Source organism: Capricornis sumatraensis, chromosome 14 (genome assembly GCF_032405125.1).
Source record: "Capricornis sumatraensis isolate serow.1 chromosome 14, serow.2, whole genome shotgun sequence".
Lineage (NCBI taxonomy): Eukaryota > Metazoa > Chordata > Mammalia > Artiodactyla > Bovidae > Capricornis > Capricornis sumatraensis.
The window spans coordinates 12,497,110-13,044,762 of NC_091082.1; the positions used below are offsets into that span (position 1 = coordinate 12,497,110).

Genomic DNA, 547,653 nt, shown 5'->3' on the forward strand with positions numbered 1-547,653 from the left:
CTAAATTTACTGTGGTAACCATTTCATGGTAGTCATTATACAGCAATCTCTAATTTATAAATATACATAATTACTTTGTAGGGCTCCCCAGGTAGCTCAGTGGTAAAGAATCTGCCTGCCCAAGCAAGAGACAAGGGTTTGATCTCTGGATTGGGAAGATCTTCTGGAGGAGGAAATGGTAACCCACTCCAGTATTCTTACGTGAAAATCCTGTGGACAGAGGAGCCTGACAGGCTCTAGCCCATGGGGTCTTGAAGAATCAGACATGACTGACAGAGCACCAGCACAATTATTTTTTAAGAATAATGTAATGGAAATGAACATTCATTATTACAAAAGTGAGTTATATCATATTTAAAATCTGGTAGATTAAAATTAGCAACTCTGAACTGCTGCTCAGGTAGACAATATGAATTATAAGGCAAAATTTTAAATTTAGCCAATATACAAACACTTATATAGGATTTTAAATGTTTTAGATAAAAGTCCAAACAGCAGCTGGAAAAGCAGCTCCTTGTTTAGAAGCACTAGTCGTTGTAGATGTTTTCAGTTAACAATCATCAACCTCATTCTGTTTTACTTACAAAGCAAGTAAATGCCAACATTGTTAGAAAAAGTCTTTTTATTTCCATCTGTCAGGAAATTATCATAATAAATGGATTTTTGTTAGATAATTTATTGTTATTTTTCAGAAAATTATTGTAGTAAGGATATAAATCACCTACCTTTGGAATCAGTAGTCAAAGATATCTATGATGGGAGTAATCTCCTTAGATGTCATGACCTTGAGCGATAAACAACCTGAGCAACCATCCTTGGCTACTCTAAAGAGTTTTATGGCCAATACAGCTAATAAAGTGCTCCCACATACAGAGAAACAACCCATGTAGGAAATGGAGGAAAGGCTAAGTGATCCCGAGGCATGTGTTTAGATGCTCCTCCTGAGGTTCACAGAGACATTGGGCAATTCACTCCTCACTGTCTGGGAATCCTCGTCAATTCATCTACAAATGGGGATAAGTGGTATGCCTAATCCTTCAAACTGCTACATGGAGGCCAGGGAGATGTTCCCAGTTCTGAATAGTAAATGAAATCATGAGATGTGTATGAGAGAGGTGTTTCCATTCTGTACTTGATAAAACATGCTTCCCTTAAAAATTGTATGGTTTTAAAATCAAATGAAGTACATGTGCAGAGCCAGTAAAAGCCAGTAATTCCAATGAATTTGAAATCATTTCCTGTCAAGTCACCTGTGGACAGTTGCTGATTTTACATGTCCAGTGGTGAACTTCTGTAGGAGCCTCAGGGGTTAACATTCTCATTTTCTTAGGAAGCCAAATGTTAAGGTAACTGTTTGAAGCTTGCAAATAAGCCACTGTGCAAACTGAAAACCTAAAGATGATCTTTCCAGCAACCCCCATCCAATAAATGGCTCTGTAATAAACCTCAAGAGGACACAGGGTTTCTATTTTGAGAAATGAAAATTTGCAAAAACAACCAGAAAAGCGGTTAAAGTCCCAGAAATGGTGAGAATAGTGAGATCAGAGGAAGCCAGGAGGAAGCTTGGTTGAACATCCTCCCCCCTCTTTTCCTGATGACCCCACTTGATTATAGCAGTATGTCTGGCCAGACTGGAGAAAAGGGGTGTGTCCCGTCTTTCCCTCACTCAGTAAGCATTTACTGCGGGCCTGCTACGTTCCAGGCGCTGGCCAAGGGCTGGTTGAGTCGCATCAGACCTGATCTTGGTCCACACAGGGCTCTTGAGTTCTTGCCTGTGAACTGTCTTTCCTACACCGTGTTTCCCCGGATTCTGGCCCTCTTTCCTTCCATCATCGTAGGTGATAGCTTCCCTTCAGCCTCAGCTGTCCAGGATTCCTCCTCTTATGAATAATTTCAGATGTTCACCAAGGGAGAAATGACTGCATATCCCAATGGCCCTGCCTTTGCTTCTGGCACCCTGGTATGTCCAGAGTCTCAGCACTGCCTATAGAAAGCCTTCCTGTTGTTCAGAATCAGCACAAATGGCACCTCTTCCATGCAGCCTTCCCTCATTGCTCAAGTTAGGAATGGTTTGTCCTTCCTCTCTGATCCAATAGCCCTTTGTTGGTACATCACTTGAGCACTGACCACGCACCTGCCTTTTCTTACAGCTGTTGGGGGATCAGTGGAGACCTTTCCTGCCAGAGTGGCCTGGGAGGCCAGGGATACCACTCTCTGAGCCCAGGGCCCATGTCTAATTCCCCTCTACCCCTGTAGCCTGATTTGTTCTGCTGGGTACATAGCATAACATTTTTTAAAAGTTTGGCTAGATTGGACTCTTTTCTTTGATTTCAGTCTCCCAGAATTAGCTTGATCAAACTCCTATGTTAGTGGCGCTCTGCCATCATGGGTCTGGGCATAGCTCTTATGGTCCATTTATTTAATGACTTTTGGTCTCCAGACTTATTCCCTATCCTCCACCCTGCGCTCCCCCTCCTCGCCCCCCCACTCAACTACCCTAACCCAGGCATGGATACACATTTTTGTTTTAATAAAATGCAACCTTCTAATCCATCTAAATAGCCATATTTGTGTAAGCTTGAACACTTAACATTGTTTGGGATTGAATTTGCCTTTTGGCCAAGAGAATGAAATACTTCGTTAGAATTTTAGGCCCTACCCAGCAGTGTGGATTTGTTTGGGGCAGGACAGGTGACCCCCGGAATCCAAGGGGGACGCAGTCAGCAGCTTAGTCTGGCACAAAAGCTCTGCTTCCTCTCTCCGGTCGCCCCACCTCGGAGCCTGTCCCCCACACCAGGGCTCTTTCCTCTGTGGCAGAGCCTGTCTACACAGCTGCCATGGAGCCAGCCAGGAGGCCCCAGAGAGTTCCCTTTTCCGAGAGATCATCTGTTCTCCTTGACACCGACGGCTCTTTGAAGAAGCCCATTTCTGTTTCTCCTGCATCTTTTGGTTTGTGGTCCTTGATCACACCTTTGTGAAGTGCCTGCACCCACCCTACGGTGAAGAAACTCAGACCAGCTGTTCTCAGATTTTTTGGTCTCAGTGTCCCTTTATACTCTTAAAAATTATTAAGGAACCCAAGGAACTGTTGCTTATGTAGGCTGTATCTCTCTGCATTTACCACATTAGGAATTAAAACTGACCATTAAAAAATAAGCTTTTAACTAATTTTTAAAGAAGTGCTATAACCATTACATACTAATACAGTTAACACACTTCTATAAAAAATTAACCATGTTTTCCAAATCATGAAAAACTTAGTGAGAACAAAGGTGTTGCTTGACGTTTTTGCCAATCTCATGATTAGTATCTAGCTTGGTAAAAGAGAGCTAGATTCTCGGATCTGCTGTTGCAGTGAGGCTGCTGCCTTATCACATGTCACATAGCCTTTGGAAAACTCCACTGGACCTTGAGAAACACAGAGAGTGAAAATAGCAACTAGACAGAGATTTTATGCTCCCAAACCTCTGAAAGGGTCTCTGGAACCCCCAGGATAACCCCTAGGATATGCCCAGACCACACTTTGGGCACTGCCTGCTGCGTTAGACCATTGGTTTGCTTATGTTAAGCCAACTATGGATTGTTGCTGTTCAGTTGCTGAGTCATGTCCGCCTCTTTGGGACCCCATGGACTGCAGCACTCCAGAGTATGGATTGGGTCTCAGTAATTCTTGTTTGAAGTATTTGGAAATATCCGTGCCATTGAGAGTTATTCTACCCTCATAGTCACCCTGGGAAACACTCCACTTGTTCTGATGATGGCATTTGGGTTCTTATAGAGGACAGCCTCCAGAGATGAGGCAGCTCTGTTGAATATTCTTAGTGCTTTCAGATCTTTGTTCTTTGAGGAGCATTTTGATTCTGGGAAATAGCCAAAGGCGACATGAACTGAAATCTGGTGAATTACTTGGGTAGTCAGTTGGGTAACATTACATTTTTGGATTTTTAAAAAGTAGCACTGACTTCTTAATATTTGGATTTCAAAGCTGCCTTAACAAGCATTCCCCTAATGCTACATATATATTCACACATGTGCAGATGATGTTTGAATATGTTTAATAATTGCACCATCCTCTGAAGAGTTAAAATTGGAAACAAGACCTTAATGTCCACAAGGAGACCAGTTAAATAAACCATGAACATCCATGATAGAACACTTGGCAGATGAAAAAAAGAATTGGAAAGAGTTTACATATTGATAACGAATTAACTCCAAAATGTATCACATGAAAAGACAAGAGGCAGATTAATATATACAGTACACTATCATCCACAGGAAAAAAAACTATATTGCTTGTATGTATCTATACATCTATGTGTGTGTGTGTGTGTGTGTGTTTGCTCATATACATAAGGTGTTCATGAGCAAACAGAAACAAACACCTTATGTACGCTGGTTGCCTCCAGAGAGAGGAACGAGCTGCCTGGGGTGAAGAGTAGAAAAGCATCTTCTCAAGGGCTATCTTTCTGTACCTTTTAAGTTTATAGTCATATGAATGTTCCTAATAAAATAAAAACTTTCAGAAGCCCCAAACTAAAAAAAATTATGATGTTCCCTCCTTCTTTCAAAATTAAAAATAAAAACAATTCTCAACACTTAGAAAGGCTATTCTCCACAGAGGAGTTCTTAGTATACCTTGAGCAATTAGGATGATTATTAGAAAAAAAATACAATGTACATGGGGGGCACATCCAAAGAAGAAGGGGAGGAACTAGTTATTTTGTTCAGTCCAGTTCAGTTCGTGTCCGCCTCTTTGCGACCCCATGGACCGCAGCACGCCAGGCCTCCCTGTCCGTCGCCAACTCCCGGAGTCTGCTCAAGCTCATGTCCGCTGAGTCGGTGATGCATTTCGTAGTCCTACCTTATTCTCTTCACGCTCGCCCTATTCCCCAAAGTGGGACACTGAGTCCAGACAGGTCTAGTGACTCATCCATGTCATTTGGGCTCTGGGCTCCGACTCCTGCCTTGTTAGGGGATTTCCTGATGGCTCCTGCAGGTCTCTTTGTGGGGGTGTGGCCGGGGGTGGGGGTTGGAGGGGGACAGATCCACTTTCATTTGGTGCTAAACACCATCTCTCCGCACTCCTCATCCACAGCAGGGGCCGTGATGGCAGCTCTTGGGCAGAGTCCTCTGCACCCCGGCCCCTTCAGCTCTCCACGCACCCAGACGGGGCTTCCTCCTCCAGGCTCTGCTGGGACACTGGTCTTTGTTCTGCAGACAAAGTGCCTCAACCTCCATAATCGGCATTTCCCAGATCAATCAGCACCTACTTTATCATCCAGTTTGGTTGGTTCAGATGACTTTAAGTAAGTAAGCAAGAGTTAGTCGCTCAGTTGTGCCTGACTCTTTGCGACCCCATGGACTGCAGCCCACCAGGCTCCTCTGTCCATGAGATTTTCCAGGCAAGGATACTGGAGTGGGTTGCCATTTCCTTCTCCAGGGGATCTTCCCAACCCAGGGATCGAACCCAGGTTTCCTGCACTGCAGGCAACTGAGGTACAAGGGAAGCCCAGATGACTTTGGGCTGTCTTAAATCAACTTCTCCTTCAAAGGATAAAGATTTACCATCAATTAAGGGATTGACAGTCTGTGGTGGAGACTTGCCAAGGTTCTGATAGAGGCTAAGTGACCCTGGTTGGGGTCCTCAGAAGGAATCTTGGGCATTTATTCATTCATTCACTCATCGAATGTATGTTGAACCTATTAATCAGAGAGGCACTGTTCTAGGCCCCGGGGATATGGTGATGACCACAACAGGGAAGCTTTCTGTTCCTGTGGAGCTTATGTTCTTGTGATAAGAGACTGACAATAAGCAAGCAAACTAATCAGTTCAGTTCAGTTCAGTTCAGTCGCTCAGTTGTGTCCGACTCTTTGCGACCCCATGAATCGCAGCACGCCAGGCCTCCCTGTCCATCACCAACTCCCAGAGTTCACTCAGACTCACGTCCATTGAGTCAGTGATGCCATCCAGCCATCTCATCCTCTGTCGTCCCCTTCTCCTCCTGCCCTCAAACCCTCCCAGCATCAGGGTTTTTTCCAATGAGTCAACTCTTTGCATGAAGTGGCCAAAGTACTGGAGTTTCAGCTTTAGCATCATTCCTTCCAAAGAAATCCCGGGGCTGATCTCCTTCAGAATGGACTGGTTGAATCTCCTTGCAGTCCAAGGGACCCTCAAGAGTCTTCTCTAACACTACAGTTCAAAAGCATCAATTCTTCGGCACTCAGCCTTCTTCACAGTCCAACTCTCACATCCATACATGACCACAGGAAAAACCATAGCCTCGACTAGATGGACCTTAGTTGGCAAAGTAATGTCTCTGCTTTTGAATATGCTATCTAGGTTGGTCATAACTTTTCTTCCAAGGAGTAAGTGTCTTTTAATTTCATGGCTGCAGCCACCATTTGCAGTGATTTTGGAGCCCCTCAAAATTAAGTCTGACACTGTTTCCACTGTTTCCCCATCTATTTCCCATGAAGTGATGGGACCGGATGCCATGATCTTCGTTTTCTGAATGTTGAGCTTTAAGCTAACTTTTTCACTCTCCTCTTTCACTTTCATCAAGAGGCTTTTTAGTTTCTCTTCACTTTCTGCCATAAGGCTGATGTCATCTGCATATCTGAGGTTATTGATATTTCTCCCGGCAATCTTGATTCCAGCTTGTGTTTCTTCCAGTCCAGCATTTCTCATGATGTACTCTGCATATAAGTTAAACAAGCAGGGTGACAATATACAGCCTTGATGTACTCCTTTTCCTATTTGGAACCAGTCGTTGTTCCATGTCCAGTTCTAACTGTTGCTTCCTAACTTGCATACAGATTTCTCAAGAGGCAGGTTAGGTGGTCTGGTGTTCCCATCTCTCAGAATTTTCCACAGTTTATTGTGATCCACACAGTCAAAGGCTTTGGCATAGTCAATAAAGCAGAAATAGATGTTTTTCTGGAACTCTCTTGCTTTTTCCATGATCCAGTGGATGTTGGCAATTTGATCTCTGGTTCCTCTGCCTTTTCTAAAACCAGTTTGAACATCAGGGAGTTCACGGTTCATGTATTGCTGAAGCCTGGCTTGGAGAATGTTGAACATTACTTTACTAGCGTGTGAGATGAGTGCAATTGTGCGGTAGTTTGAGCATTCTTTTGCATTGCCTTTCTTTGGAATTAGAATGAAAACTGACTTTTCCAGTCCTGTGGCTACTGGTGAGTCTTCCAAATTTGCTGGCATATTGAGTGCAGCACTTTCACAGCATCATCTTTCAGGATTTGAAACAGCTCTACTGGAATTCCATCACCTCCACTAGTGGTTGTGGTAAATTCACATTCTAGTTAAGAGATCAGAGGGCAATGGGGCAGAGAGGCTGGGATGCTGACTTTGGACCGTGTGCTTGGGGAAGGCCTGTCTGAAGATGGCCTCTTTAAGAGAGAGAAGTTATCTCAGGGCCCTGAGGCCCTCCTTTCCAGAGGTGGAGAGTCTAACATTCTCTGCATCAGACAGGTTCCTGAGGAGGAATGAAACACAGGAAGGCGAAGAGAATTGCCGATTCCCGGGGGCCTGTGTCTGCCAGCGGCTGCTAAGTACCTCTGAGAAACTCTGCTTTGAGCTAATAGGAACCGCCTGTTCTGGAAACATCAGTACATGGAACAGAAACCTCTGGGTGGACCCCTGGGCAAGATGAATTTGACCAACCATGCGTTCCAGGGCTCCAGCGGTAAGTCCTAGACCCCACCGCTCAGTCGCTTGGCTTGGGTAAGATGAGCAAAACGCCAGCCCTGGGCAAGTGGCTACTAATTACTATTAAATAATAGTCTGACCATTTAGTTCTTGAACAACACTATGACCATCTCACAGATGAGGAAAATGAGACTCAGAGAGGTGACATGACTGTCCTAAGATCACACAGCAGTACCTGAGCCCAGGCCACGGGACCCTCAAGCTCAGACTCTTTCACGATGTCATCCTTCATGCTGTTACGCCCACTGACCTTCCTCGGCCTTCCCAGGACAGGCCTTTGCCCTTTTCTGGCCCTAGATGGACACTCTCATGTTGTCTGTCTTCCTTGCTGAGAACAGATGTGCCCTGCCTGGCCAGCACCCTCCAGCTTGTTCCCCAGGCTCCTGTCATCACTCTGGGCTTCTGTGTGACATACACCACTGCCTACACACTCAAGTCCTGTGTCTCGGTATCTCAGCTTGAGTAATTCCCTGCTGGTGCTGTGGGCGCTAGAAGATCTGGTTTCCAAGTCCCCTCCCTACCCTTTGCCCAGACAGCGGGCAGGGTCTGTTAAAGAGAAACTTGGTAAGCCAGCTGTCATACTTAGAAGGGGGACAGGGAAGAAGGCCAAGAGGAAGTGAACCATGGAGGTGCCTGACCCAAATCCACCCAGCCTTAGTGCTCCAGGAGCTGTAATTCTTGGCGCAGCACTTCCACCTTCAGATACTATGTATCATCAGTGGTTATTAGCTCGCCCTAGTGATCCAGCAGGTTCCCGCTTCCCCACTCCAGCAGAAGTCTCTGCATTTGGGTTTCCAAGTAGCCAGCTCCCAAGACGTGTCTGGAGAGCTGCAATGAAGCACGCAGCTCTGCTTTAAGGGGGAAGGAATAGGAAGAGGCCTAAGTACAGGCAAGAAAGCTTTGAGTTTAGAGTTGAAAACATGGACTCCAGTCCTGACTCCAGCACTTAGTGGCAGCAAGTAACTGACCCTGAGGATCTGTATAGTAGGAGGGTTGGGTTACCTGTGTTTTAAGATTCCCTCTAACTCTGACAATCCAGGGTCAGACTGGATGGAGAGGGGATAAGTTTAGTGTCTCCATCCCTTGATGCGGGAGACATTTTTGAAGTGTGGGTGATAACACCGTCACCTCCTCACCAAACATGGGCAGGCTGGAACAGCTGGCACCTCTGCCTGGTTCCATCCCAGCTGCCTGGTGTGCTGACCGTTCCCCATCCCTCACACGCGCCTCCCTGGGGATGCTGGCCTGCATCCTCTTGACTGTCTTTTTCCTGGACATCCTGCCGTGGCTGGTAACCTTTAACCCTTTGTAAGAATGGCAGAACTCAGGAGCACAACGATAGCCTGATAGCAAGCTGCAGCGTAACTCATGTCAGAGAGATACGGGTTCAAGTCTGATCTCTGCCACTGTCTAGCTCTATGACCTTGAGCAAGTCTGATCTCTGCGGGCTGGTTTCCTTACTGTGAGGGGGGTATAATGATTGCTTCCAGCTTATTATCTGTCTGTGAAGAATGAATAAGATAATGAATGTGCCGGGTGTATATCCAGTCCCCGGTATAAGGTAGCTGGTATTACTGTTTCGGGTCCCATAGAGTTCATTTGTATATGTGTAGTCTTGGTCATTTCCAGCTGCTATAACAAATTACTGTTTGGGTGGTTTGTAAACAACAGACAGTTCTCATAGTTCTGGGGGCCAGAAGGTCTAAAGTGAGGCCCTGGCACATTCAATGTCTGGTGGGAGCCCGCTTCTGGTTCTTAGATGGTTGTCTTCTTGCTGTGTCCTCACAGGTTGGAAGTGGGCAAGCAGACCCTCTGGAGTCTCTTTTATAGAAGAACTAATCCTATTCATGAGGGCTCCACCCTCTTGACCTACTCACCTCCCAAAGACCCTACCTTCAAACACCATCACCTTGGGGGTTAGGATTTTCACACGAGTGAGTCACGGCAGGACACAAGCATTCAGTCTATAGCATGTGTTAAAGAATTACTCTCAAATTCCCTTTCCCTTTCTGCAGAGAACATCACCACCTCAACGTCAGGCCCCACACTACACCGCAGGTGGGTGAAAGAAGGGTTGGCCCCTGGAGGAGTATCGAGGATCTTGGAAGGGGGTCTGCTTGGCCCCTGTGGGAACTGGTGTGGGTGGGATCTTGGCATGGAGATCGGGGCAGAGGGAAGAGGGTCGACATGGAGGCAGGAGATGGTTGGCTGTTGGGGAGGTGGAAGCCCAGCAGTGGGGAGGCCCCAGGGCCACCTTGCGGATGGTCCCCACAGCTGGCTGGGGCACTGAAGTGTCCTCGTCCTCTCGTTCGCTTCCCTCAGCCTGGACACAGCGGCCACAGCTGTTTCGGGCTCCATTGGTGTCGTGGCCCTCATCTTGCTCCTGGTGGGACTCTTGTCCGTGACTCTGAAAAAATGGAGGCATGAGAGTGAGTTGACCAGCTGGCCCTGGAGCTGAGTATGAGGAAAGGGGGGAAACTGAGGGCAGGAATGGGGTGTCTTTCCTCTGCGGCAGCCTTGGGGGAGGGGAAAAGGGGGAGGCTGTAGGTCTATTCTCTGGAGTTGGCCGGGGGCTCAGCACAGAGCAACAAGATTTGTTTATAATACAAACTCTTTATGCTAAAAGTCACACATGAGCAATCTGAACAGACATGGCTCAAATGCATCAACTAAAAGAAATTTTGATGCCAAGTAATATCTAAGTAATAACCAAAACATAAAGGGTAAAACAGCGCTCACTCTCCCTGTCTCTTCCTGGGCACTTAGCCCAGTCTCGGAGGCCCAACGGGTTGAACGTGGTGGCTTTGCATTCTGAAGTTCAACCCTAAGTCCAGCAATCAAAGAAAGATGGCTACCACCCCAACTCAGACTGACTCTGAATTTATTAATTCTTCTAGGACTATTTAAGAAACAACAGAAGCATCAGACCAACTTTCTCCACAAACCCTTGGTAAGGAAATGGCTGAGTCATACCTAGAGGTTATCTCTGCCAGGATTTCATGCTGTTCCTAGGCAGGCGCCACACAGGCATAGTGGTGATGAGGCAGAGAACAGCCCTAAAAGAAATGTTTCTGAAGATCAAGCTTGCTCAGCGAGACCCCGAGGTTGCACTTGCTGTCCTGCAGGGACCGCGGTAGCCGGTTTTGTCTTTGGAATCAGTAGTGTCTCTAACCTGCATCCTGTTTCTAAAGGAGCTTTCCTGCCATGCCGATGCCATATATTCCAACATGATCAACCTGGCCCCCAGGAAAGAGGATGACTTCGCTGTCTATGCCAACGTGCCCCCTTTCAACCGCCCCAGGAGGACATCACCAGACCAAGTGGAATACGCCTCCATTGTATTTCACTGATGAGAAGCTAGTGAGATGCTTCAGAGTGTAGAGTCAGACCTGTGCCTATCTGTATCCTGATGCGGCTTTTGCTCTCGATATGTGTGTATGTGTGTGCATATGTGTGTGTATGTCTTTGCACGTGCGTGTGTGTGTGCATGCACACCCATGCTTAAAATGCATAATATGTATTCTGATGGAGGTAAATGACTGGGTATTTCTTCTAATTTATTGGAAGCAAGGTGCAGTTCTAATGGAAAAGGGTGACATCTGAGCGACAAGGGACATAGTCATTTCAGCCACTCTGAGCCAGAGGCAGCTTCCTGAGAGACACTGGCCAAGAGAAGAGCCCTTTCTCTCCCCAGCCCCTCATAAGGCCAGGGCTGAGGAGCAGGGCTCACCCCATTCAGGGACCAGCTCCTGGATTTTTTCTCTGCTGTTCTGCCCTGTAAGGAACTGACGCCCTGTAGAGGTTAATGCATGTGTCACACTCAGGTCTATGGCTGATCACCATGTATGTCTTCACAGAGTTTTCCAGATCCATGCAGCAAGTGTGGAGGGAGGAGGCATGGGGGAGCTGCAGGTCCGTGTGAAGTGCTTCTTCCTAGAGGAGTGAGACTTGCCAACCTTCCACAGAGAATGCAGTGCCACTCGGGACAGGAGCTGGGGAAGAAGCAGTCAGTGGAAGTGGGTACATGTTACTGCTGACCAGGGTCTGCTCCTGAGGCTTTTGAAGATGTCTGAAACTTTGCAACAGATTTACTTCCTCTTTCCTCCGTTGAAAAACATGCATTAAACACCACCATGTCCTAGTCCCTGGGAACACAGCAGTATTCAACAATACAACAGACAAAACCTTATTCTCATGGCACTTACCTTCTAAGAGGAGGGCAAGGCAATGAACAGATAAACAAACAAGTATACAGACTGTCACACAGTAGCAGGTGGTGTGGGCCAAAATCAAGCAAGTCTCGGGAGGGAGGGAACACCAGGCGGGAGGGGTGGCTGTTTGTGTTAGATGGTCAGGTGCAAGCTTGCTGACATTTGACCCGAAGGAAGTGAGAAAGTGAGACCTGAGGATAAATGGGGAAAAGCACCTTAGGGAGAAGGAACAGCAAATGCAAAGGCCCTGAGGTGGAAGCCTGCTTTACAGGGCCCAAGAATGGCAAGGATGTTAAGGTGTCTGGAGTGAGGAGGGGCAGTTTGGGGGCCTGAGGCCTGTGCAACGAATCAGCACCTGAGTTTGGGAATCAGTGTTCCAAGGCAGTGTTTCCCACAGCATGCTCCATGCGGTGTGAGTATAGAGACAATGGTCCTTTGGCGAGCATGCCTCTGGCTATACCACTCTCTACACTCCTGTTGGTCACATCTGTTAATCTCCAGATATTCCCCTCATTCACAGACTCCTGGTCTCTACCCCACCCTAATCCTGTCATCCCCCAAGGTTATTTTGGTGGCAGTGTGGGTGGTCCGCACTACCTCTGAGTTGAAAGTTTCCCAAAGTGCGTTCTTTCAGTTATGGGAGGTTTTAAAGGGTGTTGAGATGAAGAGAGTGGATGAGATCTATGAACAAATAAGTCTGGGGACTGACGAATAAGTTAAAAAGTCCGTTAGTGGTAAAGAACCTGCCTGTCAATGCAGGAGACAAGAGATGTGGGTTCGATCCCTGGGTCAGGATGATCCCCTGGAGAAGGGAATGGCACCCCACCCCAATATTTTTGCCTGGAAAATCCCACGGACAGAGGAGCCTGATGGGCTATAGTCCATGGGGTCTCAAAGAGTTGGACATGACTGAAGCAACTTGGCACACAAGTGCAATGGAGAAAAGAAAGTTTCATTTAAAAACCAAGCTTATGGAAGCCACTTTTATCTTTGAGGATGGCAGGGTTCACATCATTAAGAAAACACCTATTCTACGGCTCCACTCCATCTACAGGGACTGGAGAGGGGAGATCAAAGTAGGGAGGAAACACAAAGATTTCCGAGTTTCTGCCCTCTTTTCTATTGATAATGGGAAAGTTCAAGAGCAGGCAACCCTTTGTCTTTAGCATAGCTGTATGATGACCAGGTACCCTGATTTATTGGGGATTTTCCTGGTGTACAACTGTGGTCCCAGCAAAATTATTATTAGGTCCCCTTTCATTCTCTGAATTGTCATAGTTTGGATGATAGATTATGTGGTCACCTGTTCACAAGATTTTGAAAGTGCAAAAGCAAGTCCAAGACCAATAAGGAAGGGAAAGCAAAGTTGTTTTGTACAATAAAGTGAAAATGGAATCGGGGTGGGAATGGAGGAGGCTGCACACACAGGGCCTTGATGAGGGCAGTCTGGAGGCCAGAGGGAGCTAAAATCACATAAAGATTTCCACCTCCATAAACCGTGGTAAAGCCCACTGAACACAACAATTCCTGGTGCGGGTATTTAGGGGAAGGGGGCATCATGGAAAGGGAACCGAAGTCCACATCTAGGCCAGCATAGAGCAGAAATAAAGGGAAGTGGTAAGAGGTGCAATATGAATGAGTTGGACCATTCAGAGGGAGGCTGAGCTCAGAGCCGGAAGTGAACACAAGAACGTAAATTCTCTGAAAATTCTCAGAAATCTCAGGGAGGGCACCAGAGTTTCCAAAGAACCTACAGTTGGGAGGTTAACAACGGTATTTAATGGGTAGTTTGACCTCAGCATGAATCTGGGTTGTAAAATTTAAACAGCTTCCTTTATGGCGAGACTTCTCAGAGCCTTCAATGTGTAATGTACTTCATGAATAAAGTCCTTCATGAATAAAGCTCTCTTTTGTTTTCCTAGGGAGCATCCCATAGGACAGGAAGTAATCCCTGTAACATCCTGTGGGAAGCGCTTCTTTAAGGGGACACCTGCCCAGGCGGCACTATCACAGCGACCTCGGGTGGTGCGGTCCTGAAACGGCTTGCAGTGAAGCCTCCGTTCCTGGCCAGAGGTTGGGGTCAGGTCATGGCGGTGAGAGCACCAAATTCGGGCCACTAGACCAGTGGTCAGTGACAAGGCCCTGACCCTTCAGCTTTGAGGCAGAATTTCCACAAAGATGGAAAGTAATGTTACCAAGTATTTATTAGGAGGAAAAAGTACAGTACTTATGGATAGACACACGAAAGAGAGGCACACTGTTGTGATGGTTTGAATCATTTGTATGGGACATTTCTTCTGGGTTTCCTTTGGCCAGTCATTCTCATTTGCCTGGTTCAGAGTCTGTATTTGGTATATCTCAGTGTCCTCCCGTGTGTGCACATGCATCTCTTAACCCAGATGGATTCCACCAAAGAGCCTATGGGCGGAGCATCACTTAGGATCACTCTCCTTTTGACCTCCAGGGAGCCCTTTCTGCATGTGTGTATTCAGGGAGGTGTCCTGACTTCGAGAATGAGAAATACATGGTCTCTTCTATCTGGGCAGGGCCTGACTTCCTCTCTCAGTTGTCCTGCTATTGATATTTTGGAGTTTCAGTTTGCAGGGGATGAATCTCCAATTGCTTTACCCTGGGGGAGGGGGCACCTACCTCCTGCCTCAAAAGGGGGATCTCAGCCTAACTCTGCTTCTGATTCTACCCATATTAGTCTTTTATGTGGCAAATAGAATGGCTGTGAAGCCAGGACACTCCGCCTCTCCAGCCTTGATCTGTACCCAACAGCTCCCATTTTTGGCTTCCCCGGCAGCTCTAGCGGTAAAGAATCTGCCTGCCAACGCAGGAGACATAAGAGACGCGGGTTCCACCCCTGGGTCGGGAAGATCCCTGGAGAAGGGAATGGCAACCCACTGCAGTATTCTTGCCTGGAGAAGCTCATGGACGGAGGAGCCTGGGGAACTGCAGGCCATAGCGTCACAAAGAGCTGGATACGACTGAGGTGACTGACCACTCACGCCCCCATTTCTAGTGAGGCAGCCAGAGACATCGCTCTGAGCAGGAGGTCTCAGCTGGGACAATTCTGCTCCCCCTCCCAGACATCTGAAAATAGCTGGAGACATTTTCTATTGTCACAGAGGAGTGGTGTGTGTGTGTGTGTGTGTGTGTGTGTGTGTGTGTGTGTGTGTGTGTGTGCCACTGGCATATATGGAGGCTAGGGATGTTGTCAAAATGCACTGGAGATTGTCCTGCCTAAAATATCAGTCACGTTGCTGTTGAAAAACCCTGCTCTAGGTTTTTCTGGAGCCTGTTGTGTGGTTCCTCCTGCTGCTGCTAAGTGGCTTCAGTCGTGTCCGACCCTGTGTGACCCCAGAGACAGCAGCCCACCAGGCTCCCCTGTCCCTGGGATTCTCCAGGCAAGAACACTGGAGTGGGTTGCCATTTCCTTCTCTAAGGCATGAAAGTGAAAAGTGAAAGTGAAGTCGCTCAGTCGTGTCCGACTCTTAGCGACCCCATGGACTGCAGCCCACCAAGCTCCTCCGTCCATGGGATTTTCCAGGCAGGAGTACTGGAGTGGGGTGCCATTGCCTTCCAATACATAGCTAAGATGAAGATGTTGACCAGCCTCTCCATGTCCCAACCTTGGGACCCACTGTGATTTCAACAAATTAAAACAAGCCCCCCCAAGAATGATTTAAAAGTCTCAGCAACTAAAAGGATAACTGAGCAACTATCTTGATTTGCCTTGGATTGCTTCTGTTTTAGCACCAAGAGCATTGAGTTTTAGCATCGAAGAGTTTGGGGAACACCTCAAGTCTGGCCTGCTAGCAGCTAGAACTCTCTGCTGTTGAATTAGCCTTTGTGATTTTATTTTTTAAATTTATTTATTTTAATTGGAGGCTAATTACAATATTGTAGTTCAGTTCAGTTCAGTCGCTCAGTCATGTCCGACTCTTTGCGACCCCATGAATCGCAGCATGCCAGGCCTCCCTGTCCGTCACCAACTCCTGGAGTTCACTCAGACTCAAGTCCATCGAGTCAGTGACGCCATCCAGCCGTCTCATCCTCTGTTGTCCCCTTCTCCTCCTGCCCCCAATCCCTCCCAGCATCAGAGTCTTTTCCAATGAGTCAACTCTTCGCATGAAGTGGCCAAAGTACTGGAGTTTCAGCTTTAGCATCGTTCCTTCCAAAGAAATCCCAGGGCTGATCTCCTTCAGAATGGACCGGTTGGATCTCCTTGCAGTCCAAGGAACTCTCAAGAGTCTTCTCCAACACCACAGTTCAAAAGCATCAATTCTTTGGCAACATCTCCTCATAAACAGGAACTCAACAAATAAATAAAGGCCTAATTTTTCACTTCCTTAAGAGCCAGTGATCTAAGAGGCGTCAGGCCCATGCTCGTGCACGGTCACGCTGGACTCTTTGCAACCCTTTGGACAGCAGCCCTCCAGGCTCCTCTTTCCATGGGATTCTCCAGGCAAGAATACTGGAGTGGGCTGCCATCTCCTCCTCCAGGGGATCTTCCCGACCCAGGGATCAAACTCAGGTCTCCTGTGTCCCCTGCATTGCAGGATTCTTTACCCACTGAGACATCGGGGAAGCCCCCATTTCAGGCATAGATGTTAAAAACTAGATTTCCTGAATTCACCAGTATTCCCCGGAAATACCTAGCTGGAGCAATCTTGACTGTGTAAGGAAAGTGGGGGGATGGCCAGAGGTCCCACAGAGTTAGAAAGATGTTCTTGAGGCTTGGCATTGGGCACTCCCACCCCTTTCCTTTGTGTCTTTGCCAGGCCTTCGGAGAGTCCTTAGCAAGCTCCACCTGTCCCTCTGATAGAACATCTCGGGGACCTCTCCTGACCCTTTGCCAGGAGACATCTCTGCTCCCAAAGGTGCTAATGCCATCTGCTTGCCAATGCCACTGAAATCTACATCTCCAACTGTAGACTGCCGGGGGCCAGCGTGAGGAACTCCGCCCATGGCAAAGGTCATGAGGAAGGAGGCTTGGCATATGCAAAGGCGTGATCAAGCCTCAGGAAACCCCCTGTTCCCGAGCATCTGTCCCAAAACCAGAGTCTGTTTTATGCTCTCACCTACACCTCTGACTTTACGGGGGGCTCTCCCCCATCACCATTTCTCTCAGAGAAGGAGTTAACGTGCAGCTCCAAGTCAATAAAAATTCCTGGGCATGACAAGAGTGTTTCAGCTTATGGACTCCTCTGAAAGTTATCTAGCCCGCCTGTGTAGGTTCGTCCGGCCACATGTGATTGTTTACAGCCTCCCAACCTGAGAGGCACGAGATGTTTTAGACTTACTAAAGGCAAATTCTTTTGGGGAGTTGGAAATTGTCAGTATAGTGGGTTGGTTAGGAATTATATTGGTGAAGGGTTTTTTCATTTGTTATGCCAATAATTGCTGCTAATTCCCTGCCCTGGGTGTGACAAGGTTGTCTCTGGTCAAGCCTCTCTGCTGACAGACTAGCTTGTGTGACAGGATTATCCATACTCCTGCCACTATGCACATGATTGTTTACTACCTCTCAACCATAAAGCACAGAGAGTTTTAGAGTATTTTGAAAGTCTTAATGAGCATAGGGCTTTTCTCATTGTTGAGTCAATGATTGCCGCCAGGCCTCCATATCCTTAGGCACCTGGGAATATATTAATCAATGTATTTGGAATATAGAAAAGGAAATATAGTAGTTTTAAGGTTAGCAATACTAGACTTTTTGAGTTAATGAATTTTCTCTTTTGTAATAGATCACTGTACTTTGTTATAAATCACTGTGTCCTTGCTATGCAAAAATGTAACTTTATCACTATCTTAAGACTAAATAGATCTTAAGGGGAACATTGGTGAAAGGATTTTCATTTGTTGGGCTGATGTTTGCTGCTAAATCTCCATATTCCCTGCCCTTATAATGAATATAACTAGCATATAGGAGAAATAAGTATTAACCTTTAAGATGAATCATGTTAACCTTGGGTTAAATAAACTCCTTTCTTGATTGTAACTCACTACACCCTCACCCTATAGGAATGCAACTTTATTTGGAGGGTGGTGCCTGGTTTAAGAAAAAACATCCTTGGAAAATATGTTTTTTGGATATCAGAAAGAAAGGATCATAAAATGTCAGCAGGTCTCATGGCCAGAAGATGTTGTAAAATCCCTAAGACCTTTTTATGTGAAGCACCTGATTTTGATAAAGGTCAGGACTGTTGACCCGGGGCACCTTCCGATATTCAAGTGGCACTGGTGGCCCAACGTAGATGGTGCAAATTTCTTGTCTTGGAATTTTATTGATATCCCACGTAAACCAAGTTATTCAGCCCCTTTTTCTCTCCTACCATTTTCTGGCCGAATTCCCATCTGGTGCATGGGTACCCACCAATAATTTTGCCTGGGCTTCTAAGATCGGACCGGCGGTGGGGGGGGGGGTGCCTCAGTGCCTCCTCTCCTTCAGGAGAATGGGAAGACACCTGCGGCCTACATAGGTGGTGATTGGTACTCCATGTGAACCAAGTTATTCAGCCTCTTTTTCTCTGCTAATTTTCTAATCCCTCTCTATCTGTAATTAAATAAGTTATTTCCAAGGATGCCAACGCCGTCCCCACTTTTGAATTCCCTGGATCCACCGGGGCTGGACCCGGGCAGTAGAGATCGGTAGACACTCATCTAACTGCTTACTGGACTTCACCTCTTGGAAGTATGACAGCAATAAAAATGAAAAATACTTTCGTAGTCTTAACTGCGTGTAAACACTAATGTGGTCTTAAGAGAGACATTTTAAGTACCTCACATATAATAACTCATATAAGCTTCACAGCAGCACTTGAGAAAGCTACTATTACTCACATCTTCGAGACATGGGTCACAGAGAAGCTGGGTAACGATGCTCAGAAGGCAGAGTCAGCCTTGCTTCAGGGCCCCTGTGTCCCCCCTCTGTGTGTCCTGGCCCCTGTGCGTGCACCCTCGCCACGACCAGCACGGAGAGGAGCCTGCTGCTCCCCCATCGCTCTCTCCCTCCCTGCCAGTCCCCCGCGGGCCCAAAGGGCAAAATCTGAGCCACCTTGCAGTTGTCTTTCTCCCACCTCCGTTCCAAGTAATTCAACCACCAAATCCTATCACTTCTACATCCTACATGTTTTAAAAATCTGTTTGATTGCCTCGCTCTCTCTCTAATCTAACTTTGCAACCAGAGGTTCTTCAAAAACAGACTGCCAGTGGCATTTACCAGTTCACCTTTCTTCAGCTTATCAGCTTCCCTTCAGCGGTTTCCAGCTGGATAAATCCTAACTCCTTAGCCAGGCTCTCTGTGACCCCACCCGTACCCGCCACCTTGGCCCCTTCGCTCCTCACCGCTCCCCCCGCCTTATTCTGGCTGGCTCTGGGTTTTCCAGGTGCTCTGGTTCTCTCTCTCCCCACTGAGACTTGACTCACACTCTTCCTTCTGCCTGTAACCCTTCCCCGACTCCCTAGGTCAGAGGGAGACCTTCTGTGACTGAAGACTGTGATGAGCCCTTTGCTGTTCCCTGGCTCCCTTTAACTTTCCAGGAGATAGCCTTCACCACATCTGAGTGTAACTTCTCATCTGAAGTCTATGATCCCAACTGCTTGAGGGTAGGGGTTGTGTCTGTCTTCTTTCCCTCTGGATCCTAAATGTAGAGCCAGGTGCATCTTCAACTACCAAGAAATATGCATAGCACAAATGAGTGGCAGGACCGTTCAGAGCAAATAACACACTGACCACCGTAGCAAAGCCCTTGTTACTTGATAAAATATCAGCTTTATCGAGCTAGAGTTCACATGCCATACAATTCATGATTCTACGGTTTTTAGTATATTTGCAGAAGTATGCAATCATCACCACAATTTTAGAACATTTTCGTCACCCCAGAAGAAACATTTTCTCACTATCAGTCACTCTTCACTTCTTCCCTTGTTGTTTTAAAAAGATAATAAAGCCTGGTATTTGCAGAGTGTTTCATATGGGTAAACAGAGTCCATGTGGGCTCACTGAATCTTGAACAATTCTGTGAGGTGGGCATTGGATGGCATCTGTCGATGAGTTTTAACTTCAGTTTATGGAGGAAGCCTTTTAATCAATAAAAACTTTCATCTAAAAGGAAGGGGAGAAGTGGTGGAGGTGGAGGTGCCCAGGAGGCTGGAGTCTTCTGCTGGCAGACTGTTGATTCTGGATAGGTACTGGCCGGGATCACTGACTCCATGGACATGAGTTCGAGCAAATCCTGGGGGTCGGTGCTGGACAGGGAAGCCTGGCGTGCTGCAGTCCGTGGGGTCACAAAGAGTCGGAACTGAGTGGCTGGACTTGGGAGCTCCGCACATGCTGTCACGTGAGCTTGGGGTGCTGCACTGCCCCCGACACTCTGGGGAGTTCAGTGTCTGCAAAACTTGCTGCTGAGAATGTTTATTAGTCGGAAGATGCAGATGGTAGAGAAAGAATACATAAAGCAAATAGATTTTGAGATAATATTACAAGATCTGAATTTGAATCCTGATTCTGCTACTTATTACAACTCTCTGACTTTGGGATAGTTAACCTTCCCATTTATAATACTTTGGTCACCAACTGAGAAGAGCCGACCCATTGAAAAAGACTCTGATGCTGGGAAAGATTGAGGGCAGGAGGAGAAGGGGATGACAGAGGATGAGATGGTTGGATGGCATCGCTGACTCGATGGACATGAGTTTGAGCAAGCTCCAAGAGATAGTGAAGGATAAGAAAGTTTGGCGTGCTGCAGTCCATGGGGTCACAAAGAGAGTTGGACTTGACTTAGTGACTGAACAGCAACTAACATTCCCAATATTCAGCTTCTTTACTTTAAAACAGTATCCATAGTATCTTCCTTGTATGGTTGTTGTGAGGATTAAGGGAGCTAGTGTATGTGAAGCAACTTCCTATACTGGTGCTCAATGAATAGTAGAACTTTTTTTTTGATAAACAGATTTTTAAAAAATGAACTAAAGCACGCATGGAAGTAACACTATATAATTACTGAAAAATAAGAATTCATTGCTATCCAGGTTGTAGTGAAATAGACACGCTCAAACACTGCTAAAGGAACACACACACTGAAAGCAAAAGGTCCTTGTGACGCAAAGGCCAGAAAGTCACTTCCCTTTGACTTGGACGTCTACTCCTGCAGCTTTACTCGAAAGAAGTAATCTAAAATTACCAACAGTAGCAGTAAAATCACTATGTACAAAGTTGCTCATCACTGTGTTGCTTCAGTAGTAAAAATACTGGAAACAACTGATTGATAGTCCAGAGAATGCTTTGGAATTTAGGGTTATATCAGCAAGGCAGGGGGTTGGGGAAGGGAGTGGGGGGTGAGCAGGGAGGGGGGCTTCCCAGATGGTACTAGTGGTAAAGAACCCGCTTGCCAATGCAGGAGACATAAGAGAAGTGGGTTCAATCTCTGGGTCAGGAAGATCTCTTGGAGGAGGGCATGGCAACCTTTCCAGTATTCTTGCCTGGAGAATCCCATGGACAGAGGAGTCTGGAGGGCTACAGTCCATAGGGCTGCAAAGAGTCGGACACGACTGAAGCAACTTGGCATGCACGCATACAGCAGGGCAGGGTATTAGGCAACAGTTAAAAATGCCATGAAAAGCTTTTGGGCATAGAAGAATCCACGTGTCCAGACACCCCGAGGTGGGAGGGAGCCTGGAAGAGTGTGAAGAAACAAAGACAAATACCCGAGGGGCAGCTAAGGTCTAAGTTCAGTGGGAAGCCCCTGAGGAGCTGCTAGCAGAGAGGGTCATAACCGGAATCTTGGGTTTTAAAAGCTCATTTGTCATAATGTGGGAAACTGTTTCAAAAAACCCACAAGTATGCTGGAAAAGCATCATGCAAAATGGTATGAGGATGATTGAAACAAACATTTTTCCTCTTTTAAAAAACTCCTTAATCAAAAGATAAAAATAAAACGAGAATAAAGAAAGATTTTAGAAAAATTCCTTAATCTTGACCCACCATTTTTTCTCCCTTAAAAATGGGGAGAGATAATTGACCTTCCTGCAGAAAGTAGCTATGTTCTCTGTGAGTCGCTGCAGCCCACGAATATTGGAGGCATCGTGCAAGGGCGAGAGGGCCTGGGAGGGATGTGGTCTTACAAAATGTATAAGGGGTGGGAGGTGAAAGTGAGTTATCGACCTCCATCAGCCGCTTCTTCTCCACCAGGTGATAAGCTATCAGAAATAGCTTCCTGTTGATGTTACAGATGTTATAGCTTCATTTATCACTGTCTGATCTCCTCTTGAGTCCTGCCTTTAAAGGTGTCAGCTCAAAGCAGAGTGAGGAGGACCATATCACTTGGAGCTCAGCAGATAGGGGCTTAGATATGGACCTCCCAAGGAGCTCCAGCAGAAATCCACTGACCAGGACCTCTGGGAAGGAACAGGCTAAGGGCTTTAGTGAGAAAATTATTATTTCATCTTCAGCAAGTGTTTGCATGTAGTTAGGCAGTGAGGTGTGGGCAAACTCTACGTATGTATAAGGAACAGAATGCTTAAATGCATTCACTCACTTCCGTATGCCACAAACACTGCTTGAACACCTCCTAGGAGCAGGCAGATTTCTGGTGACCGGGGATACGGTAGAGTTGATGCTGGGTGGCCTCGACCTGAAGCTGCTTGAAGCAGGGCTTCAATTTCTGGCCAGAGATTGAGACTGGGCAACAGCAGGAAGAGTGCTGAATCTCAGTCACTAGTCCACCAGAGTCAGAGGCCAGCGGCAAGGCCCTGGCCCATCAGCTGTGTGGAAACGAATTTCCATGTAGAGACAGCAAGTAGTGAAACAAATAAATTGTTTATTTGAAGAAACAGTGGTATAGTATGTGTGGATGGACTCGAGAGCAGGCTCAGAGGGAGAGTCGCACCATCGTGGCAACTGGATCACTTTCATGGGACATTTCTTCCGGGTTTCTTTTGACCAGTCATCTTGCTTTGCTGGTTCTGAGTCCATATTTGGTTTATCTGAAGGTCCTCCCATGTGTGCACACACATCTCATAGCCAAGATGGATTCTAGCAAAGAGGCCTGACATCACTTACAACATCACTTACTATGAAGTGACGCTCCCTCTCTTTTTGACCTCCAAGTAGCCTCTCTGCGTGTGTGTAGTCAGGGAGTTCTCTTTAACTTTGACAGTGAGTAATACGTGATCTATATCTTTTATCTAGGCAGGGTCCAGCCTCCTTCATCATCCTGCTTTTATGGAGTTTCTGCCTTTATGGAATTTCTGTCCACAGGGGAAAAACTGTTCAGCCTGGGGCCCATCTATCTCCTGCCTCTGAGTCATACATAGACCCTGGATTTAGAGCAGAGTCATGGATGATCTAATCAAAACTCCTTGCAAATGTATATGAAAAAAATGTAGTCCAGAGAGGGCAAAGGCCTCTGCTCTCCAAGTCATTGATGTCCAAATCAAGTAGACTTTCTACTGTTACAAGACTATCCCAGTGAGAGTACACACACAGAAGATTACAATGTGTCGTGTTCAAAGACCCTTAGGAGAAGGCAATGGCACCCCACTCCTTGCCTGGAAAATCCCACGGATGGAGGAGCCTTGTAGGCTGCAGTCCATGAGGTCACTAGGAGTCGGACACTACTGAGCAACTTCACTTTCACTTTCCACTTTCATGCATTGGAGAAGGAAATGGAAACCCACTCCAGTGTTCTTGCCTGGAGAATCCCAGGGACGGGGGAGCCTGATGGGCTGCCATCTATGGGGTTGCACAGAGTCAGACATGACTGAAGCGACTTAGCAGCAGCAGCAGCAGCAGCAAAGACCCTTAACAACTACATTTTAAAAAATATATTTTATTTATGTACTTATGGTCGCGCTGGATCTTCACTGCTGCTCGCGGGCTTTCTCTAGCCCTGGCGAGTGGGGTGTACTTCTTGTCGTGGTGGCCTCTCTTCTTCCGGAGCACAGGCTCCAGCTGGGTGGACTTCCGAAGCTGCTGCACGTGGGCCCAGTAGTTGGACACATGGGCTTAGCTGCTCCACAGCTTGTGGAATCTTCCTGAACCAAGGATGGAAGCCACGTCCCTTGCACTGGCAGGTGGATTCACGTCCAGGGACGCCCAGCTACATGGCACTGTGAGCCTTGGAGTGGCACCATCGAAGGTTCTGGGCCAAGAACGATCCACATAGAAGAGCAGAGCAGAGTGAATCCTGCACAGCCCTGGATGCTGACATATCTATTCTGGGTTCAGATAAAAGAGAAAACAACGTAGTGAGTCAAAAATCTTGGCTTGATTCCCATAGGTTAACTGTAGCTAGAGTTAAGTAGCAGGAGATCCTGGCACTCAGGAGCAGAGAGCTGTTTGTTGACAGTGTAAGGATGAACCTGAAGGATGTGGAAAAGCCAGTTAGGAAGTTATTCCGTAAAGCTTCCAGCATGCCCATGCATTCCTAAACTTTGAGTGAGAATGTTGCTGCCTATGGCTTCCCTGGTGGCTGCCTGGGTCGGGAAGATCCCCTGGAGAAGGAAATGGCAACCCACTCCAGTGTTCTTGCTTGAGAAATCTCATGGACAGAGGAGCCTGGTGGCTACAGTCCATGGAGTCACAAAAGAATCAGACACAACTTAGTGATTAAACAAAAATAATTTTTAACATAGCTATGAAAGAAAAGAAAACTGTAGCTACAGACAGATTTCCACAGTGAACTGATAACACATTGCAGATACGAAAACACTGAGCAGGGCTCAGCCCGAGAGGTGGACTTTTAACTTTAAAGAATAAAAACGTAAATATTAATAGCTGCTATATGTTGTTTACCTGGGGGCTTCCCCAATTGCTCAGTAGGTAAGGAATCCTCCTGCAATGCAGCACACACAGGAGGTGTGGGGTTGATCCCTGGGTTGGGAAGATCCTCTGGAGGAGGAAACGGCAGCCCACTCCGGTGTTCTTGCCTGGAGAATACCCTGGACAGAGGAGCTTGGCAGGCTACAGTCCATGAGGTCGCAAAGAATCGGATACAACTGAGCATGATGAGCTGTTTACCAGAGAAAAGAGCATCTATTAAGTACTTTGCCTATGTATTTGAGTTAACTTTAAAAAACCTTATGAAATTTAAAAAAATTAAACACTTATTATTAACCTGTGAAAAAACCGAGACTCAGAGAGGTTAAGTAACTTTTCCCAAGTCACTCAGCTATCGGGTAACTGAGCCAGTTTTCAAATCTGAATTTATCTGATTCAGGAGCCCTATTCCACACTGCTCAACTTGTCCAGAGCAGGGTGGTGACATCACAGAGGCCTGCAAAGTTCTGCTTTCTTTGTTTTACATCAGAATCATTTCATCCTCCTCCTGTTCTTCAGTCCTCAGTTTAGGTCTTGGAGGTTTAGCCTGAGACCCCACACCCAAAGCCTGCAGTCAACCTTCCTTCCCTTGCTGGCACTGTTTATCTTACAAACTGCCCCAGCCATCTCAGGTTGGCCCCACTCAGCGTTTAACGGGCAAGTGCTTAAAATCATCCTTATCAGTTGCCTACATCCCATACACACACTCTTAAATAACCTATGGCCACGGCATACACAGTTTCGGAGGTGAAGCAAGTGGGAAGGGACCTTTGCTAATTTGTAGAGACCCACTTCTTCATTTCATAAAGGAAGAACATGAGCTTGCTGGTGGGAAAGTGATTCGTCCAAGTTCATACAAGCAAATGAGTGCCAGAGCTGGGCCTTGAACCCAGGCCTCCTGGCTCCTCCTGCAGTGCCCTTTCCACTCCACCAGGCCACGCGTGTATTCGTGGTATTTACATTTGTGTTCACACGGAGGGAAAGAGACTACTACTCTCCACAGACATAAACTGCATGGAGCAGGAGGGCAGAGCCCTGCCAAGAGAGACAGGAGGTGTTATCTGTTGCTTCACCCAGCTTTTCTCAACCGAGCTAGATCATTATCTTTGAGTAGCTTGTCCCCGCCCCGTTGGAAATGATGAAACATTGGTGACTGACCTCCACTGACTGACAAGCTTCCGGGTGGGGCTGGGGGGTGGTGAGGGAGATGTTTCCATCAGGACACCGCTGAAACACAGGCTGGGACCAGACCTTTCTCATGGTCCTGGGGGTAAGTATTGTCTTGGCAGCAGGATTTAAAATTAGTTTAAGGGGTGTGTGTCTGTTTGTGAATATAAATGTACTCAAATTTCATAGCGGATTCTTTGTTTACGTGCTAGGATGCCAGGGTGTGGAGTTCAACTGCTGTCCTCTTGGAGTGAGCTTAAGATTTGGCACTGTGCACTTCACAGCCCTCAGTGTCTCTCTCTTTCTGACCGCACTTGGAGGCATGTGGGATCTCAGTTCACCAACCAGGGATTGAACCTGTGCATTGAGAGTTTGGAGTCTTAACCGCTGGATCACCAGGGAAGTCCCTGGACATCAATTAGCCTCTTGCTCCTGAGACCTGAGATCTGTTGGCAATAGCAGCAGCAGCCTTCAGGGCTCCAGCTGGAAGGTGATTTTGGAGGCAGACAGAACCAGATCCAAAGAACTTTGCAGAATGTTTATAAGCCTCAATTTCCTCATCTATAAAATGGGTATAAAACCATCCATGATATAGTATTGCTATGAGGATCACAGACAATGGACATTTAGTGCCCAGTCCGGTGCTCCAGCAATAGTAGCTATAAATTAATTACTCTTTTCAAGTCATCTGTGAACCAGATCACAGAAAATACCCCACTACGTAAGTTTTTCCCTTAAGACTCATTTTGAGCTACAAAGAACTGGGATGTTTTGAGGGAAACAAACCAGTCTGGCAGTTTAAAAATGTTATAAATGAGAATGGGAAAATGTATGCTGTCAAAGAAAAAAGTCATGCAAACATCCAGACCAGGAAAAGCCATGCAAACATCCAGGCAAAGAAAAGCCAGCATCAATGACAGCAAAATCTAATAGTTGACCCTTACATAGAGCTCCCTATGTCCTAGGAACTGCTTTAAGAGCGTCATGTAGACTAATTCATTCAATCTTCACAACAACTCTGAAAATATACGTGCTATTCATAGTTTCTCTTTACGGTTGAGAAAGCTGAGGCACCAAGGTGTTGAGTGATTTGACTGAAGTTGGTGAGAGCTCTTCTAGAGAACTTCAGCACAGAAGAGTGTTTTTAGAGCAGGCCTCTCTCCATCGTCTCTGAAGCCCGAGGAGCTCAGAAGTGTGGACTAGGCACTCAAGGAGGACGTGGTAATTGGGATCCTGCTCTTGTTCCTTGTATGGGCCTTGTTTTGTGGGCTTCGACAGCTCTACCCAGTACAATGCCTTGAATAGGGTCAGCTGCATAATCAGCAGAGCCCAGTGCAAATAAACATCTGGGGTCCCTCCTTTAAAAATTATTAAGAGTTTAAAGATGGCAACAGCAGAGCACTAGGCCCATCATGGGGCCCTTCTGAGCATGAGGTCCTGCTGAACCGAATAGGAGGTAGGCCCATGGCCCTGAGACCCAGCAGTGAGGCAGGAACAGTGCTCGAAGCTTCCATGGTCTCACTTATCCCTCTTGGCAAATCCTGTGAGAGAGGCCTTTGGCCTTCTGATTAACGGAGGAGGGCAATTAGGCCCAGGGACATTAAGTGCCCCACTCCCCACCAAGCTTAAACAGTATTTATTACATGGAAACAGACTGAATTGCAATGTGTACAGAATATTATTAATGCAAAATGCTTTTCCCCATACATTGCCTCTAAAATTTAGAGTCTAAATATTGTGCCGAGAATCGTGGAGCTAAGTATGGACTAGACCTGGTTCCAGCCACTAAAGTGCTCACAAACTGAGCATAACCTGTAGAAGGTGTTTAGTTTCTTTAAAATCTAGTTGGTCAATTCTATAAAATTTTGTTGGCTGGCCCCTCCAATTTACCTGGAGCTTTGCAGAACTAGCAAAACGACTTCTGAATATCACTTAAGTTGCTTGCAATTGTCTTGCTGATTTAATCTTGGCACTAAGTTGCAATCATCTCAAGTAATTGTTTGTAAAAAGGCTTTCCATCAAATTACTAATCAGAAATTTAGGATGATTTGTTTTCTTCCTAAAAATTGGAAGTGCCTGCACCTGTAAAGCCATGTGAATGGAGATGTGGCTTAGCTGATTGAGACTCACAGTTGCTATTTCTTGTGAATTTGAGTCTTATCCTCTATGTCACTTCAATGGAATTCTAAAACAATAAACTGTCAGAACTAAATCTGTTTAACTCATCCCCTTCAGTTTCTAGACAGGGAAACCGAGGCTCAGTGAGAGGAAGCAAGGTGTCCAATGTAGCTGAGTCTGGAAAGGTGAGCTACAGTGTTGACCTGGTTTTCTATTTCATATTCCAGATGTGTCCCAGCTCCCTGGGGTGAGCTCCCTACCATGGTGACCAGAGCTGAAGCAAATCTAGGGACGATTTCTCTGATACACAGGACAGAGGTAACACCCTAACTCTGTTGTCGTCTTCTCCGCGGTGTTTGTCAGGTCCTGTTTCCTCCCTTTCACAGTGCTTTGACCTTCTCTGTTCTCTGGTGCCTGGACATAGGGACACTCACAGGACCAGGGATCTCCCAGGGCCATATAGCTTTGTTAATTGGATTGCTTATACCTCCCATCTGAAAATCATGAGTGAGGGCCCTGGCGAAATGGGTGCATTTATATAGCTAAGCCAACTTTTAGGGATTGAATCCTCTTTCTGGTCTAAGGATCACCCCCTGTTGTATACCTCTATATGCCAAGCACTGGACTAAGTTTCTTAAACGCTGTGTGTAGTGTGGTGAAGGCTCAGGCCTCAAACAGCCTGGGTTTGAATTCTTTCCCCTCCATGGGGAATTAAAACCTGGTTCTCGCCTATGCAACAGGGGGACAGCCATAATAGCTACCTCATACCGTTCTTATTTTGAGGGTTAAACAAGATAATTTATTCAAAATGTTTTGCATGATGCTGGCATATAGGAAGCACACAACTTGAGTTAAAAATGAAACAAATGACATTCTCATTTTCCCCATAAAATTCTGGGACCAGAAGACAGAAAGCAAGTCATAGCTAAGAAGGCCAGAGCTGGGATCCCCAGCCCAGCTCACCTGAACACTGAGTCCCTGTTTCTCACCATTTTCCTGCCCTTGCTTGTGAGGTTGCTGGGCAGCATACCCAGCTTCCCCCCACATCTTCTTATTCCCATGTGGTCAATGTACAGTGAACTTTGTTGCAGACAAGCAATTCCTTTAAAGCTGTCCTCTACAGCCAGAGCTGGCAGATAGCTTTAGCTGGAGGACTGTGCTCTCCATTCTCCACCTATCCATCCATCTCAGTTGCTCTTCTATGAAGATTCTATTGCATGGGCATCTCTTTTTCTTCTAAAACATTACACCTTACGCACATCTTCTGACAATTCATCATGCCTCATCGTGGCATTTCTTGTGCTTTTTGATTTTTTTTTACACCATAATGTCTTGATTTTCCAAGTACAACATGAGCTCTTGGAAGTTCAGATAGCAATCTCCCCTTTTCATGGCCAAGGGTATTTCATCCAGGACCACACACAGGCCACTCAATAAATATTTGATTCATTGAAATTCAGACATTTAACTTACTATCTCAATGTTCTATTAACATGGTGAGATAGAATTTAGATGGTAATAAAACGTTTATGTAGAGAAATTTTCTCTCGTGCTAATTTCAGCTACTCAGAATTTCTGAACTTGTTTTCAAACTCTTAAAATACTTTTTTATCCTGATTGAAAAAAATCATCCACAACATTTCAGTATCTAACTTTTAATATTTAGGTATCTTTTCTTCCGTTTCCCCATTTTGAAGAAAGCACATTTAAACAGACTCCCCAATTTAATTACCATAAATGTATGTTCATGAGAAAATTTATATTTAATATGCAAAATTATTGTCAATGAATTATTCTGGATTTGATGAACAGAATCATGCGAATTGAGGGGTAGAGGTTATTGCTAAACTAATAGACATAGTTTTTTAATGATCTAGAGTTTTCTTTCCTTAAAAATATTTATTCTTTTTATAGTCACTTTTTTGTAGAGTTGTGATCATATTGTATATTGTATACTACATATATACAGTAAAGTACAAGCTAAACATAACTGTCTTGTAATTTTTCACTGAAGACTCTTTCCTTAGATTAATTTTTCCTAAACATAATTTAATAAGTCTACACTACTTTTTAAAAATGGTTTGTCTGGAACCCACCTTGTTACAATTCCTTTTCAAATATGTTCCAACCTTTCTGGTTTATTATTATTTTTTCCTAATAAATTTTTGAATAATTTTGAGGTTTAAAAAATTCTCACCCTAATTTTGATTGGAATTATATTGGACCAATAAATCAATTTTGAAGCAATTTTTTTAGTCTTCTAACTTCCCAATCTGAAACATCAGATGTATTTCTATTAGTTTAAGTCTTTTAGGTTTCTCAGTAAATTTCTAGAATTTTTTATAAAATAACTTTCTTATAATTAAAATTATTCTTAGCTATATCTGTTGTGATGGTTGATAAGGCTCCTTGTTCCCCCCACCCCCAATTCTATTTTCTATTATAGAAAAATAGAAAGAATGGCTGTTAATTTTAGAATATTTGTCAGACCCTTAGGACTTTCCTGAGCTGTCTCATTAATTTCACTAGTTTTTCAATTGATTCTTTCAGGATTCCTAGGTATAAAATCACATCTTTTGCAAATAAGGATAAACTTGACTTTTCCTTGCTGCATTTCTTTTGTGCATAAGTTATTAGCTGAGGCTCCAGCATCAGCCTGTCTGGGCACAAAGCCTCATTAACCCTTTTCATTATCTTGGCCAACTTATTTAACTTCTCTGTGTCTGAGTTCTGTCCTCCGTAAAATGGAAGTAATAATAATAGCACCTTCCTCCTAGGTAGTTGTGAGAATCAGATGAGTAGACATATGTGAAAGTGTCAGCCACAGAAAGCCTGCTCAATAAATATTCAATATTATTTTTATAGATTGGAGGAACTTCCAGGAATTAGAATTTCTAGGATTAATTTTTAAAAATGGTTACAACAGACATCTTCATTCTCAAATAACGGCTAAAATATTTTACCTTTTGGTAAGATGTTGATTGCTGGTATAGAAGGGATATTCTTTATTAGAGTAAGAAGCAATCCTCACATTTGAATTTTAATAACTTAAGAAATAAAGAAATGAGGGATAGTTAGGGAGTTTGGGATGAGCACGTACACAGTGCTATATTTTAAATGGATGAAACACAGGACCTACTGTATAGCACAGAGAACTTTGCTTAGTGTCATGTGGCACCCTGAATGGAAAGGAGTTTGCGAGACAATAGATGTATATGTATATGTATGACTGAGTACCTTTGCTGTCCACCTGAAACTATCATAATATCGTTAATTGGCTATACTCGAATACAATTTAAAACATTTAATTAAAAAATAGTAATAATGAATATTCAATTTTATCAAATGTTTTTGGCATTTTACTGCGATCATAGTTTAATTTTTTCATTTATCCATGTATTTATAGTATATAAAAGGCCGTTCCTTAAATGATCGAGGCTTAGACTTTTGAGTCAGATGAGCTTGAATTAAAAAGACTCTTCCAGTGGGGGCACAACAAATTGTTCACTTCTTGGACAACCTCAGTGTCCTCATCTAGGAAATGGTGATGATGTGTGTTCTTGTAGAGCAAGAAGATAAAAGCCACATGGAAAACACTCAACCTTAGTTTTCATTATTGTAATAATTAATCTCCTGGATATCCCTGGAGTAATTTAAAATTTTTTTTAATTTTTATTTGAGTATAGTTTGTTTACAACATTGTGTTAGTTTCAGGTATACAGCAAAGAGAATCAGTTACACATATTCATGTGTGTGCCTGCCAAGTCGCTTCAGTCCTGTCCGACTCTTTGTGACCCTATAGACTGTTTCCCACCAGGCTCCTCTGTCCGTGGGATTTTCCAGGCAAGAACATTGGAGTGGGTTTCCATGCCCTTCTCTAGGGAATCGTCCTGACCCAGGGATCAAGCCCACATCTCCCGCAGCTTCTGCACCTGCAGATGGTTTCTTTACCACTGTGCCCCATACACACACTACTTCATACAAAAGCAATAACTAATAAGAACCTACTGTATAGCACAGGAACACTTCTCAGTACTCTGTAATGACGTATACAGGAAAAGAAAATAAAAAAGAGTGGACATATGCATATGTGTGGGGCTTCCCCAGTGGCTCAGTGTTAGAGAAACTGCCTGCAATGCAGGAACTGCAGGAGATGTGGGTTCAGTCCCTGGGTCCGGAAGATCCCTGGGTCAGGAAGATCCCTGGGTCAGGAAGATCCCCTGGAGGAGGGCATGGCAACCCACTCCCATATTCTTGCCTGGAGAATCCCACGGATGGAGTAAGCTGGTGGGTTACAATCCACGGGGTCACAAAGAGTTGGACATGACTGGGTGACTGAGCACACAGCACAAAGTGGTATATGTCTATCCCAGCCTCTCAGGTTATCTCTCCCTCCCCTCCCTCCCATACGTTTGCTTTCTATATTTTTGACTTTTTCTGTTTTGTAAATAAGTTCATTTGTACCACTTTTTTTTAGATTTTCAATTTTAGGTTCCACGTATAAGCAGTATCTCTGTCTGACTTACTTCACTTAGCATGATAACTGCAGGTCCATCCATGTTGCTGCAAATGGCATTGTTTCCTTCTCTTTTATGGCCAAGGGCTTCCCTGGTGGCCCAGAGGGTAAAGCATCTGCCCACAATGCAGGAGACCGTGTTTAATCCCTGGGTCGGGAAGATCCCCTGGAGAAGGACATGGCAACCCCACTCCAGTATTCCTGCCTGGGGAATCTCATGGACGGAGGAGCCTGGTGGGCTATATATATAGTCCGTGGGGTCACAGAGAGTCGGACACGACTGAGTGACTCCAATATTCCATTGTGTACATGCACCATGCTTTCTTTATGCGTTCCTCTGTGGACGGTCGGCGGACACTTAGGTTGCTTCCATGCTTGGCTATTGTAAATAGTGCTGTGGTGAGCATTAGGGTGTATGTATCTTTTCAAATTATGGTCCTGTCTGGATGTATGCCCAAGAGTGGGATTGCTGGATCACGTGGTAGCTATATTTTTAGTGTTTTAAGAAACTTCCACACTGTTCTCCATAGTGGTTGTACCAATTTACATTTCCACTAACAGTGTAGGAAGGTTTCCTTTTCTCCACACTTTTCCATTATGTATTGTTTGTAGATTTTTTTGATGATGGCCATTCTGACCTGTGTGAGGTGACAGCTTATTATGGTTTTGATCTGCATTTCTTTTAATGATGTTGAATATCTTCTCACGAGCTTTTTTGGCCATCTGGATGTCTTGTCTGGAGAAATGTCTATTTAGAACTTGTGCTCACTTTTTATATTGAGGGTTTTTTTTTTTTTTTTTTGGTATTGAGTTGCTTGTGTATTTTTGGAGATATATCTGTTGTGGGTCACTTCATTTGCAAACATTTTCTCCCATTCTGAGGGTTGGTTTTTCATTTTATGATTTCCTTTGCTGTGACCGGGTCCCACTTGTTTATTTTTGTTTTTGTTTTCATATGCCTATGTTTTTCTCTAAAAGTTTGATAGTATCAGAACTTACAATTAGGTTTTTAATTCATTTTGAGTTTATTTTTGTGTATGGTGTTAAGAAGTGTTCTAGTTTCTTTCTTTTACATGTAGCTGTCCAGTTTTCCCAGCACCACTTATTGAAGAGACTGTCTTTTTTCATCATATACTCTTGTCTCCTCCATCATAGATTAGTTGACCATATGTGTGTGGGTTTGTCTCTGGACTTCCTATCCTGTTCCATTGATTTTTATGTCTGTTTTTGTGGCAGTACCATACTGTCCTGATTACTGTGAAAGTTGCTCAGTCCTGTCTGACTCTTTGTGACCCTATGGACTATACAGCCCATGGAATTCTCTAGGCCAGAATATTGGAGTGGGTAGCCTTTCTCTTCTCTAGGGGATCTTCCCAACCTAGGGATCAAACCCAGGTCTCCCGCATTGCAGGCAGATTCTTTACCAGCTGAGCCACCAGAGAAAGCCTAAGAATACTGAAGTGGGTAGCCTATCCCTTCTCCAGTGGATCTTCCTGATCCAGGAATCGAACCGGGGTCTCCTGCATTGCAGCCAGATTCTTTACCTACTGAACTATCAGGGAAGCCGCCTGATTACTGCAGATTTGTAGTAGAGTCTGAAGTTAGAGAGCCTGATTTCCTTGTAGTAACTTTAAAAAATAATTTAATTAATTTATTTTAAGTGGAGGCTAACTACTTTACCATATTGTAGTGTTTTTTGCACTACACTGACGTGACTCAGCCATGGGTGAACATGTGTCCCCCATCCTGAACTCCCTTCCCACCTCCCTCCCCATCTCATCCCTCAGGGTTCTCCCAGTGCACCGGCTTTGAGTGCCCTGTTTCAAGCATCGAACTTGGACTGGTGATATATTTCACATAAGGTAATATACATGTTTCAGTGCTATTCTCTCAAATCATCCCACCCTCCCCTTCTCCTAAACAGAGTCCTAAAGTCTGTTCTTTATATCTGTGTCTCTTTTGCTGTCTCGCATATAGGGTCATCATTACAATCTTTCTAAATTCCATATGTGCCGTATTGGTATTTTTCTTTCTGGCTGACTTCACTCTGTATAATAGGCTCCAGTTTCATCCACCTCATTAGAACTGATTCAAATGCATTCTTTTTGATGGCTGAGTAATATTCCATTGTATGTGTATCACAGCTTTCTTATCCATTCGTCTGCCAATGGACATCTAGGTTGCTTCCATGTCCTAGCTATTGTAAACAGTGCTGCAGTGAACATTGGGGTACATGTGTCTCTTTCAATTCTGGTTTCCTCGGTGTGTATGCCCAGCAGTGGGATTGCTGGGTCACATGGCAGTTCTATTTCCAGTTTTTTAATGAATCGCCACACTGTTCTCCACAGTTGCTGTACTAGTTTGCATTCCCACCAACAATATGAGGGTTCCCTTTTCTCCACACCCTCTCTGCATTTATTGTTCGTAGAATTTTTGATAGCAGCAATTCTGACCAGCATGAGATGGTACCTCATTGTGGGTTTGATTTGCATTTTTCTGATAATGAGTGATATTGAGCATCTTTTCATGTGTTTGTTAGCCATCTGTATGTCTTCTTTGGAGAAATGTCTGTTTAGTTCTTTGGCCCATTTTTTAGCTGGGTCATTCATTTTTCTGGAATTGAGCTGCATGAGCTGCTTGTATGTTTTTGAGATTAATTCTTTGTCAGTTGCTTTGTTTGCTATTATTTTCTCCTATTCTGAAGGCTATCTTTTCACCTTGCTTATAGTTTCCTTTGTTGTTCAAAAGCAGGCATAGAAGGAACATACCTCAACATAATAAAAGCCATATATGACAAACCCACAGCAAACATCATCTTCAATGGTGAAAAATGGAAAGTATTTCCCCTAAAGTCAGGAACAAGACAAGGGTGCCCACTCACACCACTACTATTCAACATAGTTTTGGAAGTTTTAGTCACAGCAATCAGAGAAGAAAAAGAAATAAAAGGAATCCAGATTGAAAAAGAAGAAGTAAAACTCTCACTGTTTGCAGATAAAATGATCCTTTACATAGAAAAGCCTAAAGACACCAGAAAGTTATTAGAGCTAATCAATGAATAGAGAAAAGTAACAGGATATAAAATTAATAATACACAGAAATCCCTTGCATTCCTATACACTAAAAATGAGAAAACAGAAAGAGAAATTAAGGAATCAGTTCCATTCACCATTGCCATGAAAAGAATAAAATACTTAGGAATAAACTGACCTAAAGAAACAAAAAACCTATAAACTATACTTAAAGAAACTATAAACTATAAATCATAGTTAGGTATAAACTATACCTAAAGAAACAAAAGACCTATAAACTATAGGACACTGAAAAGGTTTTTTATAGAAAACTATAAAACACTGATGAAAGAAATCAAAGAGGACACAAATGGAGAAATATACCATGTTCGTGGATTGAAAGAACAAACATAGGGAAAATGAGTATACTACCCAAAGCAATCTATATAGATTCAGTGCAATTCCTATCAATCTACCAATGGTATTTTTCACAGAACTAGAACAAATAATTTCAAAATTTGTATGGAAATACAAAAAACCTTGAATAGTCAAAGCAATCTTGAGGAAGAAGAATGGAACTGGCAGAAACAACCTGCCTGACTTCAGGCTCTACTGCAAAGCTAGAGTCATCAAGACAGTATGGTACTGGCACAAAGACAGAAACATAGATCAGTGGAACAAAATAGAAAGCCCAGAGATAAATCCACACACCAATGGACAGCTTATCTGTGACAAAGAAGGCAAGAATATGCAAAGGAGAGAAGACAATCTTTTTAACAAGTGGTGCTGGGACAACTGGTCAACCACTTGTAAAAGAATGAAACTAGAACACTCTCTAACACCATACACAAAAATAAATTCAAAATTGATTAAAGATTTAAATGTAAGACCAGAAACTATAAAACTCCTAGAGAAAAATCACTCTCTGACATAAATCACAGCAGGATCCTCTATGACCCACCTCCCAGAGTAATGGAAATAAAAGCAAAAATAAACAAATGGGACCTAATTAATCTTAAAAGCTTTAGCACAATGAAGGAAACTATAAGCAAGGTGGAGTAACTTTTGATATAATCATGTATTTACCTCTGTATTCATAAATGAGATGAGCCTGGAGAGCTTTCCATTTTTTTATGTGCCCTATGTTCCTTAAAATTTCAAAAATTCATTTGTAACACTATCTAGATGCAGATTTTGAGTAGATAGTTTTATACTGCTTCTAATTTCAAATAATAATAGCTGTCATTTATTGGATGCTTATTACTGTGTGACAAAAGCTAGAATAACTTACATATCTCATCTTACTTCATCTGCAAAAGTGGGTACCATTTATGTTCATCTAATCAAACCCTGAGAATTAGTGATTATTGATTTTATCTTACAAGTAAGAAAGCAGAGACTTTGAGAGGTTAAATAATTAGACCCAACTCATGCAGAGGATGAGCTGGGATGTGAAGCAAGACTGTCTGACTCCAAATTCTCTGCCTTTAGCTGCTCAAGAGGTACCAAACTCGGATCCCAAACTTCTTTCTTGTTATTTTGCTTTGCTGTTAGTCTGTTTAAGTTTTCTGTGCCTTATGGAGTCCATTTCACTAATCTATATTTTTCTAGGAAATTGATAATTTTATTGATATTTCACACACACACAAATGTCAGTAATTTCACAATTTTTGGCTTCCTCTGTTTATGTGGTTATAGTTATTATTAGTTTGGCTTATTTATGTTTCATCCTTTTCTTGATTATTCAAAACTGCATATTCAATTAGAGGACAAAAGTCTAGTAGAGTGAAGGAGACTGAATGATATAAAATAGAAATATGTATTTTTTTCCTTCAAAATTTTCCATTTCCATCCAACTACACTTTCCTTTCCCCTACTGTAATTCCATCTTTAAAGAACAGAATGTTAAGGGCCAGAAAGAGCCTTAGGAGTACTACAAGTGCTGGGCCTAGAAAGGATTTCTACCTGTCCCAGGTCACACAGGTAGCAAGTGACTGAGCCAGGAGGAGGAGCCTGGCTCTCATCTCCCTGTCTTGTTATCTTAGAGCTCAAATTCTCCATTTTAAAGACAATAAATTAATGCAAATTTCCAAAAAATCTTTTTGTAAACACTTTATAAAAAAAAATATTTAAAGCTACTTATTATTATTATTATTTTTGCTATACAGTAGGTCCTTATTTGCTTATCCATTTTAAACATTAAAGATACTTAATTTTAAAAGATTAAGTCAGCTTAGCAATACTGATTATGATTACTTTAATCCATATGATGTTTACATAAATCATCTTCTGTTGTGTTCTTTCTGAATGTATCTATCCAAAGAAAGCATGGTATCAGACAGGAAAAGGTGTGTTTTTATTATTTCACCTCTTTTGTTATGCTGTACCTTTTGGAAGGGCCTCCCTTGTGGCTCAGCTAGTAAAGACTCTCCCTGCAATGCGGGAGACCTGGATTTGATCCCTGGGTTGGGAAGATACCCTGGAGAAGGGAAAGGCTACCCATTTCAGTATTCTGGCCTGGAGAATTCCATGGATTCTACTGTCCATAGAGTCGCAAAGAGTCAGACACAACTGAGTGACTTTCACCTTTTAGAAAGCCCATGAGAGAGCTCCTTTAGCAGGAGAGGGGGAAATAACATGGAATCCAGCCTTAACTCACGGTTTCCACCTGGTTCGAAGATAACAGAAGAAATGCTCTCAGGCCTCTGCTGACCTGTGGTTTGCAGGCAGTTGGCAGCACACTGAATTAACGTGGGGCTGGGTATCCAAACCTGAAAGAGGGCAGGACAATCACATCTTAATGATGGAACAAGGCATACCAAACTCTCACATGGTCCGGGCATTTTTTTCACAACTTAATTACTTCAAATTGCTCATTTCCCGGTTGTTTGGAGTGTGTACAGAAATGAGCAGATGTTTCTGCCGACTGTCTGATCAGCAATCTGCAATTAGCCCCCAAGGAACAACCTGCTCATTGCGGTTAGGGGCCATTAGCCACTTAAATAATGACATCTGTCATCATTTTCAAACCTCATCCTGCCAAGATTTTATCTTCAAACTGTACTCAAAACCGAATGTCTAAGCTTCCAAAAATATACAGACCGAATTTTTATAGCTCCACTCTAGTCTCCATCTTGGTGCAGTGTTTTAGGGTTGAATAATATCTAATAACTGTTGAGTGCTTTCCACATACCTGTCACTGTATTTAGGTCTTTATAAACTTAACTCCCCAAGCCCTCACAAGAACTCTGTGAAGTATATACTATCATTAACCCCATTTAACAGGTACAGAAACTAAGACACTGAGAAGTTCAATAATTCACACCTAGAAGGGAACAGAACTTGGATCCGTATTGACTTATTTTATGTATTGACGACACAGGTACAGTGTGTCATTTAGCTGGTAAGATGCTCATAATATATTAAAATGAAAAGAGGAAGTGTAGGCAATATTGCTCTAAATAAAAAGACCAAATAAGATAATGCTTTTAACATAGTGTAACATTTGTTATTGCCTGGAGAATCCCAGGGACGGGGGAGCCTGGTGGGCTGCCGTCTATGGGGTCACACAGAATCAGACACGACTGAAGCGACTTAGCAGCAGCAGCAGCAGCAGCAACATTATCTAATGCCGTGATTCTCAACTAGGGGCAAAAGTGACTGCCTCAGGGAGACATTTGGAAATGTGTGGGGTCACTTTGGCCTGTTACATCTGTTATTGGTGGTTTCCCAGGCAGTGCACAAGCAGCTTTAGATGAGGCCAAGGAGCTGTTTGCCTCTGAATGTCCAGAGTAGTAAGAAATACTGGTAAAGCAGAATACTAGTCATTTTCAATGATGCCATAAAACTGAAGGTGCAGACTCAAATGCCTTCAGGGATCAGTCAGGGACTGAAAGGTACATGACCTTCCTCAGGGCATCCATATACAAAGCTTTAAAGTACATTATCAAATAAAATCATCTAGGTATCAAATTTGGCCTGTGAGCACCCAGATTGAGGTGAGGTGAGGTGAGCTGAAGTCGCTCAGTCGTGTCCGACTCTGCGACCCCACGGACTGTAGTCTACCAGGCTCCTCCATCCATGGGATTCTCCAGGCAAGAATACTGGAGTGGGTTGCCATTTCCTTCTCCAGGGGATCTTCCCGACTCAGGGATCGAATCCAGGTCTGCCTCATTGGAGGCAGACGCTTTAACCACTGAGCCACCAGGGGAGCACCCAGATTGGGGCTTTTTGATGGAGGTTTTCCTGATCTGGAAACGAGTTTATGATCTATTAAGCAAAGAGGAAACGTAACTACTCACTATGATGCCTTGTTTCAAAAAGATTGTGTATACAAACATTTCCATACACAGACAAAGTGCATATATTTATGAAAATACAAAGATAATTTTATGGAATGAAATTTGGGTTCATTTTATGAAATGCTTTGCTTATTTGCACTTCTAGTTTTTTAATTACAAATGCCTTTTAGTTTGATTTTTAATAAATAGATAGGAGCCTTAAAAAAATGAAAACTTAGAGCATGGTTTCAGAGTACAGCCCTAGTGGTATCCCTACCATCCCCTTCAATGGAAGAAGCAGAATAACTTCTGTGATTAAGGACAAATAAGCCATTTAATATGAAGTCAGCATTCCTAAAGCGTAAGCTGCTGCTGCTGCTAAGTCACTTCAGTCGTGTCCGACTCTGTGCGACCCCACAGACGGCAGCCCACCAGGCTCCCCTGTCCCTGGGATCCTCCAGGCAAGAATACTGGAGTGGGTTGCCATTTCCTTCTCCAATGCATGCAAATGAAAAGTGAAAGTGAAGTTGCTCAGTAGTGCCGAACTCTTAGTGACCCCATGGACTACAGCCTACCAGGCTCCTCCATCCATGGGATTTTCCAGGCAAGGGCAGCAGCAGCATTCCTAAAGTGTAAGAGTGCCTTTTTAAAAGAAACTGTTGATTTCCTGGCACACTGGCTTTGCTTCCAGCCCTTTTCCGTGATTTTCATGCTTTTTTTATGATTCAATAAAGCTCTCCTGGTAATATCCAATCTTTTTTTTTTTTCTTACGTCTGCCCCCAAAAGCAGGATTAGTATCAAAATTCCCTTGAGAAAGAGAAGGAAATAGCAACCCACTCAAGTATTCTTGCCTGGAGAATTCCATGGACAGAAGAGCCTGGTGGGCTACAGTCCATGGGGTCACAAAGAGTCAGACAAGACTGAGTGACTAACATACTTCCTTGAGAAATTTGCTTGATAAATGGGTATCTGTTGAAATTTAAGTAGGGCTTATCCAAAATAAGTCTAGATCAGGCATTTAAAATATATCGATGCCCTTTCTTCAATCAAGTCAACTAATTTTTCAATATCATTGTTTTTCATGAATAATCGGCTACTCACTTCACCACTCTGGTGTTTTATTACCAGCCTCCTGGCTCTGCAAATTTTATCCTGTGCATGTCACTTTTGACTGAACTTTCTTTCTAGAATTACCAAGATCATGGCATCCAGTCCCATCACTTTGTGACAAATAGATGGGGAAACAATGGTAGCAGTGAGAGACTTTATTTTGGGGGGCTCCAAAATCACTGCAGATGGTGACTGCAGCCGTGAAATTAAAAGACGCTTGCTCCTTGGAAGAAAAGCTATGACCAACCTAGATAGCATATTAAAAAGCAGAGACATTACTTTGTCAACAAATGTCCATCTAGTCACAGCTATGATTTTTCCAGTAGCTATGTATGGATGTGAGAGATGGACTATAAAGAAAGTTGAGCACTGAAGAATTGATGCTTTTGAATTGTGGTGCTGGAGAAGACTCTTGACTCCCTTGGACTGCAAGGAGATCCAACCAGTCCATTCTAAAGGAAATCAGTCCTGAATATTCTTTGGAAGGACTGATGCTGAAGCTGAAAATCCAATACTTTGGCCACCTCATGCAAAGAACTGACTCATTGGAAAAGACCCTGATACTGGGAAAGATTGAAGGCAGAAGGAGAAGGGGATGATAGAGGATGAGATGATTGGATGGCATCACCGACTCAAAGGACATGAGTTTGAGTAAACTCCAGGAGTTTGTTATGGGTAGGGAGGCCTGCTGTGCTGCAGTCCATGGGATCACAAAGAATCAGACACGACTGAGCGACTGAAATGAACTGAAGAGCTTTTTTGTACAGTTCTGTGTATTCTTGCCACCTTTTCTTCATCTCTTCTGCTTCTGTTAGGTCTTTGCCATTTTTGTCCTTTATTTATGTTTGCATGAAATGTTCCCGTGGTATCTCTAATTTTCTTGAAGAGATCTCTAGTCTTATCCATAGTATTTTCTCTATTTCTTTACATTGTTCACTAAAGAAGGCTTTCTTATCTCTCATTGCTATGCTCTGGAAATCTGCATCCAGTTGGATGTATCTTTCCCTTTCTCCTTTGCCTTTCACCTCTCTTCTTTTCTCAGCTACTTGTAAGGCCTCCTTGGACAATCACTTTGCTTTCTTGCATTTCTTTTTCTTCTGGATGACTTTGGTCACCACCTCCTGTACAATGTTATGAACCTCTGTCCACAGTTCTTCAGGGACTCTGTCTACCAGATCTAATCCCTTGAATCTATTCATCATCTCTATTGTATAATCATAAGGGTTTGATTTAGATTATCCCTAAATAGTCTAGTGGTTTTCCCCACTTTCTCCAGTTTGAGCCTGAATTTTACAACAAGGAGCTAATGATCTGAACCACAGTCAGCTCCTGGTCTTCTTTTTCCATCTTCGGCTGCAAAGAACATACTCAATATGATTTTGATACTGACCATCTGGTGATGTCCATGTGTAAAGGGGGGGTAGGTAGTTTCCCGGGGTCCCCTCTCGCTTGGCTTGCCATCTGGATCAGTTTCCACCTCCTGCTCCCAGTGACCCCCTCATACCATGAGGAAAGTGAGTTAATGCAACACTCCTGCAGAAGGAACCCCAGGAGACTCCTTCTCCAGAGATGACCTTCTCGTGCTCCTCGGCTCCAGGTGCTAGGATGAAGCCGGGTGAGGGGAACTCCCCCACTTAGAACGTTCCCACTTTCCGTCTTCCTGACCCATATCACATGCTGAATCTATACGTAATGAAGAACTCACATCTGGACGCTGAATCCACCTTTATAAATCAAACTAAATAGCATTCTTTAAGAGTGATGATGTTAGGTATACTTTGCTCATTTAACTTGAAAAGTAAAGAGTGGATAGAGTTAGTTTCCTTTGGGGAAAGTATCTAGAATTTATTACATCGGAATGTATTATGTCAGAGAGAGGGGACTGAAGCTAAGTATGATGACTACGTTGGGCACGTGTCCCTCCCATTCTTCTTTCTTTGTTTTTGGTGGCACAGGGTCTTCGCTGCCGCACGTAGGCTTTCTCTAGCCTCAGCGAGCAGGGGCTCCTCTCTGGTTACGTGTGCAGGCTTCTCACCGTGGTGGCTTCTCTCGCGGGAGCCGGGCTCGGTGCGCCGGCCTCCCTGGTTGCAGTGTGCGGGCTCAGGGGCAACACGCGGGCCCCGGGCCCTGGCGCTCAGGCGCGGAGGCACACAGGCTAATTCGCCCTGCGCCACGTAGGAGCTTCTGTGTCTCCTGCACTGGCAGGCGACTTCTTTAACCGCTGGACCACCAGGGGAGTCTGCGCCCAACTTTCGACCTCACACAAGAAAAGTTGTTCCCGAAGAGTGGCTGGTTGGTTGGTAAAGGACGTAGGGGAGATGGTAGTTTTTTCTCCCTGGCAGCTTCCAGCTGGCCAACACCCAGCCCTGGCGAGGCAGTGGAGGCAAACCTCGCAGGCTCCCTCCTCAGCTACTGCCTCCTCTCTCTCCAGACTTAGTCCAAGGTGGATGTTGGAAAGGCCCACCCAATGTAGAACTACAGACAGAAGTAAAAAAAGGCAGGGCTTTCCACACTACCCCTAACACTTGGAATCCCTGATTGAGAAAATAAGCTTTATCGGCAATAAAAGGCTCTTCAACATTTATCGTCTGCAGGAGGACAATGGGCCATCGTGTGGCCCATCTTGTGCTAAGTAAAGATCATTTCAAAAGCTTTGAAACCATCTTGGCTTTGTTTTATAATACACTCCATATTCAACGCTGTGGTCTTTATTTTTGACGCCAAAAAAATTTTTTTTAACTGAAGTATATGGCTACCCACTCCAGTGTTCTTGCCTGGAGAATCCCAGGGACGGGGGAGCCTGGTGGGCTGCCATCTATGGGGTCGCACAGAGTCGGACACGACAGAAGCAACTTAGTAGTAGTAGTATAGTTGATTTCCAAAATCGTGTTAGTTTCTGGAGTACAGCAAAATGATTCAGAATATATATATATTTTTTTTCTTCATTATGCTTTATTACAGGTTATTAAATATAATTCCCTGTACTATACGGTAGGACCTTTTTAAATCTGTTTTATATATAGTAGTTTGTATCTGCTAATCCCAAACTCCTAATTTATTTCCTTTCAGAAGTGTGGGTGCATGTGTGTGTGTGTGTGTGTGTGTGTGTGTGTGTGTGTGTCTGAGACACTGGTATGCTTCACAGAATCTCTCTCAGTGTTTCCACACCTATGGGATTCCTCTGTGCTTCCAGCATCAGGCAAAGGCTCTGGAGAAGAGACGGAATGTTGGGGGTGTAGGCTTGGATGTAGAGCTCAAACCAGGCTTGACTGTAGGGCCTCAGACATGTCCCTCAGCCCTCTGGGCCTCACGTGGCTCCTTATAAGAGGAGGGTAGTGACATCTAGGTCCTAGGATTGTGCGGATCAGTTTGGAAGGCCGGGCTGCGGGGGTGCTCAGCCCTGGGGCTGGCAGCAAGCCAGTGCCTACCGCCTGGCAGGCACTAATACTGTTACTGCCTGTTTTGCAGATTCAAAAACTGGAATCTGGGGAGAGGAAAGGAAAGGACTCCCCAGCAGCAGAGACTGCCCAAGAGTTCTGACCCACTGCAGGCCTCCAGGGCCATCCTGCCGGGGGTGCTGCGTGGAGACAAGGTGCCGGAGAGAGCCCGCGCCCCACTCGCAACCCGTGGCGGCCCTGCCAGGAGCTTGTCATGCTGAATCAGTGAGTGGTCTGGGGAGAGCCAGCTCAGGTTCCCGCATCAGTAACATCACTTCCCGCACACATCACCCTCCCCGGGCCCTGAAGCCTTCCCTTCAAGAGGAAAGGGACTCAAGCCACAACAGCAGTACCTGCAGGCTGCCCCTGGCATGGGGCAGGGGTGGGTTTCCCGCTGTCTCAGCACCTCCAGAACCTCTCACCTGATTTCCTCATTTCCCAACAGGGTCATGGAGGTCTGGCATGGAGTAGTGATCGCAGTCGTGTCGCTGATCCTGCAGGCCTGTCTCCTCGCAGTCATCAACTACCTGCTCAGCAGGCACATGGGTAACTGGCTCAGTGTTCCTCCTGGTCCCCCTCAGGGACCATTCCCAAGCCCACAGCAAGATGAGCCCCCAAATATCACTTGAAATCTTACTTGAGAAATCGCTAGCCAGGTGACCCCTCACTCCACCAACCTCTAAGTGGGTAATCTGCACTCTGACCCAGCCCGTCTGTGCTTGGGAATGATGGCTGAGAGTCCTTTTGCTACCCAGACCTCCTGTCTAGAGACAAGCTTCTGTGATGCTCTTGAGGCTGGGCTCACTTAACCCAAGGGAAATAAATTTCCTTCATTACCGCCAAGGGACACGTAGAAATGGCCTTGAATTACAAGAGAAAGGAGTATGGTTAGACTAAGAGATGAGCTTAAATTTCTGAGGTGATTTGCAGTGAAAAGCAGGACGCTCTGTCTGAGGAAGACATTATAATTAGGGGAAATAAAATAACACTGCTTGGGCTGTGCTAAGACAAGGGATTGAGCAGGATGATGTCAGTCTAGGCTTCTCTCGTCATTCATTCATTTATCCAGTACAAGAGGAAACAAAATAAAAATCTGTGCCGTTATGGACCTTGCATTCCATGAGTGATACAGACAACAAACAAACAAGTAAAATGTGTGTCAGGTCACGTTAAGTGTAGAGAAAAAAATGAAGCAAGGCAAGGAGATATGAACTGGATGGGAGTCAGCATCCCTGAGATGCTGACATTTGAGTCTAAACCTGAGGGAAGTGAGGAAGTGAGCCACGCCTACAAAGTCAATAAGCCGGGAGATTTGCTCATCAGGGTGGAAGCAAGGGGGCCCAGGCTGGATGGAGCTGAGTTGCGGCAGGAAGGGGAAGGGGAGTGAGGCCTGTGGCTTGGACAGTAGCTTTTACTCCAAATGAGGCGAGGGGCACTGCAGGGTTCTGAGCAGAGGAGGGCTGAGGTTTGAAGAGATCTGTCTGGCGTGTGTTCCCTCAGGAGACCTGTGCTCATAGATACAGGATGTGCCTGACCAGGAGAACATTTTCTTTTGATTCTTGCCCTGTCCCCGGTAGCCAAGGTAAATGAGCGCATACTGAAAGGGGCCAGGTCCCAGGCCCCCAGCTTTAGTCCAGCTGACTGCTGCCCACCTGCTGCCAAGGAGAGGAAGGAGACTCGGGCAGAGAGGAACGTCCTGGTGCCTGAGCCCCGCTACCGGCGTGAGTACTGCCGCGAGGAGAACGTGTCATAACGCTGCTTCTGTTCTGTCTGGACTACCCGGGGAGCCTCCTCGCAGCAGCCCCAGTCTTCCTGCCCGAACCACGAGCGGGAGGATTCCTCACACCCTCCCCAGTGCAGGCCAAGCCTGGCCGCTGCTTTCAGAAGGCCACCCATCCTATGCGGTGTGGCAGACGGCAGCGGGTTTTGTGTAGGTCTTAGTTCAGGCCTGGGGGCTGTCTCTGCTCCTGTCTTTGTGATACTATGGTGTCTTATCTTCTGCCCACCATTAGTTAGAGCCCAGATTTCAACCACCTCTGTCTGCTCCCAGCCATGGGACCTGGGCGTTTTAATAAACCTGAGTCTTGGTGACAGCTCAGATCTATATCTCACTCCGGCAAGGGGACCAGCAGAAACACCACACTCTCACTCTTTTCTCTCTCTCCCCACTGGAGAGACCCGCCAGGCCACTCTTCACACAGTGGAAACTGCCGCTTCCACAGCAAGACATTCACTCACCAGACTGCCCTTTCCACTGCTTTATCTTTTGGTTGATTTAAGTTTGCTCCATCCTTCTAAACTTTATCTTTTCCGTTAGAGAAATCTGGTTGTCAGGCTTCCTCAGCACCAAGATAAGGCCTCAATGCATGAGGGGCCCAGAAGATACCACTTGCATGAACTCAGGGTTTCAGAGGAAGCGGAGAGGCACTGGCCTCACCATGACCCTTGATCCCAAAGCTTCCCTGAAGCCTGGCTGCAGTCAGAGACGCACTGGTTGGCAGGGACTTCAGAGATCCTTCTCCAACCCTCTCTGCCACTGGGGACAAGACCAGGGCACAAAGAGGAATGTAATCTGCCTGGAGTTAGTGACAGGCTTAGATTAGAAGCGTGTCTGTGATTTCTGGGGCCAGATCTGTTTGCCTTGGGCCACAGCGGTCAGCACACCCCGCTTACTCCCCTTCCAGCAGACAGTCTTTCTCAAGCACAGGGCAGCCTTGCGGGCTTGGTATCTACTTTTAGATGGAGCTGGAAATACAGCAGGGCCTGTACTCTTGGGTATGTTCCTGGCTGTTTCCAGAGGTTTCCACCCTCTCTGCTCCATTCCTCTCTTCTCTCTGGGGGACTCTGATCTCTCTTCCCCACTCCACTTTGAGTTGCTGGCTCTGCTTCTGTCTTTGTCTCATGCGTCCTTCCATCGCCTCTGTACTCTCTAAACACCCTCTGGCTTCCTTTCGAAGAACAATTTCTGTTTTTCCCTAGATGACAGTGACACGTCCTCAGATAGCTCTGACAGCTCAAACAGCTCACCTCCCACCACCTCCCAGGTAAGGGACACTCCTAGTGACCCCAGCAGTCTGGGGTCACCTGGGCTACAGAGGCGGGAGCAAGAAAGGAGGGCCAAGGAGTCATCATAGCAGCCTTCGGTGAGGGCGGTCGGGTTTTCACTTAGAGGCCTGCATCAACAACACAGAGCATCCACACAAAGTGGGTCTGAGTGGGCTCTACCAGTGAAGGTACTCACAGGAAATCCCCTTCTCCCCACGTCCCAGTTACTGGCCAAAGTCCACCCTGAGTCCCAACCTCACTTGGAGAGTCTCCACATTTTTTCTTCCTTAAGGCATTCGTTGCCACAGGTACAAGGAGCAATCTCTCATCGCCTTGGCCCTGCTCTCAGACATGGCTACCTGGGACCCAGGTTCTTTCCCATCTGGCCCAGGGTGAGCCTCTTTGAGCTGAATACCTTCTCCAAATGTGGTGGGAATTTCGACCCAAATTTCTTTGCTTTTCCCCCCTAAGGTCACCAAGGATGTGAACTACACACAAGTAATCTTTGGAGCCCCTGGAGAGCGAAGAAATGACTCTGTCCTGGACTATGAGAACATAAAAGAAGCCACAGATTATGTCAATGTCAACCGAAAGAGCCACAAGCCCAATTTCTGGACTTTTGCGAACCCTGCTGTCTCTGAGCCAGTGGAATACACTCAAGTGGTCATGTGAATCCTGGGCTTTTTAATGGGATGCAGTTCCTTATGAACTCTTGCACTTATTTTACAGGGAAATTACTATTTTGTTTTGTTTTGTTTTTTTAAGACGAGGCATAGGAGGAAAAACAAGCCTGTATCTCAGCAAGAAACATTCAGATCAGGAAGAAATTCCAGGTTAAGCATGAAAACATCGGAGCATATCAGTAGAGAAAGTGATGAAGTCTTTCTCCGTAAAAAATTTTTAAAAGATTTTAATCAGCTGTAGTAGAGTTCTGTTTGACAGTCTAATGATTAAATGCCTCTCTGATCTCTTCAATTATTGGAAATAAACAACTTCCTTAAAAATTTTAAATAAATAGCAACCACCAGTTCCTCTTTTCCTCTGGCCTAACCTTGCATGCCGTTCCTTTTTGAGTGTTGCGTCTTGCTGAGTAAGCCTGCTCTGCCCTCAGAACTTTAAATAGTGCGCTTGGAGAGCTCACCACTATTTCACCTTTGAATCGGCTAGTTCTTAGGACTTAAAGATGACAGAACCATCTTTATGTTATTAAAAAAAAAAACTTTCCAAATTCAATCCAATAAAATTCAATATCTATTCTTGGTTTGTGGTTGCTGTTATTTTTACTTTTACTACCAATTTTGGTAGCAAAAGAACCTAATTTCTTAACTTAATTAAGAATAGCTTATCTGAAACCAGCTGATGACATTTATGTTTAACTGTAAGGCCCTAGACTCAATCTCACTAAATCATAAACAAAGTAAGAATGTCCAAAAGCGTACCGTTTCCTTTACTCTCCAACATAGCTCTAGAAATTCTAATCAGTGCAGTAAAACAGTTAACACAAATGAGGGCTGTAACTATGGGAGAGGAGGATAAGTTTGTCATTGTTTGCAAAATGCTAGTCCTAGAAAACCTCAAAAAAATTAAGTGGTTTTAAATTAATAACATGCTGTAAGCAGTGACTAGATAAATATACAACTTACTTTTCCCAACAGCTAATTAAGATACAAAAAAAAAAAATGCTCACAATAGCTAAGCAAACATCTCAAAAAATGGAAACTTTAGAAATACTCCTGGCCGAATTCAAACACCATAGAAACTATTCATCAACTGTGTTCCATCTGCTGACTCTAAACGACCTTTCTAGCCCTGGTACTGAGAAAGGGGGTAGGGTGTTGTGGGTGTGGGGGCAGCTTTCATCTTTCCAAGTTCCTCTTCCCCAAGATGATCTGAAGACACTGTTCCTGTTTGAGTTTTGGAAATTTCTGCCAGTCTACACGTCCCTATACATTTAACTATCGTTGTTCCTCTCCCACTACAGCTTGAAGGTTTGTGTTCCCCTCAAATTCATATGCTGAAATCCTAACCCAAGATAATGGTACTGGGAGATGGAGCCTTCGGGAGGTTATTAGATCATAAGGAAGGCACCCTCCTGAATGAGATTAGTGCTCTTAGAACTCCAGAGCTCCCTAGTGCCTTCCATCATATGAGGATACAATGAGAAGTCTGCAACCCAGAAAAAGACACTCACAAACTATTCTGACACCTTTCAAAACCATGAATAATAAATATCTGCTGTTTATAAGCAACCACTCTATGATATTTTTTGATGGCAGCCTAGAGGGACTATCACATCTCCTTAGAAGGCTTTTCTTTCTTTTTTCCCCAGTTTTATTGAGATATAATTAACATACAGCACTGTGTAAGTTTAAGGTGTACAGCACAATGATTTGACTTACATACATCATGAAATGATTATCACAGTAGGTTTAGTGAGCATCCATTATCTTGTATAGATACAAAATTAATTAAAGAAATAGAAAATTTTTTTCCTTGTGATGAGAACTCTTAGGATTTACTCTCAACAGTTTTCACATAGAACATTCATCAATGTTAATCACATTTATCATATGTCATTACACCCTTACTACTTATTATTTTATAACTGAAAGTGTGTACCTTTTGACTGCTTTTAACCAGTTCCCCTTCCACAACCCTCTGCCTTTGATAACCAAAAATTTGATATCTATTTTCCTATGAATTTGTTTCTGAAGTATAACTGACCTACAGCACTATGCTAGTTCACACAATATAGTGATTTGATATTTCTCTTTTTTTCCTCATTTTTCCCTCATCTTTTAAAAAATTTATTATTTTTTTTTGATTAGAGGATAATTGCTTTACAATGTCATATTGCTTTCTGCCATACAACAATGTGAACCAGTCATCAGTTCAATTCAGTCACTCAGTCATGTCCAAATCTTTGCAACCCTATGGATTGCAGCACACCAGGCCTCCCTGTCCATCACCAACTCCTGGAGCTTACTCAAACTCAGTCGATGATGTCATCCAACCATCTCATCTTCTGTCATCCCCTTCTCCTCCCACCTTCAATCTTACCTAGCATCAGGGTCTTTTCCAATGAATCAGTTCTTCACATCAGGTGGCCAAAGTATTGAAATTTCAGCTTCAGCTTCAGTCCTTCCAATGAATATTCAAGACTGATTTCCCTGAGGATGTACTGGTTTGATCTTCTTTCTGTCCAAGGGGCTCTCAAAAGTCTTCTCCAACACCACAGTTCAAAAGCATCAATTCTTCAGTGCTCAACTTTCTTTATAGTCCAACTCTCACATCCATACATGACTACTGGAAAAACCATAGCCTTGGCTAGATGGACCTTTGTTGGCAAAGTAATGTCTCTGCTTTTTAATATGCTATCTAGGTTGGTCATAGCTTTTCTTCCAAGGAGTAAGTGTCTTTTAATTTCATGGCTGCAATCACCACCGGCAGTGATTTTGGAACCAAGACAATAAAGTCTGTCACTGTTTCCATTGTTTCCCCATCTATTTGCCATGAAGTGATGGGACCGGATGCCATGATCTTAGCTTTCTGAATGTTGAGTTTTAAGCCACCATTTTCACTCTCCTCTTTCATTTTCATCAAGAGGCTCTTTAGTTTTTCTTCACTTTCCGCCATAAAGGTGGTGTCATCTGCATATCTGAGGTTATTGATACTTCTCCCGGAAATCTTGATTCCAGCTTGTGCTTCATCCAGGGCAGCATTTCACGTGATGTACTCTGCATAGAAGTTAAATAAGCAGGGTGACAATACACAGCCTTGATGTACTCCTTTCCTGATTTGAAACTAGTCCTTTGTTCCGCATCCAGTTGTAACTGTTGCTTCTTGACTTGCATACAGATTTCTCAGGAGGCAGGTCAGGTGGTCTGGTATTTCCATCTCTTGAAGAATTTTCCATATTTTGTTGTGATCCGCACAGTCAAAGGCTTCGGTGTAGTCAATAAAGCAGAAGTAGATGTTTTTCTGGAACTCTCTTGCTTTTTCAGTGATCCAGTGGATGTTGGCAATTTGATCTCTGGTTCCTCTGGCTTTTCTAAATCCAGCTTGAACATCTGAAATTTCGCCATTCATGTACTGTTGAAGCCTGGCTTGGAGAATCTTAAGCATTACTTTACTAGCGTGTGAGATGAGTGCAATTGTGTGTTAGTTTGACCATTCTTTGGCATTGCCTTTCTTTGGGATTGGAATGAAAGCTGACCTTTTCCAGTCCTGTGGCCACTGCTGAGTTTTCCAAATTTGCTGGCATGTATGAGTGCTCTCAATATGCCAGCAAATTTAAAATCAGTCATAACTATATATATATATATATATATATGGAAGAGGGAGGGGATATATATATATTCCCTCCCTCTTCAGCCTCTCCCCTACCCACACCATCCACCTCTCTAAGTCGTCACAGAGTACCAGGCTGGTAACCCTGTATTATATAACAGCTTCCCACCAGCTCTCTGTTTCACACATGGTAGTGTGTATATATCAATGCTACTTGCTCAATTCATCCCACCCTCTCCTTCCCTGCTGTGTCTATGAGTCCATTCTCTATGTCTGTGTCTCTCTTCCTGCCCTGCAAATAGGTTCATCAGTATCATTTTTCTAGATTCCACATGTATGCATTAATATACAATATTTGTCTTTCTCCTTCTGACTTACTTCACTCTGTATAATAGGCTCTAGGTTCAAATGACAATCCACTCCAGTACTATCGCCTGGAAAATCCCATGGACAGAGGAGCTTGGTAGGCTACAGTCCATGGGGTCACAAAGAGTCGGACATGACTGAGCAACTTCACTTTCACTTTCATCTACCTCAGTTCAGTTGATTCACATTTGTTCTTTTTTACGTCCTAGCAATATCCCATTGTGTATACATACCACAGCTTCATCCATTCATCTGTTGTTGGGTATCTAGGTTGCTTCCATGTTCTTGCTATTGTAAATAGTGCTGCAATGAACATTGGGGTACATGTGTTTTCTGAATTATGCTTCATATGATGGTTTTATTTCTAGTATTTTAAGGAATCTCCATAGGGTCTGTTCTCCATAGGGTCTGTATCAGTCTACATTCCCACCAACAGTGCAAGAGCGTTCACTTTTCTCCACGTCCTCTCCAGCATTTACTGTTTGTAGATTCTTTGATGATAGCCATTCTGACCAGTATGAGAAGATACCGCATTGTAGTTTTGATTTGCATTTCTCTTACAGTGAGTGATATTGAGCACCTTTTCATGTGTTTATTGGCCATCTGTGTGTCTTCCTTGAAGAAATATCTGTTTAGGTCTGCTGCTGCTGCTACTGCTGCTGCTAAGTCGCTTCAGTCGTGTCCAACTCTGTGCGACCCCATAGATGGCAGCCCACCAGGCTCCCCTGTCCCTGGGATTCTCCAGGCAACAATCCTGGAGTGGGTTGCCATTTCCCTCTCCAATGCGTGAAAGTGAAAAGTGAAAGTGAAGTCGCTCAGTCGTGTCCAACTCTTAGCGACCCCATGGACTGCAGCCCACCAGGCTCCTCTGTCCATGGGATTTTCCAGGCAAGAGTACTGGAGTGGGATGCCATTGCATTCTCCAGTTTAGGTCTTCTGCTCATTTTTTGATGGGTTGTTTGTGTTTCTGATATTGAGCTACATAAGCTCAGGGTTGTCTGTCACCTTGTTTATAGTTTCATTTGCTATGCAAAGCTTTTAAGTTTAACTAGGTTCCATTGATTTTTTTTTTTTCTATTTCCATTACTATAGCAAGTGGGTTAAAGTGGATCTGCTACAATTTATGTTGAGTGTTTTCCTTTAAGAGGTTTATAGTTTCAGGCCTTATATTTAAGTCTTTAATCCATTTTGAGTTTATTTTTGTGAATGGTGTTAGGAAGTATTCTAAATTCATTCTTTTACATGTAGTTGCCCAGTTTTCCCAGCACCACTTATTGGGAAGAGGCTGTTTTTTCTCCATCGTATATTTTTGTTTCCTTTGTCAAAGATAAGGTGCCCATAGGTGCATGGATTTGTCTCCAGGCTTTCTATGTCGTTCCATTGGTCTACATTTCTGTTTTTGTGCTAGTACCATACTGTCTTGATGACTATAGCTTTCCCGTTTCGTCCAAAGTCAGGAAGGTTGATTCCTCCAGCTCCATTTTTCTATCTCAAAATGACTTTGGCTAGTCTTTTGTTTTCCATACAAATTGTAGAACTTTTTGTTCTAGTTCTGTGAAAATGCCTTTGGTAATTTGATAAGGGTTGCATTGAATCTGTAGACTGCTTGGGTAGTATAGTCTTTTTCACAATGTTGATTCTTCCAATCCAAGAACACGGTGTGTCTCTCCATCTGTTTGTGTCATTTTTGATTTCTTCGGTCAGAGTCTCAGTTTTCTGTACACAGGTCTTTTGTCTCTTTAGGTAGGTTTATTCCTAGGTAACTTTTTTTTTTTTGCAATGGTGAATGCAATTGTTTCCTTAATTTCTCTTTTGATTTTTCATTGTTAGTGTATAGGAATATAAATGATTTCTGTGTATTAATTTTGTATCCTGCGACTTCACTAAATTCACCCATTAGGGCTCATAATTTTCTGGTGGCATCTTAAGGGTTTTATGCATAGTATCATGTTTTTTGCATACACTAAGAGTTTTACTTTTTCTTTTCTAATCTGGATTCCTTTTATTTCTTTTTCTTCTCTGACTTCCAAAACTATATCATAATAGTTGTGGGAATGGGCACCCCTGTCTTATTCCTGATCTTAGAGAAAATGCTTTAAGTTTCTCACCATTGAGAATAATGTATGCTTTGAGCTTGTCATATATTGTCTTTATTATGTTGAGGTAAATTTCTTGTCTGCCCATTTTCTGGAGAGTTTTTATCATAAATGGGTGTTGAATTTTGTTGGATGCTTTCTCTGAATATATTGAGATTATCATATGTTTTTTCTTTCAGTTTGTTAATATGGTGTATCAAATTTATTGATTTGCTTATATTGAAAAAATCTATGAATCCCTGGGATAAACACTACTAAATCACAGTGTGTGATACTTTTAATGTGTTGTTGGATTCTCTTTGCTAGAATTTTGTTGAGGATTTTTGAGTCAAGTCCATCAGTGATTTGGCCTACAATTTTATTTTCTTGTAATATCTTTGTCTGGTTTGAGTATCAGGGTGATGGTGGTCTCATAGAATAAATTTGGGAGCACTTCTTCCTCTGCAATTTCTTTGAAAGAGTTTGAGCAGGATAGGTGTTAACTCTTCTCTGAATGTTTGATAGACTTCACCAATGAAGCCATCTGGCACTGGATTCTTGTTTGTTGGAAGATTTTAGATCATAGTTTCAATTTCAGTTCTTATGATTGGTCTGTTCTTATTTTCTATTTCTTAATGATTCAGTCTTGGAAGGTGGTACTTCTCTAAGAATCTGTCCATTTATTCTGGACTGTCCATCTTATTGGCATATAGATGCTCATGGTAACCTCTTATGACCCTTCATATTTCTGCATTGTCTGTTGCAACTTCTTTCTCATTTCTAATTTTACTGATTTGAGTATTTTCCCTTTATTACTGATCAGTCTGGCCAATGATTTGTCAATTATATATATCTTCTCAAAGAACAAGCTTGTAGTTTTATTGGTCTTTGCTTTTACTTTCTTCATTTCTTTTTCATTTAGTTTCTGCTCTGATCTTTATAATTTCTTTCTTTCTACTAACGTTTGGATTTATTTGTTGTTGGTCTTTTTCTAGTTGCTCTAGATGAAAGGTTAGGCTGTTTATTTGATGTTTTTCTCATTTATTGACATTGGCTTGTACTGCTATAAAATCCTCTCTCAGCCCTGCTTTTAGGGTCCCCAGAGCTTTTGGGTTGTTGTGTTTTCATTGTCATTTGTTTCTAGGTATTTAAAATTTTTTCCTCTTTGACTTCCTCAGTGTCCTCTTGGTTATTTGGGAGCATATTGTTTAACCTCCATGTATTTGCCTTTTTTACATTTTTTCCCTGTAAATAATATCTAATCTCAAAATACTGTAGTCAGAAAAAAACTGCTTGATACAATTTCTTTTCTTTTTTTTCAATTTACCAAAGCTTGATTTGTGACCCAAGTTAGGATCTATCCTGGAGGACATTCTATGTGTACTTGGGAAAAAAGTGTATTCTGGTCATTTGTATGGAATGTCCTGTAGATATCAATTAGGCTGAACAAATGTATTTAAGGTTTGTGTTCCCTTATTTTCTGTCTGGATGAACTGTCTGCTGGTGTGAGTGGGATGGTAAAGCCCCCCACTATTATTGTGTTACTGTCAATTTCCCCTTTTATAGCTGTTCAGTTCAGTTCAGTTGCTCAGTTGTGTCTGACTCTTTGCGACCCCATGAATCGCAGCACGCCAGGCCTCCCTGTCCATCACCATCCCCCGGAGTTCACTCAGACTCATGTCCACCGAGTCCGTGATGCCATCCACCCATCTCATCCTCGGTCGTCCCCTTCTCCTGCCCCCAATCCCTCCAAGCATCCGAGTCTTTTCCAATGAGTCAGCTCTTTGCATGAGGTGGCCAAAGTACTGGAGATTCAGCTTTAGCATCATTCCTTCCAAAGAACACCCAGGGCTGGTCTCCTTCAGAATGGACTGGTTGGATCTCCTTGCAGTCCAAGGGACTCTCAAGAGTCTTCTCCAACACCAGAGATCAAAAGCATCAATTCTTCGGTGCTCAGCCTTCTTCACAGTCCAACTCTCACATCCATACATGACCACAGGAAAAACCATAGCCTTGACTAGACGGACCTTAGTCGACAAAGTAATGTCTCTGCTTTTGAATATGCTATCTAGGTTGGTCATAACTTTTCTTCCAAGGAGTAAGCGTTTTTTAATTTCATGGCTGCAGTCACCATCTGCAGTGATTTTGGAGCCCCAAAAAATAAAGTCTGACACTGTTTCCACCGTTTCCCCATCTATTTCCCATGAAGTGGTGGGACCGGATGCCATGATCTTCGTTTTCTGAATGTTGAGCTTTAGGCCAACTTTTTCACTCTTCTCTTTCACTTTCATCAAGAGGCTTTTTAGCTCCTCTTCACTTTCTGCCATAAGGGTGGTATCATCTGCATATCTGAGGTTATTGATACTTCTCCCGGCAATCTTGATTCCAGCTTGTGCTTCTTCCAGCCCAGCGTTTCTCATGATGTACTCTGCATATAAGTTAAATAAGCAGGGTGACAATATACAGCCTTGACATACTCCTTTTCCTATTTGGAACCAGTCTGTTATTCCATGTCCAGTTCTAACTGTTGCTTCCTGACCTGCATACAGATTTCTCAAGAGGCAGGTCAGGTGGTCTGGTATTCCCATCTCTTTCAGAATTTTCCAAGTTTATTGTGATCCGCACAGTCAAAGGCTTTGGCATAGTCAATAAAGCAGAAATAGATGTTTTTCTGGAACTCTCTTGCTTTTTCCATGATCCAGTGGATGTTTGCAATTTGATCTCTGGTTCCTCTGCCTTTTCTAAAACCAGCTTGAACATCAGGGAGTTCACAGTTCATGTATTGCTGAAGCCTGGCTTGGAGAATTTTGAGCATTACTTTACTAGCTTGTGAGGTGAGTGCAACTGTGCGGTAGTTTGAGCATTCTTTTGCATTGCCTTTCTTTGGAATTGGAATGAAAGCTGACCTTTTCCAGTCCTGTGGCCACTGCTGAGTTTTCCAAATGTGCTGGCATATTGAGTGCAGCACTTTCACAGCATCATCTTTCAGGATTTGAAACAGCTCCACTGGAATTCCATCACTTCCGCAAGCTTTGTTCATAATGATGCTTTCTAAGGCCCACTTGACTTCACTTTCCAAGATGTCTGGCTCTAGATTAGTGATCACATCATCATGATTATCTGGGTTGTGAAGAGGTGCTCCTATGTTGGGTGTATATATATTTATAATTATTATATGTTCTTCTTGGATTGATTCCTTGATCATTATGTATTGTCTTTCCTTGTTTCTTGTAACAGTCTTTATTTTAAAGTTTATTTTATCTGATATAAGTATTGCTTCTTCAGATTTCTTTTGATTTCCATTTGCATGAAGTAACTTTTTCTAGCCCCTCACTTTCTAGTCTGTATGTGTCCCTAGATCTGAAATGTGTCTCTTGTAGACAGCATACATATGGATCTTGTTTTTATGTTCATTTAGCCAGTCTGTGTCTTTTGGTGTGAGCATTTAATCCATTTACATTTAAGGTAATTATTGATATGTCTGATCCTATTACCATTTACTTTATTATTTTTAGTTTGTTTTTGTAGGCCTTTCTTCATTTTGTATTTCCTATCTGAAGAAGTTCCTTCAGCGTTTTTTGTGAAGCTGGTTTGGTGGTACTGAGTTCTCTTACCTTTTGCTTACCTGTAAAGATTTTAATTTCTGTGAATCTGAATGGAATTCTTGCTGGGCAGAGTAATCTTGGTTGTGGGTTCTCTTCCTTTTATCATTTTAAGTATATCCTGCCATTCCCTTCAGGCCTGCGTAGTTTCTGCTGAAAGGCCACCTGTTAGCCTTATGGGGTTCAACTGTTAGCCTGTTAACCTTACGGGGATGCCATTGCATGATATTGGTTGCTTTTCCCTTTCTACTTTTAATATTTTATCTTTGTGTTTAATTTTTGTTAATTTCATTAATATGTGTCTTGGCATGTTTCTCTTTGAGTTTATCCTGTATGGGATTCCCTGAGCTTCCTGGATTTGGTTGGCTATTTCCTTTCCCACATTAGGAAAGTTTTCGACTATAACCTCCTCAAATATTTTCTCATACCCTTTCTTTTTTTCTCTTATTCTTCTGGGACCATTATAATGCAAACGTTGGTCTGCCTAATGTTTTCCCAGCAGTCTCTGCTACTATCCTCATTTGTTTTCATTCTTTTTTCTTTATTCTACTCTGTTTCAGTTATTTCCACTATTCTATCTTGCGGTTCATTTATCTGTTCTTCGGCCTCAGTTATTCTGCTATTGGTTCTCTCTAGTGTATTTTTTTCTCAGTTATTGTATCGCTCATCGCTGACTGTTCTTTATTTCTTCTAGGTCCTTGTTAAACATTTCTTGCATCTTCTCAATCTGTGCCTCCATTCTGCTTATTTGTGCTTCCATTCAATTTCTGAAATTTCGGATCATCTTTACTACCATTATTCTGAATTGCTTTTTAGGTAAAGTGCCTATTCCTCTTCGTTCATTGTTCCTGTCTGTTTTCACTTTGCTCCTTTCATCTGCTGCATGTCTTTTCATTTTGTTTAACTTGCTGTGTTTGGGATCTCCTTTTTGCAGGCTGCAGAGTCATAGGTCCTCTTGTAGAGTCTCTTCCCAGTGGATGGTGTTGGACTAGTGCTATGTGAAGATTTCCTGGTGAGGGGACTGGTGCCTGTGTTCTGGTGGGTGGAGCTGGATCTCGTTCCTCCGATGGGCATTGCCATGTCCAGTGGTGTGTTTTAGGGTATTTGTGAGCTTATGATGGCTTTAGGCAGCCTGTCTGCCATTGGGTTGATCCAGGACCTAATGTTGAAATGGAGGCCTTCATGAGAATCCTCACTGCCTAATATTCAATCAGGAGTTCTCTGGTGTTCAACATCTGGTGCTTGGGTCATCTACCTTGGAGGTTCAGGCCCAACCCCTGGCTGAGAGCACCAAGACTCCACAAGCTGCACAGACAAAAGAGAAATAAAAAGATAAAAGAATCAGTCAAACAAAGAAACAACAGACAAAACACCAAGTCAACTCCACACATCAGCAGATAACTGGATTAAAGATTTACTGAGCAAGGCCTTATGTACCAGAGCAAGACCCAGTTTTTCCCACCACCAGTCCGTCCCATCAAGCTTACACAAGTTTCTTAGCCTCCTCCATCTGAAGGCAGACAGAAGAAGCAAGAAGAGTATCATTACAGAAAATTAATCAGCATGAAGAAGCAGAAAGTTATATCCCCAACTAAGGGATAAAATAAAACAAGATAAACAGAAAAAAAAAAAAACCACAAAAAGAAATTCACACACACTCACTAAAAGAAAAGAGTGATCCAACCAATAAATGAAAACCAACAGTAAAAAAACTAAACTAGCAAAAACACAAAAGCAAGATTAAATCAAATGCAGAACGCAAACTAAAATAAGAGCAGAGAAAACATAAAACAACCACATGGATACAATCAAAAGAAAAAAAAGTAAGGACAAAAGCAAGATGAAGACAGAAGGAAAAAATGCAAAACATCAAGGAAGTAAAGATAGATCAAGGTAAAATATAGTTAAAAAGAGGATCAAAACCAAGGGGGGAAAGCAATATAGTGAAAGCATACTGTGGAAATTGGAAAAAATAAAATAAATGTACTTAAAAATAAAAGCATTGAAAAAATAAAAAATTAAAATTAAATGAATAATAAAAACGAACAATAGAACACACCAAAAAAGAAAGAGTGGCAATGGATCAACAACCACTGCCCTTCTACTCCTTAGAAAGGTCTCTGGATGTGCAGTGGGCACTTGTGGGGCCAGTTCAGATTCTGGTCTGGCCTGACTCCAGCTTGCCCTTTTTTCCAAAATCCACAATTGTCCCCAATATCCACAGCCTCAAATGTGGGAACGCATCATTTATTCAGATATTCCAGATGCAGGGCTTCCCATACCAGCTGTGGAGATTTAAGTCACTGCTCTTGCATTCTCCTCCTTCCGTCACACAGCTGGTGCTCAGCTTTGGTTTTGGCCCACCGCTGTTTGCATGCTGCCCTCCAGCGTCTGGTTTTCTGCCCAGACAAGAGAGAGGAAGGCGGCAGCTGGTTAGGGCTCACTTGCCCACTCAGGCTGGGGAGAGGCACATACGCAGCAGACGCGCTGGGGATGTGCAGGGAATGCCTTCATCGGAAGAAGCCGCGAGAAGGTGCTACAGCCTGGGGCAGGGCCTGCGCTCTCCAGGGGAATCAGCTCCAGGGCACAGATCCCTCGGTGACGCCAGGCAGCACAGGCTCCCGGGAAGGAGTGGACAGTGGCCTGTGCCCGCTCACAGCCTGGTGGAAGTGGGGCAGCTGTCATGTCCGCCTCCTGGGTCAGAGCTGCGGCTCACCCCTCCTCTGGAGCTTGTGAAAGCATGCCCTGCCGTCTGAGTGCACGGAATTACAGCGTTCCTGACCAGCCTGCCCTTCTCTTCATGTATTCCGCACTGATGTGCTCATCTCTCTGGCAAGTCTGGGTTTTCCCTTGGACTCCTGCAGCTGTGTTGCGCCCTCAGACTGTCGTCATGGCAGTCCTCTCCCTGGGGTCCTTCAACTCCAGTCTCTCCCTGGGGTCTGGCCTTTGAACCAGAGGCTCAGCATCCAGCCCCCACCCATCTCCGTGGGCATGCAGACAAGCATCTCAGGCTGGGGGGCGGGGGGGTGGGTGCTGTCGGCACTGACCTCTACGCAAAATTCTCTCCACTTTGCCCTCTGTACACCATCCTGCCGCACTCTCTTCTGAGGTTCTGAAGCTTCCCCCATCCCCACTAGTGAGGGGGTTTCTGAGCATGTGGAAACTTTTCCTCCTTCATAGCTCCCTCCCAGAGGCATGGGTCCCATCCCGATTCCCTTGTCTCTCTATTTTCTTTTTCTTTCCTTCTTTCTCCCAACCTGGTTGTGTGGAGATTAGCTTGCCTTTTTTTGGAAATCTGAAGGTCTTCTGCCAGCATGCAGTAGGTGTTCTGTGGAAGTTGTTCCACATGCAGGTGTATTTTTTTTTTAAAGACTTAACTGCTTATAAATAGATAAATGTATCTATTACACTAGGTCTTCATTGCTGTGCATGGGCTTTCTCTAGTTGTGGCGAGAGGGGCTGCTCTTCATTGCAGTGTGCAGGCCTCTCTCTGTGCTGGCTTCTCTTGTTGCAGAGCATGGGCTCATGGGTTCAGTAGTTGCAACACATGGGCTCAGTAGCTGTGGCTGGTGGGAGTGCTGGCTCAGTAGTTGTGGCACCTGGGCTTAGTTGGGCCATGCATGCAGACATAAGTTTGATGTATTTCTGGGGAGAGGGGGGCGGGGGAGCTGATCTCCAAGTCTTACTCCTCTGCCACCTTGAGAAATGGTATATTTCTATACTTTCAAAATGATCACCACAGTAAGTCTAGTCACCCTCTGTCACCATACAGTGATATTATATAGTTACTGACCATATTCCCCACACTGTGCATTTCATATCTACAACTAATTTATTTTTCAACAGGAAGTTTGTATGTCTTCATCTTCCTCATGCATTTCTCCCTCCCCTCTCCTTTTCCCCTCTGGCTACCATATGTTTGTTCTCTGTATCTATTACTCTGTTTATGTTTTGTTATTTTTGTTCATTTGTGTTTTATTTTATATTCCATGTATAAGTGAAATCATAACAGTATTTGTCTTTCTTTATCTGACTTATTAACCTAACACCTTCTAGGTCGACTCACATTGTTGCAAATGGCAAAATTTCATTCTTGTTATGGCTGAATATATATTCACACACACAGCACACACACACACACACACACACACGTATATATATTATATCTTGTTTATCTGTTCATCTACTGATGGGCTTTCATGTTGCTTCCGCATCTTGGCTACTGCAAATAACGCTGCCATGAACATAGGGTATATATATCTTTCTCAATCAGTGTTTTCACTTTCTTGGATAAATACTAAGGAGTAGAATTGCTGGATCAAATGTTATCTCTACTTTTTATTTTTTGAGGAATCTCTGAACTGTTTTCTATAGCAGCTGTACCAGTTTATATTCCCACCAACAGTGCATGAGGCGGGGCTCCAGGCTCCCTTTTTTTTCACATTCTCCTTAACACGTATTTGTTGTCTTTTTGATAACAACCATTCTGACAGATGAAAGTTGACATCTCATTGTGGTTTTGGTCTGTATTTGCCTTGAAGATTACTGATGTTGAGCATGTTTTCATATGCTCATGTTTTGGCATGTCTTTTCTAGAAAAATCTCTCTTCATATCCTCTGCCATTTCCAATCATTTTTTGTTGAGTTGTATGGGTTCTTTGTATATTTTGGGTATAGACCTCTTAGTGGATATATCATTTGAAAATAACTTCTCCTTTTCAGTAGATTGTCCTTTCATTCTGTTAATAGCTTCCTTTATGGTACAAAGTTTTTTAGCTTTATGTAGTCTCATATGTTTATTTTTGCTTTTGTTTCACTTGCTTGAAGTGATGTGTTTAAAAAACATTGTTACTAAGACCAATGCCATAGTGTGTACTGCCTGTTTTTTCCTAAAAGTTTTATGCATTTAACTCTTTAATCCACTTTGAGTTTTCTTTTGTGCATAGTGTGAGAAAGCAATGCAGTTTGGTTCTTGCGCATGTAGCTGTCCAGTTTTCCCAACATTATTTACTGGAGAGGCTGTCCTTTCCCCCTTTTATATTTTCGCCTTCTTTGTTGTAGGTTGATTGCCCATATAAGTACGGGTTCATTTCTGGGTTCTCTATTCTGTTTCACTGATCTACATGTCTGTTTTTGTGCCAGCACCACACTGTTTTGATAGCTGTAGGTTTGGATTATAGTTTGAAACCAGAGATTGTGATACGTCCAGGTTTCTTCTTCTTTCTCAAGATTGTTCTGGCTATTCAGGGTCTTTTGTGTTTCCAGAAATTTTAGAATTATTTGTTCTGGTTCTGTGAAAAATGCCGTTTATATTTCAATAGAGATGGTATTGAGTACGTAGGTTGCATTGTCATTTTAACAAGATTATTTCTTTTAATCAATGAGCACAGCATACTTTTCTGTTTGCGTCATCTTCAATTTCTTTCATTAGTGTCTTACAGCTTTCCAATTACAGCTTTTTACTTTCTTATTTATATTTATTTCTAAATATTTTATTATTTTTGATACAACTGTAAATGGGATAATTTTCTTAATTTTATTTTCTGATAGTTTGTTGTTATTGTATAGAAATGCAACCAATTTCTGCCTACTAATTTTGCATGCTTCAACTTTACTAAATTCATTGATGAGCTCTTGTAGTTTTTTGGTGGAATCTTTAGATTTTCCATGTATAGTATTATGTCATCTGTAAACAGTGACAATTTTACTTATTCCTTTTTAATTTGGATTCCTCGTTTCTTTTTCTTGTCTAATTGCTATGGCTAGGACTTGCAATACAATGTTGGTTAAAAGTGGTGAGAGTGGGCATCCTTGTCTTTTTTTTTAATCATAGAACTTTCTTAGATGCTTTTAGCTCTTCACCACTGAGTATGATGTTAGCTATGGGCTTGTCATATATAATCTTTATTATGTTGAAATATGTTTCTTCTATATTCACTTTGTTGAAAGTTTTTATTATAAAGGTATACTGAATTTTCTCAAAAGCCTTTTGAGATGATCCCATGATTTTTATTCTTCAATTCATTAATGTGGTATATCACATTGATTGATTTTGGGATGTTGAAAAATCCTTGAAACTCTGAAATAAATTTCACTTGATCATGCTATATGATCCTTTTAATGTATTGTTAGATGTTTCGCTAGTATTTTATGGAGGATTTTTTTCATCTATGTTCATCAGTGATATTTGCCTGTAATATCTTTTTTTGTGATATCTTTTTCTGGTTTTGGCACCAGAGTGAGGCTGGCCTTGTAGAATGAGTTTGGAGGCATTACTTTCTTTGCAAATAATTTTAGAAGGATAAACATTAACTCTTCTCTAAATGTTTGGTAAAATTCACCTGTGAAGCTGTCTGGTCCTGGACTTTTGTTTGTTGGAAGTTTTAAAAATTACTGATTCAATTTCATGATTGGTAATTGGTTTGATCATATTTTCTATTTTTTCCTGATTCAATCACAGGAGATTGTACATTTCTAGAATTTGTGCATTTCTTCTAGGTTGCCCATTTTATCAACATATAGTATAGTTTACAGTAATTTCTTATGATTCTTTACATTTCTGTGGTGTTAGTTAGAACTAACTAACTTTTTCACCTCTGATTTTATTTATTTGGCCCTTCTCTCTTTTTTTTCTTGACAACTCTAGCCAAAGGTCTGTCAGTTTTGTTTGAGCTTTTCTTAATGGTAAAAAAGAGTTTCTACTGATTAGAGAAACAGAATGAGGAGTAAACACCGCCAAAGCCAACAACAGTGACACTATCTTTGCATCCAGAAGCAAAATTCTACTTCTCATTGATCTCTTTTAAATTGGAAAAAAAAAATTTCAAGATATGCTCAAGAGATTCAGATAGGTCATGAGGAAGGAGGCTTGGCATATGCAAAGGCGTGATCAAGCCTCAGGAAACCCCCTGTTCCCGAGCACCTACCCCCAAAACCAGAGTCTGTTTTATGCTCCCACCTACACCTCTGACTTTACGGGGAGCTCTCCCCCATCACTATTTCTCTCAGAGAAGTGGTAAACGTCCAGCTCCAAGTCAATAAAAATTCCTGGGCATGACAAGAGTGTTTCAGCTTTCAGGGTTATCTAGCCCGCCTGTATAGGTTCGTCAGGCCACATGTGATTGTTTACAGCCTCCCAACCTGAGAGGCACGAGATGTTTTAGACTTACTAAAGGCAAATTCCTTTGGGAAGTTGGAAACTGTCAATATAGTGGGTTGGTTAGGAATTATATTGGTGAAGGGTTTTTCATTTGTTATGCCAATAATTGCTGCTAATTCCCTGCCCTGGGTGTGACAACAGGTGTCTCAGGTCAAACCTCTCTGCTGACAGACTAGCTTGTGTGACAGGATTATCCATACTCCTGCCACTATGCACATGATTGTTTACCACCTCTCAACCATAAACAGCACAGAGAGTTTTGGAGTATTTTGAGAGTCTTAATGAGCATAGGGCTTTTCTCATTGTTGAGTCAATGATTGCTGCCAGGCCTCCATATCCTTAGGCACCTAGGAATATATTAATCAATGTGTTTGGAATATAGAAAGGGAAATACAGTAGTTTTTAAGGTTAGCAATACTAGACTTTTTGAGTTAATGAATTTTCTCTTTTGTAATAGATCACTGTACTTTGTTATAAATCACTGTGTCCTTGCTATGCAAAAATGTAACTTTATCACTATCTTAAGACTAAATAGATCTTAAGGGGAACATTGGTGAAAGGATTTTCACTTGTTGGGCTGATGTTTGCTGCTAAATCTCCATATTCCCTGTCCTTATAATGAATATAACTAATATATAGGAGAAATAAGTATTAACCTTTAAGCATATAGGAGAAATAAGTATTAACCTTTAAGATTAATCATGTTAACCTTGGGTTAAATAAATTCCTTTCTTGATTGTAACTCACTACACCCTCACCCTATAGGAATGCAACTTTATTTGGAGGGTGGTGCCTGGTTTAAGAAAAAACACCCTTGGAAAAAATAAGCTTTTTGGTTATCAGAAAGAAAGGATCATAAAATGTCAGCAGGTCTCATGGCCAGAAGATGATGTAAAATCCCTAAGACCCTTTTATGTGAAGCACCTGACTTTGATAAAGGTCAGGACTGCTGACCCCCGCGTGACTCTGTATTCATCCCTATGTGTAACAAAAGGTACATAAGCAAACCTAAAAATAAAGAAAATCGGATCAGTTTCCGGAAAGACTGATTCCCCCATGTCGTTTCTTTCTTGCTGCCCGTTTCTCTGGCTGAATTCCCATCTGGAGCATGGATGCTATTCCACGTAAACCAAGTTATTCAGCTCTTTTTCTCCACTAATTTTCCTACTACACTATCCGTTTCTAATCCCTCTCTATCTGGAATTAAATATGTATTTTTCCAAGGACGCCGACTCCGTCCCCACCTTCGAATCACCCTGGATCCACCGGGGCTGGACCCCGGCAGGTTAGAGCACACCCAAGAGAGACTGGGCAGAGATACTGCTAAGACACTTTCCACACCAGGAGAGAGGAGAACTGTGGTAGCATGGACAGAGTGCCTGCCTTCTGCTTTCTCCCAGAGTAGGCCCTGCAAGTTGGGAGGATCATACATAAACGTAAGACTTTAGCATCTAGATTAGGTTAGGTGGTGCATGACCTCCATGTGGAGACAGGCAAGAACATGTGTTCAATAACAGATGACAAAAGAGAATTAACACAGAGCAAAACCAGAGCTCATCAAGGATTAGATTGGGTATAAGAATGTTAAGATCAGGTGGACCTAATCAGAAAAAGTAGCTAGAGAGAGATGGTTTCTGACCTCAGTTTAGAAAAAATGGTGGGTGGATGGTTGGATGGAAGAAGAGGCAGAAAGACAGGGAACAGACCTGACCCAGTGCAGGCAGGCACTCCATAAATTCTCCAGGGACCGACCTGAACTGAACTGCATGGAGAAATGTCTGAATTCAGAAGAAGTGATACTGGGGAACAGGAATTTAATGTCAGAGGAAAGAGAGACAAGAATGCCCCTGCCCACCTGATTAAGGGGTATAATGAACTGTGCTAGGATTGGTTTCAAAGGCATGATTTTCAAGGCAAGTAAATATATCATAGAGGTTAACATTAGCACTCACCCCAGTTGCTTATAAAGGGAGGCCTTCTTTGAGAGTGCTGTTTAAGAATAGAGGTGAAATTGTGACTCCAAGTGACTCACAGAGATTTGATCGACCATCAAAAATGCAGATGAATTAGATGGTCTGAAAAGTGAACAGGAGAGTTTGGGCTAATAAGATAACGATTGGGGCCAGCTAATAATTTGACCTGATCCACATTGCTAGCCACGTAGCTAGAAATCAAATGGCCTTTTAAAAAATATATATATACTTCCATGAGCTTAAAGGGTTAGCTGCCTAAATCTGTATAAATGGTTTTATGTACAGGTAATCACCCTTTGAGGAGTACAGTTTCTGGTACAATAAAGTCACTTTCTCCAGTAACATACATATACTTTCTCTGTATATCATCAGAACCTCCAGGGAAGAATTATGCTGCCTCACTCTCAGTTCCTCTGTGGATAAAGACTGGATAAAAATCTCTCCAAAACTGTCTTATCACAAGGTACACACAAACTGATTTGCTACCAGCAGCCAGTAGAAGGCTGTTTACATGTCAGTGATGAACTGGGAATGCACACTGGACCAGACTAAATGTGACCTGTCTTCCATGAAGCTTTATTCTAAAGGAGCAAGCACCCACAGCCCACCATGAAACTGCAGCAGAATTCAGTGAGGTAAACTATCTTATCCACCAGCAAGACCCACAGTGTGAAGAGGTATTTTATGCTCAACACCTGTAGTGTATTTGCTCCTGAATCAGGACTATTGCTCTGACCCAGAGGCGCTTCAAGGGGCCTTCTAACCCAAGACCCTGGCCTCTAAACCAAACACATAATGACTCCAAATTATTGGCTTTTTTTTTTTTTTTGAGGTCTCACTAGCTCCCTCATGCACCCATCCTTTCAGATAAGAATCTCTATATTCAGACCCTCAACCTGCAGAAGAAACCTCTTGCTCTTTGCCCCTCTTTGCTAAATACATCCTCTGTGAACTCCAGGAGAAAGAAGTGCATGTAAGCTCCTGAGAGCAGGTCAGCTCTCAGGAGAGCTGGGTCAAATGCAAGACCAAGACTCTAGAACCTTAGGGAAACTTAGTAAGGCCTTAGAGCTGGGAAGACTCCCTGCAGGCCCCTCCCTGACGCAGGTCATTTACTGCGTCAGACTCACTTTTAGCTCCACACTGCCACCGTGTGGTCCCAGGGCAAATCCCAGGTCACTTTTCTTTCCCCTTCAAGCGGGTGAGGGACACCGGGAAGGTGGCTCACCACACCTCGACATTTCCCCTGCCCCTCTTCTGCTCAAAGCTATCACAATTTTATTTTAGCTCACATATATCTTTGTCATTGCCCATAGGAAACAAAGGTGACCAGAAATTTGCTGGTTATCAAGCAGTTTTATTGGCTAATTTCAACCACATTTTTGGGTTCTGGACTCAGGAGTGAGTTGCTATGGCCTAGACGGAGGCTATAGCTCCTCAATAGATGGGAATACTTATTTACATACAAAACACAAAGTCATCTAGAAAATTACTGACATAGACCAAATAACATAGAAAGCAGTTCTGAGAAATGCCCGCAGTCAAGCAACTAACCTCCTCCTGCCATGTTCAACCCTGCCCACCCAACAGTCCCCTGCCCCCCCAACGCCCAGCCCTCTACTTCCACATGGGCTCACAGGACTGAAGTGCAGTTATTCACAGAGTCCACAGGATGGCATAAACAATTCACAAAGGTGCTCAGCCCAGGGACAGTACAGCTCAATTTCTCCTGGGGTGAGCTGTCAGAGAGCGTCGAAGAATTGATGCTTTTCAATTGTGGTGCTGAAGAAAACTCTTGAGAGTTCTTTGGACTGCAAGGAGGTCAAACCTGTCAATCCTAAAGAAAATCAATCCTGAATATTCACTGGAAGGACTGATGCTGAAGCTGAAGCGCCAATACTTTGGCTACCTGATGCAAAGAGCCAACTCATTGGAAAAGACCCTGATGCTGGGAAAGATTGAGGGCAGGAGGAGAAGGGGACAACAGAGGATGAGATGGTTGGATGGCATCACTGACTCAATAGACATGAGTTTGAGCAAGCTCCGGGAGATGGTGAAGGACAGGGAAGCCTGTCATGCTGTAGTCCATGGGCTCGCAAAGAGTCTGACACGACATCATCCTGCCATTTCCTTCAGAAGCCTCCTGGAATAGACTCCTGAGGCGCCCAGCCTGGTGTCCAGCTGTTCCCCATTGGCCTCATCACAGAACAGCACCAGGTTTCTGGAAAAGATCAAGTGCAGCCTTTCCATGGGAGAAAGAGTGAGGGTCCCAAAGCCACCATCAGAAGTAAATCCCCCTTGTGTAAAGGAAATCTGGAAATATAATAGTGGGATTATTGCTACTCCTTGCTGTAGAAGGACTGCCCTGATGGCTCAGAGGGTAAAGCGTCTGCCTACAATGTGGGAGACCCAGGTTTGATCCCTGGGTCGGGAAGATCCCCTAGGGAAGGAAATGGCAACCTACTCCAGTACTCTTGCCTGGAAAATCCAATGGATGGAGGAACCTGGTGGGCTACAGTCCATGGGGTCGCAAAGAGTCGGACATGATAGAGCGACTTCACAAGCAAGCAAGCAAGCTACAGAAAGCACGGAGTGGGCATGGGAGGGGCTCTGGCCAACCCTGATTCTGGGTCTCTTCTCTCCTCTCCACTGTAGAGTCTCAGGCCCAGTGCCCTGGAAGCCACTCCTGGATGAGATCCAGAGCCAGGCCACCATCCTCTCTAGTATCAGAAGAATGTGGTACAGTCTACAGCCTCACAAATGCCTCCCACAAGGCAGACGTTGTTACTTCTATTTATGAGTGCCGCTTGCTCAGAGACATTAGATAACCTGCCCAAGTTCATACAGGTAGAAAAGAGGTGAGATCGGGACTCAAAACCAGGTTTGGGTTACAAGGCCAGTATCCCTTCTACGTCCCAGTTATCATGATGAGCAAAGATCTGCTTACTATCTACTGTGGCACTAGGGTCAGAAACTGTGGTCTGAAGTGAGGAAGGCTTATGCAAACAGAGGAAGGAGCAACTTCAAAAGCTCAGGCTGGTGTGTGAGGTTCATAAGCCCAGCTCCATCAGGACAGATGGACTGGGAAGAAGCAGTTGGATGTCAGGGGCTGACATGAGCAATGGCTGCAGTGGAGACAGAGAGTGGGTTCCCACATCTGCCCTGAGCCTTGATCCCATTAGGGCCTGCATCCCAGTTTCCAGTTCTCTAGTGTTGAAAGGCTGGGAAACTTTGCTCACTCATGACACTCAGCTTAGTTCTTTTCTCTTAAGGAGGCCTAAGGAGATTTCTTAGAGCTAAGCGGCCTCTTAAAGAAGTATATCCCCAAAGCCACAGTCACCCCTCAAAGCTTCCCTAGGAGTGGAGGGCAGAGAGTGACTCTGTTCCCTAGTGTTGCTCTCAAGAGCTCTTAATTAGATTAGCAATCAATCCCCACAGTAGTATAGCTTCATGGGTTTAGAAGTTCCTGGGTTTACAAACTGCCTACATATCCACAGTCCTATTTGACCCTCATAACGAAGAGAGCTTCGTTGGTAGCTCAGCCGGTAAAGAATCTGCCTGCAATGCAGGAGACCCCAGTTCGATCCCTGGGTCAGGAAGTTCCCCTGGAGAGGGATAGGCTACCCACTCCAGTATTCCTGAGCTTCCCTGGTGGCTCAGACGGTAAAGAATATGCTTGCAATGCAGGAGACCAGGGTTCAATTTCTGGATTGAGAAGATCCCTTGGAAGAGGGCACGGTAACCCACTCCAGTATTTTGGCCTGGAGACTCCCATAGACAGAGGAGCCTGGCAGGCTACAGTCCATGGGGCCACAAAGAGTCAGACACGACTGAGTGACTAAGCACGTAATGAAGAGAGCAAGGTCACTGGCGGCATCATGGTGGTAGAACCAGGGCCTGACTTCAGCTGATTCTCTTCCCACTATCAAGACCATCACTTAGATTAGAGCCAGAATCATGGAGAGGAGGTTATTCCAAGGTATAAATGCCACTGGAGATAATGAGGAGCAGGACAAAGTCCCAGCTTCCCCCCTGCCAGGCCCTCTTGGCATTAGCATCATGTAACTGCTGGCAATTGACACTTCTGAACTGTGGTGCCGGAGAAGACTCTTGAGAGTCCCTTGGACTGCAAGAAGATCCAACCAGTCCATCCTAAAGGAGATCAGTCCTGAATATTCACTGGAAGGACTGATGCTGAAGCTGAAACTCCAGTACTTTGGACATCTGATGCAAAGAGCTGATTCATTGGAAAAGACCCTGATGCTGGGAAAGATTGAGGGCAGGAGGAGAAGGGGACGACAGAGAATGAGATGGTTGGATGGCATCACTGACTCGATGGACATGAGTCTGAGCAAGCTCCAGGAATTGGTGATGGACAGGGAGGCCTGACGTGCTGCAGTCCATGGGGTCGCAAAGAGTGGCACACGACTGAGCGACTGAACTGAACTGTGGGCAGAGGTGGGCAGCATGGCTGTGGCAGGACCCACAGTCACCAAAACTGAGTCAGACAGCATAAATGTTACTATCATGAAAATCCAACAATTCTTCTAGAGCTTACGGGTTAGGAAGTCCTTAGTGCTTCTCCAGTCTTGCAAGTCATAAAAGGTTTGAGCTGGGAAAGACCTTGAAGAGCATCTCTATTCTACAGGCAAGGAGCTGAGGTCCAGAGAGGGAGGTTAAGTTCCCAAGGTCGTACAGATACCACCAGGCAGAGCCGGGTTTCCCATCCTGGGCTCCTGACTTGATTGTGGCAAGCATGTGATTTGTGTGGAAGCTCTGAAGAGCCTCAAACAAATCCACGACTAAGTCACACTTTCTCAAAGGATGTCCCCTCCATGCAGCCCAAGAGGCAGGAGCCACGTGGATCCCGTGAAGGGAAGGGGAAGTGCGACCAATCCCTGCTGCTTCTAAGACCCTCCCACTCAGAATTTGGTGACCATTTTCATCTCCTCCCTCCTCACTCATTCTTCCCACACTCACCCCAGTGGGCCATCCCACCAAGAACATGCAGTCCTTTGCCTTGTCACCCATCCTAACTATAAATGAGGGTATTTGGGAGAAGATAAGTGGCATTTGCAGAGTTTTTACCAGTTGCCAAGCACTGTGCTACCCCTCACTTCCCTTCAGTAGACAGGTGAGGGGAGCAGGCGAAGCCCCCACACCTGTTCACTTCTCTTCATTAAGCACGCCTCTCTCTACCAACGCCCCCTCCCACACACACCCATCTCAGGATTCAAATAGGGTCCTCCTTGCAGTTATTCACTCCTTCCCTCTCCTGGCTGAAGAACTAGTCAGATCAGGGTGGGACAAACAAGATAAGATACCAGCCTCTAAATCCCTGCTGCCTGTGGACCCCCAGGCAGGAGAGCCCAGATCTGCAGCACCACACCTATCACACACCTGGTCCCCAGACACGCTGTGAATACGGCAGCATCAAGGAAGCAGACAGTCTGAGTCTCCCTGTTTCCCAGGAGGTTGGGCGGGCAGCTATGACACCAAAGATAGGAGCAACCTTTCCGGCCTCCTCACCCTGCCTCAAGCCGAGTCAAAGGGCATAAACGTCATTGTCGTGAAAATCCAACAATTCTTCTAGAGCCTATTGGTTAGGTGTCCTGAGAGAACGCTTCTCCAATCTTGCAAAGTCATGAAAGGTTCTAACTGAAGAAGACCATGGAGAGCATCAGGCTGGGCAGTGCTGAGATGGGCAGAGATCCTCCGCCAGACTCTGGAGAGTGCTCCCTAAAAGATGCTGGTCTCAGTGGCAGCATCGCCATCCACCTGCTCTGTGCCCCGCAGGGAGTCTCTGGGCCCTGGTTTCCTGCTGAGTCCGGGGCTGAGGCCGCGGGCAGGCAGGCCACTCGAGCGGGTCAGCAGGGTGGCATGGCGGCTGGACAGACTGCCGTTGGAGAGCCGCCTGCGCGTCCTGGGCCCCATGCCTCTGCAGCAGGCCAGACGGCGCAGGGCACGCCGCCACAGGTGGCTGCTGAAGCCCATGTAGATCCAGGGGTCGCAGCAGCTGCTGAGGTTGCCCAAAAGCATGGAGACGGTGAAAGCCACGTTGGTCGAATCTGCCAAGGGAGAAGCACAAGGGTTTCAGAGCTGGAAGGGCCCTGGGAGAGAGTCCTGCTCCCTACAGAACAGAGGAGGAAGCTGAATCCCAAGGAGGACCACGTGGGGTTCTATAATCAGAAAGGATCACAGCTGGGACTCCAACCTGGGACTCCTAACTCCAGGGTTTTGCCTCACTGATTTATTTATTCATTTTGTGCCACAGGGTGATGACAGGAGCTGAGGCTTGCTCTAAGCTGACTTTAGAGACACAGACAGTCAGCAATAGGAGCAGCCCGAACTGGATCACTATCTTTGTTCCAAAATCTTGAATTATGAATCCCCTAATGGATGTCAAGCACGGGTGAGGCAATTTCTATAAAATCTGCAGGAAAAATGACCATGATTCTAGCCAAGTTTGGGCACACCTGCATTCCCACTTATGTCATAGATACGGATACACACTGCCTTCTGACCCCTTAGGGTCCGTCCCAGTCATTCTGTCATTCAGTTATTGTCCGTATGAGTATTGACTGTGCCAGGCCGGTGCTGGGGACCTCGTAGGCAATCAGTGGAGCCTGACAGCCTAGAGGTCCCATGAAGCCACCTCCAACTGTGCAGCTTCTAGGTACAGGGCATCCAGGCATCTCGTTCCTGGCCAGTGCTGTTCTCCGTCGTCAGAAATTACATCCAGAGAATGTCCCTTCTGCAGGGAAAACTAATTTCTCTCCTGGACAGTCAAAATGTGAGCCTTCAAAGACTCCGATAAGATTCCTTCCAGATATAATACTCTTTCTGAAAACGAAATGAAACTTCTCATGCCAGCAGGAAAGCTGCTGGGATGGGCCCCAGCCTTCTGCCAGACGCACCATGGCTAAGCTATGGCATGGGCTGCACACTGAGTTGCCCAGTGCTTTAGTGGAGGCTGTAGAATCACCGAGTGCCATGGCAGAGCTGGAAGGAATTGAGGGTTATGGCACAGACCTGAACCTAGGTCTCCCCTCTTTAAAGCAGCAGTTCTGCACCATTTCAACCAATGAACTCAAAGGCAAAGCTCAAGCGCCTGCTCTGTAAAGTGCCATGAAAGCTTCCAATATGCTGGGTCCTTGGGTGCTCTCCAGTGGTACTTGCAGCCCAAGAGAAGAAAAGACACAGGGTCAGGATACTTGAGAGAAAGCATGAATCACAGAGTTGAGAAGCATAGCAGTGAGAGCAAGGAGGGGACCAGCCTCAGCAACAAACCCAGGCTCCTGCAGCATGAAGGTGTCTGGCCTGCGCCCCAGTTAACTGAACACCTGGGGGCTGCAGACATTTGAGAAGCTGCTTTGGCTAAGGTGTGCATTCATCTCATCTGCTCCATCAGTATATGTATAGTGCCTAGATTAGGCCAGAGACTGAGGGTTTCCAGGGTTTCTTCACTTGGGAAGCATCTGTTTGGATTGGCCCCCCCGAGCCAGGCCCAGGTCGGGGCTCGAGATGCACCTGGAGCCCTGGAGTCTTCGGAGGCTCCAGCTCAGTCCTGGAGGGCAGACCTGCTACAGCGCGGCCTGGCAGAGGCTCCACTGATGGTCGGGGGCAAGGGCAAGTGCAAGGAGACAGCTTCCTGCCAAAGACTCAGGGACAAGAGGCCAGGAGGCCAGCGTGCCGTGGAGGGAAGCTGTGTGTACCGGAAAGCAAGTTTAAAGTAGTGAATGTCTGCTCAACTCATAGTCCCCGAAGGGCTTCTGGTTTTCTGAGGGACACTTTTTTCCTGCACTGCTTACTTGGAGAGGCCCTTGATTAGTGATAAGTCACTTATATACGGGTCTGAGGGACAGGCTGATGATGGTGGTGACTATAGGAGGCAAGCAAGAAAGCTTCTCGTAGGTTCCTTGATAATGGGCGAATGGCCTTCTCATCACTGGTGCCACCAGCTCAGCTATGATTGTTGGGAATAAGACAACAATAAAAGTCTGGATAAAGTTTGGCCTAAAAAGACCTTGATTCAATTTCTTGGCTCCATCTCTTACTAGAAGTGGCACTTTGGACCAGTTATTTCACCTCTCTGAAGCTCAGATTACTTAGATGTCAAGGGGAGAAGGTTACCCCTAAGTAGCACAAGGCCTAAATGTGCTTGGCACATAGAAAGCCCTCCTTCCTTCTATTCTGTGCTTGACTAGAGGTGGGGGCAGTCCCTAGAACAGGTTAGGGGTAATATGGTCATTGCTTAAAGGGTAATTTTATAAATAGCCTCTGGTCCACACTAGTGTCCAAAAAGTGGTTAAGGAGGGGTACAATGGGACTGTTACAATTCAGTATTGCTGAACTCTCTCTCTCTCTTTTTTTTAGCTTTTAAAAAAATTTATTTTTAATTGAAGGATAATTGCTTTACAATATTGTGTTGGTCTCTGCCATACATCAACATGAATCTTGCTGAACTCTCTGGCAGAGATGTGTTAATGTCATGAACAACCTTCCCCTTACTTCGTCTTTCCGGAAAAGATGTTTGGCTTGAGCGTGACCTAGGATGAGCAGATGGAGACTAGAAACAGAAGCACAGGGAAGGGAGATCACTCTAAGAGCTGGTAGGAAGGGGCAGTCTGGGTCTGCTGGTCAGTGAGTCCTCAGGAAGCTTCCAGGGCAAACTGTGCACAGGGTGTCCCTGGGGCAGTCACACGCTGCACCCATCATACACCCCGAGCTGTGCATGAAGAGTCTGCTGTACTAGAGAGCACCCAGTCACCCTGACAGGTGACCGCACACTTGTCCCCAACCCCTCTTCTTAGGAGAGCAGGAACAGATGTCTTTGAATACCACTTGCCAGCATTTGGGCTGCCCAGAAACAGCACTTTCCTTTCTCAGGACAAGCTCACCCCCAAATGGCCTGACCTGTTGGCAGTATCTGAAACTTAGGCTGCCGTCTATCTCACTCCCAAAAATGACCAGAATCAGGCCTCCCACATCCCACCGGGAACACAGTCCTCTTAGAAGGTCCCATTTGGTTTTTCACGTAGGAGGAAGGCCCTTCTCTTCATCACTTCCAGAGCTAGAATTTGGAAAGTGGGGGTACGGAGTTGAGGAAAGAAACGAGGAGATTCCAGGCCTAGGTTCTATTCGTCACTTCGCCTCTTCCTAGCTGTGTGGCCTTGGGCAGGTCAGGTATCCTCTCTGAGCCTCTGCTTTCTCATTAACAAGACAAAGGGTTGAATTTGGAATTTCAGGGTTGTGCCCCAGGGCTAATTATTTGAAAACGGCTGTTGAAAAGGAGTTCAAAGTCTTGTTCAGGTGTAGCAGGGGAAGAGTGCTGAGAGACACACTTCATGGGCCACAAACTGCCATCTGGACCAAATCATTTGAAAATTCCTTTCAAACCGTCTAGCAAACTGTCAGTTGCTTGGCCAAATCTACTCATGGTCATATCTTCATTAGGGCCAAATAGTATTTTAAAATGCTTAAATTATTTGCCAAAATTGTAGAATATGGAAATTTCACATTACAGGTACTCACATGGCATGTTTTGACTGGATGGGAGTCACAGCTGTCCCTTTTCACACCGGTTTAGGCACCATCTTTAAAGCTGCACCCGTTTGTTACCTGCCTGACCCTGGCAGCCTCTATGCTGTGCTGCCGTGCTAAGTCACTTCAGTCGTGTCCGACTCTGTATGACCCCATGGACTGTAGCCCACCAGGCTCCTCTGTCCACAGGATTCTCCAAGCCAGAATACTGGAGCAAGTTACCATGCCCTTCTCCAGGGGATCTTCCCGACCCAAGCACCGAACCCACGTCTCTTAAGTCTTCTGCACTGGCAGACGGGCACTGGCAGACTAGCGCCACCGGGGAAGGAGGCTCAGATGGTGAAGACTCTGCCTGCAGTGCGGGACACACGGATTCAATCCCTGGGTCGGAAAGACCCCCTGGAGAAGGAAATGGCAACCTGCTCCAGTATTCTGGCCTGGAGAATCCCAAGGACAGAGGAGCCTGGTAGGCTACAGTCCGTGGGGTCACAAAGAGTCAGACACGACTGAGTAACACGCACATAATGCTAAATGAGATCTTCAAACAGCTTTGAAGGGATTGATAGAAACCATTCAAAATGAATGCATACTAGAACTGTCCCTTTTCACACCGGAACAGACACCATCTTTAACTGCTTCACCCATTTGTTACCTGCCTGGCCCCGGGAGCCACTGTGGCCCTGTCCTAATTTACCACCTTCTCTCTTCTCTGCGTTTTCCCACCTCCTGCTCCTGCCTCTACCTTCCCAACCAGACCACACACTTGCCTTCATCGGGGGCATTCTCATCCCACACAGACCACATCTGGACACTGAAGAAAGGCGCCCAGCAGGCGATATAGGCCAGCACAATGACGAAAGTCATCTTCACAGTTCGGATCTTGGCCCGCGAGATGGTGCTGACACTGCTAACCCGGGATGGCAGCCCCTGAGTGGCTGCCACCGGGCCACGAGGAGCAGACGGCCTGTTCGCAGGGCCCCAGCTCCCTCCTTCGGCCTGCCCAGCCTCCGTCTTGACTTTGAGGTTTTTGCAGATTTCGTGGCAGATGAGGCTGTAGCAGGCTGTGAGCATGGCCACTGGTAGGATGAAGATGGCTAGGGTGGTCCAGGTGATGTAGGCCCGTGGCCCCCAAGGGAAGCGGAAGTCTGCCCAGCAGTCCAGCACTCCAGAGCCCTGGATCACCTCTCGTACGGAAAAAATGAAGACTTGAGGGAGGCTGAGGACCGCCGCCAGCAGCCAGGGGGCTGCGATGAGCGGGTAGGTGGACCGGCTGGGCTGCTGGAGGCTGCGCAGGGGGTGACAGACGGCCAGGTAGCGGTCCAGTGTCATGGCCAGCAGCATGTAGGTGGAAGCAAACATGCTCAGCACCTGCAGGTACTTGACGGCCCGGCAGAGCGGGTCGGGGCCCCGGAAGCGGTAGGTGATGTCCCACAGCAGCTGGGGCAGCACCTGGAAGAGCGCCACGCCCAGGTCGGTCAGAGCCAGATGCAGCACGAACACCTGCATGCGGGAGCGCTTGCGGACCGGCTGCCCCACCGTCAGGAGCACCGTCAGGTTGCCCCCTGTCGCCAGCGCCAGGACAGTGGCCAGGACGCCGATCTCCACCTTGGCCAGCTCCTCATCCCGGCCCAGCCAGGGTGTGGTGGCGTTCGCGGCAGCGAGGGTGCTCCCCGAGGTAGGAGCAGCCGTCCAAGGAGGCCTGGAATCCATGGTGGAAGTTGGCTGGGAGAGAAGCAGGCAGGGAGGTGGGGATGGACGCAGGGTGTGAGCGCAAGTAGAGAGGCCGCAGGAATGAGACGGAGTGGGCAGGAGGAGGTTAAAGATGGAAGAAAGGGGAAGGGTGGGATGACCAGAAGGAGGCTGAGACTGTGTGGCAGGAGTTAAGAGGGCAGGGATGGGGAGACTGAGGTAAGGAAGAAGATGCTGAGCCCAGAGAGGGGCGGGGGGACCCGGGAGCGACGGGAAGCAAGAGTCAGGGAGCCGAGGAGTCAGGAAGGGGAGAATGGGCGAGGCTGGGCAAGGCGAGCCTTCTGGAAGGGTAAAAAGACTGGGGGAGCTGGCACCACTCCCCAGTGCGCCTCATATCCACTTTCCCCAAACTTTCCTGCAAGCGGGTGCCCCTAAACCTGTTTGCAGGAGCGCTCCTGGCCGGAGGAGTCGCTGGAAAACGCCGCTGAGCCCACTCGCCCGGGCTGGCGGCTCGGCGCGAGCAGGCTTTATGCGCTTGCATCTGAGAGCGGCGGCCCCTGCGCGCCGCGTGGCTCCTGCCGGGGAGGGCGGAGTGACACCGTAAGCGACCAACCGCGGGGCCCCGAGAGGCTGGCTGGGGGGGCGGGGGGCGCGGGAGTGGGGACTCGAGGGAGGCCCGGGAGGAGGCGCAGAGGGGCAGGTGGGCCCCGGACAGACAGGGAGCCAGAGAAGCCGACGGCGTGGCGAGCGCCCACCGGCCGGCGGCGCCCGCGGACAGACGAGCTCCCCGTGGCTCGCGCCTGGAACCGTCGGACTGTCTCCGGTGGTGGCCGCCCACCTACCGGGGACCCCGAGGCCGGCAGCGCTGGGGGGTCCCTGTCCCCCAGGTAGCCCCCCAAGGGTGGCCAGGTGGGCGAGGCAGCGCCCCAGACGGAGCCCGGGGCCGTCTGCGGTGGCGTCTGACCGCAGGCTTTGGGGAAACCTGGAGCCGTAAAGGCGGGAAGAAAATAAAGGCGAGGCTGAGGGTGGAGAGGAGGCAGCTGCGGAGAGCGCACGGTGGGACGAGCCGGTCCTGGGGAACCGGGGTCCAGGGGAGGGCTTCGCCTCCAGGCTTCCCGGAGTCTTGCACCAGCGGGCACCTCAAGGCGGTTTAACCACCCTGGGAGGTAGAAAACTGAGGTGGTGGAAGCTACGGGACTCGCTCTAGAAAATCACGGAGCTAGCGGAGCAGTGGAGGCGGGCCTAGGCCCAGTGCTTTCCCAGAGCGGCCTGTGCTAACATCCGTGAGAGGCACGGGTGCGGATAAAAAGAAACCGCCGGGCCCAGAGGAAGCTCACAGGGCGGTGGAGACAGTGCAACAGTGCCGCGGTGCTGGGTGTGGAATTCATTTTATTTTTAGTACATAGAGGAGGTGGATCACTGGGACTCCAGAGCAGAAGCTCCTTAGGAGTGACAACGGCATCGTCCGCTACCCTCAGAAAGGCCAGGGCCCATCATCATTCTGGAGGTCCGCTTGTCTTGCCTTTTAATCAAACCTGACCCCCCTTTATACTGTCATCCGTCCACCACGTATCCAATTAAGGTCCCTTCTTGACTCGCCTCCACCCTACGCAGCCTGCACATTCATCTCCAGCTCATCCTTCATGGTTCAAACACTCACATTCCTCACCTAAAATACATTAGCTTCCTTTTGTGCTGTGCAGCCCAACCCTTTGACAGCGAAACTCAAAAGGGCTGTTTGTCTCCATCTTCTTACTCCCATTCACTTCTCGATGTATTCATTTAAAATTATATGTAGTTAGACATATGATATCAAACTATACGTACCATTCTGGAACTTGCTTTTTAAATTCCACTTTATTTTTTAGGTCTGCCCGTGGTAACACATAGATCTAGCTTATTCAGTTCCTCATGCACACTATTGAAGTATGTGAATATAATGCATTTTGTTTATTCATGATTTTAGGTTATTTTCAGCTATTTAATTTTTAATGCTACAATGAACATTCTTTATCTATGCGTCCTTATGTGCGAATTTCTCTCAGGTGTACATACAGATGTGTATGCTTGATGTAAGTATTATTGGACCATACAGTGTATGAATTTTCAATTAGATAGATCCATACCTTAAATTTTGTCTCCAAATGTGTTGTGCCGATTTAGTCTCCCACCAGTTGCGTTTGAGTTTTCCACCGTCGTCACAGTCAGACTTTCTAATTTTCACCAATTTGATAGATATGAAATAGCATCTCATGCTGCTTTTATTCTATTTCACTGACTATTAATTGAGTATCTTACCATGTGTTTATTTGTTGTTTGGGCTTTTGTGAGTTGTTTATAGCCTCTGCACAATTTTTGATCAGATGGTTTTTCTTATCAGTTTGTAGGAAATCTCTATATGTTCTGATATGAATCTTTTATGTATTCTGATACATTGCATATCTTCTCTAATCTATCACTTATCTTTTGTTTATGGGGTCATTTGTTACAAAGAAAGTTTTTTAATGAAATCAGTATTTTCTTTTATCATTTCTGCTTTTTGTGACTTGTGTTCCCTATCTCAAGAACAGAGAGGTCCCGTATTTTTTTCTAACCCGTTTAACATTTGGTTTTCATTTTCTAAGTCTTCATCCATTTAGAATTTATTTTGTGTATGTGTGAGATAAGAGTAGCTTCACTTTTCTCCCGCATGACGAATCAGTTCTCAGTTTACTGAGTACTCCGTTCCCACCATCACCAGTATAATACATTAAGTTTCAAAGTCTGTATCAGTGCTATTTCTGGGGTCTCTGCTCTGTTCCGTTGTTTTATTTTTATCCCTGTTCTATTATTTCACTGTTTGATGTTCTAAAGCTTTATAATAAACTTTAATGTATAGGAAAAAAAGCCAACAAGCCTCCATCTTGTTCTTACTTTCAAACCATTTTGGAAATTGTGAGGTTAGGCATCAGTTTGTCTAGTACCACAAAAATTTCTGTTGAGTTTTCATTTGAAAGCACTGAATTTAGAGAATATTTTGGGGGGGAGAATTGACATATTTATAATTTTATTCAGATCTATTTTATGTCCTCCAATAATATTTAATAATTTTCTTCATAAATGTCTTCCCACGGAGGAGCCAGGCAGGTTACAGTCCATGGGACCACAAAGGGTCAGACATGGCTAAGCAACTGAACAGCAGGCACTTTTTCACAGGTTTCCTCCCATGTACCTAGTAATTTCTATTGCCACTCTACATAGAATTTTGTTCTATCATATTTTCTAATAACTATTATTTGTCAGTTATTGCCAGTATTTGGGGGTAATATTGATTTTTTAACTTGCTCTTAAATTTAGCAATTCACTGCATCCTCTTATATTAGTAAATTATTTTGGACTATCTATGCTTATAATGTTCTCTGCAAACAGCAATCATTTTTTGTCTTTCATTCCAATTCTATTTAACTCATTTCTTTTCCTTGTCTTACTGTAATAGCTAAGACTCCACTACAGTGTTCAATAGCAGACAACATTGATTTCTGACTTTAGTGAAAATGCTTCTAAAGTTTCATCATTAAATATCATACTTATGGTAGATCCTCTTCACTTTGCAATTTTAAAAATATCCTCATTTTTTTACATGCACATAGTTTAAAGATTTTATTTTCTTGGGCTCAAAAATCACTGAGGATAGTGGCATAGCCATGAAATAAAAAGATGCTTGCTCCTTGGAAGGAAAGCTATGACAAATCTAGACAGCATATTAAAAAGCAGAAATATTACTTTGCCAACAAAGGTCTGTCTAGTCAAAGCTATGGTTTTTCCAGTGGTCATGTATGGATGTGAGAGTTGGACTATAAAGAAAGCTGAACACCGAAGAATTGATGCTTTTGAACTGTGGTGTTGGAGAAGACTCTTGAGAGTCCCTTGGACAGCAATGAGATCAAACCAGTCCATCCTAAAGGAAATCAATTCTGAATATTCACTGGAAGGGCTCATGCTGAAGGTGAAGCTCCAGTGCTTTGGACACCTGATGTGAAGACCTGACTCGTTGGAAAATACCCTGATTCTGGGGAAGATTGAAGGCAAAAAGAGAAGGGGGCAGCAGAGGATGAGATGGTTAGATTGCATCACTGACTCAAAGGACATGAGTCTGATCAAAGTCTGGGAGATAGTGGAGGATAGAGGTGCCTGCAGTATGCAGTTCATGGGGTTGCAAAGAGTAGGCCATGACTTAGTAACTGACGACAGCAACAATATATATACATGTTGCTCTTTGCCATGCCCTGGAGGAGGGCATGGCAACCCACTCCAGTACTCTTGCCTGGAGAATCCCCATGGACAGAGGAGCCTGGCGGACTACAGTCCATGGGGTCTCAAAGAGTCAGACATGACTGAGCAACTAAACTCAGCAATCTTCCCAATAGAGTAATCGGAATAGTGAGTCTCCACCTGAGGCTGACTTTATATGAACTGAAAGTTGAATCTGTAAGGAGTAATGGAGATTGATAAAGTCTCTCACTCAAAATATTTAAAAATTTAAGACCTGGTTCATCCTCACATGAATTAATCTAATCCTTTACAAAAGGATTTGCTTCCACGGATTTGAATGTTGGCTACTGCATTATAACCAGTAGACTAAGATGCAGAGAAATCACAATTGAAATTCTTAGATGGCCACTTCAAGTAAAGAAGAAAGAAGTATTCTGTTTTCATATGTTCAACTTGAACATAATATTTTCAGAAATAGATCTACAATGGAAAATAAAATTTATTTGTATACTTATCAATAACTCCTCTGTTAATAATCTTCCATTTCGTCCAGAAGGGTGAACTCCAAATTCTTCCCGCATTATTATTGGCCAGTGAAGAATGGAGAATGTGTGTTCCTCTTGTATCACACCAAGACCTGGGCGGAAGAAAGTAGATAAGAGTATTTTCATCCTTAGCCTCTGGGTGTCTGGCATGCAGAGGCTTCTTCTTGGTTGGGACTTGAATGCTCTTAGCATGTTGAGTTACTTGCCAGAGCTGGCGCTTCAGAGAGATGCTTGGTTCCTTGTCTTCACACTTGTCATCCACCAGGCACTGGCCTTTCTGCTTCCCTGGGTAACCCTTGATTCACTGTCCCATAAGTGTCTAGATGGAGGAAGCAGTCTGGGAAAGATGGGGACTATGGGGACTAATGGACCTTTTATAGCCTTGTTGTAGCCACTGTCTTCTGTTAAGTTGGTTTAACCCTGAGACTGATGGACACACATGGGTAAAATAAGTTGGTATAGAGAATGGGAGAGGCATCTGAACAGGTATTGAACTCAGGGACTCTCCAAAAGCTTCCAGTTCCTCTCACCACAAAACATCTTGAAAAGTCCTAGAATGCAGGAGTTGAAAGGGACTTATACCTTGGTTCAGACCAAGAGACTTAGAGACCATCAAATCCCATTCTCTCCTTGTCCAGAAGTAAGTCCAGCCTGAAAGCCAAACACATGAGTGAGGTCCTCAACACCACATGGACATCAAAAGTGAGAGCCCGGCCAAGTCTGTCCTTGTGCTCTTTGCCCCATCACTCCCTCAGGACAGCGATTCTCCACCTTGACTGTGCAACGCAACCTCCTGACAAACTGTAAAACGCTGAGGCCTCACTCACAGAGAAGGCAATGGCAACCCACTCCAGTGTTCTCGCCTGGAGAATCCCAGGGACAGGCGAGCCTGGTGGGCTGCTGTCTATGGGGTCACACAGAGTCGGACACGACTGAAGCAACTTAGCAGCAGCAGCAGCACCCACAGAAATTCTATTTGGATCCACTGCTGAAGGGCAAATGTTTTAGCACTGAAGCTGATAAAACACTGCTTGACCCATACTAGAAGGCCAGTAAGTTTTTGTTGAGTGTTAATTTAGAATTTAATGAGCACAAACAAACAAATGGATTATCCCCAGCAGGTAAGATTTTATTTTATTTGTCAACTTAATCGTAGACATTTAAAAATATTCACAGAAGTAGAGAGACTACTGTAATTATTTTGATAGTAGATAATTTACCTTTAGAGGTTTCTGAAGAGTAGATCAGAGAAGTGACTAACGCTGCTGAGAATTCTCACACCCCCATGGGGCCAGGGTTGAGTTACCTGTATGCAGTATGTTTGGGAACCTCTCAGACCATAACCCCCTGAGTATGAAGCTGTGAGAGATGCAAATGGGGGACCCAGTGCCCAGGCATCCTGGAAGCCAGAAACAGAGCAAGCAGCTAAAGTTGGGAGGCCTTTTATACAATATGCATATTTTGCAAGCCTGGCCCTAGAGCAGTCCTCAGCTCCAACCAAGTGAAGCAGAATTAGTGCTAGACAGTGTCACCGGGGCTAGGGCTGTCTCCCAGAAGTATTCAGCTCTCTGGGGTGGCTTTTTAGGACAGGAAGTGATTCTGTTATGTTCAAATAACACCGCCTTTGACACCCATTACGGGACTGTTGAAACTTTCCCCATTAATTATCATCAGTTTATGAGAAAGTCTTGGTTTTGGTTACAAGCTCATTGTGGCTATCAGAACTCTTAAATACATTTCCTTGAAGTTTAATGAAATGAAAGCAGTGACTCACCAAGGATAAATGCACACCATATCTTTCTAGTTTCCGGGTAAACTGGTCCCCAGCCAACTTAGTGGTCTTGGTTGTTTGAGGTTAGGAGCCCTGGAAAGGGGGGGCCCTGGGGTGGGGCACAGCTCCTGAGCTCATGGGATCAGGAAGGTGGGGGACAGCTGCAGAATCCTGCTTCTTCCTCTAGCGCTCCCCACGCCCCCAGCAAAGTAGAGTGTCGTCATTAAGTAGGCCCACGTACCTCCCCACCCGACCTCCGTTCAGCTATGTAAGAGGAGGGCGGTTTGCTTTCAGCACCTTTAAAGCCTGCTGTCGGGATCTCTGTGCCTCTTTTCCTTTACTTCTTGCCCCATCCCCCCTCCACGTTTCCAAGCCCTCATGCTGTGCCCGGCAGCCCAGGGATCCCCATGGCAAGTTTTCCTGCCCAGGTTGGGTAGGCGGATGGGTAAGTGACAGCCCATGTTAGAGATACACCTCTCTCTTTCTCTTCTTATCCACACTTACCTATTCGGTGACCTACTAATGGAGGGCAGTGGCAGGGAGCTCATTAACTTATATTGTTAGCGCATACAGGTAGGTAGCGTGAAATGGTCAGGGCATCTATTATTCATCCCTGGTGATAACAATATCCCCAGCTCTTACCATAGCTCTTGGTACATAGTGGGTGCTCAGTAAATGTTTATTGGAAAGATGGATGAAAGAAATGGAAAAAAAAATCACTGGACCTAACGCTGGACCCACATTCTCCTCTTGGTGCTGTTCGTAGCTCAGTGTCTTTGATGATGTCACCTCATCACTCTGGCCTCAGTTTCCTCTTGCATAAACCAAGGTGGGTGGATGAAATTTCCTGCACTGCCTCTTTTATGGTTCTAAGCTGATACAAGTCCTGATCTGTGCTGAGGAGATATTAATACTTACGTTTAAAACAGACCTGAGAAACAATATCTAACCCAAGGAGAAGCTCTAATTCTGAAAATTCAGAGCCCACACAGCCAGGAAAGTCAAAGTCATGGGCCAGATTAGTTTTCTGGGGGCTGATTCTGACCCAGTGTCTAAGACAGCAGCAGGTATTAGCAACTGCCCCACAGAGGATGCCTGAAGGTCATGCAGCGGGACCAGGTTGCAGGCGGTGCTGTGCAGGGGGGTGTGCAGGGTGAGAGGCTTACCTCTGTGAGGTGCCGCCCATGCAGGTCCATGCCCATGCCCTTCCCAGGGTCGACCTAAATTCACATCTGATCTCTAACGTACTTCCACCATAAGAATTAGGTGTCCTGATTGCCTCAGTTCAAGGAATGTCACTGTGGAGGCATCAGGGACTAGTTTAAAATGGAATAAACAACAAGGACCTACTGTATGGCATCAGTTCAGTCCAGTTCAGTCGCTCAGTCGTGTCTGACTCTTTGCGACCCCATGAATCGCAGCACACCAGGCCTCCCTGTCCATCACCAACTCCCAGAATTCACTCAGACTCACGTCCATCGAGTCAGTGATGCCATCCAGCCATCTCATCCTCTGTCGTCCCCTTCTCCTCCTGCCCCCAATACCTCCCAGCATCAGAGTCTTTTCCAATGAATCAACTCTTCACATGAGGTGGCCAAAGTACTAGAGTTTCAGCTTTAGCATCATTCCTTCCAAAGAAATCCCAGGGCTGATCTCCTTCAGAATGGACTGGTTGGATCTCCTTGCAGTCCAAGAGACTCTCAAGAGTCTTCTCCAACACCACAGTTCTAAAGCATCAATTCTTCAGCGCTCAGCCTTCTTCACAGTCCAACTCTCACATCCATACATGACCACGGGAAAAACCATAGCCTTGACTAGATGGACCTTAGTCGGCAAAGTAATGTCTCTGCTTTTTAATATGCTATCTAGGTTGGTCATAACTTTTCTTCCAAGGGCAGCGTCTTTTAATTTCATGGCTGCAGTCACCATCTGCAGTGATTTTGGAGCCCCAAAAAATAAAGTCTGATGCTGTTTCCACTGTTTCCCCATCTATTTCCCATGAAGTGATGGGACCGGATGCCATGATCTTCATTTTCTGAATGTTGAGCTTTAAGCCAACTTTTTCACTCTCCTCTTTCACTCTCATCAAGAGGCTTTTTAGCTCCTCTTCACTTTCTGTCATAAGGGTGGTGTCATCTGCATATCTGTGGTTATTGATATTTCTCCCGGCAATCTTGATTCCAGCTTGTGTTTCTTCCAGTCCAGCATTTCTCATGATGTTAAATAAGCAGGGTGACAATATACAGCCCTGACGTACTGCTTTTCCTATTTGAAACCAGTCTGTTGTTTCATGTCCAGTTCTAACTGTTGCTTCCTGGCCTGCATACATATTTCTCAAGAGGCAGGTCAGGTGGTCTGGTATTCCCATCTCTTTCAGAATGTTCCCCAGTTTATTGTGATCCACACAGTCAAAGGCTTTGGCGTAGTCAATAAAGCAGAAATAGATGTTTTTCTGGAACTCTCTTGCTTTTTCAATGATCCAGCAGATGTTGGCAATTTGATCTCTGGTTCCTCTGCCTTTTCTAAAACCCGCTTGAACATCTGGAAGTTCACAGTTCACAGATTGCTGAAGCCTGACTTGGAGAATGTTGAGCATTACTTTGCTAGCGTGTGAGATGAGTGCAATTGTGTGGTAGTTTGAGCATTCTTTGGCATTGCCTTTCTTTGGAATTGGAATGAAAACGGACCTTTTCCAGTCCTGTGGCCACTGCTGAGTTTTCCAGATTTGCTGGCATATTGAGTGCAGCACTTTCACAGCATCATCTTTCAGGATTTGAAATAGCTAAACTGGAATTCCATCACCTCCACTAGCTTTGTTCATAGTGATGCTTTCCAAGGCCCACTTGACTTCACATTCCAGGATTTGAGTGATGTACAGACTTGACATACATTATTGTGAATTCTCACTGCAACCCTGGAAAATAAACACTGCATTATAATTCTTTCTGTCTCTCTTTCTCTTAATGGTGAGGAAATTGAAATGATTCACAGAGGTTAACTGACTTGCCCACAGAGCCAGTAAGTGAGGGACCAGGATTCCAAATCTTTTCCAGAAAAGATTCCAGAACTCAACCTTTCCTCTGTTCTTAAGTACTTCAAAGAGATAACAGAAAAAGATCACAGCATTCCCCATTATCTACTCAATAAAACAGTATAATAACAACTAAAATTTACATACTCTTCAGAGCTGAAAAATTATTTTACATTCTCTCATTTAATTCTCACCATGATCTGAGCCACAGTGAGCTCCCGGTCTTGTTTGTGCTAACTGTATAGAGCTTCTCCATCTTTGGCTGCAGAGAATATAATCAATCTGATTTCTGTGTTGACCATCTGGTGATGTCCATGTGTAGTCTTCTCTTATGTTGTTGGAAGAGGGTGTTTGCTATGACCAGTGCGTTCTCTTGGCAAAACTTTATTAGTCTTTGACCTGCTTCATTCCACACTCCAAGGCCAAATTTGCCTGTTACTCCAGGTGTTTCTTGACTTCCTACTTTTGCATTCCAGTCCTCTATAATGAAAAGGACATCTTTTTTGGGTGTTAGTTCTAAAAGGTCTTGAAGGTCTTCACAGAACCATTCAACTTCAGCTTATTCAGTGTTACTGGTTGGGGCATAGGCTTGGATTACCGTGATATTGAATGGTTTGCCTTGGAAATGAACATAGATCATTCTGTCATTTTTGAGATTGCATCCAAGTACTGCATTTCAGTCTCTTTTGTTGACCATGATGGCTACTCCATTTCTTCTAAGAGATTCCTGACCACAGTAGTAGATATAATGGTCATCTGAGTTAAATTCACCCATTCCAGTCCATTTTAGTTCACTGATTCCTAGAATGTCAACATTCACTCTTGCCATCCCCTGTTTGACCACTTCCAATTTGCCTTGATTCATGGACCTAATATTCCAGGTTCCTATGTGATATTGTTCTTTACAGTGTCAGATCTTGCTTCTATCACCAGTCACGTCCACAACTAGGTATTGTTTTTGCTTTGGCTCCATCCCTTCATTCTTTCTGGAGTTATTTCTCCAGTAGCATATTGGGCACCTACTGACCTGGGGAGTTCCTCTTTCAGTATCCTATCATTTTGCCTTTTCATACTGTTCATGGGGTTCTCAAGGCAAGCATACTGAAGTGGTTTGCCATTCCCTTCTCCAGTGGACCACATTCTGTCAGACCTCTCCACCATGACCTGCCCGTCTTGGGTGGCCCCACACGGCATGGCTTAGTTTCATTGAGTTTCATGGCATGGCTTAGTTTCACTGAGTTAGACAAGGCTGTGGTCCATGTGATTAGATTGGCTAGTTTCCTGTGATTATGGTTTCACCTCCTTATTGCCAAATTCAGACTTAAATTGAAGAAAGAAGGGGAAACCACTAGACCATTCAGGTATGACCTACATCAAATCCCTTATGATTATACAGTGGAAGTGAGAAATAGATTTAAGGGCCTAGATCTGATAGACAAAGTGCCTGATGAACTATGGACAGAGGTTCGTGACATTGTATAGGAGACAGGGATCAAGACCATCCCCATGGAAAAGAAATGCAAAAAAGCAAAATGGCTGTCTGAGGAGGCCTTACAAATAGCTGTGAAAAGACGAGAAGCCAAAAGCAAAGGAGGAAAGGAAAGATATAAGCATTTGAATGCAGAGTTCCAAAGAATAGCAAGGAGAGATAAGAAAGCCTTCCTCAGTGATCAATGCAAAGAAATAGAGGAAAATAACAGAATGGGAAAGACTAGAGATATCTTCAAGAAAATTAGAGATACCCAGGGAACATTTCATGCAAAGATGGGCTCAATAAAGGACAGAAGTGGTATGGACCTAACAGAAGCAGAAGATACTAAGAAGAGGTGGCAAGAATACACAGAAGAACTGTACAAAAAAGTTCTTCATGACCCAGATAATCACGATGGTGTGATCACTCACCTAGAGCCAGACATCCTGGAATGTGAAATCAAGTGGGCCTTAGAAAGCATCACTATGAACAAAGCTAGTGGAGGTGATGGAATTCCAGTTTAGCTATTTCAAATCCTGAAAGATGATGCTGTAAAAGTGCTGCACTCAATATGCCAGCAAATCTGGAAAACTCAGCAGTGGCCACAGGACTGGAAAAGGTCCATTTTCATTCCAATCCCAAAGAAAGGCAATGCCAAAGAATGCTCAAACTACCGCACAATTGCACTCATCTCACACACTAGTAAAGTAATGCTCAACATTCTCTAAGCCAGGCTTCAGCAATATGTGAACTGTGAACTTCCAGATGTTCAAGCTGGATTTAGAAAAGGCAGAGGAACCAGAGATCAAATTGCCAACATCCACTGGATCATTGAAAAAGCAAGAGAGTTCCAGAAAAGCATCTATTTCTGCTTTATTGACTATGCCAAAGCCTTTGACTGTGTGAAGTGAAGTGAAGTGAAGTCACTCAGTCATGTCTGACTCTTTGCGACCCCATGCACTGTAGCCTACCAGGCTCCTCCATCCATGGGATTTCTGGAGTGGGTTACCATTTCCTTCTCCAGGGGATTTTCCCAACCCAGGGGTCAAACCCAGATCTCCCGCATTGTAGGCAGACACTTTACCATCTGCGTGATTGTGTGGATCACAATAAACTGTGGAAAATTCTGAAAGAGATGGGAATACCAGACCACCTGACCTGCCTCTTGAGAAACCTATGTGCAGGTCAGGAAGCAACAGTTAGAACTGGACATGGAACAACAGACTGGTTCCAAATAGGAAAAGGAGTATGTCAAGGCTGTATATTTGCTTATTTAACTTATATGCAGAGTACATTATGAGAAACGCTGGGCTAGAACATGTGCAAGCTGGAATCAAGATTGCCAGGAGAAATATCAATAACCTCAGATATGCAGATGACACCACCCTTATGGCAGAAAGTGAAGAGGAACTAAAAAGCCTCTTGATGAGAGTGAAAGAGGAGAGTGAAAAAGTTGGTTTAAAGCTCAACGTTCAGAAAACTAGAATCATGGCATCTGGTCCCATGACTTCATGGGAAATCGATGGGGAAACAGTGGAAACAGTGGCTGCCTTTGTTTTTTGGGGCTCCAAAATCACTGCAGATGGTGACTGCAGCCATGAAATTAAAAGACACTTACTCCTTGGAAGGAAAGTTATGACCAACCTAGATAGCATATTAAAAAGCAGAGACATTACTTTGCCGACTAAGGTCAGTCTAGTCAAGGCTATGGTTTTTCCTGTGGTCATGTATGGATGTGAGAGTTGGACTGTGAAGAAAGCTGAGCGCCGAAGAATTGATGCTTTAGAACTGTGGTGTTGGAGAAGACTCTTGAGAGTCCCTTGGACTGCAAGGAGATCCAACCAGTCCATCCTAAGGAAGATCAGTCCTGGGTGTTCATTGGAAGGACTGATGTTAAAGCTGAAACTCCAGTATTTTGGCCACCTGATGCGAAGAGTTGACTCATTGGAAAAGACCCTGATGCTGGGAGGGATTGAGGGCAGGAGAAGAAGAGGGCAACAGAGGATGAGATGGCTGGATGGCATCACCGACTCGATGGACGTGAGTCTGAGTGAACTCCGGGAGCTGGTGATGGACAGGGAGGCCTGGCATGCTGTGATTCGTGGGGTCGCAAAGAGTTGGACACGACTGAGCGACTGAACTGAACTGAACTCTCACCATAGTTGTTTCAGATGGTTATACCAGTCCTATTTTTAAGGAGATGGATAATAAGGTTCAGAAGACCTAATTACTAGGTTGGACCTGCTTGCAGTCCAAGGGACTCTCAAGAGTCTTCACCAACACCCCAGTTCAAAAACATCAATTCTTCAGTGTTCAGCTTTCTTTATTGTTCAACTCTCACATCCACACATGACTACTGGAAAAACTGTAGCTTTGACTAGACAGACCTTTGTGGACAAAGTAATGTCTCTGCTTTTTAATATGCTGTCTAGGTTGATCATAGCTTTTCTTCCAAGGAGCAAGTGTCTTTTAATTTCATAGCTGCAGTCACCATCTGTAGTGATTTTGAAGCCCCCCAAAAATAAAGTCTGTCACTGTTACCACTGTTTCCCCATCTATTTGCCATGAAGTGATGCGACTGGATGCCATGATCTCAGTTTTCTGAATGTAGAGTTTTAAGCCAACTTTTTCACTCTCCTCTTTCACTTTCATCAAGAGGCTCTTTAGTTTTTCTTTGCTTTCTGTCTTATGGATGGTGTCATCTGCGTATCTGAGGTTATTGATATTTCTCCCAGCAATCTTGATTCCAGCTTATTCTTCATCCAGCCTGGCATTTCACATGATGTACCCTACATATAAGTTAAATAAGCAGAGTAACAGTTCAGCTCTGACATACTCCCTTCCCGATTTGACAAACCTTTCCCAATTGGGTTTCCCTTGTGGCTCAGCTGGTAAAGAAGCCGCCTGCAATGTGGTAGACCTGGGTTTGATCCCTGGGTTGGGATGATGCCCTGGAGAAGAGAAACGCTACCCACTCTAGTATTCTGGCCTAGAGAATTCCGTGGACAGTCCATGGGGTCGTAAGGAGGTGGACAGGACTGAGCGACTGTTACTTTCACTTTCCCGATTTGGAACCAGTCTGTTATTCCATGCCAAGATCACCAGGACGTTAAAATTGAGACAAGGGACAAAAACGAAAGCTATTCGGAGTCCTCATAAGTAATATAAAGGGATTCCCAGAGTAGAATTTGTAAAAATCATTGCTGTAATCCAACCTGCTTCTCAACTTTGTATTTCTGCCTCTTTCTTTCTTTCTTTTTTTTTTTAACCAGTCACACAGAATTGAAAATCAGGAACCATAGACACAGGAGCTTTAAACATGGAAGGACTCTCAAGTTGACATCAAAGTGAAGCCTGAAAGTTTCTCAAAGATGCTCCAGGGACTGTCTTAGGGGTGAAGTTAGGGATGGGAGTTCCAAGAAAAATTGTTATTCATAAAACTGGCACCAGAGTCTCTCTTACACAGAATCTGACTTGGCTTAGAAAAAGACTTAGCAAACTTCAGGGAGACAGAGGTAAGACCCTGATGGTATGATATGAAAGGCAGCAAGGAAGAGATTGTTGAGCCACTAGCATTAAAAAACAAGCCAAAATTTGGAAAGTGATGAAGAGAGAAGGGAAAAGGAGGGAGAAAGGATGGATATCACAGGTGAAGCCTAGTGCTGAGTCAGCAGAAATGGCCCATGGGCCTTCTGCGAACAGGGAAGGCTCATTTAGCTACCTGCTCCAGGGTTCTCCAATGCGCATCTGTCCTCCCCATGTCCTCTTCATCCCACTACACAAACCTGCCTGGTAGGAGGACATTTGAGAGGACGGGAAGAGGGTGGAGAAAAGGTTGCATCCTACATTTTGGTCACGGTTGGGGTAGAGAGGAAGACGCAGAATGAGCATTCAGCAGAGCTAGATGGCGGCGCCCAAGGTGCTCGGGGGAAGCAAGGGCCTCGGACCTCATGCGGTGTGCAGGCTGGGTTCAGAGGATCTTCCCCGGATCCCGAGGAGCAGGCGGCCCTGCTCCAGAGCAAGCGCCCCAAGTCGGGCTCCTTGGCCCCTCAAAGACCCCACTTTTTCTACCTCCTGATTATTTACCCTGAAACACTGTTCACGACTCCTCCCTGTGCGTGTAGCCACGTGGTTTTCTGCTTATTAAATAACATCCAGTGTCTTAAGCCTGGCCTCTCCCACCACCGTCCATGAACCTTCTGCCCTTGTCAGGCTGTCTCCCCTTACACCCACACTGCTGCCTCTGTCTGCGTTCCTTGGCTGTGTCTTTCCTTTCAGCTGAAAGATGCTGTGTGGGGCTGATGCTGGCAGGGGGCTAGCCCTGAGGCCGATGGCTGTTCACGAGGCTCAGACCTTGAGATGCTGGGGATGGGTACCTCTCTCAGCACCGCAGATGTTGTCCCAGATGGGAAAGGTGCTCATCAAAGGAGGAAAGGATGACGGTTGGTGTGTGTATGAGAGACTCAGCAGCACAGCATGGTGGGGCTGGAAGCCCACTGGGCTGGGAGCCTCAGGAGAGTTTTCGGAAGAACCCTGCTACCAGCTGTGCTGGAGGACAGAGTGGAGGCCACTCTGGCTGGTGACCTTCTATCAGACCCTGACCCCGGGGCCGCACTCAGGGGGCTGGCTGTGGAGGCAGACAGAGAAGTCAGCACGTTTATGTGGAGTGACATCCCTGCCACACAGGCCAGTGTGTCGGTCCTGGGGCAGGAGAGCCTGGGGAGGGGAGGGGTGGTGGGAGTGCAGGAGCCCGGGAACCACCTGAAGAGCATGTGGAACCACAGACAGGGGCTCCCTGGTGGCCAGCAGGACCACGGCTCGGAAGGCCAGGTGAAGAGGACACCCAGGAGGAGCAGAGATTCCAAGCCTGGGGTTACAACAATGTTGCTGATGGCTGGTCTGAGCCAGAGAGCTGTTCTCTGTTTGTTCTTGTTTTGAGATTTGTCATATTAATCTATTAAATGGAATTTGTGCCCAAGAAAGAGTCAATTATTTTTAATAACTCATCTATGACTGGTAATGAACTGGACAGGTCACAGATCCCCAAGCATCTCAAGACTGTTTGGGGGTAAGGTAAAGCCAGCCCGTGAGCACTTGGGATCGGAAGGGTCATTTCCCACGCCTTTAGGAAGAGCTTTGAGACTGAGTTTTCCTTCCCCTCTTAGGCCCTTTCCCTTTCTAAATCATCATTACAAACGTGCGCAGGGGTTGACTCTGAAATGTGTGGTTATCTTTTCAAGCATCGTTTTTTCCCAGTTTCCTTTGCTTGAGTCATGGCAATGTCACAGGAGGAAGGCAAACAGTTTCCTTTTCTACAAAATAGGACAGTCAATACCTACTTGCAGGTTACTGTGAGGATATCGATTACCTGTGTGTGGTACCTAATGGAGCTTAGCACACAGTAGGTGTTCAGTGAAACACATGTCATATTATTTTTTAATCCTGCTACTGTTCTCCGCTGCTCCTCCTGGCTCTCTCTTATTCCCTTTCTCTGTTTAGAGAGTGAGCACGAAGTTTGGAAATGAGGGCTTAAAATATATTTCCATTAACTGTGGCCTCTTTTGGCAGTCTGCTATAGAGGGGTAAATGATGGTGTGGGTAGGCAGAGATGGAAAAGACCCTTTTTCAGTGATCTAAGCACCTGGGTTATACCCAGACATCACTGACAGGACCATTTATCACCTTGATAATTCTCCAGGTGTGCAGTGAAAGCCATTTATAAGCTCCTTGCTCCTCTTTTTTCTTCTGAATATTTTTAAAAATCACTTCAGTGTGAAACTAATCAATGACATTTTACCAGATGCTGGAGTGAAGGAAATGGGGAACTAAAAAATCTTTTCAGAGAAGATGAAATAGAGGTGCATTGATTTAAAAGAAACTAAACTCAATTTTTACCCATTTATTAGGTCCCTGCCCGATTTAAAAGAGAATGATTCTCAGTTTCTAGTCTATGGACCTCCAGCGCCACAGTCTCCTATGAGTACTTATCTGGAAACAAAGGCAGGTTCCTGACCTCACCCTAGTCCTACCAGATCCATCTTTAATTGCAAGAATCATGGAGTCACATTTTAAATAAGTTCCCCATCAAATCTGAGAATCACAGCAACACAGGAAATATAAATGTGTGCAGTTTGTATCTTTAGGCAACTTACAATCTCGGTGGAGCTGATAAAAATGCAGGACGGTGACAAAATCACTGTGTGCTTTAGAAGGAATTGGCAGCAGAGCACAGGATGGACTTGATTGGGGTGATGGACGTGGGAGATTTGTTCAGAGGTGTTGGCAGTAAGCCTAGAGTGAGATAAGGGCTGGAGGTGCTGAAAAGGAGGGACAGATGCCACACGTCAACCCCACATAGATGTGGGTTTTTGGGTTTTTTTTCGGTTAATTGCAGGCAGTCACCAATTCCTTTTGGAAATTGGAAGGCTATAGATGACAAACTAATAAAAAGTATGAAATAGTGTGAAGAAATTGATTCCATTCATGCTAACGGAGGCTCCAAGCCCTGGAAAGAGGATGATCTTTCTGAGTGTAATTCAGAATAAAACAACACTGAAGCTCACATAAGTGCTGAAGTTTAAAAAGCTTTCTGAGTCTCCAATTGTAGTATTCTGGAGAAATTCACTAGAGCTGCTTTTTGCTTCTTTTGGGTTCCTCTGCTTTGCTGGGGCCTGTGAAGAAGGCTGAGTGCCAAAGAACTGATGCTTTTGAACTGTGGTGTTGGAGAAGACTCTTGAGAGTCCCTTGGACTGCAAGGAGATCCAACCAGTCCATTCTGAAGGAGATCAGCCCTGGGATTTCTTTGGAAGGAATGATGCTAAAGCTGAAACTCCAGTACTTTGGCCACCTGATGCGAAGAGTTGACTCATTGGAAAAGACTCTGATGCTGGGAGGGATTGAGGGCAGGAGGAGAAGGGGATGACAGAGGATGAGATGGCTGGATGGCATCACTGACTTGATGGACGTGAGTCTGAGTGAACTCCTGGAGTTGGTGATGGACAGGGAGGCCTGGCGTGTTTCGATTCATGGGGTCACAAAGAGTCGGACACGACTGAGCAACTGAAGTGAACTGAACTGAAGTCTTAGTCTTTCTGTGAAGTTGTCAGAACCAGCTACGGAGGCCAGGTGGGTAGAAATAAGTCAGGGGGTACTTTGGGAGAGGGTTCGAGGTGGTGAGCTTTGAGCCAGATTTTACATGGGATGATGAACATAGAATAAAAGTAAGAAGGAAAGTGATTATAGGAGGTGAGACTGACAGGTGCAGAGGAACCACAGTTTCTAGATAAAGATGAACTCAGTCCACATGGTTCTAGACTTTAGATAAGTGAGCCGGATAAGAGATGTGAACATTCCCCCAGAGCAGGGACAAGCTGACTTCATCATTCCGCTCCATTGCTGTCAGCACTGGGTGCTCAAGGATCTGAGACCTCAGAAGAAAGTACCCCTTAACTTAGGGGAAAGGGCCAGAAAATGCCCCTGGCTAAAATGAAGCCAAAATGTCAACTGGAAATGGATGCACTTGGCCTCTTTAGACTCTGGGCGGGGTGGTGGGGGGTGGGGGTACCTTGTATCCATGAAGTCGAGAGCCCAAGTTGGAGATGCAAAGACACCTCAGGGTCTAAAAGGCCATGATAACACCCACAGTTAGAAAACAGCAAATACCTGCTTAACCTTTTTCTGCCTATCTAACTTTTAAAACCAGCATTTTCTAAAATCATAGGATCCTTTGAAAAATATAAAGAAAGAACTTTTCTGGTGTCCAGTGGTCAGGACTCCCAGCTTCCACTGCGGAGGGGGAGGGTGGTGGGGGGAGTTCCAACCCTGGTCCAGGAACTAAGATCCTGCAAGCTGTAGAAGTTGCCATCTAGCTCGCTGACTGAATCTGGCCCTGACATGTTTTGTTTGTTTAGAGGAGCATTTTTTAAAACTTTGAATTGGTTGCCAATATTCTAAAAAAAATCAGGTGATTTCACCTAAAATCCAGAGTACTAACTTTTCTTGAAAACACTTGCATCTTGTAACTTCGGGACCTCATTCCCACAAGGCCACAGTTGCTGGGTCATCATAAGAAGGGAGGCACTCTCTCCAGGATGCCAGAGTCCCCAAGACTCACCTTGTCCCCAAGACTTACTTTGTCCCCTCCCCACTGAGCATCAGCTGCCATTTATCCTCACACCTGTGCTATTTTTTCTTATAGGGAAGACTGTTAAGAAACATATTTATGCTCAAACTGCTATTGAGATTATTCTTTTATTCAGCCTGATTCACTCTGCTACACACCTGGTCCCTGCTGCATATAAGCTGGCAAGCCCTGATATTACCTCTATTCATGTTGCACAGAACCAGATGAAGAAAAAGAGCCTGGAGGCTGCAAACCTCCCCACAACCGCTCCCACCTCCATACACTGGTGTAGAAATGCGAGAACCCACAGTACTGTAGAAAGCCTTGGGCTGGGGCATTTCCCATTAAGTCTCCTCCCCTTCCCCAGAACCTCAAGACAACCTCCAGAAAGCACAACTGGAATGAAACGAATACGAAGAAAGCTGTCATCTTTTGAAATAGTGCTCTAAGTGGCTAGCAAAAAAATAGTTGTTTAGTCAGGACTTCCCTGGTGATACAGTGGCTAACTTCCGCTGCAGGATTCCATCCGTTCCACGCAGGTAAGATACCGCATACCGCGGACCTTGACCAAAAAAAAAAAAGAACAGGTGTTTACAAAGAGGCGCATTTTGAGAAGAGCCCACTCAAGGGTATTCTGGGTGTAAAAACATCCAAGGAAGCTTGCCCGTGACCTCTTCTATTCACATACCCTGAGTAAACTCTCCTCACAGTCACTCCCTTCCTTTGGGCTGATTCCGTGCTTGCCAATCAGCCTCCTGTTATAAGCTCCATTAGGGAAATGTATGTCTTGGGAAGCAGGTGTGAAGACTCTGGTCACAGGACAGCTATGCTCATGCATTGCTCACTTGTAGATCAGTCTCCTGGAACCCAGGCTTGAATCCCCCAGGACCTGAATTAATAAAACTGAGCTTGTCATTGTGCAAAGCTCAGGACCAGAATATTGACAAATGGCATCTTATGAAGCAACAGGCTCCCTGGCCAGTCAGCCACCTTTCACTGCTATGGTGAGGGGGATCTGTTCAGTCCCAGGGGCTCCAAGGTCTGCAGTTGGAGACCAGCAGGTCTAAATTTCCTGGGCTGCAGGAGATTTCTTGGTTCAGTTGCTCCTGAGCTTTCACTGTTCCTGGGAGATGTTACTGGTCTCTGCCCATTAGTTCCTCACGCTGTACCTGACACAGAGGAGCATTCTGCAAAAGTTTATGGAAACAATTTTAGATAGAAACATATTAGCAGAAGCCAGATGACCCCACCACTGCAACAGAGGTGCCTGAGGGCATTCTTGCTCTGCTTGAGGGGCTATGCTTCTCTCTCGGATTCTACGATTCAGCTTACTGTACTGACTATGGCAGAGGGCAGAGCAAGAAGTGAGAACAGAGCTGGCCCTGGGCCCGTCTAAAGCGAGGCCCTGAAGTGAACGGGCAGCATAGCCCCAGCAGGCATCTCGCAGCTTCCTGGTCATGAGAAACCCTCCTGGGATCCCTGGATACCTGGGAGAGGGAAAGGAGCGGGGGGAAGAGGGAAGGAGCACATTCATCAGCTCGATTTTCCTCTGAGGCAGCAGGTGTCAGGTTAGAGCAGGGCATCCTGCCTACTCAGGGGAGACAGGCAGTGGGGGGATAACACAGGGAGGACGTGCACGTGGTCAGCCCTGCCCATATTGGTGAAAAATGCTTTGTGCCCTTTACCTTTCAGTCTAGCGGGGTGTCCTGCCAGCCCCCCACAAGTGGTGAGTAGATGGAGAGGACGCAGCAGACACCCCCTCACCTGGATCTCAGAGGAAAGCTGCACCAATAGACCAGTTCCCACAATGATGCCTGGGAGTACTACTGTGCTAAGCGCTGCCTCTGCATTTTTCAGAAAGGATGTTATAATGAACCCCTATGCCCACCACCTTGATTTAACATTATTTTTCATTCTGTCATAATTACTTCTTTTTAATGAAAATTCTAGACATCTGGAATATGAAGCTTTAAAAAATAAGGATGTCGTTAAAATAGTGTGTTTTATATGATGTGACTTTTACCACAATAAAAAACATTCAAAGGACATTGTTCTCACATAACCATGATACCATTATCATACCTAACAAAATGAATACTCAGTCCATATTCAAATTTCCCCAACTCTCTCAAGAATAAATTTGTATGGTTGGTATGTTGGCAGCAAAGCTTTTAAAACAGTGTTCCCAGCAGTCTCAGGCTTCTGCCCAAATGTCTCAGGGAGCAGCAAGGGTGAGCTGAGGAGGAAGGAGACCTCCACCCTGCTTCAGCCAGAGCAGGTTTATTATGAGGAACAAAAGAGTTTTCTGTTAAGAAAAACATTAAATTTGAAAATCATTTCCACAAAGCATTACTTCTCTCAGATTTTTAAAGAAAATGTCTAGTGCATCCCTTTTGCCTCAGACGGTAAAGAATCTGCTTACAGTGCAGGAGACCTGGGTTCAATCCCTAGGTCAGGAAGATTCTCTGGAGAAGGAAATGGTTACCCACACCAGTATCTTGCCTAGGAAATCCCATGGACAGAGGAGCCCATGGCTACAGTCCCTGGCGCTGCAAAGAGCCGGACACGACTGAGTTACTAACTTTCTTTCTAGTGCTGTAACTACCTTAAATCAAGGGCATAAGTCCCTAGTGGCGGGGTAGTGGGAACCCAGGGTGCAGGCAGGGAGATCTGGCTGAGTCCAGTGGCTGTAAAATGAGAGCTTTTAGTCGCTCTGGACATGACCTGGGACTCACAGAACAGATCTAGCCGGTGCCTAGAGTACTCTGGATCCACATGGCAGTTTTCCCCAGGGTGCGAATGCATCTAATACTTTGCCCTTTCCCTTTCTAGATCTCATTCTATGACTCTTACCTAGTTCTTGCTCCCTTGTAGGGCAACTTGGCATACTCAGGCCAAAGAACTTTGAAACCCTTCCTGCTCAGTTTCTACTTTCAACTTTCCTAGGTCCTCTCTAGAGAACCTGATCTGGAGGAATGGTCTTCCAAATTTACATTACAGTTTGGCATTACCAAAGCCAGATTAATAGAAAAGTATCGATAACATAGACCGATCCATTGCAAGAGATTCCCAGGTGGCACTGGGGTAACAGAACCCATCTGCCAATACAGGAGATATAAGAGACTTGATCTCTGGCTTCAGAAGATCCCTGTGTTGGGAAGATCTCCTGAAGAAGGGAATGGCCAGCACTCCAGCATTCTTGCCTGGGAAATCCCATGGACAGAGGCCTGGCAGGCTACGTATGGTCCATAGAGTTGCAAAGAGTCAGACACTGAAGTGCCTGAGCACGCACACACACATCCATTGCAAAGCAGTGATACTGAATCACAGATGCAACACATAAGCAATCTGACCCAGCAAGGGGATGCAGCTGTTGTTGTAGCAGTCTAAAGACAAGCCTGGATAATGAAGAGTAGTCAGAGATTCTAGTAAATGGTCATCTTTTCAGGGAATCTCAATAATGACAGCTTTCAATAACAAACAACTCAAGACCTTTCTCCTTTCTCAGGACATATGCCCAGATTAACCTGTCAAAATGCTCAATTTGCTTTTGAGATTCTTGAAATTATGTTTCAAATGATGATATTTTCCTACCAGGTCTGTTCAACTGCAGAAGTGTAAGCTCCATAAAGATGGTGACAATAGAGACTTCCCTGGTGGTCCAGTGGTTAGGACATGGGTTTAACCCCAGTCCAGGAAGATCCTATGTGCTTCAGGGCAACTAAACCTCCACACCACAACTACTGAGCCCCTGTGCAGCAACTACTGAAGCTCCCAAATCTAGAACCCAGGCTCCGCAACAAGAAAAGTCACAGCAATGAGGAGCCTGCACACCACAACTAGAGAATAGCTCCCGCTTGCTGAAGCTAAACAAATGTTTATCCATTAATACGTAGATTATACACAAATAGTTTGGGCAGAGGAAAAATCTGGGAATATATGAACTGAGTCATCCTTTCCCAACACCAATATTTTTATTAATTACTTAAATAACAAGTAGATGTTACACATGAAAGTATGCTCTCTGCTAGCTTTTGAACTGTGGTGTTGGAGAAGACTCTTGAGAGTCCCTTGGACTGCAAGGAGATCCAACCAGTCCATTCTGAAGGAGATCAGCCCTGGGATTTCTTTGGAAGGAATGATGCTAAAGCTGAAACTCCAGTACTTTGGCCACCTCATGCGAAGAGTTGACTCATTGGAAAAGACCCTGAAGCTGGGAGGGATTGGGGGCAGGAGGAGAAGGGGACAACAGAGGATGAGATGGCTGGATGGCATCACTGACTCGATGGACGTGAATCTGAGTGAACTCCGGTAGTTGGTGATGGACAGGGAGGCCTGGCGTGCTGCGATTCATGGGGTCGCAAAGAGTCGGACACAACTGAGCGACTGAACTGAACTGAACAAAACAATAAACACCTGAAAGATTGTGACCATATCTTATATTCTTTTACCATTCTCTCATTAGTTCAAATTTGGATGTGGAACTTACTGACTGAAGTTTGAAAAGTTGGGTTGTGTGGAATTTTCAGTAAACATGAAAAGCTATAAATTGATAGTAAAATTAACACAGAGAAATCTTAAAAACACTAAGAATTCTCACCCTCCTTTATAATTCAACACAAATGTTACCTCCTCCAGGCTGCCTTCCTTCACTTACCCAGGCAGGCTTAGTCCCTCTCTTCTCTCTGAGTCCACCTGCTGGTGAAGACCTCTGTAGATGAAAATATGGCACAGTTACTATAATGATTAGTTTACCTAAGTTTTCCCCACGACAAGCTGCTAGGTGTTTGAGGGGTGGGGTGGGGTCCCCTAGGCTGCCCATGGAGACAGCCCCTCCTTATGTCTTGGATGGAGGGTTAATAGAGGACACACATGCCTGGCGGGCTTTTGTTCTGATCAGATGGCAGGCATGTGCAGAAACATTTGCAGGAGCACCGCTCTGTGTAAATACATGACAGTCCTCTCTACTCTCCTTTACCTAAGAAGGTAAGAATGAAATGGTCTGGGAGGAGGAAAAAGGGAAAGGCAGTAGTCAGAGGTTACTAAGCTTCAGTTGTGTTAAGACAGGATGAGTAAACCCTAGAGACACACTGGGAAGCACAGGGCCTGTAGTGAACAGTGCTGAGCTTACACATTTGCTGAGAGAGTAGATTTTGCCTTAAGTGTTCTTGAAACACACTCAAACAAATAATAATAGATAAGAAGTGCAGGAGGAAACTTTTGAAGAGATGAACATGACAAGGGGTGTACTGATGGTTTCATGGTTTTGACCAGCTATCTGCAAGCTTATTAAGGTGTGTTCTTAAATATGTACAGCTTTTTGTATGTCAATTGTGAGAGGAAGATGTGTGAGGGAAGATGTGCCAGGAGCCAGCACGAGGAGTCCCGCCCATGGCAAAGGTCATGAGGTTAAGGGGTCCTTCAGGCAAAGGCGAGTCCGGCCTTAAGGGAGCCTTGCTGGATTTTCTCGAGCATCTACCCCCAAAACCAGAGTCTGCCTGCTGTACTGTGTTATGCTTTTTGCTTACGCTTCTGACATTAACAGGGGCTGTCCCCCCCCCCCCAACCTTTTTCTGGAAAAAGTTAATTTAGAGCTTTTTGATAATAAGTCTCCTGGGCATAATAAGAGTGTTTCAATCCAAAAACCCCTCTGATAGCTTTCTAGCCTGCCTACAGGTTTCATACAGCCGCACATGTGATTGTTTGCGGCCTCCTGACCGCGAGAGGCACAGGAAGCTCAAAACATCCTAGGAATGTAGGGGCTTCCGAGGAGTCAAAATCATTAGAATAGGACTGATTAAGGGTTTCATTTGTTGAGTGAATACTTGCTGCCAAATTTTCATATCTTTTATTTGTTGATATAGTTGGTACATAGAAAAAAAAAAAGTAGCAACATAGATCTTCTTTGAGTTAAGTACCTTCTTTGTTGTAACCCACTGCACCTTTGTTCTATAGGGATGTAACTTTAGTGCTTTGAGAGTGATGCAGATTAAAGAAAAACACTTCAGGAGAAATGAGATTAACATTCATTAAGGAAGAGAGCCATAGAGTGTTAACAGGCCTCTTGGCCAGAAGATAATGTAAATCACCTGAGACCTTTTGTATACAAAAAGATATATGGAAAGGCTCAGGACTGCTGCCCCTGCATGACTCTGTATCTTCCATTATGTAAAACTTAGGGTATATAAGCACCTTTTTAAAATAAAGTTATGGGGTTTTTGCACAAGCTTGGCCTCCCCCTTGTTGACTCTTTCTCTCTCTTTCTCCCTCTCCCTCCCTCTCTTTTTCAGGCTGATCCCTTGGAACGTGGAGGCTCTCCATGTCTACTTATTTGCCCAGGCTTCTAAGACCCATGCGAGAGGGAGCCCAAGGTGGGGCACCCTCCACTATTCAAATGGGCACCTGTGGCCTAACATAGACGGTGCAAGTTTCTTGTCTTGAGACTTTATTAGCTTTCTGTGTAAACCGAGGAATATCAGCCTCTTTTCTCCTCTATTTTTCCACTACACTATTCCTTCCTAATCTCTCTTTATATTTCTAAATAAATAAGTCTTTCTTCACCGACTCCGTCCCCACTTCGAATTCCCTGAACACACCAGGGCTGGACCCACCAGGGCTGGACCCAGGCAAAGATGGTCTAACCAGACACTGAAGATTTGGAGGTTGGACTCGTCCAGAATGAAGCCAGGAGACTTGGAGAGGGTTCACTCCATGTCATCCAAAATGGGGACGAGAGGAGCAGCCGGCAATGCTGGCCGTGAGAAGGGGCAACATCTCAGAGGACTTCACTCGTAGGGCCGAGGAAAAATTTCATCTGAGAGTGTGGGCACTGAGAAAGAGGGCTCTGGCAGCCACAGAGGGTGTAGCTGACAGGCCCCAGTGAAGGAGGTTATGGCTGTGAGCTGAGGGTGGCAGGAATCTAATCTCAGGAGCTGGCAGTCAGAGACCACCGGACAGTGACCCAGAGGATTGGGAGAAATGAAGGCAGACCCTGATCCCCGGAACTTCATTACCAGACAATTAACCACGGCAGGAATTCAACCTGCAGGGACAAGGAGGCTTCCAGACACTGAAACTGGAGAGAAGGACATTATGTTATGGAGGTTGGAGTGTACAGCCTCAGAGTCCCCTGCACAAGGCTCAAGCCTCTGCCAAGAGACCCAACAAGTTACTTAACCATTCTAGGTCCCAATCCACATCTGATAGGGTGAGGCTATTAGATGAAGCTATTGAAAGGAATAAACAGAATTATGCTCAAGCAGGGCTTAGGACAGTGCCTAGAGCATAGCAGGTGCTAAAATAGTGATTACAATAGTAATGGTAATTCTGAAGGTTAACAGGAGTTCATGGTGTAGTAGTAGAATAATAGTGGTGATACTGGTAACAATAATGAGTAACTAGGTAAGAGACCATGCCATCCAGTGCCATCACTTCATGGCAAATAGAAGGGAAAAAAAGTGGAAGTGGGGACAGATTTTATTTTCTTGGGCTCCAAAATCACTGAGGACAGTGATTGCAATCATGAAAGTAAAAGACGCTTGCTCCATGGAAGGAAGGTGAGGACAAACCTAGCTGTGCTGCACTAGTTGCTCAGTCATGTCCAGCTCTGCAATCGCTTGGACTGTAGCCCTCCAGGCTGCTCTGTCTCCAGGCAAGAATACTGGAGTGGGTTGTCATGCCCTCCTCCAGGGGATCTTCCCAACCCAGGGATACCAGGGAAGCCTAAGAACACTGGAGTGGGTAGCCTATCTGTTCTCCAGGGGATCTTGCCAACCCAGGAACTGACCCCGGTCTCCTGCACTGCAGGTGGATTCTTTACCTGCTGAGCCACCAGGGAAGTCCTGACAAATCTAGACAGCATGTTAAAAATCAGAGACATCACTTTGCCAGTAAAGGTCCATATAGTCAAAGCTACGGTTTTTCCAGTAGTCATGTATGCATGTGAGAGTTGGACCAAAAAGAAAGCTGAGGGCCTAGAACAAACAACTCCCATGACAAAGAGTGCAGGCAGAGACAAAACAAATGCACGCAAACCCCGCGACGCAGAGGGCGGATATGGGGAGCCGAAACAAGTCCACACTAGCCCAGTGATGCAGAGACCAGCCCGGGGAGCTGAAACATGTGCACAAGCCCCGAGACGCAGAGGAGGAGCTCGGGAACTGAGAGTCAAGTGCACACAGCCCTGCGACCCAGAGGGTGAGCCTAGGGGCCTGAGGGAAGCCCACACAAGTCGCCGCAACACAGAAGGACCCACACAAGCATCTGTCTAGCAAGTTTCAGCCAGCAGCACAGGGCAGGACAGGGGAACAGAAGCACCAGCAATGATCCCAGGGACACGCAGGGGACGGGCGGCACTGCAGCTATGCTGAGAGAGCCACTTTGAAGCAGCTGCGAAAATAGACGCGCCTAACACCATGAAAGCTAGAACGACTGCCCAGAGGCATACTGAACCCATGGACACTCCAAAACCTACTACTGGGTGCTGCACTGCCCTTCAGAGAGTTGAGATCCAGCTCCATCAACCAGAACACGGGCACAAGCTCCACCAACCAGGCAAACATCACAGCACACTAACCCAACCCCATCCACAGAGGCAGACTCCGTAACCAAGAACGATGACCTTGAAAACCCTTAAAAAATTTTTTTTTCCTTTTTCTTTTCTTTTCCTCTTATAAATCACACTGTTTATTCCCCCAACATATCTCCACCTTCACACTAGCATTTAGCAGTGCTGTGGAGTTTTTCTCTTTGTTTTTTTTGTTGTTGTTATTTAAAAAAAAATCATTTTAAGATTCTTTTTTCTTATAAATCACACTGTTTCTTGTCAAAAAAAAAAAAAGGAAGAAAAAAAATCATTTTAGTGTTTTTTTCTCCTCACTTTTTTTTTCCTTTCTTGATGAGTTTTTTGGATTTTGTTTTGGATATAGTCAACTGCTTTTCCTACTGTTCTTTACCAGCTGTAGCTATTCCTGAATATATATAAATCTTTTCATCTTTGCTTTTCAATTTTTTATTTTCTCTCTCTGTTTTTATTTTTTAAATTCTCTTCTCCACTCCTTCCTTTTCTCTTTTCCCTCCCTTCTCCTCTTTCTTTGTTCTCTCTCTTTTTTATTTTCCCTTTTTTCTTTTACTCTTTCTTCTTTCGCCAAGTAAGTTAAATGGTTGAGCTCTCTATGCTATATTCCCCAGTTGGCCTTCCACTCATGCTAAGATTTCCAGATTGAGCATTAGCTAACTCTGATTTCAATTGGTTGATATCACCTGTGGTTTCCCTTGCTCACCAAGTCAATCTCCTGTACTCTTTTCTTTAGAACACTTTGGTTATAACCGTATGTGTGGAAGTGTGTGTGTATATGTCCCAGTATTTCTGTAACTGCCTACTTGATCTCCTCCCACTAGAATACAGGCACATCACCCCCAACAAGAAATCAACACAAACCACCCAAACAACATTTCCCTCCAAGGGCAAAAATCAAAAGGAAGAAGTAATACAACCCTAAAGCCTCGGAAAAGGAGACCTCAAGTTGAGAAATTTAGAAAAAAGAAAAAAAGATGGAAAGAGAGAAATACAACACAAATGAAAGAGCAAGGTGGAGACTCACAAGACCAAATAAATGAAGAGGAAATAAGCAATCTCCCTGAAAGAGAATTCAGAATAATGATAGTGAAGGTGCTCCGAAGATTTGAAAATAGAATGGAGAAAATGCAAGAAGTATTTAACACAGTTAATACAATCACCAAGGGCATCAAAAAAATAAAGAATAAGAAAACAGATTAAATAACACAATTACTGAAATTAAAAATACTCTAGAAGGAACCAATAGCAGAATAACTGAGACAGAGGAATGGATAAGTGAGCTGGAGGACAGGATGGTGGAAATAACTGCTAAAGAGCAGAATAAAGGGAAAAGAATGAAAAGAATTGAGGAAAGCCTCAGAGACTTTTGGGACAATATTAAACACACCAGTATTTGAGTTATAGGGGTCCCAGAGGAAGAAGGAAAAAAGAAAGCACTAAGAAAATTTTTGAAGAAATTATAGTTGAAAACTTCCCCAACATGGGAAAGGAAATAGTCAATCAAGTCCAAAAAGTGCAGAGAGTCCACTACAGGTTAAATCCAAGGAGAAATGCATCAAGACACATATTAATCAAGCTAACAGAGATTAAGGACAAAGAAAGAATATTAAAAGCAGCAAGGGAAAAGCAACAACTAACATACAAGGGAAAACCCATACAATTAACAGTAGATCTTTCAGCAGAAACTCTACAGGCCAGAAGAGAATGGCAGGATGTATTTAAAGTACTGAAAGAGAATATCCTACAACCATGATTACTATACTTAGCAAAGATCTCATTCAAAATTGATGGAGAAATCAAAAGCTTTATGGACAAGCAGAAATTAAGAGAATTCAGCACCACAAAACCAGTCTTGCAACAAATACTAAAGGGACTTACATAGCCAGTAAACTAAGAGAAAGGAAAGACCTACAAAAACAAACCCAAAACAATTGAGAAAATGCCAATAAAAACATATATATCAATAATTACCTTAAATGTAAATGGATTAAATGCACCAACCAAAAGATACTGAACGGATACAAAAACAAGACCCATATATATGCTGCCTACAGGAGACCCACACAGACTGAAAGTAAAAGGATGGGGGGAAAATATTCCATGAGAATAGAAACCAAAAGAAAGCTGGAGTGGTAATCTTATTTCAGGCAAAACAGATTTAAAATGAAGAATATCATAAGATATAAAGAAGGACATGATATAATGATCAAGGGATCAATCCAAGAAGAAGAAATAATGATTGTAAATGTCTATGCACCCAACAAAGGAGCACTTTCATACATAAGGTGAACACTAACAGGCATAAGAGGAGAAATTGACAGCAACACAATAATAGTAGGGGACTTTAACACCCCACTGTCATCAATGGACAGATCATCAAAACAGAAAATCAATAAGGAAGCACAAACCTTAAATGAGACACTAGACCGAACGGACCGAAGTGATATCTTCAGGACTTTCCATCCAAATGCAGAAGAACACATTTTCTTCTCAAGTGCTCATGGAATATTCTCCAGGATAGACCACATCTTGGGCCACAAATCAGCTCTCAGTAAATTTAAGAAAATTGAAATTGCATCAAGTAACTTCTCTGACCACAACACTATAAGACTAGATATCAACTGCAGGAATAAAACAGTAAATACATAAACTCACGGAGATTAACCAATACATCACTAAATAACAAAGAGGTTGCTGAAGAAATAAAAAGAGAAATCAAAAGATTCCTAGAAACGAATGACAGTGAAAACACGATGACCCAAAACCTATGGGACTCTCAAAAGCAGTTCTAAGGGGGAGGTTTATAGTGATACAACCATACCTCAAGAAGCATGAAAAGCATCGAACAGACAGACTAACTACATCTAAAGCAGCTGGAAATAGAAGAACAAAAAACCCCTGAAGTCAGCAGAAGGAAGGAAATTGTAAAAACCAGAGCAGAAATAAATGAAAAAGAAATGAAGGAAACAATAGCAAAGATAATAAAACTAAAAGCTGGTTCTTTGAGAAGATTAACAAAATTGACAAACTACTAGCCAGACTCATCAAGAAAAAAAGGGAGAAAAATCAAATCAATAAAATTAGAAATGAAAAAGGAGAGGTTATGACAGACAACACAGAAATACAAAAGATCATAAGAGAATATTCTGAGCAACTATATGCTAATATGTTTAATGTGGCTCACAATAAGCTGTGGAAAATGCTGAAAGAGATGGGAATACCAGGCCACCCGATCTGCCTCTTGAGAAATCTGTATGCAGGTCAGGAAGCAACAGTTAGAACTGGACATGGAACTACAGACTGGTTCCAAAATGGGAAAGGAGTACATTAAGTCTGTATATTGTCACCCTACTTATTTAACTTATATGCAGAGTACATCATGAGAAATGCTGGGCTGGAGGAAGCACAGGCTGGAATCAAGATTGCCAGGAGAAATATCAATAACCTCAGATATGCAGATGACACCACCCTTATGGCAGAAAGTGAAGAAGAACTAAAGAGCCTGATGATGAAAGTGAAAGAGGAGAGTGAAAAAGTTGGCTTAAAGCTCAACATTCAGAAAACTAATGTCATCTGGTCCCATCACTTCTTGGGAAATAGATGGGGAAACAGTGGCTGACTTTATTTTTGGGAGCTCCAAAATCACTGCAGATTGTGATTCCAGCCATGAATTAGAAGACACTTACTCCTTGGAAGGAAAGTTATGACTAACCTAGATAGCATATTAAAAAGCAGAGACATTACTTTGCCAACAAAGTTCCGTCTAGTCAAGGCTATGGTTTTTCCAGTAGTCATGTATGGATGTGAGTGCTGGACTATAAAGAAAGCTGAGCACTGAAGAATTGATGGGTTTGAACTGTGGTGTTGGAGAAGACTCTTGTGAGTCCCTTGGACTGCAAGGAGATCCAACCAGTCCATCCTAAAGGAGATCAGTCCTGCGTATTCATTGGAAGGACTGATGCTGAAGCTGAAACTCCAATACTTTGGCCATTTGATGTGAAGAGCTGACTCATTTGAAAAGACCCCGATGCTGGGAAAGATTGAAGGTGGGAGAGAAGGGGACAACAGAGGATAAGATGGTTGGATGGCATCACCGACTCAATGGACATGAATTTGGGTAGGCTCTGGGAGTTGGTGATGGACAGGGAGGCCTGGCATGCTGCAGTTCACAGGGTTGCAAAGAGTCAGACACAACTGAGTGACTGAACTGAACTGAACGGATATAATAAAATGGACAACCTAGAGGAAATGGACAGATACTTAGAAAAGATCAGCCTCCCAAGACTGAACCAGGAAGAAACAGAAATTATGAGCAACCCAATTACAAACACTGAAATTGAAGCAGTGATCAAAAATCTCCCCCAAAACAAATGCCCGGGGCCAGATGGCTTCACAGGGGAATTCTATCAAACATTCAAAGAAGAGCTAATGCCTATTTTTCTGAAACTCTTCCAAAATACTGCAGAGGAAGGAACACTTCCAAACTCATTCTCATTCAATGAGGCCACAATCACCCTGATACCAAAACCAAGAAAAGACAACATGAAGAAAGAAAATTACAGGCCAATATCACTGATGAACATAGATGTAAAAATTCTCAACAAAATTCTAGCAAACCAAATTCAACAACACATTAAAAAGCTCATACACCATGATCAAGTGAGGTTTTTTCCAGGGATGCAAGGGTTCTCCAATATATGCAAATGAATCAACGTGATACACCATATCAACAAATTGAAATATAAAAGCCATATGATCCTCTCAATCAGTTCAGTTCAGTCACTCAGTCATGCCCGACTCTTCAACCCCATGAATCGCAGCACACCAGGCCTCCCTGTCCATCACCAACTCCTGGAGCTCATTCAAATTCACGTCCATCGAGTCGGCGATGCCATCCAGCCATCTCATCCTCTGTCATCCCCTTCTCCTCCTGCCCCTAATCCCTCCCAGCATCAGGATCTTTTCCAATGAGTCAACTCTTTGCATGAGGTGGCCAAAATATTGGAGTTTCAGCTTTAACATCAGTCCTTCCAATGAACACCCAGGGCTGATTTCCTTTAGGATGGACTGGTTGGATCTCTGTGCAGTCCAAGGGACTCTCATGAGTCTTCTCCAACACCACAGTTCAAAAGCATCAATTCTTCGGCACTCAGCTTTCTTCACAGTCCAACTCTCACATCTATACACGACCACTGGAAAAACCATAGCCTTGACTAGATGGACCTTTGCTGGCAAAGTAATATCTCTGCTTTTTAATGTGCTGTCTAGGTTGGTCATAACTTTCCTTCCAAGGAGTAAGTGTCTTTTAATTTCATGGCTGCAGTCACCTTCTGCAGTGATTTTGGAGCCCACAAAAATAAAGTCTGACACTGTTCCCACTGTTTCCCCATCTATTTCCCAAGAAGTGATGGGACCAGATGCCCTGATTCTAGTTTTCTGAATGTTGAGCTTTAAGCCAACTTTTTCACTCTCTTCTTTCACTTTCATCAAGAGACTTTTTAGTTCCTCTTCACTTTCTGCCATAAGGGTGGTGTCATCTGCATATCTGAGGTTATTGATACTTCTCCTGGCAAGCTTGATCCTCTCAACAGATGCAGAAAAAGCCTTTAACAAAATTCAGCATCCATTTATGATAAAAATCCTTCAAAAAATAGGCATAGAAGGAACATACCTCAACATAGTAAAGGCTATATATGAAAAGCCCACAGCAAACATTATTCTCAATGGTGAAAAACTAAAAGTTTCCCTCTAAGATCAGGTACAAGACACGGGTGTCCACTCTCACCACTATTATTCAACATAGTTTTGGAAGTCCTAGCTACAGCAATTAGAAGAAAAAGGAATAAAAGGAATCCAGATCAGAAAAGAAGAAGTAAAACTCTTACTGCTTGCAGATGACATGATACTAAATAAGAAAACCCAAAAGAAACTATCATAAAATTACTAGAGCTAATCAGCGAATTCAGCAGTCATGGGATACAAGGTCAGTACACAGAAATCACTTGCACTCCTATATACTAACAATGAAAAATCAGAAAGAGAAATTAAGAAATCAATTCCATTCACCACGGCAACAAAAAGAATTAAATATCTAGGAATAAACCTACCTAAGGAAACAAAAAAACTATAAGACACTGATGAAAGAAATCAAAGACAACATAAACAGATGGAGAAATATTCCATGTTCCTGGGTGTGAAGAATCAATATTGTGAAAATGGCTATACTACCAAATGCAGTCTACAGATTCAGTACAATCCCTATAAAATTACCAATGGCATTTTTCACAGAAGTAGAACAAAAAATTTCACATTTCATATGGAAATACAAAAGACCCTGAAGAGCCAAAGCAGTCTTGAGAAAGAAGAATGGAGCTGGAGGAATCAAGCTTCCTGACTTCAGACTATCCTACAAAGCTACAGTCATCAAGACAACATGGTACTGAAACAAAAACAGAAATATAGACCAGTGGAACAAGATAGAAAGCCCAGAAATAAACCCACACACCTATGAGTACCTTATTTTGACAAAGAAGGTAAGAATATACAACGGGGAAAAGACAGCCTCTTCAGTAACTGGTGCTGGGAAAACTGGACAGCTAGGTACAAGAGAATGAAATTAGATCACTACCTAACATCACACACAAAGGTAAACTCAAAATGGATTAAACACCTAAATGTAAGACCAGAAACTATTAAACTCTTAGAGGAGAACATAGGAGGAGAGGAGAACACTTGATGACATAAATCAAAGCAAGATCTTCTATGACCCACCTCCTAGAGTAATGGAAATAAAAACAAAAATAAAGTGAGGCCTAATTAAACTTAAAAGCTTTTGCACAACAAATGAACCTACAAACAAGGTGAAAAGACAACCCTCAGATTGGGAGAAAATAATAGCAAGGGAAACAACTGATAAAGAATTAATTTCCAAAATATACAAGCAGCTTATATAACTCAATACCAGAAAAGCAAACAACCCAATCAAAAAGTGGGGAAGAGGCCTGAAGAGATATTTCTCCAAAGAAGACATACAGATGGCTAACAAGCACATAACAAGATGCTCAACATCACTCATTATCAGAGAAATGCAAATCAAAACCACAATGAAATACCACCTCACACCAGTCAGAATGGCCATTATCAAAAAGTCCACAAATAATAAATGCTGGAGAGAGTGTGGAGAAAAAGGAACCCTCTGGCATTGCTGGTGGGAATGTAAACTGATACAGCCACTATGGAAGATGGTATGGAGACTCCTTGAAAAGCTAGGAATAAAACTACCATATGACTTAGCAGTCCCACCCCTAGGCATATACCTTGAGGAAATAAAAACTGAAAAAGACACAGGTACCCCAGTGTTCACTGCAGCTCTATTTACAACAGCTAGGACATGGAAACAACCTAGATGTCCACTGACAGGTGAATGGATAAAGAAGCTGCGGTACATATACACAATGGAATACTACTCAGCCATAAAAAAGAACACATTTGAATCTGTTTTAATGAGGTGGAAGAAACTAGAGCCCATTATACAGAGTGAAGTAAGTCAGAAAGAGAAATGTAAGTATCGTATACTGACACATATGTATGGAATCTGAAGAGATGGTCCTGATGAATTTATTTTCAGGGTGGCAATGGAGAAACAGAGAACAGACCTATGAACAAGGTGGGAAGAGAGCAGGGAGAAGGGGAGATGTATGGAGAGAGTAACAGAGAAATATACAATACCATGTGTAAAACAGACAGCCAATGGGAATTTGCTGCAAGACTCAGGGTAACTCAAATAGGGGCTCTGTGACAGGCTGAAGGGTGGGATGGGAAGAGAGATGGGAAGGAGGTCTGGGAGGGAGGGGACATGGGTATAACTACAACTGATTCTTGTTGATGTATGACAGAAAACCACAGAATTCTGTAAAGCAATTATCCTTCAATTAAAAAATTAAAAAAAAAAGAAAGCTGAGGGCCAAAGAATTGATGCTTTCAAACTGTGGTGCTAGAGAAAACTTCTGAGTCTCTTGAAGTACAAAAAAATCAAACCAGTCAATCCTAAAGAAAATCAGCCCTGAATATTCATTGGAAGGACTGATGCTGAAGCTGAAGCTTCAATACTTTGGCCACCTGAAGAGCTGACTCTTTGGAAAAGCCCCCAATGCTGGGAAAGATGGAGGAGAAAAAGAAAAGGGGGCAGCAGAGGGTGAGACGGTTAGATAGCATCACTCAATGAATGTAAATCTGAGCAAACTCTGGGAAATAGTGAGGGAGAATGAAGCCTGGTGTACTGCAGTACATGGGGGTCACGAATAGTCAGACATGACTTAGCAACTGAACAACAAATGTTAAGGGTCTGATTGCTGCATTTGAGGAAGCTGTGAATTGGCATTGAAGTCAGAACACCAGATTCCAGTCCTAGTTTTGCAAAATGATAGATATGTGATCTTCCAGTCAATCAACCTTTCTGAGCCTCAGTTTCCACTGTTGTCAAAAGGAGGTGCTGACACTGATGGTGCCCTCCTCCCAGAGATCCTATGATTTCATCAGACCCAGGATCTGTCACCACCAACACGGCCCCTGCACCTAATAGACATTAGGATATGAATATGGCCTGAAGCTGATGGTCAGGACTCTTCAAGCCTGACCTGAGGCTGAATTGAATGTGCTCACTTTTCCTTGCTGAGGCAGGATGAGGTCCAGGTGTGGGGGCGCCTGCCAATGTGTTTAAGTGGCCTCAGCTGAGTGACTGTGGCTTTGGGGTGGATGGCACCGCAGAGACTTAGGTAAGTCACCATTTTCCCCTTGGTGGTAAACTGCCTCCAAATGATCCTGGCCATGACAATTAGAGAGCCTAAACTTACTCTGTAAAACCAGGCTTTGAGTTAAAAGGAGCTTTCTTTCTTTGACTTCCTCAGCTATTTAGGTTGTTGTTGTTATGCAGATATTAAGTAACACATCATCAGCTTAACACCTCCCGCCTCTTTTTGGAGCGGACTTGGACTGGAGGTTGCTCTAATGAGGAACCGGCTTTGCAGTTCCCTGTTAGATGAGCTAAGTTGTGTCTGACTGTTTGTGACCCCATGAACTGCAGTACACCAAGCTCTGCTGTCCTTTACTTCCTGGAGTCTGCTCAGATCATGTCCATTGAGTCAGCGATGCTATCTAACAATTTCATCTTCTGCCGCCCTCTTCTCCTCCTGCCCTCCATCTTTCCCAATTGGGATCTTTTGCAGTGAGTCAGCTCTTCGCATCAGGTGGCCAAAGTATTGGCGCTTCAGCTTCAACATCAGTCCTTCCAATAAATATTCAGGGTTGATTCCCTTTAAGACTGACTGGTTTGATCTCCTTGCTGTCCAAGGGACTCTTAAGAGTTTTCTCCAGCGCCACAATTTGAAAATATCAGTTCTTCAGTATTCAGTCTTCCTTATGATTCAGCTCTCACATGACTACTGAAAAAAACCATAGCTTTGACTATACGGACCTTTGCTGGCAAAGTGATATCTCTGCTTTTCAATATGCTGTCTAGGTTTGTCATAGCTTTCCTTCCAAGGAGCAAGTGTCTTTTGATTTCATTAATTTAGGTTGTAAATTCATTCATAAATTTTGGTTTGTTGGGAAGGCTGGATGATCCAGCTTTGTGATTTTAACCTAAAGCCAAATTTCTGGGCTCTTTATTGCATACCAAGCTACCTGGAAAATTTGAAAGTAAATACATTTTAAAGAGAAAAGAAAAAAAGAAGTGCCTGATACTCCATGATGAGGTTTTTGCAACCTGCAAATGTCATTGCTTTGTTGCCTGTAAAAGAACTGGACAGAAAGTTCTGTTTTCATTTTCTTCCAAACTGTTTATGTGACTAGGAAAGTGATAGTGTGTCTCTCAGAATATTTTAACTGTCTTGATGCACTCCTTAAAAAAACACAAAGCCAATTGTCCATGCAGACCTCGCAGGGAGGTGGCTCTGAGTAAGGCCCAGCAGTGTTTGCTTTTGCAGATATCTGAAGTGGGAGCCATGGAGACCGGTATATCTGACGGCTTTGTATCTATCCCCAAGACTTAGGAGAGCTGTTATATGGATATTGGATCAAAGGTCATGAATGCACTCATCACACTGTATTCAACTTGGCTGGTGGATCTGGGGTCTGAGTTTTAAAAAGTTCTAAAGAGATGAGGGGCCACCTGCCCTGGTTGCCAGGACTGAGCATTTCCAGTAAATCTGGGACATTCTCCCAAAACTGGGATGGTGGCCCCCCCTACTAAAGATCATCCCATTTTCCTACTGGTGGTGCCCACAAAAGGAGACCAGATGAGGTAAGCAGAGACAGCACAACACTATTTAAAGCAGTGCCTGAAGCAGAGTTTCTGAAGGGCTCATTAAAGGCAGGTTGCTGGGCCCTCCCGTCAGTCCCCACTCTGCATCTGGGGAGGGCCCGGGAATGCGCACTGCAAACAAGTCCCCAAGAGCTGCTGCTGCTGCTGCTGCTGCTGCGAGACTCCATTTAAGAGCCTCTGCTCTAAAGCACTGGAGTCTTGGCTACACGCTGAAAACACCTGAAAATTTTATACACCGAATTGGCGGGTGGGTCTCACTCCCAGATGTTAGCTATGGGGCTTTCTAATCCCCACTCGGGTGATTGTGTTCAGTCACTTCTGTCATGTCAGACTCTCTGAGATCCCATAGATTATAGCCCACCAGGCTCCACTGTCCGTGTGATTCTCCAGATAAGAATACTGGAGTGGGTCGCCGTTTCCTCTTCTAGGAGATCTTTCCCACCCAGGGATCAAACCTGCTTCTCCCGCATCTCCCACATTGTAGACAGATTCTTCCCCACTGAGCTATGAAGGAAGCCCTCAGGGGATTATAACACGCAACAAAGTTTGAGATCACTGTTCTAAAAGGCCCGAAGTGCTCTGACCTGAACTCATTTTCTGACACTTGTTCATATGACATTCAACACATATTTGCAGAGCAACTACTGTGTACCATGCATTGTGTCAGAGGCTGGTTGATGAAAACAGACATAATCCCTCCCTCCAGGAGCTACTATTTAGGGGGAAACATAGCGTAAACAACCCGTCCATTCTGAAGGAGATCAGTCCTGGGTATTCTTTGGAAGGACTGATGCTAAAGCTGAAACTCCAGTACTTTGGCCACCTCATGCAAAGAGTTGACTCATTGGAAAAGACTCTGATGCTGGGAGGGATTGGGGGCAGGAGGAGAAGGGGACGACAGAGGATGAGATGGCTGGATGGCATCACCGACTCGATGGACGTGAGTCTGAGTGAACTCCAGGAGTTGGTGATGGACAGGGAGGCCTGGCGTGCTGCGATTTATGGGATCGCAAAGAGTCGGACACGACTGAGCGACTGAACTGAACTGATAGCGTAGGTGGCGCTAGTGGTAAAGAACCTGCCTGCCAATGAAGGAGACGTAAGAGATGATGGTTCAATCCCTGGGTCAGGAAGATCCCCTGGAGGAGGGCATGGTGACTCTCTCCAGTGTTCTTGCCTGGAGAATCCCATGGACAGAGGAATTTGGCAGGCTACAGTCCATGGGATCGCAAGAGTCAGACACGACTTAGTGACTGAACAGAAGCATACACACCAATAATGTACAATTAAAAATAAATTGGAGATTAAGAGCAAGTTTTTAGGAGTAAGAGAGAATAAGGGCATGCAAAGGGGAATGATCTTGGACAGAAAAGTTACTGATGTTGAAGCCAAAGCTTGAAAAACTAGGAGCCAGCCATGCTGAGTGAGGGGAGAGGATGTTGATCACCAGAGCTGAGGTCCTCTTTGTGCCCTGTGTGGGCTGATTCAGCAGATATTAAGTAACACACATCAGTTTAACACCTCCCACCTCTTCTCTGAGCGGACTTGGGCTGGAGGTTGTTCTAATGAGGGGCCGACTTTGCAGTTCCCTGCTAGATGAGCTGGGGCTTCCAGGACTGCCAGCCAGGCAGGGAAGTCCAAAGCCAGGCCCTGTGGCTCAGCACTCGGGAGTCCCAGGTGCATGGCCATCTGCAGTGGCCCCTTGCATTATGTGGGGTTTTTTTAATCTATTGCCCAGATGGAGAGTTAGATTAATGGTTCTGGCAGGTAACCAGAGACCTGAGGAGGGAGGGTGGCAGCGGGGGCAAAGGCTGTCCTGCGTGAGCAGGTGTGGACATCCTCAGGGCAAGAGAAGGGGAGCATGCATACACCCTTTGTCACTGAAAAATAATGGCAGAGTACATGTGAGCTGAAACTAAATCCTTCTAAAGAGTAAACGAATATGCTTCATGCAGCTCTGCATGGCCAAGAACTTCCACCCTGTCCTAAACTGCACACAAAGGAGAAGAGAAGGGAGACTTTGCTTCCTAGTTTTATAGTCAGTGAAACAAAGGCTCAGAGGAGAAGGACTGTCTCAGGCTTCATGGATGGGGAGATGGGATGGATGTGCAGGCTCCCATTTGCCATTCTATCCTAGTTCCCAGTACTCTGACAACCTTGGAAGTAGCTCTGGGAGAAAGGACTTTTGCTAGGGGTGCAGCTTGTCTGGGACCTAAGGAAAGCAGAATAGGGGTGAAATGAGCAAAAATGGGACTGATAAATGTGTCCCCATCATGTACTCAATAAACATTTACTGAAGGTACTGAGTATAAGAGAGACCCTGCCCCAGGCAAGAGAAAGAGATAAAGTCACTACTTTGGCCCAAGGAGTCGTGTCCAACTCTTTGTATCTCCATGGATTGTAGCCCTCCAGGGTCCTCTGTCCACAGGATTTTCCAAGCAAGAATGCTGGAGCAGGTTGCCATTTACTACTCTGTATTTTACTTATATCTGCATTATTAACACCTGTCACATAGTAAACCCTCAACACATGACTATGGAAAGAAATGATAAAGATTTATTGAATTCACTCAAGCAGCCCTGGCTATCAGTAGGCAGGACTGTTTTTCAAACACAGTAATGTGTTTCCTTGACAGCGGACTCTGCATGGAAGATCCTTGAGAAGAAAGGTGCCTGAGAGAATAGATAAGGAGATGAAGATTTGGAGAGGAAAAAAATGAGATGAAATGATACTGCTTATATGTGGGATCTAAAAAAATGATACAAATGAACATATTTACAAAACAAAACTAGGGTCACAGATATAGAAAACAAACATGGTTACCAATGGGGAAGTGGGGGGGATAAATTAGGAGTTTGGAATTAATATATACACCCTGGTGGTGGTGGTTTAGTCGCTAAGTCGTGTCTGACTTTTGTGATCCCATAGACTGCATCCTGCCAGGCTCCTCTGACCATGGGATTCTCTAGGCAAGAATACTGGAGTGGGTTGCCATTTCCTTCTTCAATATACACCCTATTATATGTAAAGTAGATAACCAACAAGGACCTACTGTATAGCAGAGAGAACTATACTCAATGTCTTAATAATAGCCTATAAAGAAAAGAATCTGAAAAAGAATATATATAGTTGTATTAGTTCCAGTATGCTGAAAGGTTAGACTCAGATATCTGAGTCTAACAGAACCTTGTAAACTAACACAGCATTGAAATCAACTATACTTCAATTTAAAAAGCAATCAAACAGATGAGTCACACACATATACAAAGAACCTATTTGTGACTCCAGGCAAATTCTGTTTATTAGAAAAATCAAAGTTTTTTAAAAAGAGGTGAGGTGAGAATCAAAACAAACAGAACAAGAAAAAAGAAAGAAATATGGAAACTCTATGGAGAAAATCTAGAAAAGAAAAGCGATGTAATCAGACATACTACATATTCTGGGGTCAACAGAATTTCAAGGTCATAAAAGTCTAAACACTATACTGGGTAGATGGAAGAGGATCTCAGCACCCCTAAATGTGTGAAAGACTTATCTACCATGGCTGGAAATAAGTATATAAAATCTAAAATTGAAAAATCAAGACAAACTTCTAGATATTTATTTTTCAGATAGAGGAAGGGCAAAGAGCTCAAAGTGGTGGCTCTTGAATGAAAGGATAGAAGATACTCTAAAGATTCCCTCCACTCCTAGGTTAGTCGACTGGCTCTAACACTCTCCTCTGCTCAGAACCAGGCAGCAACCAGATCTGAACCCCTGGGCAACCAACCCCATCCAAACAGAAAGAAGGGGTGCAGACAAGAGGTGTAAAGTGGAGAACAAAGTCAGGCCTTTGGACAGAGGTGGATTGTGAGGCATCCCAGGCTAACTTCCAAAGTCAAGAACTGTTAAAATGGTATTTTATTTTTGGAGTTGATTGGGAAACTTCAACCAAATAAAAAACATCTTTCTTTCTTCCCTCCTGAAATAATGGAGGAAACAACAGGAGGGAGGATGGGTCAAGGTAGGTCAAAGTGAATCTTCTGGTTGCTCCTTGCTCAGATGGCCCAGTCTGCCCCGCACTGATTGGGCTTCACACAGCTTGAAGACAAGGAGAAGCCCCTAGAATAGAAATCACGAAACAGAAGCAGAGAACAGAACGCCAGGGCTGGCCTGATCTCAGTGACCATCTTGTCTGATTCTCTCTTTGCCTGAAATGCAGGTGGTAAAGTTCAGTGCTGTTGGGCATGGAGGCAGACAGGGCAGAGTCTGACTCTTGCTGGTTCTCTTTCTTCTCTGGGGAGAGAGGAGAGATAAGCAGAAATTGTTCTATGCAGTGAGCACTGGCTGAAAAGTAGGAGTCCTAGATTCCAGCCCCTAAGCTAGTGAAAATCAATTGTTTAAACTTGGGAAAAATCACTTAATTGTGAGCCTGAATCATCTCATTTGTGGGCTAGATGACATTCCATGAGATTCTGGGTTCACCCCCCAGAAAGCTGAGTAGCAAACTTGGAAAGAGATGTTTCATCTTCATGTCATGCCCAGAAGGCCTAATTCCATATATAGAAGGCTAAAGTATACATATAGAAGCCCAGGTTCCACAACCAGAGAACCAGGTTCTATGCCTAGAGAAGTGGGATCCATATCAGGAAACACTTTGCAAGCCTAAAGTCAGATTCCACACCTAGAAAGCCAAATTCCATGTCTATAGGCCCAGGTTTCACTTGGAGGACCAGATTATATGCATAAGGGAAAGTTCACATCTATGAGAAGTAAATCAATGCCTCAAAGTCCAGATTTTATGGATGGAGTGCCTGGCAGACCAGGTCCCATGCATGTAGAACCAACTTTCTCAATGTCCTCACCTTCATAAGAACCTTTCCATAAACTTCAATTACAGTTTATACAATCCCATATCTTCCTAACCAAAACCTTCACTTTAACAGTAGATATCCTGTGAGACTGGGAGTTTGACTGGCACTATAGCTCAGCCAGTCTCAGGATGATTTTCCATGTCTGATTTTCAGCAATTACAGTCCTGTGGCTACAGGAGATAAGGATCTCTTTGAGAACACATATAGAAGCTCTTCAGTCATTTATATGATGCTTGAGCTGGGAATTTGAATCCCTGAGCTCAGCTTTTCTTTCACTACTCTGTGCAGCAACATTAAGAGCAACCAACCAATGTAATTATATTCTTTAGTTTTCAAAAAATGTTCAAAAGTATCATATATGCCACATCAACAAAAGGAAAGACAAAAATCAAATGATCATCTCAGTAGGTGCAGAAAAAACATTTGATAAAGTTCAATATCCTTTCATGATAAAAAAAAAAAAACCCTCCCACCAAAGTGGGTATAAAGAACACATTTCAACATAACAAAAGCCATTTATGACAAACCCACAGCCAAGCTAATACTCCACAGTGAAAAGCTGAAAGCCTTCTCAGCTAAATTCTGGAATGAGACAAGGTTGCCCACTCTCACCACTTCTTTCCAATACAGTGTTAGAAGTCCTAGCCACAATAATCAGGCAAGAAAAAGAAATAAAGGTATCCAAATAGGAAGATAAGTGGTGAAATTGTCATCATATGCAGATAACATGATACTCTATAAATAATATCCTAAAGACTCCACAAAAAACTGTTAAAACTGATAAATGAATTTTGCACAGTACCTGCTGCTAAGTCGCTTCAGTCGTGTCCGACTCTGTGTGACCCCATAGATGGCAGCCCACCAGGCTCCCCCGTCCCTGGGATTCTCCAGGCAAGAACACTGGAATGGGTTGCCATTTCTTTCTCCAATGCATGAAAGGGAAAAGGGAAAGTGAAGTCGCTCAGTCGTGTCTGACTCTTCACGACCCCATGGACTGCAGCCTACCAGGCTCCTCCGCCCATGGGATTTTCCAAGCGAGAGTACTGGAGTGGGGTGTCATTGCCTTCTCTGAGTACAGTAGCAGGATACAAGATTAACATACAGAAATTTGCTGCATTTCTTTACCCTAACAATGAAATATTAGAAACAGGAAATTTTTAAAGTCTCATTTAAGATCACATCAAAAAAAAGATAAAATATCTAGGAATAAACCTGATCAAGAAAGTGAAAGACTTATACACAGAGAACTGTAAAATATTGATAAAGGAAATTAAAGATGATGGAAAAATAACTAATGCTCTTGAATTGGGAGAATTAATATTATGATGGCAATTCTACCCAAAGCAACCCACAAATTTAATGTGATCCTTATCAAATTACCCATAACATTTTTCACAGAACTAGAACAAATAATCCTAAAATTAATATGGAACCACAAAAGACCCAGAATTGCCAAAGCAATCCTGAGGGGGATAAACAAAGCTGGAGACTTCAGAGAATGTCTACAAAGCTACAGTAATCAAAACAGCATGGTACTGCCACGAAAGTAGACATACTGATGATTGGAGCAGAATGGAGAGCCCAGAAATAAACCCACACATGGTCATTTAATCTTTGACAAAGAAAAAAGGCAGTCTCTTCAGCAAGTGGTGTTTGGAAACCCAAACAGCCACATGTAAGTCAATGAAGTTAGAACACTCCCTCATACCATACACAAAAGTAAATTAAAAGTGGCTCAAAAAATCAAATATAAGACATGACACCATAAATTCCTCAAAGAGAACATAGGCAAAACAGTCTCTGACATAAACTGTAATAACATGTTCTTAGGTCAATCTCACAAGGCCAAAGGAATAAAAGCAAAAATAAATGGGACCTAATCAACCTTATAAGTTTTTGCACAACAAAAGAAACCATAAACAAAATGAAGAGACAACCTACATAATGGGATAAAATATTTGTAAATGATGGAACCAATCTATACAGACAGCTTATACAACTCAATATAAAAAAAAAAAATGAGGAGAAGTCCTAAATAGACATTTCTCAAAAGGACATACAGATAGCCAACATCACTGTCATGTTAAAGATGCTCAGTGTTGCTAACTACTAGAGAAATACAAGTCCAAACTACAAGAGGTATCACCTCATACTGGTCAGAATGGCCACCATCAAAAAGTCTATAAATAATAAATGCTGGATAGGGTGTGCAGAAAAGGGAACCCCTCTATACTGTTGGTGGGAATGTAAATTGGTAGACGCTATGGAGAACAGCTGGAGAAGGCAATGGCATCCCACTCCAGTACTCTTGCCTGGAAAATCCCACGGATGGAGGAGCCTGGTAGGCTGCAGTCCATGGGGTCGCTAAGAGTCGGGCTCGACTGAGCGACTTCACTTTGACTTTTCCCTTTCATGCATTGGAGAAGGAAATGGCAACCCACTCCAGTGTTCTTGCCTAGAGAACCCCAGGGATGGGGGAGCCTGGTGGGCTGCCGTCTATGGGGTCGCACACAGTCGGACACGACTGAAGCGACTCAGCAGCAGCAGCATGGAGAACAGCATGGAAGTTCCTTAACAAATTAAAAATGTTACAGTATGATCCACCAATTCCACTCCTCAGCATATATCCAGAAAAGACGAAAACTCTTATTTGAAAAGATACATGCAGCCCAATGTTCATAGCAGTGCTCTTTACAATAGCCAAGACACTGAAGCAATTTAAATGTCCATCAACAGATGAATAAAGAACATGTGATACATATATACAACAGAATATTACTCACTTATAAAAAAGAATAAAATAATGCCATTTGCAGCAACATGGACAGACCTAGAGATTATCATACTCAGTGAAGTAAATCAGACAAAGACAAAAATATATAATATCACTTATACCTGGAATCTAAAAATATGATACAAATGAACTTATTTACAAAACAGAAACTGACTCACAGACACAGAAAACAAACTTCTGGTTTCTGAAGGGGAAAGGGGAGGGAGAGGGCTACATTAGGGATTTGGGATTAACAAACATACAATTATATTAAAATAGATAACCAACAAGGACCTACTATAAAGTAGAGGGGACTATATTCAATATCTTGTAATAACCTGTAATGGAAAAGAATCTGAAAAAGTATCTACATATGTATAACTGAATCACTTGGCTGTACAGCTGAAATTAACACAATATTGTACATAAATTATACTTCAATAAAAAGCAAAAATGAGTAAGTATCATATATGGAGTCACCAGTCCCTTGCTTCTTACAGATGGTTAATTAGATATGCAGGTATTTTGCATATCTCTATAAATTGTTCACACTGTGGACTCTCGGTACTCTGTTTACTACAGGAAATAGAGTTATTAGTGTCTTCAGCATCTTTATTCTTATCAGAGAGTCAATTCTAGAAATCTCAGAACCAGGTCAGAAAACTCATCCTTAAAATTCTGTTTTTCTAGAAAACACTTGATTTTAAAATCTGTATTAGGGTTGTCCAGAGAAACAGAACCAGAAAATGGAATTTTATCAGATATGCATACATAACATAGATGTATATGAGATTTATTATGGGGAATTGGCTGATGCACTTATGGAGGTTAAGTAGTCCCATGATTGGCCATCTGCAATTTAGAGATCCAGAAAAGTAAGTGGTATAATTCAGTCTGAGTCTGAAGGTCCAAGAACCAAGGAGCCAAAGATGTAAATCCCAATCTGAGGACAGGAGAAGAGATAAGAATTCCCATTTCAAGCAGTGAGTTGAGAGGAAAGGGATGACTTCCTCTTTCTTCATTTTTTATTATATTTAGGCCCTCAACAGATTGGATGATGCCACTCACATTAGGGAGGGCAGTCTGCTTAACTAAATTCATGGATTCATCTGGAGATAACTTCGGAGACATATCCAGAAATAATGTTTGATCTGGGCACTCTGCAGCCAGACAGGTTAACACAAAAAGTTAACCATCATGTGTTCTGTATACATAAAGTGCCAAATTCAGTTCTAGTAGTGCAGGCTCCATGCTCAGAGGCTGAGATTCCAGACTTGAAAAGTTAAGATTCAAGGCCTAGATGACTAGGTTCAATACCTGCTAGGCTGGATGACATTCAAGTTCTACCTGAATGCCACAGAAAGCCAGGTTATAGAGGGAATGATATTACACAGTTTAGCAATTTATGGGGGGTTTCCCTGATAGCTCAGTTGGTAAAGAATCCGCCTACAATTCAGGAGACCCCAGTTTGATTCCTGGGTCGGGAAGATCTCTGGAGAAGGGATAGGCTACCCACTCCAGTATTCTGGCCTGGAGAATTCCACAGACTGTATAGTCAGTCCATGGGGTCACAAAGAGTTGGATATGGCTGAGAGACTTTCACTTTTCACCTTAGTAATTTTTGGCATGCTTGAAAGGCCTCCTTCCATGACCACATGTCCTGACGCAGAACATAGGAGCTTTGGTTCTATGTCTAGTGTGCCAGGTTACAGGCCTAGTAGGGCAGTGTTTATGTGTGTCAGGGTCCACATATAAAAGTAGAGGTTCCAGCCCCCGGAGTGCCTGATTTTACCACTAGAGTGGCAGGCTCACAGCTGGAGAGAGTCTTCAGGGATGGAATTCAGAATCCACGTTGGAGGGCCAGGTTCCATGCTTGAAGGGCACATTCTATACCAGGAGGGCAATTGTTCATGCTTAGATGTTTAGGTTTCATGCCTAGAGGCCCAAGTTCCATGTCAGCAGGCTTGGGTCTTGTGGACGAACACAGTGTATGACTGGACAGGCAGAATCTGCCTGCAATGCACGAGACTTGGGTTCGATTCCTGGGTCAGGAAGATACCCTGGAGAAGGAAATGGTAACCTACTCCAGGATTCTTGCCTGGAGAATCCCACAGACAGAGGAGCCTGGCAGGGATGGGATCACAGTCCATGGGATCACAAGAGTCAGACAATGACTTAGTGACTAAACCACCACCACCACCACACATAAATTAATACTTGCAATTCGAGATTTCATACACTGTTATGTTCCATGCTTTGGGGACTATTCCATGTTTAGAGTTTGAGATTCCTTTCATGGAATATCAGGCTCCATTTTGGGATATTGTGATTCTGTACTTAGAATGCCAACTTCCATGCCATGCCTGGGTGACCAGGTTCCATGTCTTAGGCAGCCAACTTCTATGACTGAAACACTGGACTTAATGTCTGGAGTGCCAGATTCCACACTTATAAAGCCACATTCTGCACTGGAAGACTGAGATTCCACCTATTGTGTGCTATGCCACTTCTATACGTTTTAGGGATAGAGTCCTATGTGGGATACCAGGATCCATGATTGCAGGGCAGTGATATTCCATACATGGAGCACCAGCTTCCATCCTTGGACATTGGGACCCACATACATAGTATTTTATGCCTGGAGAAGCAGGATTCACACCTGGAGAGATATTCCATGTTTGGAGAGCTTAATCCCATAGTTGGAAAGCCATGTTCCATGTTTGAAGGGACATATTTTTTTCCATTCATAAAACTTTTATTCCACTTACATGAACTTAATACACATGTTCTTAGTAATTATGCTTGGATTGTTCATGAAAATCTCACAAGACATTAAAAAAGCTGGCCATCATCTCAAGTTATTTCCCTGTTAACTATTTTTATGGCACATGCATGTTAGGCAAGTATTAAAAAAAAAAACCCATAAAAGCAAAAAAAAAAAATCTTAAAAAGATAGTTAAATACATGGGTTTTTTTTTTGTTTTGTTTCACTGCTGCACTTGATATCCATGAAGTAACAGATATCAAGCAATTTACTTTTACTCCATCTTTGCTTGTACATTTCTTCTTAGGTTGCTGATATATTTAAATGAAAATAAAGAGTGTAGCAAAAATAATGCAAGCAAATAGCAGGTAATTCTACAAATAATGGAACGTGAACCGTTCCTGCCCTTATGCAGAGTAAACTGGGTCACAACCAGAGGAACACTTCTGTAGCTGTAGTCAACGGTGTGCACGCTGACACTGACTATTCCACACATAACACATAGTCTAACGTGCAATATCCATGGGATAGCCACTTCTACTATAGCCTTGTGAGTGCTCCAAACCTAAAAGTACCCACAACTATATCTGTGACTGGAACCAATTAGCCCTTCTATTCTCCACCAGGACAAACCAATATATAGGCAGTTTTCTTTGCTTAGACATGGAAACAGTTTTAACACTGGCCCTTGTGAAGCCACAATGTACCAAAAGTACTGTGCCAAATATTTATGACTTGTATAAAAATTCCACATCCCCATATTGACCACTTCAAGATGAAAACAGGTAACTCTCCCTAAATGTTAACTGGCTCTATTCCCTTAATATTAAACATAAAAAATCACATGGGAAATTCATATAGAAGTAGCATAAACCTGTCATAAATCATAAGCAAAAAACTATTTGTGGGACAGCACAGATGACAAATGGTCCACTGTGTAAATTTCGGAGTGAGGCAGACAGTGTTAGAAGTCCGGTTATTTTCCCCCTCCTTCTCCTGCTTCACTTTGTCTCCTTGGGTATCCGATGTCCACCATGTCAAGTTGTCTCCCAGTAGCTGCACTATTAGCATGCCATCTTTGTATGACTCTTCATTGAATGCACCAAGTTCAGCAATGTCTTCACCAAATGCTGTCTTTGCAAGAAAGCAGGCTTTCTCAGGAAGTTGAAAATCTCATCATACAAAACAAAAAAGTTAAGGGCCAGACCCAATCTGATAGGATGTGTTGGTTGCATTTTCTTTTAGCTGATTTCAAAAGCTTCTCGGTATGCTTGCCGTGACTGATTCACAATCCCTTTCTTGTCATCACCAGCAGCAACCTCAACCAAGGAACGGTAGTAGTCTTGTTTTATTTTCAAACAGAAGACTTTGCTCTCTGCTTGTGAAGCACTGGGGATCAAGAACTCTTCCAATAAAAACAAAAGTAAACAAATGGGACCTAATTAAATGGCAACCCACTCCAGTAGTCTTGCCTGGAAAATCCCAAGGACGGAGGAGCCTGGTAGGCTATAGTCCATGGGGTTGCAAAGAGTCGGACATGACTGAGAAACTTCACTAAATTTAAGAGCTTTTGCAGAATGAAGGAAACTATAAGCAAGGTGAAAAAACAGTCCTGAGAATGGGAGAAAATAATAGCAAACAAAACAACTGACAAAGAATTAATCTCCAAAATATACAAGCAGCTCATGCAGCTCAATACCAGAAAAACAACCCAATCAAAAAGTGGATAAAAGACCTAAACAGACATTTATCCAAAGAGAACATACAGATGCTAATAAACACATGAAAAGATGCTCAACATCACTCATTAGAGAAATGCAAATCAAAACCACAATGCGGTTATCACCCCACATTGGGCAGAATGGCCATCATCAAAAAACATCTATAAATAAGAAATGCTAGAGAAGGTGTAGAGAAAAGGAACCCTCTTACACTGTTGGTGGAAATGCAAACTGGTCCAGCTGCTATGGAGAACAGTGTAGAGATTTCTTTAAAAACCGGGAATAGAACTGCCATACAACCCAACAATCACACTGCTGGGTGTACACCCCAAGGAAACCAGAATCGAAAGAGACACATGAACCCCAGTGTTCACTGCAGCACTATATACAATAGCTAGGACATGGAAGCAACCTAGATGTCCATCCGCAGATGAATGCATAAGAAAGCTGTAGCACACATACACAATGGAAGATTACTCAGCTATAAAAAGAAACACATTTGAGTCAGTTCTAATGAGGTGAATGAACCTGGAGCCTATTACAAAGTGAAGTAAGTCAGAAAGAGAAAGACAAATACTGTATATTAACGCATATGTATCGAAGAAGGCAATGGCACCCCACTTCAGTACTCTTGCCTGGAAAATCCCATGGACAGAGGAGACTGGTGGGCTGCAGTCCATGCGGTCACTAAGAGTTGGGGACGACTGAGCGACTTCACTTTCACTTTCACGCATTGAAGAAGGAAATGGCAACCCACTCCAGTGTTCTTGCCTGGAGAATCCCAGGAACAGAGGAGCCTAATGCGCTGCCGTCTATGGGGTCACACAGAGTCGGACACGACTGAAGCGACTTAGCAGCAGCAGCAGCTACTCATATATGTGTATATGGAATTTAGAAAGATGGTACCGATGATCCTACAGGCAGGGCAGCAAAGGAAACACAGATGTAAAGAACAGACTTGGACTCCGTGGGGAAAGGCGAGGGTGGGATAATTTGAGAGAAAAGCATTGAAACACATGTAAAATAGATCACCCATGCAAGTTCAATGCATGAGGCAGGGCACACAAAGTTAGTGCTCTGGGACAAACCAGAGGGATAGGGTGGGGAGGGAGACGGGAGGGGAGTTCAGGATGGTGGGGACAGATGTATGCCTGTGGCACATTCACGTTGATATATGGCAAAACCATCACAATATTGTAAAGTAATTATCCTCCAATTAAAATAAATTAATTTTTGAAAAGAACTCTTCCAAAAGTAACAGTACATCATTGCAGATATGTCCTAGCTTGGTCTCTATTTTCTCTCTGTATTCTTGAGTCATCTTCTGTTTTTTTCTCAGCACCTTCCATCTTTTGCTCAGTACTTGAGAGGACCCTCCAAGATGACCTATGGGCTCCTACAACATTTTTACAAGCAACTGAGAGAAGAATCCTCTCCTCAATGGCTAATTCGGCTCCTGGCTCAGTTGCAGACTTCATGCAGGCTGCCATATCATCACATCGCTCAGTCTGCTTGGCCAGTTTGGCCTTCTGTACCAGATCATTTTTATCCATGACAGGATATTCTGTGTCTGAAGTGGGTGGCGGCAGATGGGCAGGACTTTGACGGGACATATTTTATACCTGCTTTATAGGTTTTCATGCTTAGAGAACAAAGTTCTATGCTGGGAGATCTAAGTCCCTTCCCTGTTCAGTGTGTTATCATGTAGAGGATCAGATTATATGCTTGGGAAGGTAAAATTGGACCTAAATCAGATTATATGCTTGGAGAGGTAATACTAGACCTGAAAAAACCTAAATCAATGCTTGAAAGTCCATATTTCATATAGGAGTGTCAAGTTCTATGCTTGGAGATTGAGATTCCATACGTGGATTTTCTGTTTCCAACCTTGGAGAACAGGTTCCATGTCTTACATTTTTAAGAGAATCAACTTCTCATTTCCTAAATTCTAAAAGTACTCTTTCTTAAAATTAATCTGCCTTGTAGCATGTCTGAAGACAAGGTGTTATAGTGGCTCACTTTTCTACTTCCTATTTCAGAATAGTTATCCTCCATTTTATTAAAAATGAATGAATGAAAAAATGAATGGTGAACACTCTTACTGAACTTATTTGTAGTGCCTTGTCCTGGGGTGAAATAACCTCCAGGGTAGTGATGGGCAATTCAACATTTTGTAGTTAGGGAAGCCTTCTTTAGACAAGATCATGTAAACCTGCATTGGGCTTGTGTTTCTTTTTCTATCTTATCCATATTTCTAATAAGGGTGAATTATAGACTGTGTGGATCACAACATTCTGTGGAAAATTCTTAAAGAGATGGGAATACCAGACCACCTTACCTGCTTCCTGAGAAATCTGTATGCAAGTCAAGAAGCAACAGTTAGAACTGGACATGGAACAACGGACTGGTTCCAAACTGGAAAAAGAGTATGTCAAAGCTGTATACTGTCAACCTGCTTATTTAACTTATATGGAGAGTACATCATGCAAAATGCCAGGCATGAAGCACAGGCTCAAATCAAGATTCCTGGGAGAAATATCAATAACCTCAGATACACAGATGACAACACCCATATGGCAGAAAGTGAAGAAGAACTAAAGAGCCTCTTGATGAAAGTGAAAGAGGAAAGTGAAAAACCTGGCTTAAAACTCAACATTCAAAAAACTAAGATCATGGCAACTGTTCCCATTACTTCATGACGAATAGGTGGAGAAACAATGGAAACAGTGACAGACTTTATTTTCTTGGCCTCCAAAATCACTGCAGATGGTGACTGAAGCCATGAAATTAAAAGACACTTGCTCCTTGGAAGAAAAGCTATGACCAACCTAGGCAGCATATTAAAAAGCAGAGACATTACTTTGCCAACAGAGGTCTGTCTAGTCAAAGCTATGGTTTTTTCAGTAGTCATGTATGGATGTGAGTGTTGGACTATAAAGAAAGCTGAGCATCAAAGAACTGATGCTTTGGAACTGTGGTGTTTGAGAAGACTCAAGAGTCCCTTGGACTGCATGGAGATCCAACCAGTCCATCCTAAAGGAAATCAGTTCTGAATATTCATTGGAAGGACTGATGCTGAAGCTGAAACTCCAATACTTTGGCCACCTGATACAAAGAGCTGACTCACTGGAAGAAACCCTGATGCTGGGAACGATTGAAAGTAGGAGGAGAAAGGGGATGATAGAGGATGAGATGGTTGGATGGCATCACTGATGCAATAGACATGAGTTTGAGTAGGCTCTGGGTGTTGGTGATGGAAAGGGAAGCCTGGCGTGCTGCAGTCCAGGCAAAGAGTTGGACACAACTGAGTGACTGAACTGAACTGAACTGATAGTATAGAAATAAAGTGTGTTGGGTTGTCCTAAATTCACGGATATTGTGGAGTGAAGTGCCAGGAGTGACAACAAATTTTGTTCAATGATCTTATATCTTGCATCTCTTAGTTACTGTCAAAGAAAGTCTTATTATTATAAAAGAGTTCTGTGAGATCAAAGCAGAAATGATCAAAATATTGAGTTTAGCAGAGCCATTTTATCTAAGCAACAAACTCATGGCGAAGCAAGACTGTGCCTTATTCACCCACCCTCCTTCCCCCTCTCCCTTCTTTCCTCCGCCCCTTCTCTTCCTTCCTTTCCTTCTTCTATATTCTTATGCAGTTTAGCATTAAGACATCAAGATTTGTAAAATTTATGTTGGAGAATAGCAGTGTACTACCAATTTTCACTTGCATTTATCCATATATCAGTTGAGAATTTTGCACTATTTCAAAGAGATGAGAAATCCCATGTTTATTTCCAACAGATCAACATTAGACCTTTGTTAGGAAAATATATTGAAAGCAAGTAGAGGCACTTCCATATTTCCTTAAATATTCATTCAAACTTATAGAAGAAACACTTCATTCATTTTGGCCAAAAGATTATTGCTATCATAAACTTATATTTAGTTTTTACTGGGGTGTAATCTCCTGCTGTTCCTCATTAACCACTATTTCAGCTTTCTATAAAGCTGCTTTATAGAAAGCAGCTTTACCTGCTTACCTGCTTCCTGAGAAATCTGCATGCAAGTCAAGAAGCAAGAGTTAGAACTGGACATGGAACAACGGACTGGTTCCAAATTGGAAAAAGAGTATGTCAAGGCTGTATGCTGTCAACCTGCTTATTTAACTTATATGGAGAGTACATCAGAGTATTTCAGGTAGTCATTTGTATTATGTACTTACTAGATTTATATTAACTTAATGGAGATATATTGTGAACCCACCTGTAAATAATGCACTTAAAATCATGATTACTATGTCTTTTGTAAGCATCACACTTACTAGTAGCTCAGTCCCTTCTTTTCCTTTTGCTGTTTATTCCCACAAGGTAGATAAACCTGCATGGAGCATTTACTTACATAGAAGAAAATGTTCCTGAAATGTAATTAGTATGTAATGACCTGAACACTTCAGAAAACCAACTTTATTAAATTAATTTTGTTGCTGTTGTTCAGTTGTGTCCAACACTTTGCGACCCCATGGACTGCAGCTTACCAGGCTTCCCTGGCCTTCACCATCCCCCAGAGCTTGCTCAAACTCATGTCCATTGAGTCAGTGATGCCATCCAACCATCTCATCCTCTGTCATCCCTTTTCCTCCTGCCTTCAATCTTTCCCAGCATCAGGGTCTTTTCAAATGAGTCAGTTCTCATCATGTGGCCAAAATATTGGAGCTTCAGCATCAGCATCAGTTTTCCCAATGAATATTCAGGATTGATGTCCTTTAGGATGGACTGGTTGGATCTCCTTGCAGTCCAAAGGACTCTCAAGAGTCTTCTCCAAAAGCATCAATTCTTCGGTGCTCAGCCTTCTTTATAGTCCAACACTCACATCCATACATGACTACTGGAAAAACCATAGTGTTGACTGGACGGACCTTGGTCAGCAAAGTAACGTCTCTGCTTTTAAATTTTATTTGGAAGTACATAAATTAAAATCCTTAAAGATCATTATTTAAAGGATATTACTAGGACATTTGCATAACCTCAAGAAGAGACAAGCAGCAAACCAAGTTTAGAATCAGGGTAGCCAGAACCAATCCAATGTCCCTGTCACTGGACAGGCTGAAAGCTGGGTGGGAACACTGCACCAAGCCCCTGTCTCTACTTGGTCTAGAAGCTGGATGTCTCTCTGCCACCATCTGAATGAATTCTACCGCAGCCTCATCTTTCTGACAGTGTCATCCACACTGAAATCATGTGTAAGGACACTGATGGGAGGAGCCTGGGCCATAGCCTCACCCTCTGGCTTCAAGGGAAGCTGGGGAAATGTGGCCATTTTCAAAAGGCAGTCTCACTAGATGGAAGAGCTGCCAAATGTAGTGAGTGTTCAGAGCATCTAGATGGCTAAAAGGAATGAGAAGTGCTACTACACACAGTTAGGCAGTAATGACATGATTTTTAAATACAAATATTTTGTTTAAATCACCATGTGATCAAGGATTGCATTATAATGTTCATTTCACTATAATCTTCTTTATAACACAGACAATTTCCTGCTTTTCCCCATTAACAAACAATGCAGGCTTCCTGATTTACTTTACATTAATTGAATGAAAAGGGAAGATTAGTTAACAAGTACATCTTTAAAAGACATGTCTGTGTGCTGGTGTGGGGTTTGCATTCTAAAGTGGACATTGAACATCTCTAAAGTAGACATTGAACTTCAAGGCTTGATGTGTTATTCTTTCATTTTGCTTCTGAGAAATGGATTTACTTTAATAGAATTCCTTTAAAAAAACTTTTTATTGAAGTACAGTTGATTTACCATGTTGTATTAATTTCAGGTGTGCAAAAAAGTGATTCAATTATATATATTTATACATATATATATTGTTTTTCAGATTCTTTTCCATTATAGGTATTATAATATCTTTAATATAGTTCCCTATGCTATATTTTTAAATAAGCTCATATGCATCATTTTTTAGATTCCACATATAAGTTTTATCATATCTTGTCTTTCTTTGGCTTACTGATAATCTCTGCTGCTGCTAAGTCACTTCAGTCGTGTCTGACTCTGTGCGACCCGGTAGCCGGCAGCCCACCAGGCTCCCCTGTCCCTGGGATTCTCCAGGCAAGAACACTGGAGTGGGTTGCCATTTCTTTCTCCAATGCATGAAAGTGAAAAGTGAAAGGGAAGTCGCTCAGTCGTGCCCGACCCTTAGCATAGACTGCAGCCTCCCAGGCTCCTCCATCCATGGGATTTTCCAGGCAAGAGTGCTGAGTGGGGTGCCATTGCTGTCTCCGACTGATAATCTCTAGGTCCATCTATGTGGCTGCAGATGGCGTTAGTTCCTCCTTTTTCATGGCTGAGTAATATTCTATCGGACATATATGTCACATGTTCTTTATCTTTTCATATGTTGATGTACATTTAGGTTGCTTCCATGTCTTGGCTGTTGTAAAGAGTACTATGACCATTGGGATTCATGTATCTTTTCATATTAGAATTTTCATCTTTTCTGGATATATGCTGAGGAGTTGGATTGCTGGATTATACAGTAACTCTGTTTTTATTTTGCTACGGAACTTTCATACTATCCTCCATAGCAGAGAATAGTACATACAGCAATTTAAATTCCCACCAACAGTGTATGAGGGTTCCCTTTTCTCTATACATTTATCATTAGTAGACTTTTTGATGATGGCCATCTCAACCAGTATGAAGTGATATCTCATTGTAGTTTTGATTTGCATTTCTCTAACAAGATTGCCGGGAGAAAGATCAAGAACCTCAGATATGCAGATGACACCACCCTTATGGCAGAAAGTGAAGAAGAACTAAAAAGCCTCTTGATGAAAGTGAAAGAGGAGAGTGAAAAACTTGGCTTAAAGCTCAACATTCAGAAAACGAAGATCATGGTATCTGGTCCCATCACTTCATGGGAAATAGATGGGGAAACAGTGGAAACAGTGTCAGACTTTATTTTTTGGGGCTCCAAAATCACTGCAGATGGTGATTGCTGTCATGAAATTAAAAGACGCTTACTCCTTGGAAGAAAAGTTATGACCAACCTAGATAGTATATTCAAAAGCAGAGACGTTATTTTGCCGACTAAGGTCTGTCCAGTCAAGGCTATGGTTTTTCCAGTGGTCATGTATGGATGTGAGAGTTGGACTGTGAAGAAGGCTGAGCGCCGAAGAATTGATGCTTTTGAACTGTGGTGTTGGAGAAGACTCTTGAGAGTCCCTTGGACTGCAAGGAGATCCAACCAGTCCATTCTGAAGGAGATCAGCCTTGGGATTTCTTTGGAAGGAATGATGCTAAAGCTGAAACTCCAGTACTTTGGCCACCTCATGCGAAGAGTTGACTCATTGGAAAAGACTCTGATGCTGGGAAGAACTGGGGGCAGGAGGAGAAGGGGACGACAGGGGATGAGATGGGTGGATGGCATCACTAACTCAATGGACGTGAGTCTGAGTGAACTCTGGGAGATGGTGATGGACAGGGAGGCCTGGCGTGCTGCGGTTTATGGGGTCGCAAAGAGTCGGACACGACTGAGCGACTGAACTGAACTGAACTGAACAATTAGTAGAAGGCAATGGCACCCCACTCCAGTACTCTTGCCTGGAAAATCCTATGAACAGAAGAGCCTGGTGGGCTGCCGTCTCTGGGGTCGCAGAGAGTCAGACATGACTGAAGTGACTTAGCAGCAGCAGCAGCAGCAACAGTTAGTGATGTTAAGCATATTCTCATGTGCCTGTTTGCCATCTATATGTCTTCTTTGGAGAAATGCTTATTTAGGTCCCTATTTTTAATTGTTTGTTTAAATTTTTTTTTATTTACTTATTTATTTTTGGCTACATTTGGCCTTTGTTGCGGTGCGTGGGTTTTCTCTACTTGCGGAGAGCAGGGGCCACTTCTTGTTGTGGTGCCCGGGCCTCTCATTGCGGTGGCCTCTCCTGTTACAGGACACGGGCTCTGGAGTGTGGACTTCAGCAGCTGTGGTGCATGGACTTAGTTGTCCCGTGGCGTGTGAAATCTTCCTGGACCAAGGGTTGAACCCATGTCCCCCGCATTTGGTAGGCAGATTCTTAACCACTGAACCACCAGGGAAGTCCTGAGTTGCTTGTTTGCTGATGTTGAGCCACTTTCACAAAATTTTAAAAAGTGAAGTAGATGCCAATCCCACTTTAAGGATGGAAGCCCTTGTGAAAACATGATGTCAGGCATCACGAGACACTAGTTTAGGAAACATTGCTTTACTCTTCTCTGGGAAGGACTTGAATCTCAACTTCCTGTGGCTTCCTGAGTCAGCTTCTGATACAATCACAACTGGACTGAAAATGGCTACACAGACTTGCCCTGCTGCCGGTTCAGGTGGTCAGCCACCTGCTACCTCGTCTGAGCCTGCTTGCTGTTGAAATCATTTTACATGCTTGAACTGATCAACGACTATAGGTCAGGGCCATTTTAAGTGACTGCCTTCCAGTCTTCCCAAACAAAACATAAAACTGACCCAAACCAAGAAATCAGAGGACTCTTCAGAGCAAGAAATCCATATTGCCTCTAGAACACCCGCAGTGTGGAACTGGGACCCTAGATGTCTGTGATGCAGGGCCAAGGGTAAATGGGTTCAGGTGGACCCTATAACAGCCTATTCTGTTTGGCTTTTCATTTACTGGGAATGAAGACTCTCTATACCCACAGTTTGCTGAAAAGCACTTACAAATAGCAGCCTGAAACCTTTTATCTCATTTAGAAACAAAACAGTTAGAACCTTATCTTTACTTAATGCATATGGTGTTCCGGTTGTAACCAGTGACATTTTAATTTAAAAAATGACAGCAGCTTTTGCTTTTAACCAACCTATAAAATGGAGATGAGGGAATAGATTAAATGCTAAACTCAGGACCTAATCCCTTAGCAGCCTGTACAAGTCAGAAGTGAAGGCTCCTGCTTTTGAACAGATACCTGTTTGGAGGGATGAAGGAGCCTACTCTACCTATCATCTCTCCTCAAAAAGTCCCCAACCCAAGGCAGCCAGTGCCTGCGATGTGAATCGTGCCTAGGGAGGCTGAGAGAGAATCACTAGCTTCACTTACTAGGTCATGCACCCAGTGTGGCCATCTGCCATGTGGTGGGACATGGTCCCTTGTGTCCCCATTACACCCTAAGTTTGCTACGTTCAGAGCCCATCAACAACTCCAAGACATGCAAGGGGTATCTGTCCTTCTTCCCCTTCTAGTGACGTAGCTGAGGAGATTGGAAGGCATCAAATAATTGTTCCTCTGAAATTTTGCACTCGACTGGACTCTCAGACCAGAAGAGATGCCAGTCATGTTTTAATGGTCGCCCTCCTCCACTCAACCTCGGACTCCTTTGAGGATTCAATGAAAACTCTGAACACTCTCGGCTAAAACAATCACATGGATGCAATACACATACCATTTTCATGTGCTATTACAAGCCTGTGAAGCTCATCTACAGACCTCAGTTCTCATCTAAATCCTTTCTAAACTGTTCTCCATATGGCTGCCAGGGTAAACTCGAAAAAAAAAAAAAATGTGGAATTCTAAGTACATTCAGGAAAAACTCCAAGTTCCCTAGCATGGTGCTAACCCCCTTTACACACTTCTCACATCCTCTTGACCCACTGTTTTACTCCAGCGATTGCTGCAGCGACTAGCTGTGTGCAAACATGACCCAATCCCAGCCCTCCTTGGCTATCCCTTCCTTTCTTCTGTCCCAGGCCTTCTCCACAAATGTTGTGTGGACCTCTGTGGGAACCTGCCCAACTACACTGCGCATGTGAGGGGGGAAGCGTGAAAGAATTATTACCCCTTGAGACAGCAACTCTTGTCCAATGAGGGCCAGGAACTGGTGCATAAACATCCTCTCTTTCATCTCTCAGGCAGACAACTCTGATCTTTTGTGGGATCAAGGCTTTCAGGGGCGATCAGCTCCACACATGCCCTTGGATTAGTTTTCCCTCCTTCCTTATTTGACCTTCTAGGTTTCTCACTCCAGTTCCTTGGGAATTTCATCACAAGGTGGACTTTTTGAACACCAGTCCTACTCTAGGCTCTGCTCTTGGGAGGAACCAGGCCTGAAGATGGCATAAAATGTCCTGCACGCCTTTCAAATCTCATCCCCTGCAGCTCCAACCAGCACACAGGGACAGTGGACTGCCCCATCCTGTTGAGCTGAGACTCAGCTGAAACAAGCTGACGCTTCTCCTTGGGATGACGTCTTCTCTGTCCTTCAAGTTAGAGCTTGTCACCTTTTTCAGGAAAATGTCCATAAAAACCTCTCCCCAATTTGTGTTACCTGCCCTCCCCCTGGGTCCCCTAATCCCAAGATTCCCTATTCATGGCACTTATCAGATCATGTTGTGATTACCCATCTGCCCATCTGCTTCCCTTATTGGACTGAGAGCTTCTGGAGGCAGAGCCAGTGGGTTTTCTCTGTTTATCCATCTCAAGCCTAGGACTGTCTGGAACTAAAAACTAGAACTGATTAATTATTTGTTTGGAGAAGGCAATGGCACCCCACTCCAGTACTCTTGCCTGGAAAATCCCATGGATGGAAGAGCCTGGTAGGCTGCAGTCCATGGGGTCACTAAGAGTTGGACACAGCTTAGCAACTTGTCTTTCACTTTTCACTTTCATGCATTGGAGAAGGAAATGGCAATCCACTCCAGTGTTCTTACCTGGAGAATCCCAAGGATGGGGGAGCCTGGTGGGCTGCCGTCTCTGGGGTCTCACAGAGTTGGACACAACTAAAGTGACTTAGCAGCAGCAGCAGCAATTATTTATTGACAGATTGAAAAACCGATGTATGAGATTTCTGAGATGAGCCTGGAGCAGGCAATATTTGGGTCTTTATCACATCTGGGCCCAAATGAAGCCAAGAGGAAAGTGCAGGTAGATGGCATGCCTCTGGAGCCTGCAGAGATAGGACCTAGTCTGCAGGGTTAGTATGCAGGACAGGCCTCTTTTACAGAACAGCTGGTAAAATCCTGGTCTGGGTACTTTCCCCTAATGGGCCTCCTGGGACTTTGCCTGCCCTGCTGTGGGAAGCTGATCTCAAAGACAGAATCTGTCAATGCTGTCTCTTTTCCAGGCCATGTTTCGTAAAACAATTCAAGAAGTCACTTCTTCAGGTTTTACTTAACAGGATCCCTTTCAGAAGCCACATTTGAAAGTTTGCAGAGGTGTAGGACATTTGGCTTACTTACCACTTATTTGCTGATGCCTTTGGGCAAGTTCCCTGAACGCTCTGGGCTTCAGTGTCCCCACGTGCACATAAGCCAAATGTTGCAGGGCCTCCCACGCCCAGGGGCACCAGTGAGGCCACATTAACCTCAGTGCTAGATCATGTTGAGCACCTGGCCTCAAGCCACACAGCTGCAGAGTCTTAGACTGTCTCATCTCCCCTGTCATTTCCCAGGCTGGCTGAAAGTCTCTTCCATGTGCTCATCTTCTGTTGACAAGCTATTTGGGGAGGATCCATGGCCCCTGCCACTGCTGACATACCTGAGGTCTGATTAATTTGGCAAAAAGTTTATGTGTTACTTTTCATTGACAAAGCTTCAGTGTATCTCCCTTATGATGCACTTTCAAGAGAACAGAACTATTAGGTAGAGAACATAAAAACTGAGACATAAAGAAGAGGCTAAATAGCAGGATATCTGAAGCAGAAGAATGGATCAGTGAGCTAGCTGGAAGATACAATGGTGGAAATAACTGCTGAAGAGAAGAATAAAGTAAAAAGAATGAAAATAACCAAAGATAGTCTCAGAGACCTCTGGGAAATATTAAATGCACTCAAATTATAGGGGTCCCAGAAAAGAAGAGAAAAATAAAGGCTATGAGAAAATTTTGAGGAGATTATAGTTGAAAATATCCCCAACAGGGAAAGGAAATAGTCAATCAAGTCCAAGAAGTGCCAAGAGTCCCATATAGTATAAACCCAAGGAAAAACATGTCAAGACAGATACTAATCAAATTAACAAGGATTAAACACAAAGAAAGAATAATAAAAGCAGCAAGGTAAAAGCAGCAAGTAACATACAAGGGAAACCCCATATGTTTAACAGCTGATCTTTAAGCAGAAATTCTGCAGGCCAGAAGGGAGATGCAGAATATATTTGAAAGGGAATAATCTTCAACCAAGATTACTCTACCCAGCAAAAATCTCATTCAAAACTGATGGAGAAATCAAGAGCTTTACAGACAAGCAAAAGTTAAGAGAATTTAGTACCACCAAACCAGTTTTACAACAAATGTTAAAGGGACTGACATAGTCAAGAAATACAAGATAAGAAAAAGATCTACAAAAATAAACCCCAAACAATTAAAAATAAGTGGCAATAGGAATATATATATATGTTCCTATTATATATATATATACATGCCAATAATTACTTTAAGTGTATATGGATTAAATGCTCCAACTAAAAGACACAGGCTAGCTGAATAAATACAAAAACAGGACCCTTGTAGATGCTGTCTACAAGGAACCCATTTCATACCCTAAAAACACATATAGACTGAAAGTGAGAGGATGGAAAAATATATTTCATGCAAATGGAAATGAAAAGAAAGCTGGAGTAGCAATCCTCATAGCAGACAAAATAGACCTTAAAGAATATTACAAGAGATAAGGAAGGACACTATGTAATGATCAAGGAATCAATCCAAGAGGAAGACATAGCAATTGTAAATATCCATGCATACAACATAGGAGCACCTCAGTACATAAAACAAACACTAACAGATACAACATAAGAGAAGGACAAATTGACAGTGACACAATAATAGTGGGAGACTTTAAACCCCATTTATACCAATGGACAGATCACAAAACAGGAAATTAATAAGGAAACACAAGTCTTAAATGGCACATTAGATCAGATGGATCTCATTGATATCTTCAGGACATTCCATCCAAATTGCAGATGAATACACCTTCTCAAGTACACACAGAACATTCTCCAGGATAGACCACATCTTGGGTCACAAATCAAATCTCAGTAAATTTAACAAAATTGAAATCATGTCAAGCATCTTTTCTGACTGTAACACTATGAGACTAGATATCAATTACAAGAAAAAAAAACTGTAGAAAATGAAAAAGCATGGAGATCAAACATTACTTTTCTAAATAATTAACAGGTAACTGAAGAAATCAAAAGGGAAATCACAAAATTCCTAGAAACAAATGACAACGAAAATACAATTCAAAACATATGGGATGCAGCAAAAGCAGTTCTAAGAGGGAAGTTTATAGCAATACAATCCTTCCTCAAGAAACAAGAAAAACATCGAATAGACAACCTAACTTCACATCTAAAACAACTGGAAAAAGAACAAAACCCCCAAAATTAGCAGAAGGAAAGAAATCATAAATGTCAGAGCAGAAATAAACACAAAAGAAATGAAAGAAACAGTAGTAAAGATTAATAAAACTAAAAGCTGGTTCTCTGAGAGGTAAACAAAATAGGCAAACATTTAGCCTGACTCATCAAGAAAAAAAGAGAGATGTATCAAATCAACAAAATTAGAAACGAAAAAGGAGAGGTTACAACAGACAGTGCAGAAATACAAAGGATTGCAAGATACTATTATGAGCAACTATATGGCAATAAAATGGATAACCTGGAAGAAATGGACAGATTCTTAGAAAAGTTCAATCTTCCAAGACTGAACCAGGAATAAACAGAAATTAAGAACAACCCAATGACAACCACTGAAATTGAAACTCAAAAATCTCCCAAAAAACAAAAGCCCAGGACCAGACAGCATCACAGGAGAATTCTATCAAATATTTAGAGAAGAGCTAATGCCTATCCTCCTAAAACTCATTCAAAAAATTGCGGAGGAAGGAGCACTTCCAAACTCATTCTACAAGGCCACCATCACTCTGATGTCAAAACCAGACCAAGACAACACACAGAAAAGAAAATTATAGGCCAATATCACTGATGAACATAGATGCAAAAATCCTCAACAAAATGCTAGCAAACAGAATTCAGCAGCACATCAAAAAGCTCACATACCGTGATCAAGTTCAGTTTATTCCAGGGATGCAAGGATTCTTCAATATATGCAAATCAATCAAAGTGATACTTGATTGATCAATCAATGTAATACCATATTAACAAATTGTAATACCATATTAACAAATTGTGATCAATCAATGTGATACCATATTAACAAATTAAAAGATAAAAACCATATGATAATCTCAATAGATGCTGAAAAAGCCTTTGACAAAATTTGGCACCCATTTATGATTAAAACTCTTCAAAAAATAGCCATAGAAGGAGCCTACCTCAACATACTAAAGACTGTATATGATAAGCCCACAGCAAACACTATTCTCAATGGTGAAAAACTGAAAGCATTCCCTCTAAGATCAGGAACAAGACAAGGGTGTCCACTCTCACCACTATTACTCAACATATTTTTGGAAGTCCTAGCTATGGCAATCAGAAAAGAAAAAGAAATAAAAGGAATCCAGATTGGAAAAGAAGAAGTAAAGCTCTCACTCTTTGCAGATGACATGATACTATACATAGAAAACCCTAAAGATACTATCAGAAAATTACTAGAACTAATCAGTGAATTTAGCAAAGTTGCAGGATATAAAATCAATACACAGAAATCGCTTGTATTCCTATATACTAACAATGAAAAATCAGAAAGAGAAATTAAGGAATCAATTCCATTCACCATTGCAACAAAAAGAATTAAATACCTAGGAATAAACCTACCTAAGGAGACTGGAGAATTGCATACAGAAAATTATAAGACACTGATGAAAGAAATCAAAGACAGCATAAATAGATGGAGAGATAGTCCATGTTCTTGGATGGGAAGAATCATTATTGTGAAAATGACTATACTACCAAATGCAATCTACAGATTCAATGCAATCCCTATCAGACTACCAAAGGCATTTTTTACAGAACTAGAACCAAAAATTTCATATTTCATATGAAAACACAAAAGATCCCTAATAGCCAAAGCAGTCTTGAGAAAGAAAAATGGAGCTGGAGGAATCAACCTTCCTGGCTTCAGCTTATACTACAAAGCTACAGTCATCAAGACAGTATGGTACTGGCACAAAAACAGAAATGTAGACCAATGGAACAAGATAGAAAGCCCAGAAATAAACCCATGCACCTATGGGTATCATTTTTGACAAAGAGGCAAGAATATACAATGGGACAAAGAACCTCTTCAATAAATGGTGCTGTGAAAATTCAACAGCTACATGTAAAAGAATGAAATTAGAACACTTTCTAACACCATACACAAAGATAAACTCAAAATGGATTAAAGACCTAAATGTAAGACCAGAAACTATAAATCTCTTAGAAGAAAACATAGACTACTCGATGACATAAATCAAAGCAAGATCCTCTATGACCCACTTACTAGAGTAATAGAAATAAAAACAAAAATAAACAAGTGGGACCTATTTAAACTTAAAAGCTTTTTCACAGCAAAGGAAACAAGGTGAAAAGACAGCCCTCAGAATGGGAGAAAATAATAGCAAAGGAAACAACTGACAGAGGATTAATTTCAAAATATATAAGCAGCTCATACAACTCAATACCAGAAAAGCAAACAACCCAATCAAAAAGTGGGGGAAAGACCTAAACAGACATCTCTCCAAAGAAGACATACAGATGGCTAACAAACACATGAAAAGATGCTCAACATCACTTACTAGAGAAATGCAAATCAAAACTACAATGAGATATCACCTCACACCAGACAGAATGGCCAACATCAAAAAGTCTACAAACATTAAATGCTAGAGAGGGTGTGGAGAAAAGGGAACTCTCTTGCACTGTTGGTGGGAATGTAAATTGATATAGCCACTCTGGAAGACGGTATGGAGATTTCATATAAGACTAGGAATAAAACCACCACATGACCCAGCATTCTCACTCCTTACCCTGAGGAAACCAAAATTGAAAAACACACATGCATCCCATTGTTCACTGTAGCACTATTTACAATAGCTAGAACATGGAAGCAACCTACATGTCCGTTGACAGATGATGGATAAAGAAGTTGTGGTACATATACGCAATGCAATATTACTCAGCCATAATAAGAATGCGTTTGAGTCAGTTCAGGTGAGATGGATGAACCTAGAGCCTATTGTATAGAGTGAAGTAAGTCAGAAAAATAAAGATAATTATAGTATACTAACACATATAGATGGAATCTAGAAAGATGGTACCAATGAATTTATTTGCAGGGCAGCAATGGAGAAACAGACGTAGAGATAGACTTATGGACACTGCAGGTGGGGAGGGGAGGAGGGAGAGGGTGAACTGTATGGAGAGAGTAACAGGGAAACTTACATGGCCATGTGTAAAACAGAGAGCCAACGGGAATTTGCTATATGACTCAGGAAACTCAAACAGGGGCTCTGTATCAACCTAGAGGGGTGGGATGGGAGGGAGATGGGAAGGAGGTTTAAGAGGGAGGGGATGTGTGTATACCTATGGCTGATTTATGTTGAAGTTTGACAGAAAACAATAAAATTCGGTAAAGCAATTATCCCTCAATTTAAAAATAAGCAAATTTTTTAAAAAATAAAAATTCTGCAAACAAAAAAAAAAGCCTAGACATATAACAAGCTCAGCAAATTTAGATGAAAAAAGACCTCATCGTTTCCATAGTTGTTTCTGGCTTTAAGGACAGCAGGTGGCAGCAGAATCAAGCTTTTTCATAGCAAGAAGCTTCTGGAGCTTCAGATGGTTTTCAAAGGAGAGAAGTAGCTTTTAGCAAAAACCTTCAATCTAAAAATCTAAACTCTAATCTGAATTGCTACAATTTCTTTAATGTATATTTACACTTTATTTTAAATTACTTTAAAAATAAACTATGTTTCAGTTCAGTTCAGTAGCTCAGTCGTGTCCAACTCTTTGCGACCCCATGAATCGCAGCACGCCAGGCCTCCCTGTCCATCACCAACTCTCGGAGTTCACTCAGACTCACATCCATCGAGTCAGTGATGCCATCCAGCCATCTCATCCTCTGTCGTCCCCTTCTCCTCCTACCCCCAATCCCTCCCAGCATCAGAGTCTTTTCCAATGAGTCAACTCTTAGCATAAGGTGGCCAAAGTACTAGAGTTTCAGCTTTAGCATCAGTCCTTCCAAAGAAATCTCAGAACTGATCTCCTTTAGGATGGACCGGTTGGATCTCCTTGCAGTCCAAGGGACTCTCAAGAGTATTCTCCAACACCACAGTTCAAAAGCATCAATTCTTCAGCATTCAGCTTTCTTTACAGTCCAACTCTCACATCCATACATGACTACTGGAAAAACCATAGCCTTGACTAGATGGACCTTTGTTGGCAAAGTAATGTCTCACTTTTCAATATGCTATCTAGGTTGGTCATAAATTTCCTTCCAAGGAGTAAGCGTCTTTTAATTTCATGGCTGTTTTTGGAGCTTCCAAAAATAAAGTCTGACACTGTTTCCACTGTTTCTCCATCTATTTCCCATGAAGTGATGGGACCGGATGCCATGATCTTCATTTTCTGAATGTTGAGCTTAAAGCCAACTTTTTCACTCTTCTCTTTCACTTTCATCAAGAGGCTTTTTAGTTCTTCTTCACTTTCTGCCGTAAGGGTGGTGTCATCTGCATATCTGAGGTTATTGATATTTCTCCCGGCAATCTTGATTCCAGCCTGTGCTTCTTCCAGCCCAGTATTTCTGATGATGTACTCTGCATAGAAGTTAAATAAGCAGGGTGACAATATACAGCCTTGACGTACTCCTTTTCCTATTTGGAACCAGTCTATTGTTCCATGTCAAGTTCTAACTGTTGCTTCCTGACCTGCATATAGGTTTCTCAAGAGGCAGGTCAGGTGGTCTGGTATTCCCATCTCTTTCAGAATTTTCCACAGTTTATTCTGATCCACACAGTCAAAGGCTTTGGCATAGTCAATAAAGCAGAAATAGATGTTTTTCTGGAACTCTCTTGCTTTTTCGATGATCCAGCGGATGTTGGCGATTTGATCTCTGGTTCCTCTGCCTTTTCTAAAACCAGCTTGAACATCAGGAAGTTCACAGTTCATGTATTGCTGAAGCCTGGCTTAGAGAATGTTGAGCATTACTTTACTAGTGTGTGAGATGAGTGCAATTGTGTGGTAGTTTGAGCATTCTTTGGCATTGCCTTTCTTTGGGATTGGAATGAAAACGGACTTTTTCCAGTCCTGTGGCCACTGCTCAATTTTCCAAATGTGCTGACATATTGAGCAGCACTTTCACAGCATCATCTTTCAGGATTTGAAACAACTCCCCTGGAATTCCATCACCTCCACTAGCTTTGTTCATAGTGGGCTTTCTAAGGCCCACTTGACTTCACATTCCAGGATGTCTGGCTCTAGGTGAGTGATCATACCATTGTGATTAACTTGATCGTGAAGATCTTTTTTGTACAGTTCTTCTGTGTATTCTTGCCACCTCTTCTTAATATCTGCTGCTTCTATTAGGTCCATACCATTTCTGTCCTTTATTGAGCCCATCTTTGCATGAAATTTTCCTTTGGTATCTCTAATTTTCTTGAAGAGATCTCTAGTCTTTCCCATTGTGTTGTTTTCTTCTATTTCTTTGCATTGATTGCTGAGGAAGGCTTTCTTATCTCTTCTTGCTATTCTTTGGAACTCTGCATTCAGATGCTTATATCTTTCCTTTTCTCCTTTACTTTTCACTTCTCTTCTTTTCACAGCTATTTGTAAGGCCTCCTCAGACAGCCATTTTGCTTTTTTGCATTTCTTTTCCATGGGGATGGTCTTGATCCCTGTCTCCTGTACAATGTCATGAACCTCTGTCCATAGTTCCTCAGGCACTCTGTCTATCAGATCTAGGCCCTTAAATCTATTTCTCACTTCCATTGTATAATCATAAGGGATTTGATGTAGGTCATACCTGAATGGTCTAGTGGTTTTCCCTACTTTCTTCAATTTAAGTCTGAATTTGGTAATAAGGAGTTCAGGATCTGAGCCACAGTCAGCTCCCGGTCTTGTTTTTGTTGACCGTATAGAGCTTCTCCACCTTTGGCTGCAAAGAATATAATCAATCTGATTTCGGTGTTGACCATCTGGTGATGTCCATGTGTAGAGTCTTCTCTTGTGTTGTTGGAAGAGGGTGTTTGCTATGACCAGTGCATTTTCTTGGCAAAACTCTATTAGTCTTTGCCCTGCTTCATTCCATATTCCAAGGCTTAGCACATTTTAATTTTAAAAATAAGTAAATAAATAATAAAAATCTAAGCTCAGCAGGAGAACAAAAACAAGCAGAATGAGAAGCCAGTGTCATCAGCCTGGGCTACTAAAGACCCAAATGTCATCCTTTGCTGCCATCCTTGTCCTTCCAAGGAATTCCGAGATTTCTGTGGACCATGACCTGGAAATGAAGCTGGAATCTGTCCCTCCTTGAGTAGGATTCCTGTCCTGATGGTGTCCTTGTTGGTTGTCCAGGAAACAGGCTCTCTTCAGGGTTGGGCTCCCTGAAGAGGTCAATCTAAATTCAGAACAAATTTATGCATGAAAAAGGGTTTCTTTGGTTTTTTTTTTTTTTAAGAAATATTGCATGTAATAAAAGTAAATGCAGTGCTGCTATGTGCTGTAACACAGATGAACCTCCAAAGCATCATGCTAAGTAAGTGAAAGAAGGCAGTCACGAATGTATGATACCATTTATAGGAAATGTACAGAATAGGCAAATCAAGAGACAGAAAATAGATTAGTGGTTGTCTAAGGCTGGGGAGGTGGTGATTGTGGAGTGGCTTCTAAAGAATACAAGGCTTCTTTTGGGGGTGATGAAACTGTTCTAAAATTAGATTCTGGTGACAGTTGCATAGCTCTAGAAATACACTAAAATCTAGTGAATTGTGTACTTTAAATGGGTGAACTTTATTATATGTAAAGTTATCTCAAAGCTGTTTAAAAAAGAGAGAAAAGGGAAAGTGTACTTTGATCACTGATATATTTCAAGTGAAAATAAATCTCAAATAACTATTCAAGGAGAGAAACAGAGACAGATGCAGGCAGGGAAAAGAAGAGCCTCTGCAGCTGCCACAGAAAAGAACTGGAGGTTGGTTAGAAACATGACTCTGGTTCATTGGGGAATTTTACTTTTCATTTAGACGCTGGTGTAATGATGGTACAATATGCTTCCTGCTTGGGCAAAACACTTTCAGTTCCTAAGGACTACAAATACTTACCTTAAAGAGTGACTGGATGTTGGGGGTGGCCATCTCGCTGTTTTAGAGGATGGAGCTCTCCCTGGAAAGAAGACAGAATACAGCAGTAGACACAGCAAATCTCTGAAGTCACACAGGCCTGCTTTCAAATCCTAGATCCTCCTTGTGTTAGCTTTGAGGCATTCATTCCTTGTTTATATCCACATCTTGAGGTTGAATAGGAATGACTTAGCACAAAATATGAAAATGCCTAGCCTGTAATAAACATGGAACTTACATTGTTTGCCTAGAATGTCCGGCCTTTTCACCAAGAAGACACTATCTTGCAGTCAAGCTGTGTCATGCTCTCCTGTTGCTCTCATGGCTTAGGACTCTGAAGGTCCTCTCTCCTGAGCCCCAGTCACGCACCACCCCCCCCAGTTCATTTTCCATAAACAACCTCATTATCACTTTTTGCAGCAATGGCAATTCCCTGAGAATGGAAAATTAGTTGAGGAATCTGAGGAGAAGGGAACCCCTGTCCCTGACGACATAGAGCACAGGATCAGTCAATAACACATGTCTATAATACAAGCCTGGATGCCAGTGCTGCCCGCTCCAGAACAATAGTGCTTGTATTGGAGAGTTTGAGGTGTTATTATCAGAAGCACTTTTAGAAACTATAGAATATTACTATGAAATGTTAACACCTTAATCAATATTGTACTTAAAATCCATGCATATTTTCAACTCCGTAGTTATCCCAGTAGCTTTGGGGGAAATTATACTCTGTTCATAGTGTAACAGATGAGAAAATGGGCTAACGAGCCAGACTGCCTTGTTTCCAAGCTTGTGAAACCAGGCTAACTACTTATCCTCCTGGTACTTGTTTCCTCACATATCAATTGAGGGAATAATAGGATCCATTTTATAAGGTTATATAAGGATTCTGTGTGTTGATGTACTATACTTAGAACTGTGCTTGACACATAGTAAGCACTCAATAAATCCGTTACAAATAAACAAGTGTTTGTTGAATATAGTTGTGGCTTAATATGGGACACTGTTTTATGTTGGGAATACTAATGTCAAAGAAACAGAATGAGTCCTGCCTTCACGGAGTCTGCTTCCTGGTGGAAGAGGCAGGCAACAGCACGTACATGTACGTCTCTATGGACTGGACTGTGTCCTCCCCGTCCCTTCCTCTCGCCCAAGTCCGTGTTGAAGCCCTAACGCCCAGGGCAATGATATTTGGAGGCAGAGCCTTTGGGAGGTAATTAGAACTAGATGAGGTCATGGAAGCGGGTCTTTCATGAAGGGATCAGTGCTGTTATGAGAGGAGGAAGAGACCAGCGCTCGCTCTCTGCCACGTAAGGACACAGCAAGACGGTGGCCATCTGCAAGCCAAGAAGAGCGCCCTCACCAGGAGCCAAATCCACCAGCACCTGGAGTTTGGACGTCAAGTCTCCAGAACTGTGACAAAGGAATGTCTGTTGTTCAACAACCCAATCCCTATTATTTTGTTATAGTAGCCTGGGCAGACTAATACAGATTTGTTTGTTAAATACATATTTGAAGTAACCTTGAATAGACACGTGCCTGGTTTTACTGACGGAAAGAGCCCTGTACTAAACTGTGGGGGGGACCCTCCTTTCGCATTCTAGCAGTTTTCGCATTTACCCACTCTCCACGGAGTAGCCGTGGACGAGTCACTTGATGACTCTTATCTTAGATGCCTGCACTTATAAAATGATGAATTAGAGGGTCCCCGAAATGTGTGGTTCTGCCCATTTTATGGTTGGAATAGCAATTCACCTGGTAATTTACACACATAAGTGTGCTAATACTTAGGGTGACTTAGAGTGGACACTGATTATCTCAATTGTGCTTTTCAAATGAGAGATTAATTAAATCCTAAATTTGGATTTGACTTCCTAGTTAGCAATGTTTCCTTCCTGGAAAAGAAATAGTGTGTGTCAGACAGAGCAGCTCCTTCTGCTGATTTTTTTCTTTCTTCCTGGGCTTATTGTGAGTTCTGACTGCGCAGCTCTCCTGGGGCCTCTTCCTTTCCAGATAACAGCCGAGACAACAGAGCTCATGGTCTCCCCGAGGTTCTTTTGATAAATGGCTGACACGTGATTGATTCATTCTCATCTCACCAGGTACTTGCACAGAAAAGCTGTAGAGAGTGTAATAGCACAAGAGAATAATTTAAAAACTTTTCAGACATTTTGTACGATTTGATTTTTCTTCTTCCCTCACTTCTGAATGCTTTCACTGGGGTGTCTTAGATGTAAAAGATTCTTTCAAGTTCTTTTGCTCTTGGATCCTCCAATTCTCTGAGCAGGTGACAGCCTCTGGAAATGCATCTAAGGAAGCATCTTATCACTTCCATCCTTTGATCCCTGGGCGCCTTCCACCACCAAGTATGCTAAAGGAAATAAGAGTCTTCCCTGTTAGCTGCGATATAGTGGAACTGAGGTACAACCACAAAGAATTCAGACTAAATCCTATAATGGAGCTGCCTGACAGCTTGAGATGGCAGAAATATTTTTTCCTAGTGATGAGACTAGAAGGATCTTCATAAAACCAGAAAATGTATCATGTATACTTCCAAAAGTTCATCTTAGATCATTTGTCACAGTGGAAAAAAATGAGATTTTTGAAATATTAAAAAGTAAGCTCAGTCTCACTCTTAAGATAAATACAAATAAAAATTACAAGAGGATGCTTAGCAGATTGGCTAAATTTTAAAATAACTTCCTCTGTTTGCATTTACATGTAAAGGTATTAAGAGTTTAATCTGCCTAGTGGAAGACAATTTACAGTATCTATCAAATTTCGTAGTGCACAAAGATTAGTAATTACTTGGATACAGTAATTCTACTTCCAGGAATTTATCCCACAGACCTTCCAGACGTGGGCTTCCCTGGTGGCTCAGCAATAAACAGTCTGCCTGCCAATGCAGGAGATGTGAGTTGATCCCTAATGTGAATGGAGAAGGGAAGGGAGAACGGAATGGCAACCTACTCCAGCTGACTGGGAAATCCCATGGACAGAGGAGTCCGGTGGGCTACAGTCCATGGGGTCACAAAAGAGTCAGACACAATTTAGCGATTAAACGACAACAACAATCTTCCAGACAGGTGCTCAAAGATGTAAGTATAAAGATAATTATTACAGAATTATTTGTAACAGGAAACAAAGAAAAAAACTTAGAGGCCCATGAAGAAGACTGGGTAAATAATTTGATAAGCTAGATGTGAGAGTCGGACTGTGAAGAAAGCCAAGCGCCGAAGAATTGATGTTTTTGAACTGTGGTGTTGGAGAAGACTCTTGAGAGTCCCTTGGACTGCAAGGAGATCCAACCAGTCCATTCTGAAGGAGATCAGTCCTGGATGTTCATTGGAAGGACTGATGCTAAAGCTGAAACTCTAGTACTTTGGCCACCTCATGCGAAGAGTTGACTCACTGGAAAAGACTCTGATGCTGGGAGGGATTGGAGGCAGGAGGAGAAGGGGACGACAGAGGATGAGATGGCTGGATGGCATCACCGACTTGATGGACATGAGTTTGAGTAAACTCCAGGAGATGGTGATGGACATGGAGGCTTGGTGTGCTGTGGTTCATGGGGTTGCAAAGAGTCGGACATGACTGAGTGACTGAACTGAACTGAACATCCGTATAATAAGATACCACTAAAGAATTATCTTCAGGTACTGCTATAGGGAGAAAAGGTACAGAAGCATATGAAGGTAATCCCATTTATTTAATATTCAGAAATGAGTGGCACAGGTGGCATCTGGGGAGAGAAACTAGAAACCAGTTTTTCTTTTATACCCTTATCTTTCATTGTATACTTTTTTTTAACATTTAGATTTGTGTACCATTTGTATGTATACTTCAAAAACTAATTAAAATTTCAACACTCACAATAGTGACACAAAAATTCTATAGGAATAATAACTTACATGTATTGAATTTTGCTGTATGTCAGGCACTGATTTTCTAAACGCTTTGCACGTACTTTTAAATTTAATTCAATAAGGACCTTGTAGCATGGGTCTATTATTATCTCCGTTTCACAGAGGGGGAAAATTGTGGTAGAGAGAGACTGAATAACTTGCCCAAGAATTCACACCTAGTCAGTGACAGAGCTGAGATTTGAGCACAGACACCTTTGCTCTAAGACCAGAGTCTTAGCTGCTAAGTTATACTTCAGTTCAGTCACTCAGTCATGTCCGACTCTTTGCAACCCCATGGACTGCAGCAAGTCACGCTTCTCTGTCCATCACCAACTTCCAGAGCTTGTTCAAACTCATGTCCATCGAGTCAGTGATGCCATCCAATCACCTCATCCTCTGCCGTCCCCTTCCCCTCCTGCTTTCAATCTTTCCGAGCATCAGGATCTTTTCAAATGAGTCAATTCTTCCCATCAGGTGGCCAAAGTATTGGAGTTTCAGCTTTAGCATCAGTCCTTCCAATGAATATTCAGGACTGATTTCCTTTAGGATTGACTGGTTGGATATCCTTGCGGTCCTAGGGACTCTCGAGTCTTCTCCAGCACCACAGTTCAAAACTGTCAATTCTTTGGCACTCAGCTTTCTTTATAGTCCAACACTCACATCCATACATGACTACTGGAAAAATGAAAGCTTTGACTAGACAGACCTTTGTTGGCAAAGTAATGTCTCTGCTTTTCCGTAAGCTGTCTAGTTTGGTCATAGATCCTATGCGGTCTCAGACCTCCATGACGAACTCTTCATTATAGTGTAGCCAATATGAAACCTAGGAAACAAACTCAGAGGTGCAAGTATGTTTATGTTTTCTTTGAATTAACTTAGATCCGATTCCAAGTCCCCATCTAGCTTTCTCGGCAGAAAATATTGTCTTAGTCATTATTGAGGCTCCAGTAATTGTGCAAGGATTGTGCAAGGTCCTGGGGCCTTTCTTGCATGGTAGAGACCCTGCCAGTTGTCAACCAACCCTGGTCATCTCAGAGATGTCCACTGACCCAGTGCAAGAGTCTCCAGCCACAGCTTGTAGTCTTACCCACTCTCACCTCTACATTTTGAGCTTCTGCGTATTCTTGGGAGATTTTCTCCTTCCTTTCTCCTGCTACCTTCAAAGGCATGCTGAATACTCTCGTCAGTGAACTCAGGTTTTATCTCAGTACAGGAAGATCATTCTGCAAAAAATCTCTAAGGTGAGTAATTACTGAGGGCCTTTCTAACTTGCTTAGATCAAAGGAGAAGAGAAAATACAGGAAGAAGACGGAGAAATTCATATTTCAATAAACTCTCCTGCCACAGAGTCATAGACACAGAAAACAGAGTAATTTTGGATTTGGAATTTACCTCCTTCTTCATTTCCCCTGCAAGTGTTTGGACCTGTGTAGTTCTGGAATGATGACTTTAATATTAAAAAAAGAAAAAAAACATGTCTTCCATTGATAGTAGATGTGGACTGAGGAACATTTAACCCCTGTGATTTGAATGCAAAGACATTGCTTTCCAAAAGGGACAAAACTCTGATGGCAAGTTGAGGACAGTCTCCATTTACACCTTAAACATTTTCAAATAAATATCAGTCAAGTTCCTGGCCGCTGCTCAGCTAACCAACAAACCATAAACGCAAAAAAAAGAGATAAGATTGGAATCTAAGGAAGGAAGTGCTAATCCAAAGGCCTGGAATCAAAGAGAAGATATTTAAATAGAAACCAGTTTGATACCAAAACTTTAGGAGGGTTACTGCAGGCAGGAAGAAGATATATGATCTAAGCACAGAATCTTTGGACTACAGGAGCCTGGGTAAGAGGTCTGCCCCAAATTCCATCTGCCCCCAATGAAAGCAGAAAGGAAATGTGTAAAGCGAGCCAAGCCACGGGGAAAGATTCCAAGATGGGTGTGCCTCCTGTGAGTTCAGTAATCGCATCCAGCTCAGCAAAGCTGAGTTTCTTTCCTCTTTGGACTACCATCCATTTTAACGAGCAAGGAGCATTTGATTAGAAGACGTTTCAGAAACTCAAATTTCCCTCAGCCTTTGTCTGAGTTTTGTAGAGGAAAACGAATAGCGGCAAACATGCCTGTGAGTGCTCCTGGTCAGCTAATTCCTTGTCCTTTGCTCCACCTAGTGGATTTCCTTGCTGGAGAGGCTCTGAAAACAATACTTTGTTCCACCCCATTCTGTCCTTGTTCATATCAAGTGAGCTCTTTCCTTTATTTCCACTAAAGCCAATGTACAGCTATGAGTCAGCAGGATCTAATGCATCCCTTTTTTCTCTTCTTTATACAGAAATAGCATTACATGCATTATACGATCAGGAGTCACATATAGGCACGGAAAAGCATATTCCACTCATAATTATATCCTCTGAGAACCAAACTCAGTCAAACCTCAACAGAGTCATTTAATTGAATAATGGCTTGCCTACTTGTTAACTCCCAGGAGGCTTCTTTGAGAAATAATTGGTTAAATAGTCATAGAACTTTTTCAGAAAGTTTCTCATTCGTTCATAAAAACAGATGAAAAAATTATAAAGTACAGCAAAGCTAAGAATCTCAGGTACAAAGGGATTCAGAGCAGATTCTTAAGAAAAATCCATATGTGAAGATAAAGATTAGTATTGGTGTAGGTTTACACAATTACAGTGTAAAAAATAAACTCAACAATCTATACTTATTTGCTAGCTGATTTTGCCCTTGTTGGTCATCAGCCTTAAAATCAATCAAATAGTTATTCTTTATCTCTTACCAATGGTTGATATTTAATTGTTGTTATGAATTGAATTGTGTTCCCCAAATATTTATATGTTAAAGTCCTAACCGCCAATATCTCAGAACATAACCTAATTTGGAGAAAGGGCCTTCGCAGAGTCATAAAGTTAAAATGAGGCCATTAGTGTGGGCCCTAACCCAGTATGATTGGTGTCCTTATGAAAAGCGAAAATGTGGAGACCGACATACGTCAAGGAAGAACACCATGAAGACGAAGACAAGCCAAGGGGAGAGGCCTGAAACAAACCCTTCCCACAGCCCTCAGCAGCAACCGACCCTCCCAAAATCTTGATTTCAGACTTCTAGCTTCCAAAACTGTGAGATAATAAATGCATGTTGTTTAAGCCACCCAGTTGTGGTACTTTGTCACAGCGGCCCGAGCAAACAAGCACAGTTGCCTCTGGCAAATGAATAAGAATCTCTCTGAAAAAACAAAACTAATCCGTAGAATAATAACATGTAATAACACATAATGTAATACTAACTCATGTCATAATGTCTCTAATGGTTTACAAAATGTCTTTTCAGTCATGATGTCATTTAAATTTTAACATAGACCTGTGAGACAGGCAGGATAGCATATAATACTCTGAGATCAAGAAAGCACTGAAATATTAAAATTGACTAGTCAACTTAGTTTAGAATTTTAAAAAGTAAATGCTAAATAAAAATAATTTTGCTTTAGAAAAATGAAATTAACCCATAGAATGCTAGAGTTGGGAAGGATCTTGGAATTCTAACAAATTGCTCAATCCCCTTGTTTTGGAATAAGATATCTGAAATCACATAGCAAGTTGATGATTTAGCCACTGTCTTAGCTCAGCCTTCAGTCCTTCCATTTCTCTCATAGTCTGGTGGGTATTTCAAAGATGGTGGCAAAATCAGCCTTTGATGGTGATTAAATCCAGAACTTTTTGGAAAGAATTTCCTTAACGACAATATGCAAACATAGACCCTCTCTCAGTTCAGTTCAGTAGCTCAGTTGGGTCCGACCCTTTGTGACCCCATGGACTGCAGCACTCCAGGCTTCCCTGTCCATCAGGGACCCTTTTTAAGTATTTGCTAATGGAAACACATGCTAATTAGGAGAAATAACTGTTGGCTAGATGCCTGCCAGAAGATTGATACCCACGTGGGACAGAAAGACAGGCAATTTGATCTCTGGCTGGGCTGATAGGATCCATCATCCCTCCAGACAGGTGCTTGGTTGTGGTAAAGGTCTAGCTCTGGCTGGAGGGCTGCCCCCATACCACTGAGGATGATTCACCAGAGTGACCTAATCACCTATGGGTCAGAGGCTCAGTTTCATGTGAGGGGGGTGGGGCTAGGGGGACAGAGTCTGAGTAATGCTTTGTGGTGGGTGTGGAGACTTGTTATAATAGTAAGCATACTGTTTATCAGAGTACATGACGCAGGTAATCGCCAGAGATCCCAAACCCGCTATCACCCAGGATTATGGAGATCTGATCTAATATGAGACAGAGAGCCCAGTTTCAGCTCCACAGCAAAAGCCTTTGAAAAGTGTCCAGGAGTAATTGGCATTTAATCAATGCAATCATTATCCTAGCACATGGCTCCTGGAGCTTCAGGGCCTCTTATAACCACTGAACTGCGAAAGGGAGAATATGTCTGTTTAAATTCACCAGCAACAACATTTGATTTACAGTCCCGGATGAGGTCCAAGTGGAAATACATTCACACATTTTTATATTTGAGAAACACAGGTTCACTGTCAGTAAGAATTCAGTCTTGTATCAATGATAGTATGAACAGTGATGGGCATTTTCCCTTTACAGAGGCCTGATTAGCATTAATTTTGACAGAGAGAAGAGTAAAAGCTCTAACAGGCTGTTAAGCATTTGCTTTTCATTTAATCTTCTCTAAGCCTTTAATGAAACATGGGGAAGAATATGACTGCTCATCTCTCCCCAAGATACAGAAGGAGTGTTTGATACTTATAATTAGGGGACTAATAAATATTGACTTTGCTTTTGGTTTTGCTTTGTCAAGGGTTATCATTGGGCATCGAATTAAATATTTAAAGGAGAATATACTTCCCTTGAAGGGCAGACACTGTTTTTAGGCCTATGTCCTCTCTCCTTTTTCTAGCAGGAGTTCAGTTCACTTTCAACCACCCTGTAAAAGACAACTAGAAAAAAGAGAAAGCCCAGCTTTCCCTCTCAGCATCTCACAAGTCTTTCCTGTAGGATCCTTAAGAGAAAGTGGGGAGGGAGAAAGAAGTATTTTTTAATTTTAAGGACCTATAAAATGGTTTATTTGGAGAAGGCAATGGCACCCCACTCCAGTACTCTTGCCTGGCAAATCCTATGAACAGAGGAGCCTGGTAGGCTGCAGTCCATGGGATCTCGAAGAGTTGGACACGACTGAGCTACTTCCCTTTCACTTTTCACTTTCATGCATTGGAGAAGGAAATGGCAACCCACTCCAGTGTTGTTGCCTAGAGAATCCCAGGGACGGGGGAGCCTGGTGGGCTGCCGTCTACGGGGTCACACAGAGTTGGACATGACTGAAGCGACTTAGCAGCAGCAGCAGCAGCAAAATGATTTCTTGGATCGATGGTAGTCTATTTCCGTGTTTTTCAAAGGGTGCTCACAAATTGCCCACTTCAGAATGACCTAAAAAGCTCGTCACCAACATAGACTGCCAGACTTCCTTACGTGTTCTGAATCAGAATCAGCGGCAGCGGGCCCTGGAGGCTACATTGTTAACAAGTATCTCCAGGGACTCCGATGTGCACTAAACGTGGATTCTACTCACCTTCTCTTTGTCTCAACACTGTTGTTCCAAGGCTCGACCTCTTCTCTGTCTACGCTTACTACTCCCTCAATCGCATCAAGCCTCTTGCCTTTAAAACTTTTTATAGGCAAATAGTTCTCAAATTTGTATCTGTGGCCCACACCTCTTCCCTCAAACACCAGAATCCAATATCTACCTGCCTGATTGGTGTCTAACAGTCATATTAAAAACCAAACTCTAATTTTCTCTCTGAATTTGTTCTTTCTCATCTCGGTAACTGAGATCACACACTCTTGATTCTGTCCTCCAATCTTCCTCACTTTCTCTCATGCTCACTTCCAATCCTGTGAGCTCTTTTACATATGCTCCAGATCTTCCCCTATTCCGTGGGTTACTACAGCAGCCTCCTTTTGGTCTCTCTCCCCTATCAGTTTCCTGTATCAATCAGAGTTCAGTTGCAGATAACAGAAACCAGTCTAATTACCTGAAGCAGAAAGGGAATTAATGTAATTGTGGTAGATTCAGCTATAGAAATCCTTCCCATCCTATATACCTTTTTGCAATACAACTTTGTCACAACTCCCAAAAGGAAATGGAGTCTATATTTCCTTTCCCTTAAATCGGGGCTAGCCCTCTGATTAAGGTTGGCCAATAGTGATGTTGTATGACTCCCAGACCTAACCATAAGAGTTTTTTGCAGCTTCCATTTTTACCATTTTGGAAGACAGCTTTCACATAAAGCAGCTTAAGCTAAATAACTGAAAGATGGAAATGCACACAAAGAGAGAGGGCTCAGACTTTTTCAGCATCCCTACCGAAATCCCAGACATATAAAGGTCATCTAGGACCTTCCAGCCCAGCAGAACTGACAGCTACATACAACCACACATGTGAGCTCAAGTGAAATAGTAGAAGTGCCCAACCAACTTATGTTTGGGGGGCATTCATTACACAGCAAAAATAATTGAACTGTCAGTGAAGTTAAGACTTATAAAACCTTTGAGGGGCTGCAGGGGTATGCTCTAGACTAGGCCTCTAGGAACAACTCCCAGAATAATACTGCAGAACTGGCCTGCCAGGGGAAATGCTACTTCTGCCATAATCTAAGAGTCAGGAAGCCATCAACCACTTTCTAATTCCAGAAACACACCACCTTAGCCATGATCTGGGCATCAGGACGTTGCTACAAGATCTGCTGGCTGCAGAGCTAAATCACAGTCCTTTTACATTAGGAAAATGAATAGTTAATGTGCTGTCCTTGCCTTTTCCCCACTTAAGTTAGTTCTGAATTCAAGACTTGTACAAACGCATATGACTAGCAAAAAGTAAATTACATTTGAATTTCTAGAGGCAGGAGAATCTGCAAAATGTAATTTTTAGCTTTTTAGCCTATGTACTGCTGAAAGGCACAAAAGGAAGAATTTTTTTAAATGTTTTATTTCCTATTATAGCATCTAATATAATACCTGCACTTAAGGGATGGTCATAAATATTTGTTAATTGGGCAAAAATTTGATAAAGGAGAGACATCATTTAGAAATGATTGTCCCTAGTTAGCCTAGAGTATGACATTCTGTACATCTAAAACCCTGTTTCTGTCATTCCTTTTCATGAATATATGCTGGAGTATAAAGAAAGACTTATTTTCTTTTTAAGATTTTTTTTGTGGACCATTTTAAATTTTTATGTAATTTGTTACAATATTATTTCTGTTTCATGTTTTGGCTTTTTGGCCATGGGACATATGGGATCTCAGGTACCGACCAGGGATTGAACCCACACCCCGGGTACTGGAATAAGTCTTAACCACTGGCTCACCAAAGAAGTCCCAAGAAAGATTTATATTTCAAGATTTTTTTCTTTCTGGTACTTGCCAATTTGACTATCACTGTGCAATTATCTTGAGTCAAACACATTCGGTTTCTTATGTAATAAATTTTCATTAAAAAGATGAATTTGAGAGGAAGGAAAGAAGTTTTGGAAGGGCAAGCTCTCCCGTCTTTCCTGCTTCCCATGGCCTTGGCGACCATCTCTCTTTGAGGGCTTGTTCTTCAGGATACCGACAGCTTGATTTCTCTGGGTAACATCATGCAAAGGAAATTAGCTCAGTATGTCTTCTACTGAATCCCATCTGTAGTTCAATGTTTTAACGTATTTATGAACAAGACTACAGAGCAATTTTGATAAGACAAGGCAGTGTTCCAGTCTCTGAGAATATTTTTCTCCAAAAAACATTTTTTTAAAATACCACTGAACAGCCTGGAAATCCACCCCCACATGAGCAATCTCCAGAAAGCTTTTCAGGTGTCACAGCCATAATAGCAGGTGGTTCCTTTGGGTAGAAAAATTATGGCAAGGATAAGAGATAGAAAGCAAACTGTTTTGATATTCTGGGTACAGTTTTCCCCAAGTGAATCATTCCCATATGCCTACTCTTACCATGGGCTCTTTTCCAAAGGGAGTAGGTTGTGTGAATGGAGGTGTAGATATGCATTCTGGTGGGCAAACTTCAAAGGTACCCATATTTGGCAGATCCAATTAATCTTTAAATATTTGTCAATCCACTCTTCTACAAGTCTCAAAAGGCAAATTTTGACTATGGATTTGATACCTGTTTTTGCTCCTCTCATAATGAATACTTAGTCTTGTTATGAAGATCCAATAGTGCTCATCTGAGGCAAGACTGCTTCTGAAATTCCATAGAAAAAGATTTTAAATGCAAGCATGGAAGGAATAGTGACACCAGAACAATTTGCAAAAGGTGGTCATTTAATTCACTTTTCTATTATGAAATATTTGAGACATAAAAAAGTTTAGAGACCAAGTATTTACTCTCTAACAATATTTTGTTGCTTGTAAGATAAAAATCTGGATTAATGAAAACGACTCTGTTTCCAGATTAGAAATGCTGGAAATTAACAGTTTTGCCTAGGGCTTTTTTCTTTCTCTCTAATGTGTAAGATTAGCATTCTTATCTTTTACAAGCATACCAAGTCTCCCTTACTGAAAAGGGAGATGCTATTGTCACCATCTAACTTAAATCAAAATCCTATCGAGGGAGAGAAGATTCCTGATGGAAAGCTTGACTTTACTCAGATGGAAGACAACCACATTAAAAAACAGAAGGGAGACATAGTCATTCAGCTAACCTATTCTGGCTTTTTCTGAATCTTAGGGTGGTGTCATTTACTATCTGTGTGACATTGGGCAGGTTCTTCAATGTCTTCACACCTCAGTTTCCTGAACTGTATGGTGAAGATCCTCTATCTCTTAGGGTTGCTACGTGTAAAACCCTTAGACGGTGCTTGGTGCTGCTGCTAAGTTGCTTCAGTCGTGGAACGGTGCTTGGTGTACAGTAAATCCTTAATTAGTGTTAATTCACTTTCCTCTTCTTCCTCAACAAAATGTTAGCTCCACCTGAGAGCAGAGATTTTGCCTGATTTCATTCTGGATTCTCAGTTTCTATTTTGCCCACAGTAGGTATTCAACAAATATTTGTTGGATGGACTAACTAATGAAAGTAGCTAGGTTTTAGGCTAAAAGTGAAAGAGAATTTGTTCTGAGTTTTATAGCTTGTGAGGAAAAACAGACCTCAGGTTTAAGGCAGGTTAGGCAGGTAGGAAAGAGTCTGGAACTAAGATGAGCAGATCAAGATTCTAGTTTAAATTCTTCTAACTTTCCGGGTGTTGAGGCCAAAGTTTTCTTTCCTGATTTCTAAAATGTAACTCCCAATTATCCTGAGGATTAAATTAAACTGTGTGTGAATGCTCACAATAAAATGTAAAGGGATACACAACACAGATATTATTAACTTTTATCTCAGTAAGTTTGTCCATTGGATGATAATCAAATGATTCTATGAGAGAATCTTGGAAGAAAGAATCTTTAGCTAAGATTTAAGTACTAAAAATATTCAACCCCAGAGGTACCACAGACATAGACTAATTTTTTCCATCTGTGCAGTTTAGGGTAGATTTGGCATACACTCAATACCAGGCAAGAAAGAAACTATGGTTTAGGCTGCTTTTAAAGTTAAAAAAAAAAAAAGGCAGAAAAAGAAACTATTTCCTTTTATAAGCATGAATGTTAGAATAGAGAAAGCCTTCATCGAGCAATTCCTCACTGAAGCAAGACTGTTTGATCCATGTGCTCTCCTAAGTTTTCCCACTCCCCATTTTTGTTGTTAATAATAGTTGTTTTGTATATCACAATTTATGTATTATGAGCACTTCCCCTTCACCAAAGAAAAGTAATATAAGCTATTCTTTATCAGCCACATGTGACTCAGAGGTCAAATGAGCAGTTCTTTGTAAGGTAAACTTCTTAGATTAGCAGTATTTAAAGACCTGGTTTCTAGACTTAGGGATTACTCAAAACATTATGGCTTTAAGATTAGGCCCCACCCAAGATGCATCACCAGAACCTGGTTTTGAGTTTGAGAAACTGACTTGAAAAAAAAGATAAAGGAGCAAAAAAAAAAAAAAAAAAAGTCATGGTGGGTGAGCTGATGACTCACTGCCCCTTCCTTGAACTTCAAGAATGACAAGATAGGAGAGCACAGGGTAGTCAAGCTTCCAAGGATGACAAGATGGAAGAGGGAAGAAAGGCAGTGCCCCACTGCAGACCAGATGTTTCAAGAAAGAGAGGAAATTCAGGGCTTAAAGATTTATTTATGTTCTTAGAGTAAAGGCAACAAATATAATTTCCATGGTCAAGTTGTTAAGTGCATCAAAAAAAGGATACTAGAAACTGACTCTGTGTTACCCTATGGACTGTAGTCTGCCAGGCTCCTCTGTCCATGGGATTCTCCAGGCAAGAATACAAGAGTGGGTTGCCATGCCCTTCTCCAGGGATCTTCCTCACCCAGGAAGGTGGTTTTTCCAGTAGTCATGTATGGATGTGAGAGCTGGACCATAAATAAAGCTGATCGCCAAAGAACTGATGCTTCTGAACTGTGGTGTTGGAGAAGACTCTCAAGAGTCCCTTGGACTGCAAGAAGATCAAACCAGTCCATCCTAAAGAAGATCAGTCCTGAATATTCATTGGAAGGACTGATGCTGAAGCTCCAATACTCTGGCCACCAGATGCAAAGAACTGACATATTGGAAAAGACCCTGATACTGAGCAAGATTGAAGGTAGAAGGAGAAGGGGATGATAGAGGATGAGATGGTTGGATGGCATCGCTGACTCTATGGACATGAGTTTGAGTAAACTCCGGGAGTTGGTAATGGACAGGGAAGCCTGGCTGCTGTCTATGGGGCCACAAAGAGTTAGACACGACTGAACGACTGAACTGAGCTGAACTGACAATTCTTGGAAGGCATAGGGAACCGCTTATAGTTTACCAAATAAACCAGATACTTTTAAACTCCAGCCTATTGATTTACACTGCTCTCTGCCCAGAACTCTCATCCTAGCTAGTAAGCCCCTAATGGGCTTCAAAGCCTGGCTCACGTGGTTTTTTCTCTGTAGGTTTCTTAACTTCTATTTTCTCCTACTACTCAGAATGATTATTCTTTTGTTTATGGAGTCATTGAAATTTAAGCATCCCATTCATTAAGTAGATTCATAAGGTTCTACCTTTTCTCAAACTTACTGAATACTCCACAGGGGTATAGGTGAGCCTGTCATTGTGCAATTCTTGGCACACCATATGAGCATAATACAGGTTTGTTGAATTGATTCAAATATTATTAATAGAAGAGGACCAAAGCATAAACAAATTTTCTAGGCCTGGGAATTATGTTAGGTCGGGAAAGTGTATGCGAAATCCACATATGAGATTCGGCTTTTCAGTCTTAGCAGAGAGCATGTAATTTACTCTTATTTTTAAAAAGTGTCATGAATGTATTTCTCTATATAAAACATTATTAATTCACCTTTGGCTTAGAACTGGCCCTCCCATAACCCAGTTAGCCAAAAGGTAGCTGAGTAATTTGAAATACTCTCCAGCTGGAGTGGAAGTGCATTTGGGTTTTGCTTCAATCAGTGAAACTCTGTCTTGCTTTGCTTTTCAAAGAGCCTCTCAGTCAACCGTAGCCTTTGAAAGCATGAGCAGAAGGGAAGCCAGATGAGCTCTGTTGAATTCTAAACTTGCCACATTTTTAGCTCTAGCATTAAACTTTTCTTCTCTAATTAAACAAATTAACTAAAGTGGTATATAACGTAGTATCAGTTTACTTTTTTAATCTTATCCATTATGCCACCTTGTTCCAGAAAGTCTTTAAGAGAGGTTTGGCTAAACAAACAAAAAAAAACACCACCAAATTGTTCCACACTCATCTCTTCGGTTCTTTTGGTGAACTTCTGTCAATGCTGATGGTCAAAGTGAAAGAAATTTGGAAAAGTTTTCCAGTGCTAGTAACAGCATTTCTTGAAGTATCTTTTCTCTTTATATAGCAAATGATTATGCAATGCCCACAGGTCAGTTTTACTCTAAGACTCAGTGAATTTTTTCAGCCTGATCGGTCACTAGGCCCTCACCTAGGGCATAGAACAAGGTAGTTGTTACCCAGCATGTGTCCCAGCTAAATAAAATCATAGCTGATTCACGTCTGAAGGTGCTCAGAGGGAACAGCATGAAGATTAAGAACAGGAGCTCTGGAGTCAGTCTGCTGTCTGAGTTTGAATCTGGCCATACCTCTGGCTGGTTATGTGATTTCAGACAAGCTTCTTAACTTCTCTATGTCTCACCTGAATGGTAAGTGAATTAAATGTATAAAGCACTTACATGGTAAGCATGCAATAAATGTTACCTCATATTATATACTTTACGTTTTTAGGCTACAATAAGAAATATTTTTCTCTATATTTTTATGTAAGAAACATGAATAAAATTTAAAAATTAAAACAAGGCTGGACATTTTTAGAACAAAACTTTATTTACAAAATCATAACTTGGTCTGTTTTGGTATCACTACTGACAAAATGCCTTTGGTTGAAATATAAGTTAAGGTGACAGATTGATTTTAGCAGTTCATAAAACAAGATACCAACACTATCCCATTTTCCTATTCCTATGTGCCTCTGAATACAGTTAAACAAAACAAAATTTAAAAAACCTTTATAACATACAATGGCTTCAGCAAACCACTTGTTTAATTTTTTTTTCTATGTAAGTGTTGGGACTGAGACAACTAATCTAAAATTTTCTATTTACAGAGAAAGCTCTAGAGAATGGGATAACTTAAAGATGGAGGTTAAATGGCTTTCACAATACAATATCCATATAATCTTTATAAGAATGTAAAAAAATAATATTAGTGAACAGTACATATTGAAAATTTTCTGACAAATTCATTTATCCAGCATCATGCTGAGGAATCAAGAGGATTTCTCCATACATTTTAGAGTTTTATTTTATTTGCTGATTCACAGTCTTGCTCCATATTAACATAGTTATCGCCAATATAACATGCGATAACCAGTACCCATGGAAACCACATTTTTATTTTTAAAAATTCTCTGCTAAGCTTTACTTCCCAGCTGTGCTTCAAATATATATACATGCTTATATGCATGGTTATATGCATGGACTATGCATGGATAAAAGCATGGTGATAAACGTGTAAGTATTTAATGCCCCTTATTCAGGAATGTAAAATTAATGGCATTTGACATTTAACTGTAGGAAAAACTCACCCAGATTGGAAGATAGCGGAATGACATGTAAAAGGTTCTTCTACCTGAATTTAAGGATACATATATACTGGGAAGAGGGGTGGAGAGACAAAGGGTAGAAGTAGAAACAGATGTAGAAGAGAAGAACTACATTGATTCAATAAACTCACATAATTAATTTGAGACAACAAATAAATAAATCAACAAATGCTCCATTTTTGTCTTCCGAAAAAAGAAATCATTGACAAATCCTTACTAACAATTTTTAAATTGGTCCATTAATATATTTTTTACAAAGAAAAAAGTTATATTACATATTGAATATATCATAATTGTAGTCATCTAATACACTCCTCTGCTGAGATATCTAACACATCTTCATCTGTATTCTCTTCTACCTCTGGCAAGTTGCCCCAAAGTAGGAAATTAACACCTGAAAACAAAAGGTCACAAAATTATTTTGTGCTGACTACTGTCACAACTCAGAACAAGATATATAAAACCTTTTATGTTAACATTCTTATATGAAATCACAGTGTTAGCAGTTAAGAGAAAAGCTAATAAAAAATGAACTGCAAATAACATGATTGATACCTAGATATTGAAACTGTCTAACATCTAGAACATAACCATTCTTTAAACCCTTTTAATTAAGGGCTTGAATTCTAGAATCTTGGAACTCAAAAAGATCTCAGGAGTTGATTTACTCAAACCTTGCCTCCAGCTACATTATGTCATAATCACTCTACACTGATAATTTTCAAATCTATTTTAATAATTTTTAAGAATGGAAATCTCACAAGATCTTTTTAGATTAAATGTCTCTTTGGAGGATGCATGGAAAGACTTGAATAAGCTTCCCCGTCTCCTCAACAAGCATGGAGCTGCTGGTGCCTTTCTTCTGGTTAAAAAAAGCAGGGTTTTGGAGCCAGTTATATGAACTGGGCTTCCCTGGTGGCTCAGATGGTAAAGAATCCGCCTGTAATGCTTGAGACTTGGGTTCAAATCCTAGGTCCGGAAGATCCCCTGGAGAAGGGAATGGCTACCCACTCTAGTATTCTTACCTGGAGAATTCCAAGGACAGAGGAGCCTGGTGAACTACAGTTCATGGGGTAACAAAGAGTCAGACACGATCAAGTGACTAACACACACACACACACACACACACACACACACACATTGTATTATAACTTGAAAGCACTAAGTTGAAAAAAAATACTATTATTAACTGACATCTTGGAGAGCCAATAAGAAAGCAAATCTCAACTGTCCAGTTATCAGTATGGACAGAGGGAGGACTCAGCAACTCTGGATATCCACACTACACAGCGGGCTTCCCTGGTGGCTCAGGTGGTAAGGAATATGCCTGCAAAGCAGGAGAACCAGGTTTGATCCCTGGGCTGGGAAGATACCCTGGAGAAGGGAATGGCAACCCACTCCAGTATTCTTGCCTAGGAAATCCCATGGACATAGTAGTCTAATGGGCTACAGTTCATAAGGTGACAAAGAGTCAGACAAAACCTAGTGAGTAACACTCTGACACTGACTTGAGATAGTGGCCACATGGTAGAATGGAATGAGCCAGGGTTTGGAGATTTGGTTTGAATCCCGTTTCCACCACTAACAGTATACCGTGGATGTGTTTACTAATTTTACTACAAATGTATATAACCACAGGGAATATACATTATTATTTTGTGTATCTAAATTTTTACAGTATAGTATATGCATCTCTCCTAATTTGCTTTTTTCGTTCAGTATTATGTTTTTGAGATCTGCCTATGTCCATATGTGTAGATTTAGCTTATTTAGCTCATTTATTTTTATTTCTGTTGGACATTCCATTGTATGAATTTTTAAAAAAATACAATCTTAAATTTAGCCCATCACTCACCCTTTTCTCTAACTGTCCATTTTGCACAGGTGCCCAAGGAGACATGCACAGAGATGTGCACTGCTACACAGTTAACCAGTGAAAACAATTAACTATCTGTCTCTTGGTTGAGATACTGGAACTTAACCAGGCAAGAAATTAGCATCTACTTGATGCATAATGATGTCTATCATATTATTTTATATAATTTGTGTATGTTTGAATCATTTATAATAAAAGCACTTCTTTTCCCCCAAGAATGAAGGATGTTTTGCTTTTGAACAGGTAACAGGATCATAAGGAATCTCTAGGCTGAAATCTAAGGGACGACTAGAATGCATAAAGGTAAATGGAGAGCTGAACACAACCTGTGTTTGAGGGCATTTGCCAATTCCAGGGAATCTGAACAGAGCTCTCCCAGGCCCCCTCAAGACAGTCTCAGGAAATCAGGTCTACATGTGAAGGCTAACCTAGAACATAGACTTCCTGGGGCCCTTTCAGTCTAAACATTCTAGAATTTTATAAAGCTTGCGTACAGATTCCTTTGATGTTGCTGATTCAGGTGATTCAAGGACAGTTGCAATGCCATGAGCAATTCTGTTTTATATGAAGCATCTAGAAAAATCTTCCTTCAAATCATAATATTAGGGTAACAGAGGAGAAGTTTGATATTCTTGGAGTCAATACTCAGAGACATGAGTGGCTTGGCACAATTGGTTCAAAGGAGAAAAAATAAACTGAGAGCCTGGATCTGACAGAAGCAGCACCTTCCTTTCTCTGTTAAGAAAGAGGAAGGAAATCCTGTGATACATCTGTTTCTCATGGATTAGATTCAATGCAAATGGAGGAATGCTGGGCTTTTCTCTTTGAAAAATTGACCAATATTAAAACGTAAATCAAAACTGAAAAACCTCCACCCCGTGTTTTAAATTCTATGAAGCAGGAAAAACAGTATCAAAGCAGAAACTTCCTTTAATGTGTTCCATGAGCAACACAAATGTAAAACTGGAGGCCTAAATTAGGAGCCTATATCTCACTTAGGGGAGTTCAGAGAAGTCTTCACTCAAAAATGGCCTTCTTAACATTCTAGAGCCTTAAATTAAGGCCTCCAAATGATGGGTTGAGAGTCACAAATGAACGTCAGGTGATTTTTTTTTTTTTTAAAGAGTCTATAAAAACCCAAGCATAATTGAAAGGTTTAAAGACCCTAACAACCCAGCTAACAACTCAAGATCTCGTAGTCTGTGAAGGCAAATCATACTTAAAAAAAAAAAAAAAAAGAATATATTTTAAGTTCTGAAGAAAACTAAAACATACATTTAAAAACCTGAGAATGTTAGTGCCTACTTAGATTGTCAAATTATTTTAACTTTTTCTGTAAACTAAAGTTCTATAAACCTTAGTTCCCACTAAAAAAGTCTCACTAAAAGTCACCTTGGTGTGTTAAGCAGATATTAGACACTGAGAACATGTGTCCTATAGCAAAACTGACAGGTTGCAGACCATGTAAAATGTATTATGTAGATATGCTTTAAGAATTTGTTGTATATTTTTTTACTACATAATCAGTTCAACATATTGGTATTAAATGTTTTCCTTGACTAAACTTTCATCATAATTTATTGATATAGATGTCAAAATGTCTGTTTTTATCCTGAAGCAACATCACCAAACACAGTTCATCTAGTTATCCTTTCCCCCAGCTCCCAGTGACCCTAGCCTCTTCCCTTTTCTTAAACACACACACACATACATACAATTGGCTGACAAATCTAAATTATTCCAAAATTTTCTGGAGCCATATTATATATCAAAGCAGCAATTTAGAGCAATTAAAATATTAATTTTAAAAGACAAGAAATCCAGCCAAGTTTGTGGTTCTTAAATATGATGTTGAAAACAGAAATGCAAAGTAAGGCAGTGCCAAAGAATGCTCAAACTACCACACAATTGCACTTATCTCACACTCTAGTAAAGTAATGCTTAAAATTCTCCAAGCCAGGCTTTAGCAATATGTGAACCGTGAACTTCCAGATGTCCAAGTTGGTTTTAGAAAAGGCAGAGGAACCAGAGATCAAATTGCCAACATCTGCTGGATCATGGAAGAAGCAAGAGAGTTCCAGAAAAGCGTCTATTTCTGCTTTATTGACTATGCCAAAGCCTTTGACTGTGTGGATCACAATAAACTGTGGGAAATTCTGAAAGAGATGAGAATCCCAGACCACCTGACCTGCCTCTTGAGAAACCTATATGCAGGTCAGGAAGCAACAGTTAGAACTGGACATGGAACAATAGACTGGTTCCAAATAGGAAAAGGAGTACGTCAAGGCTGTATATTGTCACCCTACTTATTTAACTTATATGCAGAGTACATCATGAGAAACGCTGGGCTGGAAGAAGCACAAGCTGGGATCAAGATTGCCAGGAGAAATATCAATAACCTCAGATATGCAGATGACACCACTCTTATGGCAGACAGTGAAGAAGAACTAAAGAGCCTCTTGATGAAAGTGAAAGAGGAGAGTGAAAAAGTTGGCTTTAAGCTTAACATTCAGAAAACTAAGATCATGGCATTTGGTCCCATCACTTCATGGAAAATAGATGGAGAAACAGTGGAAAGAGTGGCTGACTTTGTTTTTTGGGGCTCCAAAGTCACTGCAGATGGTGACTGCAGCCATGAAATTAAAAGACGCTTGCTCCTCGGAAGGAAAGTTATGACCAACCTAGATAGCATATTCAAAAGCAGAGACATTACTTTGCCAACAAAGGTCTGTCCAGTCAAGGCTATGGTTTTTCCAGTAGTCATGTATGGATGAGAGAGTTGGACTATAAAGAAAGCTGAGTGCCAAAGAATTGATGCTTTTGAATTGTGGTGTTGGAGAAGACTCTTGAGAGTCCCTTGGACTGCATGGAGATCCAACCAGTCCATCCTAAAGGAGATCAGTCCTGGGTGTTCATTGTAGGGGCTGATGTTGAGGTTGAAACTCCAATACTTCAGCCACCTGATGCGAAGAGCTGACTCATTGGAAAAGACCCTGATGCTCAAAAAGATTGAGAGCAGGAGGAGAAGGGGATGACAGAGGATGAGATGGTTGAATGGCATCACCGACTCAATGGACATGGGTTTGGGTGCACTCTGGGAGTTGGTGATGGACAGGGAGGCTTGGCGTGCTGCAGTTCAAGGGGTTGCAAAGAGTCGGACACAACTGAGCGACTGAATTGAACTGAACTGAACTGAAATATGATGTTGAAAACAGAAATGCAATGAGTTTTGGCTAGTATTTGTTTCTATAAGTAAATGTTTGGGATAAAATTTTCAAAGTTCTACTCTAGTGGATACAACCCAGCTGAGAAAGTCTCAGATGGGATCCTGAAATGATCTATGGAGTGAGTGAGTGACTGAGTGAGTGAAGTCTGTCAGTTGTGCCCGACTCTTTGCGACCCCATGGTCAGTAGCCTGCACCAAGCTCTTCCGTCTGTGGGATTTTCCAGGCAAGAGTACTGGAGTGGGTTGCCATTTCCTTCTCCATGATCTATGGAGAAGTTCACTCAAATATTGATAGACAAATGTTATAGGAATTAAATTAATTGTTTCTTACCAGTAGAGTCTAGTCTGTTAATACCGTAAACTGCCTGGCTGTGAAACATCCAGAAGTGTCCGTTGTTGCAGGAAAGAAGGCAGGAACAACATGGAACAATCACGTGATAACCTACAATGTTCCCACTAAAAAGGAAAGTAAATATTATTAGATACAAGGTAATATCTGACCATGCAAACCTTTTAATGTGCTATTATAAATAGACAGACCATATAAAGATCTCATTTCCTCCTAACAACCTCGTTTTCTGGGATCTTTGGGATGGGAGTTATCTGATAATAGTTAGAGTTCTACTGTCAAGTGGGAAAAAAGTCTTTAAATGAAATAATAGTAACATATTCTCAATTTCTTTGTTAGTATTGTTTTATGCATTGTCCCTTCAGAAATTAGTTTCTAGTTGCCATAAGCTTGTGATTAGCCCAAAATTGATGGGTTGTACAGACAAAATACATTAAATAAACCCTGATGTTTGGATAAAAGGTTTTTGCTCTCCCCAGGACTATGGTAAATTGGGTTCTTTTATGTTCCAGCTCCATGCCAGCACCTAAAAACTGTTTCAACAGATGGAGGAGTAGGAAGACAGCATGAGCCCATGAAAACTGAACACAAGCTGGCTGCTCTAATTTTAGTCTCAGTGTTTTTGAAGGAATTCAGAAATGAAGCAAATCCACAGCTCCTAGAGAAAGTTGAAAAAGTTTTTACTGTCTCCAGGGTTATCCTTCTTATTAGAAATATCTCACTCTTCCATAGGTTTTTCTTCCCTATCTGATCACTTTAAATAGACCGAATATACAGGGAACATTTTAGCTAGCACTATTTTGTTTTTTAAATGACAACATGAACTGCTTATACCTTGAGTTGTAAAAATTCCTATTATAGCTTGTTCCACCCTATGAAATGTGAGTCAGTCATTTTTGTGACGCCCTATAAAAACTACTGTAAAAGGTACCAGTCCCCCTAAAACATATTCTAATCATAATCTTCTTGAAAGGCAAACGAATGAAAGCAAAAGTTGTTCTTGCATTATACTGACAGTTATTTGTAAGGCTATATTACAAGAATAAATTCTACAGCTTTAATTACCACCCATATTCATTCATCCACTCATACTGCTAATATTTACAGAGCATCTACTATGTGTCAGGTACTGTTCTAGGTGCTAGGAATAAAGTCCTTGTGTTCAGGGAGCTAACATTCTTGTAGGCACACCTCAGATCATTTTTCTCCCTTATTAAAACTCCTTCAATGGCTTTCCATTGGCCAAAAATGAAAACCCAAAGACCTTTCCTATCAAAGTTTGAAAGTGAAAGTGAAAATCGCTCAGTTGTGCTGACTCTTTGGGACTCCATGGACTGTATAGTCCATGGAATTCTCCAGGCCAGAATACTGGAGTGGGTAACCTTTCCCTCCCCCAGGGGATCTTCCCAATCCAGGGATCGAACCCAGGTCTCCTGCATTGCAGGCGGATTCTTTACCAGCTGAGCCACAAGGGAAGCCCAAGAATACTGGAATGGGTAGCCTATTCCTTCTCCAAGCCAAAGTGTAGATCTGTGCTATCCAAAATGGGCTACTGAGCACTTGAATTGGCTAGCCTTAATTGAAATGTGCTGGAAGTATAAAAAATAAACTTGATTTCAAAGACTAAGAATAAAAAATAAGAATGTAAAAATATTTCATTAATAATTTTTCATGTTAGTTACATATTGAAATGATAATATTTTGGATATATTAGGTTAAGTAAAATATCCAATAAAATTAATTTCAGGACTTCCTTGGTAGTCCAGTGGTTAAGAATCCACCTGCTAATGCAGGGGACACGGGTTTGATCTCTGCTCTAGAAGATTCCACATGCTGTGGGGCAACTAAGCTGTGTGCTGCAACTATTAGGCCACGCTCTAGAGCTCACAAGCCGCAACACCCAGCCTGTGTTCTAGAGCTCACGAGCCCCAAGTGCTGAGCTTGAGTGCTGAAACTACTAAAGTCAGTGTGCCTCTGAGACTGTGCTCCACAGCAAGAGAAGCCACCACAATGAGAAGCCTGCACAGCACTAGAGAGTAGCCCCTCTCGCTGTAGCTCAAGAAAGCCCATGTGCAGCAATGAAGGCCCAGTGCAGCCAAACATAAATTAAAAACAATAAAATGTTTTAAAAATAAATTTCATTTGTTTTTATAAAGAAGAATATTTTTCTTCTTTATAAAAATACTTTTTATAAAGAATAAATAGAAGTTACTCGAAATTTTAAAATCACATATGTGACTTGCCCACTTCTATTTGATGCTGTTGCTCTGGACTATCTGGATTCTGAGTGCATCTCTAATCTACCCAAACTCTCTCACCTAATGTTCACAATGTCTCAGCCACACTGGCCATTGTCTTTTCTATTAGTTGATATGTTCTTCTTGCCTTGGCTGTTCCCTCTGCCTAGAAGATTCTTCCTTTGGCTCCATCTTAGCTCAGTTTTTAGGATTCAATTCCAGTGTTACTTTCGCTGACCATGTTATCTAAAATAACTCTTACCCACTCTCTCAACCTTTATTATTCTCTATCATTTATTATTATTATTTCCTTTGGAGTACTTCCCACCCTATTCAAGATCTTATTTATTTAAATATCTTATTGATTGATTGATTGATTGCCTTCCTACCAGAATAAAATGTTCAAAGGCCTTTGATTTTGTCTTCTTTATTGCTGAATTTCAGCCTCTAGAACAATGATGAGCACATGGTAGGACCTCAATAGACAGTTTAAATGAATGAATGAAAGAAATTAGTCATGACCACACAGAGTTTGCTAATTCGAATGATCAAAATTTATAATCCAAATCCTATTTAAATGAGAAAATCTCAACCGTTTTTTCTCTAGGATTTAATCCCATAGGATTAATAATACTCAAGTCTGTTTGCCTCTCAAAAAATTATAGTAATAGCTTTCATCTGAGTTGTAATTTATAGTTTACCAAGCCTTTTAACATTCATAATTCACTTGATCTTCACAACAACTCTATAGGTAAATACAAAAAATATTTTAATTTTTATCTCAAGAAGATATCTTCTTGAGATAAAAATTAATTAAGAAAATAGAGGTTCAGAGGTTTAAGACATTTACTCAAGGTAATAAGGATAGGGCCAATGTTTACACCTGACTTTTATTACTGTAAATTGAAGTGTTTCCCCCACCGGCCAAACTACACTGCCATTTTCTGAAAGTTAAAGCAGGTATTTGTTAATGCACTTCGAAAAATTGTAAAGTGAATTAAGACTCTTTTAAAAGACAGTTCTAAGTAACAAATGGTTTTTCAACTGTTCACTGCATGGGTGATAACCACTGCTTGATGCAGCCCACTGAACCTTTCTCTGTACTTCAATGTCAACATTCATCTCCCAAACCCACGGCTATTTGGAATACTGCCACATGTTACCATTTTAAACATGCGATGTCCTTCAGTTTACATTTGCAGATTTCAGTGAAATAGCATCTTCCAATGAAGTCCACTGCACTAGATGGAAAAGTTTAGAGATAGTCAAATGTACTTTTAAAAGAATGTTGTGAAAAACACATAAAGTAAAATTTGCTATTTTAACCATTTTTAAGTGGACAGTTCATAAGTGTTAAGTGTATTCACATTTTTTTTGTGCACCAAATCTACAAGCTTTTTTCATCTTGCAAAACTGAAAGTCTATACCAATTAAATAACAATTCCTCATTTCCCTCTTCCCCTAGAACCTGGCCACCACCATTCTACTTTCTGTTTCTATGAATCTGACTACTTTAGATACCACAATTAAGTGGAATAATGCAGTATTTGTCTTTTTGTGATTGACTTATTTTTCTCAGCATAACATCTTCAAGGTCCATCCATGTAGCATGTAAGAGGCAGGATATCCGTCCTTTTAAAGGATGGATAATATTTCATTATATGCATATACCACACTTTGTTTATTCATTCATTGCTGTACATTTGGGCTGCTTCAACCTCTTGATTATTGTGAACAATAAGAATTTGAGTGTGCATATATTTCTTCTAGATTTTCCACTAAATTCTTTTGGATATATACGCAGAAGTGGGATTGTTAGATCATATGGTAAATCTATTTTCAAGTTTTTGAGGAATTGTCATGTTATTTTCCCTAGCAGTGGCATCATTTCACATTCCTGCCAACAGTGCACTGGAGTTTCAATTTTTCCATACCCTCACCACAATATGTACTTTTGATTGTGATTTAGCATGAATTTTATAGATGGGAGCTGAAAGGGACACTAAGAGAAATTGTAAAAGAACTACAGTATATGTTGCAAGGGTAAATAAATATTTGTGAGCTCACTATAAATATGACAAAATATCAAAAAATCTTCCATTCAAAAAATCTCACGCATTCATTGGTTCACACACCTTAGTACATTAATCCAACACCATTGTAAGCCCTACATGGAAGAATAGTAAAGAGAAAAGATTTGGTCGTATTAACAGTTCACATATGTGAGCCCTCCTTATAACTATTCTATACTTACCATAGCTAGTGCAAAGACGGATGGGTTAATATTTAAAACTGTTGTTTCTGTATGTGTTACTGAAAAGAAAAAGCAAAAAATCACTGAAACTTTGCAATAATAGGTAATAGGGTCCAGATTTATTGTCTAGTGCTTTTTCTTTTTGCAACACATACACACACAGACAGAAGTAGTTATAATAATCCATTTATCTTTATACTAAATGAGGGCCTTTGGCTTTGCCATTATGCATGACTACACTTAAACAAATGCAGATAAGATTTCAAGGGAGGAACGTTCACAGCTTTGAGTATATTTAATTTTTTTAAAAGTTTCTATCATCATCATGAAATCCATTTTAAAGTATTCTGTTTATTGGTGTGCTTCGTCTGGCTCTGTGCCCAAAGAAGAGCTGTCCATGTATATTTTGGATAATTTCTCTTTTGCTTTTGTGACAAAGTTTCAATAAAGAGTAAAATCTTGAAAACCATGTATAGGCACATACATGTTGACTATAGAAAGTACCTTTTTGAGTTAGAAAAAAGTATATTTAAATCAAATAAAGTGGCTATTTCTCTAAATAGGAAGCAAATTCTTAAAGATTCTACACCCAAAAGTGAGTAGTGACTGAAAACAGAATTTAAAAGGATTTAAGTATGCAAACAAATGCATAATATCTAAAGTAGGCCTTATCGGAGACACAGATTATTTCAGGGCTGTCTCTATTTTATCCCATAAAGATCTGTATGTCTTGCTCATTCAGATTGAGGGAGATTACAAGGAAAGAGTATTGAATTCGGTGGATGACGGATCTGATTCAGCATGCCCATTGCCAAAAAAAAAAAAAAAAAAAAAAAGGTAGAAAACTAGGAAATGTTTTTTGGAGTAAAATTTATGAATTAAAAAAAAAAATGATCTCTCTTCTCCAGCAGTACAGAGAATCTTGCTTAAATTACCTAGCCTCTCAAGTCATGGACTTGATCCAGTGAGAGGTTGGTTGGGTAGGGCCAGGGATTCAACTTAAGGGATCACATGACTATAATTGAACTAGAAACATTACATCAGGACTGACCACTCTGGTTAAACCACAGACTTTGTCCAGACAGTTTGCCCCCTTAGTTAAACTCCAAGGGGATCATCAGACTGTTGGGAGTGGTTGGAACACCAAAATGATAACCTCCTTGTTGACTCCGAGAGGTTCAAGCCATACACTTTCCCATTTAGTTAAAGGCTACCGTTGCCCGCCACTAGCATGACTTACTTGGTAGGAGGGATGTCTGTAGAGAAAAGGTCTATTTCAGTGTCAGCCAGCAAAACAGCCTTCATTCCCCTAGAGCTGAGCACTTGTTTACAGAATTTGCAACACAGGATGGACACGCGCCGGTCCTTGAAACTACAGCTGCTGGTAGACATGGCGTCTCGGAAGGATGAGGTGTGGGATTTTGGAGCAATACCCTCCCTAGTTTGATTCCCCCAGGCTAAAAAGCAAATTGTGAGGCCTCGAGCTTTTCTAAGCCCAACAATTGAGAAGGATATGAGTTCTTTTCTGTTCTCCCGTTCGAGGGTAGAAGTACTATTTATTGAGTAGGAACAGAGAAGCAATAATCTTGGCTTTAACTTTCGGGGGGAAGGGAGAGGAGTTTGAAGTGGGGAGCAGGCAAACTGCAAGGTGCCTCGGGGAACTTCTCTACAGTTTTCCTGTCCTATGAAGGATCGTCTGTTCCTTAGTTCCTCTTGCAATTCCCTTAGCTTCTCGCTGACAGGCTTTTACCTACAGGTTCCTACTCAAGCTTCCTCGCTCGGAGCGCTCCGATTCCTCTCTCTCTCTCTCGGATACGGGGCTAAGGTTCCCTACCCACGATTCCTCTGTGGAAATCTTTCTCCTCTCCTCAGGATTCAGAAACCCCCTCAGTTTTTCCTACAGGCGAGCGTGGGTATCCTTTAACCCTCCCGCGACCCTCCTCCTCTCTGCCAGTTCGCGAGACCCCGGCTTCACTTCTTTCCTGGCACAGTCCCCAGCCCTCAGCGTGCGGGCTCGTTCCTCCTGCGTCTCCCTCCCCTCAGCTTTCCCTCGCGGCTCCCGCCGATCCCTCAAGTCTTTCCCGAGCGGCCGCTCCAGAGCGCTGGGGGCTGTCGGCAGGGCGGGGCAGAGGTCGCTTTGCGGGCTCGGTCGGCGTTGGGGGGTCTCTGCCACCGCACACGTCGCTTTTTGCTCGCTCTTCCGCTCTCGGCCTTTCCAACCCGCTGTCAGTTTGAATCGGCCGGCGCCGTGCACCGATTGGGAGAACTAGAGTTCGCCCACGTCCCGCATTGGAAGGCTCGGGAGCCGGCCTCTGAGGCGATCTCAGTGGTCAGGAACGCCGACGCCCCGCCCCAGTAACGGTGCCTAGATAAAACTCGGCTTGCTGGTTGGCAGAGCTTGGCCCCGCCTCCGATCTCATTGGTCCGCTCGCGAGGATTCGGCGAGGCCTCCCCTCGCCAGAGTGAGAGAACAAGGCACGCCCACCACGCTTCTCATTTGCAGACGTTCCACAGGCCCCGCCGCGCTCTACTCTGCATTGGCTAGAATTCTCCGCAATGCCCCGCCTCTCCTCCCCCGGCCCAATCGGCCGCGCCTCCCCTCAGAAGTGTGTGTTTGGCTGTTGGTTCTCTCTTAATCCCGCCCTTCCATTCTACTGTGGGGCTCGGCCGCCCGGGGAGGAGTTTAACTCTGTGACCACGCCTCGACGGTGCTAGTCACACCTCCAAGGATTTCGCCAGCTCCTCCTCCTTATTCCTGGCCTCTCGGGATCAGCTGTTCCTATTGGCTATGGGCCCCATCGGTCGATAGAAAGCGGGCGCTGATTGGCAGGAGGGTGGGCCCTGCTTCCCGGCGGGGTCCTGTGGAGTTGGCAGAGGCTCCTCGGGGGACTAAGGGGACCGATCTGCGTAGAAGCGGGTGGCGGGGACGAGAAGGGAGGAGAGCTCCTAGTGGGAAGCGGAGCCGGGGGCGCAGGACCCGTCGCGTCAGAGCCAGGTAAAGGCTCCGTCCCTCTCCCTTTTCTTCTCGCCCGCCGCGGGACTGGAGCCCAGACTGGACAGACCGGGCGGCAGAGGCGGGAAGGAGAGGGCGCGGATGTGGCTCTCGGCATCGCCCTCGCGCTGCCGCCCGGAACCCCTCAGGCCCCCTCCCTCCGGACCCTCTCCCCGTCTCCCGGCGCAGCCCACAGTGCTTCTTTAGGGCTGCGTCTCCGCCCTTCACCGTCCTGCCCGGGACCCTGCCTTGGCTCTCGCGCCGCGGCGCGAGCTCCCAGCCCCCTCCTCCAAACCCCCTGCACACGGGCAGCCTCGGTGCACCTTTGGGCAGCCGTCGTTGGCATCATCCGTGACCAACGACTGCCCTCTGCCTCTGTCTCCAAGCCTTGGCGGAGAGCCCAGTCACAGCCCTGGACCCAGAAAGACGGGTGTTCCGCGCTGTTTCCGAGGCTCTTCTCCGGCCTCAGCCCCCCGGCCCGGCCGGAATGGGCCCCTCTTCACGCACTCGCCTTCTCGGACCTGCCTCTGCGTCCCCAGAGTTACTAACATCGTAGCGCCGCCCGTACCACTGCGGCCCACGATAGTCTCTTAACTACCCTCTCACCCCCAAGGTAGCCCTTCCCCTGCCCGCTCCCCGCCTATCAAGCATGTGCAGAAGCTCCACTCATCCCACGTTCGCGTGCAGTCTTCGGACCCCACCTCTCACACCCCCTCCTCCCCCTGCTTCCTGCCAGTCTGAAGCACCACGCCGCCGCTCCGGCTCCCCGCTCCTCCCTCGCTGCGGCCCTTTCTCCAGGCGCGGGAAGTGGGAGACTCCCGGCGCGGAAAGGGAAAGGGGCGGCCAAAGAGGGAGGGTCGCCGCCGCGGCACGTCCCGGAGCGAGACATGCCGCTCTGCACTCAAGTCCTCGTCCTGGGCCTGGGTCCGAGCGGAATCTCCTGGGGGTCCTCCTGGGCCTGGGTCCGAGCGGAATCTCCTGGGGGACCTCCTGGTGCCAGGAGTCGGGGCCGCGAACCTCAAAGACCTCCCCCCGCCCCCACCCCCCAGCCTGGGATTGGGTGCGGTGTCTGGAATCTCTGAGCTTGGGTGATCAATTGGGGGTGGCATTTAGAGTCGCTGTGGTCCCTGACTTGGGAGAGGCGGTGGCTGCCTTCCGCAGCCCCCGCCCCCGCCCTGCCTTCCCGGTTTTCCCGACTCCGACCCTCGCCTCTAACCCGTTTCCTGCTTCTGCCGACCACATTGTTTTCCTGGATGTGTCCCACACCGAGCAGCCTTTTTTTTTCCTGCAGATCACTCCCCCCCCTCCCGCCCCCCCAACCCAACATTTTGCTGCCAAGAGAAGCTAGTAACCAAAACAAAACAACTGGCAGGAGGGGCGGAAGGGAAGAAAAGTTGTGCCCGGGTGACTTGTCCCTTCCCGGCTTTGATCCCCTTTGAAGTCCAGGCAGTTGCCCTCGCCCGGGATCGGGGGCCGCGTCGGAGTCAGGGCCGGGAGGGTTCCCTCCGGCTGCCGCTGCCCAACGCTGGCAAGGCTCGGGAGGCCACCGAGGTGTCGCAGTCCTCGCCCGGAACCCCGCGTTCCCGCCGCAGTCCCCACCCCAGGCCCGCGAAGGCCGCTGCTCCAAAGTGTTTTCTTTCAGCCTTAAAACAAAATCCGGAGGGAGCTTCCTTCCTCCCCACCTCTCTGCGCTGGGCTCTGCGGGCCGGGCGGCGTTTGGCTGAGATGAATGGGCCCAGGCTAGGCTGGAAGCGGCGTCCCTTACCCCACCCCCGCAGCGATTAGGATCTGCACTGGAGCTGATAGCCCCCTCCCCTTTCCCCTGCATTTACAGGCAAGTGAACCGGAGCAAACGACTTCCGATCCAGTCTGCGCTGCTGCGACTCCCGTTTGGGATTTGATTTGCAGCATCTTCGAGCCTGTGCAACAAAACCCCGCGAAACACGCCCAGCCCTCCCCCGGCACCCCGATACGCACCCACTCTCTCCCGGGGACCCAGCTGGGCTAGTCCACACCCCCGCACCCTCACACCATGTTGTGCGGAAGGACTTCCACTCCCGGCCTGTGTCGTTGATGTCAGACCCCAGGCCAGCCTCCGGGCGCTGCAGTTCTCCCGGCTAATGCTGAGGCTGTGGCTCGGGCTCTAGCACAGGAACCAGCTGCCGCCGCGCCCGGCCCCAGAGCCCACCGCCTGCATGTGCCCGCCGTAGCTGCCTGCCCAGCCCGCAGCCCGCGCTCCCCGGAGCGCTGGAGACCACCGCGGGGGGCCCCTTCTGCCCTCTGGAGAAAGGGTCTTGGAGGTATTGATTTCGGCGGTTGGATTTTTCCCGTGGATCTATCAATTCACAATTCGAATTTGGAAGAAAGAAGGAAAACATGACGTCTCCAGCCAAATTCAAAAAGGATAAGGAGATCATAGCAGAGTACGATACTCAGGTCAAAGGTAAGGGCTTTGAAAATAGCATAATACATCTCTGTAGACCATGGAGACATACATTTCCCTGATTTGCAGGGTGTTCATTTCTTTGGGTGGAGCAGGTGGGGGCAGGCTGACCCTGGAAGTGGTTTCCTAGGTGGGTCTGCGCCTCCGAGGGATCGTCCGTGGCAGGGGCCATAGGCTCTGGAAAGGCATTTTCGGAGTAGACTTTACAGTTGTCTGTAGGGCTGGTCATTATTTTGGTAGTCTTTTTCCCCAGGCTAAATAGGATGGGGGAGGGGCGGGAGGTTCTTGGAGAGAAAAGGCGGCAATTTGCCTCTGGGTGTCTGGGTCAGGTTTCCTTGAAGGACAGCTGAAATCTGACAGGTGTTTAGGAATTTATTTTAGAGGTTGAAGAGGCGTCCAGGCAGAGAAAGGCAACCTTGAGAAGGTGTACCATTTGGAGAGCCCTGGGAGAGCCTGGGTTTTTTTTCTGATGCACTATATCCAAACATGGTATTTGCTATGCCATCAGGCGCAGAAAGTCTGTAGCCACCTTGGGTGCACCTTGCACCTGCCTGGTCTCTGGTTGCCTGCATTCTGTCTGAGATCCGAGAACAGAAAGGATAAGGTCACTCACACCCAGTCTCCACCTTCACCTAAACCCGGATGGAGTTGGGATGTTCCTGGGTGGTGCTGATTCTGGAGAATGGGAAGACATAATTGTTTAACCCTTCTGTGCTGTTGTCTTCTGCTCCAGAACACACGCGTTTAAAGGCCCTCATACCTCTGCAAAATTATGAGGGGTAAAGCGAAATGTGGACCCAGAGAAAGCAAGGGACCTGTCGGCACATCTTTTGCACTGCCTGACTTGGTGCATGAATCAAAACCCCTTCCTAGACAGCCTTTTTTAACCAGCAATACCCATAGAGGGGGTTCCTGCCTGTTAAAGAGCCCCAGTTTATGGTTGTATAAGGCACTGTCCCTTCCTGGCCAGTCACTAGAAAGAGCCATGTGTCTCTAGCCCATTGAGACCTCAGCTGGGGAGTGGGAGAGGTGGGTGGCCTTGAATGTTACACCACATGGTTGGAGCTCTGGGTTTTCCTTTGTTTCAGAGTGCAGAGGGAGGGGCCCCTCCTTCTTTCCCTGCGCCAATGCAAGGAGACCTTTTCCTATCCTAGAGGACTTGGGAAGGGCCATGCCTCCCCTCTTAGGATTGCTGGGGGTGTGAGTAGGGCAAGAGTTTGAAATGGGCAGCTGCTTTATCTCTTGGAAGGTTGGATGGTAGTTTGAGGTCCATGTTGTGCCTATGGGATCTTTTTAATGTCATCAGCTTGGTCCATGCTGGAGGTACCCTGAAGGACCTTCTATCCACTAGGCTGCAAAGAACTGGGGGAGCTGACTGATGGATAGCTTTAGTTGAGCTGGGACTGGGAGAGGTGTGGCTGTGAGGTATAATTGAGGTCTTGGCCTGTGGTCACTGTTCATAATCCCGGCCTATTTCTGTAAACAATAGGCTACTGGCCTCGGTGTCCTGTCCAGATGTACTGCAGTTTGCTGTTGGAAACCGAGTTTTAACCAGATATGTCATTCTTTTTTTTTTAATACGTTCTATTCTTAACTGTTGCCATAGGGAGGAGTGTTAATAACTTTGACTTTCCCAGATTTCTCTCCAGAAGCATGCCATTTGACTCAGGTGCAAAGTGATTTCACACATTTATTTTTTGGAAGGTTCAGGACCAATAGGTGTTGAATTGTATCTGCTGATTCTCTATTGGTGAAGGATTTCTCACAAGTGTCTCAAAATTAAACACCTTGTATATTTACAAACATTGCTGTTGGAGATGATGTAATGCAGTTGACTATTTGGGGTTTCTCCTCAGCCTTGCCACAGGCAGGGAACTGCTTTGCTTTGCACTGATATGTTTTCATTGACACTATTCAGCATCATAGAATTTTATAGGTGGCTGAGCATGATGTCTTACTCAGAGAATGTGCCCGATGAATGCTTATGAGACTGATTTGAATGGTTTAGTCCCTCATTTATAGCTGAGGCAAATGGAGAGAAATTAAGAGGCCTGTCCAAGGTCACACAGCTAGATGGTAGTAGATCTGAAACTAGAAGCAAGTTATCGACTCCCAATTATCTGTTCTATTCTATTCATATTTACTATGAAATGTCATTTGACCAGAGTAAGGTCAATGTATCATTGATCATATCAGAGTAGGGTCAACTAAAAAGCCAAAATCTATTAATGGATCATAGTAGAAATAGTGATAATAACAGATTATATTTTGTGTGGTCATTGTGTTCCAACCTGTCCCAAGTGCTTTATAAGAATTGTCTCATTTAATCTTCACTTAAAACCTGGAAGTGAATCCTACTTCATTCTCTATTCACTGCATGAAGAAACCGAGGCCTGGAGAGGATAAAGAAGTCCTTCCAAGGTCACATAGGCAAACCACAGCAGCGGGACTCCACTTCTTTATTCATCAACTAGTTATTGAGTTGGAGAAGGCAGTGGCACCCCACTCCAGTACTCTTGCCTGGAAAATCCCATGGATGGAGGAGCCTGGTGGGCTGCAGTCCATGGGGTCGCTAAGAGTCGGACACGACTGAGCGACTTCACTTTCACTTTTCACTTTCCTGCATTGGAGAAGGAAATGGCAACCCACTCCAGTGTTCTTGCCTGGAGAATCCCAGGGACAGGGGAGCCTGGAGGGCTGCCGTCTATGGGGTCGCACAGAGTCGGACACGACTGAAGCGACTTGGCAGCAGCAGCAGCGGTTATTGAGTGTCTTGAATGGGTTCTGGGCACTGATAATGTAGCTGTGAACAAGACAAAGTCCTCTCCCTCTTGAAGCTTTCAAACTAGAGTCTGTGTTCCCTGTGGAAGATCTTGGAGATCTGTGTTCTCCATAGAACTTGGAGACAAAGGCCCTGGTTTTGGGGTTGGCTCTGCTCCCCTGCTAACTGGAAGCCCTTGGTCAGATTTATGATGTTTCAGCTTTTTATGGGCTGTGTGGGACTCATAGTGCTGCCAGTCTTACTTTTTTTTACAGATGCCAGGATAAAAAAGAAAATTAATTTTTTGGTCTGATGTTTAAGAGTGCAAGTTTGTGAGTCAAAGGGATCCAGGTTTAAATCTCAGTGCTGCCCCGTGCTTGCCTCGTTCCTTGGGCACGTCACCTGACTTGTCCAGGCCTCAGGATACTGACTTGAAAAACAGGCAGTGTAATACATGTTTCCTAGGTGGTTGTGAGAATTCAGTGAGATAGTGTATCAAAATCATTTAACACAGTATCTGGCAATTGTAAATGCTCAGTAATAGTCAAGTGAAAGTGTTAGTTGCTCAGTCATAGCCAACTCTTTGGGACCCCATGGACTGTAACCCGCCAGGCTCCTTTGTCCATGAGATTTCCCAGGCAAACCACCAGAAACAGTAAGGTCTGCTTAATTGGGATGAACATTCAGTCCGCTCGCCTTTTCACTCCCAAAGTGCCAGTTGTAATTGTAAGAAAGGAGTCTTAGGAATAAAACCTGGGTTCTAATTTCAGTTCCTCAGTAGTAATGAGAATACCTTGGTTTGATCTCTTACTGAGAACTGTTTTTCTTTCTGAACAGATAAACTGTCTAACTGTTGGTCGCCGTTGTTCTGTGTATCTCTGGCCAGAGTCCTGAGTCTTGCTTTCAGTCAGAATGGTTTAAATCAAGAGGACCCTTAATGGGCTTTGGGGAGCCCTGCCTGTCTGTGGTTTTGGCTCCCTTTAAACCACCTGCTTGCATGTGCCCTGAAGGACTTCTGAGACTGCAGCCCCAACCCTACCCCAGTGTGGTTTTATGAGGGGCGTGCCTCCTTAGTCAGCCTGCCTTGGAGCTGGCTTCTTAAAAACCATCATTGTTTCTGCTTTGTGGGTGTTCAGATTCCTTTGAAAGTTCATGCCTTTCAATCTCTAACTCGAAAGCAGTAATATTCTTAGTACTTGTACATGGCTCAATTTACAAAGTGCTTCGTATACATTAATCTCTGGAAATTCTTGACAGATTCATGGTTATAACCTGAGGCCTTTTGGCCTCTAGTCTGTCAGCTTCTTTGGGGATTGGAGCAGCGAAAGGTGGTAAGGTGCGGGGCATAACCCTCACGAGAGGTGATAATTTAGCTGGTATTTGGACGAGCTCACCTCATGGCAGACCCTCCCAGCTATTGTCCTGACCTTGTTCAAGGCTCCTTTCCTATACCCTTTCCATACCTTCAGTTTTTACATCCCCCAGAAAGCTTGAGATCGACAGTTAATGCAGATATTCCAGGAGGAATCATCTGAAACAGAGTGGCACTGTGTGCTGAGCCGTCAAATTCTCTTTCTTGAGAACATTAGGGGTCTTGTCTTTTTTTTTTTAATGTCTTAGAAGAACAGTGTGTGTGCACCGCAGAGCTGAGAAGTGAAATTTTGTAATTTCCATCTGGAGCATTTTGATAGAAAAGCCTCAGGCCTTTGCCTGGAACAGTTTAACCCTTTCAGGACCCTTTCAGAGCAGATGAAATTTAAAACTCTAGACATAATGTGTGTGCACACACACTCGGGCATGTGGATTGCTGGTATTTAAACAAGCTTTTTCTCTGGGGAGGTGTGAGTGGTTCTTCACTCCTGCCAACAAAGGTCTTTTCAGAAGCTTCTTTCCTCCCAGCCCCCATCTCTCAAGGGAGCTTTAAAAATAATCAGTTTGTGAAAAGCTGCAGTAAAACATCTCGTTGGAATCCCCAAGCAGATGCCATCGTCTTCCTGAGAGATGATGGAAGGCACCTCTTCCGCTGCTCAGGGAAGATAGGACTCTGTGGTAAGGTGAGTTCCTGGAAAAAAACGAAGCCCTTGCAGAAAGTCTAGTCCTGCACTCTGTATCTCCAAGTTAAAAGGCCCTGGAGGAAGGTGGTGGGCAGGGAGCTGGGCCTGCTGTGTGCTGTGCAGAGCAGCAATGGTTAGAAATGGGGTTCGTGAGGAGTCCTTAACTTTTCCAGTTTCAGGCACTCTCTTGAGGAATGGGAACAGAAGTTTCATTTGGAGAACCCCATCTGGTAGTTATGTACCACACAGGTTGAAAGCCTGGACAAGCCCTGATCATTGCTGTTATGAAATTTACAGAGTCTGACTTGACCCTGCGATGTAGGGTCCACACCCTTTTAAAATCAGCAGGTGCCTAGCCCCTGACTCATAAACGCCCACTGTTCACTGGCATAAACGTGGGCTGCCAGTGGCACCTGTAGAGGACTCCTTCCAGAAGAGAGGTTTTCTTCACGAGAGTCATGATTACCGTAGACCCTAGACCTCTGAGGTCTTTGTTAGGAAAATATAATGTCATGTTGTGTGGAAAAAGAAGTTGCTATTTTGATTTCTACTAGCAGTAAAATTCAAGTAATGGCCTTTTGGGGAATCTGGGAAAGTTACCTCAAAGTTGTTTGATTTAAAAATAAATAATGAGAGCACTTAAAATGTTTCTGAAAATTACAAAATGACACCTTTACTGATTTTGCAATAATGTATAGGAACTCTCTTCTCTCTCTCTCTCTAACTGTGGTGAAATACACATATCATAAAATTTACCATCTTAATGGTTCTCAGGTGTACAGTTCAGTGGCATCATTGTTGTGTAACCATCACCACCATGTATCCACAAAACTCTCCAATGCAGAGTTGAAACTCTGGACCTATTAAACACTAACCATCCCCCACCATCTCTAGTTGGTGGCCCTAGGTACCTGTGTCAGTGTAGCGTATAGTGTGTATCCTTATTTCGCTTAGCTCAATGTATTAGAGGGTCATCCATGTTGTAGACACTTGTTCATCCTTGTGTCAGAATTTCCTGCCTTTATATATGTATAATCCATATTTTAAAATTATATGTAGAATATACATTTTTAAATCCAATCATCCATCCATGGACACTTGGATTGCTTCTGCCTTTTGGTTATTACAAATAATGCTGCTGTGAACATAGATATATTCTTATTTTTGAAAAATCTTGTCTACACTGAAGTTTTACAGGCTGCATATGCATTTCTACATATTAATCACTTGTCTCGATTAAATTTTGAGAGTTAACATAAAAATTACATATTCATATTTCCATATTATGAATAAATACATATATGTTCATAATATAAGCACTGTGTATTAATAAAAATTTTATACCTTTTAATAACTACATAAGTGACTAAATTTTCATTATATTTTTAACAACTTTATTGAGGTTTAATTGACATATTATAAACCACACATGTTTAAGGTATACAATTGATAAACTTTGACATATTATTTCCCTATGAAACTATTACAATAAGGATAAATGAATGAAACCACCAGAAAGTGTCTTCATCATTTTGTGTTAATAAATGAATAGTATAATACCATATTATAGAAAGGACATTAGGCTAAAAATGAATAAGTAAAAGCTGAATATTACCAAGTTTTAAAAGGTAATGAATAAATGATGATCCAAGCCACCTAGATTGGTGCCTGGAAATTTTATTTAACCTTAGTAAATAAAAACAGTCTCACAGGGAAGTGGAGTTAATAATTGTGTTGCAGCCATTCCTGTGTGTTTGGGAGGGGGGATACAGGATAAGGGAAGAAAGAAAAAAAATCTTGGATATGTTACAGGTTGAAGCTTGACAGTACCTCTTTTCCTATAGTCCTTGCTTAACTAGTTCCCTGGGCCCCAGGCCTCCTCTGCTGAGGGGTCACAGATGAACCAGATGCCAAGGGGAGGGGCCGGGAGCCCCCTGGGGAGATCTGCTCAGAATTGTCTGAATATGGCTTCTTTCCCCTAATGACTGATTCCCTATTGTCCGTTGAATAGAGACTAACTTTCCAAGGTGAACATTACCTGGTCCTCAATACAGCTGCAACCTATCATTTCAACCATACTTTTTCATTTTATTTAAAATGAATTAGAGGCCTGTCTGGACTATTTGCCATTCTTCAGATGCATATATTATTAACTAATATTTTGCTGTTTGTTTGGGGTTTGATGTACTTAATTCTTATACCAACTGTGGTGGTTTAGTGGTTTAGTTGCTAAGTCACGTCCGACTCTTGCAACCCTGTAGGTTGTAGCCTGCCAGGATCTTCTTGCCCATGGGGCTTCTTGGGCAACAATACTGGGGTGTACACCAACTGAAGGAGGAATATATTGTTATTATCCTCCTTTGCTGCTGAAGAAAATGAGGTGGAAGATTCAGTGGCTCACCCGGGGTCTGTAGCTGGGGAATGACGGAACAGGAATTAGAGCCTTCGCCATCACCGGAGCCAAGTTTTTCTTCTTTTTAAAAAATATTTATTTACTTAATTTATCTATTTGACTGCACTGGGTCTTTCTTGCAGTACATGGGATCTTCAGTCTTTACTGCAGCGTGCTGGATCTTGTCTCCTGACCAGGGCTGGCCCCTGGGCCCACTGCATTGGAAGTACAGAGTCTTAGCCACTGGGCCACCTGTGAAGTCCTCCCGAGTCAAATTCTGAGTGCTGTTCTCAGAATACTTCTTTATCCTGCCCAGCCCCACATCTCCGCCTACTGAAGCCTCACCCTTCTAATAAAGCCCGGCTTTTCTGGGATGCCTTCTTTGGTTGCACTGATGAGAAATGACCCCTCTCTCTAATTCACTCACTCACATAGCACTATAGTTTATACTGCCTAAGGTTTTCAGTATTTGTCTTTCAGTCTTCTCTCCCAGGCTTCTGGTGGGAATGTTTTGAGGTTTGGGAGTACAATGCAAAGAGCATAGGCTTTGAAAGTCGCCCTTAACAGGAATCATGTCAGCGTCACTGCCTTCCCCTACATCCTTGTTCACTTAACTTCTCTTTCAAGCCTCCTCTTCTGTGACATGGAGATAATAAGACCTACCTTGCTGGTTTATTCTAAATGTGTGTAAAATTCCTAACTCCGTGTATGGCAAATATTAAGTGCTAAATAAGTAACTCTTATTATGTGGCAGGAGGAGAGTCCCTTCAGATGGAATAGGGTTGTAGCCTAAATGGTGGCTCTTGGTATATATATATATATATATATATATATATATACTGGCTATAATGATGAACGCATAAATGAATGACCTGGACTACTACAGGTAATATTTTAAAAAAAATAGTTTCTTAACTTGATCTTAACAATAAATCTTGCATAATACCACCAAAGTGATTTTTTAAGAAAACAAACCAATTGTTCTGCTGAGGTCATAGCATGAAAGACTGTTTACATCCATCACTGCCCACTTACCTTGCTCACATTTCATACTACTAGAAGGTAAACTGCCTCTCGTTTCCTTACTGCATTGTGTTATTTCATGCTTCATGCTTTATCCATGCTGTGTCTTCTTTTGGAATGGGTCCTTTTCCTTGAACCTGGAAAACTTATCCTTTAAAACCCAGCTCAGATGTCACCACCTCCAAGAAGTCTTCCCTGCTTATCCCTACTCTGCATAGTAACCCTGGGCAGGATTCCAAGCAGGATTCCTTAGTGTTTCTGCACAGGGCTGATCAACCTACCCTCAGCATCTCCTCAGCAGTTTCTTTGCACCTCTTTTTATATTGCACTCATCATATTACACTGTAATCCCTTCATTTACACCTCATTATTTACAACTAGCTGAGTACCTTGTGGACAGAATTGTCTTTTATTTGTTTCCATGTTTCTGGGCATGGAAATGAATAAATGCTTATAGATTGAACGTGACCCTTTTCTGCGTTGAGGTTGCATGTGGCAATGCCAGGATGCCTTGCTTCTGCATTTCTCTCCCTACTCCAATAACAAACCTTCTCCTGTGTTAATATTATTTGAAATTCAAAGTAGCTTAAGCATTGTGAATAATATCATTAGACAGGGACAGGTACAAACTATATGGTGCTATGGAGGCTCCCCAATGAGGGTGAGTTTTCCTTATTTACTTCCTGCTCTCTCCTTTTAGAATCATGGCCCTAGAGCTATATTGAGTTATTTAATCATGTCTCTTTCCTTAAAAATCTAGGAAAATATTAACTCTGAAATTCCAAAGAGTTGAAAGCAAAAGTAAGATTTTCTGTAATTGAAGCAAAACACATTCTCCATTTCTCCAGGATTTATTCATCATTCAAAACCAATATTCCAAGTCTAAATTTGAGAAAGTTTAGGTGTGTTTTGACGAGGAGTTAAAACCGACTTGACCTGAAGAGGAACTACTGGGATACTTCTTTGATGCATGGGTTTGGAGAGCTGCTGCCCCATTGGAAGCAGCTGCATGATCAATGGTAAAAGGGCAAGAAAGGGACAAACAGAAGAACTCTCCCCTCTGGTTTTGCAAGTCATTTGGTATTAAGTACCCTTGACTTTATTTATACATTGTGGATGAAGGGTTGTGAACTTGAAATATATATTCGTGAGGAAGGAGAAGCAGCTGGGATGTGCGCTTTCTCCATTTCTGTGGGTATTTTAGGATGCCATCTGTTAGGGAGAAGGCAAAGCATTTTTTTTTGTTTGTTTGACCTTTCTTCTAAAAATGTACTAATCAGCAGGCAGGTGACCCAGAAGGCACTGCGAAAGTTGAGACCTTGTCTGCTGCCTGAGCCCAGACTCTACCTTTCGAATCAAGTGTGATGGATAGGGTCTGAGTGCTCTCCCTAGAGAAGGTGACCTCACCAGCCACGGGCTTCACAGGAAGACACAGCCCAGAAAACAAAGGGGGCCAGCAGCATGAGCTGCCTCGGAGCCGGGGAAGTGCCAAGAGCTTTGAGAAATACATCCTGTTTCTGAAGCGTGGACAACAGTTTCTCCAAATATCGAACCCTCTTGGAGATCTGCTCCTTTCCCCACTAGTGTTTTCCTTGTGTTTATTTGCTTATTTGGGCCGGGGGTTGAGGATAGTTGATAGCAGTCAGAGTAGGCTGCTCTTTGGGGAAGCATCTTGACTGAGGTACCTTTTTTGGAGCAGTATCTTTTGGGGGCCATGAAAAATTGAACTACAGGGCTGCATGGTTCCCTGGGAAACAGTGCTGGATTTGGAGTCAGAAAGCCTTGGTTCTCGATTGGCTTTGCCATTTCCTGCTGTGATTTTGGGGGTCACTCACTTCAGGTCTCAAAAGTCCTAGTTTCCTTCTCTGTAAAATCAGGATAACGATTCTCGGCCCTGGCTGATGATGATGTTGAAGATGACTGGCAATTGTGTTTTAAGTGCTTTCGTTGTTGTTTAGTTGCTAACTGCTGTCCAACTCTTTAGCAACCCCATGGACTATAACCCGCCAGGCTGCTCTGTCCATGGGATTCTCCAGGCAAGAATACTAGAGTGGGTTGCCATTTCCTTCTCCAGGGGATCTTCCCGACCCAGGGATCAAATCCTCGTCGCCTCCATTGGCAGGCGGATTCTTCACCACCAAGCCCCCGGGTAAGCCCTTTAAGTGCTTTAGGTACAGTCTTAACTCATGAATCTCCCAGCAGCCCGATGAGGTAGCTACTATTATTATCCCCAATTGACAGATGAAACACAGGGAGGCTAAACAACGTACTCCAAAGCATATAGCTAGTCAGTGATAAAGGCGGAGTGGGGAACCAAGCCGCCTAAACATTGTTGTGTGGCTCCAGTGAAAGAATTCATTTGAAATGCCTTTGAAACTGTGAAATGCTGTAGACATTTAGTTGATTGTTCTCATTTTCTAGTATCTTAATGCAAAAAAAGGAGTCCTAAATGCAGTGGTTTACGTCTCTGCCTAGTATACACCTATTTGATTTCTCATCTAAGAAAATAAAATTAGAAAATTTCTAAGGTCCTCCCTAGCTTTCATGGTTCATTATTTTTGCTTATTTAAGATATTGAAGATGACAGTTTTGCCCCTATTAAGCAGGCACATGTGTAAGTACAAAACCCATTGTATTCTCTGAATGACACTCTCCCCAGTCTCAGGGCTTGCCGTGTCTGTGTGGCTACTGCGTACCCCCAGCGTAGACCCCTGTGGCGGCTCACCCAGGTGTGAAATTGAGGGGAGGGGTAGTAACTTGAAGGGCTTCCCTGGTGGCTAAGATGGCAAAGGATCCATCTGCAGTGCAGAAGACCCAGGTTCGATCCCTGGGTCGGGAAGATCCCCTGGAGAAGGAAATGGCAACCCACTCCAGTATTCTGGCCTGGAGGATCCCACGGACAGAGGATCCTGGCGGGCTACAGTCCATGGGGCCACAGAGAGTCAGACACCACTGAGTGACTAACACTTTGATAGTGACTTGATGGGCCCATAGGTGGGCTTGTGATTGGGTTACTAGGGACAATAAATGCTTTAATCAGGACAAATATAGTAAACCAAGGGATTCCAGTAAGCTCAGAAACTTACAAACTGAGAAAATCCTCTCCTGATAATAGTTTTCCTCATCAACGTTGGTGGGCCAGAGGTGGAACTTGTATAACTCTTGGTATTATAATCACTTATGTTGTGTGCAAAGCTTGAATTTAAAAGAAAAAGGAAGTTGGGTGATTGTCTTTAATTAAAATTAAAGAAATAAGGAAGTGAGAGATTTTTAATTCCTGACATCTGGGCTGGGGCAAACTAGGGGAGGTAGTGTGATGTGGAACTGAGTAGGCTTGATGCGAACATCTGGGCTTTGGATAAGTGACTTCAGGCTCTGCCAGGATACAGGACGGCCTCTTGCATCTTCTGTTCCTCTCCATATGGTAGGCCCTTGTCAATAAAGGGATTCCTTTGAGAAGTGTGATAAGGTATGCTGTGATACAGAATGGAGGTGTTTCCACGATTATGTTTGTTTTCGCTCCACCTAATGAATAGGCTAAGTAACAGTCTGTTGTTTTAAAATGAGTACTATTAATAATGATGACAGCTCATATTTTTATCATTAGGGCATTTAAAAAAATATCATTCACAGGGAGGGAGGTCTGTGGGGCCATGGAGCTGCACCGTGTTGGATGAGTCCTTCCACCTTTGGGATTCTCAGCTATAAAGTAGAAAGATAGATTACTGGTTCCTTGCTTCATCATTTTTAGGACATATGATCCAAAGTGGTTATCTGCAAATGAGTTGGCACACTGAGGTTTCACACTGATAGTTGTCCTGAGAGAAGGCTAGAAACCAGAGGACAGATATCGTAGTTCTTCCTACTTATTTCTCCTACCTCTGGTTTACAGTTTCATCTTTTTAAAAATGTTTTATTGGAGTATAGTTGATTTATAATGTGTTAGTTTCATGTGAACAGCGGAGTGATTCAGTTATACATATACATGCTCATTCTTTTTCAGTCTTTTCTCGTATAGATTATTACAGAATGCTGGGTAGAGTACCCTGTGCTATACAGTGGGTCCTTGTTGATTATCTATTGTATGTATAGGTTATTCCAAAATTCCTCATTTATCCCTTCCTACCATGTTTCTCTGTTGGTAATGATAAGTTTACTTTCGAAATCTGTGAGTCTGTTGCTGTTTTGTCAGTAAGTTCATTAATATCATTTTAAAAAATTAGATTTCACATGTGAGTGTAAGGTTTCATCTTCAAATGACATTAATAAGCTTTGTGTTTTAGACATCCTTAGAGTCACTTGTGCTGTATCTCTTGATCTCTTGTATTTATTCAGTGATTTGTGGTGATGTAAGTTATCTCAGCTTTTTGCTGTCAGCAATTTTAAACAAACATTGAAGCATTTTGGGTAGATGATATCTGCTGCTTTGATTACAGAGGTTCTTGATCTGGATATTTGAAGACCAGTGACAACACAATTTTAAAACACCTAGTCTTTAAACCTAGCCTTTGAAATGACCGCAGTGCTCGCACTGCCAGTCTGACGTGGGTCGCTCAGTTCGTCCTTTCTGACGGTGCATGTGTGCCCATGAGATTTCTCCCACTTGGGCCAGGGAGCAGGACTGCTGGTCCAGAAATGCTGGCTCTTCTGGATTCACCAGCAAAAGGTTAATCATTATCCAAATGAAAACAAACCTCCCAAGTTTTTAACCTTCCATTGCTTCAAGTCTTCTTGCTCCTCACAGGAGACGATGCGCGCGTATGCACGCATACACACATACACACACACACACACAAACACAAATACATACACACACTCTCTCTTAACAAAACTCAGTGTAAAGCGATCTCGTGTTCATGAGAGCTGGAATTACTTGGGAGGGGTACTTGTGTTCTGCAGGCTCAGTGGGCATGTTGTGAAAGCAGGGCTATTTGGCTTGTGGAGATTGAAGATAAGACTGTGATATGTAATTGAGTAAGAATTTGAAAAATTATCCGATAACTTTAGGAGCAACAGAGCACTCGCTTGTGTTATTTTATTATTATTATTTTTTAATGCTTGAAACTATTTGGGGGAGGAGTAAGGAGCTAGCATTGTTTTCAGGGCACGGGAACCCCCTCCCCACCCCACCAGCCACACCTGTTTGCCTAGGCAGAGAGTGTGAGGTCTCTGAGAGATCCTGACAGATCATTTAGTACATTCTTCTGGCCCTGGGCAATTCTTCAGTCTGATCCTGTCAGGAAAAGGTCTGGCAGCTAACCTTTAAAGTCTTTTCCAGAAGAGTACACCGGGCCTACATTTCCATCTTGTTCCAGTGACCCAAACTACAAACGGTCAGTTCCTTTATTTGCAGAGCTTGAAACAAGATTTTAAAAAGGAGGCGATGAACTGAACTCATGCTTTTGCTTCCACCGCCACACCCTGTGGACAGCTGTTTGCTTCGCTTGGGTTCTCAGTATCCAGGGGAAGGAGGAGGTGATTGAGGAAACTTTCACGGTGTTGGCTCGTGGCTGCCGAGGTGTTCTTCTTCCCAGTCCCCTCCCCTCCTCAGTGCCACCAGTTTGGGCTCACCTTGTATTGAACAGGAAATCCTGAGCTAATTTCAATCCAGCATCCATTTATTGAGCACCTAGTGTGTGCTCTGTATATGCTAGGTTGTGGGCATAGAGAGGTAAATAACAGGCTTTTAGCTTTCAAGGAGCTTCAGCCTATTAAAAGGCGTGGACAGATCATACAAATAGGTGGTAGGACTACAGTGGAGGGATATAGAAGGCCCAGAAGGGAGAGAATAGTCTGACAGTGAGTAACACTGATAAGGCTGGTGGGGAGGTGGGGAGGGAATGGATTGTGATTACCTCCTGGTGTTAATAGAGCACTTGACATTCTGAGAAATGCCTTCCACGCTTTATCTTATTTAACCTTTAACTGGTACCATATAGCAGGGCAGAGTGATTTCAGGCCTTTTTGCTTTTTGTTTTCTGGGCTTTGCTTAAAATACTTTAAATAAAATATTTTGAGATAATTATACATTCACATGCCATCATCAGAAATAATGCAGAGATTGCATACACCTTTAATTTAGTTTCCCTCGATGGTGAACAGTGTAAAATGATAGTATAGCGTCACAGTCAGGACACTGACATTGATGTAGTCACAGTGCTGAACAGTTCATCACTGACGTCCATCACCTCAAGCTGACCTGTTGCAGTCCTGTCTCCCTCTTTGCTTCATCCCACCTCCCTTAGTCCTTATCTCTTAACTCCTGGAAATACTACTAGTCTGTTCCCCGTGGTATGATCGTATCATTTTAAGATCATTATATAGATGGAATCATATAGTATACAGCCTTTTAGGTTGGCTCTTTTTCGCTCAGCGTAAGTTTCTGGTGGTCCGCCTCGGTCGCTGTGTGTGGCATCAGCTGATTCCTCTTTGTTGCTGCCTGGCCTTCCACTGTATGGATGTGCCAGTTGTGCGTTTACCCACTGAGGGACAGCTAGGTGGCTTCCAGTTTTTGCCTGTTATGAATAAAGTGGCTGTGGACATTCATGTACAGATGTTTGTGTGAAGATATGTTTTTTAAAAAGTGTAGGTAAATTTCTTAATGAAAAGTTTATAGATTAGATGGTGAAGAATCTAGATTTTGCTATTCACTAGGAAGTGACTTCCCTGGTGTCTCAGACGGTAAAGCGTCTGCCTACAATGCGGGAGACCCGGGTTCAATCCCTGGGTGGGGAAGATCTCCTGGAGAAGGAAATGGCAACCCACTCCAGTACTCTTGCCTGGAGAATCCCATGGACAGAAGAGCCTGATGGGCTACAGTCCATAGGGTCGCAAAGAGTTGGACACGACTGAGCGACTACACTTAGGAAGTGATATACATTCCTAAAACTGATAGCTTCTTGAGTCTTAATTTCCTCATTAATAAAGTAGCATAATATATGTTCTGCTTCCATCCTGGAGTTGTGTAGATAAACTGAGGTACTATATTTTAACAGACACTATCAACTCTAATAAAATATAAATGTTTCTAAGTGGGACAAGTTACCACCTCACTGTGTTTTCTAGGAGAATTGAGCTGGAAACATACCCAGAGTAGTTCTTAAAGTCTAGAAACAGCTTTTTTAGGTGGTCTTGCTTTTACTTGTTATTGACATGTGGGTGTTTCTTATGTATTCTGGTTACTTATCCTCTGTTGGTGATATGGCTTGTAAATACCTTCACCCAGAGTTGGCTTATCTTTTCAGTTTTTATTGGATTCTTTGATGTATAAAAATTTTAAAATATTCAAATCTGTCTAGCTTATCCTTTATTGTTTGGGCTTATTTTAGAATGCACATACACATAACCTTTCCTATCCCGAAATCATAAGGATATTCTCCTTTGTGTTCTTTTAAATGTTTTTTAAGTTTCACCTCTCAGAAATCTGACTTGCATACATGCAGAATTTCTTTTTGTGAGTGGTGTGAGGTTGGGATCTAGCTTTCTTTTCTGGTCTATGTGGCTACACATTTGTTCTGGTTCTGTTTGCTGGAAAGAGCCATCTTTTCCTCCATTAATCTGTAATGTCACGTTTGGCCGTGTATTGAGTTTACACATATTTGTGGGCAAAATGAGCTTGCCATCATGCTTAGTGGTGTTTAATCCTGGGGCGTGCGACAGGGGCTATTAATGCAGAGCTGGATGCCTGCCTCCTGAGTAAGCAGCTGCAGGCTCTCATCACGTCTTCAACCAGGTCAGCTCTGCTTTTAGGGTTGCTATGTTGAGTTTCCCCTCAGACTTTATTTGAAGAGCTTACATTTAAAAACTTTGTTGAAGGTTTTAAAACTATAGTTTTAGCAAATTCTTGGTGGAAAGTGTTTCAGAGATAGCTGGAGGTCTCCTCTCATTTTGAGTTGAATTCCAAGGGTAAGCGATGCAGAAGTCAGGACCTAGCAGTGAGGGGAGAATGTATTTGCCAAATAAATATAGGATTTTGTGATTGTCAGTAACCCTGAATATATCACCTATGTTACCCATAATTAGTGTATTGGTTCCACAAGAGATTTAGAGCTATCTAAAATCTAGCAGGTATCCTCTGCAGTTGCTTAAAGCAGTGGCAAAAAACAGCCAGCGTATGCAAAAAGTAATTTAAAAAATAATTTCGCCAACAGCAATACGAGAAATGACGTCAGCTAGTGGATGACTAAAAATGAGGTAGTATTGATAAGAACTTGAGGAATTCAGAGATGGCAGAGGTGTGGGCCAGAATGAATAGGACCTTGACTTTCAGAGTAGGGTCTGGCTCACTGGGGAGTAGGAGGCGAGAACAGAGGCTGTGTGTGCGCCTCCCTGAGTGGTGTTCCCACAGCCCCACCATGCTCACCACCCCCCCCGCCTTCACTTCCTACACCGAAATACAATGATGGTTCTATCCACCCTCACCCCGCCCCAGGCCCCTTCCCGCAGACGCGCACTCCCTACCAGAAAGGCGCTTGTGAGCTGTTCGAGGGTGGGCAGCTTTTCATTTCCACGTTCCCAGCATCCAGCAGCATGTTGGCATGTGGTGGTCACCCAAAAATGTTTGCTGAGTGAGTGAGTGAGTAGATTCTGGCTGGAGCAGAGGAGAGTGAGGTGGGGCTAGATGGATTTTGATGATCTTGAAGATTAGCCAGAGTTTGCCATGCGATGAAGCAGTCAAAACAATACAGGCTGTCCAGGTTGAAGGGCAGGGCCATGCAGGCCTACTTCAGAGAGACTCTTCAGTTGCTCTGGGCTGGAAAGGGAGACCCTTTCCAGACACTGCACGCTACTAGTCTGCCCAGCCCAGAGGTTGGTGCTCTGAGTATGTTGTTAAATGTCAGTTCAGTTCAGTCGCTCAGTCGTGTCCAACTCTTTGTGACCCCGTGAACCGCAGCACGCCAGGCCTCCCTGTCCATCACCAACTCCCGGAGTTCACTCAAACTCATGTCCATAGAGTCGGTGATGCCATCCAGCCATCTCATCCTCTTGTTTTTTCAAATGAGTCAGCTCTTTGCATCTGGTGGCCAAAGTATTGGAGTTTTAGCTTCAACATCAGTCCTTCAATGAACACCCAGGACTGATCTCCTTTAGGATGGACTGGTTGGATCTCCTTGCAGTCCAAGGGACTCTCAAGAATCTTCTCCAACACCACAGTTGTTAAATGTGACCTATTCTTGTATTCGCCGACAAGGGGAATACAGTTCGCCATTTACTGAACTAGCAAGCTGTGCTCAGACAGATGATCCGAGGTGACTGGTGTCTGGGGTGAGGTGGTAACTGAGGCCCAGGTCTGTTAGGCTCCCAAGCCTGCTTATTCTTTTCCCGTCAGTACCATGTTTGTGCGCATTAAGTTGGAGACACTACTCAGGTGGAAGAATGGGCTGCAGAGCTGGGTGTGGGAGCCAGGGCCAAGGTGAGAGTCAGGAGTGCCTGGGGCTTCCAGCTTGGTAGGCAGAGAGGATGATGGCGGCAGTGGCAGGAATAGGAAGGGGAAGTCAGGGTCGCTGCGCTTGCCAAGAGAAGGAGCGTTCTTCTAGACATCCTGAGTTGGAGGCAACAGCTCCATTCAAGCAGGCATTGCATCAGGCAAGCGACAGTGCCACCCGTTCCCCACTGCCTCCACCCCACTTTCATTAAATCTGTCATTTTCCTTTCTTCTAAACTGGGAACGGTGCAGAGAAACCGTGAAATAGATGACACCTCGTGTACTTGCCAAATACCTGACCTCATTTGCAGCTTCTTTGTATTTCAGTTTGAGAAATGCTGTCCCTTGAAGGGGACTTACTGTTTGTATTCAGGAATTAATAGCATTTTCTTTACCCACTCCCGGTGGGCTCCCCTGTTCTCTGATAAGCCTCTCTCCTGCCCCCATCGGAGGGTCAGCCTCTGAGTTAAACAAAAGTCAAGTCAAACCTTGCCACCACCCTCCACAGCCTGAACTCCCATTGTTGATGAAGAACTGGCAAAGGAACAAGTTATTTTAAAAGCATCCCAGGGAGTGTGGGAGAGGCTGAGTTCAGCACTACATGGCTGGGTGGTGCTCTTTCAAGGTGTGGAAGCAGAAGTGGCTAATCGTCTTAATTTGAGTAACTCTGGAATGATGAGATAGAGGTCTTGATTAGAGATTGTGATGTGGAATTTGTTGAGAGAGATCAGGCTAAAGCTGTTTATGGGAAAATATATTTGTGATATTGGCACTTGCCCTAAGTGGATTCCAACATCACCTCCAAAGGCTTTGAATTTTTAGTGTTATTTCTGTTTTGAGCAGGATGGCCTATGATTGCTTCTCATCAATGTGCTGGATCCAAGGAGACTGTAGGAATTATTCTCCTCCTCTTTTTGATTACCTACAGTTGGCTTGGGAATTTTAAGCAACTGGATTTTAAACAGTTTGGTAGGGGAAAAAACTACCCAAATGGAGATTAGAAGCCTTGCACACCAGTTCCAGATTGACCCTTGCATTAACTACACATGTGCTAGCTCAGTCGCTCAGTCGTGTTCGACCCTTTATGACCCCATGGACCATAGCCCTCCAAACTGTTCTGTCCATGGAATTTCCCAGGCAAGAATACCTGTGTGTTTGCCATTTCCTACTCCAGGGGATCTCCTTGACCCAGGGATCGAGGCTGGGTCTCCTCCATTGGCAGGCGGGTTCCTGCGTTAACTCCATGGCCCCGAGTAAATCTGTGACCTCTCCTGACCTCAGTTTCTTCAAATATAAGATGATCGTGTAATAATCATACCAAGGGATTGCTCTGTTGATTAAATAATATAATGTTTGTGCATCTGCTTTGGAAATTACATTGTGCAAACAAGTATGCGTTAAGACTTTTATTTGCTGTGGCAGAAACTGGTGGACAGTCTCCTGGAGTTTGTTTTATGGGGCTTGGCCTATATGATGTTGACTCCGGATGTCTGTTAAGGTGAGTCACCTTCGGGGCCACGCTTGAAATGACATGCCATGTGATGGCGAACCTCTTTTGCAGTGCCCCAAGTCTAGGTTTGCTCTTGCACAATTTGGGCGAGACTTATGGGCACACCCATTCTTCCCCTTTAGGAACAAAACAGCAGCTTGGGTAGGGTAGGCATCAAGAAAGTGATTTAGCAGGCAAATATGTGATTAATAATGTAGATCTGGCCTAAATTTTAGTGCAGGCCTCTGTACAGATGGGTAAATGATAACCAGCAAGTCTGCTGAGTAAATCATATCAGGGAACCTATTGTCTTCCATCTATGCTTAAAGCGAATATGCCGATGCCATAGTCTGTAGTCCAAGTTCAAATAGATGCATACCAGCTGTATTACTTTGCATTCATTTATCCGCATGCTTTTCTCACATGCTGAACTGTGAGCTCCTTGAGCAGGGACTGTCTCTGTTTATGCTTGCTTCTCTGGCATCGGTGTGATGCTTTGGCACACAGTAAATGTTTATTGGGTGAATGAATGAATGAAACTCTTCACACTTTTATTCAGTTCAAGGGATTTTTGTAAAAGGTGTAGGTGTCATCTGCTAATTTCATAGATGTCTCAAACTGGAGACCCTCACTGCGGAGCAGGGACCCAGATTTATGCAAAGCTGGCTTGCGGCAGCCACTGCCTCCTCCTTTGTCTGCCTCCAGCCAAGCTGCCCAGGCTGGATGGTGCAGAGGTGAGTGCGGCCTCTACACCGGCCTGTGGTGTCTTGATAGAATAATGGCTTCCCTCAGCCCTCAGCCCGTTTGCCTTCCTTCTGCCTCAGTCTTTCTCATGCACAAGGTTGTCTTCATCACACTTCTTCCTTCCCTTCTCTTTTCCAGTGCTTATCCATTCTCAAAGATCTTTCCAAATCTTTCTTGGTGTTGGTATATTCTTCATGAGTTAAAACCCAAACTGAACACCCTCTTCCAGCATACCTTAATCATAATGGATGGACTAGTGATGAACCTGAAAGGAGAAAAACCCCTCCGCACGGTTCACAGTGAAATGAAAGCAATGAAACCCCAGTGTTGTCAATGTGGGAAGCTCCTAAAAGTGCCCCTAGGCCTCCTGTGGAATCCTTGAAAGTTTCCATTTACGTCCTCATCTTTCTCAAATGAAATTTTTTCTTTCTCAGGCATCAGTCTTAAACAACAAAGAAAGCAAAGCCGTCTACAACCTGATTCTTATTCAGTTTTGCACCAGTGAAGAGTCCTATTGCCACTTAGTAGCTTTGTGACTTCAAAGAAGTTTCTAGGCTGTCTGTGCCTCCATTTCCTCAACTGTTGATAATATCACCATGTCTACCAAATAGCACCTATTCACAGAGTCATGGTGAAGTTTCTGTTTATGAAAAACTCTTTGTAGCTAACAAAGCGCCATATACATGTCAGTATTTCTATTCTTACACTGGCTTTTCTATATCGTGTTTCATTTGCACATACTGGATATTTCACTCACATTGTGGGCTAAGTCAGTTTCTTACCAGCCTGAGAACTGAAACACTGTCACATGTCTTTTATGGGGAAATGTGTTAAACTTCAAATATAAATTTATAGAGAATCTTATTATGCAGCATATTCTATTGGTAAATTAACTAAGGGCTATCTCTGCATTGTTAGGTATGGGTGACAGAAACTCTATTTTATATTTCTTTTGTACCTGCCCTTGATGTTTTGCACAGTGCTGGACATTTAATATACACTATTGTTGATAGTTTGAAAAGCAATCTTACTTATGACCTAGAATCATTCTTATTTAACAGCAATCCAGTGTCTTGACTTAATGTAAAACGGACTAATTTATTTTGGAGCCAGGAATGGGGAATTGGAGGGTCTTCCTCTTGGGCAGAATAGACCTTCCTCCATTTTGGTCTTGAAAAAAGAAAATCAAATCTACTTGCAGAAATGCTGTCTAAAAGAATGATGTATGTCTGCAGGCTCCTTAGGGTGATTTTTTTTCTTTTCTATCTTTAAGATGATATTCTTTTCTAACCAGCCAAGGGAACCATTTCCCAATCTCTTATCTTGTTGGAGGTGTTTCTGAAAAATATATCAAGTGTGGGAACCTGTGAGCATGGAGTTTATTTTTGTTGTTGTTCAGTGGCTCAGTCGTGTCTGACTCTTTGCGACCCCGTGGACTGCAGCACGCCAGGCCTCCCTGTCCTTCAACGTCACCGGAGCTTGCTCAAACTCATGTCTATTGAGTCGGTGATGCCATCCAGCCATCTTGCCCTCTGTCATCTCCTTCTTCTCCTCCTGCCTTCAATCTTTCCGAGCACCAGGGTCTTTTCCAAGACCCTTTGCATCAGGTGGCCACAGTATGGGAACTTCAGCTTCAGCGTAAGTCCTTCAAATGAATATTCAGGATTGATTTCCTTTAAGATTGACTGGTTTGATCTCCTTGCAGTCCAAGGGACTTGTAAGTCTTCTCCAACACCACAATTCAAAAGCAGTTTATTAAACTGCTTAAAATCAGCCTTCCTTCAATTAGGTAATCTTTAATGTCAACCACTGTACTTTTGTCTATAGAAGCAACTCCAGTTTAGTCTTGGCTTCCTCAGATTTGGTCTAGGGCACAGGTGGGCTAGGGCTTCCCAGCTGGCTCAGCGGTAAAGAATCCGCTTGCCAATGCAGGAGACTCGGATTCGATGCCTTGGGTCGGGAAGATCCTCTAGAGAAGGAAATGGCAACCCACTCCAGTCTTCTTGCCTGGGAAATCCCATGGACAGAGGAGCCTGGCGGGCTACAGTCCATGGAGTCGCAGAGTCAGACACAACTGAGCGACTAAACAACAACAGCGGCTGGACTGGGCTGTAACTCAAGTAGTTGCTGAAGTCCAGATGTAAGCAGTCGAGAGGCGGGGTTGACACTAGATAGAAGCCAGGTGCTTGTGAAGCAATAGAATGAAACTACAAAGAGGGCTATTGAATACTCTGTTCAAGGACGTTTAAAGAAAAGAATAGAATATTTTTTTAAGGAGGGGTATAAGGTAGGACGTAATGGGGCTGCTTCTGAGTGGGGGCAGAAGGCGGGACCATAGGATCTTGCAGTCTTAGTTCTATTTTAGAAGCTTCCTGAATTTGTGCCAAAGCTGTATAATGGCATTCCCTACTGTTGAAGACATTCTTTGTCTTATCTTGCAGGAATATCTTGATGAATGCTTAAATCATTAACAACTCATTAAAACTCTTTTGGTCATTTTCATTTTCTCCCAAGCTGAAACCTGGGTGTGGTGGAAACCTGTGCAGGCCTGCTTGGCTGGATTACACCTGAACACCTAGCAAATTCAGTCAAAAAGCCACTGAATTACAACCTGATTGTGATGGTAGAACTGATCACTGGGGATCCTTGAAAAGGAAGACAGAATGGTAGTGAAGGATGGCTCTCTCCAACCTGAAGGACTCTTCAGCAATTAACACCTCGCCTTTCTTTTTATGCAGTGTCTTTTTTTTTTCCCTCCCTCAGAGACCGTATTTGGGTTTGTGTTTTGATTTTTTTTGTAATTTCAGAATTTCAGTGGCTTCTTTCTTTCAGAGACTCAAAGTACTTTTAGTTCTGTCCTCTCATTTATTCTCTGTAGGAGCAGGAATTAGGTGTTGATGGAGATGCGGTGGTACATCACTCACTGGACAACGGTGTCTGTGCATTCTGCACGCGATTACAGTAGGAGTTCTTCCAGTTACTTGTTGTTCAGTTGCATAGGTATATCTATACATACATAGATACACACATATATGTGTGCATATGTATGCACATATATGTGTGTGTATGTCTATATATATACACATATACACATTCATACCATACATGTATGTGTATCTTACCTTATTTCAAACAAAATGGATGACAGTGTCACAGTTTAATGTCTCCTAAGTTACATATTCGTAATTTTCTATATTTTAAATATAGTATCTTACTCATGCCTCATAAGGAAAGAAAGAAAGAGAGGAAAGACTGCTGCTTTTGTCTTGAGTTGTTGAACTTATTTGTCCCTCGGTAAGCTGATCAGTTGCCACTTGGATTGGGAAAAAGATGTCCAATCAATCAAAGTGTTTCTGCTATATTGGCGTGCTTTGTGATGGAAATGAAGACGGCAGCATGTTTTTGTCAGCCTAAATAAATAGGTTTCCTTCAGATCGATGCTAGAGTTAGTATTAGAGGTAACTCAGCCTATGTACGCCAATGATTAATTATGGAAATGCCTGATGGAGGCTCTTGATTTTTACCTCGGCATCTTACAAATGTGTTTCCCTGTTGGTGAAGTGTGTACCAGCGTTGGCATTTCTCGTGAGTACTGGAGTGAACTAGGACACTGTCTCTGTGGGACCCAGCAGAGGGCCTTACCCTGTTTTTAAAAGACTTCAGTTTGATTTGTTTAGAATGTCCATTCATTCATTCATTCATGCACTCACCATGCACTGATGCATGTCCACTGTGCTCTGGGCTCTGGTCTGGTGCTAGTGATGGAGATGCCACGAGACAGAGCTTGCGTGGAGCTGTAATCTTAGCGGGAGAAATAGACAGTAAAGAGATAAATGGATCTATTAGGAGCGTAATGAAAGGTAGTCAAGTGTTCTGAAGGAAATAAAAATCAGGTGGTTTCGGGGTTCCCTGGTGGTCTAGTGGTTAGGATTTCAGGTTCTCAGTGCTGCGTCTCAGGTTCAATCCCTAGTTGGGGAACAGATCTTGCAAGCTCTGTGGTATGTTCTCCCCACCCACTCACTCCCCCAAATAAAAGAAATCAGGTAACAGGTGTGTGAGTGGCTGGCAGGGACTGGTGTGGGTGGAGCTTACTTAACCCATGTGTGGTCAAGGAAGGTCTCTTGGATATGACTCCCAAGCTGACCTTGTAAGGGCAGATCTGGGGGTGAGGGAGCATAGAGGCGGGGTCTGTGCAGCCAGAGGTAGAGAGCAGGTGGGAGACGGCTATGGAGTAGGCAGACAAGGCACGCAGAGTTAGACCACTGGCCTAGAGGGGGCTCTGCGTTAATTCCCGTGGGTGCAGTTGGAGGCCGTAGAGGGCGTCTGCAGGGGAGTGGCGTGTCTGATTTATGTATCTGTTTTTAAGCTCGTGCTACTTGCTGGGTGGAAAACGAGTATGGTTCCGTGTTTTCTATGTCTGTGAGTCTGTTTCTGTTTTGTAAATAAGTTCATTTGCACTGTTTCTTAGATTTCATGTGTAAGTGATAATCATATGGCATTTGTCTTTCTAACTTACTTTATTTAGTATAATAATCTCTAGGTTCATCCATGCTGCAGATGGCATTATCTTATTCTTTTTCTGGCTGAGTAATATTCCATCATATATATAGATGGATATACCACATCTTCTTTATCCCAGAATGAATGGTATTCTCAAGATGGATTGAAAAGGAACATTTGCAAGGATGAGTGGCAGGACTGTACGTGGATCCCTGATTCCTGTTAATGCAGGATGGATAATACACCTTTCTGTGGGGCAGTGTTGCTGCTTACAGCCCAAGCTCTGCAAGATGATATGGCAGGCTTGCAGATAAGGCCCACTTGAACTTCTTTGTAAAGCCACTTGAACTTATCTGGAACGGTTTCAAGCTTTAATTCTCCATTTGCCTGAGGCTGGGCAGAAAACTGGCTACTGGGTGTGGCTGGGGGCTGTTGTCAAGGTCTGCTGTCGGGGGGGTGGGGGTCGGGGGGAAGGGGCTGAAGATGTCTCTTCCACTCTTGGCTTTACCTGTTACAAAAACAGGTTTATGGTCTCTTTCCTTCCCTTACTTGAAAGTGTTATTTATTGATACTTGAGAGTGAGATTGTGTTTGTTTCCTGTAAGAGGTTTTGATAAGGGTCCAGGTCTACTAGATGCCAAATTAGGGAAGCGGAGCATCTCAGGGAAAAGTGCCCGTGTACGTACAGCCAGAGCTAGGAGCTTGAAGCACCTGCAGCTGAAGCTACTTACCAGTTTTGCTTAGCCTTGAACTCTTGCCTTCTGAGAGAATTAGTTTTCTAATTTTGATAATGACAGAGTTGGATTTGATGATCTCAGTCTCTTTTAGCTAATTTTAGCTGAGTGGGTTTGTACCTAACCTCCCAGGCTTCCAAATTTTTCCCCTTTTGTCCTTCTGTGAGAAGATCCTGCATTTTCTTTCTGTTTCCCCTGCCTGAGAGTGTCCTGTGGGCACGTGTAAGATGCCAGCCCACTAATTTCCCCAGAAGAGGAGGGTGCATGCTTCCAGAATGGTATCTGCCGTGGTGTCTGCATTCTGGCTGGGTGGCCATGCTCCGTGTTGGGTGCTTATCTGTGGGAATCAGGAGGGCCCCCACTCTCGCAGTAACTGAGCTTTACATGGTGAAGAGATGGGCAAATGGAAAGAATATTCAGGTCAGAGTTTTCCAGAGGGAAAATTTTTCCAACCATCGGCTAGTAAATAGAACAGAATTTCCCTCCACACCTGCAGATCTTCAGGAAGTATATAGCAAGGAGATCCCAAGAGGCAGGGAGCAAACATGACTGTAGTCACCTCGTAACAGCTTAGCATTTTGTGCTTATTGCAACTGAGTCACATATATGATGTTATGTGACCTTAAAATTCTGTAAGGTAAGCAGGGCAGAAATTATTAAAACCATTTAATAGATGGGGAAAGTGAAGCATTAGGTAGTTAAGTGTCTTGTCCAAGGTCCCACAATTAATAAGGGTGAATTAGAATTTCTGGTAGCTCAGCTGGTAAGGAATCCACCTGCAATGCAAGAGACCCCAGTTCAATTCCTGGGTCAGACAGATTACCTGGAGAAGGGATAGGCTACCCACTCCAGTATTTTGGGGCTTCCCTGGTGGCTCAGACAGTAGAGAATCCACCTGCAATTCGGGAGACTTGGGTTTGATCCCTGGGTTGGGAAGATCCCCTGGAGAAGAGAAGAGCTACCCACACCAGGATTCTGGTCTGGGAAATGCCATGGACAGAGGAGCCTGGCAGGCTACAGTCCATGGGGTCGCAAAGAGTTGGACACGATTGAGCGGCTTTCACTTTCACTTTCAGAATTTTAGAATGCAGATGAAAAAAAAGATTTTATTAAGGTGTGATTTATATTCTAGAAAATTCACCTGCTTAAAACCTAGAGTTTGGTGGGTTTTGACAAGTGTACACACTTGTGTAACCAGAATCATGCTCAACATATTGAGGATTTCTATATCCCCCCAGATTCCCTCTGGCTCGTTTGCATTAACTAATCCCCCCTCTAAGATCTTTTAATGTCTAATCCAGTGCTCTCTCCACTGTCCCACACTGATTTCACAGCCTTTTCAGCTTTATCCTGCTGCAGAGACTACAGGCTGGCCGCCTGCCAGCCTTATCGTGTTGAGTTATGAGTGAATGGGAAGTTGGTGGATTGGTTACTCCGTTGTTGTTGCCTCCTTCCCTTCTTTTTCCAGCTCCAGTCTACAGAAAGGTCACGTGGGTTCTCCTTAGTAGAGCTTGCAGAACAGGATGCCACTCACCTGTCTGTACTGGTTTCCCTGTAGCCTGCGGGGGGAGCTGGAGGTGCTGGGTGGTGGAGGAGACTGCCTCTGGAGGACGCCCGACTCCGGCACTGTCTGCCCAGTCTCCTCCATGGGAACCAGCTCGCTGCTGCTTAGCTGCGGTTCCCAAGGCCTCCAGCGATCCAAATCCCATGTCTGATGAGTGAATCCCCAAAGTGTTGACGATCCCAGCTCTGAAAAATGAGCGAGCCCTGAATTTTCATAGTTCTGTAGGGCGGGCCTGGGAGAGAGCTCTCCCTTTTCCCCTGAGCTGGGTTCTGAGGAGAGACACTTGCGGAAATGCAGATCCTAAGTCCTGCATTTTGACCGGAGTGTCTGGCACATTCCAGAGGGTTCGGATGTCTGGCCAGGCTGATGTGTGGCATCCAGCAAAGGAAGAGAAGGTGCCCGCCCCTTTTCATAGCTGGCATTGCCTCCAGACCAACAAGATAGAAGGTGATGTCCTACCTCGCAGAACCCCTAGAGCATCTGCAGAGGTGACTCAGAACGCAGTCTTGCTTTTCTGAGGCGGCGTTGCTCCCATTTCACCGCCCATTTGGGGGAGAGCCCATGTGTGTTAGCAATGATGACAGATGCGTGGGTTTCTAGGGCGCTTTTCTATCCGTTATCTCCTCATTCTTCTCGGTAAGCCTAGTTATCTCCTGTGAGGGTAAAAGCCCCATCTCATCTGACTAGGACAGCGGGAAGGACAGAACAGACTCAGATTTCTCCTCTGCAAAGGCTCCTCTTAAATCTGGGGCTCTACAGTATTGATTTTCTCCTAGTTATCTTTGCAGATTTCTCTGGCTTTGCTGAAAGGGGAAAAAGTCACTAGGCTGCATGCTTGAGCTTCAGGTTTCTCCTTAGCTGGCAACCCCCACCAGAAAAAATTCTTCTTTAAAGAATTGAGCCTCAGGCACTGTTTTTCACCTTGCACACCCTTAACTGTCAAGCTCTCAACAGCTGGTGACCATTCCTCACCTCCGTCTCTAGTTTGCTGAGGACCTCAGCTCGGTGAGTCCCTGGTGTTGACTCGTTGACCTCACTGCTCTCCTGCAGGGGCCTCTTGTACTATATGCGCTGAGAAAACAGTGGGCTTCCTGTGTTGTGTCTACCAGCAAAGTGGGGTACCGAAAGGCCCCTGTGACAGCGCCATGTGGCTGACTCTAGCGTGCTGTGGGAAGACAGTGTCAGAACAAAGACTTAGTTGGGAGCCCCAAGTGTGTGTATTTGATGTGGTTGCACAGAGATGGAGTCAAAGATTGGCTGCAGAGAGAGGGACAACTCCAGTTTTGCAGAGATTCCAGGCCACAGTGATGCTGTTTCTTGCATTTCCCACTGGAGTTAGGTTTCTAAAGGTCCGTGAAGGTTTCATTCCTTTTCATGCCTCAAGAGAGCTTTCCATAGCAATGAAGGAAATGCAGGAAGTGGGTAGGATTTCAGGTGGTCAAGCAAAGAAAAGAGTGCCTTTAAAGGAAAATTTTTTGGAAATGCTCTGTGGGTGCTGCTGGTCACTTGGGAGATGTTGGATTTATTTGACAGTTCCCATCTTCTCTTAGGCTTCATGTATACACTCGTTTGGGAGCTAGGGAGGGGAATAATACCCTCCCCAAGGATCTGTAGCTGAGCTCACCGTCCCCAGGACTAAATGGAGCTGCTGTAGCTGAGAAGCAGATTGTTTCAGCTCTCCCCAAAGAGCTCAGAGCTGTGCAGTTATTTCCTGTCGTTTTCCCCTCATATCTTCCTCTTTTCAGTTTAAATCTTCCCTTTCCATAGGGATTCTCAGCTACCTAACCCCCAGCTTTAAAACTAGGCCCAGATGGACTGCACCCTCTCTCCTTTTTCCCTCAACAACGTAATCACTTCTTTGTAGACTCCCTCGGAGGGAAGCAGGGTTTGTTCACCCGCCTCTTGGAAGGGCTGCACCCTACCAAGACAGATGGCGGCGGCCTAGCCTATTTTTATCTGTCTCCAGGGAAGAAGATTCCACAGCCTATTTTGAAACCTGTTCCATTGATTGACAGCCCTCAGATTAAGAATTTCTTGCTGATACCTGACCTAAAATTTACCAGCCCTCACTGAAACTCGTTTCCTTGTATTCCTTTGGAAGGAGAGGGATCCTTGAGGTCGTCAGGGCCCACCCCTAATGAAGGGCATTAGAGACCCACAGATAAACTGAAATGGGAAATAGCCACTCATCCTCTCACTGATGGTCCCATTAGTTTTGGGAGATGCCTTTGAAAGCACACGTCTGGGTGCCATTGTGTGAGGATCAGTTTAATTTTCTGGAGGAACACAGTGATTCTGGAGTGGGAATGGGAGATGTAGAACGCAAGGCATTAACTGCCTTACTCTATTTTGTTTCTAGTGAGAAAGTTAAATGATGCTTATAGAATTACCTTGCCTCTGTTGGCAAAGAAAATAAAAATAAACTCAGCTCTCAATATGCAAAGGCTTTCCCGGTTCTTTTCTCTCCTCTTGAACCATTCCCTTGTCTTTCAAGGAAAGAAAAGGGTTGATACTTTTCTCTCCTCCATCAGTGAGATCCTCTGTATGGTAAATAAGTCTTTTAAAAATATTGTCAAGAGGCTGAAACTGCTGCAGCCTCCCTTTTCACCCGGTCTTCTGTTCCCGCAGACTTCTCTTAACATGAGGCGCCGTGCTGCCTCCCTTGACAGATCGCATCTTGATGGCATAAAGCACTGGTGGGAAGTTAATGATGTTGGTTCAGTTTCAGTGCCTGGTATCTTGTTATGTGGGACAGAAATCCAGCATTCTGTGCAAATTAACAGAAGTGTGTTAGACTGACTATCAAGGGGTTCTGGAAATGGATCTCGCTCCTCCTTGATACTTAGGACTTTTCTCCATAAAACATCATCTGAGACATTTCTCCTTGCAGAGATGACATCACATGCCAGGTTGGAACGTGAGATGCTTGAATCAACGAACAAGCTGTGTCCAGAGCTGTGACCAAGGCTGGCCTGGCCTTTGGGGCATACTTCATCTCATGGCCCATGCTCCAGGCTATGAGTAGGCAGTGTGCAGCTCGTGCTTACAAAGGTTAGCATCTCCGTCTCTGGAAGTATGGCTACAATTCCACCTGCATTTTGTTTGAGAGACATATAATGGGTCTATTTTATAAAACGCCAGGTCAGCCTTCTCTGCTACCTGGTTAGCTTGGACCAAGGGGATATAAACCCATTTTGCTAACAGCCTAAGAGAAACAGGCAAGTATGGTGGGGACATGTTCTTACCTGTGGTAATTGGACCAGTCAGCCCCAGAAGTCAGTTACAGCAGAGATTCTTAAAAAAGAAAAAAAGACACAATCCCTAAGCATCTTTTTTAAATTTATAAATAAATATACATACATTCACAAATCTTTTGATGTGGACCAGGGCTTTTTCTTAGTGAAGGTCTTCTGAGTAGAGTTCTGCTGACTTTCTTTCATAAACTGCACCTTTAACACATCATATGTCATTTCCAAATTGTCTCCTTAAGTAAAATGAGTTCTTTAATACACTTGAGATAAATGCATAATGTTATAAAATGCATAACGTTTCTAGATTTTTTAGTCCCACCCACCAAAGCAGTTTTTTACTGTTGTCTTGCCCATACCTAATTCATCAGCAATTTCTTTTAGCTATTTGCCTTCATTAAGTCTTTCCAAAGCATTCAATTCATTTTTCATGGAAACACCTTTTTTTTTTTTCTCATGTTTAGTCACTTTATATAATACATAATTAAAATAATAAGTGTACCTATTGTGAACAGACTACTGACCCTAAGGAAGCACCCAACCTGGCTGATGGGACAGAACGGAGCAGATACTAAAGAAAAAGGCCTACTACTAACAACCCAGCTAGTGTAAGTGTAGAGAGCAATTGAAGTATGTCGCATAAGCTGGCAAGTTAATTAAGAAAGCATCATCTGTATATATCTCTCCTTTTTGCATCCAGTGCTTGTTACATGAAATTTTACCTTAGCATCTATAATTGTAGTTCCGCTATTAGACTATAAGTTCAGGGAGAACAAGGCCCATGTCTTATTTATCAGCGTATCTCTAGTTGCCTAATACAGTGCCTGACCCATCAGTTCAGTTCAGCTGCTCAGTCATGTCCGACTCTTTGTGACCCCATGGTCTGCAGCTTGCCAGGCCTTCCTGTCCATCACCAACTCCTGGAGCTTGCTCAAATTCATGTCCATCGAGTCGGTGATGCCATCCAACCATCTCATCCTCTGTCGTCCCCTTCTCCTCCTGCCTTCAATCGTTCTCAGCATCAGGATCTTTTCCAATGAGTCAGTTCTTCACATCAGGTGGCCAAAGTATTGGAGTTTCAGCTTCAGCATCAGTCCTTCCAATGAACATTCAGGACTGATTTCCTTTGGGATTGACTGGTTTGATTTTCTTGCAGTCTGAGGGACTCTCAAGAATCTTCTCCAACACCACAATTCCAAAGCATCAATTCTTTGGCACTCAGCTTTCTTCACAGTCCAGCTCTCAAATCCATACATGACTACTGGAAAAACCATAGCTTTGAGTAGGTGGACTTTTGTTGGCAAAGTAATGTCTCTGCTTTTGAATATGCTGTCTAGGTTGGTCATAACTTTTCTTCCAAGGGGTAAGCGTCTTTTAATTTCATGGCTGCAGTCACCATCTGCAGTGATTTTGGAGCCCCCCCAAAATAAAGTCTGCCACTGTTTCCACTGTTTCCCCATCTATTTGCCATGAAGTGGGACCAGAAGCCATGATCTTCATTTTCTGAATGTTGAGCTTTAAGCCAGCTTTTCCCCTCTCCTCTTTCACTTTCATCAAGAGGCTCTTTAGTTCTTCACTTTCTGCCATAAGGGTGGTGTCATGTGCATATCTGAGGTTATTGATATTTCTCTCGGCAATCTTGGTCCCAGCTTGTGCTTCATCCAGCCCAGCATTTCTCATGATGTACCCTGCACAGAAGTTAAATAAGCAGGGTGGCAATATACAGCCTTGAAGTACTTCTTTTCCTATTTGGAACCAGTCTGTTGTTCCATGTCCAGTTCTAACTGTTGCTTCCTGACGTGCATCCAGATTTCTCAAGAGGCAGGTCAGGTGGTCTGGTATTCCCATCTCTTTCAGAATTTTCCAGTTTGTTGTGATCCACACAGTCAAAGGTTTTGGGCTTTGACTATGTGTACGGTACTATACTAAATATGCATGTGTATATACACATACACACACATAGAATCAATAAGAAAATTTACACTTCTTGAGCTCCAAAATCACTGCAGATGGTGACTGCAGACAGGAAATTAAAAAATGCTTGTTCCTTGGAAGAAAAGCTATGACCAACCTAGACAGCATATTAAAAAGCAGAGACATTACTTTGCCAACAAAGGTCCATCTAGTCAAGGCTATGGTTTTTCCAGCAGTTATGTATGGATGTGAGAACTGGACTATAAAGAAAGCTGAGCACTGAAGAATTGATGCTTTGGAACCATGGTGTTGGAGAAGACTCTTGGACTGCAAGGAGATCCAACCAGCCCATCCTAAAGGAAATCAGTCCTGTTTATTCATTTGAAGGACTGATGTTGAAGCTGATACTACAATATTTTGGCCACCTGATGCGAAGAACTGACTCATTGGAAAAGACCCCGATGCTGGGAAAGATTGAGGGCAGGAGGAGAAGGGGGCGACAGAGGATGAGATGGTTGGAATGCATCTCCAACTCAACGGACGTGAGTTTGGGTAAACTCTGGGAGTTGGTGATGGACAGGGAGGCCTGGTGTACTGCAGTCCATGGGGTCCCTAAGAGTCAGACACAACTGAGTGACTGAATTGAACTGGACTGTACACATAGTTGGTGCCAGACAGCTCTTTCTAAATAAACAGATATCACTGCACACAAAGTACTCAAAATCCCGATAAGAACCTTCAGAATATCTATTGTTTGGATTTTTTTGCTGTACTTGTTCCTTCTGCTTACACGAGAGACTGAAATTTATCATGGGTTTGCCCTTGGGTTAGAATGGCACATCTTCTAGGAAGGTCTTTCTTAATAATAGCTGTACTTCATTCTTAGACGAATAAAAATAGTATCAATAATAATTAGTATTTACTGAGTGTTTACTATGTGGCAGGCGCTGTGCTAAATGTACAATATCTCACTTAATTATCACAGCCTAGAAAGGAGACACAACAAAGCATGTTGTGATATTTATTCTTACACATGTGGAACCTTTGGAAGGCCTCATCTTGCAACAATTGAATGATGAGTGTAGTTTGTTTTCAGAGTGCTGTTTCTTGTCTTGGGGGTTTGGTCTCTCTAGGTGGGATAAAAGGAGTCTTTGAATCTAAAGAGAAGGCCTAGAGGGAGAAGCTGTACTTGCTTTTGGCTTTCTGGGAACCAGGGTAGGCACTCTCTGGACTCAGGAGAGTGAAAAGCGTCCTTGTGACTGTGCGTTGCTCACAGTGTTTGAACAGCTCCTGGCAGAGGGTAAGGAGAGGCCAAGGTGGCAGTGAGAGCAAGCTACTGCAGAACACTGGGTGCTGCCCATCACTTCCCTCCAGGCCTTTCACTGGTTGGAGGGCCCATCTGAACACCTGCTTCACTGGTCTGGATGTGTATGAACAGGCTGCTTGGAATCACCAACACAGACATCAGTGTGGGTCCTGGAAGCCTGGGCTGGGAGCTGGGCAGAGGGTGGCAGGGCTCCATTTTGGAAAGGTGACAATGGAAATAATTTTCGTAGCCGTTGGCATGAGATTGGTTCTGAGCTGAATTTAAGAGAAAGGTAGGGTCCTTGGTCTGTCTGCACTCTGGGGACCAGCAGATAACACAAGAGCTTCCCCAGAGGCTCAGTGGTTAAAAGAATCTGCCAGTATTGCAGGAGACAGGTTCGATCCCTGGGTCCGGAAGATCCCTGGGAGGAGGGCATGGCAACCCACTCCGGTATTCTTGCCTGCAGAATCCCCTGGACAGAGGAGCCTGGTGGGTTACAGTCCATAGGGTTGCACAGTGTCGGACATGACCGAAGCGACTGAGCATGCGTGCAGGTAACACAAAGCTTGTCTTCACAAATTCACTCACAGACAGAAGTGAATCTTTAAAAGTGCCACTGGTCAGGAGGGCAAGAACAGCGACAGGAACAACAAATAAACCAAATGCCCATTAGTGGCAAACATAATTTCTTGTCAAGGCTACATCTGAATGTCAGACTTGTCCCTTTTTTGCAGGCTGGAAGGAGACAGCATTCAGAGACCACCTTCTCTGGTCTCCCCTCTCAAAGGAAAAGCTGTAGCTGATTTCGAGGTTACCTTTAACTTAATATAAAGGCACCTTGGTCTGGAACTTAAAAGAAGGGATTCTTGATGTACTTTTCAGCAGAAAAGCTTTTATGCTGCTATGTGGCCATTTTTTTTCCTACTTGTCTGCAGCAATTGCAATTTTTGACAGTTGTCTTGACAAGAGTATAGATTTTGATTGAGGAGAGTGATTTTATTATTAGCAAGGTTGGTTTCATGTTAGAATGAATTCTCTAGATCCTTCTTGGATTGTATTATGTTCTTTGGCAAGAAAGACACTGATGACTGGTCTTAGGAGTCCTTGGGTTTTAGTCTGAACTGGATAAACTTGGCCAACTCAGGAATTTTAGAGTAGGGAGAGAATGTTACATAATGTGGGTCCTGTTTATGGAAATGTGTTGCGCCTGTCATCGTGGAAGTGTTCTCAAGTTTGGCCTTAAACCCGCAGAGCTGGTTCCCTGAAACGCCGGCATCGTAGTCGTGCATGTAAGCAGAACGTGTTCACACCTCAGCCATATCTGTATATCACTTTTCTTCAGTTTCATATCCAGTTTCTGCTTTCCTGAGACAGAATGAAGTCATATAGTCCTCACAAAACCACTGGCCTTAAAAGCTCCCCTAGACAGAATCCTTACAAGGGCCTTGAGAGCTGGGGATCATTCTCCCCATTTTACAGAGAGGAAGCTGAGGCTCACAGAAATTAAGTAATATGCCCAAGGTCATATAAATCCTAGGAACCGAGATCTAGGATTCCAAAGTCTGACTCAAAGTCTATGCTTTTCCCACCGGACTTCTGAACTTGACCTCAACCCTCTTTGCCATTTATGTTGCCTCTTACATTCCTTGGAAAAAAATGAACTAAAATGGGTGTGAGAGAGAAAAAAGAGAAACCTAACTGTGAGGGTTCAGTTGGATGCTGGTGGGGGACGCCTGCTGTCAGATGGGAGCAGCCAGCCCTGTCATTTTCATTTACGCTGACGGACTTCTTTCTCCTCCTGGGCTGATGGCCACTGGGTAGAAATAAGGAGGCTGCTCCGAGGAGAGGAGCTGAACGTGGCTTCCTGTGATTTACATAATAAAATTAGAGTCTCCCTAGTGGCCCTTTCCTGTCTGCTGGTGGCCGTGATGGACTGCACCACCCTGGGGACAGCTTCACTTAAGGGCCTCTCTGGGGTCATCACGCCCGCAAAGGGGCTTGGGATCAAATGTGCAGTTAAATTGATGAGATCAATTCATTAGGATAAAGACTTCCTTTACTTCCAAAGCAGTGTGGTTCTCGGACCAGTCTCCTCTTTAGAAGTAAAATGTATAAATGAAAGATTTCATATTGGGAAGAGCTCTGTGCTGCCCTTTCTCCAGAGCTTTGATTATTTGAAGAGAGAGAAAGACTTCTTGATCCAACACCAAAATATTCAACATTGAAAGATGAATTTTTTTGAGGCTAGTTTGCTGCTTGCTGTTTCTTTTAGACATAATTGCTTTGTAGATTTCAATGGTGACCCAAGTGCCTTTTTTAAGTCTGGGAGGAGTTTTACAAACACTGTGTGTGTGTGTGTGTGTGTGTGTGTGTGTGTGTGTGTGTTACCTCCCTTAGCTCTGACCACCTGACAGTCAGTCTAATGTCTTCCCTCATCTTGATCTTTTAATTCAACATTTAATTACCTATTTTGGTATACAATATGAATTAGATTTCTTTTTCTTTTTCTGAACTCATGAAAGGTATTCTAGCCCCTAGAAGGAATAATACTCCCCTCCCTCTCACCAGTGAATACTCCTTTCCCAAAGACAAATAGAGAGTGGTTTGGGTTTGTCCCTTTGCTTTAGTTCATAAAACACTGTTCACTTCCTTTGTTGTTGATGGTCTTAAACTTATAAAGTAAGGAAAATCAGTTGAAATTAAAAGATATTAATTAGAGAGAAAATGATGCTGCCATACTCTCAGCTAGAGGCAGGCTTTTTAATTCATAATTTTAGACTTATTTGATTACAAAGTATAGTGACCCCTCTTTGTTTTTCTTCTGCTTTTCTTTCTAGTTCTATAATCAGGAGTCTGCTCTAACCCTTCTAGGGCTATAATTAGTAGTCTGGTCTAAGATATAAGAGCCTTGCAGTTCTTAACAGAAACACTAACTCACCTCATTTTACAGAGAGGCCACTCAGCCCCTACGGATCTTTCAGTCATTTGACAGACGTCATTGAGCACTTATGTGTAAGAATGCCAGGGGTTCCCAGACAGAACATGCTTCCCTCCTCGAATGCAGTGTCTGATTGTGAAGCCCATGTACAACCAGACAGATTCAGTGTGAGAGAGGCTGCAGCTGAGCTACACTTAGAGCTCGGATTTTGTGCTCTTCTGTAGAATAGCAGGTTCTAGCCTGTGTTCTGTTTTCCCGCCCACTTGCTTGTTTCTCTGAGTTCCTGAGGGCCAGGAATGGCTATGGGTGTGGGTGTGAATGTGGGTATGGTTCAGATAAGGAACAGATGAGTGAGAGGATGTCTGTTACCGATGGCAGGTCTGTTGAACAAGGGGTCCCATGGCGTTTAATGTACCTGCAAAATGCTGTAGCTCCTGAGGACTAATAGGATATAGTCTTGGGTAGAGCCACCTGGGAAACAATGGGTTTTGCATTCTTGCTTATTGCATTGTCCAGTTTGCTTTTTAGGATTCTATTAGGTTAAATGATATGAAATCATCATTTTGTAGGTAATTTCACATGGCTCAACCCAATACAAAGAGGTCAGTTTTATGGCCTTCTGGTCTGCTTAACGCTTAAGACATGCATAGAATGCGGTTGTGGGCAGGCATAGTGCCTCCTGAACACTGCCGCCAGCTTCCCGTCTCTGAGTGTGGGTCTCTATTTGGAGCTTCAGAGAGGGAGCCTGTGCCCCAGCTGTTCCTGTGACACTCAGCTCTGGAGCGGGACCGCTCAGCGCAGTGCCTTTTTGTAGACTGGACAGGGAATGAAACCACTGCTCTGTGCCCATTTAAAAATATGTTTGTTTACCTTGGACAACATACAAGAACAGGGTTTCATGCATATATAAGAGAAAACAGCAAGTGGAAAGGCTGTGTGCACAGCAGCATGAATGGGGCGGCGTTCTTTGCTGGGACTCTAACCTAGAGAAGAGCAGGGGTCAGGACGCTTCTCAGTGTGGACTCTGGCTGCCCCAGGCCAGAGCCAAGGGGCTCCGAGTCACAGAGGGGCTCCGAGTCACAGAGGGACTCCTGTAACCGCTAGTGTCCTCCACACCTTCCTCTTTTGGTAGAAAATTTTACACTTGCGTGTCTCACACTGAGATGGAGGAGGGGATGGCTTTCTCTGCTAAGGCGTCTGGAGAGAAAGTAGAGAAAGGCTTGGGAAGTAGGCTTCCAACCTGTCCTGCTCCTTCCATAGGAACCGTCTGCATTTGCGTGGTGGAGCTCCTCCTCTCACTCTTGAGTGGTTTAGCCTCTGACACAGAGAGGGACGCCTTCCTGTCTGGATTCAACCTTCTTCAGAAGCTTGTGTTCTTTGGTTCGTTGTTTAGTCTCTCACACTGGGACTGAACCTGATTTTCCCTTGTAAGACCAGGACTAGAAATGCCTGGTGTATATTACAGCCACAGTGGATGCCAGCTACTTTCTAGGTGCCCAGTGACTGCCAGTTGATTTGAATCTATCAGGGTCTGGAGGCTGGACCCGTCACCCAGCTTCCCAGTCTGAGGGTGTGATTGATAGGGAGAATGTTTCCAGGTAGCATTTTCCTGGATTAGGATAGTGATAGTGTTAGCCAGGAGAAGGCAATGGCACCCCACTCCAGGACTCTTGCCTGGAAAATCCCATGGACGGAGGAGCCTGGTGGGCTGCAGTCTGTGGGGTCGTGAAGAGTCAGACATGACTGAGCGACTTCACTTTCACTTTTCACTTTCCTGCATTGGAGAAGGAAATGGCAACCCACTCCAGTGTTCTTGCCTGGAGAATCCCAGAGACGGGGGAGCCTGGTGGGCTGCCATCTATGGGGTCGAACAGAGTCGGACACGACTGAAGCAACTTAGCAGCAGCAGCAGCAGTGTTAGCCAGGATCTGTATTGTCACTGTCATTACCATTACTGATCTTCATTATGAACATACTTAGACTGGGCGTGGGGAGGCAATGCAACTATATTCAGTCCCCACCCTGTATGCTTGTTGTCTACTTTTTAAACATATTTATGTATTGGCTGCACCAGGTCTGGGTTGTGGCACCCGAGATCTTTGATTTTCATTGTGGCATGTGAGATCTTTAGTTGTAGCATGGAAACTCTTAATTGCAGCTTGTGGGATCTAGTTCCCTGACCAGGGATTGATCCTGGACCCCCTGCATTGGGAGTACAGAGACTTTAGCCATTGCACCACCAGGGAAATCTTTGCTTATTGTCTAACACTGACAACAGCTCCAAACCAACATTTACAAGAGCGTGTCTTTAGGTAGAATCCAATATTAGATGGGCTATCTTCAAGGAGGGCCTGAAATTGTGGCATTACAATTTATAGACTCTCTGAAAAGGGTAGAGCCTGTATAGAAACCATTTTACTTCCTCATTTCTCTAAATGAAAATTAAAAAAAATCATTTCCTTTCTTTCTTTCTTTCTTACTCAGAACCCAGAGTCCATTCAGCCACCCCCAGAGTTATTATAGCCAGGTCACCCCTCTTAGAAAAATTTGTCTTCTTTTAGAGTGGTACATGGAAACCTCAGAATCAACTTTTACCTTTTTCCTGATCTGATTAAGATTGTGCAAAGTGAATATAGGGAAAACACCAGTTATAGACTTGACAACTGGTTCACAGCATGTTCCTCTTTGTGGTATCTCTATGCTTAGACTATGTGAGGTCCCCATATTTGCCGGTTGTCACGCTATATCACTGCTACAAATTAGCCTCCTTAGTTAAGACAAGTGCCAATTAGCATCATCTGATGGGGAGGAAGGGGCTTCCCAAGTGTCTCAGTGATGCAGAACCCACTGGCCAATGCAGGAGACACAGGAGATGCAGGTCTGAAGAAGTTGAGTATGGGTATACTGTTTTGGGTAAAGAATCTGCTTGCAATGTGGGAGACCTGGGTTTGATCCCTGGGTCAGGAAGATCCCCTGAAGGAGGGCATGGCTACCCATTCCAGTATCCTTGTGTGGAGTAACCCTTGGACAGAGGAGCCTGGCAGGCTGCAGTCCATGGGGTCACAAAGAGTTGGACACAACTGAACGACTGAGTATGCATACTTGTATAATGGGGAGGAAGAGGGGAGAAAACAGAATTATAAGCTTCTCCATGGAAGTTGATGACTACATCAGCACCAGACCTTGCAGACCTGGCTTGAAAAAATGTGAAGGTTACTGCCAAGACTCCTTGTGAATGCAAGACCTCACCATCTTGATGCTGAGTTTGATGAGAAAACTTCAGGTAAAGCCTTCAGGTAAAGCCGTTTCCAAGGGATCATGAGAATGTGCCCCACTTGGTTGGATTGTATCATATTTACTTTTTCTGACTTATGTCTGTTATTGAATTTTTTTGCATGCTTTCTTCCCCCTAGCTGCTGTTGATGGTTTATGTGACACCAAAAATCCCAATGAAGGTAACTTTTTCTAAGAGCTATAGAAACAAGAGGCTAAAGAATTGATCTTACCTCTGATCCAACAATTGCAATCAGTTTTGTTGAACATGGTCAGGCCCGAGGTTGTCACTTTGGGTGTGTTCTGAGAAATGTGAAGTCTGACCTGAGGTATGTACCAGGAAGGCTGGATAGGGAAATGGCTTCACAAAATAAAATAAAATATTCACATTGATGCCATTCCAAAGAACTTGTTTTTGGTTTCATAAACTCCATGTGGATCGCAATATGTAAAGCCAGCTGAAGTGAAAGGGTGTCTGGATAGGAGAAATGGTGAGATGAAATTTTTGCAGAGACTGAAGATCTTCTGTTGTTTCCTGGTAGAAGTTCCTCTGATGAGGAATTTCTCTGTTTTGTCTAGCTAATTGAAATTATAGTCTGGTTTCTTTCCTTCAAGATGCTGCTGTTGACCTTATACTGCCTAATTCTCTTTGCTCGTCAAATTGATGACATCAGGAATAAGGCATGAAATCTAGTGTCTAAACATTAGTTTGGTTTTGGACAATAGGTTCCTTGGGTTCATAAGTTAGCAGAGAGAAACCAAGAGAGGCAGTATGGTGTAACTAGAAACAAACAAAACTCCACACAGACCTGGGTTGGGATCCTGGCTGTGCCATGTATAAGCTGTCACTTTGAGCACATCGTTTGATCTCCTAGAACCTCAGTAGTCTCACTATAAAAGGTGAGCTATTAAAATAACTGCCTACCTTGTGGGGAGGTTGTGAGATTAGAGCAAGTGAAGGTGGACCGCCAGGAAGGGCCTGGCATATGGAAGCACACATCAGCTCCAGCTGTGTCTGTTACTAGCGACTTACTTAGCAATGCACATGTCCGTCCCTCCATGCTTCCCACTTTTCCATTTGTAAAATGAGCTTGATATTTCCTACTCAGTGGTTGACAGGGAGCCAAGTGAGATATCTGAACTGGTGAGGATGGCTCGTGGGTCCCAAGATGGGGTTCTACAAGTTGTAGAACTGTATTAAAAACATGCCCTGCTCATTTCCCCTTCTCTGTCTCCCATTCAAAGTGTGGCTCACTGGCCTTGTGCTTTAAATAGTCCTCAGATGGTGACTTGAATAGTGGATGAACACAATCCTTGTGAATCCATTTGCCTCGTGCTTGGGAATTCTATTCTTAGACCACAATCGCCGGAATAGAAAGCCTCTGACCCGACATCCCACTGGAGCCACGTGTGCCTGGTAATGGATTTCTTTGGGAAGCTGGAACAAAGGACTGGGTCCACTTCTGTCATCGAGTAGGCCAGGTAGGGGGCAGTCCATGAAAAACCAGTCTCCTCCTAATTGTCTGGAGTTTAGGAGTCTAGCTTACCTGGGACATCCCACATTATGGTCCTAATTAAAGTTGACTCTGTTTACTCTGCTCCAGTCGAGGGGCCGTTGGAGAATAAAGGCAGATAAGATATTTATGGGTGAACCCTTTCCTGTTTTTCTCTCTCTCTTTGTTTCTTTCTGCATCTGTGATTAAAGGATTAGCAGCACTTGTTATTTATTGAGCAGAGCCCCACGAGGGAGGAGGGCTTTGGCATTTATTTTGCTCCTTCTATGAGTCCAGGGCTGTGCCAGCAGCATTTCATATCTTCATTTTTTTCCTCTTTATTTTTAGCCCCATAATACAGAGGTGGAAATTGAGGGTCAGAACTTGCCCAGGGGTTCTTGATGATGGTTCTTGATCTCATATGTTGCACGCCATCTCTCCTGATAGATAGATAACAGTGTGGTCATGTCAGGAAGATCCTGGTGATTTAAAAGTATCACTAAATGTTCATTAAACACCTGAATGTAGTTATTACATATGTGAGAGGCTGACCCCGACCCTGACTTTGGCATTTTTGCAGTGTGTTGGTTTTCCAACTCTGGAGCCATGATGCTGAGATCCTTCATAATATGGGTGTGTTTCTAAGAGCAGCCCAAGCCCTTAATTATCTTACTCAAGATATTGCTCTGTCTGTAGAGTGTCTTTCTCCAGGAACCCTGGAGCTTCCAGAGACAAGATCTCAGCTCTATAACATCCCTGTCAAAACAGGAGAGTCTGAAATCATTTGCTCTCCGTATAGTGAGTAGGAGATTCAGGCACAGATGGGAGACAGAGGCACAGAAGTTAAATAATTAGTCCAAGGTCACATCAGATGATTTTTGGCTGAGCTGACGAATCTTTCCAGGACCTGGTCTCCCGAATGTTGCAGCTTCCCTTACAGTGAAATTTGGTCTCCGCCACTTGACTTGTCTTATCTTTCTGCCTCCTTTTTCTCATTTGGTAAATAAGATGTTTCTCACGCCTACTTCCTGATTACTGGTGGATTTTAATTTAGCCCTTCAAGATGATCAATGTCTTCACCAAAAAACTGCTGCCAGAATGTGGTTTATGAAAACACACCTTTATTGTTACTTCTCCTGATGCTGAATTTTCTGCTCCTATAATTTTCACACTGTCAGTTTCTGTCGGTTAAGAACCTTGGGACCCTCATGGGTAACCCTGACAGAGAAGTTTCTCTGGTTGGGAATCGTCGCCCTTTTGCAGCAGTGCTACTCAGGGTGGGGGGAGGTCTAGAGATTTCTGTCCTCAGCTTCTCAGAGGAAGGGCATCAAGCACATTCATGGATGGCTGCTTCCTGTAAGGAACAGTACCGATTTGGCTTCTGTCATTTCTTGCCTGTGAGTGTCCAGGAGTCTCCGGCAGAGCCATGGGTCGGTGGTGGCCTGCTGCAGGTGGGGGCACGGAGTGCAGCAGTGCCTGCATGGGACCTTCTGAAGGATGGCGCCATTATCCTCATTACCTCCGCCATAGTTTGGCCTCAGGTCAGACAACAGGGAGGGAACACAGCCCTCTGTGTTTCAACAGAAAATTGAAGATTTACTGAGCATGGCTCAGCCCATCAGAACAAGACCCAGTTTCCCCCTCAGTCAGTCTCTCCCATCAAGAAGCTTCCATAAGCCTCTTATCCTTCTCCATCAGAGGGCAGACAGACTGAAAACCACAATCACAGAAAACTAACCAATCTGACCACATGGATCACAGCCTTGTCTAACTCAATGAAACTAAGCCATGCCGTGTGGGGCCACCCAAGATGGACGGGTCATGGTGGAGAGTTCTGACAAAATGTGGTCCACTGGAGAAGGGAATGGCAAACCACCTCAGTATTCTTGCCTTGAGAACCCCACGAACAGTATGAAAAGGCAAAAAGATAGGACACTGAAAGATGAACTCCCCAGGTTGGTAGGTGCCCATTATGCTACTGGAGAAGAGTGGAGAAATAACCCCAGAAAGAATGAAGAGACAGAGCCAAAGCAAAAACAACGCCCAGTTGTGGTGATGGAAATAAAGTCTGATGCTATAAGAAGCAATATTGCACAGGAACCTGGAATGTTAGCTCCACGAATCAAGGCAAATTGGAAGTGGTCAAACAGGAGATGACAAGAGTGAACATCGACATTCTAGGAATCAGTGAACTAAGATGGACTGGAATGGGTGAATTTAACTCAGATGACCATTATATCTACTACAGTGGGCAGGAATCCCTTAGAAGAAATGGAGTAGCCATCATGGTCAACAAAAAGAGTCCGAAATATAGTACTTGGGTGCAATCTCAATAACAGAATGATCTCTGTTCGTTTCCAAGGCAAACCATTCAATATCACAGTAATACAAGTCTATGCCCCAACCAGTAATGCTGTAGAAGCCGAAGTTGAATGGTTTTATCAAGACCTATAAGATGACTAATACCTATAAGACTAACACCCAAAAAAGATGTCCTTTTCATTACAGAGGACTGGAATGCAAAAGTAGGAAGTCAAGAGATAACTGGAATAACAGGCAAATTTGGCCTTGGATCACAAAACGAAGCAGGTCAAAGGCTAACAGGGTTTTGCCAAGAGAATGCCCTAGTCATAGCAAACATTCTCTTCCAACAACACAAGAGAAGACTTACACATGAACATCACTCAATTCTGAAATCAGATTGTTTATATTCTTTGCAGCCAAAGATGGGGAAGCTCTATACAGTCAGCAAAAACAAGACTGGGAGCTGACTGTGGCTCAGATCATGAACTCCTTATTGCCAAATTCAGACTTAAATTAAAGAAGGGAAAACCACTAGACCATTGAGTTGAGCTGAGTTGAGTTGAGTTCAGTTGCTCAGTCGTGTACGACTCTTTGTGACCCCATGGACTGCATCACGCCAGGCCTCTCTGTTCATCACCAACTCCCGGAGTTTACTCAAACTTATGTCCATTGAGTTGGTGATGCCATCCAACTACCATCTCATCCTCTGTCGTCCCCTTCTCCTCCCGCCTTCAATCTTTCCCAGCATCAGGGTCTTTTCAAAGACCATTCAGGTATGACCTAAATCAAACCCCTTACTATTATACAGTGAAAGTGACAAATAGATTCAAGGGGTTAGATCTGACAGAGTGCTTGAAGAACTGTGGACGGAGGTTCGTAATATTGTACAGGAGGCAGTGATCAAGACCATCCCCAGGAAAAAGAAATGCAAAAAGGCAAAATGGTTGTCTTAGGAGGCCTTACAAATAGCTGAGAAAAGAAGAGACGCTAAAGGCAAAGGAGAAAAGGGAAGATATACCCATTTGAATGCAGAGTTCCAAAGAATAGCAAGGAGAGATAAGAAAGCATTGATCACTGCAAAGAAATAGAGGAAAACAATAGAATGGGAAAGACTAGAGATCTCTTCAAGAAAATTAGAGATACCAAGGGAACATTTCATGCAAAGATGGGTGCAATAAAGGTCAGAAATGGTATGGACCTAACAGAAGCAGAAGATACTAAGAAGAGGTGGCAAGAATACACAGAAGAACTGTACAAAAAAGATCTTCATGACCCAGATAACTACTTTGGTGTGATCATGCACCTAGAGCCAGACATCCTGGAATGCAAAGTCAAGTGGGCCTTATGAAGCATCACTATGAACAAAGCTAGTGGAGGTGATGGTATTATCAATAGCCAGTTGAGCTATTTCAGATCCTAAAAGGTGATGCTATTAAAGTGCTACCCTCAATATGCCAGCAAATTTGGAAAATTCAGCAGTGGCCACAGGACTGGAAAAGGTCAGTTTTCATTCCAGTTTCAAAGAAAGGCAATGCCAAAGAATGTTCAAACTACCACACAATTGCCCTCATCTCAGATGCTAGCAAAGTAATGCTCAAAATTCTCCAAGCCAGGCTTCAACAGTACATGAATTGTGAACTTCTAGATGTTCAAGCTGGATTTAGAAAAGGCAGAGGAACCAGAGATCAAATTGCCAACATCCGTTGGATCATTGAGAAAGCAAGGGAATACCAGAAAAACATCTACTTCTGCTTTATTGACTATGCCAAAGCCTTTGACTGTGAGGATCACAATAAACTGTGGAAAATTCTGAAAGAAATGGGAATACCAGACCACCTAACCTGCTTCCTAAGAAATCTGTATTCAGGTCAAGAAGCAACAGTTAGAACTGGACATGAAACTACAGACTGGTTCCAAATTAGGAAACGAGTACATCAAAGCTGTATATTGTCACCCTGCTTATTTAACTTATATGCAGAGTACATCATGAGAAATGCTGGGCTGGATAAATCACAAGCTGGAATCAGGATTGCCAGGAGAAATATCAATAACCTCAGATACGCAGATAACACCACCCTTATGGCAGAAAGTGAAGAAAAACTAAAGAGCCTCTTGATGAAAGTGAAAGAGGAGAGGGGAAAAGTTGGCTTAAAACTCAACATTCAGAAAACGAAGATCATGGCATCTGGTCCCATCACTTCATGGCAAATAGAAGGGGAAACAATGGAAACAGTGAGAGACTTTATTTTTTTTGGCTCCAAAATCACTGCAGATGGTGACTGCAGCCATGAAATTAAAAGACACTGGTTCCTTGGAAGAAAAGCTATGACCAACCTAGATAGCATATTAAAAAGCAGAGACATTACTTTGCCAACAAAGGTCTGTTTAGTCAAAGCTATGGTTTTTTCCAGTAGTCATGTATGGGTGTGAGAATTGGATTATAAAGAAAGCTGAGTGCAGAAGAATTGATGCTTTTGAACTGTGGTGTTGAAGAATACTCTTGAGAGTCCCTTAGACTGCAAGGAGATCAAACCCGTTCATCCTTAAGGAAATCAGTCCTGAATATTCTTTGGAAGGACTCATGCTAAAGCTGAAACTTCAGTACTTTGGCCACATGATGCAAAGAACTTACTCATTTGAAAAGACCCTAATGCTGGGAAAGATTGAATGCGGGAGGAAAAGGGGACAACAGAGGATGAGATGGTTGGATGACATCACCGACTTGATGGACATCAGTTTGAGTAAGTTCTGGGAGTTGGTGATGGACAGGGAGGCCTGGTGTGCTGCAGTTCATGGGGTTGCAAAGAGTTGGACATGACTGAATGACTGGACTGAACTGAACTGATTTCTTCTATCTTGTAATTATGTTGTTATTCATAACCATACATTTCTAGTTACCCTCATGACTCAGTATTCATTAAAATATATGAGATTACTCATGAAACATTTCTCCCTATATTTTAGACAGGAGGTGCTAAGGGGGTGTGATTACATATGGCCACTTAGGAAAATAGCCATGTTGTTCAGATTCTCAGCTACATTATATGAACTTTTCAGTCAGTTTCCCTACTTAGCACTGCAAAGTTATAAAGGGGAACTTTTTACAAAAAGAGATAGGTTCAACCAGGGGAAAGGATCCATTAGTTAGTGGATCAGTTAGTAAAATATGTCTAATGCCAAATGCTTTTTGTTTCCTGATGACCTATCCAACTGCAGGTCTTCTGGCCTTATAATATATTTAGTTCACATTATTCCTTCAGCATTTTCTGTATACTCATTCTATGTTGGGTACCATGTGGGACACTGAATGACAGAGATGAATAAACCCCTAAGTCTCAAGATCTCACAGTAGATGTTGGAATGCAGTGTCATTTAGCATCATTAGATTCTACAGTAGTTCCAAGATGTCTCAAAATCCTGTCCCCCAGTATCCTGAGCACTTCGTAGTATGTCATCCTCTGTCCTCCACCCTTCCCTCTGCCCCCAGTTGTTGCTACCCTGGGCTCAGCTGCTATCGCCTCTCACCTGAACTGTCTCAGCAACCTCCTAACTGGTCTCCCTGCCTCTTGCTTGCCACTCTTGCTTCTTCAGTCTGCTGTCAACACAACAGCTAGCGCAATCTTTTAGAAAGGAAGTTTAGATCATGTTACTCCTTGGTTCAGAACCACCTGTGCTTTTTCCATTCCATACATGATTGGGCCCTGACTCTAGTTGACCTTGCCTTCTGCTGTTCTCCCCCTCTGACGCCTCCTCATCAGTGTTGGGTTCATGGTGTCTGCTTTAACATGTCGGCCATCCTGGACCTGGTCCCGTCTTAAGACTCTGCTTTTCCCTTTGCCTGGAACATTCTTCCCCTGGGATCTGCATGGCTCAGTGCCTTAGATCTCTGTTCAGAAACAGATCTTTCCTGCCCACTCTGTATTAAATGTACCCTCACCTTGTACTTCCTGTTTAATTAGTGTCTGATTCCTCTTTCCCCTCACTAGAATATGAGCTCTGCAAGGGGAGGGATTTTGCTTGTTTCGTTCACGGCCGTAGCCCTAATACCTAGATGGTGCTCGGTGAATGTTTTTTGGTTGAATGAATGAATCAGCCTATTGCCGAATCACACAGTGAGTTTTCTCTGTGGAGGGGGCTCTTGGATCAGTGGTGCACATCTCTCTGATGGCTGGTGTGGGGAGGATACGGTCAGATTGGCTCTATCTGTATGGAAGGGAGTTTCAGTTTAGCATCATCCCAACTGGCTCCTATTGGGTTGAAGCCCACAGCTTTAGCCTTATTAGTATCAATTTTCAGATATAAAGTCAGAGGATGTTAAGACTGAGAGAGATCTGAAAGACCATTAGGTCTCCTTCTTACTGATGTGAGAATAAAAGTCTCGAGAGAGGAGGTGAATTACCCAGAGTCAAAACTTGTTAGGGTCAATCTAAAACCTCTGACATCTGATTTCATAGTCTCGACTACATCTAGTTTCCTCTGGCTCAGAGACTTCACAGACTTTCAGATTGACAGTTTCTCTCCAGACTCCAAACAGGAGCTTTCATCTGGATTTCCTGGTTAGTGTAGATGGATGATGACCCTGCAGTGTGTGGAAAATCCCAAACACTGACCAGTGTGAATGGGAACCACCCCAGGCGTGCCAGGGGCAGCACAGGCAGGCTCGCTCTTCCACTGGCAGGAGCCGCGTAGCCTGGAAAGGAAACCAGAATCAAGATCCTCTGCCGCTCCAGTTGGTTTATTACATGTCACAGGCAGAATGTGTCTTCCATATAAATTCAGAGTTTTTGATGAATGGCCAGACCAGCTGCAAGCCCTTTAGGCCAGAAGCCTTGATCTTGCCAACTGTTCATTTTCTCGATGGACTTCCTTATTTCGGGCGTTCGTGTCTAGCCAGCCTATTGTGGACTTGTCAGAGGGGTGTGGAGCCCTCTCTTTGCCACAGTCAGTTCCCCCCATGTAGCATGTGTCCTGAAGCTGGCCTGCCTCCATCTGTTTTTTAAGTGTGTGTGTGTGGTCTTTTGTTAAGCAGGGTGAAGTGAGAGAGGACCCTCAAAGAGAGGAAAACTCCTCCAGCATTTGCTAGAACATGTTTGGGAGCTGACCGAGCTATAATTGGGATGGCAGGGAAAAAAAGCCTAAATTTATTAATTTCTTGTCATCTGTTTTTGTGATATAAGGTGCCCTGATTGGTGTTTAGAAAGCACTTTGATCATATATGAAGAATGTAGCATATTAATTCCACTTTTGGTGGTCTGACTGTACCTATCAAATTATTTATGTTATTGTTTATTACCTTAAAAAGCTTTATTTTGGTTCAGTTGCAAAATTTATTTTACCTTAGTTTTCTTACATGAGATGGGCAAAATAATAAAGGCCAGAAAGTTTAGATCTGTGTCTTGAGACACTCAGCAAAATACTAAGACCTAAAATTAGGAACCAGAAGTATTACTCTATTTACAGATTATTTCTTTTCAAGCTGGGCTAATGGAGTTTTTGAGCACCACTGAATTCTCCTTTCTACATCTCCAGATTTTGTAAGGTTGCATTTAGCCCTCTGGGGCTTGGGTGATTCTTAGATCTGGGTTTCAGTGATTCTCAGGAGCACTCAATATGGACAGGATGGACCTTGAGTAGTTGAATTCACACAACAAGGGTGGTAAGAGGGTCTCTTATCTTGGTTACTGTACATTTTCTTACCAGAGAGCTAGAGGAATAATTTTGATGTTAGGGGAACTCTCTCTGATGTCTTGGGTTGTCCGGGATTGTCCTGGATTCTGACATCAAATACAGAATGCCCTGCTTCTTAGGGGCAGAGACAGCCCTTCACCCTGTGGGTTCAGGAACCCGGAAATGGAATTCTTATCCATTCTTGTTTTCTATGCTACAAGTTATACTTTGAGATTTGAACCTGCCTCTTTCTTGCTTTCTCTTTTTGTTTCTCCAGTAGCAGTTGGAATTGGTTGCTCATTCAGACAAAAGCAAAAGGATATTTACCCAGCCTGCGAAATAAATGTGAACTCACATGGTCTTTTCCCAGCTTTTCTTTTTGCTCTGTTGGTAGTATGTTAATTGTATTTTCTTTAGCAAACTTACCACCTCCCCCCCGCCCCGCCCCGCTCCATTCGCCCCCACTCGCTGTCCCCCATTCTTTTGGCAGACATTATTACTGGGGAGGAACAGGTGAAGCGCTGTTTTAGGACTCTGAAAGAGTAGAGTACAGATGACAGCCCTCAGCTGACGGTAGCCAGAGCCGGGGGGCTGGGGTCAGCCTGAGCTGGAATCGGTCAAATCAGCACAGCACTGACTCTAAGTGTCAGGAATACGAGTGACCACAAAGTGTTAAACACATCTGGAAAGGGAGTCTGACCTCATCCCCAGCATCTGTGGGGAATCCACACAGCCTGTAGACCCATTCCTCTTTGACCTTATAAAGATTCTTTAAAGAGGCATGCCCCTGAGTGGCTTTCTGGCCAGCTCGCCTGCTCATTTATCTTGGAGGAGATGTAAGGAGCCCACCTGCCAGAGGGGCTCCACGGGGCCCAGAGGCAGACGGAGTCCGCGTCTCAAACTGCTGAAGCTCAGAGACCAGGTCGTGGGGCCCCAGGCGTCTGCTTTTCCTCTCTCCTCATTGTCCCCACAAAACTGTTCCTGGCAGCCAGCGTTGATGTTTAGAAGGTTTGTTCTCTGCTGTTTAAGTTGTTTGGCAGTGGTGTTTCAGGATGCGGGTTTTCTGAATGCTTTCCCAGCTGGTTACTTGAATGGTGGTTAGGGCGGGGTGTCCTGAGCCGCTGAGGCCAGTCCCCTGTCTGGACACTCACAGCTGGACGGGTGTGAGGGCGTCATCTTTAGTCAGTGGCCTCTGCTGCTGCTGTGAGTGGCTCCTGAGATGTGGAGAGGGGTGAGTTGGGCAGTGATAGGTCTTTTTTCGTTTCTTTTTCGTTGGTGAAGGAGTCCAGACCACAGGAGTCAATGTAACTTTTACCCTTAGCCTACGCATACGTCTCTGCTAGCTGTTGCCACCTTTCTCAGCCTGTAATTTCCCTATTTCCCCTTGGTTGAACTTAAGGGCTCCATTTTCAAAACCAGGTTCCTTTTTTGTTCCTGAGCCAATTATGACTAAAAATTCAGTTCTATAAGCAGCCTCACATCCACCACCTGGTAAACCGTGCTGCCAGCCAGACCTGGGATGTGGGGTTCTCGATCCAGGGCTGGATCCCATAAAGCCCCTGTAACTTAGCACAAATCCTGTGAGTTGACTCAGCCCATCAAGGCTAAACTTGCCCCTCATATTTTAGTCTTTCTTAGAGGCAGAGGCCTTGCTTAAACCGTAAGCTGCTTGACTCCAGTTCGGAATTGCTCTTTTTTTGATGGTGCTGGTTGTGGCAGGGAGAGGGTTTAAATATACACACAAGAAATATGATGAATCTCCATTTACCCAGCACCCAGATAAAACAGTTATTCCCATTTTGCCAAATTGATTTCATCTTCCCCAAACCCCTTAAACATTTGCCGTTGTATAGGAAATGCTAAATAATTACTTAATTCCTCACCTTGTCTACCTTCTAAAATCATTTTTCAGAATAATGAGTTAATGACTAGTAATTTCTGATGGTGACCAACAATTTTTTTGTTTTTTTCAAAAATATGATGATGAACTCACATATTTATTATGTAATGGATGTGCTTCAACCCATGACATTCATTCTTTGTTGTTTTGGACGCTCACATTGTCTTATCTTACATCAGTGGACATCCTTTCAAGTTCATCCCATGTTCTTTTAAACTTAAAAAAAATTTGGTCTTGATTTGTTTCTGGCTGTTCTGGGTCTTCACTGCCACTCGGACTTTTCTCTAGTAGCGAGCAGGGCCTGCTCTTTGTTGCTGTGTGTGGTCTTCTCATTAAGATAGCTTCTCTCGTTGCAGCGCGCAGGCTCTAGGCAGAAGCAGCAGTTGCGGCATGTAGGCTAAGTAGCTGCAGCTCCCAGGCTCTAAAGCACAGGCTCAGTAGTCGAGGTGCACAGCTTAGTTGCTCTATGTGGGATCTTTCAGGATCAGGGATCAAACCTGTGTCTTCTGCGTTGGCAGACAGATTCTTTACCACTGAGCCACCAAAGAAGCCCCATCCCATGTTCTTTTGACATGACCCCGTTGAACTTTGATAGCTTCCTTGCTTTCTGGCACGTGATGTTCCAGGCTCTGCCCAAGATGTAGAATGAGCTGTCTCTTCAGGGGGCTCTGATTTCTTCTAGTAGAGTACACAGTCTGAGCTCTAAGACTGAATGACTTTTGTTACATGTCAACCTCCTCCCTGGGGACTACAGCTTGCTCCCTGCTCGTAGCCAGTGTGAGTTTTTTATTGAGAATCCGTGGATCAATAGTCACCCACTGTGGAGTTCTGCCTCCCTCTGGTAACGATTCACCTCTGAGAATCTTGTGTTCTACCCCCTGGTTCTGACACTCTTGCTTCCGTCACCCTGAATTTGGCTGGCCTCTGTGTGCCAGCATCCTAAGATGGAATAGTTACCTGCTGCTGCTGCTGCTGCTGTCGTTGTCGCTTCAGTCGTGTCTGACTCTGTGCGACCCCATAGACGGCAGCCCACCAGGCTCCCCCGTTCCTGGGATTCTCCAGGCAAGAACACTGGAGTGGAGTGCCATTGCCTTCTCCAATAGTTAGTTGAGCCCATGCCTAATACCCAATTAAGCAAGATTCTATCTGGATTCAGCTTAACTTCTGCCCCCTGTGGGCCTGGTATTCCACCACTTCCCAGCATTTCATTCATCTGAAACTCTCCCTTTCTCATCAAAATCTTGTCTTGTCTTAAAGATTTACTGCTGCTTCTTGGGTGTTGAAGAACCAGCTCAGCTGTTCCTGTTTTAGTTTGAGACTCTGTAGGTCTGTCTCATGAGGTGAGTCTAACCCAGGTAGGATTAGGCAGAGTAGGCTGGGGAGTTAGAGGGTGCTGTTGGCACAGCATGTACTTGGCTGAAATCCATGGATTTCAGTACCTTCAGAGTGGTGTTTGGTAGGTTATTCTGTTGATTTTCAGCCAGGGAGTAGGATGTTCTGACCCTGTACCATTGGCAAAGGGATTTGAAAATAGATGAAAGTGAGAGTGAAAAAGTTGGCTTAAAGCTCAACATTCAGAAAATGAAGATCATGGCATCCGGTCCCATCACTTCATGGGAAATAGATGGGGAAACAGTGTCAGACTTTAGTTTTTTGGGCTCCAAAATCACTGCAGATGGTGACTGCAACCATGAAATTAAAAGATGCTTACTCCTTGAAAGAAAAGTTATGACCAACCTAGATAGTATATTCAAAAGCAGAGACATTACTTTGCCGACAAAGGTCCGTCTAGTCAAGGCTATGGTTTTTCCAGTAGTCATGTATGGATGTGAGAGTTGGACTGTGAAGAAGGCTGAGCGCCAAAGAATTGATGCTTTTGAACTGTGGTGTTGGAGAAGACTCTTGAGAGTCCCTTGGACTGCAAGGAGATCCAACCAGTCCATTCTGAAGGAGATCAACCCTGGGATTTCTTTGGAAGGAATGATGCTAAAGCTGAATCTCCAGTACTTTGGCCACCTCATGCGAAGAGTTGACTCATTGGAAAAGACTCTGATGCTGGGAGGGATTGGGGGCAGGAGGAGAAGGGGACGACCGAGGATGAGATGGCTGGATGGCATCACTGACTCGATGGACGTGAGTCTGAGTGAACTCCGGGAGTTGGTGATGGACAGGGAGGCCTGGCGTGCTGCGATTTGTGGGGTCGCAAAGAGTTGGACACGACTGAGCAACTGAACTGAACTGAACTGAAGGGGCTCCAATTTTGTTAAATGAACAGTAAGAGGAGATGGCCTTGTAAAGAGACTGGGCAGCAGGGCTAAGTGAATGGTTGGTTCTTGGCTCCCATATTGGCAGATCCTTGACAGGAATTTTGAACGGTCTCAAGTCTAACAGATCGCTTGTACTTAACTCGAGAGGAAAGTCAATGTTATCCTTGAGACTGACTGTATTGAATGCAGTTTTGTGGATCTCTGGAGGTTCTCTGTGTAAGGTTTACTCATTTTGTTATTTTAGTTAGGCTTCTTTAAGCAGCCATTAAGACTGAGAAACCCAAGAGCCTTGTTCCCTCCCCTCCTTGGGTCCTGCAGCTGGATGCATTGGTGAGCCGAGAGGAGCTAGGCTTGAAACAAAGTCAGCCCGGATCTAGCTCTGCTTCCTGCTTGATCCAGCCCTCAGTCAAATTTACTACAGAGTAGCATGTGAAGTCAGAGAAGGCAATGGCACCCCACTCCAGTACTCTTGCCTGGAAAATCCCATGGATGGAGGAGCCCGGTGGGCTGCAGTCCCTGCTAAGGGTCAGACATGACTGCGACTTCACTTTCACTTTTCATTTTCATGGATTGGAGAAGGAAATGGCAACCCACTCCAGTGTTCTTGCCTGGAGAATCCTAGGGACGGGGGAGCCTGGTGGGCTGCCGTCTATGGGGTCGCACGGGGTCGGACACAACTGAAGCGACTTAGCAGCAGCAGCAGCAGCAGCATGTGAAGTGGTCATTCAGGACGGCACTAACTTGCACTTCATTATATCCAGTGGGAGACTCACTAATTTATAACCTATCATTTCTGGAGTCTGGAGATGGCTTTGCTGAAGCAGATTCTGTTACATTAGAAGAGAACCTAGCTGGGTGTGCCCAAGACTCAAAGCTTTTAGATGCTGAGTAAGGAGGCCATGTGAAGGGAGCAGAAAGACTTGGAACTCAATCCCCCACCTGAGAAAGAGAGTAATAACATTCTGGGTTGGCCTCTTTTCATTTCCCTTTGATTTTAAGTAATAAATTCTCCCCTTACTTCCCAACTGAACAATCTGGGAGTCTGTATTCCCTAGAAAGACCCTGTTCTTGCACCCATCAGATTGAATTAGGTGAAAATTCCTTGGCCTTAATGAATGCTGAAGGATTTCAAAGAGCTAATGGAAATTCTTCTAGAAGTAACAATTTCCATTGTATTGGTAAGACAGTTCTGCAGAAATTCCCTAGATGTCGTGGGCTATTTTATAAAGCAGAATAGCCAGGATTGGATTTTCTTTGCTAATAGATGACAGAGAGAATGTGGACATTTGAAATCCGTGGAGGGAGACTCCCTGAGTTGCATTTTGGTTCAGGTGTTTTGCTGCCTTGCCTAACCCTTTTCCCAGAGCTGCTCGCAAGAAAATAGCATGGGTAGATTTGCTTTACTTCTCTCTCTGCCTCCTCCTACCATTCTTTCAGAAAACGGTGAGGGGCTGCCTGCCTGCCAGGTAAAATCTGGATGACAAAATCCAAAGCTAGATTCAGAATTGTAAGCATGACCCCTACCCAGGTTGCTTACGAAGGAAAACCAGGAGAAGTCTTGTATGCAGTTTTGCTTCGTTGGCTTTAAGTGTATTTTTTCTTTGACTTTTATTTATTTATTTCTGACTGTGCTGGGTGTTCCTTGCTGCTCTGACTTTCTCTCTAGTTGTGATGTGTGGCTTCTCTTATCGAGGAGTATGGGCTCTTGGACACTCGGGTTTCAGGAGTTGCGGGTCCCGGGCTCTAGAGCGCAGGCGCGGGAGTTGCGGGTCCCGGGCTCTAGAGCCGCAGGCACAATAGCTGTGGCCCACGGGCTTAGTTGCTCCATGGCATGTGGCCAGGGATTGGACCCATGAACCCTGCGTTGGCTGGTGGATTCTTTACCACCGAGTCAGCAGGGAATCCCCTTTATTGGCTTTAAATGTGGTATTTATTGAGTTATCGAATTCTAATTTAGCCTTATAGTAGTTGCTATGCCGTTTTTGGTTGATTGATTTTGTTCTACATTCACGGTGGGCCTACAGAAGTCCTGGCACTCTGCTGGGCACCTGAAATGAAAAGATGAAGAAGACATGGTCCTTGCCACCTGGAGCTTGCAGTCTTAACGGGAGAGCATCAGTTGTGCTAAGAGCTATAGTCGTCTTGAAACATACCTAACATTTGTATCCTGAAGCCAGTGGGGAACCATGGGATTATTTTAAGCAGGGAAGTGACGTGACTCAGTTTACATTTTAAAAAGATCACGGTGGCAGTGAGGATACCAGTGATTTAGAAGGGGGAAGCTGGCGGCAGTAACAATTCATAACAGATGCTTATGCAGTGCCTGCTTAGTGCTAGGCACAGTTCTGGGTACTGGGAACCTCGGGGTGAACAAAGCAAACAGTCTCTGCCCCCAGGGAGCCCACGTGCTAGATGTGGTATGAGATTGGATAGACAGACAATATATATGTAACAAATGATATTTTTCAGATGGTGATAAGTAATTTGAAGAAAATAAATAGAAAAATAAAAGGAAGTTAGACTGGGCATTGGGGTAGGTGCGGACCTACTGGAGTAGTTAGCACAGGCCTCTCTGAGAAATCGATGTTGGAGCTGAGGCAGCTGCAGGAGGAAGTGGGGAAAAGTGGTCCCGATAGGATGCACAGCAAGGGCAGGGACCCTGAGATGGGGCCGTGTTGGCGCAGTGTTTGAGGCGGATAAAGAAGATCTGGGTGGAGCATAGGAGAAAGGGCAAGTGGTACTGAGGTGAGGCTGGAGGGCCTTGTGCGCCATGGGAAGGAATTTGGATTCATTCCAGTGGAGTGAAAAGCATTGCAATTAATTAAGTCAGAGAATGGCAAACTATGGCCCATGGGTCAGATCTGGCCTGCTGCCCATTTTTGTTCATAAAGCATATTGGAGCACAATCTTGTCCATTGGTTTATGGATTGCCCGTGGCTGTTTTACCTTACAAGAGCAGAGCTGAGTAGTTGTGACAGAAAACATATGGCTCAGAAGCCTTAAATATTTACTGGCTGGCCCTTTATAGAAAAAGTTTGCTGACTTCTGAATTCAATGATCTATTTATGTTTAAGAAGACATTCTGGGTGCAGTGTAGAGAATGAATGGTAAGAGAAAGAGTGTATCTGAATAGTTGAGACAAGAAATTACTAAATGTTGAACACCAGAAGGCAGGGTCATTCTACTTTTATTCTGTTTAAAAGCACCTAGCTCTTATCTGTCATCTTTAAAGTTTGTTGAATGAATGATGAGATTGTCATGACAGTGAAAATGAAAAGGAAGCCAGGCTTTGAGAGACATTTAGGAGGTTAAAAAATCAGCTGCTTGTCCATGAGGTGGATAGAACTCGGGACAAGGCAGGAGGAGGGGAGGACACTCTTCAGCTCCCTGGGTTAGGTGTCTCGGTGCCTGGCTCTGCCATCGACCGAGGCAGAGAGAGTGGAGCTAGAAAGGATGTATGTTGCCAGGGAGAAGGCCATGGGGAACCGGGGACAGCCAGGTAGGGATGTCCAAAAGGGATTTGCAAGAGGTCTGGAACTCAGTGGCATGAGCCTGGGCGGGGGGTGCCAGGCATATTGGAGTCATCAGCTGACAGAGGCTCTCTGGAGAAGAGGGTGGGGGCTAGAACTCATGGCATTTATTTCCTCTATAGACTTGGATCTAGGGAAGAGGCGAAGTACACTAGCTGTCTGGACAGTTTGCATCCGTTAGTCTGGTTGTCTCGTGATCACAGGATATTTTTTCTGTGGAGACTGGCAGGCTCCCATGAGGGCCTGCCTTACCCACTCTCTTGGATACCAGCCTCTTTCTCTTAAGTGGGGTGACTTGGGCAGCTCTGGGGGCTCTTCCTTCCCAGACTCCCTGCTAACATGGAACATCTGTGGCCTTTTAACTCTGCAGTTGATCATGCCTGCATTTATCTCCTTGAGGATCTGGGTAGGTAGGAAGGTCTTAGTTATCCTAGGTGTTTTGTTAAAGCAGGAACTCTCTGACCTCAGGGTTAGACAGTTGGCTGAATTTTATTCATTTTGGTGCCAATCCTCTTAACCCACAAAGCTAAATAAACCCCTACGTGCCCTTCTGGTTCTCCCTTCTTTCTTCTTGTCTAGGAAAGGGAAACCACAGAAGCGATTTATAAAAAGAGCACTTGTATTGAAAGTGGCCTTAAGATAGTTGTAGTCCTACACTTGGATATAAATCTCCCTTCTTCACAAAAGTCCATTATGAAAACCCAAGAATAAAATCAGAATTATAAAAATGCGGAGGCTGCCCTCTGCGCGGCTCCCCCTCACCCCTGTTCTTAGTGGCGTCACGTTTCTGCTGTCTGCACATGTTAGGAGGAGGTAACCCAGACTTCCCTGGTGGCTCAGACAGTAAAGCGTCTGTCTACAGTTCAGGAGACCTGGGTTCGATCCCTGGGTCAGGAAGATTTCCTGGAGAAGGAAATGGCAACCTACTCCAGTACTCTTGCCTAGAAAATCCCATGGACGGAGGAGCCTGGTGTCCATGGGGTCGCAAAGTGTTGGACTCAACTGAGTGACTTCACTTTCACTCTCAACCCAAGGCTTAAGTATAATGTTCAAATTTTATGGGCCCTCATGTTTTATCAGTTTTTCCTTCCTTAGGGAAACAGTCAAGTGATAGTCCTGTTCTTCTCACCTAAGTTATTACTGTCCTGAGGTTAGCAATGCCCAGCAGTCCCAGATAAGAAGTCTGAAACCTGGTCACTCGACCCCAGAGTGGAGGAAATTGAGTCTCCTCCTAACCCTTACCACCAAATGAAGTAGGGAGTAAAGGTAAATTAAAAACATGGAAAATTATTTTTTAATGTATATGTTGACAAAAATTACTTCCATCTCAGCTCTGGTCTGCTCAATAGACCCCCTGCCTCTTATATGCCACACAGTGGTGACTTATATATCAGTCTAGTATTTCTTTATGTAAACACAAGCAAATAGGAATATATATTCTTATTCCCCCGTTACTCTTTTGCAAAAAGGCAGCAGGTTATTTTGTTTTGTTCTTTGTTGTCATTGAGTGTGTGTGTGTGTGTGTTTGTTAAGTGTAGTTGACTTGCAGTGTCGTATTAATTTTTGCTGTACAGGAAGGTGCCCCAGTTATACATGTATATACATTATTTTGTATATTCCTTTCCGTTATGGCTTCTCCCACCCAGAGCATTGAATACAGTTCCCTGTGCTTCATGGCAGGACCGTGTCCATCCATTCTCTGTGAGATAGTCTGCATCTCCTCACCCCAGGTCCCGTCCCCCCGCCCCCAGCCTTGGCAACCACAAATCTGTTCTCTGCATCTCCGTGTCTGCTTCTGCTTTGTAGATAGGTTTGTGTCATATTTTAGATTGCACGTATGCGTGGTATTGTGTAATATTCGTCTTTCTCTTTCTGCCTTACTTTACTTAGTATGCGAATCCGTAGTTCCGTTCATGTTGCTACAAATGGCATGGTTGCATTCCTCTTCCTGGCTGAGTAGCATTCCTGTGTGTGTGAGACATCATTATTCATCCATCTGTCCATAGACATTTAGGTTGTTTCCATGTCTTGATTACTGTGAATAGTGAATAGTGCTGTTCTTTTTGAATTATAGTTTTGTCCAGATACATGCTCAGGAGTGGGGTTGCTGGATCGCACGGCAATTCTATTTTTAGTTTCCTGAAGCACCTCCATACTGATTCCATAGTGGCTGCATCAGCTTACCTTCCTACCAACAGTAGGGGTGTTCCCTTTTTTCCACACCCTCTCTAGTATTTGTTGAGTTTTTTCATGATAAGGAAATGTGTTATATAATCTGTTCTATAACTTGCTGTCTGTCCTAAACAGTATGTCTTGGGGATCTTTTCATGCTGGTACAGAAGGAGCTTCTGCATTCTTTCCTCAGAGCTGCATAGTATTCTACTGGGTGGTTGGCCGCTCCTAGTTACATATGGACACTTGCACTGTTTCCAGTATTTGCTGTCACAAGCCCTATCTCAGTGAACAAAGACAGCTTTTTAAAGGAGTGCACAGCACTGCATGTGCAACTTAAAATAAGATTTTATTCCTTATTCCTAGGATGCCAGTTTGCTTTTATTGGTTGATAAATTCCCAGTTACTGGAATTGATGAGTGAGACATTGGTAATGGGACAGCTTCCCTTCCTAACTCAAGAATCAGAAGTATGACTGCCCCATGGAAGCATACTGCTCTATCTCAGGTTTATTTTAATAATAAAACCTTAGGAAATTTTAATAATGAAACCTCTTTAAGGCCCTGCACTGAAGAAGTCTGAATCACTGATCAGTGCAATTACTGCTGTGGCAGCTGTAGAGCAATTTAACAGGATAATAGTGAATAAGATAAATTACACTTTGGGTTGTTAATGGATTGATATGCAGAAGCATGCAAGGGAAGGTGGGGTGGGGGAGGAGTGTCTTCGGAATCTCAGCCCTTGGCTTTACAAAATAGGGCACTGGGCCATCATAGCCATTACTACTTGGGATGAGTCATTCTGTACCAACCTTTGGGGCCCTGTGTCCGGATAGAGCTCCTGCTTATTATAGACGACAAATTGAGTTAATTCTCTTGTTTGTGAGCCTCTGTGGAGTGGGCGGAGATTCTAGGTAACTTGCTAATTGTCTTATTTAGAATATTCCTCTTTCTGCTAAGGAATGAGTTATCTTTGGTGTGAAAATAAGGACGCAGACCCATTTTACAAATAGCTGCTGGCCAGGGGAAGCACAGTTTTCTGCCAGGTGAGTGGTTTAAAAATGGCAGACTGGAAAAATAACTGTGGGAGAGTGACTGCTGCGCTCTTATTTACAAAACTAACATAGTCCGCCTGTGTGTTGGGTGTGGGGGAGGGGATGGATCAGTTAAGAAGTAAGCACAGAGCTTGCTTTGTGCGTCCTTCAGTTTGTGTTTAGGGGAGAGGCGTGGGATGTGGGTCACATGGGGGAGAGGGGCTTGCAGAGGAACCGGAGGAGGCAAAGCCAGGAGGCCTGGCTGCAGTTCCACCTTACGGACATTCTTCGGCACCTGGTCGTATTGTGGAGGCCTTAACATCTTCAGAGTAGAAATCTTCCACCTTCGTTCTCCGTACAAAACACACCCGTTACCTTGTTCCTCCCCGCCAGAGCCCTTGCTAGAGACCAGAGCAGAGGAACGAGGCCTTTTCCTTCTTGGTGTTCACCAGCGCTAGCACGCCTCACACTGCCCCTGGACTTGGAGTAGGGTTCATATTAAAGCGAACTGAACTGTCGTGGACGGTAGAAAGCCCTTTTGGAAAAAGTCGCAGGGGTAGAGCTGAGAGAACCAGGCCGGCAAGGGTGCTCCCCTGTGCTGGAGAAGGGCTGTGCCTGGGGAGGATGTCTCAGAAACTGTCTGGTCAGAGAATTTTGTGTTCAAATCATAGTTTGCCCTTTGACCAAATAATCATTTTACGTGTAGAATAAATTTTTAATCATTTTAATGTATAAAATAAGAGAATGATATCTAACGTACAGTCTTTTTTTAATGATTAAATGAGATAATATATACAAGTAGGCTCTTATAGGTGGAGCCTGCTACTATTATTAGTGGAGAGTCTTCTAAAGGGGCTCCTTTATAGATTTGAAGAGAAGGAAGGTGTTTCTCTTGCATGAGGAGACTGGCACTTCTGGCAGTAAATCAAGAGGGCTGCCTTTAAGATTGGGAAACATTGACAGTTGGGAGGAAGGTGTTAGTTACCATGGCAACTTGGGAATTCATTTGGAGAGAGAGTTGTGACTGGAGGTTATCTCACTGTGAGAGCCTGACTGGTGGAGATAAAAAAAAGGCCCGTCTAGCAGGAATGAAATCACACTCTGTATCAGCAGGAAATACCAAGAGATTGGGCTCTAGAGAAAGTTCTGTACGTGGGTCAGAACGTTGTGCCGGCCTTCCGTGATAGTCAGGGGCAATTGTGTCTTTGTGGGCCTAAATGCTGATGCCAGTTGATTGCTTTTACTCACAGGTATTACTTGGATTAAAAAAAGAAAGTCTGTGAATGGAATTTCCGTGAGGCTGTTCTGCTTGTTTTCGGTGGTGTTTTTGGTCATCTGAGAATGTGACATCGAAAGCTGTCACTCATTTCCTGCAGTTGGTTATCAGTCCCCGAGAAGGTGGGAGCAGGCTCGACGCACCCTGTGCTCCGTGGGAGCGCACGGGCTCCCAGCGCTCGTGTCCACGCCTGCCCTTCCCTTCGAAGTGAGATGTGACTTGTTCAGCCAGCACATGTGGCTCTGCCTGGTACTTGAGGGCAAGAACGCGTGTCAGTATAAGACAAAGCAACGTTCTTTTTCCATGCCTCAGTGACGTGAACATTTGTGACCACGTAGAGCCTGTCAGTCTGGCTCCTTGAACAACAGCAATGGACATATTATCCCCCTTTTAACTCGTGTTGGACACACAGCTGAAGCAAGAAATGAGCTTTTGTCATGTCCAGCCACTGAGACCTGGGGAGTGTTTGTTACACAGCAGTATCCCGCCCATTATCACTGCTTCACCATTTACTTAACACATGTTTTTTGAGTATTTGCTATAGGCTGGGTATGATTAGGTTAGGATATATAAGTGAACAAGACAGACAAACCTCTTCCCTCGTGGAGCTTACATTCTCTGAGGGAAATAGATAATAAATAAGTAAACAAATGAATAAAGATAATTACAAATTGAGATAAGTATTATGAAAGCAAATAAACAAAATCATGGGATAGACAAGTCTCCAGAGAGCAAAGAGGTCATGGGAAAGAAATGGGAACCCCCTCAGAGCCCTTGTTAATGTTCTTTAGTTCTCGATATTCTTTAGACTCTGGGTGCTTCCAGAGCAGGTTCATTTGCCTTAGGAAAGAAATAACGCTAAAGGTAAGAGAAATATGTCATACTAAGTTAAGTAGCTAGAATATTCCCAAATAAAATGACAGCCAATGATATCAGTTTGCTTTTCATCTTTGAAAACTCATGAGTGTGCCACTGGGTTTACTGGGAGATGAAATCTGAGTTTTGTTTGTATGTTGTGTTGAGCCCCTTGTGGCGAGCACTCATCTTCAGCAATCAGACTGTCCCATATGACATTTGGTGGCTTGGTGGACACTGGTCCAGTTAACCTGGTTTTTATCCTGAGGAGAAGTGGAACAGAGATGGATACATAATCCTGATATTTTACCTAATACAATTTTGAAAGAAAATAGGATGATGGAATATTTAAAATTTCCATAAATGTCCCCAGTGAAAGTTTGGGGACTGGTTGTAATTTTTCTGAACAAAAGCATAGGGCTAGAGCTCAGTTCTGGTTGCTGAGGGACATTGGTTCCGCTGCCAACTGGCAGTGATTTATTTCGTGTGACCAAAGACTGGAAGAAATCTCTTGGTCCAAGAGTGGGCAACACCGATTCTGCTTTGGTGTGAAGAAGTCAAGAAAGTGGTGCTCGGAGTTGTAACGGGGAAGGAGAGCTTTGTCTGCTTTTCTTTTCTCCGGTTTGTTTGGGGTAAACCAGAGCAATCAGAACGAAGGAAGGTCAGGAGAGGAGGCCTGTTTAAATGATAGTTAATGGGAGAATCGACTCATTGAAAGACTCTGGGCTTTAGAAGAGTATGGCTTGCTGAATTCTATGAGCAAATTCAGAAAAATGCTTTTGCAATCTCAATGAAAAGGAATATTGAGGGTTGGGCATGGTGATGCTTGCACTTCCTCAGTCAGACTAGTCTTATGCTAGTCCTCAGAGGTAGGCTGAGAATCTCTAAGCTGGAGCCCAGACGTTTTTTTTTCCATCTTGAGTGTATCAGTCATCTCATGTTGGCACATGCTCCGAAAATCCCATCTGGGTGAAACTTCAGGGAAGTAGGAAGAATGGGTAAAAGTAAGAACTACTCTGCATCCTTGCAAATATATGGGTACATTGATACAGTGTAAATTTCTGTGCCAGGGCACATGCCAACAGTTTAATGATGTGTATAGCAAAGTCCCTTGCTAGCCCCATTCAGAAACTCTAAAATGAGTTGGAAGACTGAAAGTATTAAAGCCTAAGGCCAAAAACAACTATCATGTTACCTAGGGTCTCATGAATAATTCAGCTAGTTTAATGCTTTTTCCATGGTGAAAATAAAGCTGAAATATTTGGCATAACATAGGCAAATTGTACCCCCTTTTGGCAGGGGGATTGTTAAGAGGAATGTGAGGAAGGATGGGGTAAAATAAGGAATCTTTTCATATTTCTTTTAACCAAATATATAGAATCTCTCAATAGTCCACCTCTAAAAAAGCAAATATATAAAAATTCAAGTTGGGAGTTTAAAAGTGTTTCCTTTGAATGCTCACTAATAGCTGAAGTTTTGGGTTGGGCGTGAGAAGCTCTCCAAAAATTGCTCCAAATGTCATAGAAGGGTGGTCAGAGAAATACCAAAAAGGAAGGAATGTCTGATATTCTTGGTAATACGTAAGCCAAGGAGTGTTGGTGTGTTTCAGGAAAATAATAATAAAATAACAGTCCTTGGGCGTGAACAAAAAGAGCTTAGAGATGTTTTTGAAAGTTGTGAGCAAATTGAATTACTGTAAATCAGATAATGATGTAGAAGTATTAGGAAAACATTATAATAAGACCTGCTAGGAGATTGGAATTATTTTTCATAAAGTGAAAATAGTTCCTTCTCTCCAACCTAATTTTTAAATCTAGAAGTCAGTATGTTGCTTTAACGTAAATTGAGACTTTTGCTATCTAGGGGATAAAGGTCTGGACAGTCTGTGTCTTCAGACTCTGGTTCTTGTCTCCTAAATAGGTGAATTCTGGTGGTTTTTTTATACTTTTCTCTCAATAAGCCAAGTGAGTTAATTGAATCTAAGAATGTTCAAGCTGAAAGGAACTTAGAGATCATCTCATACAGGTCACTCATTTGATAGAAACTGAGGCCTCAAGAGGTTATATGACTTATCCATAGACTCCTATTACAAAAGAGAGGTGACATTATAAATAGGGCAAAATGAACTCAAAGGAAAAAAATTCTTAGATATTAGAGAATAAATGGGGCTTCCCTGGTGGCTCAGTGGTAAGAATACCCTCTCCAGTGCAGGAGACACGGGTTTGCTTCCTGATCCAGGAAGGCCCCACGAGCCACAGGGCAGCCTGGCCCCTGCAGCACAGCTGCTGAGCCGGTGCCCTGGAGGCCAGCAGGCGCCACAGGCCGAAGCTGAGCACCCTGGAGTCCGGGCCCTACCACGGGGCAGGGGGGCCACCGCACCCGGAGAAAAGGCCTGCACGGTCAGGAAGACCCAGCACGGCCAAAGCAGAGCATTAATTAAAAAGAAAGAGTGTATTGAAGGGGAAATAGACCAGGCTGGTGTGCAGCGTTTCTTTCATGATCCATGCCTTTTATTGCTTGAATATGGTGTGATGGCCAAGGTTAGTTGCCATTTTGTGATACAAAGTGCCATGCTAATTCAGTGAAGAGTAACAGACGGAGCCCGGCATCCCCGATGTCATTATTAGGGTGCTTACTTGGTTCCAGGCTTCTTCACCGGAGTACTTCTACGTATCAGGGACAAGGCAATTCCATATAGAACAACCACCAAATAGGACCAAAATTTACAAAATCTGTTTGAAATCAGTAAGACAGTACAGGGTCAAGATTCTGGAGAACAGGAAAACTCAGAGAGTGGTCCTGGGGCAACTTTCCTTCTAGGGGCATCTGTAAGATGCAGCTGAGAGTCTGGAAACCTAGTACTTTTACTTACAGGGCTACGGGTGAAAAACTGTTCAGGACTTGCCAGGGAGAGTAGGCTCTAGTAAATACCCCAGGCTTTGGGTTGATACTCTGCATGGCTGAATTTTAGGACTAAGCTTGAATTAGAAATGGACTAGCCCTCCCAAGGACAGAGGCCCAGCTTCAAACCTTCTAACTGGCTAATTGGATTAAGGATCCTGATTAGATGGCCGTGTCTTAAATTATTTCTAGAATTTTTTCATGTAAAATATTCAATAGACAATAAAAAATAAGGAAATGCATAAAATGATATGAAAATATGATTTGAAAACAAGAGAAATAACAGATGATAGAAACATCCACAGAGGATCCAAATAATGGAACGCTGAATTTTCGACTGGAGAAAGAAAAAAAATGGATTGATATTTTCAAAGTGTTCATGGAATATAATTAAAGATAGAGAAAAGTAAAGGTATAGATAAGAACAGAATAGCAGTAGAATAACATATGTAAATTACATATATATATATATATTCTGACAAAACTAAAGCAAATAAAAATGAAGAGAAGGGAAGAATGGATGTAGAAGACATTACGATTGTTACAAAGTTAACAGGGAGAAGTTCAGAAGTTGGCAAGCCTGACAAAGGTTGAAAACTGACAAGCCAAATAAAGGAGACTAAATGAGAAAAGAGGGCTATGGACAAAAAGGGTTAGTATAAAGATAACTACTAGAACAAAAATACCTATCCTACCAAATAGAAAAAAAAGACTGTAAAATGAATATAGCATAGTAGAAACAGTAAAATAGTGTAAAACAATATGACAGGGTTGAGACTGAGAATATCAGTGATATAAAGATACAAATGAGCCAAGATGCACCTAAATAAAAGGAAAGTATTTTCAGTTTGGCTCTTAAGCAAAGTATAACTCTTTGCTATATATGAGAGACATACTTAAAACAGAAGGATTCAGAAAGACTAAAATTAGCAAGATGACGGAAAGACACGCACAAGGATGTTCTTAGTGGTATTATTTGTAAGACTCAAGCAACACTAAAATGCCTATCAGAAGTAGAGAGGATAAATATAAATTGTGTTATATGCACACAGCAGAATACTGCTGCAGTTGCCAGTTAGAATATATGAAATAAAAGTATATGAAACAAGGATAAATCTTGTAATCATGCTATTGAACAGAAGAGGCACAAAACAAGAGCAAATGGTATATGATTCCTTTTAAAAATTTGCATTCTATTTTTGTTTCAGATTTATTGAAGTTTAATTGACATGTAAAATCATAAGATATTTAAGGTTTAAATCATGGTGGTTTGATACAGGTATACGTTGCGACCCACCCTCCACCCCCCTATTTAGTTAACACATTCATCACCTCACATCTTTATCCTTTTGGGGGGTTGTGGGAGGATGAGAATGTTTCAATTCTACTCTCAGCAAATTGCAGTTACAAATTTATACAATACAATGACATACATGGTTATTAGCACTACAGATTTTGTTCTGCCTGTTTTTAACTTTCATATAATGTATAATATTACATGTGTAATAGAACTTCATACATGAAGTTTTTATATATGTCAATATGTGTGTGCAGTATGTAACATGAATATGTGACGTTTAAAAGCAGGCAGAAGGAATCAGTGGTGATAGCGATCAGGATCACGGTCCCCCTGGGGGAAGGCAATGGCCAGAAAGCGTGCAGAGGGACTTGTGGGAAAGCAGGGCGCTGTTTCTCCATCTGGGCGCCACTTGTGTGGTTTGGTTCCCTTTGTTGGAAACTCTTTAAGCTGGATATTTTAGAGTTGTGTCCTTTTCTGTGTGTATGTTGCATTTTCATAAAAGCCCTACATTTCAAAGTATGAACTGTTTACAAGCAAGAGACAAAGCGTAGGGTAAAGTCTCATGAAATATTGAGCTTAGTCACTGGGGAGAGTGATTTTACATTCCAGCTTATGTGCACACTGTCTCTAGACCATTAAAGCCATCTCCTTTTCCGTATGATATGTCAAGTTTGCTCCTTAGATTTGTTTTTGCAATCTCCAGATTAAAAATAGAGTCTAGAAAAACAGGATAGAGAATTCAGAAGCGGATCTACATACACACAGAAATTTAGCACAGAGCCAACGTGCAGTTTCAAATTGGTAGGAGGGACGAGAGGAATGGATTTTTCAATAACTGGTTTTGAGGCAACTGGGTAGCCATTTAGAAAGTCATTTATTGGATCCCTATCTTCTTTTTTATATGAAAGTAAATTTCAGATGTATTAAAATGTACATGTGAAAAATGAAACCATAAAAATACTTAAAACATGGCTTTTTAAAACCATGGAATATAATCTAAGCATGATACAGAAAATTCAGGAGCTTTTTGAGAAAAGATTGATAAATTTTGAAAGTTCTACATGGTTAAATATAAAGTCAAAAGAATAAACTGGAAAAAATATTTGGTGCTCATGACAAAGGGCTAATTTCTTTTACAGATAAAGTGCTCACAGTCAGCAAAATATGAAAAAAGTTCAGAATCTAAAATAAAAAATGAGCAAAGAGCATGAACCATTGATTCAAACAAATAAAAAACCACAAAGACATTGCAACATATGATGCAGGGAAAGATACCTAGATCTCACTCCTACTAGGGAAATACAAATTAAATTATAACTGTAGCCTGTAATCATTTTTCACATATTAGAGGAAAACATAAGCTAATACATTGTGTTCTCTGGGTACAAGGAAGCAGGCAGTTATACCCTGTTGACTGGGCAGTTTCCGAAAGAATTTAAAATGTGCATATTCTTTGACTTAGCAATTCCCTTCTAAGACTTTATTCTATATTTACTCCCATATCTGTATGCAGAGTGGCATTCTTTATAGTGGCAAAAACTTGAAAGCAATAACAGGGACCATCAAAAAGGGACTAGTTGAATAAATACAAGCACAGCCATCCAGTGGAGTGCTATTGTGAAAAATCTCCAGGATATACTGTTAAATGGAAAAAAACCTGGTAGAGAGGGGGTGGGGGGCATATACACAAACGTTTGTATACACATAAGATATATCTCGAGATATACAAGAAAATCTTAACAGTGTTTCCTTAGAGGTATAGAACTTTAAGGGAGGGTCAGGGGTGAGTATGTCTACCTCTAGGAAGTGTGAATGTTACACTCTTTTAGGGAAACACAAGACAACAAAACAAGGCCACTTCTACTGTCCGTAGTAATTCTTAGCAGAGATGTTGTTGGCACTTGGGGCATAGTTCTGTCCCTTTGGACTGAATGTGAGCAGCGCTGCTTCAGTCACCGTGGCAACCAAAAAAATGCCCGTGTAGATCTGTGAGCACCCAGGGTGCAGAGTGGGTTAGTGGTGCTGTTTGAATTGAGAGTCTAACTTCTCTTCAGGGTTTCTCAGTTCTCAGGTTCTGCTGGCCTAGCAGTCTTGTCACAGGCAGCTGTAAATTTTTATCTAGAGAGGAACCTATGGAAACTTCCCTTCTATGATTCCAGATTTTTAGCCAGTAACAGTAGATGTTGACCTGGACCAGTGACTGGCTATTGAGCTCCAACTAGGAAGAATTACGTCTTTTTGGGGAGAGGGCTCCCTGAAAGCGCAGCTGGTAAAGAATCCACCTGCAGTGCAGGAGACCCCAGTTTGATTTCTGGATCAGGAAGATTTGCTGGAGAAGGGATAGGCTACCCACTCCAGTATTCTTGAACTTCCCTGTGGCTCAGCTGGTAAAGAACCCATCTTGCGGGAGACCTGGGTTCAATCCCTGGGTTGGGAAGATCCCCTGGAGAAGGGAAAGGCTACCCATTCCAGTATTCTGGCCTGGAGAACTCCATGGGCTGTATAGTCCGTGAGGTCACAAGAGTCGGACACGACAGCAGCTTTCGCATAGCCCTGAGGCCTTGGTGAAAATGGCCAAGACTTCAGGAAGGAGGACTTTGGTTCCCTTCTCTTAAAAGACATGGAGGAGTGGATACATCCCAGTAAGACTGACCATTTTTCTGGAGTGTGCTTTTTAGCTTTTTCTGTAACAACAACAAAATCCTCCTGTACTGTTCCCTGCCAGCAGAGTTTTCTGAGATGGAAGACAACAGATGTTTCTGGCGGAAGTTGGCATCTTTCTCTCCCCTCACTGTGGTGTGCGCTTCCTTGTCCAGGCCCATGTAGCAGTGAATTAACGTTGGAAACCTCTCTCAAGAGAAGGTGATGAAGAGCCTATGAGGTCCTAATGTTTCTGGAGCCACGAGGAGAGCAGAAACGGCGGCGGATGAGGGCCGTCTCCACGAGAGGGGAGCGTCCTCCTGACTGATCTGCTTGCCAGCGGCCAAGAGCTGTTTCTGACCCTCCTGAAAACAGAAGGCAAGCTTGTGAGACATTAGAGAAGCCCCAACCCTTTAGGGGTCTTCAGTCAAGCAGGGTCTTATAGCGTGACACACCTGGGGTAAAAAGGCCCCGGTAGACGTCTGTCTTCTCGGAACACACCCAGCCATAGTGGCCCTTTATGCTGAGTCTCTTCTTCAGCACCACACTAACCAAGTGCCTTCATAAATTAGATTTTTTCTAAGTGTGCACACTAAGTCATAGGAAATTTCCACCCTTTCCCAACCCTCTAGATTTTCTCCTTTTTTAAAAAACTGGACCTTCTTTCGCTTTCAACATCCCATCCCCTGCTCCCCCCAACCCCCACCACGGGTCATTCCCAGGGACTGCCTCAGAACTTTCTGTAGAGTGCTTGTGCTGATTTTCAAAAACGTTTTCCGTGACTTCTTTTCCTCTTTTCTAATTAGAAAAGCAACATGCTTATCATAGACAATTTGGAAAGCACAGGAAAGAAAAATGAAGGAAATAATTATCAAGAGAGACTTTAACCTCTTCTTTATTACCAAATTTGTTTATTTCGCTGCTCTTGTTTGTGCTGGGTCTCGTCGCTGTCCAGGCTTTCTGTGGCCGTGGTGCTCAGGCTGCTCGCTGCGGTGGCCTCTCTCGTCGCTGTCCAGGCTTTCTGTGGCCGTGGTGCGCATGCTGGTCGCTGTGGTGGCCTCCTTCTGTCGCGGATCATGGGCTCTAGGGCACAGGCTCAGCAGTCGTGCTGCACCGGCTTAGTTGCCCTGAGGCATATGGGATCTTCCTAGATCAAGGATCAAACCCGGGTCTCCTGCATTGGCTGGCGAATTCTTTACCACTGAGCCACCAGGGAAACCCCCGACCTTTTCTTTTACCCACTGAGCCACCAGGGAAGCCCTAACCTTTTCTTTTAAACTGTCATTTTCTCTCTGTCTTTGCAGCCACAAACTCCTTCACTCCAGTTTTTACATCTCTGAGGATCTGGGATTTGGAACACAGAGGGCCACAGATATGGAACCCTGTGTTATATATTCAGTTCAGTTCAGTTGCTCAGTCGTGTCCAACTCTTTGCGACCCCATTAACCTCAGTACTCCAGGCCTCCCTGTCCATCACCAAGTCCTGGAGTCCACCCAAACCCATGTCCATTGAATCGGTAATGCCATCCAACCATCTCATCCTCTGTCGTCCCCTTCTCCTCCCACCTTCGTTCTTTCACAACATCAGGGTCTGTTCACATGAGTCAGCTCCTCCCATCAGGTGGCCAAAGTATTGGAGTTTCAGCTTCAACATCAGTCCTTCCAATGAACACCCAGGACTGATCTCCTTTAGGATGGACTGGTTGGATCTCCTTGCAGTCCAGGGGACTCTCAAGAGTCTTCTCCAACACCACAGTTCAAAAGCATCCATTCTTCAGCACTCAGCTTTCTTTATAGTCCAACACTCACATCCATACATGACCACAGGAAAAACCATAGCCTTGACTAGACGGACCTTTGTTGACAAAGTAATGTCTCTGCTTTTTAATATGCTGTCTAGTTCTGTTATAAGGGCACCTGAAAACAGCGGGCAACGCCAGGCTGGCTCTAAAGCCTTGAAGAATGGGAGAAGGCACCACATCTCTGGAGGACCTTTACCTCTGGTCACGCCCCTGGTGACTGAAATGGTAAAGAATCTGCCTGCGATGCAGGAGACCCGAGTTTGATCCCTGGGTCGGGATGATCCCCTGGAGAAGGGAATGGCAACCCACTCCCGTATTCTTCCCTGGAAAATCCCATGGACAGAGGAGCCTGGAGGGCTACAGTTCATGGCGTCACAAAGAGTTGGACACAACTGAGCAACTAACACACACACACACACACACACACACACACACACACACACACAAGGAGGATAGTTTCTGGGAAGAACAACAGAGGGTGTGGTGTGTACTAACCTGTACAGGGATCTTCCTCCCTACACGTGGTCAGCTTCTGCTGTTGGACAGGGGGAGAGGATGTCTGGGGATGTGTGTTTCCACGGGGTCAGCTTCTGCTGTTGGACAGGGGGAGAGGATGTCTGGGGATGTGTGTTTCCACGGGGTCAGCTTCTGCTGTTGGACAGGGGGAGAGGATGTCTGGGGATGTGTGTTTCCACCAGAATCCCAGCTCTGCCGCCTTGGCTTCCCTCTGTGTCCTTGCATTTTTAGAGCTTCTTTGTTGTGAAATACTGATTATTCATGTTGTTGAATTTTTCAGAGAGTAATTGGCATCTGGAGCAAGAATCCTTCTACCTAAAGGCTTTGGACTTGTGCTTTTGGGCAGTTCCTGGTGGGTAACACCAGTAGAAATAATTGGCAGAGAGGGCTGATATTGCTTCAGTTGCAGACTGACCCAGACCTTGGAGCAGCCCCTCCTGAGGCTCAAAAGAGACTGTCCTAGTTTTAATGACCCTCCGAGTTCAGGCTTCTGGGGAGACTTTTCATTTTCCGAAAACCCTTCTGAAATTGAGAGATGGGAATTTATGAGCTGTTCCAATTGGTGCCATTTTGTGTGTGTTATATTGTGTTTCTATGACGACAACCAGATGTCAGGCTTGGGAAGACAGATATAATGGGGCAGGGAGCTTTGAAGAATTCCCTTGCTCCCAGTTTCTATGATTTTTTTTCTCACTCTTTCACCCAGTCAATTCTGACACCCTGGTATCTTTTCCTCTAGCTCAGATCAAGAGGTACTTTTTAATTTTTATTTTTATTGGAATATAAGTGCTTTACAATGTCGTGTTAGTCTCTGCTGTAGAATGACGTGAATAGGCTATCTGTATCCATATATCCCTTCTGTCTTGGACCTCTCTCTCACTCCACCCCCACCATCCCACCCATCCAAGGATGTGGAATCTAGGAAAATGGGACAGATGTTCATGTTTCCAGGGCAGGAGGAGAGAGCAGATGTAGAGAACAGACGTGTGCCTCCAGTCGGGGAAGGGAGGTGGGTGACCTGGGAGACTGCGATTGGCACATATACACTACCACGCACTGCGCCCCACTCCTGTGGCGCCGTGTACCGTGGACAGCCAGGGCGCTCAGCTCTCTGCTCCTTGAAGAGATACGTCTCTTCCTTACTCTGTCTGAAAATTCTGTATTGTTCAGAACAGGATAGGGGAAAAGGGAGAGAAAAGACTTATACTTTGGAAGTTTAAAAACTACTTAATGAATGACTGCCCTTGAAGATTGTGATTTTTCAAAGAAGGGTATGATATAAAAGTTCTTTCCACCATCCTGCCTGCCAGATGGCTCATCAAGAAACATGTACGTGTTCCTAAGTGTTGCTGGCAACCCTCTGAATTCTCATGGCTTCTGCCTTGCCCACTTGACTTTCTTCTTTGTCCACTGTGGGGGTGGGGTGGTGAATAGGTACAAAGAAGCTGTTCAGAATGACCTGGGGGCAGGTGTCAGCTCTTTCCTGTCTGTCCCTAACCAAGGGCCTCTGCGAGGTTTGCGCCAGAGTCTCCTCTTGATGCCTGAATGGGAGCCTGCTGGGTTGTACACTGATCAGGACGCTGGCCCGTCATTTTTTGTCTTTGCCACAGAATGTAGTACTAAGTGCTCGACAGAGATTTGTTAGATTGAAGTGTTGTGAGTTAAATATGAGTTGTGTGTAATTTTATATTTAGTCTGAGTTACTTTTCAGATTATCTATTGCTGCTCTGAATATTTTCATTTCCTGAATTTTTCTGTCTTTGTTTCTTTTCACCCAATTCCTTCCATTGTTCCAAATTTAGGCATACTGGAATTGAGACTAGATGGGTGTGAAAAGGACTTTGTTCAGTCAGGGGAAGGTAGGGGAGATTCATTGATAAAACTGTCAGAATCTTTTGTCTGGGTTTTAGGGGCAGAAAGTGGAAACCGCGGTAAAGCAGAAAGGAGCACAGTTGCCAGGAAGACCTTGTTTTGCTTCGATCCTGGTTCGCCTTTGAGCGTGCATCTGCAGCTTGTTGACAGCGGGCCTGCCAGAGTCCTTGGTCCAGAAAGCAGCTCCCGCCGGGTCGGGTGGGGTGGGGTAGGGGCACTCTTCCTCTCTAAGGGGTCTTCCCGGGGCCTTCTAGACCCACAGCAGCCCTTTAGCTCTTGGCACTGGGTTTCCCATGTCTGTCCCCCCTACCCTGCCTCTGCACCACCCCACCCCACCCCCAAAAGTGAGGTTAAAAAGCCATTAGCTTTTTGTCTGCCCTGCTTTTAATCACTTTCCCAAGGCAGCAGCAAGTACAGTCCCAGTGCCTTTCAACCCCTTCTATGTGGGTGTTAGACTGAGCATTTAACTTCTCCTTCTTTATGAAAATGCACATTAGCTATTCAGAGACTTAATCTCCTAATGATTTGTGTATGTTGGTAAAGAGGAACAGCCATCATCCCTGCCTGGTATACTCAGATGTTCCCTTTGGTACACTGATGGCAGGATTTCAAAAGCAAAGGACCGTTTAATTTAATTTTGCAGATGGCAGGAGGTACTGCAGGAAGCTTGGTCACAATATGCCCCCTCCCGGGAGAGTGGCTTCAGTAAATTCAGGTTGCCTGAGGGGCTTAGATGTGAGGAATCTAACCCTCTGCCGCCTTTCTGCCTCTCCTTCCTCATAAAATGTGTTTTTCAGGAGTTAGGGGTAGGGGCGGGAAGGGAAAGTGAAGAAAATTGCCTGGGTTGAGAAGCCAGTGTCTGATATGAGATTACCTTACGCAGTGATGCTGCTCTGGACATATGGATTATGACCAGCTACAGATGAACCTTTGCTGGTAAAGTGATGTCTCTGCTTTTTAATATGCTGTCTAGGTTGGTCACAGCTTTTCTTCCAAGGAGCCAGCGTCTTTAAATTTCATGACTCCAGTCTCTGCAGTGCCTTTGGAGCCCGCAAAATAAAGTCTCTCACTGTTTCCATTGTCTCCCCATCTATTTGCCATGAAGTGATGGGACCGGATGCCTTGATCTTAGTTTTCTGAATGTTGGGTTTTAAGCCAACTTTTTTACTCTCCTCTTTCACTTTCATCAAGAGGCTCTTTGGTTCCTCTTTGATTTCTGCCATAAGGGTGGTGTCATCTGCATATCTGAGGGTATTGATATTTCTCCCAGCAATCTTGATTCCAGCTTGTGATTCATCCAGTGCAGCATTTCGCCTGATGTACTCTCTATATAGGTTAAATAAGCAGGGGGACAATATACAACCTTGACATACTCCTTTCCCGATTTGGAACCAGTCTGTAGTTCCGTGTCTAGTTCTAACTGTTGCTTCCTGACCTGCATACAGATTTCTCAGGAGACAGCTCAGATGGTCTGGCATTGCCATCTCTTTAAGAATTTTCCACAGTTTGTTGTGATCCACACAGTCAAAGGCTTTGGCGTAGTCAATAAAGCAAGTGTAGATGTTTTTCTAGAACTCTCTTGCTTTTTCGATGATCCAACAAATGTTGGCAATTTGATCTCTGGTTCCGCTAACTTTTCTAAATCCAGCTTGAACATATTTACCAACAAAGGTCCGTCTAGTCAAAGCTATAGTTTTTCCATTATTCATGTATGCATGTGAGAGTTGGGCTATAAAGAAAGCTGAGCACCAAAGAATTGATGCTTTTGAACTGTGGTGTTGGAGAAGACTCTTGAGAGTCCCTTGGACTGCAAGGAGATCCAACCAGTCCATCCTAAAGGAAATCAGTCCTGAATGTTCATTGGAAGGACTGATGCTGAAGCTGAAACTCCAATACTTTGGCCACCTGATGTGAAGAGCCGATTCATTGGAAAAGATCCTGATGCTGAGAAAGACTGAAGGCAGGAGGAGAAGGGAACGACAGAGGACTCTCGAGATGGTTGGCTGGCATCACTGACGCAATGAACAGGAGTTTGAGTAGGCTCCGGGAATTGGTGATGGACAGGAAAGCCTGGCATGGGCCGTCCGTGGGCTCACAAAGTGTTGGACACGCCCGAGTAACTGAACTGACTGACTGACAGATTAACCTGTTCCCTCTTTAATTGTTTTAAGGCCTCAACCTTGTGCAGTTGCCCCCTTGTGGCCTGAAGGTTTCTCGTAGCCTGGGGACTGAGCTTGCTGGTGGGAAATATATCTAACCATCTCCTCCTCGGTGACATGAAAGAGAAGACCAATGGGGAAGCTTCTTTAAACTTTCCTTAATTTATTTGTAGAGTGATTCCTTCCCACAGAGAATCAGGCTCAGGATCCTGAATTGTTATTCCACAGAGGCTAGATATTTGCTGCTGAGTCCCGTTAAATTTCACAATTGGAAATCTAAGCTGTTGTCTCTTAAGCCAGCCCCCAAAGTACACACGTGTCACCCTTGGGGCCATTCAGTTCAGTTCAATCACTCAGTCATGTCCAGCTCTTTGCGACCCCATGGACTGCAGCACGCCAGGCTTCCGTGTCCATCACCAACTCCTGGAGCTTGCTCAAATTCGTGTCCATCAAGTCAGTGATGCCATCCAACCATCTCATCCTGTTGTCCCGTTCTCCTCCCGCCTTCAATTTTAACCAACATCAGGGTCTTATCCAGTGAGTCAGTTCATCACATCAGGTGGCCAAAGTATTGGAACTTCAGCGTTAGTATCAGTCCTTCCAATGAATATTCAGGACTGATTTCCTTTTGGATTGACTGGTTGGATCTCCTTGCAGTCCAAGGGATTCTCAAGAGTCTTCTCCACCACCACCATTCAAAAGCATCAATTCTTCAGCACTCAGCTTTATTTATAGTCCAACTCTCATGTCCATACATGACTACTGGAAAAACCATAGCCTTGACTAGATGGACCTTTGTTGGCAAAGTAATGTTTCTGCTTTTTAATATGCTGTCTAGGATAGTCATAGCTTTTCTTCCAAGAGTAAGCATCTTTTAATTTCATGGCTGCAGTCACCATCTGCAGTGATTTTGGAGCCCCCAAAATAAAATCACTCACTGTTTCCATTGTCCGCCCATCTATTTGCCATGAAATGATGGGGACCAGATGCTGTGATCTATGTTTTTTGGATGTTGAATTTTAAGCCAGCTTTTTCACTCTCCTCTTTCACTTTCATCAAGAGGCTCTTCAGTTCCTCTTTGCTTTCTGCCATAAGGGTGGTGTCATCTGCATATCTGCGGTTGTTGATATTTCTCCCAGCAATCTTGATTCCAGCTTGTGCTTCTTCCAGCCCAGCGTTTCACCTGATGTACTCTGCATATAAGTTAAATAAACAGGGTGACAGTATATAGCCTTGACGTACTCCTTTCCCAATTTGAAACCAGTCAGTTGTTCTGTGTAAGGTTCTAACTGTTGCCTCTTGACCTGCATCCAGGTTTCTGAGGAGATAGGTAAGGTGGTCTTGTATTCCCATCTCTTTAAGAATTTTCCACAGTTTGTTGTGATTCACAGGATGAGAATTTCATTGTGTGGACCTGATTTTCTATTTGTTTTGTTTTCAAGAGCTGTTATGTTACTGCCTAAAGTCGCCAAACATTTTCAAAACACTGACCAGGGCCCTGACCACAGACTAGTGTTTTCTGCATGTAGAAAAGTTGACTTTGCCAAACAGATCATGAAACCAATTTTGTCCACCACTCACCAGCTTTTTGAAAATGTGAATAGAATAATAATATTAAAAATAGGGTAGAGAAATATGAAAGTGTATTGGATATAGAAAGAATAAATAATGTACCAGTTTTTAGGAGTGTGTATGCATGTGTGTGTGTATGTGTATATATACGTGTGTGTATGTATGTGTGTAAGTGTGTGTGTACGTGTGTGTGTGCACATGTGCGTGCACGTGTGTGGGTATTGGGGCACAGTGTAACATGGACTGCTCTTTATGGGTCACAGTCACAAAAGGTGAAACACTGTCTTAGCCTGTCCAAATGTCGTATTCCTTATTATGGATCTCGTGAGGACAGAAGAGAAGTGAGTGCCTAGGAAGGCTCTAGCTCTGTGAGATAAAAGTAGAAATTGAAATGACAGTTTTTAGCCAGAAAAACAACCCAGATTGGGTTTGCTACTCCTCTATAAGATAAAGAAGTTACCATGTCAGAAAATGATCCTGTTCAGGTCAATAGGAACTAAGCTGGTTGTTTCTCTCTGCACAGAGTTGTGCAATTTCCAGCGGGAACTCCCTCTGGAGGTGGAGAGGGAAGCGAAGGAAGACTGCAGTTAGGCAGAAATCTTCACTGTGAGTCTGGCTGACCCAGGATTTGCACAGTTATCTCTGAGGCTTTGTTGGAATCTGCCAAAGATTCATGGTAGAAGACAGGGAAAGCGCAGCTCATTTACATTTATTTCAGCTCAACATTATGCCAGTTGTGCGCTAGGTGCTCGGATGTAACAATGAGTAAGACATGGTCTTGGACTTGTGGTGCTTCTAGCCTGGCAGGGAAGACAGATGTGAATTGCTAATTACCGCACATTGTGCTCAGTGTCATAACAGAGAGTGTGCATGAAATGGTCTTATGAATTAGAGGAACCATGCTCTCAGCCTTTCATTCTGAGAAATGTGGCAGTTAATAATAAAGAACTAGAATAGGGGTTTTTTGTTTTTTCCTTAAAATTTAGGGAAGTTACTCTGCTGGAAAGGAAAATGAAATTTTTAAGTACATTGGGTTCAGGCTACTGTGCTATTTTATACTATTTACTCTAAACATATTTTAATGTCTTAAAAATATATTTTTAAAATAAATTTTTTTACTTGATCCCTCCCCTGGGTTGGGAAGATCCCCTGGAGAAGGATCTGAATACTGCCCAGTCCAGTGTTCTGGCCTGGAGAATTCCGTGGACTGTGTAGTCCATGGGGTCACAGAGTCAGACATGACTGAGCGACTTTCACTTTCACATTTCACTTTCTGCCCAGAAAGTCTGGAGATGCATAAAGTAATTTAAAACTATTTTCTAGAATGTCCTTTAAAAATCTTGATAAAACAGTGGGAACTTGAGTGCTTTTCTCTGATGGAACCCACAACACATTGCTTTTATTTTCTCTTTCATTTTTAAAATCAGCAGTAACTTTTGGAGACCTGTAAGATCATGACTAATTTGACAAATGAGTTGAATTTATGCACATCACAGATCTAGAACCCTAGTCTCCCAAATGCAGGCTGATTTACTCAGCTGCATTTGGACCAAGCCTGCCCCATAAGGCAATCTGTGGAGCCAGATTGAATCAAGAGCTGAGTTTTAATGTCTTTTCTTTAGTTTAGATTTTGTTTAGCTTAGTGTTTTTTAAATCGTCAGCTGACATTTGCTCTGAATTTTGTTCCCATTGACAAATTGTGGGTACACTCATCTATGGGTTTGAACGGTGGAAAGTGTTTTCAGAGGTGTGAGATGATCAGACAGCCTTTTAACTGTACATTCTGAAGCATTTACTTCTTGTCTCTGGGACTGAATGAAAACAGCTGGTAAAATCCTTTCCACTTAATTGTTTTGAGATGTGGCCTTCAAAGAGTGTGAGGTGGGTGGGCAGAGGATAAATACTTCTTTATCACAGTTTCTCAGACGAGGAAAGTGAAACCCAGGGACCCAAATCTGATTCATGTAGATTCCCTGCTGCTGCCTCTAATATCTGAATGATGGCACTGATCTGCTCATAAGATCAGAGCATATGGTTATTTGGGAGCTAATATTTGAAAGCACAAGGCTTTTTGTGTTTTGTGGGGTATTTGCATTTCGCTTTTTTTGGGATATGCAGATTAAGGGAGACATTATAAGAAGAGTCTCAGAAACCGTGAATCCTCTGCAAATAAAAAGTCTCACATTTCCCTTCTACTTTGGTTCTCTGTTGGAGTGGAACACTTGTGTCATTAAAAGCACTGCAGTTTGCTTATCTAATTTCTAGTTCATGTGTTAATGGCTTCCCATTGCTCTTAGGAAAAATTCCATTCTTCTTCAGACTATTTGCAGTATTCTCCAGGGCTTGATCCCTGCCTCTCTTTTTAATCAGTCTTATTTATTTATTTATTTCTCACTCTCTCACTTAAACTCCATGCTTCGGCTACTCTGAATTTCTTAGATTTTTTTTTTTTTTTCAGTTCCTTGCATGTGGCTTCTTTTCTCTGGCCTCTGGTCCTTTGAACATAACTGTTCTTTCTGGTCCTGCCTCTTCCTCTGGCTAACTCTGATCCTCCAAGACCTCTGGAGCCACTTGCTGAGCCCAAGACCAGGTTAGGCTTGTCTCCTGTGTATTCCGATAGCACCCTTTTTCCCCTGACTCAGGGCTCATCACAGTGTGATAACTTTTATAGTCTTTCTCTGGTAGATTAATGTCCTTGGGAAGGCAGGCCCAGGATCAAGAGAAAAGAAGTTGGTTAAAGTTACTGGAGTGTGATCAAAAAGACTTTTGTATTAAACTGGCGTTTTGTATCATTTTAGAATTTATGAACTCCTTTCAGAGTAACATAATGTTGTGAATCCCCTCAAGTATTTAAAAGATAATGACACTTTTTTAAAACTAATTTTTGTCTGAGTATAATTGCTTTATAATGTTTGGTTAGTTTCTTTGGTACAGCAAAATGAATCACCTGTACGTAAACATATAGCCCCTCTTTTTCAGATTTCCTTGCCATTTAGGTCACCACAGAGCACTGAGTAGAGTTCCCTGTGCTAGACAGTAGATTCTCATTAGTTGTCTATTTTATACATAATATATCAAGATTGTATATATGTCAGTCCCAACCTCCCAATTCAACCTCCTCCCCGCCTATTTCCCCTTGATATCCATATGTCTGATCTCTATGTCTTTGTCTTTATTTCTGCTTTGCAAATAAGATCATCTATACCATTTTCTAGATTCCACATATATGCATTAATATGCGATATTTGTTTTTCTCTTTCTGACTTACTTTACTCTGAATGAGTCTCTAGGTCATTCCACATCTCTACAAATGACCCAATTTTGTTCCTTTTCGTTGTCACTTTTAAAAACTATAATAAGTGAATTTAAATAAAATGTTTTCTTTTATATCAACATTATTAAAATTATAGTGTATAGTTTATTTTAACATAGACAAAGTTTTAATAGCCTCCATTATATATATAAATAATTTTTATTATTTTCTCATTTAGCAGATGATATGCAATATTTATTTAAATAAATTATGAAAGAAAGAATGTGCCAAAATAAATTTAAAGGTAAAATATTGTGCTTAATTTGGGGCCAACTTCATTAAAATGTAGTTGGAAATTTACTGGCTTACTAATATATTTTTTAAAGATAAGGAAAACCTGATTTTTTGACCTAATGTTTAGAATTTTTGTATTTTGCACTCTAAAAAAATGACATTATTCAACATAATTTTAAAAGTTTCTAAATGGTGGACTACCACAGATGGCTTCCACTGCATATCTTCCAGGGAATAACACACTGTAGGCACGGAATGCCTTTGTTCTAACAATTGAAAAGTCAGTTTGGTAATAGTTATTCCAAGGTTTTATGTTGTTAGTATTGGCTTCATAAGATTGAATCAGATGAATGCTCCATAGTAAGTTGTGAAGATCATCTTACTATGAATTGGATGACTTAATACTGTTCTTATTCTACTAATTGACAACAGTATTTCATCATTAGTGTTCTTATGCTTCTTGTTTTTAACTAATAGCCCACTATGCTTATAAATTTTATTCTTTGTGGTGAAGCATTTAAAAAATGAGAAAAATTCAGAGTGCTCAAAACCACCTTGGCCTAAATGGAGGTTGCCAGGGGCTAGGGGGAAGGGAGAATGAGGAGTCAGTGTTTAGTGGGTATAGAGTTGTGGTTGGGGAAGATGGAAGTTCTGGAGACGGGCAGTGGTGATGGTTGCACAGTATGAATGTTAATGCCACAGAACTTGACAGTTAAAAATGGCTAAAATGATAAACTTAATATTGCGGTATATTTTACCACAATAAAAAGATCACCTTGAAAAGAAATAGAAGTAAAAATCACCTTGACCTAGTTAATGATATCTGACCTGTCACCACTAACCATTACACACAGTCATGTGATATACAGAGGCTCTAAACTGTCCAATTGTAAAGGAAAAATTGGGAAAACAAATTATTGATATAAAATAATGAAGTCACTACTCTGACTGCCATTAGTCATGTGAAGATCCTAGAACCCATTTGTCAACTGCTTGGGATTCACAGTCTACTGATTGGTCAACAGCCTTAGGAAATGTAGGTGGATGTGTTAGGAGACCAAGGTTTGAATCCTATTTGGGATGGGTACCTTCTGCAGTGGGCTTCCCTGGTGGCTCAGCTTGTAAAGAATCTGCCTGCAATGCAGGAGACCGGGGTTCAGTCCCTGGGTTGGGAAGATTCCCTGGAGAAGGGAAAGGCTACCCACTCCAGTACTCTAGCCTGGAGAATCCCATGGACTGTATGGTCCACGGGGTTACAAAGAGTCAGACACAGCTGAGCGCCTTTCACTTTCGCCTTCTGCAGTGGGCTTCCCTGGTGGCTCAGTTGGTAGAGAAACTGCCTGCAATGCAGGAGACCCAGGTTCAGTCTCTGGGTTGGGAAGATCACCTAGAGAAGGAAAGGGCAACCCACTCTGATAGTCTTGCCTGGGAAATCCCATGGACAGAGGAGCCTGGCGGGCTACCATCCCTGGGGTCACAAGAGTCGGACACGAGTGAGCAACTAAACCACCACCACCTCCCACTTCCTACAGTACGTCCATGACGCTTAATCACTACTCCACAAGCTGTTGCTGCTTCCTTCCTCATCATGGGAAGAGCAGAAGAGGCAGGTAATACTGGAGGTGAGCGGTGTAATGGAGGGACACCAAAACACAGCCTAGCTCATGTGCCACTCAGGCCTCACTCGTTAGAGACAAGGGGGAGGGCTTGTGCCGTCCACTTTCCCTGGGACCTCTTGGAGGTGGAAGAAGCAGGTCACTCCGTTGGCTGAATGGCATTTCTTGGTGTCGCTGTGGGTTGGTAGGAGGGACAAGAGCTTTTCCTGGTGGTGTGTGTGTCGCTGGAGCTCACAGAGGCCCTGTGAGCCTCTTCTCACTGGCCCCTGTGACTCTGTGACCCTGGTTATTACGTGTTCAGAAGTGTCAGCTTGTTCGAAAGTGATACTTATATTTTCTCGGTATTACTGAAGACCTCATACTTTAGTTTGCAGGGTGCTAACAGACTCTGGCATCTAGATTATGGCAGCAATACGATATTATAGTGAGAAGAGATAATTAGGAAAACCGGGAGCCTTGTCTTCACACTCTTTGGTCAGTCCTGGGCAATTAAAACTTTTGTTCCAGTAAAGTTTCCTCCTAAAAAGTTTAATTAGTTATGAAAAATGCCCTGTGGGCATTACATTGTAAACTCTTCTGTGGCTATCGTAAATAATGGGGCAAAGACACGCATCCAAATATAGCAGACCTGATTAGATAATGCATCTCTCCTTTGCATGATTTTTGATTGGTTTTCTGCTTTAATTTGTAAAGGAATATTGCTTCCTTATAAAATAAGCCCTCCTTATAAAATAAGAGATGCTTATTAAAAATACACAAATCTGAAAACTTCAAAGAAGTTAACAATAAATTGTTCCAACTACCATTACACCAAAAGAGTTCTGCATTCATTCATTCAGTGAGTAGACATTGAGTGTTGACTATGTGTGAGGCACTGTGGCACCAGGGATCAGTAGTGAGCAAAGGCCATGCTCTCATGGGGGTATGTTCCGGTGGAGGATGAGATGGTAAATAACTAAATAGATTTATGTGTCATAAGGAAAAATATGATGGGATAACGGCACAGAGAGAGAGTGTCAGGGGCTCTTGCAAATGGAGTGGCCACATGGTTGCTCTGAGAAGGTAACACCTGGTCAAAAAGAATTGAGTGAAGTGAGGGAGCTGACCGTGTGAATGCGGTTGGGGGGTGGTGGGGGTGGTGTGCTTCAGGCCAAGGGAAAGCGTATGTAAAGGCCCTAAGGTCGGAGTGTGCTTGGCACGTTCTGTGAATAAGAGGCCAGTGTTGCTGGAGACTAGTGTCTAAGGTGAACATAACACAGAGACTGGAGAGACAGCAAGGGGCTGGGCCATGTAAGGCTTTAGAAAGCCCGCAGCATTTTTTCTCCAATGTGAAGGTGTTGGAGAATGATAAGCAGGGAATAGATTACAGGGCAGTGAAGGTGGTGGCGGCAGGAACAGTCAGGAAACTGGTGAAGCGATGCCGGGTTGGACTCAGTTGGGAATGGTAGAGGGCATTAGAAGTGATTTGGCTCTGGTTGTGTTTTGAAGCTAGAGCAAACAGGATTTGCTCTTGAATTGGATTGGGAGTTTGAGAGAGGAGAATCACTAATACATTTTTAGTTTTTAGGCCTGGCAAGTAAATGGTGGTGTCATTACTGAGATGGGGAACACGGAGATCCAGGTGTGTATCAAGAATTCAGCTTTGGGCATGTTAAGTTCTAAGTACCTGCCAGCCATCCGAGAAGAAATGTTCAGTCCATTATAGGAGGCAGGCATTCAGGGAGAGGTCCAGACTAGAGATACAGGTTTGGCAGTCATCAGGCGCAGAACCGGGAGAGGTCTGCTGGGTAACAAGTAGAAAGGGAAGAGAGGCCCTTGATTGAAACCTGGGGTGTCAGCAGTTGGAGGCTGAGAGAGAGGAGGAAGGAGGAAAGGAGATTGAGAATGTGAGTCCAGGGGCATATCAAGAGAAGGTGGTGTCCCAGGGGCCAGAGAGTGATCCCCTCTGTCCAGGCCTGGGGGTGGTAGAGTAAGCCGGGTTCCGAGAATTGGCTGCATTTGGCAACACGGAGGTCACTAGGGCCACCATGCGAGTGGAACGGGCTTCCCTTGTGGCTCAGCTGGTAAAGAATCCACCGGCAGTGTGGGAGACCTGGGTTCGATCCCTGCGTTGGGAAGACCCCCTGGAGAAGGGAAAGGCTACCCAGTCCAGTATTCTTGCCTGGAAAATCCCATGGACAGAGGAGCCTGGCAGGCTACAGTCCATGGGGTCGAAAAGAGTTGGACACGACTTAGCGACTTTCGTCATCGTCTATGGGAGTGGAAGAAGCAAAAGCCTGGTTACAGTGAGCTAAAGACAACCATTGTATGGAAAAGCATTGTGCGTTTTATTGTAAAGACGAGGCAAGATTAAAAAAAAGTACCTGGGGAGGAAGGAGAAGATCAAGTAGCAGTTTGTTTTTTCAATTAGATGGGGGGACCATAGCATGTTTGCTTGCTTATGTATTTAATCCAGCAAAGAGGGAAAATGATGATACGAATATGTGTGTAATTTTAGCAGCAAGGGACTTGAGTGAGCAAGGAGGGGTGGGTTCTAGTGTGCAGGTGGGAAGGTGAACCTAGGCTAGGAGCTGAGACAGGGAGGTCGGGGAAGGGAGGGTGGGGGTGGGAGATTTTGTGCCAGGCACGTGGGCTTTCTCTTCCAGTGCACATGTTCGACTCATGGAAACAGAATGGTGGTTGGCAAGAGCGAAATAATTGTGAAAGAGTGGCATTGTGCCATATGTGCTTTAAAAATAAAAACAATTGAATTTCATTTTACAGAAGAAAAAGAAACTGAAGTGAAAAGAAAGAAACTGGTGAACTTCAGCTAAATGTTTCTTTTCCACAAAAGATCACAGTCCTTAAGTTCTCTCTAAGGTTAAGAAAATGATTGTGAAAATCATCAGGAGGCTGAAGTCATTGCTAACATTTTAAACTACATTTTAAGCTAAATCTTCACTTCTTGACAGACTGACTGATCACTTGTCTGGAAGGATTAGGTGATTCACATTCTTGCCCTTCCTTGTACCTCTCTTTCCCATCTCCCAGTTTTTGTAGCTTATCTGAATCTTTTCCTTGGCAGTGTTTCTAACGTTTATGCCCTGACCCCCGTGCCCGCATTTTTGAGGTCTTGGAGCCGTATCTGCCGTCTGTTCTTTGACCACTTCTTTGTTGCTGTGGTTTTGTTTTGATTGAGCTGCTGCGTGCAGCATTTCTGTCTCAGGAGGGCTTCATGGGTCTGTATAAGCTGAGATCTTTCAAGTTGGCAAATGTCTGAGCCTTTTTCACACTTGGACTTGAGGTGACTTGGCTTGCCATAGTATTCTTGGATCACTGTGGCTCTCCCTTAGAATACTTTTAGAACATAGTTCCACTTTCTTCAGGCCTCGAGGGTTATCTGGAACAATCTGGAAAAATTGAGATTTTTCCAGAAAAAAAAAATTCTGATACTCTGATTTTTCCCCGTACTTTGTTAGACAATTTGTTTCTTATCTCCTTTTTTTTTTTAATTTATCCTTTCTTTATCCTTGAAGTTCAGAAATTTAAACAGCATCTGTCTTAATGTTGATTCTTTTATGTACATTTCCTGGTGTGTCATATCCCTTTTCTCCCACAGATTTAGTTCTTTTGTTTTAAGGAAATGGCTCTGTACAACATCCCTGGGTATTTGTTCTGTTTTGCTGATCTTCTTTTGCCTCTATTATGAGTCTTTTTAAGCCTTTTTTTTGCTACATGCCGTTAATTCGATTCTTAAAAACCTTTAATTATGAAACATATCAAACATACACAAGAGTAGAGAGAACAGTGTTATGAACTTCATATCCTTATCACCCTGCTTCGAAAATCCTCCATTCATGGCCAGTCTTACTTTATCTATATGCTTGCTGCCACCCCCCCACCCCCGCCATCACTTTGAAGCAAATACCAGACATTATTCATACTTGAATATTTCAGTATTTATCTCTAGGAGATAAGAACTCTTTTTTCCCCAACTTAATCATTAATAAGTTTCATCTGTTCTGTTTATAATCCATCTATAATGACATTGCCTTGTTGAGTTAGATCAGTAGCTTTTTTGCTTGGAAGGTGTGATGGTTGATTTACAGTTCAGTTCAGTTCAGTCGCTCAGTCGTGTCTGACTCTTTGCGACCCCATGGACAGCATCACGCCAGGCTTCCCTGTCCATCACCAACTCATGGAGCTTGCTCAAACTCATGCCCATGAAGTCGGTGATGCCATTCAACCATCTCATCCTCTGTCATCCCCTTTTCCTCCTGCCCTCAATCTTTCCCAGCATCAGGGTCTTTTCTAATGAGTCAGTTCGTCACATCAGGTGGCCACAGTATTGGAGCTTCAGCTTCAACATCAATGCTTCCAATGAACACCCAGGACTGATCTCCTTTAGGATGGAGTTGTTGAATCTCCTTGCAGTCCAAGGGACTCTCAAGAGTCTTCACCGACACCACAGTTCAAAAGCATCAATTCTTCAACGCTCAGCTTTCTTTATAATCCAACTCACACCCATACATGACTACTGGAAAAACCATAGCTTTGACTAGGCGGACCTTTGTCAGCAACGTGATTTACAGTTGCTGAACCTCAAAATCCGGAAGGTGAAACTCAAAGGACAGGCCAGCGAATTCTCCCTGCTGCACAGTGGTGACACGCTGGGTGGGACGACAGAGACAGGAGTTGTGAGGACAGGAAGTATCTGTTGGTTCCTTGGCACTCTCTGAGTTTCCAGTGTTCATGTGAAATGTGGAAGGGATAGGAGAAGGACCCAGAATTTACAGTTTCTTTTCGAGCGAGAAGTGAAACTTGAGTCCTTTCTGATTTAATAACCATGAAGAAGGAGCTGAGTCGTTTGAAGGCTCTGTTTTGGTTCTGCCTTTGGTAGCCATGTGGTTTATTCCAGAGCTTTTTAAACCTGCAGGTCAAGACCTACTAGGTCAGGAGATCAAATTAGTGGGCCACAACTAGTGTTTCAAATATAAAAATTATCAGACTTTATGGCATATTTATTGTTTCATGATATCTTGTTGTGGTGTAGGTGTTGGCTTGTAAAAATTAGAAAGCCACCAATTTATTCTATTTAATTCTTATCACTTTGTATACCTTCTAAGGAATCCATGAGATAGATCTGATTTATATACTTAACAAAAACATAGATAGTACTTAAAATGTACCAGAAACTATTCTAATTACTTTACAAATATTAACTCATGAAAACTCTAAGAGGTAGGTTCTGTTATTAATGAACTTTGACACATGGAGGCATTGAGGCACAGAGAAGTTAAGTGTAATTTGCCCAGGGTCACATAGCCAGGAAGTGATGGAGCTGGCATTTTGAGCACAAGCTGTCTGTTTTCCAGTTATAGGCAGGCCAGTCATATACAATCAATAGTGCTCATAGATGCCACTTAGTAAGCACTTTCTGTGTGCCAAGCAAGCTCATAGGAAGTTGAATGGTAACCCAGACTTTACTCTGCTGCCTCTCCAGTTGATGGTGTCTCTAGGTGGGCATGGACTTTTTGCTACTATTTCCTTCAAGAAGAAATGATATAAAGGTGTTTTCCACTCTACCCCAAATATTTAAACATTCAGAGTTAAGGCAATAAGAATGAGGACTTTTGTATGAAAAGCTGAAGAAATTCAGGTATCACTTTTGTTAACCAAACTAGAATGATAGGATTCCAGTATGAAAGGGAACAAAATGAGTCCATATCTCAGTTTTAATTTTAAAAATACAGGAGCGTGGTTGAAGTAAAGTGAAGTGAAAGTCACTCAGTCATGTCTGACTCTTTGCGACCCCTTGGACTGTAGCCTGCCAGGGTCCTCTGTCTGTGGAATTCTCCAGGCAAGAATCCTGGAGTGGGTATCTGTTTCTTTCTCCAGGGGAACTTCCCAGAGCCCCAGTTTTAGAATTGAACACATCTAGGTTCCAACCCTGTCGTGATCTGTAACTATGTTGGTGACCTCAGGCAGTTAACTAATCTCTCTGAGCCTCTCTGGTCCCATCTGGGAACCGGGAGGAATCATGGGTGACTTTTAGTGGAATCTTACTAGACACTTTGTTGTTGTTCAGTTGCTAAGTTGTGTCCAACTCTTTGTGACCCCACGGCTGGAGCATGCCAGCCAGGCTTCTTTGTCTTTCACTATCTCCCCAAGTTTGCTCAAACTCATGTCTATTGAGTCGGTGAAGCTATCTAACCGTTTCATCTTCTGCCTCCCTCTTCTCTTTTTGTCTTCAATCTTTTCCCCGCATCAAGGTCTTTTCCAATGAGTCAGCTCTTCACGTTAGGTGACCAAAGTATTAGATGTTCAGCTTCAGCATCAATCCTTCCAAAGAATATTCAGGGTTGATTTCCTTTAGGGTTGACTGGTTTGATCTCCTTGCTGTCTATGGGAGTCTCAAGAGTTTTTTCCAGCACCTCAGTTTAAAAGCATCAATTCATTGCTGTTCAGCCTTCTTTATGGTCTAATTCTCATATCCATACATGACTACTGAAAAAACCAAAGCTTTGACTATATGGACCTTTGTTGGCAAAGTGATGTCTCTGCTTTTTTATAAGCTCGTCTAGCTTTGTCATAGCTTTTCTTCCAAGGAACCAAGCGTCTTTTAATTTCATGATTGCAGTCTCCGTCCACAGTGATTTTGGAGCCTGAGAAAATAAAATCTGCCACTGTTTCTGTTTTTCCCCCATGTATATACTAGGTACTTGGCATATAGTAAACACTTTGTCTACATTATCTCTTCTGCTGTTTATAATAATCCGCTCGTGTGGCTGTTGTTACAAACTCCATTTTATGGATAATGAAACAGACTTAGAGAGATTAAGTGTCTTATTCAGGGATACACAGCTAGCATGTGACAGAGCTAGAGAGAAAGCCAGGTCTTTCTGAATGTAAAGTCTGGGCTCTTAACCATTCTGCTTTACTGCAAACTTATCCCACTGGGAGGTTTTCAGGATTAAATGAGAAAACATACGTTTACACTTGAATGGTGACTCAACATTCTATGAGTCACATCGAAAGTATTTAATAAATGGCATCTTTGATCATTACAGATTGTATACCTTCCCATAACTTTCATAGAGTCAGTTTACCTTTGCACAGAAAACAAATTGTAGTCAATTACATCAGTTTTTATCCAATCACTTCACAAATATGCTGAGTCCACGAATGTTAGGTATTCTCAAGACTCTACTAAGCAGATACTTTCATTGGGGAATAAGTTTCATCAAGAAAAAGATTATCCATCCAGCATCTGGCTAGAACAGTGTCTTAGTCTGGGTTCACTAGAATGGCGGTTCCCAGCCTTTCGGCACCAGGAAGACAATTTTTCCATGGACAAAGGGGCAGGGAATGGTTTCAGGATGACTCAAGTGCATTACATTTATTGTGTACTTTATTTCTAATCTAATGCCACCACTGATCTGACAGGAGGTGCTGATCCACAGCCCGGAGGTCGGGGACCCCTGTCCCAGAAAACAGAGCTATAGAGGCAAAAGCTTCCACTTGATTTGTGAGAGCCATCACAGGGAAGCATGAATGAGGAGAAAGGGAAGGAGAGAGCGCGAATGTAAGGGACTTTTCAGAGGCTGGGACAGCTTCATGAGAGGCTGATTGTTTGGTCTTGCGTGGTGATGCATAGCAGGCTGTCAGTCATGATTGCCAGGTTAACAAACTGTTTGCCCCGCGGTGTTCTTTAAGTGATTTGCAGTTATTGACACCTTGATCCATCCGTTTCCATTCTCAGTCTACTTTCCTGTCTCCTCTTGTTTTGCTCTCCACCTCCATGAGGATGTCCCCAGGCTTAGACCTACATCTTTCATTCTCCATGTTTGCTATGGGCAGCCACATTTGCTTTCATGGTTAACTTCATATTCCCATCTACTTGCTGATGGTGCCTTGCAAATGTCTCCTTCCAGACCTGACCTCTCCTGAGAACTCCAGATTGGAAAACAAAACTGCATTTTCAAGTAGGAAGTTCCATAGGTACTTTAAAAGCCAAGTGAATCTCCTGATCCTCTGTAGTCATCTTTGTCCCTTTTCCCAACAGCTAATAGGGACTTAGTCCTTGCCGGTGGAACTAAATCTTAAACAACGTGCAAATACCATAGGCCAAGCTGGGTCTTGCACAAAATGAAGTAAATCCTCCAGAGCCAGCTCTCTAGGAATTTAGGGTCTGGGTTTTAATATTGACCTGGTTGGTTTTCCATTCAGTTGTGCTGGAACCTTGAGCAGCATATAGTTTACTGTTGTGCATTACTGTAGTGAACAGGTTGAAACTGACACTTCATCTTTTCAGATGTTGATTAGTAGGGGAGTCTTGGGTTTTCGGCTCTCCTTGTGCTGACCTTCTGCTTTTCAAGACCCCTACCTTGCTTTGTCCACAGTTTAAAGATCCCTTTGGAACAGCGGATCAGCTCGTGGAGCATGTGGGCCCGTTCTTGCTTTTCCACCCTGCTCTTTTTCTCCATACCCTTCAAGACTCTGTGCTATACTCACACCGCCTCCTAGGCTTGGTGTGCCCATTTCTGTCTCCTCACCTTTGCTCTAGTAATCACAGCCCTCCTTCCTCTATCACGTGTGTGTGTGTGTGTGTGTGTGTGTGTGTGTGTGTTGTGTTCAGTCCTGTCCAACTCTTTGTGACTCCATGGACTCAAGTCCGCCAGGCTCCTCTGTCCATGGAATTCTCCAGGGAAGAATACTGTAGTGGATTACCATTCCCTTCTCCAGGGGATCTTCCTGACCCAGGGATCAAATCCAGGTCCCCTGCATTGCAGGCAGATTCTTTACCATCTGAGCCACCAGGGAAGCCCTCCGTCACCCTTGAAAGTGAAAGTGTTAATTGCTCAGTTGTGTCCGACTCTTTGCAACCTCATAGACTGTAGCCCGCCAGGCTCCTCTCTCCATGGAATTCTTCAGGCAAGAATACTGGAGTGGGTTGCCATTTCCTTCTCCAGGGGATCTTCCCAATCAGGGGATCAAACCCAGGTCTCCTGCATTGCAGGCTGATTCTTTACCAATCCTCCCCAATTCAATGCCTGAATACTAATTCAGGCTGACTCTGATTTACACTGATCTCCTCTCTGAGCATGATTTGGGGCCATTATTTTGGCACTTAGCACAGTCTATATGGTTGAATGCTTTTACATTTAGTCTTTTTTCCAAATGGATTATAAGCTTCTTGAGCGCAAGACCATGCCTTATATTTTCTCGTGTGCTTCAGTGAGCTGTTTGCACAGAGATGGTATATGAGAAATATTTGTTAGACTTATTGGTTAATTATCATGGTCCTTGGGAATTGACTTCCACTTTACCTCTAGCAATGAATCAGGGGCATCAGACTAGGTGACATTTGCCAGAGGAGCTGTTGGTCATCTCATTCCAAATCTATAGTTTGTAGTACAAGTTAATTCTAGACTTTGGACCTCAGGAATTCTGTTTCTTAAACATCTCAGGCAAAGCCTAGGAGCTGAAATTACTACTTTGGCTTTTGGTGTGGCAGCTTGTTCATTTGGGAGCTTTTTGTCTTTGACTTTCTATTGAGTCACTTGAAAGAACCAAGGCGGCCTGCCAAGAGCAATCCTGATGATTAAAGTTCATTGAAATATTCCCCTTCATACCCTCCCATCTCATTGGCTTTATGAGGTTGCTTTCTGTGTGTTCACTTGGGGGCTTGAAAGTTAATGAATCGACGTCCTGCAGAAACTCTCAAGGCTGTTTTTCTCCACCTCCTTCCCCCTGGCTGGTTTCCCTTTGTCTCCAAAGTTGCATGCCTTGTTCTTAGGCAGTGTGGAGTTAATACAAGGAGAGGAAAGTGTCTCTTTTCCATAACTTTTGGGTGATTTACTGCCCAGGGCAGACAGTTTTGAAGATGGCCAAACGTAAAGTTCAACACAGAGAACTGTAGTGAAGGGAAAGCCAGAGAGGCCAGCACTCCAGGTTCCACCACCTCTCCTTCCTGCCACTCAAACACTTATTGAACGCAAGCATCTCTCTTGTGTGTCCAGTGTGCTCACTACAGCATAGGAACTCACCAGCTTCAGGATCACTGGCTCTAAAGTGTGTCCTGTTACTAGTGATCAGGTATGTGATTCGGAGAAGGCGATGGCAACCCACTCCAGCACTCTTGCCTGGAAAACCCCATGGGCGGAGGAGCCTGATGAGCTGCAGTCCATGGGATCGCTAAGAGTCAGACGCAACTGAGCAACTTCACTTTGACTTTTCACTTTCATGCATTGGAAAAGGAAATGGCAACCCACTCCAGTGTTCTTGCCTGGAGAATCCCAGGGACAGGGAGCCTGGTGGGCTGCTGTCTCTGGGGTCATGCAGAGTCGGACGCTACTGAGCGACTCGGCAGCGGCTGCGGCAGTGGCTAAGTATGTACTGTTACTAGCGTCTGTATGTGTAGGGCCTTTCCATTCCTGGGATTTGCCTACTGGTTTGACCTCTGTACTGTTCAGCCTGGTTTGTGAGTTAACGCTCACTCCATCAAAGATCTAGAAACCCATCCAGAAGACCTTCTCCACTCTTGATCTTTTGCATCATGACACAAACTTTCACTAGCTCCATTTCCGGCCTCTTGAAATCCAAACTTCCCTGTCAGCCAATGGGGCTGCTTCTCCCTGCGCGCCCTTATCTCTGACCCGGCCCTCCCGTCACCCTTTGTTCCGGCGAGGCCAGCCTCCTCCGTGTCTCACAAAGAAGCCTTGCTCAAACATTCCCATCTCCTGGCTTATGTTTTCTCTTCTGGGATATTGTCTCCACTTCCTTACATTGGTTGAAATTTCACCTTTTCTCAGAATACTAATTCAGACTTCTCTTTGTTCGCATTTTCTCTCTTTAGCCTCTCCTTTCTTCCACAGATTTGGAGCCCTACTCTGCCGGGTATCTCCCTCTCAAGAGTTTAGCCTTTCCCAAGAGTCTTCCTTTAACAATGTTAGTTCCACTGCTCTGAGTACTTAAAATTTGTTCAGTTCAGTCACTCAGTTGTGTCTGACTCTGCAACCCCATGGACTGCAGCACACCAGGCCTCCCTGTCCATCACCAACTCCAGGAGCATGCTCAAACTCATCTCCATTGAGTTAGTGATGCCATCCAATCATCTCATCCTCTGTCCTCCCCTTCTCCTCCCACCTTCAATCTTTCCCAGCATCAGGGTCTTTTCCAATGAGTCAGTTCTTCGTATTAGATGGCCAAAGTATTGGAGCTTCAGTTTCAGCATGAGTCCTTCCCATGAATATTCAGGACTGATTTCCTTTAGGATTGACTGGTTGGATCTCCTTGCAGTCCAAGGGACTCTCAAGAGTCTTCTCCAACAACACAGTTCAAAAGCATCAATTCTTCGTTGCTCAGCTTTCTTTATGATCCAGCTCTCACATCCATACATGACTACTGGAAAAATTATAGCTTTGACTAGATGGACCTTTGTCGGTAAAGTGATGTTTCTGCTTTTTAATATGCTGTCTGGGTTGGTCATTGCTTTTCTTCCAAGGAGCAAATGTCTTTTAATTTAGTGGCTGCAGTCACCATCTGTAGTGATTTTATAGCCCAAGAAAATAAAGTCTGTAGCCCAAGAAAATAAAACAAGTACTTTATTTGTATTTGTAATATTTATTCACAGTTTCATTCTTTCAGTATACAATAACATAAAATTTATATATTTAATTATATACCTTGCATAATTATATAATATATAAATAATTACATATTTTTTGTAAAAGTATTATATGTTTTGATCATGTTTTCGTGATTAGATTGCAAGTTCCTTGAGGACAAGGACTTTCATGCTTCTGAATACTTGAGAATTTCCTATTTTGTTCACTAGGAATCCTTTGTTTGCAAGATACCAGAACCCCAGCGCAACGAAATGAGTTGGCTTATGGCAACTGATAGAAATGGAAAGGGACAGGAATAGGGCTGGCATCCGGCTATGATTGATTCAAGGGCCCAAGTTCCCCTTTCCCATATCTCAGCTCTGCTTCCGCTAGGTCGGCTCCATTCTCAAAAGGGCTTTCCTCTTGTGGTGGCAAGATGGTGGCGCTGTCTCAGACTGACGTTGTCTGCAGGTTTTGTAGCTCCTCAACAGGGCCTGGAGGTTACATCCGCCAACTTTGGAGAGGACAGAGATGAAGTCAACTTTATTAAAAGCACATGGACTAAGATTCAGGGAGGATATAGATGCAAGGAAGAAAAATATGTCAAATCCGCATATTCTGGAAGTTTAGTAGCTATTTGTTGGTTGATGGTTTGGGTTAACTGAGGTTTGTTTCTGTGTCATATGCAGTCAAGTAAAGAGGAAAAAGGCCATCCATCACTCTCTGTGAGGAAGAATATTTGCTGTTTTGTAGTTTACTAAGAGTAGCTTGATGGCTCTTTTTTTTTTTTTTTTTGGCATACTAACTACTCAGAGATAAGTAATAACTTTCAATCAGCCTCTGAAAGATGTGATATATAGCAAGTGGTTTCAGGGTGATAATGTGCCTTCTCTCTGCTCTCAAAATACTGTGTGCATACCTCATTTATTTATATTACTATTGCTCTGTGTTTGTTACAGCTCCTGACTACAGTTCCTAACTCGGTAGTTCCTGACTACTCTGCTAAATTTGATGGAGGACTTTTGTCTTTGTACTTTCAGAGTACCTGGAAGGTGCTCAAATAAATATTTGCAACAAGAGTAAGAAAGAACTTTGGTTTAGGAAACCCAGGAGCCTGGGTTTCAGGCTTAGATCTGCAGCTACATGACTGTGTGATCCCCAGAAATTCCTTTCCCTTCTCTGGGCTCTCATAAAAAAAATTTTCGAAGGGCCTCCCATTACTGAGTCTGTAGAAAGGCAATCTGCAGGTAAAAAGCAAGACTTGGCAAGGCATTCCAGCATTTTGTTTCCCGGGGAACAGCTTTGAGAGGAGCTGATGACTGCTGTGTTAAGAGGTCTTGGTAAGAGATATGGAGGGTAGAGCCTCCAAATGAGTGAAAGCGTCGATTGTCTCCTTACATAACACTTGCTTGAAAGGTAGTAGGAATTCTTGTTCCTGAGGTGGCTGAGGTGACATCATGTGTTTGTGAAGGGCTGAAAAGCAGGCAAGGCAAATTTTGTGTAAAAAGACTGGCGGCAGGCCTGGCCCCCCGTGGGGAACCCAGGCTGAGCTGCTGTCCCGCGGGCTCTGAGCACCGCCTGTGGGGGTGGCAGCTCCTGCCCCCAGATGCCAGCGTTTCAAGGAGAAAGGAAAGACATGCCTGGGTTATTCTCCTGGAAGTTTACATCTTCCTCCCGCCTGCCTCCCCACCCTCATTTTCTCCTCAGAAATGTGGGAGTCATAGAAAGAGGTTCCGTATTACTTAATCAGAAAAAATTCTTGAAGAAGGAGGTGAATTTTGAAAGAGGGACCAAATGGGGCTACTACCTTTGGACTGGAAACAACGAGCTGAGCAGAATCTCCCAGTGCCTGCTGACTGGTGGACTTCCTGGGGTTCTCTGAAGTGTGGACAGTGTTTAGACGACTGTGTCACGGCATTGGCAGCTGCTGTATAATTTAGAGTCTGCATGACTGTCACTGTAGCAGGGCCCTGTTTTTGTTAAGCAATCAATATCCTATTAGGTCTAGTTTTCTTTGAATTTCATCCGTTTTTGTGAACTTTCAGCATCTTCCTAAAAAGAAAACGAACTTCCTTCTAACTCCCAGGACAGGTGTAGTTAGGATCTCAGCTGTGGCCAAGCCTGGACAAAGAGTCAGCATGTCTTTGGGGAAGCTTTCCGGGACGTGTGCGCTGATCCTAGATTTGAGCTCATGCATGAAAATGTTCCCTTCCAGGCTTTGATCCGACACCCTTTGGAAATGATAGAATGGTGATCTGCCAGTGGAGTTCCTTGTCCTGGCCAAGTCTGCTGTCCGGAGGGACAGCTTCTAAGATTTGCTTCAAGAATGTTCAATGCAGAACTGAAATTCAGCCCATACAAGTGGAGAAATGGAAACCGAGAATGCCTTCCTCCTTTTGGTGCCTGTTTGTTGGGCCATTTTCCGCTTAGTTGGCAGGATGGCACTCAGCAGGACATGCTGTTTTGATGGGGTTCAACTTTTTTAACGAAACATAATTCAAGTACCATAAAATTTACCGCTTTGAAATGTACTGTTTGGTGGGACTTTTTTGTTTGTTTGGTTTTTGTTTTAGTATATTCACAAGATTGTGCAACTGTCGTCACGGGCTAGTCCCGGAATAGTGAGGTTAAATTTTGACTCGAATCTTTGAATGAAATATTAACCAAAGATTAACTCTGATTTTCAGGAAATTGGCTCTAAAACTTTGGTCCCTTTTGCAAGGGCCGCTGCAGTTTATTCAAGTATCATTTTTGTAAAGCAAAATAGAAAAACAATCAGAGGGCATTGAAATTTTCTTAGTCTTGTTGCCTAATATCTTTGCCAGCTACCGATGATTTTTAAATCTTTGGTCTTTAGGTGGGGGCTTCTTACCATGGATATGTTATAATAAAGAATATTTGAAGCAAAAGCAATGAGACAGTCTTTCCTGTCTTTTCCTTCCTCTTGTCAAGCCACACTTCAATAGGGTAGGGCTTGGGCCTGTTTTGTCCAGTCATTATCACCTAGCACAGGGTCTGTCATACAGTAGAAGCTCAGTGAAGACTTTCTGAACAAATGGGCTTGGCGAAGTGCCCAGGGGAGGCCATTTTTGGCATGTATCACTTCAGGTCATTCATGGTGACCTTTGTACTTTGGCTTTCTGGATGGCCATTGATTTCATTTATAGCCCTGAGACACAGCTGCTTCTAGAAAGTGAGAACTTGACTTCTTCAGTGTAGTTCTAAGGACAAAACCTACAAAGACCTCATCACCCCCAGCTCCCAGGAACTCTTATCCAACTATAAACGGGATTTGCAAAGGCATCTTGAGTTGGTGTGATGAAGCATGGTGTGGGCGGTGTGAGTGTGTCTTTGTGTGTATACACGTGTGCAGGTGCATACTGGGCTAAGCACGTGATGGAACTGTGAGAAATTCCTCCTCCACGTTTGTATAAATTGCCCCTTTCTTCTTTCTGCACTTGTAGTGTATTGGTAGGCCAGGGTGCAGAGGGGCCTCCAGCCTGGGCACATGGCCCAGGCGTGCTGGCTTTCAGTGGCCCATTGTTTCTTGCCCCTCGTATGCATGGGCAGAGGACCGGGGCTGGCACAGCTGCCTTCTTGGGGACCATTGTTTGTCTTTGAAGCAGCAGCAGCAGTACAAGCCTGAAGTAGCTCATTTTGCCTTGGACAGAGCAGCCATTCTGTCCTGGAGTGACAGGCCTAGAGATGGGGGTGATGGGGATCTCCCTTGAGTGCCCATGCAGAGGCTCTTGGGGGTGGGGGCCAGGGCAGCGCCTCCTTCCAGGCAGGTTGTGGGGCAGGGGTGATGCTCAGCAGTGTGGCATCACTAGTTGACCACAGTGGCAGGTGGTATCTCTTAGCAGAGACTCTTCTTTTGCTGGATGGGGTGGGGACATCCATTCTCACTTCCTTCAAATCTGCTGTGTAGAAGAGCTCTAGGAAGTCGGGAGGAAGCCAGTCTCGTCATGGACTAGTCAAAACATGGCCTAGATAGTGAGTCACTGGGCTACTCCAAACTTGACTCTGGGGCCTGAGTCACCACTGCAGCTGGAAGGTAGAGAAGGGGATGTTCCAGGTTCTGGAGCCAGAGAAACTGTGATGTCCCCCTCAAAATGCCCCCGAGACTTTAGACTCTTGCTGGTTTCTCACGTTTCCTGTCCCCACTGTCAACCTCTTTGACAAGTCAAGGCAAACCTTAATTTGGCTTCAACCCCACTTGCCCCTAATTGTATGACCCTTTGGTAAATTCCTTAACAAGTCATACTTGAGTTTTCTCATCTTGCGATCAGGATAATTGGAGATACCATTTATGGCCTAGTAATAAAGATTAAATAAAATGATGTGAATAGAGGCCCATCAAAGATGTTCAGCAAACATGTGCTTCTTTTCCTGCAGGGGCCCAGAGGGGATGCCTGAGGGTGGGGTGCACTTTGGGTAATGCTGCCCATTTGTTGAGGCACCTGAGGAAGTCAGGGTGGAATTCCATGCTGGCGGGATGCACGTGGGGGCTTCCTAGATTAATTCACACTTCTTAAAGGCTTCCTATGAACTGCTTGTGCCTGGGACAGGACAGCCCTGGAGCAGTCTACCTCTGGAACTTCATGGGTATCGTGGGAATTTGCTTAGCCTCCTCTTTTCAGCAGAGGTAGGCAACATCTGTCTTGCCATGCTCCCTTTTCTGCTCCCCTAGTTAGGGAGTTTTTTGAGGCAGTGTTGTAAAGAGTTACAAGTGGCTCAGGAAGGACTGACAGCCCCCCTGTCTAGCCATATCCCCTTGCACATGTTACTGATTGGGTACCTGGAAAGCCTTTTTACCCTAAGATGCTCTGATTCTTATTATTTAATGGACAGGTTGTGAGTAATATCAGTGAGCATAGTGAATATCCTCTCTGCTCACAGTCTGCCCACCCAGTGGCTTCTATTGCCAGCTGCTACTTCTGTTTGTCAAAGACAGAAAAGGGACAGAAGCCTCAAGGAATAGTCTCAGTAAGGGCTGCTGCCTTTAAGAGACCCAGAAAACCCTGGCAAGAATCAATGTCTGACATGCCCTCTGCAGATCTTTCCCCCTCAACATTCTTGTAATCAGACTCCAAAAGAAACACAGAACAAGAGAGCTTTGATGAATGATGAGGTAGGCAGCTTTTCTGTGCAGCCTCTGTCTGCTTGAAACAGTCCTCCGGGGCTCAGATTCAGTTCAGGTGAGGTTACTGCAGGCCTGTTTGGCATTGGCGGTTGGCACGAGGGAGACAGAGGGATAGAGAGGGTGAGAACTATGGTTATCACACATAAAGGACCAGATACTTGTGATACATCTGATATCTGTAGAAACAAACAAAAATGAAGATGGTGATGGATGGTGGACTTGTAGCTACTCCAAAGAGAAGCCAAATGCACCATTTGCCCATCCCTTATTGCTTCATAAAAGGAGTGGTTGGCAGGCTTTTCAGCATCACTACTTCATTCCTGGATTTGCCTCTCATTTATCTACAGCTCAGACGAAAACTCGGATCCCGCATGCCCACCCCCTGCTTTCCAGAGCAGAGTCTGAAAGCAGTGCTACAGCTCCACTGTTGGGGAATAAATTTGGAGTGTGCAGAAGGAAAGGCATAATAGCACAGGTGCTCTTCTCCCTGGGGTTGGAGTCACTGTCACAGCCTGAGCTGTTGGGGCTGAGCAGGCTTGCAGGGTCGGGGGCTGGGGGGGATGTTGGGGAGGAAAGGGATGAAAGAAGTGACTCCACTGTGACTCAGATAGGGATGGGGACATAACCTCAGCAAGATGTGCACTGCAGGCCTTGCAGTCTGATTTTGGCAGGCTGCCTCCTGCGGGTGCCAGGTCTTGTCAGTAACAAATGCAGTATCGCATGTGAGGCAGATCTGGCTGTATCTGGAGCTGCCATTGCTGCAGTTTCAGAGAGTGTTTGCTGGCCCTGTATGTGGATTCTGGCCAGCCAGAAAGCTGCCAAGCTAGAGCTTAACCAGAAATATTTCTAGCTTTGACACAACGGAGTAGCTGAGCATTGGTGAGGGTGAAGGATCAGAGATATGAGTAATATTTAGTGAAAATACCAACTTCTTAAAGATTGATTACATTCTATGGTAATGGAAACTATGGAATCTGACTGACGGTGAATGGTTTGCTTGCCCAGAGATCTAGGTAATTGTTTCATTCTTGATTGCCACTATTTATTCTTGGGCAGGGCCCTTCCTATCTCCTTTAAAATACCTTGACCCCTCCCCTACTTCATGACGATATGGAAAGACAGTATGAAAAGTAGGAGTTTGGGCTCTAAAATCGAGCTGTTTGAGTTTGAATCCTGGCTCCACCACTTAATAGCTTAACTTCTTTAAGAGTTAGTTTTCCCATCTTTAAAATAGGGATGAAAGTAGTCCTGACCTAATAGGATGGTTGGGAGATAATTCATTCGGCTCTCTGCCAGAAGGAAGGCCACATTCTGACGCTGTGTCTGCAATACAGTAAATTGCTTATGAAAAGGCAGCCCTGAACATCCTATGTCTGTTAAGCAGTTTTTCTTAACTGATTTAGCAGATTCTTGGTTTCAGGGTTCTTCAAGGGTTTGAAAAGTTGGTGAGTTGGTGGTGGTGCTTCACATCACATTTTTAAAAGTGTAGCTTCTAAGTTGGCCAGAACACAGGGAACACCTCGATGGAAGGGCTGAATGTTGGCATCATGGTTTTTTCCAGAGGTGTCTGTCTGACTGCCTCACCTTGCTTTCGTTGCAGAGATCCGTGCTCAACTCACAGAGCAGATGAAATGCCTGGACCAGCAGTGTGAGCTCCGGGTACAGCTGTTGCAGGACCTCCAGGACTTCTTCCGTAAGAAGGCTGAGATCGAGATGGACTACTCCCGCAACCTGGAGAAGCTGGCAGAGCGCTTCCTGGCCAAGACGAGGAGCACCAAGGACCAGCAGTTCAAGTAGGGATGCTACGCTGTTGCTTCTAGAGACCTTGGGAGTGGGGGGGTGTGTGGGAGGGGGGCAGGGTGTGCCACCTCCATCCCATTGTATTCATGAAGCAGGTGGCCTAGTGATTTCTAAGTGCCTGAGGGTTGAGAGTCCACCAGGACTTCATTTCCAGATCGTCTCACGTGCAGTTCAACATCGTGGAGAGATCAGGATAGATCATGAACCACGCGTATAGTAACAGCAAACACCTTCCCGTGTGCCGAGCTTAGTTCCAAAGGGCTTAACTCAATCTTCTCAACTCCATGTTAGTTTTTGTCGTATCTCCAACATACCGATGAGGAAACTGGGTCATAAAGAGTTCAAGGAATAATGACCCAAGGCCTCTATGTGTGTGGCATACACACACACACACACACACACACACACACACCCCTGGGTCATAAAGAGTTCAAGGAATAATGACCCAAGGCCTCTATGTGTGTGGCATACACACACACACACACACACACACACACCCCTAATAAATAAATGGCAGAACTGGAATCCAGACCCAGGCAATCTGGCTCTAGAGTCTGTGTTCTTAACCATTTCACCGAGCTGTCTTTAACTGGAAGAAATGGAGGTAGCCATGAATCTAAGTCGCTGTGCAGACAGTTGCTAAGGTCTGTTCCTTCTACATTGACAGTGTTTTATACAACTGGCCCTTTCACGCTGTTCTTCCTACCATTGCCCTAGTTTAGATCATCTTCATCTTTGCCTGACTGATTACAATGCTTACTGTATCATCTGTAGCAGAGGTTCTCAATCCTGGCTGCACATTAGAATTCCCTGGAGAACTTTTTTAAAATGCTGAAACGGGGCCGCATTCCAGATCAATTAAATCAGAATCTCTGGGAGTAAGGCCTGGGTAACAAACAGTGTGGTGTAAAAGCTTCCCAGATGATTCTAACGAACAGCTTCTCCCCATCCCAATCTACCTGATCCACTGTTGCCAGATTTAGCCTTCCTGGAATACCCTGGGGGTCAGGCAGTTTCTCTGTGCAGTGGCTTCCAGAGGTCTGTGTCCTTGATGCTCAAGATGTGGTCCTTCAAGGTCAGCACTGCCTAGGGGTTGCGTCATCCCCACCCCACCCCACGGCCCCCAGATCCGCTGTAACAAGAGCCCCAGGTGATCGGTGTGCACAGTTAAGTTTGTGAAGTCCTGCTCTATTCACAAAGGTGTACACTCCTTGGCTTGGTGTTCAAGCCTGTCTACATCTGGCCCAACTAGCTTTCCAACCTTATTTCCTGTTTCTGCTCTGCTGTTCCACAGCCAAACAGAACACTAACTCCACTGGGCCTTTGCGCATCCTGTGATTTGAACTTACGTGTCCGTTCATTACATCTCTGTGTGTCGAAGCCGTGCCCATGTTTTAAGGCCTCATGCAGATGGGACTTGTTTCTAGAATCTTTCTGGATTCTCCCAGAAGGAAGAATGTACTCCCTCTTCTAAGCTCTTACAGCATTGTTTCCGTTGTTCTTTCCTTAGGGTATTCCAAACTATCTACCTTATATTATATTACCTTCCCTTCGAGGACTTGAATTAGCATTTCTGATTCATCATTCAGCCTCCCACAGTGCCTAGTGTGATATATGATCCGTGCTTACTAAATATTATTGGATGAATAAATGAATGAGTGAATTTAAGAATTAATGCCAAATGTATCTTATTTCCCTCTATTTTCTGTTTTTGTTTATCGCCCTGACAATTTGGGACATAATTTTTCTTTACAAGCCAGTTCTGAGCAATGACTGTGGAGTCTGAGAATAATGAGAACATATGACGTTTCAATACAAGCCGGAAGTGAGAGTTTCCTCCAGATGTTTCATCTTCAGAGACCCTTGTCTTTTCCAAGTCCTGTTCTCTTTATGATAAGCAGTCCTGAGAGAATAAAATGTTATTTTAGTATATGATAAATGAAAATGGAAGGATTGTTTGCTTTAGAAAAATGATTCAAGGTTGGACTTATTCTCTTGATAACTCCTCCTAAGTTTAAAGTAGCCTGATTTTTAGTACTATATTATATTCTTAGCTTAAGGACACATTTACTAGAAATTAAGGTACAGATGTGCTGAACTGCTCTGATTAAGATCACACACAAGGAATAGGGTTTTTTTTCTCCAAGGCTGGGAGAATTGATTTCCCTTCTGATAAACCTGGTACTGGGCTTCGTTTTTCCCAAATAATCAGTGAATATTTCTTGAGAGCCAGCTATGTGCTCTGTGTTGTACAGGTATTGGAAGATATAAAACAGGTTGATTGTATGTTTCCATAGGGGGCCATATCTGGTTGGGGAGAAAAGATTTTTAATATAGGAAGCAATTAGAGATAAAGCAATAATGGTCTCATTAAGAGATCATTGCTATAGGTAAGATATAGATAAGATAAGAGGTCAGTGATAAATCATCAGAGACAGATAAAGGATCCTGAATAATCAGGAGCATACTCATGAAAGGAGTGGGATTTAGGTTAGTCTTTAGAGGTAGATTTGTGTAGGAGAGAATAGCTCATTCAGGAAAGAAGAGGCAGGCATGTTCGGTGGTGAGAGGCTAAAGGGGCGAGTGAGGGATGGATCCCAGAGCTTCCCGAAAAGGAGGCTTGAATGCATTTATCCAACAAATGTCTGTTGCACATTCCTTGAGCTCCTTCAGAGTAGATGCTGTACCTTGGGACATAACAATGAACACGTACCGTCTTCCACTTGGCACTTGTAATAGAAAAAGGAACCAGGCACTGAGCACATCACACAGTTAGGGGAGTTGAAGCAGGTGTTGCGGAACCAAAGGACAAAGAGCTCCAAGCGCTCGTCGAGGGGCTTTGCCACTCCTTTGCTGTCACTTCATGGCTAGGTTACTTTAATAGCTTCCTGTTGGAAAACTTCTCCTGAGGAGCCATCTACTTATTCAACAGACCCCTTTGAAATGCCTGTTGGGTACTGTGTTCGGTGCTGATTCCTTTGGAGACTGAGATAAGCTCTGGAATCTTGGCTAACAGGGAAAAGAGATATGTCAACAATATAACGTGAAAGGGGCTTTAACAGAGGTATGAGCAAAATTTTATGAGAACACATATTTTCCAAAGCAGTGGAAAATTAAGTGTAGGTAAGTAGACACCAAATAATTTAACAGACAAGCAGGGGAGTGAAGGTTTGGTGCAGAGCGTGGTGGTGAGCCCTCTGGGTTCTTCTGTAGGAGAGGAGACACGAAGAAAATGGTAGGAGAATGAATGAATTTTTGTGGCAGAGAAGGCCAAAATGGAGGTTTGGGGGAATAATCCATGTACAGTGTGAGAGCAAGCAAGGTTAGAGAAGAAGGACTGTATTCAAGTATTTGGGAACCTTAAGAGGACTGGGGGACTGCTTGGGTAAAGAACTGTGACCGTCAGAGGTGACCCAGGCTCTCTCACATGGTGGCCTGGAAGAATGGGAGCATCTGGGCTAGACGTGGGGGTGTTGGGGGAAGACCTGTTTTGAATGGTGAGCCTACTCTGAGCATGTCAGGTTTGGTGCGGTAGGACGCCTGTCTGGTGGAGGTGCTACTGAGGTAAGAGGTTTTGACTAGGATAATAGAGAGCAGACTTAAGGTATAAAAGTGATCATGGAAGATATGCAATTATGTGAACTCAGGGAAGAGAAAGAGAGGAACAAAGAGCTCAACCCAGGACCCAGGCTTGGGCACACGCAATGTTAGGGAGTAAAGTGTTCAATTAAAATTTAAGTGTTAATTATTAGAAGTAAAATTTACCAGGAGAGGATGCGGGAGGGAAGAAGGAAGGAAACAAAGGAAGGAGAGAGGGTGGTGATTTTTTTAAGCACTTAGAAGGATGGAAAGGATGTAGGTATGTCTGATGAAGCTAGCAGGCTTTCAAGTAGAAAATCTGTAGAAGTCAATCCCAGCAATTTCTTACTGATATTCTCCCATTATCAGCATTGTGAGGCACAGGTGACTAAAATGAGCCCCAAGCCCAAGAACTTTGAACCCATTAGACTGAAACATGACATTGCTGATTTTTGGGAGACACAAAAGGTCACAAAGTGGCCAGTTCATGTGGTCTGGCCTAATAGAAGAGGCGATGAGACGCACACACTGATGCATGAGACACAGGCAATGTGGTGAGAAGCTCAGTTACGGAGTCCAGGCAACACAGGAGCCTCTCATGGAGAAGCGGGTTTCTGTTACTGGAAGTCTATCTGTGAAATCCTGAGCTACACCTCACCTGGTGACCTTGAGCCTTTTGTGCTGGGTCTCTCATTTTCTTCTTTTTGTCCCAGTTGAACCCGTGGCAACTGCTTGAAGCAGTTGAACCTGCTTAAATCTGGGGAGCATTTGAGGATTCTTGGTGGCTGTAGATTTCTAGCTTTGTCTTGTTCGTACAGTGATGAGACTCTACTTCTCAGGGTAACGCTGGTGGCAGTGCCTGCGTTTTTCCACTTTCCACTCATCTCTGCTTTGTAAAATGCAGCCAGGTATTCGGATGTTTGCACATACAGGCGTTGCTGTAGAAAGACTACCACGCTGCTGAAACTGAGCTTGCTCTTGGCAGGCAGCACCACCAGACCACGCTTGAAACATTTGTTAGCAACTGAAAATTGGCATTTTGGGCTCAGGAAAGGCTTTTTAGGTATATCTGTTTTAGTTAAGGTGTAAGTTTGGCAGCTCTAATAGACTCAAGTAATAGTAACTTTCACAAGCAGAGCTTGATTTTTCTCTCCTATTATTATCCAGTCGTTAGCTATCCTGGGCAGTGTTGGGATCCTTATTCCATCCCTAGAGTGTTGCCCTGCTTCTTCATGACCCAAGATGGCTCAGACCATCATGTCCCCATTCCAGCCAAAAAGAAAAGCATACGGGTCAGGGGCAGATACATCCTTACCTTTTAAAGGTGCAGTCTGGAAGTGGCATGTACATCTCTTCAGCTCACGTGGACTCATGGGTCTACTGAGCTGCAAGGAAGGCTGGGAAATGTACTTATTAACCTAAAGACCAGGAAGTAGAGTTTCTATTAATGGAGGGGGAACATGGTGGGGGACAGTTAGCACCCTCTGCCACGTTGTCTGTGTGTGATTCACAAGAGGGCAGGCGTATGAAAGACCATTCCACTCATCCACTTTGAGACGTGCCGTAAATGCACAGAGAAGACGGGGCGTTGTGGAGGTGAGTTTCAGTGGGTGGGAAATGGAAACATAAAAGAGCCGGTACAAGTCATTAGTTTTATAAGCTTAATTCAATGGAAACAGTGCACCAGTTGTAGAAGTAGAATAAAAAAATTGGGAAGGAAGCATTTTAGGCAGCAAGAACAGTGTTGATAGAGGCACAGAGCTGGGGGAAACATAGCTGGTCGGTAACTCATGTGTGTTGCAAAAGAACAGAAGCGAGAAATGTGATAGGGACATAAGCCTGAAAAGTTGATAGGAATCACAGATCACAGTGGTCTGTGAATGCCAGGAGACAGAGGTTGGGCTTTATTCTGTAAGCATGGGGGACCCATTGATAGTTCTGGAGCATATTTATAGATGGCTGTGCTTTGGAAAGGTAACTATGGCAACAGTGCATAAGATCAGCTGGAGCAGAGAGACTGGAGGGAAACGTGTTAGGAAGGGATGGCAGTGAGCCTCAGGTTAGTGGGAGCTGATACTGAAGTCGTGCCCTGGGAACTCGACAAAAAATGGGTCAGACAGGAGGGCAAGAAGCTGGGAGGAAGGGCTGCGGCTTTCCTGGTCTCTGGAGGGGCAGTGGCACTGTATTTTCATTCAGTCGGCGACGTGTAGCCTCGATTCCGCTGACTCTGGGACTGGCCCCTAGAATGGTTCATTCTCTGCCCAAAGCGTCTCAGCGGGCGCTCGTTGCCTCCCCCGGGGCTGTAGCAGCTGTTGGCCCAGCAATGCCGTGAATTTCTCTCCTGGTGCTGCCAGGAGAGCAGCTGCCAGCGGGAGCCCTGGACAGACGCGTCTCAGGGACGTGGAAACTATTCAACTTGGGATGGGGTAGGTTGGCCAGGGCTGAAATTGGTCTACATGGTGTGTCCCACCCTTTTCCAGGCCAGTTTCTCAAGCTGGCTAGGTTTCAGCCCCTCATACTGGGTTAGGTTAGGTATTTTGTTACAGTCTTAAGCGACCGCATTTAGGGACCAACGTTGCTGAACTGCTCTTTTCATCTTTTCTTGGACAGCTTCTTACTTGGAAGCCCTTACCTTGTCTCTCGTTGGCTTGATTTCCTTTTCTGCTTTTCTCCCGCTCACCTTTGTCCTCTCCGACACTGTCTCAGTGCAGACACTCTCGTTAAAGCTCACACGACTGTGACTCCATCGCAGAATCTGACCCCGTGATTCCCCCTCCTCTTCTCCTCCCCCTACAAATAGAACTATAGTGATTATCTCTATCTTATTCTGCTTTGTTTAAGATAAGTCATGTGGCTTCCTTCATCCCTTTGCATTGTAGGAGGACCCTATTGATGTTTAAAAATTCTATCTGCCTGATTTAAGAGCGGAGATATTATGTGAGGGTAGAAAGTCTTCCTAGGGAAGATGCTCTTGCATTTTCTTTGACTCCTGTATTCCTATTTGTTGCTAAGCCTTTGATTGTCTTTTTAAAGTGGAATCTGTGTTAATATTACCCAGCAGGACTCTAATTGATAATGCGTTTGTTTGGCTTTTTTATTTTTTTCGTAGACTTGCTGTAAATTACCTTTCAGTCATAGCTCGTTCGGTTTTGATCTCCTGCTTTTAATAGCTCAGTTTTTTCTTTTACTTTGAGGTAGGGTTATGGGTTTGGTTTTTGGGGTTTGTTTTTTTTTTCTACTGGGTTTGAGAGGAATACTCCTACACTGCTACCCCGCTGTGTTCCTTACAGAGACCTTATGCCGCTTTATAACCCACTGCCAACATCTTGTCTTTTTTCCCAGCTTTTCCTTCTCCTCAACAACAAATATTTGTTGAACATTTTCAAGGTTATTCGTCTAGCCTCTTAGAGGAGAGAGAGTCAAGAAAGCGGAAGCAGTGGCCCTTCCCCACGTGACTTTGTGCTCTCGGGCCGAGTCAGTGGTGCTCCATCGTGTCCACCTCCGCGAGCCCACGAACTGTAGCCCGCCAGCTCCTCTGTCCATGGGGTTTCCCAGGCAGGAATACTGGCATGGGTTGCCATTTCCTACTCCAGGGAGTCTTCCTGACCCGCATCTCCTGTGTTTCCTGCATTCAGGTGGATTCTTTACCTGCTGAATCACTGGGGAAGCCCACTAACTTTATAATCTAATCGGGGACAAATTATGCCTGGATGTAATAACACAGATCTTCAGTGTAGGGCAGTATGGGCTAAGTACCAAGTGTGTGCTACAGAAGGCATAATGCCAATAAAGTTGGTCAGTCAGCAAACTTTCAAGAGGGGAATGGGATTTGAACCAGGCCGTAAAAGTGGCTAGGATTTTGACAGATGAAAATCGAGGGAGGGGAAAGATGTTGTAGCCACGAGTAAAGTGCAAAGCACTTTTGGGGTACAGTAAGTAGACTGGTTTGGTTGGGGAATGAGTGTGTATGGAGGTCCTGGGCTAAAGTAGATAGGACCATATCTTGGTGAAGCTTCACTCTTAGCTAAGAGATTCGGCCTTATGCAGTGGACACTGGAAACCAGTGAAGGTTTGCACAGCACAAGTCCAGGCTGAGGTATGAACTGGATTTAAGGATGATTAACCTTAACCTTGGTGGTGATGGTTTGCCAAATGACAAGGAAGCTGAGACAGCGGAACCCGTTGTCATGGTAAGTAATGAGGCTCTAACTTAGGGTGGGATGGTAGGGATGGAAAGAATAGACATTGGCCCTTCAGTCCACTTGGCGTGCGTGCGTTGTGCCCTTACCGTGTGCCACGTGCGTGCCGAGCAGACAGACACTGCCCTCTTCTCTCCTCCTGCAGCCTCCAGTCTGGAGACTGAGGGAACACCTGGTGTGGTAAGACTACAGGAACTGCTGACCGTGGGATTTGGGTTTTAAGCAATCCTGACAGTACAAAAGAAAGAGGGCTGTGAAGTTTCTTTTGGACTTGGGTGACTGGTAGATTAATGGTGCCTTTAATATAAATCCCAAAGTTAGGAGAAGGAGCTGTTTTTGAAGAGCTGAAATATGTGAAATTTGGTTTTGGGTTGTTAAGTTTAAGACTTCGGAAAGATATTGAAGCTGAAATTTCTGTAATTGACAGAAAATGAATGGCTTTAGTCAAGGCTAAAGATCTGGACTATATTCAGAGCTAATGTGTGGGTTGTTAGAGATTTGGGGCATGTTCATAGGGAGATGATGGTTGAGGCTGTGGAATGTTTGACTTCCAACAGTAAAGGTGTTAGGAGTTTAAAAAGGGACACTTGTATTGTCGGTGGTACTCAGATTGCAGAGAGTGAAAAAGATATATTTATTTGGTATTCACTCAGTTCACATTTGGGGAACTAATTATATACAGGCATTGAGCTAGGCACTGGGGATAGGAATCTGGTAGATGTTCCACCTGCAGTACCCCTTTCAGTGGGAGGTTAGAACACGCAATTCATTAAAGAGAAATTCTTGTAACGTCCATGTTCTTGGGCTTGGGCCCAGTATTTGAATGCGCAGTCTCTTCGGTTATATCACCTGTTGCCAATGGATTTTTCCTCTGGAGCTGAGTTCCAAATTGCCCATCAACCTCCCTGGACAGCATTGGGTTGAAAAATAGAGTCAGTCGGCCATGGAGAATATTACAGCTGTGACTGCAAATCAGAAGAGTGGAGGGCCAGCAGGTTCCTCTTTGAGTACGGTGTGCTTTTGAGGAGGGAAGTAGGAAAAAGCCTGAAGCTGCCAGAAGGAAGAGCCCTGTGTTCCCTGGGACCAGTGTGTTGCTCGTTTGCTTTGGGCATATTTGGGATCTGTGTGTTCCTTCAGGGAAACTTTGCCCTGAATTAGCTTCTGGTGTTGAGCAAGGGTTGGTTTCCTTTTGCCATGGATCAAGCTGACTTGGTTTAGAGACTAATGAAAGGTCTGTTGGTGGGTTTCTCACTAGCCTAACCATATAGAACCGTCAGCATGGTTGGGTCCTTTCTGGAAGAGTCGGGAGGTCTCCTTACACATAGATGAAAGGCAACGGAAAAGACAGGCAGTGTGGGGAATCAGCAAGACGGAGTAGTGGTTTGTCTTTTGAATAGAGAAAAAAATTCACTTGAAAGCTCTGTGGCAGGCTTGAAGACTTAGCAAAAAAAGCTGAGAGCTTTAATCCAGAGAAATTTGGATCTTTCAGTTATAGCTGTGTGACCTTGACCACGTCACTTAACCCCTTTTCGCTTCAGTTTTCTTATCCATGATATATGGAGAGTAAAGTGTACCTTGAAGAGTTGCTCTCAAGATTAGATACAATATCTGTAAAGCACTAGCCAAGTGCCTATGACTTACTTGTTGTTGTTCAGTTGATAAGCCGTGCCTGACTCTTTGCAACTCCACAGACCGCAGCATGCCAGGCTGCTCTGTCCTCCACTACCTCCCGGAGTTTGCTCAAATTCATGTCCATTGAGTCGGTGATGCTTTCTAACCATCTCATCCTCTGCCGTCCCCTTCTCCTTTTGCCTTCAATCTTTCCCAGCATCAGGGCCTTTTCCAATGAGTAACTTACTAGCTGCTCGAAAAATGGTAGCTGACCTAATTGTCATCACCACAGAAGGAATGGAGCCTGATTGTGAAGATCACAGGTTCTGGAACCAGAGTTTCTGGGCTCTGACCTTGGATTTTCTACTCACTTGCTATGTGATTTTACATGCGGGTTGTTAGCTGCCTCAGTTTTTTCATCTGCAAATTGTGGATAATAATAGTATCTACCTCATGGAGTTGTTATGCTGATTAAATGAATATGAAGCCTTTAGGACAGTGTTTGACCCCAAGTAAATGTAAGTATCAGTGACAGTTTTTTCTTGTCCAACTCCTGAGGAGTTGGGACCAAATATAGCTATACCATAGCTAATAGTAGATCAGATTCACCAGTTATTCCCTGAGCAGAATTAAGCACTCTTAAGCCTAGCCCTAGGTAATAGTATGTCAGTCTCCATTTACTTCAGTGACCGCTATGGGCCCTCTTGAATGACAGACTTTCTGCTTCTTGATTTTTATGATACGACTGCCTTGGGATGAAATATGTAATTAAGTGACTCTGTGTAATTATACGTCAGGTCTTATAAGAACTCAGCAGTTGTGTGTTTTGTCCGATCAGGTGTCTTGTTTGTTAGGCGTCATGAACTGCCTTGAACCAGGTAGTTAACCCTGACTTGTTATTTTTAGATTCAGGCTCACCATCATCAAGAGGAGGAAATTTGTCTTACAACTACCCTCTGATGTCCTTGCCCTCACAGAGTTAATAGTTAGCACTAATTGCCTAATCATTAAAGGTGTAGTGTTTAGGCCCACAGGTCACAACTGTGCCCCAGGTGAGTAAAAGAACACCAGTCAGTCCTGTTCAGCCTCCTGCAGCAGCCACCGTCAGGACCAGCAGGCCAGGGCAGCCCAAATCTCAGTCATGAGCACAGCAAACTGTGGTTTACGGGCTGTCTGTCTCATGAGGCCAAACAGAAGCTTACAAGCTTCTGCATAAATGACTTCATATCATTCTTTTAGTGCAGGGAATGATAGAGGGCAGGTTGGGAGCAAAACATGCTTTTATGCACAGTTGGGAGGATGTTGGAAGCTGGGGACTTCCTGTGTCTCATGGGCTCTGCTGTTGAGATGTCAGCAGGACACACCTTGGTCTTTCAGCTTGCCAGGCACAGACCCTGGTGATCTTGTCCCTTAACAACAGTGCTGGGCACAAGGAACTCTTACTATTCATTTTCCTGGCTCTTGTAAGCCCACAACAATTCCACAGTAGACACAGGAAGCAATGTGCGGTGGGTTCTTTCATTCTCAGAACTTCGTAACCAATTAAATGATGACTTTGATCCAGTTCTCTTTTAAAGGCAAAAGCCATGTCATCTTTATTGGGAGATGGCTGTGTTAAGTGGGAGGGTTTGCAAGATAAGAGGAAAAGACAGTCTCTACTGTAAGGACACTCATAATTGAAACTGGGAAAAATAAGACAGATCGGAAGAGAATAACAAGCACACATGTGCATGCGGGCACACGAATCTAAACACAGGAGCCTTGTAAAGCAGGTTTCAGTCGTCACCGGGAGGGAGGGAAGGTGGAGGGCTTGGGAGGGGCTGGTGCTTGGCTCAGCCAGGGAGAGGTACAGGATAGCAGTTATGTTCTCGATTAGATTTGGTCCCAAGCTAATTGAAGTAAAGACTTTAATATCTAATTTCTGTGCTGCACTGAAGTATCATGCTGTGAAAAGAAACAGAGTCATATGGGAAGAGCTCAGTATTAATGAAGGATTTAGGGAGAATGAGAAAAAAGTAGGGGTTTGGTTTTTCAGATTTGAAATCCTTTCCACTCTCTCCTGCCTTTATATACCTCCACTGGTCGTTGGATCATTGCCCCTTGGGTTTTAATTCAGGGAAGATCAATGAACACAGCTCTGCTTCTTAGCATATTTTGGGTGCCGCTGGTTAAAGAGCCAGGATTAGAAAATGAATCGAACAAACTAGGATTATCTTCAGCAGGAGGATGCTGAGCTGTGTTTGCCGATTTCTGCTTAAGTAGTTGGGACAGGGCACCCTTGCATGAAACTCAGACATCCCTCTCTGGCAGCCTCTGTGTTAAAGTAGAGGTTGCCGAACAAGTCTGGCAGCTCTCAGCCTGAACCCTTGTAAACAACAGATGTTCATAACTAAGTTCTGGGGGTGGGGGTAGGGGTTTCTGTTGATGCTTGAAATTCTTTGAATTTATAGGCAGCATCTCGAGGATTTAGCAAAAGGAGGAAGCTGTACAGAATTGATGCTGCACCGTACAGGTGGAAATGATGCCTCACACGTTTCCTGTGGAAGACAAAGCACAGGCATTGAGTGGACTCCGAATAGAGGGCAGATAAACCCAGGAAGACAGGCACAATTAAGAAAGGCTCGGCTTCTCAGGGCTATTGACTTTCTGCCTTTCTCCCCGCCTCCCTTTCTATACATGGGCTAGATTGCAGCCGCCTCCTTGATTCCGGTTTCTATGGTCCTGGGTAGAAATGTGTGCCCTTCTCTACCACCAAATGCTACGCACACACACATGCACGCGCTTAGCAGGTGTGCCACACACAGTTCCATTAGCACTTCCTGGTGTTTCTAATATGTGGATTAAGTGGTATTGTTAGGGGCTTTGCCTCGGATGCTAACCTGATTCTTGTGCATTCTAAGTGTTGGTTTTGCCAGGTCTCAGTTTCATCAGGAATTGGAAGTGAATGAAGATAATGTGGCTTACAAAGAATTCAGTTATGCTTTTTTTTTTTTAAATCCTCAGCTCACTAAACTCACAGCCCCCAGATATACATACTGAGTATCCAGATAGATGATGACTGATTAGGACAGCCATTTTACAATGTAGTTTGGGGAAGCCATATGGAAAAAATACATATAGTACATCTTTTTAGTAGGCATTCCTGACATCAAATTAAAGAGACTGTAGAAAAGTTCTCATCTTTTAATCAAATGACAAAAGTGATACGTCAGATCTCAACCTATTTTTGAGCCATTCTAGCCAGAAAGAATTGGCTTGGAAATCTTGGATAAGATTTTTCACTTATTATTTTGGGGGCTGAGAACTTCCTTATGCTATGCCCACTCCTGGCCCTGGTGTGAGTTAGCATAGGAAGTTTTGCTGAACACCAATCTTAGTATGTGGGGTTCACTTATCCTTTCAGCAAACATTTATTCAGCACTTATTCTAGGGCAGTTCTAGGAATTAAATATGCACAGAAGACTAAGCCAGTATTTTAGCTTAGAGAGGTTACCACTTAATGTGAAATATCCTAAGGTTTATATATATGCATCTATGAATGTGTGCGTTCTGACAAGGTATAGAGTTCAAGATTGAGGAGCCAGGATTGTTGGGTGACCTCCTTGGTCTCCTGTATTTTTGTGGTTCAGTAATAGACACTTGGCTTCAGCAGCAGCAGCAGTGACCAGCAGTTTCTGGCAGGTGCTGGGTCACACAGATGGATAGGACCCAACCTCTGCTCCCAGAAGACTGAAGACTTGTCAACAAGACAACACAAAGGAGCATATATCTACTGCCAAAGGAAAGATGCAGGAACTGATTTCCTTTTCATCCAGAATGAGATCTTTACATTTTTTTTGGACATTATTTTAGGCTTATAGAGAAGTTTCAAGAGTCAGTCAGAGAATTTCTGTATACCATTTCCCAGATTGTACAAAAATATTAACATATCAACATGTGCCTTATATTTCTCTTTCTTTCCGCACACAACTCATGCACATACATATTTTGTTTTTCTGAAACACTGAGTATAGGTTATGGACATGATACCTTTTTAATCCTCCATACTTCAATGTGTATTTACTAAAAATAAGGTTGTTCTCTGACCTAATGGTAATATAGTTATTGAAATCAAAGTGTACATATTAACACGGTAACATTGTGTAATCTACAGATATTCAGATCTACAATTTGTTTCAAATATTTCCTTTTTGGCAAAAGAAAGTCCAAGATTACTCATTTCATTCAACTGTCTTATCTGGTTTCCTTTGATAGTGGAAAGATTTCCAGGTCTTTCTTTGTATTTTACGACACTGACATTTGAGGGGAGCACTCAGTCCAGCTATATTGTAGAATATTCTCCAATTTGATACTTTCGTTTATGTCTAATATTCCTTTATTTGGGTTATGTACTTTGGGCAGGAAAACCATAGGGGGGATATCCTCTTGTTTTCAGTGTATCATTCATGAGTTGTCCCATTTGAGACCATGTCCTTCTCCAGGGGATCTTCCCGACCCAGGGATCGAACCTGGGTCTCCTGCATTGCAGGCAGACGCTTTACCCTCTGAGCCACCAGGGAAACCCAAATATTGTGTTATTCTTCAGACCTTACACTCACTAGTTTTAGCATCTATTGATGATTCTTGTTTGAACCTATTATTACGATGGTTACCAAGTGGTAATTTTTTCAGTTTCTATCATCCCTTCCACGTTTATCTTATCACTTGGACTCTGCTGTAAGGAAGGGGTTTCTCTCCCCCGCCATATTTGTTTGGTGGTGTGTTTCTTTGCTTATATCAATGTGAATTCATGGCTTCTGGTTTTATTCAACAGATTTGCAATCTTTGATGTCTTTATTTTAAGGATCATCTTATCCTACATTTGCCTGGTAGAGTCCCTTCAGGCGGGCTCCTGTGTCCTTTTTACATGTCCCCATCATTGTTTGAGTACTTTTTATACTTCCTGGTACAGCAACAGGTTCTAGATACATTTTGTATTTCTTTGCTTCAGCTTTGGAGCCATTTCATCAAAGAGCCTTGGTTTCTTTTAGTGGGAAATGGTTTTTAGAAACAGTGGGTGATAGATGTGCTCTTTGCTACTGGAACAGAATTGTTTGTAGTCCCCCTGAGTAGGCAGAAGTAGTGAATAAGCTATATGTATGCATATACGCATACCCACATGCTTCTATATCTCTGTCTATCTATATTGGAGCCTATGAGTAAACATCAGTATCTTCGATTCAGTCCAACACTGCATGTTTTATTCTATTTTCTCCCCTTTCCATATTTGTGACTGTGTTACCTGAACACCGAGAGACCTGATCCCCATTATCCATATATGTATTTAATTGCCCATCCCTAGAGTACACAGAAAAGGCAATGGCACCCCACCCCAGTACTCCTGCCTGGAAAATCCCGTGGACAGAGGAGCCTGGAAGGCTGCAGTCCATGGGGTCGCTGAGGGTCGGACACGACTGAGCGACTTCACTTTCACTTTTCACTTTCATGCATTGGAGAAGGAAATGGCAACCCACTCCAGTGTTCTTGCCTGGAGAATCCCAGGGATGGTGGGCTGCCGTCTATGGGGTCGCACAGAGTCGGACACGACTGAAGTGACTTAGCAGCAGCAAAGTACATACAAAGTAGTTTCAGAATCGCTACCCCATGCTCTGAGAAAGCTTGACTGCTACTAATCAGACTTCAATACTGGCTTGAAGGTCTTTGTTTTTGTCTGTTTTTACCCTTGGGAACCAAAATAGTGTTCAAAGGGCCACAAAGCATACATTGAGGACCATCCTGTGGACCCACACCCGCTTCCCTGCGCCTGCCATGACTCTGAGAAAGCCCTCTTAGGGACTGGACCCTTGCTGCTTTCTCCTAAGACTACTCCTGTCCCGTTCTCATTCTCCACGATCACTTAACGTCGCATTTAGGGAACCAAGAGTCTAGCTTTCGTCTCAGTTCTTGGCTGTGGCTGTGAGGACTCATGTAATGTGCTGATGTGGGGCCTCTGAAGGAGCTTGATCTGGCCCGTCAGAGGCGGAGCCTCGGGGCCCTACTCCTGGCCACCGGGACTTGCAGAAGCTTCCGCCCTGTTTGCTGACTTCCAGTTCTGATGGCCCGCTTGCTTCTCCTCCTTGGCCCTCCTCACACAGATGCACCAGCCTCTCCAGCAGTTCTTCTGCACCCGTTCTGACCTGGACATTCTCTCCTCTCTGTCTGGGGATGGCGTCCAGACTCCCCTTCCTCTGCTCTGTTTACCCCTCCTCCTCTGTCTCCCACACACTCATTTTATTTTTCTCCTTCCTCCAGACGCATGTAACAGGGTCAGTGCCGCTGATTCCAGCTGTTCTGAATCTTGCCTGCAGCTTAAGTTCAAAAACAGATGGGCCCAAAGCATCCTAGATGCTGTGCCAATATCCACCACATGAACACAAATTACTGAAAAGCATCAGGGAATTTTAGATTAGTTTTGAGGTCTGACTCTCTGTCTTCTCAGTGGTCCTCCCTGCCCACTCCCCCATCTCCCCTTGCCCCCTCTCACGTTATACCTTCCGTCTCTCCTCTGTGTGCCTCATTCGGCAAAACCTTAACCCCCATACTCATCCTCTCTACACACAGATAGGTGTGGGATGAGATGGTGTTGACAGTCAGTCTGGGTTGTCCCTTTTTTCTAACAGGCTGCGCCCTTTTGGAATCTTGCATCAAGGACTAAGGAATTTCTGTCCTCTTAGTCATGTAGGGAAAGTGAGGCTTGGTCTCTGTGTCTATCAATGTGGGTATTAGGAGGCCAGGGAAATCATTACATCGGGACTAAAGAGTATGTTCCTCTCGTGACTAATCCATAGGGGTGCACGAGGTGCCAGTGCCACGGGCTGTCCTGGGTGCTCTGGACAGGGAGCGTGCTCTTCGGATCGCTGTGACATTGGGCCCACACCATCGCTTTCAGAAACCTTATGCTTGGAATATGCCAGCAGCTTTCTCCCAGTGTTCAGAGAGTATTGTTTCACTTCAACATTTCTAGTCTCCCTGAATATAAGAGGAAGGAATCAGTGTGGTGGGGCCATATATCTTATAGGGTACACTGCAACACTGGCAGCCATTTACAGAGCATCAGGAGAAAGTTGTTGACGTAGCCCAGTAACTATTAGGTGTCTTCTGTGACCAGAGCACTAGACACTGTAGCGGTTGGCCCAAGAGAAGTCCTCAGGGGATGGGCTTCTGAAGGTCAGGAACCCTTGATTCGTGCAAATTAAGACATGTGTGCAGTTTTCCTCCCTTCTTTGAAGGTGAATCAGTTCAGTTCAGTCACTCAGTCGTGTCCAACTCTTTGCGACCCCATGAATCGCAGCACTCCAGGCCTCCATGTCCATCACCATCTCCTGGAGTTCACTCAGACTCACGTCCATCGAGTCCGTGATGCCATCCAGCCATCTCATCCTCTGTTGTCCCCTTCTCCTCCTGCCCCCAATCCCTCCCAGCATCACAGTCTTTTCCAATGAGTCAACTCTTCGCATGAGGTGGTCAAAGTACTGGAGCTTCAGCTTTAGCATCATTCCTTCCAAAGAAATCCCAGGGCTGATCTCCTTCAGAATGGACTGGTTGGATCTCCTTGCAGTCCAAGGGACTCTCAAGAGTCTTCTCCAACACCACAGTTCAAAAGCATCAATTCTTCGGTGCTCTGCCTTCTTCACAGTCCAACTCTCACATCCATACATGACCACAGGAAAAGCCATAGCCTCGACTAGACGGACCTTAGTCAGCAACGTAATGTCTCTGCTTTTGAATATGCTATCTAGGTTGCTCATAGCCTTTCTTCCAAGGAGTAATCGTCTTTTAATTTCATGGCTGCAATCACCATCTGCAGTGATTTTGGAGCCCCCAAAAATAAAGTCTGACACTGTTTCCCCTGTTTCCTCATTTATTTCCCATGAAGTGATGGGACCAGATGCCATGATCTTCGTTTTCTGAATGTTGAGCTTGAAGCCAACTTTTTCACTCTCCTCTTTGACTTTCATCAAGAGGCTTTTTACTTCCTCTTCACTTTCTGCCATAAGGGTGGTGTTATCTGCGTATCTGAGGTTATTGATATTTCTCTCAGCAATCTTGAATCCAGCTTGTGCTTCTTCCAGCCTAGCATTTCTGATGATGTACTCTGCATCTAAGTTAAATAAGCAGGGTGACAATATACAGCCTTGACGTACTCCTTTTCCTATTTGGAACCAGTCTGTTGTTCCATGTCCAGTTCTAACTGTTGCTTCCTGACCTGCATACAAATTTCTCAAGAGGCAGGTTAGGTGGTCTGGTATTCCCATCTCTTTCAGAATTTTCCCCAGTTTATTGTGATCCACACAGTCAAAGGCTTTGGCATAGTCAATAAAGCAGAAATAGATGTTTTTCTGGAACTCTCTTGCTTTTTCCATGATCCAGCGGATGTTGGCAATTTGATCTCTGGTTCCTCTGCCTTTTCTAAAACCAGCTTGAACATCTGGAATGTCACGATTCACGTATTGCTGAAGCCTAGCTTGGAGAATTTTGGGCAATACCTTACTAGCGTGTGAGATGAATGCAATTGTGCAGTAGTTTGAGCATTCTTTGGCATTGCCTTTCTTAGGAATTGGAATGAAAACGGACCTTTTCCAGTCCTGTGGCCACTGCTGAGTTTTCCAAATGTGCTGGCATATTGAGTGTGGCACTTTCACAGCATCATCTTTCAGGATTTCAAATAGCTCAACTGGAATTCCATCACCTCCACTAGCTTTGTTCATAGTGATGCTTTCTAAGGCCCACTTGACTTCACACTCCAGGATGTCTGGCTCTAGGTGAGTGATCACAGCATCGTGATTATCTGGGTCATGAAGATCTTTTTTGTACAGTTCTTCTGTATATTCTTACCACCTCTTCTTAATATCTTCTGCTTCTGTTAGGTCCATACCATTTCTGTCCTTTATTGAGCCCATCGTTGCATGAAATGTTCCCTTGGCATCTCTTAATTTTCTTCAAGAGATTTCTAGTCTTTCCCATTCTGTTGTTTTCCTCTATTTCTTTGCATTGATCGCTGAAGAAGGCTTTCTTATCTCTTCTTGGTATTCTTTGGAACTCTGCATTCAGATGCTTATATCTTTCCTTTGTAAGAAAAGTATACTTGGAAGACAATCCTCAGATTCTCAAAAGGGTCTGGGGTATGTAGTCACCCCCCAGAATATCTCCTACTGTGAGCTGGAATGCATACACAGACATATATATGTTCTTTCTGCCAGTGTTATAACCAAGAAAAACATGCTTTTAAGCAATACCTGGATACTTTGCTCTGTGTGACGTGCTCTGCTATTTCCTGCTTTGTTCTGTGTTATTCTGTCCCACTGTCTTCTGTTTCATTCTCTGAGAAGTGATAACTGGTGACCTGCTAAGTTGACTTTTTAAACGCCACTAATGGGCTGTATCTCACAGTTTGAAAAACATTGTTTTTCGAGCATTGGTTCTTAACATTTTGGCGTGCATAAAGTTACCTGGTATAAATATTTAAAATGCAGACTTGAGCAGCCCTAAACTTGTAGCAAGTCAGAATCTCTGGCCAGAGGGCCACAGGAATCTGGATTTTAAACCGGCACTGCACAAGATCCTGATGTAAGGTGATTTGGGGTCCTGAACACTCACACTTGGAGAAATTACTCCCTAACGGACTTTGGAGCTTAGCTGCTCCAGGCTTCAGATTACACATTTGCGTGGAGACGGTAGAGCTTAGTGGGTATCCTCTGAATCCAAACTGAGAATCTTCTCATTATAGTTGCCCCGGTTACCCACGCTCACTCCTGGACCTTGCTGTGCTTTGATCTTGCTCTTTTTCCAAATCTGTTATGGCCCCTGTGAAGGCAGAGAAGGAGTTAACTGGGGCCACGGAACGGGGTGCGAAGGAACTGAAGGGTCGTTGTACAGAGTGGCCGGGGTGTGGTCAGCCTCCAGTAGGTGCCCAGAGTCAGCCCCAAATTAGAATGGGGCGGGATTGGAGACTGCTTTTCCTGCTCACTCGCCTTTCATGTATAACCACATGCAGTGCGTCAACATGCTTTCCGGCGCCGTTAGGCACCAGCAGTTTTGCTCCCTCTGGGTTCATGGACCCTTGGTATTCCTGTTATGTGTTGTCTTAGAATAGCTCTGCGCTCTGGGGCTGGGGCAGCTGGACACTGCCCATTAACTCTTTCAGCACCAGCGCTTTATAGTTGCTAAGGGCATCGTAGTTGAAATAGAGCAGCAACCACAATAAAATAAGAAAGCAATTGCTGGTCAGGAGACCTGGATCCTTGCCCTTGCTCTGCCACTGTGTGTGACCCCAGGCTCCCTGAGCCTCAATTTCCTCGCTTAGAAAACGAAATGACAAGTTTGTTTAGACTGTAGACCATCTTGAAAGTCCCTTCTACCTCTGCAATTCCACAGTTCTGTCTTGTTTTTCTTCTTATTTTCGTACCCTCTGCTGCTTCCTTTTACACTGTAGAAGTCTTCCCTTTAAAGCCTCCCCTAGGTCTCCTGTCCACAGGAGACTCACTGAGGTTGGGAATTGCCAGAGAACCAGATGAGTTAATAACAACAGAGTGTACTCCTATTTCATGCACGGACAAGGTACAGAATTTATAAAGCAAGTTCATTGCAAGCTTGTATAATAAGGCCTGGGAATTTGGGGGCACGTTTGTCTTTTCCGACATGACTCTGGCTACTTTGTTTTGTGAATGTAAATACATTGTATGAACTATCATGTAATAATAGTAGTTACAACAATAATAACACATGATGATACTGATTTGTAGGTGTAGAACACTTTAGTGTTTATGATGTTTTTTAATGGACATCACCTCCTTTGACTTGACCTTTTTGATAGCCGTGTGAGTTAGGCAGGGAAGGTCTGCTGTCCCTACTTATTTTATTAAGCAGATGCAGAAATGTTGAGGCCCAGATTGCATCTGTGATGTATCCAAGTTTACTTGGTCAGCAAGTGGCAGAATTAAGACTAGACTGTAGGTCATCAGCATGGTTCAGGGCACTTTCCACAGAGTACTGTCTTGCTGGGATGGGGTAATCATTGTTTACCCAGATGCCTTGAAGACCTGTAGAACTCTGTAACCTACTAATCTGGAAGTTGACCAGGGCATCTCTTACTCCATCCAGCCCTTTAAACTTTTGCCAGCAAAGTATCGGCTGGTTAATAATGCTGTAATTTAGAGCACACAAACCAGTGGGTGCACAAAGTCAGCCACTCAACAGCCACCCAGATTCATGCTGCAGTCGTTGATTAGGCAGGGCTGGTGGAGGCTGAAGGTGTTAACTGTTCTTTACACGAGTTGTCTTACTGTGCACCATGCTTACCGTGGAGTTCTGTGGCCGTGACATCTGTCATTAATCAGTGCTGATTAACTACCCACCCATTCTTGGTGGTAGACGTTCATTGAATATTCCAAACTATCTCCTGTCCTCAAGAGACTTCCTTCCGATAAGGCAAGATAAATTTCAAAATAACACATGAGAACTGATGACTGTGCAGGCAGCTGATCTGATGACTATTTAGACTTCATTAAATGTAGTTCTATAGTTTCACAGATCCCTGGCTTGGGAAGATCCTTGGAGAAGGAAATGGCAACCCACTCCAGTATTCTTGCCTGGGAAAGAAACCCCATGGCTAGAGGAGCCTGGCGGGCTACAGGCCATGGGTTGCAAAAGAGTCGGACACGACTCAGCAACTAAACAACAATTATAGTTTCACAGGACCAAATCATATTGCTTCATTTCTCCTTTCTCATTGTTATCATGAGCCAAGTAAGGAAACACACTGTCTCAATAACAGGTATTCTGCAGGGGGCGGTTCAAATCTTAGGGATACCCTTTCTTCCCAAGCAGCTTGTTGGTACTTGATATGTGTAAGGACCATTTGCCAGGCAGAAAGAGTTATTGGCTGTCGATTAAGCTTCTCCACTTCTGCCTGATACCGGAGAGATGCCTTCTCCCAAGGTAGTGGTTAATGCTTTGAAAATAAGTGTGTGGATTTCTGAGTGACATCATTCCAGTTTGGCACAGACAGGTATTTATTTTTCTACAATGAACTATCAGGAGTGAGCCAGACTGTCTGTCTCAGTCATCTCCCAAGATTTCATTCATTTAAAAAATCTGCTAACACATCTGCGAGTATTTTTTTCTCTGTACATTTGTCATGTGCTCTAATTACTTATGGGGTTTCTGGTGACATCTTGATTAACCAGACAAGAAAAAACTGAAGAAATAATTGTAGTGTTATTCACTGATTATTCTATGGGATATGTGGATTCAACTGTTAATGTAGATGGTTATAAAAATGTTTTTAATGAGAAACATATATGACTTTTTTGTTCTTTGGTTATCAGTCATAGCTTTGTTATGTCTTTTACTTTGCTATGATATTTTATTTTAATTAAGTGAATTAATCAGCTCAGAACTTTAAATGATTATAGCCTATTTTGGGGAGCTGTCAGGGGGAAATTTTAATACTTAAGTAAATGTATAGGCCCTTAGTTCTCTGGATCATATTGGTATAGTTTTTCTTCTCCAGCATTTAGATTGCACCCAGAGTGCATTAAGAGGGTTTAGTAATCTCTTTGATTATGCCTCCCTATAGTTCTAAGAATGTTAGTGGCAAGACTTGGGATGTAAATAAAGGGAAGGACCCAGGTCTACAGCAGCCATGAATGGTCTGGTGGGCAGGTAGATCTTCTAAGTCAGCCAAATCAGGGTTTCACAATGGGTCAGCCAAGTATCAAGACTGGGGTAAGATGTGGGCTAAAGCTGATGGACAGTTCAGAAGCAGAAAAGTCAGGTCTTAGATCCAGGAGGTCTGCAAACATGGAAGAACCTGGTCAAAAGTAAGAGTTGTGCTCCCTTTCATGCTCAGAACAGTGCCTGGTACCTAGTAGGCGCTCAATCAGTATTTGTTGCATCAATGAATGAAATAAGAAGACTTTTGAGATCAAGGAAAGTCTTTCCTTTCGAGAGAAGGAGGCTGGACAGTAAGCTGCCAGAAATCTTGGCAAGAAACCAGGGTGGAAAATACTCATATCTTAGGCCAGCCACCCTTCAATGAGTTCTCTTCTTGTGACCCACAGAGCTGTCTTGAGTGAAGCTCTAACCTCCCCTCCCCACCATGAACATGGGCGGGGTAGGGGTGGTTGAAGGGAAGGCAAAATCTCTCACCTAGCGTAAATTGACGGAGACATTTCCATTCAGCATCTATTAATACAGTGGCTCGGGTTTGGGAACCACTCCCAGTTCTCTGACCTAACTCAGGGCTACCTTGGTCCTACGGTCATTCAGGAAATAGTCATTAAGATGTCATACATGTGCTAGTCCAGTTCTCAACTTCAAAGCAGATTCCTAAGCTCCCTGCTCTCGAATATGCCATTATCCCAAGGGTGTGGCTGGACTCCTTGGAACTGATCCAAAGCCACAAGAATTCCATTTCCGTACAGCTCTTCCCCCACACGTGATTATAGGGGACAATTTAGACTATTTTGAGTAAGGTGGGTATACCACTGCATGAATCCTTTCTAATCATCTGTCTAGGCCACTGAAGACAATTTGTAGTATTAACTTATCCCTGAAAAATGGAGAGCTCATTTCTCCATATGTAGAATATACATTTTCCGCCTTTGGCCCTTTTTTCTTTCTGTCTCTGAACTCTCCTACTCTGATCTCATTGCTGGCAAAGCTGAAGCTGTCGCTGTGATAAGCTCAGGGAAGTGTGCCTGCCCCCTCCCTGTCTGCCCGCCTGCCTATCTTTGAAAGATGCCTCCAGGCTCCCGCTGTACTACTGGGTCACACAACCAGCAGCAGCCATTACAGGCAGAATCTTTTTCAAGTCAGTTCCCACCTTGGTGATTTTTTCTTCTTCTTCTTCTTTTAACACCTTCCCCAGCAAATCCCATCCATCCTCTGGCTTATCTGGGTCAGCAAGGGTCTGATTTTATGCATGGCACTGTCAAGCCATAAATCCGCTGAGGCTTTGCCTCTCTATCCAGCAGGTTTGCTTCTGTCAGCATCAGCAAAATGCATAATAGAGAAAATAAGCCAGAAAGGCTAATAACACTCATCTGAATAAAATAATCTCTTTGGCTGCCTCAGTTCATTTCATTTTAATCAAGGCACCAGGAAGGAATGTAGGTATAGAAATCTAGCCTCCTCCTTGTCACCAGTTGCCTGTCCAGCTATCACTAAATGGTCCCTTTTATTATGTTTTTTTTTTTTTAATTTTAATCCTCCTCATAGCTAGGTACTGAGTAATCTGTATTGGAAGATGTGTTTGTCTAACTCATTTGGATTTTTGTCTAACAGCATATATATGTCTATTTTTAAAAGTGAAAAACCACCTTCTTAGATGTATCGATATTTGCATCTTCATATACAGACTGGCAGGTTTGAAAGGAATGGTGGGAAAGGGGGCCCAGTGGAAGCACAGAAGCACCCAGGGTTCTGGCAATCTGGTCTCACTGTGGCTTCCTTCCTGTCTCCCTCAGCACAGTTCCCCGTGTGGAATGCAGGGCTGCTCCTTCACCTTGCCCCTTGGGGGAAGGACAGTGGAAGATTAAATTCTGCACTCCCGTTGGTATCTCCCTCACGTCTTCCTAGAGACTTACAGCTGCTTGGTTAATTGCCTGTTGCTGCTGTCTGATCCCAGCCACTATTTGCCGAGGGCTGTGCATTTGCAGCAGGCTGCGCTCTTGGCCCTGGCCCAGGGCCGGGCGAGGAGCATGTCGGAAATTGATGAATGCTGAATCCTAGTGTATTTGGAGATAAAAATAATACTTCTTCACATTTGTGTAGTGCTTTAGTGTTGATGTAATTCTTTTGCACCCACCATCTCATTTTAGCCACACAACAGCCTCGTGAGGTGGGCAAGGCAGAGACCACTGGCCCAAAGGGAAACAGAGCTCAGTAGAGCACCGCAGAAGCTCAGGCCATCCCAGTAATGCCAGGCTTGCATCATGCAGCCTGTCTGCAGATCTGTGAACGTAGCAATCGTTAATTAAATGGTACCTTGAGCCAGGAGAGCTTGCAGGTTTGCAGTCATGCTTTGGAGATCTTGGGGGAGCTAGATGCTCAACAACGGGGCATGTGTCCATTTTACAGGTGAGACAGCTGAAACCAGACAGAGGGGATAGAGAAAAAAAGGGACGTGCACTCCCAAGGTCAATGGAGACTGAGTCAGCTCTTCACCTTAGTGTTTTAGAGGAATCCCTTTAAGGATTTGGTGGCTAAGTGTGTTGAATGTCCATCAACAGTTTAAGTTGAAGGAGAAGAACTGGGCTAATGTATTTGACGTTAATGATTCAACTGTACAGGTTTAGCTCTTTCAGTGCATGTATAATGATCATCTCGTCTGTGGATGCTTAGTTGGCTTGTGACTTTCTGGGCCTCCTTTTTTTTTTTTTTCCCCCTCTTTTTTTTGACTCCAGAGTCATTCCCTCTCAATTACAATATTACATTTTCTTGATCTTCCTCCTTGAAAAAAATTTTTAAGTAAGAAAAATCCTTCTGGATATTTTGTCTGCTTTTTAGGGATTAGTGTTTGAGGAGGTTTGCAGCTGTTCAGCACATGCCTAAGGGATTCAGACCCTTTTCTTTAAAGGCCCAAGTATCACACAACCTAAGACTCCAGGGGCGGGGAAAGTAAAGAAACTGTACAAACAAATGATAGATGGAAAAGATATAAAGACAAATTTCAATCTCCTGACCAAACGAAGCTCCCTTGGCTCTAGCAGCCCCAAATAAAATCAAGCTGCAAAGCTGCTGAAGCAGGAAACCACTCTAGCAGAACCTTAATATGCTCCCTATGAAATCACGTCTCGTTGACTTGTTCGTTTTCCAGCCTGAAGTGTGTTTCGCCTTTGTTCGTGTTGGCTGGGAAAATCATCTCTACAGCAGAGCTGTGTTCCTCTCCTTCCACATGCCCCATACCTCTCCCACATCACTGTCCCAAAATAAACAAATGAATTAATTAAAACACCTCTGTTGGAAGGAGAAATAAGTCCAAAGAACTTATAAGTCCAAACTCAAATAAGAAATAAGTCCAAACTCAAAGAACCAAAAATATTATATGAAAGCTACATTAATAGTAAAAGAGAGTGGGAAATCCTGGGAGAAACAGACAGCGGAGTCTAATATTATTTTGCTTTAGGGCCAGACTCCTTTTTTAAAACAAAGATTTTACACAGAGCTCTCATATATGCAGCAGATTAAAGCAGTGTTTTATTGGTGTAAATCTACTTTTGAAGTACCAATTTATAATCAGAGGGAACAGTGAGGCTGGGTTTATGAACCCCGATTATGAATCAGAGTTATAAGTTTATATCAGTTTCAGCATCAAAGTTATTTTAGGTGCTGGTTTGTGTTGTTTGGCATCAAGAAATCCTGACTCATACAGATGAGTTGTCATAATCTTGAGATAGTTTTAAATTGATTTAGATGCTTGAAAAAGAAGGATGGTTCTTGTTTTAAATTTGAATCACTGACATTACCTAGAAGCTATTCCCATTCTCCTTCATCAGTACTAACTGGATAAATGGGAATGTTTAATAAACTTTACAGCATTGGTAATGAAATTAGGTGATACTGAGTGCGTTTACCCTTCTTACCCAGCCGTGGTCTACCATGGGCTCAGCAGAGGCCCCCGAGCCTTCTGTGGCATGCGGTTGAACTTGGCCACTGTGTGTCAAATCAGGTAAACCTGAATAGCTTTACCCAAGGAGACACGTAGGTTGAATTAAAAACTAAACCTGTACAGAGCAACATTCGTTCTAATCGATAGCGTATTTTTCAACAGTCTGGACCCATACATTGATTCTTTATTCCAAAACACGCATGTAACAAAGCTCACGTGGGCAGCCTATGAGACATTGGTGGAATCTGCTGCAGGGAAGCTGGGTCCTGGGCCCCTTACATATTTCAGTAGAGGTTGCTCATTTGAATGGGTGTATTACAGTTGTTTGAAATTGAAATGTAATGTTCTATAATTCCAGCGTTTCTCAGAACGCATTATTAAAGCTCCTACTCACTGAAACTAATAATGGCTGTCCCACCACATGCTATAAGTGTGGAAATAAATGCATGTGGTAAAAATATGGATACTTGTAGCACCTTAGAAGTTCTGAATAAGTAAATTAATGAGTGGTGAGTGATAAGGCATTTTAAAAGATTGCCACCTCTTCTCATCCTTTTTAGTTTATCTTTGTTTCCTCGAGGCTCTGCATCCTGTTCCATGGTACTGGGCAGGTTTCGCCTCTCCTGCCTCCACCTGTGATCTGTGATGGATTCAGTGCATGGTGGACGAGCCGGCCCCTGTGCCTCTAGCCTTCTGTGGTATTATAGGTCTTTCTTTGTCTCCCAGCTGTATTGTGATAGTATCACTTTTATAACCACAGAAGCACCTACTACTGTACTTTGTCCGTTTAAAGCGCAGATGTTTATACACTTATAAATTCGAAATGTAGCGCTGTTTATATGTATGTAGACTGTCATAGAAAAGAACAAAGAGGGACCACCAACCCACAAGGAACAGATTGAAACCAGTTGTAAAGTTAAGGTCACGTGAGATCTACCCCTTTAAAAAGTGTGTGCATTTGTGTGGTATATTCCAGGCTTACTGAGGACATGGATGTCTTGTCACCCAGTAAAAATTAGGTTATTTAGGATTTTGTAACCGGGGGCTGATTTGGAATCAGTTTGAAAGTTCTCTTGCAGTGGAAACATCGAATGTTGCTGAATGCCTGTGCTCTGATCTCACTGTTTTGAATTTAGGATTGTTTCCTATTTACCTCTTTTTGTCCCCAGGCGCTAGAAATTTTGAAAGGAGTGAACTAATTACATGTATCTCTCTCTTGGTTAGTATATATTTTTAATTTCCATAGAACTCTTTTAATTTTCCTAGAAAGTGGATACAGTTGTTATCACAGTGATGAGCACATACGTGATAGGGACTTTGACCCCAGAAGCACGGTGCCTGGGGCAGGGGCTGAGGGTAGAGGGCAGGTATAAAGTACTTTCATACTGTTCATGGGGTTCTCAAGGCAAGAATACTGAAGTGGTTTGCCATTCCCTTCTCCAGTGCAAACTCCAGGAGTTGGTGATGGACAGGGAAGCCTGGCGTGCTATAGTCCCTGGGGTTGCAAGGAGTCAGACGCGACTGAGTGACTGAACTGACTGAACTGATAAAGCAATTTCAGTTTGGACTCTTAAATATTCATTGGTTTGGAGCAGCCTCTTGGTACTGTTTAGACAGATATTTTGATTTAATGGTCTGGTGTGTTCAGAAGCCCAGAGAAGGCAATGGCAACCCACTCCAGTACTCTTGCCTGGAAAATCCCATGGACGTAGGAGCCTGGTAGGCTGCAGTCCATGGGGTCGCTAAGAGTTGGACATGACTGAATGACTTCACTTTCACTTTTTACTTTCCTGCATTGGAGAAGGAAATGGCAACCCACTCCAGTGTTCTTACCTGGAGAATCCCAGGGACGGGGGAGCCTGGTGGGCTGCCGTCCCTGGGGTCGCACAGAGTCGGACACAACTGAAGCGACTTAGCAGCAGCAGCCCCACCAGTTCAGAAGCCAGAGTAGGTGTGGTGTGATTATTTGTTAATGGTTACCTTACGTCTAAGTTGAAAGAGCTCCTTTAAGTTGAATTCTGCCCTACAAGTCACAGGTGCCTGGCGCAAGAAGGGAGGTGGTGCAGGCTCAATAACCAAGCCATTCACAGCTTTCTTTCTTTGCATTAAGAGTCTGACTGTAGGGAGGCAGGAGGGGAAGTGGGAACAAACAAGGTGTGATACTTTGCAGTGATTAAGAGCATTCTCTTTGCAATTACAGGGCTTCTTCTTGAATTCCAGCATTGCCACTTTTTAGCTCTATGAACTTGAACAAGATATTGTAACCTTTCTTAGTCCAGCTTTTCCTCATCTGCTGAATGTGGTTGATAACCCCCACTTCGTCAGGTTTTGTAGGGTTCAAATTAAACAACAGGACTATAGGGCCCAGCCATATGCCAAGTACACAGTCAGCTCTTGATAAATAGCCCTACCTTCTGTTTCTTTCCTTAAAGAAATCCACGTTGCAGATGCAAAACTTTCTGTTGCTTCAGTTAGTGCTGGGAGCTGATTATCTCATCAATAACTTTTTGAGATCACATCCTTTGCAGCAGAAATGAGCATCGCGGTTTAGTGCTTTCCTGCTCCACTCAGGCTGGTAACGTCCTCACAATACACGGTGCAGGTAACGGTTTATGCTCTTGGTTGTATGGGACGTGAGAAAATGGCTCAGTCAATGAAAGCAGACCTCCATGGATGTGTTCTGTGGGACTGAAGAATTTTCAGTGACTTTTTCATGGCAAATGCGTCCACAGCTGTCTTCATTGAATCCTATGGGAGAGAAATGTGAGGGATTTAGACTGTAGCTTAGATTTTGTCTAGAGACTAACTTTTACCTGTAATCCTAGACACAAACCAAATATGGTAGTGGTTGAGGTCATGGCATTTGGAGTCAGACCTCCTAGAATCATCCTAGTCAGTACAGAACTGTGGTCTGGCCCCTGACTTGCTTTTACTGTCTCTGTGACTTCTTACTAGCTGTGGGCAAGTGACAACTCTCTGAGTATGTGTTGTTTTGTGTTTTTTTAATCAGTGAAGTAAGGATAATAGTAATTCTTTTCTGACAACAAGATGATGGAGCTTAGATGAGATAATGTATATAAAGCTTTTACCAAGTTTCTAGAACACACAGGTGTGGATGCTAAGTCGCTTCCGTTGTGCCAGGCTCTGCGACAGGATGCACTGTAGCCTGCCAGGCTCCTCTGTCCGTGGGATTCTCCAGGCAAGAATACTGCAGTGGGTCACCATTTCCTCTTTCAGGGGATCTTCCTGACCCAGGGATCGAACCCGTGTCTCTTATGTCTCCTGCATTGGCAGGCGGGTTCTTTACCACTAATGCTACCTTCTAGAACATACTAGATGCTCCACAGATAATCCTACTTCTCTTCTTTCCTTCTTCCTATCACTGCCTTCTCCTTCTTCTTCTTCTTTTCTCCCTTTTTCCTCCACTGAGCTTTCAGAAAAAGAGAGAACTAGAGGTGTAGCTTCAGGAAAGGCATCTTTATTTCTAGTTTGGCTCTGATTGCTATGATTTTGTGACATGGACGGTAGTCAGAGATGTTGACCCTGCCTGTTCACCAGTGCTGATTTGTTTTCTTGCCATTTCTCTGCAGGAAGGATCAGAATGTTCTCTCTCCAGTCAACTGCTGGAATCTCCTCTTAAACCAGGTGAAGCGGGAGAGCAGGGACCACACCACGCTGAGTGACATCTACCTGAATAATATCATTCCTCGGTTCGTCCAGGTCAGCGAGGACTCAGGAAGGCTCTTTAAAAAGGTAAATAGGCTATTTCTAACCACAGACACCATCTCGCAAATAAGAGAAAGAAGGTCTTATTGGCCCACTTAAAAGGCTTTCCATGGGTCTTGCCCTAAAAACGTACTTATGGAGAGAAAACATTGAACTGGCTTCCTTTCTCAGATGTTTTATAGCAGCCCTGGGAAAGGAACCATTTGCAAGGTACAACCCCAGGTCTAGCAGCATAATTCATAATTTGTGACTATTAATAATGACCATATTTGGTTAATTTCCTAAGTGATCTGTGAAGCTGTTGAGATTCAGAGATGTTCTGTGTTGTTTTATGATTTCCTCTTCTAGTTCATCTAGCACAGCCGTGTATGTTTATGTTTTTAGTTTAGTTCTATTTCCAAGTTCTCATCTTGGCCAAGGTGAACTCATGAATTTGGTTATTCTTATCATGACATATCTTTGTCTTTGGTCCCTGAATGTGGTTTTTTTTTTTTTTTCGGTGCTCCCAGGTGGAACTTGAACCCATCCCTGAATGTTTTCTGAAGCTCAGTTGTTTGTCACAATTCCTTGGCTATATGTCAAAAATTTTGACTAAGGAAAGACTTAAAATTAATTGTGATAATCTTAGGAAATTTGTGCCAAATTCACCTGTCAATAGTGGAACTAGCCTTTTGGAAACCCAGGAAGCTCTTTTCTAAGCTCTCAACCTGAGCTCTTAATGGTGTCATTTATTCATAACTTTTGGTTACAAATGGTGGCAAACACCCCAACCATTGTACATGATGTACCATGTCTAACATTCAAGCTCTGACATTTCCAAAAGATTTTTTAGAAGGTGAATAACCTTCCCACAAGTGATATGTAAAAAGAGGATGTATTTATATAGAGGGTTATCATTGGTTTCGTACATAGAGAATTCACTGGTTTCCAGTTGACAAAATCAGTGTTAAAATTTGAGGCTGGGGGAGAATGGACTTCAGTAAATAAGACTGTGGTCCATAGTAGCCTTAGCTCTTGATCAGTTTTCTGATTCTTAACATTAGGAAGTATACAGATCTCAGTAGGTCTGGAATTAGAACCCAATTTCTTTTTTTTACGAGCATGAAAAAAGAACTTCTTTAGAATTATCCATCTACATAATTGCATCTGTGAAGGGGCTTTCCCTGTGTCGTCCAGATAGGATATTAAGAGTAAAATCATCTGAGAATGAAAGAAGGAAGAGAAAGATAACTCCTTGCAGAGCTCATTGGCTATTTTTAGTGGTCCGGCTGTGCTGTGGTTGGGCCCATACTTCATTTAGGGGCGAGGGTACTTTTCACCATCTCCTCATGCTTCCTAGCATCTGCTCCAGCTTGCTTGTCATTAACTTAAATTATTCTGTAACATTTGGTGACATTGTATGTGACTAAAATTAATGACTACAGTTAATGATACTGTATTCAATTCTGGAACACTGCTAAGAGAGTAGATTTCAGGGGCTCTTTTCCTACACACAGAAAAGGTAACTATGTGATGAGGTGATACATTATCTTGATTGTAGTAATCATTGCACTGTGTATGTGTATACTAAATCATTTTATACACCTAAAATATATAGAATTTGTATTTAAAAAATTTTTAAACCTTAGATGGAACCAGTGATCAGATACCACTTCTCTACCATCTTGACAGACACTTAGACCATCTCGAGAAGAAAAGGGGTTGATAGATAGTGTCCTCCTCTATTTCTTCTGTTCATCTGAGAAGAAATTTTTATGAGAAATGTTTAGCTATCTAGACTTCACCCCATCTCTCAGGTCCCTTTTCTCCAGTTTCAGAAGGTTAGAGAAGAACCAAGCTGAGAGAATCTTATAACCCCTCCAGATTTTAGAGATGTTTGTGCCAAAGGCAGTCAGTTATCAAAGCCACAAGTGTCCCTGGTTCCGCAAATGCCATTCACATTTCACCAAAGGCCTAAGTGCATGGCGTGTATATACAACATGGCATGTATCCCCATCCACTCATGAATGATATTCCGAGCTTTGTCTAAGCATTGGCCTCCTTAAGCAATGCATTTCTATGCTGAGGGTGTAAGGAAGAATTTCTAATTAATCACTGGATTGTTTATATATTGCATTTCATTGAAGAAAAGTGAATATATCATCGGCTTAAAGCTAAATGCATCTGTATAAACTGAAAACTGTAACCAGCTTCCAACTCAAGAAACAGAATATTTCAGGACCCCCAGAAGCCCCCTCATGCTCCTTTCCTGTCACTAAGGGATTGGGAGGGGTGTCCCCAGTCCCTCAGAATAGCATCACTCCTGACTTTTCACAGCAGAGACTAGTTTTGCTCAGTTTCATACTTTATATAAATAGAATCTTGCAGTGTGTACTCTCTTGTGTCTGGTTTTTCTCCTTCAACATTGTATTTGTGAGCTTTGTTCATATTGTTGTAGGTAGTTATAGATCATAGGACTTTCTCTTGATCTTTATAACTTTTCACCAGTTAAATTATAGTGGATTAGGGATATCCTTAGGATTGTCAAATAACCGATGTTTACCTTCCCACAGAGTGCATAACCTCTTTTCTTTCTCCCCTGGGGCCCAATGTAGGCAGAGAACTCTAAGGTAGAAACTAGTTTGGCTGACCCTAAGAACAGATTAATTCTATTTGGATGAGAAGCCCTCTGCTTTCTAGTAATGGGCAAAGAAGCAGTTTCTCTCCATCCCTCACAGTTTCAGTCTCCTTTGCTTAGAGTGTGTTGCACATGAAGAATTAAGATCCCACAGGTTGAGCTATAGTAATCGGATAAGAGAACTGAGGTGTGTCCCTGGCCACCCTGGCAGTTTCGTGACGCTTCTTGGGGCTTGCTTTATGCTCTTAAAGCAGAGCCCTTCCCTAAGAGATTCTTTCTCTTGGGCTCAGCTTAGCCAGTAACTCTGAAACTCTGGACAATTCCTTCTTTTTTCTCTGCCTTAGTTCTCTCAAGTTTAAAGAAAACTGAGCTATAGGACCTTCATTCTGCCTCTGAAATCTAATGCACTGTAACTGTATGGTAACAAGGACATCCTACCCTGGGGGCTTCCTTCTGGTTGCTGGGTGACCTTTGTTACACTGTGATAAGGTAAGCTGCAATCCCTGAGATAAGGACGGACAAAAGTGGGTATAGAGAAGGGGCTTGCTTAAGCAATGGAAGGCCGCATTTCTTAAAAGATTGAAGTATTGTTTCAGATTCTTTTATCTATAATGGCCAGCAACCAAGAGATACCACACTAAAATCCAAATATGTAGAATAAATACACCTCTTGTTTTACCTGTAAATTTGGTTCCAGTAGCAAAAGGAAAAGCCCACATTTCTCTGGAGACACAAAGAAAATGTACCTTTATTTCTGGTTCAGCTGTGGACACCCGAAAATTTACCAGTATTTTACGTGAATTTGAATCTTCTGCTTGTCACTGGGAAAAGTCAGGGCTTTTCTTCCTTTAAAGAAATTTATTTTAATCTATAAAACTTAACGATTCTCTGGTAAAGGTTATAAATCATCAGAACCAAAATTTTTGAACGCTTGTGTGGTAGGTACAGTGTTAAGCACTTTGTATGCATTATCTTATTGAATCCTTACAACACTTGTATAAGGTAGTTATTACTATTACCCTTATTTTATGGAGGAAGAAACTGAGACTGGGAGAGATTAACCAAGAAAAGAAATGAGGCCGGTATTTAAATACAGCCATTAGGCTCCAGAACCCAAGGTTTTCCACCTACATGTTCTATTAGGCCTCTCCAGGTATTGTATGCAGAGTAGAGGGTACTCTGGATTTTCTTGCTCTTTTTCATTGAATCCAGATATTTCACTTAGTTACAGAATTAAACTAACTTCTTCTTTAGCACGCAACCCTTCAAAGGATCTGGAGGTGTTAAACCACAACCTTCAGTTGTTTCTCCTACCTGGTGTCTGGGCAAGCACCTGATGGTAAAAGTGAAATAGGGCAGCACGTTTTTCTCCCTAGGGGCAGAATCTCTAGTAAGAGGGGAACAAAGACTCATTAAAGATGAGAGCTGCCCGAAAACCTGACTAGAAGCTAACTCAGCTAATTTGGGGATGTCAGGGTGGCTGCACAGTTGGCCCCTCTTTGCTCTGAACCCCCTTAAGGGATGCTCCCTGCTGGCCCTCTGGTTTGTGGTTATGTCTGCTGGGACATATTTCACATGTTGCCTGAAGTCCTGGTAGAGATTCCTTTAGCTAAATATAACATGTAAAGAAAGTAGCCTCCTGTCCGCAACTTAGAAACAGGCGCACTTTGTCTAAGACTCCAGGGGAAATTGAGCCCGTTTGGTGCTCCTGACATCCCCTTTCATGTTATGAAAGCTTAGTCTGTCTAACCCCTGTTGGAACCAGGGTCTGGGCAAATATTATTGCTGCCACCTTCATTTGTTTAATGCGGTGGCTTCAAAAACAAATTCTACCAACTCTGACTCTCAGCTCCATCTCGTCTCTTTGCAGGGCATGTCTTACTAAAGGATCCCACCAAGAAGAGAAATCGTTTCTCTCACTCTCTTAGTTTAAACTGAAATAAACTTGGATGTGCTTTTTCTCACCAGGGAGAAGACCACCCTGTTCTCTCTCCCCTCCCTCACTTAGCTGGGACACTCTAGATGTACCTCCAGCTTGGCCTTTCCAGTCACACTTTCTAGCCCTTAACAGCTGTTTACTCTTAGGCTTGGAAGGCAGTCAGTTCAGACAGTCCTAAGGCTGAATTTTATTCTGCCTGTTATGGTATTTCAGGTAACTGTTTTATCTTTATTACCCTAAGGTTCTATGGCAGAAAGTCAGGTTAAATTGAGAAAGCTAGGTCAGATTCCCAATAGACCAGTAGTTCTCAACTTCTTCTTTTCGAGAGAGTCACTTGGGAAGTTTTTTTTTTTTTAATCTTTGCGACCTTGAAGAGACAAAGATTTCTTAGGATATCAAAAGCATGAACTATGAAAGAAAAAAAGAAAAAATGGACTTCATCAATTCTTAGACTTTTATTCTTGGAAAGATTTTGTTAAGAAAATGCAAAATAAGCCATAGGACGGGGAGATTGTATTTGCAATACACAAGACTCAATAAGAAGAAGATGGAATACCCAAATTTTTTTAAACAGGTAAAAGGTTTTAATAGAAACATTCACCAAAGAAGATATATATAAATGGCTAGTAAGCTCATGAAAAGATGCTCAATATCATTACTCATCAGGGAAATGCAAATTAAAACCACTATAAAGAGATAGATTCTAGTGCTAGTAGATTCTAGTGCTATATACGCACTAAAATCGTTGAAATTAAGAAGACTGACAATACCGTTAGAATGGATGGAATTCTCATATGTTGCTGGTAAAATATCTATAAAGGTACAACTGTTTTGGAAAAATAGTTTGGCAGTTTCTTATGAAGTTAATAATGTACTTAACCATATGACCCATCAATTCTATATCTATGTGTTTATCCAAGAGAAATGAAAGTATATATCTACACAAAAACTTGTACCTGGATATTCATAATAGCTTTTGTTGTAGGCTGAATAATGGTCCCACCCCCAAAGATGTCTCTGTTCTAATCCCTAGAACCTGTGGATGTTGTTGAACTTTATCCATAAGTCTTTGCACATATGATGAATTTGAAGATCTTAGGATGTGGATTTAATTCTTGTTTACATAAGTGGGTCCTAAATGCAATCACCAAGTGTCCTTAAAAATGGGAGATGGAAGGAGATTACAGGCGAAAGAGAGGAAGGCCATGTGAGAGAAGTGGAAGGAAGGAAGCAAAGTCACAGAGAAGATGCTAAGCCACTGGCTTTGAATATGGAGCCGAGGAGCTCGGCTCTAGATGCTAGGAAAGGAAATTGAGAGCCTCGCTGCTGATACCATTTGGCCCAGTAAAACTGGTTTTGAACATCTGATCTCCAGAACTATACAAGAGTAAATGTGTGTTGTTTCAAGCCACCAGGTTTGTAGTAATTTGTTATGGCCACTGTAGGAAACTAATATTTTATTTATTAGAGCCAAAAACTGGTCACAACTCAAATATCCATCAACAGATGAATAAGCATATTGTAGAGAATCATACTGTGGTGTGTCCATATATGAATACTAGTCGGCACTAGGAAGAAATGAAATGCTATTGGATACAATAATGCAGATGAACTCACGAAACATTCTGTTGATAAAAAGAAGCCAGACATTATGAACACGTTCCATATGATTCCATTTATATGAAATCTTATAAAAGATAACTCTAATATATAGTGATAGAAAGTAAATCGGTGATGGCTTTGGGGCCAGAGTGGGGATGGGGCCAACTGCAAAGGAATACAAGGGGACTGGGGGTTGTGGAAATGTCTTACACTCTTCATTAGGGCTGTGTGCATTTGCCAGAAGGTGTCATCGATATACTCAGAATGTATCCATTTTATTGTATTCCAATTATGCCTCAGTAAAATCGATTTAAAAGATAATGAAAGAATACTATGCCAAGGCTCCACTTCAGGACAGTTGAATCATGGTCTCCAGGAAAGAGCCCAGCTGATCCTTGCATATAATCAGGGTTGAGAATCACTGCTGTAGATACCCTGGTTTCCATCCTGGGGAAACCCAAGAGCACAGAGGTATATGTGAAGCAGTAAGATCCTGTCCGTCTGTCTGTGAGCCACGTTTTCCCCTGCTGCAGACAGTGTTGAAGCATCTAGGTCAGTTTGTCTAGGCTGCCCATTGCAGTTTACCTTTATTCTTGGAGGATGACAAAGGGTGAATCTGGCTTTAGGGGTCCCCCTGAAAATAGGAGATGCAAGAAGGGTGCTGAGGAAGAATCATAACAGGACCAATTAGTAATTGTCTCCAGGCCCCTGAGGTGTTAGACATGTCCTTTTCCCGTGAGATCAGTCAGAAGAGAATTACCATGACCGGTCAGCTTTTCTCTGGCCAAGGAAATGGCTCTGGCAGTGAAACAAGTTAAAAGGCGATTTGAAACTAAAAGCAGTACTTGTTACCTGCTGCTGCTGCTGCGTCGCTTCAGTCGTGTCCGACTCTGCGTGACCCCATAGACGGCAGCCCACCAGGCTCCCCTGTCCCTGGGATTCTCCAGGCAAGAACCCTGGAGTGGGGTGCCGTTTCCTTCTCTATTACTACCTGTTTATCCCCTTTGGATAGGACTTCCTATGGAGTCTTTGAGTCTAGCTGTTTGGCATATATGAGGGGAGAGGGTGATGACTCACCACCATGTTCTGTGGTGGTGGTGTCATAACTGGGAGGAGAAGAAATGACCTATGGCGCTGGTAGAGCTGAATGTCCCTGATCAGTACCATAGATGGAATGTATGAAGAAAGCAGTAGATTTCCAAAGGTTTTGTTCTGCCCTCTTGAGAACAGGTTTGACCTAAAGACGTTTCTGGGGGGAGGAGATGATTGACTTACCCCTCCCTCTCTTCCCCAGTCCACCCTACAGCTTCCCCTCCACAGAACTCAGTATCGATTGCTGATTAAATTTCCCCCCTGTTCTAACAAGGTCACTAACAGCGGTGTGTTGTGCTTTATAGACAGCTGTTACCATTGCCCAATTTATCTTGTTGGTAGCAAAACTCTGTTCCAATTAATTGAGCTTTATTCTCTCATATCGGATGAAGAGATCCCCTTTGGAAAAAAGAATAGGATGTGAAGCTGAGCTTATATGAGTAGGGAATGGAAGGCTGCCAGCTACTTCAAAGGTATCTCTGATGATAGGGGGGCGTCAGGTTTGCTGCCAAAGCCAGCATTGAGGGGAGCTTTGTACTTAGTGCTGTTTGTGGCATTTTAGCTTTGGTTTCTGTGACACTGGGTCAGAAGCATCTGTATCCTCCTCCTTGGGGCTTCTCTCTGGGTGTCCCAGGGTTCTTTTGGCCTTAGGAAGATTCAACTAAGAGGGAATGTGTGCATCAAAGATGCCTGCTTTGACTAAGGTTAGTTGATACATTGCCTCTTCGGTGCTTCAGTTCTCAGGTATATATGTGCCTGTTTTGAAAGAGCACAAGGTGCTCTGTGTAATGGTACTCCATCTTCATAAATCAAGGGGTGGTTAAGAGTATCAGAAGAACAATTTTAAATTACGGAAAAGAGAGATGTAGTGGACAAAAAGCAAAAATGTCTCCATGCCACCTTGTATGTACTGGGATACTACCCTAAACTAGGAAAGCATGTAGTCAAGAAATATTATAGTGAAAACTATATACACACCATTATGCTAGTGCTAAAGAGAACTTGAAATCAATTGAGGAGGAAGATTTGCCCACAGGGGGCTTTTCAGTCCATTTAAAGCTCCCAAAACTTTCTATGGGAAGATGATAAGAATACTAATAAATAACAAGCTTTCTTGAAATGCTTATATACTTTTATTGTTGTTTCTTAGTCACTCAGTCGTGTCCAACTCTTTTACGACCCCATGTACTGTAGTCCCCCAGGCTCCTCTGTCCATGGGATTCTCCAGGCAAGAATACTGGAGTGGGTTGTTATTTCATTCTTCAGGGGATCTTCCCAACCCAGGGATCAAACCCTCGTCTCCTGCATTGACAGGCATGTTCTTTACTGCTAAGCCATCAGGGAAGCCCTTTATATACCGTGCTGCTGCTGCTAAGTCACTTCAGTCATGTCCGACCCTGTGCGACCCCATAGACAGCAGCCCACCAGGCTCCTCTGTAGGAGACCCTAAATATATTTTCTCTAGTCTTTCCATCTATTTTGAAACGTTTTTTTTCCCTTAGCTTTTTACATAAGTATAAAGTTGTTAGAGAAAGTGCTTGTATTGTAAAGTGTACAGCTCTATGAATTTTTACAAATGGAATCAAGTGTGTAATTATTACCCAGATAAAGAAAAGAATGTTCCCAGTATCCCATGAGCCCCCTCTTTTGCCCCTTTCCATTCATTATCCTCTGAAAGCCACTAGCCTGACTTCTAACACAATATAAGTATTTGCTGCTTTTGAAAAAAAATTATATAAATGGAATTTTATTTTTTCAGCTATTTAACTATGGCATTTTTTCCTTCCCTTGTTTCTACTGTTTATTATGAGAAGTCAGCTATGATTCTTATTGTTGTTCTCCTGGATATGTTTTGGGGGATTGGGCGACTGCTTTTAGTATTTCTTCTTTTTTTAACGTTTATTTATTTTTGACTGCTCGGAGTCTTTGTTGCCGTGAGTGGACTTTCTCTAGTTACAGTGAGCAGAGGCTGCTCTCTCGTCGCGGCGTGTGGACTTATCGCAGTGGCGTCTCTCTTTGCAGAGCACGGGCTCTGGGCTGCACAGGCGTCCCTGGTTGTGGGGCAAAGGCTTAGTTGTCCCTGCAGCACGTGGAATCTTCCCAGACCAGGGATCAACCCCGTGAACCCTGCATTGGCAGGTGATTCTCAGCCACTGGACTACCAGGACAATCCTATTGTTTATCTTTGTTTTTTAGCAATTTGACTATGAGTCTAAAAGTGGTGTTCATTTTTTTTTTTAATTTGACCGGGATAAGTACAATATCTAAATAGCCTGGATCCATAGACAGTGGTTTTACCTCAATTTGGGAACAATTATGGCAAATATTTTTTCTGTCCTGCTTTCTCTTCTTGCTTTGACTCCAACCGCACACTTGTTGGACTGCTTGATACAGGCCCGTAGGTCATGGAGCTCTTCTTCCCCTGTGTGCTTCAGTTTAGATAATTTCTAAAGTTTACTGATCCTTTCTTCTTGTATCCAATCTGCTATTCATACCATCCAGTACATTTTTAATTTCAGCTGTTATATTTTTCAGTTTTATGATTTCCATTTGGTTCTTCATTTTTCTCTTACAGTTTCCATAGAACTCCTGAAAGTACCCTTCTCTTCATCTATGATTTTTAAAACATATTTGGCAATTATTTTAAAATTCTTGTCTGCTGTCTTCAGCATCTACATCATCTGTGGTTCTTTTCTATTTAGTATTGACTTTTTCCTCTTGACCATGAATAACATTTATTTTTCCACATCTACTAACGTTTTATTTTGTATTAGACATTGTAGATGTCATTATTGAGATTCTTATTGTGTTTAATCCTCCTCTGCAGAGTGTTAAGTTTTGATCTACTAGGCAGTTAAATTGGTCACCTTGAGCTTCTAGGGAACTGGTTTTATGCCTTGTTAAAATGGGTCTATTTTGGTTTTGCCTGTAGTTCTGAAACATGTTCTATACACATAAGTTATGACCTTTCTGGGGTTCCCATGGAAAGCCCAGGATGTTTATCAAGCCCTCTAACTTGTCAGGCTTTGAACTCCAAAGCCCATCTCCCCTACAGTGGCAGTAGCTAGGATGACCAGCAGTCCCGGTTTGCCTGGGGGGTGAGAAGGGAGTTCCTGGGATATGAGACTTTCAGTTTTATCCATTCTACTGTTGATGACACTTGGATCAGTTTCCACTTTGAGGCTATTATGAATAATGCTTCTGTGCACATAATTTTGGAAAGTTATTTTTCCTCCCACTGTATATTGAAAAAACTAAAGCTCACATTGGTAAAATGCTCTTTTGTAAGACCAAGGAGAGGTGACATTGGAATTTGAAATCCCATGCTCTTTCTACAGCATCACCCTGCCACTCACGTTTCAGGATTTATAGGTGCCATCCTTAAAACATAGTTATTGCCAAATCAGATTGTTGAGCCTGGTCACAATCTGAGCTTTGATGACAGTGAATTCAAAACCTACTTCTCTCTCCCCGTTTCCCCTTTTTCCCTTCTCTGTTTTCCTCTCTCTTCCTTCTTACTTTCTATTCTTTTGAATAATCTTTTAAATTTTTATAGCACATGTGCACTGCAGAAATGAGAAAACATCAAGAAGCAAAAATATGATAACTGAAAAGCAGATTGTATTGTATATACTGTTTTATAATCTATTATTTTAGTCAAAATCTCCACTTACCCATTTCAGTAAATTTTCATTTCATCTAATGTGCAAACCATGTAAACATTTACCTAATTGTCCTAGAAAGTCCTTGACACCTGGTTTTCCCCAGCTAGTATCTAATACACAGTGGTTTTATGTCCCTTAAGTCTCCTTTAATCTAGTACTGTTTCTTTGCCATGACGCTGATTTGTTGCACAGACCACGCCAGTGTCCTGCAGATTCTCTTCCTTCTAGATTTGCCTGCTTGCTTCCTTGTTTTGTTATTTAACTTCCTCCCATATCCTGTATTTCCTGTAAATTGGAAGGTGGTTCTATAGGCCAGACCTACTCATGATATATATATTCGACTAGAATATTTGGTAGGAGATGTTGGATACTTCATACTGCATCACATCGGGAAATAAACCCACCAGTAATGATGCCACTATTGGCCACCCCCCAGATTAGGATGATAGTCTGAAGCCTCTATTTTACAGCCACATTTTTCTCACACAGTAAAAAGCCTGTTGTATGGTATGATTTATAGTGCTATCATACATATTTTGGGTGCCAGTTCAGTTGTTCATCTGATATTTTTTAACATCAATTGATAATCTCTGTACTCCTTATTTGATTACAAGATGCTGCTCTGAGAAAAGATTACTAATATAATTCATCAGGCACCATGAAAATAGATAGCAGTTTGTAAAAATGTATTATTCCCAGGAGAAACTACACTAATGGTGTAGAAGCTGGCTAGGTATCAATTGTTTATTATAAGACTCACAGCAATAATAAAAATAAAAACTATAACTAATACTAAAAGGACTGAGGCTGAAGCTGAAGCGCCAATACTTTGGCCACCTGATGCGAAGAACTGACTCATTCGAAAAGACCCTGGCGCTGGGAAAGGTTGAAGGCAGGAGGAGAAGGGGACGACAGAGGATGAGATGGTTGGATGTCATCACTGACTCGATGAACTTGAGTTTGAGCAAGCTCTGGGAGTTGGTGATGGACAGGGAAGCCTGGTGTGCTGCAGTCCATGGGGTCACAAAGAGTCAGACACGACTGAGTGACTGAACTGAAAGAAAAGAAAGAAAGAAAGTGAAGTAGCTCAGTCGTGTCTGACTCTTTGCGACCCCATGGACTGTAGCCTGCCAGGCTTCTCCATCCACAGGACTTCGCAGGCAAGAATACTGGAGTGAGCTGCCAGTTCCTGCTCCAGAATATCTTCCCGACCCAGGGATCGAACCTGGGCCTCCCGCATTGCAGGCAGACGCTTCACCCTCTGAGCTACCAGGGAAGCCCTGCTGACCACTACAAGAGTGGCAGCCATGCCTAAGGACTATGCTAAGTGCTTTATCTGTATTGACCTATTTAATCATCACAACAACGCTTTAAGATGGCGGGCTGCCGTCTATGGGGTCGCACAGAGTCAGACACAACTGAAGTGACTTAGCAGCAGCAGCAGCAGCAGTGGTTCTATCATCTCCATTTATAGATAAGAACATGGGCAGAGGTTAAGCAATTTATTCAAGGCCGTACAGCCAATTGGTGGCAGAATTGGGATTTGCAGCTACGTGGCCCACTTCCTCTGTGTCATCTCTTCACATCACTGTGGTCTGCTCCCTCGCATGTAGAAAGGTAGCAGTCATTATATTGGGAAGTTAAAGGGCCAGTGCTTGTGAAAGGAATTAATGACTTGGGCATTCTGCAGCAATACCTTTGGGTACTTTTGCCAGGCCAGGATTTCCCTTGTGCTCTTCTGACTCAGCTTCTTGCCCAGCCTGTCCGGAGAGAAAATAGGTATCTGATTTCACCTCCCTCCTCGCCGGACTGGCTTCTTTTGATTCCCCTATTTGTCTTTGTCAGGAGTTTTCCTTTGAGTTTCTTCCTGCTTGTCTAAACATGATTTTTAATTAAAATGTGAAAAAAAAATCTTCTTTTGAGATAGCATCTTCAGTTTTTCCATTCTCTTCTTCTCTCCTTTAAGATATGGAACTTTTCAGATCTGATGGTTTTTCTACCTGATCATGCCCACCCCTTAGCCTTTTTGCTTTGTTTTTTTCTTTTTCCGTCTTTGGCTCTGTGCTCCGCAAATCATTAGGGTTTCTGTCCAGCTTTTCCTAGTATTTAGCCAACATGAAGCTTTCAGTTACTTGCTAATTTTGTCTGCACTAACTCTTGTCTTTGAGAGTCCATAGGAACTTATTTCTTACGAGCTCTTGGAATCATCCTGTGTTGAGCTAAGTAGTTATGGTTAAAGCCCAGGGACAAGACTGAATAGCAGCATTTTCTGTCACCTTTGATTTGGAAGCAAACAAAAATCCCTTAGCTTAGTTTACTTTTTTTCCTAATTGTTAAAGTAATACATATTCTTCCAGCACATTGAGGGGAAAACAAAAATAATAAAAAGAAAATAATAATTACTTAGTATTAACATTGTAAGGTGTATTTCTTTATAGTCTTTTTCTATGTGTATTTTTCTTTAGAAAATTAAGATTATATTGTAATTATTTTGTATAATTTTTTTCATTTACCATTTTAGCTGAACATTTTTTCCATGTCATTGCATCCTCTTTAAAAACGTGGCTTTTAATGATTCTGTTTGCTGATTATCCCACAGCTCCTTCCTACATTCTTTATGGTTCTTTGGCTATGTTGTTTTATCAATCTGCTCGAACATGTTCTGGTATGTCCAGAAGCAATCCAGAATCTCATTTGTATCTTCCTGCAAGGCACTTGTTTGTAGGAATGCTTTCATTTGAAAATACCCTACTTCCACGTGATATAAGGCAAGGAAAGAGGGTTTCCCCTCTTCTTTCTTCCTCTTTTCTTCCTCTGTCTTCCTCTATCTCCGAGTTCAGCCTGGAGCCTAGACCTCAGACCTATGGCTGACCTGGGTGCTGGCTGGCTCAGTGGAATTCTTTCACTATATTAGGTTTCAATTTCTTCATCTTTGCACTGGAGAATATTACTCATATGCTCACTTTTCCTTCCCAGAATGTTTACACACACACGTGCATGCACGCACACACACAGACTTCCCCAGTAGCTCAGAGGTAAAGAATCTGCCCGCAATGCAGGAGATGCGGGTTTGATCGCTGGGTTGGAAAGATCCCCTAGAAGAGGGCATAGCAGCCCACTCCAGTATTCTTACCAGGAGAATTCCATAGACAGAGGAGCCTGGTGAGCTATAAAGTACATTGGGTTGCAAAAGAGACATGACTGAAGCGACTTAGTGCGTGCATGTGCATGCACGCATGCGCGAGCACACACACACACACACACACACACACACACACAAGAATATTATTTGTCCATTAAAAAAAACAAGATCCTCCCATTTGTGACAACGTGGATAAAGGAGGAAGGAGTTATGCTAAGTGAAATAAGCCAGACAAATAAAGGTAAATGCTGTAGGGTGTCATTTATATGTGGAATCCTTTTTCAAAAAGCCAGTTTCATAGACATAGAGAACAGAATGGTGGTTGCCAGGGGTTGAGGGATAAATGGGCTGACATAGCTTGAAGGGCACAAATTTTTAATTATAAGTTCTGAGGCTCTATAGTAAAGCATACAGTTAATAATATAGCATGTGTGCTTGAAAGTTGCTGAGAGTAGATCTTAAGCCTTCTCGCTACACACACAGAGAGTTAACTATGTGAGGTGGTAGATGTGCTAATTATCTTGATCTTGGTATTCATTCTACGATGTATATGTATATCAGATCATCACTTTGTAGACTTTCAGTTCAGTTCAGTTGCTCAGTCGTGTCTGACTCTTTGCAGCCCCGTGGACTGCAGCACGCCAGGCCTCCCTGTCCATCACCAACTCCCAGAGTTTACTCAAACTCATGTCCATTGAGTTGGTGATGCCATCCAACCATCTCATCGTCTCTCATTCCCTTCTCCTCCTGCCCCTAATCTTTCCCAGCACCAGGGTCTTTTCTAATGACTCTGTTCTTCGCATCAGGTGGCCAAAGTATTGGAGTTTCACCTTCAACATCAGTCCTTCGATGAATATCCAAGACTGATTTCCTTCAGGATGGACTGGTTGGATCTCCTTGCTGTTCAAGGGACTCTCAAGAGTATTCTCCAACACCACAGTTCAAAAGCATCAATTCTTTGGTGCTCAGCTTGCTTTATAGTCCAACTCTTCACATCCATACATGACTACTGGAAAAACCATAGCCTTGACTAGATGGACCTTTATTGGCAAAGTAATGTCTCTGCTTTTGAATATGCTATCTAGGTTGGTCATAACTTTCCTTCCAAGGAGTAAGCGTCTTAATTTCATGGCTGCACTTGCCATCTGCAGTGATTTTGGAGCCCCAAAAATTAAAGTCAGCCACTGTTTCCACTGTTTCCCGATCTATTTCCCATGAAGTGATGGGACCGGATGCCATGATCTTCGTTTTCTAAATGTTGACCTTGAAGCCAACTTTTTCGCTCTTCTCTTTCACTTTCATCAAGAGGCTCTTTAGTTCTTCTTCACTTTCTGCCATAAGGGTGGTGTCATCTGCATGTCTGAGGTTATTGATATTTCTCCCAGCAATCTTGATTCCAGCTTATGCTTCCTCCAGCCCAGCATTTCTCATGATGCACTCTGCAAAGAAGTTAAATAAGCAGGGTGACAATATACAGCCTTGACGTACTCCTTTTCCTATTTGGAACCAGTCTGTTGTTCCATGTCCAGTTCTAACTGTTGCTTCCTGACCCGCATACAGGTTTCTCAGGAGGCAGGTCAGGTGGTCTGGTATTCCCATCTCTTTCAGAATTTTCCACAGTTTACTGTGATCCACACAGTCAAAGGCTTTGGCATAGTCAATAAAGCAGAAATAGATGGTTTTCTGGAACTCTTGCTCTTCCTATGATCCAATGGATGTTGGAAATTTGATCTCTGGTTCCTCTGCCTTTTCTAAAACCAGCTTGAACATCTGGAAGTTCATGGTTCACGTATTGCTGAAGCCTGGCTTGGAGAGTTTTGATATTTACTAGTGTGTGAGATGAGTGCAATTGTGTGGTAGTTTGAGCATGCTTTGGCATTGCCTTTCTTTGGGATTGGAATGAAAACGGACCTTTTCCAGTCCTGTGGCCACTGCTGAGTTTTCCAAATTTGCTGGTATATTGAGTGTGACACTTTCACAGCATCGTCTTTTAGGATTTGAAATAGCTCAACTGGAATTCCATCACCTCCACCAGCTTTGTTCATAGTGATGCTTCCTAAGGCCCATTTGACTTCACATTCCAGGATGTTTAGCTCTAGGTGAGTGCTCACACGATGGTGGTTATCTGGGTCATGAAGATCTTTTTTATAGTTCTTCTGTGTATTCTTGCCACCTCTTCTTAATATCTTCTGCTTCTGTTAGGTCCATACCATTTCTCTCCTTTATTGAGCCCATCTTTGCATGAAATGTTCCCTTGGTATCTCTAATTTTCTTGAAGAGATCTCTAGTCTTTCCCATTGTGTTGTTTTCCTCTGTTTCTTTGCACTGATCACTGAAAAGTTATAGACTTTAAATAAATACAATTATGGTTTTTAATTATTCCTCAATAAAGTTAAGAAAGGAAAGAAAGAAAGCGCTCTGCAGAGTGTGCCCCTTGTGCCTTCTCCCTGCTAGGGCAGTCCTTGCCTCTCTAAGCTAGTCTCTTTTAGCACTGTGTTATCATATAGGGTAGTAAGGAAATATAGAAGGCAAGCTGGGTGATCCAGTCTCTAGCTTTAATTGTCTCTTCTCCAAAGCCAAGATAATCCAATCCTTCTGCCCACAGTAGCATCACATCCTTTCCTGCCTTGTTTCTCCCCATGACCTTGTTTTCCTTTCGATGTTCATTTTGAGGATAGAGAGTAGAAAAAAGCTTTCTCTTTTTGCATCTCTATGAGTCAGTGGCTTTTCTGGGGTCTTGAGTTCTCAGACAGGAAAACTGCAGAGCCCACCTGATTCTTCTTTCAGGGACACTTTAAAAAGAGAGAGAGCGAGAGCACACTGCTTTATTTAAATCCAGGATACCACTATCAACTAGTTCATTTAGTTCAGTTTAGTAAACACTATTAGATTGTCTTTAATTGCTTGGTGACCAAATTGGCACTATAAAAGAGCTGCAGGACACGCTTGAAACACGGTTCAAGATCTTAGATTTCTTACCTCTCAGTTGGATAGACAGGCCATAGACTCCAGAAGCAGGTTACAACTTAAAACATCAATTTAATGAATGGTACTGATAATTGGTTATCTATAGAAGTTTGGACTTGCACTTTCACTTTCCATAGAAGTTTGGAAAAGGCACAGATTTACGAAAGGTGAGTCAGGCAAGCTTCATACAGGGAAACAAATTGAGCTGATGTTATTTTAATTATCTGCCAGGATTCTTAATTAACCATCCATGCCTTATCTTCTGGAAATATCTTTTGATTATTTCCATATTACCTGGTGCCAACTTCCTCTCCTGTCTCTTTGTCCCCATGAGAGATGCCACCCATGAGAGCAGGCTGACAGCTGCAGAGGCTTGGTTTCCCCAGCAGTGTGGGATGAGCTTGGAGCCAGAATGTACAGGGCTTTGAATGCCAACCCAAGGAGTTTAAGCTACTGGTCAAAGAAAGCCATTGACCATTTTAGGTAGGGCAGTGAGATATTGAAAACCATTGTTTCCAGCAGCACTGATGGCTCAGTATGGTTTAGAGTGGAAGAAAGCATTTGAGAGCCCACTACAACAATTGAGGGGATAATAGAAACCAGTTTTTGGATATTGGCAATGGGAACTGAAAGAACAAGATTTTTGTTTTTTTTTTTTTGCCATGCTGCTTGGTGTGCAGGGTCTTAGTTCCTCGACCAGGGATCAAACCCATGCCCCCTGCACTGAAAGCACAGTTTTCAATGTTTTGTCAAAATAAATAGGGTAAAGATGATGGAGGTGCCAGGACAGTGTTGTTTCATATAGGGTGCTCAGGAAAGGCCTCATTGATAAATTGGTATTTGACTTGATTATTGGAGGAAATGAGGGAGTTTGCTATTCAGCTCTCTGAGGAAAGTATTTCAGATAGGGGAAACATGTCTAAGGCCATGAGATGGGAATATGTTTTTCTTATTTAAAAAACAGCCTGATGGCCTTGCACACAGTAGCCAAGATGGAGAGTGGTGGGTGATATGGTTGAGGATCGGGGGTGGAACAGAGAATTGATAAAGTCTGACTTCTGTTGAAGTAGGATTGTTCTGGCTGCTGTGCTAAGAGAAGACTGGAGGAGGGACAAGGTAGGAGCAGACCAAGAGGACCAGTTAAGGAGGCCCCTATAAGCACTTCAGGCAGCAGGCGATGGTGGAACACAGCGGTATTCATAGATGTGGAGATCGTGAGATAAGGTCAAAGTCGGATATATTTTGAAGACGGAGCCAGTAGCATTTGCTGCTAAATCAAATGTGGTGTGTGGGGAAAAAAGAGTCAAAGATGATTCCCACCGTTTTGGCCTGAGCAATTGGAAGCTGGAGTTGCTGTTTATTGGGGGAAAGTGTGTGAAAGAATGAAGCTTCCCTTGTGGTTCAGACAGTAAAGAATCTGCCTGCCATGCAGGAGACCCGGGTTCAATGCCTGAGTCAGGAAGATGCCCTGGAGAAGGGAATGGCGACCCACTCCAGTATTCTTGCCTAGAGAATCCCATGGACAGAGGAGCCTAGCAAGCTACAGTCCATGGTGTCACACAGAGTCTGACACACTCAGTCGAGCTACTAACACTTTCATTTCACACATGTGATAGAGTCACTGATTCTAGGTCAGCCCTTTAATTAGTGAAGAATCTGAGAGTCAGGCGGGGGGACTTGCTTAGGAGTCACCCACTTAGGTAGTAGCAGAGGTGGGAGCAACCTACCAGGTCAGTGCCATGCTTCCTGAGTTCAGTTTTAGGCATGGCAGTGTGAAAGTTCAGTGAGGGTTAGGGTTGGACAGGAAATCTGCAAATTAACCCCATAAAACTGGCAGTGGAAAATCTGACAGTGGAAGGCTTGCAAGTGAGTGTGTGGAGAAAGGAGAGGTTGAGGCCCAGAGAGAGGATTTTAAGGAGCCAGCAAAGAGGAGAGAAGAGTGAATTAAAAGGGGTGGAAGGAAAATGAGGCTAGCATGGCTCACGGAACCTAAGTGAGAAGAGCTGGGTGCGATGGTGTTGTTCTGAAGGGGTCGGGAAGAATGGTGTCTGAGCAGATGTCATTCAACTTGGACTCTGAATTCTTGGGAGACTGTGGTGACTCACTGGAAAAGACCCTGAAGCTGAGAAAGATTGAAGGCAGGAGAAGGGGATGACAGGATGCGATGGGTGGATGACATCACCGACTCCATGGACATGAATTTGAGCAAGCTGCAGAAGTTGGTGACGGACAGAGAAGCCTGGCGTGCTGCAGTCCGTGGGGTCACAAAGAGTTGGACACAAGTGAGCGACTGAATTGATCCGAACTGTGGTGTCCTCAACAGAATCTCCACTCATGTTTTACGTACTTTTCGTAGCCTCACTTTACTAATAGTAAGGAGAAATACAGCAGTATAAGCTGGAGACAGGGAAATTTGTTTTCAAAAAACTCCCTTCCAACTCTAGTGTTACATTCTTATGAGTCTTACAGTGAAGTTTGACCATCCCAGACTTCTGCATGCCCTTTGGTAAACTGAATGAGCAAGCATCCTTCTTGCCCACTTTGTGGGGATAATAGTGGGAAAGGATCTAAAACTGCTTGGAAGAGAAATGTTCTATAAATCAAGATTCCTCTTCTAGTTGAGGTTAACAGGTTTTTGATTTGAAAAAGAAACTTGATAGAGGTATAAAAACACTTTACATTAGGGATACATTAAATGCAGAGGACACTGATTGATGAAATTGATGTTGCTCTTTGAAACAGCGTAAAATAGTTCAGTTACCATTTGGATTAAATCTTGCTAGATTCCTAGGTCCATTAGAATCCTATCAAATCCTGCTTTTGAATGTGATTTACTTTCATTGACCTTTGCCCCCTAGGCCACACAGATCTTTCACGCATTCATAGACTAGCATCAGTCTAACACAGGATGAGGTTTTCTGTTCCGAGTTCTGAACAGTCTGTCTGTTTTGGAGCTGCAGGCTAAAGCCCCAGTGGAGTTTAATTTTGTCCTTCCAGTCCCCTTCACATAACAGTCTATGAAGAGCAGGAATGGAAATTAATTGTACCTGCTGGCATTATTAAAGTTATCAGTGCATATCCTCTCCTGGGCCAGGAAGATTAAAAAGGGTGTTGTAATCAGAGCAGATGATTTCTGACACAAGGAGTAGGCTTCCTCAGCAGGTTGATGTAAGGATGTGATCCGAGCATGTCGCCTCTGGCCTGATACCACATAGCTCAGGGCTATGTGGAATCTCTGCCTCAGCCTCCCACCAGCCCTGGAGGAAAGCCAGGCGTCTGCTCTCTCCAAATAGATCTCTTAGGTAGAAACCCCGTCCTACTCACTGAAGACTAGCCTATTCCAGCTGCACCTTCTTGACTGCAGGATGCGGTCAGGTGTCTCGGGCAGGTCAGGCCTGAGAGTCAGCCACACCTTGTTCCGGTGCCCCTGAATGAAGTAAGGCAATGTGCTGCTGCTCCCTGCTGATTCAGTTCGCTTTAGCAAGCGTTTATTAAATGCTTCCCCAAGCGCCACGCTCGGCCCAGACATCTGCCTGCGTAGGTGCTGCAGTATTTTGTTCGTTTGGAATAAAGAGGCCTTTTTTGTAGTTTACAAATCAAAGAAAACCCTGATTTGGGAGTAAGAGTTTCTTCCCTGCTTCGACACTGACTCACAATGTGACGTCACTTTTTAATCTAAGACTTGGTTTTCTAATCTGTTCAACTGCAGGTTTAGAGTCATATTTCCAAGACTGCTCCCTGAAATCCTGGAATGAAGTGCAGGAATTTTTAGAGAAGTGTTTGGTATTATCGTGGTTCTAACTGAAGACAGTGTTTGAGTTCTGACTCTGTGTAGCCTGTTGCTGAGACGGAGAAGATGGCATGGCGAGGACCCTGACCTCAGAGCACAGAGTCTAGTGGGCAAAATGGGCACACAAATAAGCAATGATAGTTTAGTATAATAATGGGTTCTTCCGTGGAGAAATGCATGAGCTGAGGTTTGCCTTGTGAAGTCCTTTGAGTCTTAGTGGGGGAGAAGGAGAAGTGGGTAGGGTGGTGAACAGAGATTCCTGGGAGATGAAAGAGCCTCTGCAGAAGACAAGCAAATCGTGTCCGGGAACTGTAGATGCTCTGGGTGAGGACAGCAGGCACGCCCATGGAGGATGGCAAGTGATGAGGCTGAAGAGGCAGGCCGGGCTTGCGTGCCTCATGCCTCACTCAGAGCTTACAGTCTGAATTCAGCAAAGGGGAAGGCTCGTAATGTTATTGTGCCTTTTTTTTTTTTACTTTTCATTTGGAAAATGACTTCAGCCTTAAAAAGCTACAAAAGCAGTATAAAAAATCCTATATACCCTTCACCTAAATCCCGCTAATGTTAGAATCTCATATAACCACAGTACAATGATCAAAATTAGGAAATTAACACTGATTCAATACTATTACCTAATCTACTGGTCTAAATCCAGTTTTACCAGTTGCCCCACTCATGTCCAGTTTCTGGTTCAGAATCCAGTTCAGGATTACCTGTGGCACCATCCCACTCATCCCCTCTAATCGCTGACGTTTCCTCTATCTTCCTTTGTCTTTCATGACTGACACTTGTGGATAGTTCCAGCCAGTTACTTTGTAGAATATCCCTCAGTCTTGGTTTGTCTGCTGTTTCCTCATGATTAGATCTGATTAAACAGGTTTTGGCAAGAACACCGCATAAGTGATGCTGTGTATTTTATCAGGAGCCACTTCTGGTTGATTTTTCCCATTACTAGTGGTGATTATTCTGATTGCCTGGGTAAGATAGATGTCTGCCAGATTGTTTTACTATAAGTTACTTTCTTTCCCTTGCACTTCAGATAACCTGTGGAAAGCATTTTTGAGACAATGCAAATATCTGTTTCTCCTCATCTTTGCCCACTACTTTTTAGCATCTATACCTGCTTTTTAACTGAAACAGTCACAGTAATGGGTTTTACCAAGGAAGTACCGTGGACAGATTCTCCTTTTAGAAAGATTACTCTGAAACCTTTGGTTGTGAGAGAGTTTAGTAAAGCAAATACAGTTAAATAAAACTGTCTTGATAGTTCATGTGAGAAATGATGGGGTCCTAAATTAAGATAGTAGGAGGAGGCAAAGAGAAGATGGGGGAGACATTCCAACTATATTTGAAATCAGAATGCACAGGGCTTATATTTTATGCTATAGATTTAAATCCTAGAAATTTAAATCCTGTTTAACCCAGAGCCATTTCTAATCTCCAACACAGATGTGCTCATCTTTTGGTTATAGAATATGGTAAAATGTGATCATCTTCTCAATATCCCAGAGGCTGTCTCTGCTGGCCCTGTTCCTAAATTTCTGCCATCCCTTCTTTGCCCTAACAAAAAACCCAGAGCAATAGGCCATCGTCATGATTTGACAGCATCAAGGAAGCATTTCTTATCAGTTTTTCCAGAAAAAGAGAGAAAATATGCAAGTCAGCAAAAAAGTGGAGGGCAAAGGCTCAGTTCTCACCTTAAGAGGCAGTGTGGAGAAGATGTCTGTTTACTAGAGGGCAGCGAGCTTTTTTAGCATGGCTTTGCAAGGGAGCTGAAAATCATTTTAGTTTTTCATGTCAGGGAGATTAATTGGGTTTGTAGAATTACATGAGAATTTAGGGATTAGCCTAGACATTTAGGATGGTTTCTGACCTCAGACCAGTTGTTGACTTGATCTAGGCAAGAGGAAATGGAATTGAGCTCAAGATTCTTCTTCCTTCAAAAGCTGTAGAGGACACACCCTGTTCTAGTCTGGAGTCCTGCTTACTAGGTTTCTGAAAATCCTCTCATGGGTTGTGAAACAGTACTCCTTTGGCTATATTTCTGTCCGTGGTGATGTGAGTTAATGAAACTGGCAAGCAGATAATGGAGGGAATGGGTTAGATGTCCCTGGCAAGAGGTCATGACGAAATGGATCTGTGGTTGATGAGGGGATTTCAACACAGACCCAAATCAGTTCCTCAGATAGGTCATCAAAGTTCCCCAGCTCTGCCTCACGCTTCCTTGAATCTGACTCCTGGCCTGTAAGACTCAGACTTCAGAGGCTCTGCTGGGCATCACACAAATCAACTTAGGAAAGTGGTGATGAGTAGTGAGGCTCTTTACAGGAGATACCACAGCATAGAAATCAGGTAACCTGGGCAGGGACCCAGGGCTCCAGATGGTTCCTTGTTTATTTTTCTTACTAGTTTAATTCCTTACCACAGTTTTGAGATTTACTTCTGGCTGTGGTCTAGAGAAGCAGCTAAAAAAGGCATGTTTGAATTTAAATCTAGTTTGTAGGTAAGGCAATTGAAGTTTTTAGATTTTGCAAAATTATGGGTGAGTGGAGTAGAGATGAGACTAAGAGAGAAATAGCAGGCAACAAGCTGCTCTTTTTTAGTTCTACATTCTAAAAACACGACTGATGAGTAAATCCTGTCTTTTTTTTTCCCCCTTGGTTTTTTGTTTGGCTTTCTTTCTTTTTTTTTTTTTTGCTTCTGATACAGGCATGTATTTTGCTTTAGAAAATATTTTTTGACCTCTCCAGAATATTTAGGGTTAATGAAAAATTATAAAAGCGTGTCATAAACCTAGTGCGCTCTTTAAGCCTAGGATTTACACAAAAGATTGCCACACTCTGGCTCGGTGACCCTGACCCCATCTCCTCTGGCTCGGTGACCCTGACCCCATCTCCTCGACTAACCTACATATTTTGCTTCGAAACCCTAATGCTGTGAAGAATGCAGAACTGACGAGTCCACGCATCTACAAGCTAGGACATCTTGATTAAATTAGTGTCAGGGAGGGTGGAGAGAAAGGCACAATGACACAAAGGGCGTTTTGAGGAGCCCTGTAGCGCCTGTAGAGAATGAATGTTCTCGTTAAATATGGCTCTGACCTGCAGCTCCATGCATGCCAGAGACACGGCTCAATTGTCCCCAGAAGTTGGGGGGTGGGGATAATCGGGGGGAGAGGACAGCCTGGCATGGAAAGGCAGGAATGTGGGAAGCCCTATTGTTATTTTCTTTTTGCTATAACTTCAGCAAATTGATTCTTTGATCACAACCCTTGTTTTTGCAATGGATCAATAAGCACTTTCCTTTCCCCTGGATATTTGAACCTTCCCTCTGCTCCTCTCTTCCCTTCTGGGTACTAAGGGGACTCTTGAAAGCACCCATTGTCTTAAGCCTCTTTCCATCCCCTTCCTTGGGGCGGGCTCCCCAGGAAGACTGCTGCCTGAACTCTTTAGCAGTGCCCCAAGACAGTGCTCACCCTTATCATTTACCCCCATCCTCATCCCATTCATCCTGAATCCCCAAGACTGGACGAAGAACAGATGATCCGTTCAGGGCTTTCACAGAGCCACTGCCTTGGTGGCAAAGCAGTGATCAGTGACCTCTTGGCTTGGTTCCGATGGCCAGGGCGCTTCATGAAATGTGCGTTTGCCATTTGCCCTTTGAACTGCCAGCCATCCAAATACAGCAAATGGACTTAAAGCACATTAAGTTTTGGATTCCCTCCTTTTAACTAGAATATCCTAGCAGCATATTTTTATGGTTAACATACATGATTCTCTTTTTAACAGATGGAATCATAACCTTTTATATATATACCCTAGGATTTTAAAACTGATGCATCAAGGATATTCTTTTGTGCTATCCCTCTCTTTCTTGCTATAAAATTTCATGGGCCTTCATCCTCTCATTTTCACTTAATAAATAATTACTGGGTGCTTACTATATTGAAGGCATTGTAGAAGATGAGGAAAATACAAATCTGACAAAAGAGCATTGAACAGGAGTTTGTGGGTTCAGATGATAACTCTGCTATTTCACAGCTGTTTCTGTGGACAAATAACAACTTCTCCAAGATTTAGTATCAAAAATATAGAGATAATAACAAATACCTCATAGATTAATACCCCTCATAGATGACTACAAAAGTGAAAGAGGAGAGTGAAAAAGTTGGCTTAAAGCTCAACATTCAGAAAATGAAGATCATGGCATCCGGTCCCATCACTTCATGGAAAATAGATGGGGAAACAGTGTCAGACTTTATCTTTTTGGGCTTCAAAATCACTGCAGATGGTGACTGCAGCCACGAAATTAAAAGACGCTTACTCCTTGGAAGAAAAGTTATGACCAACCTAGATAGCATATTGAAAAGCAGAGACATTTCTTTGCCAACAAAGGTCCGTTTAGTCAAGGCTATGGTTTTTCCAGTGGTCATGTATGGATGCGAGAGTTGGACTGTGAAGAAAGCTGAGCGCCGAAGAACTGATGCTTTTGAACTGTGGTGTTGGAGAAGACTCTTGAGAGTCCCTTGGACTGCAAGGAGATCCAACCAGTCCATCCTAAATGAGATCAGTCCTGGGTGTTCTTTGGAAGGAATGATGCTAAAGCTGAAACTCCAGTACTTTGGCCACCTCATGCAAAGTGTTGACTCATTGGAAAAGACTCTGATGCTGGGAGGGATTGGGGGCAGGAGGAAAAGGGGACGACAGAAGATGAGATGACTGGGTGGCATCACCGACTCGATGGACGTGAGTCTGGGTGAACTCCGGGACTCGGTGATGGACAGGGAGGCCTGGCGTGCTGCAATTCACGGGGTCGCAAAGAGTCGGACACGACTGAGCCACTGAACTGAACTGAACTGATGCCTATAAGTGATTAGCGTACACTAAACAACTGGGTAAATTAAGCTATAGTTAACTGTTTGTCAGTTCAGTCAGTCTCATTGAGGATGGACTGTTTGGACCTCCTTGCAGTCCAAGGGGCTCTCAAGCATCTTTTCCAACACCACAGTTCAAAAGCATCAGTTCTTCGGTGCTCAGCTTTCTTCACAGTCCAACTCTCACATCCATACATGACCACTGAAAAAACCACAGCCTTGACTCAGTTCAGTTCAGTTCAGTTCACTCGCTCAGTCATGTCCGACTCTTTGCGACCCCATGAATCACAGCACGCCAGGACTCCCTGTCCTAGATGGACCTTTGTTGGCAAAGTATTATCTCTGCTTTTGAATATGCTATCTAGTTTGGTCATAACTTTCCTTCCAAGGAGTAAGCGTCTTTTAATTTCATGGCTGCAATCACCATCTGCAGTGATTTTGGAGCCCCCAAAAATAAAGTCTGACACTGTTTCCACTGTTTCCCCAACTATTTCCCATGAAGTGATGGGACCAGATGCCATGATCTTCGTTTTCTGAATGTTGAGTTTTAAGCCAACTTTTTCACTCTCCTCTTTCACTTTCATCAAGAGGCTTTTTACTTCCTCTTCACTTTCTGCCATAAGGGTGGTGTCATCTGCATATCTGAGGTTATTGATATTTCTCCCAGCAAGCTTGATTCCAGCTTGTGTTTCTTCCAGTCCAGTGTTTCTCATGATGTACTCATCATATAAGTTAAATAAACAAGGTGACAATATACAGCCTTGGCGTACTCCTTTTCATATTTGAAACCAGTCTGTTGTTCCTTGTCCAGTTCTAACTGTTGCTTCCTGACCTGCATACAGGTTTCTCAAGAGGCAGGTCAGATGGTCTGGTATTCCCATCTCTTTCAGAATTTTCCACAGTTTATTGTGATCCACACAGTCAAAGGCTTTGGCATAGTCAATAAAGCAGAAATAGATGTTTTTCAGGAACTCTCTTGCTTTTTTGATGATCCAGCAGATGTTGGAAATTTGATCTCTGGTTCCTCTGCCTTTTCTAAAACCAGCTTGAACATCTGGAAGTTCACAGTTTATGTATTGCTGAAGCCTGGCTTGGAGAATTTTGAGCATTACTTTACTAGCATGTGAGATGAGTGCAATTGTGCAGTAGTTTTGAGCATTCTTTGGCATTGCCTTTCTTTGGGAGTGGAATGAACACTGACCTTTTCCAGTCCTGTGGCCACTGCTGAGTTTTCCAAATGTGCTGGCATAATGAGTGCAGCACTTTCACAGCATCATCTTTCAGGATTTCAAATAGCTCCACTGGAATTCCCTCACCTCCACTAGCTATAAGCTACTAATTGCAAGATATAGTCCAGACACTTCAGAAACTTATGCTGTAGTTGAAAGGGAAGAAGGCGTTTACATAAACAGCTGTAATCATGGCATCGTAAATAAGAGGTGTCCCATCAGTGGCATAGATAATCATTGCTAGACAGTGTGAGACAGGCAGGAAAGAAGGAGCTCCTGTTTAGTCTGATTGTTGAAGGAAGACCTGTGAACCAGCGTGTATCAGCACAGACTCATTCCTGCATTTGTGATAGACATCACTGAGCAATCTGGGACTCTGTTTTTCAGTTTTTAAAATTTGCTGTGGTGATATAGAAAAAAAGGTAAAATATATATGTATAATAGGTGAGTAATTATAAGCAAACCTCAAGGTAAAGAACCACCCAGGTCAATACATAGAACCTTATCAGCATTTCGAAAGTCCCTGCTGTGTACTCTTCCCCAGCGAGAGCTCTTTCTATTCCTCCCCACTATCCTAACTTTGTGACCATGATAATTATTATCGTTGCTTTTGTTAAACTGTAGCCTCTAGGTGTTCACCTTTGAAAGCATCGTTTTGCCTGTTTCTGAACTTTACATAGTGGAACTGCGCTACATGCGTCCTTTTGTGTCTTGCTTCTTTTGTTTGCCACAGTTGGTGAGATTCTTCCGTGCCGTTGCATGTAGCTGTACCTCGTGTATATTCACTGCTGTAGGGTTCCACTTAATGAATTCACCACAATTTGCTTATCCATTTCATTGTCATTGGGCATTTAGGTTGTTTTCAGTTGGGGCTAATGCAGACGATACTATAGTGAACAATTAAGGTTGTGCTTACTAGGGTGTGTACCTAGTAGTGGAATTTCTGGTTTAAAAAATTGGCGTATCTTCCTTTTTATATAATACTAAATTAACCCACTCCAGTACTCTTGCCTGGAAAATCCCATGGATGGAGAAGCATGGTAGGCTGCAGTCCGTAGGGTCGCAAAGAGTCAGACATGACTTAGCGACTTCACTTTCACTTTCACTTTCAAACTATTTCTCAAAGTCAGTTCAGTTCAGTTCATTTCAGTCACTCAGTTGTGTCCAACTGTTTGCAACCCCGTGGACTGCAGCACACCAGGCTTCTTTGTCCATCACCAGCTCCCAGAGCTTGCTCAAACTCATATCCATCCAAATGGATGGTGATGCCATCCAATCATCTCATCCTCTGTCATCCCCTTCTTCTTCTGCCCTCAATCTTTCCCAGCATCAGGGTCTTTTCCAATTAGTCAGTTCTTTGCATCAGTTGGCCAAAGTATTGGAGCTTCAGCTTCAGCATCAGTCCTTCCAATGAATATTCAGGACTGATTTCCTTTGGACTTTCCCAAAGTAGTTATTAGTAATTTTCACCCCCACCAGCAATGTGTAAGAGTTTCATTTTTCTGCAGCCTTATTAATGTTTAGTATGGTCAGATTTTTAATTTGAGCTATAGTTTTACATTTAATTTTAGTTATTGTCTTATCAGTTTTAATTTGCTGATAGGATTATTATTTATCAGCAAATTTGCAACAATCTGATTACTATGAGTTTGAGGGCTTTTCTAGTTTGTATTGACCATTTAGATATATTGTTTAATGAAATGCCTTTTAGGAATATTAATCCTTTTATTGGTTATATGGGTAGATATATTCTGCTACACTATGTTTTACTTTTTCCCTTTCATATTTTCTATTGGCTAATAAAAGTTCACGATTTTAATGTACTTTCATTCGCTTTCCTGTGGTTAGTGCTTTTACTGCCATATTTAAGGAAGCCTTTCATGCCCTACGGTCTTTAAGATATCCCATTGTATTGTCTCCTGATGGTCTTACAGCTTTATCTTTTACTTTATAGCCTTTAAGCCATCTCCATGAAATCAGTTTTTTAAAATTTATTTATCTATTTGGCTGTGCCAGGTCTTGGGTGCAGCACGTAAGATCTTCAATCTTAGTTGTGGCATGTGGGATCTTTGGTTGCAGCATGGGAACTCTTTAGTTCCCTGACCAGGGGTCAAACGCAGGCCCCCTGCATTGGGAGCACAGAGCTTAGCCACTGGACCACTGTCACTTTTAAATATAATGTGAGGGACACAGTTTAATTTTTTGAAAACTTGCCATGCAATTTACATTTCACCATGGATTGAAAAGTGTATCACACTCATCACACGCTCACTTTATTTTAAAGTATATATATTGAAGATTTTATCCTGTACCAGATATAGTAGATGCTTTACATACAGTAAGTAGACAGGTGACATTTGAGCTTGGTTTTTAGTGAATGAAAATGCTTTCATAATTAGAAATGGAAAAGTAAGGAGTTCATGAGTGTGGAAGGGAAGTTAGAGTGGAAGGACAGTCCAAAAAGAAAGAAGACATTTCAGGGCCAAAGAGAGCATAGAAACATGCTCACCACCTTCAGAGGGTGGTGAGTAAAAGAGTTTGGCTGAACCAGAGTATTTATGAGGAGAGCGCTTGAAACAAGGCTGAAGAGGGCCCTGAATGCCAGACCAAGGAGTCTGAACTTCATTCTGAGAGTCCGAGTGAATGAAGGGAGATTTATTCATAGGAAAATGATATAACAGAGCTGTTGTTTCAGAAAGACTGAGCCTCTAATCCAGGGACAAAGTAATAAGGGCTCCATGTGGTAGCTTCCCTGATGGCTCAGTTGGTAAAGAATCTGCCTACAGTGTGGGAGACCCCAGTTTGATTCCGGGTCAGGAAGATCTGCTGGAGAAGGGATAGGCTACCCACTCCAGTATTCTTGGGCTTCGCTTGTGGCTCAGCTGGTAAAGAATCCACCTGCAGTGCAGGAGGCCTGGGGTCGATCCCTGGGTTGGAAAGATCCCCTGGAGAAGGGAAAGGCTACCCATTCCAGTATTCTGGCCTGGAGAATCCCATGGACTATATAGACCATGGGGTCACAAAGAGTAAGACAAGACTGAATGACTTTCACTTTCACTATGTGGTAGCAATAACAGAGGGAATGAAAAGGAGGCAGATGTTACATGTATCATAAAGGAAAAACCAGCAGCACATGGCCACCTATTGGAGACAGAATTAGAAGTCAGTGATTACTCTTTTTCTGTTTTTATACTAGTGTCAGTTAAGAAAGGCCAGTGTGCTGTTAAGGAATTTGGGATAATTGGTGGAGCTATTTTCACATATGGCCCAGGAATTAGATGGCCAAGACTTCAAGCCCCACATGGCCCCATAGAAGACTTTGATATGTACTCAGTTTTAGAATTTCATGGGTAGTTCCTCCCTTTGGTGGACTTAGGGTTACCAGAGAATGCCTGAGATTTAAATCAGGAGTCTCAGTTACTACAACTAATTACTATGCCCTTTATATGAGGTGGATTCATCCTTCTCCTATCCTTTGATGGATTGTGGTTTTTGAAAAGCCCCTAAGGAAGTAATGAAGACCATATTTCAAACCTCAGGCTTGCTTCTCTCTTATTTTACCAGAGTATGTTGGTTATCATGCCCTGGGAAATGAACAACTTTACAACATAAATGTAAGCCTTCACTTTCACCAGTATCATTCTTTCTTTCATACAAAGCATACTTATTAGCTATCCACTATTGCACTGGACCTGATGAAGGCCACACATAAAGTAATGCCTGTCTTCCAAGTTTAAACCTTGAATTCTGCTACTAGGACAGCAGTTTAGTTCATTCAGACCAACCTTTCTGCTTCTTTGGAGCTGCTTTTGCTAAGAGGCACCTGCTATTCTAGGAGAGAAGCCATGCAGAGCTTGTGATAATACCCTTATAGGGTTAACAGGACAAAAATTGGAATTCTGGCCAAGGACGGGGGAGCCGTAGTAAACTTCCCCAGGCTTTGGGACCCCACAGGAATACAATTTAGAAGTAACAGTGAACCAGAAATAGACTTTAGCAGTCTCACGGGGACTGAAACCTAACTTCAAATTATCTTAATCTCTCATTGGATTAAGTTGATCCAAGATATCTAGTGACTATAAGAAATTTAAATCCTCTGTAGTGGAAGATGCTATCATCCTGGCCCTAATACCTCTCATTGTTTTGTATATACACTAGTAAGAAAAGCAATGGATCTATAGGAGGTCCATATAATGGTTTTCAACTTTAAATTAACTATGTTTATGAAGATTGATTATATTCTTTGCAGCCAAAGATGGAGAAGCTCTATACAGTCAACAAAAACAAGACCAGGAGCTGACTGTGGCTCAGATCATGAGCTCCTTATTACCAAATTCAGACTGAAATTGAAGAAAGTAGGGAAAACCACTAGACCATTCAGGTATGACCTAAATCAAATCCTTATGATTATACAGTGGAAGTGAGAAATAGATTTAAGGGCCTAAATCTGATAGATAGAGTGCCTGATGAACTATGGAATGACATTCGTGACATTGTACAGGAGACAGGGATCAAGACCATCCCCATGGAAAAGAAATGCAAAAAAGCAAAATGGCTGTCTGGGAAAGCCTTACAAATAGCTGTGAAAAGAAGAGAGGCAAAAAGCAAAGGAGAAAAGGAAAGATATAAGCATCTGAATGCAGAGTTCCAAAGAATAGCAAAAAGAAATAAGAAAGCCTTCTTCAGCGATCAGTGCAAAGAAATAGAGGAAAACAACAGAATGGGAAAAGACTAGAGATCTCTTCAAGAAAATTAGAGATACCAAGGGAACATTTCATGCAATGATGGGCTCAATAAAGGACAGAAATGGTATGGACCTAACAGAAGCAGAAGATATTAAGAAGGGGTGGCAAGAATACACAGAAGAACTGTACAAAAAAGATCTTCATGACCCAGATAATCACAATGCTGTGATCACTCATCTAGAGCCAGACATCCTGGAATATGAAGTAGAGTGGGCCTTAGAAAGCATCACTACAAACAAAGCTAGTGGAGGTGATAGAATTCCAGCTGAGCTATTTCAAATCCTGAAAGATGATGCTGTGAAAGTGCTGCACTCAATATCCCAGCACAGTTGGAAAACTCAGCAGTGGCCACGGGACTGGAAAAGGTCAGTTTTCATTCCAATTCCAAAGAAAGGAAATGCCAAAGAATGCTCAAACTACCGCACAGTTGTACTCATCTCACATGCTAGTAAAGCAATGCTCAAAATTCTCCAAGCCAGGCTTCAGCAATACGTGAACCGTGAACTTCCAGATGTTCAAGCTGGTTTTAGAAAAGGCAGAGGAACCAGAGATCAAATTGCCAACATCCACTGGATCATCAAAAAAGCAAGAGAGTTCCTGAAAAACATCTATTTCTGCTTTATTGACTATGCCAAAGCCTTTGACTGTGTGGATCACAATAAACTGTGGAAAATTCTGAAAGAGATGGGAATCCCAGACCTCCTGACCTGCCTCTTGAGAAACCTGTATGCAGGTCAGGAAGCAACAGTTAGAACTGGACATGGAACAACAGACTGGTTTCAAATATGAAAAGGAGTATGCCCAGGCTGTATATTGCCACCCTGCTTATTTAACTTCTATGCATAGTACATCATGAGAAACGCTGGACTGGAAGAAACACAAGCTGGAATCAAGATTGCCAGGAGAAATATCAATAACCTCAGATATGCAGATGACACCACCCTTATGGCAGAAAGTGAAGAGGAAGTAAAAAGCCTCTTGATGAAAGTGAAAGAGGAGAGTGAAAAAGTTGGCTTCAAGGTCAACATTTAGAAAACGAAGATCATGGCATCCGGTCCCATCACTTCATGGGAAAACAGTGGAAACAGTGTCAGACTTTATTTTGGGGGGCTCCAAAATCACTGCAGATGGTGATTGCAGCCATGAAATTAAAAGACGCTTACTCCTTGGAAGGAAAGTTATGACCAACCTAGATAGCATATTCAAAAGCAGAGACATTACTTTGCCGACTAAGGTCCATCTAGTCAAGGCTATGGTTTTTCCTGTGGTCAGGTATGGATGTGAGAGTTGGACTGTGAAGAAGGCTGAGTGCCGAAGAACTGATGCTTTTGAACTGTGGTGTTGGAGAAGACTCTTGAGAGTCCCTTGGACTGCAAGGAGGTCCAACCAGTCCATTCTGAAGGAGATCAGCCCTGTGATTTCTTTGGAAGGAGTGATGCTAAAGCTGAAACTCCAGTACTTTGGCCACCTCATGCAAAGAGTTGACTCATTGGAAAAGACTCTGATGCTGGGAGGGATTGGGGGCAGGAGGAGAAGGGGACGACAGAGGATGAGATGGCTGGATGGCATCACTGACTCGATGGACGTGAGTCTGAGTGAACTCCGGGAGTTGGTGATGGACAGGGAGGCCTGGCGTGCTGCGATTCATGGGGTCGCAAAGAGTCGGACACGACTGAGTGACTGAACTGAACTGAACTGATGAAGTCAAATAATAACAAAAAATGGGAAAATTATAAAAAGGAATCAAACAACTCAAAATGGATCAAAAATACAAATTTAATAGCTAAAACTTTTAGAAGAAAATGTAGGCATAACGCTTTGTGACTTTGGATTAGGTGGCAGTTTTTTAGGTGTGGCACCAAACACAAGCACCAAAAGGAAGACATATAGAAATTGAAGTTCATCAAATTTTAAATTGTTGTACTTCAAAGGATAGTATTAAAAAATAATGAAGACACCCTATAGAATGGGAGAAAATATTTTTGAGTCATATTTTTGATAAGGATCTAGTATCCAGAATATATAAAGAACTCTTACAACTCAACAATAAGGAGAGAAACAGCCCAGTCTTTAAAACGGCAAAAAGCTTGCATAGACATTTCTCTAAAGGAGGAATGCACATGTTCAGGAAACACAATAGTGCTTTATGAATTCTTTGGAATATGAGTTTTATCTCAGTGTTACAAAAAAAGAGAAACAGAAATTTGAGTGTTGAAAAATACAGTAACTGAAATAAAAAGCTCAGTGTGAATCAAATAGCATATTAGACAAAGCTGACTAAAGAATTAATGAATTGGAAGATAGGTTAGGAAAAAATACATACTGAAGCTGAGAACGAGAAAAGGATGGAAAATACATCCCCCCCCCCCCCCCGCCAAAACAAAGAGCATAAGAGACTTGTGGGATATGATAAAGGATTATGAACCCCAAGCAGGATAAATACAAAGAAAATTACACTTAGGTGCATTATATTAAAATTGCTGAAAACTATGACATAGAGAAATCTTAAAAACAGCAAAGAAAAAAAAAGCTAACGTTACTTTCAAAGGAACTTCTGGCAGCTGACTTCTCAACAGTAACAACAGAAGAAAAGAGATAGTGGAATGAAATGCTGAAAGAGAGAGATTTCAAAAATGAAGGTGAACTAGACAGTTTCAGACAAAAACCTCATATAACTTCTCACCAGTAAAACTTGCATTAAAAGAAATACTGAATGGCATTTTTTTAGGCAGAAATAACATGATCTCAGATAGAAGCATGGAGATGCAGTAAAGAGTGAGGAGAAACAGAAAGTATGTATGAGTATACACCTAAATGAATATTGACTTTAAAAAATAATCTCTTGCAGGGTTTTAAACATATGTAAAATTAATGTAAATGGAAACAATACAGTCTATGTCTAGGCAGAAATTGGGAAATAGATTTAAAGAAATTGTCCAGAAAGTGGTAAGAGTATTCATTTATTTTGTTGTTGTTGTTTAGTCTCCAGGTTGTGTCCAACTTTTTCGCAACCCCATGAACTGTAACCCACCAGGCTCCTCTGTCCATGGGATTTCCCAGGCAAGAATACTGGAGTGGGTTGCCGTTTCCTTCTCCAGGGATCTTCCCAACCCAGGGATGTTTGTCTCCTGCATTGGCAGGTAGATTCTTTACCCTGAGCCACCAGGGAAGCCCATTAATTTATATTAGACTTTGGCAAGTCAAGGATATATGTCATAATTTAGGGTTATCACTAAAGAAATAGTATCTCTACCAATCTAAGAGGGAAAACTAGATAAGTAAAAAATAGCCCCCAAATTGATAAGAAAGATTCTGGTAAGCAAAACTGTAGGCATACAGAACATAGCAATGGCTTCCAGGGGGTGAAGGGTGGAGGACAGTTGGACTACAAAGAGGAAGCAAGAATGAATTTTTTGGTGAGTGATAGAACTGTTCTGTGTCTTAACTGCAGCAGGTGTTACTCATTTTGTACACTTGTCAAAACATTTAGGATAAATCAAAAAGAGTGACATTGATTTTTTTTTCCAATGGAAGGAAAAAAGAAGATTAAAAAAAATAAGAAAAAGAGAACAAATAACATCTAGGTGATTGGTGGATTTAAGCCTAAATGTGTCAGTAATTACAATGAGTGTAAATAGATTCATGCAAAATAAAAAAACATTTTAAATACACAAAACTGAAGTGTATAATTGCTTATAAAAGAAAGGGTATAAGGATGTAGAAACAGTTAAAGAAAATGATGGGAAAAGATAGCTGTGATAAAATCAGACCAGGTAGATTTTAATGCAAAAAGAATTATTAGAGATAAAGAAGGACATTTTGTAATAATTAAAGATTCACGTTATCACAAAGAAGTTTATACTTAATAAGGCAACCTTAAAACATATAAATCAAAAATGGACAGAAGCAAAAAGAGAGATAGACAAATCATCAACCCCAGTGGGAGGTTTAATACACCTGACTTAGTGAATGATCAAGTAACTAGACAAAAACAAACATAAAAAATCAGTAAGATATAGGAGATTTGAAAAGACAGTGAACGAACCTGGCCTAAATGACATGTATGGACCCTATGCCCAGTACCCGCAGGCAGGCAGATGTTCTTTTTTGCAAATCTGGAAAATTTATAAAGCTTGAAGTAAAGAGAAAAACTGAACTGCTTAGGTGAGAAATCAGAGCTGGAGACTGGAAATCGTGAGTTCCAAACTCTGTGAGTCCTCTTTCTTACAATTCACTGATTTTCCACTGGGGATGAGGGAGGGTGCCTTCCTCCGAGGATGCAGATGTTTTTAACTGTGAGCTGGCAGGCGTGGCTGCAAGTGTGGACACAGTGTGGTCAGAGACTAAGGGGTGCGGACTGCCGCTGTCAATGAGGAGAGCTGTCCTCACTCAGAGCTCCACCCAGCCCCAAGGAAATGCTTCCTGATCTTCTGCCAGTGAGGACTCTGTCTCCCAGAGCTGGCTTTATGCTCCTGTCAGGTCTGACTCTGGCACCTGAAGTGTCAAGAAGATGCTCTCTTCCTAAGGAAACCCCCTGCTCCCCTTTTACTCCCTGGACAGTGGGATTCTAAGGCCATTCTGGGAACGACACAGATCCCTCAATGAATGACTTTGCTGCCAGGCTCCTCTTTAAATTGTCTAATCAGCGATTTTCCCAGTGCCCCAGGCGTTTCCTGTAGGGTGCTGCTGACTGTTTTACTTCCTACCAGGCTGCCCTGCATGCCATGTTCATGCTGCCAACTTTCAGATGGGCTCTATTAACCCCTATTCTCCCAACCTCCTCCCAATCATCTGGGAGCCACAGGGGTATTCTTCCTATCCCCCAGCTCCTGGAATTCCTTACTGTAGGCATGTGCTTACATCCACTTACCAGTCTGGCTTTTCTCCCCCTTTTTTGCTGAGGTCCAACCCATTGTTTTTTCTCCAGAGTTCATTTTACAGCTGCTGAGAGATTTGTGTTCTCATGTTGCTTGTTTGCCTTTGCGTCTTTTGTCCCCTGTGTACCGATCTATACAATGATGCCATGGTCATCAAGACACCATTTCTATGCCTTTAGTGTCCTGCCTGGGGGATGGGATGATCACTCACCTTCAACATGACCTCAAGGAGTCCGTTAGCACTGGAGATCAGGACCTAAAGACACCATTCCATTCCCTCAGATCATTATCCTGAAGCGTTAAAGATGGAAATTTGCCAAGAGAAGGATCACAGTGATGGTTTAAGAAATGAAGCCTTGGACTTGTCTCTTTCCTTTTAAAGGATATTACTTTCAGCTTATTTTCTTAGTATTCAATTCAGTTTAGTCACTCCGTCGTGTCCGACTCTGCAACCCCACGGACTGCAGCACGCCAAGCTTCCCTGTCCATCGCCAACTCCCAGAGCTTGCTCAAACTCATCTAATTGATGATGCCATCCAACCACCTCATCCTCTGTCATCCCCCTCTCCTGCTGCCTTCACTCTTTCCCCACATCAGGGTCTTTTCCAATGAGTCAGTTCTTCGCATCATGTGGCCAAAGTACTGGAGTTTCAGCTTCAGCATCAGTCCTTCCAATGGATATTTAGGACTGATTTCCTTTAGGATTGGCTGGTTGGATCTCCTTGCAGTCCAAGGGACTCTCAAGAGTCTTCTTCAAAAACACAGTTCAAAAGCATCAATTCTTTGGCACTCAGCTTTCTTTATAGTCCAACTCTCACATCCATACATGACTACTGGAGAAACCATAGCCTTGACTTGACAGACCTTTGTTGGAAAAGTAATGTCTCTGCTTAATATTACTTACTATTCTAAATTTTTACTTACTATTCTAATTTCTTAGCATCGTCCATTCCAAGATTGAAACATCCATGGGAGGACATTCCAGTTGCTATAGGGTTGTGCTTTATGAATACACTGTATCACTCCAAGGTCTTGGGAGAGCAGAGGGCCTTCAGTCTCTTCCTGTCCCCCGCCTCTACGCCACCCCTGCCTTAGTCCAGTGGGACTCAGCCTTGTCTGAATCAGATGTTTCCCTGACAGGAGGCTCCAGTCTGTTGTAACAGAGCACAGCAAGTATCCACGGGAGGAAGAAACTGAATCCATAGAGTTCACTGTCATAGCAAAGAATGGATTTTCTCCCAGGGCCTACTAGCGTTACTGTGGATTATTAAGTCTGACTACTCATACATTCCAGAACTTCTGGGAAAGCCTTAAGGAAATGGCTTTCAGAAACAAGTGCCCTAGAGGAGAACGCTCTTGGATTTCGTTAAACCAGAGTTTAGTAATGGGCATTCTTTGTCTTCTGACCTAGGCAGCAGGGATTGTCCTACCTTTAGACATTTAATTTATGACCCCAATTGAGCTAAGTCCCAGTTGTACATCTGAGAAGGATCTTTTCTGTTTAATCTACCTAAAGAGATAGAAAATAAACCTATCCTTTTTACTTTGCTTCTACAACCACTGAGCCCCACCCCCACCAATTTCTTCCTTTTTGCTGAATACCTACTCCTCCTCCCCTGTAGGAAAATTGCTTATTTCTTGCAGAGTTATTATTACTATTGTTATTAGTGAAACTGGGGAGGGGAATAGATTGTGCAGCAGCAGTATAAGAAAAAACAAAAATTCTTCTTCCCTGTGTTTGATAGAGCCTCTCTATTGGAGGGATTTAGCTACAGTCCTGCCTGGGGAGTAGCTTCTGTGAAAGCATGATGTTTAAGTCTAAAATTTTATCTAATTGATTCAGCAACTGGTTATCTTACTGGCTACTATGTACAAAGCAGTGGGCTGGGCACCATGGAAGACAGAAATAGGGTTTAAAGTTATAGTCTGTGTCTTTCATTAGCTTTAGGTGGTTTCATATTTTAGTAGCTTTGGGATTTTTTTAAGATTAAGTTCTTTAGATAAATAGGAATCTAATTGAGAAACCAGGTGTATTTCAAAAGGCAAATTCTGAGATGGATAATGTGGCTCAGACTGTGTCAGGCTTCTGACATTTTCTTTTAAAATATGACTCTTGTTACAGAGAGAATTTAACTATGCTCATCTACTTCTGAGTGAAGGAGAACCTGGTGAGTTTTTAGTTTGTATGATGCTGAGAAGCTCAAGGGATTCTTTAAAAATGAAATGTGACTGCTTTGGGGGTCACTTATACTGATGCAATATCTTTACAACTGGAAATACCTATCCGTAACTTAGAAAGGCAAATTCAAAGATAAGTTTTGCTATGTAATAGCAAGATTTTTTGAAATCACATTTCTGTTTCTAGCAAGCTAGGTTCTGACTTGCTCTGGAGTTAGGTCAAGTGTGGAAACCTCTTGGCTAAGATAGAAAAAAAATTCATCTTGAACTAGAAAACTAAGAGAAGAATTCCATCTCTAGTAATGCTTTTGAGACTGGAAGAGCTGCATTCTCGTAGGCTCAGACATCAGCTTAATGTCCATCTTTCTCAATAGACTGTAAACTTTTAAACTGTTTTGCACACGGCTGTGTGTGCATGCTCAGTCACTCATTTGTGTCCAACTCTTTGCAACCCCGTGAACTACAGCATGCCATGCTCCTCTGTCCATGGGATTTTCCAAGCAGGAATACTGAAGGGGGTTGCCATTTCCTCCTCCGGGGGACCTTCCTGACCCAGGGATCAAATCCATGTCTCCTGCGCCGCCTGCATTGGCAGGCAGATTCTTTTATCCCTGAGCCACCAGGGAAGCTCAGTATACTGCTGTACTTCCAGGTAAACCACAAGTTCCTGACACATAATAGATGTTCTATAAATATTTGCCAATGGATTCTTAGAGATCACTCCTGAAAATCCAGCATTTCCCACTTTGCCAGCAGCTAGTAATTAACCTTCTTCAAAGCATGTAACTAGCCAACTTGAGGGCCAAGTTACATAGCACTTATCTTGGTTGGTGGGCTTCTGCCACTATTTTTTTTATCAATGCCACAATTTGTGGGTCTATTAAACCTGTGTATATAATGACTCATTGATTAATTGTAAAATGAATTTAGTAAATTATGATTAGCATTAAAAACTTGAAAAGAGAAAAGAATAAGAAATATCAGAATGCACTGCACATAAAAAACTCTTTTTACTGTAGACACACACACATTATACTGGATTACAATTTTTTTAATGTATTTTTAGAAATCCTGTTCTACTCTGTCTTCAGAAGGTAGAAGAACTTCAGGATGTTTCTTTCATGGCAGCTCCTAGCCTCCCTCTCTATATGTCTTGCAATTCAGTATATTTGTATTTTTATGCTACCGTGGGCTCTCCAGAGTATTGTCAAAGCACGGCCTTGCTACAGCCACCATGTGGTATCTTAGTCACCGAGTAAAAGCTGGGTAGAAAGTGTCCCGCCGCACAGCCGCAAGTAGTGTGGCCACAGGGAAATCTAGAAGTCACTCCTGAGCTCTGACCAGATCCCCCACCCTGCACGCCCACTGCCGCATCCTGCACCACCTGTTTTGATGGGCTGAGTTGGGTTGGGGAGAGGCCAGACACAGTGGCCACTGTCAGCCAGCACTGGCCCTGCCGCTGCACAGCCACTGCTTTTAGCCCTGTCCTCCCCTCAGAAACATTTCAGGCATAGCTGTAGCTCTTGAAATTTGGCCACTTTGAAGTAGTGAGCCCCAGTGCCCCTGAAACTGTCACTGCCCATCTGGTGACACCTCTCTTGCTGCCAGAGCTTTGTATAGGGTTCATGTCTCTTTCTTCTGAAATCTGTTCATGTAAATTCAGTTTCACATTTTTTTAACAATCAGTCTCAGAAATATCTTTCGGGTAGAGAGGAGGGTAGCCCTGGTGGAGGGAGCTATATGCCCTTGAAAATTCGATTCTTTCTTGGAAATCTGCTGACACAAGCTAATCTGCAAAGAACTGAATGACCCTACTGTTTCTACCTGCTGACAGGCTCAGCCTTGAGACAGGGCTGAAATTAGCTCTCACCACATGGCGGAGACATGCCTTCCTCTTTTTCTCTTTCATACAAATAAGGGGTAATTTGGTGCCTATCAAATAATAGAGCTTTGTAGTATAGGTTGAGAGCCAGTAAGCCGTAGCCCCTCCTCCCCAACTTGCCAAGCCACGTGGGTGCTGAGTAAGTACATAGGGAGTCAGGTAACCTCCCTGATGAGGACTGGTTTGAAAACACTTTCCTAATCAGTGTTCTTTGGGAGGTGCTCACACAAGGCCCATCCCAGCTCAGGGACGCGTATTGCTCCAAAGCTGAGGGACCAGTGTCCCACCAGCCCAGCCCATCCCATGTTTCCTTATATTTCTGCAGCTGTATCCTTGCTGTGGGTGAGGAGCTTTCAGAACTTGCTGGTCTTGGGGAAACGAGGCTGTGTGTTTCGGTTCTGTTGTCCAGTGCTGTTATCTGTTGGAGGACTCCCTGCCCATGTTGTAAGCACACAGCTGGCAGGCCCTGTTGCAATCTCGCTGCCTTCCGATCAGCCCCGCCCCGGCAGCAGGCAGGCAGGGGAGAGCCTGGGAAACACGCGGCCAAACAGTTGTGGTGAGTGTCAAAATAAAAGCCCCTGCCTGGGCACACCAGAGCCCTACCCCCAGAGAACCAGCATTGTTCACTGTGCCCCATCTCTCGTCTAAATTTAGGCATCTTCCCTTTTTTTCCAGGCAAAGATTACTATGCAAACATTTAAGAGAAAAACTTTGCCCAAAGTCATTTTTTCCCTCGACTTCTATTTGGTTTCCTGCGATGTTTAGATGACTCATTCTCTTCCAAGAAATTTTAAAGAAAAGAGATGCAGGCTGTGTGATAGCGCACAAAGCCTGCTCTGTAGGCTCTCTCTCTTCCCTGCCTCGGCGGAGCCCCTTGCTGTTTTTCATAGGAAACGGAAAGGCCCCACAGTCTACATTGTCACGGCCTCACCAGGCCCTGTTGTTCCCAGGAATAAATGTCCTCCTTGTCTTTGGGTGGGGCCCCCTTGGAGCTTCCCCGTTGTGACAACCGCTCCGCGGCGGCCGCCAGCACGGAAGCCCTTTTCGGGTGGCCGGGGCCACGCTGGCCCCTGGAGGCACACAGCCAAGGTTTCGGAAATGGAGAAGGGTGGCCTTTTATCACCTGTGAAAGGAGAGGTACAGGCTATTTCCTGCCTCTCCCCTCGAGTCAGAGTGTCTCCCGATGGTGGGGGGCTTTCTCATAACTGTAACCCTCCTAGCAACACGTGTGTTCCCCGCCCAGCCCGCAGCCAGAAGCAGAGTAAGTCAGGATCACTTCAGCAGCCTGTTCAAATAAACAGGGATAATAGTTGAGTCGGTCCTTTTCCAACTAATCAGTACAGGAAAGGAAACATCTGCCTGGGCTTAATTGCTGTTTTATTGGTCATGCTTTTTCTCCCCTCCCCGTCCCATCTCCTGTGGAGGGCTAGGTTATTTAAGTCATGGGTCGGCAGCAGGGTAGAGGAATGGGAGCCTTATCCTGGAACGTCTGGCGTCGAAACACCAGGAGGTGTAGGGGAGGCTGGGAGGCGAGCAGGGGGAGCTGGCCTGGAGGCCGGAAGGCAGGGCCTTTGCAAGTGATACTCGTGGTCACTTCCTGGCCTTGTTGCTGACTCTGGGACTGGTGGGTGAGTCATTTCGCCTCACTTCACCTCCTTGGAGCCCTGCTACTTCCATGGAGCTCAGCTCTGCTCGTGATGGGAATCCTAGATGAAAGGCGTTTCCTCTTGTGGCTTCTTCCAGCGGTTGAGGGCATTGAGCGAGAGTTATTTGGGGATAGTAAATTTAAGGTTGGCAAGATACTCCTGAAGCCATCCATTTTGTAAAGCATCTTGGTCCCTGAGGAGAGCCTGCTCATTATCTTCTACTCTATGGAGGAAGGCCAACCCACTGTCCACTGAAGTGGCCGATGTTGGAATCTAACGTAGACTTGAAGCTAGGCAAGAGATCGTGAAAAATTATGGAATGGCAGAAGTTGGGAAAGAACTTAGGGATGTTTAAGCCAGAAACTTTCAATCTTTGGAAAGAAAAACAGAAGTCCAGAGAGATGACCAGGTTGTCCAAAGTCATCTTCTTGATGGTGGAGGAGCTAGAAATAGAAGAGTCTCATGATTGCTAATTCAGGGCTCCCTCCATCCCTCTCCACACTACCAAGTGTAAAAATTCATGTCTGCTCACGACAAAGGTCACACATGGGTTATATCCATAATTAATTCCATAATAGAAAAGTGGCAAAGTCTAAAAGAAAAGTGAAAATGACTGCTAAGCATGTAAGAAAAAAGTTTAGGCTCACTAGAATCAAAGGGCTGCAAATTAAAAGAGGATACCATATAGAATTTTCAAGATAAAATAAAGTAAAAGAATATTCTTATATGCTTCTGGTGGTATTTTAAATGGGTACAGTTTTTCATAAGGGCATTTTAATGGTGTAAGTTAGCAGTCTTTGACTCAGCAACATTGCTTCTAGGAGAAAATAATCAAGGTGTTTATGTAAATTATATACAAAGTAATTAAATGCAGCGTATTTTATTATAAAAATTGGTATGCAAAGTTAATGTGCAAGAGTATAGGAACTACATCAATATAATCTTATTATAATGCTATGGAAGAATAATATATAGGGGAATATTCACAGCTTATGTCTAAGTGGATAAGTTACAGTGTGTATAATGCAGTCCAAATTCCATAAACATTGTAGAGAGAAAAATGTATAACAAACCTGAAGTGGTGATTTCTTAGGAGTAGGAATTAAGGGTTGCATTTTCTTTTTTGAGATTTTCTACAGTTTTCTTATTTATTGCCATAAATGTATATATTCCTTTTGTAATCAGAAAAAAATATTTTTAAAGTCATACATCTTGAAAAAAACCAAAATCTTAAATAATTATGTCTGACATGGAGGATGTCTTCCTTTCTTTGCGTGGGAGCTGAGGTGTCCCAGGGAGTAGTATTATACCACCTATTAGAAGGGTGTTGTTGTTATCTAATTTTTAGTAGGAAAGACCTAGGAGCAGGCAGAAGATAAAACAAGGGCTTTCCCTCTCAATAACCCGGTGATGCCAGTCAGTTTTATGTTTCTGCTCTCATAGGCTTTGCATAAACATTCAGTATCAAAGGCATGGCTCTAATTTCCTTCCTGCTTCCTTATTCTTTATTTCTGCCCTTCTCCCCATTTAGTTAGATGCCAGCCCTGGGCAGCAGCAACAAAGAATCTGAGAGTTACCACTGCTTAAGGTTAACCTGTTGGAGACTCTTAATGTGTATTATGAACTTCCCTTGTGGCTCAGCTGGTAGAGAATCTGCCTGCAATACAGGAGACCTGGATTTGATCCCTGGGTTGGGAAGAGCTCCTGAAGAAGGGAAAGGCTGCCCACTCCAATATTCTGGCCTGGAGAATTCCATGGACTACAGTCCATGGGGTCGCAAAGAGTCGGACACGTCTAAGCGACTTTCACTTTCAGTGTGTATTATCAGTCTCAAGTAACATTAGCAACCAGTCATGATTGACATACCACTGCCCTGGGAGTCTGGTGTTTCTACCAATAAAGCAATTAAGAGGTATAACTTCTTTTTGCTTGGAGGTTCCTATTTAGTCAGGTACTTTGAAGTCCTTGGATATTTTATCTATATACACATGTCCATCTCATCCTATTTCACATCTTACTTTGCTCCACAATCATCAGGAATGCCTGACTATAAGGATTCAAAAAAGCTCGTCCCACCTAACTATTGCTAAGTAGGTTGTAGCTTTCAGACCTTCTCTTTGGCAGCCAATTGAAAAATCAAAGGCTACAACCCATTTTCCCCCCACACGATTGCCTTTGCTAGACTCTCAAAGGGGCGCATTTCATTTATTAAAACTCTTTGAGTAATCCGACCATAATTTGGCCTGATCGGAGTGGTTATCTGATTTGCTGGGTTAAGTAATGGGCCTTAATTGAGTCTGTGTTATTTGTGGAGTCAGTGCTGCTCTTGCCTTTGTTGCCTCCTCCTCCTTCCTTCTGTTTCCCAGTTAACCTTCATTCTTCTTTCTTTGCAGAGTAAAGAAGTCGGCCAGCAGCTCCAAGATGATCTGATGAAGGTCCTGAATGAGCTCTACTCGGTAAATCAGCTGGGTTGCTTGGCTCTTTCACAAGCAGAGGGAAGCAGCATTTGGCAGCTTACGGCCATAGTCACGTCAGCAACAGAGCTGAGCTGAGGTTGAGGACAGTGCATGGTCCCCACTGGGGATGACTTCACCCATCTCTTCTTGCACTCTTATTTTCAAACTGGATTGAGCCGAAAAACACTTTCTCAAAATAGGATCCCTCTTTAGTTATGCAGGCTAATTCTGGCTTCTTTGGGGGCTTAATCACCAGAGACCAGCCAAGGTCTAGGTCACCAGCACAACTGACCCTCATGAATAGCAAACGAGGGACCCCAAACCTAATAGTAAGCAACTTAGTTTACATTGCTATTGCTCTTTGAATAGTACACACCCTGTTGGAAAGGAACTGTTGTTCAAAGTTTTGCGTCAGTTCTCGGATTTATCTCCTGGTTTGAGACCAGAGCGAGCACTCTAGAGGGAAGCAGAGTCCTCAATGCCCTTAACATAAGGGACCAGTTCAAGCAGAGAGAGCTTTGCATCGACTCCCTGGGGTTTTGTAAAGGCCACACCTCAGTGATGGGCCAGGCTTTGGGTTTGGTGGAGAAAACACAGTCTGTTCTGAAGTGACCGGCACCGCAGGCACATGATATCTGTGACTGACGCGTGTTTCTTCAGGCACAGGGAGGTGGTGGGGCTGTTTTTGTTTCTAGTCATGCTTCGTAATTAAAACAAACATGCACACCAAAGAAATTCCTGCTGCCGTACAGGGACTATTCCTATTGTGCAGCTAACGCCTTTCAGGGCCCCTTCTCCAGCTGGGCTGTGCCAGGCCTTTGTGTCATTCTCCAGGGTTGCCCCATCCTGTTTTGGAGGCAAAATTAATTTCCTGTGTTTACTTGCTTATTCACTACAGGTTTGTTTTTTTTTTTAAATTCACAGGAAGACAGGCAGTGGCGACACGTATCACAGGCATTTGGGGTCAGAGAATTCCATGTTCTTGATCCAAAAGCCGAGGTGTGGCCACGCTGTCAGGGCAACTGTTAAACAAGTAAATAGGGTAGAGTGGTCATCAGTTTTGTCTCCAGTGACGCTCAGTTTGTTTGCAGTTTCTGCTCTGTGACTCTTCTGCTCTGAAGCCAAGTCGATAGATGGTTCCCTTTGGTTCAGTTCCCAAGTCTTCATTTCTTTCAAATGAAGTTAAGCCTTTTTAAAAATAGAAGCATGTTCATGAGCCATGTTCAGACTGGATGAGTTTCCTGAACCCCCCTGGTCTTTTTAATGCTTTACTTCTGCTCTTTATTTTTAGAGCATCTTCTAGGCACCATGAAGAGCTATTACTCAATTCACCAGGATAGAAAATGACATGTGTAGTCATTACATGAATCCTTTCATTTTCCCCGTAAGCATCTTGGGTCTCTGCTGTTGCCCTTTCTAGGGAGGAGTGGGGTGGATAATCAGCAAGCCCCAAACCAATTTGAATCCAGGATGCTGTTTCTGCAGAGGACCTGGAGGCAGCAGAGGAAGAGCAGCGTCTAGGGATCTGTTAGCTTTACTCTGCATCCTGGATCTCCTAAAGTACCATGATTTTTTTAAAAAATAAATAAGTGAAAAGGCATAATATGTTTTGGTGTAAGAAAGAAAACCCTGGAACTCACTGCTCTGGTCTGAGGAGGGCCAAGGTGGCGCTTGCAGCTGTAGTCGTCAGGCAGTCCAGCATTGATTAGTGCTCCCTGGCCACCGAGAGGCCACAGTCAACACAGAGCATAAGGTCCTCCCACTGGTGTGCAAACCAAGAATTGGCTGGGCATGGTGTCCCCTTCCATTAGGTGAGTTGGCACACACTCTAATAATCTGTTTAAGGCCAGTAGACAGTAGGAAGAGAGAAATAGCAGAGATGGAAAGTTCCAGAGAAGGCAAAACAGTCTAGTGCAGGGATTCTCAATCAGGGGGATTTTTCAGGCAAGGGGACACTTGGAAATGTCTGCAGACATTTGTGACTGTCACAACTGGAGTAGAAGGTGCTGGAAGTCAGAATGCAACTGAAATCTTATGATGTGCAGGACAGGTCCCCACAACCAAGACCTGTCTGGCCTAAAATGGTCAATAGTACCAAGATTGAAAACCCCTGCTCTAATGACTAGCGTTTCCTGAATTAGGCAACCCAGATCCTACCTGGGCTCCACCAGCTGTATGATCTTAGGGGGTACTCCTGACCTCTTGAGCCCGATCTCTACATATTCCATGTGCTGGTGTCTCCCATTTCCTGGAGGAGTGGGGGATTTGGGGAAATCATGCTTCGTGAAATATCAGACTACAGTTAGGGGTCAGATGAGTTTGCAGATTGTTGGCCGTTAGAAAGTTCAGAGAATAGAAGTAGAAGTTTTTTCTTCTGGAGTGTAAAATAAGTATAGGACTGGTCTGAGTAAGGTACCATGGCATTAGGGTGACTAACTATCTTGGTTTGCCTAGGACTGAAGCCTTTCCTGGGACATGAGACTTTCAGTGCTGAGCCTAGGAAAGTCCTGAGTAAGCCAGGGTGATTGTCACCCTACATGACAGTGGTTTCAAGCAGGAGCTTGGGACTTTTGTATGCTGGCTCCAGGAGATACTTGTTGTACACATTCTCTCTGTCTATCTCTCTCCCCCTCAGAGGAGTTAAGAAGAAAACAAGGAAGGACTTTTGTAAGGAACTTCCCCCTCGTTTGATCTTTGGATAAGCAGTCCAAGTTATTTGCAAGCGTGGGATGAAGGAAACCAAGGATGTAAAGGAACCCGGCATATTCAGTGCTCCTCTTTCCTTGTATCTGTCCTTAATGCCCACAAATACCTCTTTTGTGGAGACTGATTACCTTTGGGTTGAGAATTTAGATATTTTTGAATCTTGGTAATCTAAGGGGCAGGACCCAGGTGTTCCCAAATTAAGAGGCCTCTGGGCAAGAAGCCCAGATGCTCACCATCCGTGGCCAGCTGCCTTTCTACGCCTTCCTCTTTTCTGCCTGAAGGGCCTTTGATTTTCCTGACTTGGCACTTTGTGCCAGAGGCCGCTTGCCACAGCTGCTCTCAGAGAGCAATCCCAGGGAGCATTCTCCTCCACGTGCTCTTTACCCCCTAACGGACCGGCTGGTTTGTAGGCCATGGTATCAGTGGTTTTCATTTTCTGACTGATGAATCAGGAATGCCTTTGAAGTCAGAGCACACTGCTTCCCAAAGAACTCCAGAATTCTCTACCTCAGTTATACTCCGAGGCTGTATCTGGAAAAGCCCAACCAGCTCCCACAGGAAGGAGTGAAGGCCGGGGCACAGAAGGCACGTGGACTGGCTGAGCAGGAAGAGCCAGCGGAGCCCTAGGATTGAGAAAGAAAGACGAGGTGTGGGGACATTGAAGCTGTTGTCGCCCCACAGGTTTCAAGCTCCTGTACTACCCATGAATATATATCCCCTTGATTTGGTGTGGCAGCTGTCTGCAGAGCCACTTCAGACTGGAATTTAGCACCTGCTTCCTTGGAACAATGTCAGTTAATAGTCCCCAGCACTTGGCACTAGGGATACAAAGACATATAAGAGATGTCCTTGAACTCGAGGCAGTAATTTTAACATGAGACAGAAAAGTAAAGCAGTAAGGAAAAGGTGAGGTGATGACTCTGTCACGTGCATACACAGAAGAAGGGCGTGAAGTCAGGCTCTTTGGAGAGAGGTTTGAATTAAATCCTAATTGCCAAGGGCTCTTTTATTGTTCTCTAAATGCTCCTTTTTGATTGCATCCTGCTCTTGTTTCATGATGTATTGTCTTTTCATTTCTCAATGATCTCTCTAGGGATATTATTGATGGATAAATTTTGAAGTTTTCTTCTTTCTGTATACTTTCTGTTTTCTCCCAAATTGCCTGTTTTGATCTTGGTCTTTCCCATTAGATATTTTCCTTAAACGTCTGGTAATTTTCAGTTGCGTGCTCATATTTTAAAGTGAGACACTAAATGGTGCTTGAAAGTTCTGTGTCAACTGTGGTCTTTACCGTAGGGTGATCTGACTGGACTGTGTCCTTGGGAAAGCCCTGATGTCAGTACTTGTAGGTCCTTTGTATCAGGTGAGCAGTTTCCCCATATAAGGATCTTCTGATCTCCTACCTATATCTAGGGTCTGAGTTGTGAAGAGGCCATCTCAACATTCAGTATAGAATTTTCCTGTTTTAGTTTCAGTAGCCCTATCCTCAGCTGGGCCAGCTGTCCCCAGACATAGACCCTCCCTAAGGAAATAAACCTCTAGTCCTCCCAGCAGAGGGGCAGGGGAGGTCTGGAAGTCTGATTGTTCTCGGGCGCTCAGTACTTTTTGTTCTTAGCCCCACCTTCATCCCACTTCCATTGATTCCTCTGAGGGTTTCTGTGATTTCAGTCTGGTTGCTTCTTGCCTCTCTACTTTTCATCTTCTGCTTTCATTCTTTTTCTTAGTTTATAACTAAAAAATAACATAAAAACTCTTTTCTGTTATTTTGGTATGGCTTGGGGAGGGAGCAGAATTAAAGACATGAATTCAATATTTCGCTTTTCAAAGTAAAGTGAATTCCTTTGTAGAACTGAGAATTTAGACTTCAGGATTTTCCCCTTAGTTTGTATTTGCTTCACTATATATATTTCTCCAACTCCTCTCTTGAGTTCCCTATTTCTCCGACAATTTTTCTAGCTGTATCCTTAGTTTCCCCTTGAGTTGAAGGGCCCTAGTTACACTTCTCCTGTATCTGCACAGAGGAGAGATTCAGTCATCTGGGCAAACGACATTGACTGTAAATCTACCACTGTGCACATAACATATTTCTTAACTGTGGAGAAGAAAGAAAAGAAGAAGTGGTACTTACCCTTAGGAATTTATAGTTTCTTAGACGAGGTAGTGTTTTCCTCTTTTAAAGTGAGTTCTTTAAGTTCTCTAGGGGAAAGGAGTAATATGCGTTGTTAATTCTTATTATTTCATTTGTTGTCCTGTTGGCCTTTGACCTCCCCCTTTCATTTGGTCCTTCATGTTCATTAACAGCATTTCCTCTTTATTTATTACACGTCTTCATGGAATAAAAAGTCACTTTCTTAAAATCAATTCACTTTCATAATGGTTCACTCAAACTTTTGAATCCCTTAGTCACATTCAGATGAAAAGAGAAAAAGGAGCCTCCTATCTACCCTTCTTCAGCTAGGATAGCAGCTGCCTATTTCTTGCTTCTTAGTCAATCTGGAAACCTGGAAGACAAATTACTTAGGAAGGTTTTTGGTGCTGTCAGATGCTAATATTGCTTCTCCAATGTAGAGAATAGACAGAGTAGATCTTATACTTAAGGGAAATGTCGGGTTCAGGATAAGGTGGAGCTGATTTTAAACAATCTCCATCGAAAGTGAGACATCATTTAATGTCTAAAGCACTTTGATTTTGTCAGTATCCCAATAGTCTGTACGCCTTCCTCCACCTCCAGCTAAGGGAGGAGTATCCGTACCCACAAAATTCCTCTAACCCAGCATTTCTCAGCCTTGGAATCATGGACATTTGGGGCTAGGTAATACTGTGACAATGAAAAATCTCTCTAGGAAATGTTCCCCCAGGGGCCAAATTAGCCCCCATTTGAGACTACGGCTCTAACTCAACACTGATAAGGAAACCAGATTCTCTTTTTAAGCCTCTCTTGACTCAGTTTAGCCTTTCTTCCCAACTAATCCAGCCGTGGCCCATGCAGAAGGGAGACACTGGTGCTCAGTGACTAAGGACATGAAATTTGTGGGCTGACAAACCTGGGTTTAAATCCTGACTCTGATTTATTTATTAGCTGTGTGGATGTGAGAGTTAATCTCTTTGAGCCTCAGTTTCCTCATCATTAAAAGTGGAAATAATAGCATGTCCTTCATAGACTTGTTGTGAACGTTAAATGAGGTGACGTACATCAGGCCTCTGACACACAGCAATGACCAAGTGATCGAGATTATCATTGTTACGCCCTGGCCCTCCTCTGTTTTCAGTCCCTGCTCTCACACACACGTACACCCCAGCTCCTACACTCCCTGATTCTCCCACTCGTGGCATCAGAATGTCAGCACTCTTGAACTTGGTTTGTCATCAAGCATTTTGAATTTCCAGATAGAAGCAGAGGCTCACTGTGTGGAAACCGAGAGCTCCAGCAGGGAGGTGCAGACACCTGGTGGCTGGAAGTAGTGTTTGGGAGGAAATGAAGGCAGGTCCCAGGCTTCCCAGCCTCCTCTTTAGGAAAAGGGACTAGACTTTCAAACCGTTGCTGTGATGAAAAACGTGAAAGTTGTATCCTCTCCTTTGATAGTACGTCCTTCCTTTGGCAACTCCAGTTTCACCTGATATGGATTCCTTCTTAGGCTCTTCCCTGAATTTTTCTGCAGGTTTGCAGTCTTCTTGGGGCTGTTGTCTAGACCACAGGATTGCTACAAGAATGAAAAAATGCATGCATAGCACTTAGCACATAGTCAGGGAAGTACACTCAGTGCTCAGTAAGTGGTGGCCGCCCTGTTCTTGCTGTGAGAGCGGGCATTTGACCTGGATAAAGCAAACCAGGCAGACCCCCAGGACACAGGCCAGTAGAAAGGAGGTGTGGAGCTGTTCCACTTCCCTGTTTCATATCTGAAAGTCCCCAAGCGTGGGCTGCTCTGTGGGCTGTGCTGCCCTCTTCAGGGTCCCAGCCAGCCCAGGAAGGCTTTGCTCTCGGGGTCTGAGTGCTGATGTTTCCTATCTTGGTCTTGTGAGATGACTAGTAACGGAAATTACCCATATAAAGTAAAAATGCTCACAAACGTTCATAAATAGGAGTGAATGATTCCTATGGAATCCTATGGATTCCACAATCCTATGGTGGAAGACGTAAAGTCATTTAGACAATAAGACATGTTGGCTCAGTTCAAATACTGCTTTCCTGTGGTTTGGAGTGGTCTTTAATATAGGAAGTTTGCTGAACCAAACACGTATGAATCTTGCCCTTAAGGGTATGAGAATATTGCTCATAGAGGAGAGGTCCAGCTGAGTCTCTTAGCCCGTAAAGCAAAGAGTTGACCCCACTGGCTTGACCTCTAGGGGTGGGGGTGGGGGTGTCTTGCAGGTCATGAAGACATATCACATGTACAATGCCGACAGCATCAGTGCTCAGAGCAAGCTAAAGGAGGCGGAGAAGCAGGAGGAGAAGCAAATTGGAAAATCCGTAAAGCAAGAGGACCGGCAGGCCCCACGCTCCCCTGACTCCACATCCAACGTCCGCATTGAGGAGAAGCATGTCCGGAGGAGCTCGGTGAAAAAGATCGAGAAGATGAAGGAGAAGGTGTGTAGTAGGCTCTGGGGAGGAACACTGTGGAAGTCGGGACTGACAGAAGATTTCCAGTATGCCCTGCAGAGAGCAGAGCAAGGAAGCTCTGGGTTCCTTTAGTGCCTGGTGACCTTGCAGTCTGCCCTGAAAGAAGTCCTAGTTATTGGAAGAACCTGGGCATCTGTAGCAGACCAACAAGAAACAGTAGTCGCCTTTCCCAAGCCTGGGAGGGGAACCGTAGACCTAGGGTTTGGCTTCAGATGTCAGGCGTTCAGAGGCAGGTATAATGACACTCCTTCAGGGTGGCGGTGCAGGGGTGGAGGATGGAATTCACAGATAGAACCAAAGTGGGACACACGTCTAAAGTAGGAGCCTCACTAACCTTTCCTGGGCTGTTCTACATTATGCCCTTGAATCTCATTACACAGAATTAGAACCCAATTTAAGGCAGACGCACATAGGGAGTAGCAGCACAATTGTGGCTCTTAAATGTACTGTACTTTTTATCTTTTAGAGAACAGTCTCCCCTCTTAAAAAAAAATGAAAAAGTTAAAATGAACTTCTGTTCTCTTTTCAGCGCCAAGCCAAGTACACGGAGAATAAGCTGAAGGCCATTAAAGCCCGGAATGAGTACTTACTGGCCTTGGAAGCCACCAATGCATCTGTCTTCAAGTACTACATCCACGACCTGTCTGACCTTATTGATGTAAGTGCTTAAAGCCAAAGGTGCAAGGGTACGAGGGACATGAGGGTCCCTTCTCCTGATTTTGAAGATCTGGTCAGGAGTCCCCCAGTTCTGTTGCTCAGGCACCTTAGAGCATTTTGAGAACGCTCACGGACATGGTAGCCATGATCCCTCTGGGGCTTGCCACGTACCAGGCATCAGGAGAAGCTCTTCATACTTTCTTTCATTCGGTCCTCCCTAGAATCCTGGGAGGAAAGCGCTACTACCTCCATTGCTGCATATTTAAATTCAGAGCGTTTAGAGGACTTTACGCAGAGTGAGCTAATCAATGACAGAGGCAAAATTGGTACCTAGGTCTGATTAGTAAACCCAGACTCGCAACCACTGTGCACTTGTGTGTCCCAGGAAGTATTCCCTTAGATCAGCTACTTGCCCATAGAACTGAGTGCCGAGAGCTAAAGGCTTGGAATGTCATACCTTATTAGTTTTTATAGCTCTTAAGTATTATCTCATTTAATTGTCATGTCACTCTTTTGGGTCAATATTGCAATCTCCAATTTGTAGATAAGGAAATCTAGGTAGGGGGTCAAAAGAGTTCCTGCCCAAAGTTAAACTGCAAATTAGAGTCCTGGTCAGGAAGGCACCCAGATGCCCCTGACCTCTGGCTCATACTCACTGATGTGATACACAGATGATGAGAGATCGGAATCTTAGGCGTGTGTGTTTTGCATGGGGCAGACACAGGGATAAGGGTTTTGTCTCTGGCCTTACGGGTCGGCCTTGGTTTGGTTTCTGCTCCTGCTTCTCCTTCAGAGGAGCCTGGTAGGCTGCAGTCCATGGGGTCGTAGAGTCGCACACGATTGAGCAACTTCACTTCTTCACTGCTTCTCCTTATACCTTATAGTTAGGTCTTGCAATGGCTCTCACCTGCAGATGACAGTCAGGGCCAGTTCTAAGCCAGTCCTGACTGCAGCTGCTTAAGTACCCCTGCCTCTCCCTCCTGTATCAGAGTGAGGGGCCTGGAGCCATCCAGCTCAGCCCCAGCCTCATCCTTCCAGTCTCCAGGGCCTCAGGCAGAGCCTGGCGGTCTCCTCGCAGAGGTCTGGTATGTGCCTCTGGCTGTCAGCAGACAGAAACTGAGTTTTGTGAGCCTCTGGCCAGACCTCACATACTTGCCTGTCTACCTTGGTTTCTCTGCAAACGGACCTGCCACATTTCACCATGTTGTGTGTGGTTCTGGTCTAAGTTGGCCATTGTGTAACTAGCTGGCTGACCTGAGGCTTATCACGGAGCTGGTTTGGAACTCTGCTGTGTCTCCCGTCCACCACCCTGGCAAACTGAAGAACTGGGCTAAATCTCTGAGGACTTAAATCTGGCCTCACATCAGAGCTGCTTGGGGAAGGTTTCTAAAATAGCAGTCTCGCTCTCCCTTCAGCCAGGGCTCTTTGAGTCAGTAGGTATCAGCCTCTTAATGTCCTGAGTGTCATCGTTTCACCGGGTAGGTGGAGCCCTGATCCCCGTTCAGGCCCTGCTTTGTTCTCTCTACTTGTTGATGCCGATCTGAACGCTGTCCTTCGACGGAAGTCAGAGCCTTGGATAGGATCCTTTCTCCTCCTCACGGGAACAGCTCCTCACTGTTGAGAAAGAGGCCTGTTCTCAGCATGAGGAGGAGAATCACTGCTTTCTAATGCTCAATCTCTGCTGTTTATCTCACATCCGATTGAAAAAAAAACAAAAATCATACCTTGGTGGTCCACCACACCTCTGCTGCGGGTTCTCCTTCTCTCTTTCTTTTGCCCCCAGGGTAGCTTTCTCTCCCCTTTTACCAAAACCCTGGCCTCTGTAGAAGAGAGGGGTACTGCTAAGTCAGTCACAGTTCGCAGACCCTCCATCAGATGTGAGTTGGTGTTTTTAAATCAGTCCAAGGAGCAGGCTATTTTGCTCCTTATTATCATTTAAAAGACGCTTGTTGGGAGCCTGTCCTCAGGATGCTGAGTGAGACGCCACCAGCATTCAGCCAGGGCATGGCTCTAGGCCGCTAGGAGGAGTCCAGGCTGGCAGTGCCCCAGGCCGCGTGGATAGTGAAACTGCTCTTGCTTTATTTTGTTTGTTTCTTGTTTGTGCTTTTGTTTTTCCTGGAGTGAAATTACTTAGCCTTCTAAAAAAGAAAAAGGAAGAAAGCTTATAACATTATGATGCTCTTCTACAAATGTTCAGTAAGTATTTCTTTGGGATGAACCTATGTGCCCTGCAGCATCAGGGTACAAAAAGAATAAAATAATTCTTATCCTAGAGGTATTCATAGGCATACAGAGAGATCATTTTTTATCTAACTGGCCAGTTGCAGCACCAGAGCTAAGCACAGGAAGTAGGACTGTGGTTTTCAAACCATAGGTCATGATCCATTAGAGGAGTCATGAAGGTTTGGCTTATTTTATTTGAATGAATAAACTAGACTAGGATAGAGTAGAATGGGGAAAAAACATCAGGGTGCATTACATTAGTAAGGTTAAGTTTTATTTGGTAAAACTATTATGTTAGAGGTGTGTGTGAGTGTGTGTGTGTGACAATATAAGACATATTTCTTACTGTAAGTTGGAGGCCAGAAAGAGTTTGGTAGCCACTGAACTAAGAACAGAGGAAGGTTTTTTGGTCTCTGCAAGCTCCCTGAGGGCAGGGACCAAGTCCCTTCTTTACCTTATTACATGCCCACATGAGTACAGGGCTTCCTATGTAGCTAAGTACATAATCTGTTCCTTAAAAGAACAGAAGAAGGAGGAAGAAGATGATTTCCTAAGCCGAGATTTTTTTTTTTTCCTTTTTATGCCTTTCAGTACTGTTTTAATTGAGATCTAATTTGCATACAATGATTGAACTTGTGTTAAATTGCAAGAATTGTGATGAATCTTACGCCCTTATAATCTGTGTCTCTATCAAGATATAGAATATTTCCATCACCTCAGAAAGTTCCTCTTTTCTCTTCCCAGTCAGTCCTCCACCCCGAGGCAACCACTGTTCTGATTTCTTTGACTATGAATTAGTTTTTGCCTGTTTCAGAACTTCACAAAGGTGGGCTTTTTATATAGTATATACTTTAAAAAAAAATCCTGGCCTCAGTTGCCCAGCATGATGTTTCTGAGCTCCATCCGTGTTGTTATATGTGTCAGTAGTTGCCTGCTTTTTCTTGCTCATCTGTTGCCATAAAAATGGCCAAAAAGATACTACGGCCAGGAACCAACAGTTAGGGCAGAAGTGAGTGGGGAGCCCGGTTATCCCTTGGCTTTCTGATCTTGACAGTATCCAGAACTTGCTTTGAGATGTGGGATGAATGTTGTGCCAATCCATTGCCATCTGTGTTATGGACACCATTCTGCCTCCTTCTTGGCAATGTCAAAGCTCATTGTGTGCTCAGGCATCAAGGATAAGTGAAAGAAGTGATTTTTGTGGATGCCAGTCCATTCAAGGACTAGCCCTTCACTTCTTTTCATTGTATAGTATAAGAGTTAATCTCAGATTGTAGGAATCCACTTGAAGCATTTGATACACACCAGGAAAACCTTGACTTCAGGCCAAAAAAGACATTCTGAAGTGACTTGAGATAGTCTAAGAACCGCAGGCTCCTTGGAATGTACTTTTCTCCCCCAGAAGCAGATGGATGAATGAAGAACCAGGCATTGTCCTCATGGAGTGTGGTGAGTGCTGTGCGTGGGCAGAGAATCTGTGACACCATATGCACCCAAGTCGGACAGGAGGGAACCCAGCTTTCTCAATAGGACATTTTATTAAGGGTGATTATTTCTCGCTTCTATGAGAACTTGAAGTGGGTATTACTTTTCTAGGCCTTCTCTAGATCTCTGGGTGAGACTGTCAGCTGGTGAAGGGTTAATGAACCGTCAGTTCAAGCCATCACGCATCTGGAAGGGCTATCATTAAATTCTTATAAAAATTTGATTTCCCCTGAGAGAGTTTTCATCAAACATTTATATAACCCAGAAATGGCCAGGGGAGCCTGGCATGGCCACAGAACTCCTCAGAAGCCCTGGAAAACATACTTTGTCCCCATTGTGAGCAAAATAATGTGCTGCCCCTGCTCACTGGGATTCTACAGGGGACGGGGATGAAATATTCAAATCTTATTTACCTAGCCTTGCGAGAAATTGCTTCTTTTCTGACGCCTCAGTTTCCGGCTCTTGCCCTTTCAGATATGTGGGTAGCCAAGGCTCTGGAAAACCTATTCTGAATCTCCCTGGTTGGCTGAAGGCATAGATGTGGCAGAGGGCACACCGTGAGTCAGACCCCCACGCACTGGCACAGAGAAGCTGCAGAGCAGTTATTATAATAGAGACTGGGCTGGCCCGAGAAAGCTCTGTGTCTCCTGTAGGCCATCCAGAGTGAGCGAAACAAAAGGCTTCAGTGACCACAGCTGCCCGCTTGACTAAGCTCGGTATTCAGCCCGAGTGGACTGTTTCCTCAGAGGCTAGAATCTGTACTCCTGGCATCAGTCAATCAACTGGTGCTTATTAAATGCCTACTATGAGCAAGGCCTAATGGTAAGGGATGCAAAGAAAGTGTAAGACACTGGCCAAGCCCTCTTTGGAGGCTGATGTGAAACGGCACATTACAGAGCGAGAGAGTGTGTCCTGTGTCACCTAAGGGCTGCAGATGAGTGTCATTCTGAGTGGAAGGCTGGTATGTGCCAGGGTTGTAGGGATGGCTGGCTTCCTGGAGGCTGAGAATTTGATTTGGATCTTGAAGACTGGGTCCAGTTCCAGCAGGTGAGAGGAGTGAGAACCATTTCAGGAAGAGAGAATGCCTGGAGCTGAAAGTCAGTGGATCTGGAGATACAGGTGGCCAGTGTTTGTTTGGTCTGCATGGTGCCAGATGTAAGTAAACATGTATTAGCTTCACAACAACCTCCCAGGTGAATGTTACCCCTCTGGGGCTCAGAGATAGTAGGTAGCTTGCTGACAGTCATACAGCTGACTTGAGGCCTATGGTTTTCTAATACTTGACCCCAAACAATGAGTATGTCGTTGGATTAGAACAAAAGAGTCTGAAGAAGAAAACAGAGGCAGATGATGTTGGATGGCGAGACAGAAAACAAATTACACTTTGCTCTGACCATTAGCTTTGCCTAACTTCACTGAGCCTCAGCTTTCTAGTCTGGAAAGTTAAAATAATACCCACCTTACTGGAATTACTGTGCAGATTAAAATGCAAAATATACAGAAAGCACTTAGCACACTGGCATATAGTAAGCACACTTAAGAAGTGGAGGGATTTTTAAATTTCCCTACTGAGGAAAGTGGATGTTACTTTAGGAAAAAAAATGAGACCTATTATAGGTTCTTCAGCAGGGGCGTAGGTATAACAAAAGCTGTATTTTAGAACAGGGAAACAGACAGCACTGTAAGATGATAAGAGTATGAATTAGGGTACAGGTAGTGAGAATGGAGAGGAGAAGGGAGTTACCAAAAATCTGTAAAGGTTATGAAGCCTGCCTCCCCTAATTCTCTTCTGCACTGAAAAGGTCCCCCCACCTCCACCACGTAATTGCTCAGCCCTGTGGGCATTGTTATTTCTGTTCATCATACTTACAGGCATGAAATTCATCAGCAGGAGTCTACACAGAACTAGTCAGGAAGGTTTACAGGTTCAAGGGAGGCTTGGCTAGACCAGCAGCATCTCCCAGAGGAGAAAGGGCCCTTGCGTGTGCAGCCTCCCAGTCACCTGCTTTTGTCTAGCTTCCCTCCCCACTGAATTTAATGTCTTTCCATCCTCTGCCTCTAGTTAAGCTGTAACTGCTGTTCTTCCGCACAGCCAGGCACCTGCCGGGGCCCGCTGGCACTGAATCCAGAGCCCAGCCTGACAAGCACTCTGTCGTGGAGCTTTTTGTTAAATGCTGCGAGGAAGAGGCGCATCACATGCTTTTTCTTCCCCAGCAGTGGCTGTTCCCAGTGTGGTCATGAAGAGGGGGGAAAACTGGGGGAAGAGTTAATTTGATGCCTGCTTATGGAATGAAATGGCAATCAGGCAGATGGTCTCACTCTATCCATGGAGTCTTCTCTGATATTTCATCACAAGTTCTGGATCTCAAAACTGTTTGAGCAATAGAGGGGATAATGGGTGACTGAGGAATTTGGATCTCTAGATCCTTTGGGAGGAATGAGGAATAGAGTTACAGAATGCCATTGCTGAAGAGGGCCTCAGGGATTATGTTTAGTCCAAGTATTGATATTTTCAGTCTTACTCTTTAACAGAAGAATTCTTTCTTCAAATCCGACTTTTCATAGAATCCTAATATATTGAATAGAAAAAAGGGCAGAGCTGGTTTGGCTGAAAACAGGGATAGGAGGCTCTAAGTCCGACTAGTTCAGAACCGTAGAGCTCTGTGCTACAGCTTGAAAACCACTGCTAGCCAAATCTTTTCATTTCACAGTCGAGGAAATGGGTTCAGGGAGGGGGAATAGTTTTTCCAAGGTTGCTTGACTTCCTGTCCAGTGCTTTTTTTAATACTATTGCGTCTTTCATACCATTTTTTTCCCATGTTATTTCAAAAAATCAGAATCCCTTAAATGATGTGAATGTTCCCAGTAACACTTATATTTAGAAACTTTTGGTCTCAGAAATGCTGTTGGGCCAGAGCTTTAGTACAGAAATCCTAATCTACAACTATGGCCTGTCCTAGAATGTTGGGAGTTTGCTAGGGGCGGGGGTTGATAATGACAGGGTCAGCCCCTGTCCCCCATTTTTATTTCTCTCACTAGAATTCTCTTGCAACACCTCTTATTTCTAAGTCCTGAATGCTGAAACAGCCTGACTTGGTCGGTATGTTGTAATGAAATCACGGTAACCCTGAAGGAGTGGCAGGCTACATGTTTATTGTTGAATTTTATTACAGTGGTACCCCCAGAAGAACCTGAAAATAGAAGAAAATTCTCCCCAACTCTTTCATGTTTACTGAATAGCATGATTAAATAATTTCGTTTTGTCCCGGTGAGTCCTCTTCCTTTTGACTACCTCACAGTCCTCTAAGGGGTCCTACATGTTGAACTAGGAGTCAAGAATGGAGAAGTATCACCCAGATCATGGAGGGCCAGCCTTCTTCCGGTAGCACAGCCAGTCTCGTTGATCAGATCTGCCCTGGGGGCCGCCCTCCCCTCTGCCAAGCCCCGCAGCTGTCCTTGGTTTGCTCACGTGCCTTCTCCGCTCCACAGCAGTGCTGTGATTTAGGATACCACGCCAGCCTGAACCGCGCACTGCGCACCTTCCTCTCTGCTGAGCTGAACCTGGAACAGTCAAAGCACGAGGGGCTGGACGCCATCGAGAATGCCGTGGAAAACCTGGACGCCACCAGTGACAAGCAGCGCCTCATGGAGATGTACAACAATGTCTTCTGTCCGCCCATGAAGTTTGAGTTCCAGCCCCACATGGGGGACATGGTGAGCCCCTCTTCCCACTCCCGCAGCCCCAGGGGGCTTGAGCTCACTTGGGTCTAGAGTTTCGGCACTCAGGCCATGGTATTCTGGGGAGGGCAAGGCTTGGGGCTGGCTTCATGCGGTGGGTGGAACCCATTCCACCCATTCAGCAAACAGCTTCTGGGTGCCTTCTGTCCACTAGGCTTGACCATAGACACTGGGGGTTAGAGCCCTCAGCGAGCTTATCGTTGACTGAGTTGACAGAAATATGCATAGAGAGGGGCACCTAGAGGGACTGGCAGGATCAGAGGAGGTGAGAAACAGCCAGTGTGCTCTAAAAGCTACTAACAGTTCCATATGATGAAAGGGAAAGAGAGGTGGAGTCCTCCAGCTGCTGAGGCTGAAAGAAGTGAGGGCTGAGATGGAGCCAGATACTCAAGGTTTCTGATGGGGAGGGAGAGCTCAGCAAGCTGATGGCATGATCTTCTGTCATTTGTCAGAGTTCTGAAGGCACTTATTCTCATGGGTTCAGAAGTTTGTGATAAAAGGGGTAGTTTTACTTAGGTATTGAACAAAAAAGAATGGATACTACAGAAAGGACAAGAGTTAAGATGTCATCCCTAAGAATGGCTGTCCAGGTAGCAGTGCATGAATGTAGGGGTCTTGTTTCTGACTTTTTAGCTCTGATGGCTAAAACAAGAAGGGCCTAAATAACCTGAAGTGAGAGGAAAGAGAAGCTCTTTGGTTTTGGAACCTCTGAATCTTGAGGTTCCACTTCTGGTGGTTGTCCATATAGATCAAAGTGAATCTTGTTCCTGGTTTAGGAGCCACCATTTGACCTTTGGATTAAATCAGAAGGAGGATATAAAAGCTCACATAACAGAAAGGCTCAATACAGATCTTCAGGCATGGGTGAACTGAGGATTAGGAATCATATCAAAAGACTGTTTTTCTCTCTCTGCTTCACGTCCTATGTTTTGGCTCTGTTCTCAAATAGGCTTTTATCCTGTGGGGGCAAGGAACCTATATTTGCAGCCTTATCCCCCTGTAGATTGAAATCCAACAGAAAGAACATCTGTTTCCTTGGGAATTCCTGGTGGTTCAGTGGTTAGAACTCCATGGTTTCCCTGCTGCATGCCCAGGTGTGATCCCTGCACAGTGGAGCTGAGATCCGGCAGACCACAAGCTGCGTGGTGCCGCCAGAATAACAAACGAACCGAGTATCTTCCCTCTCGGAAGCCCTCACGAGTCTCCCTTTGTCTCCATGGCTCTGATTGGGTGATGCGCTTATCCCTGAGCCAATCACTGTGGTTGGTATCTGCAGTCAGCTGAGGCCATACCCTGCAGCCTCAAGTCTGGGAAAGTCCCGTCCAAAGCACAAAGCCTGAGTTGTGAGTAAAAATTTCCCCCTCAGAGGACAGTCAGGCCGAAGTTACCAGAAGAAGGAAGAAGGTATGCTGGGTGGCAGAAAAACAGCCGTGTCCTCTCAACAAGGGAACAGTGCTTCCATTAGGATGAGCATCCAGATGCTCTTTAGAAAACGCTGCTCCAGAATGAGAGCTGTGGCGGCGTCAGCAGTAGGCCACTGTGCAGGGTGGGACGCTTCCCTCCCAAGAGCAGAAGTGTGGGGATGGCTTCTTTCCTCCTCTCCTTGGGAAAACCAAACCGTTTTCAGTTTGTCTCCATTGCAGTGGCTCAGGAAATGTCAGCCTTGAACAGATGGGGAGGGGTGATGGCAGCGTGTGCAGCTAGAATACGGGGGTGGGGTGTCACCAAGCCCCAGGAAGCCCCATTCCTCACCTGCTCTGGCTTCTTGTCAGACTTGCCTTCCAAACCCCTTCTCCAGCTGCCACGGAGATTCCTTCCCAGAAGCAGTGGAACTTGGGGACCAGCTGAGGGGAGTGATATTAATACTATTTTCTGGTGTCGACTGCACTGCCTGCTAAGCCCAGCAGCTTGTCTCCATAAAGGGGGATTCCAGACGCTGGGTGCTCAGGCTCCCTCCTCGCCCTGTCAGAGCCTCATTCCCATACTCCGGAGCACAGCTGGAATGCATTACCTTGCACCCCGGTAGAGGACCATGCCAAAGCATGCATCAGCAGCCCTGCTGCTTCTTAAAGAAACAAGCATGGAGATGGTTTTCCCTCCATAATTGCCGCCTGCTAGATTGAAGTTACTTTAAAAATTGATAGTTCAGTCTTCTGCCTTGGCCCTCCCTTTGTGTGATGCTAGCTGATCAGTGGCTGAGCCAGGCAGGGGCCAGGGCGAATCCTAGATCATGCAAAGGTTTTGCGTTCCAGCTTCGCCTTCATGTGAGTGGAGAAGAAAAAGCGATGAGAGGCCAGTCTTTCTTGGTCCCTGCAGCCATCTATCCCCAGTCAGTGAGGGCTGTGTGTAGACTGTGGAGGCGAGGAGAGGGAGCTGCCTGGAAGTCCTTGAACTAGGGCCAAAGTTCGGGTGGCATTCGGACCGGAAGCCCTGAAATTGGCCAAGGCCCCGCACTGATTGGCGTTCTGGGGCACTCAGCACAGGGGCTGACGCCAAGCACTCTCCGATGTACTAGGAGGAGGCGCTTGGCTCTACCCTTGGTGCCCCCAGAGGCTCGTGGGGCTCTGGATGCCTGACCGGTGACATCAGGCAGCCAGAGAGTTTCACTATTGGCACCATCCCATCCTGGCCACCGAGCTTTCTCCATTGTGTCTGCTTATCCAAGAGCCAGGATGAAGTCAGCTCTCTTCAGATCTGAGAGCTGGCTCAGGCCAGCCTCTCAGCTGGGGGAGGAGGTCAAGTCAGTTGAGAGCTTAAAAGCCAATGGAGGAAAAGGTCAGGTCCCAGCCCCCTCCATCTGAAGAGAGGTTTTGTCTTTTCAAGCAAGAGAATGGTCTGTGGGCTTGGGAATGTGCCCGCTCGTCGCTGGGGAAGGAGGAGGCTGGTTCTATCCAGATGTCTCTCCTCAAACGAGAGGTTGAAGGACACGTGGTGGCAAGGTGACAGGAGCTGCCTGCACGTGGTCCTGCCTCGCAGCCTGCCAGCCTTCTGTTCCTCATCTGTCATGCTGGGGACGGTGGGTGACCTCAGGCCCACGCCATCACCATCGCCCCACCAGGAGACAGTGGCTCAGCCATCCCCTCACTCAGGGTGAAGCTTATTGACAGCAGTCCTTGGAGGAAAGACAGACTTTTCTCCCACAGAGATCTGGTGACGACCTGGGGTGAAATGATGGCTTCTTGAAAATGCCAAGTTCCACAGGATTCCATGCCCTCTGTGGCCCTCTAGCAGCGCCCATGGACTTGCTCCTGGCCTCACACTTTCTCTCATTGAGTCAGAGCTCTCATGCGCGGCCCAGATTTATAAACACACGCTGGCTTCCAGCAGCGGCACGTTAGCCTCCTGACCCACTTCTCTCTGGCTCTCACTCTGGTGCCCAGCGGGGAACGAAGGTGGGGCCGGAGAGATGGCCACTTGGACCTCTGGCAGGAAACCCTCCCTGTGCCAAAGCTTGTGCACCTGGAGCCAGCGCTGCCTGAAGCCCTCTTCTCTGCCCCGACTCTGGCTTCCTGGGAGCCGCCAGCCCTTTATAGACCTGCCTCTGCCAAGCACCAGGCTGGAGGTAGGCTCCAAAGAGAGAGAGAGACCTTTTCAAACAGGTTCTATCCCTCCTTCTTTTCTTATGCTATTTGGTCCTAGCAGAGGTCTGCACACTTTGGCTTTGGATTTTGTTTTCACCTAGAAATTATGAGCTTTGCAGCTTGACTATAAGTTGTTTTATTAACAGTAACGGGCCTCTGACAAAAGATCTGTGTCCTCTCCCTGACCTGGTGTTGCTTTCTTTTGGCAGGCATCCCAGCTCTGTGCCCAGCAGCCTGTCCAGAGTGAGCTGGTACAGAGATGCCAACAACTGCAGTCTCGCTTATCCACCCTGAAGATCGAGAATGAAGAGGTGAGTTTCCTGCTCAGGAGATTCACAGCCACCCTCTGAGTTTCCCTGTCAAACCCCTTGCCGTTCCCCGTGTGGGAGCAGGTGGAAGGAGCATGCAGGGAATGTCCGGGCTGCCGCAAACATTTCCTAGCCAAATGTAGGCTTGGATTTCCCGCTTCTGCTACATCCTGCCCTTGAACTCCAGGAAGTGGCTCTTGCATTGCCAAAGGTTGAGCTCTATTTTGAGCCTTCTGCAAAATGCTTTTTTCCCTGCCTTTACACATTTAATCAAAATGGCACTTGGCAGCTGTGTGAACAATATTGTGTCTCTGAAACCACCCCCTCCTGCCTGGCTTTTTCCAGCATTTTCAAACAAACAGAGGCCTTTGACTTTGACACTTCAAACATCTCCGTCCTCTTAGAAAAAGGCGACTTTTTTCTTTTTCAACAACTAGTTCAAAAGGCCAGTGCAATCAATTATCAGCTCCTTATTCTTTTGAGCTCTTGTGACTTCTTACCTGGAATCTCAGTTCTTTCCCCGGTAAGATCAGGGAAGCCTGGGGATGGGTCACTTGGTTTGCAAATGGGGAGACAAGTTCATTATTTGTTGAAGGTCAGGAAACAGAACCTGGAGCACTGTGGGACTAGGCCCATCATGCATTTTTAACCTGCTCTTTATATGATGGGGTTGGTTTGGATCTGTTTCATTCTCTCTCCCTTAGCATGTCCAGTATAGCCAAGAGCTAATCTTAAATTTAAAAGCTGAACATTAAATAGCCAGGCCAAGCAGGCAGTGTGAGGGAGGTAGTGGGGTTTAGGTCCTTACTGAAGAGAAGAGGGTCCCTGCGATGTGTATAACTCGCTTAGCGCTGTTCAGTGGGAAGCAGCGCTGCAAGCCCGCTCACACCCCCTCCCTCCTGCCTCAGCTCACTTCTCCAAGCTTCTCCATCACCTACAACTTTGCAGCCCACCCCTCATGCATTATGTTGGCCCTTATCCTGACAGGTAAAGAAGACAATGGAGGCCACTCTGCAGACCATCCAGGACATTGTGACTGTCGAGGATTTCGATGTGTCTGATTGCTTCCAGTACAGCAACTCTATGGAATCCGTCAAGTCCACAGTCTCAGAAACCTTCATGAGCAAACCCAGCATCGCCAAGAGGAGAGCCAACCAGCAGGAGACAGAGCAGTTCTACTTCACGGTGAGGGGCTCAGTGCCCGTTAAGACCAGCTTCAGGCTCTGCAGCACACACGAGCCATTCAGATCCCAGGGCCCTTGCCAGGCATCTTCAGGGCAGTTTTTGAATATCTTCACAGGGATCTGGGCTTTTTCGGAGACCATCGGTACACTTCAAGGCACAGATATTTACAAGTTGTGTGTCTACCAAGAATATTTTCTTCTTGAAGACGTTTTTAACCAGCCAGTAGACTTTGTTCACAACTTTCCTTCTCATCCTTAGGGGTCATCCAAGAGGGCTGCATCTCCTGGTTCTTGAGAACCATGCTGAGATATTTTGGCCACCATACCTTACGGTTAAAATCTGTTATCTCTTCTAGTTGATGTGATAACTTTATAGTTTGTGGCAATGCAAAATTATTCTTCATAATAATGGCTAAAACTCAAAGGAACAGGTAATATACAGCATTGTTGGTTTGCAGAGAATTCTAAAACATTATATTTTGTTATTCATGCATCTCCCAGTCCTCTTTAGACAGATGGACCTATTTTTTTTAAGTAGTGTTAACAGTCCTTTGGAAGGTTGCTGGTTGGTCTTTGGTGCTACTTTTTAATAATTGAGTTATTTCGAGCTTGCCAAGTAGGATTTATTGCCTGAGCTAAAATTTATTTCCTAATCTTCTGACAACTAAGAAAGAAGAAATTAAGTTTGCAGATGTGAGAGGAAATATAGCCAGTGAATCTTCATACTGACTCTGAATGAGCAGAATTAACTTGTTTCTCAGTCAAGAAGCATAGTCTGCAAGTAGCAAATTGAATTTCTCCCGCAACTGGAACCATTTGTTTAACTCTTCTTTGAACACTGCCCTTTCTCCATTAGGAGCACTATTGATTTGCTATCTCTTTTAAAGAAGAAATCTGTTTTTTCAAGTAGTTAAACTAAGAATTCTTCAAAAAGATTTTTAAGTCCTAGAGAAGACTGTTGAAAGGGTATGATTTAACAGTATTGTTTTTTTAAAATAACCTTTTTTTTCTTGTTAAACAAAACATGCTTAGAAGTAAGAAAGAAGAAACTAAAAATCATCCATAATCCCAAATATCTACAGATAATAGCGTTAGAATATATTCTCCTTCAGGCTTTCCTCTATGCATACACATGGATGTGAACATATATTTATCATTTTATTATAAAAATGGCATACTGCTGTGCATTTTGTTTCATAATCTGCTGTTTTCACATAAATGATTAATTTAAGTGAAAGCCATTTAGTTATACCATGCTTTAAATATTTTTATGAGTAAAATGCTAAAATCAATACGAAGAAAGAATAGAATTATATTTTGGCTCATTCATTCATTTTTGTAAAATATATAGCATATTGCCTATTTTGTAGTAAGTACTCAAAAATGCTGAAGATTTATTATCCCTATCATCACTATAATTTATTCATTGAAAATTATTAAATTATTCATTGATCATTTATTTATTAAGGATCTACTCTGACACTGTGCTATATAAACTGGGAATGCTAAGAATATCAAATGAAGAGAATGGTGGAATTAGGCCTATGAAGGGAGAACTTCTTTTTTACTGCATATATTTCTAAAGAATTATAATAGGTTAATTTTGATAATTTAAAAAATAAATGTAAAAATATTGAGTGCATACATGCACACGCGTATGAATGGCAGCCATGATGAATGGAGCTGGGGAAGCCTTACACACAAACTGACTTTGTGCTGATAAGGCAGAGAATCAAGAAGAGAAAAGAATTCTTTGAGACCAGAGCAGCATGTGCAAAAGCATAAAGGCACGAAAAATCTGGGACAGACTTGGGAGAAACTTCTTGTCTGTAGTGAGGGCTGTGTACCTCCCCAAGCTTCTTTATCTCTGGAGGTTGTTAAATATTCGAGAGGCTTTAAATAATAGGATTCTCTGACGGTTCTGTCTGGACTGCTTAGATATAACACTACTTAAATGACCCAATCTTGTTCCATTGCAGAAGATTTCCATTTTTTGATTAAATGAGAATTTTGAACATAAAAATCTGTATTTAAGACTTCAGAAATTACTTCTGAGCTTTAAGGGATGCTACATTTGTATTTAGAGTTGACCTTTAGTAAGAGCAGGAATGACCATGTTCAAACTGGCGATCTCCCAAATCCTGCCCACCCTTTCACCTCTGTCTGAATGCATTGATGTCCACTAACTCATTTCCTGTCTTTTGTGACCATAATGCTACTTATCAAAATTCTGTGTAGATTTCCTTGGCTAACAGAAAGCTTTTTTGTCCAGGCTTGTCTAGTAACAGATTTGTAAAAGAGTTCACCATTTTTGTGATTGGTGTTTGGAATGCGTCAGATAATTCAGTTCATGTTAAAAGGACTTTGGGGTGGTGTGTGAATGTTCGCCAGGAGGTCTGCCTGTGCTTGCCAAACCCACAAAGCCAAGACAGCTGCAGGTGTGCTTCCCTTAGTCTTTGCCTTTACGAACATTTACCCTTCTGTTTCCTGTGCCTCCCTGTGCCCTTCAAAGACATCGGAGTATCTCCTCCTGGAGGTTCCCTTCTTTTGGAAAGTTGGAAAGAGGTCTCTTGTCACGGCCTGGACTCCTGGTAGTGTGCCTAGTGACCCAGAGGGCTGCTAGGAACACTTTCTGAGCACCCCTGGCTGTCATCAGATTGGTCTGCCCAGATGACAGCGGTTGGAAACTTGAAGCGTGATCTATAAAGGTCGGTCATTTGCAAGAGTACCGGGAAAATAATCATGAAATTTTAAAGCTTGAAGTGTTTTTTTAAAATCATCTAGCCAAATCTTCTCATGGAAAGATTTTTTTTAATTTTCAAGAATTAACAAACAACAAAAATTCAAAAAGGATGGTAGCTTGTCCAAGGTCTTCGGCAAGAGCTGAAACCAGAACTCTGGTGTACTGGTCTCCTGGTGTCAAGACACGAGCTTTTTCTCTTTGCCCTGGTGAGGAAGCTGAGGTCAGGGGAAGGCTCGGGAACCACTCAGCTTTCTGCTCATTTGCTCTAAGTGAGAAGACAGAAGTTTTCTGATCTCCTTGGCTTTGCATCACGTATCTTCTGTAACACGCAATCCTGCACTGTCCAACTTTTTTCCCATTGCCTATTTTATTGTAACTATTAAAGATTTTTTAAAACGATGCAAAGATTTCAAAAAAGCAAGGAAGTCAAGCCTCTACCTGTTCCTAACCCACACTTCCTGCCAGTGACTGACACCAGTTTCTTCTGTGTCCTTCCAAAGGTGTTCTGTGTGGACACAACCACCGATGCACCCTTTAATATAATATTATTACATTAGAAATATGAGGAAATAAAATAGATAGCAATACAAATGGAAGTGTATCATCAATACTGTTCTTCACTTTGCTGTTTTTACTTAATTTATTTGGGATATTATCTTCAATTTATTCCAAAAAGATCTACCTCTTTTTTAAATGGCTGAGCAGAATTTCATTTGTACAGACAGATGTTACATCGTTCATTTAACCAGTTGCCTTCTCATAGGCTGTTGTTGTTGTTGTTGTTGTTGTGTCACTGAGTTGTGTCTGACTATTTGCGACCCCATGACTGCAGCATGCCAAGCTCCCTGTCCTTCACTAGCAACCAGAGTTTGCTCAGATTCATGTCCCTTGAGTCAGTGATGCTGTCTAACCATCTCATGCTCTGCTGCCCCCTTCTCCTTTTGCCTTCAGTCTTTCCCAGCATCAGGGTCTTTTCCAAAGAGTCAGCTCTTTGCATCAGGTGGCCAAAGTGTTGGAGCTTCAGCTTCAACTTCAGTCCTTTCAATGAATATTCAGAGTTGATTTCCTTTAGGATTGACAGGTTTGATCTCCTTGCAGACCCAGGGACTTTCAAAGAGTCTTCTCCAGCACCACAGTTCAAAAGCATCAATTCTTCAGTGCTCAGCCTTCTTTATGGTCCAACTCTCACATCCATACATGACTACTGGAAAAGCTGTAGCTTTGACTATATGGACCTTTGTCTACAAAGTGATGTCTCAGCTTTTTAAAACGCTGTCTAGGTTTGTCATAGCTTTTCTTCCAAAAAGCAAATGTCTTTTAATTTCATGGCCGCAGTCACCATCCACAATGATTTTGGAGCCCCCAAAATAAAATCTGTCACTGCTTGTACTTTTTCCCCTTCTATTTGCCATGAAGTGATGGGACCAGATACTATGATCTTAGTTTTTTCAATGTTGAGTTTTAAGCCAGCTTTTTCACTCCCCTCTTTGACTATCATCAAGAGGCTCTTTTGTTCCTCTCGCTTTCTGCCATTAGAGTAATATCACCTGCGTATCTGAGATTGTTGATATTTCTCTCAGCAGGCTTGATTCCAATTTGTGATTCATCCAGAGTGGCATTTCGCATGGTATACTCTGCCTTTAAGTTAAATATGCAGGGTGACAATATATAGCCTTGTCACATTCCTTTCCCAATTTTGAACCAGTCTGTTGTTCCATGTCGGGTTCTAACTGTTGCTTCTTGACCCGGATCAGATTTGACAGGTTAGGTGGTCTGGTATTCCCATCTCTTTAAGAATTTTTCAATTTGTTGTGATCCACACAGTCAAAGGCTTTAGCCTAGTCAGTGAAGCAGGAACAGATGTTTTTCTGGAATTCCCATGCTTCCTCTATGATCCAATGGATGTTGGCAATTTGAACTCTGGTTCCTCTGCCTTTTCTAAATCCAGCTTATACATTTGGAAGTTCTCAGTTCACAAACTGCTGAAGTTTAGCTTGAAGGATTTTGAGCATAACCTTACTAACATGTGAATGAGCGCAATTGTACAGTAGTTTGATTATTCTTTGTCATTGCCCTTCTTTAGGATTGGAATGAAAACTGACCTTTTCCAGTCCTTTGGCCACTGCTGAGTTTTCCAAATTTGCTGACATATTAAGTGCATCACTTTAACAGCATCATCTTTTAAGATTTAATCTAGCTCAGCTGGAACTCCATCACCTCCACTAGCTTTGTTCGTTGTAGTATTTCCTAAGGCCCACTTGACTTCAAACTTCAGGATGTCTGTCTTTAGGTGAGTGATCACACCATCATAGTTATTCAGGTCATTAAGACCTTTTTTGTATAGCTCTTCTGTGTATTCTTGCCACCTCTTCTTAATCTCTTCTGCTTCTGTTAGGTCCTTACTGTTTCTGTCCTTTTTCATGCCCATCCTTGCATGGAATGTTCCCTCCATATCTCTAATTTTATGAAGAGATCTCTAGTCTGCACACTAACCAGCTAAGTACTGTCAAACCCTACAGGTATTTCCTTGTGTGAGGACTGGAGTATGGGATTCTTGAATGGGGGATGAAATGGGGATGAATTGTTTATAAAATAAACAAAGCTAGGCTGCCTGAATTTGAGGGGACAGATTTGGGTATGGTAAGAAGTTGTAGAGGAACCTGCTCCTTGGCCATTGAACAGACAGTGCTCTAAGACTGCTAGACTTGGTGTGGTCCAAGATCTTTTTTCTCTTGGTATTCTCCAAGGATAAGCAGATAGGTGATAAATGTGTACTAAGTGGGTATAACTGAATGAGTGCCCCTGCCATGTCAGTTCAAGTAGGGAGATATGCTTCTGTTGAAAGGCTTGCTCTATTATGTATCCTGTCTGACAGCTGTCTCCTGCTTTAAAAATTGACGGGTAGGAGGGGAAATGTCAGTGTGCTTGGCTGGTGGGGAAGAAGGCCCAGTAAGGACATCTGTGTGTATCTGTGCACTGCATGGGACTAACTAGGCACAGCTCACCCCTCCCAGCCACCCCTTTCTCATCATGGTGGAGACTTGTGACCTTGGGTTCACTGATTAAATTTAATGCATAGTCAAGGTCCATGAGTTGTACAGCACCATGGTAAGAATGTATTTAAAGGGAGGAGGCATTTTAAAATTAAATTTGAAAACCATTCTTGTGCCTCCTTTTTTTCTTTTTAAAGGATGGAAACCTGCTTTGAGTTTGTTTTGTTTTTGTTTTCGGTGGTACCACGTGGCTTGAGGATCTCACTTCCCCAACCAGAGATTGAACCCCAGGCCCTTGGCAGTGGAAGTCCTAACCACTGGACCACCAGGGAATTGCCAAGCTTTCTTAAGTATTAGCATAGAGCAAAGAAATTTAGGGAAGGGCTGTTTTTCAGTTAGTTGACCAAGTGATTCTGTATAAGGAACACTTTTGAGTATCTGCTGGTTGGTGTCAATCACAGTCATGCTTGTTATCTTTATTTCATCTTGAACACCCTTGTGAAAAAAGATATTATCCCCATTTTTCAGTTGGGGAAACTTAAGTTCTGCGAGTTAAGTGACTTGCCCAAGGTCAGAAGAGTTACAAGTGGTAGGACTCAAATATACCGACTTAGCCTTCTTCATCTTACTACAATTAAAATGTCTGTGAGGGAGGGTGGGCTCAGAAAGAAAAATTATCATACTAATCCTTTTCAATGAATGAAACTCATCATTGTTAATACTAAATTGAGGATTATTAAGAAAGAAATTAATGAGATCATAAAAACTGAATTGAAGGTTCACAATGGCAAAAACCAAAATCATCCAATCAGCTCTTGCTTCCCTTTCTCCTTTTGGAACAAATTCTCAGGTTTGGTAATACTGAGTGTTAAATGATGGGAGTGGGGCGGGTGGGAGCAGCTCATGGGGTGTGGCAGTCAGGCTGTGTTTCAGGAATTTGACTTCATTTTGGTGATCTGGAATTGACCATGATCCTCTTCTTTCTTCTCCACTGAGGAAGAGTCCAGGTGATTACTCTACCTTTAGATGTTTGGGGAGAGGAGCAGGGTCGAGGAAATGGAATGAAAGAAAATTAATTACCTAATACTGGGACATGGTTTAGATAAGGAAGGTGACTCTCATTGCCCAAGGAAGGATTTTGAAATCACCCGTGAACAGTTCTTCTGGCCCCTGGTCTCCAGGAATCATTGAAAAGCCACCTTCCTCCCTTGTCTTCAGCTGTCTTGGCTTCCTTCGCTGTGTGTCAGGACAGCAGCAGCTGAATCCTGCTAAGCAAGCTCCTCCAGGAAAGCCCAGCTACCCTCCCAGTGGACCTCTTGTAGAGATGAGCGCTTTATGGGCGGGACAGGAAAGTGTAAATGATGTGCCTGCAAATGGGATGCTTCTTCCTCCGCACACCCAGCTTACCCAGATGGAAGACTTCCTACCACTGTTTCCACTCTTAGGGATGCAGGTCATACCTTGACACAGCTTTTGATCCTTCAGGATTTAGTGGAACCCGGAAGGGTAATTCATCATACCTCTTTATCAGATTGTTATTTATTTTAATGGTTCACTGAGTGACAGCCAAAGTTAAGCAGCGAACTGTGAACATGGATGAAAAAAATGATTTCTGAAATCGCAAGTATACACACGAGTGACAGGAAGGAGTCTGCATCTCCTTTCAGAGTTTGCACTGTTTTCTGAGCACTCTGGCCTCACTTTAAGGGTTACCATGGGCGAATTTTCCCTCATTAGGAAACCTTTAGCGTCTCCTTGGAATGAACTTCCAAAGAGGGGCCTCTGGCAGTTCAGATGTTCACAGTGGATGTTTCCTGAAGGTGTTTCACCTCTCAGCCCTGAAGTACTGTTCCAGGCCTCACAGTTGGCATTGGTTGGGGATTCGGGTGTCATGCCGGGAAGACTGACAGCAGGTGAGCTGGCGGCTGGAGCAGATGGGATGAGGAAGGTGACAACAGAGCCTGTGTTTAGGCAGATGTTCTCGTGCAGAAGCACAAAGGAGCAGAGGGCACGTGTCGTGAGGAAAGCAGCAGAAATGACGTGGCGTAGGGCTTGTTTTTTGTTTGTCTTCTGTTTAATTCAGATAGTAGGGGCATACTTGGAGGCATGGTTTGTCACTGCTGAGGAGGGTTCTAGCCAGAGGAGAGTGAGACTGTTCATTTATTTACTAATTTTCAAGGATTTATTGAGTGTCTGCTATCTGCTGGGCGCAGTACTAAGTATCAGGGACACAAAGAATAATGAATGCCGTGGTCTCTGACCATAGAGAGGAGACCATCTGGCGAGAAAGAGACAGGAGCAACAAAGCCTCCATGACAGGGCTGGGTGAGAAGTGCTGTCAGAGATTTGCAGGTGTCTACACAGGAGCAGCTGGGTGAACGTGGGAGGGTGAAAGCGTCCCAGAGAAAGCTGCATTTTTCCTTGTTTTTATAAGGGAGAGAGAGAAATATGCACCCAGTTAAAAGTTCACACTGCACAGAAAGGTAAAGAGATTAAAAGTAACTCACAGTTTTTGCACCTTTTCTTTATACTTTCACTCCAGAGGCTTGATCTATACTTTTTGGTTAGTACATTTTTAAAAAAGGCATAAAGGAAAAATAAAAATTAATAAAAAAAAATAAATAATAGAAAAAATAAAAATAAAAAAGGCAGAACAATTATCATTTTAAGTGTTATATCCACTTACCTCTTCAACAGTGATTCACAGATCACACTCAGGGAGACACTGCCGTTTTGCCTCTGAGTTTAGAGGTGGGCAGATGACCCTGACCCAGCAGCTGAACCATTGCAGCAGAAGGCATCCAAGGCAAACTGAGATGCCCGTGAATAGCAGTGGGCGGGCGGGAAAGACACCATGATGAGAGTCCAGAGGCCTGGGGTCCGGGCTTGGCACCACCACTTACGGGCTTGCAGCAGTCAGCAGCACCTCTCTCTGTCCTCATCTGCAGTAAGGAAACCCTGTGGGCTGTATGCAGTTATCCTGGGAGTCAAATGCATGCTGAAGTACTCTAAAAACTGGTTTTATTCTGCTTCTCTCCTTCTTCTGCTCTGCACCGTAGCAGATCAAGCACTTTATCATAATGATTAAAAGCACACACTGGGGACTTCCCTGGCAGTCCAGTGGTTAGGACTCTCAACTTCCATTAGCCTGGGTGCAGGTTCGATCCCTGCTCCAGGAACGAAGATCCCACATGCCACGCAGCATGGCCAAAAAAAAGTTAACAAATAAAAGCACACGTTGTATTGCCAAACTCTGTATATGGAGACTAGCTCCACCACTCACTAATTGTCTGGCCTAAAGCCACTTACTGAATCTCCCCAGATCTCAGCGTCCTCATCCGTAAAATGGGGATAATGGTTATCATGGTTCATAGGGTTGTTTTGAAGATTGGCTGAATTGTCCAGGGAAATACAGTCTCTCACTGAGCAGACAAGGGTTGAGAGAAGTCAATCACAAAGCACAGTGCAGCAGTCATATTTCGACTGTTAGAGCAGATGGGATCACATTTCCATAAACCTCATCTGTGTTTGGAACCTCCAGTGTGTGTTATGCAAGTGGGGTGTGGCAGCCCCTCCCTCTGTGTGCTCAGAAAGCCCAAGCTTTCTGCAGAGACTCCGTGCAGAATAGAGGAGCAGGCCGATTAAAATACAGCTCAGATAGAGATACTCTGAGTGCCTGGCTGGGCTGAGCCTTGACACTGCTGCTGGTGTGAAGGAATGCCCCTGGGAGGGGCCTGGAGGGGAGGGTGTCAGGAGAGGGGACAAGCTGACCAGCCGCAGGTGTGTCCTCTCCCCAGGAAGGCGGGACTCAGTGAGTCCCTCCACCCGCAGCTCTTCGGCAGAGCTGAAAAAGATGGATGTGGGGCTTGGACTCCAGGAGACAGTTTCTTTCAGTGGCCGACATGGAGCTCCTAGGAAGACATAAAGCAGGACACTAATCCACCAGGAAAATCAGCAGCTGCTCAGATGCGCAGGGCCTTTAAAAAAAATAAAAAAGGAACCCAGTGGAAATTGGGTCAGAAACCAAAAGCCCTCTTAGAAAGGGAATTGTACAGCTGAGCATCTGTGATTTTTTTTTTTTCCTCCCCTTCTGGAGTCTGAATGTTCTCTGTCCTCTTCCCTTACAGAAAATGAAGGAGTACCTGGAGGGCAGGAACCTCATCACCAAGCTACAAGCCAAGCACGACCTTCTCCAGAAAACCCTGGGAGAGAGTGAGTATGGGCTCTGCAGGAGACTTGGCAGCAAGGGGTAGGCCGGGCCCTGGCCCTAGTGCTAAGCACGTGGCTCCCTCCTCAGCAAAGTGGCCCCAATCTGGTTATGTGAACGCATCGCTTTTCCTTGCTTGTTCAGCGTGGAAGCACACGCCCCAGATGACTGCCTGAGTAATGGGGAAAGGCCCGTGCTTAATGAAGCACCAGTGTGCACCAGCTACTCGTTTCGGTGGAGTGTGCCTGCGCTCCGCCCCCTCCTGCACCCCGTCTGCTGCTACCCGGGCCAAGGAGCTGATGGGTCCTTTCCTCTCCAGACCCTTTGGTCAAACTCTCGGCTCCTCTGTGGCAGGACGGAGGCTGGATCTAGAGGGTGGGGAGCTGTGAGGTGAGCTACACAGCTGCTCTGAGCAGAGGCGAGGCGTCCCAAGGGTGGGGTGCTGGGCAGACTGCAGCTGTCAGTAGCGTCAGGGTGGGCCGTGCTTCTCTCTTGCTTTGAAGGGTCCTGGGGCTCAGAGGCAGCCCTCTCCTTGCTTTGGCCAGGTGGAGGCTCTGGTGCTGAGCAGACTGTCTGGTCTCATAAGATGATTTTAATCAGACCCTGAAAGTAGCAAGGCAGAGGGCTGGACTGGCACTCTGGACTTTCTCCTCAGCTGTCAAACGGAAGGCAGAAGTTGCAAGAGAAGCTTCCCTGGGGTGTTTGGCACCCTGCCCAGCTCTCCTGCCCAGCTCTCAGCATCCTCTGATTAATGGGATTCCCAGGTCGGGGATGCCTGTGAATGCCCTGCCCCCTCCTCCTTGCCCCACTGATCTCCTTGCTTAAAGATGGGGGCCAGGACAGGTAGTACCAGCAGTGAAAGGCAAAAGCTGCGTTCTCACAGAGGTCAGGTGTTCTCAAATCAATTCTTGAGCTCTCCCCAGACCGAGTGCAGAATCTAGGCAAGTATACTGTGCTCATTGGCTCAAAGGCCCCAGGAATCAGAGCCCCACTTTCCATTCCAGAGCCTCCTAACCCACCTTCTTACCCTGTTCTCCTGCCCTGAACGATTTCCCCTGGTGATTAATTCTTTTATATCTAGTGTCTTTGATCTTGTGATTTTTAATGCATTTTCTTTTATGTGATGAAAGCCTGTTAAGTAACTTCTGTTTTTTTCTCCCCGCAACCCCCCACCCCCACCCTACATACACACCCAAGGGACTCAGGCTGAACAGGTCTAAACTTTGCTTATAGAAAGTCTTTACTCTTGCATTAGGTTGCTCATGGGGAATCAGAGGAAAGAATGCCCAGAACTATTTGAAACAAAGTATAACTGTGATTTCTTTTTGCCAAGATAGTCTAAGCATGACCCATATATGAGATGGGGAACAAGCCTGAGTGTGTGTGTGTGTGTGTGTGAGAAAGAGAGGATGGGTTTGCAACACACATGCATGTAACCCAATGTGCTACCACAGGGGGCGAAGGGTGGCGACCGCTCATTAGTGCTATGCAGTGCCTTCATCTAGAGACGACAAGTTCTGGCAAGAAGGAAAAAAATAGCTCTTCCTGTGTGCAAGTCATCATGTCTCTGCCTTCTGTATGCATTTGTCATCAAAACGCAAGAGCCCCTTGTTCTTGCCACAGAGGGATAATTGATGTGTATGAATATTCCAGAATGGAAATGGGACAGATGTTGGAAATAATGGCTCGGAATAATATTTTTACAGATGAAAGCTGAGCCTTTAGTAAGAGAGACTGTTGGGGTGGGGGAGGGTGTTGTTCTGGATGAGCTGAACTGTAATCAACAATTAGCAACCTTTAAAGGCAGGATAGAGCCCTGCCCTCCCCCCGCCCTTGCAGTTGCCTTTCCAGGCACATGGGAGCTGATCTGTCCTCCAGCTCAGTTCTTGCTTACACTTTCCGTGGTGTATCTAATACAGTCTCATACAGACCAAGGGTTAACTGTGGACCCAAAAAAAGCAACACAGATTACATAATGGCCCAAGTTTTTAAAAGCATGAGAATACTTCAGATGAATGTTAAGATCTTCAATCTCATGTTTTAAGGCTGGCTGTGATCCTTTCAATTTAGTACTAGGGCCTGCTGTTGGATTGAGAGCCCCAGTCTAATAGCAGTATCAGCATTTTAAATCTCATGCAGCCCAACCTGCTGGCACTGAGGGTTTAGTATGACTCTAAAACGAGAGCTTCCACACATGGAGCATATTCTCCCCAAATAACTATTCCTTCCTTCTTCCCCTTCCACCCTCCACCACACGTGTGTGTGTGTGTTCATATACTGAAGGGCAAGCAAGCTTGTCCCTCCCTCCCCACCATTCACACACCAGTACACACAGAAGAAAAGCTAAGTTTCATCTCTGGGAAGGTTTCTAATAATGTGTTCTCTAAGCTATGACCCGCCTTACTATTTTTCCCTTGTGTCCACCCGTTTTCCCACTGGGAAGCAGACTCGGCAAGCCCAGCGTTTCAGGACACCAGCAGCCCTGGGCTGGGAGCAAGCAGCAGGAACAGCTCTTGCCCAGAAAGAGGCCCTGGGTGCTGTCTTCCTTTTCGCCTGGAAGTCTAGTCACAGCATGAGGCTAGAGGCTCCCTGGGGAGACGGGCAGACACTCATTCCTGGGAGCAGGTCTCCCCTTTCACCTCATTTGCTTCAACACGTGCTTTTTGCCTCTGTCTTTCCAACAGGTCAGCGGACAGACTGCAGTCTGGCCAGGTAGGTGTGGCCTGGGACAGCCCTGGGGGGGGATGGAGAGAGCTAGCAGCGTTGGATGGCTCTGCAAAGGAGTGGCCTAGGGCTGGGGTGGCTTCCATCCCTTTGCCTTGCTGACCCCATCTGGCCCCAAATGGAAGTGAGGTTTGCTGAGCAGAACTAAGTGAAGGAAATTACCATTTGCTGAAATAGTCCCAGTGACCTGAAATGGTCAATGCTGGAGGACCCTGGAAACCTTACCTGAGTGTCTAGACTTCACCATGTGGGTTTTGGAAAGTCTCTGACCCGGGGAAGGAAGATCAGAAGATAGCCTTTGACCTGAGAATTTTTTTATACATGGAAAAGATGACAGCCTCTAATAGTGAGTGTCGCTGGATAATGAAATATTACCATGCATTGCTCGCCAGCAGCACTGGTACAAATCCTCGCCTGATGTACAAGTATGCAGCCCTCCCAGTCCTCCCCACCTTCCCCGCCCTCCCCCACCCCAGCCAAATATTTTCCCTCTCAGTCATGGAGCTGCTATGAGAAAACGCATGAGTTGGCGGATAGCAAGGCTTTCATTCAGCCAGTGGTTCTCAGATGCCTACAAATGTGCCGATTTAACGGGGGAAGAGCTTTCATGAGCTGGACTCCTTAGAGACCCTGGGTTAGCCCATTATATATAAACCACTTATATCTGCCAGCACATAAAATAATCACGAGGTTGTTTACAATTATAGGCTCATTATTCAAAAATGCCTTCATTTTCCTTTCATTGTTTTGTCATTGTGGATTACGATAAAGATCCCATTAATATACTAGTCTTGTTGACTGGAGGGAATCAGGATAATGGGATTCTATCTTCTTGGTGATAGAGTCTTAGTCTGAGTTCACCTGAAGTTCCATATCTCCGGAAGGCTCTATAGGAGTGAAAAGAGCTGAGCTGAATTTCCTTATGCTGGGTTATTTACTGTGTGACCTTGGGCTGTCCTCTTTCCCTCTCTGAACTCCAGTTCCTGATCTATAAGACAAGAGAGAGCATTCACCTAGATCCAGGAAGCTCTAGGATTCCAGAGAGTTCCTTAAGAGCAGCCTACTGGAAGGGGCAGATGGTGCCCAGCAGCCCTGCTATGGTCCCTACCTCCTACCTTTGCTCAGAGAGATAGAGCTGCTCTCCTTGCTTGAGAGGTTGCTGTCTGAATCAGATTCCCTTGGAGAAAAGGCTTCCAAGGATAAACACAGCCTGAAAAGCATTGACCTATGGAATCACCAAGATTCCTTCTAGTCTGGACCCTCTACCCTCTAAATTCCAGGAATATCACTCCCTAACTTTTCCCTAAGGATTTTCAAAAGAAAGAAAACCATAGTTTCTTTTGGTGTTTATTAGTGTCTCCTTGCGCACAGAGGTCTTCCTGTTGTCTAACCCATACGTATTTTACTGCAAATTGAGCCAGTTCCCTCCAAGTCTTCTTTTGAATGGTGGCAGACATTAAAAACAGAGACCTCTAAGCTTTTGTGAAAAGCGCTTGATTGGGCTTTATTTGAAAGGTAACTTATCAAGTCTCTTAGCCACTTCTGGACCTGAGCTGATTAATGTGACTTATTTCATTAGCCACCTCACAGATTGTTTTTAATCCTGTTTTCTCTTTTTCCTCCCCATTGACCGCAGGCGTAGCTCAACTGTGAGGAAACAGGTAAGGACCCTGTAAGAGTCAGGTGTGTCTGATAAAAATGGTGACATCCCAGATATTTATGGAGCTCCACGGTGGATGGGGAAGACACTTTCCTAACTTCATGCTAGCGTTTGGACTGCACAGTTTAGTCATAATGCATGCATGCTAAGTTGCCTCAGTCGTGTCTGACTCTTTGCGACCGAATGGACTGTAGCCCACCAGTCTCCTCTCTCCGTTGAATTCTCCAGGCATGAGTACTGGAGTGGGTTGCTATTTCCTTCTCTGGGGGATCTTCCCGACCCAGGGATCGAACCCACGTCTCCATGTCTCCTACATTGGTAGGCCCATTCTTTACCACTAGCGCCACCTGGGAAGCCCCTTAGTCATAGTCTGTTTAATGTTGCGACAACTTCATTGACTTAGTAGGACAGGGATGGGTGTCTTTCTGACCCGGTTCTCTCCTCTCTGGCCGTTTACTCTCTCTTACATACTGAGATCTGGTTTGACTGTGGCAGATTGGGCCAGAACTGTCTTTGGAGTGGCGCCCCTTCTCTAGGAGACCACGAAAGAGGGAGGGGGTGGAGAGAGCTCAGAAATGTCTTTGTGTCTACTCAAGGGAAAGCTGATCCAGGCTTTAAAAATCGTTTTGGGTAATTCGCAGTGGCTGTAGCCACAGGGAAATAATGGAATGTAGAGGGCACGTGGTCTCTGTGGCCGTGGCAGCCCCCGCAGGATCTTTGGCCCATCTCACTGCTTCAGCTGGCTGGGCCGTCCAGCTGGGGAAATTGATAACACAGCTGCACTTGCCTTTGCTTTGTGGTCACGGATTTTTTCCCTTCTCTACTTTGGGTCTCCTTGTAATGAGAACACCATCAGATGCAATTACACATTTTTTAAATTATAAAAATGTCATCGCAATTCTCTTTCCTCTTGTTCCTCTATTTCTTTCTCCCCGCCCCCGCCCATCTTTCCTAATTTCATTTAAAACTAGAGAGGAATGAAGTGCCTTCTAGAGACCATGTATTGCATTTTAAATTAATAGGTGCAGATCTTAAAGAGGGAGCAAGCCCCGCTCATCCCCCGCCGCCGCCCCCTTCTTCAAAAGCAAGAAAAGGATTGAACTTGAAGTTTGTTCCTTCCATTTCCTGGACTGAAACTGAGCCTCCTATGAGGAGATGGAGCCTGGTGGGGAGGAGTGCCAGCGGCCACAATTTGGTGGTGTGCGTCCCTGGTCGGACTACAATCAGGGAGGAATGGCACCCATCTGGTTTTCCACCTGCTGTGCCTAGCACGTTTACCTGGTGCTAGACTCGTGTAAGAACTCGTGCTAGAACTCGGGTTCCAAGGTGCATCAAAAACCCCAATCAAGTAAAGACCTTGTTTTCATTCACTTTTTCCCCAGCAGGTCAAATCTAATGGTGGGTCAGTGTGTTTCTAAAATACTCAGGAAGGTAAATAGTAAGTCACTTGGAAGAAGCATAATCTTATATAAGTAACAAGGAAATATAGTTTGTTTGGTTGTTGACGGCAAATCAGCCAAACAAGAAGAACCCAGTAGCTTTTGTTTTTGAGGGTCCCCAAGGGGTTCCAGTCATTTTTGACTCCACCAAAACCTATGATCAGACCATCTGACTTTTCTTTAAAAAAAAATCCTCAACTGCTTTTTTCTAAGCTTTCCCCCCTCCCATCAAGCCCAGAATTTTCTCTTTCCTGTTACTTCCATATCTTCTTTCCTGGCCCATCTCTCTGTTTCCCGAATTGTAGGTGTTTCCCCGTGGTTTGGCCCTCTCTTGAGTTCCGTCCATACTCTTTGCCTTGTCACTGGTGTTGCCTTAGATGAATCTGCCTCTCTCCTTGCCAAAGCGTCCACTTGTCTGGTATTGCTGCTGTTCAGAGTCTCTGTATCCAACTCCTAATAGGCAGGACACTGGTGCTCGGGAGTTGAGTTGGCCCCCTTCCCTCAGTGTCTGTCTCCTCAGCTTCCCAGCCACATCTTCGGTTCCTTAGCATCTCTCCTTACTTCTCTCCTTCTCTTATGGGGGACCCTCCATTCCTCACAATCCCTGAATCCCCACATGTGAACACCGGTGCCTCTTTTTTCCTTATTACTGACATCCAATCAAGTGTTCTCTCCTGTGGCAAAAGTGGAAATCTAACAAGTATGTCAAAGATCAGTACCTGGAGAAGTCCACGTGTGAGGAGTTATGCCAAACAGTGACGCATGTAGACATTTTCCGGCCACCTTCTTGATTGTCCTCCCCTGCGAATCACTGGGCCCCTGCTTTACCATCTTTCCCAAGTTGTGTTTGCTACATTTCTCCCTCTACTTTTGGTTTAAAGTTCCTTTCTTCTGACTGAATGGAGATTATACCCAATCATCCTTCAAGACCCCTTCCAATCCTGGGCTTATATGACCAAAAAGACTATAATCAGAGGAATTAAACTGACATGGATTCTGACACTGAAGGAGGGAAGGGGAGAGGAAGAGAGGGAGAGACAGGCACTGAATAGGAACACACACAGGCCCTGCCCAGTCAGCTGTGTGCAGCCTGATCGATGGCCAAGTGAGAGTCCTCACCGGGCATGTCCTGGGGAAATGAATTCACTCAGACTTCAGAAATATTACAGGAAGAGAGGCTGAAGCCTTCATGACTTTGTCCAGTATTTGTTTTCGCTGGACTCTTGACTTAGGCTCCACTGGAGCAGTGGGGACTGGGAAAAACATGCCTCTGCAGTAGGACCGGCCCCCTCTCGTGCACTCTTGTCTGCAAGAGGTTATCCTCTGACCTGCTTCTGGCGTACTACTGTAGCCACGGACATGCAGCTTAATGTCTTTGGTGCTCTGCTTTCTGCAACCCTACACGCTGCTCTTTAACTACCATTGATGTCTCTTCTCCCACAAGTCTAGGCAGGATTGTGCACTCACACAACTCGTTGAAGCCCAGAACCTGTGCTGCCTGACCTCCGTCCCTCTGGATCTTTATTATGTTTAAACTTAAGGCCAGAAAAACTTTACATACACTCACATCATTGTCCTCATCACTACTGCTACTATTTGTAAATGACAAGTATAATAATGTTTGTAAACTTAGAGAAGACCTCCAAAAAAATGGGGTTTGGGGGTTTTTTATAGTGGAACCCATTTTCTTCATTGGTGTTTGGAAAAACTGATGAGAATTCTTCCTCTGAGATCACCCTAGGTTGACTGGTATAATTAGTGATGGCAACAAGAAGGCAGACCCTGGCTACTGAAGCTGGAAGGCTGGAGGAGGCAGACGGGTCTGGGGTCGTGAGATGAGCGTTTGGGTCGCTGAGACCTTCCTGACTGCAGCCGCACCTTGACTCACTCCACTCCCTGTGACAGCGTCATCGGTTCCCAGCACACTGGGGAGCGGGCTCTTCTGTCAGCCTGGCTTCTTCATGAGAGCCAGTTGCTTCCCTGATTGCAGCCAAACTCCTGGCTACAGTAGAAAATTCAGAGCCAGGAGAGGGGTACAAACAAACCTGCTAAATGGACAGAAGTCACAGGACCCACCCCAGTGGAGAGCTTCGTCTCTGTCCTGAACATCTGAAGCCCTCTCTGTTGTGTTGTATAGTCGTTCATTCGTGTCTGATGCTTTTCGACCTCATGGACTGTAGCCCGCCAGGCTCCTCTGTCCATGGGATTTCCCAGGCAAGAATCCTGCAGTGGGTTGCTGTGCCCTCCTCCAGTGGATCTTCCCGACCCAGGGATCGAACCCAGGTCTCCTGCAAGGGAATGCTTTACCACTGAGCCACCAGGGAGGCCCCAAACCCTTTCTAGCTAGGTTTAAAGTCATTCTGCCTGATCCCTTTCTTCCTTAGAGCTGAGTTATTAATGCATTTAGCTGCATTAGAAAACCCTACTGATTTTCAATAGTAGTTGGTATTCACACCAGGCTATGTTTGCCAAGGTCCTGGGATGCAGTATGGGTGGTAGTGAGACGTTTGGTCTCAGGGGAAGACTGCCTGGATCGAATCCTGGCCCCTCTACTTACCAGCTGTGTCCATAAGCAGCTATTTCACCTTGCTAAGCCTTCATTTCCTCATTTGTCAAATGAGGATAATATTAATACATACCCAGTAGGGTTGAGGACAATATTAATACATGCCCAATAGGGTTGTTATCAGGAACAGCCCGTCTAAATCACTTAATACATGACCCAACACCTCTATAAATTCTTTTGTAAATGCAAAGCACTGTGTTTATGTGCCAGTAGGAAATATTACTCTCCTCACCACCAGCCTCTCCCCAGTTGGTAGATATCAAGTTAAGGCCCAAAGAAGTTAAATATATGGCAGGGTTGTCCAGCATAATGGCAGAGCAAAGATGGACATCTGGGAGGCCTTAGTTTAGTATCTGTTAGTCTCTACTGTGTCCAAGAGTTGTTTTCTTTCTTTCTTGCCTTTTATACCAAACCAATCCCCACTCTGGTGCTCCTGTAGATTCATTCTGCCACCTTCCACTGACATTAATTGAACACCTGCTATGTGAAAGCATCCTAGCCAGCACTGGACACCAACAATTGACGTAGCGGCTGCCCTGTGGAACTCTAACTGTAATGGTGACAAAATGCAAACAAATATTTATACCCACACAGTTAAGTCATAATCAGGGTGTGAAGGCCAAGTACAAGGTACTGAGACCCCGTGGATAGGGGCTTTGATCTCGTCTGGGGAGTCTAGAAAAGCACCCTTAAGGAGGTAATACTTTCCCTGAGACCCTGTGGGTGGGGGTCCAGGGTGACGAGAGCTTCCAGCAGCAGGAATGACTCCCTCAAATCTATGAGCAAAGGAGGACTTACTCAGGAGTAGAAGAGGGGCCAGTGTGGCCGAAACAGAGTTGGGGGAGGAGCAGAAGGAGGCAAACCTGGATGAGATGCCACCGTGGACACACAAGGCTGCGTACAGAAAATAATGAGGTCTTTAAAAGAGTTTACCCTGGGGAGTAACTGATGAAATGTGCACTTTTAAAGCACCTGCAATACGGGAGACCCAGGTTTGATCCCTGGGTCGGGAAGATCCACTGGAGGAGGGCACAGCAACCCAGTCCAGGATTCTTGCCTGGGAAATCCCACAGACAGAGGAGCCTGGTGGGCTACAGTCCACGGGGTCGCAAAGAGTCAGGCACGACTGAGCAGCTAAGCGCACAGCACTTTTAAAGATCACTAACCATGTATAAGGGAAGAAAAACTGATTTGTAGGATGACAGGGGTAGGAATGGAGATACTGATGGATTGGGCTGGGTTGGTGGCAGTAGAGATAGAGGGAAATAAATAGACTTAAGGGATATTTCGGAGGCAAAATATATGTATCTATTGATTGATCGTATGGCCATGGGTGGGGAGCTGGTTTGGAATAAAGATGACTAGTTCCATATGGGAGGTGTGGAATGTAAGACTTCTGTGTGAGGTATTCCAAACAGGTGGTTGTACGTGTGCTTGGATGCTTTTTGTGGTCTACCCTCTCATCCAGCTGAGACAAGCTCCACACAGTTTTGGTCCTTTTTCTCTGACCCTGGGCTATCTCTGAAGATTCTAATGCTGTGTTTCTCTGGTTTTTCAGGATTCCAGCCAGGCAATTCCTCTGGTGGTAGAAAGCTGTATCCGGTTTATCAGCAGACACGGTAAGCAGGATTACAGCCTTGTCATACTTATGCAAAGTTGGGAAGAACTTCCAGGAATTCTTTGCAGAGTGAGAACAGAGATTGACTTCCCATCCTGACGTTCTCAGAAAAGGAATAAAATCTTATTTGTTCACATAATGTTTGCTACCTCAGAATGGCCATACCTAAACACTGAGTGAAATGTATCCTATGGTTTTAACCCCCAGGTGCCTTAGCTAGTAGTAGCACACTCCCTTTTGCAGCTTGAGAGTGAGTTTTAAGGAATAGCTATCATGTGGGTAAGTCTGGCTGGCCTGAGTGGTCATGTTCGTTTCACCATCACTCACCATCTTTGCCTGTGTTCTTATCTCCCCTGCACTGCCTGGACCATTATGTCACATGGGCTTTCTGCAGCAGACTGCTTTGAAACAAGCTCCTTTTATACCATTGCATTGACTCGTGGTAATATTCAGTTTTTGTTCTGGTTTGTTCTTACTGGTTACGACATCTCCAGAGCTCAGTGAGTCGCTGCCCCTAAAGTTGTAGCCAACATTTAGAGTCTGCAGGGGCTGGCTCCTTCTCAGCCTAAGTCAGATCACACTGTCTTTTGCTTGGACGAAGCTGAATCTCATAAACTCCATTCCTCACCAGCTCCTAGGCTGGTTGGACAGGATTTAGGGAAAGAGATGAATTACCAGAGAACCAGTCTTCCAAGTGTAAGAGAATTTAGAAAGCACAGATATCTGAGCAAGCACCGTGAAGATTTCTAGGAACTGGGCATCAGAAGTTGTTTTCAGATACTCTTCTGACTAGTTACAGGAACAGTAACAGAATGACCTTCTTGGAGCTAAGGAGGTATGTAGATGATCACGTCTCTTAATTCAGAAGCAACCATTCTCTCTCCCTTCCTCCCCTTCTTCTTTCCCAATGAACTGGGACCTTGCTTGGGTTTGTTTTTAGAGCAGTAATTATTTTTAGCATGCTTATGACTTATCCTATTCTAATCAGCTACAGTTTTTTCATCATATTACCATTCACTAGAAATACTCTTGCCTGGAAAATCCCATGGACGGAGGAGCCTGATAGGCTGCAGTCCATAGGGTCACGAAGAGTCAGACATGACTGAGCGACTTCACTTTTCACTTTCATGCATTGGAGAAGGAAATGGCAACCCACTCCAGTGTTCTTGCCTGGAGAATCCCAGGGACGGGGGAGCCTGGTGGGCTGCCATCTATGGGGTCGCACAGAGTCGGACACGACTGAAGTGACTTAGCAGCAGCAGCAGCAGCAGCAACACCATTATATAGAGCTATTGAACAATCAGCAACTATTTATCAAGCCAATTTTATAATTAAGTGTCTAGTGTCTCATGTAATTTATTGAATACTATACTGAGTGAAAAACAAAATGGCTGTCTGAGTACAGGGTGACTGTAAGTGTACTGGTTGTTTACACTTGTGTTTGCATGGCTGGAAGCTGAGGCCCATGACTGCTGCCCAGCATCACGACAGAGTCCTGCACCACAGATGAGTAGCCGAGAAAAGATCAGTCAATTTTCTACTGAGTGTGTATCAGTTTTATACCATCAGAAAGTCGTGAGTCAAATCATGGTATGTCAAGGACCATCTGTATACTTATTGACTGCTCATTGTATACCAAAAAAAGATGCTGTCCTCATGAGCCTTATATATGTCAGGTGTTGGTGATGGTCATGAAGAAAAGTAAAACAAGGGGAGAAGGTAGAGAATGGAGTGGGGACACTGTTCTAGGCAGGTTGTTCATAGAAACCCGTAGGTCCCCTAGAGTGACACGTGAGCAGTCCTGAAGGAAATGAGGGAGGGGCTGCACGGGTATCTGGGGAGAAGGAACACCAAAGGCAGAGGTCCTTGGCACATACAAGCAAGCACGCAGGATGCGAGTGAGGCTGGGGCAGTGAGTGAGGCTGGGGCAGTGAGTGGAGAGGAGAGTGGCAGGAGATGAAGCCAGAGCCCAGACTCTTGGGTCTCGGCAGCTAAGGTAGCAGTCTGGGTTTTGTTCTAAGTGAGCTGGGAAGCTGTTGGAGAATTAGAAACAGGGAATGATCTTTCTGAAGGATCACAGCCTGCTGTGTAGAGCTAACACAGGAAGAAACAGGAGGCTGCTGCAGTAGGGAAGACATGGCGGTCACCCACCCTGCGCGTCAGCTGTGGAGTTGTTGACACGTGATGGGTCCTGGGTGTCGTGGCTTGAATGTCCCTGCCCCCATACAGGCACAGTCCATGTGGAGGCCAAAACTTAGCACATTTCTGTGGTGAGGCTCTGGAGAACCAGGCCTGCTCCCATGCTGCCGATGGGAATGAGAACCATACGACCCTTTTGAAGGGGGACTCAGCAGCACAGAACAAAATGACATGCGCGCCAGTTTTCTGAGCCAACAGTCCTTCTAGGAATTTACCATGAAGATGCACCTCCAAAATACGGAAATGCATGTGCACAAGGTTATTTATTGCAGTATCGTTTGTAATTGCAAAATATTAGAAACATCCTAAATACCATACTGGATGAATAAACTATGGTAGATCTGATAGACAGTGCCTGAAGAACTATGGACGGAGGTTCGTGACATTGTACAGGAGGCAGGGATCAAGACCATCCCCCGGAAAAAGAAATGCAAAAAGGCAAAATGGTTGTCTGACGAAATGCAAAAAGGCAAAACGGTTGTCTGAGGAGGCCTTACAAATAGCTGAGAAAAGAAGAAAAGCTAAAGGCAGAGGAGAAAAGGAAAGATAAACCCATTTGAATGCAGAGTTCCAAAGAATAGCAAGGAGAGATAAAAAAAGCCTTCCTCAGCAATCAATGCAAAGAAATAGAGGAAAACAATAGAATGGGAAAGACTAGAGATCTCTTCAAGAAAATTGGAGATACTAAGGGAACTTTTCATGCAAAGATGAACACAATAAAGGACAGAAATGGTGTGGACCTAACAGAAGCAGATGATATTAAGAAGAGAATACACAGAAGAACTGTACAAAAAGATCTTCATGACCCCGATAATCATGATGGTGTGATCACTCATCTAGAGCCAGACGTCCTGGAATGTGAAGATAAGTGGGCCTTAGGAAGCGTCACTGCAAACAAAGCTAGTGGAGGTGGTGGAATTCCTGTTGAGCTATTTCAAATCCTAAAAGATGATGCTGTGAAAGTGCTGCACTGAATATGCCAGCAAATCTGGAAAATGCAGCAGTGGCCACAGGACTGGAAAAGGTCCGTTTTCATTCCAATCCCAAAGAAAGGCAATGCCAAAGAATGTTCAAACTACCACACAATTGCGCTCATCTCAGATGCTAGCAAAGTAATGCTCAAAATTCTCCAAGCCAGGCTTCAACAGTATGTGAACCATGAACTTCCTGATGTTCAAGCTGGATTTAGAAAAGGAAGAGGAACCAGAACACCTGACCTGCCTCTTGAGAAACCTATATGCAGGTCAAGAAACAACAGTTAGAACTGGACATGGAACAACAGACTGGTTCCACATAGGAAAAGGAGTACATCAAGGCTTATACTGTCACCCTGCTTATTTAAGTCATATGCAAAGTACATCATGAGAAACGCTGGGCTGGATGAAGCACAAGATGGAATCAAGACTGCTGGAAGAAATATCAGCAACCTCAGATATGCAGATGACACCACCCTTATGGCAGAAAGTGAAGAAGAACTGAAGAGCCTCTTGATGAAAGTGAAAGAGGAGAGTGAAAAAGTTGGCTTAAAGCTCAACATTGAAAAAACCAAGATCATGGCATCTGGTCTCATCACTTCATGGCAAATAGATAGGGAAACAATGGAAACAGTGAAAGACTTTATTTTGGGGGGCTCCAAAATCACTGCAGATTGGTGACTATAGCCATGAAATTAAAAGATGTGTGCTCCTTGGAAGAAAAGCTTTGACCAACCTAGACAGCATATTAAAAAGCAGAGACATTCATTTACCAACAAAGGTCCGTCTAGTCAAAGCTATGGTTTTTCCAATAGTCATATATGGATGTGAGAGTTGGACTACAAAGAAAGCTGAGTGCTGAAGAATTAATGCTTTTGGTGGTGTTGGAGAAGACTCTTGAGAGTCCCTTAGACTGCAAGGAGATCCAACCAGTCCATCCTAAAGGAAATCAGTCCTGAATATTCATTGGAAGGACTGATATTGAAGCTGAAACTCCAATACTTTGGCCACCTGATGCGAAGAACCAACTCATTGGAAAAGACCCTGATGCTGGGAAAGATGGAAGGTGGGAGGAGAAGGGGGCAACAGAGGACGAGATGGTTGGATGGCATCACCGACCGACTCGATGGACATGAGTTTGAGTAGGCTCCGTGAACTGGTGACGGACAGGGAGGCCTGGCGTGCTACAGTGCATGGGGTCACAAAGAGTCGGACACGACTGAGCAACTGAACTGAACTGAACTGATGGTATATCCACACAGTGGGAAACTATGCAGCTACAAAAAATAAAAATAATAGTGAGGAAGAGTCCCATGAAGCGACCTGGAGAGCTTGCCAGGATATATTGTCAAATGGAAAAAAGCCAAGTGCAGAGGAGCACCTCTAGCATGTTGCCTTTCACGTGAGAAGGAAGAGCGTGTAAGAATGTAATGTGTCTTCTCACTTCTGCAAGAAGAAATACAGGAAGGATGAATCCAAAAACTAATATTTAACCGATTATCCTCACAGATGGGTGGAAAAGGGTGAGAATGGGACATGGGGTTGAAGCGACATTTCTCCTTTTCCTTTTGTGTAGTTTTGACTTTTAGAACTACGTGGGAGTTGTCCTTTCTCAAAAGATAAACAAGTATATAAAGCAAGGATGTGGGTAAAACCCCAAATGGAATATAAACAGTAACAAACCTAACTGTGCTGCAAATGAATAACACTGAGGAGATGAGGAAGAAAATAAGTATCTTTGAAAAGCAGTACTTTGATAACTAGAACTGTAAACAAATAATGTACAGTAGTTGGTAATTTTTTTGTCACAATTTTTTTTTTTTTAGAACTAGCAATTCTGAAGCCATTTTATAAGATGGAACAAGTTCCCTGGTGGTCCAGTGATTGAGACTCCACACTTCCACTTTAGGGGTCACAGGTTCAATCCCTGGTTGAGAAACTAAAATCCCAAAAGCCTTGCGGTATGGCCTAAAAATAACTGTTGTACAGAAAATTGAATTATTTCCCCCTAAATAGGGACGTATGGTATTACTGAACTCCCTAAACACGATGGGTAATATTTGTACATGTACATTTAATGGGGATAACGTCCATAACTTTTGTTAGCCCCCAGAACATCTGTGGTCTACCAGTTGCCAAAATCTGTACATCCTTACTATTTTCATGTTCCCTGAGAGGTGCTAGTGAGCTTCCCTGGGGGCTCAGTGATAAAGAATCTGCCTGCCAATGCAGGAGACGTGGGTTCAGTGCCTGGGTCAGGAAGATCCCCTGGAGAAGGGCATGGCAACCTGCTCTCATATTCTTGCCTGGAGAATCCCATGGGCAGAGGAGCCTGGCAGGCCATGGTCCATGGGGAGGGAAAAGGATCAGACAACTTAGTGATTAAACAACATCAACTACATTCTGCGTGCGTGCATGCTAAGTTGCTTCAGTCATGCCAACTCTTTGCGACCCTGTGGACCATAGCCCACCAGATTCCTCTGTCCATAGGATTCTCCAGGCAAGAATACAGGAGCAGGTTGCCATGCCCTCCTCCAGGGGATCTTCCCGGCCCAAGTAGCGAACCTGTGTCTCTTATGTCTCCTGCATTGCCAGGTGGGTCTTTACCACTAGTGCCACCTGGGAAGCCCACATTCGTTCTAGTCCCCATTACATAGATGGGAAAACCGAGGCTCACCTGTAAGTGGTGGGTCGGGGTGATCCAGGAAGACTTAAAAGACAGGAAGGGATGTGAGGAACAATTGAGACTCACTCAGGATGGGAAAACCCCACCATTTTCATGAGGAAGGGAGCAGAGTCACATGAGCAGAAGCTGGTGTTGTAGCAATCATTTTGAGACTTCTCTAGAAGAGCAACTCTTGGCAACAGCTGGATCCAGCTCAAAATGGAAAGTTTAGTGCTGTTTCCAAATAACTTACCCAAGTCTGATTGGCTTTATGCTTTTATGTTAGTCAGCACTAAGGAAAAACGAAAACGGTCACGCAGGTGTCAGCTGAGGGATGTGAGGTCTTACCTGCATTATCATAAAAAGCCAACTGCTTTTCCCCTTCTCTTTCTGGAAACCCACCATTTATTAATGTTCCTACTTTCAGAATCATCATCTAAAGATTCTGTCTGTTGAGCAGGAACACACACTGGCCCTTCAAAAGCCAGGGTTCTCAAGGGGACGTGGAAACCAGACTGAAAGGGACCTCAGTGTGCCTCAGGCCTGCTGCCTGGTTTTCAGTAAGCTCTCCCACGATTTCTTCTTTCCCTGGGCTTGTGCACCAGGTTGGCTTGTCCTTGATGTCTAATCTATCAAAACGTGCCAAGGTGATCCTCTTGTCAGCAAGCTGTTGGCTCCGCCAGTGACACTGAACAGCCTGGTCCCTGAGATGACAGCTCCTTATATTTTACCGTGGTTTTGACGAGTCACTGAGTATGTGACTGTTTCTGTCAGAAACTTGCTGTTCATGTTCTGTGTCTACACAGTATTATCTGGCTGTTACTCCCCATTGGTAACTACTCTAATACGGTACTGTTACTTTGGGGTCCTGACATTGCCTGCCATTCTGATTCTGTGAGGGATAGTCTGGAAAGTCCCCCATAGTAACAGACAACTTCAGTCCTATTACACGCAAAATAATTAAATTCCCTGTGCTTGCTTCTTACTGTTGCTTCAGTGGGATTCAGAATTCAATCCTGGCCAGTGTGGTTTACTTCAAAGTAGACAGGATTCATTCACCCTCCCTCATTAAGAGGGGAGTCCCAAAACAGTGGGCAAAATGTAATTATTCTCTTTTGTTTTCCAAAAAAGAAATGTGTTTGAGATTCGAAAGTTTCAGTAGATCATGCAGTAAGAGCAGAACTTTAATAAAATGCCCAAGATTGAGCCACAGGGCTTGTGAGAAAAACTAGACAGAGCTGATATGAGGAAAGACGCTACTTCAGTGCAGCCCCAGGGCTCATGCTTCCTGGAGCCACCCCTCTAGTTTTGAGTTGCATGTGTGAGGCTCTCGATGAGCCATGTCCATAGTCAGACTGACAAATGAGATGCACCCCCTGCCCTGCACTTTCACTCCAGTAGGCCCCACAAGCCTGGTGTTAAGGAATGAGTACATGATTGCAGCCGGAAGGCCTAGTTTTGTGTCCTGACTCTGGGTCTTATCATCTGTATAGCCTCAGGCGGGTCATCACTTATCTAGGTCATCACTCTCTTCTATAAAATGGGCTTCCTGGTAACCCCTGCCTTGTGGGCCTATAAGCACATAAGCACTCACCACACACGTTAATTTTCCATGATTAATTTTACTGCAACAAACTTCAAAAAGACACAGTTTCCGTGCACGCTATTCCAGTGTGGTATTCAGGAATGCTGCCTTTAGAGTCAGGCTGCAGTGAAGGGCCAGTAGCTGGCACAGCGCCTGTGATACTCGCCGTGGACTGATGGCTCGTCTTTTTTGCTTATCTGATTTACAGCAGTGTATTGCTCTCAGGTGGACAGCAACGTGATTCTGTTATATATAGACATATATCTGTTCTTTTTCAGATTCTTTTCCCATGTAGGTTATTACAGGATATTGAGTAAAGTTCCCTGTGCTGCACAGTAGGTCCTTGTTGACTATCTCTAACAGTGTATATATGTTAATCCCAACCCCCTAATTTATCCCTCCCCCCACCTTCCCCTTGTGAGTCTCTGTTTCATATATGTTCATTTGTATCCATTTTTTAGACCCCGCATGTAAGTGATAACATATGATAATTGTCTTTTTCTGTCTGAGTTAACTTAGTGTGATAACCTCTAGGTCCATCTGTGTTGCTGCAGAAGAGCATTATTTCATTCTTCTTATGGCTGAGCAATATTCCACTGTGTATATACACCACAGCTTCTTTATCCACTCCACTGTTGATGGACATTTAAGTTGCCTCAGTGTCTTGGCTATTATAAATAGTGCTGCAGTGAACATTAAGGTGCATGTATCTTTTTGAACTATGGTGTTTTGGGGATATATGCCCAGGAGTGGGATTGCTGGATCATATGGTAGTTCTATTTTTAGTTTTTCTAAGGAAACTCCACACTGGTCTCCTTTGTGGCTGAACCAATATATGTCCTCCCTTTTTCATAAGTAGTGAGAGCACTGTCCCCTAGAACAGCTGAACAGTGTTAGGATAGCTGAGGTACTAATTATGATCTCACACCTTGGGAAACTCTGATCATGTCTAATGGCTTGCCTGCCGCGCTCCTGGATCACATCCCTGATCCTGGGGGATAAGGAGGTGACAGAAATCACCTCTCTACTTTGTGGGAGGGACAGAGAGGCAGAGGCTGGAAAAGGAACCTGCTTCATAGACTTGGTCAGAATCAGAAACGGCGTAGACGACTCTTCCTTTTAAGCCTGTGACTCGGTACTTTCTTTCGGCCAATGCCTCATATTCATTGCAGTGATCTCTCCACCATCTCTGTATAGGCTTTCTCCTCTGGCCTGAAGAGAAGAGACCGGATGCTTAAATACGCACTGGCTGGGGGAGATGGACACTCAGCTAAGCTTGGCGCTGTGGTTGTGAATTTGCTTTTTTGTCTCCTTCATCACTGTTCCCTGTCATTCTAGGGCTACAGCATGAAGGAATTTTCCGGGTGTCAGGATCCCAGGTGGAAGTGAATGACATCAAAAACGCCTTTGAGAGAGGTGAGGAAACAGCCTTAAAGATTAGGCCAGACATTTGCCAGTCCCCTAGGGTAGTGGCTCCACCCTTTCTTCCCTGAGAGGTACCCAGAGTCAGCAAGCCAGCGTGCCTCCCTCTTCAGCCCAGCCCCTTCCCTCTGTAGACATCCTCCCTACCCGCCCTCCCACATGTGCAGGGAGACGCCGGGGACGTCCCAGTGTCCCCCTTGCCAGCCCCTCTCTTCCCTCCTCTCTCCTGCAGACAGTCCACCCAAACCCAAGAAGCTAACCGTGATATCTGGGCAGTTTGCGGCTCTACCTGGAACCCTTGGTGGCAGGGCAGACGCGCCTGTTCACGTAGCCTATTTATTATCTCGTGGGCTCTTAAGGTAGTGGGCAAGCTCTGGCAATTTCCATGCCTGTAATGGAATATATAGTTTCAATTTGAGGTTGGTCCTACCATTAAATCCAATTACGTCTGATAGGAAATTTTCCGTGGGGAGCGCCAGCATGATCGTTCTCTTGCAAGTAGGTGTGCTTAGTTGCAGGCTGGAAAGGAGGAGAGCTAGTCAGAGGGGCTGGCCTCCCTGGCCGCGTCTGCCTCCCCTCCGGGCTCAGTCCCGGCCTGGCCCGCTTTCATGATGCTTGGGAGAGAGCCGGTTGCCATGTCCCTTCCCTGGCCCATAGGGAACGTCCCTGAGCTAGTCTGGCACACGCAGATTCTCATTAATGGTCGCCTGTGCCCCTGCTCTGACCCCAGGGCCCCTGAGCCTGAGCAGCCTTTGCTTTTTCTAGTCCCTGGTTGCCCGGCTCAAGGCCGCCGTGCTGAGCAGAGAGCTGAGGGACTTCAGTGAAAGCTTGAGGAGGGCACTGCTTCCCTACCAGCTCTGCTTCATCCTGCGTGTTTTTACCCCTCCCACTCTCTCTCCTTCTTGCGGGGGTTTCTCACCCTCAGGAGAGGACCCCCTGGCTGGAGACCAGAATGACCACGACATGGACTCCATAGCTGGCGTCCTGAAGCTGTACTTCCGGGGACTGGAGCACCCGCTCTTCCCCAAGGACATCTTCCACGACCTGATGGCCTGCGTCAGTAAGTACCCAGACCGCAAGCTCACTTCTGGGCCGGAGCACCTTGTAGCAACAGGGAAATTTCCAGGTTTACGGTAATTTTTTTCTTTTCCTTCTGTGAAATTTCTCTTCCTTGGTGTAGGGGAGGAAAAAGAGTGACTTTTCAGGAAGGATCTGGACCACAAGTCAGAACTCCTGGTTTTTCTTTCTGATTCACTTTAAACTGTTTTATTTTGCTGGCCTTTCTCTCTCTTAATATGTTCCTATAGAAAATACAGTCCCTTTCAGCCATTAGGAGCTTATACATTAGTACTTGTGCTTTTCATGATACAAAGGGAGAATGCATGTGTTACAAATATTTCCTGCTTGTTGCTTTAAGCATGACATGACTTATCTGTGAGATGTGTTAATATGTATCCTTCTAGGAATTCAAACCCTCTGCACATTCAAAAGTAGTGATACGATATTTTCTCAGAGAGTCTCTACTTTTCTTTACATAAAACAGGTATCTTTGAATTTCTCTGCCTCTTACTGTAAAATTTGGGGCTTGAAAAGCTGCTCCTGGCCATTTATTATACTGGAACACCCTCTCATTTGTTGTCCATGGAAACCTGGATTAATATTAGGTCGTTCTGAGAGCAGACTCTATTGAGATAATGGTTCCAGAGGCTGGAGGAGGCAGTTCCTTTGAAATGAAGAAAGGCTCTCGCCCCAGATCAGTGAAGGTCTTCATCCCCAGCCCCAGCGCTCCCGCCCCCAGTCTCCAGTTTGGTTTAGTACATCCCCTGAGAGCTCAGGAAGCCAGCTCCCTTGTTTTGCTGACTTACCGCTGTTTGTGGGACTCCTAGTGGACCTGAGTTCTGTGGGTGACTGAGGAGATGCACCCCTCACGTCTTCATGTCTTCCAGGGCGGGGCCTGGATGGAACATGCTAAGAGAATGGGGGTTAGTACAGGATAGTACCAGGTACCTTGGCTGCCCAGTCCTCCCCTCGAGTTGTGCTCCTGATCCAGTATCTCCCACTTCATTTTCACGGAAAGGCTCTCATAGAAAATGACAGTATCCACGTGGCACAACGCGAATGTGGGAAAGCAGGCCCTGGGGAGGTCTGGGCCTTGGCCCACACCTGGAGTCAGGAAGGTTCTCTGGTTTTCTCCCAGTATCACTGCTTGCACGTGGGCCTGCCAATTCTTGCCTCTGGCCACCTTTTGCCATCCCCACTGCAGATAAGAGAGTGGGGAGGAGAAGCCAGACTTGTCCAGGGGCTGAGGGGTGTGCGCGTGGAGCAGGCAGGATGGGAGCTGGACGGCACCCACCCCACGCAGGCCCTCCAAGGCTGGGGGACAGTCACAGATGTTTCTGGGCAGCTCTTTGTTTCGGTGTTGTAATAAGAGGGTGGCAGATGCTGTGGGGAACTTGCCCAACCCTTCTGTGCCCAAGGAGCAGACATCTTAAGTCCTGCCCCAGCGAAGGGTCTAGAGCCCCGCTGCCAAAGCCCCACTGCAAGGAGCCCCTCACACTGGCCCAGTTCTCTGTGGGCTAGAACCGGCCACTCTGTGTTGTACCTGCTGCGAGTCAGGGCCTTCTGACCACTAGTCCCTGGGATCCCAGTGGAGGGTAACACATGGCTTTCTTCTTTCAGCAATGGACAACCTGCAGGAGCGAGCTCTGCACATCCGGAAGGTCCTCCTGGTCCTCCCCAAAACCACTCTGATTATCATGAGATACCTCTTTGCCTTCCTCAATCAGTGAGTAGATGTCCCTGGGAGCAGCTGATCGGCCTTGGCTTCGGCCAGTGAACATTTATGTGGGGACCTATGTTGACCCCTCCAGACCAGTAAATACTTACTGAACACATGCTGGGTGTGGTTTTAGGATGTAAAAATACATTGTGAAATAGAGACAAAAGCCTAGATATCATTTGGCTCATGGTCTAGCAGAGGACACAGACAATAACAGACACATGAGGCAGTGATAAGTGCTTAGAAGAAGAATAAAGAAATGCAAGTGAAGGGTCAGGGCAGGGGTGACGGAGGGGAGCCGGCACAGAGGGGTCGTCAGCAAAGGCCTCTGGGGAGTCGGTGTATGAGCAGCAGCCTGAGTGAAGGGAAGGAAGGAGCCAGGATCGAGGTCGTCAGGTTCACAAAAGTCATGGCAACACTGGGTTTGGATTTGAAGGAGCCGTTGGAAAGTTTGAAGCAGAAGAGTGTTGTGATCTGATTTTCTAATTTATTTTTAAAAGCTGCTTTGTGGAAAAGTTACTGTGCAGTGAAGTAAAGTTACTTAGACCAGGGAGGGAAGGGTGGAGGGTAGGGGAAGGGTCCGGTTTGGGATCTATTTGGAGCACAGCCTGTACAGGACCTGCTGATGGGTAGGGTGCAGAAAGAGGAAAGAGAGAAATTCTGAATTTTTGTCATGAGCAGTAGTGGAGTTGGGGAAGACAAGACGTGGATATGCTAATGTGGATATGTTAACGTGAGGCACCTACTAGCCCTCCAGGTAGAGAATCTAAGTAGGCAGGTGCCTCCCCCAGGCACCTCTGTCTTTACCCGTTGCTTTCACCACAGCACCTCCAGCAGCTAGGCCAGAGTGTATTAGGGAGCAACTTGAGGGCCGGATAAGGCCCATAGGTGTGTTCCCTTTAAATCCACTGCGTCTTGAAAGCACTGAAGCATTTAACTATTGGGAGATTTTACACTTAAAAAAAATCTGGATTTCTGGCTTCTCTTGAGAAAATCATTAGATCTGGCAGTACTGGGTCTGACAGCCACGTGGCTGCAGTTTCCTGTGGAGTAAGGGCTGCTGCCCGGATGTAGTCCAGGGACCCCAGTTTACCAGTCCCATTTCTCCCCGATACCCCCCAGTGCTGAGGCTGAATTCAGTTGAAATTATCATCTCTCTGGCTTTATGCCTTTTCATATAGTGGGGAAACATTTCTATAGGTCTTTAAATCTTTTTTTTTTTTAATGTGGAGGGGGTAATAAAACTTAGACTAAGGGTGTTTTAGCAGTTATTTCTTTGTGAAAATGAAGAATCTTCCTAGTGGGTTAGTTTCTGCTTCAGTGGACATTCACAGGCCATCTCAGGAGCCTCAGCCTGCCTGCAGACTAGGGTCAGCCTGCCTGCAGAGGCGCCCGGGTCAGGGGCCGCCGCCCCAGCCTCGCCCTGTTGTAGCCCGCAGCCCGCTGCCTCCCCGTGCCTGTGTCTGCACCATTCACTGGCCGAGCCCTGACTCAGTGCCACCACTGCCTTTAGTTGAGAACCCCTCATGACTCACGCCGGGTTTCACAGGCAGACAGAAATAGAAACCCTGGTAATAACTCTCAAGCCCGTTGGTCTCCTCTGGGCCACCAGGGCCACCCTCATCTCCCCTTGTGGACTGATACCTGCCCTCAGAGAGCCCGGTCTGCTCCCCAGAGCAAGAAGCAGGATGGCAGGGGAGCGGACAGGGTTTGGGGTGACTCTGTGTGTAAGCGCAATGCACCTGCTCTCTGCCCCGCATTTGCTTCCTGCTAAGTGGAGGGGCAGGGGGAGACAGGAGAGTAAGCATCGTAAGAGCAGAAGATGGCCACTGCTGAGGGAAACGTGGAAAGTTTTACCAGTTCAGTTGATGACTTTTGTTGTGTTTAACTTCTCTTTATGGTTAAAAAAAGATTCTCATCAAAGTATTTCATTGAAAAGATGCAACATTAATACCACAATATTTCTGAAACTGATAAATGGACACAGCTGATAGAAAAAACCATTTCTGCCTGCATGAGAAGGTGACAGGTGACAAGTGGCCAAAGTTGGCACGTAGTTCCCCATGCAGACTCTGCCTGGGCCCTGACTTTAGGACCTCTCTCCTTTGCTGTTATGTGTCCTGAGGATGTGCGTACTCTATTTCTGGCTATGGTCTTTTTGGGGGTTGTACAATCCTCCAGCCGAAGGAACTCTCAGAACTGAGACAGGTAGACAGACAGACAGACAGAAAGGTATGAAACTCCTTGCACAGTACACCAGTGTTGTGTGGACTTGACCGGGTTCCACATATTTCTGTGTAGCTAGCGTCCAATCCCTTGTATGAACCTTGAGTACACGCCTGTCCAGTAGGCCTTGTGAATGATTAACATTATACTATGGAGAAAGCAATGGCACCCCACTCCAGTACTCTTGCCTGGAGAGTCCCGTGGATGGAGGAGACTGGTAGGCTGCAGTCCATGGTGTCGCCGAGAGTCGGACAAGACTGAGCAACTTCACTTTCACTTTTCACTTTCATGCATTGGAGAGGGAAATGGCAACCCACTCCAGTGTTCTTGCCTGGAGAATCCCAGGGGCGGGGGAGCCTGGTGGGCTGCCATCTGTGGGGTCGCACAGAGTCGGACACGACTGAAGTGACAGCAGCAGCAGCAGCAGCATCCGCATTGACTCTCAATTACTGTGTAACAAATTGCCCTAAAATTGAACAACTTCAAACAAGGGGCCTTTATTGTTTGGTCCCAGGTTCTGTAGGTCAGGAGTCTAGGTGCAGCTTAGCTGGGGCCTCTGGCTGCAGGCTTCATGAGGTTGCAGTGAGTGTATAGGGGCAGGGCTGCAGTTTCTTCTGAAGGCTCGACTGGGAAAGGACCCACTTCCAAGTTCTCTCATGCAGTGTTGGCAGGACTCGGTTCCTTGCAGGTTGTTGGACTGAGGGCCTCCTTTTCCAGCTGGCTGTTGGCCGGAGGCTTCCATCAGTTCTTCATCACATGGCTCACCTTCAGAGCTGTGCATGACCTGGCAGCTGGCTTCACTCCAAGCAAGGGAGAGATCATCCAAGACAGCAGCCAGTCTTTGTAACCTAATCTCAGAAGTGACAGCCCATCCCTTCTGCTAGCTCCGTTCACTAGAAGTGAGTCACTAAATCCAGCCCACACACACAGGGAGAGAACCACACAAGGCTGTGAGTACCAGCAGCAGGGACCATGGGGTTCATTTCAGAGGCTCCAGCCTCAGCAGCTGTACCACCCAGTGGGGTTTTGCCCATTGCAGGTAACTCGCCCTCTCAGCTGCTGTCTCTGCTGCTTTCCTTTTGAAACCTGATTTCTTCAGATTTCTTCTTTCTTTTAGTCTCTTGCTAATCAAGTGAGGTCCACAGACCAGCAGCAGCAGCAGCACTGGGGAGATTTTTTTTTTTTTTTTAAGTTGCTCAGTCATGTCTGACTCTTTGTGACCCCAAGGACTATACAGTCCATGGAATTCTCCAGGCCTTCTCCAGAGGATCTTCCCAACCCAGGGATCAAACCCCAGGTCTCTCCACATTGCACACTGATGCTTTACCAGCTGAGCCACTAGGGAACCCCAAGAATACTGGAGTGGATTCTCCAGGAGATCTTCCCGACCCAGGAATTGAACCGGGATCTCCTGCATTGTGGGCGCATTCTTTACCAGCTGAGCTATAAGGGGTGGTTGTGAGAAATGCAGACGCTCAGCCCCTCCTCCACTCCAGCCCCATGGCCTCTGAATCAGAATCTGTATTTTGACAGAATCCCCTGGTGAGTCATAGGCACGTGAAAGTCTGAGAAGCGTTGTTCTGCATCCTCAAATATTGCTCCATAATCTGGAGAAGGGAATTGGCGGTGCTTCTCTCATTGTTAGGGCGCCCCAGCTGGTCTCCAGAAAGGCTGAGTCTTCTCTAAACGTCAGTATCTCTAGGGCCTCCCGGTTTGGGAAGTTTCTGTCTGTGGTGCTCTCCTGACTTTCACAGGAACAGACAAGTAGAATTGTGACTGGACTGTCTTGGAGGCTCGCAGATGCTCATGTGTTTACTCACGTATTTATTTAACATGTATTTATGAATCATTTACTGTGTCCCAGGCCCTGTGTCAGTTGCTGGCTATCTAAGATTGCATCAGACCGTCAAAGTTTCTGCCCTCATGGAGCCTGTGTGGCACATAGAATTGGAGGAAGACAGGAAAAACGAGTAACGCATGTCATATGCAGGGGATACGGGCTGTGGAGAAAGTCTAAGCAAGTTAGTGGGCTGGGAAGCATGAGGGTTTGCTCTTTGGCACACAGTGGTCAGGACCACCTCACTGAGCAGGCAACAGTGGGCAGTGCTGCAGGAGGAGGGCCAAGAGAGAATGGGGCCCCAGAAGCCACATCACGTGTCTCAAGGAGGGTAAGATAATGCAACGACAGTTTTGCTGAGGAAAGGCCTGAGAACTGACTGAGCAGCGTGGGTGTCACTCGTGGCCTTGATGTGTGTTGTCTGAACAGGGGAAAATTCTGATGGTGTCAGTTCAAGTGAGAAGGGACGCTAACCATGGATAAAACGTGGTGGATCCTGCAGTGGGGTGGGATTCAGCTAAATGCTATGTAATTTTGAGTAGGTTAAAGTAGGAACACTTGTGTTGTGTGTATTTGACCATGATAAAGGGGGAGGGGGAGAGTAGGTGAGTGAGTCTGCTGGGACCGCCACGACAGAGTACCACAGGCTGAGAGGCTCGAACAACGGAAGTTTGTCTCCTCACAGTTTTGCAGCCCAGCAGTCCAAGGTCAAGGTGCCAGCAAGGCTGGTTTCTGGGGAGGCCACGCTCCTTGGCATGTGCAAGGCCACGGCACGATGTCCTCACGTGGCCTTTCTTCTGAGCTCGCTGGGAGAGAGGACTTGGGTCTCTTTTCCTCTTCTCACAGGGACGCCAGTCCTGTAGGGTTTGGGCCCACCCTTATGGCTTCATTTAACCCGTAGTGTCTCCTTCAAGGCCCCATCCCTAAATGCAGTCATACTGGGGCTTAGGGCTTCAACAAATGGATGGGGGAGAGGGGACATGATTCAGTCCATAACAGCAGGGGCAAAGAAACAGCAGAATCAACAGATACAGACAACTCTCAAATAATTGTATGATAGAGGAAGGAGAACAGGACAGTAATTCGGTGTGCATAAGGGTTAAGAGAGAATTCTGTTTTTAAGATGTACGTTTGTATGCTAGTGGGGATGGGCCCCGTAGGGAAGAACTGATGGTGGAGGAGAGAGCAAGGGAGTGATATTCTTAAGGAGGGGGAAGAGGATGGGATTCACTGCATAGGGAGAAAGGCAGGCCAGTTACCAGACAAGGGAGCGTGGAGGCTGGGACAGGTGGCCTTACAGGCGAGGGCAGCGAAGGAACGCCTTTGAAGGGCCATCGGAAAGAGTCAGCCACGATTCCCTTCCCCTTCTCATCGCTTAAGGGGCCTGTTGGGGAAGTCTGTTAAATCACAGGTTTATGGATTCTTAGCCCCACGTTTTGCCTGGGGCTGTGGTGAATACAGTTTCTCTACATCCCTTTCAAAACCTGAAATCCATCCTGATGCATAATATCTTACCCAGAGTCTGCTGGTTGTTGCCAAATCAAACCCCCAGGGCCTGTGAAGTTTAAGGTTTTTAAGTGAAATATCATATGTTTAAAACAGTCTGTTCAAAGCTTCTTGCTCTCCCTGAGGATTTAAGGTTTCGGTTTGAGAATGCAGAGCCCTCAGCTTGTTAGATAATGCCTGTCAGGAGAAGAAGACAGTGGACTCCTGTAAATCAGGTACTGCCAAACTTTAGCAGCCTCACTCTCCCTTCCCTGACTGGAATTGCAGATCCTATGTCAACAAGCAAACTGGGCTTGAAAATCACAGAAAATATTTCTTAAACACCTCCTGTGTGCCAGGCACAGTGCTAAGTGCTTTACACATATTACTTCATTTAATCTTCACAACAGCCCATCATGGAAGCACGTAATTGCCCCAATTTATGATGAAAAGATTAGGGAACTAGGAAAAAACTATGGTAAGCAGTGGAGCTAGTACTCAAAACCAGATGTGCTTGGTTCTAAAGTTCTGGGATGTTCTGTGTTTCTTTATAAATGTAATCAGAGAGACAAATTTGCATCATTTAAAGGTAAAAAGTCCAGAGAAGTGCATGATAAAAAACAAGCTTCCCACACCAGTCCTGATTTTCTCATTGCCCCCCAAAAGCTTCTGTTCCTAATCACTACAGTGGACCTTTTGAAGGTGCTCAAAAGAAGATGAGCTTAAGTCGATAAGGAGAGTTCACTCCTGGTATGGGTAGAAACTAAAGAAAGTAAGTACAGCTCTTAGAGGAGATGGCATGTATAGGAGTCGATGGTGGTGGTTTAGTCGCTAAGTCGTGTCCAACTCTTGTGACCCCATGGGCTGTAGCCCGCCAGGCTCCTCTGTCCATGGGATTCTCCAGGCAAGAATACTGGAGTGGGTTGCCGTTTCCTACTCCAGGGGATCTTCCTGATACCAAAAAAAAAAAAAAATTTAAGAAAGAAGGAGCTGTTACCATCATTATCCATTTTAGATATTTCTTTTAAAAATAAAAATCCAGTCTTTTAAGTCTCATACTAGGTATAACCTTCCTAGTCTTCAAGGATTGCTAGCACTGTTGTATTATATACAAAATTGTGTGTATCTGTTATGTGCTCGTGTGTGAATTTCTCTGGGTAAGAATCCTTAGTTTTTGTCAAATTCTTCAAGAAGCCTCTGTTCCTCAAGTATTTAAGAACTATGGCTTTACCCCCCCAAAACTTCGGTGTTCCAACTGTAGCTTGGAAAAGAAAGAAGAATCTTGGTCTGTATTTTAATGGAAGTAGGAAATGGACCTGAATCCATAAGAAGTAGACCCCACTCCACAAAGACATGTCCTCTCCAACCCTTAGAGTCCCTTGGACTACAAGGAGATCCAAGCAATCAATCCTAAAAGAAATCAGCCCTGAATATTCATTGGAAGGACTGATGTTGAATCTGAAACTCCAGTACTTTGGCCACCTGATGCAAAGAACTGACTCATTGGAAAAGACCCTGATGCTGGTAAAGATTGAAGGCAGGAGAAGAAAGGGACAACAGAGGATAAGATGGTTGGATGGCATCACTGACTTGATAGACATGAATTTGAGTAGGCTCCAGGAGTTGGTGATGGACAGGGAAGCCTGGCGTGCTGCAGTCCATGGGGTCGCAAAGAGTTGGACACGAGTGAGCAACTGAACTGAACTCCAGACCTGGTCATCATAGCCACCTAGGAGCTGAGCCACCGTTTTTTTAGAAGACGGGAAAAGACTTCTCATCACTCACACAGCTTAAACTAGGACCCTCAGTCCTAGCGTTTATTTCACTTTAGCCACCAGACTTCCCAGAAACTACTGTTTTTTTCTTTCAAAACATTGTCAGATCACACTAAAGAAGCAGGGCCTTCCCCCTCCTTGTCCCTCTGTGAGGCAAGGAACCAGTCAGCCTGTGATGAGCCACAATTCTAGTCTCAGGCACCTCAAGCCTCTTGTCCCTGCTTAAGGTTCCCATGCTACTTATGTCTCCTGTCTCTCAAGTTTTTATTTGTCCAAGAAGTAGACTTGGAACCTTCTGCCAGCCTTTTCTGAATCTCTGCTCTCTTTTAACTTAGGAGCCAGGGGAGGGTTACAAAATTAAATTTTTAAAACTTTCTGTGATGCAGTCCAGATGCTGAGATCCATCAACTCACCCATCCCAGGCCTCCCTGCCTTTGACCAGGTCCTAGAGAGCAGTGGTCCTCTGCCACAGCCATTGTTTGTCGCTATCCCCACCTCCAGGTCCTACAGTGATGCTCTCAGGGGGTGGGGCCATGTCTGAATCTTCAGTGAAGGAGAGAAGCATCGAGTTAGAGAGAGACCAGCTTGGTAGTTTGAGTCTGAATTCTGGATACACCAGAGATAAACTGCCCAATTCTGAAGAACAGCTACTCAGATGAACACACCTGAGTGCCAGGCCTCTGGTTCAACACCAGGACTTTGGTATCATCTCAAGATCAGCCAGAAGCTGGTGCTGATGCCCATGAGGAAGGCAGAGCCCCTGAGCAGAACTCACATGTTTGCAGACTGTTGGGGTTGGGGGTACATCCAGAGTAGCCCAGCCTTCAATGTCTGGACACACAGAGACCAGTGGGGACTCATCACTGAAGGGCTTGGGTCCCTGGCCAGGGTTGGAGGTGTGGCTGGAGCAGCTGCTGGTTGAAAAGAGGGAGTTCCTAGAAGACAGTACCCGATAATGATAATGCATCCAGGAGAAGGCTGCACAGAAGCTAAGCCACATGCAGACCTTTTCCTGAATAAATCCTGAATGTACAATAGAGGAGGATATCCTGAGAATGAAAAACAATTGCATTAGCTGTTCCAGAAAGAAGTTCACGGGCTTGATGGAATACAGGGGCTAACTGGTTGGCTATTTGTTAAAATAAATCTAGAGCTTAGAATGGAATATCCCGAATAATTTGATTGTTTTGCTATTTAAGAAGGGACACGTGCACAGCGCCTGACCATGTCTTTACCAGGGCAGCCCAAGGGGCTGTGTCTGCTCTGGCCAGCTTAGTGAGCTGGTCTGTGGGAGCGCATCCAACTCCGAAGAGCAGTGTGTCCTCGAGACAGGGTGGATTTGGTGGGTAAAGTCTCGGGTGGGAGTAGGAACTGGGGAATAAGTAGGATTTGAACTAGGAGCTAGAGAAAGAGGAAGGGTGAGACCTGAAGAGAGGGGCTTTCCTTGTCTCCTGAGTGCCTGTCCTGGTGGTCATTCCCTTCCTGCCCCACTAACTTTCTAGAAGGGCTCTGATACCCAGAAAAGCAGGTGGCTGTGTGTGGCATGTCTGTTCTTGCCCCCGGCAGCGCCTCCTGTGACTGTTTCCTGGGCATTCATGCGAGTGCGCTCCGGCTCTCGCCATTCTCCTTCTCCTGCAGTTTATCTCAGTTCAGCGAGGAGAACATGATGGACCCCTACAACCTCGCCATCTGCTTCGGGCCCTCGCTGATGTCGGTGCCTGAGGGCCACGACCAGGTGTCCTGCCAAGCCCACGTGAACGAGCTGATCAAAACCATCATCATCCAGCACGAGAACGTCTTCCCCAACCCCCGGGAGCTGGAGGGCCCCGTCTACAGCAGAGGAGGGAGCACGGAGGATTACTGGTAGGGGGCTCGGGGCTGGAGGAGGGGCGGTGTCCCCTGCACCCACTGGCCTGGGGACCAGATGGCCCAGCGAGGCCGACAGACGCACCCCGCTCCTCCCCGCCTCCCCCTCTGCGGTGCACCACGCCACCAGGACCCGGGGCGCTGTCGGCCAAGCCCCACTTGACCCAAACCGCGGAGCAAGTACCACTTGAGGCTGCCTCGCTTCTTCACGTGTTCTGCGTGGCGAGGGACCATTCTGAAAGACGTAATAACAATAGCAGGAGCATTAATAATCTCCAGGAAAGGAAATTTGATCCGGTTGTACACAGAACTGCCGCTCATCAAGCAGCAGTCTCAAGCTCCTGCTCTAGGCTGGCTGTTGTGGGAGGAACAGTCCTGCGTCCAGGGAATTCCTCTCTGATTGGGGAGAGTTCAGATAGGAGACCTACTTTGCTGACTGTGAGTTCATACAGTGGTAATTTAATAATGATCTCAGACATTTGTGACGAGAAAAGGGGTAAGGTCCCTTTGCGGCAGGTTAAGCCTGGTTTCCCCCTAAAGCAGATTTGTTGTGAGTTTGCCTGGAAACCGAGATATAAAAGGAATCCTTCGGGTGTATCTTTACTAGGCCCCTCCATTAGACAGATAACGAATCACCATTTCCATCTGATAGATTAAGGCACTGCACTGTAGAGGCCACCCCAGCAGTGGGGGTCTTAGCCCTGACTGCTTCACTCAGTGCCGAGTGCCACCCACTGCCCCCCAGAGCCCCCCACGTGCCACTTACAGGGTCATTTTCCCACTAAACGTGAAGACAGCTGCCCAGTATCCCTCACCGCCTCCTCCTCCACCCCCTCGCATCTTCCCCTAAACAGTGTTTCAGCCCGGGCTGAAAGCATAGGCCAGCCCCAGTCGGATTCCATCTGAATTCAACATCTGGAACCAATTCAACCAGCCCCATTGCTGTGGACTGAGGTTGGGGGGGACAGGGGAGGCGGCTTACCTCATTAGAGGCCAGTCAGTCCATGCTTCTCCCTGACGCTCACAGAAGGAGCCTCCAGCCCCAGGAGTGAGGAGAGTACTAGCCGTATGTCTGCGAACATAAAACTGCCACTGTCCCAGAGCTCAGTCTTGACTGTCCTGCAGATCCTGGCCTCTGGGGCTGAGCTGGAGAAACCTGGGCTCGCCGGCTCTGAGAGGGAGCTTCTGGTCACTTGCAGATGGCTTTGCGGAGTCTGGGGAGGCCGTTCAGGTCTCAGCCTTCTGGCTGGTGGGCTTTGGGCAGCTGTCCTTGTGTATGTGACTTGGAGAGTTGGTCTCCTTCACCTGAGTGTTGAAACGCTGTGGAGTGGTGCTCCCGATTCTGGCCTCACCTCCCTGCTCGCATATCACACCACAGCAGGCTCTGGACCGCTTCCAGGGCACAGAGCCCTCCGCCCTCCATGGCTTTCAGTCCCCGCCCAGCCCGGCAGGGGTGGCACAGCGGGCATAGATGGGAGGGCGCCTGCCTCCGAGGTCTGCCCAAGGTCTTCTCCCAGGCCCTCTCGGCCATGCGGCCGGCATTTGTGGGCAGCCGCTGGGGAAACCGCAGCATTCATCAGGGGCTGTTATGCCCACAGACTGGGTGGCAGGCCAGAAGCACCCCAGGTTCAAGAGTGGATGACGCTGGGAAGGAGCCGCTGTCTGACCGCTGGCTTCCTGGCCACTCAGAAGGCTCCGGCCTCTGCATCTGAAGAGCGAGATGTGCCCATGAAGTGAGCTGAGATGGACCCAAGGACCCTGGAGCTGGGCCGGGAGACAGAGCAGCCAGGGAAGGGGGGCCCTTCTGCCACCCGGCACCATGCTTACCAGCCCTGAAATGGGGGCCTAGCTTTCCGGGACTGCCTGCAGTGTGGCATGCTGGGCTGCTGTTGAGACTGCAGCTGCTGGCAAGGCTGGGGTGTGTGTGGGGCAGGAGAAGCATAGCGTTTAGGGCTAGAAGGGACCGTATAAAGCCTCGGCTTGCCTTTACCTCAGGGCAGTGGTCTTCCAAGTGGGGTCCACAGACCAACAGCACCTGCCTCTTGTGGGCTGGTCAGAAACACAAGGGCTCCAGCTCCACCCAGACGAGTGAATCAGAAACTCTGAGAGTGGGTGAAGCAGTCTGTTTCCCACACGCCATCCAGGGCTCCCTCAAGATCGAGCTGCTGCCTTAGTGGGTTGCCGCACAAGTGAACTTAGAGGCCTGGGGGAAAGTGAGCCTTTGTTGGCCCTGAGCATCCCAGGAATCCTGAGGGTTTCCAAAATGTCACCCAACTCCTCCAGAGGGTCTTTAGGCCCAGCAAACAGTGAGAAAGTATACCCACGTTTTCTGAGAAGCAGGAAGTTTTCCCACAGTGCTGTCTCTTCTGGAGAGCCAGGGATGTCCCGGCTGCTGCTCAGAAGCCCAGAGAGTTCTGCGGTCCTCCCACAGTGTTCTCTGGGGTCTGGAGAGTCCATAAACCGGCTCGCTTCACATGGGGTGGGGCCCCATCTCACGAAGAGGGAGGGGCTGTAACTTAGCCTGCACACATGCTCACGGAGGCTCAAAGGTGAAAACTGAAGCCAGGATGTGGGGCTGAGGGATGCTGGTGTCTCCACGGAACTGCCTGAGAAGACTCACTTTGTGCCGCCAGAGGAAGAAGCGTTAGAAACGAACAGGTTTTTCTCTGCTTCTCGGGAAGTGAGAGCGTCCTTGTGCCGCTCCGCCGTGTACTCCTCAGTCCAGATCAGGGATAGAAAGAGCTTTCCTAATAACTTCCCTGCTCATTCTCGATTCTCCGCCCCGGATGACCTTAGGCTCCATGAATTCTGTCAAGAGCTTGACCCAGCTCACATGCCCTTCCTTTTGCAGAGGCTAGCCCACAGCCAGCTTTCTTCCCCTGCTTTTGTTTCCCACTCACTCCTATGACTCACCTCCTACTTTCTCACCAGTACTAAACCACAGAGCAGCCGGAGACATCAAGCAAAATGAGAAAGGAGGAAAGAAAGCATTGCCTATTAATCACCCCTTCTTATTTCACTGAATCCTCGCACAACTCTGTGAGAAATATAGAAGTACACAGACCATTATCCCCAATCTATAGATTAAGTAGCTGAGGCTTAAAGAAATTAAGTAATTGCCCAGGGTCACCGAGTGTCAGCTGATTTTCGGGTGCCATTGTATCTGATGCTAAAGCCCAGTGTTTCCTTTCCACCTTGCTCCCTCCAGGAACTAATTCACCTAAAGAAATGAGCCTTGAGAAGCTGAGTCATTTTACATTTTTGAAAAGATTTCTAAGTTGAAATGAGGTTCCCTTTGTGTCAAGATGTCTGTAAGTCCCATGTAGTCTCCAGTAGTTTTTGAAGCAGGAGCTAGCCTAGAGACGTCCCAGAGCCTCGTGTTTCATTATAAGCATCTGCCTGTAGTGTGTGATCAGAGTGTAGGGTAGATTCCGTGCCCAAGGAAGCTGTGTGAAAGAGAAGATAAGAATTTTGGTTCCTCTTGCTTCTGTTGCAGTGACAGCCCTCATGGAGAGACTACCTCGGCTGAAGACTCAACCCAGGATGTGACCGCAGAGCACCACACCAGCGATGACGGTACGAGGCCCCGAGTGGGGTCACCCGGCCGCTGGGGCGTGAAGCAGAAAGGAGCGGCTACACATCCTGTCCTCCCACCCTGCAGTCTCCTGGGAGCTGCCCCCAGCTCTCCTGGCTCCCACGCTCACTCCTTCCATTTCTTGGAGGGACAGCCCACCCCCTCAGATCGAGTAGTCTCTGTGTTAGAGCAGAGGTGCAGGGCTGGACCTCAGCCCTCTGCCCTGCTCGCCCCAGCTCCCTGCCCCTCGCCCACCTCCCAGCTCCTGTCTCATCTGGCCGTCTCGCCTGCATACTGTCGGTCCCTTGTCACAGCCCAGACTCCTGCCAGGTAGCTGGAGACAAAAGTGAAGGAGCGCTCATTTGAAAACCAGTGAGCCTGGGGAATAGTGAAGCTGGATGCCAAGAACCCAGCAGAAGCAGGCCAGAGGCGGGTGGGAATCAGGATGCAGAAACCACATGCTCTCACGCCTGCCGACTGGAAAAATTGACCCTTTCCAAAGCGCAGACATGCACTGCGCGGCCTGGCGGGTGTACGTCGAGAGCTGGAATGCACAGCTGTCGTCCGTGGGCCTTGGCGGTGCCCATGATTTATTAGGGTCTGTCCGGCCAGCACATTCCCTGTCTTGCCAACAGTTCTGCACCTCCATTTCTGGATCGCCTGGGCTCTGGAAGTCTCGGCAGCTGACAGGGGGCCTCAGAATTTTCTGGGCATGAGAACGAAATGGCACAGTCTTCAGTGTTCCCTGCTCCCTGCCTTGCCATGAATTCTGCAATCCTAGGCCAGTTTTTAAAGGAGAAAAAAAAAATCAGGATTGCTTATTTGGCTCCTAAGGTCCAATGGACCAGCATGAAAACTTGCCACACAATGGGAGGAGCGTCAGTGAACTAGGGAAATTTGTATTTGATTAGAGCCTAGTGTTCCCCGGCACTGCTAAAGGCTTTCTATGTCTTATCTCTTACTCCCTAGTGAAATCGATAGAGCTGCTATTTAATAGTTAAGAAAACTGAGGCCAGAGACAAACCCAAGGCTGTATGGAACTGAGCCTGGGATATTTAGACAGGCCTGCTGTAGCGAATTCTCCAGCAGACCCAGCAGCCCTGACTGTCTAGGTGTGGTCTTGTCTGAGAGCAGTATTTCTTTCCACGACTCAGAATATCTGACTTTAACCCTAAGTTCCTGATTTCTGAGATCCCTCTTTTTGCTCTCCAGCCTCTACCTGCAGCCCAGAGCAGACCATGAAAATGATACTGTAATAACAGTGACTGATACAGGCAGCACTTTACTCTGGGCCCTCACTGTTCTGAGCACTTTTACAAATGGTTATTTATTGACTCTTACTGCCGACTTCATGAAAAAGGCACTATTCTTTTCCTCGTTTTATAGACGAGGAAGCCGAAGCTTATACACAAGTAGAAGTACATTGCCTTAGTAAACCTCTGTTAAGTCTTCAAATCACTTCCATGTGCATTTTTCCATGTATTGGTCACAAGATATATTTCCACATTTTGCTCTTTGGAAAACTGATTGGGTAAGTTATTTTCTCTTTATAGAGACTAAAAGTTCATGTTCTAGTAGGGGGAATGGATAACCTAAATAGATTGTTTAAAATGCAATAATAAGTGTTCTAAATTAATGGAGTTATTGTACAGCCGAAAAGGAAGTAATGCTTACAGCTACAATATGGCAGGTTCGATGATAGGGGTTGGCATAAAGCACTATGGAAACACAAAGGAAGTTACTCGAGGAAGCAAGTGATGTTTGAGTTGTAATTCAGTATGTTTCATCAGGCAGGTGAGAGAGAAAGAGGGATTCCAGGTGGAGCGAGCAGCAGGAGCAAGGGCAGGGAAGGGCATGTGAGTGCTTTCAGGGGTTTGCACCATCTGCTCAGGAATTGCTGGCTATTGTATATCATCCGTGACTTATTCTCACACCAGCTTATCTTCCCACCACTGTGAGTTCAGCTAACTGGGCTCTTCCACCCAGTTGCCGAGTGTGAGTCCCAGCAGCCTGTGTTTCCTTCTCTCCACCCCTCTCAGAGTGTGAGCCCATCGAGGCCATTGCCAAGTTTGACTACGTGGGCCGCACGGCCCGAGAGCTGTCCTTCAAGAAGGGGGCATCTTTGCTGCTTTACCAGCGGGCTTCCGACGACTGGTGGGAAGGCCGGCACAACGGCATCGACGGTCTCATTCCCCATCAGTACATCGTGGTCCAAGACACGTACGTACGACGCCCTGCACCCTTAGGGGCCCCTGGCCGCCCTGTGGGAGTGAGTCCTTACTTCTGAAGCCCAGGAGGATGAGGGAGGCCAGCCCCTAGGGGCCCCAGCACAGTCTGCAAGTGCTGCTCTTCCTTGGGAAGGTGCCCAGAGTCAGAGAGGTGGAGAATTGTTTTCAGTCTCTCCACTCCATTCCTCCACCAGCCACACCTCCACCTCCCCCAGCCCATGCTCATCCACATTTATACCTGATGAGTGATAATTAAGGCTAATTATTTGACCACTTACAGTTCCTTTCTGGAACGATCAGGTTGGGAAAACGTTTTGATTTCTCTTTCCTTTTTTAAAAACAATCGTGTTCACCCCAACCTGTTGGGTCACTGATGGCACTTGTCCACTTGTAAATGAAAATGTTGAGCCTATTTTCTAGTAGAAATGTAGCGTAAGCAGCTTTGTAGAAATAACCCAGTTCATTTAATGAGGTTGACTTGGGGAAAGACGGGGGAGAGGACGGGGAGGAATGCCAGGGAGCCGAGGGCCGTGGGCCAATCGCAGACAGACTTCCTTGCGTGGGCTGTCTGTGGAGTCCCACTCTCTGAAGCCGTGTCTCCCCATCAGGAAGGCTTTTCCCCGTGGCCCCCCAGACCTGCCCCCTGCCCAGCGCCCCGCCTCTGCCCCCAACTCCCCTTGGCTGCGATGCTGTCAGTGTTTTTAGTCCTCCCCTTAATATTATTTTTTAAAGGTTGATATCCTGAATGAGTCTGCGCCCTCCCAAGCCTCTCCCCGGCTCGCTCTGCGGGGAAGTCCTCTCCCTGTTGATAACATCGCACACCTGGTGGCCATCTGTGCGCGGACAGGACCCTCCCAAATTTAGCATTATGACTTCACCGCAGGACTGAGAGAAGATGAATTGTGGGGGAGAAGGGGCTTTCTTTGTCATCAGTAGCCAGAGGGGCCGGGAGAGCAGTGGCGAGAAGTGGGACCAGCTTGGACGCTCTAAGCGGGGCTGGATGCGCTACGACAGAGTGTGGCGGGGTCCTGCCTCAACGCCGGCACCTCCAGAGCCGCGGCAGAGCTGACTGTCCCTCCCCAGCGCTGCTCGGGACCTGAGCACATAAACCGCAACCTGCAGGAGGTGGCCCCAGCACCGCGGCCCCAGGAGAGCAGCGAGGGGTAGAAGGCAGATGCCGCGAATCCAGGTGTCCCCTAGCCAAGCTTTCCGGAGGAGCTGAGGACCCCACAGGACTCGGCAGGATTATTTATTTGTATTTAAGCGACCCTCCAGAGGCCCGTAGCTCCCCTTGCCTCCGCTCCCCGAGCCCAGCCAGGCGTCGCTGCTGCCTCAGAGCCGTTGCGGGGTCGCGTGTGTGTTGGGGGGCCATCTTGCCGATTTAACACTGCTTTTTGTGTTGTTGTTGTTTTCCCCTCCTCCCTGCCTGCCTGCCCCTCCTGCCCCAGCGAGGACGGTGTCGTGGAGAGGTCCAGCCCCAAGTCTGAGATTGAGGTCATTTCTGAGCCACCTGAAGAAAAGGTGACAGCCAGAGCGGGGGCCAGCTGTCCCAGTGGGGGTCATGTAGCCGATATTTATCTTGCAAACATCAACAAGTAAGCTCTGCTTTTCATTTTCTGCTCCCCTGAATGACTTGCGACACCCAGCCTCACCCTCTGGCCTAACCGCCCCCTCCATGCCTGTGCTGTGCGTAGGGCCCCTGCTGCCCACCTGACCGCTTGCATGTGCCCGCGGCTGCTGCAGGGCAGACAGGGCCGAGGAGACGTCCGCAGACCCCGTCCGCAGGCCCAGCGTGCGGCCGCCACCCTGAGGACTGGGTGCACCCTACTGTCCCCGAAGCGGCTCAGACCTTCCTGGCCGTCTGACTGCTAAAACTCTGGCCAAAGCTGCAGTCACTTCACGCAGCTTAGTTTTGTGCTGGTTCTCAGAGGTGCCTTCTCGTTTTCAGTTTTGACTCAAATAATAGTCTGACGTCTTCCTTGGCCCTGTCTGTTCAAAAATCCAAAGTCTCATGTGTCTTCAGCCAGGTTCACGTTACCCCCAGTGGTTTATTTTACCGTGTGTCTGTTTCTCCCTGTTTCTCCCTCATCCTGCATTCCCTCCCCTGGAGGAAGGGAGACCACTCCCCACCGCCCACGGAAAGCTCCGTCCTGGGATCTTCATCCATTGTCTAACCCCAGCTCCCTTTCCTCATGCCCTTTCACCCCAGAAGAAACAACTTGCCATTTTCCCCTACCGCTTTAGCCAGTGTACGATCCTGCCCTGCCATCCTTGTGTAGATGCCCACTTCCGTCCAGCAGGCTCGTAACTCTGGCCCCCGGCTTTCACTGTGGCTGTTAGCAACATCCTGGGGTTTTTACTCCACTCGCGCCCGATCTGGCCATCTAGAGGGATTCCACGCCCGTGTGCTGCTGCCTCCCCTAGAGACATTCAGGTTATTGGAGAACTAATCTCATCTCAAGGGGCCAGACACCAAGTCCCAAAGCCTACAGACCTCTTTCCGCCAGACCCTGAAACCTGGCCCAGTGCCAGCAGGATGACAAGCCCCAGGGCGCTCCCGATGAATATGGATTGGAGATGATGTACAGCTTTTATTCCCCTCTGGCTTTGGAGGAATAAAATGATTTGCACATTGAAAACCTGTTAACCGTAGCCTCTGGATACTGAAACTGGAAGGAGAATAAAAGATGCTTGTTGTTTTTAAACTGCACCAGGTCGCCCAGATCTCTTGGCTTTATTCCAACCAGACGGTAGCAGGGGGAGTGTTTGGGGCACGTGGCTCTTTCACCCTCTTCTTAGTAAAGTAGCTGATTCAGCTCACTTAGCCAGTATAGTTCTAATTTAAATCAGACTGGTAAAAAAGACTGAGGATTTTATTCATTTCCCTCCAGCTTCATACCCTTTGGGAGGGCCAGCCAGTAAAATGTTAACTGTGGGCTGATTGCATTTTCTTCCTTATTTACAAGTCTGTGTTAATTATAAGCCTATAATCATAAGGTTGTAAACTTATAATTAACCCAGAAACCAAGGCAAGATCGGTGGAGGGAGAGTTAGCTAATTAGTTGGGTACATATTTTTAAGCTGTCATATATTTGTTGCCATTTGTACAAAGGAATCGTAGAGAGTAGTAGCCAGAATAGTCAACAGATGAACGTCTGGCAGAGCTCCTGTGAGCTCCTTGGTTGGGCTATCAGGATGGGCTCTTGGAGGACGTGGTCTGCCCAGACTACCCACTGGTCGGGGGTAAGCAGCGGTTCCCCGGCACACCTTGCCCTGCGGACTGATTCAGCCGTGCCTCCCACCCCACTCAGCTCTCCCCCCATGCTCCTTCTCTCCTGACTGCCCTGGGTTCTCTGTCACCCCTGGGCCTTCACGTCTGCTGTCTCCTCACCTGGTCGATTCTTCTCCCTCTTCAGGACTCAGTCTGATGATTGAGCTCTTTGGGGAAGCCTTTCTGACACCCCTGAATTCCTCAGGGCTGAGTTAGGTACCCTTATTCTGTATTCCCAAAGCAATCTCAGGACTCAAGCTGGACTCAGATCCCTTGAAACCAGGAACGCTGTCTCCCTCTCTTTACATCCTGGGGGCCTGGCCCACACCAGCCGCTCCCTATGTCTGCCTCCTCAGCAGTTTTGGCCTTGTGAGTCAGCCCTCCTCAAGTGGGAAGAGGAAATCAGCAAAGAGTTATTCAGGTGTGGCCTTTCATTTCAACTCCACACATTTATCGAGCACCTGCTGCTGTGCCAAGTCATTCAGAGAGGAGTAAGATGTTCCCTGCCCTCGCTCAGATGGTAAAGCGTCTGCCTACAATGCGGGAGACCCAGGTTCGATCCCTGGGTTGGGAATATCCTCTGAAGAAGGAAATGGCAACCCACTCCCGTACTTTTGCCTGGAAAATCCCATGGACGGAGGAGTGTGGTAGGCTACAGTCCATGGGGTGGCAAAGAGTCAGACACGACTAAGTGACTTCACTTTCAAACTTTTTCTCTCTTTCTGCCCTCGGAGCTCTCTATCTCGCAAGGTGAACACCATACAGACAGGTAACTAAAAAGTGGTTCCAGAGATGCCCTGAAGGAACAGAATTGAGAGGGATCGAGTCTGCCTGTCAATGGGGGTGGGTGCCAGAGAAGACTTTGCAGAGGAAGAAAAGTCATTTCACCTGGACCTTATAAGACTCTGAGGACATTCTTTATACACTCGAGTGGCTGACCCCCAAGGCTAAAGCTACTGAGGCAGGCAACTTCATGAGTGGCTACAATGTGCCGGATCCCAGCCAGGCCCAGGGGTTTATGACACGGAAGACCCCCTGGTGAACAGGACCAGGACGGGCTGGAATCCTGGTCCTGCCCCAAGGACTAGCTCCTGATCTTCAGGGCCTGCCATGCTGGCCCTTCCCTTCTTCCATCCCCAGCTCCCACCTCAGCCTCAGTGGCCCTTAGTAGATTCAAGATCAGAGCTGCCCAGTGGCCATCTCAAACCAAAAGTCGCATAGCCTCTTACTTTAGCCTCTTTAAATCTGATTCCAAGAGATAATGAAATTACTCAGCAGCAGGCAACACCCGTATGAGTATGATTCTACCAAACCATTTCGTCTGAGAGTGTTAGTGGGCTGAAACAAACTGACTCAGAGCCTGGGTTCAGCCCAGTGCTGGGTGACTTAGGGTCCATGGATGTATTTCCCTCCTAGAAGATGCACAAATGTGGCCCGATCTCTGTAGTATTGCCGCCTCTTGAAAAATACTCCATTCCATATCTACAGAGTAAGCAACAGCAGCCTCTTGCCAAAGCCCAAAACAATTACAGTCTCATCAGTGGACTAAGAAACACGCTAAAATTTGGGAAAGTCAACTTTACCATCAGTTTCCTATCTCCTTGGTAATGGTGAGACTTTTTTCCCTATCTGGGGCCTGGTTTCCACTCAAAGCAGTTAACAGAGGGTGCCTTTCCATAAGTCTGCCTCCCATTAGAAACTCTGACTTAATCAGACGCTTCTTCTGACAGCACCTTACATCTCAAGAACTCAAAGCCCATGAGCACCAAGTAAGTATCCGTTTCTCCTTTGCCCAGGCCAGGGGTGGCAGGCGGACGGACCCAGAGAAAGCAGGGAAGGTGAAACGAGAGAGGCATGCTTTGTGTCCTCTCCTCCCCGGAGTCCCTGGGTCCCACGCCTGCCTCTGTCTCGCTCATCCTGGCTTCCTCGGAGCCAGAGCTCCCTGATGACACTGCCCTCTCTGTCTGTCATTGAAGGCAAAGGAAGCGGCCAGAATCTGGGAGCATCCGGAAAACATTTCGGAGCGATGGCCATGGGCTGAGCAGTTCCCTGACTGATTCCGCCTCCCCGGGGGTGGGGGCTAGCTGCCGCCCATCTTCCCAGCCCATCCTGAGCCAGAGCCTCCCCAAGGAAGGGCCGGATAAGTGTTCCATCAGTGGGCATGGAAGCCTCAACTCCATCAGCCGCCACTCGTCACTAAAGAATCGGCTGGACAGTCCACAGATCCGGAAGACGGTGACAGCAGGAAGGTCAAAAAGCTTCAATAACCACCGGCCCATGGACCCTGAGGTCATTGCACAGGTAACTGGGGGCTCATGGGCAAATGGGTATCATGCGTCTACTCTCCCCACTGCTGCTTAGTGTCATCCACGCTCATGACGACGAGACTTGAGACAGAAATGTGCCCTGCACATTATACGCTGAGTTCAGGCTCTGTGGGACATCTAGACCTAATAACAGGACTTTCCAAGAAATCCGTCGACCCCTCTCTCCCCAGAAAGAATTCAAAGACAGAATAAAAGAATGCATGTTTCTTGCTCATACATGGGCTATTTGCAAGCTTGTTGTAATTTTTAAAGCTAGTAGTTACAGATGGAGAATTTCTGATGGAGCCCATTCAGCCCAAGTTTTGAGTCTTGAGACCCTGGTAGATTTCGGTGAAATTGCCCGAGTGGTGAGACTGAGAGGTGGTTCTGGCCACCTTTCCATATCAGTGTGCCATCCTCATCATCCCTGAGGCTAGTCCCTTGTTCCTAGTGATAGACCAATGACCAATCAACAATCTGCTCCTGGTTGTGAAGGACCCAGATTACTCTGCCACCGGGGACTTGGGTACCAGAAAGGTTTCCAGCCCAGGCTTCCAGAGACAGTGGAGATGAGCCCCCTGGTTACAGGGTCTTCCGTCCGTGTATGCATCACACTGACAAATCTCTGTTTTCCATGAAATTATTAGAGATCCAGCCCCACCTCTAAAAATCCGACTCTCGGGGCCACTCCAAGCAGTTCACTCAGACGTCTCTCCCAACTCTATAACTTTCATTAGACCAGGTAGGAACTAAGGGCTCACTGCTGGCCTTTTTTGTCTCAACCGAGTTGAGAGTCCCCTCACCCCAACTTCCAGGGGGCAATAGAGACCGGGCATGGTCTCTATTGGCTTAATTGTGGTGCTCTGCTTAGGGAGGGTATGCCTAGCAAGCACAGTATTAAGCTACGGGTCTGAGATGTCTTGCTTGGCTAGCCTTCTGTTTCTATGTCCCCCCTTAAGCTCTTGGCTGTACTCTGCCTTGCACTCCAGGAATCCTTCCAGCTCCCTCTTTGGCCAGGTGTTAGGAATGTCAGAATAGCTACATATCCGGGATAGCTACATAGATAACTCTAGCTGCAGAACAGGACCAAGGAGGGAGACAGAGTTCTTTCTGAACAATTTTAAGGTTTGAGAGCATTGGAGGAATGAGTGAAATTGAACCACTGTCAACAGAAAGCATGGATCACCCTATAGGTCTTTGCTTAAAACTTTTGCATGTGACTTTAATCCCAAGGGAGGAGTCGTGTGGTTGTTCAGGGGTGCCAGACAGAGTGTGTGGAGAGAAGCGGAGAGAGCTGGGAGGTCTTCCTGGGAGGCAGCTGGCTGCATACAAAGGGTCTTTGGTTCTGCCTTGAGCCCCTGAGCTAAGGCTGCTGTTTCCTATCTGGAGTAGTGACCTGATGGAGATTGGCCTGTGCGGGCTCTGGCTCCCCCTCCTGGTCACTCCTTGGTCCCCTCCCATGGTGATGGGTGGAAGGAAATGGCTTCATCAAGATGGACACTCTCATGGGGTTGGGTGGGCCAGGGTGGGAGTTGGGGAGTGTCCTGATGAATCCTCGGGGCCAGGGCTCTTGAACCGTCCCTCAGCCCTTGAGGAGGAAGAACTAACCCTCATAACCTTTGGCCTTTAAAGTCCAAGATAACAAAGATCATACTTCATCTCTACCACTTTTTTTTTTTTAAATCCTTATTATGTACAGTTTCAAGCACAAGTAGAATATGCACCCCATGGATAGTGAATCCCATGTACTCAGGACCAAACTCGTGGCCACTCCTAATTCATCCACCTTTCCTCTCCCTGCTGGATTACATGTCATCTCATCCAGGTGGCTCAATAGCACAGAATCTGCCTGCCAAGCAGGAGACATGGGTTCCATCCTTGGGTCAGGAAGATCCCCTGGAGAAAGAAATGGGAGCCCACTCCAGTATTCTTGCCTGGGAAATTCCAGGGACAGAGGGGCCTGCTGGGCTCTAGTCCATGGGGTTGCAAAAGTTGCAGAAGAGTCAGATATGACTTAGCGAACAAACAAAAACCAAAAACATCCAGAGATAACATCAGTGCATGTGTGTAAAACCTGAGGGCTGAATTTAAAAAGGATCTCAACCACTCTGTCTAGAGGGAAGAAAAACATCATGAAATGAAGGTCCTTCCCTCCCATCTGAACACCCACACGGTAAGGGGTTTGGGCCGGATAAAATCATCCGGACATCTCCTTGCAGGTGATTTCTCCACGATTCGGCCCCCGTTGTTGGAACAGGACCTTGGCGGGGGGCTTCTCTCCCCCTGAGCCTCACCTGCGCTCCCTTCCCCTCCGCAGGATATTGAGGCGACCATGAACTCTGCGCTGAATGAGCTGCGGGAGCTGGAGCGGCAGAGCAGCGTCAAGCACACCCCGGACGTGGTTCTGGACACCTTGGAGCCCCTCAAGACCTCCCCCGTGGTGGCCCCCACTTCGGAGCCCTCCAGCCCCCTGCACACCCAGCTCCTCAAGGACCCCGAGCCCGCCTTCCAGCGCAGCGCCAGCACGGCGGGGGACATCGCCTGCGCCTTCCGGCCCGTCAAGTCTGTCAAGATGGCGGCGCCCGTCAAGCCTCCGGCCACGCGGCCCAAGCCCGCCGTCTTCCCCAAAACGAACGCGCCCAGCCCCGGCGTCAACTCCTCCGCCTCCGCACAGTCCACTGACAAGTCTTGTACTGTCTGAGGGGCATAATTTAATTATCCTAGACAAGGGGACTAGAGGGACTGACTGTTATTAAAAACCTTCCTATTTAACTAGCTTGGGGACTCCAGTTGAAACTTAGGTTCTAAGTTGTTCTTGCCTTCCCGTCACCCAAAACCTTGAGAATGAAGCCCTCGTTATCGCCCTGCCCCCGGCCCCCTGCTGCCCCCAGTCGTGGTGACCCAGCCAGCTACAGTACGTGCAGTCCTTAGGTTAGCCGGAGCTGGATCTGTCCGCCGGCAGTCACTGTGAAGTCTGGCAGGGCGCCGCTCGGGCCCTGGGCTCGCAGCTCAAGCCCCGCGGACGCACGGGACGCCTGACCAGACGCTGGCCGCCCGCAGCGGCTCTCGGTGGCGTCTTGTATTGGGTACTGGTTATAGAGGGTCATGTACAGTCCATGCTCCGTTTTACACGCACACGCACACACACACACACAATAGAGGGTCATGTACCGTCCATGCTCCGTTTTACACACACACAGACAAGCACACACACACAGACGCACACACACACACACGCACACACACACACGCACGCACACACACACAAGTAGATTTTTCTAGGCTCTGGCATGTGTAGCCTCCCCTGGTCCTAGATAGACCGCCTCTTTGTAAGTTATTGTGGCAGTTCACACAGGAGCCACCAGGGGTCTCTGTTTCCGTTACAAATCTCATTCTGTTTGGGCCAGAGAACCTAGCCTTTGCAATCTCTCCACCATACGAAATTTAGCAGGATGGAACTCGATCCTGTAAACTGTCTGGGCTTGGCAGTTTCTCTCTGTCTTTTTTCTATTGGTGTGAATTGGTCATTGGTGTTTGCTTTTGCTCTCCTCCATTCTCTGGAACTACAACCCAATCTTATTAAGGAACTTCTAAAGTTTTTCTGAATGTATAGACATTTCTTGGGGTCCTATCTTTGTCTCTGATGGACCATTTTCCATTTAAGACATTTTCCTGTATAAGACAGTTTTATAGTTGGTTCCTTTTAGGGTAAAGAGTCTTAAGACAGTTTTATTGTATTTGTGGCAGGTTTGGAAAAGGTAAGAAATGGGTCCTTCCTCTCACTTTTTTGGGTACTTAAGACATAAGATTTATTATCCTATTAAAAATTAAATTCAGCTTTGCTAATCCTAAAATCATTCCCAAATGAAAATTTATTCTAAGTTTACCGCCTAGTTGGGACCAGTGGGGCTTAGGGAGCCTTAGTTAGATTAAAGAGACACAGAGCCCCTTAAAACTGATCTCTGTTTATCTGGACAAGGACACTAAGAGAACTCTGGCCCCATGAGCTTTAAAGTCTTTCCAAGGCCTGAATCTAAGAAAATCAAAAATTGGATGCTGACTCTTCTGGACTCCCTTTGGCCTTTATGGTTCTCCTCCAAAAAGCAAAAATCGCGTCTGCTATAATCACTCCCCAGATCTGGTGCCCACAGTCCCAGCTCCCGCAGCTCTCCCAGCAGCATGCTGTCCCAGGGAGACCAGAGCTAGGGATGGGCACACCCCAGGCTCATGGGTCTCAGACGACTACTTGAGTTAAAGCTGAAACCCATTCCTCTTCTTTGTTTTCTGGTGTTTAAAACTGTGCTTTTTGCCTTGTTTTTCACAGTTTGGGAAAGATACTGGGTTGCCATTCAGATAGGAAAATCTAAATTGTCTTAACTTTGGCCTAAAAGATCCTTTTCAAATTAACATTTGGAAGCTGGTAGTCATCTCTATGAAAAGCGGTAGGGTTTTCCGCCTTCAGCATGAAGGAAGAGAGGAGCTCTATGGAAAGTTGCCAGTTAGAAAAGTAGCCTGCAGCATCAGGAAAATCATCCCACAGGCCAGGATGGAAAGATGGAGCGCTCTTTCAGTGAGTGTGTCAGCCTGTGAGAGGCAACCCACAGTCCTCTGGATCCTCAGCTTCTTTGCTCTGTGTGGTGGCCTGTCCTTGTCTGTCACCAGAACTTATGCAGGCCCTGAGCCAACAGAGGGCTTTCATAGCCAAGGATCTGTCTCCTTGCTGAAAATGAAACCCCGCCCTTCCCTTGACATTCCTTCTGATCCGACTGGCCAAAATTGGTGCCCATACCTGCCCTTTTGCTCTTTTGCTGGCACGTCCTTCTCTTAAGAAAGAAAAGGCAAGACTTCCTTAATGACAACACCTTGGACCTGTTCTGTTGCTCCTGCCTTAGGTCTCTTTCAGCCCTGCACCTGACGTGAGTCCACCATCCCCACAGTCAGGGTCCATCTGCTGGTCTGCATCACGGACTGGACTGTGTGCGCGTGCTCATCGGCTACCCCCTCTCTGGGCACTGAGTTGTCTTTCCCCCTCTGGTGCTCCTGACACTGGCGAGATGGTCCTGCCCCAAGGACTAGGAACCCCAGGAGGAGAGTCCTTCTCAGCAGAGCTCATTGCAGTCAACTGGAATCGAGGTTACACACTGTGATTTTTACACCGAAAAGCCAAGCAGAGCTGGCCACCCAGGGTCTCGGGAGACCAGTCTTCCTCAGATTAGCTTCCTAAACCAGCATGATGCTTCAAAGAGCCCCACTCTGCCCCTGGAGGCCTGGATCCTTTTCCTGGTGTGGACTCTGACGGGTCAGTCTTTGGGACACAGAGGTGGGGTGGAGCTTCCAGCATCCCAGTTTGGAAAAGAGAGGAGTTTGCAGCCAGCAGCCTGTAAACTGGAAACACTGGTCTCAGCCAACCTCCTCAGGGCGCCCTGGTTTCTCCCCAAAGAGATGAGGAGAGATGACGCCAGCAACAGGATGAACAGACCACTGGAAGGGCTGGTGTATATGTACTTCATGTTCAGAAGAGAAGTTAGATCTTCCAGGGAATTGCAATGTTGTGACGTCTGACTTGTATGTCACGTTTGTGTAAAATGGTATATTCTTTAAAATAGTGTTGATAACTGGAATATTGTATGTATGCTTGGAGATGCTTTGTGTGAACCTAAGACTGTCACTCAACAGATGTTGGATTCGGGAAAATCCAAAGCACAACTTCGAAATAAAATACATTTTTAGGTTTCGATGCTGCAGTTTCTATCCCTTCTCCACTCCTTGACATCTCCAATCCAGGAGTCCCGCTGTCCGGGAGGGATTTTGATTCGTCTGCAGTTAACAGAGCCCTGCCTGGCAACAGGAGAGATGGGCTGACCTCAGGAGCCAGCCATCTCCTCCCTTCCCCAGCAAGACACGGCAGAGGTGCATTTGGAGTGTGGATTTTTTCCCCCAGCATTTTCATCTAGCCCATGCGTGGAAGCTAAGAGACTGTGTAGCAAGTCTTCCAGCCTCTCCATTGGGCAGTCTGTTGCCATGAGAACCATTTCCTTCACAGAATCCACCTCCGCTGTTTTCAGTGAGGACTGTTCTCATTGCTTTCTCTAGTCAGATTTCCCCACTTGCAGGAGTGGAGCCTGCAAAGTTGCTTGGAAGCTTTACCAGCCACAACCGAGGTTGACTGGAGGTTTTACTTCTTCCATAATCAAAGCCCTGGGTCATTCTGCCCTTGGCAGCCCCCTGCCTCTGCAAGAAGGGCTGACACACGTGTTTGTGCTGCTGGCAGGGGTTGGGAGGCAATGCTTTCTCTCCCTTCGATTTTGAGTCTAGTAGATCATAAATCAAGGATGACGTTATTCAAAGGTAGTCATTTGAAATGCATCCTGGAGCCCCTCGGGCCCACACTTAGGTTTAGTAGCTCACTCTCATGCTGGAGGCCGCTGGGGCGGGTCAGATCTCATAGCCAGTGTTGAAGGCTCACACCAGGTGTCCTGTCCCGGACACGTAACATCCCCTCTCAGGTTTGCCGTCGCCACCTGTTCCTGGTATATTTTTTGTTCAGCTTTCTCATGCCCTTCTAACATGTCATCTCTTCTCCCTCGTTTTATTGTAAAGCTCCAGCTTGACCCTCTCTTGCTGAGCCCTTGGTCTTGGTTAAGTCAGAGTTGAAGCTGTTCTGCCTCTGTGCTGTGGATGAGTTATCACTCCTGACAGCAGGTTACGAGCTGTGAGATGGAGCTCGCGCTTAAGCTGTGAGCAGAGGACCCAAAAGCCTTTTCAGGGAGTCCTGAGGCATAGGCTGGAGAAGGCACTGGCGACCCACTCCAGTGTTCTTGCCTGGAAAATCCCATGGACGGAGGAGCCTGGTGGGCTGCCGTCTGTGGGGTCGCACAGAGTCGGACACGACTGATGCGACTTAGCAGCAGCAGCAGCAAAGCATAGGTAGGTGATCCTTTTGGGGTCCCCTTATCTCCCCATATTCTGACAGGAGCATGATAGAAACTGGTGACGATGAACACAGTCAAAAAACACTCATTTGATCTAAATAGAAACCAAAAAAAGACCAGGCGGGTCTAAATTGAGGAAATAGTCTCTATGATGATCTAACTTAAATGTGTATACCCATAGGCATGTGAAGCTTCCTTTCACTCAGGAGTCAGAAACCCTGCATATGACACGTGCCAAAGACTTCCACTATCAGTTAAGCCCCACTGTGCACCAGGCACTGTGATACAGCATTGAACAGGAGAAATAGATAATAGAGCTTTCTGGTTTCAGGGAGGACAGAGAAATAAGCAAAATAAGTGTTACTCTAAAAGTAAGATAGTGAGTGCAGGGGAAAGAAGTAGAAAATTACTCAAGAATTCCGCTTGGCCTGGTCAAACTGAAATGACTCTTAGGCATCCAGGTGGAAATATCAAATAACTCTTGGATATGGAGATTTAGATACAGATCATCAGTTCAGTTCAGTTTAGTCACTCAGTCGTGTCCAACTCTTTGCGACCCCATGAATTGCAGCACGCCAGGCCTCCCTGCCCATCACCAGCTCCCGGAGTTCACTCAGATTCACATCCTTCGAGTCCGTGATGCCATCCAGCCATCTCATCCTCTGTCGTCCCCTTCTCCTCCTGCCCCCAATCCCTCCCAGCGTCAGAGTCTTTTCCAATGAGTCAACTCTTCGCATGAGGTGGCCAAAGTACTGGAGTTTCAGCTTTAGCATCATTCCTTCTGAAGAAATCCCAGGGTTGATCTCCTTCAGAATGGAGTGGTTGGATCTCCTAGCAGTCCAAGGGACTCTCAAGAGTCTTCTCCAACACCACAGTTCAAAAGCATCAATTCTTCGGCGCTCAGCCTTCTTCACAGTCCAATTCCCACATCCATACACATACCTGAACACAAATGTAGAAGCTATTATGTTGTAGACGTTCAAACTAGGAGATTCCCAGGAAGAACACACAAATGGAAGGAAAGAGAAGGTCCACAATAATTAGAGATCCAGCAGAGAAGGAGCCAGCGGAGAGGGCGGTGGGAGTGAGTGACAGAGGCAGGTGGCTGGGGAGTCGCAGAAATCCCAGAGGGAAGAAGTGCTGCAACAAGGATCGGCTGTAGATGAGGCCAGTGGAGAAAGGTCACGCTTGTCAACAGCATGCACCGTAGAGGGGAAACGAGCTGACCAGAGTGAGCTGGCAGCACACGAGAAGGGTCAGGAAGTAGGGGGTCAAGTTCCTGGCAGTTCATTCAAGGCTTTGCTTTGAATGCTTATCACTCAGTCATGTCTGCCTCTTTGCAACCCCAGGGACTGTAGCCCACCAGGCTCCTCTGTCCATGGGGATTCTCCAGGCAAGAATCCCAGAGTGGCTTGCCATTTCCTTCTCTAGGTTGCTTTGAATGGCAGCGCGTCAAAAGAGGTCAAGGGCCCAGGTTTTCCTTTTTAAAACGGACAGTATGGGGGCAGGTTTGCTCAAGGGCAGGACTCAGTAGAATGAGAGTGAAATTACAGAGCACAGATGGAAGGACCGCCCGGGCCAGAGAAGAGGCGCTTCGCCTGACTCAGGGCAGGGGAGGTGGGGAGTGGAGGAGGGCGTTGCCTGTCCATCACTTCTTTCTTTCCAGCAAAGTTAGAGGCAAAGCCTCTAGCTGAGCACGTGGGAGAGGATGACGAAGAGGAGGTCTGGAGCGTTAGCAGAATGAGTGAAGCGCTCACTTTTCCACACCAAGGATGACCGCGCACAGTGGCCTGGTGAGCCCGCCACCAGCAGCCTGGCCCTGACGGCAAATCTGTCCCTCCTTCCCCTCCCAGAGACCTCCTCGCGCAGCCCTTCAGAAACATCTGCTGAGGACTCGCTGCTGCCCCTTCCACAAACCCCCGCCCTTGCCTGCCTCTTCTCCGCTCTAAGGCGCGGGGCAGGTGAGGCAGCTGACAGCTGCAGCCACGTCCGGCCAGAAAAGGCAGCCAGCATCTATTCAGACCCTCCCGGGAAGTGGGCCCTGCACCTCGTTTTGTTTCCACACCGAATGGATGAGAACGATCAAAGGACTTGCTCAAGGCAAGTGAGGTCTCGACTCAAACTTCAGATGGCAAAGCCCTGCCCTTCCTGCGACCCCACGTGGCCTCCCTCTGGAGCAGCAGACCTGCACTTTCTCCTGGAGAGCTGCCATCAGAGACCCCCAACACCCGACCCTGGGTCCTTTTGCTTCCTCTGAGTTGCCACTTCTACCTCAACGACTCCTCAGAGCCACTCGGGAGAATGTGATGAGGCCTCTCACAGGCTCCCTCTTCCCCTCAGAAGCTCCCCAGTGTCCTCAGATTAAACAAGGGCCAGGTTGCCCAGCTGGGACCAGCGGCTCCAAACCACAGGCCAGACACTTGCTCATTCTGTCCACAGGGAGGGTGTGGCCTCCCAGAGGATGCCGGCGGGGCTCGGAGTCCCTGCGTGGCAGCGCCGCCCACCGCCCACCCCTGTGGCTCTGCATGCTTTCCCGAGGCCTGCACCGCCGAACCTCCAACCCCCTCCACTCTTCCCAGCCCTCCTCCCTCCAGAGTCTGGTTGAGTATCTTTTCTTCCCACAAACATTTCTCGGTCATCAGCGGTCCCTCCTCCCCACAGACCCCTCTGCCAAGTTCACAAAGTCACTCCCTGCTGAAGCCTCTTTCTCACGGCCTTCACCACGCCCCTGGCAGTGGGGTTGGGGGTGCCTAGGTCTCCCCTTCTGTCTTCAGCACACAGCGCCCACAGGGCCGGCTTCCTGGTAGATGCTAGGCACACAGTCATTGCACCCAAGAGCAAGGGTGCTGGTGAGGACCAGACAGCCTCACTAGGGGCAAATGAGTCGAGCTTTAGCCATAAGCTGGCTAAACTGCAAACTCAGTGACTTAAAACATCCCTTCCTTGTGGACCAGCAGGGGGTGGGGGTGGGGGTCTCTGCTCCATAGTCACGCAGGGACCCAGACTGATCACCACATCTAACCGAGTCACACTGTCACAGGGGCTGGCGGGGCGGGGGGGGGGGAGGGGCGGGCGCGGGAGTGGGGGTGCTGTTCTACATCAGCAATTAAATGGTTTGGTTAAGAACACACACATGGGGACTTCCCTGGCATCACGGTGTGTAAGAATCCACCTGCCAGTGCAGGAGACACAGGTTTGATCCCTGATCCAGGAAGATTCCATGTGCTGCAAGAGCAGCTAAGCCTGTGCGCCACGACTGCTGAGCCTGAGCTCTAGAGGCTACGGGCTGCAACTGCTGAGGCCCGCGCACCTGAGCGTCTGTGCTCTGCCACAAGAGAAGCCACCTCACAGCAACCAGGAGTAGCCTCTGTTTGCTGCAACGAGAGAAAGTCCATGCAAAGCAACAAACACCCAATGCAGGAAAAAAAAAGAAAAAGAAATGACAGCAAAAGAAGTTTTTAAAAGGAAACAATGAAGTAAATTTAAAAAAATAGAAATCACATGGCCCCGCCAAATCAGAGGGTCTCAAGGAAGTACAATTCTACCGTATAGCAGACAGGGAAAGCTGGGACTTCTGAGTGCAGAACACGAGGTCTCAGGGACGTTTCTCCTGGTCCTGCTGCACCAGCGGGCAGGGCAGCCCCTCTGGGTCACACCAGCATCTCTGCCTGCAGGGGTGGGGGCAGGGCGCACCTCGGAGAGCACAGGCTCCTGTTCTGGTGCCATGGGCTGGGGGTGGGGCTGCTGGAGGAAACCACCAGGTGTGGCCATGGGAAAGTCCCTCCAGCTTTCTATTGAAACATGGAATTTCCTGGCTTTAACCATTTCTTATCCACTGCCATCTGGGAGCTGACCGGAGCTGGGCAGACCTCTCCAGCCTTCTCAGGAAGTTGATCCGGAGTCCTGACTGGGCAGTTGGCACCCCTGGGTTCCAGCCTCAGCTGGCCTCTGAAGATCGTGGGCAAATTCCTGAAGGTGTGTGAACCTCACTGACCTCAGTGCCTGTCTGTAAAGTACTGCGCAGTTTCCCAGGCGTTCCCAAGTAGGCTCTGCCATGTTGCCCTCACACCCAGCGGGGTAAATGTGACCGTCCTCAGGCCTTTGGTGAGAAGACCGTCTGGCAGGGGTCGTGTGCTGTGCTCGAGGTCGCCCTGGAGGGCATAACCTGGGCTCCGGCGCTTCCTCTAAGACCTCTGCAGCCTCCCTGGAAAGATGAGTCAGACCAAACTCCTAGAAGTGGCTGGCCAGAGGTCCTGGCCCTCCCTGGGGCTCCTGGGTGTGGGAAGTTGGCTTTCCCAGGCAGTTCTTCACTCGGTTAACTGGCCCAACCTGCTCTGTAGACTGTGGGCTGAGTTCCAAACTTCCCTGCTCAGGCGAACCACAGGGATACACAAAAATAGCACCCCGCGGCCCACCACAGCTGCCCAGCCTCAGTGCCGGGCCTCTTTCGTGGCCCAGACCCGGGTTCTGTCGCCTGCACTTGGGAACTCAGAGCATCCTCTTTCTCCTCCCTGCCAGGCTGGTGGCGGCCTCCAGCTGCCTCTGTCTCTTTAAGAGAGAGAGAAGGAACGAAATCAGGAAGTGGGAGAGAGCGGAGACCGGAGGGCTGAGTTCCTGGTGCAGCACACGGCCGCCCATCTTCAGGTCTCCGAGACCCATGGCCACCAGGATGCCACGGATGCAGCCCGTGCAGGGCAGCAAGCCCTGAAAGTCTAGGGGTGCCTCCCAGTCCCACAGCCTGCCTGTCCCACAGCCGAGATGGGGTGAGTGTGCAGAGTCCACGCTGGGGGGAGGAGGGTTGAATGGGGGCATCTGGGAGCCAGGCAGCTGCAGGACAGCAATCAGCGAAGTGCCAGGGTGCTGGCCGGTGGGGTCGGCTCTGCGGGCTCCTGCCCCCCGCCGCGTATCTCTCTGAGGCTGCTGCCCCCCACCCCGAGGTGCCTTGTGCACCATCTCAGATGGGCACCCTTGCAAAGGATGGCTTGGAGGCCCTGAGAGGCAGGGAGGGTTTGTTATGGTGCAGAGGAGAACTCCGATGCTCCCTTCCAAGCGTCCAATGCCAGCCTCCAGCGCTGCCTCTGTAATTTCCTGTCTGCCTCGCTTCTGGGGCTGACTCTCACCTCTCCTAGGGTCCTGCTCACTGGCCCAAGCCCCTGAGGGGTGGGAGTGGCGAGAACAGTCTCCTGGAGCCTGGTACGGTCTAGGCTGGAAACCCCCGGCTCTGTGGGGGAGGGTGACAAACAGGAAAGGGTTAAAGGGCTGGGGCCAGGAGGCCTTTGATGGAGGCTGAGAATGAACAGCGCCCAGGGGTGCCTCTCATCCGCCCTCCTCTTTCCGGTGCAGCTCAGCTCCTGGACTGGCCACAGACAGAAAGCATAGCACACTCTTACCGGGGAGAGTCTCTGCCTGATCCGGGCTGCGCAGAGCGCAGGGTAAGTGCTTCAGGCCGCTGTAGCGCCTGGAGACGGAGGGGGAGGGGTGGGGCAGCTGGTTCGTGGCCCACCGCCCTCATCCACCCCAGCACCTTCGGGGCACCAGCTGCTGCGCTGGGGGCCGCGGAGCACGCACACCTGACCAGATGTGTTGCTGTGGGGCCCTGGGCACAGCCCTGGCTGGACCAGGAGAGAGCCCAGGGCACACCAGCCCTGTGGTACTCTGCTCTCTGCGCCAGCTGCCTTTCCCTCGCACCTGCAGCTGCGCGAGGCCCCAGAACCAGCCCTGGGGAGGACTCTGGAGGAGCTGAAGCCTCCCCTGGCTGGACATTTGGCCTTGATTTCAGGATATCCTACCTGGTTCCTCAGCCCCGGGCCCGCGGGCTGATTCCTGCACAGCCTCGCAGGGGAAAACCTCACCAGCTCATTTCTGCTGAGCTGTTACCTTGTCTTCAGAGAGACTCATCCCCTCAGCAGCTTCTATAAAACTACAAACACCAGTCTGTCTTCTGAAACTGGAATTGACCTCTGATCTCTCCAAGTGGCCTCTGGCTCAAGGAATTGACCTTCTTAAGAGTCCCATTTAAAAAAAAAGCTTACAGAGAGGGCTCGAAGCTAAGGAGCTGTGGGATTCCAGGCATAGTGACCCTAGGGTTGACCACCTTTGAGAGGGTAGAACAGGAAGCAGCCTGGGCTAGTCCGGCCTCATCCGAGAGTATCTAGGGGGTGGGGGCCCCTCTCATGAAGATTAGCCCTGGCCCCGCTCTTCAGAGCAGCCCCAAATGTAACTCCTGAGGCTGCTCTCTCTGCAGTCAGTTGCTTGAGAGGAACTGGCCTTTGGAGAGAAGGGTGCGGGGGCAAATACGGGGAACAGAGCCGCAGAGGGGTTTCAGATCCTCCCGAGGCCGCCGGAGCTTCTGGATGTGATGGTCTCCTGCCTCCCCCACCCCTCCACACACACACACACACACACACACACACACACACACACACACACGTGCATACATGCTCACTCATACACACACACCCGTGCATACATGCTTACACACACACACCCGCGCATACATGCTCACTCACATACACACACACACACCTGTGCATACATGCTCACTCACACACACACACACCCATGCATACAGGCTCATTCACACACACACAGAGATGCACACATGCTCACACACACACACATGCATACATGCTCTCACACACACCTGTGCATACATGCTCACTCTCACACACACACCTGTGCACACATGCTCACTCACATACACACACCCGCGCATACATTCTCACTCACATACACACACACACCTGTGCATACATGCTCACTCTCACACACACACCCGTGCACACATGCTCACACACACACATGCATACATGCTCACTCACATACACACACCTGTGCATACATGCTCACTCACACACACACCTGTGCACACATGCTCACTCACACACACCCACACCCCCACACACACACACACCCACGCATACATGCTCACGCACACACACACACCCATGTATACACGCTCACTCACATACACACACACACCCGTGTATACATACTCACATACACACACACCCGTGCACACATGCTCGCTCACACACCTCCCCGAGCAGTGCTGACCTAGCCAGGCCGGCTTGCTGGCCGTGGCTGACAGCAGCAGGAAGTGGTGGCCCCCGGAGCGCTGGGGAAGGCCCGGCTCGTGTTGCAATCCTGGAGATTTGTGGTGATGTGGGTGGCGCTGTCTGACCTGGAGCCGTTCCTTCAAGCACTTTCTGCTTCCTGGGACAATCCAGGCCTGGATGCCAAAACCCAGAACTCCCAGTGCTGAGGGGAGGTGGCAGAGAAACGGGCTTGTCCCTGCAGAGTGGCCTGCGCGGGGTGGGAACGACAAGGATGTGCGGAGTTGGGAGGGGACAAAGCCCTGCGAGGGGACGGGGCCAGGCTGTGTGCTGAGGGCCTGGTGGTGGGGCTTCTTTTGGGGGAAGTTACTTAATCTTCCTGTGCTTTCCATTTCTGCCCCCGTCCCCTGGCCTCCAGAGTGACTGTGTGGAGCCCCTCAGCGGGGTGGTCTCTGGCACACTTACCGGCTGGGTCCCCAGTGTCCACCCCAGCTCAGGTGCCGCCCTGGACACCAGTGTGCTCTTTAGGGCGGAAGGCGGTCGGCCGGCTGGCAGCAGGAGATGCAGAGCACCGTCAACTACCTGTGGCACACGGACGACCTGCTGGGGCAGGGGGCCACGGCCAGCGTGTACAAGGCCCGCAACAAGGTAGGCGCCCACCCGGCCACCCCGCCCCGTGCACCCGGGAGGTCGGTCCCCAGTGGGGTTGGAGTGTGTCTGGGCAGGCTCCTCTGATCTGCACTGTCTGAGGCAGGGAAGGGGTGCGGGGGTCTGAAAAGGGCTTCTAGGGTGATGCCCATTGGGCACGCTCTGGGGCTGGAGAGAGAGGGACAAAGACGCGAGCCAACGTCCAGGGGAGCTGGCGGCAAATCTGGGAACAGCAGGGGGGCAGCGGGACCCGTTTGGATTTATCCTGCCTTCATCGCCTTGAGGGCTGTACTGGACACATGAAATGCACTGCACTGTCTTGGACTTAAGCGCTGAAGCCAGACAGGACGGTGCTGCTAACGCTGGGGAGAGTTAGCTGCCACCGTAGTTACTGCCAGTAGCGACAACAGCAGTAACAACAAACCATCCCCCGCCGGGTATCAGGTGTGCCAGGGTCCTGTCATGGCCCAGTGCTGCGGCAGGCCCGGCCGTGGACCCCCACTGGGGAGGGGAAGCAGCTCAGGGTGGGAGCCCCCATCCCCAACCAAGCTACCCTGGCTCATCCCTGGGGTTAGCTCTTTTGAGTCTGAATGGAAAATGGGAGGCAGGGTGTGCTTCCCAGGGCAGGGGTGCCACTTCTGTTGCCCCCATGACAGAAATCCGGGGAGCTGGTTGCTGTGAAGGTCTTCAACACGGCCAGCTACCTACGGCCCCGCGAGGTGCAGGTGAGGGAGTTTGAGGTCCTGCGGAAGCTGAACCATCAGAACATTATCAAGCTCTTCGCGGTGGAGGAGACGGTGGGTCTGGTGCTCGGTCAGAGGAGCGCGGTCTTGTCTTTGACCCAGTCAGGTCACGGAATAATAGACTTGGCACATGCTCATCAGTGGGTCACCTGGAGAGGAAGAAAGGCTGCCAAGGGGCTGCGGGCACTGCATAGGAAAATCAGGCTGTGGAGTGGGGCCTAATCAAAGAAGGCTTCCTGGAAAAGGTGACCTTGGGCTCAGTTTGAGGTCAGAAGAGAGAAGGCCAGCTAGAAGTGGAAACCTATAAAATGGGGGCTCTGGGCCCCGGGCCGAGCCACCACAGCTTGGGAAAGGGGAGAAGTGCCCTCCCCAAGACCCCGTCCCTCTCCCACAGGGGGCCGGCCGGCAGAAGGTGCTGGTCATGGAGTACTGCTCGAGCGGGAGCCTGCTGAGCGTGCTGGAGAGCCCCGAGAACGCCTTCGGGCTGCCCGAGGACGAGTTCCTGGTGGTGCTGCGCTGCGTGGGTGAGCCCCTCCCCTCCCCAGTCCAGCCCCAGACCCCGCCCTCAGCGGCAGGCAGAGTCCCAGGGGTGTGGCGTTTCTGGAAGAAGCATCCAGACACAAGAACACTGGCATCTAAGAGGCGCCCCGCGCACAGACCTGGGACAGACGCTAGTGAGCGGACAGAACCCAGGGTCTGCTTCCTGCAGACTGGCAGTTTACAACTCCAGTTCCAGAGTACAATTAAAGGCGGGTGGTACACCGTTGTCCATGACGGCACGATTCATAATGCTGCTGTGACTCATGATGCTGTTGCTGCTCAGCTGCCCAGTCATGTCTGACTGTCAGTGACCCCACGGACTGGCTCCCTCTCCCTCACCATCTCCTCTTGGCTATTGTTCTTGCCTCTTGGCTATAACAGTAATAGCCAAAGGGCAAAAACAGTCCACACGTCAGACAGATGAACGGATAAACAAAGTGTGCAACATGCAAGGGACGGATTAACTAGTGAGCCTTAAAAAAGAAGGAAATTCGCACACTTGGATGAACCTGGAAGGCACTGTGCTGAAAAAAGCCAGCCACACAAGGACAACTACTCTGTGATCCTTTTTATATGAGGAACCTGGAGAGATTCAGCCCATGGCAGCACTAAGTAGAAAGTGATTGCCAGGGGCTGAGGGTGAGGGTGTGGAGAGTGAGTGCGTAATGGGTGGAATTCCTGTCTGGGACACTGACAGAGGTCTGGAGACTCCCGGTGATGCTGCACAGCCATGTCAGCGTATTTAATGCCACTGACGCGTACACTTAAAAATTGGTTAAAATGTAAATTTTGTTAGGTATAGTTTACCACAATTAAAAAAAAAAGAAAGATGGGGAGTAACTGAGTGCTCTCCGCTGGGAAGCAGGGCCACCATCCCCCTCGGGTTTCCAGGGAACCATAGGCAATCCTGACACTCCACACCCTGCCCTGTGTCCACCTCTGTCCTCCTGCTGTGCCCGAGGCCCCTGGAGACCCCTGGGTGTCACCCTCTGTCCGTGGCTTCTCCCCCGGGATGGGCCCCACCGCTGGGCCGGCCCCGACTGGAGCCACTAGCAGCCCTGCGTCCATGGCAGCGGCCGGCATGAACCACCTGCGGGAGAACGGCATCGTGCACCGCGACATCAAGCCCGGGAACATCATGCGCCTGCTGGGTGAGGAGGGCCAGAGCATCTACAAGCTGACCGACTTCGGGGCCGCCCGTGAGCTGGATGACGACGAGAAGTTCGTCTCAGTCTACGGCACCGAGGAGTATCTGGTGAGCGGCGTGGGGGCCGGCCCGTGCCCTGGGACTCTTGGCGCCCCTCTGGGGGCCCCGTCCAATCCCCCTGGGTCCAGGAGGGTCATCCCTCACCCCTAACCCTAACCCCAGAATAATTCATTCTCTTCTCCCAGGCCAAAAGGTCAGTGCTGAGGCCTGCCCAGACCCCCTTCCAGGCCCCCTGCCCAGACGCCCCCCCAAACCCCTGCCCAGACTCCCTGAATAGGCCCCCTGCCCAGATGCCCTGAATAGACCCCCTGCCAGGCCCCCTGCACAGGCCCCCTGCATAGACCCCCTGCCAGGCCCCCTGCATAGACCCCCTGCCCAGGCCCCCTTGCATAGACCCCCTGCCCAGGCCCCCTGCCAGGCCCCGGGCCAGGCCTCCCTTGTTCAGTCAAGCCCTTGATCAGATCCTCGTGGAGGATGGAGCCCTGCTGCTCACCACTTTTCCCAGAGCAGAGGCTGATAAGCCTGTGGCACACTCACTTAGGAGATGACCCCAGGAGATGTATTCTGATGGTTCTGTTTCCTCCTGGAGGTGGGAGAACGCAGTCTGAATGGGGGAGGGGGGGAGCGAGCAGGGGGCCAGGGTTGCTCAGGCCCTTGCCCCGTCCCCCTCCCTGACTGCTCTCTGGTTCCCCGGCGGCAGCACCCTGACATGTACGAGCGGGCGGTGCTTCGCAAGCCCCAGCAGAAAGCTTTTGGGGTGACCGTGGATCTTTGGAGCATCGGGGTGACCCTGTACCACGCAGCCACCGGCAGCTTGCCCTTCGTCCCATTTGGCGGGCCCCGGCGCAACAAGGAGATCATGTACGGCGATCCACGGGGACCCTCGGCGACCCACGGGGCAGGGGGCGGGCCTGGACTTCCCGCTGGTCCCTGCTGGGTTCCCCGTTCGGCCTCTGGCGGTGGGCCCTGAGGGCCTGGAGTGCACACACAATCCCTTTAGATGCTTGGATGCCGGTCCATCAGTCAAGAAGCCAAGCCTTGTCCCTGGCTGATGGGAGACCACATCCCAGTCCCGTGCTTCCCGTGAGCCCCACCCCAACCCCGTTTGGGCTGACCACATCTCAGCCAAGGTTCCCAAAGCAATCTGCCCAAGGTCACAAAGCCTGCCAGGGCAAAGGACGGGGCGGGGGTGGGGGCAAGAATCCAGCCTCCTGAGCCCAGGTCCCTCAGGGTTTCCCGCTGTCTCATCCAGAGACTGTGGCTGCTCCCACTGAGGGCACCACCAGAGAAAATAGGTTTCAGGTGGATTTGCAGGAAGGTCAGTGCTCCTTCAGCTCAGGGGTCAAAGCCAGCGGAACCCGTATTAGGGAAAGGGGAAGGAGCCTGCCTTGGGTGGGGGCTGGCGGGGTAGCTGGACTTTAGAGGAGGGGAAGGTGGACTGTGGGGTGCAGGGGACGTGACGGGCACGTTGGGGAGACAGGTGGGCACGGATGAGTGGTGAGGGGCAGACGAAACAGACAGAGGAGACAGCAAGCCTCCAGGCCGAGTCTGTCCTCTCTTGGAAGCGTCATGGGCAGGGCGGGGGGTCCTGGTAACCTGGTCCTGCCCACCCCCCCCAGGTACCGCATCACCACGGAGAAGCCAGCCGGGGCCATTGCGGGTACCCAGAGGCGGGAGAACGGGCCCCTGGAGTGGAGCTACACCCTGCCCATCACCTGCCAGCTGTCCATGTGAGTGAGAGCCCGCAGGAGGGGGAATGCGGACCCCAGCCCGGCCCTGGGTCCTCCTCTGGGCGGAGGCCTGGCCCAGCGGGAGCCCCGCTGTGCCACAGGCTTGGGTTCCCCCCTCTCCCTTCCCAGACCCAGTTTCTCCCCTGGAGCTGGAAGACCCTTCTGGCTTTTCCTCCCCACCACACCCTGCCGCACCCCATCGGTCCTGGCTCTCCAGGGCTTTCTCACCCGACGCCCCCATTACCTCCTCCAGGAGGTTAAGTCTGGGCCCCCAGCCTCTGACTGTCTCCATGTCCCGGGGGCAGGGGTCTGCAGAGCCAGCTGGTGCCCATCCTGGCCAACATCCTGGAGGTTGAGCAGGCCAAGTGCTGGGGCTTCGACCAGTTCTTCGCGGAGACCAGCGACATCCTGCAGCGAGGCGTGATCCACGTGTTCTCCCTGCCCCAGGCAGTCCTGCACCGCGTCTATGTCCACGCGCACAACACGTGAGTGGCGTGAGCGCGGGGCCCTGCCTCTCCGTCCCACCCCCGCAGCCCCGCCCCGGGCCCAGGGGCCTGTCCCACCGGGCTCTGTGGGGCGCTTAGATACGGCAGCTTCTGGGTCCAACCTCAGGTTGTGAAAGTACTAGTTCCGTCAAGTTAACCAGTGTTCCTTGCTGGGAACTTGAGAGATTCAGCAATCTTTACAAAGCTGACATGCATTAGAAACCTCTTGAGGGGTGTGTGTGCGCAAGCACACGCTCACCGCCAGTGCACTCCCCAGTGGATTGCTGGTAGAACCGTTTATTTCTGGCGCTTTCAAGGGGACTAGGCGAGCCCTAGTCCCGGGTGACCCTAGGGGACGAGGCTCCCTAGGTGCCTCTAGGGGGCGTGGCAGGAGCGGCGTGAAGGCAGAGGCCGGACACCGGACTTCGTCTCCATCCGCTGCAGGACACCACCTCTGCCCTTTGTCTCTCAACCCTGGAGAGGAAAAAAAACCCAGTCCCTCGCTCTGAAAAGCGGAGCCCAAGTCTTCGCTGTGTGCGGGTCACCCTGACGCTGATTCCTGCCTGTTGGCACCCCCTCACCTCCTCCTCTGCTGCCTCTGTTCCTGGTGTTCTAGGATAGCCATCTTCCTGGAGGCCGTGTACGAGCAGACGGGCGTGGCCCCCCAGCACCAGGAGTACCTCTTTGAGGGTCACCTGTGTGTCCTTGAGCCCGGCTTCTCTGCTCAGCACGTCGCCCACACCACAGCGAGCAGCCCCCTGACCCTGTTCAGCGCAGCCAGCGAGCCCCCCAAGGGGCTGGCCTTCAGGGACCGTGAGTAGGGCCACCTAGGCTGGGCCTTTTCTCCTCCTCACCTTCTCTTCCAAGGGCCAGAGGCTTATAATCCAGGATATTGGTTCCTTTGCTTTGTGGGTATGTCTTTGGGCCCCCAGGGTGTGGAGGCATCTCTGGGTTCTAATACCATATGTGCCTCTGAAATGCCGTGGGACTCAGGCCGGTGGCTGGACCAACCTGCATCACAGCATCCAGAGACCTGTGATAGAAACTCCAAGGGAAACAGGGAGGGCTGGGTTTCGCCTGCTGTCTGCAGTCCTTGCCTGATGGGAAGAGGGAAGCCTCTGAGTTTGTGTTGGAGGAAGCAGGGGCCCAAGCTGCTGGAGAGAAAGGGCAGGCAGTCAGGGGCCCAGAGCTCTGTTCTGCAAGTTCTAGCAAAAAATCACTCCTCATTTGAATGATCCCAACTTCATCCTCCTCCTCAGGGTCCCCAAGGCTGGGAGGGGAATTCACCTTAAAACCCCCGAGTGTGAAGTGTTTAGTCACTCAATTGTGTCCCACTCTTTGGGACCCCCGTGGACTGTAGCCCACCAGGCTCCTCTGTCCATGGAATTCTCCAGGCAAGAATGCTGGAATGCGTTGCCATTCCCTTCTCCAGGAGATCTTTCCCACCCAGGGAGTGAACCTGGGTCTCTTGCATTGCAGGTGGATTCTTTACCATCTGAGCCACCAGGAGCCCCAATTCACTCAGTCCTGAGGGACTCTGCGACCCCATGGACTGGGTGGGAGGAGTGGTTTGAGTCTCTTTTCTGCTGCCCTGGCTGTCGTTCTCCAAAGTGGGCACAAGGGGGCAGAGAGGGACTGCAGCTGTGAGAAAAGCACTGTGACTGTGCACGTCACTTAGTGTCCAACTCTGCAACCCCATGGACTATACAGTCCTTGGATTCTCCAGGCCAGAATACTGGAGTGGGTCGCCTTTCCCTTCTCCAGAGGATCTTCCCAACCCAGAGATCGAACACAGGTCTCCTGCGTTGTGGACAGATTCTTTACCAGCTGAGCCGCCAGGGAGGCCATAAAGAAGCACGTTTAGGGCGTTTAAGGCGTGCTGCAATTCATGGGGTCGCAAAGAGTCGGACACGACTGAGCGACTGAACTGAACTGAAGGCTTAGGAGGTGGGGCTCTAGGCAAGCTGGGAAGCTGGAGGCGGCCCATAGGCGGTGCGGGCCGAGCGTGAGCTGGGGCTGGGGAAGATGCGCTCAGACCTCGCCCAGGGCCAGACGGCCGTCCCTCTCTGACCCAGTCTTCATCCGCAGCTGCTCTGGACATTCCCAAGTTTGTCCCCAAAGTGGATCTGCAGGCAGATTACAGCACAGCTAAGGTGAGGGAGCGGCCGCCGCCTGGCAGGGAGGAGGGTTCTGCAGGGGTCGGGGTGCAGGACGTCACCCTGCCCCGCTGTGTGTTTCAGGGCATCTTGGGTGCCGGCTACCAGGCCCTGCGGCTGGCACAGACTCTGCTGGGAGGGCAGGAGCTGATGGTTCGGGGGCTGCACTGGTTCGTGTGAGTACCCTGAGGGCCGGGTGGGCGGGCAGGAGAGGCAGCCCAGGCCCCCTTCAGCACCGCCCTGGGGCTGGGCCCTCGGTTCTGGGAAAGAGGCGGCTCTGATCGGGTTCCCTTCGGCAGGGAGATGCTCCAGGCCACATGCAGGCGGACGCTGGAGCTTTCGAGCATGGCTCTCCTCTTCCTCAGCAGCAGCCTCGGCCCTGAGAGGTGGGTGACCCACCTGGGGCAGGGCCGCAGCGGGCGCGGGCCCGGCCCCTCCTCTCTGTCTGTTCCTCCCTCGGGCTTTCCAACAGTGCCCTTTGCCTCCTTCTGTCCAGAGCTGCCAACCTCCCTGCCAGGCTGAGCGGAGAGGGCACGCCCCCCTCTGCCAGCTGGCTGCACTCACCTCCCCAACTTTCCAGTCCCTCCGGGCAGTGGGCCTGTGAGGACCCTGCCCCTCAGGCTCCGAGGCAGCCCCCTGCCTCCAAGAGAAGGGGCCTCTGTCCTCCCCGTCCACTCTCTGAAAAGTGAGACCCTCAGCTGCCCTGGGCCCTGGGGCAGGGCTCTGGGAGAAGCACCCACACCCACACAGGGCCCCTGGGCCCGCAGGACAGAGGTGCAGGCAGGCTCATCCCCAGCACCCTCCTCCCGCCTCCCCTGGGCCTCTGCGTCCTCACCTCCGAGGACTCCCTGCCCCAGTCCTGGGAGCTGCACACCCTCCACCCTCTGACTTGGGCCAGTTCAGGGTGATGGATTTGGAAAAGGGAGAGACTGGGGAGGAGGAAACCAAGCTGCAGGAAACGAGCCGCAGGAAGAGTCCGGTGGCCAGCGCACTGCTGGGCAGGTGCCCGCGCTGCGGTGCAGCTGGGAGAGGGAAACGAGCCGCAGGAAGGGTCCGGTGGCCAGCTCACTGCTGGGCAGGTGCTTAGACACTGCAGGTGTGGTGGTGAGCAGACCTGCCCTGCCTTCAGGGAGCCCCCACCCATTCGTGCCTGATTCTCTCCAATCCTCCTTCCTCCGCACCCCCGCCCTCTCATTCCCATGCCAAAACACACAGGATTCTCCATCCCTAATTATTATGGTATAAAAACAGCATATTCTGATATGTTAATTGTGCTAAGTTAGAAAATACAGACCAGCACAAATGAAATTAAAATGCTTTATCCTGCTACTGTAGAGACATGATATCTGCATATATCCTTCTCAGGGGTTTTCTGTTACCTGTGTGTTAACCAACATGGCATTTCCCTGTGCCTGTTACTTTATAACCTGCTGTTCTCCGCTTATGACCCTCAAGGTCAGTACATTTCATCTGTAGGGCGTGTCCATGTTCAGACTCCCCTAGTCAGCCCCCAAGTGTTCTTTTCTGGCTGGTTCCACCCCAAACCAGGATCCAATCTGAGGCCACGCTTGGTGTCTGGTGGTTGTTGTTGAGTCACTAAGATGTGTCTGACTCTTTGTGACCCTGTGGACTGCAGCCACCAGGCTTCTCTGTGCCTGGGATTTCCCAGGTGAGAACACCGGAGTGGGTTCCATGTCCTTCTCCAGGCGAACTTCCTGACCCAGGGATCAAACCCGCGTCTCTAGCTTGGCGGGTGGATTCTTTGCCACTGAGCCCGTTCCTTACGTCTGTTTTCACCCTTCCCTCGAGGTTTAGTGGCATGGCTGGGGTGCCTGAGCTCCAGGACCTGAAGAGGACCGCAGAGCTGAGGTCCAGGCTGCGTAATGTGAGTGAGGCTGGGCTGATGGGCGGCCAGGAGCAGAGCTGAGAGCGGGGGTCTGGCCAGGCTCCCATCCGAGCCTCACTGAGGACCCCGCGGGTGCCTTCGTGTCCCCCAGTTGGCTGAGGTCCTCTCCAGATGCTCCCACAATATCACGGAAACTCAGAAGACCCTGAGCGACCTGCGCTCTGAGCTGGTGAAGAACCGGGATCAGGTACATGAGGACAGAAGGTCTGTGGGATTTTCTTCTTGGCGGGCTGGAGGTGGGGCAAGGGCAGAGGCCACAAAGGGCCGGGTGGCCCCGTTAGGAGTCAGCCCGCCTCCCCTCTTCTCTTGGCGAGGATGCTGGGGTCTGTGGGTCGGGGCGGGGAACCCAAGGCCTTCTCGTGGAACTGGCCAGAGGAGGCAAGGATCTGGGGTCCTGCCTCAGCTGGGAGTTAGTGAATTACGAGTCTTAGAGGTGCAATCGGAGAAGGCAATGGCAACCCACCCCAGTACTCTTGCGCTCCTTTTATAGATGATGAGGCTTCCTCTGCCCCGAGACACAGCCAAGAAATGACAAAGGATAGGGCCCCAGGTCAGGTCTGCCTGTTTCCAGAGACTGTGTGTTTGGCCTACACCAGGGATTTACCCCCCTGAATCCCCAGTCTCCATTCAGACAAACAGGAAAATCCCCATCATCCCTTCCCCCACGGCCTGTATGTGGAGCCCCTGCCTGCCACCTGGGCTTTGACCAGGGCGTGGCCCGCTTCTCCAGCCTTGACAGTCACTGTCTGCACAGATCCACACGCCCAGGTCCCCATTTCTGAATTCAGAAAGCTCTGAACACCAAGGAGCTGATTCTTCACTGTCTTAGCTGCAGAACCTGCCCTAAACTGACACGAGGCTCTGCCTGGTCTTTCTTTATCCCACTTAAGTGACCGTTCTTATGGTCCTGAAGGTTGAGGGTGTGTGATGACAGGGTGCTGCCCTAGACCCCCCAGGGGGGTCCACGGTACAGTGTATGTGTGCTGACCCACCTTTCTCAAATCAGAGGGTGGTTCTGAATTTGAAACAGTCTGGCTCCAGCCTTTTGGATAGACTGGACCTAGGATCTTGTCCACCCCAGATGCCAAGTTGGGGAGGGTCCTGGGGTCCACAGGATCCTGGGAACAAGCGTGGGCTCTCCAGAAATAGCAGAGACAGGGTCCTGGGGGGAGCTTCAGGGAGGAAGTGAAGCCAAACAGGCCAGGGGGGGTGAGGAAGAACTGCCCTCACACACCCCAACATCTCAAATACGGTGTATCCTGAAGAAGAAAAGGAAGAAACAGTAATGACCTTAGAGCCCAGGCTGAGAGGGTAGAGAGGTCATCTCCTGAGCTCCCTGTCTACAGGCAGGACCAAGGACCTGGATTCATCCTCATTTCAAACCAGGGTTGTTGCTTCTTTATTTAAGTTCCTTCTCCGTGCACAGAAAACACGACTGTAGCTCTTGCCAGGGGAGAGAAGTTCCTGCTGGGCTCCGGCACGCAGATGCCACCACCTCCCCTGTTCCGGGGCCCAGCGCTCCTTCCCAGAACCTCTTCCAAAGCCCTGTTGGGCAGCAAAGGCCACCTTCCTGCCGCGCGTCCTGCCTGGCTTCTTCCGTGTGTGTGTGTGTGTGTGTGTGAGCGAGAGAGAGAGAGAGGGAGAATAAACACAGGAATGAGAAATGACTAGCTAACCAGAAGATGCCTCAAACAAACAGAAGAGTCGCCCCACTCCCAGACTGGCCCCCAGAACTGTGGCCCCCCAAAACGAGGCTCCTTCTGCAGGGAGACAGCCCCGTTCTCCCACAGCCATCCCCTGCCTCCCTCACCCTTGACCCGTGTGGTTCGATTCTTCTGTCTCCTGCCCACAGCATCCAGCAGATTCAGTGCTGTTTGGACAAGATGTACCTCACCTACAAACAGTTCAAGAAATTCAGAATGAGGCCAGGTGAGCCACGGGGAGGGCAAACCCCCTCCTCTCCCCTCCCTCCTTCCCTCCGGTTAGCTGACCGTTCCTAATACCGCAGCAGCATCGGGTGGTGCAGCTGGCCTGGGGTACGGGGGGTGGGGAGGGGTGGGGGGCTCCCTGCAGACCACTGGCCTGAGCCTTTCCTGCACCCGTTGCCACCTGGGGGCTCTGCTGAGACCTGGGTGCTATAGGAGAGGCGGCCTGACCGAGACCCCTCATCTTTGCAGAGCACTTTACGGTTTAAGAAGTGCTTCCCTGTCTGTGTCTCTGGCTCACTAAGGTCGTCAAGCTTTCCAGAAAGGGGAGGATGGGGGAGATGGGGAGAAATACCAGTTAGTGTCACTGGTGCAGGAGAGGGAGGCTGGGGAGGCCCCAGCTGACTCATGGGGTTAGGGAGGTAACACACTCCAGGAACTGACCCTCTCGCCCACATGCCCCTAGCATTTCCTCATGTGCAGGGAATCACCATTTGAGGGCTTGGGCTTGATTGCAAAGCTCTCTTCCACCCCTAAGATTATCTAAAAAGTACTGTCCCATAGAAATATAATGCCAGGCACATTTGTAATTTTAAGTTCGCAGTAGCCAAAATGTAAAAAGTAGAAACAGGTGAAATTTACTTTAATAACGTATTTTATTTCACCCAATATATTCAAATTGTCATTTCAGCATGTAATCAATGGAAACAATTATTAAAGAGATATTTTACAGTCTTATTCTGTGCTGAGTCTTCGCAGTCCCACGTGTATTTTACACATACTGGGCATCTCTATTCAGAAGCTAATTTCTTTAACAGAATTACATGTACTTTTACCAAAACAATAAAGCTGTGTTTGATAGGGAAAAAACGTTGCACACTGCTTTAGTTTTCAAATTTAATCAAATTCGTTAAGTTAAAACAAATATTCAGGTTCTCCGTCATATTAGCTGCACTGGCCACACTTCAAGTTCAAAGCAGCCACACAGCCGCCGTTGGACATGCAGTTTCTGAAAGATGATGGTCTCTCCTTGGGAGCCTCAGTTCTGCCTCTGGGTCTGACCTTGGAGGGAGCACAGCTCAGGAGATGGGAAAACCAAGACTGCCCTGTTCCCTGAGGCCAGGGGGCCGTGGGCTCAAGAAGCCTGGCCTAACACCCCGCTGACCACTTTTGCTGTGACGTTAGGAGCCCTCCGGAGGTTTCTCTGCCTCCAGCACTGGAATCCCGTCATCCTGTGACCACTACACTCTGAGCACCTCCCGTGTGCTGGGCACTGTTCTATGGACAGTGTGTATATTTTTTAAAACTATGTGATGCTCATAAAAATCGTAAGACACTGTTAACCTCCCCATTTTATAGATAAGGAAACTGAGACACAGGAAAGGTAAGGAGCCCAAGCAACCTGGGTCCAGCTGCTTTGAGCCACCCCATTTTACAGCCTCAAAAAGAATTTCATTTGTATCAGTCTGTAAGAGTCCTTTATTCAAGTGTGTAAAGAACCAGGACAAATGACGCTTCACTGCCAACACCTGGGGAAAGATGGCATTGTGGAAAATGCCCAGTCATTTTCAGGGCACTTTCTCACTTTCCCTTCACTCCCATCCTGTGGGTTACAAGTGACGGATAAGGCAAAAATCAATTGCCTACAGCGCCCTGCTATGGTAACAGGAGGGAGGCAGACCCGGGCCTTGTCCCAGATCGCCTGGACCTCACAGTCAGCTGAGCACAGGGCCCAGGGCAAACAGGCCAGGGAGGGAGGTGATTCGCTATCAGGGACTTCCAGTGGCAGGAACCCCCTTATCACGTCGTTTCTGCCGCTAACCAGAGGCCATTCCCCTGGAGTCCAGGAGAGGGCAGCACCTCCCCAGTGCAGAGAGAGTTAGGCTGCAGCCCAGGCAGTGAGAAGCTCAGCCCTGCGGGCAACGTGCTGGGCTGAGAAGGGAAGGTCAAAGGTGGTGGCCTGGCTTAGGCGACCCCCTGCTGCAGAGCCCAGCTGTCTGCAGCCTGAATATCCAGGGATGGAGTCCACCAGCTGTTAGCATCTGCCTTGCTGGGAGGAGGGCTGGATGAGGCGTCAGGGCTGACTACACGTCCTTCAAGGCCCGTCTCATCCGCCGGTGCCCACTTGGAGCAGTCCCTGGCACCCGTCCCACCACCCCCGATGCGTGGGCTTGCCTGGCCCGCGTGGGCCTCTGCCTGCGCATAATGCAGGGTCTTGGGTGCTAGTCTCCCTCGGCCTGTCCTTCTGGCTCTGCGGGGCTGGGAGCATCGGGCAGGGCCCAGGCTGCTGCCTTCACCCTTGCAGCTCGCCCGGCCCTCGCGCCGTTCTGCTCTGCTGACCGATCGCACGCGTGACCTTGGCCTTGTCTGTCTCCTTCAGGGCTGGGCTACAACGAGGAGCAGATTCACAAGCTGGATAAGTGAGTGGCCTGTGCCCCAGCAGGCGGGTGAGCCGGAGGGTGGGTGTCGCCAGGGGACAGTGAGTCTCTGTGCCAGACAAGAGGCGGTAAAAGGCCCTGGCCCCAGGCCCCAGCTGGGCAGGAGGAAAGCTGGGGGGCACTAACTCTGGGGCCGGGTGGGGGGTGCGTTTCTCAGCAGCAGTCTTGATGGGACTGGATTGACACCTGGCATGAACACGATTGTGTGAGGGCTTTCCTTCCCTGTTGCCCTCGCTGATTAATCACGGACCGCTTTCTGCTCTGGGCTCTTTCTGCTCTAGCCCAGGCTCTCCTTTGGATGTCCCTCTGCTTCTCTGTCTCCTGGACACTCTCTTCTTCCAGGAAGCCTCCCTGACTTCATACTTATTTGAGGACTCACTCTGCCAGTAACATGCCTGCACCCCTGACCACACACACACACACACACACACGACCATCTCTCCTTCCCTCTGGGGCTGAGCTCAAGCATGTGTGTGTTTCCCGAGACCCCTGATCCTTCTCGCACATCCCTCTGCTGGGGTGTGCTGTGTGCTGGCCGCTCTGACCATCGCCGTGCATGTGAGCGAGCACCGTCGCCTCCCTGGGGGAGGTGGCCCTGCTCTAGACCGAGGGGACGGACACTTGGGCACTGGAGGCTCCGGGAGTCTAAGCTTGTGCCCCGGTGGCTCTGGCTGCTCATCTCTGTGCCTCGGTTTGTGTCTTTTCAGGGTGAATTTTAGTCATTTAGCCAAAAGGCTCCTGCAGGTGTTCCAGGAGGAGTGTGTGCAGAAGTACCAGGCATCCCTGGTCACACACGGCAAGCGAATGAGGTAACACTGGCCCTCCCTTCTGAACTCGGTTCCCGGGGCCCTCCAGGCCTGGCCCTTCCTCAGGCAGCCCTGGGCTTTGCAGAGCCCCAGCTGAGAGGGAGGTGGTACTAGAGGAACAGAAGCAACATCAGAGAAAGGTGGTTCTGTGGCCCTGGGTGGACCAGGCCCTCTGCTGGGCGATTTCTGTTAACTCATTTAATCTCACAAGGTCTGCCCTCTGCAGTGGATACTCTCACCCCATTTCACAGATGAGGAAACTGAGGCTCACAGAACAGCTGCTTCCTTAATACCACACCACTAGTAAATAGCAGACCCAGGACTAGCATATGGGTATGACCACGTCTAAAATCTAGATTCCCTCCATCGTCCCAGGTGGTTGTGTTCAGAAGCCCCCTCTCTGGGGACTGAGATGAGGACACGTGGCCTGGAAGCAGGGGCAGGCGGGCCCCCATGTGGAGCCCCCTCCAGGCTGTTCCCTGTGGGAGTGCTTGGTTTCTGCCCCTCAGACAAGCCCGTCCCTGAGCCAAGAGGGCTGCTTCCCAGGAGCGGCAGGTTCTGAGGATGGAGAGGAGACTCACCTTAGAAGACAGCTTCCGCGACCCCCGTTGGAGGCCACCCCCCCGTTCTGACCTAACAGTCTGGAGATGGGCTTGGCCAGCGGCATTTGAATGCTGCTCAGTGATTCTGACGCGTCTCAGGGCTGAGAGTCGAGCATTGGCTGAAGCCTCCGGGAGCTGGCGTCCTTTTCATGTTGTGGGGCAGTGTCCTTGCTCAGTCCCTCTGCTTAGAGAGAGAAGAGAATTCTTAAGAGTCTTTTTTAAATTAATTAACTTATTTTAATTGGAGGCTAATTACTTCACAATATTGTGGTGGTTTTGTCATACTTTGACATGACTCAGTCATGGGTGTACACGTGTCCCCCATCCTGAACCCCCCTCCCATCTCCCTCGGCATCCCATCCCTCTGGGTAATCCCAGTGCCCCGGCCCTGAGTGCCCTGTCTCATGCATCGACCTGGACTGGCGATCTGTCTCACATATGATAATATACATTGCTTTGGAAATGGGGGCGTCAGCAGGCCCCAGTCTGAGCTCCCCAGAGCGGGCATCTGGCCTCTCCAGAGCCTGACCCAGGCCCTCGCTTACTAAGCTCGCTGGCTTGTGTGCCCTGGCCTGGGAGGGGCGTGCGGCCCCCACGGTGCTGGTTCTGCCAGGACCCTCGTCAGCACCCTTACCTGGGGCAGGTGTGGGCTGAGGGCTCCTGGAAGGGCAGGGGCAGGGCAGGCGGCCAGCACCCCAGCCTCTGCGCGGGAAGCCTCTCCGTGTCTGTGCTGGCCGGCAGCGGGCCGGGCCCTGACGCCTCTCTGCCCTCTCCAGGCTGCTGCACGAGACCAGGAGCCACCTGCGCCTGGTGGGCTGCTCTGTGGCTGCCTGCAACACGGAAGCCCAGGGAGCCCAGGAGAGCCTCAGCAAGGTGGGCCACGTCGGGGCCCTAGCCGTGCCAAGCAGGGCCGCACCAGTCAGATGCGTGGGAGGCATCCGGGCCATTCCCCTGCCTCAGCAGAGCCGTCCTTGACCACGTCCGAGCACTCTGGTGTGGCGTGGAGGGTCTCTGACCTGCCAGGATAGAAGGCAGTGCCCAGCATTCTCAGAACAAGCATGCTCGCTAACAGGGCAGAGGCTCCCAAACGCTGGGACATCTTCTGGGCCCTGTTCAACCTGGGAAGCTCCCCGAGGGAGGTGACCTGAACACTCCTTGGTCTTCTGATCTGTTCTGCTCAAAAAGACCAACTCAGGCAACTCTGAGAGGCCATTTGCGTTGCCAGCAGGGACAGAGAGGGGCTGTTCTTCAAGGAGTAAGGCCCACACAGCTCCTCCTCTCCCCAGCACTGGACACATTCTTTCAGAGACAGTGCTGGGCTGCCCCCACCCCTTCTCTGCATCTTCTGACTCGACTGTGTCCTGGCAGGTACAGGTCGGACACAGAGGGGAGCCTGACAGTCTGCACCCCATGCTCCCAGGATAAGAAGGGGGTGCTTGTGGGAAATTCTTGACACTCCAGGGATGTGGGCTGGGGATAATTTCGTTATGCATTTCTTATGCCTCCCCGCACCTCACTGCACCCAGCACCTGAGCTGACTTATCCGTTCTGACTAAAGTGTGGCTCTTTCAGATCCTTGACCGACTATCTCACCAGCTCCTGCAGGAGAGAACACAGGGGGCTCAGGCCTCCCCACCCCCGACAGCTCCTTATCCCAGCTCTGCGCTGAAGGACCTAGTTCTCCAGTAAGTGCCAGAGAGGGGGTGTGTGCCTGTGAGCATGTGTGTGCATGTTAGGGGCTTTGCCCCTTGCCAGGCCCGGGAGGCGGGAATGAGGCTCGGGGCTGTGGGGGAAGAGGGGGCTCCCAGGAAAGGTCTAGGTGGAGGCTTGCCTTGGTCCTTAGCCACCAGTGCCTCTCTTGCTTGGCCTTGAACAGCATGCAAGAGCTCTGTGGGGAGATGAAGGTGCTGGCGTCTGACCTCCAGGACAACAACCGCATCATCGAAGGGTGAGGCGTCCCCGCTGTGCAGGGGGTAGGGAGGCCGGGTCCTCAAGCAGTCCTTGCCCCAGGGGCACAGGCCCCGTGCCTGCCCAGGCAGGTGTGATGACAGGGGTCCACGGTCCAGGGCTTTGACCTTGCCCCCGGGTTAGTTGGTGTGCTGACCAGGTGGAGGCTTTCACTGTGGTCTGGAGGATGTGGGTGGGCCTCAGGGCGGTGAGGGATGAAGGCTGGGAGGTATGTGGATTTGTGGCCGTGTCCAGCTCTGCGTGAACCAGCTCCTTCAACCGCATGACCATCCTCAGAGTGGCAATGACCCAGGAAACGCAGAGCAGAGCTGGGAGAACTGGCCCGGCCTGCAGGCCCCGTGTTAGAGGCTCTGCGTCATCATCAGATGGGAGTCCCCTCCTGGGCTGGGGGAGGGTGGAAGTCGGGGGGATACTGGCAGATGCAGTGGGGCTCAGCCTTTGGGTTTTGTGTAAAATTCACAAAAGAAAGCTGGAGAATAACAGAGTGACCGGCTTCTCATGTTAGCAAGTAAGCACCATTGGAAGGGAAAAAAAAGCCCTGCCATCTAGAAGTCTCACTTTCGAAGGTGCGTTTGAACACCAAAGAGAAGGAAGGACACAATCTCAGAAGCAGGGGTGATCCCGTTTACACACATACACACTCACACGTGCATGCACGCACCTCCCACGTCTTCCCCATCGTCCTTACGCCTGTCACTTCCCCACCTGGGGACCAAAGAGTCTGCAGAGACTCCTACCGAATGTGACCCTGCCTGCTCCTCACCCACGGTGCAACCCCGGGAAGTTTCTTTGGCTCTGAGCTCCACCACGTGCACAGAGATTCCACCTCCTGGTGCTAATAATGAAGGGATTAAACAGGATGAGAGATGCACTCTGCTGGGAAGGAAGGGTACACAGAGCCGGGATTCACTAAACGGTAGGTGTTCCCTGAGGTCACCAGAAGGTAGGGAAGCTGGGAGCAGAGCTCACGGCTGCCCCTGGAGTTTCAGAGGGCCCTTGGGTTGAGGAGGCATCCCATGTCGCATTCCGGCAAGAGGAGAACCCATCCTCCTAAATACCCACAGGGAGAAGATTTGACAGCTTCTTAGAAAGATTTTCCGAAACAGCCCTTAGGGGCAGGAAGTTCTAATTTTAGTGCTGACATAAATTTTTCTTGCTGCGATATGTAGTCTATTTACAGAGAGCTCACATCTGTATTTTAGTGGATTTTTACTTCCTGATTCAGAGCTGTAACCAAAGAGCCTAAAGAAACCGTCTGAATTCCGTTTCCCCTCCTCTTAACCCGTGGCCACATGGGAGTCCCCAGGGGAGCTTTTAAAAAGAACGGATGCCTGGGTCTTGGCCTCAGAGGCTCTGACTGCTGCTTGGAGTTGGGGATTTTCATAAGCGTTCCCGATGATTCTAAGGTGTAGCCAGGGATGAGAATAGAGTTCTTGTCAGGAAGACACAGGCACTCTGGGAGGAGAGCGGAGGGCCTGACTGGCCCGCTGCCCCGAAAGCTGATGGTGCGGCGCCCCGGGCGGGGTTCCGGCTTCTCCACCTGGGCAGGAGACACTAACCGCAGCCTTTCTTTACAGGCTAAGCAGGGTCCCACTGGCTCCTGACATCTGAGCTTGGGGATGTGCCTGCGGCATCCTGAAGCATTACAGTCGTTCAAGCACTGCCCGCACCGGGGACCCAACAGGACGGTGCCGGGTCCACCTCACCAGCCTACCTCCCTCCTGGCTGACGGCCGGGAGTCGCCAGCATTACCTTCCGCTACCTTTCTGGGGGGCAGCGCAGCAGGCCCGGGAGCTCCGGCCGGATCCCGGGCTGGTCTGCGCCCCTGCACGAGCCGGGGGCCAGCCCCTCTGTCTTCCTCGCTGTACAGCGAACCTGCCGGCCCGTGGGGGCCAAGGCTCCTGGACGCCCTCCCTCCCCCCGGCCCCGGTGTGCAGGGCTTCACTCCTCAGGGAACAAGACGGGGCCTCCCGGGGGCTCCCCAGGGGGCAGGGCAGACGACTCCATCCCCGTCTTCCTTCCTCTTCCGGTGTTTCGTGTTGAGCAAACAGACCTCTCCCATCTCTCATGGCTGCTGAGGGTCACCCGTCGAGGTCTCAGGCATGACCGCCCGATTTCCCGATCCCTCCAGTTAGACTGAGCCTAAAGCTGAGGAACGGGTCTGGGGCACCACCAGATTTGGGGGTTCGCAGCCAGCGGCATCTACAGTAGCTGTGCCAGTTAGCACAGGCCCGTGAGGCCAGAGCCCTGAGGAAGTCAAGGCCTGCAGCTTTCAGAAATGAAATAAACAGGACCCTTTTCTGGGTGGGCCGTTTTGCACATCCCCTCTTTTTGCCCAGAAGCTGGATGGTGCCAGGGTGTGGCATTCAGGCATGTGCATGTCTGGTCTTTCCCTTGCAGGGTACCTCCCTTTCCCTTCACCAGAGCCGACTACCCAGCTGGCCTAGGGGTGGGGAAGGGTGTGCAATAAAGTGGCTCCAGCAGGGGCGGGAAAGAGTGAGGAGCCCTACTTGGCGCTTTGAAGCATGAAAACCCAGGAATCCTTCCTGCCTGTCTTTTGGGAGCTTCTGCGTCCTCGCGGCTGTCCGCCTGACAGCCCCCCAGGGCGGCGCTGAAGAAGGCTGGGTCCTGGAGTCCGACGTTGTCTGGGCTGGTCCTCCATGGGAAGACCAGCGCCCTGTAAAGACCCGGGGGAGGGCTGCTGGGTGTGCTTGCCTCAGGCTTTCTGGGTGCCATCTGGGCCTCGGGCCCTGGGTCACTCAGGCCGGGCGGGCTCAGGTCCTGGGTTGCCAGGAGCCAGTCGTTGCTCCGACGGCCCGGGGCACCAGGCCCCCTCCGGTCCGCCCCGCCCACGGGAAGTGCAGGCCAACACTCCCGGCTCCTCAGCGGCCCTGCCGGGTATGCCCCATGGCAGATTTTCCCTGGCAGCTGCGGCTGCTTCTAAGACCCTGTATGCTGGGTGGAGCCACGGATCCCCAAAAGCCAAGTGCAGATTTGGGGGAATGATACTATCCAGGCTCTATGAGCTCATGAGCAAAGGTCAGCAGGGAACCCGCAAGAGCTTCAGTGCGATTCTGTGCTGCAGAGCCCCCGACACGGGTGCCCCCAGCCCAGCAGGGTTTGTGCTGCCCTCTCCGCAGGGAGCACGGAACTGGACCCAGGCCCATGACCTTGACCAGTTCCTCCAGAACCTGGTAAGACCCCCCCACACCAGGTGTCTGACGACCTCTTCTCTCTGGTGATTCCTAACGTGACACTTCAAATGCAGTGCCCATTCAGCTGCTGAGACGTCAACTGGGCACCTGCTGGGTGCCAGGCCCTGGGAGGGGAGCCAGAGCTATGTGGCGACTCGGGTGCTGTGCCCGCCCTTGGGGAGCTCACCCCGATGAAGAAGGGGCCCTTCAGCACCACAGGAGCGGGCAGAGACAGGAAGGCACAGCTCGGGGGCGGGGGGAGGGGGGGGCCTGCGTCGCCACTGCCAGAGGGCAGGGGTCAGGGAAGGACTCGGGGAGCAGGCAGCTCCAGAGTGGGGTCTTGGCAGGTGATCAGGGTTGCCCGGCAGAGAAGGCATGGGAGGCATCCCTGGCAGGGGGACCAACACCCGCCTCGGCGGGGGAGGAACGGCAGGTATGTGCGTCGCTGCCGAGCAGGCTGAAGCAGGAAGTGGGCGTTGAGCAGCGGGCGGGGAGCCAGACCCAGAAGCTGCCTCTCGGCCACTCACTCGAAGGAATGCGGGCTTCACTTGGGGAGCCACAGAAACAGGTTTTTTTAGGTCAAGCCCAACTGGTGTTTTAAAGACACCTGTGCCTGTGTGGAGCGTGGACTGAAACTCCATGCCTACGATCCTCGTTTGTAAGATAGAGACAGTATCTTTCAAAGCTGTGGGTAGGGACAGATTCTGTGATTCCACAAGGAGTCTGAAACACTCCCTGGGGTCTCTGCACACCCTCCCAGCCCCGCCTCCCGTCGCTGAGGCCACCACACAGGCTGGGTGGGAAAACTGGAGCCCTTGTTACTTATCAGCCCATTGGTGGCTCAGGTCCGTCGCAAACCTTGGGGAAGAGGCCCCACAGCATTCGGATCAATGGTGAACATGCCATTAAAACAGGCCGCTTGGTTCAAGGGGCACCTGGAAGGAAGCAGCGGAGGTCGGCCGGGGCCCTGGTGCCTCCTTCTGAGCCCTGGGGCCTCAGGGCGATAGTTTTTGTGACTCTCAGAATCTGTAGTCTCCTCTGTACAGACAGGCATTCTGGTTCAAAACCCAGATTCCGGGACTCCTCCCCACCTCCTGATTCCCATCTGTAAGGGGGTGGCCCTGGAGCCTGCCTTGCGGACGTTTCCCCCATGATTCTCCCACAAGCTCTAAAGTTCAAGGACACCGAGGCAGTTTGCAGCCTCCAGTAGAGGCTGTACGGACGCCCGGTATGGGCCCGTGGGCAGCGGTGGACACAGGAAACCAGGCGCCAGCCCACAACCTGCTGGCTGAGGCCGGGAAGGCCAGTCTCAGGGACAGTGGCATGGCCTCCCTCCTCCTGGGCTAGCACGCACTCTCTGTGGCCACCTCCCTGCGGCAGGGACAGCCCCAGAGGATTCCCACAGCCCGTCATCCCGGGCTCACTCCCACACTGCTGCAGTGATTTTGCAAAGCATGGGATTCCTGGCTGCTTTTTGCTTCATCTCACACATGCACATGCAAAAAAAACCCTCTGTAATCCAGCAACCCCAATGGGAGGTGGTCAGGAATGAGCCAGCGTGACCTGAAGTAGCTTCAGTGTATTCTTGGAAGCTCAGAATCACTGCGGGCACTTGACGCAGTCCCGTCCTTTCCCTGGAGCCTTCATGAGGCCGAGAGAGAAGAGTGGGAGTAAGGGAAGGAGGGAAGGATGGGGCGGAAGGAGAGGCAGAGGGGTGGAGAGGGGGAGACAGAGGGGAGGGGGGCGGAGATGAGAGGAGCCGGGGAGGCCCAGAGGAGGGACAGGCGTGTGTGTGCGCGCGTGCACACGTGCGCATGCCTCCAGTGGGGAGTGGCCCAGGCCCTCTGCCCCTCCGTCTGCCCCTGCCCTGGCCACCGCTGCTGGCCGCGGCGATGGCTTGGTCCTGGAACGTCCGTGGCTGTGTCTCGGCGCCCCGCTCTGGCTGAGGGCCACAGCTGCTGACAAACGGGCCTGGAATATCTGAGTTTTTCCAACACGAGAGAAGAAACTTCCACACGGAAACCAGCCTTATCGTGAGCCTGGCAGAGCGGCTGGGGACAGGAGAGTCCCGTAACTCAGGCACAGATGGAGGAGGCGCCCCCACACTGCTGGAAAGCCAGCCCCACCGCCTCGCATCTTACACAGTGGTGCGGCCCCAGGAGCCCTCGTGTTCCTGCTCACGCTGCCAGCCCGGTTTGCCCCTCTGGCCACCAGGCAGTGTGAAGGACCTAGAGGATCCCCCAGGAGCACTGGCGTTACACACAAAGCCCAAGCCCTTGAGAAGGGCGAGGTTCCCCCAAGCCTCCACCCCTGGCCAGTTACTAGCACAAGAAGGCAGAGAATCCACCCTGGTGACCAGCAACTTTCTCCTGGCTCCCACAGGTCCTGGGGGGCCTTCTAGTCTCCCTAAACCAGACAGTTCCTTCATCTCTCCCTCCCTGGGTGCAGGGGCCATGGCTTGAAGGGATACTAAGAAATAAATTCTGTATTAGGTACAGGTTGGGAGCCTACAGCCGAGTTCATTTCGCTAAACGTTTAACGAGCACCTCCTATTTGTCCTGCACAGTGGCAGAAAGACTGACAAGTGAGGGAGGCAAGAATGTGCAAACCTAATTGTGAGTCATGACAGGATGACGTGGATGCAGGAGAGACAATGAATTCGGGCTGGGGGACTCTGGGAAGACCCTGGGGAGGGCCTGCTATCCAGACTAGACTTTGAAAGTGGAACAAGATTGCAACAGACAGAGGAAAACGGGGAAAGCTTTTCTTCAAACAGCACCTGCAAAGTGAGAGCAGAGGTTTTAAACGCTGCCGTTTGTACACCAGCTGGGCAGTGCCAAGGCAAAATCAGAGATCTCAATCCAACCTGTGACACCTTTGGGGGCCAGTCACACGCCTTCTCCGACCCTCAGTTCTCTCATCTGTAAAGTAGGCATGCCAGCCACTTCACAGAGTTGCTGTGAAGATGAGGTCATTCAAGCCAAGGGTGCTTGCCATATATCAGGTATTCAATGCATGTTTCTAGAGCAAATATGTATAACACACTGCACTTTACAAAGGACCATCACAAACACTCTAATTCCCCAACAATGTGTTGTCATGGTGCCTGCTCACAGTCTAGCAGTGAAAGGTGCTCCCCACTCTCTGAGGAGGCTGAGCTCTGCGTGCAGAAGCTGCCGGGAGGGGAAGGAAGCCGTGAGGAAGAGGCATTCTCCAGCAGTTTCTCAAGGTAAGAGCGCTTTTCCTCAGACGTCTACTGAGCAGCTCACACAGTCCCAACTGCCTGCTGCCTTGGTCCCATTTTCGGAGTGTGGTCTCTGAGTCATGTTCATCAAACTCACATAAGATACAAGCCAATGTCCAGACTTAGGGAACTGATCTCTGCAGGGAGGGGCTGGAATCCACATTTGGAAGAAACCCATGCTCATAAAGTCTGGGAAGGTTGGGGGGCCGCTATGCCTGCCCCTCCTTCAGCTTGGACCTTCCTTGCTCAGGTAGACAACGGGCTGGCTCCACTCGGGGCTGTTAAACGTCTGCCCCTCAGAGAGGTGCTTCCTGCCTCCAGTCCAATCCAACAGCCCCTGCTGCTCTCTGTCCCTCACTGTGCTTTGCCACCAAGTGTGCATGACCTGAGGCTCTGTTACACTCAGGTTGACATGTCTAGTAGCTGACTCTCCACCTAAACTTCTATTAGCTTCAGGAACATGGCCATTTCACTGTCGCACCTTTGATGCCTAAAATAGCACCTGAGATGCAGTGGATATTAGGTGATCCCTTGTTAAATGAGTAATTGCTCTGTGCTCTTAAGGACGGCAGGGAGGGGTCATTTGTGCTGTTGATCAAGTACTTCCAGCTCTTGCCATCCTGAGTACAAGAAAGGAACGCACTTCCTGCCCTCCTTGTGGAGGGTGGGCTTTAGAACTAATTCTAGCCGACGAGGAGCGAGCAGAAGTAGCTGGAGCTTTTGCGTGCTGCTATCGGAGCCTCGGGGATCTCTGTGTCCCTCTGGTTTGCTGCTGGGCAACATACTACGTGGTGCCTCCATCAGCCTGGATCCCTGATTCTGAGGAACAAAGTCTCCCCACCAACAGGCAAGGGGGCATGTGGTGTGAGTGAGAAAGCAGTCTCTGGGTGTAAGGCACTGGGATGTGGGGGTTGTTTACTGCAGCGTAGCCTGACCTGTCCTGACAGGTCCAGTGACCCCAAGCAGACAGTTGTACTGGCACAATCACTGGGAGGTCCCTAAGGCCCTTTGGGGGTTTCAGGCGACTTCAAATGCCTCCAAGCCAGACAAACCCAGAAACTTCCCCTTCAGAAAGTCAGGCCACATTCTCTCCTCCTCTTTTCCTTCCTACTTGGAAGCTCCCTGGTGGGTGGGGGCGTGGAGTGGGATGGGGTGGGGGTGTTAGGAGATAGCCTTGAAACAACTCACCCACTGGGGGAACCAAGAGACCACCTCTGAAGTGACCTCACACACTCAAACTCACTGTCAGCATCCTTCCCTTTGGTCAAAAGGAAAAACAGCACACCCACTCTTCTGGGAATGAGTCACAAGCAGAAAAAAGTCAGTGGCTCCGAGCCAAGAGGATCTGCTAACGAGGGGAGAAAACTCCCAGTGGAGGTGTCTCAGCAGATGCTGTGGTCTCGCCCTTGTGGCCAGCGTAAGCAAAGACCAACCCGAGCAGTGCCGAAGTTCAACATCAGACAGTACCCCAGGTCCTGACCCTACCATGAGCCTGGACTTCATTTAGTACTTCCCTGATGAAGGAAAATGGGCTGTGCGTGTGCGTGTATGTGTGTGTGTGTGTGAGATGGGAGAGGATGCTCTTCTGGGGAAGAAGGAGACTGGGCTGGGAAAGATGACATCAGAAGAGGCAAGTTCCCAGCAGAGAGCCTCCTGCTGGGGTTCGGGAGAGGCAGCAGCCTCGCTTGACCTCAGTCTCTAGCTCAGGGACATGAACTGGGAGATAAACCTGATACATTTTTCAGGTTGGTCACATGGAATTACGTTATCTCCACTTTTTCTCCCTTCTGTCCCTGAAGCCACACGCAGGGCTCTGGCCCTGCTGGAGCGCTTTCTCCTTGCACTCCTCCAGATCAGAGCTGGGGCACGACAGCTAAACCGGAGCACTTTTCTGCCCAGCTCAGGAACCTGGGCAAAGGGGTTTATGCCTGATTATTCCAGACAGTCCTCAGCTTCCCAGGGCCAGAGGAGACACTCATCCCGTGAGCCTCTCCATCCCAGGAATCTGGGCTGGGCTGCCCAAACTCATGCTGAGGGGAGGGGGATGGAGGACAGAAATGGCCATTGGTGGTAATTTCACAAACGGCATCTCAAAACTGGCCCCTCGGTGACGCACTCTGCCAGGTCCTTTCTCCTTGCCACATCAGACTATCACCAGAGCTCGAGCTTGGCCCACACCCTGGGCCTCTCCCAGCCCTCTGCTCTCCCAAGGTTGGAGGAAGTGATCTTCAAACAAGTCTCAAGCCTGTGGCCAGAGGTGGATAATACAGGCTGGATTCAAGCAAACATATGCAACACAGGCTTCTGCAACGGCCTCTCGAGAACTGCTTGCAGGAGAAGTGGGAGAGATGAGGGAAAAAAGACCACAAAGGCAAATAGGTCTTTTCTGGGTCAACATCTGCAACAAAACATTGCAGAATTATCCCCCACTGCGTTTTTCTCAGCTGTGTCCCACTGAACTTCACCTGTTCTGCGGGGCAAAGAACAGAGAATCCTATTTTCTTCTTGCCACCTTCGATCTAAAGTAATAGACCAGCAGCGTCAACACTGCCTGGGAACTTGTTTAAAATGCAAAATCTCAAACTGTTACATAAAGGATGGGCAAGCAACAAGGGAACTACGGTCAATGGCTACCGCGCAGCACAGGGAACTACGGTCAGTGTCCTGTAATAAACCATAATGGGAAAGAAAAATATACAAAATCCCAAACCCCAGGCCCAGACAAACTGACTCAGAAACTCAGGGGGTGGAGCTTGGTAATCTGTAATTCAACAAGCCCTCCAGGTGACGGTGATGTATGGCAGCATTTGAAAACCACTGATGCAGAGAAAGCAAGGTTCAGACAGGGGAGAGAAGAGGGGCAGGAGGGGAGCAGAGTGGGGTGGCTGTGGCTCTCAGGCCCCCATCTCACACCTTCTGCTTCACAGCGCTGTGCTCTTGGCCACATTCTTGCCACGCACTCAGAAACGGCCTCATGAGGTGAGAACCTTTGGTTGAGACCCAGGGATCAAAGGATCCATGGTTGCCCCCACCATGAGAGAGAAGCCGTGGGCCAAAGCAAGCTGGGCATTCCCTGGCCTCTGGACTGTTGAAATTTTAGGAATCACCTAAAAACGAACCTCCAAGGGGAAATCCAAAAGCAAAAGTGAGGATTCCCCTAGAAGACACTAGGGGGAGACCCATCTCTGGCCTGGGAAGGGGAGGGAGCAACTCAGGTCTAGAAGAATTCAGACCATGTGTTTCTCAAGTTGATTCGCTGGTGACCTCTACTAAATCAACCAAATTGAACCGCACCTTTCGAGAGGACAGTGACCACTGAATCAGAGTGATAGAACCAGAGAGGATGAGGAAAGCGTTAAGTGTCTGCTCACTCCCAGTCCAGTTTCCGGCTAAGGAAACTACAGAGGCTAGAGAGGACCCAGGGTCACACAGCAGGTCTGTGACGGGACACAGGTTCGGAGCGCCAGCAAGCCCGGTTCCCCACCCAGGAGAGATGGGCAGGGCGGCTTACCTACTTGGTGCGACACAGGGCTAAAAGACAATGTTAGCCTTTTGTTCAAAAACTGTTAAGGCTTTCAAGGCGAGGACAGCAGAGCATTAAAATAGAGAGGAGGGGAAGGTTGTGAAGCCTGTCCTCGGACTGATAGAAAGGAATCTCTCTCTCAGTCCCACAGGCGGGCTGTCCACACCCGGTGCAAAGCAGGGCTTCTGCGGGCGGGGGTGGTGGTGGTATTTCCACAGTAATTACTAGAACATCTATGGGGAGAGGCAGATTTGACTTAGAAAGGAAAGCTCTCCCAACCCACGGGGGCCCGGACTGTTGGCACGGACCTAGGATCCCCAGAACTCCAGTCTTCCGGGAAAGGACTCTCCTACCGGCCAGGGCTGCTGCGAAAGGGGAAATCCAACCAGGGTGAACGCGGCGCGCGGACAGCCCGCTGCCATCAGCATTGGAAGCGTCCCCCGCCGTCACGGGACTCGGAGCCGCCGTGGGCCCGCGAGCCGGAGCCGGGCATCCCCTGCGTGCGCCCGGCTCGGGGCGCGCGGGGGCGGCGGACTGCGGCGAGCGCCGGAGGGGAAGGGCCGGGGGACGCGTCCCTCCGGTCGGCGTGAAAACTGGGAGGCCAGTGGGCCGACTCTGAGCCGGTGGACGTCTCGCTGGACCCCCATTCTCCGTTTCTAAGCCCTTCCCTCCGGCCCGCTCCCTCCTCGGGGCGGGTTGGAGTGTGGACTGGGGGCGTGGGAACCTGGGGTTGGCGGGTGAAAATCTGGGGTTGGGGTGAAGGATGGGAGAGGAGAGGAGGTAAGGGCTGAAGGCAGGAGGCTCCCACAGAATGCCTCTTCCGAGTTGTCCTGTAAAGAAGCTTTCCACGTGCCACCCTTCAGCTGCCCCGGCTACCTGAAGACACCCCGAAATCCACACTCGCCCAGGTCCCCCACTGCCGCCCCTGCCCCTCGGGCGGTCGGTGGTTCCCTTGGGTCGTCCTTCCTGCCTCTCCGAGGTCTCCCCGCCCCCGCCCCGCCCCGCAGGCTGCGGTCCCTTTAAAGGCGCGCCGGTCTGGGGCCGCCCCGCTCTCGAGGCGGACTCGGGAGGAGCGCCAGCGCGGAGAGCCGCCCGGCATGGCCATGGCGTCCCCGGCCATCGGGCAGCGCCCGTACCGGCTGCTCTTGGAGCCAGAACCGCCGCGCTATCTGCAGAGCCTGAGCGGCCCCGAACTGCCGCCGCCGCCGCCGCCCCCGGGCCACTCCTCGCGCCGCTGCGCCCCCGCGCCCCTCTCCACTGCGCCAGGGGCGCACGAGAGACGCAGTGCCCGGAGGGCCGCCCGGGGGGACCCGGAGCCCCAGCCCCGGGCCTCCCGACCCGCTCGCCCTCTCCGGCCTGGTCTGCAGCAGAGACTGCGGCGGCGGCCTGGCGCGCCCCGGCCCCGCGACGTGCGCAGCATCTTCGAGCAGCCGCAGGATCCCCGCGTCCCGGCGGAGCGAGGCGAGGGCCACTGCTTCGTGGAACTGGCGCTGCGGGGCGGCCGCGGCTGGTGCGACCTGTGCGGGCGAGAGGTGTGGCGGCGGGCGCTGCGCTGCGCTAGTAAGTGTGAGGGTCGGGGCGGGGCGGGGCTGGGGGGCGCGGGAAGACCGCAGTCCGCCCGCGAGAGGCAGCGAGCGAGCGGGCTGGGGCGAGCCGAGAGGGGGCGCTGCCCGCTCCGGCTCCAGGGGAGACCAGGGGTTTCACCGAGGGAGGTAGCCCCTGGACACACTCTGCTCCTTAGTGCCCTTAGGTATGCTTATGCGATATTTAACAAACACCTCTTCCTCTGACAGGTGCGCGCCTTGCCCCTCTCCAGAAACAGCCAGTACACACACAGACACACACACAGAGACATACACACACACACACAGACACACACACAGAGGCTGGGGTTGATGCCTGATGCTACCAGATCATTCCCTTGTCTCCAGGGCCCTCTCTTGCTTTTTTGTAGCTTCTTGAGAGTGGGTTGTGAGGCTACTCTTGAGATGACCGGTTGGCCCCTGCTTATTAGGATAATGGCAGATAACTTTGTCTGCCTGCCTGCGGTACACCCTTCCTCCAGGGTGACCTGTGGGGACAGGGAAGAGACCTGGTTGGGCTTTGGATGGACAGAGGCCATGAGGCTTGAGAAGAGGGTGAAGTGACCCTGGATCCATGCCCTCTCCGGCCTTCCACCTCTGGCCCCTCGGATCTTTGCCCTCTGCTCTGATGTTTGGCTGGGCCCTGCTTCCTCCCCTTCCTCCTACTGGCTACTGCACCAGGCATCAGGCTCGAGAATTACCCAACTACCTGCCCTGTCTCACTCTCCCCAGAGCTCTCAGGTCCCTCCAGCCTCCTCCTCTGAGCCAGAATCTTCTCAAAGCCTGACAAAAAACACTGGACATCCACTGTATAGATTTTCTGAGCACATTTGCGGTCTTCTTGGGGGTTTGTTATTTTTCTCTTCCAGCAGTTAGGTGTGTATATTTCTTCAGTGATGTTTCTTTTCTTCTTTTCCTATTAGATTTATCTAGAAAAATAGATTTTCCTGTTAGACTTATCTAGAAATATAGGTTTTTTTCCTGTTAGATTTCTCTAGAAAAATAGATTTCTTTTCCTGTTCCCCACCCCATATTTGCTGTTGTCATATTTGGCGATACCCACCCCCATGTTCATATGTGTTTATATAGGTATTTTAAATATCTGAAGCACAAAGTGCAGACGATGGTACAGCATCTAGAAAGCCTCTCTGGAAATGGCTTGGGGTTGCATCTTTCAGCCAAGCCTCTTCCCTCATGACAGCAGCCCCCATCTCCCATCCAGCTGTAGCACTGTGCAGCAGCAGCTATTACACCCTCATCAGGAAAGCCTGACCTGGCCTCTCTGCAGTCCCCAGCCAAGGCTGCTCAGTGTGCTTCCCACTGCAGCTGGCTTCAGGGAAGCAGAGCTCAGACTCGAAGCCAAGATCGAGTGGAAGAGGAGTGTGGGAGGTGGGGGTGGGTTCTGCTCCCTCCACCATCAGAACTCAGTTCAGGTGCTAATTAATAAGGAAAGGGGAATAGATACAGAAATGTGTGATGTGGGCGGAGGGCTGCTGTCACTTGGCAAATCGCCCTGACCTTCAGTAGAATCAAATGCAACTTTCCCACAGATGTGTTTGCAGCTTTTGCCCTCTCAAGGGCGCTGGGGTACTTGACTGCCTCCCAACAGTAACATAGAGAGGCAGTATCCTCTTTGTAATGGGTTTTAATGTGCTGGAATCCCAGGAAAGCTGCTTCATTGGAATCCTAGTTTGTATTAGGACACTGAGGACTTCCAGTTAGTCCAGTGGTTAGGACTCGGTGCTTCCGCTGCGGGGTTCGATCCCTCATCGGGAAACAATATATTGCAAGCCGTGCAGCATGGCAAAAACTGAGAAAAGTTTAAAAGTAAGAGTGGAAAAGACACTGGAGGACTGTATCAATTGTTGAACATTTGGCATATAGTTTTACGACTTGCGGGGCTGTTATTGGTAATGGTGTCTGTGTGTTTATTTGTGTATATGCGTGATACTCCATGATTAAATGAATTTATGCAGGGCTTCCCTGGTGGCTCAGCTGGTAAAGAACCCGCCTGCAATGCAGTAGACCTGGGTTTGATCTCTGGGTTGGAAAGATCCCCTGGAGAAGGGAAAGGCTACCCATTCCAGTATTCTGGCCTGGAGAATTCCATGCGGTCTCAAAGAGTCGGACACAACTGAGTGACTCTCACCTTCATACTTTCACATTAGACAGTTTCTTGTGAAAGGAAGCCCCAGGTAAATAGTGACTTCTGCGTGACTTGGTACCCCTCAGCTAGGTGGGTTAGTACCAACCAGGGATGTCTGAACACCAGAAAGGGAGCAGAGTTGGAATCAAGGGGCTACAGAGAGGAGCCTCTGTTTGTCATTATTAATATTAGCAGTTGAGAAATGTTCTGATGGCTGGCAGGTAGAGACACAGCAGGCCAAACTCACCAATCATCTTTCTTTCAACTGAAGTTCTAATTCCATGGTGGGGTGGGTTTGTTTTATCTTTGTTTTAAAAAGCAAGGGTCAGAAACATGACTTGTGAAGGGCAGTACTCTGCAGTGCCTAAGAGAGCAGCCTGGAACCAGAAGACCTAGGTTTGAATCCTCGTTCTGCCGATTAGTCTCTGTGTGACCCTGAGTACCTCTGTCTTCCACTTCTGTGTTTTAAAAAATGGAGATGATAGCATTACCTTCTCAATCGTGTTCATGTGAGAATTAAATGAATTGACATATGGAAAGGGCTTAGAACAGTGCCTGGTAGAAGGCAATGTAAATGTTTAGGGCACTATAAATGTCATTATCATCCCCTCCCATCCAGCAGTTGTAACAATTTGCCTGGGCTCCCAACACTTCTTAGGATCACCTTTCCGAGCAGTGGGAGCAGTTTCACAACTCTGCTTGGTTGCTGAGCGGATGCGGGAAGAGGGTGTCCCGCACAGCCCAGGCGGGGCCGTGCCGCTCCTTTCTCCTGTGGGCATCCTCACAGCGTGTTGGTGGCCTCAAGGTCATCGGGACCCTAGCATCTTGTATTTGTACCACTTGTCCCCAGCACAGAGCACAGTCTCGTGCCTGATAAAGGCAGTCTGTTTTTACTATTAAATCTCCCAGCTCTTGGAAATACGCGTAAATGTCTTGTGTAAATGACATCTGTCTCAGCAGGAGGTTGACATTGGGTGGGAGCTATGTTGGCAAAATGGGCTTTTAATAAGGGAAGCTTTTAGAAAACTGTCTTCTCACTGCCTTTTCCGTGAAAATTCCTCTATCTCAAGCTTATCCCTACTTCAAGGACTATAACGGAGCTCTGGTTAATGCTGGATTTGCCAACAGGAGACGTTCAAAGTTGATATTCATTTCTAGGATTAAAGAACTCGTGTTTGTTAGATAGAGAAGGAAATCTGGTGGGGACTGGGAGGGGGAGAGAGAGAGATTATATGAAGTCGTGTGTGGCGGGGGTGGGGGGGGGTTGGGGGGAGAGTGGCCGTGGTGAGAATCCGTTTCCAGCATCCCAAGAGGGAATGGCCAATAGCATACAACCCTTGGAACCCTCACGGCCTGCCCTTTGCCTTTATTCTCAGGGAATGTCCCTATAGGCTGTGGACCCTTTCTTCTACAGAAGGAACATGGAGTTAACCTTTCATCTTGTTTTGGTGGATGCATTAGCCATCTTGGAATAGGAAATGGTCTGGAAAATGGGAAAAGCTAAGTCCAACTCAACACTGAGAGGGGGATACTTGGACATCCTTTGCACATTACTAGTGGAGCGGGTCCTCCCCGGAGGGGTGTGTTCAGAGCTGTAAAGCGTTACGTGGTTGGGGTTGTAGGGTGAAGGGGGGCCCTGGAGCTCACCATCCTGACCTCCCCCTCCTGTGGGAGACCTGTATTATGGTGGAAGTGTGAAGTGTTTGCCGTGGAGCCTGCTGGCATGGGAACAGGGACCTCCTGGGTGAGAGCCCCTTGTTGAGCCTTGCTAGCTCTGTCTCATCACAGCATCAGTGGTCGGGCTTAACCCACCTCTCTGCACAGAGTGGACCCTCCCATGTGGCAGCCACAGAGTCTCACAGACCCAGCCCCTCTCTTGGGTTCTTTGCAGAAGAGGTTACTGGGACACGGACACTGAGTCTCTCTGTAGCAGACCCAGGAACCTGGGGCACTTGGAAAGTGTTTCATTTGTCCAGGACACCTGGTCGCACTGAAGTATGTGGCTTAAAGTATTTTCATTGATTCAGGCCCATGCTTGGCCTTGGAGGTTAGGAAAAGTAAGCCCTGAAATGGACATTTCATTGTTAGAAATAGTGGAATCCCCCAGCTCCCTTCCCTCCTCTGCTTCTGGCTCTGATTGGGGTTTTTCCTTGGGGAGAGTCCTGGTGGAGGGCTGGGGGACATGGGAGGACAGAGGAAGGACCTGGACGCCTTGAGAGAGGCCATCTGAGGCGCCCAAGCTGCTGCTGTCTGTCTCTCTCCTCCCTGCTTCCTGTATTTTCACAAGATGAAAGTGAAAGGATTAAATGTGGGTTTAATTTTTCCCCCCTATCCATCAGAGCATAAAATTTTCTGATTATGGAGTAAGAGGGGCTTGAATCCCAGGTACAGTCAAAAATAATTAATGTCACTTGTCTGCCAGCCTAATTAGACTTGGTAATGAACGTGTGTGCTCTCTCTACGTGTGTGCTGATCCTGCAGAGTTACTGGGGGGAAGTGAATTGACATCTCTCCTCAGCTATGTGGGCTTGATCCGGGATCCTCTCCTCTCCCCAAGTTTACCAGTGAATTCAGCCGGCGCCAAGCCTGGCAGATAGGCCTTGCGGGACAGGGGAAAGACAGCCCCCAGCCCTGCCTGGCTGCTGAGGGGATCCTCTAGCCCCAGGAAGCTGGCTGCAGCCCCTGGAGGGGACACAGGGCCTCAGAGCGTGGCTGAGACTCAGGGCAGGCCCGGCACGGCTCTAAGAATGATACGCGCCAGAGGAATTCTTCACGGGTCCACAGTGCCTTTTCTCTGAGGAGCCTACAGCCTTTGCCTGCTGCTTCCACATTCATCCCAGAGCAGATTCACGAGGTCAGGACGCAGGGAGGCTTCTGCTGGGGTCTCGGACGGAGAGAAGGAGGCACCCGTCCACCTGGCAGGGGCAGAGGAGCTTAGAGCCTCTTGCGGAGCAAACCCGACCTGCCCTGAAGGTGGCCTGCACCAGCTCAGGCTGTCACGCCATTTCCTGCCTTCGGTCCACACCCAGCATCTGGGGAACCTCTGGCCACTGCTCATGGGGCATCCCAGCCCCTGCTTCCCCACGGCTCTCCCGCGGGGCCCTCCCGATCCCCACCCCTCAGCCCGCAGTCTCCCGGGGGAAGGACCTGCATTCTGCTCTGGCCCTGCCTGCTGAGACGCTGTGGAGGCTGCTGAGGAAGCTGGCCTCATCAGAGGCCCTTCCTGGTGGCCGTCCTCCGATGACACGGTGAGCACCCTTGGGCAGGTGTTTGTGGGTGTGCAGAGCACGCAGAGGGGACATCTCTCCCCCTCGCCGGCTTCCATCAGTACCCACCCCGTGGTCCTGCCGTGCCCCTGGGGGAGGCTTCCTGCCTCTCAGAGGGCCTCGCCCCACCCCACCCCACCCCCACCCCCCGCCGCCCCCCGGGGCCTGGTCGCTCTCCTCGGCTGGGTCGGGAAGTGCTGCAGGCAGCTGACGCTGGCAAGGCTGGCCCTGACCCGGGAGATGGCTGTGCCTTTAGTCACTTTCGGTTTTTCTCCAAGAGTTTTGGCAGCTTCTCCATACGTGTTCCGGGCCGGATCTCAGGGCTGGGAGGGGTGCTGGGCTGGCTTTCGGGGGACGAGGTGATGGGGGCAGGCTCAGTCCCCTGCTGGAAGTGGAGTAAAATCGGCGCTGGGGAGGACTCACAGGAGTGCTCCCCCAAGGTCAGAACCGTCTTGACCTGGACCCGGGAGGTGATCCTGGGTGTTCTTGAAGGGCCCCTGCACCCTGCCAATGTGGGCAGAGCCTGGCGGAGTCTGGGAGCCCTCCGCTCTGGGGTGTTGGCCGCCGTGGCCGGCAGGTTCACGCAGGGCCTGTTGGAACCTGCCTGTGGCTCCTGGTGCGGAGAGCATTCTTGAGAGATGTACCCACAGGGAAGCTCTGATGCTGGGCTCTCGTTTGCCTTGTTTGGAGAGGAAGAGGGGAGAGCGGCAGGTCTGTCCTGGCACAGCAGCCCCGTGCCCAACCTCCTGGTGGAGAGCGCTCTGTCCTGTGAGCCCTGACTGCTGTAGCGCCCCCTGATGTTCTTCAGGGTTTTCCGGCTCACCCCTGTTCCCCTGGCCTCATCGGCAGGGTGCGGGGGGCACGAGCAGATGTTGCGTCGAGGGTTGGGAAGAGGTGGTGTTGAAAAGTTCCAGCAGTTCCTATGTGTCACTGGGCGGGCGGGCAGGCAGGCAGGCAGCCGGGTATGTCTCTCGCCTGTGACCACAGCGAGGCTGGGTCGTGTTTGCTGTTCAGCGAAGGGCCTGCAGGCCACCTTCTGCTCCCCCTCCCTGCTTCTTGAACAAACATTTCCAGGGCGGAGCAGATCTTACTCAGACGTCTGCAGTGGCTGTTGGCTTAGGGCTGCTAAAACATGAAAACTTGGCTTCTGTGTACCTTTCATAAATCAAACCACAGGTCTGCAAAAGTCAGGTCTGAAAGAAGAGTGATGTTCTTTGCCCATTTTGTTTTTTTTTTAATCCTTTTATGTTTTGTTTCTCCCGGATGCCGGATCTGGGAAAGAATCGTCATATTTGCTGAAGATGCAAATTGGTATTCTGTGAGTCTACAAGGATGGAGATACTCATGCAAAAGAAAGTACTGGGAATGGCCAAGGAACTGTGGGAGCAGAGATCACTCTTATCTCAGAGATGCCTTGGCCGGATCGAAAGTGTTTTCTTGCCTACTGGCTCTGCTGGGCCCAGCAGCGCCCTTGAGAGGCAGGCAGGGCTGGTAGATCGTGGTCATCTCACAGACCAGGAGACCCGGCATCCAGAGAATCAAGGGCTTCTCTGGTGACCCAGAGGGTTAGCGCCAGAACCCAACCCAGGCAGCATTTTGCCCTGTGAGCTAATGTCACTGAACGCTCCAGCTAGTGGACGTTCCTCATTCACCTGCCAACAAATGCTGAAATGTCCATAAAAAGAGATGCAGAAACAGAGAGGGGTGAGCCAAGGCGGGGGTAAGCCCTGTCCAAGCTAGAGGATCAGTCGGGTCCCGGACAGTGGAGAGCTGGCGGCCCTTCAGCCTGTTCTCAGGCTTTGGTTTCTAAATAGATTTTCAGCATGTGTAAATCACAAGCTCCTGAAACAAAAGGTGACGTTTTTCTTCAATCTCAAGATAAAAGGAAGAAGTGTGTGTGTCTCCACCCCCACCCCACTGGTGTTAGGTGTGTGTAGAGGGGTGGGCGTGGAAATGCAGGCTGAAGACTTTTCCTGGAACAGGAAAAGATCCTCCTTGCTGTGACCCAGGGTCAGAGTTCATGACACAGGACCAAAGAGAAATTAGGTTGTGTCTCAGAGGGGACAGTGATGGGAAGAAGAGTTGGATAACTGGGACTGGAAAATAAACAGGTTTGTATCGTGGGCCTCCTCCCTGTCCCGGGCAATGGTGTGACAGCTGGGGACAGCAAAAAGCCCCCCGCCCCCTACCCCAACTCTGACAGTGTGTCTCCAGGTCAGGCTCATATTTGGGTGTCATCACTTTCCTTGCTGACTTGGAGGAAGCTGTTTTTTCCATCTAAGTTAAATGGAAGCTGGAGGCTTTGTGGTTTCTGTTGAAACAATTATGTCCTTTCTGCAACTGAGGAAAGTATTAAAAATCCAAAGAAAACTCAGAGATGCCTTATTATTCAAATGGAACAAAAGACTCCAGCTGTAACTTGAGCGTTTTTAGAAAAAAGAGGTTGAGCATACAGTATGTAAATGTCTCTTCTAGTATTGAAAGTTTTTAAAAGCAATCTGGAAGGACCTTTTTATAAATAGGGTATATCATGGTGAGAATTTATTGCAACCCAGCACGTATGGGAAGGATGGTGAAGGATGTTCCTTCAAATTATGTTGGCCTTGGCTGGACTCTTCAGCATGACCCTCTGACCAGAGGGTCAGTGCTTAGATGCTGGGGCAGCAAGAGGTCATTGTGTTCCTCCTAAAATATTCCTACAGTAGAAAATCTATCCAAGTTTTCAAAAGATCAGGAGTAAGGATTCTAGAACCTTCCAAAGCCCTGTCTGGCTTCTCAGTCAGTTCTTTCCTGCTGGCTTCCCCAATGACTTAACCTGTCCACAAACATCTCTGTGATGAGGAAGAGGGGAAGTGAGATCAGTGTCTCCTCAAGCCCAAGTGGGGCATTCAGGAGGGATTTTCCCCCATGACACATGACTCAGGATTTAAAATTCCCCCAGCATGTGTGTGTCCTCCTCTCTGAGCATGAGAATGGGAATGCCACCCTTGTCTGTCCTTAGCCAGGCGGGAAAGCCTGGGTCCTTGTGAAGATCTCATGTCCCAGTGGGGCCAGGAACCTGGGCTCCGGACCTCGCACGGTGAGCTGGTATCCTCTCAGGACCTGGACTCACTTGTGAGTCTCGTCTATGCAGAGCTGCTGGGTAAACTTGTTGTCTCGTCGCTATTGTGTCTGACTCTTTTGCAACCCCATGGACTAGATATAGCCCACCAGGTTCCTCTGTCCATGGAATTCTCCCAGCAGGAATACTGGAGTGGGCAGCTATTCCCTTCTCCAGGGGATCTTCCCAACCCAGGGATCGAACCCAGGTCTCTTGCACTGGCAGGTGGAGTCTTCACCACTGAGGCACCAGGGAAGCTGCTGGGTAAACTAGAGGGTTACCATTAGCAGTCCCCCACGAGGAAGCATTAGGGAGGAAGGACCAGTGTCCCAGCCCGCGGAAGGGGGCCTTTGGGGACGCCTCTGTATTAAAGAGATGACTTATAAACTGTGTGTTTCATTGTTCCTAGACCAGGTGCTGAGGGCCTCAGCAGGGAGGGGTGGTCCAGCTGGGTCCTCCTGGCCAGAGCTCCTGTGAGGGGGCAGGTGGGCAGGGGGGCAGTTTGGAAGGCCAGGTGCGGGTAGGTTTGTTCTACCATTTTCTCCTCTCGGTGGCCGGAGGACCTTGCCTCTGGGATACGATGTCACTCAGCGTTCTCTGTGGCCTAGGGAAGAACCACAGCATAAAGGGGCGGAAGCAGGTTGGAGGCTGCACGAGGGCCCACGGGACTGTCAGCTGAACTCGTGAGCGTTCCCTTTCTGGACTCAGCCCGCAGAGGTGTAGATGCAGCTTCCCTGGTCCTCTGGGGTCGCTCTCCCCCTCCATGTGAAGCGGGGCCCTGCCAGCGGTGAGTTCTGGAGCCTCTGGGCAGCGCAGAAGCAGGATCCCTCTCCCTGATCTTCCTAGAAGGTTCTGCCACTGCTAATCGCCCACCTTGCCCAGGTGACAGCCTGTCTGGGGACGTCCCCCCCAGGACTCGGGTGCTTCTGCGAGTCATGTTGAGGGGATACCCTGTGAACCCCATGTTAGGGCAAGAGAACAACAGCGCCGCCTCTCCACGTGTGTGTGCGCCTACTCAGTTGCTCAGTCGTGTCTGACTCTGCAGCCCCATGGACCGTAGCCCGCCAGGCCCCTCTGTCCACGGGATTCTCCAGGCGAGGATACTGGAGTGGGTTGCCGTTTCCTCCTCCAGGGGGCCTTCCCCACCCAGGGGTCGAACCCGAGTCTCTTACGTCTCCTGCATTGGCAGACAGGTTCTTTACCACTAGCACCACCTGGGAAGCCCTCTGCCTCTTCACGGGAGACTGTTCTCTTTCTCCCTCCGACTTCTGTCACCTCTTCTCTGCTGGGGTATTTGCTCTCAGATAAGTGGTCTGACCCTCTTGAGGCAACACCGCTTCCAAGGGGCCCTGGCAGCTGAGAGCTCTTCCTCTACATCAGGCTGGGCCTGGGAGGATGTGAATGAGCCAGTCGTCCCTTAGGAACCTGTGCAGCTGGTAAAGCATTATTAATCCGACATCCCCAAAGAGATCCATTAACGAGTTCCTGGGCTGGGCACCCACGTGAGGTAACTGATCACTCCTGTCCTCTGCTGAGACTTTGGAGACGTTGATTTCTCAGACTCCCAGGCGCTCCTGAGAAGCGAGGCCCAGGGCGGGCCCTTTCTGCAGCCTGTTTGGGGGCATGTTTATCTTATCAAGCTAAAAGCCCCAGGAATAGAAAGTTTTCCGCTGGGGGGAGGTGGAGGGGATGGGACCTGAGCTGGGAAGAAGGCATCCGTCCGGCTGGGCTGGTGCTGGCCCAGGGTCCCCAGTGCCCTGGCCTGCCTTCGGAGGAGCAGGGAGGCTGGGCTGATTGCAGCAAAGCCTGGCTCGCACAAGGCCTGGAGTCCTGGGCCGGCGGCTCTCTGCTTCGTCGCCCTGTGCCCTACGCCAGGCCTGGAGAGAAGCTAGTGGTCCCCCAGCAGCCCAGCAGGATGACGGAGGGCCGGGTGGAGGAGGCGGCCTTGGCCTGCTTCGGAACCGTCACCTCGCGACTCCAGCGCCTCTTCCGCAGGCTCCCCAAGGGCCCCTGGGGGTCCCTAAAGCCCCAGACCCTCCCTGGGCTCCGCCCCAATGCCCGGCTGGCTCGAGGTAGGTCTGGGTCACTCCAGCTGGGGGTGTTCGGGGGTGGGGGGGCCAGGCTAGCGGCCTTCTCCGTGGGGAAGGCCATGAGGGAGCCCCTGGCCACCTGGTAGTTCATGCTGAGCTCAGCACCCCTCCTTGTGCCTCCTGACTCCCCAGGACCAACACTCAGGTGCTGCTGACCTGCCAGGTTTAGGCGGGACTTCAGAAGCCCAGGTTGGCTGTGGGTTTTAGCAGCTTTTCCTTGACTGAGCATGAGGGCCAAGCAGTAACCCCAGTCCAGCCCCTGAGTGGATGGAATACAGACGGGCATCTTGAGTGACCCCTCTTTCTCATTTCTGGGCATCCTGTGGCTCCCAGGGGCATCACACCTTGCCAAGCTGCTGGGTTGGCCTTCTCAGGCCCCTGGGGCAGTGAAATGACATAGCCAAGCCTTCTCACCTGCACGGTTAGTGAGGGTGCCTGTCGGGGGCTGGAGGCTGCCGGGCAGAACACGGCTGGACCAGGAGCCCAGCCCTGCCGTGACTAGGCTGCCGCTTCCTCCCGCAGCACGAACTGGGGTGAGCACAGTCCTCACTGGGGAAGGGTAACGGGACAGAGTGCGTGAGTGGGAGATGAGGAGGAGAGACTAGCAATCCAAAGTTTCCCGGGATTGGAGGTCATCAACTCCTTTTTTTTTTTTTTTCAAACAAAGGCGGCAAGGGGAGGAACAAGCTGGTGGCCGGTCCAGGACTGGGACTGGGCTTCTGCCTTCCAGTCCAGCCTTCTCCCTGCTGAAACAGACTAGTTCACTCTGTCTTGCATTTCTGCACCACTCTTCTGTTAAAAATCCAAGGGATTTGTGTTTATCTGGGTTTTTCATTTATTTCTTTTAAATATCATTTATTCCATCCTCTGGAGACCTCTATACGGTGACGGTGGGAAAGCGGTGATTCTGTTTCACAGATGAGAGGACTCACAGAAGGCAGTCCCCTGGCTGAGGGTCAGAGCCGTGCGGTCAGGCCAGAAACCCCTCCCTGACGGGCTCTGCTCATCTTCCTGGCCTCTAGCGGCCTCTCTTTGCTGGCTGGCTCTTTGGTGCCATAAGCTTTCCCCTTTGTCTCCGTGCTGTGCTCTCATGCATTCAGGCCCAGGTAGGCATCTGGGTGGGTGATGACACCGAGCCTTAGGGACAGAACTAAACTGAAAGATCATCTCTGAGCCCAATTTGTGGAAGCGTTTAGAAGATCGTATGATCTTAACTCTGGAAAATCTGATTTTCCTGATTACAGTTTTACGCTTGAAAAGTGAGAATTTTAATTCCCTAGATCTTAATCCCTATTTGGAGCCTAAATAATCTATCCTCATCAATAGCCTAACACACACTGTGACCCTCATAGAGAGGACGGCTGAAGACCGAGTTCCTCAATTTAAATGTTCAGTCGTGTCTTCCCATCCACCCTCTTCCCTCCACCCGCCCTTAAGAATCACTCAACAGAGCATTTCCTTGCTCCTTTGCTCTTCGGCCCGAAGAGTTACAGATTTAATGGAATCAATCAGGCCTGGAGTAGCAAGCATTGAGGTCAGGGCAGACACAGCCCTGCAGCTACGACTCATGTCAGCATTTGGTTAGATTGACTGGAAGAGGAGGGGCAAGCAGGATGCGCAGGGACGGCGGGGTGGTGGGCTGTGCGCGGCGGACTGCAGCTCCGTGAGCGACCTGCAACGTAGCATTTAAGGGAAGGGGCTTGGAGCCAGGCCAGCTTTGTTTTAACCTCATTGAAGTGCAGCTGATTTATAATGTTGTGTTTAATTTCTGCTGTACAGCAAAGTGACTCAATTACACACACACACACACACATATACATGTTATTTTCTGTGACGGTTTATCACAGGATAGTGAGCATACTTCCCTGTGCTATACAATAGGACCTGTTAGTTATCCATCCAGTGCACAACAGTTTGTACCTGCTTACCCCAAACTCTCATCCGTCCTTCCCTCCCACAGCGTTCCTCCCCCTTGGGAACAAGTCTGTTCTCTATTTGTATGTCTGTTTCCGTTTCATAGGTATATTAGTTTGTGTCATGTTTTAGATTCCACGTATAAATGATATCATATGGTATCTGTCTTTTTCTGACTTACTTTGATTAGTACAATAAGATAATCTCTAGATCTATTTGTGAGGCAGGCCCAGTTGAGTCTGGACCTTGGAGGCCGAGTGAGAGGGCCTTCCTTGTACGGACTAACCTCTCTGAGCCTCACTTTTCCCCAGCATTAAATGGTGCCAAGAATCCCCACCTCTGGCTGGTGTTACACGGGTTAAGACATGACCTCAGCAGAGACCAGCTGACACGATGCTGGTCACACAGCAGACCCCTCACCGGCAGCTGCTCCCAGAAAGACTTTTAGCAGTGACTCACCCTGGGTCTTCGGTACCAGCCTCTAGCGCACTGTCTGCCCCTTCCATCCTACCTGGGCCAAGGTGGGCCGCTCACATCTCCGTGAAAGAGATAGGGTTTGAAGATTTGCCCAGGCAGAAGTAGAGGAGGGCCATGAAACTCTTACACACCTTTTCTGGAAAAATTCTGATCACTGAATTTATCACACCACTTAATTAACAGACAGGGCTGGATTAGCCCACCGGGCATCCTTAAAAGCGGAGCAAGCGTGTTACCGAGGAGCAAGTCATAGGTCATTATAAAAGTCTGCTCGGGGGTCAGCAGGACGCAGGCCCAGCTCTCTCCAGAAGTCTCCGGTGGTCCTGGCTTCAGGGAAGCAGCTATAAAGAAGGCGTTGTGTGTCTCTCCTGCAGAGAGGGCCTCAGACGTAATCTATTTACTTTTCCCTTCCTGCAAAAGTCTTCTTCACCCAGTTGGTCGCTGTTCGGTTGGTGACTGGCACTCTGAAATCAGATGACATCAGAGCAGGTGTGGAAATGCCAGTTGCCTGCAGCAGGCTGGCGGTCCCATGAGGGCGAACCTCTCTGCTCCTGGCCTCCTGTGACCTCCCAGCGCTCGGATCAGGCATGCCTGTGTGCAGACACCTGCGCATGCTTTCACACCTGCGCACCTGTTGAAGCTTCACCCGCTGCCCTGCGGCCTGGCAAGGCCGAGGCATGGCTTCTTGTGAAGCTCTTTGACTGTCCTTATCTCTGGGGTCTGTGGAACACTACCAAAAATATACTCAAGCTTAGCAAGAGATGAGGTGGCCTTTTGCCTCTTCTCAGAGGTGGTATCTGCTTTAAAAACAAAAGCAAAAAACCAAAAAATCCTCTCAAACTCCTCCCTGTTACCTCTGCCCCTGGCTGCTGCGCCCACGCCCTCTGTCTCCCAGCTGCCCAGGCTCCTCCTCGTGTCCCAGGGACGGGGTGGGGGGCCCTGAGCCCTGGAGGGGGGACTCACCTGCTTTGTCTCTCCTACACCCAGAGCAGAGTGACACGTGCCTGGAGGAAGCAGAGGCCCCTTCTGAGCTGCCCGGAGCTGAGACGGCATCGGCAGCTCCACACTGGCTTTAGTTCCCGTGGGCTTCTTGCTGTTTCTTAAATCACCTTAAACCCCACAGTGGTATTTTTATAAAAAAAGGTTATTGGAGTACAGTTGGCTTACAGTGTTGCGTTAGTTTCTGCTGTAAAGCGCAGTGAGTCAGTTATACGTGTTTCCACGCCACTCTTTTTTAAATTCTTTTCCCATATAGGTCATTACAGAGTATTGAGAAGAGTTCTCTGTGCTAATCAGTAGGTCCTTATTAATTATGTATTTTTAAAAACATTTTGCTTATTTACTTATCTGGCTCCACTGAGTCTTAGTTGCAGCATGAGGGATCTAGCTCCTCCCCCAGGGATCGAACCCAGGGCGCCCTGCACTTGGAGTGTGGAACCTTAGCCGCTGGACCACAGGGACGTCCCATTTCCCTCTCATGTACGGATAGTCTGTACATGTCAATCCCAATCTCCCGATTTATCCCTCTTGCCCCACCCCTGGCTCCCTCCTTGGTAACCATGTTTGTTTTCTACATCTGTGACTCTCTGGTTTGTAAATAGGTTCATTTGTACCATTTTTTTAGATTCTAAGTGATATAGTATGAGATTTGTCTGTTTCTGTGTGACTTATTTCATTCAATATGACAATCTCTGGATCCATCCATGTTGCTATAAATTGCATTATTTTGTTCTTTCCTACTGCTGTCTACAGTGTTTCTTAAAAAGAATTTTTAAGTGCTTTGGAAATAAGATCTATCTTTCCTGTGATGACAATCAAAACAGGATTAACACCTGTATTAAAAATATATGTGTAGATATTCAAAGTTATATATATATGTACTCCTTTTATATCCTTATATGTTTGTGTGTGTATATACTTTTCCTTTTACACAAGTTTTTGGATAAAACCAGCTGTCCTTTGGAACAATACTTGACCTTGATAGGCCCCCAGTAAATACTTGCATGCACACGCAGAAAACTGACCGTGATTAGGTAGATGTAGGGAGACAGGAGACATACTTGTCGTAAAAAGGGTTAACTCTGCCTCTCGGAGTGTGTGCGTCCTGATGGGTGCGTGTACTTTAATTGTCACACATCAGAAATTGTGTCCCAAAAAAAAAAAATATTGTGCTGTGTCTTTGCACTTCTTCTGCATGGCCACACCCCAAATTCAACTTGGACATTTTTGGATGTGGTGGCAGACGGTCCAGATGACAAGCCTCCTACAGACTTGTGAGAAATGAGGTTCATTTGGCTTTCCCACCTCGTATCATTTACTTGTACGTTTTACCAAAGTCTGTGGCCTCCTGCAATGATTGGTCAAGGGGGCATTTTCAGAGATGCTCTGTGGCATTGCACTGAGGGCTGCAAACTCACCTGCCTCTGTCTTCTCCGTCTGCATGTCCTCCTGATCATTTTTGTGCGTAAGACCCCAGTGCCACAGCATTGAAAGTCCAGGAAAACAGGGCACATCTCTTTAAAATGCTTGAAGGATCATTGGCAAACATAATGCATATAAAATATAATACCAAAAATTTCAGTCAACCGAAAGATTGATTAAAATTAGAAATAGTTTTGCTGTTGCAAAAAGACTGAATCAGTTTAAAGGTGGAGTTAATTTTAGATAACTGTGTGATCATTATACTTACAACAGAAGGTAAATATTGCAAACACTGGAAGTGTAAATAATGTGATGCAGCGAAAATCGGGGGGTGGGACAGAGTTGACAGGAGGGAGAGTTCTAGCATAGTCCTGGCAGGGAGTTAGTTAACGCGATCTAAACATGAAGCGTGAACTGTTAACGTGGCTTCAACCTTGCTTATGATTTTAGACACATATACACTTCCACGCAGGGCCTCCCAGCTGTCACCAGTGGTGAAGTAGCCGCCTGCCAGTGCAGGAGACGCAGGTTCAAGCCGTGGGTTGGGAAGCTCCCCTGTCTGCGTGCTCCTTGTTCTTGCCTGGAGGGTCCCACAGACAGTGGAGCCTGGAGGGCTGCAGTCCATGGGGTGGCAAAGAGTCAGACACGACTGAAGCGACGCAGTGTGAACACACACGTGCGCACATCCGCAGAAGGCAGTTTGGAGGGAACGCTTCAGGGTGCAGCACCCCCAAAGAGCTAAGAGACGTGGAACAGACCACACGGGCAGGTGCCCTGGGCTCAGGCCCCGGCCCCTGCCTCGCTGGCCCGGGGTGGGTACTGCCTGACCCCCCTTGCTCCCGCACCTTCCATCTGAACTTGCCATGAACCCTCCTGCCCCCAGCCCCTCCACGGGCCCCTCCCAGAACACCCCCACCCGACACACTTGGCCTAGTCTGACCACGGGACTTGCCCTCTGTTGGTGCTTTCAGCCTAAGGACGTGTGCTTGTGTCGGAGACAGGTGAATAATGGGCCCACCCAAGAGGCACACCCACCCACACCCACCCATGTGGGACGCGATTGTGCCTCTGCAGGCCGGCCTGGGTGCCAAGTTGGGGAAGAGGGTGCAGAGGACACGCTGGGCCTGCCTGGAACTGTGACCACCAAGAAGCCAGGCTCAGGGGATGAGCAACTGCCCCTTAGACCCAGGGACCAAGGCCCCGGGGAAGGACTGTACCTATCTGCTTTGGCTCCTGAGCAACAGCTCAGCAGAACGTTTTGCCTTTCCCTTCAGTACAGAAGGGTGGCTTGAGAGTGCACACGTCACCTCTCCAGCCCTGCCGCACGTGCCCTCGATGTGTCACTTGGCAGAAGGGGGTGGCCCGGGGTCTTGAGGTGGCATCGTGTCCTCAACTCAGCCCAGGCTCCTCGCATCACCCCCGGCGCCTTCACTCCCTTGACCTGCGTCACCCGGGGCCCTGCTTTCCGTGAAGCCCGCTCATCCCAACTCCCATTTTACGTGGGGACTCAGCATCCGATCCAGACTTGAGCGTGTCTAGGAGCATTCCCTCACGGCTCTTTGACAGCATCCCAGTGCAGCCAGCCGGCTGCGTCTGCTGTCCGTGGGAGGGCTGGCATCTCTGACCCAGGACACAGGCCTCACTTCCAGGCCGAGCCTACCACGACACCGCCCTCCCTTTCCCTGGCTTGCATTCTGACACAGTCTGTGTGTGTGTGTGTGTGTGTGTGTGTGTGCATTCTGACACAGTCTGTGTGTGTGTGTGTGTGTGTGTGTGTGTGTGTGCATTCTGACAGTCTCTGTGTGTGTGTGTGTGTAGCTGGGGCTGTGTGGTGTGAGAAGGCAGCTGTGTGTGTGTGTGTGTGTGTGTGTGCATTCTGACACAGTCTGTGTGTGTGTGTGTGTGTGTGTGTGTGTGTGTGTGTGTGTAGCTGGGGCTGTGTGGTGTGAGAAGGCAGCTGTGTGTCTCCAGGCCCTCCAGGCTGGGGTCGGGGGTGCTGGGTGCCCTCAGTGGTGGCCTGTCCTCTGAAGCAAGGAACTGCACTGTATGGCCTTGAGGGGGCTGGGGTTGAGGGGGGCTGGGGTTCCGGTTTCTTCCTGGAAACGTGAAGATGCAGACCTCCTGAGCTAGAGGCCTGACCCCAGGAGTGTGGAGTTCCTATTCTCTTGCTGCCAGCCTCATGAGACGTTCAACCAGGAGCATGAAAGCTGTAGAGACTGTGGTGATTCTGCCCGTGGCCCCCGACCTCCAAGGCTGGCAGAGCCATCCGCCTCTCTCCCTCCCCTCTGTCCGGCACTACCCGTCCTCTCGTGACTCTGGCTCACTCCCTGGGCCACCAGAGGCGGTGCTGGAGGGAGGAGGGGCAGGTGGGAGGAACTTAAGGGACAGGAAAGTTGCATGAGTTGTCTTACTTAATACATTGGAAGACGACCCCGAACTGAGAGATTTGAGGGCTGGCAACCTGCCTGCCAGTGCAGGAGACATAGATGTGGGTTTGATCCCTGGGTCGGGAAGATCCCCTGGAGGAGGGCATGGCAACCCACTCCAGTTTGCTTGCCTGGGAAATCCCAGGGACAGAGGAGCCTGATGGACTACAGTCCATAGGATCACAGAGTCAGACCCGACTGAAGCAACTTAGCTCGCTGGTATGCACGCGCATCCATCGTGCACTGAGTCAGCAGGAATCCTGGTTCCCAGGCTCAGGAGGCCCTCTGTTGCAAGTGACAGCTGCTATCTGTTGGGCATCTGCTGTGTGCAGGCACTGTGGGGTCCGTTGAGTGAGTGAAGTCGCTCTGTCCTGTCCGACTCTTTGGCCACCCCATGGGCTGTAGCCTAACGAGGTTCTTCCATCCATGGGATTTTCCAGGCAAGAATACTGGAGTGGGTTGCCATTTCCTTCTCCAGGAGATCTTCCCAACCCAGGTCTCCCGCATTGTAGGCAGACGCTTTACCGTCTGAGCCACCAGGGAAGATCCATGGGGTGCTTTTTTTTTTTTTTTTTGGCAACAAAGCTGCTGGTAAGGAGGATATCATTACTTCCACCGTACAGATGAGGAAGCTGTGGCATCTCATAACCAATTAGAAGCAGAGCTTGCGCTCAGACCCTGATCTGTGTGGCTCTGGAGGCCAGATTTTGTGCACTTCAAAACTGATTGAGTGTTTTGCTTTTCTCACCCTTTCCCAAGGACCTCTGCCGTGCACATTAAACAGTGTCCTTTAAGGGGCCATGTGGCTTGCCTGAGAATGTCTGACTTACAGCTGCCGAGCGGGTGCACTTCGGTGCTCCGGGCGTGTGTCCATCGCCGGCCGCTCATCTGCCATCCTCATCTTTGCACGCGATACAGCAGTTGGCTCTGTTTGGGTGTCACAGGAAGCGGAGCTGCAGAGCCTGGGACTCTGAGCGGGGAGGGCAGAGAGTCCACTGATTGTGGGGCTTGACCTTGACCGAGGAGCTGGCCTCTCTGGTACTCCGCGAGGAGCTCAGTGCCAGGGTTTCTGGCTGTTGCCCCAGCAGCTCCTAATCTCCCAGGGATGAAGGGACTGTGGACGCAGAAGCAGGCCAGAGCAGGTTCTCCCAGGCCAAGCGGCCTGGCTGGGCTGGGCCTCGAGCCATGAACGGGCACTTCCCAGGACAAGGCAGAGGCCTTGGAGAGGGGCGTTCTTGCTGTTACCTCCCGGGGCAGAGGAAGAAGCACCCCTCACCCACATCGCTGGGCCCCAAGCTCTCTTCTGCCCTTGGGTCACCAAGGGGGGTCACCTGACCCCCATCCCTGATGAAGCCCATCCCTGGCATCACGTAGTGTGGAGTAGGGAGGACCAAGAGCAAGTGGAGGGGACAGTTTACCAGAAAGTAGGGCTCCTGAAAAGCAGCAAGGTGTGATGGATTTCAACCCCAGCTCTGCCACTCACTAGCCACAAGGGTCTCGAGAAGTCTCTTAACCTCTCCAAGCCTCAGTTTTCTCATCTCTAAAATAGGAGTGTGTGTGTTAGCTGCTTAGTTGTGTCCAACTCCTGCAACCCCATAGACTGTAGCCCACCAGGCCCCTCTGTCCATGGGATTCTCCAGGCAAGAGCACTGGAGTGGTTGCCATTTCCTTTTCCAAAAGGAACTACAGAAAGAAAGAAAGTGAAGTGGCTCAGTTGTGTCCGGCTCTTTGTGACCTGTGACCAGTCTCCTCCAGCCATGGGGTTCTCCAGGCGAGAGCACTGGAGTGGTTGCCATTCCCTTCTCCACTAAAACAGGAGTAGAACAGCAGGGCTGGAAACTCCTGTCCATGCGGAAAGCCACATGCAGGTGTTTGCAGCAGCTTTACCCACGCCTGCAGCACCTGGAGGCAACCAAGCTGTCCTTCATAGGGGAATGCCTGAAGAAACCGCGGTGCATCCGGACGGTGGGTTAACATTCAGAACATTCAGAGATGAAAAGACATGGAGGTACCTTAGGTGCGTATTGCTCAGTGAAAGAAGCCGGTCTGAAAAGCCTGTGGAGTGTGTGGGGCATTCTGGAAAAGACAAGACGACGGAGGCAGTAAAAACAAATCAGTGTTTACCGAGGATTAGTGAGGAGGAAGGGGTGGGTAGGCAGAGCACAGGGATACTTAGGGCGGTGAAACTGCGCCGTGAGACACTGCCGTGGTGGGTGCCTGTGTTCTCCATCTGTCCAAACCCGCGGGATGCGCAGCTCCAGGAGCGAACCCAGATGTAAATGGCGAGAGTGGCCGCTCAGCAGGGCTCGTCAGCTGCAACCAGGGCGCCACTCGGACGGGGGGTGTCAGTGAGGGGAGGCTGTGCATGTCTGCGGGCAGCCGGGACACGGGAACTCGCTATATACTTGCGCTCACTTTTGCTGTGAACCTAAAACTGCTCTCAAGAATAGTCTGATGGGGTAGAAACATATCATGCGTGCTTAGTATTGATACTGTGGAAGCATGTGTGTGAAGTGTCTGGCACACTGGAGGTGGTGAATAATCGCAGCTTCTCTCATCACGGTGTGGGTCCAGGAACTGTCTTTGTTCATTTTTTGGTGGTATTTTTTCCATTAGTAAAGAATATAGAGTCAATTTTAAAAATTCAAAAGCAAAATTTAGGAACTATAAAGAGGAAAAACACTTGAAATCTCATTACTCAGAGCAAACATATCACCTTCCAGATTTCTCTCTGTGCATACTGTGTATGGTTTTATATAACCGGGACCATAAACAGAACCTTTTTTCTCTTTCAGTGATATACTTGTGGACCTCTTTCCAAACTGATCAATATGAATCTGCATCATCTTATGTAACGGCTAAGTAGTATTTCATTTTAAAATGTAACTGTAACTGGCCCCCTGTAGACGGATATGGGGTATTTCTAGTATTTTGTTGCCATGAACAACTGTCTGATGAACCTTTTTGTGGAGACGTATTTAGAGACAGATAAATACATATCCTGCAGGAAACTGGTTCCACCAAGAAGGCAAGAACCTTCTCATGTACCCACATCCTCTTTAATACTAAAAGTTATCAACCTTGGTTAGCAACTTTCTCTTCTGAAACTAAAGCAAGATTTTAGAAGTTCAAATGTTGGAGGGGCTGGGCAGGAATGTATGGCAGAGAGACAGCCCAGGCAGGCAGAGGTGCCTCCCGAGGTGGGGAGGGTTGCCCGTCTCCAGGCTCCGTGCGCAGCTGGCGCCTCACCTGTGCGGGGGGTTGAGGCTGGGGGCCTCCCCTGCTCAGCCTGGGGAGGGGGCGCAGTGGGCGTCTGAGGGACTTCCAGGTGGCTTCGTGGTAAAGAACCTGCCTGCCAATGCCGGAGGTGGAGTTCAGTCCCTGGGTCAGGAAGATCCCCTGGAGGAGGGCATGGCAACCCACTCCAGTGTTCTTGCCTGGAGAATCCATGGACAGAGGAGCCTGGCGGGTCACGGAGAGTCACGTGAGGATGCGTCCAGGCCTTTGTGTCAGATGCAGTGGGTCTGGGGGGAGGTCAGTGACATTGATGCCAGGAACACGTACGGGCTTCCGGGATGCGGATGCCAGGGCCGTGACCGCTGGGGAGGCCGACTTGGGTTTTAGCCGCTTAATAAAAGTAGTTAATATTTATCGATCTCTTAGTTTGCCTCAGGTGTTATGATTTACATAATTACCTCATTTAATGCTCTTAGCAGCACTGTAAAGCAGCTACTTGCTCTAAGTCCACCCACTTTCCATTTCCCCATAGCACAGGACAAGTCCCAAGGAGAACAGGGGGAAGTGGTTAGTTTGTTCCGAGGCTGACCTTGTCCAGGAAGGCCTGGGGTACCCAGAGGACAGACACGGAGCTCCTGGACTCAGAGGCTGCTATGCTTCCCCGTGGGCCTCGGAAGTGGCTCTGATCACGGGGTGAGAAGCTGCTCTTCGGTGACCTGGGAGTGACTGCCAGGAGGCCTGTGGGCGCGCTGTAACCAGGCTCTGAGTCCTGGGAGCCTGCCCGCCCTCACCCCGCATCCCGGCTCTGGCCAGGGGAGGGAGAGTGAAGCAGACCGGCTCCTTGCTGTCTTGAGATCTTGCTTACAAGCCTGGGGTGAAAGGGCCTGATGGGTTCCTTATCAACAGAATGCATCTGGTTGAGAAAAATTAGCCTCTTTGTAGGCCTGTGTGCCTGTGTGTGTGTGCACATTTGGCAGCTGGGGTCAGGCAAGAACTAACTTTGGCAGCCCTGGGGACTAAAGGGAGGTTTGTAGCTTTTGCATCTTGGAAAACAATCTCCAAAATGTTCCAGGCGGAGTTCACCTCCTCCGGGCTAAAGTGGAAGAAAGATGCATCTTGGGACTCGCTTGCCATGACCTCTGGACCTGACCCACTCGCTGGGGACAGTGCCTTTGGTGTGACCTTGAGGGACCCAGAGGAGCGGGACCGATGGAGGTGCGGAGGCCCCGCCCTTGGCTCAGCTCTCCACCTCCTCCTTCCTCTGCCAGGCTGCGCTGACCCCTGGCGTCTGTGAGGAACCCCCTCTGTTTGAGACTGAGGGCTCTGGGTTCTTAATTCTGCCCAGGGTTTGTGTTCTGGGTTGAATTATATCCCCCACCCCTACAGACATGCTGAAATTCTCATCCCGGTGCGCCAGAATGTGAACTTGTTTGGAAACAAGGTAGTAGCAAGCGTGATTAGTCAGGAAGAGGTCTGCCTCCGAGAGTAAAGAATCTGCCTGTGGGAGACCTGGGTTCGATCCCTGGGTCAGGAAGACCTCCTGGAGGAGGGCATGGCAACCCACTCCAGTATTGTTGCCTGGAGAATCCCCAAGGACAGAGGAGCCCGGTGGGCTACAGTCCATGGGATTGCACAGAGTCGGACATGACTGAGCAAGTAAGCAGAACACAGGGAGAGGCCGTGCTCCAGTAGGAGAGTCCCCTAGCCCGATATGACTGGTGTCTCGTGCAGGTGGCCAGGTGCAGACACAGCCCACGGGGACAGCAGGCCCTCGGGACCTGTCCTGTGCTATGGGGAAACGGAAGGAGGCTGGACTCAGAGGTGGAGGCAGGGAGTGCAGCCCTGCAGCTAGAGGCCGAGGAACACCAGAGATCTTGCCAGCACACTCCCAGAAGCCGGCCAGAGGCGAGGAAGAGTCCTCCTACAGTCTGCAGGAGGAGCGTGACCCTCCTGACATCTTGATTTCAGACTGCTAGCCTCCAGAACTGAGAGAGAATAAATTTCAGTTCTAGGCCACCTGGTGGGTGGTGCTTTGTTAGGGCAGCAAGGAATCCAGCACGGCCTGGGTCTGAGGGTGCCCCAGGAGCCCTTCCCCATCTGGACCCCCAGGCCCCTCCTTGGAGAAGGGCCCGTCTCGGGGTGCACTGCCATCTTTCCTTCTGTCTCGGGGGAAAGGTGGCCCATGAGGGCCGAAGCGCTGGGCCCCGGCGGAACATAGCCCTGCCTTTGCAGCCTTGTGACTGTCCATACTCAGAGCCCGGGGGCCTGCCGGCTGCTGGCTGTGCTGGTGGGGTCTGCTTCTGGTGCGCAGAAGGGCCTGAGGACTCTGACTTCATCTCTGCTGGCCTAAAAGCCCTGGGCTTAGTGTTTCCAGGGACCAGGAAATATCAAGACGTGCTTTGGTGGTTTTGCTCTGGTCTGTGATTCCACAGTCTGATGGGATAGACTCATTGGTGCTCAAGTGTGCTTTTTATAAAATCCTGAACCACTCCTCCTGGACTCTTCTGTTCCCTGGCTCTGTCCAGCTCAGCATCAGACCCGTAAGAAGAAAGTAAGTGAATCTCCGTGTGGTTTTGATGTTCTTTTCAGAGCATGTGTGCCTGTGTGTCAGTGAGAGACAGACAGGCACAGAGAGACTGCGGTGCGCAGGTGGACTCAGGGTGCCCGAGTTGGCAGGACACAGCTGAAAGAAGACACTGCAGGGCGGCGTCCTCTGTCCAGATGCTCTTGCCTTTGGGAGCCAGGGGCAGCCCTCCCTCGGGGCAGAGCTGGCGGGCTCCCACCGGCTGGCAGCCCTGGAGCATCCTTCACGCTCTGCCGGGAGCTGCACAGATGTGTCCCGGGAGCGGGCCAGGAGCAAGGCTTCTTGGGGCTCCCTTATCGAAGCCCTGGCATTTTTGGGCACCGCAGGGAGCGGAGACTCAGCCTGCACACCCTCCCCGCTGCCTTCCACCCTGCCAGGGGTGAGGTCGTCCCCACACTGGGCAGGAATCCTCTGGGGGCCCAGGAATGCATGGGGGCACTGGGAGGGGTATGGTGCGTGGCTCCGAGTGGGCCCCACGCAGCCCCTGCGCAGGCGAGACCGCTTCCCTGGAGGAGGGCCAGGAAGGCCTGGGTGGGCTGTGAAGGAGGAGGCATCGTGGTGGGCCTGGCTGCGGGCACGGGGGAGGTGAGCAGCAGGGCTCCTGAGCGCCATCCCGGAGGGTGCTCGGGACTTCAGAGCGTGGAGTCAGAAGGCGCCAGAGTTCTGGAATCCCCAGGTGCTACGCTGTGGCATCAACAGCAGAAACTGTCCAAGGAGGGTGGTCCCTGCGCTCATCTTTGGGGACGGAAGGGAAGGTGGTGGCTTGAAGAGAGTGGTGGTCTCACTCCGAACCCCGCCCCGCCCCCCGCCGAGAGCCTGGGGAGAAGAGGAGACCCACCTCCACCACCAGGCCCCACAGAGCGCTTCACAGCTTTAAGATGACGTCCAAGGACTCCCCTCGCGGCCCAGCAGTTCGGAGTCCTCCTTCCAGTGCAGAGGACATGGGTTCAACCCCCGGCTGGGGGACGAGGATCCCACATCCCTGGGATGTGTGCCACAGCTACTGAAGCCGGCACGCCGTACCTAGAGAGTCTGCATGCCTCCACAAAACATCCCACGGGGCGCGAGGAAGACCCTGAGTGCTGCACACTCCCGACACAACCACACAAGTCATTAATAAGTTTTTTTTTTAAAGAAGGCAGTCCCAATGTGCCGAGGTTCTGGAGCTTGTTGAAAGGAAGGAGGTCGAGCCCTCATCAATCAGAAGCTTTCCTCGTCCCCAGGTTACCCAGACAGGCCCAGGCTGCCATACCCACCCCCACCCCTCCCACAGGCCCACATCACCATCGGGCAGCCTTCTTAGCCGGGCCTTCCGGCTGAGCTGCAGCACCTGCAGGACGGGTGACCCTGGCAGGCCCAGCAGGTTCTGTGAGAGCCAGCCTCAGATCGGGGCATTGCTCATCCTGGGGAACCAGCCTCAGATCGGGGCGCTGCCCGTCTGAGGGAGCCGGCCTCAGATCGGGGCGCTGCCCGTCTGGGGGAGCCAGCCTCAGATCGGGGCGCTGCCCGTCTGGGGGAGCCAGCCTCAGATCGGGGCACTGCTTGTGGGCATGTGCTCCCTTCCCTTGCTGCCGTCCTGTTTTGCTCCCATCCTCCATACACCCCCTCCCCTCACTGGTCCCAGCCTCGCTGCCTCCTGCCCTCTTCAGCTTCACCTCCCTTCTGCCCGGGAGGTTCCAGAGAGGCAGCTGTGGCCTGGCCAGTGAGCTGTGTGTCCCTGGGCACCTGGCTTTACCTCTCTGAGCCTCAGCGTCCCTATCTTGAAGGTATTCCCCTATGCCCTTCTCAACTCTGGGCATTGAGTCTTACTTCCATAGACGTGAACATTGTTTAGGAAATAAAGGTGAGGTTTCCCCCGAGGCACCTAGTTTGGGATGCTGTCTTTAGGCTGTGTCAGCCGGGTTAGAGAAGCTGACACATTTCTAGATGGGGCAGGGTCAGAGACAGGTGACGTTGATTATAACAATGGGATAACATAAATTAGTAGAGTGCGCGCCAGCCTGAAGGGAGACGACCTAAGAGAAAGTCATCAAAGTCCCCCGGCCCCAGTTTCCATCTGTAAAGTGAAAGTGAAGTCGCTCAGTCGTGTCCGACTCTTTGCGACCCCATGGACTGTAGCCTACCAGGCTCCTCCCTCCATGGGATTCTCCAGGCAAGAGTACTGGAGTGGGTTGCCATTTCCTTCTCCAGGGGATCTTCCCGACCCAGGGATCGAACCCAGGTCTTCCGCATTCCAGGCAGATGCTTTAACCTCTGAGCCAGCAAGCAGCAGTAATAAGGGTTGCAGGGCCACACGCCACAGCAGAGGTGGGAGCAGTCTGGGAGCTGTAAAGCGCCCCCTCACCTCCACGCGCACGGCGGCAGGGGGAGCCAGCGACACTCCCCCCGGGGTCTCCCCTCCGCTCGCCTCCGCGGCCCTCCTGAGCGCGCTTCCCTCTGGGAGCCGCATGCTGCCCCCAGGGCGTTTCTCTGGCCACTAATCCCCCTGCGGTTCTCTCCCTCCAGACTGTAAATTCACCTGCCACCCGGAGTGCCGCAGCCTGATCCAGCTGGACTGCACTCGGCAGGACGGCGCCTCCCGGGACAGGCCGTCTCCAGAGAGCACCCTCGCCGTGACCTTCAGCCAGGTAGGCAGCATGGACCGCGGAGCTTGACCTCTGAGGGGTCCGGGCTCCCCTCACCCCCACGGGCTCTGGTGAGTGGGAGGTGCGCGGGTGTTCCACGTTTGCCGGATGTTCCACGTTTGCCGGATGTCGGGGGCCCGTTCCCGCTGGATGTCGGGGGCCCGTTCTTGCCGGATGTCAGGGTCCCGTTCCCACCGGATGTCGGGGGTCCCTTTCTTGCCAGATGAGGTCCACGGCACACACTCAGATTCTTCACCCAGTTCTGATGGGGCAGGGGGCAGGTGGCTACACCGCCAAAGCAATCCTCCACTGCACTGAGTGTCCTACGACTCAGCTCCATTCTGGCACTTTCTATGCACGCTCCCCACCCCACCCCCATGACCACTGCAGATACCGATCACAAGGCCGTGCTCTCACCCGTGCCCCTGACCCACTGGCTACAGATCCAGGTTCCACAGCCCCCTCCTGAGGCCCAGTTACTTTGCTACTGCAGCTCACAGAACTCAGAGGCATTTTTGGCCCACTAGATTACCAGTTTATTATAAAAGGATGTAAGGGGAACGTCCTGATGGAAGCGATGCGGACAGCAAGGTAGGCAGAAGGCACACGGAGCTTCCGTGCCCTCTCCCAGCCCTGCTCTCTCCGCACCTCCCTGTGTTCACCCACCCAGCTCTGCAGCCCCATCCTTTCGGGGTTTTACACAGACAGGACTGATCAATTCCCTGGCCACTGGCAACCGATTCATCCTCCAGCCCCTCCCCACTCCCCAGAAGCCTGGGGGCTGGTAGGGAAACTTCCTATCCTAACGCTAGGTAGGTTCTCCTGATCCTTAGGTGGGGTCCAAAGTCACTTCATCAACATAGGAAACATCTTTCTGGCTCTGTACTTGGGAAGTTCCAAGGGTTTTCGGAGCTCTGTGCCGGAAACGGAGAGAGACCAAGGATATGCTTCTTGTGATAAATCGCAGGTGGCACACCCCTTGCCAAGGGGCTGGGGGCATGGAACAGGGTGGAAGGAGCAGGGAAGCCTGCTGCTCTTGAGAAGTGCCCTGTAGTCCACCCAGGCACAGAGCCTGCCTTGTCCTAGGGCTCCAGCCACGGGGTGTGGTGTGGGTGGGGGTGGGAGTCCCAGGGAAAGCTCCTGAGGGTCCTCTGAAGCCTCGTAGCCCTGGGGTAGTGGGGGTGCTGGCGCTGAGGTGCTGGCAGTGCATTGTCAGGCCAGCTTCAGAGGGACTGCACAAGTGTTTCCCTGTGTCAGAGGACCAGGAAGATGATGCCCAGAGCAGTTCTTGATTCTGGGCTTTGCCAAGGCTCTTGAACCAGGATGTATTTGACCTTTGATGTCAAGCCTTTGGGAGGGAGACAGGGGAGCCTTTTTAATTCCTGCACTGAACACATTGATTTATCTGCTGTGTGCTAAGCACTGGTAAGAGTGGGGATCCTCAGAGAACGTACATTCTGGCAGGGGAGGCAAAATACAACCAAATAGTATATAATGTGATACGAGTTTCAATAAAAGTATGAGCCAAGTGTTCTGAGTAGACAGCGTACAGGGAAGTGCGGCTGTTTCTGTTGGGAGAAATCAGGGAATACTTCCCAGAGGAGGTGACATTTCCTCTAAGCCTTAGTGTATGAGTCGAAGGTTGTTGGTCAAGGAAGTAAGGAGTGTCCCAGGACGTCATCTGTTTATTTATTTAACAAATATGTTTTGAATGTAGACCATGTGCCAAGCCCAGGAATGCTGGGAACTTAGTGATACAGTCAAGTAGGAGCAGCCCTTTAAATAAACCCCTGGTTTCTGAGGGGAAAGTCCTGGGTGCCGTGAGAGACAACACAGATGCTGAATGACTGGTTATTTCCTCAAGAGAATACGAGTGGGCCTGGGGAACTGGGGTCCAGTCCCAGGTCCCCAGACTCGCCACCCACACGTGCTTTTTCCAGCCATGGTGGACCTGCTCAACCATGTTCAGTCACTGGGTCCACCCATGGGTGCTTCCAGCCTCCCTGCTGCTATTCCCCAGGCCTTTCCTCCCACTGGGAAAGCAGGACAAGAAGCAAATATGATGTGTATTTTTATTAAAATGATATGAAATCGGTTCTGAAAGCTGTGTCTCTGGGAGAAGCTTGCAGACACTGAGTCACCTGGCCTCCCCTCTCCACCGCTCCCATGCCCCGTGGCCGGAGCTGAACTGAGACACCGGAAGCCCGAAGCGCAGGGCAGCCCGCCGTCCGCCCTGTGGCGGTGGGCCGGTGGGAGGTGTCGTCCCAGGCTCAGTCCCGGGCATCATGGGCAGAGCTGTGGAGCTCTGCACTCAGCCCAAATCCCCCTAGAACAAGCTGCCAGCCCATGTGATGTAGTGTCTTGGAAATTCACAGGGCATGAGGAGGTTGTCCTGCACACTATCCACAATCAGTGGCAATATAGAAATAACGTAAACATGTCAAGAAAGATGAACATACGTACTACGCGGAGCTGTACAGTCAAGACCATCTCATGCTGTCTGTACCGCTACCATTTACTGGATATCACGTCAAAGGCCCCGAGGATAACACCGTGTCTGTATTAACCTGGGATTATGGAGGACATTCTGAACAGTGAGAAAAGCTATGATTCATTGCCCAGTTTCTCTGCTGCTGCCTGTCTGAGGCTTCCTGGCATTGGAAGAAACCAGTACACTGATATGATGAATCAGTGTAGATCATCAAAACATTTTTTCAGCAGGAAAACTGCCTGTCACCTTTTACCAGTAAAGCTGGTGGTAAAGAACCCGCCTGCAATGCGGGAGACCTGGATTCGATCCCTGGGTTGGGAAGATCTCCTGGAGAAAGGAAAGGCTACCTACTCCAGTATTCTGGCTTGGAGAGTTCCACGGACTGTATATTCCCTGGGGTCACAGATTCGGACACGACTGAGCGACTTTCTGGAGAAGGAAATGGCAACTCACTCCAGTACCTTTGCCTGGAAAATCCCATGGACTGGAGCGACTCACTTTTCAATTGCCATACAGGCACAGTGGGTGGTGCAGGCTGGCTGTATCACAGAAGATGATGTAAAGATAATGCACTTTGCCTGAGAAATGCACTATTGATAGGATCATTGATGCAGGCCCTCAGCTCTCTGGATCGCTAGATTACAGTGTGGTACATAGCTTATATGGGGCGTCCCAGGCGGTGCTAATGGTAAAGAACCTGCCTGCCAGTGCAGGAGACGTAAGAGATGTAGGTTTGATCCCTGGGTCAGGAAGATCCCCTGGAGGAGGGCATGGCCACCCATTCCATTATTCTTGCCTGGAGGATCCCATGGATAGAAGAGCTTGGCGGGCTGTGGTCCACAGGGTCACACAGAGTTGGACACAACTGAAGCAACTTAGCATGCATGCGCATTGTTGAAATAACAAAGCATTTATTTATCTGGAGGCACCAGTGTCTGGTGACAGCAGAATAGCAGTTCCTCCTCTTGGCCATGCTGTAATGAATCAGTGCAAGGGTGATCATTCTGAAACTCTCTAAGGTATTTGTTTCAATAGATGAGCATACTAATGAGAGCTTACAAATGTCCTTGAGATAGACCTGTCCCTGGTTAAAAATGTGTGAAGTACTGCTGATTGGAAGTTGCCCATAAGAAAGGCCCCCTGGTGGCTCAGTGGTAAAGAATCCCCCGGCCAATGTAGGAGACACGGGCTTGATCCTTGATCCAGGAAGATCCCACATGCAGCGAAGCGACTAAGCCGGTGCGCCACAGCTATGGGATAGCCTGTGCTCTGGAGCCCCGGCAACGAGAAGCAGTCCAACTAGAGAGTCGCCGCCGCTCGGCGCACCAGAGAAAAGTTAGCGCAGCAGTGAAGACCCAGCATGGCCATAAGTAAATACAGAAAAATTATTTTTTTAAAAAAAGAAGGGACAAGTAATACGTTTGGATCAACTTCATTCATCGTGGAGGAATGTCCCATTCCTAAACAGATTCCCGTAACTCATGTATTTAGTATGAGAAGAAACCGTTTGTACATCCTCCACACGCTTCAGAATTGGAGCTGTCTATACCGGAGTCTGCATGGAACCAGACCTCTCGGGAGGGCCGTGCCCCGTCCAGGGTGAGAAAAGGAAGGGAGACAAATCTGAGCCCCAAGCCCTGGGGAATGATCCGGACTTTTGCGGAAGACTTTCTTTAGAAGGTGGAGGAGGGAAGTTACATAGCCCACCAGAGAGCAACGTCTCCTAAATATCTCATTTAGACTATTTCCCCCCACTTTCTCTTCCACTGGGAACTTCCAAGTCTGTCTTTCTGTTCTCCTCGAGCCTGCCCAGCCCACTACATCCTGGGTTCTACTCTGGGTCTCTGTTTCTCCCTCTGGAGGAACAGGTCTCAAATGGGGGTGGTTTTGCCCTCCCCTCTCCGCCGGGTCACGGGCAGTGACTGGAGACATTTTTAGCGGACACAGCTTGGAGGAGGCTACTAGCACCCAGTAGGCAGAGGCCTGGGATGCTGCTGAATGATTCCAGTTGTACAGGAAACCGCCCCCTCCACTTCAGCTCCCGCACAACAAAGAATCATCTAGACCCAACTGTGAACAGTGCAGTTTGAGAAACCCAAACTAAGCCTCACTTAGCCAACACTCTCAAGTGTGGGGTTGGGGTGGGGGGGGAGCAGGAAGCCCCAGAGCAGGGCCTGGAGTTTGCTGGATGCCTGTCTCATCCTCAGAATTTCAACAGTGAGCAGGTGTTTCCAAGTCTGAATATTTGGGAGGAGAGTGACTCCCCTTCTGTTGGGGAGACGTGTCAACCTTGGAATTTTCTGGCAAGCTGAATCAGGGCTGTGTCTAGAGCAGAACCACCACAAAAATACAGAAGGAGCCAAGAGCCCCTCGTGGGTGCCGAGCAGCCCCCATGGCAGCTAGCCTGGAGTGGGGTTTGCTCAGTGGGGTTTGCTCCAGGGCTGGCTGGGTTGGGCCGCAGTGTTTGCCTTGGACAGGCCTGGCTGCATGCTTCAGCACAGCTGGGGCAGCACCTAGCCTTCTATCAATAAAACCTGGGCCCTACTCCAGCCTCACTCGCCTTTTCTAAAAAGCCTGTTTGTGCTGATTTCTGCCTTGGCTCGATCTTCTGTTGCATACCAGGATGGAGCTTTGCGTTCACCTTGACCTCGTCACCTGGTCTGAGCTACCCAAATGTTTGAGTGCCATTTTCAGGGGTGGGGTGGGGATTTTCAGGGGGTGGGGAGGGCCCTGATCAGAGCTCTGCCAGTTTGGAGGCACATGACTGTTAGGAGGTCTTGGCCTGGTGGCATTTCTCCGCTCTGCTGTTGAAGGAAAAGAAGTCATTGATCTTCCTCCATCCGGAAGGAACCACTGTTCGTTAACATTTTTACATTTTCTTCCTGTACATTCATACATTTTTCAAAACACAGTTGAGATCATCCTGTCGATAAGTGTTTGGCCTCAACCTTTGAAAAGCAGTAATCCCAAGGTTCACGCTGTCTTCTCTCTGCCATGAGAGGTGGGGAGGGGGGAAGACGGGGCAGGTGTTTAGGGGGCGGGGACGGGCTTAAAGCCCCAGCTGCACTCAGAAGCCCTGTGGGTTGTGCACGTCTCTCCCAGGTGGAGAAACAGAGGAGGTGCGGCTGCGAGCTGCCCATGCCTTAGTCAGTCTCTTCTTGGAGATCACCAAGGTCTGGCATGACTGGCTTTTCTCTTGGGCACCCTTTGCTGACCAAGCAAATCCCTTCAAGTCCGCCCAGGTCTCCTCTTCAGTTTAAGGCTATTTCCTAGAGGACGTGGTTGCCATCAGCTGAAGATCACAATACATTGCCAAAACTGCTGCAGTTCCCTTATTTGAGGGCATGCCCCAAAGACTTTACCCTTCAGGTGGTGCGAAAGTTCCTCTTACCCCGTCACCCCTGTGATGAAAGAATCCCGGGGGCTCCCCAGTGCCCTCCGGACGAAGTGAGACCTCTGCTGGTCTGGCTTGGTCCTTTCTGTGCCTACCCGAGAGCGGAAGCCCTTGCCCACAGCTGTGGATTCTTACCAGGACCTGCTGCTGCCCAGAGGGACGTGGCAGCTCTGTGCCCGGCCTTTGGTGCCCCTTTCCTTGGCACGTGGAAGGCATGGGCGACAAGACAAACACAGCAGCACTCTCCCTCCCGCTCAGCTCTCTTGCGGCCGGCGATGGGATCTCCTGTCCATAGGGCCCAGATTCCCCCCTCCTGGTGGCACCCCAGAACCCAGGAGCAGGCTTCAGAAACGAGGCTCTTGGCCCCGGTCTGCAAGTCCAGCCCCGCCTGCTGCAGTTCCCAGACCTCCCCAGGTGCTTTCCACACTGAGGACTCTGGCCATGTCAATAGCCCACCGGTGCTACTATTTGCTTAATATTCCTCTTCAAATAGATTTCTTTTATTAAACTTAACCTTGTGTTAGAGGACAAAGTTTTAGTCCTTGAATCACCACTGATGTACTTAGGATTTTTTTTCTGATACACATTATTAATATTTTATCTATAAAATTAAAAAAGCAGTATGCCTAAGGACTGTCTCAGATTCCTTCCACATGTAATGATAGAGCCAGGCATTGCTTTAAAGTCCTTTCTGGTGCCCTCAGCGGGCAGCAGAGACTGCTCTCTCCAAATACCAGCACACTGGGTCCAGCCACTGCCTCCTGGGCACCGTGATCAGTGGAGAGAACTGTAGGGGTACCAGGAAGGAAATTCCAGCCACTGGCACCAAGACCCATGTGGTTTTCCAAAGGAGGCATGGATCTGCATGTACTGACAAGGGATAGTGCCAACAGAGACAAGTCACTCAGTGGTACATACAAGACAATCCATTTGTACCTTGTACATGTGTGTGTGTGTGTAAATGTGTGTGAGAGTGAGGGCCTGCAGGGCACCCAGCCAACTGCTGGAAGATATTTCACCTTGGGAGGGGGTGGGGGGTGACTGGGGTAGAGTGAGAGAACCCTTGACTTTTGCTCTTTGCTTCGGGGCTATTTGAATAAGCCGATGCTGTCCAGATGGTTCTAGTGTAATATTTCTAAAAGGTAATACCTATTTTCTTAAAAGAAAGACTCTTGGCCTGGATGACAGGAGAGCCCGGTTCTAATTCAGACTGTGCAGATGACATTGTGGACGTGTGACGGGCACAAGCCTCTTAGCTTCCCTGAGCCTCAGGTTTCTCCTCTGAGCGATGGTGGTTCTGTGGCTGCAGTGAGATGTAGGCAAAAGCATCTTGGTATCACCAGGTAACATTCCAAGGCCGTCTCTGGTGCCTTCAACAGCCTTAATGGATTTCTTTTTTTTTTTTTTAATCATGTCGCCCTGTGATGGAAGCCCCTGGCAGCTTCCTATTACCCTCAAAGTCAGTCTGAATCTGGATTAGCACACAAAACCCTTCACAATCTGGTTCTGCCTACTCTCCACAATACCAGAAAGATGCATTCTTCTCCTGGACATAAACCCAGGACACTATGGTTTTGTGGTTTGCTGGGCACTCTCGCTACAAGACACGATTATCCCCTTCTTTGCGGCCTCTTATTGTTCTGCTCTGTTGATAAAAGGACTCAGGACCCTGTCTGGCTTCACCAAGGGACGGGGGCTGGCCGGCTGGCCTTTCAGCCCTCCCGGTCGGGCCGCCTAGACTTTCTCCGCGTGTCCCCCGCCTTCTCCCCGCAGCCCCTCGCGGTCCTCCCCTCGCAGGGCGCCCGCTGCAATCGGCTCCCGCGGCCCCCGCAGCCTCGGAGCGGTGACCCAGCTGGTCAGGAGAGCCGGGTTTCCTGCCTCCCGGCCCTGTCCTGTCTCTGCGGCCGCACCTCCGTTTCCCTGCCCTGCCCCTGCCGAGGACTGGTTTCTCCGAACCCTTCAGGAGGATGCCCCAGCCCCCAGCCCCGCGCCACAGGCCGAACCCAGAGCCGCCACACGGGGGAGCCACGGAGCCAGAAGGGAAGACCCGCGGGGACCGGGTCTGCCTCTGCAGAGGCTGGGGCTCCCTAAGGAGCACTCCCGATAGATGCCTGTGCGCCTCTCCAGGGATTCTGGCCCTGGGTCTCCTCTGAAATGCTCTAAAGGTTTATCAGGCTGAATTGTGATACCAACGTTAGCTAACGTTTGTTGAGGCACACCATGTGCTCTGCTTCTTTCATCAGTTATTGAGAGAGGGGTGTTGAACTCTCCAACTCTAATTGTAGATTTGGCCACTTCTCCTTTCAATTCTGTCTTGTACTTTGAAGCTCCATTATTCAGTGCGTAAACACTGAACATTATTACAGTCTCTGGATTAATCGACCCTTTTCATTATGAAATAAATTTCTTTATCTTTGGCAATATTCTTTGTGCTGAAATCGACTTTGTCTGATGTTGATGTAGCCACTGCGGCGTTCTTTTCATTACCATTACCATGTTATTTCTTATCCATCCTTTTATTTTAGGCTATTTGTGTCTTTATATTTAAAGGTCATGTCTTACAAAAAGCAAGTAGTTGAATCTTGTTTTTCTTAATCCAATTGGATCATCTCTGCTCTTTGAGTTATTTAGTTCATTTGCATTTAATGTGGTTATTGATATAATTAGATTTGAAGTCTATCATCTTGCTGTTTGTTTTCTATTAGCCTTATTCTTTCTTTCCTTTTCCTCCTTTTTTTGGGTTAATCGAATACATTTTTACAATTCTATTTTATCTCATTTGTTGCCAGCCCATCCACAGGTGCCGAAGGAGGGGGCCAGTCTCCAGCCACCCCCCACCACAGATTTCCCTCCACGCTCTAGAAACCAGAAGTGCTGGCCAGAGTTGTCAGTGATTCCACTCCACTCAACAGCTGCCTCTAACAGGAGCCGCCCTAAGGCCTGTCTGACAGCCTAGGGGAGCTCAGTTCTGATCAGACGATGGGAATGGCTTCCCAACCAGGAGGCTCTTGATACCCTAGTGCCAAGCAGAGCCAGAGTTCTAGCCCTTGCTTCTCTAGAAATGCTTAAGCACTGGAGATGTATCTCTGTGCCCCTCACAGCCCCACTCACTCCTCCCAGCCTAGAACCAGTAGGTGCCTGAGATGACCTCTGGCTGGGCCAGCTCGTCCTGAGGCCCTAAGGAGGCAACAAGCCTCTCTCTCTCTACATGCAGTAGTGCAAGTGTTGTTCACACATCTCACATCCGTGACCACATTGCCCTGGCTCCTGAAGGACTGAAGCGATCACGCGAGGGATGGGATTGTTGGTCAGAAGCATCTTTTATGATTCTCTAGTTCCCCTAAAGGAGGGCAGCTAGAAGGCCAACTCCCCAGGCCTGCCTCAGACCCAGCAACAGCCCTCCAGGGCCTCCGCGTCTTAGTCTGGGCTGATCTAACTGCCTTCAGTGTGTGTGTCAGGGCCTTAGTGAAGCTGGCAGCCTGACAGCCCAGCAAGCGAAGCGTGGAGAGGGCTAGGAGCCCCGGAAAACTGCCTCTGCTGTGAGTCAACCGTGTACCCCTCACAACAGGAAGTCATCCGGGGGAAGCTGAGCTCTGTGGTGTGCTCACAGTCTAATGCTGTCAGAAGCTGCTCTCGGGACACGGGGTGGCAGTAAGGTTCACCCCAGAGAGGACATCTGAGGAAGGCTGCTTCCGAGAGGAGCTGGGAAGGTGGGGCAGGTGTGGTTGTGGGTGGGGAGTGTGCGTCAGGAAGCAGGTGGACGCAGGAACGCTCTGAATGCAGAGGAGACCGAGAGCAAGGCCACGAGCGGGTGGGTGGCTGCCGGGAGCGTGAGGCAAGCCTGTGTGCCTGCAAGGAGGGCTGCCCGAGTGTGGCTGGCGGTGGGCACGGCCTGTAGGCCGGGCATGTGCTGTGAAGGGCCTTGAAGGACCTGCTCTGGAGCTGAGGATATTGTTGTAGGCACTGGGGCGTCACTGGAGGCAGGACAGCTGTGGTGAAAAATTGTCAGACACGGAGGCTCTGGGTTTGAAATCTGATCCCACTATTTATTTGCTCTTCGGTTTGGGGCAAATCAGCCATCCTGAGTCTCATTTTACTCATCTGTAAAATACGTTCTTACAGGGTTGTGACAATACACAGCCTTGATGTACTCCTTTCCCAATTCTGAACCGGTCCATTGTTCCATGTCTGGGGGATTAAGTGCGAGAATGAAGTATATGAGAGCTCAGTAGCTCCAATATGACATCTTATTTCGTGTTGTTGAGACTGGCTGTTAGGAGAAAGCAAGGACTCTGTGTTCTTCAGAACACCCAGTCTGGTGCCTGCCATGTAGAAAGTGCTCAGGAATTATTTGTTGAATAAATGAATAAGCTTGATACTAAGTCTTGATCCTCAGTAGTTACTCAATAATTATTAGTTGACATCTGAATGGGAAGATTTTATGATGAAATAACCCTGATCAGATCTCGGTCTAGACGGGTAACTTTGGCAACAAGACAGTGGGGAGTTTGGAGGAGTCAGGATGGGAATGAAGGACATTATTGGAAGGCTTTGCAATAATCTGTGTTGATGGCATCCATCAAGATAGGAAATTCTAAAGCAGGGGGAGCAGGGGGAGGCTGAGGCCCCAAATAATCACCTCCGTTTGGACCTGTTGAGAGTGAGGCCGTAGTGGGGAGGGCTGGGTACCTGGTGAAGCATCCATCTGGAGTACCTGGGGGAGAGGGCATCATGAGACACGTCAAGTGTGGTTGATGCCATTGGCCTAGACGCAGCTCCCAGGGACAATGCGAGCACAGAGGGGGTGGAGGAAACAGTCAGTGAACTGTGGAAAACCCCAGGGAGCCAAAGGGAAGACAGGGTCATAGGCAGACTGAGAAAGCAGCTCCTGACTAGTCTGTGACAGACGCCAGTGTCAGGCAGGATGACTGTGCGGAGAGCGGTCGGGGGATAGGTTCTGATGCTCTGCCTGTACACATTCAAGGGCCTGGGTCTGGAGTCAGACCAGCTGGGCTGATTTGGCTCCACCGGAACTAGCCTGTCTGTCTGACTGTGTGCAGGTTACTCGACCTGCCAGAACCTCCTCTTCCACTCTGTAAAGTAGAGATATTGAACTGTAGCCTCCTCCCCCGTTTGCTGTAGGGATTAAATGAAATGAAGCACATAAAGTTACTAGGAAGACAGCGTCCACACAAGGCGGCTAATGATCGCTCCAAATGGTTTCTGGGGTGGGTTGGCACCTCACCCGATTTTCGGCCTCTGAATATGTTTGTCGCTCATGAGGCCCCAAACCTGATCTCTGGACCCCTCCATGGATCCTGGATGAGGAGACCTGAGCTCCAAAGTTGCTGAAGCTCCCACAGCAAGCTAGAGCTGGAGCTGGGCCTGGAATACCAGGCCCCTGGCTTCCATTCTTGTACCACAGCTTTCCTGGAACACAGACCCACAGGGTGGATTTGACAAGGGATCTGGCCACGTGTCAGGATGGCATTTGAGAGAGGAAGAAAGTTTCCAATGATGTCTTTCATCATCTGACGCTCTGAGACAGGGAAGTCACCCATCCACCACTTCAGTGGGGCTTTCTGAATCCACCCTGCCCACCCCACCCCCCCAACAGCGACGCCATCATTGCTCTGGGGCTCTGGATGCTGCAGCTTCAGGGCCAGACTCCTCTTCCTGGGACCAGGGACAGGAACAGCCAGTTCCAACCCTTCCCACGTTCACTTCCAGAAGCATGAAGCGCTGTTGCCTAAGCTCTTCCTGCTGCCTTCTCCCCTCCCCCTGGCCACGTTATCACCACTGTTGATTATTCATGGGGAAGAGGTGTAGCCAGGGTCACTGGACACTGAAAGGAATCCGGTCTTCCTCCCTTTGGGACTATGGAGCTTCAGTCTGGATTTTTCCTCCTGGAGGCTGGCCAACCTGTTGTATCACATGTGATCTTTGCTGGCTTCAGAAGAGTCCCAGGGTCCTCACCAGCACCATCTCTGCTTTGCTTGGCTTCCTTCCAAGCCTGGACTCATTGACAGGTGGAGTAGGGTAGGCATACAGACACTAACTAGGCTTTGAAAATATCTCATGAGCTATGATGGAACACATCGCTTCTCTCAGTTTCCTCATCTGTGAAATGGGAGTAAAACCTGCTATCAGGGTTGCAGAGCAACCCAAGTGATGAGGTGAAGGGACTTTGAAAAGCCCTATTCAGATGTCACTTTTCATAATATTTGAACTGGCAGGGAGCAGCACCCTGAAAGAACACGGTGTCACTCAGGCCTTTTCCTAAGTGGATCTGGCATCTAGTGTGCCGCTCACAAGCAGAGACTCACGCTGACTCCTGGGGTACTTTGGCTTGTGGTTCAAAAAGCCCGTTGTCCACTGTATTTTAAGATTGTACGTTTTGAATGTGTAGGGCTGCACTTGCTCTGCAGAGGTCAGTGTGTACTCCAAGGTCCAGGGTGGCCCGAGAATCTGGGGCCTGTTTTTCCCTTAAATATTGAATTTCCACTGAGCAAGGAGGTTCCTTTTATAAGGAAACGTGTGTTCCTTCAGTGGCCAGACAAAGCAGGCAGGCTCTTGCTGATTCCCAGGGGTCATGCAGAGCCCCCTCCCTGCAGGATTCATCATCCTGACATTGGCCTTTGAGGTGCTGGTGAGGCCAAAATCAGCTTCCTTTCCCTGGACCATAGTCTCTGGGGTAAACACCCCCCTCCCAACAAAGTGAAAGTGAAAGTCGCTCAGTTGTGTGTGACTCTGACTGCATGGACTATACCGTCCGTGGAATCCTCCAGGCCAGAATACTGGAGTGGGTCCCTCTTCTCCAGGGGATCTTCCCAATCCAGGGATCAAACCCAGGTCTCCTGCGTTGCAGGTGGATTCTTTACCAGCTGAGCCACCAGGGAAGTCCAAGAATACTGGAGTGGGTAGTATATCCCTTCTCCAGCGTATCTTCCCAACCCAAGAATTGAACTGGGGTCTCCTGCATTGCAGGCAGATTCTTTTACCAACTGAGTTATCAGGGAAGCCTTGCCCAACAAAACAGTCTTTGAAATACTCATTTGAAGAGCAGATTGTTCCAAAACCTACTTTCAACCCCACTAACGTGAGTTCTTCCCTGAAAACACCTGGAAGCTCACCCCAGCGCCCCTCCCCACCTGGTTACTTCCACTTGTTATCTCCCATCCGGGGAGGCAGCTACTGGTAGTGACCATCCCTGGAGCTGGGCAGGTCAGCGGGCCGCGGTGCGGGCTCTCAGCTAGCTCATGTTCGTGCCTGCCAGGCATTCGCGGGCTTCTAGAAAAAAGACTCTGTGGGAGGATGGAGCCAAATTGGGCTGCAGTTGAAACCATCCTGAGCACTGACGGATTTGACTAAGACGGGGGAGGAAGAGGGCTCCTCGCAAAAGTAGCCAGAGCTTAAAATGGAGCTGGCAGCTTGCAGTCTGGGGGCTGAGTCTAGCCCCTTACCCAGCTTGTGCCCCAAGACTGGATGCTTTTTGGAACTACAGGAGACACAGACTTGGAGAAAGTCCTGATAACCCCTCTCAGCCACTCTCTGGGCATTTCCAGCGTCCCCAGGCCATCAGACTCCAGGAGCACGCTGCCCCTGGCATTGCTCGGCTCTGAAGGCTTGTTTTCTGTTCCCGAGATTCCGAGCCCCTCTCTGCTGAGAGATGGCAGCACGCTGACAGGCCCTAGGACTGCAAGGACCCGGGTCTGAGTCCCAGCAAACTGGTCCTACCAATGTGACTCTGAGCTTCAGTTTCCTCACCCGTGAAAAGGGAATAATAATCTCTATCCCAAGGCTGTTGGGAAATGACAGACTGCGTGTTCATCACTGCAAGCACACAGAGTAACTACTGTAGATGAAGGATTTGAAGGATTCAGCCCCAGTCGAGGAAGGCGTCCCTTCATCCAGTTCTAATGGAGAAATGTAATTGAGCTGTCCTTGATGAGATGACAACATCTGGCAAAGACCCCTCTTTGCCAGAGCCGGCGCCCCTCCCCGCCCGGAATTAAACGCACTAATAACCTGGGTGGTGTCTGCAGGCGCCTTTAGAAACCTGAGGCTTCCTAGGGGCAAGTTCCTGGGGTGGGTGGAAGGGCCTGCTTACTCTGCAGATTGCTGTAACTTTGCATCTGATTTGCATACGCTTGGGGGTGGGGGTGGGGGGCTGCAGTTTCTTCTGGCATTTCCGAGTTAAAATATTGCTGCTTCTCCAGGCAGACCAGATATTGATTTTCTTCTTCAGTCACTTCTCTAACCACTCCGAGGGGCCTGGCTCCTTCACCCAGGGAATGGGGAATGAGAGGGTAGGGGAGGCAGAGGATGGGGGGAAGGGAGGCGCGAAGGTGTGGGCCTTCGAGCTCCTGCCGTCCTGGGGGAGGAGGAGCTGCCACCAGGAGGATGGAGACAGCAGAGAGGGCATTTTCTCCGTCGGGTCCGTCCCAGTGCATTCCCGCCCGGCATCCCTGCTCTGACTCTGGGGATGCCCCGGGTCCACTTGCCGGTGGTCCAGCGGCAGGGTCGGGGCGCGCAGGCCTGGGGCGGGAGGACCCGGAGGGGCGTGGCGACCGCCGGGGCCTGGAGGAACCTTGCGAGAGGAAGTGGCTTCTGAACCCCTCTGGCAGTGGAGGGGCAGGAGCGGCGCGGAGGCGGGGGCCGTGCCGAGAAGGGCTCCGCGCGGGGTGGAGCGGGGCGCCGGCGCGGAGGGCGCGAAGGGGCAGACGCCCAGTGAGTTGCAGAGCGAGGTGCGCCGCGCGGCGTCCGGGTCTGACCGCCTCCGGGGGACAGGTTACCCTGCCGCCTGAGCCCCCTGGGCTCCAGTGTGAAAGGCGAGGCGCCGGGTCCGCCCGGCCGAGTAACGGACTCGCTCCCCGGCGGGGCTGGAAGCTCGCGCCGCGGCCGCCTGGGGAAGGGTCCCCGCCCCGCTGCCCCGCACCCGAGCCCGCAGCAGATGCGCTCTCTGCCTCCGGCCGGGGCTCCGGGCTAGATGACGGTGGACAGCAGCATGAGCAGTGGGTACTGTAGCCTGGAGGAGGAACTGGACGACTGCTTCTTCACCGCCAAGACCACCTTCTTCAGGAATGTGCACAGCAAACGTCCTTCGAAGGTAAATGTGATGATAAAAGAGCCTTTCACTGCGGGGAAGCAAGCTCTGTGGTCCAGAAGGGAAACCTGGCTCCTGGCTGACAGGCTGTCAGCGTCTTACCGGAGTGGGTGGGCAGTTGCCCTGCGGGCCCTCTTGAACTTGTTGACGGAGCAAACCCCGGGTTGGATCTGGAACCCTTTGGGGACCACAGGCAAAACTGGTCTTTTTTTCTTTTTTAATGTTCTTTTCAGCATTTCCTGTCCCCGGACCTTTTCAAAATGGCTCTCTAGGATTTGGGGACAGCACTCACCTGTGCCTGGGAGGGTGACCTTCCCCCAGATCGGAGCTCTGAAGCTCCAGGTGGCAAGTAGATGGCTCCCTGTCGCTCGTTAAGGACAGCATTGCTAGGTTGAGACTTCCGTATTGCAGATGGCCAGAAACCGTCTTAAAACACAGCCCAGCAACTTTGCAGAAGTCCAGGGTGTTTCTAGAAGCAAACTAAAACTTCTCTCCTAGATCATTGTGCTGCGACCATGTTGACTTCCTGAGCTAGCTAGGGGTAACCTAAAGGGGTTTGTGTGTGTCCCCTAACGTGGCTGTGTATGCTAGACACCCAGCTCACCTGAGTCCCCTGGCCGCACTCTCCCAGTTGCCGCCATGTGTCTGCTACATGGCAGTGGCGGCAGAGCTCTGTGTATTTATTTGTTTTGTTATTTAGATGAGAGGGCTCCAAGCCAGGGCCTTGCCTAAATGGGCCTGTTTGTAGACAGAGTGAGCGGTTACATTTTACAGGTGTATGCAGGCTCATAATTAATTCAGCAGTCCTACATGAGTCAAATTAGCTAAAAACTTCCCCAGGCCTGACTCTGGGGCCTCCGTAGTTAACAATTCATCTTGCCTGTAGGCCCCACATTTGCTGGGTTCTGCCCATCTAACAAATGCACTGTGAGAAGACACCCAAGAATCAGCAGAGGAGTTTTGATTTTAGTGTTCAAAGAATCAACTAGAACAGGGCTGTGTCTGGGTACCCGTTTAAGAAACTGGGGCAGGGGGTAAGGAGGGCTCATGCGGAAACCATGGCTGCTAAGGGAGGGTGTCCAGCTCTCTCCTGGGATTCCTACCTCAACGTGTATACCCCCTTCTACCCTCACCCCCACCCATATACATATTATTTAAGGGCACTCCAGCTGTGTAGGGTCTTTATTTAGGCCAGCGGATCTCAGCCTTAGCTGTACCCTGGAACTGCCTACTGAGCTTTAGAAAATATGGGTTCTTGGGCCCCACAGCACGGGAGTCTGATTTCGTTGGTCTGGGGTGAAGCCTGGGCATCAAGATTTTGAAAAGCTCGCCTGTTACTTCTGAGATGCAACTGAGGTTGAGAACCATTGCCCTAGAGAGTTTTGTTGCTGCCGGGTAGGAAATGGTTCCTGTTTTTAGAACAAAGTTTAGCTGCTGCACTTGCTGCCCGCCAGGCTGTAAGCCCTTGGCCCTAGAGGGTGGGCTCTCTGTGCGACTGGGTAGAGGGAGGGGCACTGCAGAGCTGAGGCTCCTTTCACACGGCAAATAAAAAGGTATGTGTCTCTGGTGATTCTTGGGAGAAATAGAGATATTTTACAATAAAATATGCAGGGGCTTCCCTGGTGGCTCAGATGGTAAAGCATCTGCCTACAATGCCGGAGACCGAGGTTCGATCTCTGGGTTGGAAAGATCCTCTAGAGAAGGAAATGGCAACCCACTCCATTATTCTTGCCTGGAGAATTCCTTGGACAGAAGAGCCTGGCGGGCTACAGGGGCCACAAAGAGTCGGACGTGACTGAGCGACTAACACTTTCACTTTTTTCTCATGCTGGCATGGGGAGGCAACTTGTTTTTTGGCCCAAATAGCCTTCTCTGTCATTCTCCCCCAAAACCCTTCCCAGGGATCACTCTTGAAAACACACCTTCGGCTGTGCACCCATGTCACCTCTCTCTTTGCAACCACAGTAACTCCAGCTTTGTCTGGTTCCTGAACCCATTGCGTGGCGTGAGGTCTCTGCACAGCCCCCTCCCTTGTTTTCCCAAGTCTGTAAGCCCTCGGAGGGCGGGAATCCCTTCTGAGAAATGGATTTTATTGAACCCCACATGGGGTGATAAGGATAATGCCTCAAAGAGAGAGAGGTGGACACGGCCCCTCTCGTCCCTGGGCTCTGCCCAGCTACAGGGTGCGCGGAGTCTTGACTGAGATTCAGAACTGCTGTTGGAGACATCTTCCTCAGCACCAGCCTTGCCATCTGAACAGCCGTCTCCACGGAGGCAGGGGGCGCAGGGCCCCCTCTCGTGGGGGAGCAGGCCCTGGGTGGCCCCACCGGCTGTGCAGGGGTGCATGTGGCTGCCGTAGGAACTGGGACGCTTCATCCACAGATCTCAGTCTCCTATCTTATGTGCTTTTCCACCTTTAGAAACACTTCAGATCTCTCTTCCCCTGGGGGCCACTTTTAGAAACGGTTTCCAAGAGATCGGCCTTATCCTGGCCCCATTCTGACTCCTATCATTGCTTTTTTCCCTACCCAGTCTGAGCTCCCAGGAGAATTTCTCCTTCCTGTCTCCAAGGAAAGGTGTTTATGTGTTTCCCGGTCGCCGAGAGACTGAGGCCCCACTGGGGAAAGGCCCGAGCTGGCGTCTATAAATAGCCTTGTCAGAGCAACCTGTATTTGCCAGTCGGTCGTGTGCCTGGCTGGAGCGGAGCCGCGGGGGGAAGCCTCCCGCTGTCCTGGAGCCTTGGCTGGCCCAGCCTGCAGGGAGCTCCTGAGACCTCTGTCCAGCCCTTTCGGTGGGGGGCAGGAGCATGGGGGTGAGAGGGGCCATGCGCAGCCAGGAGGCCCCGAAGGTGCAGTGGCAGAGGAAGTGGGGCCAGGCCCTGGGCCGGCTGGTTCCCCCCATTCAGAAGGCAGCAGCTCCTGGGGCCCCAGGCCTCCCCTGAGACAGCCACGGAGCCCCAGTCTTCAGCCTTTGTTTCGGGTGCCCTGCAGGGACTTCTCCCTTGGCTGCTGGGCCCGATTAGGTCACTTACCCTGGATCGTGTCTCCAAATGGGGCCCCCAGTGGCTTAGGGGAACCCCGACCCGAGTACTCGGAAGTACAGACCAAGCAGCTCTCTGGAAGGCGTCCATACGGTCACCCGGTTCAAGACATTGGTGTTGGGGTGGGGGTCATTCAAGGCCACAAAGCAAGTTCCTGACGGACCCTCAGGGTTGGAACCTGTATCTCTCGTCTCCCAGCCCGGAGTTTCTCTGCTCCAGGCCCACAGAAGGCAGGGTTTGGTGATTTGTGGGCCTGGTGCCTGGGATCTCTGACCACCCCTGCCAGCTGCCCGTCTTCCCGTCTGGGATCTGACCCTAGCAGGGAGGCCGGCTCCCACTCCCCTCAGTACCCCAGATGCCTGCGGGCAGCGGCAGTTTCAGGCTCTGACCTCTGAGCAGGGACACGGACACCCCAAGTTTTCTCTGCATGTTCCGCAGGCTCTAGGATCCCAGGCACCAACCAGACCTTTAGGGTGAAGGCTCCGGGGACACTGAAAGCCTCCTGCTTGCAGATTGTCTGAGCTGGAAGGACCCAAGACCAGACCTTTAGGGTGGAGGCTCCGGGGACACAGAAAGCCTCCTGCTTGCAGACTGTCTGAGCTGGAAGGACCTGAGTCTAGCATCGGTTTACAGATGGAAAGGCTGAAGCCAGGAGGCACGAGGCTGTCACCAGACCAGACGTCTGGCTGGGTGGGGTCTCTTGGACACCTTGTCAGGAGCTTTTCTGGGTCTTCATCACTCAGTGGGTGACAGGGACAGCCCTTGTCCTCTCAGGACCTTCTTCACAGTGGAAGAAGCCAAACAGCCTCAGGCTAGGAAAGGGGCACGGGGTCCTTCCACCCCTCCGTTCCTAAGGCACAGTGTGGCCCAGGAACGTTCATTCTACTCTTGGTATTAACAGGGGTCCCTGTCATCAGTCCCAGAACCTTGCAAGTTCTTCTTCACACCTGTCCTAGGTACTGCTTGCTGTATCTTTGACGTGTGTGTTTTCTTTGTGGATACGGAGGCAGAAGGCTGGGCTCTACCTGTGGTTAAATATTATACTTAAGCACAGCTGGAATGCGTTCCCATTGCCCCCTCCCCATCCGGGCCCTTCCTGGCCTACACTGACACCATTGATTTTTGAAAAATTTAAGGAAGATGCAAAGAGGAGGGGAGCAGTCGCAGAGGTCACAGGATGAAGCCACTCCCAGTTCCATCCTTGCACTTGCCTCCTCTCCTCTTGCCTGGCTGCTTGGCCCCTGCGTGGACCAAGGGACCAGGGTTCCAGGGACGTCATGCAAGCCTGACCAGTCAGGGGAATCCCCATCTCTCTGCCCGCAGCAGGAGTACCCAGGCCTCCGCCTCCATAGCTCCCCCTGACCTTCTTGGCGTGAGAGATAAAGGACACTAAAAATAAGTTAGTTCCAAATTTGAGCAATAAAAATAAAAATCTTCAGCACCGTTGGACCATATCACTGCCATTTTATGTGCTTTCTCGGATGCCTGCCCAGCCCACCACTCACCTCTCCATGTTGGCTGGGCCCGCGATAGCCTCCATCTGGCGCTGGAGTCGGTGGTCCCCTCCTGGGGGCCGGCGGCCTGCTGCTGCCCTGACCCTTCTCAGCGTCGCTTTTCTCCAGGAAGACGGTAAGCCGTGTAAGATCAGGACTCGCCTCCCCGCAGGTGCTATGTAGCACCAGCCGCTGGTTACAGAAGCCGGGCTGGCTGAATGCTGGTCGAGGTTAATCGCTGTGCCATCTCTCTTGCACCCTGTGTGATCAGAATGGACTGACATGTGACAAACAGCCCCGTTATTTTCAGTCATCAGATATGACAGAAGTTTATTTCGCTCTTTAAGGAAAGTTACATTGGCAGGTGGGGCTCAGGATAACACTCGGGAGATTCTGTGGGTCAGGCCCGGAAGTGGTGTGCGTATTCTACGCCCCTGCGCCATTGGCCAGAACCCAGTCACGTGGCCACTCCTAACCACAGGGAGGTTGAGAAATGAAATACAGCTGTGAGCCCAGGTGGACGAGGAAGCCGGTTGTGGTGAACACTTAGCCGTCTCTGCCACGCATAGCTTCTCCCACCTCTGCCCAACCACCTTGGGAAACTCTACTCTCTTGGTGAAGGGCCGCAACCCTTGTCTCTTTGACTTTGTACTTGTCTGTCGCCAAGGAGGTGCGGTTCCTGGGATGGGCAGCCCTACTTCCCCCAGATACACTGGGAACTTTTGCAGGAAAGGTGCTTTTCCTTACTCAGCACTGCGCTGGTTCCTCTTACCATCTGAAGCCTTCAGTGGTGCTCATGGGTTGACCCTGACCACTGACATCGGGAATCTCTCTTTGGATCACTTTTTTGATAATGGACAGTTGAGGGCCCCACTCTAGACGTCTCGGCTCCTGCATCTTTGAAGGTAGGACCCTCAAATCTGCTTTTTCAAAATACTTCCCCCTTGGTGACGCCCATAGAAAGTCTGGGAACCACCTGTTTAGGAAATATTTGGTGACTGATGGCTTCAGTTGGAATGTAAGATGAGCATTTACGACAGATCCCTAGGTTGGAAGCCCAGGAGGTAAAAGGCTTTCCCTGGTCACTCAGCGAAGTAGAAACAGCCCCGAGGACCCAGAGCCCCGGGCCCCTGCTCAGAGCAGCCTGCGTTACTTTCAGCACTGATGCTGGCAGGGATGTTAAGAGGATAATCCTTGGTGATCGTGACTGGTTCATGATGGAACAGAAGCCTCACGGAACTGTGAGCCAGATTCTGGCTTCTCAGCTCAACTCCAGCTCTCGGCTGAGCTCCCTTCAAGACTCCAGACTCGGGCGCTTCATCTGGTCCTCTCAACGAGTGTCACATGAGCCTGTCCTTTTCTTTTTTAACCGAGAGTCCTTCCCCACTTTGCATGGGAGCAGAGCCTTGCCAGTTTCTCACGGGACTAGCAGAGAGAGATCCTGACTGCTAAGTTCTCTAAACTGTAAGGACTTCCCTAGGGTGGGGTTGGGGAAAGGGCCTGAATGGTTGACACCAGCTCCTTCTCCAGGACCACCTGGGGCTCACCCCAGACATCCTCCCCTTTGTGTTCCGGATTCCTCCACTCCCACTCAACCCTTTCTCTTCATGCCTTTAGACTTTATCCAGACTTGGCCCTCTTTTCCCTCTAAAGTTATCGCTCAGCACACATGTAACACCCATTCACCTACATTGTTTTGGGAGAAAGGAAAACTTTGCACGGCTCTCAACCCTGAATCCCAGCTCTTAGTTCACAACATCAGGCTGGACTCTGGATCCAGGTTCCAAGCCATGAGTGGCACAGGGAGGTACCATCAGGCTCACCTTGATGCCTGCAGCCTGGTCCCAGCCCTCCGCTGATCCTGACTCGCCAGGTAACCCACACCTGTGTGCTTCTCAGCTCTGGGATCCTCCTGTGTGGGGGACCCAGACCTGTCTTCGTTCAGGACCTCATTTCCTCTTCTGAATGGCTCCGTCTTCCCATAAGATAGCACCCCAGTCCTGGCAAGGCATATGCTCTGGGGATAAGAGGACCAGATCAACTTGCCAGGAACCAGGGGCATTTAATTTCAGAACCAGGAGGAAGAAGGGAGCTGTAGAGGCAGAAACGTGCATGTTGGGCTCGCTGAGCCTGCGCCTTCTGTCCGTGGTTCTGTCCTGGTTCCCATCTCTTCTCCTCCCTGACCCCTCCCCAGCTTTACGTGCAGCTCCCCAGCCTCCACCCCCCATCTCCTTCTCTTCTTAGCTGTAGAATGAACTTTTCTGTAGCCTGTCGGAGGTCTCTCAAGCCCCTCAGATGCCGACAATTTAATGTGTCCAGGAGCAGCTCGTAGCTTTGCCCATGACTGACTTCCCGCCCTGTCTCCGCCTCGTCCTCTTATTCCCCCACCTTCGGCACCGGAAGGGTCTCCCCTCTCGTGCCTTCCATCCAGTCTGGCACTGTGGCTTCCGCCCCCACGGTGTGGCCTCTCCTTTCTGTCCCCCACCCCGCCCTACCTAGCTGGGGGCTTGTCAGCTCTTCCTGAGATGCTCCAGGAGGTCGCCCAGCCAGTTTCCCTTCTGTTTCTTCCCCTGCTGTGTACCCTGCATTCGACGGCATATCATTCTGGCGTCCCGAAGCCTTCAGAGCCTCCCCTTTGCTTCTAGAGCAAAGTCCACACTGGTTCCCGCCTGTTAATGTTGCATCCAAAATGCCACAACGCCTGGCCTCAATCAAAACGCAGTGTTTTCAATTTTCTTATAGCACGGGGCCGAGGGGTCGGGGGATACAGAGACGGATAGAATGTATAAAGACCTATGGCCTCAGCCACACTGTGCAGCAGACCCTAGTTGCCCCCCTTCCCCACCATGAAGTGTCTGGATGGGGCCCATGGGCAGAGGGTCACCTGGGGGAGAACACTGCGTCTGCCCTGCGGCCCCACGGCTTTCATCAGGAGGTGGTGGCGGCTCCCAAGATGGGGGGCGGGGGGGCTGGCCCCCAGAATCAGAGGGCCTGGGCTTAAGTAACCCAGGAGGGGGCTGGGGACGGGCTGGCAGCGACAGGACTGCAGCAGCCTGGGGAGGGTTGGAGGAGATCAGCTTAGCCTCTGAAAAGCAGCGACTCCTGGAGCTGGAGGAGACTGGGATGGGTCGTTACGGCCCTTCCCTTGTTTCTGAGCAGAGGTGCATGCAGCTCCCACAGGCAGGGAGGAGACCTGCGCTCATCACACTGTCATCCTCCAACCCTCCGATCAGCCCTTCCTTGTCCATGGCGCTACTCAACGTGGCTCCAGCTGGTTGGACCCCTGCTGCCCGTGAGGCTACAATCCTAGGTTTAAAAAAAAGTAAAGCAGGGAGGGCGGCGGCAGCACGTTTCCACCTGACAGACCACCCTGGCGGAGTTTCTGTTGCTGTCAGGCCAGAGGGCTGGCACATTCAACGAGGTCCTATGCGAGGGGGGCTTAGCCAAGGGCGAGGCCCACACCCCACGCTCATCCAACTCCAGAGCACACGCTCTTCCCACCACACACGTGGTGTCTTGGGTGAGAGTCAAGTTTTGAAAGGCTCCAAACAACCTCAGGCATCCCAGCTCTCGTCTGCTCACCTGCCGCAGGAAGCTGTCTTTATCTCGTTCGTTCTTTGCCAGGCCGCTTTCCGCTGTATGGGTCTTGGAAAAGCTGGTCGCCATACGCTATCAGTGTCCCTTCACCAGCGTCCAGTCCGCGAGTCCTGCCTTCTCCTCCTTCCCTCCTGGCTCTCCCCGAGCGCGAGGGGTGGTGTTGGGCTGCCCGCCACACTGTGGGGCATGGGGGCTGCAGGGACCAGCCTTGCAGCGGAGGATACAAGGCTGGGCCCTGTGTTGGCCTGAACACGTGGAGAGGCCATGGGCGGGTACGACCTCCGTAGGCACGCATGGCTGGGAAAGTGTGTGTTAGCGAGGAGGATGGGTGAGCTGAGCTGGTGGGTCCCGGTGTTCATAGAACATTTCCAGCTGCAACTTGATGCTTCCTTCTGCTCCCCGAAAACCACCATATCATCCTCTCCTACCCCTCATTTTGATGGGCTGTAATTCTCTGGATGAGGAACCGTGTCTTGTTTAGCACTGGGTCCCCGGCACATGGCAGGCACTAAATGCAAGCCTGATGAAGGAGGAGGGGCCTTGGAGGTTCTTCCCCACAAAACTTCTTTCCCTAAGGGCTGGTGGGCGCTCCCGGAGGGCACACACAGAGCGCTTCAGGCCGAGCGTGTGAAAGCGGATCTCAGGACTGTGAGAAAGGGAAACTTGCTGAGATTCGGGATGCGGAATCAATGGATTTTTCCAGTGACTCTGAAAAGAAAAATCTCACTGAGTGAGCAGAAAATGCAAGGACAACTTTCCAAACACAGAATGGCCCTTCCATCCCATCTGTGATTGCTCAGCTGTTTGCCCTGGAGGGTAAGGGCGGGCAGCGCTGGGTCACTAAGCAACTGGGCCCTGGCGCCTACTGGCAAGAGTTGGCCTGGCCCGTCCTCCGGTGGGGCCTCTGGGGGTGCGGGCAGAGGGCCCATGCGTGGGGGTGGGAAAGCCTCAGGGATTTCTCCTGTCTGCCTTTCAGCCTTGGGAGTGGCAGGGTGAGGAGGGGGGAATCAATACACGTCTCCCTTGTTTCACTTTCCCAGTTTTATTCTAAGCGTGTAAAGACCCGGGTTGGTGATCCCAGTCACTTGAGCATTCTCAGACAGCCCAGCTGGACTGGGCAGGGACCCCAGGCCCTCAAGTGGACCCAGCAGTGGACCTGGGAACCCATGCCCCCAGCCTTCCCTCTGGGTGACCTCAGGAGGCCTGCTCCCTGCTCTCAGCCTCACTTTCCCCCTCTGTAAAATGGGGAGACTCGGCCCTCCAGGGAAGAGTAACTGCTAGAGAGGGGCTGCGAGAATGCATGGAGAACTCCTGGGTTTGGGGTGATAAAGGCCATTTTGAGAAATGCAGATGGGGGTTGAAATGCAGATGTGAGGAGGTAGGGTTCTCGATGGGGGTGTGAGGAGTCATAAGGCTCTGTTCATGTAACAGGGAGACGGCAGGAGCCAGGGTCTGCTGGGAAATGGTTAGAATTTAAAATAATAATAATTACTGGGCCTTGATATGTGCCAGGCACTGTTCTAAGTGTGGAGACTCATTTAATCCTCACATTAACTGCGGTTGCCCCATGAACAGTGCCGGTTTGAACCGCATGGGTCCGCTTGTCTTCAGATGCTTTTCAGTAGTAAATACTATGGTCCTACGCAGCCTGTGGTTAGCTGAGTCCACCGATGCAGGGTACTGAGGGCCCACCATGTGCCATTAACCCCAGCATTGACTAAGGGTCAGAGTTGTGCATACGGTTTGCATATAGCAGTGAGGAAACTGAGGCACTGAGGGGGGTCGGGGTCCCCTAGCAACAAGGGGCAGATCCAGAACTTGGGCCCAAGTGACCTAATGCCAGGGCTCCCAGCCCCTAAGCTGTCCTGCCTCTCCTGTAGCTCTTTCCAGAATTACCCAAATACCTGAGGCTGGAAGAGGCCCACAGATGTAACCCCGTGTCAGCAGCGTCCATCTTGGAGACACTTTGCCCGGCCCTTTAGGAGAGAGGAGACCGGATGTCCCTGCCCCTGCGGCTCTAGGGCACAGTGAGAGCGTGCATGTGTGGAACACTCCGAGCCACTCAAGAACCAACCGAGACGCACGTCACGTCAGGCCGTCTCGCAGCCCTGGGCAGGTGGCTTAGCAGGGCAGGCGGCACAGGGGAGGGGGTGTGGGGGCCAGTGGTGAGGCTCGGGCTTCCTGCACAGCCCAGCCCGCAAAACTGAAGGCGCACACAGGGCTTCTGGCTAGTGGGGAGCCGAGAAGGGCCCACTCCAGCGGCAGGGCAGCGAGCTGGTCCCCCAGCCACTGTTGCTCTCCGAGCGGGCATGGCCATGTGGGGACAGGGAGCTGAGTGTTGGCTCCCACGTGCCACTCACCACCCTGGAATTCTCTGAGTCATTTATGGCGCTGGATGCCCTGTCCAGTGCATGGTGGGAGAAGGGGCGCCTTCTGCCCTGGTGCCCGTGTCCTGGGAAGGGACCTGTGATTAGAACACATGAGCTACGGAACTTCCCTCGTGGTCCAGTGGTTACGATTTCACCTTCCAATGCAGGGGAGGGAGGGTTTGATCCTCGATCAGAAAGCTAAGATCTCACATGCCTCGTGGCCAAAACACCGAGACACAAAACAAGCAATATATACAAATTCAATAAAGACTTTTAAAATGGTCCTCGTTAAAAAAAAAAAAATCTTAAAAAAGAACACATGAGCTGGACTCCTAGAGCCGCCAATCCCTCACGGCCCAGGGACTCTGCAAGGCTCTCAGAGCACACGGGGTCCTAGAAGCAGAGGAACCCTGTGTTCAAAGCATTCGTGTGCAGAGACGTCGTGAGGTGAGAGCAAGGAAAGGATTCTGCGATGGGGATGGGGAGCTTTGGTGGCCAGCCAGTCCCCAGCTCCCAGATCAGTGACTTCAAGTTTGGTTCAGTTCAGTCACTCAGTCGTGTCCGACTCTTTGCGACCCCATGAATCGCAGCATGCCAGGCCTCCCTGTCCATCACCAACCCCCGGAGTTCACTCAGACTCACATCTATCGAGTTGGTGATGCCATCCAGCCATCTCATCCTCGGTCATCCCCTTCTCCTCCTGCCCCCAATCCCTCCCAGCATCAGAGTCTTTTCCATTGAGTCAACTCTTCGCATGAGGTGGCCAAAGTGCTGGAGTTTCAGCTTTAGCATCAGTCCTTCCAAAGAACACCCAGGGCTGATCTCCTTCAGAATGGACTGGTTGGATCTCCCTGCAGTCCAAGGGACTCTCAAGAGTCTTCTCCAACACCACAGTTCAAAAGCATCAATTCTTCAGTGCTCAGCTTTCTTCACAGTCCAACTCTCACATCCATACATGACCACTGGAAAAACCATAGCCTTGACTAGACAGGCCTTAGTCGACAAAGTAATGTCTCTGCTTTTGAATATGCTATCTAGGTTGGTCATAACTTTTCTTCCAAGGAGTAAGCGTCTTTTAATTTCATGACTGCAGTCACCATCTGCAGTGATTTTGGAGCCCCCAAAAATAAAGTCTGACACTGTCTCCACTGTTTCCCTATCTATTTCCCATAAAGTGATGAGACCAGATGCCATGATCTTCGTTTTCTGAATGTTGAGCTTTAAGCCAACTTTTTCACTCTCCACTTTCACTTTCATCAAGAGGCTCTTTAGTTCCTCTTCACTTTCTGCCATAAGGGTGGTGTCATCTGCATATCTAAGGTTATTGATATTTCTCCCGGCAATCTTGATTCCAGCTTGTGCTTCTTCCAGCCCAGCGTTTCTCATGATGTACTCTGCATAGAAGTTAAATAAGCAGGGTGACAATATGCAGCCTTAATGTACTCCTTTTCCTATTTGGAACCAGGCTGTTGTTCCATGTCTAGTTCTAACTGTTGCTTCCTGACCTGCATACGGGTTTCTCAAGAGGCAGGTTAGGTGGTCTGGTATTCCCATCTCTTTCAGAATTTTCCACAGTTTATTGTGATCCACACAGTCAAAGGCTTTGGCATTTCATGCAAAGATGGGCTTGATAAAGGACAGAAATGGTGTGGACCTAACAGAAGCAGAAGATATTAAGAAGAGGTGGCAAGAATACACAAAAGAACTGTACAAAAAAGGTCTTCACGACCCAGATAATCACGATGGTGTGATCACTCACCTGAGCCAGACATCCTGGAATGTGAAGTCAAGTGGGCCTTAGAAAGCATCACTACGAACAAAGCTAGTGGAGGTGATGGAATTCCAGTTGAGCTATTTCAAATCCTGAAAGATGATGCTGTGAAACTGCTGCACTCAATATACCAGCAAATTTGGAAAACTCAGCAGTGGCCACAGGACTGGAAAAAGTCAGTTTTCACTCCAGTCCCAAAGAAAAGCAATGCCAAAGAATGCTCAAACTACTGCATAATTGCACTCATCTCACATGCTAGTAAAGCAATGCTCAAAATTCTCCAAGCCAGGCTTCAGCACATGAACCGTGAACTTCCCGATGTTCAAGCTGGTTTTAGAAAAGGCAGAGGAACCAGAGATCACATTGCCAGCATCGGCTGGATCATGGAAAAAGCAAAAGAGTTCCAGAAAAACATCTATTTCTGCTTTATTGACTATGCCAAAGTGACTTCACGAGAACCCCACAACTCTGTGTCTTGCAGAAACTTTGTTGCCTCGAATCTTCCTTTTCCTGTTGCGGCCACCTCTCTGGGGGTGTATGAGCTAGCAAAGCCAGGGTCGCGCCTTGCTGGAGGCCAGCCATGACAGGCTTGGGGCAGAGCATCTGAAGCAGATGGGAAGTGCCTGCAGCTGGAGTCACCCCACAACTCAGGTTTCCGCAGAGTGTGGGTGACAGGACCGTTCATCTCAAGGCCCCTTTTGGATCCCTGAGCCCAGGCTTCTGGGTTGCACTTGAGCTCCCCTCTGGAGGGTCAGCTACAAAGCTGTGTGGCCCTCTCCTGGCTGCAGCGACTCCTCTGAGCAGGTGGGGCCGTCCAGATCACCCCAAGGCTTCAGCCATCTCTCACTGCACCTGGCAGGAGAGTGGCCGGGCCTAAGAAAAGAGTCTGGTCCCAGAAGTTCAGGGACGAGGCCCCACTTGCTTAGAAGCAGGGTTGACTCCTCATTTTCCTGCAATAGAGAAAGTGAAAGACACTCCCAACTTTAAAGAGCCAGATGAATCCAGCTGGTTGCATGGCCTCCTGGTTCCCCTGCCCTTGAATCTTCTTTTTCTTAATTGTTTGCTAGGATTTTGTTAAGGATTTTTGCATCTGTGTTCATCAGTGATTTTGGCCTGTAGTTTTCTTTTTTTGTGGCGTGTTTATCTGGTTCTGGTATTATGGTGACGGTGGCCTCTTAGAAAGAGTTTGGCAGTTTACCCTCCTCATGGCAAGTCACTCCAGTACTCTTGCCTAGAAAATCCCGTGGACTGAGGAGCTTGGTAGGCTGCAGTCCATAGGGTCGCTACCAGTTGGACACGACTGATCGACTTCACTTTCACTTTTCACTTTCACGCATTGGAGAAGGAAATGGCAACCCACCCCAGTGTTCTTGCCTGGAGAATCCCAGGGACGGGGGAGCCTGGTGGGCTGCTGTCTATGGGGTGCACAGAGTCGGACACAACTGAAGCGACTTAGCAGCAGTAGCAGTAGCAATTTTCTGAAAGACTGAGTGGGATAGGTGTTAGCTCTTCTCTAAATTTTTGGTAGAATTCACATGTGAAGCCATCTGGTCCTGGGCTTTTGTTTGTTGGAAGATTTTTTATTACAGTTTCTATTTCCGTGCTTGTGATGGGTCTGTTAAGATTTTCTATTTCTTCCTGGTTCAGTTTTGGAAAGTCATACTTTTCCAAGAATTTGTCCATTTCTTCCAAGTGGTCCATTTTATTGTCATAAAGTTGCTGATAGTAATCTCTTATGATCCTTTGTATTTCTGTGTTGTCTGTTGTGATTTCTCCATTTTCATTTCTAATTCTGTTGATTTGATTCTTCTCCCTCTGTTTCTTGATGAGTCTGGCTAATGGTTTTTCTATTTTATTTATCTTCTCAAAGAACCAGCTTTTAGTTTTCTTGATTTTTGCTATAGTCTCCTTTGTTTCTTTTTCAATTACTTCTGCCCTAATTTTTATGATTTCTTTCCTTCTACTAACCCTGGGGTTCTTCATTTCTTCTTTTTCTGGTTGCTTTAGGTGTACAGTTAGGTTATTTATTTGACTTTTTTCTCTTGTTTCTTGAGGTAAGCTTGTAATGCTATCAACCTTCCCCTTAGCACTGCTTTTACTGAATCCCGTTGGTTTTGGGTTGTGTTTTCATTTTCATTTGTTTCTGTGCAGAGTTTTATTTCTTTTTTATTTCTTCTGTGACTTGCTAGTTATTCAGAAGCATGTTGTTTAGCCTCCATATGTGTGTATCTTAAATAGTTTTTTTTCCTGCAGTTGACATCTAATCTTACCGCATTGTGATCAGAAAAGATGCTTGAAATTTCAATTTTTTTGAATTTACCAAGGCTAGATTCATGGCCCAGGATGGGATCTGTCCTGGAGAATGTTCTGTGTGCACTTGAGAAAAAGGTGAAATTCATTGTTTATCAATTAGGTCTAAGTGGTCCATTGTATCATTTAAAGTTTGTGTTTCCTTGCTAACTTTCTGTTTAGTTGATCTGTCCATAGGTGTGAGTGGGGTATTAAAGTCTCCCACTGTTATTGTGTTACTGCTAATTTCCCCTTTCATACTTGTTAGCACTTGCCTTACATATTGCGAATCTTCTTTTTTTAATTGTAATAATAATATATATATATATATATAACACATGTATATTATCATTTTAACCATCTCTAAGTGTGTATTTCTGTGGCATTAAGTGCCTTCACATGTTTGTACCACCATCATCAGCGTCCTCTCCGGAACTTTTGCATCTTCTGAACCCCGTACCCATTAGACTCTAACTCCTCTTTGCTTCCTCTCCACAGTGTCTGGCAATCACTATTCTGCTTTCTGTGTCTTTGATTACTCTAGGAACCTCATATAAGTGGAATCGTAAGGTACTTGCCTTTTTGACTGGCTTCTTCCACTTCGCACAGTGTTGTCAAGGTTCATCCGTGTTGTAGCGTGTGTCAGAATTTCCTTCCTTTTTATGGATGAGTAATATTCCCCTGTATGTGCGTATCGCATTTTGTTGATCCAGCTGTCCATCAGTGGGTTGCTTCCACGTTGTGGCTATTGAGAGCCATGTTGCTATGAACATGAGTGTGCAAATCTCTGTTCAGGCCCTGCTTTCACTTCTTTGGGTTTATATTCAGAAGTGGAATTGCTGGATAATGTGGTAATTTCATGTTTAATCTTTTGAAGACTACCATACCATTTTCCATAGCAGCTACACCATTTTCCATTCCCACCAGCAATGTACACAGGTTGTTATTTTCTGTGTGTTTGATAATGGTCACCCTAATAGGTGTGAGATGGTATCTCATTGTGAGTTTGATTTGCATTTCCCTAATGACTGGTAGGGAGAAGGCAATGGCACCCCACTCCGGTACTCTTGCCTGGAAAATCCCATGGGTGGAGGAGCCTGGTGGGCTGCAGTCCATGGGGTTGCTAAGAGTCGGACATGACTGAGCAACTTCACTTTCACTTTTCACTTTCATGCATTGGAGAAGGCAATGGCAACCCACGCCAGTGCTCTTGCCTGGAGAATCCCAGGGACGGGGGAGCCTGGTGGGCTGCTATCTATGGGGTCACACAGAGTCAGAGACTACTGAGGTGACTTGGCAATGACTGATAATGTCAAATATCTTTTCATCTGCTTATTGGTCATTTGTATATCTCCTTTTGAGAAGTATCTATTCAAGTCCTTTGTCCATTTTTAACGGGGCTGTTGTTTTTCTGTTGTGAATTATAGGGACTCTTTTTATATTCTGGATCTTGAGTCCCTTGTCAGACATATGATTTGCAATGGAAGCCTCTTTAAATTGACTCTAAAAGAGCCAAGTGCAACCTTTGCAGGGACTGGAGTCTGGGCTGAGGTGTGGGGACCCGCTCACTCACCCTGCCCACCGTCTTCCCTGACTCACTCTGCAGTGCTCTGGTCCTGGGTTCTCTGGGAACACAGAGATGGAAATGCTACAGTTCCTGGCTTTGGGGTGCTCATGGTCTACTGGTGGAGATAGGGTTAGACAGCTCATGCTACTATATAGAAGATGAAGCCAGTGCTGGAATAATTGGGGCATAGCTGCTGTTGTTGAAGAGTCCACTAATTCTAGATAGAAGTGGAGGATTAGGGAAAGTATCCCAAAAAGATACATCAGTTCCAGGGAGGGGGGACAAATTCTCTCAGATGAAGAGGAAAACGTCTCACCCTGAATGATCAAGCTAAGCTGTCAGGGAGACTGAGAGGAGACAGGGATCTAGAAGGAAATCCAGTGAGGAATACTAACTGAAAAACAGACTTTCTCATGTCCTAGAAACTCTTGAGGGCACAAGAGAATGACCCAAGGGAAAATTCCTGTGGCCACTGAAGCAGAATGGGTGTCACCCCATTCTGCCTGGATTCACACTTTAGACCTCTGAGCTACAAAGAGGGGCCTGATTCATGAAGGCCCAGGAGAGGGGAGAACAGAAATGGAAGGAGTTTGCATCATCTACCCTCGGATATAGAGTGCAGGCATCTCCTCTGATTTCAGGTTATTGTCCCAGGAGTAAACAGATGGCTAGGCGTGGAGAAGGATCCTCTAGGCCCCTTAGACCATTCTGGAACCTTTCATTTCCCTGGATTTGTTTTGGGGTTTTGTGTATATGTTCACGTGTGTGTCATATTGCTTCTTGGTATTTTATTCATTAAGCAAATATTTAATGGCCCCTCCTGTGTGCCAGGTGCTATTCTAGGAACTGTGTCTGTGAACAAGGCCGTCTCTGCCCTCACGAAGCTTCCATTCTGTGTCCAAGCTGCAGGGACGTGTGCTGATCTTGAGAGGAAGCCAGCACCTGTGTCCAGGCCAGGCTGGGGGCGGGGCAGGGCCAGGGCCTGTCCAGAACCCCTCCAGGGTAGAGTATAAGGATACAGCTCTATGGAGGATGGAAGAACAAGCAGTGTCCTGGGCCCCACAGGAGACAGAGAAAGAGAGGGACCGAGGCCCTCTAGGACTGAGAGGGGGTCCCAGGGGCTAGGGTTTGCCCGGGACTGTCCTGATTTTGCACTGGAAGTCCCACATCCTGAGAAAACTCAGTCCCAAGCAAACTGGGACAGCTGGTCACCCTACCTGGGACTCACGCTGAAGGCGCCCCCTGCTTATCCAGGGACCTGAAATATTTGAGGCGCCCACAAAAATATTTTCATTCCTTTTAAAATCAGGAGGAAAAAAATGAACTTTTAAGTTGAAGGAATTACTTTATGACATTAATATATTTGTCCTTATACTAATCGGAACATATAATTACCAAAACCTTTTTATGGAGAAAGGGGCCTACCGCCCTGAAGAGGAAAGTAGATACCCGAGAGTCATAATGTGGGCCAGAGTGAAAGGCCTGTCAGGGGTCCAGGGTCAGGGGAAGAGGACTCCATGTGGGATCAGTCCCCACAGCCAAACTTCCCTTTGCCCTCCAGATGGATGACTACTGATCCTGCTGGTGGGTACCATGGCTGTGTGCTGGCTGCCATTCATTGAGCGCTTACTGTGTACTTATGTTGTGCTAAGCACTTCCAGATGTGCGATCTCAGTCCATCTCTGCGATAAATGTGTAAAGAAGACCTGCTTACCTGCATTTCTCAGGCAAAGCAGCCTGAGTCTCAGTGAGACTGACTTGCCCACGTTCACAGACGACCAAGGGTATGGCTGGCAGAAGCCAGCCTACGGCCAGATGTGGCAGCCACATGGCTCAGTGGGTAGCAACATACCTCCCTCATTCTTTTGAGGACTAAATAAGATTATGACCGTGAACCCCAAGAATGCCTCACTAAGATGATGAGGCAACTGCAGGCCTGAATTGAAATGCCTCAGCTCCCAGGCTCAGGGCTCCCCCAGCCTCTTGCATGAGGCTCCTGCTACCCCAGATGGGCTGCTCCTGCCTGTAGACTGAGAGGGCCACGTGAAAACATGAGGGACGCCGGGATGGCTCCGGGACACGCTGGCAGCCCAGAGTCCCCAGGCAGGACCCCTTACACTCGGAGCTGGGCTGGGCTGCCTGGGTTGCACCCAGGCTGGTCTCAGCTTGCACCGTGCTTCTTCTGATGTCCACAGGACGTGCGTCTCTGTCTCCCCTCCTCTGATAACCCGTGGGCTCCAAGGATGGGCACCCCCTCAGTGTCATGTCCCAAGCTGCCCTTCACAGCCCCCAGCCACGAGCAGTTCGATCAGTCACTGTTGACTGACTGTCCACATGGACCATCTGCTCCACATTGTCTTGGGTGACTTCAGTCTCTTTCTAGTTTCCTTCTCTTTGTTTTGTTTTTCTTTCTCTTTTTTTATTGCTTCTCTATATCCCCCCCAAAGCAACTCAGATTCCACATGGTTCTGCTGGTCCTGCTTGTTAGGCTTCCCTAGTGGCTCAGAGGGTAAAGCGTCTGCCTGCAATGCAGGAGACCCAGGTTTGATTCCTGGGTTGGGAAGATCCCTTGGAGAAGGAAACGGCAACCCACTCCAGTATTCTTGCCTGGAGAATCCCTTGGACAGCGGATCCTGGCAGGCTACAGTCATGGGGTCGCAGAGAGTCGGAGACTCCTGAGCGACTTCACTTTCACTTTCTGCTTGTTCAGACGGCTCCATGTCCCTGCTGACTCAGGTGGTAGAGCATCTGCCTGCAATGTGGGAGATCCGGGTTTGCTCCCTGGGTTGGGAAGATCCTCTGGAGAAGGAACTGGCAACCCACTCCAGTATTCTTGCCTGGAGAATCCCATGGACAGAGGAGCCTAGCGGGCTACAGTCCATGGGGTCACAAAGAGTCAGACATGACTGAGCAACTGATGCATGCTTCCTTCCTATTCCCCTTTTGGGAATAACCTGTCAGAGACCATAGTTTAGGAGTTTCTGGTTCTTTTATTTCGGAACACTGGACAGCTCCATAGAGGGACTTATGAGAATCAACCCACTGCCCTGGGTGGGGCTGGGAACCAGCTCACCAGGACCTGGGGGGGACCTGCGGTGAAGCCCCACCAGGCTTCCTCTTTCCCATTTGATTTAGGCTATCACAAAGGGGCCAGTGAGACTTGAATGTGACCTGGGCATCGAGCAGGGTGTTCTGAACCCAGCCCAGCCGGCAGGTGCCCGCCCCTTTCCTTCAGAGGTTCCTTCTTAGGACAAGCTGAGTGGAGACCCCAGGGTTGGGGCCAGGCCGGCTGTGGGCAGCACACTGGAGCGGAAGGCGGCTATACATGGTCATTCCCCTGCAGAGGCTGCCAGAGGCTCTCTTCCCAGACAGAGGCTGGAGATGGTTTCCACCCAAGGGGCACAAGAATTGCTGCCGACAGATTTGCTAAGAGCTAAGAAAGAGGAAATGTGGCAAAGGCTCATGGTGACCGGCTTCCGGGAGAGTTTTTGTTTTGCTTTCTTGAACTATGTGACTTCAGAAGGTGTGGACCTGCTCGAACTCGGGCAGCGTGGGGTCTGGCAGACACATAGAGAAGCCAGTGGCAAGGAGGGAGCAAAGTCAAGTCATGGAGAAACGTTGGGCAGGTTCTGAGCGCAGCCGTAGACCCATCATCACTGCCGCAGCTTGGACCATCCAGCCCCAGCGCTCCTCGAAGAGGCCGCCAGCCCACACCCAGTTCTCTGAAGCAGAAGAGGAAGCAGTGAGTGATGAAAGAAACCACCCTGTCCCACCTTCTGTGTAAAATCTTAGCGTTGCAGAGGGGCCTTAGAGCTTCTCTGGTCTGACTTCATTTCACAGGTGAGGAAACTGAGGCCCTGGGAGGGGAATTGACTCACCAGAGGTCACAGGTCACTTGCTGGTCTTGTGTTCATCCTCAGCAAGAAGCTGCCGAGAGCAGACAGCTTCGCACGCAGCCCGCATCTTCTTGGCACGTGCCCGTCCTGGCACAGGTCGGTGTGAGGTGCCCCTGGACGTAGCTGGTGTCCTTGCCAGGCTGAGTACCACCTTAGCTAGTCCACTCTTTGCCTGCCGCTCAATCAGCAGGTATTTATTTATCTGTCATGTCCTTGGAGGTCATCCTAGTTCTCCACTGAGCCCCTGCAGGGGCTGCAAAAGAAGACTAATCGTCAGATGTCACGTCTGACTCCCTCCAGGGAGGGTCTAACTGGAGAGCTGGAATTAACACATGTGGAACAATAATTAAACAATAGAAGGCAGTGCATAATTCGGTGCTGACGTAGCCATACAGGCTCTGAAGTCACCTCCACAGGTTCTTGGAGTGTTGGAGGTAACGTTAGCAGGCAGCTGCAGAGGTCCATGGCATATGGGGATTTGCAGGTTTGCTCCGACGGGAATCTGAGGCTTTGAGGTCGTGGGGCTGGTGTCTGGGAGTGTCTCTGAGCCAGTGGTGAGCGTGCCTGCACCTTTCCTCAGCCAGCTTGCTACCTCCTCATGAGGGAAGGATGGAGAGAGAGAACTCTGATAAAGTGAAAAGCCTTTGTCTACTTGTGGACAGTAAGTGAGAGTGAAGTTGCCAAAGGCCCCTCCACTGGTGGTGGGAGGAAACACACTGCAAACACCTGCCTCTCAATACAACCATGCTATCAGGAGAAGGTGGGAACCAGTTCACACCTGTATGTGCCTTTCTCCACTGGGGAATTCAAGTGTCAGGGATCTAAGAGATGAGGAGAGCAGAGAATGAGATCGCAGCAGGCCCGAGAAACGTCCTACACAGAGACAATGGGACTAGGGGAGGTGGGGGTTGTGAATTCCAGGCAAAGACCACACAGACAGCAGAGTAGAACAGAGGTGGCGGACCACTGTCCACGGGCTGGAATCCACAAATAAAGTTTTATTGAAACTACGCTCATTTTGTGATCACGGTCTGCTACCACAACAGAGCTAAGTAGCAACGGAGACTAGATAGACTGCAGAGCCTGAAATATTTGCTGCCTGGCCTTTACAGAAAATTTACTAAGCACTAGTGTAGAGAAAGGAATGAACAAACTCTTGGGCACAGGGGCCAGTCCAAAGGGAGTGCTCCAGGAAAGTGAGAAATGAGCTTGGCTCACGGAGGTGGGACTTTATATGCCTGGAGTAATAGAGCGCATGTCTTTGGATGGGTTCGCTCATTTCCAGGATGCCCCCTGTTTCGTTTGGCTTTACCTTTACTTCCGTATGAGACAATAAATGATTTACAGAAATGAGGAAGCGAAGGCTTAAAGACATGCTCAAACTCTCTCGAGATGGCTTTGTTAGCAGTGGGAGTCAGAATCGGAACACAGGCTCGTGCTCATCCTGAAGGCGTTGCCTGAGCCTCTCACCTGTGCCAAGCTGGAACTCGGCTCTGGGATTCCATGGTGGAGAAGACAGGTGCTTTTCTCACAGAACTCAGTCCAGACTGCAGTGCCAGCCTCACTGCACTGTAATTCCTAGCAGAAAGTGAGACTGCTTTCCCCCCACATAGGAATGGGGCCATTGCAGTTTCTTGAGCAAGCATTTATTATCTGCTTCATGCCCAGGGCCACCTGGCATAGAGCAGAGACCTAAGTATGGTGTAAGTCGTTAGGGAGCTTCAACCTAGTTGGGGAGAAAAACCAAGCTGGGTGGTCTACTCGGAGGTTAGTATAAGTAGATGGGATTTAAGTGCAGGACAGTATAGTGTTAGCTTTGGATGTAGGTTAGCTTTAACCTTCCCGAGCCTGTTTCCTCATCTGTGAAATGAGCATAATAAGTGTACATTTCTCATAAACTTGTGGCGAGAGTGAAATGAGCCAACAGTACAGGCTAAGTGAGAAGAACAGTGCCCGCACAGAGCTAGCCAGGAAATAGCAGTAAAGCATCGTTGTTATCATTCAGGGCTGAGATGATCAGCCTTGACATCTGAGGGACCTGATATCATGAGAGGCCTTGACAGCTGAGGGACTTTAGACAGACAGGAGTAAGACGGTGAACGCAGTGTACAAGAAGAGGCGGATGAATTTAAAAACAGGGAAAGTGAAATTTCTGGCAAAAAAAATGTGGTTTCTGTGATTTAGGTCCAGAAAAAAAAAAGGGGGCCTGAATGTATCTAATGGCTCTAGCAGGTTCTCCTCAGCCCACTCCTCACTCTGGGGGTCCCCCTCGTTGCTGGGGCTTTGTGGGCCTCCCTGTGTTCAGCTGCTGCTGCTGCTAAACCACTTCAGTCATGTTCGACCCCGTGCGACCCCATAGACAGCAGCCCACCAGGCTCCTCCGTCCCTGGGATTCTCCAGGCAAGAACACTGGAGTGGGGTGCCATTTCCTCCTCCATTGCATCAGGGGAGACTAAAAGCCACCAGCTTCACTCAGAGTCTTCTCAGCTCACTGGGTCACTTCCCAGTGACCCAAATTAAGACTTTATATCATTGATCGAAATGCAAGATTCGCCAGTGTTTGGGTTTTTTCTTAAAGTAAAATTCAGCTTGGGGTAAATCTGCTCTGAGATGGGCCCCAGACCACCAGAGGATGGTCCTCTCTTCTTTTGGCGTAATGGGTACTTAAACTGAAAAGTCTGAGGATCACTGTTTCAGGACGTGTCTCTGCTCTGAGGCCTAGCACCCAGCCTCTTCACCTGGCTGTACCCCAATAACCCTGAGAGTTAAGAGAGGACGCTGCCCTTGCCATGGCTTAGGACATGGGAACACAAATCTGCTTTCATCAGTGCCCTGGATGTGCTGGGTGCGTTAGGAACAGCTCAACCATCTGCCACCCACGCCAGGAGCTTCATCAGAGCATCCATGCAGGAGACACCGAGATGTGTCAGCCTCCTGGGAGAGACACCTCGCAGGAGAATGCCTGTATCTTTAAAACCATAGCAGAGTCAATCTCCCATTCTGTCTCCATCTTGGGCCACCCCCAGAAACAAAACTGTCTGTCTGGCTTCTAGCTTCGTAGCCAAAGATGGAGGCAAATCTTTCACTTTGAGGATCTGAGAATTCGGCAGGTGAATAGAAAGTGGGGTCTTTGACTTACCTTCTGAAGACTACAGACACTGGATATTGCCTTCTCGGTAAACCTTGGGGGCAGTGGATATCTGTGGGTGCCAAAGTGTTAACCCTGCAGCTGGATGGCAACCCTGGAGGTCTGAAATTGCCTGGGAGTTCTTTTCCAACACTGCTGCACGTTAGTATCACCTGGGAGATTTTTGAAATCCGTCTGCCCAGGCTGCACCCCAGACCACTTAAATCAGAACCTCCAGGAGGGACCCCAGGTGGTGGTGTGTTTCTGAGGCCCCCCCCCCCAGAGGAGTCCACGTGCAGCAAGTTTAAGAATTTCTGCCCTCTCTGGAATGGGAAAGGGGAGCAGGCGGTGCTGGCGGTGCCTGGCTGGCTGATTGGCTGCTTCAGGAGCTGATTCATTCAGTCCATGGGTTAGATCTTGTCTGCCAGCCCTGGTGTGGGCAGCGGCCTGGGGTGCTGCCATCTGAGGCTGGGAGATCGAGCGTGCCAGCCAGACAGGGCTCCTGGCACTCCCGGATGGGGCTGTCTTCTGCGTCAGCCCCGCGGAGGCTGCCCACAGCCGCTTGCGTCACTTCCCCAGGTTTGTGGTGGGAAGCGAGGGATAGATGGTCTGCTGATGGGAAAGAGAACAGGAAGGAAGATCTTTAGGTTAAGGCCGCTCTGACCCTTACTGTTCAAAAACAGTCTGGAATGCTGGCCTTTGAAAGCCATGATGCAGCTGCCCTTTCTAACAGGGAAATGGCTGTTGCTCATTTGGAAACCAAGAGAGATCTTCTAGGAGCTGCTAGAGTTTTCTCTCCATCACTTAGCTCTTTTTTATAGAGGAGCCTGAGAAGGCTGTTAACCCCTAAGGAGCAGGAGCCTGCATGTTTCGTAGATGAGCAGAATGGAGCGTGTGTAATAATAACTGGATGCTGGCTTTTCTGACTGGAAGCTCCCAGAGGGCAGCAGGCGCACCCGGTCCTGTAGAGAGGTGCCCAGCAGGTTGGGGGCTGGTGTGAGGTCTCCAGGAACTAAGCGGGGAGGGACAAGGAATGAGATGCTTAACCGTGAGGGTCCCTGGGGAGCATGTCGACAGCGAGTGAAGACGGATGTGCGGCTCACACCAGCTGCTGCTCCCCTCCAGCAAAAGGGAGTCCCCCAGGAACTACTCCTCCTGAGTGGTCCTCGATGGACTCAGGGTCCTGTCCCAGGGATCCGAGTGGCCACACACGAGTGGGGCGAGCCCTTTCCTGGAATCCTGTTGCCTCCTGCCAGGAGACAGAAGTCCCTTCTTGACATCTTCATGGGTGACACGGTGGCCCCAGGTCCTAAGGCTTCTGGGGACCCACCAATCAGACACACCTTAGCTGAACATTTCACAGGTCAGTGATGTATATCGGTCTTGGTGAGGAGGCTGCTCATCCCCGCCTCGGAGCGTGCAGTTTCAGTGGGCACCGTGGGGGCGGCAGACGTGGGCTGTCCTGGGGTGACCACGTGGTGAGCAGAGCACTCTCAGGCAGACTTGACGGGCTGGGCGCCGGGCCCCACGCGGATGCTTACCAGCAGTGGGACCACACGCGTTTCTCAACCCGGCAGAGCTTCTGTCTGTAACCTGTAAAATAGGGACAGCACATTTAGTGTGTAAGAGATGGTGTGTGGATGCACAGTGCTCTTCTGACCAGCCTCCTCAGAGAAGAGTAGAGAGGGGCAGGACAGGCCCGCGGAAGACGCTGTGATGGAAAAAGGGCGTCAGCGCATCTCCGCGCCGAGGGCCGGGTGTGGGAGGCACGCCAGCTCCCCTCCGCGGCCCGAGCTTGACGTCTCACCGGCCTTGTGGGGTTGGAAAGTGCGAGCAGGAAGTGAAGGCATCCTGCCCAGTGTGACTTGTCTCCCACGGGCTGGCGAGAAGGGCAGCTCTGCCCCAGGAATCCGGCGTGTTCAGCTGGGTGATTCTGCGATGGCAGCGTGGGTGTGAAATTCCCCAGCCAAAGCAGACAGACGCCCACAGGTTGGTGCTGCGTGATGGCAGCCAGGAGAAAATGATCGCCCTCTGGGCCTCAGTTTCCTCATCTGCCAAAGGAGAATCCCGACCCGCCCTGGGGTCCACTGGATTTCTGAGACAGGCAAATTCTAGGCCGATTTCCACCGACCCGTTTATTCCCACAAACTGTGGCTCCCACATGCTCAGCCGCACAGGAACAGCATGAAGACAAACCCAGGAGGGTGGGTGGCAGCGGACTCGAGAGAAGCTCGGGGAGCTGACAGGCGGACAGAGTTGCCGAGACCCCAGAATTCTCCCCTGGACCGTCTCCGCAGTGTGAAGGCCACTGGCCTTCACATCCTCAGCTTCATTCTTCCCGGAGGGGGTCTTGGGCAGGGGTGCGGTCAGAAGAATCCACTGTGGTGTCGTGGGAAGAACACAGCAGAAGAGACGGGTCCCTTTTAGCTCTGCAGACTGTAGGGCTGGACGCAGTCCTAACCTCCTCTGAGTCTCGGTTGTCTCAACTGTGAAATGTGGGTGATAAACTCAATCTTGCAGTTTGGTTCTGAGGATTAACTGAGACAGTGCATGCCAAGCACTTAGCATGGAGGAGGCTCTCAGTAAACCCAGGCCAACCCTGAGCCCCAGCAGAGAAGAGTCATCCCCTCGGTTATCAGAGAAGGCTGCAGCCCCCTGCTCCCACCAGTTGTGCATTTGTTTGATAAATACGCAGATGTGTGTGCGTGCATATGTGTGTGTGTGGATGTGTGTATATGTGTGTGTGTGTGTGTGTGTGTTGCTCAGTTGTGTCTGACTCTGAGACCCCATGGTCTGTAGCCCGCCAGGCTCCTCTGTCCGTGGGATTTCCCAGGCAAGAATACTGGAGTGGATTGCCATTTCCTTCTCCAGGGGACCTTCCCAACTCAGGGATCAAACCCGGGTCTCCTGCACTGCAGGCGGATTCTTTGCTGAGCCACCAGGGAAGCCCTGGGACCTGGGGCCTGAGCTGATGTCCATGTGCCTTTGGCCCACTCAGCCTGGGAGAACTGCTGTCGTTCCCTTCAGCACACGCTGGGATCGTGTGTGCACGCCTCTCTCCAGCTGTATTGTTACTTCCTTGAGGAGACGACTACGGCTTGCATGTCTCTGCATCTCCCATAGCATCTGAATGGATCTTTCAGTAGCAGCCCTCAATGAGCAAAACAGCTTGCCAACTCAGCAGATTCATACCTCCAGTGCCTGTGTGTTGGGCCCTTTCACGGTGGTCTTGCAACAAGCCTGAAGGATGGGGTATGGCCCCCATTTCACAGGCGAGGAGACTGGCACCAAGAAATGTTCCAGCCACTTCCTGGGGGGAGCCGGCCAGGCAGTTACCCCAGCTGGCATTTGACCTTCGATTGTTCTCAGCCTGAGTCCATCCCGTTCACTCCGTGGTTCTGGTGCTTACTTACTCTTGGTTGGAGAGGCCTTTAGGAGGAAGCGGTCACTCCCTTTCTCATCCTGAGAAGCGTGTGCAATGCACGTGCCCACCCTCACGTCTGTGTCTGTTCCAGAATGACTGTAAGCCCCCTGAGGAGCCTCAGCGCCCACCCACTCTGCAGGAGATCAAGCAGAAGATTGAGAGCTACAACGCCCGGGAGAGGAACTGCCTGGGCATGAAGCTGGTGAGTGTCCGTGCCCGCTCCCCATCCCTGCCCCCACCTAGCTCACAGCCCCTTCTGCTTTGGCTCCGTTCTTCCCCCTCGGAATCCTGGGGCTCCCCTCCCCAGGAGGGCGCTCCCCTTTCTTTGGGGCTCTGGAGGCCTCCAAGCTTATGTGAGGCCGAGAACCTGGGCTGTCCATGGTCTGGGGAAACAGATTGGGCTATGGGATGAGACCTAGATTCCGTCTCTGGCTGTTTCTCTAAGTTGAAGCTTTGGGAAACCTTAACCTCTCTGAGCTTCAGTATAAAATAGAGATATTAGTGTCCATGTGTCAAAGCACATGTAGGCATTAAATGATATGCAGGTGACTAGGGGCCCAGGAAGCCCTAGGCAAGGGGCGCAGGCAGCCCTCCTCCCCTTCTTGGTCCTCACATCCTCTGCCTGGGGCAGCCTGCCTGACTGTGCAGAGCTCAGAGGGAGGAGGGCACCAGCTTCGCTGGTTCAGAGAGGCCATCTTCTGGGGAGACACTGGAGGCGCCCTGCCCCCTGCTGGTGTTTGCTGGCAACTGGCTCTTTGGGGCGTCAGCCGGGTGGACACCAGCACAATCCAGTCGCAGAGGAACTGGGATTTAAGTCTCGAGGGTTTTAGAGAGAGATGCAGGAGGAAATTCAGTGCCCTGGTTCTCCAAAGATCTTATCAGAGCCTGCCTGCTCCTCCTTGGTTTGGAGGGGGGACGACCAGAGGGGCCACTCCAGACCCTGCGTCTTGGCCTGGGGACTCAGCAGAGGCAATCACCCCATCTGCCTGGTGGCAGGGGATTTGGGGCAAGCAGCATGAGCCCCTGGGGAGGGGGAGCCGCAGCAGTAGCTAGGTCCTGCGGGCCTTCTCGTGCCGCTGCCCTGCCAGCATCCCTAGGTCAGCAGAGGCAGGAGGGAACTCAGGGAGGCAGGTGGTGCGGGTGTGGCTGGGATGGCACCGCATCAGGAAGGGCCTCTGCAGCCCGGTGAGTCTGGAGCCCCGGGCCGGAGTGGCAGGTGGGAGATCCGGCGAGACAGGGGTGCCGTGACCACGCCCAACCTGCGCCCTGGCAGAGCGAGGACGGCAGCTACACGGGCTTCATCAAGGTGCACCTGAAGCTGCGGCGGCCGGTGACGGTGCCCGCCGGGATCCGGCCCCAGTCCATCTATGACGCCATCAAGGACGTGGATCCAGCGGCCGCCACGGACAAGCGTACATCCTTCTACCTGCCGCTCGACGCCGTCAAGCAGCTGCACATCAGCAGCAGCACCACGGTCAGCGAGGTCATCCAGGGGCTGCTCAAGAAGTTCATGGTCGTGGACAATCCCCAGAAGTTCGCGCTCTTCAAGCGGATACACAAGGATGGGCAAGGTAGGAGCGAGCGAGCTCTCCCCCAGAAACTACCCTTCCGGACTCTGGCTGGGCGGGCCCCGTCACACTTGAGCTGGAGGGGTGGGCTTCTCGTGGCGCCGGAGCCCAGCCTCCGTGTGGCGTGTGGCGTTGGGTCTGCGGACAGACCGTCCACCGTGCCCCTCCCTTCACACGTGGCTGCAGGAAACCCACCCCTGGGCGTTCACTTCCTAATCTGTGGGATGGGACCACTCCCTCGAACGTTTGGGGGGATGACGTGAATGGAAACACGCTTCCCACCCTAGCAGACTCTGAAGGCACCGGTTGTTCCCCTTTATTCCTGCCAGGCGCCTTTCGTTAGGTTGAAAGAATGGCTAGAAACACCCCTGCATCCGAATCGGCCCAGGCCATCCTGAGCCCCTGCTCTTCTACTCCAAGGCAGCCCAGCCCGCTCTCTTGGTTTACAGTGCTCTTTTTTTCTTTTTTCGTTTTTGAGTTTATTTGTCTTACTGTCATTTTGAACCTAAATCAATTAAGAATTTTTCCTTCCTCTAGGAAGGAAAATAATTCTCTATTTGTAGACTGAGTGGTTTTTTTAAATTTAATTAATTTTAATTGGAGGCTAATTACTTTGGAATATTGTAGTGATTTTGTCATACATTGATATGAATCGGCCATGAGTGTACATGTATTCCCCATCCTGAACCCCCTCCCATCTCCCTCCCCATCCCACCCCTCTGGGTCATCCCAGTGCACCAGCCCTGAGCGCCCTGTCTCATGCATCGAACCTGGACTGGCAGTCTGTCTCACATGTGGTACTATACATGTTGCAGTGCTCTTCCAGAAACTCTCCATCGCTGACTGCCCCCTCTACCTGCGCTTACTCGCCGGGCCTGACACGGACGTCCTCAGCTTCGTGCTAAAGGAGAACGAAACTGGAGAGGTGGAGGTAGGTCCTGGCGCCTCCGCCTGTGCGCATTCCCAGCCCGTGGGGCTCGCCTAGCCGGGTGGGCGCGGTCCACACCCCCCAGCGCAGCTGGAGGCCGCCCTGCAGCTGCTGAGCTGGGGCGAGTGTGGCCCAAGATCAGCGCTGAAGTCAGGATTGTAAGTGCTCTGGGGGAGCAGGTCAGGGCCTGTCTGGCAAGGCCTGTGGAAGGACAGGATTCCATGTGCCTACTGTGAACACTCAGGGTGGAGGGGTGCTGAGAACCTCCCTGGGTTCCACCCAGCTTTTCGCTCCTGAGGATGTCCTGAGGCCCAGCAAGCTCCAACTCTGGGCTCCCGCAGGCACAGGTACTGTTGACTCAATTGTCTCTGCCTAGTTCTTGAAAACAGACCTCGCTACCCCAAGGGAAGCGTCCAGCCTGCGGTGTGAACTGGGGTGAAACCAAGCTGGTGCTCCTCGCGTCCTGGGGTTTTCAGAAGCAGTCTTGGGGGCCACTGTGGAAATTAGGGGGATCTAGGCCTCTTTTTCCAGCCTCCAGCAGGAAGCTCTGCTCTCCCTCTGTTTGACAGAGTGGGAGGTTTTGTTGGGACAGAGTATCCCACAGAAACTGTTTGAGCGTTGCTGGCCCTGTGGGAACCTCACAGGCCTGGGGTTTAGAGGCCTGGCTTCTCGTTCAAGTTTTGCGGCTGTACTGGAAACTCTGTGACAGTGGTTCCCTCTGGGGACTTCAGCTTTCCCATTTCTCCAATGTGGGGATTAAACCAGATAAACCTTGATGTTCCGTTGTGCTCAACAAGCCTAGGAGTCAAAGTCCCTGACCCCATGGGGGCCTCAGTTCCTGGGTCAGCCGGGAAAAGCCGGACTTGCCTTCTGTCCTGAGAAGCCAGGTCCCACTGGCCAGGCCCAGGCCCTGCAGAGCTGTGCAAGTGACTCATCTCATTATCTGCGCTGCCAGCCTCGGGAGGTGGACACCCTAATTCCACGGCAGATGAGGAAACAGCTGAGAAGGGTGGAGTTCTGTGCTCAGGGTCACACGGCGGAGCCAGGCTGACACCCAGTCTCCTGAGTCCAAGCTCAGCTCCCCTCCCGACGTTCACTCTGGGGGCTGCATGCTGGGGACCCGTTGCTGGTCAGCCCCAAAGCAGACAGCTCCAGGTGGTCACCAGGGTCTCAGGCAGCTCCAGCATCACAGTTAGGATCTCAGCTGCTACTGAGAAATTTAAGATTATTGTTTCTCCAATGAATAGGGCCTCAGCCAATAAAATACAGCATAAGCCAATCAAAACAGGGCTTATGGTCTACTAATTCTTGGCCAGAAGATGCCAGGATTTGAAATTCTGCTGCTGGTATGGCATGGAGACCTCAGGCTGTGTTCATCACACCTGCCTATTCCGTAGCAAGTGGTGTGAAGGGGAGCTGAGCTGGCAGGGCCCCTCCGTCACGCGATGTCTAACCTGGCTCCTGTTCTCTCTCTCCCCCAACCTCCCTCTCGCCGCCCAGTGGGACGCCTTCTCCATCCCTGAGCTCCAGAACTTCCTAACGATCCTGGAGAAAGAGGAGCAGGACAAGGTCCAACAAGTGCAGAAGAAGTACAACAAGTTCAGGCAGAAACTGGAGGAGGCTTTAAGAAAATCCCAGGGCAAACCTGCCTAGCCAGTCCAGCCTCCCCTTCTCCCGAAAGCCCATGGATTTAGTTTTTATTATTAATTATTATTTTGCAACAGACACTTTCTCAGGACACCTCTGGTGGGTGCATCTGTGCCTGCCCATCAGTTCCAGATGTGGCACGACGCCTCTGGCGGCCGCGTGTGCGTGCAGGCTCGGGGCCTGCCTGTCGCCATCCGTGCCTCTTGCACACCGCCCCCGAGCAGCGCGCTCGTGTGCAAGATCGGCCACCTCGTCTCGCCATCTGCAAGCCTTCCGCAAACCAAACAGCTGCCTCTCCCTACACCAGCTGGCAAAGCAAAGGGTTTGAGAGATATGTGTTCTTTCTCTGGCCTTTAGACTTCTTCAATTCGTTTCTTATTTGCCATCCACAGTTCCTTTATTTATGAGTCCAGAACTGTAGTATATTCCTTTAGCAGGTCTGAGCTAAGCCCCTGAAACAGGACAGTGCTCATAGAAGGACTGTCCCGGGTCTTCCCTTGTGATCCAGTGGCTAAGACTCCAAGCTCCCAACGCACGGGGCCCAGGTTCGATCCCCAGTCGGGGAACTGGATCCCACATGCCTCAACTGAAACATCTCGCGTGCTACAACTTAAGACCCTGTGCAGTCAAATAAATAAATATTTAAAAAAGAGAATCATCCCCCACCGTCCTCAGGTGCCCGTTGCTCACGGGTAAGGGATGGTCATAAAGCTACTGGCCCCAGAGGCTTGGGTCAGAAGCACCAAAGCTGAGGTTGCCTGAGAGATTTCCAGAGAAGCTGCAGCTGGCCCTGGCCCTGATGGCCCGAGTCTGTACACGTGTAAACCCAAAGGTATTTATATCTGTGTGCGTGTGGGCTTCAGCCACACCTTCGTCAGCTCTTTGTTTTTAAGTTGCAGTTTTGAATTTAATATTGCCATCATCCTCATTGTTTCCACTAAGGGGAAACCAGCTACTTAACCATTTTTAAAGTCTCCTGATGAGTGTGGAAATCAGACGGTCAAAGCCAAAATGTGTTGCAGGTAAACGAGTCCAAGCTGTCTTCAGGCCTCCCCAGCTAGCGGCCACGGGCCCGGCTGCCTCGGTTCCCCTCCGGCCTCCAGGGCTGCCCCTCCCCTCCCTCTGGACTCTGGGATCTCCAAGTGCTGCCGGAGGAGCTGCCTTGGTTACGGAGGGGGGTGCCCTCCAATGCAGCCAACTTGGGACTCCTTCGTGGTCTGAAGCATTGTCGGCCGTGGGGCTGGCCTCCTGCTGACCTCAGTGCCTTTTTGTTTTTGGAGAGGGTCAGGAACCTGGGCCTTTGCTTGAGGCTCTGCTGCTGGCTTGCTCCTGCCAGGAAGTGGACCACGGTGGTGTGGGAGACAAAGACAGGGGAGCCTGCCCCCCAAGCATGGGATGAGGGTCACAAAGTTCCTGCCCGCCTAAGGTCCTGGGCCCTGACTTCCTAGAAGTGAGGTCAAACCGCCTGGACAGGGCGGATGAGATTCCCGACTCTACATCTCTACCGGCTCCTTGCTTAGGTTCAAACCTAAAACCAGCCAAACGATTCAAGCCAGGAGCCAGGACGGCAGAGACACTCCAGGGCAGAGGGAGAAGGGCTGTGACCTTTCAAAGTGGGGCCGGTTTTCCAATCCAGCCTCTAAGAGATCCATTTCTTCGCTGTTCTCTGCCTTCGCAAGTCCTTCTTGGGTCGGTTCAAGCCTTACAAGTCCCCTCCCTGAGTCCACCTGGCCCCTGATCCTAGAAGGAATACCGAACCTTCATCGTGCAAACTTCTTGGTCTTCAGAGCTGCAAAAACAGGACGAGCTAAGCAGCTCAAATAGATGTTTTCCATCATAAAAACCCTAGTTATCTGCCATCTCCTGCTCAGCCTTATCACTTCCCTCCCTTAAAATCCCCTCTCCCTGCTGTGGGCGGGCGCAGCACCCTCTCCTCCACGCTGCATGTCTGTAACACGAACAGAAGGCACGCTGCTGCAACCGCTGTGAATGCTGCTGAGACCCCCCCCCCTCGGATGGGGTGGCCATTTTATTTTTGAGAAGAAAAAGAAGTCGTGTACATATATACATAAAGGCATATAGCTATATATAAAGAGATGGGGTGTTTATGAAATAAGAAAACTGGGAAAATTCAGACTTTATCGAAAGCACAGTTAGACCAAGGGACCTGGGCTGGGGTCTGCGCCTCCGAAACAGTAGCGAGTGGGGAGTCCCCCTCCCCTCGCAGGGTCGGTGTGGAGCGCCTTCTGCCGTTGTGTTGCCCAGTGTGTGCTCTGGGGCTGTTATCTTCTGAAATGTCTGTCTTATATGGGTTTAAAAAAAAGTAATAAAAGCTTGTTGCAAAAATGATTCAGACGGGAGATGCGTTCCTTGAACCTCCCCCTCTCAGGGAAATCTGGGAAATTGTGTGGAAATGCTGGAGCTGGGAGAGGGGTGGGGACAGAGGAACGCACACACTTCAAGGCCAAGTCAGATTTTCTTTTGCCAACAAACAGAGGGATGAAGGCTCTGAGAACACCTTCCAGAGGCACGGGCTGGAGGTGCTGCCACGGTGACGGGTTATTCTCCATCCCCACAGAGCAGGAAAGCAGGGGGACTCACTACAGAAGGAGCACTTTGAAAAGGGGGGGGGTGGGGGGGTTCTCTGGAGCCAAGGATGGATGATTAAACACCAGAACAGGCTACTGAGTTAAGCAATGATTCTTCTTTTTCTGGCATTGTTTTAAAATCAGATAGGAAGGAGTCTTTGAACGTTTGCGATCATCTCACCCAGAGGAAAGGGCTAGATGGCTAAGACAGTCCTTCCACCTTAGCTCTGATGTCCATCAAAGGAATATCTCAGTAATTGTGGTGCTAACCATATAAAAGTTATTAAAAAGGAATTCTCGCCTGCCTTCTGGTATTGATCACACACAGTGCAATCAACAGGGGCCCGCAGTTCATCCAGTCCACCCCTGCCCTCCTTCTAGGAGAGCACCCCTGTCCAAGGGACATTCTTAAAAGTGTCCAGGGATGGGGTAGAGCTGTATCGTTTGCTCGCTCCAAGAGGTATATCTTTCAATAATTATTTTGCCAAAACCCAGAAATGAACCAGTTTTTGCGTTTCACTGAAACTCATTTGGTTTCGATGTGAGATTAAGTTCAAAGTTACACGTTTGACCTTGGTGTAGATAATTTGGCTTAGCACATAGAAAAAGGAATCCCTGGCACAGCCCAACACGCCCTTGCCTCCTCCCATGTACCTATGGTATTCATGAGAAGAAAAGGGAAGATGAATCTATGCAAAATGTGTCACCATTACTGGGAAAACCATCTGAAACGCGTCTTGACAGCACTGTGTCAGGGCAGAATTCTGGGTCAGACCTGAAGTGTGGATGTTCACTGTTAGACCTAGCCTCACCATGCACTGGCTTGTGTCTTTAGTAGGGGTGAACAAGGCAAGACAGAACCCTGAGCCTCCAGTCCCTCCAGGGTTGTGCTAAACGAATTATGTCTGTGAGAGAACTTTATAAAGCACTATGTGTTTTCTTGGGAGAAGGAAATGGTCCACTCCAGTACTCCTGCCTGGAGAATCCTATGGGCAGAGAAGCCTGGCGGGCTTCAGTCCGTGGGGGTCGCAAGAGACGGACACAACTGAGCGACTCCACCGCCACACGTTCCCTACGTGTCATTTGTATTCATGTGAGGACCGCATTTCACGACTACTCTAACTCCCGCCGATCAACCTCTGTCTGTCCAAGGGTTCTGTTGTAACAGAATCTTGTTTGGGGCCAATTTCTAGAAATCTCTTTCTCAGTTTTTCATATGCTTATGTTAACAGAGCAGATCAGTAAAATGAGGCAGTTTACTTACAGTGAGTCAGCAGTGAAAAGACCAATTATTCAGAGCCTCATAACAAAAGGCAAGGGCCCTCACAGACATTTCTACATTCATCCCTTTCTTCTTATTCAAGCCCCAGGTGGGGAATTTGTGAATATTGTGGGTATTTTCGAGTCTTTATCTTGGTTAAAAAAAAAAAAAAACCAGATGAGCAAGAAAAAAAGTAAAGTGAAGTGTAATTTTATTTTTTTGATGGTAAAAAGCAGATAACTCTGCAGTGATTTGGCTCAGCCCTTCTCCTTCCTATTGCACAAGGAGGCCCCTGGGGACCGTCAGACTGAGCAGGGACCACAGCAGGGGTCTGAACCTTTTCACATGATCCAGCTGGGAACTGGACAAACGCATGGTAAGCTCCTTTAGGAAAACGGTCACACAAAATCTTACGCACTATTTCAGAGAACTCCGCGGACCCTCTGAAGACCTTGTCCATGAGCCCCAGGTGAAGACTTTGAGGCTAAAGGAGCATTAGTTGATTAAGACTCTTCACTGTAGCAAAGCCATCTACCCTGTAGCCACATCACAACCCACAGCTATCAGCAGCAGTTGTCAATGCTGAGG

At 46.5% G+C, this 547,653-nt stretch overlaps 6 protein-coding genes and 1 pseudogene across 12 annotated transcripts; 4 read left to right on the top strand and 3 right to left on the bottom strand.

Moving 5' to 3' along the window:
* The first annotated feature begins 10,953 nt into the window (after nucleotides 1-10,953).
* On the top strand, nucleotides 10,954-48,120 carry RHEX (regulator of hemoglobinization and erythroid cell expansion). Its single transcript, XM_068986392.1, has 6 exons — nucleotides 10,954-11,064; nucleotides 44,435-44,499; nucleotides 44,849-44,949; nucleotides 45,981-46,124; nucleotides 47,383-47,447; nucleotides 47,920-48,120. Exons 1-6 carry the CDS (start codon nucleotides 10,954-10,956, stop codon nucleotides 48,118-48,120), a joined length of 687 nt encoding a protein of 228 aa, XP_068842493.1.
* Nucleotides 48,121-72,649: 24,529 nt separating this feature from the next.
* Nucleotides 72,650-78,163, bottom strand: AVPR1B (arginine vasopressin receptor 1B). Its single transcript, XM_068986449.1, has 2 exons — nucleotides 77,221-78,163; nucleotides 72,650-72,978 (listed from the first exon to the last, which is right to left on the bottom strand). Exons 1-2 carry the CDS (start codon nucleotides 78,161-78,163, stop codon nucleotides 72,650-72,652), a joined length of 1,272 nt encoding a protein of 423 aa, XP_068842550.1.
* A 506-nt stretch (nucleotides 78,164-78,669) lies between these two features.
* On the bottom strand, nucleotides 78,670-129,896 carry LOC138090693 (14-3-3 protein zeta/delta-like; annotated as a pseudogene).
* Nucleotides 129,897-166,037: 36,141 nt separating this feature from the next.
* FAM72A (family with sequence similarity 72 member A) lies at nucleotides 166,038-177,072 on the bottom strand. 3 transcript variants are annotated; one of them, XM_068986098.1, is made up of 4 exons: nucleotides 177,041-177,072; nucleotides 174,590-174,667; nucleotides 171,172-171,296; nucleotides 166,038-166,132 (listed from the first exon to the last, which is right to left on the bottom strand). In XM_068986098.1, exons 1-4 carry the CDS (start codon nucleotides 177,070-177,072, stop codon nucleotides 166,038-166,040), a joined length of 330 nt encoding a protein of 109 aa, XP_068842199.1. The 3 variants fall into 3 exon arrangements, with proteins under 3 accessions (XP_068842199.1, XP_068842198.1, XP_068842200.1); XM_068986097.1 differs by having other exon boundaries at nucleotides 176,921-177,072; XM_068986099.1 differs by lacking the exon at nucleotides 171,172-171,296 and having other exon boundaries at nucleotides 166,126-166,132; nucleotides 176,921-177,072.
* A 3,898-nt stretch (nucleotides 177,073-180,970) lies between these two features.
* On the top strand, nucleotides 180,971-431,446 carry SRGAP2 (SLIT-ROBO Rho GTPase activating protein 2). Of its 4 annotated transcripts, none has more exons than XM_068986092.1 (22): nucleotides 180,971-181,115; nucleotides 281,232-281,424; nucleotides 311,062-311,224; nucleotides 355,835-355,897; nucleotides 362,973-363,188; nucleotides 363,751-363,879; nucleotides 371,076-371,300; nucleotides 375,115-375,216; nucleotides 376,201-376,398; nucleotides 386,261-386,345; nucleotides 389,025-389,052; nucleotides 390,701-390,725; nucleotides 396,288-396,348; nucleotides 405,109-405,186; nucleotides 406,118-406,252; nucleotides 407,872-407,977; nucleotides 416,933-417,157; nucleotides 420,657-420,736; nucleotides 422,774-422,954; nucleotides 424,411-424,557; nucleotides 428,210-428,534; nucleotides 430,857-431,446. In XM_068986092.1, the coding sequence occupies exons 1-22, from the start codon at nucleotides 181,049-181,051 to the stop codon at nucleotides 431,238-431,240; spliced, it is 3,216 nt and encodes a 1,071-aa protein (XP_068842193.1). In that variant the 5' UTR covers nucleotides 180,971-181,048; the 3' UTR covers nucleotides 431,241-431,446. The 4 variants fall into 4 exon arrangements, with proteins under 4 accessions (XP_068842193.1, XP_068842194.1, XP_068842195.1 ...); XM_068986093.1 differs by having other exon boundaries at nucleotides 371,079-371,300; XM_068986094.1 differs by lacking the exon at nucleotides 430,857-431,446 and adding an exon at nucleotides 429,187-429,276.
* Nucleotides 431,447-440,826: 9,380 nt separating this feature from the next.
* IKBKE (inhibitor of nuclear factor kappa B kinase subunit epsilon) lies at nucleotides 440,827-461,934 on the top strand. The gene is made up of 21 exons (XM_068986226.1): nucleotides 440,827-440,903; nucleotides 443,055-443,174; nucleotides 443,831-443,971; nucleotides 444,312-444,441; nucleotides 445,531-445,712; nucleotides 446,365-446,525; nucleotides 447,284-447,394; nucleotides 447,700-447,879; nucleotides 448,496-448,692; nucleotides 449,968-450,032; nucleotides 450,120-450,211; nucleotides 450,335-450,421; nucleotides 451,845-451,920; nucleotides 452,033-452,145; nucleotides 453,794-453,870; nucleotides 456,247-456,286; nucleotides 457,012-457,113; nucleotides 458,489-458,585; nucleotides 459,285-459,397; nucleotides 459,589-459,660; nucleotides 461,258-461,934. The coding sequence occupies exons 2-21, from the start codon at nucleotides 443,088-443,090 to the stop codon at nucleotides 461,289-461,291; spliced, it is 2,157 nt and encodes a 718-aa protein (XP_068842327.1). The 5' UTR covers nucleotides 440,827-440,903; nucleotides 443,055-443,087; the 3' UTR covers nucleotides 461,292-461,934.
* An 8,804-nt stretch (nucleotides 461,935-470,738) lies between these two features.
* RASSF5 (Ras association domain family member 5) lies at nucleotides 470,739-543,286 on the top strand. 2 transcript variants are annotated; one of them, XM_068986489.1, is made up of 6 exons: nucleotides 470,739-471,201; nucleotides 497,391-497,512; nucleotides 539,165-539,275; nucleotides 540,347-540,644; nucleotides 541,457-541,572; nucleotides 543,070-543,286. In XM_068986489.1, the coding sequence occupies exons 1-6, from the start codon at nucleotides 470,739-470,741 to the stop codon at nucleotides 543,220-543,222; spliced, it is 1,263 nt and encodes a 420-aa protein (XP_068842590.1). In that variant the 3' UTR covers nucleotides 543,223-543,286. The 2 variants fall into 2 exon arrangements, with proteins under 2 accessions (XP_068842590.1, XP_068842591.1); XM_068986490.1 differs by lacking the exons at nucleotides 470,739-471,201; nucleotides 497,391-497,512 and adding an exon at nucleotides 512,384-512,503.
* The last annotated feature ends 4,367 nt before the right edge of the window (nucleotides 543,287-547,653 follow it).

Bases quoted from the DNA above. Each gene is read 5' to 3' on its own strand.
- RHEX (XM_068986392.1), top strand. From the start codon at position 10,954: ATGATCAACCTGGCCCCCAGGAAAGAGGATGACTTCGCTGTCTATGCC. The intron at 11,065-44,434 runs GTATTTCACTGA...CCTGTTTTGCAG, and splicing joins AAGTGGAATACGCCTCCATT to ATTCAAAAACTGGAATCTGG. The intron at 44,950-45,980 runs GTAACTGGCTCA...TGTCCCCGGTAG, and splicing joins CCTGCTCAGCAGGCACATGG to CCAAGGTAAATGAGCGCATA.
- AVPR1B (XM_068986449.1), bottom strand. From the start codon at position 78,163: ATGGATTCCAGGCCTCCTTGGACGGCTGCTCCTACCTCGGGGAGCACC. The intron at 72,979-77,220 runs GCAAGTGTGTGG...CTCCCTTGGCAG, and splicing joins TGAGAATGCCCCCGATGAAG to ATTCGACCAACGTGGCTTTC.
- FAM72A (XM_068986097.1), bottom strand. From the start codon at position 177,072: ATGTCTACCAGCAGCTGTAGTTTCAAGGACCGGCGCGTGTCCATCCTG. The intron at 174,668-176,920 runs GTAAGTCATGCT...TTTTCCATCTAG, and splicing joins ACAGACATCCCTCCTACCAA to TGCAGTGGACTTCATTGGAA. The intron at 166,133-171,171 runs GTAAGAAACAAT...TTTTGTTTTCAG, and splicing joins TAACAGACTAGACTCTACTG to GTGTTAATTTCCTACTTTGG.
- SRGAP2 (XM_068986092.1), top strand. From the start codon at position 181,049: ATGACGTCTCCAGCCAAATTCAAAAAGGATAAGGAGATCATAGCAGAG. The intron at 407,978-416,932 runs GTGAGTAGATGT...CTTCTCCTGCAG, and splicing joins CTCTTTGCCTTCCTCAATCA to TTTATCTCAGTTCAGCGAGG. The intron at 417,158-420,656 runs GTAGGGGGCTCG...CTTCTGTTGCAG, and splicing joins GGGAGCACGGAGGATTACTG to TGACAGCCCTCATGGAGAGA.
- IKBKE (XM_068986226.1), top strand. From the start codon at position 443,088: ATGCAGAGCACCGTCAACTACCTGTGGCACACGGACGACCTGCTGGGG. The intron at 448,693-449,967 runs GTGAGTAGGGCC...CTTCATCCGCAG, and splicing joins GGGGCTGGCCTTCAGGGACC to CTGCTCTGGACATTCCCAAG. The intron at 450,033-450,119 runs GTGAGGGAGCGG...TGTGTGTTTCAG, and splicing joins CAGATTACAGCACAGCTAAG to GGCATCTTGGGTGCCGGCTA.
- RASSF5 (XM_068986489.1), top strand. From the start codon at position 470,739: ATGGCCATGGCGTCCCCGGCCATCGGGCAGCGCCCGTACCGGCTGCTC. The intron at 540,645-541,456 runs GTAGGAGCGAGC...TACATGTTGCAG, and splicing joins GATACACAAGGATGGGCAAG to TGCTCTTCCAGAAACTCTCC. The intron at 541,573-543,069 runs GTAGGTCCTGGC...CTCGCCGCCCAG, and splicing joins ACGAAACTGGAGAGGTGGAG to TGGGACGCCTTCTCCATCCC.